Raw genomic sequence first — 500,868 nt, 5'->3', positions numbered from 1 at the left:
TCTTGTTCTTTTGTTTGGAACATGTTCTCCTCTGTTTCTTCATTTTCCTTGACTCTCTGTGTTTGTTTCTGTGCATTCAATAGAATGGCCACTTCTCCCAGTTTTGAAATAGTAGTTTTGTGTGGGAGATGGACCTCATAAATCAGCCTGGCCAGTGCTCCTGCCGGTTCTCAAACCTTTGTGATTGTCCAAGCCACATCCTTTTTTCTTAGTCTCTCCTGTCCACTGGAAAAAATGCACAACCTAAAAGTTGAGAATTACGTTTTATTTGGTGGACTTTCTGAGGACTTCAGGCCTGGGAGGCAGCCTTTCAGAATAGCTCTGAGGAACTGATCTGAAGAGGTCAAGGAGGAACCAGGATATATAGGGGGTTTTGCAACAAAGACCAGGTAGTTGAAACATCAAAAGATTACTGTTAATTAAAGAAAACCAGACATCGCAAGTTAAGGAATTTAGCGCTTTTCTTTGTATGGGAAGAGGCAAGAGTCTGGGCTCAGTGAAATCATTCCTCTGATCTGCACCTCAGCTATCTGAGGCCCATATCCTGTGCTTTCTCATCCTGAATCCCCTCAGGGTGCACCGTGGGGGGTGGATGCAGTGGCTTGATGGCAGCAACATCCTTTGTTTACTGATAGGGCAGGCGCAGGCAGCATTTTTCATGCACTCTCCCAAGACCATCAGTGTCTCAAAGGGGATGATCACAGTCAGCACCCAGATGTAGGCTGGTTGGAAGCCAGACTGTCATGTAGCAGCTGGGAAAGTGTGGAGTCATGCCATTACAGGGAGAAACTGGGAAATGTGCATTTTTGCCTCTTCCCTCTCAGGCGGCCCCAATGTATAGCCATGGGTGGTGTGCTTCTGAGCTCATTAAGAACTTCTTTGCTTGCACAGTACCATGGAGCTGCTAAATGCAAGCCCCATTGGCTATCAGAGCCAGATTATACGGGGGTCCCACCCTCCCCCCACAGCAGTCACAGAAGCTGGAGCGCCAGATGTGTGTCCAGGCTCCTTCCAGGGATACGCTGATTTTGTCTGGGCAGGAGAAGGAGGGTAGGGGACGTGTCTGCTGGCTTCCCCAATCTCTGGGGAGGAGTGCAGTCAACCCCTAGATGCATGCCAGATTAGAAGCCTGACCCACAGGCAGCAGCTTTGAGGCATGCAGATGGGCCCCATTCAGGCAAAGCCTGGGAGATGGGCAAGTTTTGCCAGCTCCCTCTGCGCTGAGCTCTTGGTAACTGCTTCTTTGTTTGCTGTAGGCTTGTGGGTCCCATAGACACAAGCCCCATTGGCTATTGGAGCTAGATGTTTTGGGGGCCCACTCCTCAGGTGGAAGTCTTAAAAGTTGGGGTACTAGATGTGGGGTCCAAGCTCTTCACTCCTCAAGGAGAAGCTGGGAGTTGGGGTTCGCTTCCGATTGCATGGCACTGCTCTGGGGAGTGGGCTTTGCCGTGAGAGTGTGTTTCAGCCTTTCCTGCTCCTTTCGATGGGGATGTTTTCTTGCACCCCTGAAGGGTGGGGGTCAACGGCTAGTTCTTAAGTTACTGCCAGAGGGAATTGCTCCATGTGTTCATTTTGCACGTCCACGGGAGGAGGGGAGTTCAGGAGCCTCCTGTGTCACCAGCTTTACAGACCACTCCCAAGCAAGCCTAAATTCATTCTTAATAAGTAATAAAAAGATAAAAGTGTGCGCATTGAAAACCAGAAAGTCTGCTTTTCATCTCTGTCTCCAGCCACCCAGCTCTCCTACCCAAGACAACGATTGCTTCTTGAACATCCTCACAGAGATAATCTATGCATGTCCAAGCGCATGTACTTATATGTCTGGATAAAGTTTTATGAGCACAAGTGGTAGTATACGTGGGTGAAAAATATTGCCTGCCATATCAGTAAACAAAGGATGTTGCAGCCACCAAGCCATCACATTACAGCCTCCCCGACGGTGCCCCCTGAGAAGACTCAGGATGAGAAAGCACAGGATACTGGCCCCAGGTAGCTGAGGTGCAGATCAGAGGAATGATTTCAGTGAGCCCACACTCTTGCATCTTCCCATACATAGAAAAGTGCTAAATTCCTTTAACTTGCGATGTCTGGTTTTCTTTAATTAACAGTAATCTTCTGATGTTCCAACTACCTGGTCTTTGTTGTAAAAACTCCTATATATCCTGGCTCCCTGCTCGCCTCTTCGGAGCAGCCTGTCAGAGTTACCTGAGATGCTGCATCCTGGGCTTAAGTCCTCAGTTTTGTCTGCCAAATAAAACATAATTCTCAACCTTTAAGGTTGTGCGTTATTTAAGTCGACATATGTTATATGCACCATTGTGCGTCTTACTTTCCTCACTTAGCAGTCTGTCATAAAGTTCGTTCCCCCTCTAGCCAGATCTGTCTAAAACTCAAATCTGACCATGTTGTGATACTGCTTACAGTCTTAGGGTGGCTCCCTGTCCTCCCACAGGATGAGTTTATGCTCCTTTGCTTGGCCTCAAGGTCCTCCAGCCAGGCTCCTCCTTGTTCTCCCGGCTTCCCTCCCACTGGTCACTGATTCCTTGGGTTCTGGCAGTCACACTGCTTGCAGCCAGCCCTCGTGCTCACTCTGCTGTTTCACAACTCAGAGCCTCTGGAGCGCCCTTCCCAGCTTTCTTCACCTTGATTACATTTACTTACCCTTCAAGGCAGCTCAAGGCTTTCTCATCCAGGAAGTGCTCCTTTACTCCCAGCCTGGACCCAGGACCTATAGCATAGCCTTAATCATATTAGATTGAAAGTATCTGTGTATGTGTGCATTTCCATCACTCGACTGCCTCAAAGCAAAGACTTCCATTTTTGGTTTATTTTTGTACCCCCAGAGCCCAGCACCATGTCTAGCATACGGTAGAAGCTAAATAAATATTTCCTGACGAGAACTGATTTGAACTATCGAGCTTCCTCTGAGCTAAGGTCACAGTCCTTTTTTTAAAGCTGAGAGAGGAATGAGACCGTACACATTTCTACAAATAGTGGCTCACGGTTTGGGATGGAGCCATAAAGATACGTTCTTGAAAGGTTGACGTGAACGTGTTGAAGGTGCGAGCCAAACCCTGCATTGGAAGTGGCTGGTGGGCAGGAAACAAAGAACCCCCAGCAGCATGGGCGAAAGGAGAGATGGGTGAGGGGGTGCAGCAGGAGGGGGTGTCGGACCCGAACTCGACAAGCTGTGGCTGAGACAGCGGACGGGGTTTCCAGTGGCAGCTTCTGGTGCAGGGGTTTCATCCCCAGACGGGAGCTCACGTACACTGCAATCACCATTGCTCCAAATGCCTTCTTTTCTCCACCCATCACTCCCTGCTGAAGGAGTAATAACTCTTTCAATGGTATGGAGAAAACAGAATGAATTCTCACAATATGAGCAAAGACTATGGATACTGAACTAATTAACTACCACTGTAGTCAGTGCCCCTGGCATGCAGAGGCCACAAGGCAGCCTTCTCAGAGAGGTCAGGGAAGGCTTCCGGAGGAGGGACAGCTCAGCTGAGATCTGAGGGCTGAGTAGGAGTCCGCCCCGCAAAGGGTGGGGTGAGTGGAGGGGAGGAAGTGTATCTCACACAGAGTGAAGACAATGTGCATGGAAGTCTGAGGCAGGGAAGTGTGAGGCTTATGGAGGCAGTAACTGAAAGCTGGTGTGGGGAGAATGGCAGAGAGAAGACTGCTGAGGCCAGCACAGGTCCCGTCAGGTAGGGCCAGAAGGATCTTGTACTTTACCCACAGAGCATTAGGAAGCATCGTAAGGTGCAGAGGAATGATGATTTGTGTTTATAAAATATCACCCTTGTACATAACAGATAAATGGATCAACAAAATGTGGTATATTCATACAGTGGACTAATATTCAGCCTTAAAAAGGAAGGAATTCTGAAACATGTTACAACATGAGTGAACCTTGAAAACACTCTGCTAAGTAAAATAAGCTGACACATGATATATGATTCCACTTATATGAGGTACCTAGAATAGGCAAATTCATAGAGACAGAAAGTAGACTGGTGGTTAGCAGGGGGTGGGGCTGGGGGTGTGGGGAGACAAGGAATTGGGAGTTATTGTTTAATGAGTACAGAGTTTCAGTTTGAAATGATGAAAAAATTCTGAAAATGGATAGTGTTGATGGTTGCATACATGGTAAATGTACTTAATGCCACTGAATTGTACACTTAAAAATTGTTTAAATGATCTCAAAAGACTCTGAAAAGCCAAACAATCTTGAGAAAGGAAAACGAAGGTGTAGGGATCACACATCCTGATTTCAAACTATGTTACAAAGCTACAATAATCAAAATAGTATGGTACTGACATAAAGAGAGTCATAGACCCATGGAACAGAATAGAGAGCACAGAAATATACCTGTGCAAATGTGGTCAAATGATCATCAGCAAGGATGCCAAGAATACACAATAGGGAAAGCATGGTTTCTTCAACAAATGTGTTGGAAAAACCAAACATCCACACATGAAAGATTGAAATTGGACCCCTACCATACACTATATACAAAAATTAACTCAAAATGGATGTAAAAATCTAACCTTAAGACCAGAAACTATAAAACCCTTAGAAGAAAACATAGGGGAAAAGCCCCACAACACTGGACTTGGCAGTGATTTCTTCGATATGACACCAGAAGCACAGGCAGCAAAAGAAAACATAGACAAATGGGACCATATCAAACTTAAAAATGTCCATGCAATGACAGAAACAATCCACAGAGCGAAAAGGCAACCTAAGGAGTAGGAGAAAAAATGTGCAAACCACGTATCTGATAAGGGGCTAATGTTCAGAATATATAAAGAATTCCTACAACTCAACGACAACAACAAAAATAATCCAATTAAAAATTTGGCAAAGGATTTGAATAAACATTTCCCCAAAGAAGACATACACATGGCCCACAAGCAAATGAAAGATACTCAACGTCACTAATCATCAGGGAAATACAAATCAAAACCACACATCCATTAATAGATATCACCTCACATCTACTGAGATGGCCACTATCAAAAGAACAGCAACAACAAAAAAACCCAAAATAAGTGTTGGTGAGGATGTGGACAAATAGGAACCCTTGTGCACTGTCAGTGAGAATATTAAATGGTGCGGCCTCTGCAAATAATAATATGAAGATTCCTCAAAACATTAAAAATAGAATTACCATGTGATCCAGCAATCCCACTTCTGGGTATATGTCCAAAGGGTATATATAGAGAGACGGAATTCTCTGGCGGTCCAGTGGTTAGGACTCCACACTTTCACAGCCAAGGGCCCAGGGTTCAATCCCTGGTTGGCGACCTAAGATCCCACAAACCATGCAACAAGGCCAAAAACAACAACAACAAAAAAAACCCAAACCCCAAAGAACTGAAAACAGGATCTCAAAGAGATATTTGCACACCCATGTTCATTGCAACATTATTCACAATAGCTAAGAGGTGGAAGTAACCTAGATGTCCATCAATGGAGGAATGGATGAAGAAAATGTGATATAATGGAATATCATTCAGCCAAAAAAAGGAGGAAATCCTGCCATTTACAACAACATGGATGGACTTTGAAGGCATTATGTTAAGTGAAAAAGACAGAGAAAGACGAAAACTGTAGGATCTCACTTATATGTGGAATCTAAAAAAGAAAAGGAAAGGAAAAAACCCCCACTAAACTCATACTCATATAAAAAGAAATCAGATTTGTGGTTACCATGTGCAGGGGGTGGGGATGGGGATTCTATGAAAGTGGTCAAAAGGTACAAACTTCCAGTTATAAATAAGTCCTAGGGATGCGATGACCATAGTCAACACTGCTGTTTGGTACACAGGAAAGTTGATAAGAGAGTAAAACCCTGAGAGTTCTCATCACAAGGGAAATTTTTCCTTTCCTTTTGGGGGGATGTTTTTAATCTTGTATCTATATGAGATGATGGATGTTAACTAAACAAACTGTGGTCATCATTTCACAATGTATGTCAGTCAAATCATTATGCTGTACACCTTAAACTTATACAGTGCTGTATGTCAATTATATTTCAATAAAACTGGGGGGAAAAAGAAAATGTGGAATGTGCATACAATGCACTATTATTCAGACTTAAAAAAGAAGGAAATTTTGTTATATACTGCAACTTGATGAACCCTGAGGATATTATGCTAAGTGAAATAAGCCTGTCACAAAAAGACAAACCCTGCATGATTCCACTTAACATGAGGTGTGTAAAGCAGTCAGATTCTTAGAAAGAATGGTGCTTGCCAGGGGCTGCGGAGGAGGAGGTGGGGAGATGTGGTTCGTGGGTATGGAGGTCTGGGCTCCATGCTTTTACGGCCGAGGGCCCGGGTTCGATCCCTGGTCGGGGAACTAAGATTCCAAAAGCCATGTGGTGTGGCCAAAAAAAAAGAAAAGAAGAAAGAAAAAGAAAAAAATGGTTAAGATGGTAAATTTTATGTTATGTATTTTTTACCACAATAAAATTAATGGTTAAAATGGTAAGTTGTATGCTATGCATATTTTACCACAATAAAAAAGAGGAAAACAGACATCACTCTTCCTACAGGATGAACTCAAGAGGGAGTAAGGACTTTGATTAGGTGTCTACTGGGTCCAAGCAGAGGGATGATGGTGGCTTGTACCAGAAGAGTTGAAAAAAAGTGGGCATATTGGAGATATTTTGGAGGTAAAAGAAACAGGACCTGGTGATTGATTGGATGGCAGTTGACAGAGAATGCCGCCGGAAGTCCCTGGCTTTTACAGTTAGACGAGTGTTGAGCTGTCCCCGTGGGGGAGACTCTGTTCCTGCCACCTGGGAGTCGGGACACTTGGGTTTTAGTTCCCAGGTCTCTGTCCCTGATTCCGGAAGTCAGGTGGGTCACTTCCTCTCTGTAGCCTGTAGTCTCCTCATCTGTAAGACAGAGGTTGAACCAAAGGATTTCTGAAGTCCCCTCCAATAAATGGTTCTACAATCAAACTATTAGACACTTACATCTCAGTGTGAATCCACTTCTGAGATTGATTTCTCCCATGGCACTAGCTGAGACGTGATGTGGCTGAGAAGGAGGGAGCAGTGGGGAGCCCTACAGGTGGCCCGGCGGAAACAGGAGAGGGGCTACCAGGGGCGCTAAGCCACAGGGAGCCCATGCTTCTGGCCACCGGGCGCCTCTCTCACCCCAAAGACCCTTCTTTCAATCAGAAGACTTCTGATTCAATAGGTTTTGGACGCAGAGACAGGATTCCTGCTCATCTTCATTCAAGAGCTGCCATTTTACTCCAACTCAAGTTCTCTGCCTCAGCCTGCTCATTGCTTCCTGAACACACCTGGACATTTACAGCCCCCGAGTCTTGGCTTGCTCCCCCTGCCCCAGAACGTGCCTCTTCACCACCCCCAGTTCCAGGCATGAGTCAGTCCCTTCCCGCCCCCCACCACCACTCCGACAACCCGGAGCAGCTCTCCCCTGCAGAACTCTCCCAGTCCTGTCCCCATCACTCACCCCCACTGGCCATCTGCTGCTCATGGTTCAGGTTCGTTCTCTCCTGTGCATGCACCTCGCCTCCTGGTACTGGATTATAGACCCAGTTCTCTCACGAAACACCCCGGTGGAGGCCCTGCTTCACTGGCTCTCAGTCCTGTGAAGGGTCCACTAGGCCACTGCACGGGCGTCAGCGAAACAGTGAAACGAGCACACTGCTGACCAATGCGGCTGTGGCCAGTTGTAACCCCTGACTTAAGCCAAAAAATCATCAACTGAGAGTTTATTTGTCTTATTTTGGATCCTCAGGAAGACCAGAATCTTGTTTCTTAAGTTCTTCAGTCACAGCACTAAGCCTTCTGGATAATCCTCTCTGGAAAATCATTGACAGGGATCCACTTTGGTTTTGTTTTTGTTTTCTTAGTCCACAAAATCACCCCTAGGAACAGGTGAATATTAATTTGGGACCCAAGACCCTGGGTTCTGTCCTTGCGTTTAGCTCTCTAAGGATAGATAGGGCAGTTTGGGAATGATCTGAACCTTCTGCACTGTTCTCCTTGGAGCTGTCTGCAGTTTTTCCCTTAAGTATCCTTCTTAGAGGTTGGCCCTGGCAGTGAATCGGAGCAGGACCCCGTGGGGCTCGCGGGTACAAATCCTTTCTGTGTCCCAGGCTTCTTGTTTGTAGGAAATGGGCTTCCTTCAGCCTCCTTGACCTTCCCTGCGTTCCCAACGGCAGATGCATTTCAAACAGTTGCTAATCAGGGAAGGGAGGGATGCAGAGGCTGGGGAGGAGCAGCCGAGGAACAATAGTGCAGCCTTGGGGCAGTGTCCTGGGTCTTCCTCAAGGGATACACATAACAATGTCTCTGAGCTCTTCTGCAGAACTAAGGCCCCCACCCAGGTGGAGGATGGTAACTTCAGGCTGAGTCCAGGATTCCTGGAGCCCCGCCCCGCTGCCTCACCGCCAACCAATCAGAAGATAGCCGTGTATCCTGCGGCCCTCAGCCCTCATTTCGCCTCTAAACACTTCTCCCTCTAAACCATCTAGGAGTTGGGGGTTTTTGAGCACAAGCCGCCCGTTCTCCCTGCTCGGCCCTGCAATAAACCTCTCTCAGCTCCAGACTCTGATGTTTCGGGTTTTTTGGCCTCACTGTGCATTGGGCACGTGAACTTCGTTCGGTAACAGCGACAGCAGCATCCGTACTGCTGGAACCCTTGTCCCAGACACACAGGTGCCGGGACACATGAAGGATGAAGTTTCTGATACCAAAAATATAGGCTTCTTTTCTGGGAGCCAGCGTTGCCTGCTTAGGAATATGCACGGAAACCCTGGGGGCTGTGGGTACGCGAGCACATTCCAAATCTGCCAAGGGGCTTGCTTTCAAGGTCCTTGCAGTCGAGGTCCAGAGTAGAGGTGACCAGCATTTTCTGAGCAGCCCAGGACAGGAAGCCCCACCTCGCACGGAGACTTGTCAATGGGCCAGCATCCTCTGCGCTTCGTGCTGTCAGATGGTCAGCTCTGCCTGGGGCGGTCTTACTGCTGTGACCGGGCTGGCCCGCTGCAGCCCACCCTGAATTCCGTTGGGATCTAGCCCCTGACTATGAGGAGCACATAGGTACGTGCTTCTTCCACACCTTGTGTACCTGTAGGGCTGCACCGCCCCTCCCCATCCCAGCCCCCCACCAGGCACCTGCCTGCCTGCCTGGGGCAGGCAGTGGGCTAGAAAGTGAGAGAAAATCAAAGCTCTCCACCTTTACTGTTTACACAGTTCTGGTCAGAAATTCAGGAGAGGAACAAACTGCTGAAACTAGCATTGTTAACTGCAATAAATAGCACTTTATCATAACCCTTTACAGTTTCATAGCACATTACTGTTTACAAAGTGTCTTCACTGTATTGTTATTTAATCCTCACATGCTCCTGTGTGAAGGAAACTGATGTTTCTGTTCCCATTTGACAGATAACGAAATTTGTGCTTTAGAGAAGCTCATTGATCTGCTCAAGGTCATGCAATCAATAGATGGTTCGGCTGGAACTCGAACCCAGACCTTCTTAGATTAGGTCTAAAGACATTTTTTGATGTATCCTAGGTGCTCATTTGTCTTTGTACTTTCTGCCACCCTGTAACAGGGCAGATCAGGAGTGAAAGATCCAGATGCTCTATGCGTGACCCCCCTTAAGTCTGGCCTCCATCTGGCCTTTGTCTCAGCAGATTTGACTAAGGCCACGGAGGAGCCTGGCTTGTTCCCAGGCACGCGGGTGCATTGTGTCCAGGTGGAGAGAGTACTGACTTGCTCATATATTGCTTCAAGCCTGGGAGCCTCCTACGATAGAGAACATTCGCGGCGGGTGTGGTGGGATGCACACAACTCCAGACAGTGCGTTTGGTGCCAGGGACTCGGCTGGTTGGAGCGGAGGAAAGGGGCTGACGCCTGGCTGTGTGGGAAGCTGTAAGGAGGGCGAGGTTCCCGTGGGCACACCCTCTGTGTCTTCTTGCTCTTGGGCTTAGCTGAGTCTTACAGAAGCAGAAGCAGGAGATGCCCGGCACAGACCTGCCCTGCCCAACCCAGGCCTGGAAGCCCCAGGCAGGGCTTGGTCCTGGCCCGGCTCCACTGGACCTGAGATGGAGTCAGAAAGTTCCTCTTAAGCATCTGCCTGCAGGTCACAGCGGGGGAGAGTGATTCCTGTAGCATCTGCCCCGGAGCAGTGGCCCAGGCCCCCAGGCTCTGCAGTACCAGCCTGGGGCCGGGGGTGGAGGTGAAGGGACAGGGGTGTGCTGAGAAGCACCCAAAGCGAAGGATATGAAAATTCCCATTGATTTTAGAAATAAAATATAGACCGTCTGGCATTTTCAGGATGGAGAGGGAATTGCTAAGTGGCACAAAAACAGGCTGTAACCCCTCCAAGCAGAGGTGAGTCGCTCCAAGGAGCTCAGTCTTGTATCTCATTCCAAAGCCCCGAACCAAGCGGAGCTGGGGGCGGAGCTGGGGAACAGCCCTCCCAGGAAACCCGCGGAGAAGGAAACACTGGGCTGCCTGCCTCTAGGGAACAGAAGCGTGGAAAGAGGGCGGCAGAGGACACTTACCACCTGGAGTGTTTCCACCCGGAAGAGCTCACTTTGGACTTCGGTCCCTGGGTGACTTAGGTCGTACAGACACTGGCGGGGGGCGCGGAACCGGTGGCGAGGAGCACACACCTGGAGCTGGAGTGCTAGGCTCACAGGGGCTAGTGACCTTGAGCGAGTCCCGGAGCCTGTCTGCTTCCATTTCCTCACCTGCGAAGCAGAGCTGAGGGGTAGCTGCTTAATAGAGCGGGTGGTGGACACCTAACGCAGTGCTCGGGTTCTGAGCAAGTGGAATATAAATGTTGGTTATGGTTGCTTCGGCCAGCTACAGGGGGAAGCAAGCCAGTGTCCGGAGCGGCTGTGCTCTGCAGCACAGACACACCGAGGACGGAGACCCGCCCTGCAAACATGAGGAGGGGCCCCTGGGGGCCACCGCGGCAACGTGGGGCCCAGTGTGGGCTGGTTCAGCCCGCGCCCCACCCCCCGGAGCAGGATAACGCAGGTTCACAGCCACGGCCGAGCGCCTAACCGGGACACTGCTTCCACCAGACCCCAGGGAAAAAGTATCCGATTCCATCTTTAAGTCAAAAAACCAAAGACAAACAAACAAACAAAATACACAAACGAACCTAAAAGGGAGTTCCCTGGTGGTCTGGTGGTCTAGCGGTTAGGATGCCGGGCTTTCCCTGCCATGACCCGGGTTCAGTCCCTGGTTGGGGAACTCAGATCCTGCAAGCCACGCGGCGCAGCAAAAAAAAAAAAATGTCAAATCATTCAGAATACACTAAGCACCTCCTCCGTATAAAATGTTCTTATGGGTGTTACTGCAGGTGAAATGAAGGGAAGACTTGCTCCTGTCATTGTGGGTCTTACAGTCCCATTGGGGAGTCGAAGCCGGTGGGGTGTGGGTGTCCCCTTCCCGAACAGTGAGAATCTATGACATCACACATGCCTCTATTTGCCCACACTGAACAAGCTTTGATTTTAATTTAGCGCCCACATTCTGTAGCAACTCCCCTTTTCCCAGGGATACTTCTGGATTCAATTTTTCTTTAAAGTTTTTGTTTGTTTTTTAAGAAATATATGCATTCTAATAGTAGAAACCATTCTGCATTGTTTTGGAAATCAAAAGGTCAAAAGCACTGAAATAGCGGTAAGAAAAATAAACCTTGAAGAGTCACAGAATCTTTGAGTTGAAAGGAATTTAGAAGTCACGGAGTCAACTCTTCCCCCAAAGTAGGTCTCCACCCCCAAGACCTCAGACCCGTGGACCCAGCATTTCCCCGAGCTCACTTTTAGACCATCCTGTTGTGAGTCACCAATGTTGGAAAATTCTTAGACTGAGTAGAAATCCGTCTCCCATTGACCTGCATCCCTAATGACTTTACTTGTGCCCGGTGAGTGACACAAAACCAGCCACATACCTCTCCTTTGTTTGACAGCCCGTCAGAGATTTGAAGGCAGTAATCATGTCCTTCCGAAGTCTCCAAGCTTCACCGGCACAGCTGCTGGGGCCCTTCCTCCTTTGGGGCAGAGCTCAGGCCCTCACCGTCTTCTGGTGCATGGCCTCCAGCTGTCAAGAGCCCGCTTGGCATGTTGTACCTCACGTACGGCACAAATTGACCTGGGCAGCACCAAGAACTCCGAGCCAGTCCCTAGCACCCTGCCGCTTCATGAGGCTCCTGAGGCTGCCGTGCTGTTTTAGCAGCTGCTCCCCACTCGGGGCCTTCACTGGACCCAAGCTTGACGATGTAACTCCTCTGTATTCTGATGCACGTGAACGGTAGCCAGGTGGGGCCTATACTGTGCAGTTGATGCCTGAAAACCTGGGCATCGAGCCTAAAGACCCAACCAAGGCAAAAAGCGGGAGAAGAAAGGATTATTACCTGCAGCCAGTAAGGGAACAGCGGGGATCTTTCCCAAAACTGTGTCTCCTTGAACAGCAAAATTGGGGAAGTTTAAGCTAAGGGTACATGTGTGTTCATGAAGGGGCTTGAGCAGAGGAGAATTCAGCATAGAACTGGGCAAAGGTCAACAGAGTCCAGGCTTTAGTTGACTGAAGTCACAAGGGTCAGCATCATCACTCTGTCCTCCCCCGGGTAGGGGCCTTAGTTCCTGCAGGACCATCCAAAGACTGTATCAGACTGTGGTGTGCATCCCTCGACGGGGAACTAGGACTGTTTCTCGCTGAACTGTTGTTTCTTGACTGCTTTTCCTTTGTCCCTGTGTTCCCTCCCTTCCCTTAAGAGCACTGATTACTGAGACCTGCTGAAGGGCAAGCGTTGTGGCCAGGCTCAGATCACAGAATGGCTTAGGCCAAAAATGGCTTCCCTTAGGTCTAGAAAGCGGTGCCTGTTTCTCTTTCTCTGGGGAACCCCTACCCTACCTGCTTACAATGTTTCAACCAGAAGTGAGGGCCATTGCGTTTATTAATGCTAATTCTCTACTTACTGGCTTTAGCCTATCATCCCAGGCAGACCGTTCTTAGTGTTTATCCGTCATCTCTAGATTAGAAATACATTTCAGTCCATTTCTATTGGCTTCTTTCTAGCTTTCAGTCATCTGCGAATTTCATCGGCCTGTCTTCAGACTTGAAGATTACTAATAAAATTCTGTGTGGCCTTGAGCTAGTCATTTAACCTCTTTCAGCCTCTGTTTCCTCACTTGTATAATAAGGGGGGCAGGGAATGACTTCCTCGTTCCTAAGGAGTTTCAGTATATCTTATACAAATCCAAATGGCCAGCTGGTGAAAGACTGGGAAGGGAAAAAAAGAACAGAGGCATAAATTGCTTCACTTATGGCATAAGTTGCTCAAGTCAATTGTGGTAGTTAATTTTATGTGTCAACTTGACTGGGCTAAGAGATGTCCAGACAGCTGGTAAAACGTCATTTCTGGGTGTGTCTGTGCGTGTTTCTGGAAGGGATTAGCCTTTGAATGAGGAGACTGAGTAAAGAATATCAGCTCCCAAATGCGGTGGGTCATCCAGTCCATGGCGGGCAGAGGAAGGCAAGTTCTCCTTCTCTTGTTGAGCTGGGACATCCTGCCTCTCCTGCCCTCAGAGAGGGGAGCTCCTGGTTCTCAGGCCTTTGGACTCAGACTGAATTACACCACAAGCTGCCCTGGTTCTCTGGCCTACAGATGTCAGGTCCAAGGGACTCTCAGTCTCCATAACTGTGTGAGCCAATTCCGAGGACCCTGACTAATATATGTTCTGCGTTCAAATACATGGATTTCAGTGTAATCCCCAGGCACCGTTTATAGAAATTAAACTCGGAAAACAATATGGTAGATGCCTTCACTCATAAATAGACATTCTACGTTTGTATAGCTTAGTCTGTGGAAGAGAAAAGCTGCAAAATTATACTGGTGTTTTGTCGATTTAATTGTAGTAAATTTAGTTCCTAAATTCTGTATGTTATATATGTATATACATATAAACTACTTGGTGAAATATTAGTCCTATACTACCTTTAGTGAAATCAGTGGTAGATATTATGTCTTGGGCTTCCCTGGTGGCACAGTGGTTAAGAATCCACCTGCCAGTGCAGGGGACACGGGTTCGAGCCCTGGTCCGGGAAGATCCCACATGCCGCGGAGCAGCTAAGCCCGTGTGCCACAGCTACTGAGCCTGCGCTCTAGAGTCCGCGAGCCACAACTACTGAAGCCCACGTGCCTAGAGCCCATGCTCCGCAACAAGAGAAGCCACCGTAATGAGTAGCCCGCACACCACAACGAAGAGTAGCTGCTGCTCGCTGCAGCTAGAGAAAGCCCGTGCGCAGCAACAAAGACCCAACGCAGCCAAAAAAAAAAAAAAAAAGTAAAACAAATAAATAAATATTATGTCTTTATATTTAGATATCCACTGTAACATAACCCAGTAAGAGAATTTATGAAAGATCCGTTACCATGTTGTGTTCATTCCTATCAATTTTGCAGCACACTTTAACCCTTTATTCATGAGCAGAAACTTTTTGGCCTTATCTGGATTTGCAAGGTACATTTAAAAATAGTCAAAGGCGGAAATTCCCTGGCAGTCCAGTGGTTAGGATTCCAAGCTTACACTGCCAAGGCCTGGGTTTGATCCCTGGTCGAGGAACTAGGATCCCATGCAAGCGGTGGCCAAAAAAAAAAAACAACAGTCAAAGGCAATAGATCCCCTTCTCCACGTCCTATGTCATCAGTAAAATGCAAATTAAAAGAATACCACTACACAGGACTTCCCTGGTGGCACAGTGGTTAAGACTCTGAGCTCCCAATGCAGTGGACCCAGGTTCAATCCCTGGTTGGGGAACCGGATCCCCCATGCATGCCACAACTAAGGAGCCCATGTGCCACAACTAAGGAGCTGGTGAGCAGCAACTTAGGCCTGCACAAGCAAATAAATAAATAAATATTAAAAAACAAAAAACAAAAAAACAATACCACTACACAATGGCCAAAATCTGGAACGCTGACAACACCAACTGCTTGTGAGGATGCAGAGCAATAGGAACTTTCAATCGTTGCTGGGGTAGGGGAATGCAAAATGGTGCAGCCACTTTGTAAGATAGTTTGGTGGTTTCTTACAAAACTGAATATATTCTTACCATACAATCCAGCAACCATATTTGGTATTTACCCAAAGGAGTTGAAAACTGATGACCACAGAAAAACCTGCACACAAATATTTATAGCAACTTATTCATAATTGTCAAAACTTGGGAGCAACCCAGATGTCTTTCAGTAGGTGAATAGATACATGGTGCATCCAGACAACAGAATATTATTCAGTGCTAGAAGAAAATGAGCTATCAAGTCATAAAAAGACACGAGAAAACTTCAATGCATATTTATTTATTTATTTATTTATATTTTTTTTCTTTTTGGGGTATGCGGGCCTCTCACTGTTGTGGCCTCTCCCGTTGCGGAGCACAGGCTCCGGACGCGCAGGCCCAGCGGCCATGGCTCACGGGCCCAGCCGCTCCGCGGCATATGGGATCCTCCCAGACCGGGGCACGAACCCGTATCCCCTGCATCGGCAGGCGGACTCTCAACCACTGCGCCACCAGGGAGGCCCTTCAATGCATATTTAAATTTCCCATCTCCAAATCCCATCAAGTGGAGCTTTTAGGATTTTTAGGACAGTGAAATTTTTCTATATGATACCATTATGATGGGTACATGTCACTGTAAATTTCTATGGAATGGGCAACGAGTGAACCATAATATAAACCATGGATTTGGGTGATAATGATGTGTCCATGTAGGCTCACGAGTTGTAACAATTGTACCACTCTGGTGGGGATGTCACTAATGTGAGTATGAATTTTATTCTTCTTAATTTTTAAAAATTTATTTATTTATTTATCTATTTGGCTGTGCCAGGTCTTTGTCGTGTCACGCAGGATGTTTAGTTGTGGCCCGCGGGATCTAGTTCCCTGACCAGGGAGGGGATCGAACCTGGGCCCCTGCATTGGGAGCGTGGAGTCTTAACCACTGGACCACCAGGGAAGTCCCAATAATGTCAATGTGAATTTTAAAAGTTCATATCTTTGATCCAATATTCCACTTTTAGAACTCACTTTCAAGGAAATGTCAATATAGGCAAGTTTTATGTAGAAAAAATTTTATTACAGTTTTATGCAATCAATAAGAATTGGAAATAACTCAAATACTCAATAAAGAAATGATGATACATTCATATGATGAAATATTGTATAGCATTAAAAGTAGTGTTTTTAAAGAAACTTAACAGAGGGGGGAAAATTTACACAAGGCTATTTTAAATGAAAAGTAGGATACAATTATACATATATTCTTTGTCTTAGTCCATTCAGGCTGCTATAACAGAACATCACAGACTGGGTGACTTACAAACAACAGAAATTTATTTCTCACAGTTTTGAAGGCTGGGAAGTCCAAGATCAAGACACCAGCAGATCCAGTGTCTGGTGAGGATTCATAGACATCCACCTTCTCACTGTGTCCTCACATGGCAGAAGGGGCAAGGGAGCTCTCGGTGTCTCCTTTACCATTCATGGCACTAATCCCATTCATGAAGACCCAGCCCTTACGATCTACAACCTGCCAAAGGCCCCCATCTTCAAATCCCATCAGCTTGGGATTAGATTCCAAAATATGGATTTGGGGGGACACAAACATACAATCTATGGCAGTTTTAACTTAGTTTAAAGATAGAAAAAAGACTAGAAGGAAATAGGAATATTAATCATGATTTTGAGTGGTAGGATTACAGATGATTTTTATTCCTTTATGTTTCTATATATTTCAAGGCTTCTAAAATAAACACTTTATTTCTTAAAAAAAAACATTGGAAATAAAATCAGTAAATGAGAGATGGGAGAAATTATTAGTGATTCTGTACATCCTAGGAAGTTTTCCCTCATATCCACCTGGGCCAACCCCAGACAGCCTTGTGTCTTCAGCTATGGTGTCAAATAGAGCTAGGTGGGAGTTCCAGCTTTACCGTTTATCTAGCTGTGTAGCCTTGCACAGGTAAGTAACTTCTTTGTGTTTTTATGTTCTTAATTTATAAGACAGTGATGTAAAATCTCACAGGTTGACACAAGGATTAAATGAAATAACCCATAAATATGCTAGGCATATTGTCAGAGTTCCCAAAAATGTGTTTCCTTCCCTTATTTTGGAATTGGAGCAAAACACCTGCAGATTCAGGTAGAACAGACATGGATGCAGAGTGGTGAGATGAAGGAGGGACTGCGGGTGACAAGCGGGACCACCTCTGAGCCGCACCGAGATCCTGGAGCTTCGCCCCTCGCATTAATGGCTACGGAAAGGAGAGGGACGCGACTCAAGGGGACGGCGGGATTAAGGGGACACCGGCAGAGACAAGCAGGCGCCGCTTCTCTGAGAGTCGTCAGCCCTCCCCTGAGGGTGCTGGCTGGAGCCGGTCTGCTGCCGACCACACAGCTTGATGGATGTCGTACTGAAGCCAATGATGCTTGAAGACGAAATCATCGCTAAGGCTTCTTTCTGCTCCGATTATAATAAGCAAATGCTGATAGGAATTTATTCCGATCTATCCGGCCTTCCGTCTGACCTCGTTAGGGCTTGGCAGTTTGCTTTCCTGGGCAATCCAGGGCTCGTGAGGAGTGAGGGGAGGGGTCCCGACCCCAGCAGAGGCGCAGGCCTCTGGCAGCTCAGCACCCGGAGTCCCCGCCTGGAAGGGGCCCGGGAAGGGCCGGCATTTCCACCCTGACTTGCGGACCGAGGTGGGCCTAGAGGGGGCGAGGGAAGAGGCCGGGAGGAGGGGGAGGGGAGGAGGGGAGGGTCTGGTTGAGGCCGGAGAGGACATTCTGACGGTGCCGCCCGGGAAGCCCACATCCCAGACCTCGCGGGGCCGCGCAGATGCCGGGAGGGCCCGGGGCGCGTCGCTGTGTCACCTCTGGGGCCGCGCCTGGTTTCCATAGCGACCGCGGAGCCGAGCGCGGAGGAGGCTGCGGCAGGACCCGGCCTTCTCCGCCCGCCGCCGGACGCGCACCTCCGGCCCGGGAGCCGGGCGGGTGGCGGGGGCCTCGGGGTCGGCGCGGCTGTGCTCAGCTCGCGAGCGGCCGGAGCACCTGCACCTGTACCTGCATCTGCACGTGCGCCGAGGACCGCCTGCCGGGAGGGCCCGTGAGTACCACCCAGTCCTCCCCGGGGAGCAGATCTCCGAGCCACAAGGTCATGCGGTGTCTGGATTGATGCCTTTTAAAAATCACACCGTTAAGTTGCTTGTGGCCGGGAAGGCTTTTCCTTTCTGACCTATTTGCGTCCTTGGAATTATTATTTCGTCTCCTTTTAAACGCGCCGCTCTCCTAACCGCAGCTGCGCCGTCTCGGTGCCTCCATTTCAGACAACGCCCCACCGTACGGGTGCACCCCAAACCTATCCGAGAGGCCGCGGGGCTCAGATTCCCAGCTTCCATCCAGTTCGCTTTATGTTTCTATCCCGCAATCAGAGAAATACCTTCCCCGGGGCAAACGGCGGCTGCCAGCTGTCCCGGGCCAAGCCGCATCCTTGCTGGCGAGCCCAAGGAAGCGCATGCCTCCATCACCTCCGCAGCGAGGCGACCGTTCCCCCGGGGAGTCTCCTTCCCCCCAGCGGAGGCCGCGGCGCAGCCCGAGCCCAGAGGTGGACGTGGCGCGTGTGACCGCACCGGAGGCCGCGGGGGCCGCCGCGCAGGTGCTTCTCTGGAAGGGCTCTGACAAAGGGCGTGAAGTTGAGCCCTTCCTGAAGCAAGGCAAGGGCCGAATGCCTTTCAGGGGACTGGCTTTGTTTAGGATCCGATGATTGTGATTCCGTGGTAAAACACTCTCTGTATGTAAGTCCTCTCGGCCCATCCCTCCCCACTTCGTCCCCCACCCCCAAGGAAAAGTCTTTCCTGTTGGTCTGTTGCTGTGATCAACTATTTAGAGGTTTCACTGTTATAAAGATTCCTCTCAAGGGAAGGGTGAAATCTTGTTAAATGAAAGATAACTACAACGCTGAACCCCTGGGCCCCTGCAGTACTATTCAGTGGTTCTCAACCCTGCTTGCCTGTTGGAACACCTGGGGAGCTTTAAAAAGTACTGGTGCCTGGCTATGATCATTTTGTCATGTACAGAAATATCAAATCACTATGTGGTGCACCAGGAGCTAACCGTGTTGTAGGTCAATTATACTTCAATTAATAAATAAATTAAAATAAAATACTGAAGTCTGGGCCCCATCTCCAGAGATTCTGGCTTAATAGGTCTGAGATACAGCCTAAACATTGGGATTAAGCTCCTATGTGATTCTAATGAGCTAAATTTGCAATCCACCATTCTAATCAATCAGGATGACATTTTTCCAGGTGAATCTGGTAATCGCTTATTCTCTTCAATGGTAGGGCAGGGTGTATATCTGTCAGGACTGTCTAGAACCTTTCCCCAGGGAAAGGGGGAGAGGAGATGCATGCTTGTGCAAGTCTGTAGGGTGAGAGCTCTGTCCTCCTGTAGGTGACGGACTTCATGTTCGTCGTTAGCAGAGTCATGTGCAGATCTCCCACCCGCTTCGAGGAGAATGGACACTTAGAAAGAAGGGTTAGGAATGCGGTGGTCACCCTGAAGAAGGGAGAAGCAACCTAAGAACACCTAAGAATTAGAAATGTTATCCTTTGCAGGCCTGAAACCCTTCAGCATGCCTTGAACTGCTCCTAAGTTTGAGGGGTTTCCTCAAGATCCAAGGGCCAGGATCAGCTCCTCTCTGCAGCTACTACTGACGACAGGGGGCACACCTGTTGGGACAGGTTCTTCCAACACCTGCCTCTAAGGTCACCTCACGAATATGCAGCTGGAGGCAAGAATCTGCACTAGAAATTTAAACACACTAGAAAGCGTCATGTACCAACCTGGGGCCAGAACTTCCCCAGTCAGCGCCTCCTAAGGTGCTTGCTTTAATTCTGGCTGAGTTGGAACTTCCCTGGCGGTCCAGTGGTTAAGACTCTGTGCTCCCAATGCAGGGGGTCCGGGTTCCATCCCTGGTCGGGGAACTAGATCCCACATGCCACGCCGTGAGGCCAAAAAAAGAAAAAAAAATCATAATTATAACTTTGGCTGAATAGCGATTGGTTGTGGTCTCCTTGATGGGTAGGCATAAAAGTCTGTCTCGGGCTTCCCTGGTGGCACAGTGGTTGAGAGTCTGCCTGCCGGGCACACGGGTTCGTGCCCCGGTCCGGGAAGATCCCACATGCCACGGAGAGGCTGGGCCCGTGAGCCATGGCCGCTGAGCCTGCGCGTCCGGCGCCTGTGCTCCACAATGGGAGAGGCCACAACAGTGAGAGGCCCACGTAACGCAAAAAAAAAAAAACCAAAAAAGTACTGTCTCTTCTGAGACGCTTGGCAAGGCTTGGTCATTCACCTCATCAATAGGCAAGAGAATTAAGATGCTATTTAAAGGTCATGCAACCATCCGACATGGAACACAAAGCCCATGTGCCAGGGCCACGTGGCTGGGCAGTGTCCCCAGGGTGACCGAGGCTCTCCCACGCTGCTGTCTGGAATCACCCTATTGGCATCCCCAGGTGCTGACCTGGAGGAGCCCTTTCCCAGGGCCGGCTTAGTCCACACATTTTGTCTCTTCCTGGAGTGACCTGACCTCCTGAGACAACGCCTTCGCTTACCCAGACTGGGCCTCCTTCAGCTTCCCCTGTGTCCGCTTGGCAAAGCCAGGCTGTGGGCACACTTCACCCGCTGCTCTAGCCTCTCAGCTGAACTGGAGCTGCTTTCAGCTGGTTCCCTGGGAAGGACGGCTCCTTGCTTCTGCTACCTCGGGCCCAAGCGCCCTTTCCCAACACGGCACCTCAGAGCTGCCACACCTCATGGGCAGGCCAGGCCAGGTCAAGCCCCCTGGACGGCAGGCCAGAAACAGTGAGACCATGTGTTAGTTCTCATTGCCGCCCGCCCACCCGTGACCACCAATATCTCGTCCCTGAAAAAGGGCAGTTTATGTCACAGGCCACTGGGGGGAAATGTCCAGTTGATCTGGCTCATTCTATATGTATCAGTTCATTTGGGGGATATTAGAGAGACTGCAGTGTAAAATAAAACCCTATTTTACATGTTTTCAGACAGTGGATTATGACTCACTAGTGGGTCATGAAATCAATTTTGTGGGTCATGACCAGCATTTTAGAAAGAAAAAACAAGAAATTTACTCAGATAAGGAAATAAGAAAAAAAATACATAGATAATGTTCCTCATTGACAGTAATCAAAAGTACACCTCATAGCAACACTGTGACACTGTTTTACCTCTTGCTAATGGGAGTAACAGTTTAAAAAAATAATACCTAACGCTATTGAGGGTGCAGTACAATTGCATCTTTTATTGTGGGTTGCATTGTACATTGGTAAAAGTTTGGGGAAATGCAACATGATAATAGGAAAAGCCATAAAAGTACTAGACCCAGGAATTTTTCCCAGTGAAGCTATTTAGTAAAGATTTTTAAAATTCTGAATACATGAAAGATACCCTCTACTGTGTTACTTGTAATAGAAAAAAATAGAAATATCTGAAATGTCCAACATTAGAGGAACAGTTTAAAAATTTTGTGGTACATCAATATAATGGAGTATTTTGCATTTTAACAAAAGCTTATATCCAGAGACATGTAGAGGGAAACAAGGAAAGACTGACTTATGATAAAATGTACAATAGAATACAAAATAGCAAGCACACCATGTTTGTAACTTTAAATAATCTGTGTGCCTGTGGAAGATAAATTCCCGTGTTCAAGTTGCTAAAATGATGGGTTATTGTTTTAAAAATTGATTTGCTGTTGTATATAAAACCTGTAAGACTGGAAGAAATGAATGTACAAGGGAAGAATAGCAATCCCAGAAATTATCACATTACAATGTAGATTGTCGTTTTCTTGGCCCTAAAACCCAGAAAAATCACAAGTCAAAATTATGTTGAATAACTTCATGCTGTGTGGATTTTTTCACTCTTGTTGTAAGCTAGTGTCAATTTTGGTAAATTCCTTGCTTAAGGCAGGTAGTTTGTGAATATCTGTTGACCAACTGATCTTTTAGTTATACTATTCACAGTCTCAATCCTGGGAAAACTTGAATTCATCTCTGAAGAAGCCTCAGAAATCTTAGTGGAAGTAACACTTTCTCTTTAACTGTATATTATAAGGGAACTTTAATTCTTCCAGCATAGGGAGCACGTCTTTGGGAACTTTCCCGCCATTCAAAGAATTTTAAGAACATTTTAAGTAGGTCACAGCTCTGAAGGGAGAGATAAGGTGTGTAATGGACAGGGGTCTGGGGAAACCTTGTTAGAAATTTGCCTAATGTGGATGTTTACATGATTTATTTGAATTGGGGAAGAGAGTAGATAAAGAGGGGAAGTGAGGGGAGGGTTCAAAACCAGCAACTTGGGACATCTGTTCTCTGGAATTTTCAGATCCAGAGATCCAACTGGCTGTGCATAGAACTCCTGGGGCCCTCTTACCTTTGGGTTTTCTGTGTAACCTCGAGATAAGTGTTTAGTGTCTCTGTGTTTTCATCGTCCTCAAGAGGAATGAAAACTCTTGTTCTCTTCCTTCCAAAGCCATATTCAGGGGAAGGTTTAGATTTTATGCATATTTATGTGCCTCTTACACTCCTTCCCTGAGAGTGTCTGCGTTTTCTGATAGGCCTTCCAGGAACAGTACACCAGGACACAGGAGGGGACGGAGTTATGGGGGAAACCCCTATGAACAAAAGCATGTGAGAGACAGAGACAGAGAGACAGAGAGGAAACCTCGTCGTTGGGTCAACTCAGAAGCCCAATATCAAACTCTCAATAGCTCTGTGAAGTGAGTGTTATTTTCTCCATTTTTCTGATTTGGAGAGGGTTCCTGCAATTCAGAGAAACTAATGTGATCCGGGTTTTTCTGCAGAAACCAGGGAAGTGGGGATTTGGGCTCGTTTTACTCTCATGACAAAACCCACACTCTTGTCATGCCTCCAAGCCAGACTGGGTTCACGTTCTGAGTGTGGCTCTCGTTAGCTATGTGTCCTCGGGCAAGTTTTTTTTAACTTCTCTGAAGCTCAATTACCTTATATTAAAATAGGGATAATAATGACAAAATGAGGTTACTAAGATGGTTAGAACTTATACCTTTTGGGGGTTTTTGGTTGCCAACATTGCAAGTAGACTCTAGGGCTAACTTTGGGGAGGGATGGAGGACATTTACTGGAAGAATTTGAATTGACTCACACAACGGAAAGAAAAGTGAACAGCCAGGTCTGGGGAAGGGTGAGACCCAGGGCAGCTAAGGAGGTCGAGAGAGCAGAGATAGATACCAGTTTCCTTCTTTAGGGTATTTGTGGCTGGATGAATCAGCCCCTGTTATTTTCAGTTCTTGTGCCTTTCTGCTTAACACTCAAGTCCCAGGAAGAGAAGTCAGCCTGGCCCGCTCAGGGTGCCTCGTTACATGCCCTCCCACAAAAGAAGTTGTGGGTATGGTTACCCCCAAGAGTGCCTGCACGCCGGGCCGGCAAGAGCCCCAGACGTCCCCGTGCCCCCGGAGCTAGCGCGTCAAGCACCCCAGCCCTGGACCTGACACAAAGGAACAGCCCTGTGAGCTCTTGCTGGTGGCAGTGCTCAGGCCAGCAGCTCTGGACCCCAAACCACGGGGCCTAGCGCTCTCCCCACGTGTCAAGCTGTGGCACACCGGGAGGTGGCATTTGAACAACGCCCTGCGGTGAACCCTGAGGTGCCCCTGCAGGAGGTGGGCCTGCCATTCCCGGTGCTGAGGCGTCAACCCCCGAGGGCGGCTCTGCCCCGGCCTGGCCCCTGCCAGCTCGACAGGCAGGCAGGGGAGGGGAGTCAGCTGTCGCCCTGTCCCCGCTGTCGCCTCAGGGCTTTCATTTTTCATGGTCAGGAGTTCAACATCCCCAGGAAATAAAAGTAACTTATCTTCTAGATAAGGTTAGGGGCATCTGGCCCAAGGGGCCTAGACTATTTATAGGTTTCACCTCTGCGATTTTGCTGTGACATAGTCTCTGAGGGTGCGCCATGATTATGTGTCTAGTGTATAGAGAGGAGACATGGATGCTCTTCTCATTCCGTTTCTCTTTTCCTTTTTTTTTTTTTTTTTTGGCCGTGGGGTGGGGCAGTGGGGGGAGGCTGGTGGTGGTGGGTTGGGCTATTGTGTTAAAATCGTACATATATTTTCATTACAAAAGTAGGTTTCACAGTCCATTCTTTCCCGAAATGAAAGAGCACAAATGAGCAAAACTAAGATAATCTCAAAGCCCCCCCCACCCAATCCCTCTCTTCACTGAGATGGCAGCATGTTCATATTTACCCTTTCAAATTCCCTTTCCTTCTAACCGTTCAACCTACCTCCGCCTGGGGCAGGCAGGTGGTCCTTCGGGAGGACCTCTGCTTGTTCTCTGCATGTGGGAACCCGGACGAGTTAGAGAGGCTCAACTCCTGGAAACCTCTCTCTCTCTCTCTCTCTCTCTCTCTTTTGAGGGCCCACTCAAATAGCCCCTTCCCCACAAAACTTTCCCTGACCTCTTTTTTTTTTATGAATTTATTTATTGATTTATTTATTTAGTTTTGGCTGCGCTGGGTCTTCGTTGCTGCGCGCGGGCTTGCTCTAGTTGCGGCGAGCAGGGGCTACTCTTCGTTGTGGTGTGCTGACTTCTCATCGCGGTGGCTTCTCTTGCTGCGGAGCACGGGCTCTAGGCACGCGGGCTTCAGTAGTTGTGGCACACGGGCTCAGTAGTTGTGGCTCGCGGGCTCAGTGCTCACGGGCTCAGTAGTTGTGGTGCACGGGCTCAGTAGTTGTGGCTCGCGGGCTCTAGAGCACAGACTCAGTAGTTGTGGCGCACGGGCTTAGTGGCTCCACGGTATGTGGGATCTTCCCAGACCAGGGCTCAAACCCATGTCGCCTGCATTGGCAGGCGGATTCTCAACCACTGTGCCACCAGGGAAGCCCTCTCTGACCTCTTGAATGGGAGCCTTCTCACTCTCACGAGATAGCAATTTCCACCTGGCAAAGACCCTTTTCTATGCGTGTCGCACTTTCCCTGCCCCACTGTCAGCTCCTTGAGGGCAGACCCTATGTCCTGTTGATCTCGGGATGCTCCCAGTGCACAGACAAGTGCCTTGTCCATCGCAGACACTCGTGATGATTGAATGAGAAGGAATCAGAGGCTGAAATCAAACAGAAGTTCCATGATCTCAAATAGGAGCAAAGGGGATTTGGGATCCTGCATGTGCCCTTACTAGGCCCCAGACAAAGGCAGATGTGACATCTTTTCCTTTCCCATAAAAGACGGATCCACTTGGATGTGTTTTCCTCTTAAACCTGAAAACGCTGACTTGTGTGCCAGTGGTCTCGAGTGTGTCAGCTCCATTCCAAGGCTTTATCAGAGCACCGTCTGTTATTATCAGATTCCTACACGTACAGTGTCATGCGCTGTCTCCTCTCTCCCTCCACTCCTTTCTTTTCATTCTTTTCTCTTTCACAATTGAAAAGCTGTGTGAAACAAGTCATATTCAAATATAACCCAGCTGAGCCGAGCTTGACCTTTGCCTCATGCAGTATTGAAGCTGATGTTTTTATTTTTATTTTTTAATTTTTTTTTTTGCGGTACACAGGCCTCTCACTGTTGTGGCCTCTCCTGTTGCGGAGCACAGGCTCCGGACGTGCAGGCTCAGCGGCCATGGCTCACGGGCCCAGCCGCTCCGCGGCATGTGGGATCTTCCCGGACCGGGGCGTGAACCCATGTCCCCTCCATCGGCAGGCGGACTCTCAACCACTGCGCGACCCTGGAAGGCCCTGATGTTTTTATTTTTAAGAGCATGTGTTTGAGCCCCAGAGGAAAGACAGACTGGAAGGACACAGAGCTTCTTTCCCTCCCCACTGTGGAAGGGGCCAGTCACTAGGCGAGTTTGTTTTAGTTCTGCAGCCGGGTAGCCTTCAGTCCTGTCTGATGGTGGGTGGAGCCCCAAGGCTTGTGTTCAGATAAATATATATATATTTCTATACACATTATGCCTATACATGAATATGTATATCTATTTATTTATTTATTTTGGTAAATTTTTCTTAGTTGTGGCTGTATATGAAGATATAAGTCCGGAAAAACCCTGTTCACAAAATTTTCTATGTTTCCTAGAGGCTTTCCAGCACTTGGTGTGGCTTCGCTTAGGGAAGCGTCTTCCTGCAAGTTACATCAGGGCTCCAGGAAACTCTCTTTTGGTCATGATTATAATGTGGTGGTTCTAGATTTTATTTTGCAGTGGCTTTGGTGAGTAGAGGTATCTTCCATAGACTCCCATCTTGATTTTGCTCACTTGTACTTACACCGAATTTCTGGCTACTACAGAATGTACATACCAGTGCGTTAGGGGAGACACCTCTCAATTTTTTGTCATTGTATTATGAAAAATTGATGCAGAAGTAGCTTTGCAATTTTGTCAAGTTGCATTTAAATTTCCTTTCTCGTGGCAGGGTGAAACTTGCAACCCAATCAAGGAATTAGTTAGAAAGATTTAGTTGGAAGATTTCTGATTTTTTTACCTGTTAGCCTAAGGATAAACCCCAGAACCCAGGATGTCGCCCAGCTCTGGGACATCCCAGTCCATGATCCTCTTAGCTTCTCTGCAGAAGACTGGGTTGCTTTCACAACAGCCCTCAGTATAGAAGAGGGGCAGGACATCAAGCTTTTCGGACCTTTGTGTCTTCAGTAGGTCCACATGACAACGGATGTAGCCCAGGAATCAAATAGTACCACACCACCCTGTTCCTCCCTCTTGACTCTCTCATGCTACGGGTGGATGGAGTGGGCTTTTGAGCCCATCCAGGCATCCTGGGGCCTTCAGACTCCACGTAGCTTGGTTTTACCTTGGATCTGAACACCCCTGGGGTCATGATGAACTGAACTAGTGGCAGTAATGGGTGTGATGTTTAGAATGCTTGGATTGAATGGACTGAGTTCCTATTGGACCATGGAATCCATCCACAGGCAGTGTTTCATTCAGCATTCTTTGCTTGTGACAGAAAGTTGACCAAAGTTGGTTTAAGTTAAAAAAAAAAAAAAAAAAAAAAGAGGGAATGTATCGTTTCACACACTGGCTTCCTGTGAGGCTTGGTTCAGGGCTTACAGATTTGACCAGACCTAGCTCCTCTCTCTGTTTCTCAAGTCCACTCCTTCTGATGCAGGCTCTACCTCATGGCCCAAAGTGGCTGCCAGCAGCTCCCAGAGCTATCTGCATCCCACATCAAGTCCAGAGTGGGATTGTGCTCAATCCTGACCAAACCGCACTGGGAATGGGGGAGGGGTAAATTCTTCAATGGTAAATTAGGCTACTGACGGCCAGAGAGGAGGAGATCCTGTGGAGGCAACCACAAAACAAAAACAAAGTCAAGGGACAAGAAGTTAGGCAGGAGTTGAGAATAATATTGGGTGGATTAGCCACTCAGTATGGAGGATGCCCCATCACAGAACTGGGTGTTGTTGAAGAAATGAGATTTTCGTATTAGGCAGTGCTAAATATAACTCAGAGGACTGATCTCCTTTTATAGCTAAAAAAGTTTCTGTGTAAGGATTTGTTACCCATTTCACAGTTGTAATTTATGGTGTATGTGCTGTTTTGAGCCATCTGTTCCACTACCTTCTTTTACTGGTTCAGGTGACATGGCCCTGAGTTTGTCTAGTCATCTGAGCAGATTTTACTCTGATTTCTATATCAGTTCTCAGGGATTTGGGAGAGGAGTGGTTGAATGGGGGAAAAAGGAAACACTCATTGTGCTATTAAGTTCCAGGGGATTTGGAAGGAAAAATACATATTTATTACCTTGATGGATTAAACATACACGATGATAAAACAAGATATTGTTTTTCATCTGTCAAATGGCAAGGATTACAAAAGAAATGTCGAGGGTTGGTGAGGGTTCAGAGAAATAGCTACATCACACATTGCTGCTGGGAATGTGACTGGTGTAAACTTCCTGAAAGACCATTTGGCACTATATGTGAGACATTTAAAAAATGTACGTGCATTTTGACCAAGCAATTCTATTTCTAGAATTATTAGGATATAATCATAAAAATATATAAACGTTTACATATATGGATAATCCTTGAAGCTACATTTAATAATGAAGAATTGGAAATAATCCTAATGAGTAAAAATAGAATCTTGGTTAAGTAAGTTAAGGTATAAGCATAGGATGCAGCCATTTAAAATCATGTTTTAGAATAATCTACGTGGCATGGGAAAATTCCTGGTCTTGTTAAGGAGAAAAGTAGATTGCAAAGCAGTTAGGTCAATTTTTTTTTTTTTTTTTTTTTTTTTGGCTGCATTGGGTCTTTGTTGCTGTGCGCAGGCTTTCTCTAGTTGTGGTGAGCAGGGGCTACTCTTCATTGCAGTGCGTGGGCTTCTCATTGCAATGGCTTCTCTTGTTGCGGAGCACGGGCTCTAGGTGTGCGGGCTTCAGTAGTTGTGGCATGCGGGCTCAGTAGTTGTGGCTTGTGGGCTCTAGAGTGCAGGCTCGGTAGTTGTGGCACTCAAGCTTAGTTGCTCCATGGCATGTGGGATCTTCCCGGACCAGGGCTCGAGCCTGTGTCCCCTGAACTGGCAGGTGGATTCTTAACCACTGTGCCACCAGGGAAGCCCCTGATCAATTTTTATTTATTTATTTGGCTCTTCTGGGTCTTAGTTGCAGCACACGGGATCTAGTTCCCCAACCAAGGATTGAACCTGTGACCCCTGCAGTCTTAACCACTGGACCGCCAGGGAAGTCCCTGATAAATTTTGTTTTTAAAGAAGATACATACAAGGGGACTTCCCTGGCGGTCCAGTGGTTAAGACTGCAGAGGGCATGGGTTAGATCCCTGGTGGGATAAATGCACTGCCAAAAAAAAAAAAAAGGTACATACAAAAAAAGAAGATACATACACATGTATACACAAAAAAGTATAGGAAAAAGCATATATCAAAATTATAAGGGACTTACGTGGTGGTGCAGTGGTTAAGAGTCTGCCTGCTAATACAGGGGACACGGGTTCGAGCCCTGGTCTGGGAAGATCCACACGAGCGGAGCAATTAAGCCTGTGCGCCACAACTACTGAGCCTGCGCTCTAGAGCCCCTGAGTCACAACTACTGAGCCTGCATGCCACCACTACTGAGCCTGCGCTCTAGAGCCCGTGAGCCACAACTACTGAGCCTGCACGCCTAGAGCCTGTGCTCTGCAACAAGAGAAGCCATCGCAATGAGAAGCCCGTGCACCGCAACCAAGAGTAGCCCCCGCTCACCGCAACTAGAGAAAAGCCTGTGTGCAGCAATGAAGACCCAATGCAGCCAAAAATAAATAAATTTAAATTTTAAAAAATTATTAAAAAAAACCAACCGGAGCTTCCCTGGTGGCTCAGTGGTTGAGAGTCCGCCTGCCGATGCAGGGGACACGGGTTCGTGACCCGGTCCGGGAAGATCCCACATGCCGCGGAGCGGCTGGGCCCGTGAGCCATGGCCGCTGGGCCTGTGCGTCCGGAGCCTGTGCTCCACAACGGGAGAGGTCACAACAGTGAGAGGCCCGTGTATCGCAAAAAAAAAAAAAAAAAAAAAAGACAGCCAAAAGAACCCCAAAAAATCAAAACAAAATTGTAACAGTGATATGCCAGTAAGAGGAATGGCTAAATTTTATTTTATTTATTTATTTTTGTACTTTTCTCTATTAAAAACTTCTAAATGATGGTCATGTATTACTTTGGAAATCAGAAATGTTCTTTTTCTTAAAAGGAAGACCACACCACAATGCTTCCAATGGCCAGATTATGGACTGGCATCCTCCTCCCTACTGTTTGGTTCGTGTGCAGTTATTTCTGGGTATCCTCCGTCTCTCCACCTTCTGCCCGAGCATGCACGCCCTCTCCCCACCCCAGCCCTCTCCCAGAACTCAGTCCTGTACTCGTCCTGCTCTAGGGCAGGGGCGTTCTGACATGAGCTTGTATGTTTAGCTGGGGATGGAATCCCGGCACACGCCTCTGAGGAGCTGATCCGATCCATTCCTCACCAAGGGGCTCTCATGTTTTCCACACTCATCCAGCCAGTAGGTACAGGCTTCATGGGCGATCCATCAGGATAACCTCACACAACCTGACAGTTGTTTGCTCACACTAGGTGCCCAAGAAATGCTTGAGCTCTCTCGGGATGAGGAAAGATAGGAGAGCTATGGGAGTGAAAATTAACTGGATGGACTAGAGCTGGGCCAGGCAGAGAGAGCAACTTGGAAATACTTGGCTTCAGGATGGTCGTGCTCAGTCTTCTCAATCAATATTAAAAGTTCACTGGCTCCCATGCCATTTTGCTGGCATGTCCATCCCTGGGGGGGATTTCAGCAGTTTAAAAAGAATGAAATCATTAGCCCAGCTTGTGTTTTCGGGCCGCGTCACGACTGTCAGTGGAGCGGGGTATTTCACTAAATGGCAAATTAGAAAGTTCCCCGAATTGGGGGCAGCAACCCTGTATGTAGAAGCTCCTTCCTCATGGGCGTGGGGCTGATTCTGTCTCCAGGCAGAATCAGTTGGGGGCAGTTTCTGTTGCCCTTTGCTATTGAATTTGCCAGATGTGTCAGAGATGTGATCTCACTGACGAAGTACGACCAATAAACCAGGAAAGTGAAATGCACGGTGCTTCTCACCGTCCGTCCTTCTCGGCTGGTTTTGCCCACTGTGAGCACTGGCTGTACCAGGCTCCTGCTCCCACAGTTTGCTATTTTGTATTTGTTCCCTTTTTGCTTATAATGGCTCTCTACTTGTTACATATAAAAAGGTTGCGTTTACTCAGGGAGCAGGTGTTGCAGGGGGAAAATCCTCAACTTGGAAAACCAGAGGCTTTATTCCCCAGTGTCGTTACAGCAGCCAAATGCATCAGCCTACATGCAGCTTCGGCTGTAACAAACTGCTCCTAACCCTCCTGATGTGATTGTTTTGAGGCTGAAATGATGTAGGTATAGAGATCAATGTAAAACACGATATAGGTGTATCACATTATCTTTTGTATGGAATGCAGTTGGTTCTGAAGAAGCAGGAGAGATAGCATTGCATTGTGGGGACTGTGAAGGTAGGCACTGGCGTTAGACCCCCACTCTGTGCACTTGGGCAAGTCAGCTCTCCAAGCCTGTCTGAGACTGAAATGAAACGGTGCATGCAAAGCACTTCCAAACAGTACCCAGCACATGGTAAGCATTTAATAAATGTAAGCAGCAGCCACTGTTGCTACTGTCAATGCAGGAGAGAGGTATATATGTCAATAAAAATTGCATAGTAGGGCAGAAAATCAGGGTTTGGGGAGCACAAAGTAGAAGTGGGAACTCTATAAGCCAGCAGCTTCTGTTCATCTGTCTGGGAAGGCTTCATGGAGGAACTGGACTTTCTAGAACTCTTTGCATAATAGTTGGAAGATGAGTTGTCTGGCTGGAGAGTGGAGCTACTAAGGGTCCCCCAAACACCTGATACAATTTGGAAGAGGGTTGAGTGGGTGCAGGATGGGCAGATGATGGGAGGTTGAAAAGTTCTGAAAAAGGAAGGTGGAGTTGGCCTTAGGCTTGGTACCAAAATGCAGGCCTGCTGCCGGTGTAAAGCTCTAAAACAGCGCAGGTGGGACCCTTACAGGACGTGTTGAAGTCTTGAATTTGACAGGCAGTGAGATTGAGAGCCTGACGGGCCTCGCAGAGTTGAATGGCTGCTGCAGACTTGAGATAGTGACCAGCACTTTGGCAACTCTGATGATGCCTGACCAGTAAGACTTGTTGCTGAAGCCAGGGTTTCTGGACAGTTCAACAGGCGAATGAATTATTAATTGAAGCTTTGTCTGATTACATGGAGGAAGAGAGAAGAGGAGGAGGTGACTCTTGGAAGAGTATAAATTATTGGGGAGAGTGTGGTTCTCCACATAGAAGAAGAATGCTCTGCTTTAAGAAAGGGACCCAGAAAGGATATTGATTTTGTCTTGACAAAAGGTGAGGTTAATACCGTCTATATCAAGGAACTGGTGTCAACTTTCAACTTTGGTTGAAAGAAAGTCTACTCATTTTCAAGCAAAGCTCTTTAGGAAGATGCCCCAATTTGAAGCACATATGTAAATATTTCTAATCCCATGCAAAGGCTCATAGGCTCGCAAAGTATGAGAAGGACCATCAGAGATCAAGTCTAGTCCAATATCCTCATTGGATTAGATAACTGTGGCCAAGATGGAGTAACCTACCGAAAGGCACACACAGATATCTGCTTCAGTTCTCTCCATATTTTCTTTTCGCTCTCTAATCCCGAAACTTGAGGAGCCCTAGTCTCTTTGTTTCCCGTCTTGATAGGATCAGAAAGAAAATTCCAGTTGTGTTGTCGGCGGCTACTGAGCGCAACGAGTACGTGCCCTTTAATCGCATCCTCTCTCCTCCCCATCTGGCCGGCTTTGATGTGCCCACCGTTCTTTTCCATTGGCCATTTCGCGCGGTTCCTCGCCCCCTTCTAAGGTTCTCAACCAATCAGCTTCTCGCTAGCCCCTCGGGGCGGGCTTTGAGGAATGTACCACTGGACCGGCGGGGAAGGGGTGGAGAGAAGGAAGGGTGTGGCGGCGGCTCCTTTCCTTACCTTCTGCATAGAACCATGAGCTTCTGTCAAAGTCTGAGCCTACGGGTAGCGACGGCGTCCCTGGGGATAGGAGGCAGAGCGGGTTCCGGAGGCGCGGTGATGTCAGCGCCCCGAGGCCGGGGTCCGGTGGTCGCGCCCCCGGGGCCGCAGCCCCGCCCTCACATGTGCCCGCCCCGCCCGGCGGCAGCGCTGCTACCTCAGCAGCCGCCGCGGTGCAGCCCGCGCGGGACGCCGAGTGCTGAGGAGCGGCCGCGGTTTGAGGCGCTGGCCGGAGCGGGGTCGCCGCGGGGCTGGGGCGCCGGACGCCGCGGCCGTAGGGCCGAGGGGCCGACGTGCGGGACTGCGGGCTGCTACCGGGACGCCGGCTCACTGAGGCATGAGGCGGAGGTGAGACGGGGTCTGGACCGGGCCGGGACCCGTGCGGGCCGGGCGCCTCCCTCTGGCCGCCGCGGCCCCGGAGCGGACGGCGGGCCCGGGTCCAGGGCGGCGGGCGGCGGGCGGGAGGCTCGGCGCGCTTGCCGTGGGCGCTGTCCGAGGCCGGGCACGAGGCGACCCGCAGGCCGCCCGCGAGTCCGCAAGCGGACGCGCCGCTGAGAAGCCGCGCCGGGGAGCGCGGGCGCGGCGGGGCCTTGACCACTCGTTTTTCCCATGGCCCCCGTCCCCTCAGGTCCCCACGTGTCCCCCATCCTGTGTCCCCCTTGTCTCTCCTTTCCTCCAGGTCCTCCCATGTCCCCCATCTCCCTTCTCCTCGTCCCCTCGTCTCTCTGTGCCCCCATCCCCCCGTGTCCCCCATCCCCCCGTGTCCCCCATCTCCCCGTGTCCCCATCCCCCCGTGTTCCTCCATCCCCCCCGTGCCCCTGTCCCCCCGTGTCCCCCCGTCCCCTATGTGCCCCTGTCCCCCGTGTCTCCCATCCCCTGTGTCCCGCATCCCGTGTCTCCCATCCCCCCGTGACCCCATTCCCCCGTGACCCCCGTGCCCCGTGTCCCCATCCCCTCGTGTTCCCCCATCTCCCGTGTGCCCCTGTCCTCCTGTGTCCCCCCGTGTTCCCCCGTCCCCCGTGTCCACCCCGTCCCCTAAGGCGCACGGACCGCCCTCGTCTCGCGATTCCCCTCCACACTCAGTTCAGGGAAAGCGTCTCCAGGCCTACCCCCCGCGTGTGAGGTCTAGGGTGGCGGCTCTTTACCGCAGGCAGCAGTTACCGCCGACATCAGGGCTTAGTGCCGAGAGATGGAGGTGTTTTGGGAGCAGTGTTTCTTCAAGGCATACCACCTTCTCATCTTCTGGGTTGTGGATGGAGAGATGGCGAGTAAACTTGGCAAGTCCCATCCGTGCGACAGTTTGCCGGGGAGACAGTCGTTTGGATCGCACCCCAGGGTGCGGATGAGGCGGGTGTTTTAGTGAGCAGGACCGTGCCCTTGAGTTGCGGGGCCAGCAGGAGGGCTGTGTGCCTCACCACCTGGCCACACAGATGCCAGGTCCTTGTCCTGTAAGCACATCTGTAAGGGTCCCTCAAGAGGATAGCACAGGGACCTCCCTGGCGGTCCAGTGGGTAAGACTCTGTGCTCCCAATGCCGGGGCTGCGGTCCCTGCTCGGGGAACTAGATCCCTCGTGCCGCTTGGTGCGGCCTAAGGGGGAAAAAAAAAGAGGCTAGTATAAATTTCTTGTTTGATCTTCAAACGGACTTGGTCAGAAACTTGACTCAGGTTGTTGTGGCCCTACAGTGAATGCTTCTTGTGCTCCAGGTTTTAAAAATTTTGTAACTTTTTGGATAGTATATTAAATACCATGAGTTAATTCCAGAATTATAGGAAAAACAGGGTTTAGATGTTCCTCTTGCAAAGAATCTTTAGGAACTTGGACCTGGTTCCTAGCTAAGCCTCCTTTTTGTGTTCACAGCACTAACCTTTGAAATGTCTGGAACTTGACTGCTAGGTTGTGAGGTTTATTTCCCCCACCTGGGATGGTCCAGGTGACTGCTGTTTCCTGGTGTTCTAGGTGTTGGGGAGAAAATGGGCTTTGGAGTAATGTATACCAAGTATTTAGTGCAATGCCTGACACACAGTAGATGTTTAATAACCACAGATGATTTTCTTCTTTCCTGTCTGGTTTTGGGAGACCCATGGATGATGAAATCAGATGCAGTTTTGTTTGCGTGCTCCCTTCTTAACTTAGGACTAGTCCCCCAACCTCCCCACTCCTCTTCCCATCCCAACCCCTAGCTCTCACACCAAAATTTTTATGGTACATTAAAAATGAGACTCAAACCTCCGGACCTAGAAGTAAATATCAAACAAGAAAAAATTGAGCTCTTCCTTTCAGCTCATGTGTGCATTTTTTCAGAAAGGGTGGTGTACACCGTGGAAGAGGTCTTACACTGCTCACACAGGTGAATAAATGGTCAGAGTGGACCCTTTCTTGGGTCTGTTGAGAAGTCCTGTGGGTAAGGATTTTGGTTGTCGTTGGTTTCACCTGTCCGGGCGGACCCATAAACTCTGCCTAATTTCTCCTGGCATCAGGATGTAAGAGATGGCCCAGAGTGGGTGACACCTGACCAGCAGGCAGGGCACGGTCCTAGATTTGTGGGCTCTGCCTCTGAACTGGGGTTTACATGTACCCCCTCCTGCTTGTACCAGGCTCCATGTGATGAGATTAAAAGGCTGTCAAACCCAATGTTCTTGAAAGAGTAAGTAGCATCATGGTTTACGTATGTCCTATAATATTGGGAGTCACATTTTAATAATAATCGTACTCTGGATTTATTTATTGCTTTTCTTTGAAGAAGTGAAAGGTTTTTTCATCGCGTGTTATCATTGATTTGTTTTTGTCTCTGAGGTCATCAAGTTTAGTGCAGTGTGTTATTCCTACCTTATAGATGAAGAAATGGAGGTGATGTGATTTGTTCTAAGTAGTGAGTGGATTCCTGAATTGGGCTTCAACTGAGTTTTCCTTCTTATGGGATTTCTTTTTTTTTTTTTTTTAACATCTTTATTGGAGTATAATTGCTTTTCAATGGTGTGTTAGTTTCTGCTGTATAACAAAGTGAATCAGCTGTACGTATACATATATCCCCATATCGCCTCCCTCTTGCGTCTCCCTCCCACCTTCCCTATCCCACCCCTCTAGGTGGTCACAAAGCACCGAGCTGATCTCCCTGTGCTATGCGGCTGCTTCCCACTAGCTATCTATTCTACATTTGGTAGTGTATATAAGTCCATGCCACTCTCTCACTTTGTCCTAGCTTACCCTTCCCCCACCCCGTGTCCTCAAGTCCATTACCTATGTCTGTGTCTTTGTTCCTGTCCTGCCCCTAGATTCTTCAGAACTTTTTTTTTTTTTTTTTAAGATTCCATATATATGTGTTAGCATACAGTATTTGTTTTTCTCTTTCTGACTTACTTCACTCTGTAGGACAGACTCTAGGGCCACCCACCTCACTACAAATAACTCAATTTCATTTCTTTTTATGGCTGAGTCATATTCCATTGTACATATGTGCCACATCTTCTTTATCCATTCGTCTGTCGATGGACACTTAGGTTGCTTCCATGTGGCATTTCACTGATTCGTTTGTAGGGGGAAAAAAACCTCTTTTTTGGAACCTGGAAAACTTAAAGACAACGGACCATTGTGCTTTTTAGATTACTAGATAGCTAAGAATAGTTAGCATTTGTTGGGTGCTTATGTGTGGGAGCCTATGCCATCACCTCATTTCTTCCCCACGACACTGTACAAGGTGGGACGTTTATTTTCCCCTGGTTTTACATGAACTAGGGTTTGGTGAGACCCAGGTCAAGGCAGTGACAGAAAGCAGGGCTGGCACTCAAAGCTGGGCTGATTCTGAAGTGTGTGCTCCTAACCTGCATGCTTTAGTGGAGACTGGGGAGCAGACGGCAGAGTCCCTGACACCTGTTGCTGCTGCTTCTCTGGGTCTGATGGGCTGTGGTTTTACGGGGGCTTTAGTTTTCTTTCTTTCTTTTTTTAAAAAAAATAAATTTATTTATTTTTGGCTGCGTTGGGTCTTCGTTGCTGCACGGGCTTTCTCTCGTTGCGGCGAACGGGGGCTACTCTTTGTGGCGGTGCACGCGCTTCTCATTGCGGTGGCTTCTCTTGTTGCGGAGCACGGGCTTTAGGCGCGAGGACTTCAGTCGTTGTGGCATGCGGGCTCAGCAGTTGTGGCTCACAGGCTCTAGAGCGCAGGCTCAGTAGTTGTGGTGCACGGGCTTAGTTGCTCCGCGGCATGTGGGATCTTCCCGGACCAAGGGCTCGAACCCTTGTCCCTTGCATTGGCAGGCGGACTCTTAACCACTGTGCTACCAGGGAGGTCCCTGGGGGCTTTATTTTTCATTGAAGTAGAATAGTAGAAAAGATTCTGGGCTTTTCTTGGACCAGAAACATTCTTTAGACAGATCATTAGTTTAGAAAAAATAGAGCTGAAAAACGATCTTTACTTGGAGAGTGTGAAATATTTAATGAGGCCAGATGGGGAGAATAGGGATAGAGAGAATTGAAATGGTTTGTGGATGGAGGAAATTTGTGATATTCTAACCCAGGGGACACCTTTAGTACACAGGCTTTTTAACTTAAGCGGCAGGTTGAAATTGTAAACCTGGAAGCATGGCACTTGGGCTAGAATCTGTGCAGTAAATAAGGCTCTCAGTTTCTGCTTTAGATGGCAGAGTTGAAAATCTGATTCTTTTTTGGTCTTTAACTTCTACAAATAATGCGGTACATTGTGGGAATGGTGGGGATATTGTTGGGAAATTCACGTAAACTCTCTGTGGACTTCCCCTTCCTCCAGCCACCCAGTCTGTCACCTTTGGTTCCACTTTTCAGAATTCAGCTCTGAACCTGTGGAATGGGGTGGGGTGGTGGAGGGCATCGGGCTGTGAGGTGCGTGGTATGCACCAGGGGACAGCACAACATGCCTGCCCCCTGGGGCTCGGCTGCACGTGACTTGCTGTTTTCTTGGTGTGGGCTTTAGCTGTCTTGAGGTGTATGGTCATTGTTACCAAGAAACTGGGGAGGGAGGACAGGAAAACTATCCCCCTAAACCCTGCAGTTCATTGACTTTTTGTCAGTGTCAAGTTTCACAGAGAAGAGATAATTGCCACAAGTTAAAAAAAAAAAAGTGGTGACAATCAGATTAAAGAAGGGAGAAGAAGTAGAAACTGTTGGTTCGTGCCCTGGTGACAGGCGGGAGACAACGGGCAGACGCTTCTGCCAAGGGGTCAGGTCCCTGGCGGGAGCGGTGCCTCCGCAGCGTCTGTGCGGGGGGGATGGACAAGCTCGTGGGGGCGTGTGCATGAACAGCGGGAGAGGGGCCTCTGCGTTAGGCGGGTCTACAGAGGCCTGTTTAACCCTTGACCTAGTGACCTAGTGAAGGGTCCGGTCTGGTTAACTCTGGAAGGAGAGGAACAGTACTCCGTCAAGTGGTTAACTAGTAGCTTTTATTGATTTTTTTCCTTACTGTTAAAACAAATAACTACGTGAAAGGCGGAGTGAAACTTTGGCTGGTCCCGGCTGTGCCCTGTCTCCTGCCCTGCCTCTTTTTTTTTTTTTTTTTTTTTTTTTTTGCGGTACGCGGGCCTCTCACTGCTGTGGCCTCTCCCGTTGCGGAGCACAGGCTCCGGACGCCCAGGCTCAGCGGCCACGGCTCACGGGCCCAGCCGCTCCGCGGCATGTGGAATCTCCCCAGATCGGGGCACGAACCCGCGTCCCCTGCATCAGCAGGCGGACTCTCAACCACTGCGCCACCAGGGAAGCCCTGCCCTGCCTCTTTAAGCCAAGCATGGAGGAGGCCTGGGTCCCTGTGTCTGTGCTGGAGCTCGGGAGAGAGAGGGCAGAGCAGCCCCGAGGGAAGACCAAGCGCGGGCGGTACTTGCTCCAGCCCCGGTCGCCCCCCGGGTTACGCCAACAGACCTCCACGCAGCTTGTCCCCGGCCTACAAAAAGCTGGTTTACAGAGGTCCCGGCTACCTTCCTTGCTGCCTTCCTCACAGCACCCGCCCCCCACGACCAGGCTGCCTTGTGATTGCCGACGCTGGGTCTGTGGGTAGCAGAGGAAGAGAAGTGGGGCGAGTAGCATCCCGATGGTGGCGTCTGCAGTCCCGCGTCCAGATCGTTAGCTGTGTGCCGGGCCTGTTCTGAGTGGGTGCGTGGTGACCGCACTCAGTCCTCCTGGCCGCCCGAGCGGGTCGGTGCTGCGATGGCCCCTGTTTCCTGCACACAGAGAGCTCAGTGATTGCCCCGTTAGAAAAGGTGGACTTAGGCTTCATTCAGACTCAGGCATTCGGTTCTGGAGTTGTGCTCTCACGGACCAGTCGAGGGCAGCTGACTTACCTCTGTCATGGGGGTCGGCCCCTCCTCTCTTCAGCCTTCCCTGCACTGTTTCACACTGTCCTTCTCCCCACTTTTAAGTTATCTGTTTGAAATGCTACAGGAGACATGTGTTTAGGTTAACTCGCGTATTCCTTTAAAAAGGGGGCAGGGTCAGAGGAGGTAATTCTGAAGCATTCAGAGGGGAACACAGGTGGGCTTCCCAGAAGGGACACTTAGGACAGTGTAGTCTTCGGGGACCTAGTGGCTGGGCCGTGGGACCTGGAAAGAGGGTTGATGACAGGTCTGCTGTCTGAAAAGCTGGGGAAACCCTTCCCCTTCCCTCCTCTACTTTTTTGCCTGGCCTGTGTTTCTGATTCCCAAAACCTAGAGCTCGCACAAACCGTAACATTGCCCTAGCTCAGCTACTTTGTGGATGATTTTTATTTGATTTATTTATTCTTTTCTAAATGAGGTAGTGTGGGATCCTAACCACTGTTTGGAACAGACCCTTTTACCCAGTTTGGTCATGACTGGTCAGAGTCATTTGTTTCCCTGTGAAAAAGGAAAAGGAAGTATTTTAACTAGTGACATGGTCTTGTTTCAGTTTGTTTCCAAAGCAGATAGGCTTTTGTCAAAACCAGACTTGCAGACGTAGGGAAAACAAATCAACCTTCTGCCTTTGGCATTTTTAAGCACCCTTAGACAAGTAGGTCCCTGGGCAATTATATAGGAGTAGCCATCACCTACCGAGCGCTACGGTGGGCCAGACACAGCCCAGCGCCTTATGTGCACACACCACTTCTAGTCTCCTGCTTCACACCAGGGAAACTATTGCAGAGAGGCTAAGGTCCGTAACCTTAAATAAGTTGCTGAAGCTGGATGACTCCAAATCCTGTGCGTCTGATCACCTCGCTGTAAGGTGACATGTTGAGGGAGCAAAAAGAAGAGGAAGCAAGGAAGGAAAAGCCAGTATGGGGCAGGGGAGAGAAATGGGAGAGATGGCAGTGTGCCTGGGCCCCCAGGACTCACTGGACGCTGTGTCAGTGGGCTGAGCAGGGCCCAGAGACTCCTCGGACCTCGACCACCCTCAGGGAGCCCAGGGACAGAGGGGCCAGAACCTAAGAGCTTTGACTTCATACTGGGGCTTCCTCTTAGCACATGTTTATTGAGCAGCTACTATATGTAAGGCACGTGCCAGAAAATAAGACGCTGTCCGCCTGCAAGGGGGGAAGCACAGTGCAGAAAACCATAATGTGTTGTGATTAGTGGCTCCACTGGCCAGGGAGCCCTGAACATGGAGTGGTAAGAAAATTTATACTAACGGGCAAAATATTTTTTTTTCCATTTGGTTTTGTTAATTTCGTACACATAAGATTGCGAATTTCTAGAATTTACCCCCGTGGCTATTGTTTCAGGAATGTTTGTAGATTTGCAAACAGGGGATCTGTTTGCAGCTGCTCTCTGAGGACCAGCCCAGCACCTTGGCTGTAGGAAAGGCTGGGGCCACCTCCCCTTCCTGAAGGCTGCCCTTTGGCCCAGCACCACTGCCATCTGTGGCTTGTGCTGCTTGCTTTGGAGGTGCCAGTGCTCTGGGCTGCTGGAGTACCGTTTCCCAGGTGCTCTAACAGTGGGAGCAGTCGTGAGCAGGGAGGCGCTTAACCTATGCTTTGGGAATTAGATTGGACCATGTTACCTCTGAGGCTCCTTCCTAACTCTAGGACCCCGATACTGTGCCTACAGGGACCTGGGAACTCTGTGGTCGCCTTGTGCTGGTGCCTGCCAGCCCTCCCACTCCTCCTCCTTCAGTATCTCTTTGTCACGTGCTGTATTTGGAAACTGATCTATTGTGGGAAAGGCCTAATGGGACTTCTTGCTGGATGTGCTCAGTGAGATACAGTTTTTGCTTGTGTTTTAATCTTTTATTTTAGAAGACCTTTGGATCACTCTGATCAAGCCCATTCAAACAGAAATTACTTACGTCTCCTGGCGGTGGTTAAGCGTCTTCCCCTCTGCCCCTTGCTGTATTGGTTGAGTTGACTCCATTTGGTAATAACATTTAGGACCCTTTCACATGTTGCTAATGAAACATTCTCTATGTCCCTGACCAGTGACCTCAGAGAAGGGTTCATCAGCTTAAAGATATCCTTGCTTCAAGCAAAGTTGCTGTATGAAAATGTGGATTGACCTCCAAAATATAATTGTGTGTATCTGTATTTCTTGGCTTTAAATTTAATTCTTCACAGTAAAGGAATTTTGCAACAGAATTCCTTCTCAAGGAATTCAGAATTTTGCTTTTCTGTGTACAACTTTCCCAGGCAGTCTGATCTTCCAACTTTGGTGGAAGTAGCTGCCCGTCACTTTTACCTGCCTTGACCTCTCCATGCCCTACACAGACGCAGCCTCAGAGCCGCAGATGGTACTAGCCCCGGCCTCTACAGGCTTCCAAGCGCCGTCCTGGCTATCAGTCAGGTCTGGCAGTGCCTGGCTGGCCAACCTCTACGCATGCAACATTCATTTGCACCCCAGGAGCCGTCTGGACCGTGGTGCAGTTGCTCCCCTCTCGTGCTTGTTTCCAAGCTGCTTCTGCAGGCTTTTATGAGGCCCAGGTGCTTGGGCATATGCACCAGGCTGGAAGAGCCAGGGTGGAGTATAGATTGTTCCGTGGTAGGACAGAAAAGGAGGGCAAGGGATTTGGCTGAAAGCCTTACTTATATTAAGGTGTGGGAAAGGTGGAAAGGGAACTAATTTATCCGGAGTATGCTTTATCAGTACACTGTCATGACATGACAGTCTCCTTTAATCCTTATAACAATCTTGGGAGGTTACATATATGATGCCTACTTAACAGGCTGGGGAAACATGAGGCTCAGTGACGTTAGGTCGCTTGCCTGAGATCTCTTAGCTGGTGAAGGGTGGAGCCAAATTAGATTAAAACCCAAAATGTGGGAGTGAGTCTGTTTTCTTGGTTCATACCTGGGCTTTGCAATCTTCAAGCCCTGCTTCTCCACGCCCAGGTTTCAGGGGTTGCCTGAATAATCTTACCTGAGAAAGAAGTCCAGAGGAAGAGGAAAGAAAGAAGGAATGACATTTTCCCGGGTTCCATGTCACTGTAAAGAAAAGAATCTTGCCTGCCATTCCAGTTCTACAAGGATCAAGCCATTAGCCACTGCAGCTGCCCACTGACAGTGCAGCCTGAGAGGAATTCAGGATGGAGAAAAACAAGCATTCTGTGCTTTGGATATGCCGGGCCCCTAGATAGTTAAGATGCATATCTCAGGAAGAATTTCAATGACCGCAGATTCTTGCATCTTCCCCTACACAGAAAAGCAGTAAAATCGATAACTCGTCTTTTTATGCTTGACTACATGTTTCTCCCAGCAAAAAAGTTCATGTATACCCTGGCTTTTCCCTTTCCTCTTTGGAGCAGCTCCTCAGAGCTATCAGAGAGTCTGTCTCCCGGGCTGTAGTCCTCAGTAAAGTCCCCAAATGAAACTTAACACCGCCTCTCTCTCTCTCTCTCTCTCTCTCTCTCTCTCTCTCTCTCTCTCCCTCTCCCTCTCCCTCCCCCTCCCCCTCCCCCTCCCCCTCCCCCTCCCTCCCTCTCCCTCTCTCTCTCTCCTTCTCTCCCTCCCTCCCTCCCTCTCTCCCTCTCTCCCTCTCTCCCTCTCTCCCTCTCTCTCTCTCTCTCACACACACACACACATACTCTCACACACACACACACACTCTCCACAAAATGTGTAGTGGTAAGGAGCATGAACTCTGGAACTAGACTTCTACATCATTTACTAGGGTGTGTGACCTTGTATGTGTTATTTAACCTCCCTGGGCCTCAGTTTCTCCATCTGTGCAGTAGCATGACAGTCCTGTGTGCTTGGTGCGGCTGTGAGCATTTAGAATCCTGCCGGCACTTGACAAGCAGCAGTGAAGACCCTGAGTGTTAGCTGGTCCCGTTAGTGACTGAAGGGACAGTCTCTGGGGGAGCATGTGTGGCTCCATGCTTCCCAATGTGACAGCGCCCCCAAACATACCCCCAGCTGCTGCTCTCTCTCTCATTACTCTCTGCCTCATCCCTGGCTCTGCATTGTTTTTCTTATTAGCAACTCTTTGGACTTCCTGGAATAATTTGTTCATTAATTTATCATCTGTTGGGCCCCTTCTCCGCATGTTGCCCTGTACTGGGCATTAAGGCAGGGCCCAGGTTCCCAGAGGTATTTGACCTTGTCCCTGCTTCAGAAGATACAGTATGAATGCACAAGACAGTTGGGTAAAGGAAAAAGAAAAGCAGTGAAGTGCCAAATGGCACAGACAGGTGACTCCAGTCTTTGGGGAGAACAAGGACAATAACTTACCTTTTGAGTCTTTATTACATGCACAGCGCTGGTTTAGATGCTTTACATGCATTGTCAGCCCTGCAGTCCAGGTGCTGCTCTGGCACCCCTGCTTTGCAGATGAGGACAGACACCCAAGTGTCTCGTCCAAGGGCACATGAGTGAGAGGAGCCTGGGGTTTGGACCCTAGTCCGCTGACTCGTGGGCCTGCATAGGCTGTGTCTCAGCTCATTGGTGGGGTTGTCTAGGTGAGGTGAAGGGGTGCCTGGAGAGAGAGTGACCACGGCACACCAGGTCCTCGGTGAGTGAGGAGGCCAGCCTGGTGGGGTTGGAGTTGAGCTCAGTGTTCATGGACCGCGGAGCCACATTGGGTCTGGGTGTTGGGAAATGAGTGAGACGCGTTCCTTGCCCTCTGGAATCTTACTGTAGCTGGGGAGACAGACACACAAATAGATGATTTCAGTGTAGTGTGGTAGGGGCTGTGATGAGGGTAAGTATAGGGTGCTGTGGAAACAGAGGAGAGGAAACCAGGAAATGTTCCTTTCCCAGCGTCTCCCAGCGTCTTGCAAGGCAAGTTAGCAGTGAGCTTAGCAGTTGAAGGCAAGAAGAGCTAGCTTGCTTCCTTTCCTTCCTTCCTTCTTTCTTTTTACATTTTTATTGGAGTCTAGTTGATTTATAATGTTGTGTTAGTTTCAGGTGTACAGCAAAGTGAATCAGTTTTATGTATATATATATGTATATATCTCCACTCTGTTTTTGGATTCTTTTCCCAGGTAGGCCATTGCAGAGTATTGAGTAGAGTTCCCTGTGCTGGACAGTAGGTTCTTATTAGTCATCTGTTTTACATATAGTAGTGTGTGTATGTCAATCCCAATCTCCCAATTTATCCCTACCCCCTTATCCCCGGTAACTGTAAGTTTGTCTTCTACATCTGTGACTCTACTTCTGTCTTGTAAATAAGATTAAATTAGATTCCACATATAAGCAATATCACAGGATATTTGTCTTTCTGTGTCTGACTTCACTCCGTATGACAAAGGCAGAGGGTAGCATGAACAAAGGCATGGCTTTTTGGGCTTTTCTTGCTAAAAACAAGGTTGTTCGCCTGGTCTGATGGATGCCAGGATACAGTGTGAAGTTTATAAGCAAGGGAGAGTTCATCAGAGGTGTTTGAACACAGAGCAACAGCACGGAAGTAATATTTTGTGTCAGTTAATCTTATGGAGCGGGGAGAGATGAGAGTCAGGCAAGACCAGCTGTGGGAGGAGTTGGCAAATTTTCTCTGTAAAGGGCCAGAAAGTAAGGATTTTAAGTTTCAACGGGCCAGATGGTCTGTGATGCAACCACCCGACTGCTGTTGTAGCAGGAAGCAGGTAACTGGTCAGTGAGAGGGCGCGGCTGTGCGCCAATAAAGCTTTTATCCCCCACCCCGCAAATCTGAGTTTCATCTAATTCTTCCATGTCGCGAAATAGTCATCTGTCGATTTTTTTCCCCAACCATTAAAAAAATATAAAAACGCTTCTTCACTTGCCGGTTGGATTTGGCCCACAGGTCATGGTAATAATTCAGGTGTGAATGACAAGAAACTAGAACAGGATGTCTGCGATGAAGATAGAGAGGCAGGGAGTTGATGCCAAGGGCGCTTTGGAAAGAAGACACTGATTAGATAGAGGAGATACGGAGAGGGAAGAGACCAGGGGACACCCAAGTTTCAGGTTTGGTGCCTTCCCAGGTTTGGTAAAACTGGTCTTGTTTTCCATGTGCCAAGAATATGACTTGATTCTGGAGAAAAACCCCAGAGATACTGATTCCTTAGGGGCTCCCAGACTGTCAGCACTGTGAATTCTCCCAATTGTCTCACACACATCTTTGCTGTCTTGGCCTCCAGGTGCTTTAGGCAGGAGGTGGCTGCTGTAGCTGGGTCAGTGGGCCCACCTGTTTGTCGGGGCACAAGAAAAGTTTATCTTTTGGATAACTTTATTAAAATTAATTTTATTTATTTATTTATTTATTTATGGCTGCATTGGGTCTTCGTTGCGGTGCGCGGGCTTCTCATCGCAGTGGCTTCTCTTGTTGCGGAGCAGGGCTCTAGGTGCGTGGGCTTCAGTAGTTGTGGCGCACGGGCTTAGTTGCTCCGCGGCATGTGGGATCTTCCCGGACCAGGGCTTGAACCCGTGTCCTCTGCACTGGCAGGAGGATTCTTAACCGCTCTGCCACCAGGGAAGCCCTCTTTTGGGTAACTTGATGTAGTTTCAGACTTACAGATAAGTGGTGAGAGCGGTACTGTCAGCTCCCTTGTGCCGTTCCCTAAATTTGTTAATTAGGTTTTATTAATTATGTACACTTTGCCCCATTTGCTTTATCATTCTTCCCCTGCCGACCTGAGTTCCCATTCCAGCTCTGCCTTTAGTGGCTGTGGAGACCTGGACCAGTGTCTTAATCTCTCCAGGCCTCGGCTGTCACCTCCCTCGTAGAGTCCTCAGTAGAATTTGATGAAATAAAATACACGAAATGCCAAGCATGGTATCGCCTGGCTGGTAGCACATGGTCAGTAAATGTTAGTTCTTTTCCTTCCTCAGCACCCCTGGAAGAAGTGAGTCAGTGAAGGAAGCAGGGAGGAGCAGGGGAAATCCTGAGTCTAGCTGTAGAGAGAGGGACAAAAACAGTGTGTCAGAGATGTGACCATGAGAAGGAGCTGTTTATTATCAAACTTTGACACTAAGATGAGGGTTTAGTTTTTTTGTAACTTTATTTTGATATAATTTCAGAACAGGCAAGAATAGTACAGGGAGCTCTTGTTCCAGAAACACACATTGTTTTTATTTTGCCCCATTTGCTTTTTCATATTTTTTCCTTCTCTTTGAATAAACTAGGGACATTGACGCCTAAGTAATTGAGTGTTTATTTCCTAGGAACAGGGATATTCTCTTAGATTTTGACAGGGAGCCTTAGGTTCTAAAATTGGGAAGTGGCATGGTGTGAAAGTACTTGGGGAACATGGGCTGAAGGCCAGGGGTCCTGTGGGTGGGCAGTTTAGAATAATTTCCACTGGAGGGTGGTGAGGGCAAACTGACCAGAAGTGGGAGGGATACAGACCCAGGAGCTGTTTAGTGGAGTCTTGGGATGGGGACGGGGAGGGGCAGGGAGTAACTGCGCTGCTTTCTGGCTAGGAGAGCAGCAGGCATAACTGAAAAAACAAATTCAGCTTTAGTTTATACTTGGGAAAATGAAACGTCTCTCCCCGCTTTTATTCATATTATAGTCTAAGGAAGATAAAGGCCCACTAACTCCTGGCCGATGTAGATAGAGTATCTGCTGCATTCTTTTTTTTTTCTTTCTTTTTAAGATTTTTTTTTTGATGTGGACCATTTTTAAAGTCTTTATTGAATTTGTTACAATATTGCTTCTGTTTTATGTTTTGGTTTTCTGGCCGCCAAGTATGTGGGATCTTAGCTCCCCAACCAGGGGTCGAACCCACACCCCCTGCATTGGAAGGCAAAGTCTTAACCACTGGACCACCAGGGAAGTCCCTCTGCTTCCTTCTTAGAGGAGCAGTACTTCAGGCTTTGTCATGAAGCTAGTCAGTAAAGAGGAGCATTCAGGTTAGGGTTAGGGTGAGGGTTAGGTCTCACGTAGACCTAGGAGTCATTAGTGACAAAGGCAGGTGGTAGTAAAGGATGGTGGGAAGCCAAGGACCAAAACCACTCTTGGGAAGGCGGCTGGGCAGGATCCACAGGGAACCAGGGAGAGGAGTGCAGACCAGAGACAGAACTGGGAGGGAGGGAGAGCACCCAAACTGAGATCCAGGAGCCGGGAGCGGGAGTGGTGGGTGCTTGCGGGGCTCTGTATTTTCCAGTGCAGGAGCCAGAACTTTAAGAGAGCTTTAAGGAACGCCCTGTGAATAATGCCACCCAGAGTGCTAAACCAGATCAGACTGTTGAGGGTTTAAAATTAGCTCCCCAGTGCCTGAGTGTTTTGTGGAAGAAATATGTCAGGGAGAATATATCAAAGAAGGTGTCTTAGATTTGAGCTTATACTAAGTATTAAAGGACCCGCCCCCTGCCCTTTGAAAAAGAAACGTGTTACAGGGAAGATGGTGCTAGTCTCTCAGGCTTTCAAAATCCCCAGCTCTAAAAATCTTGTTACAGGAAAGTCTTGAATCCCTCTGGAGTGTTAGGGGTGAAGTACCTATAGGGTTATATTTTCTTTCCACAAACATGCATGAGCACATTTTGTGTACCAAACACGGAGTGTAGGAGTGAACCATGGCCTGCCAGAGCATGTTCATACCTTGTGGTTAAATTTTCAGGAATTTTGCAAGTTGGTTGTTAAATACAGCTGTTATTAAAAATTAATTCTAGGGACTTCCCTGGTGGTCCAGTGGTTAAGACTCAGTGCTCCCAGTGCAGGGGGCCTGGGTTCGATCCCTAATCAAGGAACTATATCCCTCATGCCGCAACTAAAGATCCCTCATGCCACAACTAAAGATCCTGCATGCTGCAGCTAAGATCCAGCACAGCCAAATAAATAAATAAATATTTTTAAAATTACAGACTTATAGCTAAATAAATTGTATTGAAAACAAAGGTTAACAAATACTCAAAATTCATTACTTTCTCATTATTTTAGCATGAACTATGCTCTCAGGTCTCTTGCCCCATATGGTGGAAATACTATATAATTGTGAACTACGGTACATTTCCTCCCAGCTCTGTGTTCAGAGATGTACATAGCTTGAACTTGGCCATGGTGGGAGTATTTACACCACAGAAACCAACAAACACTACACATCAGGGCTTGATTTGTTGTTTTGTTCATTGTCTAAGAAAGTGATGAAAAAATGTTAACATTTGCAGTTTAAACTTAAAGTGTTTTGTGTCCATATCTAGTACATTGTGAATAGCACAAAAAATTTGAGGAAATACTTCTTTTAGTATTTGAAAAACTAGGGTCCAATTCAGCAAAGAAGCTGCTTATATCATGTTTGATATACATGTTCTTTTTTTTTTTTTTTGCCCGTGCTTCGCAGCATGTGGGATCCTAGTTCCCCGACCAGGGATTGAACCCGAGGCCCCTGCAGAGGATGTGTGGAGCCCTAACCACTGGACCGCCAGGGAAGTCCCAAAATACATCTTTTTTGGTCCAATTTTGTTTTACTCCTTAAGGTAAATGAAAACTAACGTCCACTTATTTATCAGTTGAGTCCATGGATTGACCATAGGTATGAGTTAGACACAAAAAATCTATGACAGGTTTGTCCAGGAGTCAATTGGCTATATGGAATTTACAGTAAAGAGCATTATATATTTTATACTCTATTACTTATTACTATGTATTTATTGCTATTACATATTTTATTACTATTATATGCTATACATCTTTAATATTAATTAATTAATTTATTTTTGGCTGCGTTGGGTCTTAGTTGCATCACACGGGATCTTTTATGTTGCACCGCGGGCTTCTCTCTAGTTGTGGTGCACAGGCTCCGGAGCGCATGGGCTCAGTAGTTAGTTGTGGTGCGCAGGCTTAGTTGCCCCTCGGCGTGTGGGATCTTAGCTCCCCAACCAGGGCTTGAACCCATGTCCCCTGCATTGGCAGGTGGATTCTTAACCACTGTGCCACCAGGGAAGACCCTTGTTGTTTTTTTATATCCACCAGCAAAGCATCCTAGAATTCAGGTTTAGAAGAGACTGCAGACAGAGTCTATCACCCTGATGTTTAGGGGGCGTGCTGGGCTGGGAGAAGGAACTGGAGAGGGCTCCCTGTCTCCTCTGGGCTGGGACCGGCTCACAGAAGTCCCTGAGTGCAGTGGGGGAATTCCTCTAATGAAATCTTTGGTGAAAAGACTCAGCACTTCTGTTCTCTTTATTTTATCAACATTTGTTGAGTACCTACTGTGTGCCAGGCCCTGTGTTACTTACGAGAATACAGTGACAAAAAAGACATGGTTACTGCTCTAAACAGTTTTATTATCTAATTCACATACCATACAGTTCATTAAGTGTAAAATTAACTGGTTTTAAGTATATCTGCATCGTTGTACAGCCGTCACCACAATTAATTTTAGAACATTTTTATCATCCCCCAAAGAAACTCTGCACCCAGAGCAGTGCACTCCACTTCTGTCCAGTCCCTCTCCCGCTAGCCATAGGCAACCACCAGTCTGCTTTCTGTCTCTATAGATTTGTTATTCTGGACATTTCATATAAATGGAATCATATAGTCTGTGGTTTTCTGTGACTAGATTTTTTTCACTCAGCATAATGTTTCAGAGTTCATCCATGTTGTAGCCTGTGTCAGAATTTCATTCCCTTTTATGGCCAAATAATACTCCATTTTATGGATCTACTACATTTTCCTTATCCATTCAACAGTTGATAGACATTCGGCTTTTTGCTGTCTCGAATAATGTCACGATGAACATTCGTGTACAAGTTTCTGTGTGGATGTGTGTTTTCATTTCTCTTGTATATATGCATGCCTAGGAGTGGAATTGCTGGGTCTTGTGATACCTCTGTTTAACATTCAGAGGAGCTGCAGAACTGTTTTCCAAAGTGGCTGCACTATCTTCCATTTCCACGTGCACGGTATGAGGCTCCGGCTTCTCCACATCCTCGCTATCACTTGCTCTTATCCTTTTGGTTCTAGCCGTCCTCGTGGGTGTGAAGGGGTATCTCATCGTGGTTTTGATTAGCATTTCCATAGTGGTTAATGATGTTGAGTGTCTTTTTGTGTGCTTATTGACCATTTGTATATCTTATTTGGAGAAATATTTATTAAAATCCTTTGCCCATTTAAAAATTTGGGTTACTTTTTAAATTATCAGGCTGTAAGAGTTCTTTATATATTCTGTAAATGAGCTCCTTATTCGATATATGATTTGCAAATATGTTATCCCACTCTGTGGGCTGTCCTTTCACTTTCTTGACAGGCTCTGTCTGTTTCAAAGTATAAAAGTTGTTAGTTTTGACAGGTCAAATTTGCCCTCAGTTCTTGAGTAAATCCAGTTTACATGACAAATGTCTATGCTTTCAGGTCTTTCTGTTATATTTAACAAGTCTCTACAGTTGAATCGTCTGTAGTCAGTTTCATAACCTTTAATACTTAGACCTTATGTTGGTGACTTTGTTTTAGCTTTTAGAAACTTAAAATCTTATGAAAGCAGAGACTAAGGCGTATAGGCTCTTTATAGCATTTTACTCACTATGTTGCTGGTGAAAACAGCCATAAGCTGATGACTCTTAAACACACTGACTGGGGGCCAGGCTTCTGGGAATAGCTGGACGTTGGACACAGTATACTGAGGTTGTATTTAAGCATAAGTCAGGAAAATGGAGCAGTGTCACTTCCCATTGTAGTCTTAACTCTCTTGTGTTACCTAATGAGATTTTCAGCTCTATTGACTCTATTATGGGCATGGAATTTAATAACTAGAAGTGTATCTGGGTTATGGAGATAAGTTACCGCAATGAAAAACGTGAACTACCTCCTGCCCTGATCCCTGCAACATACTTCAGCAGTCTCCCCTCTCCCTATGCTGTTCAGACAAGTCTAAAAAGCAGTAAGACATCTGACTTACATAATAGTGTTCTGTTGACTGTCTCATTTGCTCCCTTCCTACCGCCTGCATAGCAGTAAGTAGGGTAGTATGTCCCCTCGAGAAGGGAGCCAGCTCAGGAGGTGGGCTGTCTCTGTCCAAGGTCGCATTCCCAGTAGTCTTGGGGGTGCTGGGGTCTCCTTGGGGGGACATACTTGGGATTACTTGCAAACGTGGTTTTTCAGTGCCTCATTTGTTCTGTATCCCTTTCTTTATCGGGTATTTCCATTTCTAAGTTGGGGTAAATGAATGTGTTGATATTTTTCTTTGTATGTAATCTGAACAAGTGGGTATAAACCATGTAGCTGGGGCCTAGAGGGTGTGTGGAGCATAGGACCAGACATGTGAGGGCGATGAGACCTGGGTAAGACAGTGGAGAAGGTGAGAAGTCCTGTCTGTGCAAACGCAGGACAGTTGTGGGGTTTATGAAATAGAGCGGGAGTCAAGTAGTGTGTAAGACAGTTTGAAAATTCCCAGGCTCGTTCACTGTTACCCGTGAGGTATCAGAATGCCTTTTTAGCAAATGTAGTGGTGAAATGAAGCATAGTCCCGCGTCCCCACTTTGAACAGAGCTACCTGTGATCAGTGGGTGACAGTGGGTGATGGTGGCATCTCGGATTGCTTCTGGCCTTTCTCTTCTGCAGAACTCAGAACCCTCCACATGGTTTTGTGATCACTAGGTCAACCCAAGACTGGAAGTTCTGTCATGGAAGTCACCCTTGGGATGTTTGGGGAACGTCTTTGCCTGCTTTGCTCTTGGTGGGACGGACACCTGAAGACGGCTGTAATGTGGTTCCATGGGAGGGCTCCAGAGCCAGACTGTCTGGGTTTACTTCCATCTTCTACCACTTAGAACTGCGTGACCTTGAGTACGTGACTGTGCTGTTTCTTGACCCAAGGATGTGGATGATAATATCTGTATCGCAGGGTTATCGTGAGGATTCGGTGAACTCTCGTGTAGACTCCATCGCAGAGTGAGGCCATATTAAATGTCCGCTGCAGTGATTGCTGCTCTGCTTCTTGCTATCGTTGATTGGGACCTAGCTCTCATAAGTGACGTGGGTCATCAGGTTGGGTGTGAGAAGAAATAGCAGCAATCTAGTGACTCCACTTGTGAGCTCCTGCGTGTTAGGCCTGCAGTGTGGCTCTGACATGCCTTAGTCCATTTACTTCTCGTGACATCATGCAGGGCAGTTTTATCACATCATGGAGGGCCGCGCTCAGGTCAGACAGCTGCTCAGTGTGGAGCAGGGCCTCCACTTGACGACCGCACGCTTTTCTTGTCTATGGCCAGTTTGGCAGCCAAAGTAACAGGAAAGTCATCCTTTGCCCAGAGCCCGTAATGTCAGCTACTCACATAAGATGTCGCCTGAAGGGAGGTAAGATTTCCAGAACATAAACTTTTTTGGGGGTGAGCCTTTTCTGTTGTGATGATTGAACAGTGAGGAGGAGGAGAACCTCGGGGGCCTTGACTTTTAAAAAGGCCCATGATCGCCAGGTGCCTGTTGGTCCTCCTTCCACCCACAGGCAGATACCCACGGCCTTAACTGTGACCCCAGACTGCGGGGTGAGGGTGGAAGGGGGCCTCAGGCCCCATCCTCCACTATCATAATACAGGCTGCTTCAGGATGGGTGCAGGGCCTTGGGTGACCTGCCTGTGTCCCCGCCCCTCTGGGGAAGGAACATGTGCTCAGTTACATATTCTCTAGAGACAAGGCCCTTATCAGGTGAATAATTTGCAGAAATATTCTCCCATTCTGTGGGTTATCTCTTATTTTTTTTTGGCTGCGTCGGGTCTTAGTGGCGGCATGCGGGACCTTTGCTGAGGCACCCGGGGATCCTTTGTTGGGGCACGGGCTTCTCTCTAGTCGTGGCATGCGGGGTTTCTTTCTCTAGTCATGGCGCGCGGGCTCCAGGGTGTGTGGGCTCTGTAGTTTGTGGCCCGCGAGCACACCAGTTGAGGTGCGGGCCCAGCCACCGCGCAGCACGTGGGATCCTAGCTCCCCGACCAGGGATCAAACCCCTGTCCCCTGCATCGCAAGGTGGATTCTCTACCACTGGACCACCAGGGAGGTCCCTGTAGGTTATCTTTTCCCTTTTTTTGATGGTGTCCTTTGAAGCCCAACATTCCCTTGCCGCCCGGCCCCGCCCTTTTTCCCTGTCGGTGAGGCTTTGCATGTGTGGGATGCCACAGGTGTAGAGAAGAGGGGGTAGCGGCCCCTCCCCTGTGCACCTTCCCCTCCCCCCCAAGGTCGTTCAACCTGAAGAAGAGTTAAGATTAAAGACCCGAGTTAGTGGGCACGGGGTCAGGGTGCAGCTCTGCCTGAAAGAATCCGGGACTGCAGCCTGGTGTGGCCACGCAGGTGAGCTCAGAGCAGCACGGCCCAGGACTGCCTGGCGCTCTAGGGGCCGGGCCTGGGGCCCTGAGCGGCAGGTACTGGTTGGCGGTGCGGTCTGGAGGCTGAGCACCGAGCAAAGACTGAGCACTGAGCACAGTAGGGTGCTTCCCCTTGGGCCCGGAGCCAAAGACTACACAGCCGTCGGCTCAGGTTACAGTTGCTGTGGGAACTGTGACCTTTGAATTTCCTGGCTTATGCATGGAATTTCAGTTGCGTAATTCTACAACAACTTGGATTTTTCCTCTTCTCACCCTCCTTCTTGGCATTTAATTTTTTATTGCAGTGAATGAGATCTGTAGCCCTCTGCCTGTCTGTCTCCTCCTGGGGCAGACAGTCTCACTCACACTCCTTTCCAGGCCGCTCACCCAGAGTGTGCCAGGCAGGAGAAAGGCCGGGGCCTGACCGGTGGGCACCTTCCTGTTGTCCCCTGCAAGGCCCTGAGGCTGGGCCAGCCGGCCTGGAGAGGCCTCAGGGCTGGACTGCTGTGCGGGTGTCCAGGATGGGCCCAGCTGTCCCTTTGTGTGTATTTCTCTCAAACAGGCCTTGCTCGTTTCTGCTTGTGCACTTGAGTTTACCCTGTTCTGTGCGCCTGGAGCATCCTGCCAGGTGGTTTAGCTAAATTCTCCCCGAACTTCAGTTTCCACTTGCAGTCCTACCCTCTCTGGGAAACCTGTCATCACTACTATGGCCTAAAATTACCCCCCTTCCAGGGAACGACATATGACTTGAACATTTCATTTGGCATTTAATTAGATACCGTCTGAGGATATTTTTCTTGTTGTCTCAAGAACATTTGTCATTTGGGGTGGAGGGATGGTCTGGTTTTTTTTGTTCTTTTCTGTAAGATTCTTGAGGGCCAAGGTTTTAAGTCATTGCGTTGCTTGTTAAATGGTCAGTGGTTTATATTTGAATGAAGCGTGTGTTCTCTTGGTGTCTGCCATGAGGAAGGCATTGGGCCGAGAGCTGTGAGGGACACAGGAAGAAGCAAGGTCCTTAAATCCACTTTCCTCAAGATGCCAAGCCTGGCTTTCCATGATGTGGCCTTGCCTGCCCTGCTGTCCTCTTCTTCCTCTCCCAGTGACCTTTAAACCCAGAGTTCCTGGAAGGCCCACGTCTGTTCTCACCTGATGGCCGTGCACCTGTGCCTCCTCCTGCCCCTGCAGGAAGCTCCCGCCTTCCCTCAGCTCCACCCTCCGCCTCAGGCGAGACAGCACTTCGCTCCTGCCGCCTTCCTGACCACCCCAGCCAAGGGTCCCTTGTGTAATTTCCTCTTAGCTTCTGCTCTTCTCTCCCCCTCAGACCTCTTCACGGTATGTAAGTATGAACTTGTTTTTCTGTTTGTGTGTTGGCATTTTTGTCCTGGTGGTTGTGTCCACCACTGCATTTCCATCCAGCATAGGAGACGTTTTGTTCACTTCTGTACTCAGACCCAACATGATGCCTGGTATTTGGTAGACTCACAATAAATGCTAAATGACTGAGTATTCTTATAGAAACAGATGTATTTTTTTTGAGAGACAAGAAAGAAATGTAAAATGACTAGCGATGTGTCCTATAGATGATAGTGCTCTGGTTGGCTTGCAGTAGACAGGCCTATGGAACTGCCCAGTGCCCCTCTCTTGAGATACAAACGGGAACTACTTTGATCTCAGCACAACACATGAGCTTTTTTCCGTTCCTCTTTCATCTTTCCATTTCCCTCTCTCCTTTATTCCTTTTTTGGCTTGTCTTAGAAATGATGTAAGGCAACTTGGGCCCTTGATCTGTGCTGTGGGTGAGGCAGGACTGGTATTCTGTTCTGTGTAATCCTAGATGCTTATTTTGGGACCTGTGGGACACTCAGTTTTTCCTAAACTCTCAGAATCATTTTTGAGAAGCAACCTCGTGCTACTGGCTGGAACAGCGAGGAGGACCGGCGCTCGGAGCCTCATCACTCTGTTGATTCCCCTCGGGCAGATTGGTGTGGGGACGTGTGCTCTCCCTGATCTTTTAAAGTGGACTTAATATTCAGCTTTCCTGAGTGCTGGAGCCTGTCTTAAATAAAGAACCTGAAGGCCCTGGTGAAGTAATGTCTCCAAAACCCTTCAAGCTCATCAGGGAAGGAAGAAGTGCTGTGTAAACTCAGAGTGTAATTATTAATCAGACTTTCCTTTGGTCCTCTTCTCTGCCCTGGGTTTGCCTTCCGCGGCTGCTCGGGCTCCAGGATTCGCAGACGGAAAGTCCCTGGGCCGCCTCTCCCGCCCTCCTGGCACAGTGGCCCGGACTGCACAGAAACGCCGCTCTGAGGGACTGGCCTTGGTGTGCAGAGCGGCTGTGTGACTGGGCCCCGGGTCCATGGCATCTCCAACTGCCTTCCAGGAGAGGGGCGGCTCTCCTGCTCATTGTCGGATGGAGTCGGGCCTAGTTCTGAGTCCTTGAGGAGCAGTTCGCCGGTGTGGAGCCCACACGGGGGTCTCCATTCTCTACCCCAGGCCACACTGGTCAGAGCTTCCTCTGGGGGACAGATAAAGACCCTCTGCAATCAGAACTGTGTCCATTCACTACAGTGGCACGTTTTCTTCCTTGTTTTTTTTTTTTTTTTTTTCTGTACACGGGCCTCTCACTGTTGTGGTCTCTCCCGTTGCGGAGCACAGGCTCCGGACGCGCAGGCTCAGCGGCCATGGCTCACGGGCCCAGCCGCTCCGCGGCATGTGGGATCTTCCCGGACCAGGGCACGAACTCATGTCCCCTGCATCGGCAGACTCTCAACCACTGCGCCACCAGGGAAGCCCTGTCTTCCTTGTTTTTAAGCTTTAGTTTTCACTTCTGAAAAAGCATCTATACTATATCTATATTTCTATAGTAATAACATACATACATTTTTAAAAAATCCAAATTAAAAAAAGGCCAAATTCAGAAGCAGAATTTGAGAATTTTCCCTTCACTGCCTTTTCCTCCCCTCCTCTTTCCCGAGAAGTCCCATCCCCTAATGCCTGTAGCATTCCTGGCACACAACAGGTGTTTTCATGGTCCTTAAATTAGGGGTGGTGAGAAGAGGTACCGAGTCCAGCTGTCTAAGCCATACAGTTTATCATTGTTCACAGAAGTGTAGAATAATATTTTATTGTTGTGTCTTCGTTGTTCCTATTTATCTTGTCCTCTGTTTCAGCACCGCACCCCACTCTGAGGTAGTGCTTCCTGAACTTTGTTCCACGGACTGTTTGTTAAAAGGGGTCTGGAGAAAAGCAAAACATATTCTTAATAAGATGATTGAATTTTACTCAATATTTTGGTAGGGAGGAGGATTTTATTTATAAACCTTTTAAAAACTAGTCATTTTTGCAACAGTTCATTTACCCATGAGCCCTTTTGATTTGTGATTAATAAAATACATAATAAATTAATAAAATAATTTAAAGATTTATCTAAAATGTTGAATTCATAGTTTGGATCCTTAGGTATTTTCTTATTTGTCGTCCCATGCTAATCTAAGTGTGCCTCATACCTCTTGCGCTCCTTTACTGATTCCTTCTGTAAATTTTAACTTAAAACTTGCTTTGTGGTCAAATCTGCTTGAGGAACGCTGCACTCAGTCTTACCTTGGCACTCCCTGTGGTATGGTCGTGGGCACCGTGGCATTATCTGCTCTCTGGGACACCGCAGGCTCACTTCACCATGCTTACTTATTTTAGCCTCACCTCAAAATCCTTATCTCCCTGTGAGGCAAATAGTATTGGTCTCTGTTTTACAGCAGGGAGATGGGGCTTCAGAAGCCTGCCTTCACTGACTGAGGCCCAGTGGTGGGTGGGTCCCAGATTCGAGTCCAGATCTGTGGACTCTGGAGCCCGTGCTCTTCACACAGGAGCTCCTGGCATCTGCAGGACTTGTCTTTTGAGCAGCTGTGTCCCTTCCAGACGGTGGGTTGAGTTTGTGCCCAGGTCACGGTCCCCTCCTCCCCGCAGCATGCCTGCAGAGGAGGCGCCAGGCTCGGGTTTGCGCACGCGCACGCCGGTCACGTTCCCCCTTCCCTCCGCCCAGCTTCATCCCAGCCGTCCTCCAAGACCTCTTTCATTACGATAGTTAACTGTTTGTTGTCATTAAGTTAGCTAAGTGTTTATTGAGTGGAACCTGTCAGGACTTTGTCGTCTAGTCTCTACTTGCTTCTGAACCACTGTTGTCAGTAGGCTTCTCTGCCAGTGAGTCCCCACATGCTTTGGGCAGAGTCTGTGTGTGTGTGTGTGTGTGTGTGTGTACTGCCCATCGGCCAGTCTTGTGGATCTATTGAGTAGATCCATCAAACGTCATAGCTTGAGTTAATGACATTGCGAATATATATGTTCTGCTTTTTCTGCAGTGCACGTAGATGCTGTTGTGATTAACAAAATACAAATTCTTTGGAAAATGTTGAATTCATAGTAGATTTTTTTTATTGTTAGGCATTTTTTTCAATCAACAAGGTATTATAAGGAATGCCATATATCACATGATGATCAAAAAAGAAATAGTTGATGGTATAAAGGAGTTATAACTGAAAAAAGCTGGAAACCCCTGGCTGTACCATTCATTTTGCAGTTATGTCCTTTTTTGTGTTCTTAGCTATTTTGTGTGTTGTCTTAAGTGCTTAGCTGGATCCTAAGCCCCGCGAGTGTGGGACCTTTGTCTTACATGCCCTCTGTGCCCCTTGGTGTGCTTGCACATAGTCAGTACCCAGGAAGTGTTTTCAGATTCGGTTTAGTCCTTAGATCCCGTTTTCCCTGTTCCACTCTATTATTTTACTCTCTTGAGCTCCCTCTTGCTTTTCTTCTTTCGTCTAGTTTTTACAAGTAGTCCTCAACCGTCAGTAGTCTTCCATCACTTAATGGCAGCTGCTTGTTGTGCTCCAGCTGCACGGTCAGCAAACAGTAGGCAGGGCTGTGGCCTGGCATGTTATCATTGAATTAATTATTTATTGAGCATTTTTGCCAGGCATTGTGGAAAACGCTATAGAGATGCATTCTCTCATTTACTTCTTAGAAATACCCTGTGAAGTAGGTACTATTTTCACCTCCATTTTACAGGTGTGCCAACTAGGAATTGGACGGCTGAGCGCGTGGCAGTCAGGATCCAATCTCTGTCTGACTCCTAAGCCTGTGCTCGGAAGCCTTCTGGTGTCTGTGCCTCCTGAGATCCTGCATGGTTGTTCCCCTAAGGAATTTTCCGTTGGGAAACAGAAACAATGGCAAACAGTACTGCTTGGATATGAGTAAGTATGAAATTGTTTGGAAGTGCGAAGGCGCCCAGAGGTGGAGGCGCTCAGGAAGGGCTGGGGGAGGCGAGGGGCTCTGAAACGTGGCGGGGAGGTGAGCACGAGCGGATTCAGCTGCTGGGAACCACGTGAGCCACGTCCGAGTGAGAGGGGTGTGCCCTGGGGCGGGGTGGAGTGGGGTCGTCAAACTGGAGGGAGGGCTGGGTTTCTTGGGGAAAGTGGGAGATGAGATCGGGTAACTCAAGCCAGAGGGACTTGAAATCACCCAGGAGACACGATGAGGGATAATAAGTCTGTAGGTTTTTGAGCAGGACATGACACGGTAAATCCTGTTTAAGAGCCACCAAGTGGGCAACAGGTGGCAGATTCCTCATGGCATGATGGTTCTTAATTCTTCCCTGCCTGTATGCCCTTGGGACCTAGTGTCACCTCTTCTGGCCCTGGGAACAGCCATCTGTACAGAGGTCCCTTGTTGGCTGATCAAGCCGCCCTGGAGTGTGGAGAAGTGAAGAGTGTAGAACTTGGAGGTCAGAGACCTGGATCCGATTCCTGACCCTGTCTGTCCCTGTAGCTTACTAGCTGGACGAATTATCTGACCTTTCTTCATTCTTTTTCTCCCCCCTCTGTAATTTGCAGATAACCCTATGATGACTCACAGGGTTGTTTCAGGATGAAGATCTAGCAGATGTAAGTACAGAGGCTGTTTAGTCTAGTGGTTGCAGACTTCCTGGGGTTAAGTGCCAGCTATATCATTCACTGTGTGACTTTGGGCAAGTTACTTAACTTTTCTGTGTCTCCTTTTTCTTATCTATAAAATCAGCCTAAAAATTGTACCTACCTCACAAGGAGAATTAAATGAGGAAAGGTAGGTAGCTGGCTCTTAAACATGCCTGGCATGTGGTAATGTGATTAATAAATTGCAGCTGATATTTTTGATAGTATCATTATTACTACCATCACAGTATTGGGTTTGGAGTAGGGACTTTCTTTGAGGCAGGAGACCAAAAACTAAAGCCCCCCAACTATATGGTAAGAAACTACCTCTGATCGCTGTGTGGAAATGATGTGACTTCAGAGCTTCTCTTAAGCACTGAAATTATAACCATCTTGTGCCAATTTTAGGATCTTTTAGAGATCCCAGGTATTACTGAAATCCTTTAAAAAGTCAGCCATTGTTTTCTTTTCTTTTTTTTGGTGGGGGGAGAGGGAAGGATTTATTACTTGCAGCAAGTAAGGAGAATACTGGAGATCTTTCCCAAAGCAGTGTCTCAGTCGTTTTTGTTTTTTTTTAAATAAATTTATTTATTTATATTTTTTATTTTTGGCTGCGTTGGGTCTTCGTTGCTGTGCGTGGGCTTTTGCTAGTTGCGGCGAGCGGGGGCTGCTCTTTGTTGTGGTGTGTGGGCTTCTCATTGCAGTGGCCTCTCTTGTTGAGGAGCATGGGCTCTAGGCACGTGGGCTTCAGTAGTTGTGTCTCGTGAGCTCAGTAGTTGTGGCTCACGGGCTCTAGAGCACAGGCTCAGTAGTTGTGGCACACAGGCTTAGTTGCTCCACGGCATGTGGGATCTTCCCAGACCAGGGCTCAAACCTGTGTCCCCTGCATTGGCAGGGCAGATTCTTAGGACACCAGGGAAGTCCTCAGTCATTGTTTTTTGATATAAGACTCTTGCAGTTGCAACACTTCTTAGGCACAGAAATATTCCCCTTCTCTTTAAAAAAAAAAAATTATTTATTTAGGCTCCTCCGGGTCTTATTTGCGGCACACGAGATCTTCGTTGCAGCATGTGGGATTCTTAGCTGCCGCATGCAGAGTCTTGGTTACGGCATTTGGGATCCAGTTGCCGGTCCAGGGATGGAACCCAGGCCCCCTACATTGGGAGCTCGGAGTCTTACCCACCGGACCACTAGGGAAGGGAAGTCCCTCCCCTTCTCTTTTAAACAAAGATGGGGACGGAAGGAAAGGAGGGAGGAGAAGTCTGGATTTCCTCTGGCCGCACAGTTGCCTCTGTCCGAGGACTTGCTACTGCAGGGCAGGGCAGGAGACACCTGCCTGTACAGGCAAGGTCAGCTCTGCTGGATCTGCCCTGGGCGTAGGCAGTGCAGAGGCCCCACAGTGAGCTCTGCGCCTGCTCTGTGCCCCTGCAGGCGGGACCTTTCTGTTCAAGACTGTTTCCCTTCTCCTCGACCCAGACCTCAACCAGCCACATTTAGCTTTATAGCAGGTTAGTCACACTCAGCAGCCTTCTGGCTGCTTAGAAAAGCCCTCAAGCCCTGTTCTTGAACCAGCAGTTGTGTCTGAGTCTTGAATTTATCTGTGTGGAGCAATTCTTTCCTTTTATTTTATTTTTTTAAAACAAAACTCAAATTGTTGGACCTTGTCCTTTGTAGATGAAGTGAGAGCTTTCTGAGGACTGGTTCATACCAGAAACCAGCTGCTTTTACGTTGCTGCGGATCTTTAAAGGGACAGTTTATTTGTGGATCCAATTCCCTGCCCACACAACCTGGGTGTCTGTAGGATTCTGGTGTAGGCTGTGACAGTGTTGAGGTGGGTGACAGCTGGCAGAGGTGTGAGTCTGGTTTTAAAACTTTCATCTCAGGTGGGGTCAAAGTCTTGTGGAGCTAATCCCTTTGACTCCCCTGCCCCCCGTTACGGTTGGTAATGAGTATGGACGTGTGCCACGTGCAGAGATGGGGGACAAAACCCAGATGCACGCATTAGCCCCGTGGGCAGATGATCAAACAGAAGAAGCCTCGTTTGAGGGCAGTGGTGTCTTACCTGGAGCAGTATCCTCCGTTAGCAGTTACTTTGTGAATCGCCAGAAGACTGGGCTTGTGCAGATTTGGCCTCAACCGTGCAAGATCAAAGTGCATCAGAAGGATGTGCAGGAGGACAGCCTGTCAGAGCAGGGCTGGCTGCTGCAGCCCAGAGTGGCAGAGTGATACAGCACACTGGCCTTGCTCCAGCTTTGCCCTCCTTGGTTCTCGCACTGGGGCTGAGGAGGAGAGGCGGGTTTTGGGTAACGACTGGCTCCTTCTTCATCCTTGTGAGGACACGGGATTCCAGCTCAGTAGTGTACTGCTTTGGATATACTCCGCTACAGTGTCCTGTGGCTTGGGCGTAGGAAACCAACCTGCCTTTGCCTTGGGGACGCATAGAAGGACGTCTCTGTGAGCACCTTGGTCATCATTGCCATTGCACTGAAGAGTCTGTGAGGGGCTCAGAATTGCCCTGTGTTATAAATGCGGCAGAGAGGGGCCACATCCTTAAGTACACCCCTAGGTACCTGACCCTCAGCTGGCTGCTCACTTGTCTGAAGCCAGGAGCATCTTCCGTGGGAGGCTGATGCTCAGTCTGTGGCACTTTGGGGTGTGGCTTAGGGTGGGAGATGGTAGAAGCAGCTTTCATGGCTCCCAGTGCATGTGGCCGTGTCTTCAGCAGAGCCTGTGTGCCAGGTTTGTCGTGACCCCTGGGGCTTATGGGGCACTTAGAGGGTGAGAGAGGGCTCAGATGAGTGAAAAGCCTTCTTCAGTGCCCGGGGGGTCAGAGGTCCTTCGAGCCCCTGCCCGTTGTCGTCACCTCCTCAGGCTCCTGCAGAAGGAAGGTGTGCTTGGCCGTGGCAGGGTAAGGAATGGCGATGTAGGCCCGTTGCGTGTCAACAATGGTCTTATCTCTTGCTTGGGAGATAGTTAGGAATTTTCAGATTTTTTCATCCATATTTAGGTAAAACACAGGGAAGCAAAATAATTCCATGAAGGACTAAAGATGGCTGTCATTTCATCTCACGTGTGTGTGTCCCTAACAGAGTCTTCCTTTAAGCGTTCTGTGTCTAGGAAAGTTGTAGATAAAGTTAAGCCACTGCTTGGGATATAAAGTATTTATTAGCCTTTCCACCCTTGAACAGAATGCAGGTAATAAATAAAGTCAGCAGTTGGTTTGTATACCCTCTATAGCTAATCCGCTTTGTTATTTCTTTCTTCAAAATGTCTTTGGAAATCACTTATCTCCAATGTCTAAAACCACACCTGCCATAATTGGTGCTCAGTATTTTAAGGACTTTCCCTTTTTAGATTCCGGTTCCCATTGCTATAGTTCTAGTCTCTTCCCCCTTCATTTTATGCCCAAGTGACTGTCCAGGCCCCCTGGACATTGCCTGGCTGCAGTTCCATCCTCCTGGGTACCACCCTCCTGGCTGTGGCCAAGCCATCCTGCTGCGAAGGCTGGGCTGCTCCCTGCAGGGCCCCCGTCAGCTGTAGTACCTGGCTCTGAAAGCCCACAGGCAGTTGTCACCACGCTCCCGGTCCCCTGCGTGCGCTCTGCTGAGCGCTGCCTCTGGCCTTGCGTGTGCCTCCTTTGTCTCTTCTCTGCTCCCCGAATCCTAACCATCCTTACTCCGACAGCCTGGCCACGTAGTATAGCAAGCATTTGCTCGTTTGCTCTCATGCCTGCGGTACTTTCTTCCCTAATTGGATTGTACGCTTCTTGAGGGTGGGAATGCTGTCTTGTCTGCATGTCTCTTCCAGGGGTCATCGTATGTTGGCCACTTTGTGAGCAGTCAGCAGACACTTGATTGACACGCTTACCGTGATCTTACAGTCATTGGCCTAGAAAATAATCAGTAAGAAGCACTTCCCTACCTTTGCCCCATTTTGAATTCTTTTTTCTGTGTGTCTTATTGTCTGTCTCAGGCTGAATGTTCAGGACAAGGTTGTATGGACTTGGCTAGGAAAAGAAACCCCAAACAGTATATTTTTAAAGGTGAATCTCATGGAAATGCCAAGTACCCTTTTGCTCTTTGGAAAGTAGGGTGGAAGAGGAGAGGAGTAGGTCTAGATGGGTGATTTGGTGATGGTGGTGATGGCCCGTGTGGGTGGGGATGGAGGCCTTCCCTTGAACAGGAGATGCTCTTGCATGGCTGAGCACAGGCACAGCCTGTGGGGGACTTGGGTGCAGACCCTCCTGCGGCTGCTCCCTTGTTTTCCCCGTCTCGTCTCCGTTCTCCCACCTCCACCCCCAGGCCTGGGCCGCCTCGGTGTTGGAGGTGGTACTGCCTCCTTCAGTGGCACAAAGTGTGGGGAAGAGGCTCTAGCAGTTGGGGAACGTGCTAAGGACGCAGACCTTCTCTTTATCAGGAGCTCCACTGAGCTGTTCTGGACCTGTTCATGGTTGATAAAGGAGCAGATTCTGTGGGTGTGAGACCATGTGCCCATCTACTTAGCGAAGGGTCACGGGGCCAAGAGTGTAGGAAGCAAAGTGGGGGTGGGGTGAGGGGCTGGGTCCAGGGTCAGCTCTCGAGCGTGGGGGAGGGCCTCTGCCAGGGGACCAGCTTCGCCAGGGGTGACACCCCTGCACCCTTGGAGATGGCCAAGGGGTTACTTCGTCTGTGCGTGGGCCACCAGTGGGACCCAGCAGGAAGGAGGTTTATGTATCTGTTCTTTATTTATCTTTTCAGCTCCTCAGGCTCTCTTATTCTCATACCTCATATTTTATCCATTAGCAAATTCTGTGAACTCCACTTTTGTATTTTGATCTGGAATCTGACCACAACCTACAGTGATACCGCTTTAGCCAAGTCACAGTCTTCCGTCCCCTGGATTTTTGCAGTAACCACCAAACCGGTTTCCCTGCTTCCACCCGTGCACCCCTAGATGTATTGTCAGCAGCCAGCGGTCCTCACAGTGGCCTGCAAGGTCCCACACAGTCTGTTGTCCCCTGGCGGCACTACCCCACCTCCAGTCTTGCATGCTGTTCCCTTGCAGGTGATCCCAGACCAGTCTGGGTGACAGAGCCGCCCTCCCCAGCCAGCACCTCCCGTTCATCTCCCACACTGCACTTGACCTCCACAGCACGCGTTTCCCTCTAGTGTGTGGGCGTTGGCTTGCATGCTGTCTCTCCCGCTAGAATGAAAGCTCCTTGAGGACAGGAGTGTTTGTCTTATTCACTCTGGTCCCCAGTGCTAGGCATATGGAGAGTGACCGGCATATGCTTGTTGGCTTCATTCTCATCCATTTGTTCTGCACCCATTATGTTCTAGGAACCAGGCTCTGGGGCCTACAGTGTGCAGACACACACACACCGAATAAGACATGCATCCCCCCAACCCCGCACGGTGGGCTCACTGCCTAGTGAGAAGCAAATGATGACGTAACGACAGACGGCGTAGTGGAAAGGCGGGGAAGGAGGGCCGATAAGCCTCTGTAGGAGGAAGGATGGAACTGACCGTGCTGCGCAGGGTAGGGCGGGGGGCCGCGAGCTGCCCAGACCATCTCCACCCTGGACACGGGGGTCACTTACCTAGAGCCGGTCTGCTGCTCTTCGTGCCCGTCCTCTTTGCATCTTTTCCTGCGAGGCTCAGAGAGGGTGGCCAGCTGCCTTTTGCCAGTCAGCCAACAAATAGTGGATGCTCTTGTGCACACAAAGTGCGCTTCTAGACACTGGAAACCAGTGGATCTTGAAGGCAGGGAAGGTGTCCTGAGTTCTTTCATTTTCATGTCAAATGAGTCCACTTCCTGTAAACTTTCCTTATAAGGTCTGTCTTACATGAACTTAAGTTTCTTTTTGTCTATACTCTTTCCAGGGTTTTTCCTCCCTTTATTGATTTGTGTTTGTTTTTCTGTTCTAGAAGGATTCCGTCCCTACCGGGAGGAATTTATTTCCTTAACCTACCTAATACTTGACTTGCAAAAACCATCCTGCCCTCTCCTCCCTTCTCCAAAGGGTAGGCAGTCATTGTATATCACGCATGGTGCAAAATGGGCCCTAGGGCCAGGGCCGCCACCACCTAAGCCCCCTTCTCATGGTCCCGTCTGGCCCTGCTGGTCGCAGCGTGTTGGTGGTATGGTCCTCTCCACGGATGGACAGTTCGACTTGACCTTGGCTTTGGGGCAGAGGAGTGCATCTGCTCCAGCTGTAACAGGAGAAGAGGGTGAGGTTGGGCCAGCAGGGGAGGCACCTTTGCGGGGAGGACACTTTCCTTCTTCTGTAACTGCCTCTAGCCCTTGTTGTCTCTGACTGTTAAGCGTTTGCATTTGGGGGAACATAACACCACGTGGACTGAGCACCTAACCCGAGTAAGGGTGTGTGCTAGTTGGTGGGTTAATGGACAGAAGTGTTAGAAGTTTGCTGGCTCTGCGTTGGCGGGGCTTTTCTGCAGGAGGTGGTAGTAGATGAGCTGGCCTAGAAGTGGTAGAAGTTGAGGGTCATGGGGTTTGCATAATTTTAATTGGTGATGAAAATCTGTAGGTGAATATCACCCAAGAGGTCAAATCGTGCCACCTCCCTGGGTCGGTTTATCCTGAGAGTTCAGTTATGGGTAATGTGGAATATTTAGTTGCTTGGGAATGAACCTTCCTTCCTCTTAACTCCGAGAAAAGCTCTGCTTTTTTTTAGTAGCAGGGCTTACCACTTAGGAAAGTCCAGCCAAAGCCGTTCTGTGTAAGCGGCCCCGTTGGAGTCTGTCCTGTTCTCCATGCAAGACTATGCACAGTTCTGTCTCATTCAGAGCTTCCCTTAGTAAATAAAGGTTAGTGTATCTGTTAGGGTTAGTTTTAAAACTGCTGGGAATTGCAAAATATGGCTTAAACGTGAAAGAAGATTTTCTCCATTATGTAAAGAGGCCTAGAGTGGGAGGCTCAGCCAGTAGCCATTTCCATGGTCATCAGTACGTTGCCTCCTTCTGTCTAAAAAGATAGAAGTTCTGGCCCTATTAGCTGCAGCATGTGGTCCACTCCATGGGTTGACAGGTGAGAGTTTAACTGACCTAACTCCACTGCCCTGGCACAGGATTTCCATCCTTTAGGTTACCTGGTGGTTAGACATGGCTGCTGGAGCTCCAGCCATCATATTTCTGTTTCCAAGAAAAACACAAAACAGAGGAAAAGAAGAGAAAGACAAAAAGTTTCTTTCCTATGTAAGACAACTCCCTTAAGGGAGTCTTTCCGGAAGGCTCACGCACCTCTGCTTATATCTCATTAGCCAGCACTTAGAAAAGATGGTCACAGCTAGCTTCAAGGGAGGCTGGGAAGTGTGGTTTTGTGCCATTGCTGGCCCTGATCAAGTTGGGGTTCTGTTGCTAAGAAAGAAGTCTTGCCACAGTGAGTGAGTGTGTCTGAGCTCTTTGCTGTAGCTGGCATGTCTCACATGAGTGTGCCCTGCTTCCTGCAGACGTCCGGAGGGACAGTGATTCTTTCTCTGGATACTGACTGGCTGTCCTTGTGTCTCTCCTTCCAGCTGAATGATAATCCAGTTGCAGGAGTCAGTTGGCAGCCTGGTAGGTAAGAGGGGCATGTATTTCTGGAGGTGACGTCTTAGTTGGCAGCAGTGGCCCCTCAGGCCTGGGCACACCTGGGAGGTTGCTGTTCTTACGTCTCGGGGCTCTTCCTCCCCTCCCTCCCTGAACCCTGTTTTGTTTAGAAGCTGTGATCGTGATGTGCGACCCCTCTTGGCTTCGCTGCGTCACTCACCATTGCAGGTCCTCGGAGGAGTGGGTGCGACGTCAGTACAGTGAGAAGCTGATGTGCGTGTCCCTCTGCGGCTGTGTCTCCTAGGAGGTCAGGGTTACAGAGGACACACTCAGGAGTCCGTCTTCCTGCTTATTTCTTCCGCCTTGCGTGTACACATTCACAAACACCACCTAATGGTCCAAGGTTTTGGCTTATGACTAAAAATCTGAAATTCCTAAATTCTCTAGACCCAAGTCCTCAGGAAACCTGGATCCTATGCTCAGCTCCGTGAGTTAATTGGAGTTCTCTCAGATCTTTTCCAGTTGAAATCCTCAGCAGCTCTGTGACATCAGCTGGGGACTTTTCAGGCAGGAGATGTATTTCCACCTCCCACCCCTGGCTGAAGTTGTCTAGGAAATTGTCCCTGACACATCGAGATGCGTAGCAGATTTGCGTTGAGCTGTCGAGAATTGTGGAGTTCATCTTAGAAAATGGTGCTCTCAGCAGCTTGAGAAAGTGTTAATTTGTAAAAATCAAACTAACATATTATGGGATGCTGATAGGTGGGAATCGCTGTGTGAGTGAGCGTAGGAGGCTGTCTTGGCTCTTAGATTTTAGTTGGTTGTCAGCTGGGCACCTTTTTAGATGCTGTCTGTTTCTCCTGCTGCACTAGCTTCTCCCAGTGCTGGCCTGCCTGCTAATCCCTGCCTGTACTGATAGTCACGCCGTCTCCTGAGCAGGACAGAAGGAAGGCTCCCTGTAGAGAGGGGTGGGTGGGCATGTCTTCCACAGGAACGCAGGGATAGAGAGGGTGCGGGGGTGGAGCAGACACACTATGGCGCGGGTTAGGCTGGAATGGGGTTAGGGTTAGGGTTAGGGTTAGGGTGGAATGGGCTTAGGCTTAGGGTTAGGGTTAGGGTTAGGGTTAGGGTGGAATGGGGCTGCAGCTCCCAGTCCCCGTCCAGTGCTCTGATTGTCTCTCCGAGAGATTGAGACTTAAGTAACAAAACCAGGATCTGAATCTGATTCTGTTTGACTCACGGCTTATGCCCTTAACCACGTCACATAGCTGCTGCTTCCTCTTAATTTTGTTCATTCAACGAGTGTCTGAGTGCCTCTGTGTTCCAAGCATGGTTCTAGGTGCTGGAGACGATAGCAGCAAGCCAAACAAAGAAAAATCCTTACCCTTGTGGAGCTTATTTTATAGCAGTGGGTAAGTTCCCACCACCTTTCACAGTCAGTTTCCTAACATGGTATTTTGTATAAATACCACACTTCTTCCCCAGAGTGTTCCTTAAATGATTCTTCTTTTTCTCAAGCACTAGAACTAGGGGTTTCTTGTTTGTTGGCTATTGGAATATTGACCCCTCCCGCCCCCTGCTCCCAGCATCATAACTGGTTATTGGGACAGCTAAGACACAGCGCCTTATGGGAAGCCTGGGACTCAGGAGGTTACCCATATCTGGGGCCTGGCTGTGTCTGTCATTTCCCTTCTTTCCCAGGGAAGGGTGTTCCTGGCTTACATGGAGTTGCTTTGTGTCCCCCACTCCTGTCCCCTAACTGTTGTTGTTGTTTTAAATTTATTTATTTGGCTGCATCAGGTCTTAGTTGAGGCACACTGCACGCAGGATCTTTCATTGCAGCGCACGGGCTGTTCGTTGCAGCACGCAGGCTTCTCTCTAATTGTGACGCTCGGGCTCCAGAGAGCACGGGCTCAGTAGTTGCGGTGCATGGGCTTAGTTGCCCTGCGGCATGTGGGATCTTAGTTCCCCAACCAGGGATCGAACCTGCATCCCCTGCATTGGAAGGCAGATTCTTAACCACTGGACCACCAGGGAAGTCCCCCCTCAGTTGTTTTTGAGGGCTGGTTTCAGAGGTTCTTGTGTTCAGTTTATTTTAGGTGGTCACGCTTCTTTTTTTTTCCCACTGGAGTCTGGTTCTGGCCTTAATGGATACAAGAGAAGATTAGCTGAATGTTTTTGTCTGTCTTCAGATCAGGTTCAGGTGCCTGGAGACAGATGACTTCCCTTCTATAGGAAAGAGGAGGGAAAATGTCACAAGACTACTTTCCACTAAGAATAGCGCATTCGTGAGATCTCTTGGATGCAGGTTTTCGAATTCAATTTCCTGACGTGAGGCTGGAAGGCAGAGTCCCCGCCAGCATCATCCTCATCTCCAGGCTTTATTGAGTGTTTTCTGTGTGTCTGGCACTGTGAGAGGCATTTTACATATGTTCCAGCCTCCTCTGAGGCCAGAAAAGGAAACAGGTTAGGAAGCTCCCGCGGAGCCACGTGGATGGGGAACGGACAGAGCTGGGGTTGACCTGAGGCTTCCCGGGCCTTATACATGTCACGCACGGATGGTTGCCGTCTGCTCGTCAGGTGCTCTGCTGGGACCGTGTGCCTCAGCCCTGAGTGGGGCCCTGCCAGGCGGGACGTGCCAGCTCGTGTGGGCTCCTCTCCTCAAACGACACATCATAAAAGCTCAGGGTTTCTGCAGCGTGACGGATATTGGTTGTGTGTTGTTTTCCTCTTTCTGTTTCCACTCCTCCCTCCCTTCCCCCAAATGTACCCAGGTTGGCTTAGGTCTGCCTTCTCAATTCTAGAACTGTGGCAAACTTTAAAAGGCTGGGAGAGTGGAATGTGGTGGGAGATTGGAGGAGGCTGCCTTTGCATTTCGGAGCTGGTCACTTACTCCAGAGGTTTCTAGTCTGGATGCTGGGACTTAGCGGTGCCTTAAGGAAATCAGAACACACGATTGTCTAAAGGGTCTGTAGGGAGGTGCATGGGTCTTGGAGGTGCTGGGCCAAGCGCCGAACTATTTCAGAGGAGCTTCTGCCTGTTCTGAGTGTTGCGGACTGGCTGCCTACAGGAGGTCTAATCATTTAGCTAGTCCTGGCCTGTCTTTACAGAAAAGGAAGCTGAAGCCTTGCTCACACGGCTGGTGTGGTCCAAGGAGCTGTCGGGTCAGTGCTGCAGTCCTGTCCACCCTCAATCAGCTCTGCCTAGGCTCTCGGGTTGGTTCACACAAGTGTGGGTCCACTGGTTTGACTCTGCAGGGCACCTTTAGGAAGGGTTAAAACATTGAACCTCTAGAGGCAAATTAGGAAGTTCCTCTCTTATTTTATCATAACAGAAAAGTGTTTAACTTCGTGGCAACCTTGAGCCATGGCTTTCACTCCTCCAAACACACGTATTTGGTGTTTGACCTTGAACAGATCTGTGGTTTCTTCTTTGTGCTTTGAGTTTTTCCTTTGGTGAAAGGGATATTAAATACCAGATATAGACAGTGGGGTGCTGACAAGAAAGGGAGAGTGTCATAAAGGGCCTCTCTCTCTCTCAGACCCTTTAAGAGTAAGGAATTGTCTTTTTATAGTGCTTCACAGCTTAGGAAGCATTTCACAGACATTGCTGAAATTGATTTGCAATGGTAGGGTAGGCAGGGCTTGGATTGTGATTTCCATTTTGTAAATGTACAAATGGATTGAGAGCAGTTGTGTGGCCTATGAGACGAGCCCTGGTTCAGACCCCGTCCCTGTGGTGCACACTGCACCCCTGCCACGCTGCCCTGCCTTCCCAGAGTGTGCGTGCTGTCGGGGCATCCTGGTGACCCCTCCTGCGTCTGGGCCTTCATTTCTGTTTGCTGAGGAGCTTACTGGGCAGCGGCAGAACCACTTGGTCTGAGACAGCAGAGGAAGTGACCCAGCCCGGAAGTTGGGCCACATCACCAGATGGCACGGTTGGAGACCACTGTTCTGGCCCTTCTGCTGGAGACCCGTGTTAGGAGGCCGACATAGGGTGGAGCTGACAGTGGGATTTCCTTTCCTGGTCATTATGGGATGGCAAGCATTTAAAAATATCTCATGAACATTCTTTGGCTAGTGGCTGGGTGTGCGCCCAAGTTCATGGCCTTAAACCTCGGCAGGGCACCAAGTAGCCGAGTAGCTGGGGCTGCCTTCTGCAAGATGTTTATCACGGGTGTTGCCCTTTATTAGACCATCACACTGGAGTTATTCCCTACCTCGAACTTACTCTCAGGCCACTCAGGGCTCTTCAAGAGAATTAAGTCTCGTAATTCTTGGTACCGAAGTAGTGATAAAGTTTGGGAATATTTTTATCTTTTTTTTTACACAGACAGCTATCCCCTGAATGACCTGTGTTTCATGCTTCTCCTTTGCCTGAATTTTTTCGCTCCATCTAAAATACTATTTTGTCTCTTCCCAACCCTGTATCCCAAACTTCTCCAATTCTACTCAGTCCTCTAAATGTAAAGGCTGTTTGTGATTCACTTCTTTACCTTCTCCAGAGCACCCCAGCCCAGGTAGACCTTTGAAATCCTTTGCCTCCTTGCTGCTTAGGTGCTTGTTCCCAGGTCGCCACCCGGACCTGTGGCATCTGAATCTGCATTAAGAGGGCTCTCGGGTGATGGGTGTACGCAGAGGTGCACCTGCTCTCGGGCCTCCTGTCGTGTTTGTTTATCACCTTGTGTTAGTAGTTAACAGTCTCAGTATTTTGTCCTCCCCTTTACAGATTTATCTTTTCTTTTTGATCTCTTGGCAGTACCTGATGCAGTCTTGGCACTGAGCAGGCACTAATCAATATCTGTGGGTTGACTGGCAGTCACCCTTCATTTAAAAAATTTGTCAGCATGTAGGGAATTGTATGAGAGATGTGACATGCAGGCATATAAAAATTTACTGCTAAGAGAGCAAGAAAATTAAGAGGAGACACAGTAAGTTTGAATGCACCGAGTGCGGCAACATTTGTGGAAGGGGTGTAGGCGTTGGGACCAGCCAGCCCTCGGCAGATAAGTCCTCCCAGCTCCCTCACCTCCTGTGCGTATGCGGCCTTGATTATTCTCTCAAACCCTAATTTAATGGTCTGATCTCTAAAATGAGGGTGACAACATGCTTACAATGTTGTTCTAAAGGTAAAATGAGATAATGTAGGTAAAGCGTGCACCAGTGTTTGGCACATAATGCTCAGTAAGTGGTAGCCAGATGGTGCCCAGTGAAGGCATTCGTGGACTCAGCAATCACTAGGAGTTTTAAAGTGCTTTAATTGCATTCTTGCTAGCCTTTGAGACATCCACTGTTTTATAAAATGGCTGCAATAGGGACAGTTTTCTAAGGGTCATGTTCCATCTGCCCCCCTTGTGGTCTCATGGTTTCCAGGATGTGCCTTAAGCTCTGGGGGACAAGTCCCTATCTTCTGTATTCAGTGTCCCCAGGAACACCAGTCTCAGGGAGGTGCCTGGTACCAAATGCTGCCTGGCTGAGGTGTGAGGCTGTGAGGGGAGCAGCTGCCTTGGAACACTGTGCCCCCACTGCCCCCTCCGCCCCAGGGTTTATGCTGCTGCAAACAGATGCACAGAACTACTAAACGGTGGAAGCTGATCTAAAGAACTGTCCTGGGAGCTCTCAGAAATGCAGTTAGAAAGTCAGCAAGGTTGTCGCAACACAGTGGGTGAGTCCTCCCCCAAGCTCCTGCCCTTCCTTTGGGCCGGGAGGGGAAGGGGGGACTTGCCAGGTTACGAAATGATTTCTTCTTCTAGGGCAGGTGGTGGGATGGGAGCGGGGTGGTACAGGCATCCGGAGGTCAGCTCTGGGAGCCGCTGTGATACGGTGCGTGAACTTGGTGTTGGAGCAGAGGCCCGGGTCGTGTTCTGCTGGTGCGTCGCCCGCAAGGCGGGGCGTACCGGTGGGGGTGAGTTCACAGACGTCAAGCTCTTTGAAGATGAAAATCGTTCAGTTTATCAGCTGGACTGTCACTTCCTTTACTCTTTTTTTTTTTTGCGGTACGCGGGCCTCTCACTGTTGTGGCCTCTCCCCTTGCGGAGCACAGGCTCCGGACGCACAGGCTCAGCGGCCATGGCTCATGGGCCCAGCCACTCCGCGGCATGTGGGATCCTCCGAGACCGGGGCACGAACCCGTGTCCCCTGCATCGGCAGGCGGACTCCCAACCACTGCGCCACCAGGGAAGCCCTACTCTTTTTTTAAAGTCATCTTGTTTGTTTTTTTTTTTCCCCCGTTTTTTAAATTGAAGTATAGTTAATTAACAATGTTGTGTTAGTTTCAAGTGTACAGCAAAGTGATTCAGTTATACACACACACATTCGTTTTTAAATTCTTTTCCTCCTTTTCTTTGCTCTTGGTTTAAAATAGACTGTTTACCTTGTCTTATGCATTGCATCTATTCATATTTCACCTACTATGTTTGAACCTTGTTACAAGTCAAGGTAAAAAATGTTTAACTCTTGAGGGGATTGAGACTTCTTTCGATACTTACAATTTTACAATGACAAGTCAGTGGAAAACCGGAATTAGCAGAATTCATTCTTCAGTTCAGGATGGCGATTCTGTAACAGCTACATGTATAAAGTACTGTGAAGTCTCGTGAAAGGAGGGCATGTCTTGGAGTTCAGAGTGAGGCAGGTGTCCGAGTGTTTTCCTCTTTCCTCTGCACTGCCTGCTTGGTGAAGGGAGAAGGCTGGCCGTGTCAGGGGAGTCGCAGTCGTGCCGGTGGGTGGCCTCGGTCTCTGCGGGGTGAGTGGCCGTCTTGGCTGGTTCAGGCTTGCCAGCAGTGCTGTGGGCTGCGAGGTTACCGTGCCTGACAGATGCAGGACAGAGGTCCAGTCCAGCTGCGTGGCACAGAGCTGTGCTCCCATCCTAGACGGGCGACAAAAGACTTCTGTACGGTATTTCTCTTCTGAGTCACGCTCCCACTTTCTCTGTGATTTAAAAGATGTCCTCCCCCCCACTTCTCCTCCAGGCACCTCCGTTCACCTCTTTGCAGTCTGACGTGTGGAGGGGCAGCATCAGGGCTCTCCAGCCCCCCGCTTCCCGCTTGGTAGGAGTGGCCTGTGCTCTGGCAGAGCTGTTTGCCGGAGAGCAGAGGGAGGGGCCTTCCCTCGGGAAGGGGTCAGGAAGGACCAGAGACTAAAAATAGGCAGCTTCTAAGAACAGCTTACTGCTCCCTCAGCTCAGATGTGGTCCTCCTGTGATAACCGGGCTCAGAGTAGAGTGTTGCTTTTGGAACAAAGAGAAAGTAAATCAACTCTCATTAAAAGGAAGAAGGAGACAGATACCACCACAAAATACAGGTTTTTACTGTATGTTCCAGATAAGAGGAATGCTCCCAAATTGCCTGGTGGATTTAGATGTGTGTCCCCTGGTAATTCTGGTTATGTGTGTGTGTCCACGTGTGTGACACTAGGATGGTTCCGTGTGTCGGGTGCTGAGATGCTCTGGGACTGTGGGTAGGTGTTCTCACAGAGGCTCTTCTCAAGAGGTCTTTGCCACACACGTGGAGAAGGATGTGTCCCATTTACAAGGCAACTCTCCTGACACTAAATGGAAGAAACTCCCCTGGGTCATGTTTGTCCAGTAAATACACAGCCCGCACCCTTGTTCACACAGGAGATGTACCAGCTGCAGAGCTGAGGGTCAAAAAGCCAGCGGTGCCAGCTCCTCTAATATGATAGTCAAGCTGCCTTGTTCCCCTTTTTTCTGTTATTTTAAAAAGTTGGGGTTCCCCCCACCAACCACAGAAAATGATGCCTTCCCTGGCCTTCAGGACTCTAGTGCAGCTGAAGAAGGCGCTCCTGTGATGAGAGTCGGTAAGGGTCCCGGGGTGGCCAGAGGGCCTCTGAGGAGAAGACCTGGAGCCTGAGACGCCACTTGCCCTGGGTCCTTTACACCTGTGGCCACTTCTTCCTTCTCACGTTTAGTATCAACACCTTATTCTTACCAGGGAGGATTTTCTGTCCTGACTTTCAGACTAGATTTTGAACAACTTCATAAGGGTATTTCAGTGTATCCCTCTGGACCTGTTTCTGCCTTTTCCTGTGACCTGAGAAAGTAGCTGTGTTCTCTCGAAAGCTGCCCCCCGGCCCTGATCCTGCCCTGGCGTGGCTCGTGGCCAGACCTTCCGCTGTCCCGAGCGACAGTGAAGTGCTTGTGCGGTGCTTGGCCTTCCTCACTCACTTCATCCCTTTATCTTGGTCAGCCAGCTAAGTGTAGCCTCTTCTCTCTCTCGCCCCTTCCTTCTCCGGTCTCTGTGGTCTTTGATGAGGCGGGCCGGGCTGGAACGGCATTCTTGGTTGGCTGGGGATGCACATGGTGGAATGGGGGCACACTGGTGCTGCTGGCAGGCCTGGGTGGAGGGGCCGTTGCTGTCTTGGAGCCCCTCCGTCCCCTGAGCCTCGGACTCCTCTTTACGCCTTGATGTCCGAGCCTCACGGAGTAGCTTGTCTGGTGGAAGGGAGCAGTTTCCCCTGCTAATCTTGCTGTGGTTTTGTTCAGGAGTGGAGTGTCAGTGAGGGAGGCCCCTGTTCCTGTAGCAGGTGACTGTCACGCTCAGGGGCTCGCAGCAGGGTGCGCCTCTGGGGGGACCAGAGCCAGGGTGTCCTGAATATCGGTTTCATGTCCCTCAGTGGCTGAGGGACAAGGAGCACAGGCCCCCGGATGGTTTTCAGACTCAGTCCCAGCTGAGCCAGGCAGGCAGCGTGGAGGCCTGCACCAGGGCGCCGCTCCGGAGAGGAGAGGGTGGAGATGGGATGGCACCTGGGAGGAGAGCCGGGGAAGTCTGGCCTGAAGTTAACATCAGAGTGTGCATTGATTGTTTAAAAAAGAGTCCGACTGCTAGTGAGACATTTCCGTGTAATGGCCTCTGATAGTATATTTGTCATTTATATTAACGTTTAGGAGCTCGAGGGTGCAGTGACACTGTCAGAAGTAAATCGAACGGTGATCTCAGTGACTGCCCCACCCCCAGCAGCGTGGCCGCCCCATCCTCCGATGGCTGTGTGAGGACCCAGCAGCCAGTGCCTCTCCCAGCATGTGTGGTTGCACCCTATTTTCATTGAAAAATGCATCTTGCAGTGCCTCCCTCATGCCTTCTCACGTGGCTGTACGTGGACTGGTGTAGTGCCCGCCTCTGGAAGCCTAGTCGCTTCGGCCTTTAATCTGAGTTGAGAGCTTGTCCTCCTTGCTGCCTGGCTGTGTCCAGCACTCTCGCCTGGTGGGTTCCCAGAAGAGCTGGCACAGACTGTGGCCCGGGCGAACCTTGCGTGGAATGTTGCCCTCGTGCCATCTGCAGAGTGGAGGCTGGGTCAGCCCCCTCCCTGCCTCGACTTGATTGTTTGGGACTTACTGTAATAATCTGCTTGAACAGGCGGAGAGACCACATTAGCTTGGCTGGCAGTCGTAGACAATGTTTGCTCTGTGAGCTTGCTCCCTCACCCCCACTCTTGGAGCACTGCGTCCTCTGCCACCCCTCTCTCCTTGCATATTCTAACCTTGGCTAAACGGCTTCATTCATAATAAGATGGGCAGCATTTTCTGGGATGAAAATGGACTGAAAATAAGCAATTCCCAAGAACCTCCAGCTGTGATGCACAAGTAAAAAGTGTGTAGTTTCTGGGTAGAGATTTTAACTAATGTCTGGATAACCAAAGTATTTTCTTTTTATTCCATACTCCCTTCACTACTTTGGAACCCTATTTGAAAACACACATGCGTGTGTGCTCAGGTTAAAAAAAAAAACCAAACTTTCCTAAAACTGACTATTTTCTTGGCAGGGGGCGCCCTGGGAAGATTCCATTCAGTGCCTCACAGAACAAAGGCTTCTCCTGTCAGCCTTTGCCCAGGTGTAGGGTCCTGGGTGGTCTGTTGCTAATACCTAGGGAATTTGGGGGGTTCTTTATTTTTTCCATAGACAAGTATTTTCCCTCTTCTTCTCACTTTTCTTTTATAGTTTAACAGAAACAGCATAAGAGAAAACCCTACCTCACACCTGCACTGCCTTTTGCAGTTTGACAATTGCAGTGGTTGGTTCCACAGACAAAACCTGCTCCACCTTCTCTGCATTGATTGGTGGCTGCTGATGTCATGGCATAAAGCTCAAACTGTTTTCTCTGTGGGACAAGCCCCCCAAAAGCAGACAGCAGAGCTCTTGCTCTCTTGTTGCTTCTAGTTCGTGCTATCAAAGGGGACAGAGAAAGGCGGGAGCAGAGCTGTGGCCGCCGACAGCTCTGATTTATTTCTGAAGCTCAGTTGCAGGCACCTCGAACAGGGAGCCTTCTTACACCTGGAAAGAGCCTTGTTTTTCTTGAGAACACGTAGTACTGTTTGCACTGAAGGGATTTCGTTGTTTCTGCCTTAATCTTCTTGTTAAGAGAAGGATAGAGGCATTTCCTTTTTGTTTGTTTGTGTTTTGTTTTGGCTGTGTTGGATCGTTGCTGCGCGCAGGCTTTCTCTAAGTTGCGGTGCGTGGGCTTCTCATTGCGGGGGCCCCTGCTGTTGTAGAGCACAGGCTCTAGGCGTGTTGGCTTCATCAGTTGCAGCATGTGGGCTCAGTAGTTGCTGCATGCGGGCTTCAGTAGTTGCGGCGCACAGACTTCAGTAGTTGTGGCTCATGGCCTCAGTAGTTGTGGCTTGCGGGCTCCAGAGCTCAGGCTCAGTAGTTATGGCACACGAGCTTAGTTGCTCTGTGGCATGTGGGATCTTCCCAGACCAGGGCTCGAACCCATGTGCCCTGCATGGGCGGGTGGATTCCCAACCACTGTGCCACCAGGGAAGTCCCTAGAGGCATTTTCAAGGAAACTATTCTAGTTGCCCAAGAAAGGGTAGGAAGAGGAGTTAATTTCAGGAACATAAATAATAATTGGAAAAATTTCACTTGTTTCCTCACAGAGCTTGGGAACTCTTGCTGTCAGTGTGCTTTCATCTTAGAGGTAGACTTAGCTATAGGGTGACAACTCTAACGTAGATTAAGGGGATGGGACAGCCTCAGAATTTTGCCTCTGATTTAAAGAGCCCAAGGAGCAAAAGTTCCATGTGAATTTACTCTTAAGTGGGCCTGATGAGATTTGCCTTCACCTTGGACCTTCCCGGGCCTGCTGTGGTGCAGTTGGGCCATTAGGGTTCCAGCGGAGCGGGCCTGGCCCGGCAGGACTGCCTTGGTTGTCGCTGGGCTGGGCTCACCTCGTACTGCCTGGGAGAATTGCTGGAACTGAGGGACACTTGCCATCTCCAGCTGCTCTGAGTGTCTGGGGGCCTCGTGGAGAGGCCAGGCTCCTTTAGGGGTCTCTGCAGCTGCTGGCACCAGTGTCCATTCGGTCAGGGGTCTGTTGCTGTCTCTGAGCATCTGAAAGCCTGTCTCACGTTCTCATATGATCATGGCCAAAGGACCCAAAAAGTTACTTCAGGACATATTTTTTTCAACCCACCTTTCTCTTCTCAGACCCATGGTCAGACATGAATTAGCACTGACGTTAATGACCGTTTCCGAAAAGCTTGCCCGGAAAGGGCTTACCACTCTGGTAAGAGGGGCAGGACTGGACAGGCGTCCCTGCCTGCCCACAGAGTGGCCTTGGTGGGGCCAGGCTATATTTACCCTCTGCGGGTCCCCAGGGCTTTGACTTGTCAGGTGAAAGGAAAGTCCAGCTGGCCTGGCGGCCATGTCACTCATTAATCTGCCTTCACCCATGTGGACTGTGCTCCCTGCAAACATATAATCACTGGGCCGTCTTCAGACAGTTGTGGTGTAACTTCACCACGGAGGGGCAGAACATCACAGCTGGTTTACAGCTTCTAACAAAACTCCCTCAGAGGTTAAGCAAGGCGTTCCCTCAAGCCCGGTGGAGCGCGACTCAGTTCTTCTGTTGGGCAGCTCTTCTCCTTCCGTTACCGTGTTTTGAGGTTACACAGGGCTTTGCCGATGAGGTGGTGACAGGTATATAGGGGAGAAAGCCCGTCTGAAGTGGGCGAACCTCTGATCTTTCAGCCACATGTGTGCCGTGTTCCCAGGCTGGCCTTCTGTCTCCCTTCTTCTCTGCCTTGTTAGCACGTGAGGATCACAGTGGGGGGACCTCCCGCCGCTGCAGAGATTCCGATTTGATGGCTCTGGGGTAGGGCCTGAATATTACATTGGTAATATTTTTTTCAGGTTCCTTGGTGATTCTCATGAACAGATAGCTAATATCAGAGTATAGGAAAATGTCCCCGTCTTAGTTCACACACCCCAAAAGTGGCACACTTGAAGCACATGGTAGTTCTTTCCCATCATGAATGTTTATGTCCCATAAGTAGGGAATTGCCTAAATGTTATGAACAATGACAGCTGTCGCCCTGGTGTGGCATTTGAAACTCTGCTCGTCTCCGCTTTCTCTCTAACTTCCATCTTTGCAGGGGAGCCCTTGAGTGCTGGGAAGAGCACAGTTGTAGGGTCTGCTGGGGGCCTGTCCAAGCCCCGGGCGCTGTCCTCCAGAAAAACAGAATGGGGATGTGCTTGAGGCGCTCGAGACCTCGGCCTGCTGCTGCCGTCATCGCTGGTGGGAAGGCTTCGTCTCCACCCGTGAGGATGCCTGCTTTTCCGCTTGGAGACAGTGGCATTAGTGTTCCCATTCACGTCTCTAACGGTGAACCCCTGGGTCTCCTCGGGCAGTGGCAGGCCAGAGAAGGATGCTGTGGAACAGCTCTGAGCCTCGTTTTCCCCACAGTCTCCAAGAGGAAGACTCGTCATTGGTCTCTGAGAACAGGAGCCGCCGTGGGTGTGGTCGTGCTACGCCAGCCCCTGCTGTGCCAGAGGCGGATGGGGGGAGACGTACCACCCCCCGCCCCCCCCGGTCCTCTGTCCTGGGGACTCTGCGCACAGCTGGGCGTCCTGGGCGTTTTCAGTGGGCAGGTGGGGGGAGCAGATTGACTGTTGTTCTGCCAGGATCTGACATCGTGAGAGTTTGCTTGTTTGGGCTTGTTTTATGTTATTTACCCTGATAGGTAGCTCTCTGTGCACTGGCCTGTCAGAGGCAGGGTTTACAGCTTTTCCTTTGAGAAATTAGTCCATAGATCTAGAAAATGTTCTTCAGCTGCTTGAGTATTCTCTGCCTAATTTCTCCCCCTTCTCAGCCTAGTTTCCCTTTTTTATCCCTGATGAGGCTGCCCTTGCTTCTGTATTTACACAGATTTGGGTTTATGCTACCTTTGCGTCTTTCCTTGTGATGAAGTTTTATAAAAATTCTTTTTCTCCTAAGAATGTTGTGTTCTTTCATATATGTGTATATATATATATATATATATTTTTTTTTTTTTTTTTTTTTTTTTGGCTGCGTTGGGTTTTTGTTGCTGCATGCTGGCTTTTCTCTAGTTGCGACGAACGGGGGCTACTCTTCATTGCAGTGCGCGGGCTTCTCATTGCGGTGGCTTCTCTTGCTGTGGAGCACGGGCTCTAGGCGCACGGGCTTCAGTAGTTGTGACACGCAGGCTCAGTAGTTGTGGCTCGCGGGCTCTAGAGCGCAGGCTCAGTAGTTGTGGCGCATGGGGTTAGTTGTTCCGCGGCATGTGGCATCTTCCTGGACCATGGCTCAAACCTGTGTCCCCAGCATTGGCAGGCGGATTCTTAACCGCTGCACCACCAGGGAAGCCCTCTTTCATATATTCTATCACTGGACTTGATTATCTCATGGGACTAGTCCTTCCTTGTTCCCTCTGATCTTTGAGTTTGGCTTTTCTTCAGTTGTGTTTTATGGATTTAATGGCCTTCATCAGGATCAGTTCTCTTCTTTATAGGCTAACTCACAAATGCTTGTCAACTATAAGAAGTCTTGTTTTTTTTTTGTGTGTGTGGTACGCGGGCCTCTCACTGCTATGGCCTCTCCCGTTGCGGAGCACAGGCTCCGGACGCGCAGGCTCAGCGGCCATGGCTCACGGGCCCAGCCACTCCGCGGCATGTGGGATCTTCCCGGACCGGGGCACGAACCCGTGTCCCCTGCATTGGCAGGCGGACTCTCAACCACTGCACCACCAGGGAAGCCCAGGAGTCTTGTTTTTTTGAAGTTGTGTTCAACTGGCCCAGAAAGGTTATTAAAATGGCAGCTGATTGATACATTGAAAAAAAAATCAGACCTTGGTCCTCAGAAGTGCTGTTTTGTATAAGAGGATGGAGTGGTAGTGTCTGGAGGAGACAGTGGGGGTCAGTGGACACCAGGCACATCAGCTCCTAATACAAAGCCCCTACTTGGGAACACCAAAGAGGATGTGCCTTAGGGGAGAGTTGTTTGAAGCAAGGATAGAGAGGAAGCTCTGGAGATGAGGTTGAGTGTGTAGGGGAGGTGGCTGTGTATGTCACTGTAGTTAGAGAAGGCACAGTGGTCGGGTTTGAGGATTGATGGGAGGAGAGAAGGAACAGGAAGTTCAGAGCCTTATGGGGGTAATAGTGGGATGACACAAGAAGCTCAGGGGTCTTAAAACATTTGGTGTTGACTGTTGAAAGTAACAATAAGGAGTTTGGTAAATTTGGGGTCAGTTCTCTTTGAGAAGTGTGGGCACTAGTCCTAGTGGTAATCTTGATCACTTGTTACTCAGTACAATTGCTAAATCTTTTTCACTTTTATTCAAACCCAACCATAGCAAGCTGAATGATATTCAATATTAACAATCCCTTATTGATTAGATACATATAGGACTTGAGATTTTTTTATATTACAAAAAATAAAGTAATTAATTTTAGATTATCTTTGGTTAATCATTAATTATGACTTTTTTTTTTTTTTTTGCGGTACGCGGGCCTCTCACTGTTGTGGCCTCTCCCGTTGCGGAGCACAGGCTCCGGACGCGCAGGCTCAGCGGCCATGGCTCACGGGCCCAGCCGCTCCGCGGCATGTGGGATCTTCCTGGACCGGGGCACGAACCTGTGTCCCCTGCATCGGCAGGTGGACTCTCAACCACTGCGCCACCAGGGAAGCCCCTAATTATGACATTTTATTCTCATTAAATAAATTATGCAGATCAGCTTAACTAGAATAAGTCAGTCACCACAGTCCCAACATTATTGTTTTTATGTTTTTTATAACCTGTGATGAAATTATTATTACTCATTTCCTTTGTCTTGAAAATATAGTACATGTGTATACCTTTACTTAAAAGATAAAAGTGGGGCTTCCCTGGTAGCGCGGTGGATGAGAGTCTGCCTGCCGATGCAGGGGACACAGATTCGTGCCCCGGTCCGGGAAGATCCCACATGCCGTCGAGCGGCTGGGCCCTTGAGCCATAGCCGCTGAGCCTGCGCGTCCGGAGCCTGTGCTCCGCAACGGGAGAGGCCACAACAGTGAGAGGCCACAACAGTGAGAGGCCCGGGTACTGCAAAAAAAAAAAAAAAAGAAAGAAAGAAAAAAAAGATAAAAGTGAAAATCTTTAAAGGATTTAGCAAATTATTCACAGTTTGATTATTTCATTTTGCTAATAAAGGAAGAAAAAGTGCTCTATGTTTGAAAAACAGAACTAAACCAAACCCAGACTGTGGCACTTTCTTGACCAGGCTTTTGTCCTTGGCCTCAGAGTTGGAAAGTCCAGGGACCTTCTCCAGTGATCTGGAGGCTTGTTCCTCCCCAGAAGTAGTACAGGACTGCTGGTTGTGATGACATGACTTGTACGGCTACTTGGAGGAGTGTTAGTCCTTCAGTAGATACAGCACATACTCCTGTGTCTGCCTGACGGGGCTCAGATCTTTAGTGTGTGCAGTGGGGTCCATGGTTCCAGATATCTCTTGAATGGGTGTCTAATGTTTCTGTGTTGTCTTGAGGGAGGTGCCTGTCGACAGGCAGTAGTGGATAGGACTGTTTGCTTTAGAGGAGGGCAGTTGCTCTAATTTAATATAAAAATAGGAGCCTCGTTTTCTGAGTCACTCTCTAGCCAGGAAGGCCTTTTCATTTCTAAGTGTGGAAAGAAGTATTTGTCTGATTCCTTTGGAAATGATTGTCTGGTGCCACCTTTCGGAGTTGCAGAGACAGGTGGCCGGGTTTGTTCTTTAGTTTTTGCTGGTTCTTCACAAGGTACACAGAGTTGAGTCAGAGCCCTTCCCCGGCTGACTTCACTGTCTGTGGTCCAGACAGTTCTCATGGGCCTTGGATGGCAGGGATGCACGGCCGTCGTTCTCTCCTGTGGCACCTCTGTGTGCACCCCTTCCCCTTAACCGGGGGCTAGCACTGCTGCACGTGGTGGCCAGGGGCAGGAGCGTAGTGTTCATTCAGAGGCATGGGCTCCAGTGCCTGTGTAGATGTGTCTTTGTCCTGGGTTACTTGTTACCCAGATGGGTCTTGCTGCAAGTGCTGAATGTCCTTGGGATTTCATCTAGAGCCAGGAGCACCGGTGGGGAGAGCAGTACACTTAACTTACATGTGAGAAGTGGTCTCACCCTCTGCCCAGCTGCCATTTAGTCCTTTCCGACTCTGGTTATCAAAGCGTCGTCTTAGACCGAACTCAAACCTTTTGACACCTAAATCTTTTGTCCAAAATTGTATTTGGCACCAGAGTTCAGCACAGTTATCCGCCAGGTTTAATGTTGGCAAGGGCAGCATTGTAAAGGAGCCCCACTCCGCCCCCAGGTCTGTTCCTCAGAAGTATGGGGAGCTGCTAGTGTTCACAGCTGAGCCCTGCTGATCTTGGTGCTGTAATAAGTCAAGACATGGAAACAACGTCCTTTCCCATTGGGTGCTCTGGTCTTCCTAGAATTTGTGTTCCTTTTTTTTTTTAAAAGGCTGCGCCGTGCGGCATGCAGGATCTTAGTTCCCTGACCAGGGATCGAACCTGCGCCCCATGCATTGGAAGTGCAGACTGTTAACCACTGGACCACCAGGGAAGTCCTTGTGTTCTGTTTTCGACACACTAGGGACCTTTGGGAAGAGGTGGGGACAATTTGGGCTTTAGAGTGAGGCATTCCTATGTTTAAATGTTGTCATTTTCAGCTTACTAGCTGGGCCAATTAATTACCCGCTGATCTCAGTTTTCTCATCTACACAATGCAAATCATAAGAGTTCTTTGTAGGATTGTGTGAGGACCAAATGGAAAGATGACTGTGAAGTGCCAGCGCAGTGGCTCGCACATAGGAGAGCTCAACAAATGGTTAGAGGTATTATAATCAGTAAGAGGTAGCCAAGACGGCTCTTAAACCTCCTCCTTCCAAAGTCTTACATTTAGCTTGAAATCTAGTGGCTAGAATCATTTACAAGAGGGAGGAGAGGGACTTCCCTGGTGGCGCAGTGGTTGAGAGTCCGCCTGCCGATGCAGGGGACGCAGGTTCGTGCCCCGGTCCGGGAAGATCCCACATGCCGCGGAGCGGCTGGGCCCGTGAGCCATGGCCGCCGAGCCTGCGCGTCCGGAGCCTGTGCTCCGCAACGGGAGAGGCCACGACAGTGAGAGGCCCGCGAACCGCAAAAAAAAAAAAGTGATGATGAAAGGAAGCAAAGGGAGGTAATGGAGAGAATATAACGAGTTAACCATGATGCCATTGGTAGCTCGTCGTGTGACTCAGGACAGGCGGTGACACGAGCGCCCGCCTTCCATGCTCATAGGCTTGTGTGAGAAGGAAGCAGATAACCTGTGTGGAAATACCTTGTGAAGCATGCAGTGCTGCTGCACAGTGTGGGGAGAGTCGGGGACGGGCTTTGTCCGCACTGGAGGGGAGGCCCAAGCCCCCTCTTGTCCTTCAGACCTGCTGTAAGTTACCTGCCCAGAGAAGCTTCCGTGACCAACTTATCTTGGGTCCCCTCCTATTAGTCTAAGTCACCGTAACCTGTGCATTTCCTACCTGGCACTCATATTTTGTAATTACAGTTGATCCTTGAACAACGCGGGGGTTGATCTGTGTATAATTTACAGTCGGCTCTCTGATCCTGGTTCCTGTGTATCTGCAGGTTCTTACGGTTTTTTGGCCGTGCTGTGGGATCTTAGTTCCCCGACCAGGGATCCAACCCACGCCTTCTACAGTGGAAGCGCAGTGTCTTTTTAACAGTGGACCTCCAGGGAAGCCCCAGTATCTGCAAGTTCGACCAGCCACAGACCGCGTATCTCTGTAGTATTTACTATTCACAAACATTGTGTGTAAGTGGACCCACGCAGTTCAGACCTGCACTGTGCAAGGGTCAGCTGTATATGCTTGTTTGCTTACTTTTTTATTGTCTGTATCCTCCAGCAGACAAGGACAAGCACCGTGTTTTTATTCACCAACGTAAATTCAGTGCCAAGCGTAGGACCTGACATACACCATATAGTCAATAATGATTTGCTGAATGGAGTAAACGTCGGCAAAACATGTTGGTCTTTGGAAAGCAGTGACTTTGGGGGCGCCCATGTGTGCACTGATCCTCATGTGGGTACTGGGGTGCAGGGGAGCCTCTGCACCTGAGTGCGGGTTCTGGATTCACAGGGGGGACTTCTGCCCCGCCTCTGCCCCCACCCCGCGGGTGCCTTCCCGCCCATTGGAGACCCCGAGCTCACGTGCACTCAGGTGCACAGTGACTGTGGGGAGTCTAGCCCTTCAAAAGGGAAAACCCCCTCTGGACTGTGGAACTGGGTTCCAGGGAGTCGGCAGCTTGCCAGACAGGGAGCGTGTGTCCTGTTGGTGTCTAGAAACACACATCCAGGCTCTGGCCACACCCACCAGGCTCCCAGCTGTCTGCTGGACCTTAGCCAAGCAGTGCCTCTTCCGGTTCTTTCTTGGTGTGAGGGGTGTAGTGTAGATTCCATTGGTGTGCACTGCTGGGTGGCTCTCAGATAACTGTTCTCTCGGGGCATGGAAAAAATACCCGTTTTTTGTTTGTTTTTTGACTTTTTTAAAATTTATTTAATGGTGGCATAATGTATGTTCTTAAAGTGCACAAATCCTAAGTGTGCAACATACACACACACAGATGTATATATGTATAAACCTCTGTATGTATCCAGCAGGGTGTTCAGCTGGGAGTCGAGCCATATGAAATTTGGGGGCTAAGGGATTTATTACAGAAATTAGACCTTACCCACTGTGGGAGGTGTTGGGACAGTGAAAGTCCAGATGGGGGGTTGGAGGTCACAGGAGGGTCACTCCCCAGTCTGCCTGAGGCATTGGTGTGGGTGGACAGGTCAGAGCTCCTCGAGAGCTGCTGTCCAGGGGGTCCATCGGGTGTCTGTTGGTCTGGGTAAGGGGCGAGAAGGGAGAGCTGGGTGAAGCGTGGGGGAGGGCGAGGACGGGCTGGAACCCCGCGCACTCCTCTGTCTGTGTCCATCGCCACGTCTGGCTGCCGAGACCTTCGTAGAGGAGTGGCTGCTGCGTCCAGTCCGTCTTCCAAACCTCACGCAAGTTCCGTTTTTGGCCAGTTCTAACTCAGAACTCTGGGGTTCTGGGAAACATAGTTCCCAGCTGAACCAAGCCCACCCGGCACTGTCTGCCACACTGTGTGACCACCGTCCAGAACAGGATCCCAAAGCTGCCCGTCCTCTTGCCCCTTCTGAGACAGTAACAACACCCCACCACCCCCAACCATTATTCTGGACGGACTTCTTCTACTCCGTAGATTTGTTTTTGTTTGTTTGTTTTTGTTCTTTTGGCTGCAGTTTATGGGATTTAGTTCCCTGACCAGGGATTGAACCCGAGCCCTCGGCAGTGAGAGTGCGGAGTCCTAACCACTGGACCTCCAGGGAATTCCCTATTCCGTAGATTTGAATTGTGTTTGTCCTTGGTCTTTACAGAGATGGAGCCCGACACTGTGTTCTCTCTTGTGTTAATATGCCTTCTTTTGCTCACCACTGAACTACGCATTTCATCCACGTTGCTGCATGTTGCAGTAGTGCATTCCTTTTCACTGCTGCATAGTATTCCATGGCTGCTGCTTATTTCTCATTTTGTATTTTGGTTATTTGGGTTGTTTGCATCTTGGAGTATTACGAACTGTAATGCTCTATATAATACGTGTGTGTGTGTGTAAAATGCTATAAACATTCTTGTACTTGTCTTTGGGTCAACATAGACCTTGATTTCTTTCGGAAGTATCCTCAAGGGTAGAACTTCTGAGTTTTATGGTAGAGTTTGTTCAACTTTAGGAACTACTACTGAACAGTTTTCCAAAGTGGTTGTATAGCTTACACTCTGGTTGTTCAGCTTACGTTCTGAGTGTCTGGTTAGTCATTCTAATGGGCAGGCAGTAGTTTCTCATTGCAGTTCTGATTGACATTTCATTGATGACTAGTAATATTGGGCGCCCGTTCAGGTGTTTTCTGGCAATTTGGATGTCTTTTTTTTGTGAAATGCCTGGTCAGATCTTTTCCTTTTTTTTTTTTTTTTTTTTTTTTTTTTTTTTTGCGGTACGCGGGCCTCTCACCGTCGTGGCCCCTCCCGTCGCGGAGCACAGGCTCTGGACGCGCAGGCCCAGCGGCCATGGCCCACGGGCCCAGCCGCTCCGTAGCACATGGGATCCTCCCAGACCGGGGCACGAACCCGCATCCCCTGCATCGGCAGGTGGACTCCCAAACACTGCGCCACCAGGGAGGCCCCTGGTCAGATCTTTTGCTTAATTTTCGTCGGGTGTCTGTTTCTTACTGTTTACTATGAATCCTTTACATATTCTGGATATGAGACTTTTTTGGTTACAAGTAGCCCTTTGGCTTTAAGGAGGTGTGTTCCTTCTGAAACTGGGAACAGTTGGGGTTCAGGCATGTTTGAGGAGGGAAGCCTTTGGACAAAATGTGGTTATTTATTGCTCCTTTCTTGGGAATTAATGCACTGTAGGTTTGGAAGTTAGCAACTCAACTTACTCATGGTTTTAAAAATAAAATATTGGACCCACAAGTATTTCTGCTGCTTTTTAAAAATAGTTTATCTTGAACACTAGAAGTATATACTCATAAACCAAAAGTTCATTCCCTAGAGATCTGAATGTTTGTTGTGGCTCTGACACTCTGCTAAATGCTGGGGATAGAGACCTGAGAGAAGCTTGCTTCCTCCAGGAGCACAGAGTCTCTTGGGAACAGAGGAAGAATCTGTGCCCAGAGAAGGGAGGAGTGAAGTTGTTGAGAGAAGGGCTCAGAGGGAACGTGGAACCGAAGCCCTGATGGGTGGTGAGTGGGTTCACAGCCATCATCAGCCTCGGTGCAGAGAAGATCGGAGGAGGTTGACTGTGTGTGCGGGGTGGAGAAACAGGACTCACGGGGAAGAGTGAGGTGTGTCAAGGGGCAGCGAGGGAGGGGGATGGAGGGGAAGCGGGTGCTCTGGCCGCCAAGGAATTTAGTCCATCAGCGAAGCGTGTCTCAAAATGTATAAACAGAGGTGTGGCATGATGAGATTTGATTAGAAAGATCACTTTGGAAGAAATACAGCATATGAATTAGAATTTCAAACTTGAGACGGGGTCTACAAACTCGTACACCCATGTCCATAGCAGCGTTATTGACAATAACCAAAAGGTGGACGTGAGCCAGGTGTCCGTTGGTGGATGAACATACACATACAACGGAACATTCTCAGCCGTGAGAAGGGATGAAGTTCTGCTGCCTGTGACAACACCAGTAAACACTGTGCTAAGCCAGGCAAGCAGACACGAAAGGACACATATCACCCGCTTCCACTGATACGAGGCGCCTAGAATAGGCAGATTCACAGAGACGGAAAGTAGGATAGAGATTACCCGCGGGTCCAGGGGAGGGGGGACGTGAGTGGTCATTATTTAATGGGTACCAGGTTTCTGCTGGGGTCATGAAACGTTCTGGCGATTATTATACTACACTGTGAATGTACTGAACTGCACACTTAAAAATGGTTAAAATGGTAAATTTTGTATATATAGTACCACAAAAAGTAAAACTAAAAAACCCCACCTTGAGACAGGATCTGCATTAGGAGATCTAGGTAGAGTGCAGGTAGAGATAATACAGTTCAAGGCAAGGAGGTTGGGAAGGAGGGGATGTGTGGAGAGCACTTTAGGAAGAGCAGATGACAATTTATCCAGTCCCGTTCTGCATTCCCTACAGTACCACACAGAGCACAGCCCCTGACACGCTGGGGGCGACGAGAAGGACATGCGGGCTAGGGCAGACGTGAAGGCCGGTGCCTGGAGCTCCGGCTCGGGCGGATCGCAATGGTACAGAGGTTGCAAGTCAGGGGGACGGACCAGCTCGGAAGAGCAGATGAAGAGTGTTTCCTGAAACCACACGTGAAGGTGGCCTGGCATACTCTGCTGGAGATGCCCAGGAGAGAGTTACAGAGAAGGTGCGGAAGGAAACAGAAAGGGAGAGGTCCAGGGACGGAGGCCTGGGGGCCCTCAGCGGTCTTCAGTGCGGCAGAAGTTGGAGGAGCGTCCGGAAGAAGCCGGGGAGGAGAGCTGCGCCGTGCAGTCCTTCATCCTTTGTCGGCCTGGCTTTCTCGTTGCTCTTTGTAGAGTCGCCCTCCTCTCTTGGTGTCCCCTCTCCACACCAGGCTGTCGGTAGGAGGGCCCAGGCATCCTGAAGGTGCTAAAGGCGCGGTTGCCAGGTGGGCTCAGGGAAGGGTGTGCACTTCGGTGTGGTTCCGTTGTGTGCTGGGAAGTTGTAGACCTTCAGTCTGCTAACGTTTTCTAACTTTCTGCTTCTGCTATCCCTTCATGCTGCTTTTGCTTACATTCTGCATATGAAGAAAAATTGACAGCTTAGGCCAACATCAATCTTGGGATGTTATAGGATGTAAAACCCTATAATCCCATGAGTTAACATCAGTTTAAGATGCCTATGCATTTATGTTTTAAAGGTCAGAGCATTTTTTCATAAATTTCATTTCTTTTGTTTGATCAGTGATTTGGAAAATTATTAGATTTGAGATTTATGACCCGTTCCTTTACACTGTGCTTTTTTTTTTTTTTTTTTTGCGGTACACGGGCCTCTCACTGCCGTGGCCTCTCCTGTTGCGGAGCACAGGCTCTGGACGCGCAGGCTCAGCGGCCATGGCCCACGGGCCCAGCCGCTCCGCGGCATGTGGGATCTTCCCGGGCCGGGGCACAAACCCGTGTCCCCTGCATCGGCAGGCGGACTCTCAACCACTGCGCCACCAGGGAAGCCCTCCACTGTGCTTTTGAAAGTGAAACAGCTGTCAGGATGAAGGGACAACGCCTGTTTGAAAAGTTTCTGAGTTCTTGGCTCTAGTATTCACAGCCCGTCGTGGTGAGCAGAGATTAGTGCACTAGCGCCACGGAGCCATTGTGGGCAGGGCGCCACGGAGCCATTGTGGGCAGGGTGCCACGGAGCCATTGTGGGCAGGGCGCCACGGAGCCATTGTGGGCAGGGCGCCACGGAGCCATTGTGGGCAGGGTGCCAGGGAAGGTAAACAGATGAAGGGGTTCTTCCTTGTAGTTTGGGAAACACTATTCTCAGCATTAGTGACTGTTTAAGAAAATTGTATACGTTTCCAGGTCCCCTAGCCAAACCCATCTTTTCATGCGGACACAAGACAGCTGTGGCTTCCTTTGTGTGGCTGCACTGAGTTCCCTTCATGCTGCTGAATTGCCAGCAAGAGCAGTGGATACTACCTTCATATTCATCAGCCCCTTAGACCTGACTATAACATAATCATCTTCAGATTTGGGAGTTATTAAAAAATCCCCTGAGATTGATGGAAATGTTCTAAAACTCTATTGTGGTGATGGTCGCAGAGCTTGGTAAGTTGACTAAAAAATCATTGAACTGTACACTTAGAACAGGTGAATCTTATGGTATGTAAGTTATACCTCAAAGTTGTTTAGAAAAACACTCCGTCCAGTCCTGAGCACTGTGCAACTTCTGCTGCCTGGGCGCTGCTCTTTTGGGGCAACAGAAGCCCTGCTTCTGGTTCTTAGCCAGGTCCTGCAGGTTCTCACGTCAGGAATTTGGCACAGCTTGGCCTCTCACCTGGCTCCTCTGCACTTGCTCTGCCCAGGGCGTCCAACACCTGACCGGGCTGGAATATCCACCAGGAATAAGCCAAGCACATCTGTTTCTGGTGCGAGGCTCTAAGGTGAGGAGCTCAGGTTCTCTAGGGCTTAGAGGCCAGTTACCCAGCTTGTTATTTATTTGGAGCCCCGGACTTTTCCCCCACTAGCTGTTTGGCCATTTTATTGCTCTGTTAACACATGATTACAGGGTGAGCAGGAATTTCGGTGAAACTAAAATCTTGCAGTATGGCCATTTCTCAATGGTTCCTTTTGAAGGTTCAGTGGGAGAGGTGGTTAAGTAATGGTTCCCGTTGTCTGTATATTCTCTTACCTCTTTATCCTCTTCTGCTTTCTCCCCCAAATTATCCAGCTGATTGAAAAGGAGGTAAACATTTTCCCGCCTTCACCCCAAATGCCACTCTATGCAGTTGGATTGCAGTGTATGAAGCAGGTTTGGTTCACTGTCTGATTATCATTAACTTCCTCTTGAGGAGCCGTACGCTTCATGACGGCAAAGATCTTGTCCACTTTCACTGTTGTATGTCAGCGCCTGTCACACACTAGATTGTTAAAAAACAAACTTGCTGTTAGCAGGGACTGAGGCTTTAACGTGAACAAATGGGCTAAATTGCCCATAGGAGGTAGGCAGTCAGCACAAAGAGAGGCCATCCTTTTGAGGTCATCCTAGTGTGACATTTGTTGAATTCCTACTGTGCTCACACTGTGATTTGAGATACTCTGGTGCTTCTGGTCAGACGTCTTTTGAGATATAAGGCTGCTTAGTTTAAGGTCCTTTAAGAAGGTCTTTATGTCTGACGTCCAGTGTCTGAATCAGATGTGTATTTAAGTTGAACAGATACATTCACTTTTCCCTGTCTCGAAGTGAGCGATCTTTCTGAAGGTGATGTATTCAATCTGTACCCAAAGCAGGAACCTGAGAGGGTGAAGTGCCCCCAGATCACGTGGTCACGGCCAAGGCACGGAGCTCGTCCGGTTCACGGGAGGGCAGAGGGCGTTCCTCGAGAGGGTGGCTTCCCACAGGCAGACCTGCCTTAGCCACAGCGGTGAGAGGGTCAGGCGGGAGGCCGTGCCTCATGATATCCCCTGCAGAGCACTGGGGTCCGCTCAGATGTTAGAGTTCAGGCTGTGGAGCAAACCACAGCGTTCGCCGTCTGTGCACCAGAGCCAGCAGGTCAAGTAGCAGTGACTTACGCCTGTGAAAACTTGGGCAAGGGTTTCAGAAAATCCAGTGGTGGGCAAGGAACAACGTGTCACCTGAAGCTCACCGCTGCTGGACCAGAGAAGGACGCTGAAGGTGGCCATAGGGTGCTGTAGGTGTTTTAGGCCACGGGTGGATGTGGAGCAGGCCCTTCAGGCCCTTTGCGGGCTTTACTGCCTAATCTCATTGGCACTGAATTGAGTGAAGATTAATTAGTCTTCCGCAGAAAAACTTCGGTAGGTTGCTGGCTTTGGGCCCAGAGTGGTTGGAATTTTGGAGCCCAAAGGTCTCATGGCAGTTGGTTATTGGCAGTTGGTCTTTGGGAGAAAAGAAACTCAAGTCTTGGCTATACGTCAGCAGCCCCTGGACAGGGTGGGGGTCCTCCCCAGGGCAGGGTTGGCTAAGCAAGGAGAGGCTGTGGGCTGGGCCCTTTCAAGATCCTGCCAGAGTGTAGCTCAGGAATTTGCAGTGTTCCTTAAGCATAAGGAAATGAAGCTCGTTGTATTCCCTTTCTCTGAGTGTTTTATTTCTAACCAGATGGACTCTTTCCCTCGTGAAGGAGTTAGGGCTGTAGCTGCGGGAATGATGGTCGGTGGTGTCAGAGCTCAGCAGGAATCAGCAGAATGAGAGGGCTGGCCTTGAGGAGTGTTTGATTCAGAGAAAACTGTGTTTTGCTGGGGAAATTATGCCTAAGTCCCATAACTTCTTAAGCTAATTGTGAAGGGAAAGTGTGTTCTGTAGAGCTGGTTTAAGATTCTCCTTCTCAGTTTATTTCTGCTTTGGAGAAAACAGCTGAGATCTTCTCCATGAAAATAGTTGAAAAAAAATCATGGTCTTGGAGCTATCTAGCCCCACTCTCTTCTGTGGCCTGGAGCCAAGGCAGATCTGGTCAGTTTGCTTGGTGTGTGGGGTGGAGGTGGAGGGGGTCGTCATCAACCCTGTTGGAGATTTGAGATCTTTTTCCTTCATTAGCTGCCAGCCTCCTGAAACAGCTGCATCTTACTGCTCCTGTTTTACAGCCAGTCTTCCCAGAGGAAGCATACTTATACTTGCTTTATCTCCTCCTTCCTTCCCTGTTTCCATCTCCAAGAACCCTGTGGGCATCTGGTGAATCTTTTCCTTTGGACTGTCTAACCCTTGGGAGCTTAGACATCACTATACCAGTGACCTGTGATCCTCTGGTATCTGGAAAAGGTAAATATTGTCCTGAAATGTGAATTGAAAACAAAAGGCCTTTTCTTAATCAAGAACTGTCCAGAGATACCTTAGGAAACTCAGCTTTGGCCACTTCCTTGCCCTTCTCTCACCCCTTAAATCAATAACAAGTTAGTAACAAATGAATCTTCACACATATTTTTTCTCCTTTCTGTATTCTGTGACATTAGACTCTGTGGCCTACATGAGCCTTTTTTTTTTTTTTTTTTTTTTGGCTGAGTTGGGTCTTCATTGCTGCGCGCGGGCTTTCTCTAGTTGCGGCGAGCGGGGGCTACTCTTTCGTTGCGGTGCGCAGGCTTCTCATTGCGGTGGCTTCTCTTGTTGTGGAGCACGGGCTGTGAGTGCACAGGCTCAGTAGTCGTGGCTCGTGGGCTCTACAGTGCAGGCTCCGTAGTTGTGGCACATGGGCTCAGTAGTTGTGGCTCGTGGGCTCTAGAGTGCAGGCTCAGTAGCTGTGGCGCATGGGCTTAGTTGCTCCACGGCATGTGGGATCTTCCTGACCAGGGTTCGAACCTGTGTCCCCTGCAGTTGCAGGCGGATGGATTCCCAACCACTGCGCCACCAGGGAGGCCCCCCGTGTGAGCCTTTCATTTCTCTTTCTCCTCCTTCCCACTGTCACGTGTACTGAGTGCAAGAACAGAAATGAATGACTCTTCCTGCTAACTAGTGCCCCCTGAGCTGATGGGCAGGCAGACGTGGGCTTCACTCCAGAGCAGTGGCAAGTGTGGAAAGGGAGGAGGGCAGGTGAGCCCAGGTGAGAAGGAGCACAGAGGGGCGGGGGCGGTGGGCGGGGAGGAAGGCCGTGCCGGGCTGGGGGAGCACCGTGACCACACTTGAGGTGCGTCCCGGGGGCTGCGAGGATGACTGAGGACAGTGGACTATGTGTGGAGGGATGGAGCAAGGCTGCTGCTAGACCTCTGGGGCCTTTTGAACCTTGCTGAGGCTTTGGATTATTCCCTGAAAACACTGGAAGGCTGTAGTGGATCACATTGGAGGCAAGAGACCACATTTGCTCTTTAAGAAAACGCTCAGGCACTTGTGTGGGGGATGGACTGGAGGGAGCTTAACATGAAAAGGCTGTCGTAATGGTCCCACTAGAGATTACAGGCGCTCCCACCAAGATTCTGGTAGGGAGGTGCTTTGTAAAGCAGAGGTCCCAGGGAGTTAGAACCAAGAGGTCTTTGCTACTGGTTGATCGGATTGCGAGATTAACACCGAGAAGGGTCTCAGATGACCCCCGGGTTCCATTGGTGGGTGGATAGTGGCGGCATTTGACTACATGAGGAGGTGAGAGCTGGGGAAGAGAGCGGCAGTGTCCTGTGGTGCACTCCTCAGTTTGAGGTGCCCGGGGATGTCTGGATGAAGGTGTTCAGTAGCGTTTGGATCTCAGAAGCCAGGTCAGCAAAGTTAGAAGTCTGGGGTCGTCCAGTTCATGAAGAGAGGGGCAGCTGAAACACTTGTAGCCACGTGAGGGAGCTGAGAAGCCTGAGGATAGTGGTGGTTGAGAAGCAGGAGACGGAGCCAAGGAGAGGAGGGTTTCCAGGAAGAGCACGTGAGACAGGGGTTGAAGTGTCTGAGCCTCTCACAGCGCCCTCAGTGGAGTGATGAGGACAGAAGCCAGATTCAGGGGGGCGGGAAGTGACGGGGCACAGTTAGGAGGTCACGCGGTGGGGACAGCAAGGGTAGACGGCGCCCTCAGCGAGCAGGAGGGAGGGGCCGGCAGCTGGAAAGGCGCACAGGTGTATGGGAAGATGGGAGAGACCCCAGCATGCAGGCTGGGAGGGAGGAAGAAGTTTAAAGTGTATGACGGGTGGTGGTAATAGTTGCACAGGACGCGAACGTACTTAATGCCACTGAACTGTTCACTTAAAAATGGCCTAAAAGGGGGAAAATGTACTACAGTAGATGGCGCCGGTTTCAGAGAACAAAGGGCCTCTGACTAGCGGGACCCTCCTCCTGGGAGGGTAGGGGTGAGGACAGTGAGTGGGGGCTGGAGAGGGGAAGGTGCGGCCCCCTGCTCCTGTGAGGCAGGGGGCGTTAAGAGTGGACGGGGTGGGGATGGCTTGCGGGGCCTGAATCCCTGGGTGGTGCTGACCCCCCTCCCGACCCCCTAGGTTGATGTGGCCACATCAGTCTGCACTGCTGACTTTTTTTTCCTACTGTTCAGAAAAGTTCCACCCCTATCCCACCTCTGAAGCTGGTGTTTCAAGGGTCCAGCTGTCTGTCTCTGTTTGCCCACCTTCTCCACTTAATCTCTGGGCAGCCTTGTCAGAAGCTGCTGGGCGGTGCGGCTCCCCTTTGTCTTCAGCCCTGAGTGAGGAAACGCTGCCTTTGCAGACAGCCCGGCTTATGACAGCCGTATGGATTTCTGAGACAGATTTTAAACACACACACACACACACACACACCCACACACACACACCCCCACCCCCACCCCCACCCCCACACACCCGGATATAGAAAGATTATGGGTCTTTCCCTTCGCTTCCGGGGGAGGTGGGCTGGGAGCTGCCCTGTAACACTTCATGACACTGATAAACTCTTCTTCTCTGCAACCAGATTCTTTTCATGGGGGCTGTTACTCTGAAACCATCTGGCTGTGAAAACAAAGCTGCCTCCAGGGCTTGGCTCCTATCCGGCTCTCCTCTCCTGCTGCGTGGGTGCAGGGGTCTGCCGGAGGGGTCTATAGAGGGAGGGTCCAGAGCAGGTGTGGCCGTGGAAAAGGCGCAGGTCCCCCTGTAGGATTCCCGGATCTGCGTGTTCCTGCTCCCAACCTGGTGGCTGTCAGCCCATTTTCATTTGGCGACTTCCATCTCACGTCCCAACAGAATTCTGCTTGAATCCCCGGATGTCATGCATCTGTTCATGGATTCAAGAGGTAGTTGTTGGGCTTCCCGGGTGGCACAGTGGTTGAGAATCTGCCTGCCAGTGCAGGGGACATGGGTTCAAGCCCTGGTCCGGGAAGATCCCACATGCCGTGGAGCAGCTAAGCCTGTGTGCACAACTACTGAGGGTGAGCTCTAGAGCCCACGAGCCACAACTACTGAGCCCACGTGCCATAACTGCTGAGCCCACGTGCCGTCACTACTGAAGCCCGCGTGCCTAGAGCCCGTGCTCTGCAACAAGAGAAGCCACCGCGACGAGAAGCCCGCACACCACGACGAAGAGTATCCCCTGCTCGCCACAATTAGAGAAAGCCCACATGCAGCAATGAAGACCCAACAGAGCCAAACATGAATAAATTAAAACAAGAGCAACAACAGCAACAAAGCAGAGGCGGTTGTTGTGCGCTGCTCTGCGTCGGGACCCATTCTGGGTGCGCCAGTACAGCAGGGGGCAGAGTGGCGAGACTCCGTGTCCTCGGAGAGCTCACAGTCTGGAGAGGAAGACAGTAAACGGCATTCGTAGTACATCAGACCGTGCTGAGTGCGTCGGGGAAAACGGCAAGAGGCTACGCTGGGTGGGGGCCAGTGTTAAACGGTGTGGTCAGGGAAGGCCACACGGAGGAGGTGACACTCGAATAACAGCCAAGGGTGGTGAGGGTGCATCACACACCAGTCAGCCCCTTCAGAGGACGGGCACCTGGGGAGGCAGGACAGGTTTTCCCTCTGTTCACTGTGTTATTTCTAGAGCCTAGAAAAGTGCCCGGCACACAACTACTGAGCCTGTGCTCTAGAGCCTGTGAACCACAACTACCGAGCCCACGTGCCACAACTACTGAGCCTGTACTCTAGAGTCCACGAGCCACAGCTACTGAGCCTGTGCTCTAGAGCCTGCGAGCCACAACTACTGAGCCCACGTGCCACAACTACTGAGCCTGTGCTCTAGAACCCGAGAGCCACAACTACTGAGCCCGTGTGCCTAGAGCCTGTGCTCCGCAACAAGAGAAGCCACCGCAATGAGAAGCCCACACACCGCAACGAAGAGTAGCCCCTGCTCGCCACAACTAGAAAAAGCCCATGCACAGCAACGAAGACCCAACGCGGCCAAAAATAAATAAAATAAAATAAATGTATTTTAAAAAAATTGTAAAAAGAAAAAGAAAAGTGCTTGACACACAACAGATGCTCAGTATTTTTTGAATGTGTGACTGGATCTGGGAGAGAGTATTTCAGACATAGGAGCAGCGAGTGCCCAGGCTGAGGGGAGAGTTTGTTCGCGGGGCAGGAAGGAAGCCGGTGTGACGGAGGGGATGAGTAAGGGGGGCCGCAGTAGCAGGAGGTGAGGGAGGTAAGGGTATGGGGTGCGGGTTTCATAGGGGCTCCCCGACACCTTTTCAGGGGGGTCCGTGAGCTTAACACTATTTTCACAATGATACTAAGCTGGAAATACTTGCCTTTTCCCCTCTTTTCTGCTCACGAGTGTACGGTGGAGTTTTCTAGAGGCTGCATGATACGTGATACTGCAGCAGATGGAGTGCAGGAAGCAGACGTGGGAATCCAGCAGTCTTAAATAAGCCAGACATTGAGGAGATTTGCAACAATGTAAAAACATTATCACTCTAATCACTACATTTTTGTTTTGGAAAATATTTTATGGAAAAAATGTTAATTACTGTGTAATGGATTGTTTTAAACTGAATTAATATTGAAATTTTTCTCAGTTTTAACTTCACATGCAGTACGTATTGATAGATCTTTGGGTTCTCAGTATTTTTAAGAGTATAAAGTATGAGTCCTAAGACCAAAATTTTGTGAAACACTGTTGTAGGGCCTTGTAGGCCATGGTAAAAATGTTTGTTTTAATGCTAAGATGGGAACTGCATCCAGGACTCTGGCTGAATCAAACAAGATGAGTTTTAGTAAAGATAGTTGAAAGGTCCCAGTGGGTCTTGAAAGCAAAGCGCATAAGTATGGGGGTAGATTTTAGAAGCAACACATTAGTGATAAAGATTTGGGGGTTCTGTGTGGTGGTGTCGGCAGTGAGGGGCACATTCCAGTTGAGCTCTTTTCTTTATAGTTGGGGCTTACATTCTGCTGGAGAAGATGGACAATACACAAATAAGTCACATACACTATGTCAGGTCATAACAAATGCCACAGGAAAAATGAAGCAAGGTGAGGGAGTTAAAGAGAAATGGGAGGTGGGTGCTCTTTCGTCTGTGGCGGGGTCAGGAAAGGGTTCTCTAACGAGATGATGTTTGAGCAAAGCCCTGAAGAATGTGAAGAGGAAGCTGTGGGGAGCTTCCCTGGTGGTGCAGTGGTTAAGAATCCTCCTGCCAACGCAAGGGCCATGGGTTCCAGCCCTGGTCCGGGGAGATCCCACATGCTGCGGAGCAACTAAGCCTGTGCGCCACAACTACTGAGCCTACGCTCTAGAGCCCGTGCTCCTCAACAAGAGAAGCCACTGCAGTGAGAAGGCCACACACCGCAACGTAGAGTAGCCTCCGCCCACCACAACTAGATAAAGCCAGTGCACAGCAACGAAGACCCAACACAGCCAAAAATAAATAAATAAAAAAAAACAAACAAAAGCCGTGTGGCCATCTGGTGGAGAGCATCAGCAGGGAGACCAGGCATGCAGAGACCTGGGTGGCCGCTGCTGGGGGTACTTGGTGAACAAGAAGGAGGCCAGTCTGGCTAGAGCCTAAGGAGTGTAGGGGACGGGAGTGCGGTGGGTCACTCCGGGCCTCAGAGGCCAGTGTGAGGACTTCGGATTTAACTGTGAGCCGGGAAGCCGTGGAGCCTTAGAGCAGAGGTGTAACCTGATTGGACCAACATTGAGTGAATGCTCAGGCTGCTATTGGAAAACATTCGGGGGAGGTGGGACTGGGACGGTGGCAGCAGGGAGGGGCTCTGGAGGAACCCAAGGGAGGGATGACATGACTTTGATGAGGGTGGGGGACAACATGGTGGAGAGTGGTTGGATTGGGCTGTACTTTGAAGATGGAACAGACAGACGATACTGAAGAACTGACTATGGGCTGTGACAGAAATTAGCATAATTCTAAGGGTGTTAGATTGAGCAGCTGGCTGGATGTTGGTGTCATTTGCTGAGATGCAGAAAATACTAAGGAAGGAGCAGGCTGGGGATAGGAATGGGAATCAAGATTGTGTGCATGTTAAGTTTGAGATGCTTGTCAAATTTCCGAGTAGAAATGTCAAATAAGTGGTTGGTTTTACAGGTTCAGAGGAGAGAAAATAAATTTGTGCACCAGTGACGATCTCTATGTAAAATGGATACTTAAACCCATGGTACTGGGGGACATGGAGGGCAGAGTTTTTCAAAGTGGATTATGTCTCATTAATGGGTCATGAAAGCAGTACAGTGGGGACCAACAACTTTAAAGAATGAGAGAACAGAAAACGTCAGAATATTTCAGTAGTAAAGGTAACTTGTGACATTTTTCAAAAATTACATTTATGGGGGTGGGTAGTGGGGGTGGGATGAATTGGGAGATTGGGATTGACATATTTACACTAATATGTATGAAACAGATAACTAATAAAAAATATCAAATAGAAGTGGAGAGCAAAAAAAACAAAGTACGCAGTCTGCTTCCCCTAAGCGCTACCAATATAATTTGCATTTAAGTTGCTTACGTGCAGTCTTGAGCAAGAGATTCTAAAAGCTACAAAATTTTGATTGATTGAAATTAAAAATAGCTTTATTGTTAAGAAAAATTACATTTACATAAACTATATATAGAGAGAACTGTGTGTACGGTTTAAAAAGTTAGGAAGCCACTGTTGTTCAGGGAGTGGATGTAGATTGAGAAGAGCCCCAAAGATTAAGTGACCCCGTGACCATTTCAACATGCGAAGGGTGGGGATATGTGAGGGACCAGTAAAGGACACAGGAAAGTATCTGTAGAGGCCAGAGGAGAACCAGGAGGGTGGTGTCCCGGGGCCGCGGAGAGGCGTGGTGGGCTGTGACTTGAGCTCTGGGCTGGTGGAGGAAACTAGGCTTGAGAATTGGCCGCTGGATTTGACAGTGTGGCAGTCACTGTGTCCTTGGTGAGATGTTTATGTGCAGCAGTGGGAATGAAGCCTCATTGTTGTAGGTTCAGGGACAGTGGGAGAGGAAGTCACGAGCACAGCACAGACACTTCTCCTGGGGAGCGGGGTACACTGGTCAGAGGAGATGGGGACGGGGCAGGGTTTTTAAAGATGAGAGCCTACGTCAGTGGGAATAGTTGTTTGGGGGAGGGACTGATGCAGGACGAGAGGACCAGTGCAAGAGGCAGTGTGTATGGTTGAGTAAGGGGGGTGGGATCGGTGCACATGGGTTGCTTCACGTGGGCGTGTTCATTGTCACGGAAGGAGAGCAGTTGAGATGGGTATCGACGTGGTAGTAGGAGCTTATGGAAGAATGCTGAGGTGAAGAAACTGAAAGCCACGTCAAAAGAGAAATGGTTGAAGGAACTGAGGAGGACATGAAGGTAGCAGATGTTTGGACGGCTGGCCTGTAAAAGAGGAACTGATTTTGTTCTGGATACTTCCAAGGGGAAATTTTGGACCATGGAGTAAAAAACTATGGGGTCTTCTACCTAGAAATTGTGTCCTTGGGAAATTAACATTTCAAGCTGCTCAAAGATGGTGAAGACTGCTTCACAAGGTAGAAAGCCGCCTGTCAGTGCAGCCCTTTGTGTGTTGTGGTCGGTACACAGAAGATGCAGGTGTGGGGTGGCTGCTCACACTGGGTGGTCCTTCGGATCTTGACCATCGTATATTTTGTGATTCATGGCAGTTGGTAGTAGGCAGACCAGACAACTGAAAAACCCCAGATTCGGTGCCACGTTAACCTCTTGCCAGCAGTTCATGTGTTTACAAAGCTTTTGCTGCAGGGTCTGCCCCGGGGAGCAGGAGATACCGGAGGTGTTTCCCTACAGCTCCACAGCTGTCCTTGCGGGAGTATCGGTATCCTGTTGGGCTGCCGCAGCTTTGGTGTTCTCTGAGCCCCTGTCCAGTAGTGGCCCTCGAGGTCACCCTGCACAGCAACCAGGCAGACCACTTCCCGAGTCAGCACAGGTGCAGGTGGCTGGGTAGTCCTCTAGTCTGCAGAACCTCACTGAGCACCTGCTGTGTGCCGGGAACTGGGTACACAGTGCCGAGCTCCGTGGCTTGGGGCCTGCCCTTGTGCAGAAGAATAGCTTTTGGTTGCGCTCTCCCACAACCTCAGTGAGCCTCTCTCCCCAACCAGAGGCCCTTTCCTTGCCCTGACAGCCTGGATCATAACAAGGCTCTCAGACTTGTGGGCAGGAAGGGGTTGGTCTTTTGGTCTCTGTCCCTCAGCTCTGGACCCTTGGTAGTGAGTAGGTTGAGATTCACCTCCTGTCCTGCCCTGGGTTTCTGCAGCGAGTGGAGTAGCACTGGGTGATTCAGAAATGCTTTGTGATCACCTCCTGAGAGGGGCTGAAGATGGCTCAGGTGCCAGAGCTGCTGAGGGATGCAGGCTACGGAGCGCTGAGCCTTTCAGCTGCCACTCGGAGGGTCACTGTGACCCCAGAGTGCCCTGACCTCCATTTCAGAGGAGCCCATACAGTGATGAATTGTGAGAAGAGAAAGAATCTTGTATTGTGTGTCCTTGCTAATAAGTTCACCCGGAGCGCTCTTCCTGGAGGTTCTGGACCGGGGATGTCGTTCTGATGAGCTCTTGTTTCTCAAGCTGTGTTCTCAGGTGGTTCTTCCTTCGAATGGCTCTGGCCTTGGGCTCTGGATACAAAACCTGGCTGCACCGTTTTCCTGCTGTGTGACGTTTAAACGTCTTTAAGCAGCAGTTTTCCACCTGCAAAATGCAGGTGGTAGATTGTGGTGACGGTGGAGATGCGGTGTGGATCTGACCGCCAATAAGTATTCAGTGTTGGCTGTTTTCACTGTCACTGACAGTCCTTGTATCTTTCTTGTTTGAACATCTGAGTTTGGCAGGAACTTGGCCACTCAGGTGTTATCCTTTAGCCCTTCCTGCGCAATGCCATTGTCACAGCTTCTGGGACGAGTGGAGTGGGGAGGGTGAAGAGTGAGGGAGGGACAAAGGAAGTTTTACAACATTTTTCTTTCTTTCAAAAGACAGAGCTGTCTGAGTTCTCTCATTCTGTTATATGAGTAGCCACGTATTTAGCTGAGTATAATAACCTTTTGTTGATGGGATTATCAACGACTAGATAATAACAACACTCCTGCCATTTACTGGGTCTTGCTGTGCACCTGGCGCTGCTAAACATTTTGCATTCATTACCTCAGTTCCTGCAAAACCCTGTGATTCATTGGACATTACCTTCACTTTGCAGGTGAAGATACTCTTCCTGAGACACTGGGGCTGGGGCATTGTTCTTTTTGACTCTTTGTTTTCCCGGGTTATTTGGGACAGACATTGGCATTTGCATCGTCATCAGCCATTATGTTTACTGGTGTTTGGCTCTGACTTGGACTTGTTAGTGTTTGCTTGGGGTGACAAAGGCAGAGGTCATTTCTTTTCTTTTTTTTTTTAAGTTATGTTTTAGATATATATATTTTTGACCCTTCAATATTTTATTTTTTTAATGATCCCATTTATATATATTAAAAACATTTTTTATTGAACTATAGTTGATTTACAATGTTGTGTCAATCTCTGCTGTACAGCAAAGTGACTCAGTTATATACATATATACATTCTTTTTTTTTAATGTTCTTTTCCATTATGGTTTATCACAGGATATTGAGTATAGTTCCCTGTGCTATACATTAGGACCTTGTTGTGTATCCATTCTAAATGTAATAGTTTGCATCTACCAACCCCAAACTCCCAGTCTATCCCTTTCCCTCTCCCCCTCCCCCTTGGCAACCACAAGTCTGTCCTCTATGGGCAGAGGTCATTTCTGACTCCTTGGTCAATTGTGTAGGTGTTTTTCCTGAAGAAATAGGTTGCTATCAAAGAAAGTAAAGTAAAAAGTTTTGAGAAGATACAACATTAGGGGTTAGCATCTTTCAGAATTGGAGACTTGGAAGAGAACCCAGAGGTCCTGGTCCAGGCTCTTCTCAGACCCCTCTAGAGAGGGCCGTTCCACCTCCTAGAATAAGGCAGTGTGAGAATCCATAACAGAAGCGCTGCATTCTTCCTAGTTGCTCCTCCCTGCCCAGGCTGACTGTGTTCTTAGACACCCCGTTTTGGTGGCACATTAGATAGAACTCTCCTCTGTAACATCCCCCCGCTTCTCCTCCACCTCCCCCAGCCACGTGGGGACCTCCAGACAGACTCCCACTAGGGATTCTTTTCCCTTGTCAACTCCACAGAAACTAGAGTGTTCCTACTGCAGGTCAGGCAGAAGCTGCAGAGACCCGGTCCCTGCCCTGATGAAGCCTTGAGGTGGTGGAGGAGAGAGCCATTCCAGTCACTTGCTTGCGGGATCGCAGGCGCGGATGAGGACCGGCGCTTGGGACCAAAGAGCAGATCCATGGAGTGGGGAGGGGCACGGGGGCTGGTTCCCGACGTCCTCAGCGTCCCGCCGAGTGTCCATTAGATGCTAAATAGGCTGGAAAGTCAGGGAAGCACTGAGGATGGAACCAAGGTGGCAACGAGAATTGTGAGGACGACTCTGCTTTCCTTCCTGTATCTTGAGCTTGCTTCCTCGGGACCTAGAGGACCTTGTCTTGCGGCCATGAGAGGTGAGAGCCCTTTGGGACAGGAGCTGGGAAGCAGTTGGGGCGACGAGGAGTTTCATTCCCAGACAGTCTGATTCAATCAGGTGCCCCAGGCGAGGGACTCAGTGTCCCCACCCACAGATGATGGTGGCGTGAGCGGGCCTTTTGCGGAAAGACTGACCAAGAACTCAAGGCATTTGGCTACTTTGGTCCTTGTTTCTGTAACACATGAAGGAATCTCTGTAATCTGAAGTGCATTTGTCATCGAATTTTCCTCCTAATGACATTGTAAAACATGTCTTCCTATCTGCCTTCCTTCTAAGGTCTGTTTAGACAAGTCACGCCTCTGACTGCATGGGCTGGGAAAGGAGCATTTCATAGATCTTTTGGAAGAGTCAGATTTGCACATATGCCGGTATATTAGTGGTGCAGTGGCTAGGGAGAAAATTAACCAAACTTGGCTCTGATTTCTTACTCTTGAAGTATAATTCTTGTTTTGTTGTTTTGATTCTCTTTCCTTTTTCTATTTTTAAAGATAAGTCTCCCCCACCCCTCAAATAACCACCCATCTATTCTAAGAGCTAGAGACTGAGTGTTCTCCAACCAGCCATGAGTCAGTGACAACCTTTTACTCTTATAAATAGAAACATAAACTCTGTTCCTGCATATGCACTTCATAGGCTGTCTCTCTAGCACTTTCCTCCACAGCCAAGGAGTGTGCTTCTGAGTCAGCACTCAGCTGCTGTGGGACGGAACTCGCAGGCCATTGCCGGTGGCAGAGGTCGCACTGACGTGCGGAGAGTGGGCCCCACCTCTTCCTCATCTCTCCTCAGGCTCCTCCCTTCTCCTGTCCCTTCCTTCCATACCTTGACTTTTCAGTCCTCAGGGTTTCTGGCACCTTCCGGCCAGGTTTCCTGGTATGTAGGCTCCTGCGCTTATGACTGTTGATTTTCCCTGGCTAGTGGGACGTGCAGCACATGGGGGTGGTCCAGGAGAGGCCCGAGGAGCACGACCTGGGCTTGACGTTCAGGAATGAAGGCATGAGGCTGATGGCGGGAGCGGCCCTTCTGCCGTCTGCCCAGCTGCTCTTAGCGTGAGCCCAGCGCCGGGTAGTCCCCAGGCTGCACGAGGCTGTCCTGCCAGCAGAGCTGCAGAACAGACACTGGAGTGTCTTCTGCTACGGCCACTTGGCTCGCAGAGGGGAAAGCTGAGGCAGCCCGAGGGAATTGGTCTTGTGTAGTCTTACCTCGGGTGCCTGTCACATTGTTCCAGGAACCAGCTTCCCGCTACTTATCTGTTGTCATTAGTGACCTGCAGGTGGAACTCTCTTACACTGGGCACTTACTCCCCGTCTGCCTCTTGCAAGCAGGCTCTCTGCAGCTGTCCGGGAGCGGCTGGAACCTGTTCATTTGAAAGTGTTTTGCATCAGCAGAAGGATTGGGGGCCAGTTATTAATGAAGGTGTTCATCTGTGGTGAGGTTTGATTTGAGCAAGTGCTCAGCTCTTTGGAAGTAAATGTTTGTTTCAAACAGGGTGGGCTACAGCCAGCCAAGGGGGTGTGAGCCCACACAGCAGAATTCTTCTTTGAAAATAAATGCCAAGACTCTTAGGGCAGGGTGAGACAGGGGAAAGGCCTTTAGAAATGCATGTCGCAGGATCTTGAGCGTGTTGGTGTCAGCTAGAACACGGTGGTACCTCGGCCTCCAGATCCTGGCAAGGGAGTGGAAGGTGGCTGCTGCTGTTGAGGAACAAAGAAAAATAATTTTCTTTCTTGACGAGGGCAGAGAGATCAGAGCCGGTGTGTTCAAAGCTTTCTGAACACTGTGACTCTGGTGGGGTTCGAGAGAGCCGTGCACACAGGTGGAGCACGCACAGGCAGGAGCGCTGGCCGCACGAGCACAGCAGATAAAGCTGCAGAGGCCCCGACGGGCAGCACCCGGGACCCTTGTTTCTAGTCGTGGGTTATTACCCTTTCTTCTGCTTCTGAATGAGCATGTCTGGTTTTCTGTGCCACTTAAAAGCCGTCTTTTGACTACCTGCAGTTTCTGAGATGAGCATTGACTTGTAAGAAGAAGAATGGGCTCTTTTTAGAAACTTTAAAATATTTCTCTTGCTGCTTGGCACTACCTAGAATAAACTTTTATTTAGGGGAAACTGTAGGTTAGTTCCAGGTAATTCCATTTCTTGTTGGACTCCTGGCCACGTGGCTATTGGGACAAGCTGTTGTTTAGCAGTGTGCATAGGAGGGGTTGTTGAGTTAGTGATGTATTTGAGATGAGAAGCCAAGTCAGTGTGTTTCAGGTAAAGAATTACCATCTTCACCTCGGCCTCCACAGAACAAGTGCTGTGTCTGTTGACACAGAAAACACAAGAGGAAAGTGGCAGTTCCTCGTATTTAGGTATTGCCTTCTCTCAGGAAACCACCCACACCTCCAGTTGGTTCGATTCAACCTTATAATACATGGTGAAGTGTGGAAAGAAGCAGAATCTTATTCCTGCTTCCCAAGGGGGCTTCTCCTGCCTGTAAGAGCTTCAGGATGGGACGTGGGGCTCTTCCAGGCCTGGGGAGGCAAGCAGAGGGTCTCATCAGCACATGGTTTGGTGGCTCCCTTTGCCCTGGGCTGGTTCACTAAATAGCAGGTCACTTCTCACTTCCACCCCTCCTCCCCCCAACACAGTGCGTCAGCAGCTCCCTTCCTCCATCCCCTGCCATCTCCACGAGCAGGTCCTCTTTAAAGCAGAGCTCGGGCTCAGCCCTGTTTGTCACCCGGTGGGAAGTCGCCTGGAGCCCCGGGCCTGAGTCCTGAGGCTGGGAGGGTTTTCCCACACTGAACTCGGGGCATCCACTCTCACCTCGTCTCACACGAGGGAGAACTGAGGCCGAGTGGGGCAGCCCGGGCCCGGCACGCGTGGACCCAGGGCCGAGGTGCTGCTCGTCTTGTTGCCCTGCCCTGCTTCTCTGCTCGCCCTGTCCCGCTTCTCTGCTCGCCCTGTCCCAGCTGCGGGCCCTTTGCCTCCCGCCCCCAGCAGCAGTTCTCCGCAGTGATGACAAGTAAGCGTGGTACAGACCCAAGGCAGGGAGTGGGTGAAGGAGTGCATGCGGGGCCCCTCCCTTCTTGAAGCTTCTCCCAGCAAACGTAGGCTGATGGGTGCTGGAGGTTTTTGATAAGTAGGAGGTATAGACGGCATCATTACTGCTGTCAGGTTTCTTTGTGGGCAAAATGGAATGGCTGTAAAATCCTGCTACCTGCCACGTGCCGTCCTCATGGCAGGACTTCAGTCCCTGAACGCCGACCTTGGCTCTGCTCTCAGACCTCTCCGCTGTGCCTCAGAAGCTCTTCAGGGCACGCTCATCCTCGGCTGCCAGCTCCTCCCTCGCCGAGTCCAGATCTCCCCCGGAGCCCAGGGCTCCCCCGTGTGGTCTGACCAGCCTTCACAGGTCAGCTACCACCTGTGTGCTGTGCCCGCCGAGCCGACTCAGCCGACAGCCTAGTGAGCCCTCCCCTAAGGCAGCTCAGCTGTAACAGGGCTCCCGCCACAGGTGAGGGCTTCTGTCTGTAACCCCTCGGCCTGGGTGCACCACTCACTCCACAGGGAACATCCCCGACCCTTTCATCTGTAAGAGCCCCTTGCAGGCCATCCAGTCTACTTCCTCTTCCACGTCCTGTGCTTCCTCCCTGCCTGGCTGACACGAATTCATCCTGAAACCCTCAGCTGTCATCCCTCAGGAGCTCATCCTGGACGAGGATCCCTCCCCCATGACATAGGCGCTCTTCCCCTGTGTTCCCACATCCCTTGAGACTCTCTCTCTCTCTGACACTTAGTAGGGCACATCTAAGCTGTTCACCCGCTAAACTGTAAGATTCTTGAAAGCAACCACAGTCTTCCTCATTTCTCTATCCGCGGTGTCTCAGACGGTGCCTGGAGTCTAGAGGACCGGCAGCTTATTACGCTCGTGTAACGAACGCCTGCAACACTTAGAAAGTGCACTCTGAAAAGAGTGATGTCTCCTAGAAAACGTTTCTAGATGCAGCTTTGGATTTGCTAACCGTTCCTCTTTCTTTCTTTATTAGATTAACGTGACGGCGTCAGGTGGATCGACAGCCCCCCACCGCCCCATTTGTCAGGGGCCTGAGAGTGGGGAGACATGGAGGAGCGTAAGAACGAGGCGACGAATCGGGCTCACATCCTCTTTGACCGGTTCGTGCAGGCCACCACTTGCAAGGGGACACTCAAGGCCTTCCAAGAGCTCTGTGACCACCTGGAACTGAAGCCTAAGGACCACCGCTCCTTTTACCATAAGCTCAAGTCCAAGCTCAACTACTGGAGAGCCAAGGCCCTCTGGGCAAAGCTGGACAAGCGGGGCAGCCACAAAGACTACAAGAAGGGAAAGGCGTGCACTAACACTAAGGTAGGGGCGGCCGCCCAGGCCCTGGGCACTGACCCAAGGACTCAGCTGGAGAAGGAGAGAGCATTGGGTGGAGGTAGCCTGGTGAGGACAAGGCTGCTTAGGCCACAGCCTAGGGAGGCCGTCAAGCTCACACTGCGGCAGAACTTTGTGGATCCACCTCCTGTGTTCATTCATTCGCCTGTTCTGTGTGCCCCGTTCTTATCCTGTGGATTCACGTAGGAACATTCGGGGTTTCAGCTACCGAGAACAACCCTGAAGTCAAACACCTTAGGAGTTGCTTGATTTTGCTGAGGCTCTAGTTGAATCTCAGACTGTTAGGAGGATGCAGGCCTCTGAGCAAAGAGGTAGCCAGGCCCTGTCCATGTCCTGTCTGACCGTGGCAGCCTGGTGCTTGGCAAAGTCATTGTTCCAGACTCAGCCTCTGGTAAGGTGTAGAGTATTTACCAACTTGGGGATTTTTTTCCCACAGGCTTCAGATCTCTTTTCATCCATTTTCCAGAGGTCGATCTTGATAAGCAAGGGCTTTGTAAACCAAAGTATTTCTTTTGCTTTCTTCACAATCTAGAGAAATAGAGTTTCCATGAAACAGGTAGGCCTGGGCAAAGACCCGAGATGCCCAGTCACCTGTGCAGGGGGAGGCGTGGGGAGCGGAGAAAGGTGATACATTCCTGCTGTCCTCCTTAGTAAGAGCACTTTCTGTGAGAAGTTCGGAAAAGCTAGCAGGGAAATGAAGTTGCAGATGACTTTGTGACTGTTGTTACTGTCCTTTCAAGAGCCTTAACTTGCCCTGTGTTGGTTTGCATTTGGGTAGACATTCATTCATCCACAAAATGCAAGTAATTCAAGTGCACTCTAGAGTTATATATATATATACATACATACATACATACGTACATACATTTATTTATTTATTTATTTATTTATGTATGTATGTGTGTATGGCTGGCTGCATTGGAGGGGCTTCCCTGGTGGTACAGGGGTTAAGAATCTGCCTGCCAGTGCAAGGGACATGGGTTTGAGCACTGGTCCGGGAAGATCCCGCATGCCGCGGAGCAACTAAGCCTGTGCGCCACAGCTACTGAGCCTGCGCTCTAGAGCCCACGCTCCGCAACAAGAGAAGCCACCGCAATGAGAAGCCCGCACACCACAACGAAGAGTAGCCCCGCTCGCTGCAACTAGAGAAAGCCCGTGCACAGCAACGAAGACCCAACACAGCCAAAATTAAAAATATAAATAAATAAATAAATTTATATGGGGAAAAAAAAAAGAATAAAAGGAATTGGAAGCCAGAAACAGTGCATGTCTTTCTTCTGAACGTGCATGCCAACGAGTTAAGATAAGTGTGCGGTCTCACCCTGAGTACTTCTCTAGAATATGGATCTTCAAGATCATTTCCCTGGATTTTCAGTCTAAAGTTGGTGATTTTAGAACTCTTTTCTGCACATAAAACTTTGGCTCTTGAAAATTACCACCTTGGAGTCTCTCAAGTGGTAGGTCCATTCCAGGACCCTAAGATTGCTTGGCTGTGTATTTAATGATCTGTGCCTCTGTGGACAGAGATCTACTTGACTTAGAAAACTTCCAGAAGGTTTTCTCCTGTTTTTGAGAGATGAGATGTGATCTTCATATTGTGTGTTGATGTGAGGACCCAGGTAAATGTGATCTGCAGGTGCCACGTCTGAGTTTCTGTCCAGCACTTACAGTTAAGTCTCCTCCATCCAGAGCGCCCACAGCTTTTCTTTGAAGCCATTGCAGGCACTCCGCTCTGACCCGGATGGGTTTGAAGGTTTCTTGGTCATGGGGAGAATAACCCTACTGGGGGGCTTTAGGGAATGGTGGTTATGCGCTCAAGAGGTGCTGCCTTCGCCCTGAAAGCAGCTGTGTTTTTCAGTGTCTCATCATTGGAGCTGGCCCCTGCGGTCTCCGCACAGCCATCGATTTATCCTTATTGGGAGCTAAGGTGGTCGTGATTGAGAAACGAGATGCCTTCTCCCGCAACAATGTCTTGCATCTCTGGCCATTCACCATACACGATCTGCGAGGCCTGGGTGCCAAGAAGTTCTACGGCAAGTTCTGTGCTGGAGCCATCGACCACATCAGTAAGTAAAATCAGTTCTCCTGTAGGATCCCACCCCTACCCTCTACTCTTTTTTCAGGAGAAAGAGGCAGGCAGATTACTGGAGGCATTCGTACTCAGAAGCCCAGTGTGTCCTGACATCCTTAGTATCTATTGTGTAGAAAACACACTCAGCTTGGAGTCAAAATACCTGCCCTCCAGTGGTTCTGTAACCTGAGATTCTTAACTGCCAGTGTGTCTCCTATGAAATTAGTTCAGCTTAAGGAATTCTAACATCCTGAGCGCTTACTGAGCACCGGCAGTGGGTGGGATAGGATTGGGGCTGGGATAGGATTGGGGCCAGGCTAGGAAACAGACTGCCAGTTTGGGCTTTGACCCTCTGGTGGCTCTTGGTCCGATGGGAGAAGCATGAGGTATGCAGCTTGCTGTGATGTGCTAGGTGGGTACTCTCCTAATGTGAGAACAAACACTCTGGGGATGGTCCTGGGGAGCCACAGTGATGGAAGAAGCAGACTCCTAGTCTGGCTGTGAATGGCAAGTAGATAGTGGGATCCCTTTGGCCGAGTGGTTCTCGTGAGGTCTGCAGCGTGGAGGGCTCCTGCTCTCCTCCTGTCCCCTCCAAGCTCAGCCTGGGCCTGTGCTCGAGGCAGTAGAAGTTAATGCAGACGGTGCTTTTGTTTGCATGCCGCTCTGAAAGGCGGTTCAGAACAGACTGTTGTCTACATTATGAAGTTGAAGTCTTGTCTGTTGATCATCATTAATGATTGCAGGACAGCCTTATCAAGGAACTGTTGTTCTGAGCTCCTCAGATGTGTCCTGTAAACATTCAGCTACTCAACCCTTTGCTCTTTGAAGCAGTTGTGCCAGTTTATCAGACACTGGCCAGCAGATGCCACATTCCACCGGCAGCAGAAGCACTCTGTGCATCTGTCGGGCTGTAATGGGTAACAACCATCTGCAGGAATGAGATGTGCGCTGGCAGGGGATTTAACAAGTCTTTGGGGGTGTGACGTGGAATGGTGGAAAGTGGGGGAGATAGCCGAGACGGCTGCGTGGAGGACTACCACGTATTCCTAGCACATTGGTCGCAGCCTGTAGGCAGTCGGTGTTAACAGTGGACCGACGTCAGTATATCAGCGGACTTGTCTGCCTTGTGTGTGGCAGGATTTGTCTTGGAGCTGAGAGGGTCCCACATCAGGGCCCAGACTTTCTCTCAGTGTACCTGGGCCCATCTGTGTCTGACACCTGGGAACTATCCATTGGACACTGAACAAATAAATAAGTCTCACTATGATAATGAGCAAGATTTTCCATTATTTTGAGCCTTAGTTTCTGCAGCTATAGACCAGTGGTGGGAGGGGAATGGTAAGAGACTAAGGTTGGTTTGAGGGATCCCCTCTCAGCATGTAAGAGTGTGTGAAGATCAATGAGGGAACAGGCTGAGAGAGAGAGATGCCGTGGGCAGTTCAGGCAGCAGGGAAGCCCTTTGTATCCAATTGGAAGCACCCCTGGGGGTGCCTATCTTCTGCCTCCTGTGGTGAGTCCTGTCAGGATCGTAGGTGCTGCTTGATCACTGTGGCTCTGTGTCATGGAGGATGGAAGGGAGAGTCTCCTTCTGTCTCAGAGCTTTCGAGAGGTACGCTTGCGTGTCTCTCTAAAACACCTCTTGCACTGAATTGTATTTGCCCTTGAGAAAGAAAGGAAGACGCTATGGAGCATGGCTCGGAAAAGCCGCCTGCTGTAGGTGGCCTTGAGCATCTGGATAAACTCTGCATTGGTGGACGGGGGGACCGGAGCAGTGATGCTGACTGGTCCTCTCTCCCCGGTGGGCCCTCACTCCTGTAATCTTCCTATTCACCCAGGTATCCGTCAGCTTCAACTAATACTTTTGAAAGTAGCATTGATCCTAGGCATTGAAATCCATGTCAATGTGGAATTCCAAGGACTCGTGGAGCCTCCTGAGGACCAAGAAAATGAACGTGAGTGAACAAATGAAGGAGGGATAAAAGGGCCTTGAAGAGGTGAGGAAAGATGAGATCCAGGGAGAAGAGAGGAATCTGAGGGTTGTTTTCAGAGCTAGTTAAAGGGGTGTCTCCATTTGCACGGCCTGTGTCTTTGGAGGAACTTTTGACTTAGGAGGAGGCCTCTGACGTAGTATTAGACATTACGGGGCTTGGATTCGTTATAGGAAGTCATGTGGTGGGGGCGTTCCTTTGTGAGCCTTCCTTGAGGCTTCTTTCTCTCTTTGGTTTGTACCCCATGCTTTTATGCCTGGTGTGTTTTTGGCGTGGGGTTTTGTACAGTCTGCACACCTGGGTACCTAGAGATGTCTTAGATGTATGAATGGGTCTGGGTGATAACCTTTATTTTGACTTTCGTCCACAGGGATAGGTTGGCGGGCCCTGGTGCACCCCAAAACCCATCCTGTATCAGAGTATGAGTTTGAAGTGATCATTGGAGGGGATGGCCGCAGGAACACCTTGGAAGGTACGGGTAGCGCTCCTCTCTCCTTCACCTGCTTCATGTGGAGGAGCCCTGCCAAGAGCTTGTGTCTTCAGAGGCCCCACTCCTGAGAACCCTCACGCGTGCGCTGCCTAGGCTGGGTGAACAGCAGGCCCCACCTTCGCCCCGCCGGCTGGTACTGGGCCACTTCTCCAGGGCACAGGGAGACAAGCCACCCGTGAGCAGGGAACATTGCAGGATTAAACCTAAGTTACTAAAGCAGACGGCGTCCCTTTTTATGAAATGGAACCCCTCGTACTGAGTACTGTTCTGGTCCATCAGATTTCCAGCGGTGTGTTAGTTGTGGGTGACTGACGTCTCTCCTGGATTGTTACAGTCTTTGGGAGGTAAACACCTTATTTCCAGATAGAGGAGAGCTGCCCTGAAATCTTCCCATTGATTCCCATCCCCCATATTCCCTAATGTCTTCCTCGGCACCCCGCCTGTGTGACATGATCTTCCTTCTTTAGCCAGCTTTGGCCACCTCTGAAAATTTCTTTCCTTCCAGGATTTCGTCGGAAAGAATTCCGTGGAAAACTGGCCATTGCCATTACAGCAAATTTTATTAACCGAAACACAACAGCAGAAGCCAAAGTGGAAGAGATCAGTGGTGTGGCTTTTATATTCAACCAAAAATTTTTCCAGGAGCTGAGGGAAGCCACAGGTTGGTGTCAGTGCCTCCACAGCAGAAAGGATAGAAACTTAACTTCGCCTGTGATCTTTCTCTTGGAGGGTCTGGCCGGGGGGTCGTCACTGTTACTGCTGTGTTGTTTGTCCCTCTGCTCCTGCCTCACTCCCGCGCTCCGTTCTGAGCGTTGTGCTGTCTGTGTCTCTGCCTCCCACTCTGGTGTCCTGTGTCCTCATGGCAGGGATGGGCTGCTCCTCCCGCCCTTCCCCCTGCCTGGCTCTGCATGGTGGTGCCTGACGCCGTCGGCTGTTGGAGGGGAGCTCTGGTTTGTTGAGAACCTGACTGTAGGTGTTGAGTGTGTCTTCTTTTTCCTGAGTTTGTTTGGCTTTGAAGTAAACCACGTGCTAGATAGAAATGAGGTTGTTGTATGATAGCTTGTGAATAGATGGGTTCACTTAGACATTTTGCTGCAACAGAAATGTGTGGCAAATTCCACTTACCTATTTTCTGGAAGAACATGGTTTCTTCCCACTGCATCTGTTTTTCAGGTTAATCGAATTAAAGAGCCAGTAGTGCCCTCTGTACTTCCAGGCATCCAGTTGTCTGTCCTGCCTGTGAGAGTCTAGGAGATTCCCCCGCTGCCTTGACGAGCATCGAAGAGGTTTAACCTGAGAACTGACTCAAACCCTCTTACTAGAGGTTAACCTCTCCTTTCTTCGCATCCTTGTGTTTCTGCTTCTGATTGATCGCTGTTGCTCGGATAACAGGGTGTCAGGTGAATGCAGAGCAGTGTGAGGATAACCAGAGCTCCCCCGCTTTTTGTGAACAAATGTACAGGAAGTGAGGCTCAGGCAGGTGCCTTTTCTTACTTTCTCTTTCCCCGTCTGGAGTTCCACGACCCTGGCCTCTGGGGGCCAGGACAGTCTCTCTGGCTGCCCTAACCTTCCTTCATCTCAGCAGAGCCCTATGTGCACGTTTGTTCTCTGTTGCAGGGATCGATTTGGAGAACATTGTCTACTACAAAGATGACACACACTATTTTGTTATGACAGCCAAAAAGCAGAGTTTACTGGACAAAGGGGTGATACTGCACGTGAGTCACGGATTTCTTTTAAACCTCTTTTTATGTTGTACTGGGTCATGTGATTACCAAGAGAAAGAATTTTATTGTCTGATGAGTTTTTTCCTGCAAGGGGATGAAAATGAGTGCCTCACTCATCTCCTGGGACCATGTACTTTGTACTCCTCTGATGTATTTTAGTTTAACTTAAAAAAAAATCTTTTATTATGGAAAATTTCAAGCGCGAACAAAAGTGGAGGGACTTGTGTAATGAACCCCGATGTGCCTATCATCCAGCATTAGCAGTTGTCAGCACGTGGCCAGCACTGTCCCAGGAGTACCTCAGCCCACTCACCACTCCCAGTTTGGGCTGTGCAAAGCAAATCTCAGATAGCATTTCATGCATAAATATTCATTTTAATTTCAGGTGATTCTGTTTGTGGTTATGATGAGTTCCATATATGACCGATTATTGGTTGGTTAATAGGTCATCTTTTGGGAGGGGGTTATAGAGGGAAGGGAGTTAGGCCAAGAAGCAAAAATTGGTGTTTATGGGAGCCTGAGAACGGTTCTGGTCTTACTGCAGGTACGGTTACAGTGCCTGGATCAGGCTATATTTGGACCTCTTTATGGCCTGACAGGGAGGGCTCTTGTTCACCCAGAGCCAGGGCCAGCTAAGCCTTTTTTCCAGATGACTAATTGTATGACATTCCCTGAGATGATGGTCAGAATATGGACTCAAGAGAACCACAGGTGGATGGTTCCTTAAGGAGAGTTTCTTAAATCTTATTTGCTCTTGTTGGTCTGGATTTGAGAATTAACTGTCCCTGTGTGATGAGTGGAGAGAAGAGGCACCAGATGCGGTGATCCAGGCCTGTGCGGTTCCCAGCGCAGACTGGCGGCTGAATTTCAGGATATCCTTTGTCTTTGCAGGATGATGATGAGTCGGGTGACTTCACTCTGAGTTATGGTGCTGCCTTGTCTGCAGGCGGTGCTGGGGAGCTGGGAGCTGGGAGCTCGTGGGCCTCGTGTCTGTGTCTCAGCCCCGTGGCCCTTTATGCGTGTGAGGAGAACAGGACAGAGCAGTGGGCACAGCCCATTCTGCCAAAAGCATGAGCAAGATATATTTAGTTGGATGCTCTATCGGTGAGAAGTAGCTGGTGAACCCATTGGTACGCCTTGGGGCTAAGCTAAGGCTTAGAGCCCGTGGTGGCCACTTACTAAGTGTTGAACAAACAGTTTCTGGGACCAACCTGAGTATTTGTGTTTGGCTTTTACATCTTGTAACGCCAGCGGAAAGTACCATCAGGGGCACTTGGAAAGCTTAGGTCCTGCTTGAGAAGAAAGGCTTGGCTCCTTGTGCCAGAAGCCTCCAAAACAGAAAAGGAGTTTCTCCATTCTTTCTGTGGAGAGCCCTTTTCCTCTCATCCTTGTTTTTCTTTGTTGGTGGATTACTATGGGGCCTTTCAGAATCTTGTGTATTGTTTTGAAGACTTCTGTTCCATTTTCAGTGTATTTCTTCCTGGCCCCCAGGACTCCTATTGCCCCCACCTCCTCATCCCTCTGGCCCTGAAGCTTTCAGGTTTTTCCTTTGGGTTCGATGAGCTATGCAAGGTTGAGTGTCCCGTGTAGGTCCAGCTGCTGCCCAGAAGACGGTGATTGCTGATAGCAGCTTGAACTATGCATGCTTTTCAGTTTACAGAGTACCATCACGTTAAATCATGGATTTGGTATCCAGAGCAACCCCGTGAGGTGGAGTGGACTAGACTGAAGAAGCAGGGACTTGTCCCAAGTAAATGGAGGAGCGGGGGCTCTGTTTCTAGGCGGCAAAACCTGTGTTCCTTTAGAAACAGCCTCCCCCCTTTCCTTTTGAATGTGCATAGAAGACTGCTTTTGGAACAGGGAGGGGAAGGCTGCGGAGCGAGGTTCCGTCTGGCACGCGCAGCATGGCTGTGGCCGGCGGGCTCTTGCGCCCCTGCCTGGGCGTTTCCATCGAGCCTCTTCTCCCTCTGGAGATAGGACTACGCCGACACGGAGCTTCTGCTGTCCCGGGAGAATGTGGACCAGGAGGCCCTGCTGAGCTATGCCCGGGAGGCGGCCGACTTCTCCACCCAGCAGCAGCTGCCCTCCCTGGACTTCGCCATCAACCACTACGGGCAGCCCGACGTGGCCATGTTCGACTTCACGTGCATGTACGCCTCCGAGAATGCGGCCCTGGTGCGGGAGCACAGTGGCCACCAGCTGCTGGTGGCCCTGGTGGGGGACAGCCTTCTGGAGGTGAGTGCTGAGCAGCGGGAGGTGGCAGTTCAGGTTGGAGGCCTGGCGAGGGGGCATCGCACTGAGGGGCAGCTCTGGGGTCCCAGCTGGGGAGCGAGTGTTTGCGCTGCCACGCGGTCTAGTGTACAGGGGAGGGCCCCAGGCCACGGGGAGCCCAGGCTTGCCGCTGTGGGTGGCAGTTCCGAAGGCTTTGTGACTTGCCCGTCTGCAGTCTGTGAAGTAGGGAAGGGCAGGGCAGGGTCAACAGCAAACTCTTTCTCTCCTCCTTAGTTTAGTTTCCCTCTTTTAAAAGGTAATTCAGGTTAATTCTTTGTTTTCTGTTTCTGTAGCCTTTTTGGCCAATGGGAACAGGAATAGCCCGGGGCTTTCTAGCTGCTATGGACTCGGCCTGGATGGTGCGCAGTTGGTCTCTGGGAAGGAGCCCCTTGGAAGTCCTGGCAGAGAGGTAAGCGGAGGGGCGTCCTTCCGCGGTGACACAGGAGGGTCAGTGGTTTGCTCCTCAGGCAGAGTTCAGGTTTCTCTTTCCTTCTTCATTAATGATGTTTTTATATTTAGGAGAGGGAAAGCAAGATAGGTATTCATAAAATCATAGAAACCTAAAGATTATCTAATCTGAGTGATGTTCTCTTATCCCTTTCAAATCAAATTTGTTACTGATGAATGGTATCTGAATCCTTGTGTAACATTGAAGGATGCTCTCTGATTCCTTTGTGACAGCTACATGAACAAATATTCGATTGGTCCAAAGGTTCATTCGTTTTTTTCCCTAAGATGGCTCTAGTAGCACTTAGTTGTCTTTAACTTCATTCGAAACCATTTTGTTAGATTGTATGTGACAGCTGTCATATCAGCCTGCATTTAAAAAAAGACTTACTGGGACTTCCCTGGTGGCGCAGTGGTTAAGAATCCGCCTGCCAATGCAGGGGACAAGGGTTCTAGCCCTGGTCCGGGAAGATCCCAAACGCCACGGAGCAACTAAGCCTGCGCGCCACAACTACTGAGCCTGCGCTCCAGAGCCCTCGAGCCACAACTACTGAAGCCTGTGTGCGCCTAGAGCCCGTGCTCCACCACAAGAGAAGCCACCACAATGACAAGCCCACGCACTGCAACAAAGAGTAGCCCCCGCTCGCCAGAACTAGGGAAAGCCTGCGCGCAGCAACGAAGACCCAGCGCAGCCAAAAATAAATAAGTAAATAAAATAAAATTTTAAAATTAAAAAAAAAGACATCAAAATTGGTGAATTTTTGTGTAGCCATTTTAATATTGAAGATGGAAGAAAAAAGTAACATTTTCAGCATATTATGCTTTATCATTTCTAGAAAGGTAAAAACACAACTGAAGCACAAAAAAAGATTTGTGCAGTGTATGGAGAAGGTGCTGTGACTGATTGAACATGTCAAAGGTGGTTTGCAAAGTTTTGTGCTGGAGATTTCTCGCTGGACGATGCTCCACAATTGGGTAGACCAGTTGAAGTTGATAGTGATCAAATCGAGACGTTAATTGATAACAATGTTACACCACGAGGGAGATAGCCAACATACTCAAAATATCCAAATCAAGCACTGAAAATCATTTGCTCCAGCTTGGTTATGTTAATCGCTTTGATGTTTGGTTTCCACATAAGTTAAGCGAAAAAAACCTTCTTGACCATATTTCTGCATGTGTTTCTCTACTTAAACGTAGCAAAAAATTCCGTTTTTAAAACAAATTGTGACGGGTGATGAGAAGTGGTTTACTGTCCAATAATGTGGAGCGGAAGAGATCGTGGGGCAAGCGAAAAGAACCACCACCAACCACATCAAAGGCTGGTCTTCATCCAAAGGAGTTGATGTTGTGTATATGGTGGGATTGGAAGGGAGTCCTCTACCATGAGCTCCTCTGGAAAACCAAACGATTAATTCCAACAAGTACTGCTCACAATTAGACCAACTGAAAGTGGCACTCGACGAAAAGCGTCTGGAATTAGTCAACAGAAAACGCATAATCTTCCATCAGGATAACGCAAGACCACATGTTTCTTTGATGACCAGGCAAAAAGTGTTACAGCTTAGCTGAGAGGTTCTGATTCATCTGCTATATTCACTAGACATTGCACCTTTGGATTTCCATTTATTTCGGTCTTTACAAAATTCTCTTAATGGAAAAAATTTCAGTTCCCTGGAAGACTGTAAAAGGCACCTGGAACAGTTGTTTGCTCAAAAAGATAAAAAGTTTTGGGAAGGTGGAATTATGAAGTTATCTGAAAAATGGCAGAAGGTAGTGGAACAAAAGGGTAAATACATTGTTCAATAAATTTCTTGGTGAAAATGAAAAATGTGTCTTTAGTTTTTACTTAAAAACCAAAGGCACTTTTTGGCCAACCCAATACTTGAAAATAGTGCATTTAATCTTCCTGTCCTTAAACTAGAGAGACTTGTACTAATGAAATCAGTGTGGTAGCAGGGGATGTACTAACATAGGAGAAGAAATTAAAAGTGACTTCGAATCCAAAGGAAAACAACAAAGTGCTTATGAACATTGACTCTCAACTGTCAGACATTGTGAAGCAGATAATTGCAGATGCGGTAAGGTCTCAGATTCGCTTGCTAATAAAGAACAAGTGCCTTGACCAGAACTAGAGAAAGAGGATTTGCTGGATGAAGTTAGTGGTCGATACCATTTTTTAAGTCTGTTACCTAAGGTACGCTGGGTGAATTTGGTGGCAAGTTTTTTTCATCAGTGATTTTCTTAAAAATTAAACATTGGCCTACTCGCTAAAACAGCACAGCAGTAGAGTGAGGCTTGGCTCCCTGCCCACAGCAGTGGACTTGCCCTTCTCCTTGGCCCCTAACAGTCTGGTGCCTGTGGGATCGTTGAGATGGTGGGGATGGGAAGCCAGGGCTGATGTGGGGTTGGAGGCAACCCGTCAAGGAGGATTTGTCCCACCCTGGACTGTCAGAAACTAGAAATATTATCCAAGGAGAGGGAGGAGCTTCTGGTGTTGTCGCTGCTCTGAGTGCCCTGTTGTGCATTGTTGCAGGGAAAGCATTTATAGGTTGCTGCCTCAGACCACCCCCGAGAATGTGAGCAAGAACTTCAGCCAGTACAGCATAGACCCCGTCACCAGATACCCCAACATGAACGTCAACTTCCTCCGGCCAAGCCAGGTAAGCGCCCCTGGCCCGTCATCCGTGTCCCGGCCACGGTCAGGACCAGTCAGACTCTGTGAATACAGGCGCACACAGCATTCCTTCACAATCCAAGCAGCCGTCTTCCTGAGTTGGCTGAGGGAGGCCTCTTCCATCAGCAGACTGATCAGCTAGGGCAGCGGGTTATCTGGGGACCGGAGGGCTCTGTCCCGTCTCCTGGTTCCCGTGGACAGTGCAGGAGCTCAGCCCTCGTTCTCTAGTCAGGACGTGCAGCAAGCGCCTGCGTCACTGCCACCAGTCACCGTGACCCAGGGGCCGCCGCTCACCTTCCCTGAACTTGTTTCCCCATCTGTACCATGGAGGCCACCATCCCTGCTGCTCCCAGGATCGTTGTGCAGGCAGACAGCACTGGTCACTTGAGAGAACGTGGAAAGATAAGACCCTCCGCAAGTAAAAGATACTGCCGGCCAACTCAGAATGTCTAAAGCCTTGTTACTGCACTGAGATAACATTTTACAAAGCATAATAATCCCAGGGAGCCCAACAATGCTGAGAAAGCAGCCCATTCAAAGTATTTGCCTGTGTTCTAGAGTAATTTTTTATTCACTTGACATCTAGGCCTCTGTGTTTGTGGGGAAAACCCGCTGTCACTGGGCAGTAGTAATGGCCCAGCAGAGACTGTGCGAGGGCCCTCCGTGGCTGTCTCTGAGCACAGGTTCTTACAGTTCCCATGCATTTGTGTGTACGTGACCCACCGTATCCCAGAAAGGATTAAGGTTGGCATTACACCTTCTGACTACACTTTCCCCAGCCTTCCACTTCAGTCAGTGTGCTCTCAGTCGGGAATTCATTACTTGGTATGTGATTTTCCTTCTTTACAACTTGTAAACTTCCTGCCAGGTGCGCCATCTGTATGATACTGGAGAAACAAAAGATATTCATCTGGAGATGGAGAACCTCGTGAATTCCCGAACTACCCCAAAATTGGCCCGCAATGGTGAGTCCTGGTACTGGCCTTTCCGCCGTCGAGAACGTTCTGTGTGATTGGCTGAGCTGTTGGCGCGCACAGTACTGGCTCTCATGTACATGGTTCTCACCGGAGGTGGTTTGCCCCCAGGGGATGTTTGGTCGTGTCTGGAGACATTTTTGGGTGTCAGGACTGGGAGGGTTACAACCGCTCTGCCCCTTGGGGTACATAAGTCAGCCCTACAGTGAAGAATCAACCGCCTAAAGCAGCACTGCTGTCAAGCCTGGGAAACCTGGTCTAAAGTGTCGTGAGGGTGTAAAGAGAAATCGGATACGGCGCTGTTGAGAGGGCGGGGGTGCGGACTTGGGAGCACACACGCAAACCAAGGTTTTGAGGGAAGGCTTTACAGAAGAAGCAGTGGCCTCTTAGTTGAGGACCACGACGGCTGCAGGACACAGTGATGGAGGCGGAGCCTGTGCGGTGTAGAGTTCTTTAAAAGGAGAGTGACCAGCCAGCTGCAGGTGAGCTGGGACAGAGAAGGGCGCTGGGGCACAGCAGGTAGTCTAGAAGGGCTGCAGTGGTCAGGCTGGCCGGTCCGGTGTTGATGCCGCGGATAAGGGAGACCGCGTCCAGTCCAGCTGTGCCCGTCCGTGAAGCGTGTGGCTTGACAGCATACGTAGCGTCTCTGAACTTGGGTTTCCGTGTGTGCAAAGTGGGGGTAACCATGCCCACCTCACTGGCTGTGAGGACTCGGGGGCGTGTCGGGGTGTTCGCTGCAGCACCTGGCATGCAGCGGGGCATTAGAAGTGGCTGCTGAGGGCATAAGGAGCCAGAAGCACTGGCAGAGTCTGAACAAGGACTCGGGGCTGAGAAGATTTGAGCTCTGTCATGGGCATCTTGAATTTGACGTGCTGTTGGGATATCAAGGCAGATGTGACCACCAACAGGCAGCTGGAAACATTTTCATCTCCCTCCACTGGGGTGTCATCTCCTTGAAAGCAGAGAGTGTGTCTTTTATTTATTTATTTATTTTTGGCCGCACCGCACAGCTCGCGGGATCTTAGTTCCCCGACCAGGGATTGAACCTGGGCCCTAGGCAGTGAGAGCGTGGAGTCCTAACCACTGGACCACCAGGGAAGTGCCCAGAGAATGTGTCTTTGTTCACTGTTATTCTAGAACCTGGAATGTTGAAGTCGTCCAGTACATATTGGATCAGTGGATACACAGACTTGGGAGACATCTGAATGAAGTGAATTTCTGAAGCCAGGAGACTTATGATGGTGACGCCATCAGTAGTTCTCTGTGTCATTTCAGGATACATTTTCCCTGAAAGACTGAAGTGAAACGGGACTTCTAGATATGCAGTTTTTATTTTGTTATGTTCACAAATTTGTTACGTACAAATGGCTTAGTATAAGGTTAAGTGTTTTCAGCTGCTTAAGGTAAGGAACAGACTTTCTTGGACACAAATAGGAGTTCACAGATTTCTTCTAAATGTCCTATATCAGAGCTCTTCTGATGTGATCATGAAAAACGGTTTTTTATAAAGGCTGTTCGTGTTTTAGAAGACACATCAGTGACTGGAAAACGTCCCAGTATGTGTGTCTATGTGTTGAGTTTTTCAAGATGTGACCACTTATCATACTGAGTGCCAAGCCTGGCCTGGCGTCCTTGGCCTTGCGTGTGTGGTCCTGCAAAGTTTCTTCACTTGGCAGATTGCTCGGTACCTTGGAAAGTGTGAGAGCAAGTGTTTAACGTGCTGCTAGGTGGAATGGAACGTTTCTTCTCGGGTGCTCCCAATGTTACTTTGAAGAGAAGGCGTTTCCTCTGCCACCTGCCAGACAGCTCTCCAGGGAAATCTTAGAGCCATCACGTGTGAGGGTGACAGCTCAGCAGGTGGCACCCTTCCCTGTATGTCCCTGTCCTGGAGAGCGGCTGGGACCCTGGGCTTCAGCGTGAGAGGATCCATAGCATCCACTTGTGATCTGTCATTCTCTTGGGGCATGGACGTTGACCTCAGAGTCTGGATAAATTGGTAGTTTCTTGTCTACCATAAATTCCATGGGAATTCCCTGGCAGTCCAGTGGTTAGGACTCTGCAACTTCATTGCTGTGGGCCCGGGTTTGATCCCTGGTTGGGGAACTAAGATCTCACAAGCCGCGCCGCACAGCCAAAAAAAAAAAAAATTAAATTAAATTCCACTCTTATGATACCAGTTAAATAACTTCTTACTTTTGAAAACCAGTGACGACTATTTTGTCCTTGCCTTCAGTATTTTTTCAACCTGGTTATGTGGATTCTCTATCAAAGCTACCAGGTGACCACACTTCCAATAAAAACATTGTTGTTGTTTTAGAGTCTGTGGCTCGTTCCAGCAAACTGCTGGGTTGGTGCCAGCGGCAGACAGATGGCTACGCTGGGGTGAACGTGACGGACCTCACCATGTCGTGGAAGAGCGGCCTGGCCCTGTGTGCCATCATCCACAGATACCGCCCTGATCTGATGTGAGTCCAGGCTCTGCTTCATCTGTATTCCCACAGGACTTGCGAGTGCCCTGCTTCCAGGTGGCCAAACTCTGTACCTTTTCCTAGAACGAGATATATATAAGATACTTCTGGAAGTCAGTCACTAATTTTGATTTATAGTTATATTTAAAGGTGTGTCTGTTAGGCATTATGTAGCTCAACCCAGGAATTATTAGCTGTTTGTAAAGTCTCAGCACTCAAAACGTGGAAAACTGGTTATAACACCCCCGGGCCTGTTAACATCACATGAAGGAAAACTCTGTTTCTTGGCCCCAGGCTGAGCTCTGCGTTCAGCCAGCTCTGCTGGTCACGAGGAAAGCCTGGCCGGAGTGTGGGCTGAAGGCACGCGTGTCACTACCAGCAAAGCACTTCCTCCATTCACCGGGGCTTGTCAGCATTGTCTCTTGTCTCTTGCACTTTTTGCAAGCATGCTCTTACGCCCCTGACATTCAGGTGGCCGTACGCACCTTTGCAGTGACATTTCCTCTTTTGGTCATTCTCTACTCACCTAAATGCAGACTAGTATGACAGGATGACCCAGGTCAGCTGTGGTGACCGGTGCACCCAGATTTCCCCGTAGGCATTTGTTACCATGGAAGCCAAACAAGAAGATTCAGAAACAAGCAGAGCATGTGGCGTTATTTTGGCTAGCTGTCCTTTCATCATCAGGTCCACTTAGGGGCCCATTTTTGTGTATTTGTTTTGTTCTAATGATTACTTAAGGAATCCTGAAAGATCTGGCTCTCTTTTATGTTAATAAAAGAAAGGGGCCTCACCTAGTGCTTAGGAGTGGGAGTGCTGACGTGCTTGATAAGCAGAAGTGGCCTCTGTGCCCCTGTCCCTTAGCTCACGGCGAGACTGGTGAAAACTGAGTTGAAGTAGGGCTTATTGACCCCTCCGGGGGGCAGGGGGCAGCCTGAGAACGACTGCGGTGGGTGACACAGAAGTGCTCAGGAGAAGGGCCAGGCAAGTCAGTCCTAGTCCAGAGGGAGGGCAGGACAGAAGGGGGAGGGCAGGAGTCCCTGAAGGGAGCCTGGCGCGGAGGGGACACGCTCCTGTGGAATGGACCGAAGGCTGCCGGGGGCCCGGGCGTTTCCTCCTGACGGTGCACAGAGCCGTGAGTAGCTAATTCGGCACCGTTTAAGCTGCCGTGACGTCACTCAGGATGAGCCCCCCCCCACACCCCCTGTTTAGTAGGCTTAACATACAGAGTAAAGGAGTTTAAAAAATGAAAAACGGTTGCGGAGTCAGCAGGTTAACACAAAGTAAGGCCTGCCCAGTTAATCTGAAATCACCTAAAGAAGGATGCTGTCAGTCTTTACTTGATTGAATAGCAAGAAGCCTGAAACCCAGTGGGAAATGTTTGTTAATCTAAATACTTAGGAAAACTCAGGAAATTTAGCAGTGGAGAAATCTTTGGAGGAAAGTTTTGGAATTTCCCTTTTAATTAGAGGGGAAGGCTGAGTAAGATTCACCAGAGCTAATGTAGTACATCAACAGCTTGTCAGCTCCAGAGGACACAGGGGGTGATGGTTCCAGGCCTTTAGACACAGCCTGATCCAAATAGGACCTTTATTGTTATTGAGCATGAGTTTAATACATGCAGACCACACACGGGGCACAGGAGAAACTTAACAAAAACAATTCCTTTTCCGGAGCTTACATTTTAGCAAGAACTTTACGTTATTGATAAAATGTTATGTTTTCCAACTTTTCCCCTCTTTTCTCTTATGGGTAGATTGTTAATCCTGTCTTCTCCCTGAGGATGATTTGCATTTCATTAGTAAAAGGAGGGAGACAGAAGTGAGAGAGACAGGTTTGCTCTCCGATTTCAGTGAGGCCTGCACCCTGGATTTTAGCTGAAAGACCAAGAAATAGTGGTGACTCTGTGATACCGTGTTTTCTGGTCTGGGGACAAGCAGCCCATCTTGACATGTTTTCCTCGTCCTGTTTCTCAGAGATTTTGATTCTTTGGATGAGCAAAATGTGGAGAAGAATAACCAGCTGGCCTTTGATATTGCTGAGAAGGAGCTGGGCATCTCTCCCATCATGACAGGCAGAGAGATGGCCTCGGTGGGGGAGCCGGACAAGCTGTCCATGGTGATGTACCTGACCCAGTTCTACGAGATGTTCAGGGACTCGCTCCCCTCCCGAGGTAAGGGCCCCCCAGGGGTGCTGCCGTGTGGCTCCCCTGCCTCTCCTTCCCCCGTGCCCCTTCTTCCAGCAGACCCGCTTCTCTGCACTATTGTCAGCCCCTCGTTCTGACCCAGGTCTTGCTCAGCAAACCTGCAGTTGTGGAGGCCGTGAGCATTCCCGTCTAGAACCTTGTCCTTGACTCCACCACCCTCGTTCCCTTTCTCTCAGAATCAGACTTTTTGAAAAGGTGCTTTTGCTGTGGCCTGGACTTCCTCACTGCCTAATCTTTGTGACACTTTGCAACCTGGCCAAAACTGTTGTCCGTGGTCGTGAAGAATCACCAGGTGCATATCCTTCCCTCCTCTCTCACCTCTCAGGTACCCAGCTGTTCTGCGTTGTTCAGCACTTGGAATGACGTCCTTTCTCTTGAAATTCTCTTTTCCTCTTGACTTCTGTGATCCCGGACTATACTTGCTTGTTCTCTTCCTTCTGTTAACTGTTTCTTTGGCTTCTCTTTCTTCTCCTACCTTTTAGTGTTCCCAAAAATCTTCCCTTGGCCCTCAGGCTGTCAGAAAACAGACTGAGTAAGCATCATGATGCTTACAAGTGTTGACCACGGTACCTGACCTGGTTTACATCCCATTGCCTCCACCTAAAGTCACTAAACTTCCCTGTGCCTCAGTTTCCCCATCTGTAAAGTGGGATAATATGTACATGGCTAGATTGTAATACGCTAAGAAGAGTGTTTGGCGAATGGAAGCACTTAAACAAATGTTAGCAATGTATTATTAGCTTCAATTATTATTTAAACATTACTATTGTTACTAATAAGACAGTGGAACCCACAGAGTTTAGGTACCATTCTCCAGTGCTTCTAGCCCATGTACTTGTAGACATCTGTGGCTTTCTCTCATTAGAGATGCAGTTCTTACAACAGACATGCACAACTCTGACGTCAACAAGCACACCCTGAACCCATGACCCGAGTCTTGTCTCCTCCCCCCCGATGCCCCTCCCTTTCTCTCCCGACCTGAACTTTTCATCTTGAAGTGAGGCTTCGGCACTCTGTTGTAACCAGCAAGCACAGGCAGATTGCAGCGTCTGAAAAGCAAAAGTGGAGGTTTTTGTGACTGAAGTGGATTGGGGCAAGCGTTGGTTTTGTTTGTATGGATGGAGAAGAGAAGACCCAGCGTCCAGGGCTCCGTGTGCATTTTCTCTGTGGAGTTCCTACCGGGTTCAGAGCGTACGAACCCTCAGAGCTTCCTGAGGTTCCGAGAGCCTCCTGCAAGGAGGCGCCCTCAGGGCCGTCCTTGGACACTGCTGGTTTCTGCCCACAGACGCCTTGGACCTGAATGCTGAGGAGAGGGCCGTCCTGGTAGCCAGCACTAAATCCCCCATCTCCTTCCTGAGCAAGCTGGGGCAGACCATTTCTCGGAAGCGCTCTCCCAAGGTAAGTGGAAGGGTTTTTCCTCCAGCTGCAGAACTAATGGCCCAGTGCAGTGACTAGAGGAATGCGGTTTCCCTCTGCTCTTGGTGCAGGACAAAAAGGAAAAGGACTTGGACGGTGCTGGGAAGAGGAGAAAGACCAGCCAGTCGGAAGAGGTGAGAAATATCTGGAGTTTTCCAGAATGATTGTACTGAATCGTCCTCCTTGGCTGAAACGCTTAATTCCCAAATCGGTATTGCTAGATCTTTTCAGTTCACTCTGTGTGAGAATTGTTGTGCACAGATGCTTTCTGTGGCCTTTTGCCTTTGTTTAATTTTTTGGAGAGCATCCAGGGAACACACACGTGCTCTGGGCCTTCCTGTCTCTTTGGAATCCCATATGTGGTGGAAGGCAGCAGCTTTCCTGGGATGTGACCACACCAGCAAGAGCCCGAGTACCTCTTCATGCTGCCCCTGGGCCCGAGGCCATCTTGAGATTTGAACCTTGAGGAGAGCCACTGAGCTCGACCTAAAGCAGGGACGAGCCGCTGTGCCAGGCCCTGGGGTGTGGGCAGGGGCTCCTCTAATCGAGGCTGGCTCTCGATACCCCTGTTCACCAGGAGGACGCGCCCCGGGGCTACAGAGGAGGAAGACCTACGCTGGTGAGCACCCTGAGCGACCGGAGGGTGGATGTGGCCCTTGGCAACCAGAACAAGGTGAAGTACATGGCCACCCAGCTACTGGCCAAGTTTGAGGAGAACGCGCCTGCGCAGTCCACAGGCGTGAGGAGACAGGTAAGCCCGGCTCACACCTCGCCTGCCCGGACCTGGGCTGGCCACAGAGGAAGGGGGGTTAGTGAGTGAGACGGGGAACTTCCCGGTCCTGAGGGCTCAGGGCTCGAGACTGGCGTCTGCATGGGGCAGGGACGAGGGTTCCTGTCCTCACCAGCCAGGCCCACCCAAGGATCTTTAGAACGGGGTGTCCAGATCTGTGTGCGTAGGTGTGTGTTCACGTACATGCATATGTAAGTAATATAAGAGGTACCCGCTTATTGAGGAAAATGCTGGAAAGTGTAATTAAGGCCCCTATAATTCTGTTAATATTTTTCTTTCTGGTCTTTTTTTAGTGCATTCTTATTTTCATGGTTGAGGTCATTCTTAACGTACGCTTTCCTGTTCTGCTTTCTTCACGTAACTTTGGGCGTATTTCCATGTTCCAAACTCTTTATAAGCCTCTTCCAAAGTGTGTGCTCCATGCTTTTCTTAACTCTTCCTCTGGTGCTGGATGTTTAGTTGTTTCTCATCTTTGATGAAGGGCAGAGAGGTAGACGCTCTTGTGTGTTGCACATGGTTTTCCTAGACTGTCCTTGAACTAGGTCACGAGTGTGAGTGCTGTAAAGGTTCTCCGTGGACTGTCCTCACTCCCCGAGTTCTGCTGAGGGCTGGACCGCCATGCCTGTTAGGTCTTGTCTCTCCTCTTGCTTGTCTAAAAGTCACTAAGGCTTCTCACAAGAGGAGGTACAGGCATTGTGAGATCCACAATGAACATTTCTTTAAAACTCCTGGTGCGGGGAGCGCCTCTTCATCTTCGCCACGTGCGCCAGCCCTTGTTCCTGTGGACCAGGGCCCAGGCCGACCACCATCACTAACTTCTTCCCACATCTAGTGCTTGGTTAGATCCTCACGCTCCAGGCGTTCGTGCCGAGGTCCACAGAGAACGTGCAGGCTTGACTGGGAACGTGTGAGGCTGCCGGGCGGCTGCAGCAGCCCAGGTTCCATCCTCCTCAGCAAGGCTGGAGGACGTGTGTCCCCACTCATTTTGAGTGGAAAGATTTATTTTCCAAGCCAGAATTAGTCGTTTAGGCTCAGAGCATTGAGCTTGGGAAAAGGATAATCAGAATTACAGCTTCTGTTTGTCTTTTCTTTTGCATTTGGCTTTGCCCGAGTTGGGGAGGGAGGGTTTCCCTTTGTAAGTGTAACTTCCTAGAATGAATTCTGTGCACCCTCCTTCAGTTCATAGATGCGTGTCTATCCTCTGTGAGAACCATTTCTGTGTCTGCTACCTTAATGGTTTTTTTTTTTTTTTTTTTTTTTTTTTGTCTCCGTGTCCTGTCACCTACCCAATACTTGGCCTGTGTGTCACAGCCGACACAAGAGCGTGGGCTCAGCCAGCCGTCCTGCTGCCTGCCTGAGCAGGGTCGCCCTGCTCCTGTCCCCCAGTGGAAACAGGTAAAGGAACTGCCCAGGGACCAGAATGGGTGCTGGGCCTTCCCACCTGCTCCTCCTCCGAGCCAGCCGGGTGGGGCCTGCACTGTAGAACCCTAGGTCACGGGGTAGGAATCTCTGTGCACATTTGAGTGGCGACTCTGGGGGAAGGTTTAACAGACAGTACTGATAGTATTGCATGACTTGTTTAACTCCTTGGGATTTGGGAAACCAGTGAAAAGAGTGGGCTGTTACATTGGTGTTGAAACTAGCTGAAGCTATGTGGTACCTGTGTTCAGGTACTTAGCCTTTGGGGTTTTGGTGTTATAACCTTTGTCCCAAGTTGACCTTTGGCTGAAATGCATCTGCGTGACCCCTGGAGGACAATCCCGAGTTTCTAGAGCTTGGGGCTCGGGCAGTGAGTGGTCTTCTCGTGTTAAACAGGAAAATGTTATCCAAGAAACAGTCTCAAACTGGTTTTTTCCTTGTTTCAGATGATGGACAGAGATGATCATGGGCGTTTTCTCAGTGTTTTGTCCACATTTAAAATACTCGTTTTGGAAATTTTCACTAAAGTTTCTGCAGGATCTCCTGTAAAGCTGCTTCTCCTACACAGTATAGAGTGGGGCAGAAAGAAAGAGGGGCTGGTGCCTGGCGGGGAACAGGACACCCGCCAGCGCGATGGGAGGCCTCTGCTCTTTCCCCCCACGTCACAGCCCTGAGTGCGGCCTGGGGTTGCTGTCTTGTGGTGTGGAGTTGCTGAGGACTGGGGTTCTGAGCGGTCAGAGGGGCTGACCCTGATTCCCTCCTGTGCTGGGAGGTGCTGGGGAGTGGTGAGGTAGATTTCAGTTGAATTACACTGAGAGCAGAATGTTTCTTTTTAACTTTCCGTTGGATAATATGCACGTTAAGGCAGGGCCCGTGAGGCTGAGGCGGAAGCTTGGGGGCAGTGTCCAAAGTCACCATGAAGCCAAGCTGCCTCTCTCCCCATGCGTGGGGAGGGGAGGTCTTCTGAGGAAAACTCATCAGAAATCCACTTCTATTTTCCTTACTTGCCCTTTGCCTAGGGTAGACCTTTGAAGTCGAGGTGGAAGGTATGATGTGAAGGTTGGTCTTGAATTGAGTATTACTGAAGGGGAAGGTGAACTCTGCACTACGTTCCCAGGTTCTTACACTGGTCACGGAGGGGGCCTGAGACAGGGAAACACAGTCGGCGGGTGAAGAGGTGACTCTGAGCGTCACGTCCTGCAGTGGCTCCGGGTGGGCATCCCAGGAAGCCCGGCTCAGGGACCCAAGGGGCTGGCTCGGCCGCCACTGCTGCCTCCGTCCCGCGGAAGCCGGGCTTCGCTCCCGCTGGGTGCTGGGCGGCAGGGGTGCCCGGAGCCCTGCTTCTCCTGTTGCTGCAGCGGCTGGGAGCCTCCAGCCTGTGCCGTGCTGCCTGAACGCACCCAGGCGGTTTGTGATCACGGTCAGTGGAGTTGAGTAGGTACCGCCAGGCTCTCCAGGCCGAACAGACCCTTAAAGTGAAGGCTGGTCTGGGGAAGGGGCACCGGAGATGCTGGTCAGAAGCAGCCGGGTAGCTGGACCCCGTTAGATCATACGTGTAGAGCGGGATTGTAATGTGCTGGGCTGTGAGAGGACCTGTGACGCACAGCTCTCACGTCCTCGTGAGACGTGTTCACAGACGACTTATCCCCAGTGCTAAGTCAGGGATGGCGTCGTGAGCCTTGCTTTGCCCATTTACCCCCTGAAAGACAGAGCACTGGAGGGCCACGCCAGTTGGCACACCAGCCCATGGGCACAGGAAGTCCAGGGGTGCGCCCTGGGGGCTGACGGCGCGCCTTCCTGTGACCCACTTGCTGTGTCCCTGGAAGCGGCTCCGACTGAGGCAGGCGGGGGTGGCGAGCGCAGTGGTGAGGAAGGTGTGGGGATGCCCGCTCCTCGTCACCGTCCTGTGATGTCCCCCGGCTCGTCCCTCCCCACCTCGTCCCCTTCTGATCTCAGAAATGGGTCCTGCAGGCAAAGTCTGCGGTTAAGCAGCCTCGGTTTGACTGTAGATGGTCAGGGGTGTGGGAACAGACGGAGAAGTGGGTTCTGTGGCCTCTTCCCCTCTGGACTTTTCTGGGAGCCGCCCCACACGGTAGCTCTGGGCGTGAGGAACCTGAGGCTTCCTCTGACTCGGGAATCTGGTGGTTCCTTTAGCACTGCAGGGTTCTGTCAATCAGAGACAGGTTCACGGGAAGCGGACACCGTGGGGAAGTGATACACGGACACTGTGTGGTGTCAGTTAGTGAAAGGTGTTAATTTTATACCCTGTTTCCTGTTCTTGTATTTCTGTGGTCGGCTCCCAGAACCTTCCGCGTGTGAGTGAGGGGACTGAGCAGGGGAAGCAGTGGCAGGACGTGGGCGTGGGTGGCCCAGGAGGTGCTGGTCTGCTGCTGCAGGTGCCCGGGCGCCCCCGCCGTGGGCAGCAGTCGCCACGCTCCCCCCGTAACGGGAGTCTGTGTGCCCTTCTCTCTACTTGTAACTGAGCCCCTTTTACCCCCCAGCTTCCCTGATAAGCCAGCAGAGAAGACTATGCCCTGGTCCCTGGCATTTAGAAAATGCTGCCGTGCAGGTCCTGACCCCGCAGTGGCTGCAGAGATGACTCCGGGATCTGCAAACAGAGCGCCTCTGCCCCGAGGCCACGACAGGCGGGACAGGCCCCTGCCTGAACTCGCCAATTTGTGCTGAGGATGGATGGGTGGGGAAGGGCCTCCGGGATGCTTTTGGCAAATGCCTTCGGTCCTTCCAGACCCAGCCTCAACGTGGCCACCATTTCACCTGTGTTCTCTCTGTTTGTGTCTATCGGCGTAAAAGCGACAGGAAAAGGAGCATTCTCGGACCTGCCCCAAAAAAGTGATCACACTCTCTCCTCCCCCTACTCCGCCTCCCTGTCGGGCACGTGGCGACCAGCAGGTGACCCCCTCTGCATGCTCCGCTGTCCTGTGTGCCTGCCTGCCTGTGTGGGTGGCCAGGGGAGAGACCAAGTCAGGATCCCGTCATTTCAGTGATGACTTACTGGCGAAGCGACCTTTGCTGGTTGGCCTCAGGATAGCACATCGTCCATTCAAACCCTGGGTAGTTTAATCTAGTCTCGCATCACAGGACTACAACTGTGCAGCCACACACTAAAATTTAAACTGTACTTGACACAGATGCGAGGTCCAAAAGCCCTGGAGAGCATTTTTCTATAACCCCATTGAAATCAGCCATTTTTGTCTTGCTGCCCAAGGAGATACAGTTAAGGTGAACTTTGGGAAGCTCTTTATAGGGCTCCACTCCCTGAGTTTGGCTCCTTGTGATTTTGAGAGCCCTGCCTCTTGCTTATCCAGCTTTTGCCAACAAACACCTGCCCTTTCCGTCTACCCCACTCACTGTCCAGGCAGACCACTGGAGAACTGCTTCAAGACGAGTTAACCACACGTGCTTTGCGGCCAGCACGCTCATATGAAGTGCGTTTATAGAACGGCTTTTTTGACTTGTGTTGTATGTCCCTATAAAGTAAAACACTGATTTTGAAGGTAGGATCTATGGAAAGACATTTTCTCAGCTATGGTAGCCTATTTAGAAGGTGATCCCATAATGTGTCTGATATGCAGGGGCCCAGCCTATGTCCCTGGGTCTGGACGCTGAACCCTTGTTAGGGTAGTGACCACCCTGGGCCCTGTCTCTGCCCAAGAACCAACATGGGCCATTTCTTCTGAGTCAGGCAGTGTTCTCAGTGCTTTTCCTGTGTCGTCTTGGTCTGTTCTCACAATAACCCTACGACGCAGGTCCTGTTATCCTCACCTTTTACAGATGAGGAGACTGAGGTGTAGGCTAGGGAGGCCAAGTAGTTTGTGCGAAGTCACACAGTGAGCAGCGAGCTAGGAGCTGAACCCAAGTGGTGTGACTCTGGAGCCTGAGCCCCGGCCTCGTCCTGCCCGCGGAGACCGCGCGCTCACGGGCTCTGGACAACAGAGTGGCCACGTCGGGATCTCCGGGTCAGTTCTTGCAGCGGGGCAGGGCCATACGGTGGATGCTGGGCTATCCAGAGAGTGACTAGGGGCCTAGATGCCCCAACCCCACGTTGCTGTGTTAGTGGTTTCCTCAGGGCAGCGGAGGCGGCGTGGGCCTGGGTCACGGTCCCCGGCCTCTTGGGTGCAGCTTCTGTGCTCACCTCGCCCCTTCGTGCCGTGTGCTCATGGGGTCTTCTGTGGACTGTTGTCGTCTCTAATGCCTTGGTGTGGAAGCTTCACCCTCCTAACCTGCCTCTCCTGTTAACCTTCCACTGAATGCCTCTGATCACGTGCTGCTGTGTGAAAGAAATATGTTTGTTCCACCTTTGTACTAACCGTAGTTCCTTATTTATCCACGTAGCTGACCTCATTGGAGGCCAAGTGGGAGAACAGCTGTGCAGAGCTGTCCTTGGGTCACAGGATTTGATGTAGACGGGACTGTGGTTACTTGGGGTTGGGGACCAGTAGGCAACAGGTTATGTGTTGAAATGAACTCTCACTTTCTGGGGCTGTCCCTTAGTAGGTCCAGATAGAGCATTTGGGTGGAGCTTAAGTTTCTACTTTGTTGCCAACAGACGTACAGCGATCTTGATGCTGACAGCCGTGGCAAGCAGAGTCCCCACCACGAGAGGGTAAAAGCACGACTGTGGCATGGGATGCTGGCAGCCACACAGATGCAGCACGCTGGGGTGGGGCGCAGGCGTGGCCCCTCTCCCTTGCTTTTTCCACACTCTGGTCACCCAGCCAAGAGCCGGGAATCTTTTCGCTTACAATGATGACCCTTGCAAATAGCGTTCACGGTGGAACATCCATCCACTCAGCGTCAGACCAGATAGGAACCCTGAGAGTTTGTGCCCTGTGAACGGCCTCTTCCCCTCCCTGCCCCCCCTTCCCACTCCCAGATATGCACCTTTGACTTCTGGGGAAGGGTCGAGGTCAGTAAGCAGGAGGCACTTGCTTGGCTACTTCCGGGATGCTGACGTAGAAATACTGAGAAAGCCAAAGCTCTTAGAGCATGGGGATCCTTCAGGTGTGAAGAGGACGGGGGCGGGAAGGAAGGTGATGACAAGACAGGGTCCATGATGAAAAGTGGTAGCTTATCTGTTCGAGGCGCTAGTAGGGAGACGCCTGAGCGCACCTGGCCATCGTGTGATCTGACGAGTTGCAGAGTTGCTCATCTCAAAACCCGCTGGCTATGAAACTTTTTTGGTTGTTATTGTTACCCTTAAATGGAGGCCTGAGTGGGTGTAGCTCTGCAACCAGAATGAAGAATCATCTCTAACTGTTCACTTTACATGGGCCTTCTCTTATTTTTGCCTCCCTCTCCGCCTTTGCTCTCTGAGAAATGCCCTCATGGCTGAGCAGTGAGTCTGGTTCCCTCCTGGACCCATTAGGAAAGTAGTGGTAGCACTGTCTTCCTACCAGTTGCCAGGCAGGAAGCAGGCCCGGGATGGGGGAGGGGGGCCTTTCCATGTCACCCGTGTCACCCACAGCTTCACTGCCTGTGCCCAGCCTTTCTTCCTTCTTCCCAGGCTGGTTCCTGCCAAGAAGAAAGCTAGGCACTTTGACTGCACAGGGCAATGCCCTCCGTTTTGGGGAAGGCCTATTTGAGGAGGTGCTGATGGTCTTGAACGAAACAGGGTCTCACTGGGGAGCGGAGGGAAGTCGGTGGAGGACGGAGAGATTGAATGGGGAAGCTGGTAGACGTCGGGGCCGCAGGGCACCGAGGACAGGTGGGGTTTGGGGCTCGGGAAGCAGCAGGGTTGGCGGGAGTTTTCCTTCATTTCCCTGCTGGGCTGGTCTCCAGGGTCTTCGGTGCAGGGTTGCAATCCAGGTACTCCTGGGGGTCACTGTTTTTGTTCCTTCCCGGACTCTCCCTCCACCACCCGCCAGTCCAGCCGTGTGCTTGCCTGCTCTCTGCCGTCCAGGGTGTTTCTCTCTGGGCCTCTGGAGCAGAGGCTGGTGACACCCCCCATCACCCCTGACACGCCTGAAGCTTTGAAGTTAGCGCGAGCTGTTGGCCGAGGGGTGCTTCTTCCCTGCGGCCCTCAGGTATCTCAGTCCGAACCTGTAGGCAGCGGAGCAGTTCTTGCTTGCCCAGCTCGCAGCCCCTCCTGGCTCGGGGACCGAGAGCGCCTGGCTGCTGGGCCCGCTTCTGCTCACATGCCGCATGCGGTCTGCAGAGTGTTGGGGCCGGCTCCGGGGCAAGCTCGGTGTCTGAGCCCCACCGGGAGGAGGAGGAGGAGGAGGGGCCCCTTTCCTGGCTTTTATGGAGAAAGCGAGCTTTGCTCCAGAGCTGTCGTCTCTTGTCTGCTCCTCGTAAGGCCAGCAGAGTGACAAGCTGGTGGAATCTTCTTGTGCTCAAGAGAAATTCCAGCCCAGGCCGTGAGGGGCTCTGCAGGGCACACAGGCCGTGTGAATAGGATGCTGCCTGCTGGCTGGCAGCACTGTGCACTTGAGAGCAGGGCTGCAGACAAGGCTTCCTGGGGGGCCGTGTGCCAGCGCGGGTGTGGCTGTGAGTGTGAGACACAGTGGGAGCCTGGGGTGAGCCAGTGGTGCTTCTGGAGCTGAGAGCGTTTCTTCACTGCGTTTGTCACCCCGAGAAAGGGTCCGGAACTGCCGAGTGCCTTGTGTTCAGGTCAGCGTGTAACTTTTAACTTAACGTTTCCTTTGATTTTTTTCTCCACCTTGTATTTTATAGCCAGAGCCTGAGCCTTCTCGTCGATTTTTTGTCGACCAGTGGGAGCTTTCTCTAAGCCTCCGCTCCGCCAGCCGCCCTGCCTCTCCCTCCTCTGACTTCCTCCGACAGGTAGCGGGGCCCGGGGCTTGGCCAGGCTCGTCCCCTTCAGCCTGCACTCTCTTCACCCCCACGAACGGCAGCCTGTCTCCTTAGGAATCCAGTTGTGTGTGTCCGTCATGCATGTGAGGTCGGCAGGCGTCCACCTGAGTGAAGGCGGCTGCTAGCTTCACTGCAGCAAATTCTGTCCCAGTCAACCCACTTTCATTATAGTCCAACTGTATCAAATAATGAGAAAGCACTTTGTAGCCGTTAGCTTTTTTTAACTCCAGACCTCTTCCTATTAATGTGTTATAAAATATGAACCATTGCGTAATTAAATCTCTTAAAGACAGTGGTGGATACGCAGTATTCTGGGTGCCTCTTGAATTGTAATCTCTTAAGGAATGAACTCTGCTATTTCCTAGGATGGAACTGACCCAGCTGTGGGCGAGTTTACAGAGAGATGGCAAGAGCTTTTGTCCTTTCTGTTTGTTTCCTGTTCTTGAGTGGGTAGCAGATGGCACAGAATGATGCGCACGTGTGGTGGCCACAGTATAAGTCCAGAGAGTGCTGCATTTCGACTGTTTCTTAAGAGTGGGGAGAGGAGAACCATCTGCTTTTCATGCCAGAAACACACCTCTCTTGGGGTGTGCTCGTCAGCACTGTCACATCGCTGAGAACTGAAGTTGACAGATGCCTTTGCACCAGGCAGCCCTGGGCTATACTTGCGAAGAGTGCTGGTTCTGATGGGAGAGCAGGGTCCTGGCTGAACAGGGAGGCCCTGGGCTTGCCCAGTGTCCCAGCCTCAGGCTTGGCATCTGGTCCACGCTCCCACTCATCTGCTGCAGTTTCCTGCTCCCTGGCGTCAGCTGTTCGATGCTCAGCTTGGCTGTGCCTGGGTTCCTGTCTGTTCCAGGCTTCAGCGTCCCTAATATTTCTAACCCAAAGAAGGCTGAGGTCTAAGGGCCACTTGTGTTTCTCAACCACAGATGGGTGTAAGCTGTGGAGTTAATGGGCACGTGGCACTGTCCTTTGGAAATCTCCTTATTTCGAATTGAAACTATAATTGACTCCTCAGCGCCAGCTGAACCTAGGAAAACTGCTTGCTCATTTGTGCTGCTGTCCTTCTTGTAGTTACACAGGGTCAGTTTCCCCCTAGAGCCTTCCTCTGGTTTGTCCCTGCCCCGCCCAAGAGGTGCCGTTGCTCAGGCTGGTGATTCTCTTACACAGGGTTTCGTGTGTTCAGACCGTTTCCTGATGGGGTTGTTAGCATCCCCAGCACAACTGCTCCCGGCATGTTTTGGATTTGGAATTAGAGTGAGGGCTCCTCAGACCCGGCGGGCACACAGCTGCTGAGAGGCGTGTCATACACACTGGGTGTCTGGGCCGTCCGCACAGGACGGGCTCAAAGCTGGGCTCCCTCAGGAAGGTTTGCCATTGAAATTTATAGTTTTCTCCTGCTGCTTTGCTTTTTCAGCATTGCTAGAAAGAGGATTGAGGTGGTTGGATTTTTTTTCTTTTATCTTGTTTCAACATATAAAGATATAACCCCTCCTGGACTAGAAACACATTCTGGCTTCCACAGCAGCCGTGTTGGCAGCGCCCCAGCTGGTCCAGAAGGCTTGGTCTCAGGGCTCAGGGGAACACAGAAGTCTCCACGCAGAGAATGGGCAGAGAAGGGTTCTTCCTGATAAAGCCCGGGGGCCTCTGGTGCACAGGACAGGGTCTCTGAGCGAAGGAGGTAATAGGACGGACGTCATCCTCAGTGACACTGGGCTGTTGGCATCTGTTACCCAGATGGAGAGTCGGCCTTGCTTTCTTTCTAAATGAGGAAATAACTCCCCAGGCACTCTCCCAGGCCCTGGGATGTGCCTTCAGTCTGGTGCCCCCTGCCTTAAGGGAGGTGTCTTCTTAGGTTCTTTGAGGTTCTCTGTGTGTAATCTGAGCCACTGGGTGGTAGGCCCTTCTCACTCTGTTTGCATCCATCCTGTCGTCCCGCCTCCGCATCCCCCGCACTTCGTCCAGAGAGACATGAGAGACCAGGTTCTCCTTCCTGAACTTCACTGTCTCTGTGACCATCGCTGCCGCCTGTGCCGACACCAGTGTGTGGACACTGACACCGAGTCCCCTGCTCGTGGGCACTGTGTTGGCATGTTTGTTGCTGCACCTCGTATTCATTGTATACCTTTCGAAGATTTTGTTCCCCTGTCTTCTTAATTTATTTATTTTTTTCCTTCTCATTTCCCTCCTTTCTGGTCATTTACCAATCTCCAACCAATAGAAGTATATAAAGATGTACACGGGCGGAGTGAGCTCATTGGCTGAGCAGATAGCCAATCAGCTTCAAAGGAAAGAACAGCCTAAAACCCTTCTAGACAAGAAGGAACTGGTAAGATACACTGAGGGCACTGTCTGTCTAGATAAGACGGCCCTGGTGAACAAGCCTGCTTTGTTCTGAGTAGCTCAGTGGCATATGTGGCTGCTGCGTGCCATGTGGTAATTATTTTTTGAGGTTGTCTGAATTTTGTAACTGAACCTCTGGGACTGAAACCGTTGTTTAGAATGTTGTGTGAACAGCATACTCAGTATCTCTAAAGTGATTGCTCTAGAGTCCAGGGCCTGTGTCCATGGAGAACCATGGGAACACCTTCAGATCAGAATCCGTTAAGAGGATTTGGTTTGTTTGTTATGAAATCGTGTAGAACAGATGCAGTACCAAGTGCTGCGTGGGCACCAGAGGCACCGGCCTGCGGTGGTGCGTGGCTCCTGTCCCCAGGCAAAACCGCGTAGGGAGGGTTGTGCGCCCTGGGGAGGGGCCAGGAGGCCTCGCTTGATGTGTGTCCCCCCCCCACCTCCACCCCCAGGGCTCCATGAAGAAGGAGTTCCCACAGAACTTGGGAGGCAGCGATACCTGCTACTTCTGCCGGAAGCGGGTCTACGTGATGGAGCGGCTGAGCGCCGAGGGCAAGTTCTTCCACCGGAGTTGCTTCAAGTGCGAGTACTGTGCCACCACCCTGCGCCTCTCGGCCTATGCGTACGCCCTCGAGGACGGTGAGTCCCCGCGCTGGAGGCCGCACCCAGACTCAGGGCCCCCGCTGCGTTCTTACACAGACGCTCTCTTTTCTGCCTCTCCTGAGCCTTCCCATCCACCCCCCTCTAGTCTGTGTTTTCTCCCAGACTCTTATAAATATTTCTGCAGAGTCACCAAGCTGTATCATAGATGACTCAGTGACCATGGTGATGAGAAGGGCATGCGTTTACCTAAATCGTTTCCCTGGCTTCACAGACACCTGCTGTCCTACCTCACGGTGGGATCTTAAGATAAAAGGGACCCGAGGAGAGTAAGTCTTTTTTGTGTTCGCTTTAGAGAAGAAGAATCACAGGCTTATAGAAGCCGCATTTCTTGCCTAAGGTCAGTGACAGCACATTGAAACTGTACCCCCTGCCACTCTCAGACCTTGGCTTCCTGAAGGCGCCTGAGCTGCGCCCAGTGTCACCCGTGCTCTCTCGTATCAGCATCTCTGGTGAATTGAGAGCACGTTGCCCAGGCCTCAGTCTGGTTACTGTGCTGTTCAAGCCCTGACCTTTTGTGATATTTGTTGGTTTTATAGTGGAATGACCTTGATAAGGCGGAAGGTGGAGAATTATGCAGACAGGTAACAAAGCCTCATGGAGAGGCGTGTCTGCCGCCTGAAAACCCTTTGGGGTTAATTGGAAAAGGTCACCGGAGACATCAGTGATTCCTACGCCCCTTCCTACAGGAAGCAGACGGGACCTTATGAGAGGCCGTCTTACTGATTCAACAGTAATGAAAAGACCCAGATTAATAGAAGGGGGAAGTAAATCCTCAGGTCCCTTGCACTGACTGAGGAGACTGTCAGGGGACGTCACAGGGGAGAGGGACACCCTGCGGTGAGGAAATAGTCCTCCAGGCTCTTCGCTAGTGAGCAAGGAGCAGCCAGAAGAGCCGAGTGGTGACCTGAGAAAAGCTGACTCTTACTGTTGTGGCACCTGATGCTCTTGTCACATTAGTGAAAAGCACCACCCAGCGAGGGAAGAGGTGAGACAATTGTCTATACTGTTAGGTGTCAGTATTCCCACACACCTGGTCTTTGGATAATGCCTTTGCTCTCCCGGATGGGGTTGGCAGATGGGGCCCACCCAGTGTTTCTGGAAAGATCCCTTCAGACCCAGCGAATCGATCCACGAGTAGTCTTGCCCATAGGTCGTGCGCCACACCTTGGCCACATTCTCCTTAGGGCGTAGCTGGTGGAAGAGGGGCCGTCCTGCTGGAGTGACCCGGCAGCAGACGGCGTCAGGGAGTGACCGGGGGCGCCGGCGCGCAGGGCAGACTGGAACTTCGTGAGGCACAGAGGAGGAGGAGTCCGGGAAGCTCAGGAGGGTCAGGAGCGACTTAGCTGTCCTGCCGTGCGTGGGCTCTGGAGTGTGGTGGGCGAGGGCTCGGCAGAGGGACGGAGGAGCTGGCGTGCCCAGCGGGAGGGCAGCGGAGACCGGGGGAGTGACCACGGTGTGGGGGCCGGACGAGCAGGCCCACGTGCTTAAGCACGGCCTTCCTGACAGCGGGCTTGACCAGCTCCCCAGACTTCAGCCCAGGTGAACCTTTCCCTCAGCTCCGCCCTCCTCAGTGACAGCTGGACTTGGGGAAGGGAGGGAATCTTAGGGGTCCCGAGGGTTTAGCCTCATGAGGTTCAGAAATCTAACGGAAGAGCCTCAGGTAAGAGAGAAAAGGGCAGGGATTGTGGCTCCGGAGAGAGGGGGTTAACCCAGCCCGTGCCGGGCCCTTAACAACATATTGTGACATGTCATCCTCATGACCACCGGAAGGTAGCTAGCTTTATTGTTGTAGTTTTACACATCAGGAAACTGAATTCAGAGAAGCTGTAAGTTGCTTGTCCAGGTCCACACAGCAGTAAGTGACCTCCGAGGTGCCCCAGGTCAGACGTCCTGGGGTGAGCACTTCTGACCCACGGCAACTCCGGCCTGGTCAGTGGGGACTCACTCACCTGAGAGAGGCGTCCAGGTTTTACCCTTGTCCCTTCAGCCCCTTTAAAAGGATGCCGTCTTTCTGTTGCCACAGACTAGCTTATTTGCCTGCCGCCAGCTCTTAAGACAAGGACTCTAAATCAAACAGTGTGTCACGTCTTTCCTGTCCTCTCGAGGAGAGAAAACACCATCCACTGAGGAGGTCTGTGAAGGGCCGCCCTCGGGAGTGACGAGCCCGCTGCCCCCCGCCGCTGCCCCGTGTCTGCTCCCACAGGGCAGCCCAGGGGATCTTAAAGAGACAAGCAGATCTTCCCGGCCTCCCTGACAACCCCTGTGGCACAGGTGGACCTGCAGTCCCCGGGGCTGAGAGCTCCGTGCGTCCTCCCAGCCTGCCCCCCGGCCCCCTGCTTCTGCCTGTGCCCTGCGAGCTGCTCGCTTCTCCGTTGCACTGACTCGCGTGCGCTCGCTGTGTCCTCTGCTGGAGTGCGCCCCTCCCACCCTCACGGGGCAGCCTCCTGTCGCCACACGTTCTTTCCCCGGAGAGGCGGCAGGGCTCCTCTGCCTCCTGACCAGAGCGTCTCTGGCTCTGACCTGTCCTGACGGCTCTGACCCGTCCTGACGGCTCTGACCCGTCCTGATGATGGCTCTGACCCGTCCTGATGATGGCTCTGACCTGTCCTGACGGCTCTGACCTGTCCTGATGATGGCTCTGACCCGTCCTGATGATGGCTCTGACCTGTCCTGACGGCTCTGACCTGTCCTGATGATGGCTCTGACCTGTCCTGATGATGGCTCTGACCCGTCCTGATGATGGCTCTGACCTGTCCTGACGGCTCTGACCTGTCCTGATGATGGCTCTGACCTGTCCTGACGGCTCTGGCCTGTCCTGACGGCTCTGACCTGTCCTGATGGCTCTGACCCGTCCTGATGGCTCTGACCTGGAGCTGCTGGGGGAAGGAATCTGTGGCCCGTCTGCCTCAGGCTCGCCTCTTAGCTGTCTGTTTTCTCCAGTTCCATCTTCAGTCATTCCTACATTTACTGTCAAGGTTCCTGAATTTACTTAGACCATCTAAAATCAGTGACTTGATGGGATCAACCATGTTTTGTGGTCGCTTTGTGACGTTAGCATGGCCGTACTTGCTGATTGAGAGGGACACCATCGTGAAGAGCCAGGCGTCCGACGTTCGAGTCCTGTCCGAGACTCGCTAGCGTGGCTTAGCCTTTCTGTGCCTCGCTGGGTTTTGAGGATTAAATGAGTCGATAGTTGTAAAGCACTTACAGTGTTTGGCACATGGTAAATGTTAGATGAAAATCAGCCCTTTTTGTTATTAACATAAGAAGCAAAAAGTATCACCAAGTTGGGTTTGGGAAGGGGTTTGAGGTGCATTAATCGAGCAGCTACAGTGCAGGACGTATGATGATGTCTCGTTGATGGATCTCCCCCCATGAGACGGTGTGGTCTTCATGCTCTACATGAGGAAATGCGTGCTGAGAGGGTCATGTACCACTGAGTGGCTGGGATGGTGCCTGCACTGAGCTCTGGTTTCAGTGTGTGTGTTCCTCCCCTCAGGTTGTGCTGCATTCATAGAGAAAACAAGGTTTTGGAGTTTTCTTTTTACCTTTTGGTCAGGCTCGTGGGACTCGTTTTTGAAACCTAAACCTCTTTATTTATTTAGGATACAGTAGCAGAATTCAATGAGGATTCCCTGGTAGGTCAGTCTATTGAGTTGTATTTTTAAATTTAGAATTCTGCTTTTACTAGAAAAAAAGCAAATTAATGGAGGAAAAATAGAAGAAAGGAATGAACCTAACTGTAAATGATGGTAGTTTTCTGATACTACAATAAATAAGACTCTTGGTTGAAAGTAATGGAAACCCAGATCAGATTAAAGTTTTTGCATAAGATTGACATCTTTCTTGCAGATAGCAGCGCTGCCCCTTCTCTCTCCCCATCCCTAAGAATCTGTTGGCCTAACTTAGCCACACGCCAGGTCCTAGAGCACCGTGTCCTGCGGTGGGCTGGAGGGAAAGGGGATATTCTGATTGACCTGTCTGGGTCATTTATCCACTTCTGTGCTGGGTAATGTCAGGCCAGGTGGTTGGCAGCCTCATCAGAGTCATGTGGAGGAGGGAGGAGTGTTCCTTAAAGAACGAGACACAAGACAGGCAAAAAGTAGTGTGTGATCCAAGCACCAATACGTTTTGTCTTGTCCTAATTACATTTTATCTTGGCCAAAATTCGCAAAAGTGAAATGGTTTATTACAGATTGTAGAAGGAGATTGTGTACAAGCTGCTAAAAATAACCCATGACTCAACTCCCCTTATAGAGAGATAAGCAGTGGGGTTGATGGTCCTTTGCTCTCAAGTGCCCCTGACAGGAGGTGTGGTTCTCTGAGTTCTGATCACGTGCCAGGAGCTAGTGGGAAACTCTATTTCAGAAAATATACTATCTGTATGAATATTATTTGAAACTATGAAAGTCCACAAACTCTCTTTTTCTAAAAGATTTACGCAGTGTTGGGAGGGGGAGAAGTACCAGTAAAAGGAGAGCAGGAGTCAGTTACTTTGAGGGGAAAAAAGAGAGAGAGATGTAATCAGACCACCAGGAGAAGGGAGGAAGAATGCCATTCATTTATCTACTTGACTTTTTCTTGAGATATAATTGACACATCGGTTTATGTTTACTGCCCGTTGATGTGACACATTTATTTGTAAAGTTATTACCACCACAGTGTAACCTAGGCTAAAACCGCAGGGTTACCACCTCCGTGCCGTCACATAGTTACTAACTCTTTTCTGTGGTGAGAACATTTAAGACCCACTCTTTAAGCAACATTCAGGTATATGACACAGTATTATTTGCTTTGATCACCATGCTGTGCGTTAGGTCCCCAAACTTGTTAATCTTATAACTGGAAGTCCCTACTCCTTGGCCAGTATCTCCTCATTTCCCCTCCCCCACCCCTACTGGCCACTATTCTACTCTCTGTTTCTCGGAGTTTGTCTTTTTTAGATTCCACATGTAGGTGATATACAGTATTTGTCTTTCTCTGTCTGACTTATTTCACTTAACACAATGCCCTGAAGGTCCCTCCAGGTTGTCATATAGCAGGATTTCCTCCTTGTTCATGGCTGAATAATATTCCATTGTGTATACATATGTGTATGTATATATATATTATATATATATATATATATATATATCTCCATCCGTGGATGGAAACTTGGGTTGTTCTTGTATCTTGGCCATTGTAAATAATGCTGCTGTGAACATGGGGGTGCATATATCTTTCATTATAATTAGTGTTTTTGTTTTCTTCAGTTAAATACCCAGAAATGGAATTCCTGGATCATATGGTAGTTCTATTTTTAATTTTTTGAGGAACCTCCACAGTGGCTGCACCAATTTACCCTCCCACCAACAGTGCAGGAGGGTTCCCTTTTCTCCACACCCTCTCCAACGCTAGTTACCTCTTGTCTTTTTGACGATAGGCATTCTGTCTGGTATGTGGTGATATCTTGTGGTTTTGATTGCATTTCCCTTATGACTAGTGATGTTGAGCCCCGTTTCATCTATATGTTGGCCATTTGTATGTCTGTTTTGGGAAACGGTCTCTTCAGTTCCCCTGCTCATTTTTTAATCAGTGTTAGGTTCTTTGCTATTGGGTTATATGAGTTCCATATATATTTTGAATATTATCCCATAGTCAGATGTGTGATTTGGAGCTATTTTCTCCCATCGCATAGGTTGCTTTTTCATTTTGTTGCTTGTGCTTTTGCTGTCACATATAGGAGATCATTGCTGAGACCAATGTCAAGGTGATTTTCCCTTGTTTTCTTCTAGGAGTTTTATAGTTTCATGTCTTCATTTAAGTCTTTAATCCATTCAAGTTCATTTTTGTGAGTAGTGTAAGATAGGGGTCCAGTGTCATTCTTCTGCATGTGATTACCCTGTTTTCCCAGGACTATTTATTGACGAGACCATCCTCTCCCCATTAAATATGCTTGGCTCTCTTGTTAAATATTAGTTGACTATATATGCAGAGGTTTATATCTGAAATCTTTATTCTGTTCCATTGGTGTTTTTATGTCAGTACAATCTTTTTTTTAATACTTATTTATTTGGCTGCACCAGGTCTTAGTTGTGGCACGTGTGATCTTCATTGCTGCGTTTGGGACCTTTTTTGTGGTGTGTGAGATCCTTTTTTTTTTTTAATAATTTTTTTCAAAGATTTATTTTTTATTTATTTTTGGCTGCGTTGGGTCTTAGTTGCGATATGCAGGATCTTCATTGAAGCACACGGGATCTTTCATTGCGGCGCGTGGGCTCTTCGTTGTGGTGTGTGGGCTTCTCTCTAGTTGTGGCCTGCAGGCTCCAGGGCACATGGGCTCAGTAATTGTGGCATGCGGGCTTAGTTGCCCTGCGGCTGTGGGATCTTAGTTCCCTGACAAGGGATCGAACCTGTGTCCCCTGAATTAGAAGGCAGACTCTTTACCACTGGATCACCAGGGAAGTCCCTATAATAACTTTATTTTATTTTATTTTGAATCTTTGAATTTTATTTTATTTATTTTTTTATACAGCAGGTTCTTATTAGTTATCCATTTTATACATATTAATGTATATATGTCAATCCCAATCTCCCAATTCATTACATTTTTTTTTTAAGTTGTGGCATGTGGGACCTAGTTCCCTGACCAGGGATCGAACCCAGACCCCCTGCATTGGGAACACAGAATCTTAACCACTGCACCACCAGGGAAGTCCCCATACTGTTTTTGATTACTATAGCTTAGTAATATAGTTTAAAATCAGGAAGTGTGATGCCTCTAGCTTTGCTCTTCTTTCTCAGGATTGCTTTGGTTATTTGGGATCCTTTGTGGTTCCATTCAAGTTTTACAATTGTTTTTTGCGTTTCTGTGAAAAATGCCATTGAAATTTTAATAGAGATTACAGTGAATCTATAGATGGCTTTGGGTAATGTGAACATTATAACAATATTCTGATCCATGAACACTGGATATCTTTCCATTTATTTGTGTTTTCAGTTTCTTTCATCAAAGTCTGGTAGTTTTCAGTGTATAGATCTTTCATCTCCTTGGTTAGGTTTATTCCTAAGAATTTTATTTTACTTTTTTGCTATTGTGAATGGGATATTTTTCTTCATTTTTTTCTGATGTTTTGTTGTTAGTGTATAGAAACACAACTGTTTTCTATATGTTGGTTTTGTATCCTGCAACTTTCCTAAATTTCTAACAGTTTTTTTGGTGGAGTCTTTAGCATTTTCTGTATATGAGATCATATCATCTACAAACGAAGACAGTTTTACTTCTTCCTTATCTATTTGGAAACCTTTTTTTTTCTTTTTCTTGCCTGATTGTTCTGGCTAGGATTTCCAGTATTGAATAGGAATGGTGAGAGTAGGTATCCTTGTCTTGTTCCTGATCTTAGAAGAAAAGCTTTCAACCTTTTGCTGTTGAATATGATGTTAGCTGTGAGCTTGTCATATATGGCCTTTATTTTGTTGGTACGGTGCTTCTATACCAAGTTTTTTGAGCATTTTTATCATGAGAGGATGTTGTACTTTGTCAAATGCTTTTCTGCATCTGTTGAGATGATCATATTTTTTTCTCTCTTTCTGTTAATGTGGTGAATCCCATTTATTGACTTATGGCTATTGAACCATCCTTGCATTCCTGGAATAAATCCCACTTGATAATGGTGTATGACCTTTTTTTTTTTTTTTGCGGTACGCAGGCCTCTCACTGTTGTGGCCTCTCCCGTTGCGGAGCACAGGCTCCGGACGCGCAGGCTCAGTGGCCATGGCTCACAGGCCCAGCCGCTCCGCGGCATGTGGGATCTTCCTGGACCGGGGCACGAACCCGTGTCCTCTGCATTGGCAGGCGGACTCTCAACCACTGCGCCACCAGCGAAGCCCTATGATCCTTTTAATATGCTGTTGAATTTGGTTTGCTAATATTTTGTTGAGAATTTTTACATCTGTATTCATCAGGGATATTGGTCTGTAAATTTCTTTTCTTGTACTGTCCTTATCTGGCTTTGTTATCAGGGTAATGATGGTCTCATAAAATGAGTTTGGGAGTGTTCCCTCCCGTTCAGTTATTTGGAAGCGTTTGAGAAATATTGTTAATTTTTCTTTAAATGTTTGGTAGAATTCACCAGTGAAACCATCTGGTCCTGGGCTTTTCTGTTTTGCGAGGGTTTTATTTACTGATTCAGTCTCCTTACTCAATATTGGTCTGTTCAGATTTTCTGTTTCTTCATGAGAATCAGATTTAATAGGTTGTATGTTTCTAGGAATTTATTCATTTCTACTAGATTATCCAGCTTGTTGGCATATAATTGTTTTTAGCAGTTTCTTACGATCCTCTGTGTTTCTGTGGTATCAGTTGTAATGTCTTCTTTCATTTCTGATTTTATTTATTTGAGTCTTCTCTCTGTTTTTCTGAATTAGTCTCATAAAGGTTTGTTAATTTTGTTTATCTTTTCAAAAAAAAAATCAGGCTCATTGATCTATTCTATTGTATTTCTGGTTAGGTCCTCTTACTTTAACTTGGGAATAGGAAAGTTCATTTGTCAAAGGAACCACTCTCTCCAGATGAGAAGGATGAGTGGAATTACTCCTGTTTCAACAGTTTCTGTAATAGGGTCTATCCTTTAATTTTCAAAAGCCTTGGCTGTAAGTGGGGGGAAAGAAAGAGTCGGGAAAAAACAACCCTCAGTGACTGAATCCCACTACCAGCATCGTGGGAAGAGCCCAGGTTGGTGTTTTTCAAACTTTTGATCATGTCCACAATAGGACATACATGTTACACTAGGACCCAGAAAACCCAGGTGGGCACAGCTGAGCTGTGAGAAATAATCCTTGACTCTGAGGATGCCACAGTGCACGCTGATGCTTTTTATTAGGCTTTATTCTGTTTTGTTTTAGTCATAGTGCATTGTAGGATTTTTGGTTTGTTTTGCGTTGTTTTTAGTGCTGATCCTGACCCACTGTGGGTCAGAGCCACAGTCCAGCCAGCACTGGCTCGCGGGTGCTTGCAGAGGGGCAGCAGGAGGGCCCCAGTGGGTTCGTGTTCTGTGCCGCCCCGCCCCCGGCAGCCTGCAGGCCACCACCGCTGTGTTCATTCTTGGTTTCCCCAGAAATGCTCCTCTGGCTCTTCATGTGACCACATCTTTGTTCTGCACACACTGCCACTTTGTTTGCCGGCCCTGCCGTGCAGGCTTCTGTCTTTGCTCCAAGCCCTGATTGGGTGATGGCTCCCTGGCCTCCACACATCCGGGCACAGGGGAGAGGAGGGCCTGGCCTCCCTGGACGAGAAGCCTGGGCCTGGGGAAGGCCGGTGCTGGGGCGAGCGGACGACCGTGCCAAGACCAGGGGTCAAGCTGGGAATTTCAGAGACTTGCTTACCCTCTTCCCCTGCCCCTTGCTGCCTGCAGGTAAATTCTACTGCAAACCACACTACTGTTACCGGCTGTCCGGGCCTGTACAGAGGAAGAGACCAGCAGTGGCCCCTCTGTCTGGAAAGGTAATGTTGATCGGCCGCAGGGGGCGGGGGGGCAGCAGGTGCTGTTTCAGTGCGGTGACAGGGCAGGGTGTGGCCAGCAGGCCCTGAATGGCCACTGCATTGCCTTTCCTGTGAGTGGGAGGGCCTGAGAGATGGTCACAGTCCGGTGTGGGGAGGGAGCATCTTTTCAAGCCTAATTAATGTTGGGTTTCGGTAAGGTAATGTTACAGCACCACCTGAGTTGGATTTGGGAGACCGTGTCAGACCTTCTCTTCTGCTTACTGTGTAAAAAAAGCCTTTTGCCTTTGAAAATCTCACCTTTCCTGAGAGGAGGACACCAGAAAAGGACTTGGCTAGAAATAAATGCTCTGCAGCCAATTTCTTGAACTTTCTATATTCTGGGAATTACTTATCTAAGAACCTTCTTTTTACCAAAAAAAAAAAAAAAAAAGTGAGTGTAATCAGCTCCCACATCTGTCTTTCCAAGTGAGCTGTGTATTCTCTCCGCTCCGTGGTGTTGCCCTGTGGGCGTGCAGTTGACTGATGCTTCCAGGAGGGCCTCTGCGGACTGCAGAGAGACTGTGGGGGAAGGGACGTGAGGTGCCTGCGACTCCCGCGTGAAGTGTGCCCTGGCGCAGCTTTGGGTTTCCTGGTGAGGGCAGCAGACCGGCAGCCAGGTGTCCTTGTCTCCTGAGATGTGGGTGCTTCACTCAGTCACTCTTCCTCTTCTTGTGGACTTTCCTAGGAGGCCAGGGGACCCCTGCAGGACGGCCCCGCTGCAGACACCAACGGACAGCCCAGCACCAGTGCCATCCCTGCCGAGAGAACTCCAGGTAGCCTCACTTCCTTGTTTGGCTGGGTGGTGCGTCACTCTCTCGGCCTCTGTGACAAGGCCAAGGGGATGAGCCAGCACCTCCAAAGCAACATTTCTTCAATTGGGCATCAGGTGGCCCAAAACCCTCTGGACTCCTTTTTCATGTGCCAGCTGCTTGCATTCGGAGTCCCCTTTCTCTATGGCCTGTCGGAGGTGCTGGTACAAATCAGAGGGGAGTTTCACTGGCCGACCGTGAGCCAGTAGGGGCGCCGTCCGGTGAGCGGCATCACCCAGGCTTCGGTACTGTCTCTTCAGAATCTCAGATTTTTATTGCTGGAGTCCTGGGACCTGCCCACATCCATCAGATACCTTGGGGGGTTGGCCCAGGCCCTGTTTAGGGAACAGAAGTTCAAAACAGGCTGCTTTTAGCACTGACCCAAGTGATGACCCAGGGCAGCGGGGCCTTCTTGTAGTCCCTCGCTGTGGGTTCCTTGGATAGAGCGTGGAATTGTGAAAAGGCCCCAAGGTCTGAATGTGTGTCCGCCTGAACTGGTCATCCTCCGTCCTCTTCCCTGCTCAGGTGTCTAGGTGAGCTGCCACTGCTCTCCCACCTCACCTGTAACCACTGAAGGACATGCCCTGTCCTGGTCATTTTGGGGCATTTGATCAGGCCCTAATTGGTCCCACTTTCACTAACCTCTTCCTGTGTCAGGAGGTGAGTGCCACCACCCCACATCTAAAAACACATTTATTCTGGTCTCAAAGGTCAGGAGAAGGAAGGGCTCGTGGGCACCAGACTTCTTGTGAAGAATTGTGGTTTTTTTCCTTAAAATCACCTCTCCCTACTCCCTGCCAAACCAGCCTGTGACGTGTGTCCACAGTTCCACAGACGTGGGTGGTCCTGATGCCCTGCACAGCCCCGACAGGTCATAGCCCACGGTCACTGTAGCCAGTCGGAGAGGAAGTCGTCAGGGCCCTGTTTTCACCTGTCACAAGTTTCTTCCCTTCAGAGCAAATAGGTCTCAAGCAGCTGTTTACACACTCACAGAAATCACCATATTGAAAACTAAAGATTATCAGCTAAGGCCAGAAACTATGGAGAGGGAGTTGGTAGTGGAATTTCCAAAATGGGAGAAGAGAAAGATTATCCACTGAGCCTTCAAATGGGAGGTTAGCAGAGCTGCTCCTTCGCCCGTGCTCCGGAACTAACGCAGGCCCCGTGGTGTTGCTCTGGGGCAGGAGGGTGTCACAGACACTGGGCAGTTCCCCCCGGGTGCAGTGACTGGAGCTTAGGTGAACTCAGCTTCTGCTACTCTGTGTGCCCTGATAAAATCTAGGCAAGCTTTTACCTGCCCTGCAGATCGGACCAATATTTTATAGCCATGTTTAAGCTACGAATGACTTGGTACCCCTTGAGCCCCTTTACAATCTGTCTTTTTCAAGAAGTGCTGATGGCCCTTGCAACAGGGGAACTGGTAGAGACAGGGCGTGTGCCTTTGAGCAGGTGAGAACCACCTGGGTGCTCAGCAAACAACTAAAACGTTTGGCTCTCTTTGTGGGCATCTGAAGAAGAGTGAAGCCAGTGGAGGTCAGGCCATTCCTCAGCCAAGGTTGTGCACTCTGTCCAGTTCAGTTTGCCGTCTGACTGCCTGCTTTGAAAGCATAGTGGGCTTCAGGTTTTTAGCAGTTGTGGAGAATTAAGGGTTCCATAGAGAAGAGGACCATTCTGTGAAGCAGGGAGAGAAGATGAGAGCTGGGGTTGTGGTGACAGAATCAAAGTCCTGAGGACCTTCTTGATTCTGAAGGTGATGCGCTTGTCACAGCATGAGGGGTTCAAGATGTGAAGCCCAGTTGGAGGTGCCCTGTGGGCAGTGGCAAGGCCAGCACCCGGGGCCACTGGGGTCCAGTGAGTACCTGCCTCTGGAGGCCCGAGCTTTCCGAGAGCGCGGCTCCGAGTGTGGACATGCCCCGGAGCACCAGCACTTTTCCCTTTGTAGAAGAGGAGCAGGATCATGGGTGTATGTTATAGTTGGCAGGAAATTGATTTCTTTTTCTCCTTTAATAAGGATTTCCTTCTTTAAATCCCAAACTAAAGCTTTGATTGGTTAACCAGAACTTCCTTTCGAAAAGCTTCAGAAAAACTCAGGTGTTCCGGGGCTTCAGGAAGTGTGTTGTGGACGGCAGTGGTCAGGCTGGTTCCAGGCATGTCCCCTGGGCTGCACTCTGAGCAGAGCGAGTAGTACGTGGAGCGTGGTTCACGCCCCAGATCCACGTCCCCCGGGAGGTTGTCTGGAGGAGCCGTGGCTGTGGTTGGCACTGCTCTGTGCCCCCCTTTAGTTTGTGGCATTTCCCTCTTTTCCCTTATGTTCTTCTCCTCTTACACCAAAACGACTGCTGTTGCCAAAAAAACAAACACAACCCGCGAGTTAGAACCTGGTCCGGCGTCATCTGTCTCTGGCCCCCTGGCCTGCGGCTGCTGCCTGATTTAGCATCTTTGTTTGTAATGTGCTTTTAATGTAGAAACCCTCTTTGCTGTTCTCAAAATTAGTAAGTGCTTTGTTTCCAAGCTTCTTATACTTAGTGCTGCAGGTCAGTGGACCTGGCACAGATTTTCTTACCCTGGCCTCATAGTACCTGCCCTGATTTGAGGAAACATTTGGATAACAACAGGCAGAGAAAGAAAACCCCCAGTGGGATGTTTTGCCCTTGAATACAAGACCCTCAGTTGAAGGTTTTTAGATCCTTTTTTCATCCAGAGGAATTCCCTTTACACCTCACATCGTGGGTAACCAGGCATGGGGTATCATAGGGAACCGAAGAGCTTTGCTTCCAGTCCCGGTGACAGACATGGGATGGGAGAAAGGCTTCATTGTCTGTCATCTTATGGAAAGATGATCTTAACATAAAAGGCTGCCTCGCTGTGGCTGGTGCATGCCGCGTCCCCAGACACGCTTGCACGGTCACCCTTGGGTTCCATAGTTTGGATGCTGAATGAGCCATTAGGAAATGCAGGCATTTCCCACACCAGCTAGAATAGCCACACGCGGTACAATCCTGGGTTCCTGCCGTCAGGAGGAAGTTACGAGATCTTCCCGCTGCTTCCCAAGCCCTCTTCCCTTATAGGCATTTCTGGAAAACCTATTAGAAAAGCAAAGAGACTTCCGAATCCAGCTTCACTCTCCAACCCCACCCCACGAGTCCAAGTAGACGGTGATGTGTGCACACATGCACATACCCACCTGTGTGTGCGCTGGCTCGGTTTCATAATCCACAAGCACGCGTTTATATGTTGTGCCCTACGTGGTGCTAACAAGACTAGTGAAGCCTCCCCAAGCTTCTCATCCCTCGGCTCTGGCGTACACTGGGGACCACGCCACGGACCTGGCCTAGTGTTCCCGTCAGGCTCCGGGGAGAGCAGAGCAGCCAGGCGCCCGGGGGAGGGGGGACCACGGGGGCGAGTGTCCCCAGACACGAGCAGTGCACACTCCCCACCCCCGAAAGGTGACTCAGACAAAGCAGGGGAGCAGGGATCTCGCTCAGGAACCCCGGGGGACTGCGTCGCTTCCAGGCGCGGGTCTGTTAGCACCGCTCCCTCCTGTCTCTTGGTGTCCAGTGTGTCTGTAGGGCAGTGGAATCCTTCGTCTCTCCTGAAAGGGGCCTCAGCATGGCCTTCAAGGCCTGGCCAGTGAGTTAAGGGGTTCTGCACCCACTGTTCCTGATCCGTTAAGCTTGGGGTGGAGGGCGGGGGCAGGCAGCAGGCGGGTCCCCAGGCGCGGTACAGAGGCCAGAGCTGTGCCAGGGACGGTGCGCCTGGTGCGCCTGTCCGTCTCCAGCCTTCCTGCTGTGAAGCCTCGCCTTTGCCTTCGTCTCTAACCTGTGCTGTTGTGCGTTTTGGTGTGTTTCTTTGTGAGTTGTTTTTATTTACTTGTGTAACTTTGTTTTTCCGTTACTGTGAAACTAAGGTGTTGTGCTTTTAATTTTTTTTAACAAGTGTCACCATTCTTATTTAAGAGAATAAATTCCAAACAATCTTCAGGTTTCTGAGTATTTCTTTTCCTCCCCTTTTTCCTGATTGGAGGGTGGGGAGGGGTCGCTCAGGCAGGTCTCAGGAGTGGGCGTGAAACCACGGTGCCTCAGGATTCTCACTCGTGGGCTGGGCTCGGGAGAGAACGTAGGTGTATTAAAATGGGGAAACAAGCTGTTTATACCTAAAATACAGGTTCCCATTAGTGGAAGGGCCCCTGTTTGAGGGGGGCATGGTGGAAGGCATTTTGCTTCCTTGCGTGGAGGAAGATGCCACCTGTGTCCCCCATTCCGTCATCCTGCAAGAGGGCCCTGAGGCGGGAGCAGGTGAAGGAAAAAGCTCTCCATAGAGCCTGCCTCCGCCTGAACCCAGGCTGTGCCCTCCTCTTTCCGACTAGCTGGTACCGTGGGGACCGGAGCACTTGGGCACCTCTTCACTGCCTTGAGGCTCTTGCCTGGCATCAGGGACAGTCCTTGCTCTGTCCTCCCAGCTCTGTGTGTTTCTGTGACCTGGACACAGAGGCAGGGGGTCCAGTTCTGCTTGGCTGCTTAAGCCTGGAGGGTTGAGCCCCCTTCTCACACACACTGTGACCTTGGCAGCGGGGCCTCTGGTGCCGGCCGGCCCGCCGACTACAGGGGCACAGCCATTTGGGTGCTGAATGGGGCCAGGAGAGGGCACATCGGAGGGGGGCGCTCAGCGCCAGTCTGCGCCCACCGTGCTTAGGTGATGGAGGCCTGGTGTGAAGCGGCCTCCTGGCCTCCCCTCCACCCGGCGGCCCCCTTGGGTCCCTGCGCGGCCACAGCACCATCACTGGGTTGGGAGTTGGTCCCGGCAGGGAGAGCTCCCGCCTCTCCCGGCCTGCTCGCTGCCCTCCCCCTTCTCTGAAATCAGTCAGTCGGGTCTGTCCTGGACCCTGCAGAAGGCTGGGAGAAAAGAGATTCGGGCTGAAGACCCTGGAGAGCTCCCTTTGGGTCGAGTTTCTTTCTGAAACTTGAAGCCCGTTCTCTTTTTTTCTCATCGGTTCCCTGGCCCTTCCCTCACTGGGACACTGCCCAGGAGGGCTCCTGCATGCGACGGGGGCGCAGGAAGCAGTGAGAATGGGCTGCCCTCTGTTCCCGTCCTGTCCCCTGAGGGACCCACTGAAGACAAGCCCCTGCTCGGGCCTTGCTGTGGTGTAATAGCCAGCAGACAGCTTCAGGAAGACTCCTCCCCGCACGCCAGGCCCTTTCACAGAGCTCTACAACCTCACCAAGACTCCGAAACCAGGCCTTACCTGGCACCTCAGATCCAGCCAAGCATCCAGCAAGTGCCAGCAAGTAGATCCATCGTAAGGGCCTGCGGGGAGAAGGCGTGCGTGCTGGGGTAACGCCTCTCGCTCCGCAGTTGCTCTGGGGGCAGCGAGGCTTTGCTCCAAGAAGGACAGTGGGTGAGAGGTTGAGTGGCCCTTACACCCAAGCCAAGCAGACCTGACCTCGCCCTTGATGGTGTCCACCGGTGAGGTCAGACTGCCCCCATCACTCACAGAGGGGCGTTGGCACAAAGGGCAGTTTGGGGACACCTTCCGGCAGAAGGGGGTCCGGGGCCCTAGCTCTGCCTACTAAGAACAGGCTCCTGGGGCCATGCTAGTGATTGCTAGAAAAATCCTTAAAATGGAGTCAGAATTTCTGTTGCCTCTTATGTGTTCTTTACCTCTATTTCTGTACTCACCAGCTCGCCGTGACTGTGCATTAATTGTATGAAACTGTCCCTAGTATGAGTTCCTATTCTGTACTTCTGTAAAATGTCAGGGTTATTTCCACTGTGTCACTGTTGTTTCATAGTGTCCTTGCCTGGAATTGTAGGTCTTTAGTGGTTATTTTGTGTTAAGGGGCCCCGGTTACCGGAAGAGCTCGGGCCCTGCAATTCAGGCACCTGCTTGCTTCTCTGCGGTTCCTGCGCCCCGGGTCCCAGTGTGACTGGGCCTCCATCACAGCTGACTCCCCAAGAAAGCTTGGCCCTACTGGGGGCCCCTGCAGACCTGTGCTGCCAGACGGGGGTTGGGGCTCTGGAAGGACCTGGGCCTCAAACACACAACGAAATCGGGGCTGTTTCAGTGCGGAGGCCTAAATAAACACGTTTTCATTCAGTTCTCGTGTCCTTCCAGGGTAATGAAGCCGGGCATCAGTGGAGGTGAGTTCCTGAGGGTGTGATCCTCCTGGCACTTTGCGGCTGCTCAGAGATGAGACCTAAAAAAAAGTGGGATTAGGGACCTGAGGGCGAAGAGTCTGTCAGGCGCCTGAGCTCAACCTGGTGCTGAAGGAGAACAGCTGATGTTGTCACAATACGGTTATAATAGCCTGTTTATTCTTGTTCCCCTGTTTGCTAGAACTGAGTCAGTATCTAGAAAGACGGGGCTGGAGAGATCAGCTGTAAAATTTCCCTCCCACCATTTGCCACCAGCAGACTTACCTGGGTTAGTACGTTCTTCCTCTAGAAGAGAAGCCTCTGCCCTCGGTTCTGTCTCCTGTGAATTACTCTAAACCAGCTCCCTGCCTGCCTTCAGTGGGGCATCAGCATTGCTGGAGGCCCAGGAACACAGGGATCCGGGTGTGGGGAAGGCAGCCCCAGTGGAGGCTCTGGGCCCTGGGGCGACGGGGCTTGGCCAGCTGCCTGCGGGAAGGGCCAGAGTCTTGCTGCCCTTGGGGGCTGCTGAGAGCCGACAGCCGTGCTCCGGGCGGCTGCAAATACCACACCAAGGGGCCGTCGTGTTTACAACCGGGAGAGCCCCCGCCTCTGCTGGAGTCTCCCTCAGATAAAAATAGGGAGTGAAACTTGAAGTGTGCTCACGGCTGTCAGTCTCCCCCAAGTGTTTATACTGGTGAATCTGCCGTTGGGGCTGATGTCACACGAACTCATAGAGAACAATTCAGGAAGACGCATAATGGGGTACAGCTAGTGTGTAGCACTTACTGTGTGCCAGGCACTGTCCAGACGCCTTCTGTATACGCATCCCTCATCTCATCACACCGTAGGCTGTGAGGAAGGTAGCATTTTGCAGACTGGATCGCTCGGCCCCGTGACTGACCCAGGCAGAGCCGGGTGGAGTCGGTACAGGACGCACACAGTGCCGCCCCCTCCACTCCCGTGTCCTCCAGCCTCAGCTTGTCCGCATGGGGTGGCGGGAAGAGAGCTGCGTGTCGGCTCCACCAAGATGACTTTCTAAAAACACGCATGAACGCCCGTGTCATCTGTGAATGTGCATTTGGTTATTTCCGGGAAATACGTGTCCCCAGATTTTTAGCAGTGACCCCAGGGCTGGGAATGTGCCTTTGCAAAGAGGGTAGGTTCCAGAGCAAAGGGTTTCATCACTGGTACGTGAAGGGGGAGATCAGAAGAGACGGAGGAGAATAATGATGTTGAATCGACTGCTTTTCATTTCCTCCGTATCAGCACTCTGATCAGTTCAAACGACACCGAGCCTAAAGTCGTGCTACTAAGGTGTCCCTGCACATGGACCCTCCCTGCCCGTCTGGAGGAGCCGGGCTTGTGCTCCGGGATGACGTTCAGTGCTGCTCTTGGGCAACAGTCTAGCTCCTTCTGACTTGTACGCCTGCTGCTTATTTCTCCTCTACACTCGCATTTTATCACACTTCTCTGAGAGGCCCCGGGGATGGTGGAGCTGACGGTTTCCTTCTCTTACTATTGATGCTTTACCGCTGCCATTCACAGCAGTTGCCTGGCTTGGCCCTGGGTGGGGTTGGCAGAGGAGAGGGAGAGATGAGGGTCTGCCTCTTTCTGTCCTGCCACTTTGAGCAGAATCACCCATGACAGGAGTTAAACACGGACATTCTTACCTGTCGGAGTTTGGGCCGCTCCAGATTCCACTCACGTAAAACGACGCTTAAATCCGGGCTAAGCGTGCATGTCATTGCAGTGAGCATTTTGGGTTCTGCCGTGTTGGATCAACTTGGGTTGGGCACAGGAGCAGCTCGGGAGGCCTGAGCATGTCCAGGCCCAGCCTCGGGCAGGCGTGTCATGACGGGCCCTGCGAGCTCATAGAGGATGTTTCTGGAAAATGGAAAAGGAAGAGAGTTGGGGACATGGAGAAGGAAGCAGTGTTTTTCCCCGTCGTGTTTCCATGTCTGCTTTTCTCCCTGGATTTAGTGAGTGGGCCTTCTGACATACCTGTCAGCCTCCAGCACTTGGCCTCTGTCCCCAGGCCCCACGCCGGAGGGCTGGGCGGGTGGACGGGGGCCAGCAGGATGAGCAGCATCTCCGTGAGAGGACAGTGGAGGGCGGGGCACCTCTGCCCAGCACGCGGACCGTGTGCCCCACACGCCCTCCCCGGCGGGCCCTCCCCGCGCCGCCCTCCGAGGTTCCGGACGCCTCACTCCGGTGGCAGCATTACTGACTGCTCTGTCCTGATGACCTTGTCCACTGGGCCGCGGTCCAGCGTCTGCTGCGCCGGGTGGCCTGGTCAGCGAGAGGTGGGAGAGAGTCTGCTCTGATTTCCAGGCAGGGCTCTCGGGCTCAGCACTGTTGACGTTTGGACGGATAGGTCTTCGTTGTGCGTTGTTGGCTGTTTGCAGTATCCCTGGCCTCTTCCCACTGGATCTCAGGACACCCCCCTTCCCAGGTTGTGACATTGCTAGGTGACCCCAGAGGAAAAGATCACCTGGTTGACCACCACCATTCTAGACTAAAGTCAGGAGAAGTAAGGACAGGCCCTAAATGTGAAATTAGCCTCCATTTGATTGTTCCCTGTAGGAGACCAGGGAAGAGAGTGCGTGAGGCCAAAGAAAGTGACACAGACCACACTGGACGGCAGGGCCTGCCCGCGCCTGTCAGGTTGTGGGCACACGCCTCCCAGCATGTGACGCTGTGTGCACGTCGGCAGCTGTGCCGGTACTGTGTGTGCTGTCCGACACCGAGGAAGAGTTTTAGAACAGGAGTCCGTTTTCCTGAACCACAGTGAATCGCCCTGCGCCCCAGAATGTGCTCATCTTCTGAGGTGAGCACAGCCTCGGAGAGCAGAGCTGGGTCTAAAGGGAACGAGGACAGATCTTGAGGAGAAGATGCAGCCTGTTATCCTTGCTGTCTCCGGACATTCGTCTCCCTGAGCCTCAGTTTCCCCATCTATTAAGATCATAAAATGGAAAAAAGGCTCCCTGCTGCTCTAGTTCATGAGATTGTTGTCAAGAGCAACTAAGCTGAGACGTGTGGGAACTCGTTTATTTAAAAGGATTACAGGAATATCATCTATGATCATTGGTGGAGGTTCCAGAAAATGCTGGCATAATCAGAGTCAGAGTGAGTTAGGGTTATTTCTGCTGACTGGGCGATGCATCCTGCGGGGTTAGGACAGGACGGCCTGCTGGGATGTGTTCCCAGCCAGCAGAGATTTGGGGAAACGGAACAGTGAGGAGGGCTGGCCGTGTCTGGTCCTGAGACAGTGGGCGTTGAACCTCTGCAGGGCTTGGCTAAATTTGGCCTTGCTTGTTCCTCAGCCTGAGTGGATGGGCTGTGAGGTCACCTGCTAACTCCACGACACCCTGGGGGCTCTTCACTGTAGCAACGGAAGAAAAGCAGTCCTGGATAGGTTGACATTAAGCTGAATTTCAGCACCCACGTGAGAGTCAGAGGACTGTGCAGGATTATAGCTTCTCTTAGGCAGAGGTAGGGTTACACGTGGGCCTAGGGACGGTGTGGCTCCCCACAAGCCCCCAGGGGCTCCGAGCCACCTCCCGGGCCTGGAGTCAGTGCAGGGACAGTGCTTCGTGGGTGCCAGGCTGGCCGCTGGAGAGGGCTCTGAACTCCCAGCACCAGCCGTGCAGGCCCCCGTGCCCGGATGTCTCAGGGACCGGCTGACAGATGAGAGCGCAGGTGTGACGGGGCCGAGGTGCGCCTCAGGTGGTGCTTGTGGGCATTGCTGGAGGGGCTTGGCTCCTCTCCCACAGCAGATCTACATTGTCTGGGGGGAGGCCGTTGCGGAGATGCTGTCTTTGGAAGGAGCCTGTCGAGGGCCTTTCGTCGCGAGGTGGGTTTGTCCCTGTTGATCGTTGGATTATGGGCAGGGCCTCGCTTCCCACCTTCCACGGCTCAGAGGCCAAGCCCGCTCTGGGGCTGTGCAGCTGGCCCCCCGAAAGCCCCTCGCAGCCAGCTTGGGACGCACTCTGGACTGAAGTGCCCCAGAGGGGAGGGGTGCAGTCTGAATGCGAATCTTGGAACAGATCATCCTCTGGCGGTGCCTGGCGGGCAGACGCGTGGTCCTCCTCTCCCTTCCCACCTCTCCCCTCCGCGTGCTCGTACGGGTCTGGTCCTTCAGTGAGAGAGATGCTCCCTGGAGCTCAGCTGCTCTCCACGGTGAAGCGAGGACACGCGTTTAGAGCATCAGGTCGTTTGAGATGGCGTCTTTTCAGAGCCTTCCTCCGTGGAGTCTTGTAGGACGTTGGCATCTTCATAGGAATTTCTCTGTCCCGGGTGCTAAGGGAACGGCTACTGTCTTCACAGGTGGTGTTCCTGCCTCTTCTTGGGGTCTGGAACAGCATCGAGCTCCTTGAGACACGCAGAGGCCCTCAGTGTTGTGTGTCAAGATGAGGAAACCGAGACCAGATTATGTCCAACCAATTCCTTAAAAGTATAGTGAGGTGTTGCTGTAGTTCAGATACAGGCTGAGACCTTCCATCTTGATTGTTTATTCAAGACGCTTTACTGAACACTTGCTCTGCCGCACTGACGGCACCTGAACCACAGGAGGCTGGGAGAGCCCTGTGCGGCGGCGGACAGGACCCTCCAGTTTGGGGTGCACTCAGGAGGTGGATGGTGTGATGAAGGCGCACTAGAGCCCTGGGGGTACGGAGGGGCCAGCAGCAGCAGGCAGAGGGCCGGGCTGGGCTGACCTGTGGGCCACCCTTATCTTTACCCACCTCTTATTAAGATTTCAGAGGCTAGCCCCACGAGTGGGCTGGTGGACAGGCCCCTTACCTGGAGCTGTAGGGACCCTCCTGATCTGCCGACCGCACCCATGGCTCCCATGTGTGCACAGGTGTGTGCACGTGGGCGGCCAGGTGGGAACAGCAGAACTGCAGCTAGAGCTCAGCTCTGTGGGATTTAAGAGAAAACACAGCAGACCCCAGCGCTTTAGACAGCAGAGAGGTGGCCGTTCTGTGGGGTGACCCAGCTGACTGTTAAGGGTCCAGTCGAGTTTCATCTCTGCGATATTTCGACACATGAAAGATATGTTATCAAGGGAGCTACACGAAGCCCTGTTAAGGTGTTTTTTTTATGGAGACTCGGGTACGTGCCTTAAAAGAGACCTCTTTGCCTGGGTCAGTTAGAGTGACGTGTGCCAGGATTTTCACCTGCCAAACAGACACCTTTGGGAGATGTACTGATAGCAGCAAGAGTCACGCAATGTTAGAAAAGTAACGGAACAGCACAAGTCCCCCGGGATCCTGCCGACGGGGAGCCCCTCAGCTTCCTGAGGGGACTCTGCGGGCTGTAGGCTCCCGCCTCCCTCCTCCCACCGGGTGGGTTTCCTGGGACGGTTCTCAGTTGTCCCTGTTGCGTTTCCCCTCCTCGGCCTCTCGGTCACTGCCCGACTCTTGGTAATTCAGTATCTCCCCCTTGCGTCCGCGTGACCTGCTTTTCTCTGTGCCCCACGTGAGCACGTGGTCCCCCTGGACGATGAGGAGACGCTGGGTGTGGAGGGGCAGTTCGCGATCCCGTTCCTCGCTGCACAGCCACACGGCCCCGGGTGCCGTCCAGGGCCGGTCTCCTAGGGCCTGTGGACATCAGAACCCTGGGTGGCAATAGCGCCGGCAGCGCCCAGCGGCGGGGCGTGCAGCCCACGTCACAGTCCTGGATCAGCGGGTCGTCCCTGTTCCTTCATCACCTGCTTCCCGAGCAAACGAGCATCTGACACCCTCCTGTCCTGTGACCTCGGGACGTGCTGTGAACACTACCCCCTGACAGCAGGAAACCACAGAAGAGTCTATCGGAGGGTCCACGTGCAGGGGCCGGAGTCACCTCACTGAGGCAGTGCTTGGAAACTCCTTCCTTTGGCCTCCAGAACCAAAGCGCCGGCGAAGTGTGCGGTGTCCTCCAGAGGGAGAAATGGCCGTGCGAGGCCTCAGGCGTGCGGCCGGCCCAGCAGAGTCTGCTGAGGCCCAAACCAGCTGTCCCAGGGCCCTTCTGAGAAGGCCATGGAAGCAGCCCCAGTGAGCCTTTCCCCCAAGGTGGGCCTCCTCCTCCCGCAGACACCAGACCCACTGCCCCGCCGGACGGGAGTGGGCACAGGGTCCCGGGCAGAGCGGCCGCCCACTCCTTGGACAGCTGAGCAGCAGCTCAGCCGGCAGCTTGAGTGGCAGTGAAGTGGGGGGAGTGGGCTGCTGCTTCCCCACGGGGCCGCCAGGCCACTCACGTCACGGGGCCCCTGTTGAAGGCAGCACCCCACAGAGGCAGCTGTCTCTGGTCCGGACAGCAGTCCTGCCCCGGGGTGGCCATACGTTGCCACAGAACTGCAGCAGGGACCCCCTCGCAGCCCCGTGAGGTCGGGGGCTCCTCGTGAGGAGGGCGACCTCTCCCCCAGGGTGATTTCACACGTGTTGCCAAGGGCTTTGGCAGCGCTCATCTGTCATCTGAGAGCGGATTCTCCCGTGAGGAAAATATTTCCTTGAGGATGATGTATGGAGCTCACGCAGGCAGTGACTGTCCCAGAGCAGGGCCCGTCATTCAGGCTCAGAGCCTTTCTCTTATTTAGGGTGCCACCCAGATCCTGGAGCTGTTTCCCTTTGGTCTGTGGAGCTGGAATTGGCCTCCAGTGACCTGAGGTCTGCTTGCCTGGACTTCGGGAACAGTCAGCCTAGGAATGATCCCAAATCCCTCGTCCCAGTTTCAGCTGGGAAGCCCCTGTGTGTTGCCGCATCAAAAGCATGTGACGTGGAGAGTCTGGGGGTCTTGGCCTGACCCTGCTGGTTCACTCTGACTTTCCAAACTGCCCTTCTGCAGCCTCTGCTCTCCTGGGCTCCTCCGAAGCTGACGAGACAGCGAGGACCTGGGGGCGGCAGGTGGGGGTCCTCTGTCTGTCGTGGTGTCAGAACCACTGCCAAGGCCGCCTCCACCATTACTTACTTCAGTGTCTTAATTTATCATCACCATCTGGTTAGTCTGGCAAATGGCCCTTTGCTCAGGACAGAGAATCAAGGATGCTGATTTTGTTGATTGTTTGTTTGTTTGTTTTAATTCCCCATGACATTTTAAGGTGATGGCCCAGGACTGCTAAGCACATTTTGGCAGCTGGTGAATTTTGGGTACTTGCCGAGCATCCTCTGAGTGCCACTTTCCCTTTGGGAAACAGCCTCCATGGGGACCCGGCCCTGAGGGAACATCCCGCTTTCCCTGGTCGCTGAAAGTGGGTGGAGACCAGAGGGGCCTGGGGCCTGACCAGTGAGCGACTCCAGCCCTCCTGCCTTTTACAGCGTCTCCAGTGGGAATGTCTTAGGCCTCACGGCCCACAGCCTCCTCTCTGTGGGGACTGATGTGTGAATGATCTGAGTGTTTCTGGCTTCGTTTTTGTTGGTTGTGGCCAAGCCCAGTATTAAATTAACATCTCCCCTCCCTAAAGCCCTAGACTCTGGGCTTGGGGTTGGATGATCCCCTGCTCTACACAGCCTGTGGAAACTCCAGAGAATTGACGCTGGGAGGAGGGCAGGATGTCATTCCAGACGCCAGACACTCTGCTCCAGGACATTTCCATGGAGTCTCTGTCCTTCGTCATGAAGGTCACGGTGGGGAGGACATCGTGGTGAAGACGCCCCTGTGGGGGAAGGCAGAGCAGGACTCCAAGGAAACGTGCCTTGGCGGCAGCACGCCAGGCCTCTGAGCGGACGCTGTGCTCCTGGGACTCGGGTCTTGGCCGCACCGCTCACCAGCTGTGTGACCTTGGGCAGCTTACTTACTGTCTCTGAACCTCGGTGATCTCATTTGCAAACTGTTACCTACCTTAAAGCTGGCGCCTACCTCCGTGTTCCTCCAGAGCGCCCTCCTTGGATCCCTGGGTGGGCCACGCGCCCCTTTTCCATGCTCCCGTGGTCCTGCGTGTGTGCTCGAGCCCTGACGCCTCTACACGCCTGGAACCATCCCTGTGAGGACTTTCTTTGCCATGCCCGGCCTGCGGCGCTCGGAGTAGAGAGCATTTTCACCTGCGTTGCTTCCCCAGTTTCTCGTGGAATTCCTGGCAGACACTGTGCGTTTCCCCCAAGGGTCTTCCCATGAGTGTGTTCCTTCTCTACCTTGAAATTGCTCAGTCTGAAGTGATGTGAGTTGTTTTCCCTGAAGTGACAGCTCTTACTCTGTTTTTCTTCTACCATCTAAAAGAAATACTGGTTTTTATCCCAGATTCATGGAATTCCCCAAAACTTTGTGCTCGGGTAGTTGCCACCCATTTATTTCCCTTTCCGTTTAAGGGCAGTTGTCAAAAATACATGATGGGAAGGACAGGATCAAGTGGTACTGTAGTCGGGGACCCTTGGCCTTGTCTTTATCGAGATGGGTTTTGATGAGGAGAAGGAAGGAGGCCAGGAAGGCTGGTGTTTGGAAAGGCTGGCCCCGCGATTAGAGCCTGTGCCCTCGGAGGGCCTGGGGGCAGGTGTGGAGACTGTCGAGACCGTGTCCACCTGCTGTGCTCCCTGCCTCTTTCGTGCTGTCATCTGGAGACCACGTGTTTCCTAATTTTCCACACACCCTCGTCCAGCATCAGAGCTCACACTTCGGGGTCCCTGAGCTCAGTGTTGAAGGATAGTCCGGGGGTGTCCAAAATGAGGCTCCCGGGGCACCAAGACCGGGACGGGTAGATGTGTGCACACGGCACAGGATTCGTGCCCAGACCCCACGGTTATACCTTTACCTGCATTTGTAAGTGAACACGCCCCAGGTCTTGCTTTTCAGAAAGAATCTCTAGTGATTTGAAGGGTGCTGTTTGGTGGGAGATCCTGGTCACTGCAGCAGATGTGCTGAGACTTTATTCCGTGACTGCCTGCGTTCACAGGGTTATTTCTAATGATTTTACGAGGAGGTTTGGAACGTGCGCATGACAGAAGGGCCAGCCTTCCAGACGTTTTCTGCACAGCCTCTCACGTCACAAAAGTTACTAAATCGGTGTTCCCACCCCGTCCTTCAGCGCTTCATCAGGGGGCTTCTGGGCTTCGCCTTAAGACCACCTGACACTGGCTGGCGTGACTTCACCTGCTAAACCTAGTGTCGGTCCCTAAAGCCGAGAGTGTCACTGAAGCCAGGTGCCTGCCCTGGCGGGACGCAAGGCCCTGTGCCCTGCCCCGCCCCGGTGCCTGCGTCCCTCCACCTGGGCCCCTTCCCTGTGCTGCTCGCTCTGCTCAGAGCCTCTTCCCGGCCTTCTGTGTCCAGTGACTGTCGTTTGCAATCCAGGGCAGATGGATGCAACAGACTTGTACAGGTGTGTGGTGAAAATGTTCCTGGACCTCAGCTGTATCACCTAACTCATAGAAGAGGGAGGCAGTGTGTACGGGGCACAGAGATGGCACCTGCACAGATGTGTGTACATGCGTGTGTAAGTCACTGTGTACTCGTAGTAACCCTGCGACGTGGGATTGTCCTTGTTCATGGATCAGGAAGCGAGCTCTCAGTGGTCGTGTGATTTTCCTAAGGTCCTTCAGCTGGTCAGTGGCGGAGTCCGTTGTCTCAGCGGGTCTGTCTGACTCTGCATCACATGTGACGTCCTGTCACAGTGGACACAGGAGAGTGGTCGGTGGGCCTCTTTTGCCCAAACGTGGGGTCACAATGTGTATTAGGAAGGGTAACGATGGAGATGGGGGAGGTGAGGGGCGCATGACGGCGACATCGGACACCTGAGTCCTCAGAGTCCACGAGCCCATCGCAGGCCTCAGATTTCTTTCTTTCTTCCTTCCTTCCTTTCTTTCTTTCTTTCTTTCATTTATTTTTGGCTGTGTTGGGTCTTTGTTGCTGCACGCTGGCTTTTTCTAGTTGCGGCGAGTGGGGGCTACTCTTTGTTGCGGTGCGTGGGCTTCTCATTGCGGTGGCTTCTCTTGTTGCGGAGCACGGGTTCTAGGCGCACAGGCTTCAGTAGCTGTGGCATGAGGGCTCAGTAGTTGTGGCTCGCGGGCTCTAGAGCGCAGGCTTAGTAGTTGTGGCGCACGGGCTTAGTTGCTCCATGGCACGTGGGATCCTCCCGGACCAGGGCTCGAACCCATGTCCCCTGCATTGGCAGGCGGATTCTTAACCACTGCACCACCAGGGAAGCCCAGTCCTCAGATTTCTTCGCAAAGGAATGATAGAGTCTAGAAACCACCATCGTGGGCCTCCCAGAGCGATAATTGACCAGGCAGGGTCATCAGTGGATCTTTAGGCCCCTGACGTGGGTATTCTGGGAACAGGTAGTCCAGGGTCTCGCCGCATCCCCCCACAGATTACATATTGATTACAAAGGGGAAAAGGTCTCTTTACCACAGAGACGTGGGTGGGCACCAGCTCAACCAAGCCATCCAGCTGGTGTCACCAGGACCGAGGGGGCCTGACTGTCCTGCGTGGGTGCAGTGGGAGGGGCCCAGAGTCATCCACAAGGTGTTCCCGTGGAACAAAAAGTCTTGCCATGAATCTAAACGTGAGACAGACAAACCCACAGTGTGAGAAGCTCTGCAGAACATCTTACCTGGACACCTCAGTAAACCAGCCAGATGCAGTGCCTGAACCTCGACTGGGTCCCGGACCATGGGATGCGGCAGCGGGTCCTGAACTGAGCGGGTGGGGACATTGGGTCCTGGACCGTTTTATGGGGGGCAGCGGGTCCTGGGCCTTGTCGGGGGGCAGCAGAGAGGACTCCCTTCTCAACAGGCTGCTTTCCCTTGAGGGCCAGTCCTGCCCCTGCCCCCCGGCCAGTGCGCGCTGCTCCCTAGGCTGTCGCGCCGCTGTAGGGCAGATGTGGGGTCTTTTGTCTCCTGCCCCCTCACACCAGAGGCCTCTGGGCTCTCCCAGCTGCCGTGTCCAGCTCCCTGGCCTCGTGGGACGGCCGCCCCTCCTTCTGGGGAGAAGTTCCTTCCCTCGTCCCTGTCGCTGATCCCAGAACTTTGCTTCTTGCTTGTCGTGCAGGCCCGAGCGTGAACGGCCTGGAGGAGCCCAGTGTCGCCAAGAGGCTGCGGGGCACCCCGGAGAGGATTGAGCTGGAGAACTACCGCCTGTCGGCGCGGCAGGCGGAGGGGCTGGAGGAGGTGCCCGAGGAGACGCAGGCCGAGCACAACCTGAGCAGTGTGTTGGACACGGGCACGGAGGAGGACGCGGCCAGCAGGTCAGCCTGTGGGGCTGCGTCTGCGGCGGGCAGGGGAGCGGGGCCCCGAGCCCGGCGCCTGGGTTGGCGTCGTGACCCGTGACTGGGCGGGGCGTGTGACCTCTCTGCCTGTCCCCTCGTCTGTGTGAGGGGCGGCAGCACCAGGGCGTCCTGCAGAGTCGTGCGAGGGCCCCGGGGTAGAAGGTGCTTGGGATGGAGCTGGGCACGTGTAGGTGCTTGTAGGCGACGGCTGCGGACTGCAGCGTCCGACGCCTCAGCTGGTCGTCCTGCAGGGCCTGTGAAATATATAGGGTGTGCATCTCACCCCCTCGTGGTAAGGAAACGATGGTGACCAGGACTAGGAGGGAGGGTTGACTGAGGTTAAAGCCCAGGGTCTCTGGTCCACGTCCAGGGCTCTCCGTGTTCCCTGCCGCCTGGTGCTCCAGCTCCCCGTCTCGTTAGTCAGAAAGGACCAGTTTGTTTGCCTTAATTCAGAGATTCAGTACTTACTGAGTGCCTACCAAGACCTTAACCCTGCTTTTCATTGAAAAGGAACAGAAAAAATGTGCCCTGGGCTGGTGTTTACAGGTGTGTCGGGGGAGGGGCTTCCACGGGGAGGCGACCGTGCCCCTGTGGGTGGGTTCCATGGAAGCTCTGGGGTGACTCAGCCACCGGGTCGCTGTGCAGTCTTGGGGAAGCTGTCTCATCTCTCTGGGCTTCTTTTTTTCTCCCGTGTGTGGAAAGGAGCAGAAACCTGCATCCCAGGGCCCCTCACAGTGCGTGGTGCCGGCCGGCTGAGCCGCGTGCACCTTTGGGGAAAGTCTCTGTCCTTGTCCGCGCATTCCCGCCACCCACAGGTCTGCCTGGGTCGGTGCCCAAGTCAGGGCTCAGCAGGAGACCCCACGGGCTGGAAGAGAACAGGGCAGGCAGGTGGAGTGGAGTCAGGACAGGCGGACCCCCTGCAGCCCCTCTTGTGGAGCCTCCCCAACCAGCGCCCTCAGGACGCAGCGCTCCCAAGGTGGGGCGGAGTGGAGGGCTGGGCTCGGTGACGTGGGCAGACCCTGTCCTGCAGGAATAACGTTTCCTGCGCTGTGATCTGTAAACCGAGGGATTGTGGGGCAGGAGTGGAGGTGATGTAGCCTGGGCTTTGCAGGAAGGCGGAGTCACAGCCTTCGCGGCGGGTGAAGTAGAAGGATAGGTCAGTCAGCACCCAGTGGTGCAGTAAATGCCCCATCGTACTCAAGTTCCCATTTGAAAAAGCACTAAGTGTGGATGCTATGTAAAGTGTAACGATGGTCTCGTCAGAGTGCGGCGCCAGAGCTGTCTTATTTCCCCAAGGAAGCCGTAAGATGCCTCCGTCCTTCCTTGGGGAGTCATCAGACTTGAAGATGAGAGATGACAGGGTTTCCAGGAGCTGACCGGTCCAAGCGGGGATTCACTCTCCTCTTACCTCGGGCGCCTGCAGTGCGGGCAGCGCGCGGGGTGCCGCTGGGATGTGACTCTGCAGGCAGACAACCCAGACTTGAGGCCTGGCTCCACCTCCTGCTCGCTGGGGGCAAGTTTCTTACGCTCTCTTGCCCTCCCTTCCTCATCTGCAAAGGACACAGCGCCTCAGAGGTTTGCTTTGAGGATTAAACCAAATAAAGTAGTGGGCACAGTGTCTGCGCCCAGTGGGCAGTTGCTGTAATCACTGTCTTACCTGTGGATCCAAGCACAGCCCAGGCAACCCTCACTAGGAGCGGCAGGGTGGTGATTCCTGTTTGGGTTTCCTTGAACAGGTGGTTTAAGTGCCAGAAATCGGGCTTGCCTTGAATTTGCTCTGGGGCCGTGGTGACCAAGCTTCGCCTGCATCAAAATCACCCGCCGGCTCGTGAGAGCACAGACAGCTGGGAGGTTTCTGTCCCAGTCCGTCTGGGGTAGAGCCCAAGATCTGCATGTCTCAGAAGTTCCCGGCTGGTGCTGTGGTCTGGAGACCACACTGTGAGAACCACTGCTCTAAATTTCTCAAATGTCCCTGATGCGACACGTGCGACACTTGGTCGAAGGATAATTCCTGGCCCCGCTCCTGCCAGGGTCTCACTCAGTGGGTGTGAGGTGGAGACCAGGAACACCTGTTTTGACAGATACCCAGGCGATTCCCATCATGTTCGCGGTTTCCTTCACACAAGCAGAGAATCTTGGCCGAGGCCTCATCAGCTCCATGACCCTTCCTTGGAGGGGCGGGAAGGGGCATCTTCCAAAGGGGGCCCTGGAAATAGTACTTGCATTTTCTCTGGGAGAGCCTGGGTGCCGGGGCAGGAGAAGGCTGGTCTGGTTTCCGTGTTTTCTCCTTCCTGTGTCGGGGAGGACCGGAGCCCAGGTGTGCTTCCCAGACGGGCAGCCAGGGCTGCAGAGGACTCCCTGAAGGTCACAGGAGACAGGCTGGCCAGCCCAAAGGGTGACAGCGTGAGGAACAGCCCCACCGCGAGGCACGCCTGACTGCTCCCCTCGTCACCCTCCACCCGCAGGGTGCCGGCCTGAGCACGGAGTGGTCTCCACCGCGTACAGATCGCAGGACCCGGCAGGTCTCCTCCACAGGCGGCTCAGTGCTTACAGGGTGGGCGGGACCTCGGGACGGCCGCGCAGGACAGGGCATTGCTCGGAGACGCTCTGATTACCAGCGGGTTAACTTAAAAGGGAAGCCACCAGCAGCTTCAGGTGGTGTCCATCCGCGGCGGCTGCCCAAGTTCCCAGGTTGACTGCGGCAGCCAGGAGCCGGGTCGTGACCTTCCTCCTGGGTTTGACGGGGTGACCTGATGTGGCTGGACGCTGGGGGTTCCTGACTTCTCACCCAGACCATCCCACCTCTGGAAGCCCGGCCTCCTCATTTGTGGGAACAGGGATGACAACAGTGGCTGTGCCCTTGAGCTACTGTGTGATCAGCTGAGCTGATCCATGTGAAGTGCCTCGTGCTCCAAGCACGTCCTCTTCCCTGGATCTGCCCCTCTGCTGGCTCTTTTAAGTCTGGAGCAGACCTTGTCCCTTGAGAAGCTGCTCCGTTGACTTTGCATCCTCCTGCCAGCCCAGCGTGGGCTCGGTGAGAAGCCGGCGCCTGGGGAGGTCCGGGGAAGGCGCTGTGAGAGGAGTGATTGGGGCACAGCCGGCGGGAAGGCTTCTGCCCCGCAGTTCCAGCGGGACGCGCCAGCTCTGCCGATGGGCTTTGCTGAGGGGCTTCGCAGGGACCACCTCCCACCCTGTGAACTCGGGTGCAGCCTGCCTGGCCTTCCTGGTTGCATCCCTCGTGTGCTTTTGCCCGTCTCGGCAGTGCCAGGCCAGCGATAAGAGAGGGTGTGGTCTGGGAGGCTGCCTGGATCAAATAGCCACACGGGGCAGGATGTAGTTACAAATGTGGAAACAGATCCCTGCTGTCGTAGAAAGCTAGTCTTGACGACTACATTTTCTGGCTCTCGTGTCTCCTGGGAGGCCGTGTCCTGAGGTCCCTCTCTCCTCCCTAAAGGACAGGGAAGTCGGTTGTCTTGTATTCTGTTCTGCTGTAGGGATTCTGCCCCCTGGACGTGTTCCAGGCTGTGGTCCAGGCAGGGAATGTGCCTCACACAGATCCTTCCTCCTGCCCCTCAAAGGCCAGACCCAGAGGTTCAGGCGCTGGGAGCAGCCCGAGGATATATCATAAGATGAGCCTTGAGTGGTGACTTCACACTGGGAATCTGACATGACGTGGGGAGCCTAGCCAGACCTGGAGGGCTGCTCTGAGGGCCTGTGGACGGTGATGCCTAGGGAGGAACAGCTGGCAGTACCTGTCCATCTCTCTCTGTCTTTCACCAAGGCAGGCAGGGCGGCTTGCCCGTGTCCCGTCTCCAGAGGCGCGTGGCACTCCAGGATGGTTGACCTTCCGCCCTGTTTTTATGCTCTGTGCCTCCCTTGCTTCTCCGTGGTCCTTGAGCGGTCACAACTTGAAGTGGGGCCTCATCACGCTAGCTGCCCTCATGACACGGCACGGGGAGGGGCTGCCCTGAGCCCACCCCCCAGAGAGCTGCCCGCCGACAGCTGGGGCCCCAGTGTGCATGGCCTGAAGGAGGGCAGGCTGGCCTCCCTGTCCACCTGAAGTGTTGCAAATCGACCTGAGGTTAGAGCTGAGCACAGGAGGCATTCTTACCCTGATTTCACGTTTGAAAGATGTTAAACGACACACATGGGCTCACACGTTGTCGTTAGTTAATACGAGTAAAGAAGTGAAATCATGACGATGAGGCACAAACCATGGCTAAGTAGACACGGAGGGCTAATCAGACTCCAGAGGACAGGCTTTCTGTGGTCCACATTCTTATGTCTTCCCACTTGAAACTGCCTCGTACAGACCCCCACCGCCCTGCATTTACCGGCCACCTTGTCTAGTGCTGGTGTTCGAATCTTCTCTCCCCAGACACTGAATATGTTTTCTGTGGCAGCTTTGTGACGTCTAGGAAGGGCACTGTGAGCAGAGACGCTCAGTGAATTGTAGTTGAATGAATGAGTGAAGTAGGAGTCGCCAGACTGAGCTGCCGGCACTGAGGAGCTGCTCTTTCTGAGTTCAGCGGCTGAGCTTCAGTAGGTGCTCAGAAACGTCTGCTGAATGCCTGCATGAATGAGTGTGTAAATGTGTAAACAAGCGAAAGGATGGCTGGAGGACCCGAGTGTAGCAAAGCGTGATGCGATCAATAAAGTCTCACTCCACTAGGGGCACCCACTACAAGCCGGTGTTCACACCCCCTTCCCGGCGTGGACACAGGCTTGGAGAGCATGACCAGCCAGCTCATGGTCACACAGCTGTCATGGCAGAGCCCTGCGGCCCAGTGAGGGGTCAAGGGACACAGCCCGGGAGGCCACCCTCACTTCTGACTCGATGAAAGTGATGGAGTCCCCAGCGCCACCCTCAGGTGCAGTAATTTTCTAGAAAGGCTACAGGACAGAACCCACTGGCAGGGCTGTGCTCACAGCCCTTCTCCGTTACGGAGTGGAGCGCGGAGGCCAGTCTGAGAAGGGTGGCTCCCGTCCCCGTGGGGTCAGGCAGAGCCACTCTCCTGGTGTTAACGTGTGACGACACCCACCGAGCCTTGGGGTCTACGTTCCCTGTGGAATGTGGTTGAGCCCGGTCTCCGGGTCGACTGATGCTGGTGACCCAAGGCCTTCACCCCAAACCACGTTCTTAGACTCTCCATCCTGACCAGAGGCCCCAGGGAGTCAGGCCTCCCCGTCAGGCAGGGCATCCCGGGGCTTAGGGTCTCCTCCCAGACACGGGCGGCCGGGCCAGGCTCTCTGCGCAAGGCGGGTGCTCTTAGCCCCGGGAGCAGGCGTCGGGGCCCTCGCGCAGCGAGCACCTCTCCGCAGGGTGGGGGCTTGTCCAGGCGCCCTCACCCGCAGCGCTGCACACTGCGCTGTGGGGTTTGGGAGTGGGGCCCGGGGCTCCCTCTCCTGCGAGCAGCACCTCCGCCAGCCCGCTTCCTGCCGGTGGCCCTTCTTCCCTCCCGCGATCCTCTGACAAGACGGTGCGTCCACGGGAACGGACGTGCTCTTCACCCTTGGGCCCCAGGGTCATGAGCTTCGAGCCTGTGCTTGGCGGGGCTGCCCCGGCCCGTGTGACCCATCTCGCCCCCCATTCACCCTCTGTGCGCTGGCCCCAAGGTGTTGTCCCTCCCTTCCCGCCCGGCGGGTGCCTTGCCGGGAGCCTCTGCCTGTGCCCCTGGCTTTGAGCCGCCCCCTTCTCCGTTCTGTGGCCCCCTCACTGGGTTCTGTGGTCACTTCTGCAGCAGTTCTGAGTCCGAGATGGAGGAGGAGGAACCGCCGCTGCCCCCCTCGGACCTGGGCGGCGTTCCCTGGAAGGAGGCCGTGAGGATCCACGCTCTTCTGAAAGGAAGGAGTGAAGAGGAGCTCGAGGCCTCCAGGAGCTTCGTGGCTGGGGAGGAGGACGAGGAGGACGCGGAGGACGAGGAGGACGAGGAGGACGAGTCTAGTGAAGGTCAGAGTAAAGCCTCTCCTCCCGACCCGGCCCGGGTATGGGAGGCTTCTGTGGCCGGGGTCATGTGGCATGCCTCCCGCAGGCCCCAGGGGACCCACGAAGGGCTGTCCGGGTAGAGCTGCACGCAGAGGCAGATGAGGGCCTCCTCCAGGTCAGGCCACTCGTCCTATCCTGTTCCAGCTAAAGGAACAAAGGGAACTTAGCTTTCTGGGGGTTCCCTGGTTCCTGGTCCTGGACGTCGGAGGCTGCCGAGCATTGAGGAGGGAGGGCCCCCCAGGAGGGGTCACCTGTGGTGCGTGGTGACGTGCTGGGACCCGTGTCCTGGTAGGTCGGTCGGGCTGGCTCTAGATTCCTCTTGTCTCACACTCGAGGTGTTGGGTCCTGTCCCGTCCGCCTGTGTGATCCCAAGTGGTGAGAAGAGCTTCCTGGGCTCCTTCTCTGGCCTTTGTCGGAGGGTCATTCTCCCTGTTCTGGCTGCACCGGGCCTGGAGTGGTGATCAGGGCCAGGCAGGCAGAGACCTGAGTCCGCGGGACCTCGTGTCTGCTCAGGCCGTGCTCTCCCTGTGGGGTGTAGACAGGACGAGGAGGACGTGAGCCCTTAGCCAAGGAGCCTGGCCCATGGGGCTGGCCCTGGAGGGCTCTGCGCCTTGCAGCTTGTCTCTCTGTTCCTCCTGGAGTTCCCTGTGCTCGGCGGCCAGTCCCAGCACAGGCTCGTGTGCTCCAGCTCAGCGAGGGCTGGGCGCTGACCAGGCAGGGTGCGCGTTACCCGTGGTCCTCAGCTGGCAGTGGAGCCCCGAGCTGGCGGCTCTGACGAGGTCGGGCGGCAGAGGTGGGGCCTTCCTCGGGCTCCTGGAGCCCCCGTGGCCCCGGTCCTGCTGTAGGCCTCCCTCCCACCAGGAGGTTGGGGTGGGACCCCAAGGCAGCACGTGGGGCCTGCACACCGCCCTCGTGTGAGGAGCGGGGGGATGGCGTCCGGGGCTGCTTCCTCCGCCGGCTGTGTCTGTAGAGCCGAGTGCCCCGGAGTGAGTCAGTGGGGATCGCGTGCACAGCCCGCCCCAGGGAAGGCCACTCGGCTTGTCTGTAGCTCCAGACACAGCCAGGGGTCGGGGTGTGCCCCCTTTTCAGGAGAGCTTGAGCCTGCTTCCCTCCCGAGACCTGATCTCCTGGACGTGGACGTAGCGTCCGGCTCCAGCCTGCGGGACGGGCTTGGAGCGGAGGAACCTGGGGATGACTCTTCTCTCTGTCCTCTCCTCCCCATCTCCCCCCCCACACGCTGCTTTGCTGTGGGTGTGGAAGGAGAGTACTGGCCCCGGGACAGAGAACTCCTGCAAGGCCAGCCGCTGGGGCACCTGCCAGAGGAAGAGGACATGGGTACATGTGAAGGTACCTCTGCCCACCTCCACCCTGGCCCCTGGCAGCCGTCCAGCCGCCCCCGAGAGCAGGTCCCCCGTGGAGAGATGGGGTTTCCTAGAGCTGCAGCGGCGGGCGAGGCATCCAGCCCTGGGCGCCCCTGTGCCCCTTTACCATTTGCTGCCAGTCCCTCATCCGGTTACGACTCAGCTCCTCCTCTGATGTGAGCCGAGCACCCCACGTCACCGTCAGCTCTCAGAAGTGGCGGGGCCAGCACAGGCGCCCGGAGCCCCTCCCCTGTGCCTGGGCGATGAGTCCCCAAGGCTGCGTGCACTGGCGACACGCAGGCACGCCCCAGGGAGAAGGGTCGCTGTCTTCCCCTGCTTGCCTGGAAGGTGGAGAAGGGGTCTGCGTTTCCTCCTTGACTTAATGTCTTCGTCCGAAGACAGTCGGGCTCTCTGGTGGCTGCTGTGACTCAGCCCCGTCCAGCACCTCCAAGGCCCCTCGACCCTAGAGGAAGCCCTTAAAGGCCAGTGGCTCCCAAGAGACCACACGGGCTGCGACCCCACGCCCAGCACAGCCCCCATCCACGTTCGGTGGCCTTAGCGGTGAGTTCTGCCCACGTCACGTTCCCTGTTGCTTGGAGGTTAGGAGGTTGTCGTTTTTGTGATGAAGCCAAAGCCAGAGCCAAAGCCAGTTGCCCAGTTAGACTGCAGAGAGTCCTTCTGCTCAGGTGGCACCTGCTCTTGCTGCCCGAAAAGCCACCCTCCCTCCTGTAGGGTCCCCTCCCCCAAGTTGCTGGCTGTCCCTTATTTTAACCCAACTGTGTGGCATGGTCCAAGCACTGATTATGGGAGCCCTCGGGGCAGGGGTGCGTGCAGATTCCTTGGGCCCCGAGAGCAAGAACAGCCTGAAGGCAGGGCCCCTGATGAGTTCTCACCTGGCTAAGAAGCCGAGTCTTATGTCCGGGGGGGATCAGCGGGGCACCAGTAGAGTGTTCGGGAAGAGGGCTTTGACCTCAGAAAGGGCAGAGAGGGATTGACTTCTTGTTCCCATGAATTCCCAGAGCTCTGGGGTCTGCAGGACAGACTCCGCTTCCTCCCCACTGTCGCCTTCTCTGACCCCACCCCCGCCTCAGCCCAGCATGCTGCATGAGGCCCATTGTAGAAGGGGATGTTTTTCTCTTTAGCTGCAGGAGATAAAAACTAGAATCCCAACAGCGTCACTGTCTGCTCCCCGTGAGCCGGCTGGTTCGTGGCAGGACTGCCCTGTCCCGCCCCACCTCTGTGTCCACGCGGCAGGTGGCCATAGGCACGGGCTGTGTGGCCAACAGAGCCACATCCTTGGGACCTTGGGAGGCTGGCCCTGCAGAGGCCAGTTGTGACCCGCTCTTTTCTCCTAACTGGGCACTTGGGTCCCTCAGTCTCAGTTAAGATGAAAAGAGCTTCAGAAAGGAAGGTACTTTCTGCATCGGAGGGGAGTGTAGGACTCTCTTCATCCACATCGACAGCTGCATGAGGCTTGAAGGGACTGAATCAAGTTGAACGAGTAGAAGTCGGGCGTGTGTGTGTGTGTGCATGTGTGTGTGCGTGTGCTTATTCTCAATTCTTGCCTCTTTCTGATTCAAACTGATCCTGGCAAATATGGTAACTTTTCCTTCTGTTTCCTCTCCTGTGGTGTTTGATCCTTCCTTCCCTGGACTGTTTACTTTCTCCTTCCTTCCTTCCCGTCATCTCTCCCTTCCTCATCTCCTCTGCCCCTTGAACCTGGTACACTAGCTGGGAGCCCAGGGCTGCAGCAGCTCGTAAATCCAGCCGATCCCTTGGAGATCCAGGCTGACGTGCACTGGACGCACATCCGTGAGAGCCAGGAGGAGCGAGTGTCACCGGCCTCAGAGTCCCCTCCTTCCAGAGGTAACTCCTCCGGGTGCAGGGTGCCTGGCACCTCTGTCCCGCTTCCCCTCGGGCTGCCGGGGACTCTTCTGTAGGGCGGGGCCCCCAGGCTCCTCACAAGGAAGAGCCAGCGGAGCTCGTCAGAGGCTATGTGAAGTCTCGGTGGGTAAGAGGTGGGCTGTTGTCCGCTGACGCGGAACAGTGAACTTGACGTTGGGAAAACCAAGAATTTGCTGACTTTGCCCGTGTCACTAGGCAGGGCTCTTCCTTCTCCACTTGGAGGAATGTCCTGTGCTTTTCCTCGTGCGGTGTGTCTCGGTGTGAGTGTGCACGGACAGGATGGGGTCAAGGGACCATATCTTGGGCTGAAATGAAGGTTTGAGAAGAAATTGGTATCAAGGAGGCTTCTGAAGTAGCATCGTTACAGCTCTAGGTTTTAGGGGAGGTGCTGTGCATCCCATGGCGGGGTGATGATGAACCTTGTTCTGGCTTCTTTTAAGGAAGGAAAGGAAAACCTGGAGACCGTTGGGGGCGTCCTTCCCGTGCCCGCCCTCGGCGTGCCCGCCTTGGTGCTTCGCCCTCTGTCTCTTGCTCACCTGTCTCCATGTTTGCACTCGGTGCCTGCTGGGGACACAGCCTGCAGGATGCCGAGGGCACAGAGTGGGTGGCCCGGCCCTCATGGGAGTTAGCCACCTTCGCCGCAGGCAAGGCCCACCTCTTTAACCACGTTTGCAGCCGCGTAAACACCCAGCAGCTCTGCAGGAGCCGAGAGAGAGCCTGCTGACGGGGGACGCCACCTTGACCCCCCCGTGCTCTCTCTCCTCTCCCTGGCCCGACACCCCGCTTGTCCCTGGTCGGTGCCGGACGGGCCTCAGGCTGTAACGTCGTCCGTCTCTCTTCCGTGTGGACTCCAGGAGGACCTCCACTCTCCTCGCCGGAACGCTTACTCCTGTGTAACTTTGTATTTATCGTCTGTTTCAAATTCAGGGCCCGACCTTCCCTCCGTTCGCCGTGCAGCAGTGCAGGCCTGGCTGGAGTCGGTCTCCGGAGGTTGTCGGGTGATGTTCGTTCTCTGCCCGCTCACCATAACCACTCTCTTGGCAGCTCTGCTGGTCCCTTAACCCTGGACTTCCGGTGCTGCCGCTAGCGCATGCGCGGCGGAGGGCGGGGGCACGTGCATGCCTCGCTCAGGCCGCCGCCCTTGCATGGACCAGAGACGCGCCACGCGCCCTCCTGGGAAAACCAGAGCAGAGCAGTAGTGCAGTCGGGCGGGGGTGGGCGTCGTTTTGTTAGTAGAGATCGGGTGAAACCGAAGCCGAAGGACCGTGTGCAGCACTGAGGCTCAGAGTCCGCAGAAATGAGGCTGGACAGTGGCTGGGTGCAGGGTGGAGGATTCTCGTAACAGTCAGCAAACCTCCCGGGGTGCCACGGCTGAGGCAGTCAGTACTGGGGTGAGGGCCAGGCTGGGTCTGCAGGCCGAGGTGCAGGGCTCCGCAAGCTCTCAGGCCACGAGGGAGCCAAGAGCCCTTGCTTGTCCTCAGTGCACTTTTCGGGGGGGGGGTGTTTCTCAGCGAGGGGCTCTGGCATCCGGGCAGGACGTGGGACAGCCTTGGCCCCCACCGGTTGTGAAATGCAGAAGGGCTGGGTGCCCCTTCCGGGTGGGCAGGATGGTTGCCCCACCAGCCGCCTGCCAGCCGCCCGTTGTCCTCCCCGGCTCACAGGTCAGGAGGCACCTTCACGCCGAGCTGTAGAGAGGGCTGTGGTCACCCTCTCCTAGTTAGTTTTGTCCCCAGGACGGTTGGACGAGGCTGAGGTATTGGGACGTCCCAGCGGCCGCCGAATAGACCAGAGCTGAGCGTGTCGGCGCCGCCTGCTTCCTTGTGTGTGGCTGCTTCTAGCACCCGCTCCGTCCTAACTTGGATTAACCCCCAGTTCCCTCCCTCAAGCTATGTCTCTTTCAGCGTTGCTGCTGCTGTATTGATGCTTGTCGTGTATTTTGATACGTGTGACAGTCGTTCCTTTCAGGGCGCCGCTGAGGACTGTAGACTCCTAGCCCCGAGTCTGCGCAGATGTTTCTCTGAGTAGGAGAACCACTGGGGGCCGAAGGGCCAGGTCTGGGCTTGGGCTGCTCTAGTGTCCTGTGTCTGGAGCCACGCCAGGCTGGGGAGTCCATGTCACGCTTGCTTCCAACGGACTTGCCAACACAAATGTGTAAAATTGCCTCTCGATGCCTGGCCGCTCACAGACTGATTCTAGCACGCGTGTGGGCCTGGCGGGCACCCGCCATGGGGCGGGCCCGGGTTCTGTCCCCATCAGCGGCCAGCTCGCTGTCCCACAGAAAGCCCGGGGAGGAGAGGCTTGTTTGCCTCAGAAGCCCCCTCCCCTGGTGTGTGATGAGTGAGCAGCAGTGCTGGCGCAGAGGTCTCGGTCTATGGAAGTAACTGAGTGCTCTCGCCAGGACTTCTCCTGGCAAATGCCATCGTCACAGGAGGGCGTCCTGGCCCCGCCTCGTCCGTCCCAGACCGATTTCATAGCACTCTCCAGAGCGGTGTGCACCATCACCTCGTCTTAATAAGCCGAGTGCACAGAAGGGGTGGTGAGGATACGTAACAGCTTAAGGAATTATTTAAAAACACCAAGACTCACCCACCTGCCACCTGGGTCAAGAAATACATTCCTTGCACCTAGAGGTGCCCACCTCCAGGCCATCACGGCTGTCTTGTCCCCAGTTTCCTTGTGCTCTGACCCTGTGGCCGCTCACGGTCACTGCTGGTTACTGCACAGCCCCAGGCGCCAGGGATGCAGCTTCACGAGGCTGGGCTGCTGGCCGTCGAGGGTCTCATGGTCCTTTGGCCTGGCCTTGCGTTTCAGCGGGCTCCTCTGCTGCCCAGCCTGCCGGGCTTGACCCTCAGGCCAAGTATGTGCGGGTCAAAGGCCAGCCCCTTTCCTGAAAGGAGACCTGAGAAGAGCCCCCAGGAGCCCCGGGAGGAGGGACCCCTGGTCCAGGCAGCGCGATGCATCTGTGGCTGCTTCCTGCTGCCTTCTTGTAACCTGAACTGTAGTCTGAGTTCTTCTTGTGCAGGGTTGGGAACAGGTGTGAGAGTGTGTGTGTGTCTGAGTGTGTGAGTGTGTACGTTAGCCTCCTTGCTCAGGAGGAATGAAGCTTTGCCGCGTTTTGCGGCGCTGAAGGGCTGGTTTTGCGTCCAAAAAACGAACTTTCCACCTCCCCTCGTCCCTCTCTCTTATGCTTAAAAAAAGTACATGTCTAAATTCTCCCAAGCGGGGCTGCAGCCCTGCCGGTCGGTCACCCCCCTGCACATGGCACTGGTGCCAGGCTGAGCGGTGGGGCTGCAAACAGACCCCCCAGCTGCCTGGGCTCCGTGTCTTCCCTGAAAGGCAGGGTTAGCAGCCTCCTCGAGGGTTAAGCGACTCGTGCACGCTTTGCAGCTGGGTGCCTTCCTGATCCGTGTTCAGGAGGCCCCGCCCAGCCCGGCCCCGCCCTGCTCTCGGAGACCTCCCGGCCCACCGACTCCCACCCAGGCAGGCTTCTCCCCTCTCCTCCTTGTGGTCGTCACGTGATAGCCCTGGGAGTCCCCTGCCGATGCGTCTGTCGTCTGTCTGTCCATCTCTCTCCTCTTCCTTCCTTTGAACGTCTCTGCCTTGCAGTCCCGTCTGACGAGGATGACCTGGAGGAAGACGTGGACTCGGAGCCAGCAGAGATAGAAGGCGAGGCAGCGGAGAACGGGGACACGGGGGACACTGGCGCAGAGCTGGGTGATGGTACGGGGACCCCAGAGCCTCCCCCAAGCGTGGTGCCCGCCTTCTTCCTCCTGGGGAGGGAGCCACAGTGGTCTGAGCTCAGGGAAGACGGAACGCACATTAAGACGAAAGTGAGGTGCTCAGAGGAGCGGCCGTTAGGGCTCCTGGTTCCTTCCTTGTTCTGCCACTAATCTGAAGGTGTGTCGCTTCACCCACCCTTTGGACATGGGCTGCACTCGTTAAGTCGTGGGGAGAAACCGAGCAGATTCGGGGCTTCCTACGAGGCCTTTAGTTCAGCTGCTGCCTCTGGAAGCTGGTACGAGGAGGAGATGGCGTTGAGGGGGAGGGGCAGGGACTGGGCTGGGAGGTGAGAACGGGCGGGGCTGAGCGCTAGGAGCCTGGAACTGGCGGCAGGGGTGGCAGGGCCAGGAGGGCTCCGAGTCCCCTCCCCGAGGCTGGTCCTTCCTGTGGAGCCGTACATGTGCTCAGGAAGGCCCGCACCCTCAAAAGAGAGGGGGGTGCCACAGGTGTCCTGGGGCTCCGTGTCACAGAGGATGCTGTGTTGATGGACGAGTCTCAGGAGGGGGACCAGTGGGCAGCGCCTGGCCAGGATGCAGAGCCGGCTGGACCTCACGCTGCAGCTGATGGCCTGGCGGCTGTCCTCTGAGGAGCCGGGAGCCTGACAAGGAGCACAGCCTCACTTGAGGTCTGTGCTCACTTCCCTCGGCAGGTCAGCACTGGTCGGACGACGTGCCATCAGAGACCGACACGGAGCTGCAGCAGGTGGCGGCGGGAGTGGGACTGGAGCTGCGGGTGTCTGAAGGCGAGGAGGAGCCACCACCGGCCTCGGCCTCGGCAAGGCGCCCAGAGAGAGGTCTGTGTGCGAGCCCCTCCCCTCCCTGCACAGCCCCTTCCCCTGTGGCACCTGTGCAGCTCACCTTTGGACCTTTGGACGCAGATCCTACACTGGTGACACGGCCGAGGCCGGGATGCCCTGGGAGCAGCCCCGCTGCAGCGCGAGCGGGTGTTTCATCTTGCAAATCCTGCGTCTGTTTTCTCAGGTCGCTCCCAAGTCTCCAGCCCCAGCCGGTCCCCTGAGGAGCACTCGGTCCTGTCCTCCCCAGCCCACAGCCCCAGGGCACAGGTAAGGACTTGGGGCCCACTTTGGAGGCAGAGCTGATGGGACTCCTTAGGGGCCTTGGTGTGAACCCAGTTTTTTATTCCCTGTGCTGATGGGCTGTTGAAAACAGGAGTGGCCCTGGGGCTCCCGCCCGGTGTAGCCTGCTGTGCGCCAGGCCCACCGCTGAGCTTCCCACCACTGTTCTCTGTGCGTCCACACAGCACGCCGTTTTAAACATAAATTTATTTTTAAGTTAAAACAGTAATATTTGTGGGAGTGCTGGTTTGATACAACAGATGTGTTTTTTCTCAATATTATGCTAAAATGAATGTATGATTTTCTAAATTAAAAATACTTGTCCAGGTGACCAGTGGTCTTTGAACTGCGCACTGCAGGATGCTCCATAAATAGATAGTAACACTGTGTCCTGTGGAGCACGCTTTTAGGGGAGGCCATATAGAGGGCGGCCGGCGCTCGAGGCCTGGGACTACTTGGCTTGGTCTTTGGGGTCCTGAGGAGCAAGGTGATTTGGGGGGTTTCCTCTGCGGGAGGCCGGGGCGTGGCAGGACGGGCAGTCGGGAGGCAGACTGCGTTGATGCTGTGTTAAAGTCTCACGTCAGAGACCTCGGAGCTCTGGGGCTGGTCGTTAGCATCCTATGGCTGGTGTCAGTTCAGGGCCCAAAGAACCAGTGCGTTTGGGATGAACCAAACCTGAAAGCTTCACATGTTCACTGGGTGAGGGGGGCTCTGAAGCTTGACAGACAGATCAAAAAGGGTGGTGTCCTCCTGGCCCTTGATCGTGGCCCCCCATATGGAGAGGGTGTTTCAGGAAGCTCAGGCCCTTGGTGGGAGAGCACGCCCGTCAGAACCCTGCCTTCTAAGCAGCTCCTGTCACCTTGCTTTCCCACAGGGCGCCCGAGCCCCGCTCGCCTCTGTAGCTGCCACGAGGGGATTGCCCGCGGAGAGCCCTGTGCCAGAGCCAGAGCCAGAGCTCCCCCATGGGGAGCCCACAGCCGGCACTCCCGTCCGATCACAGCCCGAAGCCAGGACGCCGCCCTCGCCTGCAAGCCCACAGCGCCGGTCCCCGCTGGCCCCCCTCCCCATCTGCTCCCAGCCTCAGCCGTCCACCGAGGCCACCGTGCCGTCCCCCACCGTGTCCCCCATCTGCTTCCAGCCTGTGCCGGCCAGGACCTCCACCCCCCTGGCCCCCCTCCCCGTGAAGAGCCAAGGGGTCACCAAGGACACACTGGGCAGCCCCCTCCCTGGGGACGAGGCCCTGAAACGCAGCGACCTGGTGGCAGAGTTCTGGATGAAGAGCGCAGAGATACGCCGCAGCCTGGGGCTCACGCCCGTGCGACGGGGCCCTGGACTCGAGCCCGGATTCCAGCCCGCGCCCCTGCAGGCCTGTCCAGCTGAGAAGCTCCCCCAGGGCGAGGGACCCTGGCTTCTGAAACCCACACCTGTTCCTGGGAGGCTGGGGCCGCCCGCCGCTGGGGGGACCCAGCCCTCCCCGCCCACCCCAGGGTCCCCACCTGGCAGGGAGCTGAAGGGCGCCCGGGCGGAGCACAGAGACCTGTCCAGCAGCTCAGGGCTGGGCCTGCAGGGCAGCTCCTCCCGCACCAGGACGCCCGGCAGCCAGAGCTTCAGCACCTCCGACTCCACCATGCTCACGCCCCCCTCCAGCCCTCCTCCCCCGCCTCCCGATGAGGAGCCCGCCACCCTTCACGGGAAGCCGGCCGTGGCAGGGCAGCTCGCAGCCTCGGAGCCCCGAGCACCGGCCGCATGCGCGCGGACCCTGCGGGAGCCCGCCTGGCCGCCCCCGGAGGAGGCACCGAAGCCATTTGTGGAGAGCGTGGACGAGATCCCCTTCGCGGACGATGTGGAGGACACGTATGACGACCGCACGGAGGACTCGAGTCTGCAGGAGCCCTTCTTCACGCCCCCCTCCCGCTGGCCCTGCCCCGAGCGGCCCCTGGCCCAGGAGAGCGGCCGGGGGCCCGAGAGTGGGGTCCCGCCGCAGAAGCGGGGGCTGCCGCTGGTCTCCGCCGAAGCCAAGGAGCTGGCGGCCGAGCGCATGCGCGCCCGGGAGAAGTCGGTGCGGAGCCCGGCGCTGAGGGACGCCATGGCCCGGCAGCTGAGCAGGATGAAGGAGATGGACACCATGGCCACCGCCCCCAGGGCCCCCAGGGCCCCCAGGACCCCGGCGCCCCGCAGAGCCACCGCCGTGCCCCCCAAGGGCCCCGAGGAGCCCACCCCAATGCACAAGGCCACGAGTGAGGAGGTCCCGTCCCCTCCCTCGGACTCAGGGGGCCTGGACGGCTCGGTCACCTCGTCCGAGGGCTCCAGCGGGAAGAGCAAGAAGAGATCGTCCCTCTTCTCTCCCCGAAGAAACAAGAAAGAGAAGAAGCCCAAGGGTGACGGCCGGCCCCCGGAGAGGCCCAGCCCCAGCGCCCTGGAGGAAGCAGCAGCCAAGCCCAGGTCCCTGTGGAAGTCCGTCTTCTCCGGGTACAGGAAGGACAAGAAGAAGAAGGGCGATGGCAGGTCCCGCCCCAGCACCCCTTCCAGCGGGACCGCCGTGGACGCCGGCAAGCCGGGGGCGTCTCCTGTCACGAGAGCAGGTACAGCAGCACGGGGGCCCCTCCCGGGCAGAGCGCACGGTGCGGGCTCTCCAGCCCCTGCAGCTCCCTCGAAAGACCCACTTCCCATGCTGCCCCCTCCCCCGGGGCTTCCTAGGGAGAAGGAAACTAAACCCAGTAGGACGTTCTGAAACTAGCGCGCAGCTGGGTGGGGGCCGTCGGGGGGCTGTGACTTCCCAGGGAGGGCCTGATGGTCAGTGGCTGGGCGCTGGCGCCAGACGGGGCCCCTTTGGTGCATGTGGGCCCAGTCCCGCCCGGATATGCGTTAGCATCCAGTCTCGTGGCTCCGGGTGCGGGACAGACCCAAGCCGGGGAGAACCGCACCTTCGCTCCCTTGCCCTGGGCTGCCGTGGGTGTGGTAGTGGGGAGAGCACCCCGTGTGGCCACTGGTCATTGTCCCTGCCCTGCCTCTGCCCCCCAGAGCTGCGGCCCCGGCACCAGCTGAGCTGCTCGGAGGACTCGGACATCTCCAGCGACGATGTCCTGGAGCGGACCTCCCAGAAGTCCAGGAGAGAGGTGGGTGGGCCGCGGCTGCGACTCCGTCCCCTGTTCAGCGCCCCACCCCAGCCGACGCGCAGCTGAGTCCCGCGCCTGGCCCGTGTCCAGGCGAGACACGGCGGGAGCTCTCCCCTGGGCCCGAGCCGCCTGTGTCAGGGCCAGTCTGAGGGGGAGCGCATCCCTCTGACCACAGCTGTCCCCGGGCCCCAGGCGCCCTCCTCATCCACGCCGACAGCGAGTCTGGGACCCCAGCCCTAGGATCCCACGAGCGCCCCGTCGCCGGGGGCCGCGTAGGGAACACGGAGGTCAGGGCTGCGCCCAGGACGTGCTGACCTGGCACGACGTTATGTCCGGGTACGTGATAACGTCACTCCGGTTCCGCCCCGAGTACGCTATTGGGGTGCGGGAGCTGCGTGGGAAGCACCTTGTGCTGAGGACACAACGAGCTGCGTCTGTGGGGGGAAGGGCCGTGGCGTATGCAGGCGACTCGGGAGAAGAGGCACAGGTGGGCGAGGGTGTCGTCCGCCTCTCCGTCTCCTGCGGGTCTGAGCATCTTCAGAGTAAGAACTGAGGGGCGTGGGACACCCCCAGAGCATGGGGCTCCGGCAGCCGGCGGGTGGGGAGCCTCCTGCAGACCCCCACGGGAGCCTCGGGTCCGCGCAGTGGGGCACGTGGTTCCTCGACCCTGCTTCAGGCGGCTGTGAAACAAACCTGAGTTTCATTTCATTTAAAAAAGCAAAAAACTAACTAAAAATGACTTATTTTTATTTAAAATGTTTATATAGAAAAATTAATACAGATTTTTAAAAAATCACCTGTAACCCTGTCAACAAGAGATAACTCACGTTTCCCACTTTGCCTCAGTTTGACTCAAATACAACCAAACCGTGCGGCCTGGCCCAGGGCGTGAGCACCGGCCCCAGAGCTGGCAGCCACGTTCCCGGGGCTGAACCCCCAGAAGTCGGTGAAGCACCAGCGCGTTTTTTTTTTTTTTTAATTGAAGTGTAGTTGATTTACAATGTTGTGTTAGTCTTAGGTGTGCAGGAAAGGGATCTAGTTATACATATATATGTGTGTATATATATACATATATTTTTGAGATTCTTTTCCATTATAGGTTATTACAGAGTGCTGAGTAGAGTTCCCTGTGCTATACAGTAGGCCCTTGTTTATTATCTATTTTGTATATAGTAGTGTGTGTCTGTCGATCCCAGACTCCTGATTTATCCCTCCCCTACTTCCCACTTGGTAACAATAAGTTTTTTTTCTATGTCTGAGTCTACTTCTGTTTTGTATATTAGCTCATTTGTGTCATTTTTTTAAGATTCCACATATAAGTGATGTATGGTATTTGTTTTTCTCTGTCTGGCTTACTTCACTGAATGTGATAATTTCTAGGTCTATCCACGTTGTTACAAATGGCATTATTTCATTACTTCTTATGGCTGAGTAATATTGCGCTGTATATATGTGCATGTCTTCTTTATCCATTCCTCTGTCGAAGGACATTTAGGTTGCTTCCGTGTCTTGGCTACTGTACATAGTGCTGCAGTGAACATTGGGGTGCATGTATCTTTTTGAATTATGGTTTTCTCCAGATATATGCCCAGTAGTGGGATTGCTGGATGATATGGTAGTTCTATTTTTAGTTTTTAAGGAACTTCCATACTGTTCTCCATAGTGGCTGCACCATTTACATTCCCACCAACAGTGTAGGAGGGTTCCCTTTTCTCCACATCATCTCCAGCATTTATTATTTGTAGGCTTTTTGATAATGGCCATTCTGACCAGTGTGAGGTGATACCTTGTTCTGGTTTGGATTTGCATTTCTGTAATAATTAGCGATGATGAACATCTTTTCATGTGCATATTGGCCATCTGTATGTCTTTGGAGAAATGTCTGTTGAGGTCTTCTGCCCATTTTTTGATTGGGCTGTTTGTTTTTTTGATATCAAGCTGTATGAGCTATTTGTATATTTTGGAGATTAATGCCTTGTTGGTCTCATGGTTTGCAAATATTTTCTCCCAGTCCGTAGGTTGTCTTTTTGTTTTGTTTATGGTTTCCTTTGCTGTGCAGAAGCTTTTGAGTTTCATTAGATCCCATTTGTTTATTTTTGCTTTTATTTTCATTACTCTAGGAGATGGATCCAAAAAAAAATTGCTGTGATTTATGTCAAAGAATGTTCTGCCTATTTTTTTTTTTTTTTTTTTTTTGCGGTACGCGGGCCTCTCACTGTTGTGGCCTCTCCCGTTGCGGAGCACAGGCTCCAGACGCGCAGGCTCAGGGGGCCCAGCCGCTCCGCGGCATGTGGGATCTTCCCAGACCAGGGCATGAACCGGTGTCCCCTGCATCGGCAGGCGGACTCTCAACCACTGCGCCACCAGGGAAGCCCTGTTCTGCCTATTTTTAATCTGGGAGTTTTATAGTATCTGGTCTTACATTTAGGTCTTTAATCCATTTTGAGGTTTTTTTGTTTTGTTTTTTAGTTTTTAATTTATTTTTTTATATAGCAGGTTCTTATTAGTTATCTATTGTATGCATATTAGTGTACATATGTCAATCCCAATCTCCCAGTTCATCCCACCACCACCACCACCACCACACCACCCCCCCACTTTCCCCCCTTGGTGTCCATACGTTTGTTCTCTACATCTGAGTCTCAATTTCTGCCCTGCAAACCGGTTCATCTGTACCATTTTTCTAGGTTCCACATGTATTCGTTGATATACAACATTTGTTTTTCTCTTTCTGACTTACTTCACTCTGTATGACAGTCTCTAGATGCATCCACATCTCTACAAGTGACCTAATTTCGTTCCTTTTTATGGCTGAGTAATATTCCATTGTATATACATGTATCACATCTTCTTTATCTATTCGTCTGTTGATGGGCATTTAGGTTGCTTCCATGACCTGGCTATTGTAAATAGTGCTGCAGTGAACATTGGGGTGCATGTGTCTTTTTGAATTATGGTTTTTTCTGGGTATATGCCCTGTAGTGGGATTCCTGGGTCATATGGTAATTCTATTTTTAGTTTTTTAAGGAACCTCCATACTGTTCTCCATAGTGGCTGTATCAGTTTACATTCCCACCAACAGTGCAGGAGGGATCCCTTTTCTCCACACGCTCTCCAGCCTTTGTTGTTTGTAGATTTTCTGATGGTGCCCATTCTAACTGGTGTGAGGTGATACCTCATTGTAGTTTTGATTTGCATTTCTCTAATAATTAATGATGTTAAGCAGCTTTTCATGTGCTCCTTGGCCATCTGTATGTCTTCTTTGGAGAAATGTCTATTTAGGTCTCCTGCCCATTTTTGGATTGGGTGGTTTGTTTTTTTAATATTCAGCTGCATGAGCTGTTTATATATTTTGGAGATTAATCCTTTGTCCGTTGATTCATTTGCAAATATTTTCTCCCATTCTGAGGGTTGTCTTTTGGTCTTGTTTGTAGTTTCCTTTGCTTTGCAAAAGCTTTTAAGTTTCACCAGGTCCCATTTGTTTATTTTTGTTTTTATTTCCATTACTCTAGGAGGTGGGTCAAAAAGGATCTTGCTGGGATTTATGTCAAAGAGTGTTCTTCCTATGTTTTCCTCTAAGAGTTTTATACTGTATGGTCTTACATTTAGGTCTCTAATCCATTTTGAGTTTATTTTTGTGTATGGTGATAGGGAGTGTTCTAATTTCATTCTTTTACATGTCCCTGTCCAGTTTTCCCAGCACCACTTATTGAAGAGGCTGTCTTTTCTCCACTGTATATTCTGGCCTCCTTTATCAAAGATAAGGTGACCATATGTGCGTGGGTTTATCTCTGGGCTTTCTATCCTGTTCCATTGATCTATGTGTCTGTTTTTGTGCCAGTACCACACTGTCTTGATTACTGTAGCTTTGTGGTATGGTCTGAAGCCAGGGAGCCTGCTTCCTCCAGCTCCGTTGTGTTCCCTCAAGACTGCTTTGGCTCTTTGGGGTCTTTTGTGTCTCCACACAGATTTTGAGACTTTTTGTTCTACTTCCGTAAAAAACGCCTTTTGTTGTTGTTGTTGTTGCGGTACGCGGGCCTCTCACTGCTGTGGCCTCTCCCGTTGCGGAGCACAGGCTCCGGACGCGCAGGCTCAGCGGCCATGGCTCACAGGCCCAGCCGCTCCGCGGCATACGGGATCCTCCCGGACCGGGGCACGAACCCGTGTCCCCTGCATTGGCAGGCGGACTCTCAACCACTGCGCCACCAGGGAAGCCCAAGAGATTTATTTTTATTTTATTTTATTTTTTTTTGTGGTACGCGGGCCTCTCACTGCTGTGGCCTCTCCCGTTGCGGAGCACAGGCTCCGGACGCGCAGGCTCAGCGGCCATGGCTCACGGGCCCAGCCGCTCCGCGGCATGTGGGATCTTCCCGGACCGGGGCATGAACCCGTGTCCCCTGCATTGGCAGGCGGACTCTCAACCACTGCGCCACCAGGGAAGCCCTGCCATATTTTAAATAAATTTATTTATTTTATTTATTTTTGGCTGTGTTGTGTCTTCGTTGCTGCTTGCGGGCTTTCTCTAGCTGCGGCTAGTGGGGGCTACTCTTCATTGCGGTGCATGGGCTTCTCATTGCAGTGGCTTCTCTTGCTGCGGAGCACGGGCTTTAGGCATGGGGGCTCAGTAGTTGTGGCTCGCGGGCTCTAGAGCTCAGGCTCAGTAGTTGTGGCACATGGGCTTAGTTGCTCTGTGGCATGTGGGATCTTCCCAGACCAGGGCTCGAACCTACGTCCCCAGCATTGGCAGGCAGATTCTTAAGCACTGTGCCACCAGGGAGGCCCTTGAGTTTATTTTTGTGTATGGTGTTAGAGAAGGTTCTAATTTCATTCTTTTACATGTAGCTGCCCAGTTTTCCCAGCATTGCTTATTGAAGAGACTGTTTTTTCTCCATTGTATATCCTTGCCTCCTTTGTCATAGATTAGTTGACCACAGGTGCATGGGTTTATCTCTGGGCTTTCTATCCTTTTCCATTGATCTATGTGTCTGTTTTTGTGCCAGTACCATACTGTCTTGATTACTGTAGCTTTGTAGTATAGTCTGAAGTCAGGGAGCCTGATTCCTTCAGCTCCATTCTTCTTTCTTAAGGTTGTTTTGGCCCTTCAGTCACCCCGTTTAATTTAATAGATAAGTGCTGGTCCTCAGGCTGTAGTTACTAGTTCCTTTGGATTTTTTCACGTGCCACATGGGGAAATTACCTGTCTCCTTTTTAACTGCCTTGTTCTGATAATGAAAACCTTCTTCACTCTGGCTTGAGGCAGGATGTGTACACATGGCCAGGTGTGGCCTCCGGTAGGCCCTGACCTGGGAGAAGCGGCTGCCCCTCTCTCGCTCCCTTCCTGCCTTTGAGCTATTTAATGGGGCTGCCAAGCAACTCTGTTCTAGGCTCAGTGGGTGAGAAGAGGCCACGCTGACTGCCTGCAGTATCCCTGGTGGAAGTCTGTTATTCGTGCCATTTAGGTCCCTTTCCTGGTGTATAATCAGGAGATGGCCACCCCCTCCCAGGGCTGCTGGGGCCTGTTCAGGGACACCAGCAGGACAGAGAACTTGGGTGACAGGCAGTCTACCCGGGTCTCCCACCAACTGCCCTCAGCCATCACCCTGCAGTGTTCGGCCAGAGAGAGGAGTCTGAACTTGCACAGAGAAAGAGCTCCTGTGACCTTGTGGTTACTTTTCACACAAGGGGACTAAGGACAGAGCACAGGAAGTTTGGGGCCAGTGAAGGAGGCACTGACTTCTCGGCAGAAGAGTGACCCCTGGCCTCACTCAGGCGGGTTCACTGAGGTGGCGCTGCTGGCGTCTCACTCCCAGCATGCACGCAGCCGTCCTGGCTGACACGGCAAGAGCCATCATGCGTTTTAGTCGTGCATGTTTGTTTTAAACTTGTAGCTGATTTTGCTCCATTTCTGGGTTCTGTTTTTAATTTTTGATCGTTGTTATTATTGCCGTTCTGCTTTGTTCTCCATCACGTCCCTTTAAAAGTCGGTTTATGTTCAGGACATGATGTGCATCAAACTCCGTGTCCTGTCCCTGTGGGAAGGCCTTCTGCAGCCCCGCCCGGCCCGGCAGCCGAACCCTTGCTAACCGTGTCCGGGCACGCGTGGACGGTGGCAACGGACAAGGACGGGGAGGTGCCTTGCTTGTTGCAGGCTGGGGGGCCATGTGGTGCTTTTGCTCCCCTCCTTTTTAACTGCCTTGTTCTGATAATGAAAACCTTCTTCACTCTGGCTTGAGGCAGGATGTGCACACATGGCCAGGTGTGGCCTCCGGGAGGCCCTGACCTGGGAGAAGCGGCTGCCTCTCTCGCTCCCTTCCTGCCTTTGAGCTATTTAATGGGGCTGCCAAGCAACTCTGTTCTAGGCTCAGTGGGTGAGAAGAGGCCACGCTGACTGCCTGCAGTATCCCTGGTGGGGACAGGGAGGCCCCTCTGGGCCTGAGCGCCACAGGAACGGGGAGTTTTTGAGCCCTTGGCTCCGTGACCTACAGGGTACATGCTCGGGGAGTCCCGAGACGGTCCTTAAGTGGTGGCTCTCCACTAGCACTGGAACTCTTAGAGTAAAGATTACCAGGATAAACTCCTGAGTTAACTTCGGAAGCTCCTTTAAAGTCTGCAAAGGCTCCTTTTTCGTTTTGTTGGAGGCAGTAAAGAAGGTGTCCCTCAGTGTCGCCCGCATTCACCCACTGTGCCCGACACTTGCTGTGCCCTCCACGCCACGTTCGCAGGTGCAGCTGTGCTGTCTGGCTGGGCGCCCCTCCGTTGTTGACAGCCCCACAGCCCTGCCGGAGCACGTCCTCCCTCCTCGTGGTGTGCAGACCCCTGATCTGTCCAGGTTCACCGGCACCCTTCTTCCAGCTGCATTAGTTGGTTTGGGTTCGCTCAGACTTAAAATAGAAGCACCCCTGTTTCCTTCAGGCGTGACTTCTTCAAACAACCTTGCAAGTAGTGTTCATCTGAAAAAACTGGCTTTTGATACCAAACAAAAAAGTAGAAGGATCCTGGGTTTTCTTTTTCTTTTCCCTGTGTGCCCCCTACAAGCAAGAGGCTTGGGGAAAACATTTGATCAAGATGTTCACCCCCACTGTCTTAAAGAAGAGCAGACGTCCTTACATGGGAAACAGGTGATCTCAGCAGTAAAGGCACCCCACCCTCCTGTCCTAACTGCCCAGCAGTCATTGTGCAGCCAGCCTCCTGTCCCTGCCCCATGGGAGCGTCTCCCGTGGATTTCCGGGTGCCCCCTGGCCCGTGGAGCTCCTGCCAGGCCGAGGGTCTGGGCGTCTGCGCACACCTCGCCCCCGCCTACCCTGCAGCCTCCGTGACCCTGACTGAATAAACCCCTACCGTCCCCTGCAGCCGAGGACTTACACGGAGGAGGAGCTGAACACCAAGCTGACCCGGCGCGTGCAGAAAGCAGCTCGGAGGCAGGCCAAGCAGGAGGAGCTGAAGCGGCTGCACCGCGCCCAGGTGAGCCGCGGGGAGTCCGCACCCACAGGAGGGCGGGAGAGGAGGCGAGCAGGCCCGCCACTCCGTGCAACTGCAGAAGCCTCGCGGGGGGCGCTGGATGCCGGAAAGGGAGGGGCCCAGCTTTGAGTCTCCTAGATCCCTAGCTCTGGAAGAACCACTGTAAAGCCAGCTCCTGCGTTTGTCAGAGCTGTTAGCAAGAGGCAGCTGTGACTGGCTGGCCTCCGACGCGCATGGGATTTAGAGGTTGGAGCTGTCCTCAGGGTCCCAGGCCTTCCAGATTTTTTTTTTTTTTTTTTGCGGTACACGGGCCTCTCTCCGCTGTGGCCTCTCCCGTTGCGGAGCACAGGCTCCGGACGTGCAGGCTCAGTGGCCGTGGCTCACGGGCCCAGCCGCTCCGCGGCATGTGGGATCTTCCCAGACCGGGGCATGAACCTGTGTCCCCTGCATCGGCAGGCGGACCCTCAACCACTGCGCCACCAGGGAAGCCCCCAGATTTTTTTTTTAACAAAAAATAATTTTTTAATGCGAAATATTAAAAGATACCTGAATACAATGTGGTTTTTTAATGAAATCGTATGTATATAGTTGCGTTCATAAAGATGAGGACAATAATCAAAAGCTCTACAACAGGAAGAAACATTAACAGCAAATCCATTCCCAGCAAAGGTATTCCTCTGATTTTCCAAAACCAGCCTTCTCGTCCTTTCCCTGGACGTTACTCTGGATCTGCATTCCCTGCATGACCGGATCCCTGGATTTTATTTCATTTTCTGTGTGAAGATATGTCCCTGCCGCTGCTTCGGGGTGGGAGGTCCTCCCGGGTGTCAGTCATCCCTGAGAAGCCTTGCTCTGTGCAGAGTGGAGCCACGTTTTCTCATTGGGGTAGAGGTGGTTTACGATGTTGTGCTAATCTCTGCTGTGCAGCGAAGGGATTCAGTCATCTACATGTATATGTTCCTTTTATACTCTTTTCCATGATGGTTTATCCCAGCAGATTGGCTGTGATTCCCTGTGCTGTACATCAGGACCTCGGTGTTCATCCATCCTACATCTAATAGTTTACAGCCACTAACCCCAAACTCCCGGTCCCTCACCCCAACCCCTGACCCCAGCAAGCGCAAGTCTGCACTGGGCAGTTTTAATCTTGTCGGAGAAGGATCTGTTTGAGACTCTCACGAGCCCCGCTGGGGTGTTGCACCCCCGTGCGCTCGTGCGGCGCTCTGGGCACCCGCCCGCTTCGCCCTTCTCCCTCCTTCACGCTGTTGTGTCGCTCACAGATCATCCAGCGTCAGCTGGAGCAGGTGGAGGAGAAGCAGCGCCAGCTGGAGGAGAGGGGCGTCGCCGTGGAGAAGGCGCTGCGAGGGGAAGCAGGTACCGGCTGGGCTCCTGGCGGACGGGGGACCCCCAAGGAAAGCCCACCCAGCCCCGCGGGAGGCTAGTTCCTGTCCCGCCCCTGGGAGTCAGCTAGTCTCCAGCAGGGTTCTCTCTCTGGTCCCCTCGTCACAGAGAGCCGGGGCTTCTGTTAAGCAAAGGAGGAGAAAGGCCCGTGCATCCGGGGCTGCCCCGCCCAGTCTCAGGGCTGGCCGTCCCCTCGGCCCATCATCTGCTGCTGACGCCTTGGGCCTCCTCTCTGCTCCCTCCTCCCCATCTTTTCCTTGAGAAGACAGTGACTGGAACGGGGCAGGCTGTGCACAAGGAACCATCACAGAACTGCTCGTGCAGGCCACCCCCGCCCCCCGCCCCAACGGGTGGAGCTGGTGCCCCGGGTGGCCCAGGCTCTGTCCTGGAGGCTGCGCACTCAGGGCAGAGCCCAAGCAGAGCAGACCCTGGGAAGCGGCTGTGAGAGCCGTGTGCGGTGACTGCCCTTCCTGGGGCAGAGCCGTGGGAGCAGTGCAGTCACACCACTGTCCCCAGAGCCTGTGGGTGGGCCCAGCACAGTGGGGCTCAGGGAGCAAAGAGGTGCCGAGGGCCCAGGAGGCCCTCTTGGTTCAGGACCTTGAAACCACTGGGCCAGCCCCAGCTGTAGCCCCAACCCAGGCACAAGTGATTCCTCCCTGCCTTCCCAAGTCCCCGAATCTGGAGCCTCCATCCCTTTGTAGAGAGCACGGGCCTCCAGGGTCAGCACTAGAGTCGTGGGACCAGGAATGAGGACAGGTGCTGACGTGGTTTTCCTCGGGAGCGGGGGCGGGTCCTCCGGGCTTTGGGCTGAGGGTAAACTGAAGGCAAATCAGGAAGAGGCAGCCACGAACGCGGCCTGTCGCTGCCTCTCACCTTGCTGGAAGACTGACCAGAGGTTGGCCTCCGAGTGAGCGGCTGGTGTCGGGATGCGTTCGTGGGGTTCTGGAGGACGGGGGTCAGGCACAGAGGAGGTCTCCCGTCCTGACCCTTCACGGCCACGGAATGCAGCTAGCAGTCGACTCGGTGATCTTCAGGTGAAGACAGGACACAAGGCAAGAAGATGAGGTTGTGATGTCTTGTGCCTGATGCTGGACTCACAGTGCCACCAGATGAAATGTGAGAACTTGACTCAGGAGGCGAGCCAGCCCCTGTGCCCGGGAGCAGGGACTCAGATTCACCCGGCAGGGCCCCCACCCTGCATGCCCTGACCCGGCCTCCTCGGTCAAGCCTGACAACCTGGATGGAGCAGCCCTGCAAGCAGTGGGAACGGGGACCCGTGGGCCCTGCCATCTCTGCTCTCTCTTCTTGCAGAAGATGCCAGGAGGACCCTGGACCCTCAGATCCCTCCTGCCGAGGTGGAGAGGGGTCACAGTTTGCGTAAGTGCCCGTGTGCTCCACAGGGCTCTGAGGTCCAGATGCACACCCAGCGTTCATGGTTCCGCCTGGCATCCAGGTGTCTGTCAGCTGCCCTGTGGTTTGTCCATGGCGGCTCCTCAGCACTTCCGCAGCAGGCTGCATTCCTCAGTCTGCTGCCCGCCAAGGGGCCAGAGAAAAGGGACCGCTGAAGATTGACCTGGGATTTTGCTGAAATTCCGCTTACTAGTCGTTTACATAATTACCTTTTTGTAAATACATACAACCAGGATTTTGTCTAAGTCAGTGGTTTTCAAGCTTTTTTTTTAATCGGCAGAAGAATGCTTTTTTACAAGACAAATTACGAGTTCAAGTTTAATGCAAAAAAAATTACTCTTAAATATTAATAAACACAAATTTGAAAGTGCAGGTTGTGGAGAGCTGCAGGGTTAATACCCTCCATGTCCAGTCCAGCCCTGGACGCAGGGTGGGCACCTGATGCACAGAGGTGGAGGCAGGTCAAATACAGCCGTGGGAATCTCAGGACGTGCACAGTGAGAATGGCCTGGGCGTCTGCAGCTTAAAGTCGGAGTTGCTCTCTCAGTGGACTCACTACAGATCCGACTGCAGTTCAGACTCCTTATGAAGAAGGGATCTCAGCTACGTGCTCCCAAACATACAGTGGGTCCAGAACCGGGTGTGCTATGTGTTGTGGCACCTGGAGGGCCACCTTGCACCTGGAGGGCCACCCTGGTACCTGGAGGACCACCCTGCACCTGGAGGACCACCCTGCACCTGGAGGGCCACCCTGGCACCTGGAGGACCACCCTGCACCTGGAGGACCACCCTGGCACCTGGAGGGCCACCCTGGTACCTGGAGGACCACCCTGGCACCTGGAGGACCACCCTGGCACCTGGAGGACCACCCTGCACCTGGAGGACCACCTTGGCACCTGGAGGGCCACCCTGGTACCTGGAGGACCACCCTGCACCTGGAGGACCACCTTAGCACCTGGAGGGCCACCTTGCACCTGGAGGACCACCCTGCACCTGGAGGACCACCTTAGCACCTGGAGGGCCACCTTGCACCTGGAGGACCACCCTGGCAGGACACTCCGAGAGTGAGACTGCTAGCAGGCCAGGACTGAAGTTGATGAGTGAAGTGTCGTTTTCCCACGCGTCACAGGCAGGGCAGACACACACACAGGGCAGAAGAGACCTGGTCCTGGGGCCTCACAGAAGCGAGTTTACCTGCAGCACAGATTCACACGTTGATGGGCTTCAGTGGGTTACACATTGGCGGATCAAAGATTCGAACGTGGTGTGTCCTGTTTAAGGTTTTTTTTTTTTAATTTGTTTTTTACTTTTGGCTGTGTTGGGTCTTCGTTGCTGCGCACAGGCTTTCTGTAGTTGCGGCGAGTGGGGGCTACTCTTCGTTGTGGTGCGCGGGCTTCTCATTGCTGTGGCCTCTCTTGCGGAGCATGGGCTCTATCTAGGCGCGCGGGCTTCAGTAGTTGTGCCTCACAGGCCCAGTAGTTGTGGCGTGTGGGCTAAGTTGCTCTGTGGCATGTGGGATCTTCCCGGGCCAGGGATGGAACCTGTGTCCCTTGCATTGGCAGGAGGATTCTTAACCACTGCGCCACCAGGGAAGCCGTGTTTAAGTTTTTTGATGAGTTAAAAGTAGTTGTGAATCGGGTATTTGGGAGACCCCGGAACAGCACTTGAAGAGCCTGAAGCTTCCAGAGAGCAGGTTGAAACCACAATTGTGGTCCAGAGTCTGCTAAGCTTCCCAGAACTTCTGTCCAAATACACGTCTACTGTTTCAAAGACGGGCTGTGGTACCTCCGTTGGGAGATTCCCACAATGCATTTGGGAAACACTCGACACAGGAACCCAGTACTTCACTCTTTTTCTTTTAAGCACATCACTTCCTAGGGCACACTCCCTCTTGTCAGAAGCCCTGGGGCTCTGTCCCCACCTGGCAGAGGTCGTCTTGGAGGCTCAGCTGTGCCGTCTCTTGGGCTCCTGTGTCCCATCCCTTCTGCTAGTCTGCTCGCAGCCGAGCCTTTGACAAGGCCATTCGGGCTGAGCAGTGCTGGTCAGCTCCTTCCCTGAACTGGCCATTCGGTCTCATTTGGTCTCACCCGTTGGGCTTTCTGAGGGGTCAGACTGGTGGCCTAGCTGCCTTCCAGAGAAGGCTTGCATAGTTCTGAGTCTCACGTATATCTGCATGGCAAGTTTAGCTTCAGAGCCTTGGATAGACTGAGACTCGTGAGGTTTCTGCTCTGGGGCAGCTGGGAAGCCCTCTTTGTCTCTGGAACCCACTGGATCAGCCTCAGTCTGTTTTCCAGTGTGTGTGTTTTGGAAGGAGGAGCCCTCGTGTGGAGCCAGAGGCTGCCAGGACCAGCTGTCAGATTGTGAGTTGTGGAGGAAAGGGTAGCGAACCGCAGCCGACTCCGCTCTGTGTGCGTTACGGCCCTGGGGGGCCACCCTCACTCACAGCGCCTGTGTCGGGGTCCTGGAGTATGATGAACAAGAATACGTTGCCGCCCGTTGCCTGCTTTTAGAGGGGCTGGAGACCTTGGGGGCCTGAACGCAGAAGAAACAGGGCCTCCTTCATCTCAGACCGTCCAGCAGAAGTGCTTCTGCTTCTGCTGGGGTCGGCGTGGAGAAGGCAAGCTGAGGGCTGGTTCCTGACACAGCTTTTTTAGGGTGTTCACGTTTCGCCTTCAGCCCCTAGCCTGGGGCTTCTAATATTCGGAAATTAGGGAGGTTCGTAGCCTTTGATCTGCCCTTGAGTTTTTTAAAATCTTAGTTAGATGAGGTTGAGTCCCAGCAGGATTCCCGACCAAGCCAAGGCTTCTGTCCTGGCCGATCGCTTTCTGTCAGTGCAGTCACCTGTGGTTTTCTGTGACCGCCCCTTGCATCCAGAGGTCTGTGGCTACAGTGTGCACGTGGGGGGGCAGGGGGGCACTTGGGAGGACACATGCTTTCCAGCTGCTGCCTGTTCCCCTCCTGCTGCGTCTCTGGGTGTTTCTTATGCTTCACGCCGTTCATTGCTCAAGGCTCGGGGGGACCGGAGGGTTATCTGATGCAGTAACTCTCTTCACCGATTCCTTGTTGTAGACTATTGGGGAGAGTCTTATTACACTGACCTCATCGACTTGCGTCTGGGTGGTATGTATGCAGCCCTGTTGCTGAACTAACCCTGCTGATGCCCCCCTCCCCCGCACCTGCTCACAAACAGCAAGAAGTCATCCTGATAACCAGCAGATGGCAAAAGCACAGGCCCTTTTCCAGCTCAAAGGGAGCAATGCCCGACCCTCCCCCTGCCCGTATGTGCTCCAGGGGGAGACCCGAGATAGCTTTTGCTGCCCGGGGTTATTTTAATGTTTTATAAATAAAAGTTCACCTACCCCAGCCTGTCAACCACAAATCTTCACTCTGGCCCCACTAATGTCGTTTGGTTGTTTGACGGTAGGAACCTACACGGACACACTCAACACGCACGCATACACACACTCTACAATGACCTCCCCTCGAAGCACGTCCCTCGCACTCCCCCCAGGAAGCTCACTGCCAGCCACACTGGGGAACCGAACACACAGAGAGCTCGGCCTCCACTGATCTCCGTCAGGGCGCGCTCGGGCCCCCCCTGAGAGGTCCAGGTGCCTGGGAGTGGTGTCTCGGTGATTTCTGCCCAGATTCACCAGACTTGAGGCTGTGTTGACCCATTGCCTCTGAGAATGTTCCTCCCTCCTTGCTCTGTCCAGGGACCTACTCTGCAGCTCTTTTCAACAAAGACAGGAAAAGTCCCAGGCAGTGGTCCTCCGTGTATGGCCCCTGGAGTGGCAGCACTGGCACCACCCCCTGGGGGCCTGTTAGAAGTGCAGGTTCTCAGGCCCCGCCCCAGACCTTCTGAGACAGGAGCCCTGGAGGTGAGGCCTGGTTACCTGCTTTAACAAACCTTCCAGGCCATTCTCACGCCTTCTAAAGTGGAACCGCCATCTCAAAGGAACTCAGTATATCTGTTGTCTTGCATACAAAGCTCACCATTTGTGTCAGATCAGAGAAACAGCCAAGGCCTGAGTCTCACCTCTAGACCTTGGGCACCTTTTCTCCTGGAAGGCTGCCCTCGTATCTGGAGCCAAGCCGGGTGGCTGCTCCCGAGGCTTCCGGGGCCCAGCGCTTTCTTGGAGTCCTGCGTCCTGGGTCAGGCGGTCTGACCTCTTCATCTCCCCATGCAGGCTCCATGCCTGAAAGTGGTCTTGAAACAGACGAGGGGACAAAGATCACTCTCTCTGATATTTTACTGTAATCCCATCCTTTTAAGAGAGTCACTTCTTGGCCCATTCATTTAAAAACCAAAGCATGATTCTGATTGCGACTCAAGACAGAGCCCTGGTCTTAGAGAGGCTCCACCAGTAAGGAGGCTCCCAGCCTCCCGGCCCCCTTGGGGGGGGCTGTCGCTGGCCTCTGCTCTCTCACCCATGTCCAAGGCTCGCCGCTCTGCACGGCCCTCCAGGGCCCCGAGCTTCTGGTGTCCAGGTGCTGCCGCCTCGTGGCCATTGCTGCTGTAAAAGGGCTGATGCTTACACCCCAACTCACAGACCCCACCCCTGACTAACGTCCTGGGCTCCCTTCCCACCGCTTCCCGGCACCCCTGGGGAACGTTTATGTCGATTCCAAACGAATGTGAGAAGTATGTTTTTGTTTAATTCAGAATCTACTGGGAACTGTCGAACCCGTTTCTTTACAATTACGTTCGCCCTTCCCTCGCAGCTCGAATACTGTCGCCACACTGATTACCTCACGTGGCTAGTTTTGTTTTCTTTGCTCCTGTTGGCTTGAGTGATAAGATGGCTGTTTCCATTTCTGTGTCCCTGGACTTCAGCTTCTAGCCTTCTGGGTTTAGAATTCCCACAAATTCCAGGGGAAAATGAAATAAATAGAAAAAGGAACTCAGTGTATCTCTGAATTATGAAGGCCTACATTAAACACCTTATGACCCCTGCTGCCCGATTCACTTCCTGCTCTGTCAGTTCTCTGTGATTTCTGTGTAAACTCTAGCCTCGGTGGGCTCTGCTCAGCACGCAGAGGCTGCTGCCCGCCCACAGAGTCCGGGAGAACGGATGCCAGAATCAGCCCCCTTTTCAGTTCCTGCTGATGTTTCTTTCTTAGAGCGCTTGGTAATCTCATTATTTGGGGAAATTTCACCCTTTTGAAATTTGGAGCCTGAAGTGTAGAATCTGATTGCTTCTCTACTGTTGCATCCCCAAAGAGCCACAGGGAAACCCAGCACCAATCTTACTTCCTGCGTGGGTAAGAGGAGGCCAGCCTCCAAATCCCTGCCCGGCCTCTGCCCGCCACACAGACTTGCTTCCATGGGATCTTACAGTGGCTCTCAGCTAACTTTTAAAGGCACCAAATCTGTTTAAAGTCCCTTTCTGAGCCACAGAGTATAAAGATCCCCTTTTTGCAAAGCTGAATCCTGTGATTTCAAAGGACCCATTAAAGGACAGAGGCAGCGTCCTGCCTGCCCAGCCACCAATCTTGCTGCACTAGACCAAGGTAGGCTACTGGACATCTTCATATAAAAACATCTCTTCTGGAGAACTTTAAATTAGAAATATATGCACCTGGGGACTTCCCTCGCAGTCCATTGGTTAAGACTCCGTGCTTCCAATGCAGGGGGCGTGGGTTTGATCCCTGGTCCGGGAGCTAAGATCCCACATGCGGCGTGGTGTGACCAAAAAAAAATTAATTGAAATACATACACCTGATTTCTAGTTTTCAAAGACCTCACCTCTTGATTTGTATGTCTCAAGGGGAAATTGAAAGAACATGAGTGGTTTAGAGACGTAGTGTAAAGGACTGGGGAGGGGCTTTCGTTGTTGCTGTGAGTTGTGGTGGGAAGGCGGGGAAGCACATCCTACCTGCCCACTCCCCGTCCTGAGCCTCCCTGTGCGGTTTGCCCCCCTTAGTTGATGCTGGCAGATTTTTGGCTGGTCTGTTCGGTTTGAGCATTAGCCTGGCTCTGGTTTTGCTTTAGGAACTTTAAATCCTTGAGATTCCCCAGCATTCCTGTGTGTGTGCGTGTCCCAGCCTGTGTGTGTACACACGTGTGTGTGTGTGTGTGTTGGATCTCAGTTTTCACATGCATTCTTTTTCCCTTCGTTTTTCCCCAGTCTAGAGGTTTGTTCCGTACTGAGTTTTCCTAACAAGGTATCTCCCCAGCTCTCTGTCTTCCACCCTGTCAGATGCTGCATGCCGCCCTACGGCTTGCAAACCAGCCACTCTGTCTCCAGCTACCCTGACGTTCCCTGTAGTGGGGTGACTGGGTGGGAGGGAGGATGTGGTGCTGCAGGCAGAGCCTTTATGAGGAAGCAGGGGAGATGGAAATACAGAGAAAGAACAAGTGGAGGGGGCGTTGCCGCAGGACTGGTCATGGCTGCCCGCTGTTCCACAGCCTGCAGGGTCCTGGACCGGCCCCGGGCCACCAGAGAGGCAAGGCAGTCGCTGGAGAGCACCCGACTTAGGGAGACGAAACCTGGCTTCAGGCCCGCTTCACCGTGTCCCCAGCCCGGCCACTCGCCTTCTCTGGGCCTCTCCGTTAGGCGGGGCGCAGGTGGCTTGGTGGCCCTTCCAGGTCTGGCACCCGAGTGGGCTCTGTGTGTGACCCCTGTCCTCCAAGCTGCGTCCTTTTGTTGGGTTTGCCTGGAGCCTCTGTCGGTCCTCTAGGAAGGGTCCTCTGTGCTGGGAACGGGAGAGCGAGGGCGGGTCCTCGTCAGGCTGCGCACCTCAGACCCTCTGAGCCTCCGGTCCCTCCTTTGACGGCAGAGCTGCCGTGCCTGTCTGGCTGGGCAGCCCCCGGGGCCAGTGCAGGGGCCAGAGGAGGCCACACAGGTGCCCGTGGTTTGAATTCTGACGCACTGCTCACGTCACGCGTCCCTCTGGAATCCATTAGACGTGCCTGGCTGCACGATGATAATCTGCAGCTTTTCCAATTCAGTGACACATGTCGCCTGACCCAAAGTTGGGGAGGGTGGGTGCTGACGGCCACCCTGCAAGGCCGCACCTGGCACGTGGGCTCTGGGTGCTCTGGGTGGCAGCTGGGGTCAGAGTGAGTGATGCACACGGACAGGAACCCATCTCCCCGATGTTATACAGAAACTAATGTCAACGACTTCTATTTGCCATGAGTGTGACGACCTCTCTGCCCTACAGCTGGTGAACCAAATCTGTGTCTCTCATGTCTCCAAATGAGGCAAGAGACTAGCTCCAAACCAGCGTCTCTATGTCTCCCTTGCATGCTCGTTTCAGGTTCAGGTCTGGGGTGGAACTCCCCTTGTTTGGCTGGTTTTTTCCTTCAGTTTCTTCTTTTTAAAACAGTATTTATTGGGTGTTTTTTCTGATTATAAAGTATACATTATGGAAGTATCAGAGCACGCAGGAAGGCTAAGGAAGAGAGTCACAACCCGCCCTTCATGGCCTCTGGCCATTTCACATCTGCTCTGCCTGTTGTCACGAGGGTGCTGCTTTCCTAATTTCTGTCCTGAGTCCTGTTCTGTGATCTCATGCCGTATTCTGTGCTGGAAGGGCATCTGAGGACGTGGTCTACATAAACGGGGCTGAATGCTGTGTTTTGTGATGTCCAGAAGGGGAAGCACATTCTTACCTGTGCTGCCGGCACGTGCTTCCTTGTTTCGGATGTGTGTGGTTGTGTGTCATGTCCCTGTCCCTTGCTAACAAGCAGGGATGCTGTTCACTTTCACCGCAGCCTGTTTGCATTTAACATCTATCCCAGGGAGCGTCAGAGGTGGGGACCCTGTGGTTTGTGGACATATCCAGGTGTCCTGAGCACCAGCCTTTAGACAGAGAAGGTTGGATGTAGATGCGTTATAAGTTGGGGGTGTTTGTAAGAAAGGAGGCTCGCGCCTGCCCCAGTGACCAGCTGGTCACGCCACTCGGAACTCTGGATGTGATCGCTGCACACGTACCACACACACACACACAAACACACAGCCTCTGCACACCCACCATACACACATACTCTGCACACCCACCACACACACAGCCTCTGCACACCCACCTCACACACAGCCTCTGCACACCCACCCCACACACACAGCGCCTGCACACCCACCATACACACATACTCTGCACACCCACCACACGCACACAGCCACTGCACACACACCTCGCACACAGCCTCTGCACACCCACCACACACAGCCTCTGCACACCCCCACACACACAGCCTCTGCACACCCACCATACACACAGCCTCTGCACACCCACCACACACAGCCTCTGCACACCCACCACACACACAGCCTCTGTACACCCACCACACACACAGCCTCTGCACACCCACCTCACACAGCCTCTGCACACCCACCTCACACACAGCCTCTGCACACCCCCCCCACAGCCTCTGCACACACCCCCACACAGCCTCTGCACACCCCCACACACAGCCTCTGCACACCCACCTCACACACAGCCTCTGCACACCCACCTCACACAGCCTCTGCACACCCACCACACACAGCCTCTGCACACCCACCACACACACAGCCTCTGCACACACCCCCACACAGCCTCTGTACACCCACCACACACAGCCTCTGCACACCCACAATACACACAGCCTCTGCACACCCACCACACACACAGCCTCTGCACACCCACCACACACAGCCTCTGCACACCCACCATACACACAGCCTCTGTACACCCACCACACACACAGCCTCTGCACACCCACCTCACACAGCCTCTGCACACCCACCTCACACACAGCCTCTGCACACCCCCCCACACAGCCTCTGCACACCCCCCACACAGCCTCTGCGCACCCCCACACACAGCCTCTGCACACCCACCTCACACACAGCCTCTGCACACCCACCTCACACAGCCTCTGCACACCCACCACACACAGCCTCTGCACACCCACCACACACACAGCCTCTGCACAACCCCCACACACACAGCCTCTGTACACCCACCACACACACAGCCTCTGCACACCCCCCCACACACAGCCTCTGCACACCCACCACACACACAGCCTCTGCACACCCACCACACACAGCCTCTGCACACCCCCCCACACACAGCCTCTGCACACCCACCACACACACAGCCTCTGCACACCCACCACACACAGCCTCTGCACACCCACCTCACACACAGCCTCTGCACACCCACCTCACACACAGCCTCTGGCCTTAGTCGTGAATTTTCACCCAATATCAGATTCATGCACAAAGCCCTGTGGAGAACACAGGGAAGAGCTTAAAAGAGAAAGCGTGTCAGTTGCACTCACCCGGTTGCGAAGTACAGGGCCTCTCAGCCAGCACGTGGCTGCTTGGCCCTTGTATTCACTGAAACAAGCTTGTTTCTAATGGTCCAGGCCCTGCCTACCACGTGGGGCCGTGGCACCTGCGTGTGCCGTGTGGTTCTGTGATGGTCCCTTGCTGACGGTCCCCCCTCCTGAGAGCCCCAGGCCCCGAGTCTAGAGATGTCCTCTGCACGACTTCCCAGCTTTGTTTCTGTGAGTTCTGGGCGTGTCCTGTCGTGCAGTCCGCAGTGTGACAGTGTCCCCGGCTGTGGCGTCGACTCTCTGCGGAGAGGGAGGGGCAGAGGAAGAGGGGCGGTCGGCTCTCCCTGGCTGTGGGGGGACAGGGATTCGGGCGGTGGGGACCGCCTCCGTGGGGCGCGCTGGACCAGCGAGCCCTGGCTCAGACTCAGAGCATCACCGGTGTCAGCCCTGTAGGCCCGTCAAAGGCTGGGCGCTGCCTCCATGGTGGGGAGCTCCTCTTTGGATTCAGCGCCCAGAGCACCCCCAGCCCTTAGATTCATCCACGTGGTAACATGAGAACTCTCCCTCGGGCCTGGCTGCTCCACGGCAGCGGGCAGGCCTGCTGGCACTTTGGATGTTTTCACGGAGGGATCCCCAAACCCAAAAGGCCCCCAGATGGTCATTCCCAACTCTCCCGCCCTCCCAGCAAGGACCACAGGAGGAGGGAGCCCGCCCTCCCCAGGCCCGGGGCTGTTCCTGCTCAGTCTCTGTGCTGGATAAAGGACTGAATTCATTTGTAGACCGTATTTCCCTTGCTTCTGCTTTTCCATTTCTTGTATTTTTTCTTTTCCTCCTGTTGTTCCTTTCTCACTTCGTTTGCTTTTTGTCCTCTGCTTGTTTTCACTTCTCCTCTCCCTGTCCCCCTCCACTTCCGCCTCCCCCTCCTCTCTGTCCGTCTCGCCTCCTCCTCCTTGTTTGGCCCTTTTTGAAGTCGAGCCCAGTGGCGGGACTCCACGACGTAGACCTCTCTCCTTCTGCCCTTGCTGTGTCCAGGAAGGTAAAGTAAACCCCAGCCTTCTCCCCACCGCCTCTCGGGGGGCCGTAGCTACACTAGTCAAACAGGGACCCGAAACCCAGCTCTTTCTCTTTCTTCTTCTGATACCTGGTAGCCCTGTTACAAACCCCCTGAGTATGTGGCAGTCCCTTACAAGGTACAGTATCCCTTCGACTGTCTTGGGGGGCTGGGGGGCGGGTGCAGGCAGGGAGCAGGTCCAGGTCTGGGGGCCTCTCAGGCTGCAGGCATCCACGGTTCCAGGCCACCAGTCGTGGTCGGGCCTTTCAGCCTCCAGTCCCGCAGATAGAGGGACCGGGACGCGGGTGAGGAGCCCTGCCCCGTGTGGCAGCGATTTGTGCTGGTGAAGTCGAGGAATACTGTCCTTACAAAGCCTGTTCCACTCAGATGCCCCGGTTCTTTCCAAACCACTAAAAGCAGACTTCTCTGCCCTGTGTCTTGCTGAGTGTGTGTGTTTTAAGTTTGTCTGGTTTGCAGTCCCTTGTGGTGGTGATTGTCGTTGACAAGGCATGCGGGCGGGGCCGGGGAGTGTGACCACGGCTAACCCGCTAACCTTCCTCTGCTCTCCCCGGCGCTCGCTCACCGCTGACCACCACCAGCTGCGTCCACCTCGGCCGTCCCTCCGGAGCTGGCTCGAGCGCTTCAGGAGGCATCCTGGCGCCCAGAGAGCTTACCTGCCCCGGGCCCCGTACTCCCCGTACGCCCCGCGGGTGGCCTGTGCAGAGCCGCTCAGGAAGGAACGTGTGGAGCTGGATGGGGGCTGCCGGGTGGTCGGGAGTGCTCCGGCCCCGGCGCCCAGCACGCCCTCCGCAGCGGCCAGGACCCAGGACAGCGCAGTGCAGACGCGGCCCTTGCCCTTGCGTGCGGTGGGAGGTCGGGGTCCCTGAGAGCCACCCCGTGTGTTCCTGGGCTTGGTTTTACTGGGAGAGGACTTCCGACCAGTGACCCATAAAGCAGAGGCACTTGGAGAGACCTCCCCGTCCTGGCCTCTTAGCCCAGCCGTGGGTGGACTTGTGGGGCCCATGAACACCTGGAGTCCTTGGCAGAGTTATTCGACGTGTTCACGTGCAGTTTCCCAGGAAGAGAGTCCCCAGGTTTCCTGAGACTGTCGAGTGGCTTGTAATCTGAAAATAGTGAAGAGCCACTGCAGTCTGGCTTCTGCGTCTGGACAGGACCCACTATGGCCGTGGGCTTCCTTGTGTCCTCTCCGTGGGGTGTGGCTCCTTGGAAAGGTCTTCCTTCCCTCCTGCTGCAGCTGAGACTGAGGGGGTCAGGCCGCTCCTGCTGGAGACGGGTGTCAGCTGAGTAGGGTGCAGGCAGCCGAGTGTGGGTGGCACCAGCCCCAGAAGCTGCTGCTGGGCTTGGATCAGAGCGGGGAGCCTGCGGTCTCCCTGCCCTGGTGAGAGTCCCCACGCCTCCCAGGGACGTACTGCGTCTGCCATGCAGGGGTTGCGGCAGCACCTGTCAGGAAGCCTGAGGAGCCACAAATCGAGAGAGGCACCTCCCTGGTCAGGGTATCAGAAACGAGGAGGCCTCGGGGCAGGGACCCTGTGGAGGTGCCGTAGTGAGCGTCCCCGGAGAGGAGGGCCGAGTGCCCTTTTAATCTCCGTTTGCCTCTTCATTACACTGGCCTCAGAGCAGACCTAGTACCTGGCAAGTACCAAATACGTGCTAGATGGCACAGCACCGAAAACAGGCCAAGAGAAAGCAAGCGGTCGAGCGGGAGAGGTCCAGGCGAGCTGCCTCCGGTGGCTGGGGCGTGAGGCCGGCCGGAGGGACAGAGGAAGGCGCAGGCTGGGGACCCTTGGGGGTGGGCGTCCCCGTGGCCGAAGGCACACTGGGCCTGGCCTGGGAGCGTCAGGCAGCGCCCTGCTGGGCTCTCTGCACATCTGCCCCGTCGCCGAGTCCGGGCTGGGGACGGCGGCGCTGCCTGCCCGACGCGCCCTCTCTCGGCAGGCATGGGGAAGAAGGACGACCCCGGGCTGATGCAGGAGTGGTTCCGGCTGGTGCAGGAGAAGAACGCCGTGGTGCGCTACGAGTCGGAGCTCATGATCTTGTGAGTGGGCTCGGGCCGGGGGCGGCCGGGGGGAGCGTGGGCTCGGGGCCCGTCACAGCAGGAGCGCAGCCCCCTCCAGGTTTAGGGGACGCGGAACCGTGCCACCCCCCACCAGTCACTTGCTTGTTTTCCCCCCAAATCCCCGGAAACTCCAGCGCCCGGGAGCTGGAGCTGGAGGACCGGCAGAGCCGGCTGCAGCAGGAGCTCCGCGAGCGGATGGCCATGGAAGGTAGGAGGGGTGGGGAGGCAGGTGGGGCGGCTACCTCTGGCCCTGTGGACTCACGTGTTTGGTTCTGCCCAGATCACCTGAAGACAGAGGAGGAGCTGTCGGAGGAGAAGAGGATCCTGAACGAGATGCTGGAGGTGGTGGAGCAGAGAGACGCCCTGGTGGCCCTGCTGGAGGAGCAGCGGCTCCGGGAGAAGGAGGAGGACAAGGACCTGGAGGCCGCCATGCTGTCCAAGGGCTTCAGCCTGAACTGGTCCTGAGCGCCGCCCGGCCCTGGCTGGTCTGTGCATCCGTCTGACCCGGGCTGGCTGCTCCCAGACCACCCAGATCCGAGGTCTAAGTGGGCCTGGCGCCTCCTGGGAGTTTGCACTCAGACCTCCTCGTGGCTCTGAGAATCAGTCAAGCGCCAAGCTGTGGGAGCCCCAGTGAAGACGGCGGTCCAGTAGCTCAGCCTCCTCGAAGAGGCCTCCCTGCCCTCCTGCTGCGGAGATGGAGGAACGTGGATCCTGGGGGGACGCCTGGTCGGAGGGACACAGCTCCTCCCCTATCCCCAGGCCCAAGGGGCCAGCACAGACTTCATCCTGGGCTGAGGAGGCCCGCCCCACGGGCCCAGTGCCAACTCCGGGCCTCTCCTGGCTGTGGCCTGAGGCCTGAGGCTGCTGCATTTGCTTTTAATTCACAACACTGGAAGATACTGATTTCAGGGTCGGGCGGAGACCCTCTTCTGGCCCCACCACAGGCCGGCCTCCTTGTCACGGGCTCCTCGTGGCGGGCGGGAGGCCGTCCCCCTCGCCTCGTTCCTGGGTTTGCCCCGAACGAAGCTGACAGCCTGGGAGACGTGGCCTCTTTGTCAATTAACTTATTTTTTTAATACTTGAAAAGAAGCAACTTCACTTTTATATCTTTACCAGGACACTAATTGCCTGGCACCTGGGTAGGGGTGTGGAGGTGGGTCCCAGCTGACCACGCTGTCACTCCATTCATTACTCTTTCATCGTGGGGCTGACCTGAGCCCTCAGGTCAGCAAGACCCCCGTGTGGGCCCTGGCGTGCAGCGCCCGTCCTCCTGTGCCCGGCCCTGGGCGTCCGTGTCTACACCGCTTGCTTGTCAAGGATGCGTTTGAGCTGCTGGAGGCCACACCATGAGGCACAGATGCCTCTTGGCCTCCCTGTTGGAATCCTAGCTCTGCAGAACCCATTTTTCCTCCGTTTTGGTGCCGAGATCTCACCTCCCACAGCATGTTTATTAAAGAAAGTTTTAGGCCGGCTGCACCAGCGTGTGGGACCCTGCTCAGCGAGGTCCAGACCCAGCCAGCTGGAGCTGCAGTGACGGCACACTGGGGGACTCCAGTTGGGGTCACACACACACACACACACACACACAAGCTCCGGCCCAGCTCCAGCCCAGCGCCTCTTCGTGGGGAGGCACTGGACGGGAAGCACCGTGGAGCCAGCTCGTGCCGTGGCTCAGCCAGAGGCCGGCGGTGTCCAGCCTGCAGAGCCACTGTTAGACTCTGCAGGGGCTGTGCTCATCCACAGAGGAGTGAGGGCAGCGCCAGGCGAGTCCCGGAGGCCCTCCAGCCGACTCCTGGTGGAGCAGGACCGCGTGCAGGGAGGAGAGGCCTCAGAGCAGGACAAGGGGCGTCCACGCCGACCTTGGGACGTCCTTGGGGAACCACATCGTGCCTCAACTTGAACAGAGTCATTCTCACTGCAAAGGAGCAGAGAACTGTCTTCTTATTCGGTCTGTCCCAAAGCTGCCGTCGAATCCAGGGCACGCGCTGCTCCAGCCCTCGCGGCTCTGACCTTCACCTCTTGCTTGATGAGGTAGAGCCTCCATTTCTATTCTCCTTTCTTAAAAGGGGGAGCGGAGGGTGTTCTAGATCCCATCCTTAAATCCCAGCCTTCCAATAAAATTGGGCTTGGGACGGGATTCATCGCCTGTGTGGCCTTTGCCTACCCTTCCCACCCCCCGGCCTGGTGCACGGCAACTACCAGGCCCGTCCCTCGAGCTTCTGCCCACCCAGGACGAGGACAAGTTTACAGAGTGGCCAGGAGGGACACGACACGTGCCCCTGCGGAAGCACGCTGCACCTGCAGGAGCGAGGACGGCCTGGAGGCTGCAGAGAAGCTCGGAAGTGCTCCCCCACTCCCTCCCGCAGGGCTGCGCCTTCAGGTTCTAGTGGAGCACTTCTGAACGCTCCCGTGTTGTAACCACTAGTTTGCAGGTTGTTGTAGTGCCCTGCTGACGGACTGCGTGCAGTGTTTCCCAACTCTGGAAATGCACTCAGCTCCTGTCAAGTCCCCTTGAAGGCCGGGCAGAAGGAAATCTCTCTGAAATGCCACGGCGTGAGCAAGCCCAAGCCCAAGGCCCGTGCAGGGACAACCGGCTTCAGCTCCAGCAGAGGCAAGGCGGCGGCGCACCTCGCCTCAGTCTGAGGTCACCAGCGGCTCCACCTGGGGGTCCAGTCCTGCTCAGATGGCGTCTTCTGGCCTTTGCCCCGGGAGCTGTCCTCCAGCTGCTCTGACCAGCAATGATAGACTATCCTCTATCTTTTCAAAGAGCAGAATTTTTTCAGTGGGGCAGAAAGTGGAGAGAGTTTAAAGAAAACAATTTTAAAGGTGGTAACAACTGATCTACAAAGGGGAATGGGCCATTTTATGCGCAATAAAAGTTTGTAAAACAAGTACAGAGTGTATTCTTGGCATGAGCCAGGGCACGCTCTTTGGTGGGTTGGTGTCCACACACGGTGGCCCCTGTCAGTGTGTGTATGGGTTTGAAGAATACCACCTTTGTGCTTTCTCAGCCGACTTTATTTTCGTCCATGTTGTCCTGGTCTGGCCACCTGCTGACACCCCTTGAGAAAGTGTGTGGAGCGCCCAGGGTGTACGAGGCCGCCCTCCAAAGCAGCGCCAGGACTCTCCCGGAGAGACGCGCATTCTGTGAAGTGGTCTCCTCATCAGGGTGACCCCGAGGCCCTGGCAGCCCAGTGCTGGGGGCTCTGCAGCCTGCAGGCCTAAATCGATGAGATGTATCCACCTCCCCAAGTACATTCAGAGCACAGGGTCTTGGGAGCCCTGATGTTGCGGCCCCGGTGCCCTCCTCGTGCGCTGGCCGCGGGGCGTGTGGCTGGCCTCTGTCACCGTGGAGCTGATCCCAAAGGCACAGGGCTTTCCTCTGGGCGGCAGCGGGCGGGGTCAGTGCTGGGCCAGCTGAGTCCCAGAGCCTCCGGCACCACGTGCGCATCGGGTAGAAAAACAAGCAGCGTGGCCCTCGATTCCTCAAAGGAAGTCTGGGTCAGGGACTGTGCCTGGTGGGGGCAGTGGGGCTGGTGCCACCTGTGCTGACCCCCTTTTGTTCCTCAGAGGGGCCCCTTGATCAGAGATGGAGACAGGCAGGGTTTGGCTGTGGTTCACAGGCACCCACGTGGTAGGAGGTGACGGTGGCTTCAGGCAGACAACTGAGGGAGGGCTGCCCTGCAGCTGCCACCATTCGTCCGAGAGCCCGTGTCCGTGGCTCCGAAATCCCTCCTGAACCCTGATCCCCACGGTCCCGTCTTAGGAACCGGAGCGGGAAATGGGAAGGACAGAACGGGCTGTTGTATTGCCCGGACGACTCGCTGAGTGCGGCTCGGCGGGGAGGGAGGAAGCGTCCTCGGGTGGGCCATTCGGTGCGGTGCCCAGGGGCCGGGGCTGCCGGGCTTGGCAGTGAGCGTTTTGTGGCAGCCCCACGCCCATGTCCCCTCCCTGAGGTGGCCTTGCGGCTGGGACTTCAGCGGGGCAGTGGAGAAGGCCCCTGATTCCAGGACAGACGTGGAGAGAGCGCCCGGGGTGCACACGTGCACACACGCTGCCCCTGCTGGCTGAGGGTCTCGGACCTCTCGGGGTTTCCGGTCACTAAGTCACTCAACAACCCGCTTCCGCCGCCCGCAGCGTGTCCAGGGCAACGCGAGCCGGGGAGGCGCCTCGGCCCCGCACCCGCGTCTGCCTCACGCAGAGGGAGCAGCGGGAAGGAGCGCGCGGGGGTGGGGAGGGGGCGGGGACTGGGGACGGGGGCTGGGGGGTGGGGTACCTCTCTGCCTGTCCTTCGAGGTCCAAAGCCTCGGCTCTGTCTTGGTGGGAAAGTACCTTGAAGGTTGGGAGCTGGTCCACCCCCACCCAGGGTCAGACCTTTCTCCAGGGCTGGGGTGGCTCCTACACGTCAGCCAACCTCCCCCGGCCTCCAAGCAAGTTACTGGGCCTCCCTGGCCTCCCAGACTGAACCCTCTGAACGCACCTCGACCCACTGGGTTCTGTGGGCCAGGTGGGGAGCACAGAGGAGGAGCTTGGAGGGGCCTGGGTGCTGGAAAGAGCTCTCCCGGCCTCTGCTGGTCTGGCTCTTGGTCTAGAGCCGGGAGGGCCCAGGGCCCCGCGGCCCGATTCCCACTGCATGCCTGGGACCCACGGCCCTCAGTATGTGAGATGTCACCCCTCGCGAACTGGCTGTCAGTCTGCATCCTGCGGTGACGGGATGGGGTGGCCGGGATGGAGGAAAGCTGGACCCCACAAATCAGGAGTCAGCTGGGCGCCAGGTGGAAAGTGGCGTCTGCGGCCGTGGAACCCTGACCCCGAGAGAAGCCTGGGGCAGGGGTGCTGTGGGAGGTGGGGTGTGAGCCTAGCTGCCGCCCAGAGCCCCCATCCCGAAGGGATTTGTCTTGGGGAAGTCAGAGGCCTCACCTCCTCGGCTTGAGGGGACAGGTGCCCGTCGAAGCAGCAGCGACTGTGGGAGTCCCCTCGGAGCCCTGGCCTCAGCCCTGCAGGCTCCAGGGCCCCTGGCTGCTCCAGCCCCACACAGACCCCGCGGTGCAGGCAGCTCAGGAGGAGGGCGGCGGTGCGTCCCTGTGCCCCCTTCTTCCCCGTGCTGCCCCTTTAGAGCCCAGCTCCCTCTGCCCGGACCACCTCCCGCACGCAGACCTCTGGCTCCCGGCTGCCTACATCACGGCTTGGTGTTTGTACACATTACAGATCAATCGCCGGTAGGTCTAGTTAACATCCATCACCTCACATAGTTAAACATTTTTTCCTGCAGTGAGAACTTTTAAGATCTACTCTCTCAGCAACTTCCACATACACGACATAGCAGTGTTAACTACCGTCACCATGCTGAACATTTCATTCCCAGGACACACTTATTTTATAGCTGGAAGTTTGTACCTTTCGACCCCCTTCACCCATTTCACCCACTCCCTGTCCCTGTCTCTGGGAGCCACGAATCTGCTCTGTGTCTGTTTTTCTTCCTTTCTTTCTCTCTCTCTCTATTTTTGGCTGTGTTGGGTCTTCGTTGCTACGCGCGGGCTTTCTCTAGTTGCGGCAAGCGGGGGCTACTCTTTGTTGTGGTGCGCGGGCTTCTCATTGCGGTGGCTTCTCTTGTTGTGGACCACGGGCTCTAGGCAGGCGGGCTCAGCAGTTGTGGCTCGTGGGCTCTAGAGCGCAGGCTCAGTAGTTGTGACGTACAGGCTTAGTTGCTCTGCGGCATGTGGGATCTTCCCGGACCAGGGCTCAAACCTGTGTCCCCTGCGTTGGCAGGTGGATTCTTAAGCACTGCGCCACCAGCGAAGTCCCTATTACGTAGTTGTTTTTGTTTTTGTTTTTTGCGGTACACGGGCCTCTCACTGTTGTGGCCTCTCCCGTGGTGGAGCACAGGCTCCGGATGCGCAGGCTCAGCGGCCATGGCTCACGGGCCCAGCCGCTCCGCGGCATGTGGGATCTTCCCGGACCGGGGCACGAGCCTGTGTCCCCTGCATCGGCAGGCGGACTCTCAACCACTGCGCCATCAGGGAAGCCCTACATAGTTTTTATTCACTGTAAAATTGGTGACACAGTCATTTAAGAAAAATTGGAAAGTACAAAAAAGTAAAAAATCCTGCGATTTTATGATTTGACTGTAAACAGCCCATGGTTTCTGGTTATATTACTTTCCGGTCTTTTTTCTTCTTTTTAAAATTCGGCTTCTATTCCTGAGTTCGCGAGTAGCGACTGCCCTGGTCCCGCTTCTCCGCGCGCGGCCTCCAGCGACCTGGCGAGGGGCGGGGCCTGGAGGTGGGCCTGGGGCGGAGCCTTGTCAGGGTGCGGCCGGGAAGGGGCGGGGCCGCAGCAAGGTTGAGGAAATGATGGGGTGGGGCGTGGCCGGCAGTGAGGGGGCGGAGCCTTGTCGGGGCGGGGCGGAAGCTACAGGAAGTGGGCCTGCGGCGGTTGCGCGCTCCGCCCCCGGAATGTCGGCTTTTTTCCCGCCCGAGGCCTGTGCGCAGCCGTCTCGCCGCCTGGCGCCGCCGTGGGAGGTGAGTACCGCCCGGCGTCCCCAGTCCCCGCGTCCTCCGCCCCTGGGCCGCCCCCTCCCTGCCCCCGCGCGCTCCGTCTCGCTGCTTCCTCCGCGTGAGGCAGACGCGGGTGCAGGCCGAGGCGCCTCCCCGGCTCGCGCTGCCCTGGACACGCAGCGGCCGGCGGAAGTGGGTTGTTGAGTGACTTAGTGACCGGAAACCCCGAGAAGTCCGAGACCCTCAGCCAGCAGGCCGGGCGCGGGACGTGGGGCGCGTTTCTTTCATCCAGCGAGCGGGACGCGCTGCGCTGCCGGGTGGGATGGCCCTCACGGGGGAGGGAGCGGTCTTCACTGAGGGGGGCCTCACCCCTGAGACCCTTTTGGGCGACTCCGCCCCGGCCATGCCCCTCCTGCGGGTCTGTCTGCTGCCTAGGCCTCCGTCGGCGGCCTCAGCAGGGGCACGTGGTTCCCAGTCCCATCCCACCCGTCGGGACGCCCGCAGGTCGGGCTGGGGGCTCTCCTGGGCCCGGGTCCCTGCTATCTCCGGGCGAACCCTGAGCCCGCCGGGAGCCACGGCTGACTGTCCCTGGAAGAGGGTCTGCGCTCGAGCTGGGGGAGGGTGGGAGGAGCCCTCCGGCTGCAGGGGTTGAGCTGGCTCTAGGAAGGCACCGCGGGGCGGCTTCTGGCCTCCTGCCGCGAGGGGGCAGCCTTTCCGCTGGGGTCCAAGGACGGACTTCTCTGGGCTGGGCCCAGAGAAGGCTCCGCGGGACTGAGTGCTGTGTGGTGGGAGTGGCGACGGTGGGACACCGGGATGCAGGCTTTGGAGCAGAGAGCTGCCGGAAAAGGGGCTGGGTCCCGTAAGTCTTGTCTGAGGAGGTCAGGCCATCCGACGTGGACTCTGAGGGGTGGATAGGAGCTTGCCAGCAGTGCGGGAGTGCTGGGGGAGGGGCCCTGCTCCCGGGCCTTCGCAGACCCAGGACTGGAGGTCCCACTTACTGCAGATGCGAGCGGCCTGCCTGGAAGCCCCGGCACCCAGGGGCAAGGAGGAGGGAGACCGGCCTGGCGCTGCGGCCGCCAGCCTGTGGCGGGGGAGGGGGGGGCCTGTGCCCGGATGGAGGAGCGCGCGTCGTGCGGCGGTGCCCGGGACGCCGCGTCTGGACTGTCGGCCCTGAGAAGCCTCCCTCCAGAGCTGTGGCAGGTGCTTCTGTGGCTGCGCCTCTGGTGGCCGGACGTCAGGTGGGGGCTGTGGAGGCCCGGAGTGCCCCCCAGCCCGCTGGGCCTCCCTTGCACAGGATCTGACAGCAGTACCTGGGCCCCCGGGGGTCACACGGGTGCGCCCCCGAAGCACACACGGAGCTCACTGGGCGGGACACGCCGGCAGAGCTTTGTGTCTGGACGAATGCTGATCCGAGACGGAGACGCTTGAGTACCCTGCCGCCCCAGAGCCCGGGCTCTCCCTGCGGGGCTGCGCTGCCTGGGTTCCGGGCCGCCGCCCCACGTCCCAGCCCTGCTCCCCTGCACCTGTTAGACCCGGGGTGGTGGTGGGGGGGCTGGCCTTTCCGCAGACCCCTCCCTGCGGGCAGCCTTGGGGGCTGGGGGAAGCGTGGGGCGGTGCCGTGGACCCTCTCTGGGCCTTTTCCCCAAGTGCCCGACCTGGTCCTTTCCCTCCTTCCTCTCCCTCCCTCCTCTTCCTACCCGTGCTGGGCTGAATGGGGAAGTTTCCAGTGAACAGCAGGCGTGATCATCTGGGTGAACCACAGAGCAGCCACTTCTGGAGGTTCTGCTGCAGATTGAGTTCTCGGTTGGCTTTTGTGTATTTGTGTCCAGGGTCCTAGAAGCCACCACTGGGACAATGAGGAAGTGGCTCGTTTGCAGTTATCCCCTTCCCTCAGTGTCCTGTCATCGCGGGCGGGGAGGAAACGAGTCCCCTCCGGGTCACAGAGCAGGTTGGAGAGGGGCTGGTCACCTTCAGGCACACGAGTGCCGTGGGGCCCGGGGACCTTCTGCCGCGGTGGAAGGATGTGGCGGCCGGCCGGGAGCGGGGCTGCCACGCGTGGGGGAGGGCTCTTCCGGGGCCAGGGGTCCGGGCCACCAGGAGGGCCGAGGGACATCCCTTTTCTTCCCCCTGGCTCCAAAGCGAGGGAGGTTGTTTGGACAGAGGCCCACCTCGACGCTCTGGAGCGGCGCCCGGCACACCGGCCCCTGCGGGCCGTCTTGCTGTACCCTGTGTGCACACAGCTCTCGGCCAGGGCCTGGGCAGGTCTGGCGGCGGTGGACGAGGACGCTGGGACTCGGAGGCTTTTTGCGCTGGGGGGTGGGTTTCACTTCTGGGGCTTGTGTGACGGGGTGGCTCCCCCTCTTTATTCCACCCTCCCTTGGGCTGCTTGTTTTTTTAAACCTCTTTATTGAGATATTTCACATACCATAAAATCTGCCCATTTAAAGTGGTTTCCAGTTTACTCTCAGAGTTGTGCAGGCATCACCACAATCTAATTTTAGAGCATCTCAGCAGCCCCCAAAGAAACCACGCACATTATCAGCCACCCCCCAGTCCCCTTATCCCCGCATCCCCAGGTGACCCTTGTCTACTTTTTTCTCTATGGAGTTGCCTATTCTGGGAAGTTCATATAAATGGAGTCATATAATCTGTGGTTTTCTTTGACTAGATTGTTTTCATTCAGCATAATGTTTCAGAGTTCATCCAATGTTTCAAATTTCCTTCCCTTTTATGGCCAAATAATACTCCATTTTATGGATCTACTGCATTTTCCTTATCCATTCAACAGTTGATAGACATTCGGCTTTTTGCTGTCTCGAATAATGTCACGATGAACCTTCGTGTACAAGTTTCTGTGTGGATGTGTGTTTTCATTTCTCTTGTATATATGCATGCCTAGGAGTGGAATTGCTGGGTCTTGTGATACCTCTGTTTAACGTTCAGAGGAGCTGCAGAACTGTTTTCCAAAGTGGCTGCACTATCTTCCATTTCCACGTGCACGGTATGAGGCTCCGGCTTCTCCACATCCTCGCTATCACTTGCTCTTGTCCTTTTGGTTCTAGCCGTCCTCGTGGGTGTGAAGGGGTATCTCACTGTGGGTTTTTTTCCTTTCTTTCTTTTTTTGGGGGGGCCACGCTGCACACGTGGCTTGTGCGGAGCTTAGTTCCCCAACCAGGGATTGAACCTGAGCCCTCAGCAGTGAGAGTGCAGAGTCCTAACCACTGGACCGCCAGGGAATTCCCCTCATTGTGGTTTTGATTAGCATTTCCGTAGTGGTTAATGATGTGGAGTGTCTTTGCATATGCCTGGTGACCATTTGTATATCTTTGGATCCTATTAAAATCTTTTGCCCAATTTTTCACCGGGTTGTCTTTTTATTGTTGTTAACAAGAATTCTTTGTATATTCTGGGTACAAGTCCCTTGTCTGGTAAATGATTCGCAAGCATTTTTTCCCATTCTGTGCGTTTTGTTTTCACTGATCGTTTCCTTTGAAGCACAAAGGTTTTTAATTTTCAAGAAGTCCAGTTTATTTTTTTCTTGTATGACTTGTTCTTCTGGTGTCATATGTAAGAAATCACTGCCTCTCCCAAGGTCAAAAAGTTTTATTCCTTTGTTCTCTTCTAAGAGTTTTTTTTTTTTAATGGTTTTAGCTCTTATATTTAGGCCTATGATATGTTTTGAGTTCGTTTTTGTATATGATATGAGGTAGGGGCCCAAATTCATGCTTTCGCCCCTGTGATACCCAGCTGTCCCAGCACCATTTGCTGAAAAGCCTATTCTTTACCCTGGTCTTGGCCCCTTTGTCAGAGGTCGATGAACCATAAACATTAGGGGTTTATTTACGGACTGTCATTTCTGGCCCATGGATCTGTGAGGTTATCCTTTGCCAGTACCACATTGTCTCAGTTACTGTAGCTCAGTCATAAGTTTTGAAGTTGGGGAGTGTGAGTCCGCCAGTTTCGTTCTTTTTTACTTTGGCTCTTCTGTGCCCCTTGCATTTCCTCATGAAACAGGAGCCATTTGTCACTTTCTGCGAAGAAGCCAGCTGGGAGCTTGAGGGTAATTGTGTTGAGTCCGTCGGTGTCTCGGGGGGCCCCACTGGCGGAATGGAATACATCTTCCAGTCCCTGGACAGGAATGATTTCATTTATTTAGATCTTTACTTTCCTTCCACGATGTCCGTGGTTTTCGCTGTACAAGTCTGACACGTCTTCTGTTCAGTGTATCCCGAAGTACCTTAGTTCTCTTGGTGCTGCTCTGTTTCTCGGTTTCACATTTGGGTTGTTTATTGCGGGCACGTAGAAGTACAACAGATCTTGCAGAGATTGTGTCCTGCAGCGCTGGTGAACTCATTTATTACTTCCAGGGGTGTTTTAGTGGATTCCTTGGGCTTTCCCTTATGTAAGATCATGTCATATCTGTATCTTGAAGTCTCTCAGTTGCTCCCAGCATGTGCAGCCAGGGTTGAAAGCCAGTGGTTGCCAGGCCTGTGGGATGGAGGGGAGGGCCCAGGAGCGGGGCAAGCACTGGGGTTTCTGAGGATGTGCCCAGCGCCTGGGGAGGCCTGAGGGCCGGAGAGCTTGGCACAGAGGAGCCAGAGAGACAGACCAGCGTCCACACGCCACCTTCGGTCCTGGCGAATCCAGGTGGCAAGGGGCTGGAAGTGAGGCCACACTGTGTTCTGGGTGAGTGGCAGCTCCCACCCCGCCACGAGTCGTCAGAAGGGGCCCACGTGGACGCTGGCCTGGGCCTCCTGTGGCTCTGCATTGACCCTGCTCACCCGCTTTGGGGGAAGGACTGTCTTACGCGACCTCAGCAGACCTGGCGGGCGCCTTAGAAATCCACGTTATCTAGAAACTGGTTGTATCACCTATCTTACTGGTTCCCTTATTAATTAATGAGCTAATAAATAAAATCTTGGACATGTGTTGATTTTATTGTTTTGTATTTGTGTGAAAGTCATGGTTTCTCCCTTTTCTTTGGCTGGCAGTTTTGGAGCCGTCCCTGAAAGCCTGCCGGTGGGTCTCAGCCCCCAGAGGCCACGTCTCAGGGCCAGTGGAATGGCTCCCTCTGTCCTGTGTTTGGCTGGGTTTTGCGTTTGCACATGTGCACCAGTTACTCCTTTGGTGCCGTTGCTGACTGTGGTCCTTGTGGGCAGGTGTCAGAGGTCTGCTCTGTTGAGCGGGACAGGACAGAGAATCTGGGTGGTCAGACGGTGGTTTGTGTCCTTGGTCTCTTCTGAGCTCAGTTCAGAATTTCGTGCTACCACGGAGAACCACTCCTTGACATCCGGACCCGTGAGCCTTGGTGTTTCTGTGTTTACTCTTGACCTGGCCCTGAAGTTGTGGGACCAACGCCGTGTGCCCTGTGGGTCTGTAATTCAGCAAGGCCTTGGCCTCTTGGTGTGTAAATGTGCGAAACGTTTTCTCATCATTAGGGAGTTAGGCTGTGAAGTGTCTCAGGTTGGAGGAACTCTGTTCTCATTGGCTTGTGGACCTAAATAAATGCTTATATAAATCAAATATTTCTAAAATTTCCAGAAAATCAGGAAATCTCATTTCTAATAATTTAAATGCATTAGACTTTAAAAAATTTAGAATGCACAGAAACTCAAATTTTATTTATTTTTGGCTGCGTTGGGTCTTCGTTGCTGTGTGCGGACTTTCTTTAGTTGCGGCGAGAGGAGGCTACTCTTCGTTATGGTGCGCGGGCTTCTCATTGCGGTGGCTTCTCTTGTTGCGGAGCGCGAGCTTCAGTAGTTGTGGCATGCGGGCTCAGTAGTTGTGGTGCATGAGCTCAGTAGTCGTGGCTCGCAGGCTCTAGAGCGCAGGCTCAGTAGTTGTGGCGCACAGGCTTAGTTGGTCCGTGGCATGTGGGATCTTCCCAGACCAGGGCTCGAACCCGTGTCCCCTGCATTGGCGGGCGGATTCTTAACCACTGCGCCACCAAGGAAGTCCAAACTCGGAAACGCTTTAAGAATACAGGTTTACAAACAGACTCACAGGTACAGAGAACAAACCAGTAGCTACCAGTGGGAGAGGGAAGGGGGAAGGGCAAGAGGGAAGGGGGAAGGGCAAGATGGGGAGGGGATTAAGAGGTACAAACTACTATGTATAAAATAAATAAGCTACAAGGATAATATTGTACACCACAGGGAATACAGCCAGTATTTTATAATAACTATAAATGGAGTATAACCTTTAAAAATTGTGAATCACTATGTTGTACACCTGTAACTTATACATCAACTATCACAAAAAAGAATGCAGGTTCACATAATTAAGATAAATCTTTGGCAAATGAGGATAAATTAATAATTCGGGGTTTAAAAAAGCTGTGTCTTTTCTCTGATTTATCGGTATTATGCTTAATATTGATTACGTGTAATAATCAATATATCAATATAACGTTGATATAATACATTTTATTGTAATTGGTTTCTGCCCAAACTTCTACAGGTTCACTTATCAAATCAGCTAATATTACTCTTACATGATGTTTAAAGTTAAGATAAATGTAAATTTGTTTTCAACTAAGTTGAATAGAATTCTGACATTGTTTTTACTTTAACAGTATTCCAGGGTACAGCTTGGACACACATTAAGTTGAGTTAATGATGGCAATCACTGTCTACCTAGGTAATTTCTAGGTAAGACAGGATACCGAAGCATTGGGTACCAGGTGTAAGTTCAAGTGTTTTCAGTGTCCCCAGCAGAGGCTTCGTCTCTGGCTGGTGTTGCTCAGCGTGTCTGCACTGTGGGGATGCCCAGGGCACGCATGCTGCTGGAGACAGCGTCTGAGCTGTGTGACACCCAGGCATCTGGTTTTCTGTGAAGGAAGGTCAGTCACTTGGGTTGAGTCGTAATTAAAATGGATGACAGAGAAAAACTGTTGTATATGTGCTTTTATTTTCAAGGAAAGGGGGTCTCTCCCCCCCCTCAAACTTTTTGGTCTCTCTTTTACACATAAAAATTACTGAGGACCGTGAAAAGCTTTTGATTAAGTGGTTTTTATCTATTTTCTGTGTGAGAAAGTAAAACTGGAGAAAATTTTCAAATATTGTTGATTTGTTTGAAAATATCAATGCCTGTTGCTTAACGAATTTTTTTTTAAATACTGTATTTTACAAAACAATGTTTTTAGTGAGAACATTGTTTCATTTTTTGTAAATCTCTTAAATGTCTGAGTCTGAGAAGAAGCTATGAAGTCTCACAATTTTCGCAAAGTTTGCTTGTTTTGATGGTCTTGCCTCCTTTCCTGCCAAAACGTTTTTTTTGTTTTTGTTTTTTTTAATTGTTTATTTTTGGCCACACCGCGGAGCTTGTGGAACCTTGGTTCCCTGACCAGGGATCAAACCCACCCCTTGCAGTGGAAGCGCAGCGTCCTAACCACTGGAGCACCAGGGAAGTCCCCAAAACAATACTTTTTGATGCTTTATGTTTTAAGGGGAAAAACAGCCCCACAGAGAACAAAGGTTGATCACTTATGAGGAGCTTAAGGTTTTCTTAGTTCCGTTCACTGATAGCCATGTCCTGTTTCCCAGACACCCGTGACCCCGTCTTCAGTGCCCAAGTGGACTCGGACAGGGCTTCCAGAGGTTGGACCCTGAATTTAGAAAAATAAATGTTTTCAGGGTGTCTTTTACACCTGAAACTATTATTGAGACTTACCAGAGTGCCCCTGGAGAATCCCAGAGGCCGTTTACCTTATAAAGAGAGCGATTATACAATTAATCAGACTTGTTTGAAGTGTTACTGTTGTGAGGCTGCTTTGGTTATGTTTACAGGAAACCGTTACTCGTTTTAATGTTTGAGAAGCTGTGTGCTATATGGGGACGCCTTTATTCTCAGGGGAAACACTGATCACGTGTGTTACGTACTGTACCCCAAAAGAGAATCTGACCCCCTCCGTTCTGATGTTGTCGGTTAGAGAAACACATGAATCACCCCGGTAGCCTGTGCCCTCTGGGGATGACTTGGGGCTTTTCATGTGTGTCCTCAGCAAAGAAGGACGGGATCAGAGGCTTGTGGAAAGGCTGGTACCAGGTACTTTGAACTAGTGAAACTTCACAGACAGGCTTTCGTGTTCTCCTGGCTTCAACAACTCAGAGCTTCGCCCAGGGTGCAGGTCAGGGTTTCCAGGCTCTTCTGGATGCAGACGGCGTGGGCGCAGCTGCCGGGACCCACAGACCAAGGTGGGAAACTGGTGGTTTGCTTGGAATATTGCTGACGTTTCCATTTCTGTTTTCTAGACACACGAAACTTTCTCTTTCTTCAACTGTCTGTAACCCATAAAAACCTGGTAGGCGGAAATGACACCTGGTCCTTCCTGACAGAGTTCTTGCTAAGTTGCCTCATTTTGTGCGACGGTACAGCTATTTGCATAGGTTCAAAAAGACGACTCTGGCGGGGGGGTGTTTTCTTTCAAACTTTTTTTATTGTGGTAAAATAGATGAAAATTTTACCGTTTTAATCAGTTTAAGTGTACAGCTCAGTGGCATTAATAGGAATTAATAATTCTCTAGAAAACAGGCACAGTTTCTCACGCAAGTGGGGCAAGACGGTGTGTGTCCTGCGTCTGGCTTGTTTTGTTCGGTGTAACGTCCTCAGGGTTCCTCCACTTTGTCGCAGGTGCCAGAATGTCCTTCTTTGTTGTGCGTGTGGTAAAACATACATAAACTTTTCCACCCTAACCACTTCCGAATGTCCCCGCACTGAGGTGCCACCACCCCGTCCTCTCCAGGACCCTCGCACCTCCCCGCCCCGGGCCCGCGGTCCGCTTTCCAGCAGAGACGTGGGCTCACGTCGCCCGGCTCAGGGCCCTCCCGTGCGGCAGGCGCCAGACTCCCCTTCTCTGTGAGGCTGCACGAGACTCGCCACGTGAGGGACACGCCGCGTCCGTCCACGCACCCGTCAGGGGACGTTGCGTTGTCACCGCCTCTGCTGTTGTGAGTGACGCAGCCAGGAGGGTGGGTGTGCACGTCCCCGGAAGCAGAGTCCCTAGAACAGACGGTACTTCTGTGTGTGCGTGTGTGAGCAGCTGCCTCCTGCCCTGCGCTCTTTTCACCAGGACGTAATATAACTGGACAGCTTGAGAGCCTTCCTCAGAACGTCCTGTTTCTCAGTGATGCTTGTGTGATCGACTGTGACAGGCCACTTGTCACAGAACTGAGCTGCCTGTAGGGAGTGAAGGCTACAGAGGCCCCCAGGAAAGCCAGTCTGGCCCTGGGGTCCCCGCCCTCCGTGGTGGGAAGGTCGCCTCCTGCAGGCCGGGAAATCTGAGATAAGTGGGGACCTGAGTAAGAGAGGCCAGGACTGAACATACGAGTGGGCGACGGCAGAGCAGCCTGCCCGGCCCCGCCGCCCCAGTGACCACCAGCCCGGGAGGTCAGGTCAGAGTGCTCTCTGGGACAGTCCAGGGAGCTACAAATAACTTCAGGACTCGATTGATACCTGACAGCTTCTCTCCTTTCTGTTTGTGCCTCCGACGTGGGGCGACACAGAGGACGCCATCGCACAGGGAGCCACGGCCAGCGGGCCCCCTGCTTCCCCCGCGGGCTCCTCTGCAAAGCTCCCCACCCCCTGCCTGCATTTGAGTCTCTGCCACGTGCAAGTGTCTGGATCCCTGGCCCCTGTTCCCCTGGCTGGGCTTCCTTTTCTCCGCACACATTTAGAGGGGCCACAGGTGGAGCCTGTGGACTTGCTTGGCCTGGCACTCCTGCCCGCCCTCGGGGTAGCAGAGTCCAGCCTGAGCTTCCTGGTGAGAATTTCCAGACAGAAGCTGATCTTGTGGCATTAGTAGTTGTTTAATCTAAATTTACAAAAGAAACCTAGGAGGCCTGGCTGGTTAATTAACATTCTTAGGAGACCCGCCCTGTTTGTGTGTGTCAAAGAAGAATCTTTGAGATCATTACCAGTCCGGAGACTGTCAGGAAATCTGTGAAAGACTTTGAAATGGGCAAAAAACCTGCATATTCTGGCCAGCTCACCGTTTCTGCTTTTCTTGTCTTTGAGCTATTTTACGCCTCTGTAAGCTGCGGAAAACAGACGCTGATGCTGGTGATTTGTGCACAGAAATGCAGGTGGTCTCCCGTGGGTGCTTGTGTGCTCTGAGGGGTTCTAACATCTTTGTTTCCCCCATTAAATAATCAGTTACATAAAATCTTTAGTAAGAGTTCATTTCAGAAGGAAAAAAAGGAAATCCACCTTCTCCAAACCCACTGTCTTTCTGAGGAAAACACCGGGGCCCAGCCGTCCTGCAGAGGCACTTGCTCCTGTGGATCCGTCCCGTCTGGGTCAGCATCCGTGTTCTGCTCTCATTCTATGTCCTTCCGTATAGAGGGAGAGCTATAAAGACATGCATGCACAGGTGACCTTCGAACAACAAGGGTTTGAACTGCATGGGCCCCCCCTTCTGTGGGGATGTTTTTCACTAGTAAATGCCCCATGGGCTGTTGGTTGAATTGGAGAATGCAGATCGTGGCTACAATGAAACTCTACGCCCGCTGACCCCCGCGTTGTTCAAGGGTCACTTATGTAAAGGCATTAAAACATTCTGTGGCAGTATCTGTTGAGGTGGGAAATGAGCACAGTGCCAGCGATGTGGACGTGGATCAGGGCCGCGGGGACAGTGGGGAGGGCGGTTCCCGGCGGAAGGCAGATTTTATGTGAGTTACCCCTTGATGGCGGCCTCCCCGGTTTTCGGAAGCTCGTTCCTGAGAGGGCGCGGTGGAGGCCGAGGCTGTGACTGTGGACGTGGGTTGGCTTCTGCGGCCTTTCCCCCAGGGGCCTGCTCTGTGGCACGTTGTCCTGCAGCTCTCCCTCCTGCCCTGGAGGCCCGTGGAGGCCCTCGGGCCGGCGTCCTGCTGCTTCCTGTCTGTCCCTCCACTCATCTGCGTCCTTTGCAGCCTGCCCGGCCCCAGGGTGGGCTCATTCCACTCCCAGTGGGTGGCCTGGGTCCTGGGGATGCAGGCCCCCAAGGCCCCCGCCCGCGCTCCGGGGGTGGGTGGGTGGGGAAGCCTTGCCCTTTCTCCCTGGAGAGGAGCTGGTTGTTCTCTCTTTACCCCCTGTGTATTTAGGAACCGTATGGAGGTTCCAAATGTGACTGTTCCTGCCCTACGAGAGGACCCGTTCATTGGGTTTAGCCTAATGCTGTGTGTAAACACACATTCACTGGTGCGGACGTTTTAACCGGGGATTATTCTGTTGACACTGCTCTGCAGAAACATTTCCGGTCTGTTTGGATGTCTCTACGGTGCACACAGCTCTCATTCTTTTATATTTTCCATGTTGGGGGCATAATCTTTTTAAACTCAGTCTCCGATGGGCTTTTTGTCTGCTCAGTTGTTTATGCCGCTGGGTTATTTAGTGTGGATTTGTATGCCATCTGGAAGCCTCAGTCTTTTGTGTGACTGTCAAATACACATTCTTTCTTTCTTTATACACATCTTTCTGTGCAAGACTGATCTCACCAGCCCTTGCGGCCGCGTGGCCCTGGGCCCAGGCGTGCCTGTTTTCTCACCCCCTCGGTGCTCTGGGGCTGCAGCTGGGGAGGGTCAGTGGGGAGCGCGGTGATGGGGCCGTGGTAAGGACACAGCAGGTCCCTGGAAACGTGCAGGTGTGTTTCGTGGAGGGAGCCGGCGCTCCAAGTCCTGTATTGACTTGCACAGGGGTCGGGAGCAGACGGCCCTGTCTGCCTGACCAGTGAGCTCGGGCTGGGGGCCGGGCTGAGGTGGGCGGGCCAGGGCAGCAGGGCTCCCTGTTCTTCCCTGGGGGTCCTGGAGGGGTGTCCCCGCGGGGCCCTGCACCCACCCTGTGTGTGTCCTCTTCCAGGCTGCCGACCCGCACCCCTGTGAGCTGGAGCCCACGACGCTGCCTGGGCCATGGACTCGAAGGTCAGATGGGCGGTGGTCCTGGGGGTGTGGGCGGCGGAGCCTCGGGTCCCAGCTCTCGGGAGCACAGGGCGGATAACCCCCTCGTCCCCTCACCGCTTCCGCCTGCTCCTGTGCAGGATGGGCTCAGAGCTATAGCGTCACCGAGGTCGCGTGGGCCAGTCCCCTGCCTCAGCAGGATGGGGCCTAAATGGCGCCTTGTGCTTTGAGTGAGTTTAAAAGAGAAAGTCGCGCCTGGCCCAGCAGAAGGTCTTCTTCACCTCCTTCCTGTCTTTGCCAGGCAGTGTGGCATCTTCGGGTGCCCAGCCTGGGGCCCTCCGTGACCCCACCAGCCCCATGGGGGCGGCCTCACTAGGTGGTTCACGAGCCTGACCCGGTTTCTGCATCTCTGAGCAGGCAGCGCCTGGGGTCTCCGTGTGCGCTTCTCAAACATCCCTCTGCAGCCCTGGGAGCTGTGTGGTTCCCAGCTTAGCAGCTCAGGAGAAACGTCAGCTACTTGAGCAGAAGAGGTTTCGGGAGCTGCCCAGGTGCCGCTTCTCCTGACGGCTTCAGTGGGAAAGGGCAGACACACTCCCAGGGCTTTGCTTTCCCCTTTCTTCCCTTCAAGCTGAGAAAACCGAGACACAGGCGTGCCCCACAGTCAGGTTCATGGTGAGACATCCAGCAGCTTCCTCTTCCCCCGTCAGAAATTTCACCGTGCTATAGATTTTCTGACTTTTTTCCCCTATAGATTTTCTGACATTTTTCTGATTTTGTTTCCAGGTTGTTTTTTTTTTTTAAATTGCAGTAAAATTTACCATTTTAACCTTTTATTTATTGATTGATTGATTGGCTGTGCTGGGTCTTCATTGTGGTGCGCGGGCTTCTCGTTGCGGAGCATGGGCTCTAGGCGTGCGGGCTTCAATAGTTGCAGCACGCGGGCTCAGTAGTAGTGGCTCGTGGGCTCTAGAGCGCAGGCTCAGTAGCTGTGGCGCACGGGCTTAGTTGCTCCGCAGCATGTGGGATCTTCCCGGACCAGGGCTCGAACCCGTGTCCCCTGCGTCGGCAGGTGGATCCTTAACCACTGCGCCACCAGGGAAGCCCCCGTATTAACCTTTTTTAAGTGTCCGGCTCGGTGGCGTTAAGCGTACTCGCGTCTCTCTGCCACCACCGCCCCCTTCTCTCTGTGCATTTGATGCTTCAGGGACCACACAGATGAGAAGCATGGAGCAGTGCATGTCCTCTTGTGTCGGGCTTGTATCACTGAGCATGATGGCTTGGTTTTTTTTTTTTTTACTGTTTGTATGGTGCTGTTCATCTATACTGTAGCATTCTTTGATTTTTTTTTTGATATGTAGAAAATGAGATTTTGTTTTGTTTTGTTTTTACTGTTTGTTTGGTGCTGTTTTCTCCAGGTTTGGACACCAGGATTAGTCTAGTTTATCGCACACATTGGACAGCTTTCCATCGTTTTCTCTGCACTGGAACTGATTTTATAGCACGAGTTATTTTTGCCTCCTGTAGATGAAATCTGTATGATGTCCGGCAAGATTTCCTAAGTCTTGATCGTTGCTCTTAACGTACTTTTTCCTGTGACCTAAAAGGATAAACTATCAAATCTTCCACCTTCTGAGACATCCATTTCAGCTTGTATCAATTGTCCATCCTTGGCTTTTCACCAGCCTTGCTTGTTCTTGGTGTTAAGTGCTGTTGGTCTTCTGGGCTGGCTGCCTGTTTGGGAGTCCAGGCCAGCCTGTTCTTGACATGCTCAGAACGGAGTCTGTCCACACGCTTCCCAGCCAGCCGCATGGCACTAAACACGTGGCTCCAGGGCCTGAGCCCTCTAACACGGGATGCTCTCCTTCTCGCCCGGCCACTTCTGTTCTTTGTGTTTCGGGGGGAAAGGCAGAGGTCACCGCATCTCGGTTTGATACCTGACCTGGCGTAGCTGCTGGCAACGCTGCTGCACACCCAGACTTCGGACCCTGTTTACTAACCTCTTGAAAAAGACGGCCTGGTTTAGTTCCCTGGGGCTGCGGCAGGGAAAGCCCACCAGCTGGGTATTTTCCTGAAGTGTCTGGAGGCCACAAGTCTGATATCAGGGTGTTGCAGGGTTGGTTCCTCCGGAGGCTCTGAGGAGTCTGCACTGGCATCCCTGTGTGTGTAAGTCCGCCCCTTTCTCTTGTAAAGACATGGGTCATGGGATAAGGCCCAGATCCAGGATGACCCGGCCTTAACGTGACACCTGCAAAGACCCCATTTCCAAAGAAGGTCCTGCTCGCAGGTCCTGGCCGTCAGCAGCTGGGCCTGTCTCTGGGGGACACGGTTCAACCGCGGCCCCGCCTCAGCCCCTCTCCCCTCCTGACCAGGACATCTCCTGAGGTAGAGACGCAGCACGTTCTTGAGTTTCTCAGCTGCCTTGTGCCACTGGCCTCACTGTACAGATTTAGTAGAGCTTTTACATATATTTTCCCCCTTTTAGGAGTAATTCTGGAGAAGTAAAGGCTGAATAGCAATACATAAGCACCTTATTTTATGAATTTTGTTGAAAACAATTTGTCCTCTAAAAACTGGCTTCCCAAAGTTTTCTGATTTTCCTAATCAGAATATTTTTCTAGTATTTTCTAATGAAAAACATTATGGACTTAGAAGTAAATTTTACCTGCACCTTAATTTTCTCCCCATGACTTCTCCCAGCCCAGGCCGTGTGTTTTGCGTGTGTCGATATGGGCGGTCTCGGCATCCTAGCCTCTCACGACGCCCTCTCATCCCAGGTCTGGGGGTGACCTGAGCACCCCTGGTTCTGCTCTGCACTTGCCTTCTGGTTGCCACGTGCAGCGGCCCTCGTGGTTCCCCGAGTGCTGCTCGTGGGCTTGGCCAGGGGCTTATCTACCTGAGGTCAGCCAGGCCTGCCCAGAGGCAGGTGTTGCCTGTGGTCACTGCTGCCCAGGCTGTATTGAAAATCTGCTTTTGCACAACACCTTCCTGGGCCCACAAGGACATGATGGAAGAGGATGAGCTTCTAACTGCTGGATGCACTCCCAGTGAGCATGGGCTCTGGTTGGTAAAAGATACGTGGGGCCCAGAGCAGGCGTACAGAGCCAGGATGGCACCTAGACACGTACGTGCCTGACCACCCACCCTGGGGCGCACCAGCTGGCCGCTGGCAGATGGGTCACCTTCTGCAGGATTGGAGCTTTTTGGCATCTGTACGTGGCCCTGCGGACTGGCCCCTGCCCAGTGGCAGGGTGTCCAGGCCCCGGGCCAGGGAGGCCATCCCGGGCCCGGCTGCCCGGCCTGGGGCCATGTTCCCACAGGACTCTCCTCTCAGGTCAGCAACGGCGCCAGCCCCCAGGACGAGCGCACCACAAGCCTGCTGGTGTTCAGCTTCCTCCAGAGCTGTCCGCACTCCCGTTGCCACCAAGAGCTGGAGGTGCTGGGCCGCAAGCTGCCCGTGTGCGCGGCCCACGACGATGAGCTGCAGACGGATGGCAACTGGTGCAGCCACTTCCGTAACGAGGGGCCGGCAGAGACAGGTAGGCGCCGGGCCAGCCTCCGCGGCCCAGATCCGGCTGTGGGGCCTTCGGGCTCAGGTCCACCCCGTGTCCAGCGGAGCAGGCCTCGCCGAGTCCAGTCCGTTGAAACCCACTCGGGCTCCTGAGGATTCTTTGCATTTGTGCAGCGCCCACGCTTTACTCCTGTGTGTGTTATGGCCGTGACGATCTGCACGGTCACCAGGGCAGCGGGGACCTGGGGCCCTTCTCTGGGCCGGGCCGTCCTCCGGGTGTGGCGGATCCCAGGTGTGCGTCCTGCCCTCCGGCCTCAGCTTGTGCCCCCAGTGCTGCCTCCACGGAGGCGGCTGGGAGCTGCCAGCTGGGCGCCCCTCTGGAGGTGGGCCAGGCACAGCACACCCTGGAGCCCCCTGAGGAATTCTGTCGGGTCCCTGAACCAGCCTGTGCTTCGGGGGAGGCTCCCAGGTGTCCCCGACGCTCCCGGGAGGCCTGGGCTGGAGTCTGCTGTCTGCGGGGGGTGGGGGTCACGGCCCTCTCGCGGCTTATCCGGCCTCTGGGCTGCCAGCTGTCTTAATTCGGGTGGCCGGCGGTGCAGCATGCGGTCCCCACCAACCAGGGTTGCCTTAGGCCCCCGCTTTGGGAAGGGGCAGGAGTAGCTCTGCTATGAGGCCTGCTGCCCTGGTGGCCCCGTCTGCACCAAGCCCCCCTCAGACTGGAGCCTCACTGGACGCACAGGGCAGGGTGGGCGCTCGGGCAGAAGCGGGGTGTGGTCAGGAGCCTGAGGAGGTGTGGGAGCAACGGGCAGAACGGAGGCCTGGCTGCCACTCGTCGGTGGATTTGTTTGCTCAGCTGGACGGGAGGAGGTGGGAGAGTGGCGCTGTCGGGGGCTGTGTGGGAGGCAAGTCAGGACAAGCGTGAGGGCCGGGCTGCGAAGGGGACCACGGGGTCGAGCGTGGCCGGGCTGTCGACCCAGGTCGAGGTCGTCTCGGCAGGCGAGTGGTGACCTGTCCCCGAGCAGAGGTGGGCGGGTAGTGGGAGGTTTCGGGGCGAGGAGGGCTCGTGTTGGGGTCACACAGACACGTCTCAGTGAGGTCAGGGCTGCAGCCGGGCCCATGGAACTCCACGGGCGCATGGCTGTGCAGGCACTGTTGGCAGATTCCACCAACCACAGGTTGGAAATACTTGGGGGAAGAAGTTCCATAAAGTTCCCCAGAGCAAAACTTGAATTTGCTGTGCGCTGGCCCCTGGACTTTGGTGCCCGCAGTGGTCCTGGGCTGGCACCCACCCAGACCCCGAGGGACGAGTGTGCGGGCAGCTAGGCCCACAGGCCTAGGTTAAGGTTAAAGTTGCTGGTCGGGGTCCAAACCACAAGGCGTGGCACTTGGACCCTCTGGTTTCCCAGCATGTGTAGACGTGTACACTACATGGAGGTGTGTTCAGTGTGCAACAGCGCTGTCTTAACAGCGTTCGTGCCTTAGTGAAAAGCACTTCACTGCTGCACGCTAAGCATCCTGAGCCTGCAGCGTGTTGAAGCAGTGACGTCACTGGTCACCATACAAATATATAATAATGAAAAAGTGAAATATTGCGAGAATTACCAAAATGTGACACAGAGACACAGAGTGAGCAAATGCTGTTGGGAAAACAATGCCAACAACTCTCTCAACGCAGGGCTGGCTGCCACACGCCTTCCACCTGTGTGACGGGCAGGGGGGCTGGAGCCGAGGCGCGTACACTTTCTGTGCTGCAGGGAGAAGCGAGGGGGCTGGCTACTCAGTGCCCCAGGTCCCCAGCCGCGTACCCGGGAGTCAGCCCACAGCTGGGAACCCCAGAGCCCCTGGGAGCTTCTGTTCTGGGGAGGGGCTCAGATGGTGTCCAGGAAGGAAGAGCATGGCATCTGGGGAGGTGGGGGTGTGGAGGGGAGGCAAAGTCCAGGAGGAGAGGCCGCGGAGCCTCTGTCCTGACCGCTTCCTCTGCCGACAGCCATCGGACACTGGGCTTCGAGCCCGGGTTGTGGCTACCCTGGCATCACAGGTCCTTCTCCCGCCCGGCCCCTGTGCCTGGACCCGTGTCCACACCATCCTCACTGGGCTGTGGATGCAGGACCCACCCCTTTCCTGGAGCAGGTGGAGCGGGAGCGGGGTGTGAGTGGGCATCATCTGAAACCTCCCCCCTCGTCTGCACCTTAGACTCTGAGGCTCAGGAGGAAGTGGTTCGGGACATCGCCAGGCAGCTCGCCCAGATTGGGGACAGGATGGAGTGCAGCATCCGCCCGGGGCTGGTGGCCGGCCTGGCCGCGCAGTTCAGGAACACGAGCCTGTCGGAGGAGGTGAGTGAGAAAACCCACGGGGCTCGTCCTCTGCCTCCTGGCAGACAGACCAGCGTCCGGGGAGGTGGCTCAGCTCGTGACTGCTGCAGAGAGCCAGGCTGGCGAACTGTCTCTCGGAAGAAAGTCACTTGACACCTGAAAACCTGAACCTGAAGTCGGACTCAAGAGTCTGGGGACGGAGCCCCCCAAAAGTTAACAAGACGGATGTGACTCTTCCTGAAACAACACGTTCCACTCCTCTGACTGCCGAGGCGGTGGGGCCCCCGTGACCTAGAAACGCTCTCGGGCTGGGCCCGGCGGGTCAAGCCTCCTGCCTCCGGGAGGGCCTGTCTGTCAGGGAGCCTCCCTCTGAGCTTTGCTGGCCGGCGTGTTTCAGACACATGCTGCTGGTGCCATTTCTTGCTGCCACGTGTTGGCACGTGGAAGGTCCTTTCCGGTCTGGCGGTCCACGAGGCCTCTCCCGGCAGGAGCTCCCCATCCTGCTCCCTGCTCCCATGTACCGGGGCCGGACCCCTGGGCGGTGACTGACCTTGATCTCAGGTGCCTCCAAGCAGGAGACGAGGACACGCCGCAGGGGGGTGAGGGGGGTGTTGGGGGGGTGCCTCGCCTGCCCCCGGCTTTACCTCCTCTCCTCTGGCCTCCTCAGCTGTTTACAGCACTTCCCTCCTCCCCGCGGGAGGCCTGGTAACCACGCCTCTGCTTCCACGTGCAGGACAAGAGGCGGTGCCTGGCGGCCGCGCTGGAACAGCTCACACAGCTGTACCCTGCGGACGTGGACCGCGAGAAGACCCTGCTGCTGCTGACCATGCTCGTGGCCAAAAAGGTGGCCGACCACTCGCCAGCTGTGCTCCAAGATGTCTTCCACACCACAGTGACCTTCATCAACCAGAACCTTCTCGCCTACGTGAGGAACTTAGTCCAAAACGTAAGAGCCAGTGGTGGCAGCTCCTGGGCTCTTACCAACCCCCCACCTTGGTGTCTGCCTCTCCCCACCCCGGCCTCCTCTGAGCTCTGGGACCCTCGCTGCAGGGCTGCCTGCTGGGGACAGACCCCGGGGAAGGTGGGCACGGCCCTTGCTGCTCAGGAGGAAAGGCTTGGTTCTGCGTCCAGGAGTCCGGCTGTTTCTGAGAGGAGCTGCTCTCACAGGGCAGCGGAGGCCGACTGTGCACCCTCCACAGGCTTGTGCGAGCTGCTGGGGGGTGAGCGGGAGAGGGGGCTGCAGGGGCCCACGCTGGGCTTCCAGTCTGCTGTCAGCCTCACCTTGTCACAAAAATGAGTATAAGTTAAATTAAAACACATGCTTACCAAGGAGGGTGAGAGGTCAAAAGGGGGTAAAAACTGCACACATCTGTCCTCCACCCAGGATATTAGAAGGTCTGGTGCTTCAGTTTCATAGACCACCTGGAAGGGAAAGTGGATGTATCTTATCTATAAATTTTGGGGTTTTATGTGTCGGGAATGTTGCTCAGGCGTCTGACCCTCTTAATATGTAGTTAATGAGCCTTAAAAGCATTCTCTCTGCATGGCTTTCAGTTATATGGGCTTTTAAAAGTAAAAACCAGAAGGAGAACACAAACCCCAACTCGTTGCGAAACCAAGCTGAGCTGTTGTTGGAAGGAGATAAGCCTCTCTTAACAGCTTCCAGACACTGTGGGGCTGAAACAGAACCTTGGTCCAGTCCTCACATCCACTGAGATGCCTCTTGGCACCATAAGTGACTTGGTGAAAGCTGTGTTTGTTTGCAAAGCCCCGGCTGCACTTCCGCTGACCGTGGCCCTAGAGGCTCAGGTCTAGGGTCCTGGCTCAGGAGGGAGGCTGGCTAATCCCGGCTGTTGTCCTTTCTTGCTCCAGGAGATGGACTGAAGGGACGACTCAGCAGAAGCGCGACTGGTTACCACTTGAGATGGTGACAGCGGTGTAGCTGTCTCCACAGAGGTGGAGCCTCGGCCACTGTAACATGTGCAGAGAAGACAGGCACGAGGTGACAGCTGTGTCTCTCTCACCAGTTTAAAGCCAGGGACCAGTTAGGAATTTCTTCACGTACATGTGTGAATGTTTCACATCATCTACATCCGCCCACATACTGTGCCTTTACCTAATGTCTGCTGGAAAGGTCCCCGCCTGAAAATCAGATCTAAAAGCAGATCGTGAGTTCCCTCGTGGTCCAGTGGTTGGGACTCCTCTGTGCTTCCACTGCAGGGACCAGGTCTGATCCCTGGTTGGGGAACTAAGATCCCACAAGCTGCAGCCAAAAAAGAAAAAAAGAACAACAAAATAAAAGCAGATTGACAAATAAAAGAAGAAAAAGAACACACTTCATGTTTTTTTGTTTTTTAAAAAAACCCACTTGGGGGGCTTCCCTGGTGGCACAGTGGTTGAGAGTCTGCCGGCTGATGCAGGGGACACGGGTTCGTGCCCCAGTCCGGGAGGATCCCACGTGCCGCGGAGTGGCTGGGCCCGTGAGCCATGGCCGCTGAGCCTGCGCGTCCGGAGCCTGTGCTCCGCAACGGGAGAGGCCACAGCGGTGAGAGGCCCGCGCACTGAAAACCCACTTGGGACCTCCCTGGCGGTCCAGTGGTTAAGACTCCGCGCTTCCACTGCAGGGGGTGCGGGTTTGGTCCCTGGTCGGGGAACTAAGATCCTACATACTGTGCAGCGCAGCAAAAAAAAAAAAAAAGCGCACCCTTGGTGGTGGTACCACAGGCAGTGTGAGGGGACCAGGGATTGGCGAGGGAATGCATGGACCCCCTACAAGTGAAAAATTCCTCTCAAAACAGGGACACCTTCATAGTAAGGAAGTGCAGTCTTTTTCTTTTTTTTTAGGTTTCATAGAGAGGTTTAATGCTGTGTGTGTTCACACAGCAAAGCTATTTCCACCCACACAGGAAATCTAACTCACCGTGTATTTCCTCGAGGTCCATCCCAAGAGCCTGGGCCATTCCAGATGCAGATGGAAGAAGGCAGCACCACCACACACTGGAAGGTCCAAGGGGGTGGGTTTAATCGATCGTCCTTCTTGAACTTGCCGCTGATGTAGGGCACCCGGTCCAGAATCAGTCAGTGGCCCATACCAGCCCCACGGCTCCCATGGCGCCCCGCAGGCCCACTGTGGGTGACCGGTTTCTGGCCAGCTGGCGGCAGCAAGGGCCCATGACCTGCTCAGCATTGTGGCTCCGTCCCGGCTCAGGGTGACCCCGGCCCCGCTGGCTCAGGCGCACTCAGTCTTGCTGTTTAAAAACCAAGCAGCACCAGAGGTTCTGGACTCAAACTTTTTTTTTTTTTGCGTTACGCGGGCCTCTCACTGTTGTGGCCTCTCCCGTTGCGGAGCACAGACCCAGCGGCCATGGCTCACGGGCCCAGCCGCTCCGCGGCATGTGGGATCCTCCCGGACCGGGGCACGAACCTGTGTCCCCTGCATCGGCAGGCAGACTCTCAACCACTGCGCCACCAGGGAAGCCCTGGACTCAAAACGTTTAACAGGAAAATCAGACCTCAAAATGTGTTTGACTTTTTCACCGTGATTTCCTTTTACTTGAGGCAGGAACCACAGACAGTTAAAAGACGTGGAGGTAATTTCAAGGCTTATGTCAGCCAGCCAGTTTCCAAAATCATGTAACTAAATGCACCCTTTTCTCTTTCCAAGAAGTCAAGGTTTTGATAAAAATTTTAAGCCGCTGGAGAAGCTACTACATCCGTCCTGTGGAGAATGTCTGTGAAGAATCTTACACTTTCATCTTCCAGCCATGCCCCCAGCTCATCTTCACCTATGAAGCTGCTTACGGAGAGAACAGGCTTCTAGGCATATAAGATGAAAGAACAGACTTAAGAGTTCAGCATTTGTGGTGGCTCCCTTTTCTAGACACACAGTCAGTATACAAGTAATAACAGGGACTTCCCTGGTGGTCCAGTGGTTAAGAATCTGCCTTCCAGTGCAGGGGATGCAGGTTCGATCCCTGGTTGGGGAACTAAGATCCCACATGCCACGGGGCAACTAAGACTTGATGCAGCCAAAAATAAATAAATTTAAACAAAACAAAAAACTATAGTCCAATAAAATTTGAAAAAAATACAATAACAAAACGCAATCACTTAGCACCAGAGTAAACCAGAGCACTTACTGTTAGAGGCACAGCCCGGTCTGTTCCCAGCGCTAAGCGTTTCCTAGGATTGGTCTGCGTCCCAGTGCGATGGTGGGTAGGGTCCAGATCTCACATCACCAGTAACAGAAACGCCCTTGTTGCTGTGACCGTGATGCTCTGGGGAAGGACACGAACACGAGTAATGAAGTACTGATCACTACGCTGTTACCAAAACCACTTCCGTGTTCTCTGAGTTTAAACTTACCAGAAAAGAAAAGTGACTCCATGGTTCAGCATCCAACACAGCACCCCAGGGCTGGGTCTCAGGCTGACACCTGCAGAATGCTGCAAGTCCTAAAAGCAAGCAGGCGTGGCTGCGCCTCTGGAAACAATCTTCCAGATTTAAAGGGTTCATGTCACCGTGGAAACAGGGTGAATCACACACGAACACAGACACAGGGATCAGTCAGTACAGTGTGTCTCAGCAGTGAGATACTTTCTTCCAGGCCCAGGAGCAATTTAAACAAACTCAAGTAGTCAACTCTATAAACTCATGGAAGAGAAAGGAGCTCTAAAGCACCAAATAATCCCAGACTATCTCTTACAATACTTTAAATTTTTCAGGGACCTCCCTGGCGGTCCAGTGGTTAAGAGTCCGCGCTTCCACTGCAGGGGCCACGGGTTTGATCCCTGGTTGGGGTACTAAGATCCCGCGTGCCATGTGGTGCAGTAAGTACGTAAATAATTTGTCACAGCATCTTTACCTGCCACGGTTTTACATTAATACAGTAAGCCATTTTAATGCAGTTTATACATGTTTTGGTGTCAATTTTTCCAGACCAAGTCAGATATACTTTCTTGGTCATAAAGCAAGATGACCCGCTCTTCTCCGCAAGCCGGCGTCATACAGAGATTCCAGCCTTGAGCACATCCTGGCCACCAGGACTCGGGCACATCCTGGAAATTGGTGCATTTTACATCACAACCCTCGTGGACAGAATTGAGATGTTCTGAATTAAGAGAACGTTTCATCCTGCTTTTTAATTATTTGAATTAAGTGATGGTTAAGAGAACAAAAGATGCTCAGCATCACCGGAAGTCCAGAGACCCCTCTGGTGTACTCAGACCGGCTGCTCGGGAGCCGGCACTGACTGCTGGGCTGCTGCTCGGGGCTCTCGCCCCGGAGCCGCTTTCGTTCTCCAGCAAGTTCACCAGCTGTGCGAGTCGGCCTTTGGGTGTTGCCAGCTGTTTGCAGAACCTGCAGTCAAACCACATAGGTACGTACTTAAGATGACGAGGCTGATGGTCTGGAAGCAGCCCTCCCGAGTCGAGGCAGGGGGTTACTGTGTGAACAGAAAGAGGAGTCATCAGTGTCTTCAAGGCTCCTTTTATTACGCCCTCTGGTGTCTGCTCCCAACGCTGCCTGCAGCGGAGCACCATTCACAGAGTTGCGCTTTGCTGCTTCCCCCAGCGAGCACAGAAGGCCAACGACGAAGGGAAGCGGAGCCGGGATAACCCACAAACCAGCTGTGCGGGAGAGCAGAGGGACCTCACACAGGACGAGGGTGTCAGCACGGTGACCGTCTCACCACAGGACTTGGGAGGGATGATGGCACCAGAGTCCATAGGACACAGACCTCAGCCAGGGAACAGGGGAGGCAGAAAGAGGCCCTTTTGACCTGAAGAAGGAAATGAACAACTGGGACAGCAAGAAAAACACAGGTCTAGGAAAATGATCAATTGTCTTTTCCTTCGGTGCTGACCAAGAACCCAGCCACTTAGTACAGTTCTCTCACCAGAAATGGTCGTCCAGACTTAACGGGGAGGGGCCCGCCTTCTGGCTCTCCCTGGGGAAGGAGGCCCACACTTGCTCTAAACAGCTCACGGGAGGGTGCGGTGTGGCCAGGAGGGGCGGACGCCTGGGGGACAGCCCCCTGGGCTACAGCGGCGCTTGCGGTGTAGACGGGACGGTGCAAAGAAGGGGGGATGCGGGTCAACACTTCAGCACCTGACTTCCCCACCAGGTCGCGCTCCCAGGACGCGTCTGTCCGAGGGGGCGCCCCCTGCACCCCGGGGGGCACAGACGGGCACCTGTCCCCACACCACCCGAGGAAGTCAAGGAGACCCTAGTCCAGCAGGGTGGGTCTGGAACCGCCAGGCGCCAGGTCCAGGCTGGGAGAGGCCCCTGGTGCGGTGAGCAGCTGGGATAGACTGATGAACCTTGGCTGCCACGTGCGGTCCCACGGAGCTGGCTCAGCACCTGCCTACCTGCAGCGTCCCCGGGGCCCGGACCGCCCCACGCAGGACAAGGTACCTGCCGGTACCTCTGCAGGTTCCAAGGATGGGAGACGCCGGGGAAGCCCTGGACCCGAGTCAGAACCTCTGACTGCCGCCTGCCGCACACATGCCAGACGCCTTCGGGACAGTAGTGACCCCAAGGGGGTGCGAAGAGGAAGCGTGATGAGGGAGGCCCTCCGACAGCCCCTGGCGTGTTGTGACCGCTCAGCCCCTCTGCTGAGACGATAATGACCACCCTTGTTCAGGGAAAGGAAAAGAGACGCTCCCTGAACCCAAGCCCAGCTCACAGCCGACCCTTGTGGGGAGTGGAGAACAGGGGGGCTCCACCAAGGACAGATCCTGGTCCTCTGGGGAAGAGGACACATTCTCCTGGCATCAGGTGTGTTGCTGAGACTTGACATGAGATACTGCCTGCATGGAACTGGTCCAGAGGCTAGAAGCTGTTTCTACAAAGTGACCAGACAGCCCCTCTTGATGAAATTCTTGGTAAGTCTGTGTAAACAGACATAAGAAATTGAGAAGAGGGGAAAAAATCTTACCTACAATACCTTTCTTTCATTTCTATAAAACATCTCAAAATAATTTTAAAATTCTACGGGTATGACATTTGTCCCCATGTCAAGCCTTCAGGGAAAAGGCAAGGAACAGGCACAGCTTTTATATTAGCAGGAATCAGCAAGAGACTGAGGAAATGAATTTCTATGGGAAATGAAAAGGGGCTGTGGTCCAAAAACCACATCTCTGGCTCCTGTCCCCCCCAGGACACACCCAGGTAGAGAGACGACAGGCGAGAGGAGGATCAGCCTTTGGGAACCAGATGGTCAGCAGATGGCTTTTCCTCTAGAAAGCTTTCTGGGGGCATTGCTGATGCCCGTAAGGCACACTGGGGCTGACTGGTTTCTGAGGCCCCGGAGTTGTCACCACTTTACTACAGAGAACATAAACTAGCATTCTTTAATTCTGGTATTTTTCTCAAGAAACCTTCAGTGGCTTTTGCCAAGTGATCAGAAATCATGACATTCAATACAGCAGTTACGAGTTCTGCAGGACCGACCAACACAACAGTTCAAGCGAGGGTGCCAGAAGGGCGCGAGGCTGGGTTCCACACCTGCGTCCCACCATCACCCTCCCTCTACCTCAGACGCAGATGTTCCAGTCCCACCAAGAAGGGGGTGGGCCGCTGAGAAACAGTTTTTAACGTCAGCAAAACAGGGGAGCCGCTACCACCGCAGTCCTTACTAGGCGCCCCCTCCTCCTGTCCACGACCAGAGGGGACGCTGAGGTCCTCCTATCACTTGGGAACCCCGTGCTTGAAGGCCACGCTGTCTGGGTCTCTGCTGAGTAAAGCGTGGCCCTGCCTTACCCCTCCGCCGTGGAGAACGCAGACCTCAGCAGACCTCAGCCTCCGCAGCGCAGACCTCCCGCCAGCCGCCCTCCCGCCAGCCGCTCAGAAACGAACCGGCTCGGGTTAGTGCTTCAGTGCGTTCAGCCAATGGGCTTGAGGACCCAGAGTTTACATGGAAACACTGGAAAGAGAATATTCTATCATAAAAGGGAAGAGAAGGAAGACAACTCAGCAGCTCGCTCTCCCCCTACGAAGCAGCAGCGCTGCCGTCGGAACACACGGAGCAAAACCCCACTTCCCTCGCCTCTGGCTCCTCAATGAAGGACACCAAGACCCTGACCAGCATCCCTCCCCAAGACACAAAAACTCAGAATGCAAGACACACTGCCTGGTAAAGCTGCACAGACACACACACACATTCCAGACCTTTCTGACCAACTTCTAAACAGTATCGCTTTAGGAAGATTTAACTTAAAAAAATAAAAATTAAAAAATAAAGCACATTTAAAACATCAAGTTTTGGTGATCAGGATAGGTAAAGGAATTTTATTACAAATTTCAGGATTTAAAAAGTAACCTGTTACATTTACTAGGATAAATCTGAGATGACCTGTCTCGAGCACGTGTGTCCCGTCAGTGACACTGACCTCAGGCATGAAGAGACGCGGTCCCCCGTGAGGGGTGCGGCCAGCGGATGAGGCTACGCTGAGTCTCCACGGGCACGTGCTGACGGTGATCATTACGGTTTGTCACTGTGGCATTTGGGCCGTGACGAGCTCAGTGTAAGCCTCCGTTATGGAACTCTGAAAGCCGAGCTAGAACCTCAAGGGCAGCCTCTCTTTCCTGCTTTTTACTTCGATGATATTTAGGAGACTTTGTGTACTGAATGAGAGTTATGGTTCACTGGCCTGTAAGCCCACGTGTGGAAACCCTTATCACCTGGCAAGAGACGGCTGAGGAGCGGCCTGACTGGGAAGGAGGCTGAGGCCAGAACCTGGGAATCACACTAGTTCAGGTCATGGACAGCGATGCCCAGCAAGAGAGACGCTGCCGGCCGGCGAGTCCCTGTCGGCTCAAGGGTGCCCACAGACAGAAGGGCTGGAAGCAACCTCGATAGGCCAGCTAAGCCACCCTCCAGCTTCCGAATGCGGAGACAAACTTGCCCCGCGGTCACGGGCAGGGGCCCCGGGTCTCTTCTCTTGTACGTTTAAAGACTAAAGGCAGCGTCTTTACAAGGGGAACTGCGGGAAGCATCGGGCGAGCCCTCCGCACGGGGCCTCGGGGCACCCTGGGGCGAGGCGGGCAGGGCAGTACCTGAGAGGCAGCTGAGACCCGGCAGAGCACGTGGGCTGCGGGACTGAGGGCGGCAAGACCAGAGGGGCTGAGAGACCCCAGGCGCCCCCACGGGGACCCTCGCCCTGAGACTGGCTCTCACAGGACGACGTTATCCCCGGGGGGCGTTTGGCAGCTCGGGGAGACGCGTGGGGTGGGGCTGTCACCCCAGGGAGGGCGCTCCGGGGCTGGGGGGGTGGGCTGCGCACCCACAGGGCACAGGCCCCCAGGCCCGGGAGCTACCCAGGGGCCGTGGACGCCAGGCGGGGGCCGCTTTACACACAAGACCCTGAACCTAGCAGGCGCCCAGGCCCGGGACCTCCAGTCAGACCACCGTGTGCAGCCTCCAGCTCAAGCCCTAACACATGGGTCGGCCCCCTGCCCTGCGGACCCAAGTCCTCCTGACCCCAGAGTGTCCAAGGGATGTCCAGCCAGCTCCTGGCCGCTCCAGTCCAGTTGACACAACTAAAACCTCACACCTTTTTGTCTTCTCTCTCCGAAAAATCTACTTCCTTCTCAGAGCCAGTGCCACCCCAACTACCACCGCCAGGATGGCAACGGCGGCGGCTGCCCCTCCGAAGAGCAGGAGGGACTTGCCCGCGGGCGGCGGGCCAGCTTTCTCGGGGCTGCCCGGGGAGGGCCCTGCCCCCAGCCCCCCACGCCCGCGGGCCGCCTGCTCTCCGCCCAGCGGGGCTGCTGGGGGCTCCACTGGGGGCTCTAGCGGCGGGACCCCCTCCTGCTCCAGTTTGGCAGCTTCAGACGCGGCCGCTCCCGCCTCTTCTTCAGTAAGTTCCACGAACAGAGAGGTCGTGGGACTGGCTGTCTGGACGGCCGACCCCTCGGGGCCAGGCTCCCCGGCCGCCATCAGGGCAGGGGCCGCCGCGGCCGCCGCCTCCGCGCCCTCAGGAATCTCCTCCTTCTCCACGTGCACGATGTCAGAGTTGGAGGAGTTGTTCTCACTCTTCTCTCCGGCCCCGTTGCTGTCCAAGCTCTTGACTTCTTCGGGGTCCACCGTGACCTGCTGCCACGACTCGGGACCCAGGGACACCGGTGGGCTCTCAGTGCGCCAGCTCTGGCTGCTGGACAGTGACACGGGGAAGCCCTCGGCCTGCCAGGACGCCGTGGCGGTGGTCGGAGACTCCGGGGGGCTGGCGAGCGTGGAGCCGCCACTGGGCAGGATGTAGATGTCGTTGCTGTCCTCCGCGGCGCCCGCGGGGCGCTCCTCGTCCTCCGGCTCCAGGGCAAAGACAGCGCCCTAGGAGATGAGGGGGGCGGTCAGTGCAAAGAAGGGGAAACAGATCTAAAGTAAATGTAAATCTGGAGGCAGCCCCTTTCCTAAACTGAACTTCCAGGGGTAAACACACTGTTTAAACCTACAGTTTTTGGACTGAACGTGTTTGCTTGTAGACCAACACAGAGGAAGCATTTTTAACAAGACGGTACTCTGACCAGTTTCTTCAAAGCTGAAAAAGCAAAAAGCTGATTTATATTCTATTCAATGTATACACATTTAATGCAATAAATAATGCAACGCAGCGGAGAAAAAGGAAGGCAGCTTGTGCCCTACGGATCTATTGCTCGGCCGGGCTGGTGCCGTCAGGAGCCCAGACGGGGAAGGACGCGTTTTGCTGGCAGCTGGGGTGGGTGCGGGAGCCTGGCGGAGGGACGTGGGAAGAGCCGGGAAGTGCCACCGCCCAGCAGAGGCCCAGAAACGTCAGCCGGGGGCGGGAAGCAGCCTGCCGTGACCAGGGAGGGTGCTGGAAGCAGACGCCACGGCCCTGACTCAACGGCACGGGAACGGTCATTGGTACTCGGTCATGGATGAAGCCGCCCCGACGACGGGGAGGGTGCAGGGCCGCAGTCCTCCCGCCCTCCTGGGGGTGGGAGCCACACAGCAGCAACACGGCCACGGGGGCTCCAGGCTCCCTGCGGGGGCTGTGTCGGCTCCAGTCACAAGGAAGAACATGACTCAATTTTGGTTCTTGACAAATGCACGATCTAGACATGAGGACCGACACAGGAGGCACACATTTCACCGCGACACCGGCAGCCCTAAGGCAGGGGACGCACGGGGACCAGGAGGTTCGTGGCGGAGATGGACAGGAAGTCACCCAGAGTCTGGACGACACCCGCAGATGCTACGGAGTCTGCAGAGCAAATGCAAGCAAACTAATTCCCACTTTATTTTGTGATTACGGCCGCCATTTATATGAAGTAGAATAGTTCTGTTCTGTAGTCAAGACCAGAAGCTTTGCGGTCACACTCGAGTTATCTGGAGATAAGGAATATAATCCCTTGTGTTCCCTACCCTTAGAATCACATCTGCAGCCCCTCGACGGCGCTGCTCCTCAAAGGGAGGGCCTGAGGGTCAGAGGGACCCACGTGCTCACCAGTGGGAACTCCCACCAAGGGCTAAAAACAGAGCCTCTAACAGCAAGAAGGATTTAAAAAGCAAAAGCAAAACAAAGGAACCATAACAAAACAGGTAAAAACTTTAATCCTCAGAAAGGAGACCTTTGCTACTTCTTATTTAGGGCTCGAAGCCAAAACCAGTGAAATGGAAATTTCACAAGTTGCATTGTGAAGAAATGAGGGAAAAGTTAACAAACTAAAACAGAATTTAGCATACAACTACTGTTCTCTTTATTTTTAACAGCTCAAAGCTGAGAGTCAGAAACATTCTTCGTCCCGTATCTGGAAGACTTCTTCATCCAACCAAGATACTGGATCAACATGGTTGTCAAGCGACAGCTCTGGGGGACGATATGGCCCAAAAGCCAGTTAGACTTAGTTGCCTTTTTCCTTGCTGTCATGGACTCTCTACCTTACAACTTATTTCTGTATTTGGGACGTGATTATTTTAATGATGATTCACCAAAAATTTTGTGCTTTTATGTAAGAAGTTTTAAAGAAAGAATAGATGACCACTGACCTGGTCATCTGAAGCAAAAATATAAAAATAGAGGCCTCTCCCTTGACAATTACTGTCATTAATGAAGACTAGGCTTTCAATAAAAGATAAAGCACTGTTTTGGGTAATACTTTACCTAAAACTTAGCACATTAGGGGACTAACATCTACAACTAGGCTTAGATCCATTCCAACAATTTAAATAATTTTTAGCACAAAATATGTATATTGCTGGAAACAGCCATCTCCTTAGTCCCACTGTACAAAAAACAGAAAGGAGTAACTTCAAGGGCTCAAAAATATAAAACAGATTGGGACCAACTAGAGTTTACATATGCACGGAGGGGGAACTCCCTGGCGGCCCAGCGGTTGGGACGCCACAGTCTCACTGCCGATCCTTGGTTGGGGAACTACAGCCTGCAAGCCACACAGCGTGGCCAATAAGTAAATAAATACGTACAAAGAATCAGAAAACTATATTTTGTTTAAACACCTGAAGCCCAGAGAGATCAGGTAACTTGCCCAAGGTCCCTCAGCTGCTGTGAGAATTGGACGTCAGGGTCCTTTTGAAGACTTTACTGAAATTAATTCATTTCACTTTCACAGATAAGGAAACTAAAGCAACTGAGATGGGTAAGTAATTGGCCTGAAGTCCAAAGCTGGGACTGGATCTAACCAGGCCGCTTACCTGCAGGGCCCACGCTTTCGTCAACTGTGCTCCCCTAACGCTCGAGCCCAAGGCACCCCCAACCCCGGACTTCCACACTGGTGCTTTTTCCTCAGTTTACAGCAAGAAGCAAATGGAAAAGGTTATTCTTGGTGTTTTCGTGAACAAAGATGTGTTCATGAAACCCTTCAAAGAAAAAGGGAAGCAGAGAAGAAACTGAACTACGGAGGAGAGGGACTCTCGTAGAACAAACGTAAGATAAAATGTAAGCGTAACCTTGGTTTAGTGGTAGGAACAAAGTACAAACCGCTTGGAGATCACTCAAAGAACCATTTCGAAGTGTGCAGCAGTGCGTCACCACGTCTGTATTAACCACGTTTGCTTTGAGTTTTGTTTTGGTTCACACCAGTTACAAATCGTTCTGCCACTTCAAGCAGTGTTTCACACGCAGGGTCACAGCTGCCAATGAACTTAACTGTTCCAGCTGAGGACGCCAGGGCCGACTCCCAAGACCCCACTCCCTGGTAACTCAGAGACCCACGTCCCCTGGCGTGTACCAGCCAACCCTTATCACTACGATCTCTCTCTCAAGTATTCACCGGAAAAGACAAACACAGATACCTTGCTTCTCTACATTCAGCCAAACAGGGTACTAACGACCAAATGCCTCTTAGATCGCTATTGACCTAAAATAAGAAAAGAGGGCTTCCCTGGTGGCGCAGTGGTTGGGAGTCCGCCTGCCGATGCAGGGGACGCGGGTTCGTGCCCCGGTCCGGGAAGATCCCGCATGCTGCGGAGCGGCTGGGCCCGTGAGCCATGGCTGCTGAGCCTGCGCGTCCGGAGCCTGTGCTCCGCAACGGGAGAGGCCACAACAGTGAGAGGCCCGCGTACCGCAAAAAGAAAAAAAAAAAAAGAAAAAAAAGAAAAGAGAGGGAATTCCCTGGTGGTCCAGTGGTTAAAACTCCACACATTCACCACCAAGGGCCCGGGTTCGATCCCTGGTCTGGGAACGAAGACCCACAAGCCTTGCAGCGCAGCCAAAAAAATAAAAATAAAACAAAAACAACAAAAAACCCCAAAGAAAATACTGTGAGAGAGACTCAGAGAAGTAACTTTCCACCTAATGTGATGACCAAGACCACAAAGAATACATTTTAAACACAGTGCAGTACACACGCACATGCACACGCACAAATAAAACAGACAGATCTCATGAAACACTAAACCAAACCCTTACTACACTGAAACTACTTCAGTTGCAAAACCCACTTAACTGATTTTAGATCACAAACTGTGTCACCTTCCACACTCTGTTCTAACCAGTTCTGACCTAAAAGTTCCCAAGAGACAGTCTTCAAACATCCTTGATTAAAACAAACTTTTTGAGGTTTGCAGTTCTTAAAACAGAAATGAGAAGCTTCAAGTCAGAAAAAATAGACAAAAATTAATTTTATTCAAACTATTTAATATTATTACAGATGACATTTCCCCCAGTAATCCTTCATGTAATCTAAATGTTTCACAGTAAGTATTCAGGTTAGCACATGCCGCAGGAGAAAACCCAGGAGAAGCCCGCCCCGCGGTGGCCCCTTGCGGGCTCGCAGGCCTAGCAGCAGGGGGTGGGCTGTCCCGGCTCACAGCCGTCTGTGCCTGGCTGTGCCCGACTGCTGCCCGACAAAGACAGTCACCACCAAAACTTGAAGGAAACTTCAATCAGACTCGAGAAGCGGAAAAACAAACACTCTTAGGGATGCATCTGAAAAGCTGATATTTGTCAAAATGTAATGTTCTCACAGAACACTTTTTCACACCATCACTTTTGTGAGCTACAGAAGCTGCTCTTCCATACTGTAATTGATGAAACTGAGGCTCAGCGAAGTTAAATGAATTCCCCCCAAAACTCAGGGCTAATATTTGGCAGAGTTGGGGTCACAAACAAATTGTGATTCCAATCAACACCCTCCATCAGAAATGGGCAGATCCAGCAGGCAGACAATCAGCGGGATACAAAGGACATCTACAGACCACTTCCATCCAACCACAGCAGGATACACCTTCTTCCCAAGCTCACAGGGAATATTCACCTAGACCAAATTCTGGGGCATGAAACATACCTTAACAAATTTAAAAGAACAGAATTATACTATGTCTGCTCTCAAACCGCAATGGAATGCAACTAGAAATCAATAACAGAAAGACAGCTAGAAAATCCTCAAGTACTTGGAGATTAAACAATATATTTCTAAATAACACATGGATCGAAGAATAAATCTCAAGAGAAATTTTAAAAATCTTTTTTTTTTTTTTTTTTTTTGAGGTACACGGGCCTCTCACTGTTGTGGCCTCTCCCGTTGCGGAACACAGCCTCCGGACGCGCAGGCCCAGCAGCCATGGCTCACGGGCCCAGCCGCTCCGCGGCATGTGGGATCTTCCCGGACCGGGGCACGAACCCGCGTCCCCTGCATCGGCAGGCGGACTCTCAACCACCGCGCCACCAGGGAAGCCCTAAAAAATCTTTTGAAGTAAATTAAAATACAACTTATTAAAATTTGTGTGAGACAGTGAAAGCAGTGCTTAAGTGGAAAGTTACAGCATTGAATGCATACATTAGAAAAGAAGAAAGATCAAAAATCAATCATCTAAGCCTCCACCTTAGGAAACTAGAAAAAGCAGAGTAAATTAAATCCAAAGTAAGCAGAAGATAATAATAAAAAGAGAGCAGAAATCAATGAAATTGAAAATAGGAAATCAACAGAGAAAATCAACAAAACCAAAAACTGGTTCTTTGAGAAAATAAATAAAATTAATAAGCCTCGGGACTTCCCTGGTGGTGCAGTGGTTAAGCATCCACCTGCCAATGCAGGGGACACGGGTTCAAGCCCTGGTCCAGAAAGATCCCACATGCTGCGGAGCAACTAAGCCCACGCACCACAACTACTTAGCCTGCGGTCTAGAGCCCGCGAGCCACAACTACTGAACCCGCAAGCCACAACTATTGAAACCTGCGTGCCTAGAGCCCGTGCTCCGCAACAAGAGAAGCTACCGCAATAAGAAGTACGTGCACCACAACGAAGAGTAGCCCCTGCTTGCCACAACTAGAGAAAGCCCACACAGCAACGAAGACCCAACACAGAGAAAAATAAAAATAAAGTAAAATAAAATAAAAAAGGAACTACAGACCCACACATTGCATAGACTTAAAGACAGGATATTTTTGAGACATTTGGAAATTTGAATGCTAACAGGATATTTGATGATATGAAGAAATTATTTTTAATTTTTTTGTGATGTGACAATGGTATTGTGATTTAAAATAAAAAAAGAACCTTTATTTTTCAGAGATACATAGTGAAATCTTTACAGATAAAATTATAGGATGTCTGGATTTTGCTTCAAAATACTACTACTGTATTAACAGGGGAAGTGATCAGGATGTGAATAAAGCATAACTGGCAGTAAATTAATGACTGCTAGGACTAAGTGACGGGGGTTCATTATACTCCCGTGTCTGTTTTCATATATATACAAAATACTCCAAAAGAAAACTTTTTAAAAAAGTAAGTAGTGTAGAGAATTTAAAAAATTAAAATCCACTGTACCTTCCTCCAAAAAAAGAAAATATGAATAGCTCTATGCCAACAAATCTGAAAATTTAGGGATAATATTCTAGAAAGATTATCAAAAGTTGACAAGAAAAAACAGAAACCTTCCCTCAAAGAAAGTACCAGGTGGTTTTGAAGGAATGTTATAGGAAGCAAGGCACAGATGATCCGAGTCTCCTAAAAACTCTTCCAGAGTACAGAAAAGGAGGAACCATTCTTCCCAACTCTAAATTCTTTTATGAAGCCAGCACACCCTTAAAACTGAAACCAAACAAGAAAAAGTACAGGCCAACCTCACTCATCGGGACTGATACAACTAAATGGTGGAACGATTAAAGGAAATTTAACTCACATTAACATCAGAAAAGATAAGGATGGATTCTAATACCAATTCTGTTAATATGGTGCTGATTAGTACAATACATTTTTTTTAAAAAGATAGGCTCATCAAGGAGAAAAAATTGACATTATTCACACATGGTGTGATTTTCTATCTAGAAAACCCAAAGGAGCCCAGAGATAATCAGAATAATAAGGCAGTTGGACAAATCTGCTGGATATAAAGTCAATGTGGAAAAGCCAGCTTGACAAAGGAGCCATAGTTATGCACGACGTTAACACTGGGGGAAACTGGGTGAAGGGCATGTGGGGATGCTTTATCTTTGTAACTTTCTTGTAAATCTAAAATTATTCCTAAATAATCTTATTTTAATAAATAATTTTAAAAATTAGTAAGTCTGACAATATTAAGTGTTGGGGAGGAGGTACAACGACAAAAATTCTCATATTTAAGAAGAAAAACTCTTATATGCTGTTGACAGAGGGCAAGCTGGAAACCACTGTGGAAAACACTTTGGCATCATCTTGTAAATTAGAACATGTCTATACTCTTGGAACCAGAAATTCTACTCCCAAGTATATACCCAGAGAAACTCCTGCACATATGGATGAGACTCTTTCCAACAGCAAAAAGGGAGAAATGTCTACTGGCAAGCCTTAGATAAATAAACTACAGATAAATTGTGACATATTTACACATGGAAACCAAACGCCCATCAACACATCAACTTGGATCATGTGTTCTCAAAGGGGATGAAGTCGAGGGTTAAAACTGGTCTGGGGGGCTTCCCTGGTGGCACAGTGGTTGAGAGTCCGCCTGCTGATGCAGGGGACACGGGTTCGTGCCCCAGTCCGGGAAGATCCCACATGCCGCAGAGCGGCTGGGCCCGTGAGCCATGGCCGCTGAGCCTGCGCGTCCGGAGCCTGTGCTCCACAACGGGAGAGGCCACAACAGTGAGAGGCCTGCGTACCGCAAAAAAACAAAACAAACAAACAAAAAAAACCTGGTCTGGGGAGATGTGAGCAATCTTAGATATTACAAAGGCCCGTGGCCCTCCAAAAGGCCCCAGTACATAAACAGACTTATATCTGTGCTTTTAAAATTTCACGTGGGGAGGAAGGAGATGATAAGGATAAAAATGTCTAAAAAGGAACCTTAGGGGGGTGATAATGAAAAAACAATTGAGAAACAATGACCTAGGTGAATCTTAAGAATACAACACTGAATGAAAACAGCAAGTTACAGAAGGAGACATATTATACTATTTACATAAAGTTCCAAACATACAAAATAATATACTGTCTAGGGATATATACATATTAAAACTATAATTCAGAATAGAAGTTGCCCTTGTGAAGTAGGTAGGAACATGTGGATATCTAGGAGGAGTATATAAGGAGACTCAAAAGTGTTGGCTGTGTTCTTTTCTTCGACTGGGAGAGGTGTTCATTTATTATTCCTCACCTCTAAAGTGTAAGTATATAAAAGTTATTACATACTTATTATATAGTTTTTCTCAGTATATGTTATTATATACTTTTATATACTAAGTATACAGAAGTTATTTATATACTTTTTGCTAGTATGAAATGTTTCATAGTTATAACCACTTAAAAATACCACACAGGGGGACTTCCCTGATGGCACACTGGTGAAGACTCCACGCTCCCAATGCAGGGGGCCCGGGTTCAATCGCTAGTCAGGGAACTAGATCCCACATGCATGCTGAAACTAAGAGTTCACATGCCACAACTAAGGAGCCCGCATGCCGCAACTAAGGAGCTGGCGAGTTGCAACTAAGGAGCCCACCTGCTGCAATTAAGACCCAGCGCAACCTAATAAATAAATAAATATTTTTTAAAAAAACACATGAATTTAGGAGTAAAATCTTAGTTTAACTTAAACTGCAAGAATAGTCTTTCCACTGATCACCATCCAATCACAATATTAAATAACACTGCACAATAATGTTAATGATATTTAACCTATGCTTTTAAAAACAACCATGAGGGGCTTAATTATTTTTTCTTTTAAGAAGATTTAAAAAAAAACAAAAACACAAACGTGGAAGCGCATACCCAGCCACCTTGCTGAACGATGTCCTCGGCGGCATGGTCCTCCAGGAAAGTCACACCAAACTGCAGCAATGCACTCAAAGGTTCCTGACCACGTCTTGTCAACTCCAAAAGCATTTGCCGTAGCAAAATCAGAGGCACCAAAACCTTTAAGGCAAAGATGAGAGAGTAAAAAACAAACTGAAATTCTTACAGTTCATTTTATATGTTCAACTACTAGAAAATACACTCCAGTGCATCATAATGAACTCCATTTTTATTATAATAAAGGAAATAAAATAGTGACCCCTACCAGAATTTTTTAGAATAATGCATGTATGTTTTATACCACAGGATGGTAGAAATAATATTATATGAAAACAACCGGGCCTGTGTGTGTATGTGTGTGTGTGTGTGTGTGCGCGCGTGCGTGTGCGTGTGTAACAACATATGTATAGGAAATTCACTGAAGCATTATTTATAATAGCAAAAGACCGGAAACAACCCAACAGACCAAATTTTGGTCATCCAGTAAAATATCAAGTAGTTGTTAAAAAGAATAAGATCGTCCACTGCCCAACTACCAAGATTTACTTTCAGTGAAAAAAGGTAAAGGAGAGTATGTACAATAATGGTACCATTATTCTTAACATTATTGTTAACAGAACATTTACACACATGTTTGTATTTCTGAAAAATACCTAAGAAACTGGTGATAGTGGTAGCCTAAAAAGAGGAAAGCTAGGTAAGTGGTGACAAGGGTGGGAAAATATTTTCAAGTGTATGTCTTCTGTACTTTGTGCATTTTGTACCATGGGCTTTTATTCTATTTGAAAACAAGAACTTTCAAAATTATGAGCTATCTTAGACAAGTCATCAAAAACCAGAGGTGTTATTATCACTCCTTATAACCTTATGGCTCAGTATTTTAAAATCATAAAAATTTACTTCGGAGACTAACTAGAGTCCCTTTCCTTCCAAAAAAAACCCCTGCATACTGAAAAGAACTAAGTACTTTCAGTTAACTATCTGCATGCAATCTCTTCTGTCTAAAACATCAAGAGGTCTCCACATAACTGGGAAGGACCGTGAAAGGAAATGAAACCAATTCCAGTTTCCTGTCACTGACCCTCCAAGGTCATAGCTGAGGGATTACAACACATTTCTGCAAAAGAGAACAAACAGAAAAGAAGATGAGTTTATATCCTCACTAATATTCTTTGGGTTTTTTTTTTTTTTAAGTAAAAGCAGCCCTGAAGGAATCTCTATCAAAGTCTGAAAGAAAAATGCAAAAAACATACATCTTCACTGTTTGACATTCTAAAAGAACTCCAGCCCCCAATGCAGTAAAAACCCCTCTCTTCTTAGCACCAATGGAGGGGTACAGGGCTATAAAGAAGACTGTGTTAGGCTTTTTCTACAATCAGAAACCTGTTAACACTTTTGAAAACAGAAATGAACATGGGTGTTCATCCAGCCTAGTATTCTGTCTCAGCTGGAGCAGGAGAGGAGCTTGTGAACCAGCCCTGCAGACTCACATCACACCAGCTCCAAAGGCCTGGGACGTTCCATACCTCAAAACATTCTCATTTCCCATAATAATCTATGAACATGCATATTTTAAAGTTACTCATGTTTAAGGTCTATTACCTCTTAAAAAAATGAGTTGCAAATATTTCATACTTGCTATATAAAAATAACTCTTATTTGTTCCAAATTTACCTCTTTCATGTATCAGATGTAGTTGCCCCCATTTCACTATGTAATAATCTAGAGATAAATCTGTAATCCTCTTTCACTACTGTCTTTAGTCCTTAACCGTATTCCCTCTCATTCACTATACTTTTTACGCTGAAATCTACTAATTTTTTAGTCCGTTCTTCACATAGCAATTCCTCCACTGTTTTTATCATTTAAGTTATCCTTTCCTGGATCTTCTCCATCCCAATTACATCTTTCTTGAAATGCAGTGAGTGCAGAAACTTCCTTTTACAAGACTAACATCTTCTATTTCGTTGACAACACTCTTGGTTATACGTGTCCTGTCTGCTTCACCTATGTGACACACTATCTTCAAGGACCCACTACACTTTATAATTTAGACTGTCTTTATGTACTCATACCCACTTGCCCTCTAATTGCTATGATCACACACAAAGCTTCATGAATATTTCTACAACTGACCTCCATCAAGTCCGCATTTTATATCATGTGTACACCTGATATTTTTTGTACTTCACCTCCCACAGTATTAAAAAACTTTTAAAATAAAACTGGATCCCCAAGTATCCATTCCTAAAAGGTCCCACTATTTCTATCTCTAGCACTAAAAAGCAACCAAGCAGTCTTACATTTTGAATTCTTTTCTGTAAGTCATTTCCTTACTGGATAACAGGAATCGCACAACTCATGTAAGTTATTGGTTTGTTCAATAACTTCTGCAGTAGATGCTAAGGTGCTTCTGACCATCAGAAAAGGTTATCTCCACTTTCTGTCTCCCCATATACACCACGTGGTGTCTTCCTCCAACAGGTTATATGCACTTAGCTAACAGTGTTATCCGTCTACTAAAGAACGTATGAGCTTGCCTGGTGCAGAAATGACGTATATCAATTTATAGCTCCAAGAATCCCTTCCGGGAAAATACTGTGATGATAATTACACATTTTGGTCCATGAATCTACTCTTTAACCCTTCTATATCTCAGCAATTCTAGTAAACGTCACACCCCACAAATTTTATCTAAACCTAATCCATTGATTAGGTTTGAATGCCTTTGAAATATCTGCTTCAAAATAAAATTTAAGAGAAAACCAGACATTATGTGTCACTCAGTGTGATGTCACAGGAAATAGAGAACACCACCACTGACACGGTCTTGCCACAAAGATTAAACCTGAATATGATCAGGCCTCTAGAGCAACCTACCAATGGGAAGAAGATACAGTGGGCCCTTGAACAGCAAGGGTCTGAACCGGAGGAACCACGGGTACTGAGGGCTAACTCTAAGCGATACACTGAGTTCTCCCCACAGTACTACCCCATCCGCAGATGCAGAACTGCATGTATGGAGGGATGCATGTATGGGACAGGAGGGCCAACTTTAAGTTATATGAAGATTTGCGGCTGGAGGGAGGGTCGGTGCCCCTAACCCCCGCATTGTTCAAGGGTCAGCTGTGCATGTTAGCTGGCATCTCAGTGATGCAGTCAATAAAATCCAGGAGGTAGAAAATTTAACAGAACAAATAATCTGTAAGTAATTAGAGGAAAAAAAATAAAAACAAAACCCAAGAGGAAGAGTAAGTCTGCAAATTAAGAGACTTAGGTCACATATTATGTGATCCTATGTATATAAAATGCCCGGAACAAGCAAATTCATACGGACAGAGTCAAGCCATATGGCCGGGGGCTGGAAGGAACAGGAAATGGGGAGTGACTACTCTAAGGTACGGGGCTTCTTTCCCGGAAGATAAAAATGTTCTGGAATTAGACAGTGGAGATGGCTGCACAACTCTGTGATTGTACTAAACAACATTAAACTGTATATATCAGAAAGGTAAATTTTATGGTATATGAATTATATTTCGAAAAAATTTTTAAAGACAAGACATATCAACCAAATACAATGCACGAGCCTTGTCTGGATCTCGATTCAAACAAATCAGCTTAGGAAAATACCTTTGTGAAACACCTGGGAAAATTTGAATATACTGAATAAATAGACTATGTGCTGGTATTAGAATGACTGTTAATATCTGAGGTGTAATCATGGTATTCTCAGTTGTTAAAAAAGGGATATAATTATCCTTGGAAATACATACTAATGTATTTATAAGGTGTGCTTCAAGGTAATCTAGGGGTACAGTGTGGGGAACAGATGAAACAAGACCAGACACATACTGAAAGCCACCGAGGCTGAGTGACGGACACGGGTTTGTTACATTATTCGCTCCGCTTTGTGCACGCCTGACAATTTAATAATGAAAGGTTTTAAAAGATGAGTGATGTAATATGCCAGTAAAACTTAACCGAGGCAAATAGTTCACTCCTCTTTGCTCCCGTGTCTCTAAAGTCTGTTTATTACATGTGAGCACTGTGCCCTAACACTCTAGCGTTTCCCTTTAATGGCCACTCTCCTCTTTTTCTATAAGCAGGTAAGTTCATAGGAAAACCAATTCCCATGAGGAAAAATAAAAGAAAATTAAAGAATAACCTACAATTCTGAGATAACTACTATGGATTATTTAATGTTTTGGCATACATTCCAATTATTTTTCTTGGCATATACATACTATACAGCCTACATTTGTACATGTACTTAAAAAAATCATTCTATTAATATGGGTTTGTGACAGCTTTATTCCTCCACTTCTTCTGATCTATTTAAAGAGCATTATACCAAGATGCTTTTAAAATCCCTATACAGATGAACTGACATTCAGTTTGGAAACTTGGCATGCTTTGTGGACATTTTTTTCATTTGAGTCTTATGTACCTACCAGATAGCCATATTCATATAATGATGCTACATCAGAATTTTGCAAACGTTCACGCAAAATATAAAATGCAAAATATGGGCTAATTGCTTAAATAAGCCAATCTGATTCTGATTGGGGTGGAAAGAGGCATTTCAGTTTCCTATCATAATAAGCCAGGTTCTTTTTAGCCCTAAAGGACTTAGGAGAGGGATACTGGATTCATCAGAGCAAGTCATATTCTAATTGGCATGCTTCATTTACCTGAGGTATTCAAGCCACAGCCTTGGCAAGATGAGAGACTAAAATGAGGCAGGGAATGGGAAAAAAGGACAGGTGAAGAGGGAGAGTGAAGACTGGGGTTTACTCCAATTTTTTAGGATAAGCATAGGATGGGGGGGTGGGGGAGGCAGGGAGACACACGAGAGTTGATTGTGACAGTCCTAGACAAGGGTGACAGGAAAAGAACATAAAATAGCGGGAGAAGGCTAGTCATATTAGGTATCTAAATATTTGTTGGATATACTAAGAAATATATCATAGCCAAGTTCATTGTTATTTATAAAATGAGAGGTTTGTTTTATTCCACGAAAGCGAATGAAACAGTCAGATATTTTAACAAATTTTTTACAGCTAAGTAACATACTAAAACTCCATAATAGTGACTATTTGGTAACAAGGTTCCATGTGTTAAATCTAACATAATAGCCACTGTTTACAGAGTGCTTACTACAGGGCCAGACACTGCACTAAAATAAGCACTGAACCACACATCATGTCACTCAGTTCTAATAAAACTTCTGAAGTTAGTAGTATCATCTCCACTTCACACATGTGAAAATTAAGCCTTCAAGTGCTTAATTCACCTGTCCAAAGATATGCAGCTAGTCAGTGGCAAAGCTGATACTGAAACAAGTCCGATTACAGGCCTATGATGCTAATGATTATGCTATAATGCCTCCAAAGCCTGTATTAAGGTGAGTAAAAATAATATACATCAATTAGGTACATAAGGTCACACAGTCTGGCTCACGGTAGTGACAATTCTGAGTAGAGGTGGCTATTTATAAAAATAACTGCACTGCACTCTCTCATCCCCAGCACCACATCACTAAGGGCCAGACTTCCTCCTCAGTGAGCTGGACCACCCCCTACTGCACCCCCTGAGACTCGGCCTCGGCAAGGTGATAAGTGGATAATACACCCTGAGACGATGGGTCAGCAGCACGGTACAGTGGGAGAACACGAAGCTGGAATCAGAAGCTCTCAGCTCCAGTGCCGGTTCCAAACTGTATTAGTCAAGGGGTCTTAAGCAAGTACTTTGACTTTTGTTTTTCCTGATTAATCACCTGACCTAACTAACTAGCTAACTAAACAACAAAACGAAAGTTAATAAAATTCATTCTGCCATCTCCGAGGGGTGGCTGCAATGCTCAGATGGTAAACTATCAGCACGACTGGGGCTATCCCTGTGAGACCCACAAGCTGTGTCCCCAAAACATACTCACCTGTGAACAAACGACCACCTGGAGAGAAATGTCACATCTAAGGCAGAGAAATGAAGAGATCATGGGAAATTCGGGGCAGATGGGAAGGCAGATGGCACAACTATGGAACATGTGGTTCTGCGCCAGCCTTAATCAGAAACACTGCATAACACAGCTGGATTCATGCATTAAGCAACAAGCTCTAACAGTGTTCTCTTATACGATGCTAACAATCCCTCCTGTACTTGATCACTAACACACTAAAATCTTGTAAGAGAAAAGATAACTTGGTTTATACCTTATTCCAGCCGCTGGCATGAACTGTGGTCTCCAGTGTACATTCCTGATATGCCTGATACGTCACTGGCCTGTAGAGATTTTTTTTAAAAGTCTGTGTCACAAAGAAGGAAAATTCTAAATTTCCAGATAAATAAACATACAGTCACTACTTTGCTGTTGAACTTTTTGCTAAAGTAACACAGATTTTTCAACATATAGTTTTCTATGAGACATGGCTTTCAACATTTGGTATGCATTTTTCTTTAAGCATTCTCTACAGGCTGAGATTTATGCTACGAGCTTGGGAAAGCAGTTTACAACATAAGAAGAGAAAAATATATAATAACAAATATTTTACAATTGCTCGAAACTTATCCAACAAGGCTTCTACGTTGCAGATAAATATAAACACTTGGGTTATTAATACAGAATCAAGTAATAACAAATAACAAAAATTATCTCATTAATAAAATTGAAAGAACAAGTTAAACTTTTTTAACAAGTTAAAGGCAAAAAATGTATAATATTTAAAACTTAAAGGGACACTGTCACTGGAAGACTTTTCAAACTGGGGACATAAGTTGGAATAAGCAAGGTCAATAAAGGAGCTCTGTGTTTAACCTGGAGTCCTGGGACACCCAACCCTGGGGCGGGGCTCTCCTTCTGATTATTCCTGTCGTACAGACACTCGTTTATGGAGGGGATGGATGTGAATGCTGCATTCTCAGCGTGGGCCCACGTGCAAATCAACATCAACGACAAAGACACTCCATAGCAACTTACACAGGAAGGCACCAAGGCTCCTGGACAACAGATTTAGTAAAGATTTACCTCCCCCTCCCCCCACCGCCTTTTGTTGGCAAAGAATTAACATATATGTAAAAAAGGAGAGGAGTCTTGCTTTTATAGGATTTTTAAATCCATTCCAAAGGCATTTTCTGCTCTGACCACCCCGTGGTGGTCTCTTCAGCCTATGAATATTTAAGATTGATAACAGGTACACTTACTGGTAGCCTATTGCTATGTTTTATATTTTTATGTATTTGTGTTTTATATTCTATTGCATAGTAGGAAACTGAAGCTCAGAAAAGCTAAGAGACTGTCCCAAATCCACAGGGCTGCAAGCAGCAACAGAGGAATAGGAATTCACACCCAGTTAGTGCTGGCTCCAAAGGACACGCCGCTGCTCCTAGGATTTTGAAATGGGCCACGACACACTGATGCCCCATGTAGCCAACGAGCATCTGGACCAGGGTAACGAGGTCCAATAATCCTCAGTATTATTGAGGAACACACCAGACTGCAGAGACTCGCTAAAAAGAAAGAACCTACGACATCTCACCAATAATTTTTATAATAAATACATGTTCCAACTATAATAGTTTTAACACATTGAGTTAAATAAAATATATTTAAAATCTGTATGTAATACTTTTACGTGGCTGCTAGAAAATTTTAAATTACATACATGTGACCTGCATTTATCTGCTGGACAGCGTGTGGCTCTAGATGTTTCAGAGAACAGTTCTGATGACACAGGTATAGTTCTTTTCTGTAAGTCAATATAACGTACAGCACAGTGACACTGAGGAGTTAAGATATGAGGGATGACCGTCTTAATAAGATGTTATGTGCGACCTTCCTGCTATCGCACTGCCATTAAAGTAAGCGTACAACTGTTAGAAGATCCGGGCGACACACTAGGTGGCTGTAACACAGGCCTGAAGCAGACACGCTACCGTCTAACCTGCCTCTTGCTCCCTGCAGCTCTGCTTGCATGCATCACTCCCTTCACGTCCTTTCCTGAACTGCCTGCTGCGCTGTGCACCATGCCAGTCCTTACGCGGAATCTGTCTATCAGGCTAAAGTACTTTAGCATCCTTCAGAATGAAACATGATCTGAAACATTATATGTACACACATATATGCACATAAAAGATCCAGCAGATTAAAACACTCAAAAGAAATCTTTTTTTTTTTTTTTTTGCGGTACGCGGGCCTCTCACTGTTGTGGCCTCTCCCGTTGCGGAGCACAGGCTCCGGACGCGCAGGCTCAGCGGCCATGGGCTCACGGGCCCAGCCGCTCCGCGGCATGTGGGATCTTCCCGGACCAGGGCACGAACCCGTGTCCCCTGCATCAGCAGGCGGACTCTCAACCACTGCGTCACCAGAGAAGCCCTCAAAGGAAATCTTAAACGTAGAAAAATAAGTAGTTAAAAAATCAGCCCTATCTAATGAGCTACTTGAATTCAGCAAAGAAGCAAGAGGAGGGGAAAAACTTTTCTTTTTCTTTTTTTTTTTGGGGGGCCGCACTGTGCGGCTCACAGAATCTTAGATCCCCAGACCAGGGATCGAACTTGTGCCCTCGCAGTGAAATGGCAAAGTCCTAACCACTGGACTGCCAGGGAATTCAAGGGGAAAAACTTTTCAGATTGCTGGTGCTTGGCTGTATGAAGAGTTCAGGATTAGTTTCCCTACTTTAACAAAACTGTTTGGGGGAATAAGTGGTATTTTCCACCTTAAAAATACTGCCATCAGGGCTTCCCTGGTGGCGCAGTGGTTGGGAGTCCGCCTGCCGATGCAGGGGTCGGGGGTTCGTGCCCCGGTCTGGGGGGGTCCCGCGTGCCGCAGAGCGGCTGGGCCCGTGGGCCGTGGCCGCTGGGCCTGCGCGTCCGGAGCCTGTGCTCCACAACGGGAGAGGCCGCGGCGGTGAGAGGCCTGCGTACCGCAAAAAAAAAAAAAAAAAAAATACTGCCATCAACCTGTATAATACTTCTAGTTCAACATCAGTTATTTTCAGGATATTAATAACTTTTTGAAGTTGTTAAGCTTTGGGGGAAAACAAAACAAATATTCATCCAAGACTGTATTTTTTAAAATATAATTTACTTTGTAGTGAAAAGATCAATTTGTCCTGTAGGTCATGAAAAGGACTCCAAATACATATACTATAATACTGTTCTTCACATACATTGTACATATATAAAACTATAATGCGGTTCTTTGGAGAGCTCGTAATATCCCAGTAAAGTTGAAATGAACAGAGAAGCGATGACAGAGTGAAATGACTTGACACAAACAGTCTGCATCAAAGCTGGAGACCATTTTTTGCCTTATGCTTCTCAGTTACTTTACTTCCAGTCCCAACTGCTTTTACAAGTTCTTTATGTTTGTATTGGCCAAACAGTAAGCTCCTTCAAATCTAAGATGAAAGCTCAATATACAAACTCCATGCAAGTATGGCTGCTCGGGCTTAAGAAGAGTGGAGCGGGCCCAACCACCGCCCCTCACCTCCTCACAGCACTCTGAAAGCCACTGCTGTGCCTCCAGATTTCCTGTCTCGGTTTTACTTCCCCACACCCAGAATTTTCTCTCCACATTTATTTTTAAACGTTCTATGTATAAAGTTAAGAAAATCCAAATATGATTTTCATTTCACTGTTTCTTATGTATAGCTGGGATTTTTACATTGGCTCATGTCACCAAAATATGCGGAAACAAACTGAATCATCCTTAAACCCAAATTGCTTTCTTCTAACAAATGGTAATGTATAACCGTTGCCTTTGTGAAAGTTAGGGATTACTTTACTACAACAGTAGTTTGGCACCTGAATGTTGGCCCCTTGAGTGAAGGAACAGTCTTCACCTTGTTTTAGTCATCTATCTTCATTAAACCAAACATTTTTTAAAATTCACACCAATCTGTTAATGACTCTCATCAAAGAATTAAGGGAAACAAATTTTTCAGGTTTACCATAAATGACTTGGTTCTACTTCATATACTTTCATGATGAGCTTCTTGCCTCTGGCTTTAACAGCCAGCACGACAGCTAGGAAAGCAGTTCCCACAGCGGGACTGTGGCAGCGGTTCCACAGGCAGGTGTGCAGCCGAAGTGCAGCGACATCCAGGACGCCCCAAACAGGGACACAACGTCAACCCCGCAGTACAGTGAAGAAAACCCCAGTCGCGCCACTAACGCGGGTCACGAGGGAGTGCTGGTAAAAAATGCTCAGCACAAGTGAAACAGCGTGTGTTTACAACCGGTGAAAGCATTGGTGGAAACCTGACAGCCAACAAGTCAATACAAATGGTCAAATTCATGCTGGAACAGTTAAATCACTGCTCAAAACACAAACAGAGATGACTTGGGAAAGCAAAAAAAGAAAAAGTGAAGACAAGTAAGTGAGAAAAGAAGTGACACCGTTCACCTAAAACAGAGGCTTAAGAGCACAGAGGCCGTGGGGACTCACCGGCTGAGGAGCATCTGCAAGGCCCCGAGCAGAGGCGCCCTCAGCTCCTGCGACGCCTTCTCCCCGAGGTGAGCCAAGCAGTCCTCTATGGAGCTGTCGGGGTTTGCAGGGCTGAACACGGGCGAAGTGTGGCGGTCGAAGCCTGTGCTGGCGAAGGCTGAAGATGACAGAAGGAAAACCCAAGTTAATGAGCAATGCCAGAAGCTGTGCTGTAAAAGCTCAGGGGGTTGGGATGCCAACTACTGGGGACTAGCTAACAGTTAGTTATAAGCCACTTAAAAATGTCAGATAATCGTTATGGGATATTAATGTTTCCTTTGAAAGGCCTTCAATTTAGAGGTTTTTTTTCTTTAAGGAAAGATTTTTATGAAAAATCTTAGTTTCAAAGAAGAAAAAGGCTAAACTGACATGGCAAAATACACAAACCAATTTTGTATATTACCGCAGACCCATTCAGTCCAAGAATGATAAATGAGAGCAACTGCCAGCTCTATCACCCCTCTCTTAAGATTTGTTTTTACCTTTACAAATGTGGCTCTTCTTAAACCAGATTCTCATCAGTTATTCCACCTTAGAGGACCCCATGACTTTCACTCCCTTTCAGAGTGACCTTCCAGACTCGCACTCACGCACACGGATGTAATTCACAAGTATACAAGCCGCCCGCTCACACAGCCAGCTTCTCCTCTGCTTCCTCACTCCCTGTTACACAGACGCAGCCCTGCTCTAACCGCAGGAAGGAGAGGCCAGATCATCCCTGGTCCAGGGTACAAATGGGATGCAGGGCACAGACTTCCAGGAAAGCAGGTGGCCTGTACCCACTCCCAAGGGTTATCAATAACCTCCATAAAGCATTTATTGCATTAATCCAAAGCCTGCTCCTAGAAGGCTGCAAATTTCACTAGAGTTAAGTATGTACTTCTTCAAGAAAGATATACATGGCTACAAAGTTCACAGATGCTGCATGGTCTGAGCAGGCCTGAGAACGCCCACTCTGATGCTAAGTCTTGGGGAATACAGGTTCGATGAGGAAGTGCATATAAGCCTTCGCTGCCATTTTCTTTTCTGCCTTTTGCCCATTTTGCCATGCAGTACTGTTGTCAGAAATGGACAAGGATTAAAACAGAACTATAACATTAATCAGTTAAAAATGTCAGTAAAGGAAAATAAAAGAGAACATTAACATTAGGTTTCTGGATCTTTGTAAATTTCTATTTATATTTTTTCTTTACTAACAGGGAGCTGATTTATAAACATGATTTCTGGGTTTTTTTGTTAAAAATTACTGGGCAGGGAATTCCTTGGCAGTCCAGTGGTTAGGACTCAGCACTTTCACTGCCATGGGCCCAGGTTTGATCCCTGGTCGGGAACTAAGATCCAGCAAGCCGTGTGGCATGGCCAAAAAGAAAAAAAGAAAAAAAAAACCCAAAAAAATAAAAATAAAAAAATAAAAATTACTGGGCAATACACATCTACACAAAAACTTGAACATGAATATTCATAGCATCATTATACATAATAGCCAAAAAGTGGAAACAACCTAAATATCTATCAACTGATGAATGGATAAACAAAATATGCTGTATCTACACAGTGGGATATTATTCCTCATACAATGGGATGAAGTACTGATCTGTGCTACCACGTGGATGACCCTTGAAAATACTATGCTAAGTGAAAGAGCCAGTCACAAAACACGACCCAGTGTATGATTCCATTTACGTGTAGACCCATAATAGGCAAATGCATGGAGACAGAAGGCAGATGGATTGGGGATGGAGACAGGGGACTGGTGGGACTAGAAGTGGGAAGTTACTGTCAAAGTATATAGTGGGGACTATATACTTTTGGTGGTGTTAAGAATGTTATCACTGCCACCACCATCTATAGCACATGAAAAATGAAAGCACGCTTACATTTCTCCCTTTAGTGTTATTAATATAAAGATATCAATCACACTGAAGGGAAAGTAGTACCTTAACATGACTGTTTAGTCCATTACTTAACACCAGAAAAGGCTCCATCTACTCTGTTGGGTATAGTTTAGAAACTTATAAACAGATTCCCCCAGGAAAGAAAGAGGTACGTTCTAGTTTCACCTATAATCCCAGACCCATGAAGCTGTGTAATGAAATGTTGTGAACACTCCACTGTAAAAAAAAAAAAAAAAAAAAAAAACAAAACACACCAAACAACCCACCAATTAACTAGGAAAATAAGGATAAAGAGACCTTCAGCAATTTCTTTGTCCAGGGATTTTAGCTCTTCTTCAATTTCAGTTTTAACTTTTAATAAAACTTCTTGATCCAGAGATTGTGAAGCTATATCCTGTTGAACCCCTGAAACCAATAAGAAAGGTTACTAGTGAAAGAGGGGGAAAGAAAACATTAGAATATGGGTAGGATTTTAAGCATTAAGTCAGAAAATACAAAATCAAAACTCATTATCTTGACTAAGGGCTAGGAGATAATATAAAGATGAGGAAGCTGATGCCTGAGTAGGTTGTCCCACGACTATGGAGGAGCTGTAACTGGAATTCAGGCCCATGTGAGTACAGAGCCACTAATGCAGGCTGTGTCCTCCTCCTCATTTGGTTGGGCTGCTAGGAAGGAAACAGCTCAGAAACAGTTCTGACATAACAGAAAAGGAAACCTAAAAGGCTGTCTAGATCAGTGATAATGTCTCCTGAAAATGACATTCACGGCCCCTTACCTTCACATCTTCATGCAAACTGCAGCTCAAGAGAAGGCCCATTATCATCAAAAGATTTATATCCTCCAAATTAAGAAAACCATGAATATACCAAAAGTATGGGGCACAAGCTATTCTCATGCAGTAAAAGGAAAAGTAAGGTCCTGGTCTGTAGCACAGAACGGAGAACAAAGAGGAAGACTCCAAAGGAGAAAAATAAACCAGATGCTTAACAATGTACTAACTTTTCCTGCCCCAGATAGCTGGGGCAGAGTGTCATCATTCCATCTGAAACACTGAATCCAACTATGATGGCTCACTCCTCCCATTCAGAATGTATTTATATTCAGAATGTATTTATCTTATATATTCCCAGTACTTTTACAGTTGTTTGTATCACTGACAAGTTTTATAAACAGAGGTTTTAGGCTTTAATATGCTTTCATCCTTTGCAAACAAAAAATTCTGAATTCAAAGATGAGCTTACTAATTTAATTTAGGTCAAGAAACTTATAGCATCTGCAGGCCTTTAAAATTCATTTGAAAAATAAAAGGTTAATAAACATTTCTGTATCTCACAGATTATCTGATTAGATTTCAACTTTCAAAGTTGACAAAAATAATTTTTCTTCAGGCTACATAAAACACTTTCCTTCTGAGCTGAGACTAACTAAAATAAAACTCAGACCCTCAAAAGGTTTTTCTGTGGAAAATATAAAATTCCTTAGGTATTTCTAGTTGAAATGCAACAGAAAGGATCCCCTCAATGTCATGGTTAATATATATTTTATTTAATGACATTTCATTTAACATTTCTGCCTATATATATATATATATATGTCTTAGTTGAAACTACATACATAAAAATTTTAAAACATTACCTAAAACAATATGCTACTAAACAACCAGTGGGTCACTGAAGAAATCAAAACGGAAATTAAAAAATACCTGGAGACAAACGGAGATAGAAACACAAGAATCCCAAATCCACGAGACGCAGCAAAAGCAGTTCTAAGAGGGCAGCTTGTAACAATACAAGCCTACCTCAGGAACAAGAAAAATCTCAAATAACCAACCTAACCTTACACCTAAAAGAACTACAAAAAGAAGAACAAACGAAGCACAAAGTTAGAAGAAAAGAAATCATAAAGATCAGAGCAGAAATAAATGAAATAGAGGCTAAACTCAGAAAAGATCAATGAAACTAAGAGCTGGTTATTTGAAAAGCTAAACAAAATTGATAACCCTTTGGCCAGACTCATGAAGAAAAAAAGAGAGAACCCAAGTAAAATAAAAAGTGAAAGAGGAGAAGGTACAATCCACACCACAGAAACACAAAGGATCATAAGAGACTACTATAAACAACTGTACACCAATAAAATGGACAACCTAGAAGAAATGAATAAATTCCTTGAAACATGCAATCTCCCAAGACTGAATCAGGAAGAAATGGAAAATATGAATAGACCCACTGCCAGTAATAAAATTGAATCAGTAATTAAAAACTTCTCCCAGGGCTCCCCTGCTGGCATAGTGGTTGAGAGTCTGCCTGCCGATGCAGGGGGACGCGGGTTCGTGCCCCAGTCCGGGAAGATCCCACATGCCGTGAAGCGGCTGGGCCTGTGAGCCATGGCCGCTGAGCCTGCGCGTCCGGAGCCTGTGCTCCGCAACAGGAGAGGCCACAACAGTGAGAGGCCCGCGTACCGCAAGAAAACAAAACAATAAAGAAAACACACCTCTCCCAAAACAGAAGTCCTGGACCAGACAGCTTCACAGGTGAATTCTACCAAACATTTAGAGAGTAGTTAATATTGTACCAATCCTTCTCAAACTATTCCAAAAAATTGCAGAGGAATGAATGCTTCCAATCTGATTCCATGAGGCCAGCATCAACCCAATACCAAAACCAGACAAAGATATCACAAAAAAAGAAAATTACAAGCCAATATCACTGATGAACACAGATGCAAAAATCTTCAACAAACCATTAGCAAACCAATTCCAACAATACACAGTACACTAAAAGGATTATACACCACGATCAAGTGGAATTTATTCCAGGGATGCAAGGATGGGTCAATATCTGCAAATCAATCAATGCTATACACCACCTTAACAAACTGAAGAATAAAAATCATATGACCATCTCAACAGATGCAGGAAAAGCTTTTGATGAAATTCAAAAGCTTTTATGATATTTATGATAAAAACTCTCAACCCATTTATGATAAAAAAAAAAACTCTCAACAAAGTGGGTAAAGAGAGAATATACCTCAACATAATAAAGGCCATATATGACAACCCCACAGCTAACACAAAAGACCCTGAATAGCCAAAACAATCTTGAGAAAGAAGAACAAATCTGGAGGTATCACACTCCTGATTGCAAACTATACTACAAAGCTACAGGAATCAAAACAATATGGTACTGGCACAAAAACAGACACAAAGATCAATGGAACAAAACAGAGAGCCTGGAAATAAACCTATGCTTATATGGGCAATTAATCTACAACAATAGAGGCAATAGGGAAAAGATAGCATCTTCCATAAATGTTGGAAGGGACTTCCCTGGTGGTCCAGAGGGTAAGACTCCTTGCTCCCAATGCAGGTGACCCGGGGTTCAACCCCTGGTCGGGGAACTAGATCCCACATGCACGCTACAACTAAGACTTCGCATGCCACAACTAAGAAGTCCACATGCTGCAACTAAAATATCCCACATGCTGCAACAAAGATCCCACATACTGCAACTAAAACCCAGAGCAGCCAAAATAAACAAATAAATATTAAAATAAAAATGTTGGGATAACTGGACAGCTATATGCAAAGAATCAAACTGGAACACTTTCTCACACCACATACACACACAAGAAAACTCAAAATGGAGTAAAGGCTTATAAGACTTATAAGACCTGAAACCATAAAACTTCTAGAAGAAAACATAGGCAGTATGCTCTTTGACATGGATCTTAGCAATATTTTTTTGGATATGTCTCCTCAGGCAAGGCAAACACAAGCAAAAATAAACGGGATTACATTAAGCTAAAAAGATTTTGCACAGTGAAGAAAACTAGCCACAAAACAACAGCCTAATGAATGGGAGAAGATATTTGCAAATGATACTATCCAGAATATACGAAGAACACATACAACTAGACATTAAAAAAAAAAAACTCTATTAAAATTGGGCACAGGACCTCAACAGACATTCCAAAGAAGATGGCCACCAGGCACATGAAAAGATGCTCAACATCACTAATCATCAGAAAAATGCAAATCAAAACCACAATGAGATTATCACCTCACACCTGTCAGAATGGCTATTACCAAAAAGACAATAAATAACAAATGTTGGCGAGGTCATGCACTGTTGATGGAAATGTAAATGATACAGCTGATATGGAAAACAATATGGTGGTTCCTCAAAAAATTAAAAATAGAACTACCTTACAATCCAGGAATTCCACTTCCAGGTATTATTCTGAAGAAAATAATTCAAAAAGAGATATACACACACACACACACACACACACACACAGGCACCCATGTTCATGCAGAACTATTTACAATAGCTAAGATATGGAAACAGCTTAAGTGTCCATCAACGGATGAATGGATAAAGAAGATTTGCTGTGTGTGTGTGTGTGTGTGTGTGTGTGTGTGTAGGGTTGGCCAAAAAGTTCGTTTGGGTTTTTCTGTAAGATGTAACAGAAAAGCCCGAATGAATTTTTTGGCCAACCCAATACAATGGAATACTGCTCAAGTATAAAAAAAAAGAATGAAATCTTGCCATTTGTGACAACATGGATGGACCCAGAGGGTATCATGCTAAGTGAAATAAGTCAGACAGAGAAAGACAAATACCATATGATCTCACTTATATGTGGAATCTAAAAAAACAAAACAAATGAGCCAACATAAGAAAACAGAAACAGACTCATAGAGAACAAACAGGTGGTTGCCAGGGGGAGAGGGGTGAGGGAGAAGAGAAAAAAAACAAAACAGTAACCATGTGAGGCAATGAATGCTAATTAGCTTGCTTGTGGTAACCATTTCACAGTGTACTTTTATATGAAACCATCACGCAGTACACCTTAAATATATGCAATTTTTCTTAATTATACCTAATAAAGTTGATAAGTTTTTTAATTACACAAAACAGACACAGGGACTTCCCTGGTGGCGCAGTGGTTAAGAATCCGCCTGCCAATGCAGGGGACACAGGTTTGTGGTCCGGGAAGATCCCACACGCCGTGGAGCCACTAAACCCGTGCGCCACAACTACTGAGCCCACGTGCCACAACTACTAAAGCCTGTGTGCCTAGAGCCCATGCTCCGCAACAAGAGAAGCCACTGTAATGATAAGCCCGCGCACCACAACGAAGAGTAGCCCCTGTTCGCTGCAACTAGAGAAAGCCCACACGCAGTAACAAAGACCCAACACAGCCAAAAATAAACAATTAAAAAAAAAATCTGCCTTCCAATGAAGGGGACAAGGGTTTGATCCCTGGTCAGGGAATTAAGATCCCGCGTGCCACCGGGCAACTAAGCCCAAGTGCCACAATTAGAGAGAAGCCCATGAACTGCAAAGAAAGATCCCGCATGCTGCAACTAAGACCTGACGCAGTCAAAAATAAATTAAAAAAAAAAACACAATCTTACGCAAAATTTGAAGACAAAATGTATCCTATGAATAAGGTAATCTTTGTAAATTCTCATAAAGCATAAAAATCTATCATTACATATAGGTTTTGTTTTTCCAATTTTTTTTTACTGTGGTAAAATACATCTAACAAAATTTACCATCTTAACCATTTTTAAGTGTACAGTTCAGTAGTATTAAATACATTCATAATATTGTGCTACCATCCATCTCCAGAACTCTTTTCATCTAGACCCACTACACAGTAACTCTCCATTACCTCTTCTCTTCAGCCCTTGGCAAACACCATTCTACTTCTCTCTCAGTTCTGACTACTCTAAGTACTTTATACAAGTGGAATCATACAACACTTGTCTTTCAGGAACTGGCTTATTTCACTTCCAGACTTGTAATAAATCTCAAGTACTGCTTATAATTAGAACAGGTTTTCCTTTTCAAAGTAATCTGGGGCTTCCCTGGTGGTGCAGTGGTTGAGAGTCCACCTGCTGATGTAGGGGACACGGGTTCGTGCCCTGGTCCGGGAGGATCCCACATGCCGCGGAGCGGCTGGGCCCGTGAGCCATGGCCGCTGAGCTTGCGCGTCCGGAGCCTGTGCTCCGCAACGGGAGAGGCCACAACAGTGAGAGGCCCGCGTACCGCAAACAAACAAACAAAAAGTAATCTGTAGTTTAGACGGCTCTACAACATCACTGATTAATATAATTACAGTAGGTAAAGAGACTTCCAGAATATACGTAACATGATTAGAACAAGGCAAACACAGACTGGGGAATTATTTGGGGTCAACAGACTGAGGAATTATTTGGGGTCAATCTTATTTCTTTCACTGAAATTCTCTCTCTCTGTCTGGCTTCCTGGAAGGCGTCTCAGTAAAGGGGAAGGTAAGCTTTGGGGCCAAGCATTCCAGCTCATTACACGTGACTTTAGGCAACAAAAATAATCTTCCTGAACCTCTCCTCTTACGTGAACAGGAAAGTAATACCTACCACAAAGAGAAGCTGTCAAGGGCAGTGAGATAAATTAGTTAAGCTCCACCACATCAAAAATGCTCAAAAGATAGTGGCTCCCACCCACCAATCCTTCTGACTCTCTGAAATGGGTTGTTACCACTGCACAGTGATCTTTCCCCAAACCTTGTCCCTGTGAACAGAATCAGCTTATCATAGATTTCTAATCAATGATGCTCATACAGAATCTGCTTTCAGTACTCTAACAGTCTGGACCAGCAGAAACAACCTTCTGACAGTTTAGATAATGCCAAGTGACATAAAGTGTCTGTTAGAACACCAACAGTTACTCTCACTCTTCAATTGCTGCGAGAGAATGGCTTAATATCAATTGATCTAAAACTAAAATACAGGAACTTCCCTGGTGGTCCAGTGGTTAACAATTGTCTTGCAATGCAGGGGACACAGGTTCGATCCCTGGTCGGGGAACTAAGATCCCACATGCCGCAGGGCAACTAAGCACACATGCTGCAACTACTGAGTCCACGTGCCACAACTAGAGAGAAGCCCGCACACCACAACAAAGAGCCTGGATGCTGCAACTAAGACCCGATGCAACCAATAAATAAATATTAAAAAAATAAAACTAAAATATATTTTTTCCTGAACACATGTCCAACAGAGTTTAATTTACATTAAAAAATACAGAAGGAAAGTTAATTTTTAAAATATAAGCGTACATTTCACAATAAATTCATGTGGGAAGTTTTACGAGGAAGCTACAGTCCTGAGTACCAGAAGGTCCCTGGTTTTCCAAATTTCCAACAGATGTGACTGCCTCGAAGAGACTTGCCTTCAAACTTTTTCCAGGCTCAAATAATCTCTGCCGTGCTCAACAATGGAAGAATTCTGATCAGTCACTGCCATGAGCTACAGTAAACACAGTGCTTTTAAGACAAACCCTTCTCTTACCTACCTGATCCTCCTTCACATGCACTTCCACAGCAGAAGCAGGGTGGCCACCATGCTGAAGAGCTTGGGTTAGCCTTTTAAGTTCTGCAAAAACATCTCAAACTCAACATCGGCCAGCTTGCTTCTGACCTGTCCTTAATCAGAAATACAGAGCTCCTGAATATTTCAGACTCTTTCCAGGGAATACAACCTGCTGGATGAACCTTTTTATAAGGTTTCCTGACATGAGAAGTAGTCCCTCCATTCCTTGCATTCTAGATTTTATACTCAAATTAAGCTGAAACAACAGAAAAATCCCCAGATAATATTACCTATTTGTTATAACTGAGCTGTACTTTGGTGCCATTTCCTTAGCTTTTATCCACAATTACATTAAGAAAGTGTCTTGAAATGTAATACTGTATTTGATACTGACATTTTCTACTGCACTTCTTGGTGTCCTATATAATAAAGCTCTAAGTGAAAAAACAATTCTCTTAAAGAATAAAATTCCTCTTTAAAGAAAATAGTAGAGCTTCTGGTTATGGGAAAAAAATCCTGGGAACTAAATGCAGTAGTCCCCTTTGTGGTTTCAGTTACCCGCAATCAGCCACAGTTGGAAAATACTGAATAGTAAATTCTAGAAATAAAATTAAATACTTTTATATTACACGCCATTCTGATTAGTGTCGTGAAATCTGGTGGGGTCCTGCTCCATCCCACCTGAGACCTGAAACATACCCAGCATATCCAGACTGTATACACCACCCGCCCATTATTATAGGAAAACACCAGTACACACAGGGTTTGGTACTAACGGGCACCGTTTCAGGAATCCCCTGAGAATCTTGGACCATATTCCCCATGGATGAGGAGGACCTACTGTACACCTTCACTTATTTTTGGCTTTGCCTTAGAACCAAATTCACTGCTCAATGCTAGGATTACTGTATAGGACCCTACAGACTACATATCTATGATCTATTATTCCCACTATGGAAATGTAGAGTCTTCCTATTCTGACTTGATTGGAATTTATTTATTTATTCCCATTATGTATTAATTATAAGGCACATTAAATGATATATGGTAAGAAATTTTAAAAAATTAATTCCTCTTCCCACCCAGTATGAACTCACTGCCAATTTCTTCACTAACAAAAAAAGACATTTTCACCTAATCTGGACTGCTCTTCCTTTTCTTGATTATTTAATTCTGTCCACCCTGCAAGGACCAATTTTTTTAAATTAATTAATTAATTAATATATTTATTTATGGCTGCAGTTGGGTCTTTGTCGCTGCGTAGAGGCTTTCTCTAGTTGCGGCAAGTGGGGGCTTCTCTTTGTTGCAGAGCACGGGCTCTAGGCGTGCGGGCTCGGTAGTTGCGGCTCGCGGGCTCTAGAACGCAGGCTCAGTAGTTGTGGCGCACAGGATTAGTTGCTCTGTGGCACGTGGGATCTTCCCGGACCAGGGCTCAAACCTATGTCCCCTGCATTGGCAGGCGGATTCCCAACCACTGAACCACCAGGGAAGTCCCAATTTTTTTTGGCCTCGCCGGGCAGCTTGCAGGATCTTAGTTCCCCGCCCAGGGATTGAACCCGGGCCCTCGGCAGTGAAAGTGCCAAGTCCTAACCACTGGACCGCCAGAGAATTCCCTGCAAGGAGCAATTTAAGTCTCTCTACTTTTCCACAGTAACGTCACTGACTACTTACGTATCACTGATGTTTGAACACATGTATCATTTAATCTGCGCCACATACTTTAACACTTAAATATATACTGTCTTATATCATTCAATGATATTATAGTTTATTGTCATTAATCCGACCTGATTACACACTACAAAATATCTGAGGCAGTCCCTTTGTCCTAGTCTTGGGTCAAGTAAGGACTAAAAAAGTACATGAATACTTGACAGCCATAGCTATCACCGTCACTGCAATGAAGACTCAAAGCATTACAATGTATAACACGACAACTCTGCTGGAAAGAAAGGGCACTTAAGAAAAAGACAATAAAATAAAAGTTATAAATAGATTCAGAGGAATTTTAAAAAGTTATCAGTATATTTTGAGGCTACCTCAAATGACAAAAGTTAAAAGAAATAAAGAAAATGAGTAGTCATTTTATGTAAGAGAGTAAGAATACAGAACACCTACCTACACAGGACAGTAACGAGAACGTTTATTTATGGTGATGGATTGTGATGGAGAACACTGAGGAGGAGGAGTGGAAAGAATAAGACCTCAACCACCATCTCCAAGCTTGTGAGAGTTTTCAGAAATGACTTGCCCAAGCTCAAATAAATTATACAGAAACAAGATTAGAAAGTAGATATTCTGATAAGTAAAATTATTACTGAATTCAAAAACATACAATTACCATTTTTGAAGTACAGTGAATGAAACATAAGGAATATATGAATGTTTTATCTGCCATCTGCCCCTTTCAGGAAAATCTGTACACCTAAGACACATACACACCTTCGCACGCGTCCCAGCACCACCACCACCAGGCCGCAAAGTAAATGACAGGAATGTCTTGGTTACCCTATGCCTCACCCTGCCCGATTAAAGAAAAGCAGCTGATTAAAGGCGTACCTATTCTCACGAGACTAATGTGATGCTAATTACACACGACAAGTTGTCGTACTTGATAATAAGCCATGTGGAAAACCTAAACCAGAAAAAGTCTACTGCTGTCAGGATACAAAAGGCTATTTCTTTAATAACCAATGACACAGACAGATTCACTGCTTTTCACTCAACCAGCCCCCACCCCACCCTGATTTCAAAAGCACAGAGCTAGGCAGTACCACCAATGCAGCATAAATCCTGCACTATAAACCCAGAAAAATATCTCAAAGATAAACAGACATTAGTACACTAAATCCCACCCACCTCCGTGTCAAAGGAATGGTCAGGTGAGTCAGCAATCATCATACTCCAGCCCTGAAATGCACTCAAGATGAATATCAGACCAACAAGCTTAGAACAGCTGTATGTATGGCCTAGACCTTCCAGAGCAAATGCTTTCTAAATCTATGGTTCCCCAAACTGGGGCACATTAAAATTACTGAGAGAATATTAAATAATAATGAAGTAATAATTAAAGATACAGATTCCCAGGACCCAGTATGAAGCATCTGGTTCAGTAGGTCTGGGGCAGGGCTCCATAATCTTTGTTTTAGTAAGTGTTCAGGCAATTAGACTTGACAAATACTGCTCTTGACAACCCAAATAATTATAATCAAATTATAATCAAATCAGATTATAATCAAACATCTACTGAATTGTACAGACAACATAGTTCAATTATTCATTCAATAGCAAAAACAAATACTCCAAATGATACCATACTGGACGAGTAAGAAACCAGATTTTTAAGAAACAAATTCTGGACTTCCCCACTGGTGCAGTGGTTGAGAGTCTGCCTGCCAGTGCAGGGGACACGGGTTTGAGCCCTAGTCTGGAAAGATCCCACATACCACGGAGCAACTAAGCCCACGCGCCACAACTACTGAGCTCGCGTGCTGTAACTACTGAAGCCCGTGTGCCCAGAGCCCACGCTCCACAAGAGAAGCCACTGCAATGAGAAGCCCGTGCACCGCAACCAAGAGTAGCCCCTGCTCGCCACAACTAGAGAAAGCTCACGCACAGCAACGAAGACCCAACACAGCTAAAAAAGAAAAAAAAAAAAAAAAGAAACAACAAAATTCCAAAAGAGTCAATCATAACAGTAGTTTCCAAGCTCCAGTGTTACCACATCCCCAGCTATCCTGCAGATTAGGGGAGAGATTTGAGGAAGGATGGATCTAAAGAGAAGAATGCAAAGAAAATCCAACGAGCACCCACTCAAACTCTGGGTTCATAGTAGTCAGGATCAAACATCTCCTGTTCCTCATAGAAAGAATGTAAAAAAAATAAACAGTACACATCTCTGGAAATAATGAATTGTGAACCACTACTGGGATCAGGTTATGAGAATCTGTCTTGAAAGGTTGATTTGAGATGGTGATACTCCCCAAAGTGATCTACAGATTCAATGTCATCCCTATCAAAACTCCAACTGCAAGGCTTCCCTGGTGGCGCAGTGGTTAAGAATCCACCTGCCAATGCAGGGGACACGGGTTCGAGCCCTGGTCCGGGAAGATCCCACATGCCGCGGAGCAACTAAGCCCGTGCGCCACAACTACTGAGCCTGTGCTCTAGAGCCCACGAGCCACAACTACTGAAGCCTGCGCGCCTCGAGCCCATGCTCCACAGCAAGAGGAGCCACCGCACCACAACGAAAGTAGCCCCCACTCACTGCAACTACAGAAAGCCGCGCACAGCAATGAAGAACCAATGCAGCCAAAAATAAATAAATAAAATAAATTTATTTTTTAAAAAAAGGATGTTCAACATCATTGGCTACTAGGGAAATGCAAATTAAAACCACAATGAGGTGCCACTGCACACCAGGAGTACAGCTATAACAAAAAACATGTACAATAGCAAGTTTGGCAAAGATGAAGAGAAACTGGAACCCCCATACACTGCTGGCGGGAATGGTACAGCCACTTTAGAAGACAGCTTGGTAGTTTCTTACAAAGCTAAACATACCCTTACCATACAATCTAGCAATCATGCTCCTTGATATTACCCAAATGAGTTGAAAACTTGTATCTACATAAAAACCTGCACATGAATGTTTATAATAGCTTTATATATAATTGCCAGAACTTGGAAGTAACCAAGATGTTCTTCAATAGGAGAATGGGATTAAAAAACTATGGTACATCCATACAATGATATATTATTCAGAAATAAAAAGAAATGAGCTACCACAGTGAGATACCACTTCACACCGGTTAGGATGATTGTTACAAAAAAAGCAGGAAACAACAAGCATTGGTGAGGGTGTGGAGTAGTTGGAACCCCCGTGCACTGCTGATTGGAATGTAAAATGATGCAGCTACTGTGGGAAAAAAAGGATGGCACGTCCTCAAAAAAATTAAACATAGAATGACCCACCAATTCTACACCTGGGTACATGCCCAAAAGAATTGAAAGCAGAGATTCAAACAGATTATTTGTACACACATGTTCGTAACAGCACTGTTCACAACAGTCGACAGGTAGAAATAATCCAATATCCATCAGTAAACAGGTAAACAAAATGTGCTTATGCATACAATGTAGTATGATCCAGCATTAAAGAGGAGTACAATTCTGAAACAGGCTACAACATGGATGCACCTTAAAGACATTATACTAAGCAAAATAAGCCAGATGCAAAAGAACAAATATCGTGCGATTCCACTCAAATGAGATTCAGAGACAGAAAGTAGAATAGTGTTTGCCTAGGGAGGGAGAAGAGGGGAGAATTGGGGGTTAGTGCTTAACGGCTGAACGAGTAACAAGCCAGCATCACGACGTGTATTTGACAGCCACATGACTAATTAACAGACATGAACTGACTCGCCTTCCTAACCTGAGAAATGTCTTACTAAATCCCGATTAATGACTACAACATCAAGGTGCTCTATATTAAGAGATGCAAAGTTGAACGTAACAAGTTATTATCTGGCATCATATATGCAAGTCAACAGGACTTCTACTAGTCAGAATATATAATCTTGAACATATGCAACAAACGAACACAGTCTGGAAGAGCTGACAACTTCTGGAAAAGTTCAGAGTTAACTATTTATGGAAAAGTATGTACCCAGCACATGACTCACTTAGGAAAAAATGAATGACATTTACCGTGACAGCAATCTTGAGTCATGAATAGGGTCACCTCCTTTAGCCTCTTCTTGTCACACCTATTGCTTCATGAATTTGAAACCACCCCCAACCACATTGCACCAATGCACGCTACAGGAGGCCCTATTTAGAAGAGCACAGCATAGAAGGGAGTTGTACGTCACATCGTAGAGAACAAATTGGACAGCAAGGCAGCAAAGACAGCAAGGAGAGCCTGATGTTTCCTTCTATGAAGTTAGCATACACATTTGTATTTATGTATTGACATAATACTCTGTACTTAGGCTTAAGGAAACAATAAAAGGATAACAGCCAAATTTCAAAAACAAAACAAAAACATCAAAGCAGGTAAACTCCTCAGATCCTACAATGCTCAGGTAGAAAAAAATTCTATGCTCAAGCAGGGGGGAAAAAGTTGATCAACACAGGCTTATGTAATTGCTTAAGGTCCTTACAAACTTAATAAATCACAGGGGTTGAAAAGGCCTGGTTTTTTGTGAGCATGAAGTCTGTTACAGTTAAGAAATATCATAAGTGGAATTTGGGTAGATGGGGAAGTACTTTATGTATTAGGGTGACCAACTCACCCAGTTTGCCCAGGATTTTCCCAGTTTTACTCACCCCTGGGCAAACTGGACAGCTGGTCACCCTAATGTGTAAATATGGGAGATATGTTAATTAGGACAGGGTAGTCTATGCTGCAGTGATAAATAAAGCCTGCAATTTCAGCAACTTAACCCAAAGGTCCATCTCTCCCTTGTGCTCCGTATCTAACCTGGAAAATTGGATGCAAGGAAACTGTGTCATACAGTCACTCAGCAACCCTGCCTGATGGTGGTCCTGCCCTACTACAACTATGCCCTTAGGAACATACATCCCCCTTAAATCCAGAAGGCAAGGGAAGAAGAATCGGGAGGAGGCATACTGACTCTTAAATGTCACAGCCTACAAGTGCCACAAACCCCATGCACTCACATTTCACTGGCTAGGACTAGTTGTATGGCCCTGCCTAAATGCAGTTTCCCAGGGGCCCGGGAAGGAGACAAGAACAGACAGGGGAAGCAGCAGGAACCACTACCGGAGAAGTCTACTATTCTAGAGCAGCTCAGCTCAAGGGGAAAAATACAGATAGGAATAAGCATAGCTCGTTTACATTCCAAGGCAATGACAGACATGAGACACAACAGGTAACAGGATCAGGAAAACCAGCGAAAGTCTCTTTTGTAGAACAGCCTGAGGGAAAAGGGAGGAACTGTGGGTTCTGGATGTAAGAGATGACCCCTGTGTTTCAAGCCTGGATAGCAGGTGGTACCCTTAACAAATCACTGTAAGAACAGGGGCTAGCTTAGAGAGGAAGGTAAAAAACTGAGTTCTAGACCTGTGTGTCTAATAATATTACAGCCACTAGCCACATGCAGCTTTTTAAGTTTAAATAAAAATCAAACAAAATTAAAAATTCAGTTTCTCAGTTGCACTAGTCATATTTCAAGCATTCACATGTGATTGTGACTGTAATACTGAAAAGAGCAGATATAGAACATTTTCATCACTGCATAAAGTTCTATTAAATAGTGCTTTTCTAGACCTATCAGGCTATAACTAGTAGGGGAAGGTTTTAGAAATGTAAATGAAGCTAGAACCGGAAAGAAAATCTGCAGGCTAACAGATTGCCTTTTACCAGCAAATACTGGTGAACATCCTAAATATCCTACAGTAGGAGACTGTAGATATCTATTTATTGATGTGGACAGATGTTCAAGTATACTGTTAATTTTTTAAATGTCACAAAATGGCATGTACATGATCTCATTTTTGTAAACCATAAATTCAACTTTATATGTATCTATAAGAGTGGGAAAATATTAATATTTCAACATTTCAGTTACTGGATTATAGGATTTTTTCTTTCACTTTTTTACTTTTCTAAATACTTTCAAATACATATATATATAACTTATATAATTAAAAAGAATTATTTTAGTAAAAAAAGAAATATGATTAAAGGAAACGGATTTGGGCTTAATATAAAAAAACAACAGGGACTTCCCTGGTGGTGCAGTGGTTAAGAATCCGCCTGCCAATGCAGGGGGCATGGGTTCGATCCCTGGTCCAGGAAGATCCCACATGCCACGGAGCAACTAAGCCCATGTGCCACAACTACTGAGCCCACGTGCCACAACTACTGACACCCGCGTGCCTAGAGCCCGCACTCCGGGACAAGAGAAGCCACCACAATCAGACGCCCGCGCACCGCAACCAAGAGTAGCCCCTGCTCACTTCAACCAGAGAAAGCCCGTGCGCAGCAACGAAGACCCAACGCAGACAAAAATAAAAAAACAAAAACAAAAACACAGCATTTAGTTTTGTGCATAAATAGACTGAGCTCCTCAATAATAATGAGAAAAACAATGTTCCTTCTGCACTGTCATTGGGGGTTAGCAAATTAGGGCCCATCAGCCAAACCTGCCCCCTGCATATTTTTACACAGTCCACAAGCTAAGAATGGCTTTTACGTCTTTACATGCCTGAAAAAAAGGCAAGATTAGTACTTCTTGACATGTAAAAATCACAGGAAATTCCGTGCCCGTAAATAAAGCGTAACTGAGCCACGCTCACCCAGCTGTGCGTTCCCCACACTGCTCCAGCGACAGTGGAGACGAGCCGCCCACAGAGCCCACGCAGTAGGGACACTGCAGGGACAAGAGGGCACCGTCGCACCCCCAGCCTCACTGCACCTGTGTACGAGCACATGCCAACACCAGAACAGAGCTGGACTCGGGACGTAGTGCTCCTCAGACACAGGGGAGCACAGATCATCCTGTCACCGCACGAGACGGCACAGTCCCGGGTGGCCTGGCTGTGCGAAGGAGCACGACGTGCGCCATTGTCGCCAGGCTGAAGGCACTCATCACCGGATTCCCAACTCACGACAGTCCATCAGAAAAATCAGAAAATTTTAAATGTAACATCTCATCACGAATTTCCTTGTGAAATAAGCAATGAAAACGAGGTCACAACCAAAGTCTCTAAGGGGCTCCACTGTTAGCCAAGGAAGGAAATTGTGTTCGACTGCAGCAGCTGAAGAAATGTGTCCAGAAAAAACAAAAGTTGAATACTATTCGTCTTTTGAAGAGAACAGCTGCTCCGTGAGTTGAGGACACTGAAACAACATCAACAATTAACTGAACTACAAGGCGACGACTCTGAGGGGCCTTCCTCGGCCCCGACAGACGCCTAAGGCTCAGCGGTCACCTCTTCTAGGGGCAGCGCCACGCCAGAACCGACTCAAGAGCCGCCACAGCCTGCAGAGAGCAACCATGCACGGGACGCCTGCAAAGAAGCCGTGGAGACGCGGATTCACCACACCCCGGAGCGGAACCCGCCAAGCTGTGTTACTGATGGTGGCAAAACTGTGCGGAGCAGAAAAAGACGAATTTACAAGGACTGAAAATGCAAGGTATTTAAAACCTATGCTCGTTCACTGCAGTCCTCAGTAGGTACTCTGGAAAATATTTAAATCTATCCTGTCTAATGAGCCAGGAGTCTCAACAGTGAACTTCACTCGCTGTCATGGACTTAATCATTAGCTTTATGAATTTTTGTCAGAAGTCTAAGCTGGATATCCTGACATACCCTATCACACAGCAGTTCAACGTCTAAAGAGTGGTAGCATTTCACTGCAATTTTTTGAGCTCAAAAGTGACACCAAAGTTTTTCTGAGAAAGAAGAACCGCCCTCAACCACTATTATCAAATGATGAATAGCTTTGGAAACTAGCTTTCACTGCAGACTTGAAAATGTTTCTTAATGAACTAAAGCTAAAATCACAAGGCCTGCTGTTGGCCAACCCTGCCCTGGACAATGTCCCTAAGAGTCAATGGCACCCCCCTGGACTGAGAAGGCCGTCTTACCCAGGGACACACTGACTCCTGGGTCCACTGTTCCCTGGTGTGGGAGTTCATGTCACACAGGTAACAACCAGGAACCTATCCTTATCTTTAGCTACCACAGCCCATGAGACGGCAGCCCTAGGAGATCAGCAGGTTAGTCTAAATGGCCTTGTGTGGAGCACAAGAGACTGGTCTTGGCCTACATCCTGGATGAACAGGGAGGAGTACGTGTGGCTACCAACACCTTCTGCTGAGCTGGATTATTATGACTGGTTAGGTGGAACGATCCACACATGCTAATGAAGAAAAAGACGTGTGTATCTGAAAAAAGTCCTACTAGTCCCTCTGGGACTTACTCGCTTGGCTGAATCTGGGGTCCTGAGGTGGATGGCTGAGATCAACACTGCAGAATTATCTCCATTATGCTAATTTGGATTCTGTTGATAATAACCTCAATCAGGTGTTACATGAAACAAATGGATGGATTTCACTGCATGTAATCTGAGGGGCAGATTGCTGGAAGCAGCAGCCTGCTATGAGCCCCAGGCATCCTTGCACGGCCTTGCTGAGCAGGACAAACTGAAGGCCTAACTGTCCTCTGACCGAGCCCTCTCCACAGCTAGCAGTGAAGACAATCAGGCAGGTCCAACGACCACATGACTGCTCACTCCTCGGGAAAGGGAACTTGACTCGCTTACTGTTTGCTGCAGAAGGCACTGAGCCCTCAGGACCGGGCTCCTCAGTTGCACCACAACTCCTGCTTGAAAGGCCACCACGTGGGTTCATGGCATTGCCCTATGGTCCTTGAGGGCAGGGGAACCACTGCCGCCACAGTAACACTCCTGCTGTTTGCTGGGCTAGAGTATTAAACTGTCTTGCTCTAATCCACTGAGTCCTGATGTCTACTTTGGGCACCTATGGAATTAGGAGGTTGAAGTATAAAAACCACATGTGTTTCATGAAATTAATTCCCAGAATCTTTCTCCCAAGCTGAAATACTGAAGACATAATCCCTGCCTCAGGGGACCTAACCATTTATGGAGTAAACACTATCAACACAGCTACTCAGCTGGACTCCCAGCAAGTCTATTATGATAGATGCTCACCTGAGTCTTAAAACAACAGAATCCAGCATTTTCAGAAGTTATAGTTAGTTCTTAAGACAATGTTTAGGGACCTCCCTGGTGGTCCAGTGGGTAAGACTGTGTGCTCCCAGTGCGGGGGGCCCAGGTTCAACCCTTAGTCGGGGAACTAGATCCCGCATGCATGCCGCAACTAAGAAGCTGGCATGCTGCAACTAAAGAGCCCGCGTGCCGCAACTAAGACCTGGCACAACCAAAAAAAATAAAAAGACAATGTGTAAAAACTTAAAAAGATGTGCTACATGGTATGACAACCTATAGGACACATATTTATTTTAAATGGCAAGCTCCTCATAAAAATATTACTCTGGGGCCTCCCTGGTGGCGCAGTGGTTGAGAGTCCGCCTGCCGATGCAGGGGATACGGGTTCGTGCCCCGGTCTGGGAGGATCCCATATGCCGCGGAGCGGCTGGGCCCGTGAGCCATGGCCGCTGAGCCTGCGCGTCCGGAGCCTGTGCTCCGCGACGGGAGAGGCCACGGCAGTGAGAGGCCCGCGTACCGCAAAAAAAAAAAAAAAAAAAAAAAAAAAAAAAATATTACTCTGATTCAGCAGTTTGACTCTAGACAATTTAGAAAAGCAAATAACTGGGGAAAAGCAAAAAGCAACACATAGAAGCTCTCTTAACTACCCTCCACAAGTGATGTGCTGAGTTACAAGACCCAGTGCGGGTTGAGCACACGTGTACAGGGCGTGTGCCTACCAAGAATCAGTTATCGTTCTCCCAGCCTGTTTAGGAAAGTTATACTGGGAATACTGGGACTTCCCTAGAGGTCCAGTGCTTAGGACTCTGTGCTTCCACTGTAAGGGGCACGGGTTCAATCCCTGATCGGGGAACTAAGATCTCACAAGCTGCACAGCACGGCCAAAAAACAACATTATACTGGTCACTGAAATTCTGTAATTTATTTAAAACCACAGATATCGTTGAAAGATGACATGCAAAGAGGTGTAATATTTCTATGAAAGCTAAATTAAACGTTTTGAGAAGTGCCTTTAAAAATACCACATCAAATTGGGTGTGAGAGAAACAACTGTAAAAGATTAGGGGGGAAATCATAAAAATCTAGAATGACTCTTCAAAGAAATTGCTTTACAAGTGTCTTTATGTTCTTGCTCCACTTTAAATAAGCATACATTTAAAACTATAGGTAATAGATATGGAGATATGGTTTATGGTAGAAAGATGACATGGACTTCCAATCAACAGACCCATATTCAAAAACAAAAAAGCCTTGGCTGTACACCAAAATTGCTATGTACATTTATTAACATTTTAAGTTAGAATTTCTTATCATAACCTCTTTATTTAGGATACCCTCTTGCCTTGACTTTTATAAATTAAATTCCTACTACCAGCATTAGTGACCTGGGTGGCCCGGCGAACAAGACTCCGAGCTCCCAATGCAGGGGTCCAGGGTCGATCCCTGATCAGTGAATTAGATCCCACAAGCCGCAACTAAAAGATCCCACATGCACAACGAAGATCACGTGTGCCGCAACTAAGACCCGGTTCAGCCAAATAAATAAATAAATAAATATTTTTAAAAATTTAAAAAAAGGGGGTGGTGCTCTGTGGTAAACCAAACCCTGCACACAGCAGTGCTATTGATGTTTAAGATGACACACTTACACATGCAACAATGGAGATAAAATACACAAACACGCAAACACGTTTTAAGGTAAAACTGAATGGGCTTCCCTGGTGGCGCAGTGGTTGAGAGTCTGCCTGCCGATGCAGGGGACACGGGTTCGAGCCCTGGTCTGGGAGGATCCCGCACGCCGCGGAGCGGCTGGGCCCGTGAGCCACAATTACTGAGCCTGCGCGTCTGGAGCCTGTGCTGCGCAACAAGAGAGGCCGCGATAGTGAGAGGCCTGCGTGCGCACTGCGATGAAGAGTGGCCCCCGCTTGCCACAACTAGAGGAAGCCCTCGCGCAGAAACGAAGACCCAACACAGCCATAAATTAATTAATTTAAAAAATATATAAAATATATTAAAAAAAAAACTGAAAAAAATCGCAAATAACTGATTACAACTATTTGAAAACTATATGCATACTGATTAATATCAGAGGACAACAGAAAGTAAAATAGCTGCTGTGTGAGTTTGGTGAAATAATCAATATTTCGTATCACATTTTCTTTTATGAGTTTTTAAAGCCATTTTCAAGTAATTTTGTTTAAACAGCCACCTACCTCGGGATACTTAAACTATGATTCGAAGTTTAAAAACAGAACACAACCACTAGTTACATGTCAGCATTTCAATGACCTTTCTTAGGACATCTTTGGTCATCCCTCCTGCTAGAAGGGTACTGGAGCCCATCATTTCTCAATCTCAACACTACCCTTTTTTACAAATTTTATTTATTTTTTAAATTTTATTATTTTTTTAACATCTTTATTGGAGTATAATTGCTTTACAATGGTGTGTTAGTTTCTGCTTTATAACAAAGTGAATCAACTATACATATACATATATCCCCATATCTCCTCCCTCTTGCGTCTCCCTCCTACCCCCCCTATTCCACCCCTCTAGGTGGTCACAAAGCACCAAGTTGACCTCCCTGTGCTATGCGGCTGCTTCCCACTAGCTATCCGTTTTACATTTGGTAGTGTATATATGTCTCTCACTTTGTCACAGCTTACCCTTCCCCCTCCCCATGTCCTCAAGTCCATTCTCTACATCTATGTATTTTTGTCCTGCCCCTAGGTTCATCAGAACCCATGTTTTTTTTTTTAGATTCCATATATATGTGTTAGCATATGGTATTTGTTTTTCTCTTTCTGACTTACTTCACTCTGTACTACAGACTCTAGGTCTATCCACCCCACTACAAACAACTCAGTTTTGTTTCTTTTTATGGCTGAGTAATATTCCATTGTATATATGTGCCACATCTTCTTTATCCATTCATCTTTCGATGGACACTTAGGTTGCTTCCATGTCCTGGCTATTGTAAATAGTGCTGCAATGAACACTGTGGTACGTGACTCCTTTTGAATTATGGTTTTCTCCAGGGGTATGCCCAGTAGTGGGACTGCTGGGTCATATGGTATTTCTGTTTTTAGTTTATTAAGGAACCTCCATACTGCTCGCCATAGTGGCTGTATCAATTTACATTCCCACCAACAGTGCAAGAGGGTTCCCTTTTCTCCACACCCTCTCCAGCATTTATTGTTTGTAGATTTTTTTATGATGGTCGTTCTGACCGGTGTGAGGTGATACCTCACTGTAGTTTTGATTTGCATTTCTTGAATGATTAGTGATGTTGAGCATCTTTTCATGTGTTTGTTGGCAATCTGTATATCTTCTTTGGAGAAATGTCTATTTAGGTCTTCTGCCCACTTTTGGATTGGATTGTTTCGTTTATTGATATCGAGCTGCATGAGCTCCTTGTATATTCTGGAGATTAATCCTTTGTCTGCTGCTTTGTTTGCAAATATTTTCTCCCATTCTCAGGGTTGCCTTTTCGCCTTATTTATGCTTTCCTTTGCTGCACAAAAGCTTTTAAGTTTCATTAGGTCCCCTTTGTTTATTTTTGTTTTTATTTCCATTTCTCTAGGAGGTGGGTCAAAAGGGATCTTGCTGTTATTTATGTCATAGAGTGTTCTGCCTGTATTCCTCAAAGAGTTTTATAGTGTCTGGCCTTACATTTAGGTCTTTAATCCATTTTGAGTTTATTTTTGTGTATGGTGTTAGGGAATGTTCTAATTTGTTTTACATGCAGCTGTCCAGTTTTCCAAGCACCACTTACTGAAGAGGCTGTCTTTTCTCCATTGTATATCCTTGCGTCCTTTATCAAAGATAAGGTGACCATATGTGCATGGGTTTATCTCTGGGCTTTCTATCCTGTTCTACTGATCTATATTTCTGTTTTTGTGCCAGTACCATACTGTCTTGATTACTGTAGCTTTGTACTATGGTCTGAAGTCCAGGAGCCTGATTCCTCCAGCTCTGTTTTTCTTTCTCAAGATTGCTTTGGCTATTCAGTCTTTTGTTTCCAAATTGTGCAATTTTTTGTTCTAGTTCTGCGAAAAATGCCATTGGTAGTTTGATAGGGATTGCATTGAATCTGTAGACTGCTTTGGGCAGTATAGTCATTTTCACAATGTTGATTATTCCAATCCAAGAACATGGTACATCTCTCCATCTGTTTGTACCATCTTTAATTTCTTTCAACAGTGCCTTATAGTTTTCTGCATACAAGTCTTTTGTCCCCTTAGGTAGGTTTATTCCTAGTTATTTTATTCTTTTTGTTGCAGTGGTAAATGGGAGTGTTTCCTTAATTTCTCTGTCAGATTTTTCATCATTAGTGTATAGGGATGTGAGAGATTTCTGGGCATTAATTTTGTACCCTGCTGCTTTACCAAGTTCCTTGATTAGCTCTAGTAGTTTTCTGGTAGCATCTTTAGGATTCTCTATGTACAGTATCATATCATCTGCAGAGAGTGACAGTTTTACTTGTTCTTTTCCGATTTGGATTCCTTTTTCTTTTTCTCCTCTGATTTCTGTGGCTAAAACTTCCAAAACTATGTTAAATAATAGTGGTGAGAGTGGGCAACCTTGGCAACCTTGTCTTGTTCCTGATCTTAGAGGAAATGGTTTCAGTTTTTCACCATTGAGAACAATGTTGGCTGTTAGTGTGTCACATATGGCCTTTATTATGTTGAAGTAGGTTCCCTCTATGCCTACTTTCTGGAGAGTTTTTATCATAAATGGGTGTTGAATTTTGTCAAAAGCTTTTTCTGCATCTTTTTCTGATCATATGGCTTTTATCCTTCAATTTGTTAATATAGTGTATCCCACTGATTGATTTGCATATACTGAAGAATCCTTGCATTCCTGGGAGAAACCCCACTTGATCATGGTGTATGATCCTTTTAATGTGTTGTTGGATTCTGTTTGCTAGTATTTTGTTGAGGACTTTTGCAGCTATGTTCATCAGAGATTCTGGCCTGTAGTTTTCTTTTTTTTTGGTGACATCTTTGTCTGGTTTTGGTATCAGGGTGATGGTGGCCTTGTAAAATGAGTGTTCCTCCATCTGTTATATTTAGGAAGAGTTTGATAAGGATAGGTGTTAGCTCTTCTCTGAAAGTTTGATAGAATTCACCTGTGAAGCCATCTGGTCCTGGGCTTTTCTTTGATGGAAGATTTTTAATCACAGTTTCAATTTCAGTGCTTGTGATTGGTCTGTTTATATTTTCTATCTTCCTGGTTCAGTCTCAGAAGGTTGTGCTTTTCTAAGAATTTGTCCACTTCTTCCAGGTTGCCCATTTTATTGGCATATAGTTGCTTGTAGTAATCTCTCATGATCCTTTGTGTTTCTGCAGTGTCAGTTGTTACTTCTCCTTTTTCATTTCTAATTCTGTTGACTTGAGTCTTCTCCCTTTGTTTCTTGATGAGTCTGGCTAATGGTTTATCAATTTTGTTTATCTTCTCAAAGAACGAGCTTTTAGTTTTATTGCTCTTTGCTACTGTTTCCTTCATTTCTTTTTCATTTATTTATGAAATAAATAACTGCTGACTTTTTTGTTGTTCTTCTTCTTTCTCTAATTGCTTTAGGTGTAAGGTTAGGTTGTTTATTTGAGATTTTTCTTGTTTCTTGAGGTAGGATTGTATTGCTATAAACTTCCCTCTTAGAACTGCTTTTGCTGCATCCCATAGGTTTTAGGTAGTTGTGTTTTCATTGTCATTTGTTTCTAGGTATTCTTTTGATTTCCTCTTTGATTTCTTCAGTGATCTCTTGGTTATTTAGTAGCGTATTGTTTAGCCTCCGTGTGTTTGTATTTTTTACGGTATTTTTCCTGTAATTGATATCTACTCTCATAGTGTTGTGGTTGGAAAAGATCTTGATACAATTTCAGCTTTCTTAAATTTACCAAGGCTTGATCTGTGACCCAAGATATGGTCTATCCTGGAGAATGTTCCATGAGCACTTGAGAAGAAAGTGTATTCTGTTGTTTTTGGATGGAATGTCCTATAAATATCAATTAAGTCCATCTTGTTTAATGTGTCATTTAAAGTTTGTGTCTCCTTATTTATTTTCATTTTGGATGATCTGTCCATTGGTGAATGTGGGGAGTTAAAGTCCCCTACTATTATCGTGTTACTGTCTATTTCCCCCTTTATGGCTGTTAGCATTTGCCTTATGTATTGAGGTGCTCCTGTGTTGGGTGCTTAAATATTTACAATTGTTAAATCTTCTTCTTGGATTGATCCCTTGATCATTTGTAGTGTCCTTCTTTGTCTCTTGTAATAGTCTTTATTTTAAAATCTATTTTGTCTGACATGAGAATTACTACTCCAGCTTTCTTTTGATTTCCATGTGCATGGAGTATCTTTTTTTTTCCATCCCCTCACTTTCAGTATGTGCCCCTAGGTCTGAAGTGGGTCTCTTGTAGACAGCTTACATATGGGTCTTGTTTTCGTATCCATTCAGCCAGTCTATGTCTTTTGGTTGGAGCATTTAATCCATTTACATTTAAGGTAATTATCAATATGTATGTTCCTATTACCATTTTCTTAATTGTTTTGGGTTTGTTTTTATAGGTCTTTTCCTTCTCTTGTTTTTCCTGCCTAGAGAAGTTCCTTTCGCATTTGTTGTAAAGCTGGTTTGGTGGTGCTGAATTCTCTTAATTTTTGTTTATCTGTAAAGGTTTTAATTTCTCCATTGAATCTGAATGAGATCCTCCCTGGGTAGAGTAATCTTGGCTGTAGGTCTTTCCCTTTCATCACTTTCAATATGTCCCGCCGCTCCCTTCTGGCTTGCAGAGTTTCTGCTGAAAGATCCCCTGTTAACCTTATGGGGATTCCCTTGTATGTTATTTGTTGCTTTTCCCTTGCTGCTTTTAATATTTTTTCTTTGTATTTAATTCTTGATAGTTTGATTAATATGTGTCTCCATGTGTTTCTCTTTGGATTTATCCTGTACGGTACTCTCTGTGCTTCCTGGACTTGACTATGTCCTTTCCCACGTTAGGGAAGTTTTCAACTATAATGCCTTCAAATATTTTCTCAGACCCTTTCTTTCTCTCCTCTTCTTCTGGACCCCTATAATTCGAATGTTGGTGCATCTAATGTTGTCCCAGAGATCTCTGAGAATGTTCTCAATTGTTTTCAGTCTTTTTTCTTTATTCTGCTGCCTGGCAGTTATTTCCACCATTTAATCTTCCAGCTCACTTATCTGTTCTTCTGCCTCAGTTATTCTGTTATTGATTCCTTCTAGAGTATTTTTAATTTCAGTAATTGTGTTGTTCATCACTGTTTGTTTGCTCTTTAGTTCTTCTAAATCCTTGTTAAATATTTCTTGTATTTTCTGCATTCTGTTTCTAACATTTTGGATCATCTTTACTATCATTACTCTGAATTATTTTTCAGGTAGTTTGCCTATTTCATCTTCATTTATTTGGTCTTGTAGATTTTTAACCTTGCTCCTTCATCTGTAACATATTTTTTTGTCATTTCATTTTTTTTTTTTTTTTTTTTGATGATTGGTGCTGTATTCCTGTCCTACTGGTTGTTTGGCCTGAGACATCCAGCACTGGAGTTTGCAGGCAGTTGAATAGAGCTGGGTTTTGGTGCTGAGATGAGGACCTCCAGGAGGCCTCACTCCGACTGATAGTCCCTGGGGTCTGACGTTCTCTGTTAGTCCAGCAGTTTGGACTCGGAGCACCCACCACAGGAGCTTGGGCCTGATATCCGGCCTGGGAACCAAGATCCTACAAGCTGCACGGCACAGAAAAAAAAAAGAAAAAAAAAGGAAGAAAGAAAGACAAAAAGGAGCAGTACAATATCAAAAAATAAAAAACAAAATAAAATTAGTGAGATAAAAAAATGTATTAGGACAAATAAAATTATAATTGAAACAACTGCAATAAGGTAAAATAAAACCACAGCAGAAAAAAAAAAGAAAAAAAAGTGCCTTGGCCTTGGGGGGGTAGTTTAGGTGGGGTGTGAAACTTAGGCAGGGCTGAGGTTTAGGGTGGGGTGGGACTTAGACCAGTGGGGGGGGTGATGTTTGAGCATGGGGCGGAGCCTAGGCAGGGCAACCTTAAGTGTGGGGCAGGGCCTCTGCTGAGGACCTGCCCGGAGGGGGAGAGGCAGCGCGTGGAAAGGAGGGCCTCTGAAGTGTGGGGTTCTGGAGCCTGGAGGTAGGGCCCTAGTGAGTGTGTGGGGGTGGGGCTTAGGCCCAGCACACTGGAGGGGGTCTCGGACGGGGTCTCTGAGTGTGGAGGTGGGGCCCTGGCCGGGGGTGCAGGGGCGGGGCTTGGGATTAGGCCTGGAGTGCAACAGGCTCCCCGGTGCCGGAGTGGACAGAGAAAGGGCTGGACCCGTCCCCATCCAGTCCTTCACGCCCCTCCCCCACCGTCTCCCCCAGGGTCTCCCCAGTTGCTGCTGGACCCCTAACCGTGGGTGGGTCCCGCTGGGTGTAGGAATTCCTCCCCTCCCCCAGCTGCCCCTCGGGGTGCCGGTCCCGGAGGTCCGGCCTTTACTTTTGCTCCCCCTTGCCTCCCTCCCACCCCCTCAGGACCCGCACGGCTTGAGGGGGCCTGGGTGGGCAGAGCATCAGGCCGGGGATCTCAGCAGGTTCCCGGGGGCCCACGTGGACAGGGGAAACCTGGCCACGCCCCCTTTTGATCCTCTGTCCTCCCAGTGGTTCCCCAAGTTCCCCCTTCGGTCGTGGGAGCCCTTCCCCTCCCCCAGCCACCCCTCAGGGGCTCCTGTCCCATCCGGCCTCCACTGCTCCTCCCCCTTCACTCCCCCTACACCCACGCCCTCCCCAGTCGCTGGGGGCTCCTCCCGTCCCCTTATAGGTGTCCGTGGTCCCCCACTGGAGCCTGGTAGGTGCCCTAGCTGTGAGGAGACATGAATTCCGCGTCACCCTACAACCAACGCTACCCTTTCTTGAGCTAAAACAGCAGAAGATAAATAAGAACTACCTCCACGGCTGCAGTAAAAATCTATGGATAAGAATATTTAAGATGATGATGTTGCATCTTAAGGAAGAAGATTAATTCAGCCTCTACTAACTGTTTTAAGCTTCGTTTGGCAAATTATTTAAAGAAGGATATATACAACTTCGCAATACAAAGAACTGTGCTAAAAACTCTCTAAGTCTGATAGACTGTTTACATCTAATATCCCTATTACTATACAAAAAATAAACAACAAGGACCTACTGTAGAGCACAGGGAACTCTATTCCATATTTTGTGATAACCTATAAGGTAAAAGAATCTGAAAAAAATAGATATATATGTATATATATAACTGAATCACTTTGCTGTACACCTGAAACTAACACAAGATTGTAAATCAACTATACTTCAATTAAAAAAAAAAAACCCTAAGAGCCTTGAAAAAAGGTAATTTGAGGAACTTAACTGTGTTATAAACTTTAAAAATAATTATATAATTATAATCTATGGCTTGCTAAGTATGAAATCTCTAAAGGCAGATGGGTTTCTGTTTATTTACATGTATTCAGTACATTTTTCCCTGTACCAATGGCAATCATTTAAAATATGGAGCTCTTGGGAATTCCCTGGCGGTCCAGTGGTTAGGACTCCATGCTTCCACTGCAGGAACCATGGGTTCGATCCCTGGTCAGGGAACTAAGATCCCGCAAGCCTCATGGTACAGCCAAAAAATAAATAAATAAAATAAAATATCGAGCTCTTAAAAAACATTAAAAGTCATGCCTCTGGGAATGGATGAGGGGATGGGAAGGGATGGAGTGGTTCTTGTTCTTTAAGAGCCTATTAGTATTATTCAATCTTATAACCAGAGCTATAAGTTACTTAGATACATATAATTTTACACACATGAAGTAATTATTACTACTTAATACAACCACCACAAGCCAAAGATAATACCTTGGGGTGCAGAAAGATGTTGCTCCTGCAGCTTCTCCAGAGAGAGGAGTCCCAAGTAGCTGAGGACAACATACTTTGTTTCATAGTGAAATCCTAGAGGCACAGTAGTAGAGGACGCCATGGGGTCGGCTGGCAGAGCTCCGGAAAGGTCTACTTACAGATGTGTAAAACCTAAAAACATAAAAGTATTTTTTCAGTTTAAAGTTTATTATAGGGGCTTCCCTGGAGACACAGTAGTTAAGCATCCACCTGCCAATGCAGGGGACATGGGTTTGAGCCCTGGTCCGGGAAGATCCCACATGCTGCAGAGCAACTGAGCCCATGCGCCACAAATACTGAGCCTGTGCTCTAGAACTCGCGAGCCACAACTCCTGAGCCCACGTGCCACAACTCCTGAAGCCTGCACACCTAGAGCCCGTGCTCTGCAACAAGAGAAGCCACTGCAATGAGAAGCCTGCGCACCACAACGAAGAGTAGCCCCTGCTCACCACAACTAGAGAAAGCCCGCGCGCAGCAACGAAGACCCAACACAGCCAAAATAAAGTAAAAATAAATAAATAAATAAATGTATAAAAAAGAAAATAAATAAAGTTTATTACATGCCAGTACATTTTCCCATTGACTCCAATTATTCAACTAAATACCAAAATAAATATTTCTCAGCCTTTTTTCCTCAGTAATCTTTAAAAAAACATAACTTCAATTTATTGACAAGTAGGAATTTATTTATTCGGATATCAGATCAAAAGCAAATTTCTGGGCTTCCCTCATGGTGCAGTAGTTAAGAATCCGCCTGCCCACGCAGGGGACATGGGTTTGAGCCCCGGTCCGGGAAGATCCCACATGCCGCGGAACAACTAAGCCCGTGCGCCACAACTACTGAGCCTGTGCTCTAGAGCCCGTGAGGCACAACTACTGAAGCCCACATGCCTAGAGCCCGTGCTCCGCAACGAGAAGCCACTGCAACGAGAAGCCCGCGCACCGCAACGAAGAGTAGCCCCTGCTCGCCACAACTAGAGAGTGCCCGCACAGCAACGAAGACCCAACGCAGCCAAAAATAAGAAATAAAAATAATAAAGTTCCCTTAAAAAAAAAAAACAAAAAAAAGCAAATTTCCCTTTCTACCTCTCCCTACTCTATTGTCACCTATGTGGCAAAAACACTAGCTCTGCCCTCTCTTTACCCTCCCCCCAGAGCCAGCATATGTTCTCTTATTTCTTTTACTAATAAAGCCTACTGAATTTCAGCTACGTCCATGGCCACACAGCTGCACACAACATTTCCCTGTTTCCTGTACAGCTTAGTGTGCTACAAGATTAGTCTGAGCCTAAGGAATAAGAGCAGAAGTTACATGTGCAATGTGGTGTGGGGGGGTGTCTCTCATTGAAGACTTCCTCTTTCCTCCTCCCTGGGTTTGAAGTGTGCATATGGCAGACACCTCACTCTGACAGGCAAACAAGGACCCCACTCCAGGGGACGGCACAAGACAGAAGGGACCCGGGTCCCTGGATGACCCCCTGGAGCAGAGCTGCCCTGCCCGCCTTGACCGCTTGCCTCTGACCCCTCTTCAAGCCACTGTATTCTGAATCTCTTCAACAGTGACTTTAACTTGCACCCTAAACAATGCAAGCACAATTCACTTCTCCATGTGGACTTAACAGCTGTTTTACATACCATGTATCCCCCTTTTTAAAAGACATACTCTCTTAGCAATTTTCAAATATGCAAGGCAGAGTTATATACTATAGTCACCAGGCTGTACATTACATCCCCAGGACTTATTTATTTCACAATCAGAAGTTTGTACCTTTTGACCCCTACTATGTACCTTAATAGTTGTTTCAAACCAAAATGTCTTACTAAGAAGTTTCCAAAGAACTGTTTTCTACTTAAAACAACGATACAGACTGTTTTAAGATCTTAAGAAATATCTGTGCATTGGGCACAAAGGCTTAAGATCAATCGCCTGCCCTCAGGAGTTTTCTATCAAGTAGAGGAAAACAAAAGCATAGAAACAAATAAGAACAATAAAATTCTATGATACGAGTCAGTATACATGAGTGGGAGGGGCAACCCAAAACAAGGAACAGGTAAGTCTCTCGGGAGAAAGAAAAAAGAAGTGGAAATCAGGCAAGGCTTTATAAGGTAAAATCTGAGCAGATCTTGGAACGTGAGTGAGCAGTCACTAACTGAACCGGCTGGGGAATGGGACGAGGTGAACTTTAGATGTCAAGTAGACCAGGAAAGGGCACAGAAGTGTCTTGGAACAGCAGGAACAACACAAAAATTAAGCATTTGACCTGGCAAAGTCCTATGATACAAGGAGGATGGGGCTCAGCAGTAGTCAGCATGTGGCCTGCCTCGGATGCTACAGGATGCTTGGAAGCTCAGATTTTATCCTGTAAGCTGGAAAATTATTTTAACCATGTCCATTAACGAACCCCCAGAACTGTATGCAAATTCTGTGTGCATGAGCATTTTTTCTGGAGGGAAAAAAACACACTCAATTTCTTTCGGTAGCCTCTCAGATTAGATCATGATGCAAAAAAACGCTAGGAACTCTGTAGAACACCAGTAGGAATCACTGAAGGGTTTTAAGCAAGAGAAGCACATGAGCAGATTATATTCTAGAAAAATCATCCTGGAGGCAGTGTGGAAGACAGAACGGAGACTGGAGGCAAGGACACAAGTTAGGGTAATACTGGAAAAATCTCAACAAGAGATGTATGAAGGCACGACCTAGAGCAGGGACACAGGAAAGGAGAAGGGGACGGAGGGAAAATATGAAGAGTTCAAAGATCTGTTAACCAACTCAAAGGCAGCTGCCAGGCAGCTGTACAGAAAGTGGTGCTGCTCCTACTTCTCAACAAGAGCTGCTCTGGGGGAGAAGGATAACAAGCTCACTTGGGGGCACACTGAGTTGTAAAACGCCCACAGCCGTCCAGGTGGAAATGAACGAAACGTTAGACATACAGGTCTTCAACTCAGAACGAGGTCTGCACTGGAAGTAGAAAGCTGTGGTCTGTGCAGAGGCGGGTCTACAGCATCACCTAAGGAGAGTGGACGGAGAGCAGCGACTTCCAAGGGGAAGGAAGCGCCAAAGCTTCCAGGAGGTGGGAGAAGGGGTGGCTTGGTTTGAAAAGCATGTTCATACTTGGAAAAGCAAACATTACCTACTGTTTGCAGATTATAAGGTATAGGAAATAAATCTGAGTAAACCTTCAATCTTCTTTGTATCACTGACTCTCAGTGAGAGGATGGGAGGGAAGAATCACATACCCCCCGCCCCCAGGCCGAGCACCACCAGAAGAGGAGCCAGAGATTTTTATTTATCAAAGGAAAAAAGGGTTTTTAAAAAACATGTTGAGAAACACTGGTTTATCTGAAAAAGAAACCCAATTAGAATTCAAGGCAAAACTACCATTGCAGGGCTGGCCAAAAAGATGAGAAGTTGTCAGAGGAGCCCGCTAAGGTCTGCAGTAGACAGTCAGAAAGGCATAAAGGGGACAGGAGGGTGTGCTCACAGTTGGGGGAGGCGCTTTGGGAAGAAGGCAGTACAAACAACACACCAAAAAAAAATGCAATGTCAGGATGATGTCCCTGACAGGATGGGCTGATCTGACTGGCAGGGCAACAGCAGAGGCCAGGGACGTGATGAGCAAATGGAGGACTTCCCTGGTGGTGCAGTGGTTAAGAATCCGCCTGCCAATGCAGGGGACACGGGTTCGACCCCGGTCTGGGAAGATCCCACATGCCACGGAGCAACTAAGCCCATGCGCCACAACTACTGAGCCCGAGTTCTACAGCCCGCAAGCCACAACTACTGAGCCTGTGTGCCACAACTACTGAGCCCAAGCGCCTAGAGCCTGTGCTCCACAACAAGAGAAGCCACCTCAATGAGAAGCCCGCACACAGAAACAAAGAGTCTGCCTCGCTCACTGCAACTAGAGAAAGCCCGCATGCAGCAACGAAGACCCAATGCAGCCAAAAATAAAATATAAATTAATTAAAAATAAAAAAGAAGAAATGAGCAGAAAAGAAAAAAAAGAGTGAATGGAAAGTGAATCAGTAGAGAAAATGGGTTTTAGTCTATTCTTTCATGGTTTGAAGGGAAGACAAGAATGGAAGATGGGGAGAGAGACAAAGGGTCTGAGAGTTCATTAATTTTGTTTTGTTTTATATACAATGAAAGAGACTTAAGCACGTTTACATTCAGTGGAGGAGCCAATGAGATATAAATAGAGAGCAAGGAATAAATTATTAAGTTCCAAAAGAGAGGAGAACAGAGCAAATCAGTAACAAAATTTAACATATAAAAAGTCTCAGAATTTTTTGGTAACAGGAAAACAGAATTACTCATCTTCTGAATAATGCTTTATATTTAAAAAAAATTGATGTTCTAGAATTTGTTATAATCAAGTTTCTTGTATTTATCCGTGCACCCCAATGTTGACCGCAGCACTATTTACAGTAGCCAAGACATGGAAACAACCTAAATGTCCACCGACAGAGGAACGGATAAAGGAGATGTGGTGGCAATAAATAATGCCATTTGCAGCAATATGGATGGACTTAGAGATGATCATACTAAGCGAAGTAAGTCAGAAAGAGAAAGACAAATGCCATATGATATCACTTACACGTGGAATCAAAAACAGGACACAAATGAACCCACCTACAAACAGAAACAGACTCATAAACATAGAAAACAGACTTGTGGTTGCCAAGGGTGAGGGGGGTGGGGGAGGGATGGATTGGGAGCTTGGGGTTAGGAGATGCACACTATAATATCAAGGATGGATAAACAACAAGATCCTACTGTATAGCACAGGGAACTATATACAATTTCCCGTGATACACCATAATGGAAAAGAATATGAAAAAGAATGTATATGTGTGTGTGTGTGTATATATATATATATATGTATGTATGTATGTATAACAATCACTTTGCTGTACAGCAGAAATTAACACAACATTGGGAATTCCTTGGTGGTCCAGTGGTTAGGACTCGGCGCTTTCACTGCCGTGGCCCAGGTTCAATCCCTGGGTTGGGGAATTAAGATCCCACAAGAGTCACAGCCAAAAAAAAAAAAAAAAAAAAAAAGAAATTAACATAACATGTAAATCAACTATATTTCAATAAAACAAAAATTTTTTAAATGTCTTGTATTTATCAAAAATCCATATCTCTTAAGACACTTTTAGTTACACACCAACCCAAATGCTACAGACAAAGCATAGTTCACCAAGTTTCCAAACTGGATTTTTAACCTAGTGCTCTTCAAATTTTCTTACAAATCCCTATTGACTAACCATAAATACCATCTTTTTTTCTTAAATTTTATTTATTTATTTTTTTTGGCCGTGTTGGGTCTTCATTGCTGCACACTGGCTTTCTCTAGTTGCGGCGAGCAGGGGCTACTCTTCATTGCGGTGCGCAGGCTTCTCATTGCAGTGGCTTCTCTTGTTGCAGAGCACGGGCTTCAGTAGTTGTGGCACGTGGGCTTAGTTGCTCCACAGCATGTGGGATCTTCCCAGACCAGGGCTCGAACCCGTGTCCCTTGCACTGGCAGGCAGATTGTTAACCACTGCGCCACCAGGGAAGCCCCATAAATGCCATTTTAATCATGGATTTCATAATTCTCCACTATAAAGTCCTCAGCTCTAGTACACATGTTACTATCCATACGTCCACACAGTTGGTGACTGCTTCCATGACACTCAACCATTCTCAATGACTCACACTAATGGAGAAGCTGACCATACATACTTCCACCATTTAAGTTTAGTGCATGGTCTTTAGGCTTCAAATTTGTCTCTGACGTTCCAGTTATAAACAAACCAGACCCGCAGGATAAAACATCCTTCCAACTCCTCTAACTTCACCTGAGCTGCCAGTTTATAGCAGCGAAGCAGCTCGCTCAGACCTGTGTTTAGGTGATGGGGCAGGCAGACCTCAGGAACACGACTATGTGTCTACAACACAGGGAATGTAGCCAGTATTTTATAATAGCTGTAAATGAACTATAACCGTTAAAACTGTGAATCACTATGTTATACAACTGTAACATACAACATTGTACATCAACTATACTTCAATTAAAAATAAATAAACAGGGCTTCCCTGGTGGCGCAGTGGTTGAGAGTCCACCTGCCGATGCAGGGGACACGGGTTCGTGCCCCGGTCCGGGAAGATCCCACGTGCCGCGGAGCGGCTGAGCCCATGAGCCATGGCCGCTGAGCCTGCGCGTCCGGAGCCTGTGCTCCGCAACGGGAGAGGCCACAGCAGTGAGAGGCCCGCATACCGCAAAAAAAAATTTAAAAATTAAAAAATAAATAAATAATTAAACAGAAAGAAATGCTATCATAGGTCTTGTGCATTTGTATTAAATTACAATTTCTCAAAGGCACTGAAGATATGCCAAGTGTGAACTCTGCAGCAGTGCCGCAGGGTATTCTGGGGAGAGAGGGCATCACTCCCTCTGCATACGCTGTGGCAACTAATCTGCATATTGCACAAAGAGCTCTTGCATTTCTATATCATAAATAGATCACCTCTGCACGAGACCTCTATTTCTGAAGCACTTTTCCACGTGTTGTCACAGTAATCCTCCACACCAGAAGGAAAAGATAACAGTCTCAACTTTATTGATGGAGAAACAAGAATAGACAATTTATTTGCCCAAAATCATAACAGCTAGTTAACACTGCAACCACTTGGTTGAGTACATCCTCTTCCATTCTGAACTCTTAGGCCTTAACTGTATTCATTCAATACACATCTCCTGCAAGCCAGGCAGCGTGCTGGGTGAGAGGAACACAGAGGTGGAAACACTAATACTAATGATAACAGGAAAAAGTGGTAGAAAAACAAGGCACTTTCCCAAATATCAGACACCCACAATACCGAAGGGAGCAAGTTTGTCGATTTTGAGAACGGGACGGGGCCAAAAGGAAGAAGACAGGTCAAAGAAACAGTAAATATGATCTGAGACCACCACCCAGAGCTTTCCTGGAAGCAGGGGACCATGCTCGGGTCCACCCCACTACTTACTCACCAACCAGAGGACATGTCATGCCTAAGACAGCTCACGCTTCCTTCTAAATGATGAAAAAGACATAGCTACTTTTACTCTTTACAGTTTATCTAGAACCCTTTAGAATTCAAATTAGGTATAAGTGTTCTTGGTATCAAGAAGTGATTAAATACAAGAGTGATCTTCAATATAAAAACTCCTGCTTTTTACGCAATTCTAACAACCTACTGAATACAGCTGTGTCACCCAGCTGTTTCTTTCTCTGCCTTACACCTTTAATTTGCTCTTCTCTCAAGTTACAGGTAGCTGTCAGCCAGATGGACGGCCTGAGGAAGCTTAGGGTAACTTAATCCTGTGTTTATACATACATTTGGTGGCATTCCAAAACATCCATGATCCTTCAGTAACCAATGTAATATCCAAAATCTTACAATAAATGGTCTTTTTTAAAAACCTGATTTCTATTATGAGTACCAGTGCAAATCCCAGGATGTTAACATAGATAGTACTGTGGGAATTAGGCACATTTTATGAACGGTAACCAGAAGGTATACAGCAACTATTAAATTCTACTTTAAGTTCTTATGAAAAGCAAATCTGCAGCATCAGCAGCAACATGAGTTTTTTGTAGTTGTTTCCCAACCCTGTCTGATCATAATCATCTTGGCGGCTATTAAAAACAAATTTCTAGGGCTTCCCTGGTGCCGCAGTGGCTGAGAGTCCGCCTGCCGATGCAGGGGACACGGGTTCGTACCCCAGTCCAGGAAGATCCCACATGCCGTGGAGCGGCTGGGCCCGTGAGCCATGGCCGCTGAGCCTGCGCGTCTGGAGCCTGTGCTCCGCGGTGGGAGAGGCCACAACAGTGAGAGGCCCGCGTACCGCAAAAAAAAAAAAAAAAAAAATTTCTAGCACGCACCTCAGAAATACTAACTTAGAATATCATACCTATATTCTATTTCTTAACCCCATAGAACCACAGCAGAAAAATATTACAATCTAACATGATGTAATTAAATTATTTCAGGAAGCTTTGTATTTAGACTATCTCCTCCCACTAAAATAAAATTGTAATAAGATTGTTAAATACTGCAATACTGTGGAGTTGAGTAGATATACAATCCCAGTCTACAAAGGGAAAAGTGAAAATCCACAGATAATTCAGTCACAAATGAAAACTCTTGAGCTTTAAGCATGGACAAAGTTTTTGATTCCCAGATCCCAGTCTCCAGACCCATTGGTGGTTTTAGTAAAGAATTTTTAAGCTCCACAAAGTAGCATGAAGTCCAATGACTTTATTTCTTCAATCTGTACTTTATTAGGTCTCATACAATTCTAGGACTTTCTGCAAAAGAAACGTTACATAATCCTAATTAAAATTGTGAAACTGCAAAAATTTCACTGGGTCCAACTGAGAAATGCAACTAAGCATTTGAAAACTCAGCAGACACTAAATATTTTAGTGTACACTATCCCTTTCCAACTGGAACGTGCCTAACTGAAGACTGCTAGTTCAATCCTGTGTTAAGGGCCGTCCAAAAATGTTTCCACTCAGCAGTTGGCACGCCAACATAATGTACTTAAAGAGGAATGCCTCACTCTCACTCTCCCCACAAACACAGAGTCTGACTTTCACAGCAAGTAATCAGGCTTCCCATATACGTGTAGATAACGTGCATAAAAGGGAGACATGAAAGTCACTCTCTCTGCTCCACTCCTACGTATGTGCCACAGAGAAAGGAAAACACATTGTCTACGCAAAAACGTTCACATGAAGAGTCACAGCAGCAGTACATGTAACAGCCAAACAGTGGAAATAACTGCCCGTCAACTGATGAATTTTCAAAGCGTGGTCTATTCATAGAGTGCAATATTATGTGGCCATAAAAAGGAATGAAGTGCCAATACCTGCTACAACATGGAAGTAAAAGCCAGTCACAAAAGACCACATACTGTATAATTCTGTTCATATGAAATGTCCAGAACTGGCGGATCTACAGAGAAGTAAACTAGTGGCCCTGTAGGTGGGGGAGTGTGGGAATAAAGAATGACTGCCAATGAGTACAAGGTTTCTTTTGGGAATGATGAAACCTGCAGTGATAGGTGCACGCTCTGTGACTACACATGTGAACAACTTAATGGCATCTCAACAAAACGCTGCTAAAAAAATCAGCAACTCTGAAAATAGCCCCCTTCCTTCAACCCTGTTAACATATATTAAGAACTCTTGGGCTTCCCTGGTGGCGCAGTGCTTAAGAATCACCTGCCAACGCAGGGGACACGGGTTCAAACCCTGGTCCAGGAAGATCCCACATGCCGCAGAGCAACTAAGCCTGTGCGCCACCACTACTGAGCCTGCGCTCTAGAGCCCACGAGCCACAACTACTGAGCCCGCGTGCCTAGAGCCTGTGCTCCGCGAGAAGCCACCGCAATGAAAAGCCCGCGCACCCCAACGAAGAGTAGCCCCTGCTCGCCGCAACTAGAGAAAGCCCGCATGCAGCAACGAAGACCCAACACAGCCATAAATAAATAAATAAATAAATTTATTTTTTAAAAAAAAACTCTTGGGGGACTTCTCTGGTGTCGCAGTGGTTAAGACTCTGCACTCCCATTGCAGGGCGCCAGGTTCCATCCCTGGTCGGGGAACTAGATCCCGCATGCATGCTGCAACTAAGAAGTCCACGTGCCGCAACTGAGACTCGGCACACCTTAAACAGACAAATAAATAAATATGTAAAAAAAAAAAAAAGAACTCTTGGGAATTCCCTGGCGGTCCAGTGGTTAAGACTGTGCTTCCATGGCAGGGGGCGCGGGTTCCATTCCTGGTCCGGGAACAAAGATCCCGCATGCTGCGCAGAGCGGCCGAAAAAAAAAAAAAAAGAACTCTTGGTGACCACTTATTTGGAATAAGATATGCATCAAAGTCAAGTTTGAAAAAACAATGATAAAAAGCAGAATGGTGGTACTGTGATTGGCTTAAACGTCTGCTTTGTATGTCTAAAATGTTTCATAAGAGAAACATGTTCTTAAAACAATATTTATTGTTGCAAATCACTTGTTTTAAAAGCTGAGCAAGATATGTAGTAAATATTGACTAACTGACGGGCTAACGAGCACCTTTTCTCTACAAAACGGATTGGACTCAACCGTCTGTATCCCTCAGCTGAACTTAATTACTGGGGTACGGTCCTCCATAAGAAAATCCATCCTTTGGAAAAAAAAATACTGAGAATGGTACCTGACCAATCAGAGTAAAATAATTTTCAAAGTCCCTAATGGCCTATTATCAAACGAAGAATAGTCCATAGTGGTTTAAAGATTTTCAATTTACAGTGTACATTTATTTATCCCGCGGTGTACGTGAGGTATAAGCAGTTCACCACCTCCACGAACACTTGCTTAATTTTCTGGGAGACTGAAGAAAAGAAGGTACTAGAAGGGTGTGGCAACTCATCCAAGGTCACACAAGTCAGGGCAGAGACCAGCATTCTGGTTTAGACCAAACCTCCCGGGGAAATCGCACTGACAGTTTCGCTGGAGGACTTGCTTGTTTTGCTCCACGTCGCAAAGAAACAGGGGAGGGGGGAGACCGTCAGTTTCGTTAAGAACTTGTACAGAAACGGGGCGCTGGCTGCGCGGGTAACCGCGCGCTCGTGCGGGGATCGGGCCGACTCCGCAGGGCGGCGGCCAGGGCCCAAGACCGCGGGCCCGAGGCCCCGGCTCCCAGAGGGGAAGCCCCAGCTCGGAAAGTCCCGGCACGAAGGCGAGACACTCGGGGTCTGCCTGGGATGCTGGGAGAAAGACCAAAGGAAGAAACGACCTAGCGCGAACCGTGCCGCCTCTAAGGGTGGCAAAAACGAACACGTGAAATAATAGCAACAGCAATGACAGCGGCGTCCGAGCTGCCGGGAGGGGCACCGGGAACCCTGGGGAGAAGCCGCGGCCCGACCGGCTGGCGGGGACCCAGGCCGCGAGCCCCGCGCACGCACCCCTCGCCCGAAGCCCACGCCCGCCGGCCCGCGCCCGGACACGTCTGAGGGGCAGCGGAACGGCCTCGCGCCCTCAGCCTCTCACTCCCCCCCTCTCCCGCGTCGGCCTCGGGACGCCTCAGGCGAAGCGGGGAGAGGGCCCGGCGCGGCCTGCCCGCGACCCCGCTCCCCTCACCTGGTCCAGGCCCGTGCCCCCGAAGAGGTGAAAACGCGGCGGCGGCGGCGGCTGCTCCGCACAGGATCCCACGGTGGCGGTGGCGGTGGCGGCGGCGGTGGCGGCGGCGGCTCCGACCCGCGGTCCTAATCTACCGCCGCCGCCATGTTGGCGGGTGAGGTCACCCGGCGTGCTTCCGTCAGCGCCGGCGTCGGGGCGGGGCGCCGGGCGCGCCGCCAGGGGTGGATCCGCTTTCCCAAGAGGAAGCCCAGACCACGGAGTCCCGGAGGCCTCTTTGCGCAGGTGTGAGCCGGAAGAGCCGCTCTCTCCTGGCCTGCTCTCCTGTTGGGGAGCAGCTCTATGGTTCCGGGCGGCGGTGGCCGTGGACCGCTGGGAAGGGGGCGGACTCGGACGGGCCCACCGTCGTGGGTTCGCCCGCCGGAGGAGCTGCAGGCGAGCCGGCAGACCGGGCGTGGAGTCCTGGGAGCTGCGGCGCCGCAGCGCTGGGTGGGGGGCTGGGCCTTGAGGGTACGGAGCGGGCTGGAGGGCGGGGGCGTCGTAGCGCAGCGAGGAAGGAACGCATCTGCAGCTGCCACTGGGAGGCGGTGCGGCGTGTCCACCGCGCCCTGGGGGAGCCACTGTGTCCGGGCGCCTGACACGGCCGGGCGGAGGAGCCGAAACCTGCATGAGGACAAAAGGCCGATGGACAGTGCCTGCTAGTGGGGTCAAGGGTTCTTTCTGGGGTGACGAAGATGTTCTCCGGGTGATTGTGCTGGTGATTGCGCAGCTTTGTAAATACACTCACTTGAAGCCATTTAATTATACTCCGTTGTACACTTCAAAAAGGTGACTATCTCAATACAGCCGTGAAAAAAGAAGTGATAAAAACCTGAATTGATAATGAGGGTGGGTGGTGGAATCCGAAAGAAGGTTGGAGCTCCGAGGCTTTGGGCCCAAGTGACTGAGAACTCGGGTGGTGCTGTTCATAGTGAAATCGGACATATTTGCCAAGAAGAGACTTAGTGAGCTAAGAAAACTATCAATAATTCCCTAATAGTACCTATTAACCAGGCCATATTAAATTCCCCGATTCGCCAAGTAATGGCTTTATAGTTTTTTTTAACATCTTTATTGGAGTATAATTGCTTCACAATGGTGTGTTAGTTTCTGCTGTATAACAGACTGAATCAGCTATACGTATACATATATCCCCATATCCCCTCCCTCTTGCGTCTCCCTCCCACCCTCCCTATCCCACCCCTCTAGGTGGTCACAGAGCACCGAGCTGATTTCCCTGTGCTGTGCAGCTGCTTCCCACTAGCTAGCTATTTTACATTTGGTAGTGTATATATGTCCATGTTACTTTCACATCGTCCCAGCTTACCCTTCCCCCTCCCCGTGTCCTCAAGTCCATTCTCTACGTCTGCGTCTTTGTTCCTGTTCCTGCCCCTGGGTTCATCAGAACCTTTTTTTTTTTTTTTAGATTCCATATAGTTTTGTTTTGTTTTTGCTGTACGCGGGACTCTCACGGTTGTGGCCTCTCCCGTTGCGGAGCACAGGCTCCGGATGCACAGGCTCAGCGGCCGTGGCTCACGGGCCCGTGTCCCTTGCATCGGCAGGCGGACTCTCAACCACTGCGCCACCAGGGAAGCCCTCCATATAGTTTTTGATTTAAACCAGGATCATGCATTGCATTTGGTTGTTAAATCTTTTAACAGTCTTCTAGTCTTAATTTTTAAAAAGTTGACTTTTTGAATTATACAACGGAGATTAGTCAGCAATAAAAGAGAAGCTGACCGTTGTTACATGTGACCATATGGATTAATCTCAAAAGCGTTGAGTCAAAGAAGCCAGACATAAAAATGTACCTACTGTGTGGCTCCATTTATATGAATTTTAGGAACAGGCAAAATTAATCAATGGTTATAGAAATCAGCACTGTTGACTGGGAGTGTGGGATTGACTAGAAAAAGAGCTTTCTCTCTAGGGTGATGGAATTAGTCTATATATTGTGGTGATCACACAGGTGTCGGAACTCATCTAATTGTACTTTGCAGGTCTATGCAGTTTATTGTATGTAAATTTCAAAAAGTCACATGGAATAATTCTGTGTAGTTAGGTTGCCAATTTGATATATAGTTAGGTAAATTTCTTTCAGATTGCTTTGTTTTAGGGTTTGCTTTTTCCCCTTTTTTAAATTTTTTAAATATATAACACAAGGATAGCATATGGGCCAATGGAACAGAATAGAAAGTTCAGAATGGTCCACTGATTTTCAACAGAGACAATTCAATGAGCAAAGAGTCTCTTCAGCAAATGGTGTAAAATATATAATGCTTTTACAAAAATTAATCACAAGCAGTTCATGGGTTTTGGGTTTTTTTTTTTTTTCTGACGGATCTTATGAGTGACACAGAGACCTAGACTGCAGCCTAATGTGATAATAAAATCTAAACTCTAGATTCCACTCATTCATTCTCATTCATCAGTCATTTATTGAATGCCTACTATGTATGTACCAGGCAGTATGCTGGATACCGGCAAAAACCGTGACGTCCCTGTTGTGAAACTGACATTTTCACTGGAAAACCAGATAAGAACATAGAAATGAAAGGGAAAAAAACAAAGTAGTTTAAAATTGTGGCATGTCCTGAAGTAAACAAGGGACAAGAGTAGAAAATTAAGGTGACAGGGTGTTGATGGAAACCTCTCTCCAAGGAGGGGATATTTTAAGTTGAGACCTAAAGACTGAAGAACAACCCAAGGGGCAAGTACAGGAAAAGATCTCAGGCAAAAAGCTTGAGAACAAACCAGTAAAGCTTGGAGCTGGTGAGAAAGGGAGGAGGAGTGATGAGGTCAATGGGCAGGGCCAGCTTCTCCAGAGCACACAGGAGCCACCAGAGGTTACAAATTAGGGAATGATTAGAGACCAGCTAGGTTTTTAATTACTTTCTGCTGTGCGGAAAATTGGTTGGAAAAGGCTAAAAAGTGCAAGCACGTAAGTTAGACTTTCACTGCTTTCTGCCACCATTTGTCTTTTCTTTTAAAAATTCCTCAACATTCAAAGACATGATTTTCATCTACCTCCAGTTTCTGTGTGTGTGTGTGTGTGTGTGTGCACTCCCCAGCAGACAAACTGAAGCCTTACCTTATCTATTCTAGTGACTCAGTTTCCAGATAAACCACAGACTGAGGCCTTAGCTTGGGAGCAGGTAAATCAAGGAGCACGCGGACCTCTTAAGTGACTAACCTGAAAGGAATTTAGGTCGGCAGTTTTGGTGAAGCCATAGTCAATAGGCTTATCTGGGAGTGGGATTTTTGGAATTTGTCTGAAAAGCTGTTTTAGTAAAACTTCTTCACAAGACCTAAGCTAGTATAGGAGGAAATTGGATTTGGAAAACTACCAACTAGTTAATCTTTGCATGTACTCATAATAACTTTTTCAATTGTGCTTCACTCTCTGAAGCTTACCAAGTTCTTACCAGATAGCACCTGGCCTGTTCCTCGGTGAATCAGCAAAATACTGCAGAAAGTAGTTGTAAGAGCACTGACATGGGGGAGAGGAAAGCAGCACAAAAGGCGATGCTAAGTATACCTGTAACACTATTTTATTTAAAAAATGAAGTCCTAAGGCAAATGGGACAAATGTTAATTGTCAACTCTGGGTGGTGGTACATGGTACATAGACATTTGAATTCTTTGTACTTTTCTGTATTTTTTAATGTCTGAAAATAATGATAAATCATAAAAATCAGCACACTGTTTTCCAAAAAACAAAAGCACATTGATCTGGATAGTATCACATCTCTTCCAGACATTGTTTTCATAAGTGATTAGACATGTATTAGGTTGAGGCTCCCAGTCTTCAGCCCCAGATATTTGCAGAACATTGTAAAAATAAACAGGAGGAGGAATTCCCTGGTGGTCCAGTGGTTAAGAGTCCACGCTTCCACTGCAGGGGGCATGGGTTTGATCCCTGGTGGGGGAAGTTCTGCATGCTGTACAGTGCAGCCAAAAATAAATAAATAAATAAACGGGAGGAAGGATTGTAATCCAAACGAGTGAATGCCACCTCATCCTGACCTAGCTTGCTAGAGGCATGCATATGCCTGTCTTCTGGGATGATGAAGAATGAAATTATTACTGCAAAAACTAGTTAGATGAGAGAAACAAGCCTACCATCTGGTTCAGTTGATTAGACTACCGATCAAATTGAGATCAAATGCATGGATTTCCGTCGCCCTGTTAGTTTTACTGTTTTGTGGCTGAACCCTTCCCTTATCCAACACCACCACTTTTCTCAAATACGTGTACCAACTTGTCATACGCTACAGAGAACAGTGTCCACTAGCATAGCTGGACAATAATTTGGCATTTGTATTAAGAGCCTTAAAAATGGGTGTGCCATTCCCATTAAGAGGACATGCAATGCCCTGAGGATATCACACATGTACTTCTCCTGTGGTGCAGCACCTGAATGTAATTATGAGGAAACTATCAGACGAAAGCCAATTGAGGGACTTTTTACAACTGGCCAATTCAAATGACTAGTACTCTTCAGAAACGTCAGTATCAGGAAAGACAAAGTCTGAGGAACTATTCCGTATTAAAGGAGACTAAAAAGACAAGGTAATTAATACAATAGGTGATGTTGGATTGGATCCTGGATCAGAAAAAAAAAATATTTTTACAAGAAATACTAATGGAACATATGGCAAAATTTGAATATGGACTTATTAAATTTCCTGAATTTGACGTACACCCTTAGTCTTATGAAACACACACTGAACTATTTATTGACTCATGAAATTATATATATATATATATACATATATACATATGAAAAGTGATAAAGCAAATATAGCAAAATATTAAGTTGGTGAATCTAGGTGATGGGAGTTTATCGCACTATTCTTACAACTTATATTTGAAATTTCTTCAAAATAAAAAGCTAGTAATAAAAATGTGTGTACCCTTTGGCCCATAATTCTATTATTAGGAATCTATCCTAAAAATAAGTTTTCAAAGTATTTTGCCTTTATAAAATGTGGGCTCGAATTTCTCCCTTAATTCTCTGAATAATTTTCTGTAAATGGATCCTGGTAATGATGTTGAAAAATGCACATGCTCTTTCAGAATTACAAATAAATTATGTAGGTAGTCCACCCTAAAGAACGTGGAGCATGACTCCACTCCTTAAGTGTGGGCTGCACATAGTACATCTTTCCAAAGAGTAAAGTATGGAAAGGGGAAAAAAAGAGTAACTTTACAGTGGAGAAACCTGACAAGCACTGCTTCAGCCAAGTGATCAAGGTCAACACCAACAAAAATCAGGCTGACAGCATGAACCCTTGATGTGATGAAAATGGCACTTTCCCTCTGTGCCCTTCCTCCCCAAAACCCACACCCCCTGACCAATTATGTGAAGATCCCCAGAGGTGCATCTATAATATACCTAACAGTATCCCTCAAACTGTCAAGGTCAACGAAGAGGGAAGTTTGAGCAACTGTCACCAAGAAGAACTTACGAGACAGGTCAACTAAATGAAAGGTGGTTTCCAGGATGGGGTCCTGTAACGGGAAAAGGGCATCAGGGGTGTAACCGAGCAGGACCCTGTGAGGCCTTCCCAGAATAGACCCTCACCCATGTCTTCCGTCTGCCCTTTGTCTGCAGAAAAACTTCAGTCAAGGAATACATTTAATCAGACAAGTGGGAAAATGCAGAAAGGCGAACAGTCAAGCAAGCCAAAATAATAATACGTTAGCCATTACACAGTCAAGGACCTTTAGCTCTCCCTCAAGGGCTATACAGTTAATGTTCTGAGCCGGGTCTTTCCAGTTGTTCTGCAGACACTGAAGCCCTCCACCAGGTGGGAGAGGTTAGCTGCTCGCTGCCCACAGCACACAGGCCTCAGACCGGTTGGAACTAGAAGGTTGATGAGGCTGATTCCCGATTACCTCACCACCAACCAATCAGAAGAAGCTCCACGAGCTAATCATGCCCTGTTCCTGGAACACTGTAAGACTCCTCACCACCCCCTCCAGGTGGCACACACAGTTTTGAGGGCGTTAACCTGCCGTGGCCCCCTGTGCCTGGCAAAGCAATAAAACTATTGTTTTCTACTTCACCCAAAACTCTGTCTCCAAGATATGATCCGGCGCTGGTGTACAGAGGCCGAATTTCCACAACAGAGGGAAACTAAGGAAATTGGTTAAACTGTGGGCTTTTGTCAACAATTAGCCTCAGTTAATGAAATATAACAAATGTACCCCAGAAAGGGAGGAGGCTAACAATATGGGAACCTGAGCTCAATTCTCCGTAAATGTAAAGCTGCTCTAAAAATAAAACCTTTTAGGGCTTCCCTGGTGGCGCAGTGGTTGAGAGTCCATCTGCCCATACAGGGGATGCGGGTTCGTGCCCCGCGCAGGGAAGATCCCACATGCCACGGAGCAGCTAGGCCCGTGAGCCATGGGCTGAGCCTGCGCGTCCAGAGCCTATGCTCCGTAACGGAAGAGGCCACAACAGTGAGAGGCCCGCGTACCGCAAAAAAAAATAAAATAAAACCTGTTAATAAGTAAAATATTGACGCATTTGCTTCCATTAGGGCCAGGAAAGTAAAACAAATTCTGGTTGGCAGAACTAAACTTTTTTAAAAAACGCAAGGGCTACAAGGCTCAGTCAACGTCAGGGGCAGGACAGCAGACCTTCCCTCCAACTTCGGAGCGGGCTGCTGGGGAAAAGACCGGGAGAGGTCACGAGAAGTCACGAGAAGTCACGAGTGAGCGACAGGAGGCGAAGCGGGGCGGGGTGTTGAGTGGCGGGACTTCCGGGCCGCTCTCTCCCCACTGGCTGGGCTGCACGGCGACCTGCGCAGGAACCGGAAGCCGCGCTCACAAAACAGAAGAGGCCGGAAGCGCGTCTGGCTTTCGTCTCCCGTTCGCCCGTCACCCGCGTCGGTCCTGAGCTCCGGCCGGTCACCCACTGCCTCCCGTTGCTTGCACCATGGCCCTCAGCGATGCCGACGTGCAGAAACAGGTGAGCGCCGGGCTGAGCCCCGAGAGGCGGGCGGGTACCGCCCCGGGCCTGGGGGAGCTCCATGGCGGCCTCGTTGGCCAGATCTCCCCGTCCCCGGGACACCGCCTCGGAGCTGTGCGGGTCGGGGCCGCGTCGGGCTTGCGGGCGAGCGGCCGGCCCGGGGTCGCGGCGTTGCTCGGCGCTTTGGAGTTCGCCGGCGGCGGGCGTTGACCGCCCAGGCCCGGACTTCGGGGAAGGGCACTCAGGCCGCAGTTTAGAGAACTTGTCTCTGGCTGAAGTTCTCGGAAAACCCTGACTAACGCTCACTCACTGCCCTGTGAGCCTTCTTAGATGAGCATTACGGTGTTTTTTCCTTGTTTCCAGTTCCTTTAAAACGCTTCTGCACTTTATTCGTTAGGTGATACGCTCTCAGAAGCGTGGTGGTTCTTCCTTTTAGGGGATCTTAGGCTGATCATGGAGGGCAACAAAAATAGCGTCTGTGCGGCACTGTAGGAAATCTTACCGCATGCTTACAGAACAGCGCTGGTTTTGAACATTAATCAGCGCTGCGTCTGAGTTTTACTGTAGGAAAAAGGACGCAGTGCCCTCCAGCGGTCCAGCGGTCCCACCCCTAGTACCAGCTCTCTTCTTTTTCCGCCTTGTTGTGATGTATTGAAAACTAGGGCTTCCCCAGGAAGAATACATGGCAAAGGTAAAGCAGTGAAACTAGGCCAGAACCACGTTTTCTTTCTGTAAAATAGTAAGAACGAGGAAATGTATCGTTTGTACTCCTCCACACTACGCGCGGTCCCCATCAGGGCGGTGCCTGTGTTCCCCGTATTCCCGGCAGTGACCAGGCCTGAGCACTGAGTAGACGCCTAGAAATATGGGTTTCCTTCAACTTCCTGCTCTTTAGGAGTTAGTAAAATCTTAATATAGTTATTTCCTGCTTTTCATCACAGTTGATTTCTGGAAACTACATTGCAAAGCCGAATGGTGAAACTGTGTTTAGTCCTCATACACTTTGGGTTAACTCAAATCTTGTTACTCTTTTTGCTGTCGGATGTCTGCTTCAGTAAAGCAAAGTGCTGATTTCTGTAAACATCACTGCTTTTACAGCTGGGAAAATCTGCAGACTTTCATGGATTCTGGGACAAGGGGGACGCATAGTTGTTTTTCAGGCACCATTAGGTGTGGGTCAGTGAAACCCTAGGATGCTCTGTGAGATTGCACTGGAGCTGCCAAGAGTGCTAAGCCAAACAGTCTCCTATAGGAGATATATTGTGTACATACATCAAAGATGGAGTGCTCGTTCCTGTTGGTTTTTCCATCACAAGTAGGTAAATGTATTTAAAAAGAGCCCCCTAGAATCTACTAAATCTTCTTAACTCAAGGATGAACTTGAGTGCTGGAAATAAAATACTAATACTTAAATGTAAAAAGAAAAGAAATCCTGGGTTTCCTGATTCCTTCCCCACTGTATTAAAGTATTTGTGTATGTTGCTTTTTTTTTTGTCTGAGGAGTATGGTCATTTATTTCATCAAATTTTCAAAAGAATCTTGACTCCAGAGGTGTAGAACCCAGTAGCTTTAGCAGGAAGAAGAAAAGCATATTTTACGGGCAGGTTTTTCTGCCTTGAGGGTGGAGTTAAATGTCCTGAAGGGGTTGACGTTCTCTTGTTGGAACTCCTGAAGGCAGAATGTGTTCTTGTTGACTGTAAACGGGCTTCTCGGACCTGGGTTGAAATGAGTGTGTTGTGCTCTAGGCTGTGCTGATCTTGTCAGAGCTGGTAGCAGAGGGTCCAGCACCAGAGACAGAGGCAGATAATGCAGGTTTGAATCAGGGTTCACCTCTTAGAGGCCAGTGTCTTGTAGCATTTATAAGCACCCCAGTTGGTTACTGTCTTTAAATACTTCTAAAGTTCCAGACAGTGCAGTGTGAGTTTGATCTGAACTTGTGATGATTCCATTCCTCACCACAAACAGAAACACACACACAGGCACAGATGTGTGGAGGTTGATCCATTTAGCAAGTTCACCGTGGTTTTTCTTAACAGTGTAGATTTCGGTTAGGCACCCCAATTTTTCAAGGCTTGAGATTTTATAAGTATTGTATTACCTATAAAACGGGCTCTGATTGTCATCATTATTTTGGCTCCTCACTGGTAGGGAGCTCCTAAGAATTTTGACAAAAAATAAGTCTTCCCTTCTAAACCCGTGCTCTGTGTTTTCCTCAAGACTTTGATGCCATGAGGTTGTATTCTTTTTTTTTTTTTTTTTTTTAATTATTTTTTGGCTGCCTTCGGTCTTCATTGCTGCACGCAGGCTTTTCTCCAGTTGCGGCGAGCGGAGGCTACTCTTCGTTGCAGTGCGTGGGCTTCTCATTGCGGTGGCCTCTCTTGTTGCGGAGCACGGGCTCTAGGCACACAGGCTTCAGTAGTTGTGGCACATGGGCTCAGTAGTTGTGGCTCGCGGGCTCTAGAGTGCAGGCTCAGTAGTTGTGGTGCACGGGCTTACTTGCTCCGCGGCACGTGGGATCCTGGGCTCGAAGCCGTGTCCCCTGCATTGGCAGGCAGATTCTTAACCAGTGCGCCACCAGGGAAGTCCCTAGGTTGTATTCTTAAGTTTTTTAAATTGTGTAAAACACATTACGTGAAGTTTACCTTTTTAACCATTTTTTGGAGTATAGTTGCCTTACAACGTTGTGTTAGTTTCTGCTGCACAACGAAGTGAATCAGCTATAGGTATACACATATCCCCTCCCCCCTTGGACCTCCCTCCCACGCCCCCCATCCCACCCATCTAGGTCCCCACTGAGCACCAAGCTGAGCTCCCTGTGCTATACAGCAGGTTCCCACTAGCTGTCTCTTTTACACGTGGTGGTGTATGTATGTCAAACCTGATCTCCCAGTTCATCCCACCGCCCCTTCCCCTGCTGTGTTCACATGTCCATTCTCTACGTCTCCGTTTCTGTTCCTGCCATGCAAATGGGTTCATCTGTACCGTTTTTCTAGATTCCACACAAACGCGTTAATACGCGATATTTTTCTTTTTCTGACTTAACTTCACTCTGTATGACAAACTCTAGGTCCATCCATGTCTCTACAGATGACCCAATCTTGTTCCTTTTTATTCCATTGTACATATGCACCACATCTTCTTTATCCATTCATGGGTCGATGGACATTTAGGTTGTTTCCACATCCTGGCTATTGTAAACAGTGCTGCAATGAACATTGGGGTACATGTGTCTTTTTGAATTATGGTTTTCTCAGGGCCTTTTTAACCATTTTTAAGTGAATGATTCAGTAGTGTTAAGTATATTCACATTCTTGTGAAACAAATCTTAACTCACTTTTGTACAGACTCTAAAAGTAGTTGGGGTACCTCAGAAGGCTTTTAACTCCCAACAGATTCTCACTCATTCACAAATGTTTATTGAGCACCTACTGTGGGGAAAGTAAACCCTTAACCCCGTGTCCTGGGTTTACGGTGGTGTTTACCTTTATGCGGGACAATTAATACATGAAATGAGTTAATAACCTAGAGGCTCTACATTAAATTTTTTTAAGCTGCTTTTTTTCTTTTTAATTCACTATTCCTTTCAGGTAGAGCTCCTATGAAATGAAACTACCAGTGAGTTTGATTGCTGTGTTGCTTGTATATTCATTTGGGTATATTTTACATCTGCCACTAGAGACAGTACTCTGTTTATGAGTATAAATTAGATCAGTCACCCCAAGCCCCATTCAGAAGACTTTGGGGACTTCATTCTCCAACTGTAGCCAGAGATCTAAAACCCTTTAGCAAGTTCCTAGCCTTATAGTTTAGTTGAGGAGAGGCACAGGCAAGCAGGCAATTAGGACTGTGTGTTTAGGCGGAGAAGTGCAGAGTGTCCTGAGTGCAGAGAAATGAGAGGTTCAGGAGGTTTTCCAAAGGAGGTGACAGTTAAGCGAGCTGAGGCTCGAGGAGATAGCTGGGCTGGGGGTGGGGGAGTGTTCCAAGTGGAAGGAACAGCATGTTTGAAATCTCGAAAGTGGAAAGAACGGCGAGCTCAAGGAACTGAAAACCTGAAATGAGAGTAGCATGGGGACTTCCCTGGTGGCGCAGTGGTTAAGAATCCGCCTGCCAGCGCAGGGGACACGGGTTCGAGCCCTGGTCCGGGAAGATCCCACATGCCGCAGAGCAATTAAGCCCGTGCACCACAACTACTGAGCCCGCGTGCCACAACTACTGAAGCCCACGCACCTAGAGCCCGTGCTCCACAGGAAGAGGAGCCACCGCAATGAGAAGCCTGCGCACTGCGACAAAGAGTAGCCCCCGCTCGCCGCAACTAGATAGAGAAAAGCCCATGCGCAGCAACGAAGACCCAACACAGCCAAAAATAAAATTAATTAATTAATTAATTTTTAAAAATGTAGGATGACAGGAACTAGGAGTCTGAGGAGTGGCCAGTGGTGGAGGTTACATTTCATGTGATGCTGGAGAGGTGAGCAGTGACCACATCACAGACCTTCAAAATCTCTGCACTTCATCCTAAGGGGGGGTGTGGTACGAGATGAGAGGGACATTTGTAAAGGATCTTCCTGGTTGCCAGGTAGAGTTGGTTAGCAAGGGAACAAGACTGAGGGCCCGGAGAAAATATGGAAGCTGTTGCAGTAATTCCGCCAAGAGATATGATAGCAGAGATGAGATTGTGGCTGTGAAGATGGAGAGAGATGGACAAACTAAAGAGGTGTCAGAAGAGAGAACTCTTAGGACATGGTGATTGATGTGGGGCCTGAGATACGGGAGGAGACGACTTGGATGTTGGTGCTAGTCCTCAAGGCAGAGGTCAAGTGGGAGGTGGGAGGAGAGCGGTCAGTGTTCCTTACTGAGCGTGTGGAATTTCAGTTGCTGTGAGTAGGAGCTCCTGAAGGAGCTGTCTAGGAGGCGGAGGAAGAAGCGCATGGCCCCAGAGGAGGCTGAGGAGGAGAGCAAGGAAGTGGTGGGAGCAAAGGGAAGCACGTGCTCAAGAAGGGTGGTGGTCAGCGTACCAAGAGATACTGCAGGTGCAGTAAGATAAAGGCGAGGAGATCGCTGTCATCTTACGAGAGTGATTTCACTGGGCTGGGGGGAGGGGAGTCGGGTTGGAGCTCCTCGAGAGTAGGAGGCCCCCTGGTACACGCCATTGGATGGGGAAGGGGAGAGGACGGTCTGGCTGAAGGAGGCCGGAAGTAGAGGAGGACGTGTATTCAGTCCTTCCTCCCCATAGACTCCGAGTTCCTTGAGAGTAGGATAATGGCCTATTTACCTGTGTTGTTGAATATTGCATCTGGTCCATTTGCTGGAGTAAATTCCAGATTGAAAGTTACCTGAGAACAGAAAGGCATTCCATAAATGATTGTTGGAAGAATCAGAAAAGATAGATATTTTTTCTTGTCATATTCAAAAATAACCTTTTCCTTCTCCTTATAGATTAAGCACATGATGGCTTTTATTGAACAAGAAGCCAATGAGAAAGCAGAAGAAATAGATGCAAAGGTGAGATTCCACTTCCTAGGTTTAAGAAGTTATCAAAGCTTCGTACTGTCTTGCTTTGCTAATTAGTACTTAGTAAAATTGTTTAACAGAGCATTGCATAGGACCAATAAAAATCTCTTTAACGTTAAAAATAAATTTTCCTTTCTAAACATTTTTTAATTTTTTTGCCTGTGCCACGTGGCAGGCGGGATCTTAGTTCCCCGGCCAGGGATCGAGCCTGTCCCCCTGCAGTGGAAGCATGGAATCCTAACCACTGGACCGCCAGTGAAGTCCCAAAATTCTGATTGTCAATAAGTGTCCTGAAATTTTATGGTAGGGAGTAGAAAAGTAAGGGATGGATTAATTTTCTCATGGAATCCAAACTCAGACGTTGAGCAACTGCAGCTAATTGATGGCTGGTCAGGGGAGGATGTAGTATTTTTTCATTGTTATGTTGCTTTTTTATTTGTGCTTCCTGCAAAAAAGGTAAATACACAGTTTGGCATATGTAAGGCATAAAATGAAAGCCCCTGTCCATCACGAAGGCGGCAGTCAGCATCTAGGAATTTTACAGATATTTCGAGTTGCACAGTGTTTCTGTACAGTATATAAAATTGTTCTTTTCTCTAAGTATAATCATAGTAGGTCAGAATATATCATCTAATACTTTATTTTCATTGTCCTTTTACTTTATTCTACAGTGGTTACATTTGTTACTTAACAGTAAAGCCTTAAAATTGTGGGTGCCTGGTATCCTAGGGCCAAAACTGAACCTTTGAACTATTTGAGTAATTTATCATCTAAGGAAGAAAAGACTTATTTTGCCTGTCACTGAAGTAGAACAGTTGAGAGGGTATTGTTTAATATATATATATTTTTATTGAAGTATAGTTGGTTAACAATATATTAATTTCAGGTGTACAGCATAGTGATTCAATATTTTTATAGATTATACTCCATTTAAAGTTATTACAAAATAATGGCTGTATTTCTCTGTGCTGTACAATATATCCTTGTTGCTTGTTTAATATTGTTTTGATGGCCATAGGAGCACTGCAGTTTCTCATATGGCTAGTTTCCTTATTTCTCTCTGGGACAAATACAGAACTTCTATTTCAGTTGGTAAATGCATTTCTATTTAAAGTAGTCTTATCTCGTGTGATAGGTATAGAAATAAGCTGCTGGCATTTATTTTAGAATATGAAAGTTCCAGTATCTGTGCCAAGCATTAAACATCTGAATCAGTAACTTTAGCTAGCTTCCAAAGTCATAATTTCTTACTGCCTGAAAATCACAGACAGCTGATATACTACGATACCCTTTGTAAAAAGTGACTACTCAATAATTAACACTAATAAAACTAATAACTCAAATTTATGTAGTTTATCATTTTAAAAGGACTATTAGATTTGACCTACAAAGGAAAGAATACTATTTTTATTTTCTTATTTTATAAGGGAGGACACTTAGGCTGAGATTACTTGACCAAATTTTTTAGACAGTAACTCAGATCTTCTGACTCCAAATTCTGTATCCTTTTCATTAGCCCTCTATTAAACACATGGATCAAATTTAAAATACATAATTTTTTTCATACACAGAATCTTCTGATTCTATTCATTGAAACTTTGTTGGTGGATACTAGATATAGAATAAGGTGAATATAAGCAACTACCCTGGTCATCAGCTGCTTAAAATAAAACTGTCAAAATCTGTATAATGAATTAATAATAATGAATTCCTTGGTAGGCAGAAGAAGAGTTCAACATTGAGAAAGGCCGTCTTGTGCAGACCCAAAGACTGAAGATTATGGAATACTACGAGAAGAAAGAAAAGCAGATTGAGCAGCAGAAGAAAATGTGAGCTTTGAAAATCACTGGGACGAGAGGGTAAAGCAGGTGGTTTGGAGTCAGGCAGTTACGGGTTCGGGTCTTAAATGGACCACTCACTGCTTGACTAACCTTGGTCAAGTTACTTAACTTCTCTTTCCTCATTTGGGAAAACGGAAGGCTCACGGGATTATTGAAAGATATAGTTGAAATAACTGATAAGAAAGTCTCACCACTTCATAAGCATTCAATAAATATCTCCTTATCTTTGAAAATAAGTGGATAAAAACCACTACATGTATTTCAGGGAGTTCTCTGGGATCTGTACAGAGAAGTGTTTGCACATATGTAGGAGGTTGTACCTTTCTCTACGTTGGTTGTTTTTTATGCTGTAACGATACTACTTTTCCGTGCCTTTTGCAGTCAGATGTCTAATCTGATGAATCAAGCGAGGCTGAAAGTCCTCAGAGCGAGAGATGACCTTATCACAGTGAGTAATTAGCCCCCTTTAGTTATAAAATTATAAAATGTTTATTCACTTGTCTGTTATAGAGAATTCACTAGTTAATGTTAGATTAAGGAGCTGATGAATGATTTTTAGAGAGAAAACATTTGCTCAGCAAATCATTACACTAGGTATTGTAATAAATACGGAAATGAATAAGATGTGTGTCCAGTCTTCAAGGACCTGCTGCTCTTAACAGAGCATGTAGCTTCTGGGTATATAGCACGTGATGGGGGGACCATACATTATCTGAGGGCGATGGGGACTAATAAGGCTAGAAAGATAGGATGGAGTTACTATGGGGCCATGAGTGCAAGTGAAGAGCTTTGCTTGCTTTCAGTAGAAAGCTGTTGAAGGTTTCATTTTATTTTATGAGGAATATCATAAATAGGGTTCATGATATGAGTACATAGACTAAATTTAACAGAGAAGAGGTTAGACAGAAAACCATTTGGGGAGTATTGTCACCCAAAGGAGAGGGCAGAAACGTACCACTTAGGTGAGACAGCCTGAAGGAATTTGAATTAATTCAGAAACAAGGGAATTCCCTGGCAGTCCAGTGGTTAGGACTCTGCTCTTCCACTGTAGGGGGCACAGGTTCGATCCCTGGTCGGGGAACTGAGATCCTGCAAGCTGTGTGGTGCGACCAAAAAAAAAAAAAATTTAGAAACCAAGTGGAGGCCTCTGCTTCCACTGTTATTCATTGTTATTGTGGAGGCCTTAGATTTCTTACAAAATGGAGAGACAAGTTATATAAATATCAGGAAGGAAGAAACAGTTATTTTTTTGAAGATACGATTGTATATTTAAAAAAATACAACATCTGAAAAACTAAGAACTAGTAATTAGTTCAAAAAGGTGACTGGCTACAAAGAGAATATACAGAAATTGATAGTTTTACTACATGCCAACAGTAAGCAATTAGGAGTAAGTGTTGGTGAATAGGAACTATATGGAAAAGCTATAAAACTGAAAATATAATACTTGACTAAGCAGAAGACATACCATCTTCTCAGATGACTAGAGAAACAAACTAATATTGTAAGATATCGGTTCCTGTTAGGCGAGTCTGGCATGGTGGCGGCAAGGACCGAGTTGGGTGTCAGTGATGACACGTTTTACAGGAGGAAGCCCCAGACGTTGGCTACTGATTGACTCCTCCACCTCCTCTTCTTTTTTTAAAAAAATTAATTTATTTTTGGCTGTGTTAGGTCTTCGTTGCTGTGCGCGGGCTTTCTCTCTAGTTGCGGTGAGCGGGGGCTACTCTTGGTTGTGGTGTGTGGGCTTCTCATTGCGGTGGCTTCTCTTGTTGCGGAGCATGGGCTCTAGGTGCGTGGGCTTCAGTAGTTGTGGCGCGCGGGCTCAGTAGTTGTGGCTCTAGAGTGCAGGCTCAGTAGTTGTGGCACACGGGCTTCTTTGCTCCACGGCACGCGGGATCTTCCCGGACCAGGGCTCAAACCCGCATCCCCTGCATTGGAAGGCTGATTCTTTATCACTGGACCACCAGGGAAGTCCCAGTGGGCGAATTTTTTAACCCTTTTGAACCTTCCTTTTCTTGTAAAATGGGGAAAGCATATACATGAGGCTTCTTTAGAATTAAGTTGGTCCACATAGGAAAAGTGACTGTGCAGTGCCTCACACAGGACAGGCCTGGTGTAGGTAACAGCTCTTTACCGTCACTTCCTAAACCTCACACTGTGTAAGGTGGTGGTGTTGTCGTTTAAGGGAGATAAAGAACAGACCGACCTTTAGAAATTCTGATTTGTTGGTCCTGAAGTAGAGATTTCTGGTGCTGCGGTTAAAGAGACGAAACAGAAATGTCTCTGCGGGAGGCCCCCTGAGTCTTCACGCTGGGCACGAGCAAAGGAGACGTGATTTTGATGTTGTTGTCATAATCGGGTTTTAGTTTCTTGCTTTCCAGGAGCAGAGTCTAATATTTTCAGGATCCTAGAGGCAGTTAGGTTCAGGTGGACAGATAATGCCCTTCCAAACTCTCAAAATACTGATCTGTAGGCTGACACGTGAACGGCAGTAACCTACACCCCTCCCCATGGGGAGTCAGACTACAGCCAGAAAGTTGAGTTTAGAATCAAAGAGTGTCACTGGGGTATTACTTAAGTTACCTTCCTGACCTGTGGGGCGTGTCTTTTAAGTGGACAGGAATGATTTAGACAAGGGACAATACAGTTTATGTCGATTAGGTTTCAGCTTTCTTAGCTGGAGTTCAGTTTATTCCAAGTTCCTACTCCCTTGATTGGAGTTCTGGGTGGTGTTAAGACTCCTCATTTGTCCACTTCCAGATTTTTCCGTGGGTTATTTTTACAAATGGCTGGCATCACTCTTTACAGCTTGACTTGATGCTCATTCTTTTAGAGTAGACCTGTCTCCCTACTCCTCCTGTCCCCCCCCACCGGCTTGACCACTGTGGACAGTCAGTTCCAGCACAAAGAGAACTGTGCTTGAGGGGTCTCTTAGTGAGGAGGGGCTGCGGTTTCTTTCAGCCACATGTCTTATATCATAAATGCTTCAAATCTTTGTGCCATAGCGTCCTAGATTCTAAAGGCTTCAACTGCTTGGGAGTGGTTCCGGGCTGGGTGCAGCTCCAAGGGTGACTCTCAGAACCAAATACAGGGCCACTTCCTTCTCTCCACCCTCACTCCTCAAATTCTGATTGTCTGGGTGAGCATGTATGTTCTCCCTCTTCTTTAAATCCCCCAAATCATTCCAGAGGTCATATTCAGTAAGGGAGACACGTATGTGGAAGATTTACTAGGACGAAATGTTCTCAGCGGTGTTGGGTGGCCAGCAGTGGGATCGAGAGGCGCTCTCTCTGACTTTTAAAGGACCTCGGTCCTCTTTTACCAGTAAGCCTGTACGTGCGTACCACTTAATGAGTAGCTGCCAGCGTGCTCTTCTCAACCATGTGAGATTTGTCTCCGGAGTCCCTTTCAGTGTCTGTTTTAGTTATACAAGCCAGCGTTTATTATAGACCATTAAAAATACAGACTAACATAAAGAAACTTGAAATCATGGATAGTCGAGCCTCCCGCAGGTGAACACTGACGACACTTTGTTCTCTGTGCAGAGGCTGCTTTTTCTAATAAAAAATGGAACCATCTTGCCCAGCTGCCTCCGTAGCTTGCTTTCCGTGGCTGTGGCATGTGGCTTTTTCCGTTCTGGTCAGTCATGATCGGTAATCTGGGCTCTTCTGCCTGAGTGCGAGTCCCCTGGGGGCCGCGGTAGTGCTCTTGCTCGCTCGGATCAGTGTCCTTAGGGTGGCATCTGCTTTATCGTACACCTCAGGGAACGCGTGTGGAGTGAACACACAGCCGTGAAGTGAGAAGTGATTGGACACAAGCTGGGCCAGCCCCACGTGGGTTCCGAGCTGACTACCCAGCTGTGTAGATAACTTTTTCTTTTTCCACTCTTTGTAGGACCTACTAAATGAAGCCAAACAGAGGCTTAGCAAAGTGGTAAAAGATACCACCAGGTACCAAGTGCTGCTGGATGGACTGGTCCTCCAGGTAAGTTTGTAGGTCGGATGCACCACTGAGAGCCACGTCCCTGCAGAGTCGACAAGATGGGACAGAAACTAGCTGTTTCTCCTGTGTTCTCATTTTAGCTCTTTTCCCTGTCCGGTCGGGAGATGTGTGGGAGGACGGTGGTGTCTGGCTGGTGGATGACACTGATGTTGTCTTGTCCTTTGTAACCTCCAGCTGTAAACTTTCCTAATTTGATTTTACCACTAAAATGCTTGCTTTCGATAGAGGTTCAGACCACAGGCTGTATAAATTTTAATTGTTTGCTGTTCAGCTGTTAAATATAGTATTTGTCCTCAACCTAGTTGATGTAAGACTCCCGTATGAATTTCGTTCCCATCACCAGAGCATTGGGTATATTTATCTGGTTTGTGATATGAAGATCTTCCCATGTTCTCATACTATGTGGGCCATCTTTGGGGGAGCTTAAACAAGAGGACTGCTTTCCCAAACTAGATGAAAGAGTTATGAAGACATTTTATTTGCTGTTGTTTTATTTTACAGTTTGCAGTTTTTACTAATTGTATCTGATTGTGCTTTAATAGGGTTTGTACCAGTTGTTGGAGCCCCGAATGATCATTCGTTGCAGGAAACAGGATTTCCCTCTGGTGAAGGTAGAGCTTGAAGAAATCCTTTTTCTTTTTAAAGATCAAAATGTTAGGGACGAAATGCATGCTCTAGTAAATGACAGCTCAACCATGGCCATTAGAGGAGTCTTAACATGTTGTAGATACTAACTTAAGTGTACCTGAGCCTCTTACTTATTTTCTTAAACAAATCAAGTTGCCATCTGAGTTAGTCCCCTCCTCCCTTTCTGGAGACCTTGTAATACCATAATCTTCTGAAAATCCAATAAAAACAGTACTTACTGGATCGGAGCAGAGGATAGGCAACGCCGTCTGAATAGAAGAGACAGAGGCGGGGGGAGGCGCAGGTGGAGATGGTGTGTAATGGGGACAGAGTTTCAGCTTGAGAAGGTGGAACGTTCTGGAGAGGGATGGTGGGGACAGTTGCACAATGAACGTACTTAAAGCCACAGAACTGTACACTTAAAACTGATCACGGGGGACTTCCCTGGTGGCGCAGTGGTTAAGAATCTGCCTGCCAATGTAGGGGACGCCGGTTCGAGCCCTAGTCCAGGAAGATCCCACATGCCGTGCTCCAGGTGCCTAGAGCCTGTGCTCTGCAACAGGAGAGGCCACCGCAATGAGAAGCCCGCAACTAGAGAAAGCCCGTGCACAGCAGCGAAGACCTAACATAGCCATAAATAAATAAATAAATTAAAAAAAAAAAAACAACTGATCACGATGATAAATTTCATGTGCGTTTTACCGCAGTTTTAAAAAGCAGTGAGCTGGGGGAAGTGGAGGTGTAGGACGGGTGGAAGAGGGTTTCTCACGCTGCACTGCACTGAGCGTGGCGTGCAAAGTCCCATCTTCGTAGAGCACTGTAGGCTCCAGGAGACACGTGAGAACGTTTTCTTGAAGGAACTTTAGTCTTTTTCTGACACGATTACTAGTTGAACAGATTGACACATACATTGGGGCTCAGACAGTATCTGTGCTTTTGTGACGGGCTTATTTCACTTGGCAGTAATGTCTTTAGGCTTCGTTCATGTTGTAGCACGTGTCAGGATTTCTTTCTTTAAGGCTGAATTATATCCATAGACCACATTTTATTTATTCATTTATGTGTTAATAGACCCCTGGGTCGTTTCTACCTTTTGAGTATTGTGAGCAATGCTGCTGTGAACATGGGTGTACAAATATCTGTTGGGTCTGTGCTTTTACTTCTCTTGGATAAATACCCAGAGGTAGACTTGCTGGATCCTGTGGTGATTCTGTGTTTAATTTTTGAGGGACTACAATACCATCTGCCACAGCGGCTGTGCCGTTTTATGTTCCCACCAGCAACACGTCTGTTCTTTTACTTGAAAAATAAGTAGGAATATCTTTGTTTGTACAGACTGTTGGTTTTATGGATACCTGCTCCATAGTTTCTGATAAAACCTCTCTGTTTCTTGTGTTTTTCCAGGCTGCGGTGCAAAAAGCAATCCCCGTGTACAAAATCGCCACCAAAAGAGACGTTGATGTCCAGATTGATCAGGAGGCCTACCTGCCTGAGGAAATGTAAGGAACGTTTCTGCTTTTAACACCTGAGCTGCTCTGGCTGCGCGAACGGCCATCTGCCCGGCCTCGCGCATGTCCTCTGGGCACCCTGGGCAGGATGGCGGTGTGGCCACCCCATGCGTGCCTCGTGTTGGCGCCTGTCGGTATCCCCCTTGTTAACCAGCTTCTTATGGCTCAGCTTGCCTAGAAGCAGCACGGATTCTGTACCCAGAACTTGAAGCTGGTTCCACGTGTGTCCTAGGTTCTGAGAAAGGTGATCACTCCCTCTGACAAGGAAGTAGCCATGTCTGGCTGGCAGATCCCTTGGTATGGAACGCGAGCGCCCGTGGTGCTTCTGCCGAGTGCGGGGAGACTCAGTGCGGTTGGGAGGGGCGGTAGGAGCTCCTGGCTGGGGAGAGCCCAGGGCATTTTCCCCGTGCGCCTGCCTGCCGGTCCACCCCACGGGCCAGCATTGTGGAGGCCTTGGGACATGTGAATTTAGGATCGCAAGACCTAGTTCTGAGTCCTGACTGGCCTGTTGATCGCTGCAGGACCTCGAGCCCAAATCCCATCATCTGTAAAAGGGATCAGTCTTGCTTGCTTCATAAAGTAAGGATCAGAGGTAGTGGGTGCGTGACGGTGCTTTCAAGCTGAGGGCCTGTGGGAGCTTAAGCATTAGTGAGCATTCCTGTCAGATCGCGGTCTGCTGCTCCACTCTTCCAGGTGTTGGCCAGGTAGGGCTCGACTAGTTACTTAGTCTTCCTCATCTCTGACCTGGGATAACAGCACCCGCCTCACGGAGCTCTTGGAAGCTGAAGTGGGGTCACGTCTGTGCAGCACTGACATCAGGGCTCAGGATCCACAGCGACTCTGCTGACGGGTACTCAGCGTGTAGAGACCATGTAGGACTCAGCAGTTCCAGTCAGGACCACTGTGCCTGGTGCTTTGAGTTTGGGTGCTTAGAGAAGCAATCCTGTACATGCCCTACATGTTACAGCATCTCCCCCAGAATTACACACACGGATGTCTCGGCATGGAAGCAGGAGCGCTCACACCCAAGGGGTAGTTATGCAGGGACACCAGCCGTTTGCTGACAGGTGACTGGAGCCCAGTTCAGGCTCTGGAGCCACTCGAATTAGATGGTTCTGTTTTCAGAGCCTTTGAGATTCAGAATTGCAGGTGAAGGACTGTGCAGGTTTAAAGTGGAGTTTTATTCAGTAAATTGGTCCTTTTATCCACCTCTTAAGCCCGTTTCCTGGTTTATAAATGGTGAGGAGACCAAGACTCCAGGTCCCTGGGGAATAGGAGACACGGAAGGGCCTGGACTTGGTGTTCAGTAGCGCCTGGCGCACAGCAGACACCCCCGTTGCCCTGCTGCCCGCGTGGGGACAGGGCCTGTTCAGAGAAACAAAGAGGAAATGGGGGAGGAGGATGGAGTAAGAACATACTACTCACGTCACAGCCCATTGACATTTTCTAGAGAAAATTTGCACCATTTTCCCCATCCTTTGCCTCAGAGCCTGCTTATTTCAAGAAATATTTTGTAAAACACAGAATTGTAACGTAGCAAAAGAATTCCACACCCTGAGGCTCCTTGTGGTAGGATGTGACCTGTCGGCCTTAGGCCAGAGTACTGGGGTAGAGCCTTTTATCTGAGACGCAGGCGCCAAGGAGGGCGGCCCGCCAGGGTACCCGCAGCGCTGGGCCTTGAAGACGCATTCAGATGAGGACTGTGTGTACTGATCTGCAAACTGGGGCACAGTCGCCCCCCCTTTTGTCCAGCTGGGGAGGGACGGTGGTTAGGATAACGTAAAACCAGACGGGCACACAGTCACTTGGTAATGACAGTTATTATCAGCCTCTTTACCTTAAATCTTCAGAAGCTTCTGAATTCATTTCAAACTTATTGCACGTTTATTGCCCCTAAGAGTGTTGAGACCATCCACACACCAAGACAGCTATTCTCCGAGGGAAGGAGGTAATTGTACAACGTGTGTCTGTTTCCCTCAAATCTGTAAAAGTGGTTATTTCCGGTGTTCTTTGTAGAGCTGGCGGGGTTGAGATCTACAACGGGGATCGCAAAATCAAGGTCTCCAATACCCTTGAGAGCCGGCTGGACCTCATAGCCCAGCAGGTGAGTGTGGGGACACGTCTCATCAGTTGGCCTGCGTTACTTTGAGGAGGTGCTGCGGAGAACATGTCAATTGGCCGTTATTTGGAGTTTGTGATTCTTTCTCCATTTTTCGACATTTTCTTAAAAGGAACGGGGATCCAGGCATTTAGTGCCATTTGCTGAGAGGATATTGTTTACATGAGGGTGGCCTTGGGACCAGAATGAGGGCTTTGTGTGTCTGGGATTTTAATGTATCTGTTTTACTGCATGTGGAGATGCTGACCCAAAGCCCCAGAACCCCCGACCCCCAGCAGGAATGATGGAAAGTCAGGCGACTGCTCTAAAGGAATTGCCACAGGGCGCCAGGAAACCAGCCAGGAAGCTTGAGTTGTCCCGAGTGCGGGGCCTCCTCCAGGGGTGCGCTCTGCTGCCCTGACCTTGACCGTCTTCTGGTAACTTAAACCTCAGAGCCATGCTACCCACCAGCCAGGTGTGGCTAAATTAACTAAAGCTAGGTAAGCTGCGCAGTTCGCCGCCTCAGTTGCACTGGCCGCATGCGGCCGGTGGCTGCGTCCTAAGGTGGAGTCCTCGGGCTTCTCCAGTTGCTGCGGCGCGCCTCAGCACACACCTGCACTGTCAGCTTTCCACCCGGCGCGCGCTCAGCACCTGTTGAAAGAACGAGTGTAGGTGCTCCAGAACGTCGCTTCTTCTCCCCATATCGGAGCGGGGCGGAAGCCTTAGACGGCCATGGCACCCGTCATTTGCTCTCTTTCCCCTTAAGCAGTGGCCTTAAGCCCACGTTTGCGATCGCTGAGTCTCTTGGTCGGACTCTGGCGGTGCTTGGCCAAGTATTGGGCTTCGTGACTTCGGGGCGGGGCTGAGGCGCGGGGGACGGCGCCGCCTCACGCAGGAGCTTCTTTCTTCACAGATGATGCCCGAAGTGCGGGGAGCCTTGTTTGGGGCAAATGCCAACAGGAAGTTTTTGGACTAAGCCTGAGGGAGGTGGCGTCTGCGCACTGCATGACGTGGACGTTTCTGACAGTTGAAGAGACAAGACGGCCTGCGTAGCTTCCTCTTTGCTGTCCTCCTGTCCTGTCCTGCATCTGTCGGTGGAAGGAAGCCCTGCTGTAGCGAACACCCCGGCTGGTGGGGACCGACGGGCGAGTCTCACTTAGTACGATCAGGAAACCTTCCTCTAGCTTGTCTCAGAGTAACACAACTTCCTGCTGTTCTGCAGCACAGAGGCGAGGGGTCAGGTGGTGGGTGCACGAGTGTCCCCAGGCCTCCTGCTCTTCTGGGGTCCAGCCTCGGGGGGCGGGGTGGTGGGCTCTGGGGTCAGGTCTCCGCTCTTTGGGCTTCAAGTGCATGTGGGGCTCATTTCTTCCAGCAGCAGCAGCAGCTTCACTGTTACCTGTTTGGGCCTAGAAATGTCTGTAAATGTGATTTAAGATCTAAGCCGTGAATATGCTTTATTTATTAAAACATAACACGTACGTGGATGTCACTCATTTATTACACAAGGCGTTCGCTGCAGGTTGTGGTTTGAGAGGGTGAAGTTCTCACTGAGGGATCTGGAAAGAGGAAGCATTTTCCAAACTCCTGGAGCATTTGCAGGTTGACAGCCATCAGCAGTTGAAGCCACGAACCCTCTGTGTCCCTCAGGCACATTTGCTCCTTTCTACCAAAGAAAGCCTCACCTAGAGGTGCCCTCCCAGCCCCTTAAGACTGTCCGCACACAGGTGTTCAGGTTCACCTGTCCCTGGAGGGCCTGGCAGCCGGAATAAGGGAACAGTTATATTAGCTTTGGCAGCATCAGGAAAGAAGAAACTGCGGTCTTGAGGGAGAGGAGCTGCTGTGTGTTCATTGCATCAAGACTGAAAACCCACCGTGACCTGAAGATAAAGCGTCTGTTTTCCACCCTCATGAGTAACACGGGTCGTCACAAGCGTAGCTCGGTCCTGAGGGGACGAGCTGGGAGGATGCACTGTCCGCGCCGCCCATCTCCTCCTGGCCGAACATGGGCAGGCGGGTGCCGCCTTAGAGGGCTGTCGTGGTCCCCTTGAGCTAAAATAAAATCCTGCCATTCCCCGTGTCAGTGCTGGGACAAATTGAGTTATTTAACTCAGAGTTAACGAGACTAAAGCCTCCAGCTGATTCAAGGTGCTGCGTGTGAGACAGATACACGTGAAATGCAGAGATGATCCCATCTGTGCTATCTGTTCAGGGGGTCGGGGCTCCTGAGGGTCCCCGGGCTGGACCCCCAGAGCAGGGAGGGCTTCGGTCACCAAGGGAGGTGGAGGGGCCCATGAGGTAGAGGACAGGGAAGAGGAGGGCCAGGGCTGCCGCGAAGCCTACTCAAAACCCTTGAGGCGCTTGCCGACGCTGAGAAGTTGACGCCGAAGAGCATCTACTGGGTGACCCCGAACAGCAGGGCTATGACCAGGGCCCTCCTGGCTCCACAGTTTCCTGGGGGGTGAGGAGCCCCAAAGGCTAACCCGACGGGCAGGGCTCCAGGCCTCCCCCGACACCCCAGCCCTTCAGACTTAAGGGGTGCCTCCTTTCTCTAGAATTCCAAGACTAGGGGAACATGTCCCATTTTATGGAATTAGATTCTTCACACGTCAGCCCTTTTTAGTGGAGTAATTCAGAGCACATGATCTGATGAGTTAAGCATCTAATAAACAGAACCGAGTTTTCCCCCTGAAAATTGGTTATTGATGCAAGCGTTTTGAATGTGGGTGAGTCTCATTAATGACCACAGCATTCGATGCACTGAAGTTGTGTGAATATTAATTTTTTAAATTCTCAGTGTTTGAGACACTTGGGCTAGATTTTAAGCCCTAAAAGGAAGCTATTTCTTGCCTCAGTTTTGAATGGTATCCAGCAGAGCAACAATGCATACTACGAAGGTACTTGCTGCCCCTTTTACCGTATTTCATAGGGTAGAAATCTAGGCACAGGTCTCAAACGAGTAGCTTTAAGAAGGTGGTCCATCAGTGAACGTTATTTTCCCCATTGTCTGCCTTAGATGTACATAATTTACCCATCCACCCATATCCTGAATTTTACTTCTTTTTGAGTGTTGGAGGAGTACTAAGACTTCTCGTCCAGGTTGAAAAACAAAACGTGACCACCTTACCCTTTACAGATCAAAACACAGCAGGGGCTTCCAGTGTCTGGACTTCACTCTTTCTGCAGTTCTGTTTGCTTCAGGCTGGTCTGATCCAGCCTGGAAATCTGGCTAAATTCCAGCTCAGCATGTGTGGGCAGCTGGCTCGGGGGGAGACGCACACCCAAGGCCTCACAGGTGCTGTGTCAGTCCCGTGGCACGTGGGCTGGGCCTGGGGAGACACCCTCTGTGCACCCCGCTGGCCTCCTTTCATGGGACACACCCGTCCTTGATAGATGCTTTGATACCTGACCACTGTGTCTCTGAGAGGCCCCGGAGTTAGGAAAGGGCCGAACTTCTTTCCCAGAGAAAAAACAATAGGAATGGCCCTCTTCTCCCTTCCACTGCCTTCCCACGGAAGGCCAGCTTCCAGAGCAACACCGAAGTGTGCGTGAGCAGGCCACTGACGTTTCTTAAAATCGTTAGGAGATCGGGCCTAAATGTTAAAGCAGCAGGACAGAGGGAATAGGGAAACATTGTCTCTCCCTCCTGAACTGAGTCTCATCCCTGCTGTTTGTCCTACAGCTGGAGGTGTTGAAATCCACAAAATAAAGACTTCTACTGACCTGGAGCTCTGACTGTGTCACAGTCTGGAGGGTGAGAGCGAACGTGGGGAAATCTGTTCGGACAGCCCTTTATCAATCCTGAGCGAAGGTGGGAGAGGCCTCACCCAGGCGCCCAGCACGCTGCAGCTGAATCTTGAGCATTTCCAGGGGACAGGTGACCACCGCCTGGCACAGCCCAGCTCCACACCCGGCGAGCATCTCCAGCTTCAGATTCCGCTGCGCCCCGTGGGCCCGAGTCAGGCTCCTCCGGCCACAGGCCAGCCCTGCCGCCCCACCCTGGCCCGTCCACCCTCCCTAGGTATTCAGTCCCCAGGGGCTGGCTGCCATTCACCCAACTGGGCAAGAGGTCAAGCTCAGTCTCCTTAATGACAAGAGACTGAATTTAAAACAGGTTGCCAGGGAGGCTGAGACCAGGAACATGAAATAACCCATTGCAGGACTGCTTCCTTCCTGATCCCCCCAAGAACTATCACTGGGGCAACAGGAAGCACAGAGAAAATTACAAAGTGTCTGCAGTTGATCTGTTTCAATTCGTCAGCAGAAAAACAGACACAGAAAGATGGAACAGAATCCAGAGCCCAGAAATAAACCCCTGCATATATGGGCAACTAATGTTTGACAGGGAAGCCAGGAATACTCTATGGAGAAGTGACAGCCTCTTCAAGGAATGGTGTTGGGAAAACCGGATATTCACATGTAAAAGAATGGAACGAGACCTCTGTCTTAAACCACTCACAAAACTATCAAAATGGATTAAGGACTTACATGTAAGACCTGAGATCATAAAACTCCCAACAGCGGGAGAAGTTCCTTGACATTGGTCACCTAAAGCACAAGCAAAAAAAGCAAAAATAAACAAACTAAAAAGCTTCTGCACAGCAATGGAAACCGTCAACAAAATGAAAAGGCAGCCTACTGAATAGGGGGGAAATAATTGCAAACATATACCTGATAAGGGGCTAATATCCAAAACATACAAAGAACTCATACAACTCAATAGCAAAAAAACACCCCAATAATCCAATTTAAAAATGGGCAAAGGACCTGAATGGACACTTTCTGAAGAAGATATTCAAATGGCCAACAGATACATGAAAAAATGCTCAGTGTAATTAATCATCAGGGAAATGCAAATCAAAACCTCTAAGCTGTATCACCTCACACCTATTAGACTGGCCATCACCAAAGACAACAAAAAACAAAAACTGGTGAGAACATGGAGAAAAGGGAGCCCTCGTGCACTGTTGGTGGGAGTTTAAGTTGGGTATTTGCCCAAAGAAAACAAAAACAGTAACTCAAAAAGACTTATGCACCCCTGCGTTCATAGCAGCATTATTTACAGTAGCCAAGACGTGGCAGCAACCAAAGTGTCCATGGATGGACGAATGAATAAAGAAGACGTGGTGTATATCTATTTATTTATTACATACAATGGAATACTACTCAGCCATTTAAAAAAAAGAAGGAATTCCTGTCATGTGCGACAACTTGGATGGACCTTGAGGGCATTACACCAAGTGAGATAAATCACACAGAAAGAGACAAATACTATGTGGTCTCACTCATGCGTGGAATCTATAAAAATGCAAACTCATAGAAGAAGAGATGGGATTTGCGGTTCCCAGAGGCAGAAGATGGGGACTGAGTGAACTGGGTGAAACGGTGCAGAGCTGCAGGTACAAGGTCAGTGTGTCCTGGGGACGTGATGCACAGAATGGTGACTGTAGTGAACGACACCGCTGTGTATGTGAGGGTTTGCTAAGAGAGCAGATCCCAGGAGTTCTCATCACAAGAAACACATCCTTGTAAAAAACAAAAGGGGACTTCCTTGGTGGTCCAGTGGCTAAGACTGCGCTGCCAACGCAGGGGGCCTGGGTTTGATCCCTGCTCAGGGAACTAGAGCCCACATGCAAGCTACAACTAAGGAGCCGGCGTGCCGCAACTAAGACCTGGTGCACATAAATAAATAAATATCTGAGAAAATAAAAGAACTCTTAAAAAAAACATCTTTGTTAACTCTGTGAGCGGATGGGTGTTAACTAACATTATTTTGCAGTATATGGATGTCAGGTCGTCAGGCTGAACACCTTAAAGGTACCCAGCACTGAACATCAGTTGCCCTCAATAAAACTGAAAAAAGAATTTGTCTGTGAAGCCTGCGCACCGCGACAAAGAGTAGCCCGCGCACCACAACAAAGAGCAGCCCCTGCTCCCCGCAACTAGAGAAAGCCCACACGCAGCAACGAAGACCCAATGCAGCCAAAAATAAATAAATAAATGTATTTAAAAAAAATTAGTCTGCTGGTTGATGACGGACCATATAGATTCTATACGGCCTGTCTTTCCAGATTACAAATCACTTTCCATCTGCCAAACCACACCAGCGCTCAGCCACCTATGCACATGTACACACTTGCTGACAGGTGAGCCAACGCGCGGTCGCCACCCGTTCCCACCACCTTCCAGAAAAGAGCGCGATGCACCCATCCTCCAGGAGCTGCTGCAGGAAGTCATTGGCCGCCAGCTTGATGGCCTTCTCTGGGGTGACCGCGGTCAGGTTCACCGCAGCTCCTGGAAGGAAACCATGAGGGTGGGGCGTCTGCAGCCATAGGGACCCCCTCCCCCAGCCAGTGAGCTTCCGGGATGAGTGGGGCCCCTGGGAGTCGGGGGGCTCCTCTGCCTATTTCACAGAAACACCCTTTTCCACCGCCCCGCTGGGACCGCGTGTGCCCAATGGCTCCTTCGTGCACTTCCCACAAGTCACCTGTGTCTTGTTCGTGCCACCCGCCCCCCGACAAGTGACCAGTTCCCCAAATTCAGCCTGATCACGAGGTCCTACACGGCAGGGCTGGCAGCCGTGTGGATCCCAGGGCTTCGCCTTTACGCTCGGTGCCACTGGCGCGTCAGCCCCTCTCAATCCAGCCTCGTGTCCGTCTCACAAGGCTCGACAGCCACGGCGTGCGGCCCTGGCTGGGGACACTGCGGGGGCTGGCGCCGGGGAGGAGCCCCTCCCTCTGCAGCCGTCCAGGCTCTGGGGCGGGGGGAGCAGAGAAGGTGAGGCTCACTGGCCTCCACCGCCACACACAGTGGTGCCAGGACGGGGCCCCCGCGCCTCACCACATGCAAATGTGTTCCTGCTCCCCTCGCAGAAGCAAGGTCAAGTCCCCCAAGTCTGTGCCAACCTGGGCCCTGAGGAGCCCGCCTCGGCTCGCGCACAGGAAGCCCTCTCCCCGAGCTGTTTTCCCAGGCAGCCCGCTGCCGTGGAGGCAGAGGCCAGCAAGGTCAGGGTGAGCAGGCAGCCACCCCACCCTGCCCAGGCCTGCTGGGCCCCGCACCCCGACGCACCCCCGGCCCCCAACATACGTTCCTTTGTAGATTTTCTGTCCACGCTGGTTCTGTAGCCGAGCCTCGGCCAAGTCGATGGGGAACACACGGGTCACCCCTAGGAGCCCTGGCACGCCTCCATTGATGAGCGTTGCTGTGACACTAGGCCCGGCGTCGGGGGTGGGCACAGTGGGGGAGGCTGGCCGCACAGCCAGGATGGAGTCAGGGGACGGAGGGCAGGACGGAGTGGGGAACGGGCAGGAGAGGCCGCTCCTCGGCCCCTGCCCCACAGGTATTCAGAGGCCCCTCGCCTCGGCCTCCCAGCCCAACCAACCCTGCAGGGCAGAAGCACCTCCCCCAGCCCCACAGGGAGACAGGAGGCCGAGTGGGGGCTTCTGGGAGGGAGGCCAGCTCCGCACCCACAGGGTTCAGCTCCTTCAGGGCTGCCTCCGGGCTCTCTGGCTGGTCCCCACCCTGGAACCATGTGTAAAAGCTTTCAAATGATTTTTCAAGCAGTTTTATTTCCAGCTTAAGGTCAGGACTGAGTGTGAATCCTGGCCGTGTTGTTTGCTTCAAGCAGTCACCTGCCTCTGATCCCTCACCCCCAGTCCCCCAGGTGAGGCTGGCCTCACTCCAGGGTTTGTGAGGATAAAGAGGTTCTGCGTTTGGTAAATGAGAGGCACAATCCACAATAAGAACACACGCTTCTGTTTGTTTGTTTGTTTGTTTTGCGGTACGCGGGCCTCTCACTGTTGTGGCCTCTCGGGCTGCGGAGCACAGGCTCCAGACGCGCAGGCCCAGTGGCCATGGCTCACGGGCCCAGCCGCTCCGCGGCATGTGGGATCCTCCCGGACCAGGGCACGAACCCATGTCCCCTGCATCGGCAGGCGGACTCTCAACCACCGCGCCACCGGGGAAGCCCCGAACACACGCTTCTGATAAGGAAGAGAACCAGGGTTAGAGCTTGAGACGATCTGATTGTGGCCAAAAGGAAAGAAAGTCACACTATATACATCGTGAGGTCCCTCTTCCTGGAGTTTGGGAGACTGAAAATGGAAAACAAGGCTCCTCGGAACCTAGCAGAGTCCCTCTGTCTCAGGCAGAGGCAGATCCTTGGAGGTAGATTACCTGAGAGGGGATAACAGGATGTTTTTCTCAGGAGTGGACCTTGATAAACAAGCCAGAAACTGTGGCAACATACAGACTGTGACTTAAGTTTTGCAGCCTGAGAAGATGCAGGGCCAACAATTACCAGTTCCATGGCGTCCCGGGCACCGGGGGACAGATGCTTTCCCTTGGGACCGGGAAGGGAAGCCGTTCACCTCAAATCCTGGTCGCAGATCGTCGGGAAGTCCCCAGGGCCGCGGCTCCAGTGCAGGGGGAGGTCGGTCACCTGGGAACCCGCGCCAGCTGCCCACGTGCTCAGTCCGCTCTCTTCCTGGACCTCTTGGGCCTTGGGATCAAAAGGTCAGAAGAAAGGGGGTGAGGATGCCGGTGGTGGGAGGGGGAGTTCCGGCGTCTGGAGGGCCCGTCCTCGCTCCCGGGCAGCCGACACGGCTCAAGTGTCTCCAGCGATTTTGTTTTGGGGAAGAAAAGAGATCAGCGTCTCTCGTGGTGTGTACTGACCCTTTCAAGAAAAATGGACTGAGCGCCAGGCACTGGGTGCCCCAGGTCCAGGCGAGAACGCTGGTTATCAGGATCCACACGTGAAGGAGGAGACAGGCGGTAACCGAAGCAAATCCTGGGGGACAGCCAGTGACCTGCCTCTGCCCGGAAAGACACAGCAGGGAAGGCGGACAGAGACTCCGGGACGGGGAAAAGGCGACCTGAGGCCCCAGAGGGCGTGAGGGCGAGGGCTGCGGGTGTCCGGGAAGAGCATCCAGCGGGGCAGGTGCCGTCCCTGCGAGCAGGGACACCGAGTCACGGAGGTGGCGGGGCCGAGGCCGGACCTCCTGAGGCCTCTTGCCTTTGGCTTTTCTTCTGAAAGAAGAGTCCACTGGAGAGCGCTGAGTCTCAAGGTGACGGGACCACCGGCCGCTGCGTGGAGAGCAGATGGCGAAGGTCAGAGGTGAGAGCGGACAGAGAGGATCCAGGCCGCAGGGGAAGGTGGGCGGGGGTGCGCAGGTCAGAGCCAGGACAGGGAGGCTGCAGGCACCGGGTGTGAGGGCTGGCAACGTGGGCAACTGGGTCTGTGGGAGGAACAGGGCTGGAAGAGACTGGCGGCGGGCGTGGGGGGGGTGGGAGGCGGCAATGCTCGGATCCCTGCCCGCAGGACCCCGTCAGTGAATGAGGTTATTAGCACTGGTTTGCAGGGCTCCTGCCCAAGGGCCTTCATCATCCCCGACACCAGCAAAGGGACTGAGCATCTGCCAACCACAGGCCCGGGCCTGGAGGTGGGGAGAGGAGGTGGCCGGCGCCAGGACTGGAGCCTTAGGAGCCCGAAGGCCAGGAGATTAGTGTCCCGGCTGTTCTTCCAGACACTTGCTAAGCTGTGGAGAGGACGTGTTTCATTCCAGCTGCAGGAAACAACGGGCCCCATGGAAAACGCTTACTCTGTCGGAATCCAGACACTCACATAATTGAGAATCTTGCAGTCGTATCCCCTGCTGTTTGTGAAACTAAATTACTCGTTTATAAATCGTGGTTCACTGGCCACTGGAACAGAGGTACATAGAAGCAGCCAGAAAAATCAAGGGCACCCCGATCCCAGGGCCAGTGGAGTCGCAGGTGCTCCTCCACTAGACGACGGGCCCATGTCCCCAGCCACATGCCAGGCGCTACGGCCTGGAATCTCCCTCGAGCCGTGAAGGCAAGGTTTGTGGGTGGTGAATGGCTTGTCAACAGTCAGCAGAAAGAAAACTGGCAGCCAGGGCTGCCCTGGAGTCACGTCCCACAGATGCTCAGCCCAGGGCGACCGAGGCCCGAGTGACTGCCGCTCTGCCAGAGCTTGCTGGGTGCCTGCCATGTGCAGGGGGGACTCAGCTGAGAAGAGCAGCGCCCCCCAACGCCCCAGGCAAGGGCAATTCTTCCAGAAAGCAGGCCTGAGGCACTGTGCTACCTGACCCAGGGGCTCAGTGTGCACTGCAGGGCCCAGGCCGCCCGGGTGTGGGCGCCTCCCTCACGAGAATCTTTCACCCCTTTGACTTGCGAGGCCCCCCAGCCTCCTGGGACCTGTGTCGCTGGATCCCAGTGCACCAGGACACCCCTCCCTCCACATACCGCCTGTCTGAGCTGCCCAGCTCCCCCGTCAGCATCCTCCCCACCTTCTGGTCATTCCCTGCCACTCAACACCCAACCCCCCAGCCCCCGGCGGCCTCTCCCTCCTGTCCCCAAAGCCAAGCAGTCTTTGCCTTCACGCTTCCTCCGAAAAATAGGGCCACTCACGTGCTGGGCTGGGACTCGAAGAGAAACTGGGTCAGTGATGAGAAACCTTTATGGCAACTTGAGTAACTTCATGTTTTAGAATCTATCAATAAGGATGTATGCTTTTGTTTTTTTAATTCTATTTTTCTAGCAATCCATTTTTACTGTATTTCACAAAATTACTGGTCCACAGTAGGCTGGGGGGAAACAAGCCCCTTTACTGGTAGAAATGCTGCCCAGATGCCAGCTCCCGGCCTCCGCATGGCGCCCAACGTGCTGCTCGCAGGACCCTGCCCCTGCCCGGGGTCTGCCTTATTGCACCCCCGCACCCTGCCACCCTGGAGCCCCGCATTCACTGTCCCCCCTGATGGGACGGAGGTCCTTTGGGCCTCTGCTCCCCGCATCGGCCCTTTCAGCCGCTCCAACCGTGGCCTCTGTGGGCCCACCTGACGCCCAGGTACAGGCCCAGCCCAGGGCTCCAGCCAGAGTCCGCGGTTGGCATCCCATCCAGATGCTTGCTCTTGGGGAGTGGCCCGAGCCCCATCCTGTGCCCCCTCCCCCAGCCCTTGGCTCCCCAAGCATGCAGGGCCCTGACCACCCACTCCAGGCCTCCAGGCCTCCAGGATTGGAGCCCAACGCCGCAGCCCGCGGGGCACTGCACTTCCGCGTGCCTACAGTGCCAGTGCAGCACAGGAGACGAGGCCGTGCCGCAGCCTCCTGTTTGCCAGAAGCGGCTCCTTTCCTCCTCACTCTAAGCTCGACATGGACAGGCACCCACCTTCGGCCAGAGCTTCTGCCTCTCTGCTCCCTCGATGGAGGCCAGATCCCCACCCGCTGCGGGACGGCTGCTTTGCAAGACCCCCGCTTGCCTACAGCAGCCCCTTCACCCCGAGCCATCTCCTGTCCTGTTTCTCCCAACAGGTGGGCTTGAACGAAGCCCGAGGCTACTACTCGGGGATGGGCAGCCCCACCTCCCCAGGGGCCTGGAGGTCAGGGAGGAGGACACGCAGCTCCGGCCTGCAGGCCTGTTTCGGTGTTGTGCTGGCCTCTCCGCACGGATACCTTCTGTCCATTTAGGGGGAGAGGGCGCTGCAGGCTGGTTTGCAAGGTCCCTGCACTTTCAAGAACATCACAGCTGAACTGGGAACTCAGTGCTGCCCTAAGGATTCTTCCAGCTCAGGGGCTGGGGAACTTTAAGGAGGAATGTGATGGTCTTAAAGACCAGCTTACCGAGCGGTCAGGCTGCGGGCCCGGACGCAGGGGACCTTGTTGCCCAAGTCAGCACCCCCCCGCTTTAGCCAAGTGATCTCACTCAGTGCGTTTCGTCTCCACGTCACAGCCTTGCTGAGGACCACGCAGGGCAGCGGGGCAGAGTGGGCTTTGCAGTCAGGCTGCTTTTGAGCTGTATGATCTCCTCCTGTTTACCACTCACTAGCTGTGTGACCTTAAGCAAGTTACTTAACTTCTCTGTGCCTGTTTCCTCAACTATGAGACATACTCCAACGCAGAGAACCTGGCACAGCACCTGGCACATACGAGGCGTCCACTTAATGATACTGTCCCTCCCTTTCCTGGTGGCAGTGGATGCTGACACAGGGTGTGAAGTTGGGCCCAGAGGGCACAGGCCAAGGACATTACGATAACCCAGGAAGATGCAGAAGTGGAACCTGCAGTGGGAGGGAAGGGATGTGATGCTTTCCGTGAAGCAGCAGCGTGGCCAGATGCCACGTGTGAACCCGCAACCAGCAGGAGGGGCATCAGGAGGGCTGCGGCGGTGAGGACACGGGGCAGAGAGAAAAGCCTGGCTGTTGGGATGAGTCTACAGCATCGCCACAGAAGAGACACCATCGCACACCAGCTAGGGTGCTACACACAGAGCCGGAGCTGCTGGCTGGGCCTGGCGCCCTGAGGGTGGGAACGTCAAGTGGTGCCGCATCCGTGGGAAACAGGATGGCAGCCCCGCAAGAAGTTAAAACCTGAGTTACCTTATGACCCAGCAATTTCACCCCTGGGTGTGCACCCAGATTTGAAAGCAGAGTCTCGGACATGTAACCGTGCACCCATGTTCACGGCAGCATTATTCACAGTAGCAAGAAAGGGGAACAACCCAAACACCCATCGACGGGTGGTGCATAAACACAATGTCGTCCATTCACACAGTGGAGTGTCACTTGGACTGAGAAGGACGGGGTTTCTGACACCCGCTATGACACGGATGCCCCGTGAGGGCACCGCGTGCAGTGAAATAAGCCAGACACAGAAGCACAGATGCTGCACGATCCCACTTATCCAAGGAAACTGGACCAGTCAAGATCACAGACACAGAGCAGTAAAAGTGGTTACCAAGGGCGGGGGGGTTAGTGTTCAATGGGGACAGAGTTTCAGTTTGGGATAAAAAACGTCCGGGTGGCCTAGTGGTTGCATGATGATGTGAGCATGCTCAGTGCAACTGCAGCATGCGCTTACCAAGGGTTAAAACGGTAAGATTTATGCGTAGTTTACAATAAGAAGCAAAACAAAGAGGTGAGTAATGAAGGCCGAAAATTACATTTAAACATGAATGGGGGGCACTGGGGAGCGGAGGAAGGTGTCCACATTAATGTGAATTACAGAAAAATTGTGAAGAAAGAGTTTTATAAACAAACAATAGACAAGGTGTAGGAAATAAAGTCTGGAAATAAAATTTCAAATTGTTTACTAATTGAAAAATTTAAAGCGCTGGCAAACGAAAAATTACAAAACAGCAGCAGGACACATGGGTGTCAAAGTCCAACAGGAATCTGGAAAGGGTGTCAGCGTCTCAGAATTGATGGAAGTGCCAGTCGGCTGCAGTGACAACTGAGGTTACAGGTAAAAGTCTGGTCGTCTCGAGGAGGCGTCCAGAGGAGAGGGGGTGGGAGTGGGGTGAGACGGGGCTGTGGGACAGGCCTGGGCCGTTCCGGGAGGGGCTGATGCACTGCCAGGGGCCACGGAGGAGGAGCAGCGGAAGGCTGTGAAGTGGGTGCGGCCAAGGCAGCAGCTCAGTCCCCGCCTCCAGGAAGGGAAGGGGGAGCCAGATGCCGGGAGGAAAATGCCAGGAGAAGAGCTGGGATGAGTTGGGATGAAGGTAAAGAGAGGAGACTGGGGCAACGTTTATGGGGAGGGCACCCAGGGGAGGAGATGGGTGTGGTCAGAGGACTTGCGGGGGTGGGGTGGGGGGTGGAGCGAGGACAGTCCGGCCCCAGGGACCTCGGGACACCCCAACCCAGGGTCCAGGGGCTGATCTTAAGGAGCCCTCACAGGATTCCTGTGCACACCGAAACTGCAAGTTCTGGAGAGTGGTTTGCAATGCTGACGGTACGAAGGTCACCAGGAGAGCTCTGAAAAACCCCGATGCCAAGGCTGCGCCCCAGACCAGGGAAAACCTCTGTGGGGAGGGCCCAGGCATCTGATTTTTTTTTAAGTCCAGGTTTTTAAACCCCTAATGGGTGGCCTAGAATGGCAACCATTGGTCTAGGGCATTGCAAAGCCCAACATAAGATCACTAAAATTTGCTGAATCAATCACAACAGCAGCGGCGGGAGACGCCATGGGGAGTAAACGGATGGACGGCAGAAGTGACTGGACAGCAGGTCTGCTGGGTTTAGACCCCAAAGCATCCACCAGTCCAAGGGTGGGACAGGCGAACAAGGGCAGGTGTCAGGAGGGCGGGGCAGGGACGCGGGGGCGGGGCAGGTGTCCGGAGGGCGGGGCAGGGACGCAGCGGAGGGGCAGGGCTCATCAGCCCTGAAGCCACACACACTCTCCACACTCCGCCTCAGGCCCACAGGCGCTGAGGCCCAGCTCGCTGTGATTCCTCAGGTCTGGGACAGGAAGCCGGAATCCGCACTTCTAACAAAGCCCCGGGGCGGTGCTGCAGCCCAGAGCCACATGGAGCCCCCTCCCTGGGCCACAGGACACACAGGACTCCTCCCAAGGCCAGCTCCAGCCCTGCGCCTTGGGGATCTGTTTTCTGCACTGTGTCACCGTCACAGCAGTTCGGGCTGGCCGGGAGCAGAGCGGGGTGACAGGGGAGGAGGGGCTCCAGCCAGAACGGGGCTCAGAGGAGGCCGAACGGAACCGGCCCGAGAGGACCTGAAACCCTGCGCCGGCATCTCTCCCCACCCACCGAGGCAGCTCAGCACCACGTTCTGCTCAGATGTTGCTCTCGTCCAGCCTTTCAGCCCTGTTTTTCTCCCTTTACTGTGAAGTCTGCAGACAAAGCCGTATTTTTCCTTCTGTCTTGTTAGTTAGTACACGAGCGCCAGGCACACAGAAGGGATTTAATAAATACTTACTGAGAGGGTGACTGTGAGTTAGTCTGTTTTCATCTTAGTTCCTGGGGCTGGGCCATGTCCTTGCCTTCCTCCTGCCGACTCAGTTCCTCCTCAAAGCAAAAGCTGTGGACACGCTCCAAGCAACCAACTGCAAGGCTCTAAAAAATAACAGCCAGCCTTAACTGGCCAAAACAGCTCCGCCGTCTGGCCACTTGCTGTCCGGAACGAGGTTCAGACCCAAGCAGCCAGGAGCGGGCAGTGCTTTTCCAAGTTGGAAGACTTCTCAAAGGCACCTGAACTGGTACCCACATCAGGGATGCAGAGAGGGTGGTGCTTCAGAAAACAGCAGCCAAATCTGGGGACTTTCCAGCTGCCTCCTTGGCTAGTATTTCACCGTCCATCTTTCACCCAAGATTTTTGCTAGAATTACCTAAGGAAACTAAAGGAGTGAACCCTGGTAGCAGAAGGGGAACAAAAACAGGTGCACAGATGTTCCCCTTTTAAAAACCCAAAGGAAAACCATGAGGCCAGGAGACAGATCTCCAGGATGCAGGTGGGGGAGGGGACAGGGTGGGCTGCGGCAGCCTGGACACTCAGCCCAGAGGCATTTCTCCCAAAGTCCTTTCCACAAAGTTTCAGGGTGAAGGTCGCCTCCAAGGGCCTGACCCTGGGTTAATCTCACCCTGGAGGTGCCACTTGTTTATAAAATTAAGACATCTTTCCTCCCAATGACAGGAATAGGTTTAGAGACAAAAGCCATTACAGTCTAACAAGACCTCTGGATGTTTCCAAATGTCAAAATGGAAAGTTCTGTCAGAATTTTGAGACTAACCGGCATTGATCACTCATGGCTGGCTTCCTTCCTTTTCCCTAAATCTTCCCCACCAGCTTTCTTTTCACGCTCTAAGCACGGGTATCACATATGGTACCCCTGGGGCTTAACAAGTATAAATGTCAAACAATGATTCTGTAAACAGGGATAGATTAACACAATCTGATGGACCAGGTTTTGAAACAGTTGACCAGTGGAAGACACTTTGTTTTGGTCCCAAGGAGATAAATCTGGGAAACACCCTAAGGGCATTCAGCTAAGAGCTAAGTTCCTACTAAAAAGTCAATCTCTGGCTAAAACTGTCAGAACATTCTGGCCTTCCTTTGGCAAGGGATTCATGTCATAGTAGGAGGGGTTCCAGTTGGGAATCCAAAAGTTAGAAATCAAACTTTACACGTATTCATACGAGCACACACAGGTCCACACATCAAGATGCAAAGGGGGCCAGGCCAGGGTCCTGGCCACCTGCCCCCGGCCCCGCCCAGGCTGAGGGGACTGAGGGTCAAGCGAGACAAACACTCCGACTGGCAACACATCAAATTCAGGGTTTACTAACAACTTCCACTTTAAAGTTCATTTTTCTGTGTTTCAAAAAACATGGAAATGCAACTACTCAACTAGAAAATGTGATTGACATAGTATTTTACAGGAAACATGTTTTGTATGGGGGACTGACTGCACTGTGAACACAGTTCTTAAAAAGGACAAGGACTGAAGTCTCAAAAGTACATACCAATATATGAATGGGGATAATCTGACAACAAACAAGGACTTCCCTGGTGGTGCAGTGGTTAAGAATCTGCCTGCCAATGCAGGCGACACGGGTTCAAGCCCTGGTCCGGGAAGATCCCACATGCCGCGGAGCAGCTAAGCCCACGAGCCACAACTACTGAAGCCCGTGAGCCTGGAGCCTGTGCTCCACCAAGAGAAGCCACCGCGATGAGAAGCCCACGCACTGCAATGAAGAGCAGCCCCTGCTCGCCGCAACTAGAGAAAGCCCGCGTGCAGCACCAAAGACCCAATGCAGCCATAAGTAAGTAAGTAAATAAATAAAATACCTTAAAAAAAAAAAAAACAGCTGGAGGTGACGAAGGTCATGGCCCAGAAAGTGATAAACCTGAGGGGGAACAGATCTGGAAACTGGGACTATCTGTGGTAGCATTTCTACTGAAAGGTATTACTTTCAAGGATAAAACAGGGCAGGAATTTTTGTGACCTAAGACTCCAGCTAACTGATAATAGGCGGCTCCTCTTCCTCTCTCCTCCCCCTCCCCCAAACAGCCCCCAGGAACTGGGAAGGAAAACTAGATTGGGAGGGAGGAGGGCGCGGCCTAGTCCCCAGGCGCGGGACCCCGGCGCCCGGTGCACACTCCACTTACGGGCGGGCCTGGTTTGGGTGAGGTGCTGTCTGTGCAAGCGCCTGGGCTGCTGAGGGTGGCCCCGGGCTGGGCGCAGAAGGCGGGGCCCACGGGCCTGGCGGGGAAGAGTGTGTGATCCCAGACGCGGCCTGGACCCACCAGCCAGCTTCGTTACTGCTCAGCTTCTCTGCAGAGCCCCCGTCACCGGCGCGGGGCCCCAACCGTCCCCACCCCATGCGTGGCCCACGGGGACCATGTGGGCTGAGATGGGGCTGCCTTTTTAGGTGACAGCCCTGGGGCCTAATTCAAACCTCTGTCCTGATGGGGAGCTTGCCCCGATGATGAAAGTGACACAGGACACACACAACTCACACATATCACCTTGCTATTTTAAGAATGTACTTTATACAAAATAACCAGTTCATATGGAAATAAATCTACAGACCTCCAAGGATCAAAAAGCTTTTTAAAAAGTTTTAAAAAAATTATCCAACACACAGTATAGAACTAACTACTGAGGTAAGTGTGGCTCTCAGTGAAACAGGGAATCAGCAGACCAGACAAAATATACACAATATAAAAATAAATAGCATTCCCCTTTCCAGTACTGGCCAGGAAAGCTCGCAGGCTTCTGCAGCAGGGGAGCCGGGCATGAGCCCCAGCTGGGGAGGGGGGCAGCGTTCAGTAACTCACTCCCAAACCCACCTACCCTTTTCAAAACCACAGGACAGTCAGCTGGTTTGAGGCATTTCTCCATCAGGCCCCAGGGCAGAAGGAGGGAGAGACCAGTGGGCAGGCAGCCCGCTGACGGACTGCTCGGCAAGGGCCTGCGAAGCAGTGGGCACGAGGAGCAGCCAGCCTCACACGAGGGGACGCAGGGCAGGGAAGGCCCGTGTCCTGGGAGAGTCCAGTCACGGGCTCAGCCCCTGGCTGGGGACCCCGCACCCCGGCAGCCGTGGCCCGACAGCCCCAACTCCCACACGACCCAATGTCTGAGGTGGGCATCCCAGTCCTTCAGCTGGACTCTGAGCGCCCTGGAGGCCACCGTTCTGTGACGGTCCCTGCCTCGGGGCGATTGGGTTAGGGTTTCACGGGAAATTTCAAACCAGGACTTGAGAGCAGTGTGTAGCTGTAGATTGGAACTTCCTTTAAAAAGTGAGAAAAAAGCTCAGCCCAGGTGACGCTGGCTGTCCTGGACAGCACGCAGCCCACTCCCGGACCCGGCAGGAACTAAGACAAGTGATGACCCAGCAGCTAACCCGCGCGACAGAGACCTGGACGCCCAGTCACAAGAACACTGCCAGGCTCTGTGGGCCAGGCTGGCTGAGGGCCGAAGGCTTTCAAGCAACATGAAAATTTTCCTGTTCAGAGGCACCCGGGGCCCCAGGTAGGGCGTCCTGCTGACAACAGGCTAGTGTGTCCCCTACCCCTACCCCCTGCAAGGGAGAGGGCGCAGCAGCTTTAGTTTCACTTTTAAAAGGTGGTATGAGAAAAGTGTTATGAACAGGATCCTGTGTGCCTGTCCTTACTTAGTCTTCTTATGTTTTTACTGTAATAAACTTTAGCCAAGAGCTAATTTTAAATGGACAGACTCTGAGGGGAAAAAAACCCCAGGCCAGACACCTTCCAAAAGGCTCTACCTTTCTCTCTGGATCTTTTATTTCCCTGGGTCCTGGGGAGACAGTTTCTAACCAAGGTCAGCGGTGGACGTGAAGTCCTCCTGGCCCCTGACAGGCGTCAGTGGTCCAGGGGAAGGCCCCTCTGGGACCTCCTCCCAGGCCGCGTTCCAGCTGGGAGGAGCGCAGGGGACGGCCAAGGGATGCAGCAGGCTCACCACAGTAAGCACGTGGGGCTCCACTCCCTCCGCACCCCCTCAGTGTCCACTCACCCAGAAGGGAGGCTCCTGTCCTGTCCACAGCTCCTGGGGCAGCGGGTGATGGGGGAGGGGCTGCGGCGGGGGGAGCAGGGCGACCCGAGGCTCCGAGGCCCCCAGGCGGAAAGAGAGGGCAGAATCGCTATGGTCCCTCCTGGCCCTGCCCCGGGCTGGTTCGGCTCAAGGCAAGGGTGTCCACAGCCTCGCACCCGAAGCAGCTTCAAGGCCGGCAGGGAGAAGGCTCTGGGCCCAGACCAGCTGCACAAAGCTGCGGTCTCCCCTCCCGGCTGGCGCACAGACACGCGGGGAAGCAGAGTGTCCTGGGCACGGTCCTTCACAGCTCGGGGGCCAACCTGGACCTGCCCGCAACCCTACCCCATCCTTCCCGAGGGGCGACACTGACCTCCCCACCCTGAACCACATCACACCAGTGACAGGGTTCTAACAAGAACCAGGATCCAATAAGAACACAGCCCCCAAACTCACTCCATCTAAAAGCACGCCAAATTTTAGTCTGGTAAGGAAAAATTCACGTTTCTGTGCAGAGTGTCTGGGAGGCGTCCGCGTTCCCAGCGCTCAACCTGCCCAAGCCTCATGAGCCCCGCAGGTCAGCATCCACGTGTTTGGAGCTGGTGCCTGGGTTCCACGTGGACAACAGGGATGTTTCCAACTTGTTTCTTTTCCTACTGAAAGCGCAGGTTTATTCCAGCTTCATCAAGGACGCTAGGACTGGAGGCAAGGTTCTCTTGGCCTCTCACACAGTTGAATTTATAAGAAACAAGTGCAAATCAACCAACCAATGTTTTATGGAAGCCTTTCTACTATCCCAAAGGCATGCTTAAAAAATACACTATTCTTTACAGAAACCTGTAACTTGAGGGCATCTTCCTTAGTTGTTGTTTTTTTCTTTTTTCCTTTGTGGGATATTCAAAAGTTTAAAACGTATGAGTCCTAACTTTGGTGGCATCTCAGCTAAAATCAAAGAATGCTAATAAACAGGGAGAATCCAGTGTCGTTGGCTTCTAAAACTGTAATAAAGTAACTTAATACTGTAAAACTGTTTCCTATCACAGACAGACAAGTGATTTCAAGAACTTGTTCTTGATAGCTATTTTAAATCACCATGACTTATTTTACTATGATTCACACAAAATGAATAAAAACTATATATACTGAAATATTCCTAAATTCAAGCTGTAAATCTATAGAATACATTTTCCTATTAAAAACTGTGCAGCTTCTTTATTGATACTAAACATATACAAACCTGAGTAGTCACTGCCACAAACTGTGATTCGTGCCAGGAAGCTCGTGGCGTCTTCTAGACCACAGTCCCGGCAGGGCTGTGACGGGGACGGGTCACCTCACCTTCTAACGAGCAAATGCCCCTGATATTGGTTTACAACTGCCTGGCGGGGCAGCTGGCCAACCAGGAGGGGCGCTGCTGTGCTGGACCAGGACCTGGGCGCCAGGCCAGGGGGCTGCCCCTCAGGCTGACAGGAAGAGCCCGTTAGAGGAAACACGGCGGCCTTGCCTGCCCTCTCCTCCAGCTCCCAAATGTGAGTGGGCCAGGGCTGTAAACAGGAGGGTAAGCAGGGCTGCGGGCCCACCGGCCAGACTCCACCCCCACCACCCGCCCTGCAGGCTTTACGAACAATACATTCACCACCAACGACAGAAACCATCTTAAAGGCAACATGAAAACTCTGTAAACTGGACCCAGCTCCAGACACATCCAACACAAGTAGTCCCTTCCCCAAACTTATACCTGAGTGCAGCCGCCATGACAGCCCACCAGCACCGCCCCCCCAGGTCAGGACGATCTTCCCTGAACCAGAGTCTCAGGGTCTGGAAAAGCCACCAGAGTCCAGCCCATCTGGTCTCCACTCTCGCCCAGGACCTCGCGAGCAGGTGCGTCGGTAAGAAGGGGCGTCCAGGCTCTGGGACGCAGGAAGTGATGCCAATGATGGGAGAGGGGGGCGGGGCCGCGCCCCACTCCTCCCCGTTCTCCACCCTCGTCATATGCAGCTTTCTGTTTCCCTGGGGCTTGTCTCCTCCTTGGACTAGCTCTGAGGGAAGCAAAATAAAGACAATTTGAACAAAATTAACATGTGTCAACCGTTAACACAATTAAGCCGAGGAGCTGCACGCACAAGCATTCCTCTCCATCTGGGGAAACAGCCTGATTTGGCTCCGTCAGCCAGTTCTGCCAGAGTGCGGGCTCCGAATCCTGGAATGCCCGACTCACAGCTCAGCCCTGTAGCGGCCGAGGACTCCTGCCTCCAGGGAAGCTGGGTCGGGCCAGGGGAGAGAGCCCGCACGGGCAGCTCCGGGCACGGCGCCCAGCACCGTGGACCAGCCTCTCCCAGATGAAGTAGGTGAGGAGGGTAAAACAGACAAGGGATCGTATCCAAGAAATGCTGGCAGCCAGTCTGGGAAAAGGAACTTTAAATAATCCCCAAACAGCTGGTGCCGTAAGAATAGGAAAAAGGGACTCGCCAGTACGGGAGGGAAGCTGCTTCTGAGGCCCCGTCAGCTGGAGTGCTTGGGCCGGGCCCTCCCCGGCCGCCCACAGGACACAAAGCCCTTTCCGGGGGACCGTCCCTGCATCGACGGCAACAAACTCAAGTCCTTACTTCCTGCTGCCTGGAAGAATAAGAAGAGCTCTGACATTTCATCACTCTGACCTGATCGAGAGGAAGCGTTGGGGGCTCACGTAGTGGCAGCCCCTCCTGCGGCGCGACTGGCGCCGGCGTCTTTGGGAACGAGGGCCGGGACTGGGCCGGGTGCATCTGCAGCCTAGAGACGTAAGTAAGGGACGGTTAAGAATGAGCAAAGACAGACTCGGTGCAAAGGAAAAAACCTTTAATTGTGAAAAGTCTCACACAGACCCTGCCTTGACTACCCAGGGGATCAACACTGGACACTGACACAGGTGCTGCCAGGTGTGGCGGGTGAGAGACGCCCGACACCACCTGTGCAGGACTCCTGACAGAGGTGTTCAATGTGACTCTGAACATGAGGAAGCAATGAGAAGAATCCAGGGTCTGGGGCACTCTGACAGCAGAACTGGTCTCCGGTCTTTGAAAAACAAAGAAAGCAAAGCCAATGTTGTAAATTAAGAGACTACGCAGGCACAGCAACCAAACGTAGATCCATGAACCTCGAATGGATCCTGAATGGGGAAAAAAATCAAAAAGAAACAGAGCTACAAGGACACTCTGCGGACAACTGAAGAAATCAAACAAGGCCTCCATCAGACCAGCTGAGGTAACGGCCTGGGGCTGTGCTCCGGGAGGACAAAGACAAGACGTGAAACACTACAGGTGTTCAGGTCGGCTGAGGCTGGCCTGGGAGGGGCACTCGGGTACTTTAGGTAGAGGATGCTGGTTTTATGGTGAGGCTTTTTCAAGACTTGATTTGAAAACTTCCTGGATGACAGATTACCTGGGTGGGTCTATTAGAATTCTCATGGGGACAGTCATGTGACTTGCCCTAGTTCTGGATAAACCTAGTTTTTTCATTCAGTGTTAGAGGAAGAAAGGAGAGCCAAGGAGTAAGCCCGGGACACCACCTGTGACCGCCCACCCCAGGTCTGAGACCCCTTCACCCGGGTGAGAGCCTCTGCCTACAGCTCCCAAACGCTGGCCATCAGTTGTCCAAAATCTAACTGCACCGTCACTTAAATGCCAATTCACGTTCACTAGGGAAAAAGCCACCACAGACAAGACTGGACTCCAAAGCTAGCGCCTTCCCAGTAAGTCCCCAGCACCCACGACCCACACGCCCTTCCCGCGCCCAGATCCCGCACACCACCTTCGTTCCCAAGGCCATCTTTCTTTGTAAAACTACCACCTACTCTTTTTCTCCCCAGAAAACAGCACTCTGTGCAGCCTTACCCGGGCGGCCTGTACACCTCCTGGAGAGGCACCCTCACCCCACTTCCAGGGCCCATCTGCTCCATCATCACAGCCTGGAAGCGGCCCAGGCCCTCTTCTGGGTAGCGGTAGAGGGGGCACTCGGGGGACAGGCCATTGGGCTGGGCCACCACTGGGCGGTGAGGCGGGCGAGCAGCCGTGGGGGAGGAGTAAGCCCTGGGCTGGAAATGCCCGGCCGGCCTCTGCGACGGGTACGGAGGCCCCGCGTGCAGCATCACTCCGTGCGGGGGGAAAGCAGACGAACCGAAGCCCACACCCGAGCTCAGCGGCGCAGGAGGCGTTCCGTACAGATACTCGCTGGCTGACAGTGAACTCTGCCGCTTGGTAGCTGCATTGTGGTTGTCCAGATCTAAAAATTCTTTGGGACTCTCTGGCCTCTCCATAGACTCATCCTGCTTCTCCTCTGGGCCGGGATTCTGCCCGTCAGCTGTCTTGGCGACCACGGCGTCCACCCGCGCGGGGGAAGTTAAGGCAGCGCTCAGTGCCTCGCAGCCCTGCAGCCCGGCCCCAGCGCTCTTGTCGAGGAAGAGGGGCCTGGCAGGGGCAGGCTGAGCCGGCGGGGGCCCGCTCGGGCTTCCCGGGGCAGGGAGGTGTCTCTGCCAGTCTGAAAATCCCTGTGGACACGAGTAATAAGGAGTCCGCGGGTAGTGATGGTACGAAGGCTGGGGTGGCGGCTGGTAGGGGTACCTCATTCCCTGATGGGGGCGGTACCGGGGGAAGACTCCAGAATGAGGGTCGTGGGACGGAAACGCCCGAGGGGGAAAAGGCTGAGGGTGTGGGGCTGAGGGCTTGCCTCCCATCACGGGGCCCACAGCCTGCAGGCCTGGGCCGACGTGGTACCGTGCGGTGGAGCCGGGGTACTCCAGGCCAGGCGCGTACAGAGGGGGGCAGGCGGGCTCGGCAGGCGGCATGGCCTCCGGTGGCGCCCTGCCCTTGCCCTCAGACCCACACGGAGAGGCTTCCACCCTCAGTCCATTTTCAGGCAGCGCCCCCGGGTCAGCTAGGGCGCACCCCTGGGCGGCTGGGCCTGCGAAGCCGCTCCCCGAGAGCCAGGTGCCCCTGCCTGCGCTCACTGGGCAGCTGTCTCCAGGCTCTGAGGACTCGTGCCTAAGCTCTGGGCCATCCGAATCCCTTCCCTGGGGCGAGCTCCGCCTGGCACAGTCGGCCTGCAGCGGGGGCACGGGGTGAGGTAGCTGCTTGAGGAACGCCCCCTCCAAAGCACCAACACTGGCTGGTTTCTCCTCGAGCCCAGGCAAGGGATCTGCTGCAAGAAAAATGGAGACAAAGTTGCACCTCGGGAGCTGAAACCCCAGCATACGACGGGCAGTCAGACAATGTGGACATGGGGCCCCCGTGGCGACACCCTGATTCCCCCAACCCAGACCAGGGCTAAGGCTCTGCAGCCCCTGCAAGGTCTGCCAGAGGCCTCGCAATCCCTTCCGCACTAGCAAGGGGGTGCGATCCGTGTGCCCGACTCCAAGGACATGTGTGTGAAACAGGACGGAGGGTGCACTGGCGCTGGAACTGCAGGCCTGGTTGGGAGGCTGTACCCTGACAGTGAGAAAGAGGGACCCGGCACAAGGACACCAGGAATGCCGGAACCCAACCTCTGCCATCAGGACACCCGCTGCAAGGGAGTAGGGGCTAGGTTCTGTTCCCCACCACACACTCAGTCATTCACACAAAACGGGGCTCAATCAGTATTTGCTTAATGAAAGTATACGTCTTGTCTGGACATCTTGAAAACAAGATGCCAAGGGTGTTAACACTCAGAAGGCATCTTCCGCACACACAGAAATTGAATAACAATCAGACTAAATGACTAGACTCAAAGGCTTAATTACAAATTCTTTCCCTTGTTGTTGTGTTTAGCCATAAACACGTCTTAGTCTTATTATTATGATCTCTGAGGTAGGGCAGAGTTGCCCAGAGGTGGTCACAGTACGATTCTGGTGAGAGCTTAAGGACAAGATCAAGAATTCATGACTTTTAAGATCAACTAGGATCGCAGGCTCCTGATGAACTAACGCTGGCTTTAAAGATCAAAGGTACAAACTATACAATGATAATGAAAATGTGCACTTTTCATCATTTAGTCAACATAAAACACGGCAACATCGCACACAAAAACAAACAATAAACAAGTGGGACCTAATGAAACTTACAAACTTTTGTACAGCAAAGGAAACCATAAACAAAACGAAAAGACAACTTATGGATTGGGAGAAAATACTTGCAAATTATGCGACCAACAAGGGCTCAATTTCCAAATATACAAACAGCTCATACAACTCAACATCAAGACAAACCAATCAAAAAATGGGTACAAGACATAAATAGACATTTCTCCAATGAAGACATAAAGATGGTCAACAGGCACATGAAAAGATGCTCACCATCACTAATCATTAGAGAAATGCAAATCCAAACTACAACGAGGTATCACCTCACACTAGTCCGAATGGCCATCATTAAAGAGGTCTACCAATAATAAATGTTGCACAGGATGTGGGGAAAAGAGAAGCCTCCTACACTGTTGGTGGGAATGTAAATTGATGCAGCCACTATGGAGAACGGAATGAAGGTTCCTTAAAAAACTAAAAATAAAGTTAACGTATGATCCTGCAATCCCACTCCTGGGCATATATCTGGAGGAAACCATAGTTCGAAAAGACACATGCACCCCAATGTTCACTGCAGCACTATTTACAATAGCCAGGTCATGGAAGCAACCTAAATGTCCATGAACAGATGAACGACTAAAGAAGATGTGGTACATATACACAATGGAATACTACTCAGCCATAAAAAGAATGAAATAATGCCATTTACAGCAACATGGATGGACCTAGAGATTGTCACACTAAGTCAGAGAAAGACAAATACCACATGATATCACTTATATGTGGAAACTAAAATACGACACAAATAACCTTATCTACGAAACAATCACAGGCACAGAGAACAGATGTGGCTGCCAAGCGGGAGGGGAAGTGGGGGATGGATGGGTCGGGAGTTTGGGATTAGCAGATGCAAATTATTACATGCAGGACAGATGAACAACAAGGTCCTACTGTAGAGCACAGAGAACTATATTCTATATCCTGTGATAAACCATCATGGGAAAGAATGTATTTACATGTGTAACTGAATCACTGCTGCTGAAGAGCAGAAATGAATACAACACTGTAAATCAACTACACTTCATTAAGGTAATAAAATGCAAACAATACAAACAAAATCCATGGCAACACAGACAGACTGCTCCAAAGTTTGGTCCTGGGACTTTCCCTCCAAAGCTCTGAATTCCAGACACGTCTGAAATCATTACTGGAAAATTTTGCTGAAGCTGGTATTCACGGAACGGGGCTTTCCTCCAAAGAAACACTAAATGGAAGTTTGAGTTCTAGGTCCACCCCCAACTTTACATGGAACCGTCATCATATCTTGCAGAAGTCCAGGTGTCCCCCACTCTCTCACATGCAACACAGGCTAGATGTCTATCCCGGAAACAAGCATTAATCACACAAAGGAGTCCTGTCGCCTTTCTCCTGCAGTTTTAGGTTTACTCTCTTAAATGGCATTTTTGAGAAACCCCTTCAAGATTTGCTGGTCTCACTAATTACTCTTCATTCTCAGCAGGCACAGATATGCACCCGAGGAGAAAAGAATGGAGAGAACTGGACCTTAAGTAAAACGCTGGAAATGTATTTCCCATGGGTAACTTTCAGGACAGCAATTTTTAAGTGGGGCTGGATAATGCAGGGGTTGAGGACACGAACGATGGACCCGGTGCGTCTGGTTCAAATCCCAGGACCCACCCAACCACCCTGTCCCCAGAACTAGATGAAGGCAAGTAACCATCTTCGTGGCTTGGAATTTCTATCTATAAAAACGAGGATGATAACAGCTCCCTTGCTCTGAGAATTCCGAGGGTCAGTATGGGTAAAAGTCTCAAAAAGAGTGCCTGGTACAGTAAGCACTGCACCTGTGCAGTGATGATCATCACAGAAATCCTTCTGGACCATGACTGGCTCAACCCAGCGTAATTAAAGAACAAGAGGCTGGAGGCGAGTCTACATTTTGTTCAACAGTCTGTGTTAAAACGTGAGTCATCTTGAGTTGAGTGTGCTGTGAGGAGCTTCAGCGCACGTCCTGAACTGAAGTGTCGGCTCACCCATTTCACGAGGAACTCTGGTCTGAAGGGCCGGTGGCAAGGCCGCTGCGTGGGGCCCGCTATGCGCAAGTGAAACAGACTAATAAGCACAAAGGGAAAAAAGGTGGATGGGCTAGGTGTGAAGTGAGATTGCCAGATTTATCTCCTGTCCAGGTGAAATGTGGATCCCCTCTAGCAACAGGAGGTGTAAAGAGAGAGGACCTTCAAGATGGCAGAGGAGTAAGACATGGAGATCACCTTCCTCTCCACAAATATATCAAAAAATACATCTAAGTGAGGAACAACTTGTGCAGAATAACTACTGAATGCTGGCAGAAGACGTTAGACTTCCCAAAAGCCGTGTGGCTGACAGGGTCTTGGTGCTCTGGCCAGCTGTCAGGCCTGAGCCTCTGAGGTGGGAGAGCCAGGTTCAGGACACTGGACCACCAGACCTCCCGGCCCCAAGTAGTATCCACTGGCAAGAGCTCTCCCAGAGATCTCCATCTCAACACTAAGACCCAGCTCCACTCAACAACCAAAAAGCTCCAGTGCTGGACACTCCCTACCAAACAACTAGCAAGACAGGAACACAACCCCACCCATTAGCAGAGAGGCTGCCTAAAATCATAATAAGGTTGCAGACACCCCAAAACACACCACCGGACGCAGTCCTGCCCACCAGAAAACAAGATCCACCCTCAACCACCAGAACACAGGCACCAGTCCCCTCAACCAGGAAGCCTACACAACCCACCGAACCAACCTCACCCACTGGGAGAAGATACCAAAAACAACGGGAACTACGAAACTGCAGCCCGCAAAAAGGGGACCCCAAACACAATAAGTTAAGCAAAATGAGAAGACAGAGAAATATGCAGCAGATGAAGGAGCAAAGTAAAAACCCACCAGACCAAACAAATGAAGAGGAAATAGCCAGTCTACCTAAAAAGGAATTCAGAGTAATGATAGTAAAGATGATCCAAAATCTTGGAACTGGAATGGAGAATATACAAGAAACGTTTAACAAGGACCTAGAAGAACTAAAGAGCAAACAAACAGTGATGAACAGCACAATAAATGAAATTAAAAATTCTCTAGAAGGAATCAATAGCAGAATAACTGAGGCACAAGAACGGATAAGTGACCTGGAAGATAAAATAGTGGAAATAACTACCAAAGAGCAGAATAAAGAAAAAAGAATGAAAAGAATTGAGGACAGTCTCAGAGACCTCTGGGACAACATTAAACGCACCAACATTCGAATTATAGGGGTTCCAGAAGAAGAGAAAAAGGGACTGAGAAAATATTTGAAGAGATTATAGTTGAAAACTTCCCTAATATGGGAAAGGAAATAGTCAATCAAGTCCAGGAAGCTCAGAGAGTCCCACACAGGATAAATCCAAGGAGAAACATGACAAGACACATATTAATCAAGCTATCAAAAATTAAATACAAAGAAAAAAATACTGAAAGCAGCAAGGGAAAAGCAACAAATAACATACAAGGGAATCCTCATAAGGTTAACAGATGATCTTACAGCAGAAAGTCTGCAAGCCAGAAGGGAGTGGAAGGGCACATTTAAAGGGATGAAAGGGAAAAACCTACAACCAAGATTACTATACCCAGCAAGGATCTCATTCAGATTCGATGGAGAAATTAAAACCTTTGTGGACAAGCAAAAGCTGAGAGAGTTCAGCACCACCAAACCAGCTTTACAACAAATGCTAAAGGAACTTCTCTAGGCAGGAAACACAAGACAAAGAAAAGACCTACAGTAATAAACCCAAAACAATTAAGAAAGTGGTAATAGGAACATACATATCAATAATTACCTTAAATGTAAATGGACTAAATGCTCCAACCAAAAGACACAGACTGGCAGAATGGACACAAAAACAAGACCTGTGTATAAGCTGTCTACAAAAGACCCACTTCAGACCTAGGGACACATACAGACTGAAAGTGAGGGGATGGAAAAAGATATTCCATGCAGATGGAAATCAAAAGAAAGCTGGAGCAGCAATTCTCATATCAGACAAAATACTCTTTAAAATAAAGACTACTACAAGAGACAAAGAAGGACACTACATAATGATCAAGGGATCAATCCAAGAAGAAGATATAACAATTGTAAGTTTTATGTACCCAACACAGGAGCACCTCAATACATAAGGCAAATGCTAACAGCCATAAAAGGGGAAACTCACAGTAACACAATCATAGTAGGGGACTTTTTAACACCCCACTATCACCTAATAAGGAAACACAAGCTTTAAACGACACATTAAAAAAGATGGACTTAATTGCTATTTATAGGACACTTCATCCAAAAACAACAGAATACAGTTTCTTCTCAAGTGCTCATGGAACATTCTCCAGGATACATCGTATCTTGCGACACAAATCAAGCCTCAGTAAGCTTAAGAAAACTGAAATCATATCACGCATCTTTTCCAACCACAACTCTATGAGACTAGATATCAATTACAGGAAAAAACCTGTAAAATATACAAACACAAACACACGGAGGCTAAACAATATGCTACTAAATAACCAAGAGATCAATGAAGAAATCAAAGAGGAAATCAAAAAATATCCAGAAACAAATGACAATGAAAACACGACGACCCAAACCCTATGGGACGCAGCAAAAGCAGTTGTAAGAGGGAAGTTTAGAGCAATACAATCCTACCTCAAGAAACAAGAAAAATCTCAAATAAACAACCTAACCTTACACCTAAAGCAATCAGAGAAAGAAGAACAAAAAAACCCCAAAGTTAGCAGAAGGAAAGAAATCATAAAGCTCAGATCAGAAATAAATGAAAAAGAAATGAAGGAAACGATAGCAAAGATCAATAAAACTAGAAGCTGGTTCTTTGAGAAGATAAACAAAATTGATAAACCATTAGCCAGACTCATCAAGAAAAAAAGGAAGAACACTCAAATCAATAGAATTAGAAATGAAAAAGGAGAAGTAACAACTGTCACTGCAGAAATACAAAGGATCATGAGAGATTACTGCAAGCAACTATATGCCAATAAAATGGACAACCTGGAAGAAGTGGACAAATTCTTAGAAAAGAACCACCTTCCGAGACTGAACCAGAAAGAAATAGAAAATGTAAACAGACCAATCACAAGCACTGAAATTGAAACTGTGACTAAAAATCTTCCATCAAAGAAAAGCCCAGGACCACATGGCTTCACTGGTGAATTCTATCAAACATTCGGAGAAGAGCTAACACCTATTCTTTTTTTTTTTCTTTTTGCGGTATGCGGGCCTCTCACTGTCGCGGCCTCTCCCGTTGCGGAGCACAGGCTCCGGATGCGCAGGCCCAGCGGCCATGGCTCACGGGCCCAGCCGCTCCGCGGCATGTGGGATCCTCCCAGACCGGGGCACGAACCCGTATCCCCTGCATCGGCAGGCGGACTCTCAACCACTGCGCCACCAGGGAGGCCCTAACACCTATTCTTATCAAACTCTTCCTAAATACAGCAGACGGAGGAACACTCCCAAACTCATTTTACAAGGCCATCATCACCCTGATACCAAAACCAGACTAAGATGTCACAAAAAAAGAAAACTACAGGCCAGAATCTCTGATGAACACAGCTGCAAAAGTCCTCAACAAAATACTAGCAAACAGAATCCAACAACACATTAAAAGGATCATACACCATGATCAAGTGGGGTTTCTCCCAGGAATGCAAGGATTCTTCAGTATATGCAAATCAATCAGTGGGATACACTAAATTAACAAATTGAAGGATAAAAGCCATATGATCAGAAAAAGATGCAGAAAAAGCTTTTGACAAAATTCAACACCCATTTATGGTAACAACTCTCCAGAAAGTAGGCATAGAGGGAACTTACCTCAACATAATAAAGGCCATATATGACAAACCCACAGCCATCATAGTTCTCAATGGTGAAAAACTGAAACCATTTCCTCTAAGGTCAGGAACAAGACAAGGTTGTCCACTCTCACCATTACTGAACATAGTTTTGGAAGTTTTAGCCACAACAATCAGAGAAGAAAAAGAAATAAATGGAACCCAAATCGGAAAAGAAGTAAAACTGTCACTGTCTGCAAATGACATGACACTATACACAGAGAACCCTAAAGATGCTACCAGAAAACTACTAGAGCTAATCAATGAATCTGGTAAAGTAGCAGGATACAAAATTAATGCACAGAAATCTCTTGCATCCCTATACACTAATGATGAAAAATCTGACAGAGAAATTAAGGAAACACTTTCATTTATCACTGCAACAAAAAGAATAAAATACCTAGGAATAAACCTACCTAAGGAGACAAAAGACCTTATGAAAGAAATTATGGATGATACAAACAGATGGAGAGATATACCATGTTCTTGGACTGGAAGAATCAACATTGTGAAAATGACTGTACTACCCAAAGCAGTCTACAGATTCAATGCAATCCCTAGCAAACTACCAATGGCATTTTTCACACAACTAGAACAAAAAATTTCACAATTTGTATGGAAGCACAAAAGGGCCCGAACAGCCAAAGCAATCTTGTGAAAGAAAAACGGAGCTGGAGGAATCAGGCTTCCTGACTTCAGACTACTACAAAGCTACAGTAATCAAGACAGTATGGCACTGGCACAAAAACAGAAAGATAGATCAATGGAACAGGATAGAAAGCCCAGAGATAAACCTACATACCTATGGCTAACTCATGTATGACAAAGGAGCTAAGGATATACAATGGAGAAAAGATAGTCTCTTCAGTAAGTGGTGCTGGGAAAACTGGAAAGCTACACGTAAAAGAATGAAATTAGAACACTCCATAACACCATACACAAAAATAAACTAAAAATGGATTAGAGATCTAAATTTTAGACCAGACACTATATAAAACTCTTAGAGGAAATCACAGGCAGAACACTCTATGACATAAATCACACAAGATCCTTTTTGACTCACCTCCTAGAGAAATGGAAATAAAAACAAAAATAAACAAATGGGACCTAATGAAACTTCAAAGCTTTTGCACTGCAAAGGAAACCATAAACAAGACGAAAAGACAACCCTCAGAATAGGAGAAACTATTTACAAATGAAGCAACTGACAAAGGATTAATCTCCAAAATATACAAGCAGCTCAATATCAAAAAAACAAACAACCCAACCCAAAAATGGGCAGAAGACCTAAATAGACATTTCTCCAAAGAAGATATACAGATTGCTAACAAACACATGAAAGGTGCTCAACATCACTAATCACTTGAGAAATACACATCAAAACTATAATGAGGTATCACCTCACACCGGTCAGAGTGGCCATCATCAAAAAAATCTACAAACAATAAATGCTGGAGAGGGTGTGGAGAAAAGGGAACCCTCCTGCACTGTTGTTGGGAACGTAAAGTGATACAGCCACTAGGGAGAAGAGTAGGGAGGTTCCTTAAAAAACTAAAAATAGAACTACCATACAACCCAGCAATCCCACTGCTGGGCATATACCCTGAGAAAACCGTAATTCAAAAAAGAGTCATGTACCACAGTGTTCACTGCAGCTCTGTTTACAATAGCCAGGACATGGAAGCAACCTAAGTGTCCATCGACAGATGAATGGATAAAGGAGATGTGGCTCATATATACAACGGAATATTAGCCATAAAAAGAAATGAAATTGAGTTATTTGTAGTGAGGTGGATGGACCTAGAGTCTGTCCTACAGAGTGAAGTAAGTCAGAAAGAGAAAAACAAATACTGTATGCTAACGCATATATATGGACTCTTAAAAAAAAAAAAGGTTCTGAAGAACCTAGGGGCAGGACAGGAACGAAGACACAGACATAGAGAATGGACTTGAGGACACGGGGAGGGGGAAGGGGAAGCTGGGACGAAGTGAGAGAATGGCATGGACTTATATACACTATCAAATATAAAACAGATAGCTAGTGGGAAGCAGCTGCACAGCACAGGGAGATCAGCTCGGTGCTTGTGTCCACCTAGAGGGGTGGGATAGGGAGGTTGGGAGGGGGACGCAAGAGAGAGGGGATATTGGGACATATGTATATGTATAGCTGATTTACTCTGTTATACAGCAGAAACTAACACACCATTGTAAAGCAATTATACTCCAATAAAGATGTTTAAAAAAAAAAAAAAAGGTGAGTCCTTAATTAACAGCTTAGAGAGCCAAAGGGCAGATGAAGGTGAGGCTGGGAATTACCTCGGCCGTTCTCAGGCTCCAGTGTTTCCCTGCTGTCCTGTGTCCGCCCATGGTCCCCCAAGGCAGGCTTGGGGGCCGCCACGCCCACTGGGGGGAAAGGGCCAGGCACGGGGGGCGGCACGGGCTGGCGGGGGCGGTAAGGCATGCCTGGCGGGCACCCCCGCGAGGAGAGCTGCTGCATGGCGAGCATCTCTGGGCTGTCCAGCATGGAGTCCCCACCCTGCATTCCCCGCAGGGCCTGGGCCGGTGCTCCAAAGAAAGAACCTTGCGTTGGTGCTGGAGGGGGCTGGAACCGATGTCCGCCAGGTTTACAGGGTGGTCGCATGTACCCCGAAGAAGGAACTCCGTGAGGTAGGAAGCCTGATTGTTCTGGCCACTGGTTTGGGGGGAGGGGTGCTCTCATCACTCGGGAATCTATCATGTGACCCAGAGTGCGAGGCTGGTGAGAGGGTCCTGGCCCCATGGGGGGCTTCTCATCTGGCCCCAAGGGTCCTGGATTTGTAGCACCGTGATTCCCATTCCAGACTGCAGAGTGTACTCGACTCAGGTACTTGTAGGATCGGTACATGTGGCTGGGAGGGATTTCTGAACTCTCAGGAAAGGCTGGGGGTCGGGCCGGAGCCCCCCCGTGCCTGGGAGGGATAAAGCCCGGCTGGAAATGAGCTGGGGTATACACAGTCCCCTCCTGGCTGGGGCCGCTCATCTGCCCGAGCAGTGAGGGTCCAGGACGCGATCCCATGTCAGCAAGGGGCGCTAGCCCTCCGCACACTGGCTTCTCGTCAGGGGGGCCTCGGTGGTGGTTAATTCCAGCTGGAGGCTGGTGACAAGAAAAGAGAAGATGTGCTTACCACAAGGTAATGGTAAATTACAAGTCCAATTTAACCTGAAACGCACCTTTGCACCTGTGCATGCTGAGCCGTTTGCTTACCTGCACTGCTAAAGGCTGGGGCTGCTGTCCAGGCCCACCGGGGTGCGGATCTGGGGCTCCAGAGGAGACACGGATGGTGGCAGGATCCGCCCCTCGGAGAGGACAAAACGTTCCCTGTCCTGCTGGCCTCTGGAGGGCATGGAGCAAAGGCAAGAAGAAGAAGAGAAGAGGCACACCCTTTGCATCCGGAAGACGAATGTCCTGCTGGAGGACAAGGCCGCCTCCTGCTCCGAGCGCACACTCACCACAAGAGGGGCCAGAGCAGGGGCTTCCCGTCCTTGTCTCTCCCCAGAGCCGCCTCCGCCAGTGTTCTCCCCAACTGCTCCCCTCGTGAAGGGTTCACTTACATACTGTATGTACCTCTGTGCCTTTGACTTAAAAGGGGTTAATGCCCGTGTTGAGAATGTGTGGTTCAAATGATTTCAAAAAAGGAGGATTTAAAACAAAGGAAGCATAGAGGAAGGGCAGACGGGGAGAAGAGAGCATCCATAAGCAGGAACACCATTTTGGAAGAGGATCTGATTGAGAAGGCTTCACGCCCCGTCCCCCAGCCCCCAACCAGGGGAAACCACAACAGGACAAAGCCGCTCCTCACCAGCTGGCTTGAGAGGGGTGCCTGGCCGGCTCCACTGTAATGCAGGGGTCCAGGGAGGCCGCCGCTGTTCGGGGTGCCCACCTCGCCAGAGGGCTGCGCAGAGCCGCTGCTCTCACCGGCCCCAGAGGATGCAGCGCGGCGCCCAGGGGGCAGCGACTTCCCTCCGTTCTCCGTGGGCTGCTGCTTCCGGCCGGGCGCCTCCGAGTCCCGGGAGCGGGTGCACACGTGGCTGCGTGCAGCCCGACCACGCCTCTTCTCCCGCTTCTCCTCCTCTCTGACCCAGAATTCTTCGTCCGTGTCCCCATCCTCACCAGGAAAATGCTTCAGCATCGCGCGGTGGAAGCACCTCTCCAGGTTGTCCGACATCTTGGTGTACTCTGCGGGGGACCGAGGCCTGAGCCCCGCTGGGCAGGCCCCCAGACCTCCGCCCACAAACACGCAACGAGGCAGCCCCGGGCTCAACTGCGCGACTGCCTGGGCTGCAGCGCTTCCTACGTTGTAGGGCTACGGACACGAGACCGGGACAAGAAACCAGAACACGGATTTCTGGCCTCCAGCCTGTGTGGCTGGGACAGTGAGCCCAGTACCCCAAACCAGTAAAAATTGAATTCTTTAAGGCCGAACTGCAGAAACATTAAGTACAATCACTGAATCTGTCTAGTAAAAAAAAGAAGGCATTGTGAGCTCAAGTTTCAGCACCTGGCGCGACACGGGCTGTGTCATCAGAGGTCTGCTCTGTGATGCAAAGGTGGCTGACGGTGGAGGCTGAGGAGAACCAGAGCCAGGCGGGCCTGGAGGAAGACGAGGACCTGGGCCATCAGCCACCGCTGCCCCTCTGGTCGTGTGGGACGGGACAGGGCCCAGCACGCCCATCCCACAGCGTTAACACACATTCTCTTTGTGGTCCCCGAGAAAGGTGTGAATCTCTAGAAAGTGTGTTTCTAAAAGAGGAGGCGTGTTACTCTTGGTCCTCCTGGTGCACCAGTGTGCGTCCACAGCAACCCCCTCGTGCACTTACCACTACTTTCCCCGTTGTATTTCCGACAATTCCTGAACATAGTCTTCATGTCAGTCACAAACTCCTCCTTGGTACAGTACAAACCTCCATTCAGTTTCTTCTCCATGCTTGAAATGTCCATGGGGACCTACAACAGGACACGTTAATTACCACATGCTGGAGAACACAGCATCCTGCTGTTCCTGCCAGGCAGAGCAATCACACCGTCAGGAGCTGCTCAGAAGCCTGGGGTGCGCCCAGCAACCCGGACCCCTGAGGGGTAGCAGATGAACTGACACACAACAACACAGATCACTAAAGATGCACACACCACAGTCGCGTACAGCTGACAAGGCCACCTCTACCTTAATAATCTGGTAATAGTTAGGGGCATACGATTCATCCACTGGTTCCAAAAAGGGCCAGGAATCCTTGTGAGCCTTCACCACGTCCAGAACTGAGGGCCAAAGAGGAGAGCTGGGTTAACACACCGATGTGGGCACACGCTTAACCAGAACGTGGGAGCTGAGCGTGGGAACTGACCTTTGTACATGGCAGTGAAATCATCGTCCAGCTCAAAGCTGTAAATCAGAAAATAAGAAATTAACGGTAACTGAGACCACCTTCTCTCCTCGGTGCTCTTGATGCAACCTGACACACAGCTCTCTTGCACCCAGATTTGGAACAGTCCCAATAAATCTTTGTTAAGGTAAGTCTGTAACACCGAGAACGCTCCTGAAAATAGGATGAGGGTGAGGGTCAGCATACTTGAGCCAAAGAGGACTACCATCTTTTTCATCTACAAAATGATGGTTGGAACTCATTTATGATTCTGTAATGTTCGTGATTTAACAGCACACTCTTTCCCAGGTTTTACTCTACTCTACTCTAGTAAGTACTTCTGTGATCTAAAGAATAATAACCCAACAAGTCAGACAGCAGCGGAAGGGGCTCACGAGCACTGGCCACGCCCCCCCGCTCCCCCACACGCCGAGGCAGGCTTGGGGCCGCTCAACACTCACGGGTCTCTCGTCCTCTTCTCTTCCCGCAGCGGGGAGTGAGGGTCCAAGTGGGACAGCTCGGGCGGGAGCGCCTTGCCCTGAGCCAGCAGCCAGGCCCTCTCTTCCCTGAGCTTCCTTCTCTTGGCGCGATCTGCATGAACACAAAGCACAGGTGCGTCTGGGGCTCCAGAGGGGCAGACGTCTGTTCTGAGAGAAGGAAACAAATCACCAAACGTTGCCTTCTGCTCCCTTTGGGTCCTCTCTTTGCTAATTCGGATGGTGCTAGAGATGCAATGCTTTGTGGACCCACTTCCTCTTAGTCTTACCAAGTTCAGGTCGGGGGTGAGGGAGGAAGGCGGCCCTGGACGGGGACGGGGAAGACCAAGAGAGAAGGAAAGCAGAAGTACAGAGACAGGGAAAGGCAGAGCGCTGACTGAGGGTCACCCTCTCTGACAACCCCAAGCCCTTCCTAACTTTCCAGCAAGAAGACAACATCCCCTTTTTAGGACCAGACCTCAACCCAAACGCACCCAGGACGGTACAAGCCCATCGCAGGTCTCGCACCAGCTGTCCCTGCTCAGCGGCCACCCTACCCGTGGCAGCCGGCACACCCTCACCAGTGCAGGAGGAGGGCTCCTGTGAGTGAGGGAAGAAGCCAGCTGGACGGGCCAGGAGCTGGAAGAGGGAGGACGTCTTCTGGCTCCCAGCTGCGGCCACAAGGAACATACTTGACACTGCACTGCTGGCCTGCCCGGCCCTCGTGCCAGCAGGGCGGAAGAGAGGCAAGGAATGCAGAACACCATCAGAAGGCAAGACCCAGCGACGGAGAGAGAGGCCCGGGAAGGGGCCCGGTGGCAGCACGACACAGCCCTGAACCTGCAGACAGCGTGCTCTCACCAAGCTCCCTCTGTTCCTACTTCATGCTCATTTAAAAATAAACTTTTAAGTGTAACAGAATCTGTATCTGCTTTAATTAATCAGAGGCACTTTGCTATAAACAACTTTCAAAACTGATTTTTAACTAAGAGAATGATTTCAAGCTTAAAGTATAACTAAATTAACGAATATCCTCATACCAAATAACATTAGGACTCTGATTCTTTGCATCGTAAGAACCACCCTTTCGAGAGACGCGCCTTCCCAAGCACGGGTGAGCCCTCCAGGGTCCACGGCAGGGACCTGCCAGGTGCTCTGTGGAGCCTTTAAAGGCTCAGAGCTACTCCTTCACAAGTGATGCGAGCTACCTCACTCTCACATCGAGGGGTAAATTTTTAGCATTTTTTCTAACCTGATACATATGACGTGGAATTCTGATGTTTCTGTTTGCCTTTGACTGATTGGAATGACACAACGTATTTTCATGTTTATTATCCTCTTCTGTGAATACCCCACTTATATACTTTGCCTTTTTTTCCCTGTGGGTTGTTGGATTTCTAACTGATTTGGAGAAGTGCTTTTAAATAATGTGGATGAGAAGTCTTTGTTAAAACTATCTTCTTCCATAACCGATTGGTCTTTCAACTTTGTTTAAGGTGTTTTAGTCATTTGTAAATTTTAAACAGTTAATGTCATCAAATACATCAATCTCCTTCCCTTGCAGTTTGTGCTTTTGTTACTTAAACTCTTTCCGTCCCAGCATCTTAAACACCCTCACCTATGTTTTCTTCAAAAAGCTTTTGGCCTTTAGTCTATCAGGCGGCAATGGTGCTGGCAGCGCCTGGTGAGGAACCAGGTCTGTTCCTGGCTGTCCACTGCCAGGTCTCACTACCCATCTCCACGCCAGTAACACTCTCCCACATTCACGGCAGCTTTTGTTCTGTTATCTGGTAGAATGAGTTTCCAGAACACGTCAATTTTTAAAATTATCTTGGCTACTTGGCCCTCTGCTCTTCCGTACGACTTTCAGGAACATAAAATGATTGAGTTAATATTTAACATCAAATACTGAGTCAAGGTCAAACTTACCCACTTGTTCAATAATCTTAAGTTGGTTTGTTCAAATCAAATCCAAAAAGGTCCAGACAATGCATTTGGTTGGTATGTCTCTTGAATTTAGTGGAATGTGTAACAGTGTCCTCTCCAATTATCTGATGGAGAAATTGGGTCATTTTGTCTTGGTAGAATTTCCCAGGTTCCGGATTTAGCAAGTGGCATTCTCATCACGTGTTAATGTGCCCTGTGGTAGTTCTATTGAGGGCCTTTGACCAGACAAACGGGTGTGTTTCTTGGCAATGTGATTACACAGGTGATGCCTGGGCTTCCTTTTTCATCACCTCGGCAGACACAATATATACCTTTTCTTCTGTGGTGTGAAGTGCCATTACAGAGTTCCTATACCTAAAGACCTCACACAGTTCCAAGACAGAAGTAAACTGTAGAGAAAATCATTTGTGGGATCGTTTTCTCAATAATTCCAAGGTATATACCTAGTACTACGTGTAAATATATATGGAACAGAAGTTAATTCAACACATGTAATTGGATGCTTTAGGGCCGAGCAAAAACTACAGCCACACACACACACACACACACAGAGCTAACTTTCTGTAAAGGGCCCTGGAGGCCATACACAGCCCTGCATGGCCTCCAGGGCCCTTTACAGAAAGTTAGCTGACCCTTACTTCAGGGCATTAGGACTCAGCAGTCTCCTGGAAGCTTGGTTGAGGAAAGCTTTGTCTAGATCCACTGTTTCATTACTTGTTACTCTAATACTAGTATTTCTGCTACATTTATTGACCGAATTCTTCTTTTCTCATCAATTATTTTCATATTCAAAATAAAACATAAAGAGGAAACAAAATGTTTCATCCTTCGATTTTTACCAGTTACTGTTTAAAACTTTTATTCTATTCATTTAAACTAAACAGACAGACCAACATAACCCAGTTCTCTCAATTCCCCACCAACACTCTGCCTCCCGTGACCAACAATCTGTTCTATCTAATGAGCTTTTTTCTTTAGAGATTACACATATAAAAGGGCTCATACTGTGCTTGTCTTTCTCTGACTTATTTCTCTTAGCATAATGCCCTCTAGGCCCACTCATGTTGTGGCAGATGGCAGGATTTCATGCTTTTTTTTTAATTGCTAAACATTACTCCATTGTGTGTGCACCAACCCTTCTTTATCCATCTAGTGATGGGCACTTAGGTGGCTTCCATATCTTGACTATTATACATCTTGCTATGAACATGGGTGTACATGTATCTTTTATTATAATTAGTTTTTGTTTTCTTCAGATAAATACCCAGAAATGGAATTCCTGGATCATATGGTAGTTCTATTTTTCGTTTTTTGAGACATCTCCATAGTGGCTGCACCAACTTACATTCCCACCAACAGTGCATGAGGTTTTGCTCTAATCCACATCCTCGCCAACACTGGTTATCTCTTGTCTTTTTGATACTAGCCATTCTGACAGGTATGATGTGGTATCTCATTGTGGTTTTGATTTGACATTGAGCATCTTTTCTATGTCTTCTTGGGAAAAATGCCTATTCAGGTCCTCCTTTTTTTAAAAAATAAATTTGTTTGTTTATTTATTGGCTGCGTTGGGTCTTCGTTGCTGCACACGGGCTTTCTCTAGTTGCGGTGAGCAGGGGCTACTCTTCGTTGTGGTGCACGGACTTCTCATTGCCATGGTTTCTCTTGTTGCAGAGCACAGGCTCTAGGCACATGGGCTTCGGTAGTTGTGGCACGTGGCCTCAGTAGTTGTGGCTCGTGGGCTCTAGAACACAGGCTCAATAGTTGTGGCGCATGGGCTTACTTGTTCCGTGGCAAGTGGGATCTTCCCGGACCAGGGATCAAACTCGTGTCCCCTGCATTGGCAGGTGGATTCATAACCGCTGCGCCACAAGGGAAGTCCCAAGGTCCTCCATTTTTTAATCGAATTGTTTGGGGTTTGGTGGTTTTCTTTGTTTTTTGGGGGTTTTTTTGCTATTGACTTGTGTAAGTTCTTTACCTGTTTTGGGTATTAAGACTTTATTAGGTATATGATTTGCAAATATCTTCCCCCAATCAGTAGGTTGTCTTTTCATTGTGTATAGTTTCCTTTGCTGTGCAGAAGCTATTTCGTTTGCTGTAGGCCCACTTGTTTCTTTCTGCTTTTGTGGCTTTTGCCTTTGTAGTAAGATCCAAAAAACCATCGCCAAGACAGATGTCAAGGAGCTTACTGCCTATGTTTTCTTCCAGGAGTTTTATGGTTTCAGGTGTTACATTCAAGTCTGTATGTCATTTTGAGTTAATTTTTGTGTATGGGGTGAAGCAGTGGTCCAATTTTTTTATTTTTTATTTTTGGTTGCACCAGGTCTTAGTTGCAGCCAGTGGGCTCCTTAGTTGTGGCATGTGAACTCTCAGTTGCAGCAGGCATGTGGGATCTAGAATTCCCTGACCAGGGATCGATCCTGTGTTCCCTGTGTTGCAAGGCAGATTCTTAACCACTGCATCACCAGGGAAGCCCCAGTGGTCCAGTTTTTCCAAAACCATTTATTGAAGAGACTGTCATTTCTGCATTGTATATTCCTGGACTGGTCCTGGACTTTTGTTTGTAGGAAGGTTTTCTTGATGACTAATTCAATCTCCTTACTAGTAATTAATCTGTTATGATTTTCTATTTCATCATGATTCAGTCTTGGTAAGTTGTATGTTTCTAGGAATTTATCCATTTCTTCCAGGTTGTCCAGTTTGTTGGCAATGTTAACTGTTCTCAGTAGTCTCATATGATCCTTTGTATCTCTCTGGCACCAGCTGTAGTATCTAGTGTTCACTTCTGATTTTATTTATTGGAGTCCTCTTTTTTCTTGTGAGTCTAGCTAAAGGTCTGTCAGTTTTGTTCATCTTTTCAAAGAATCACCTCTTGGTTTCACTGATCTTTTCTAATTCTTTTTAGTTTCCGTTTCATTTATTTTTGCCATGATCTTTATTTCCTTCCTTCTAACTGTGGGCTTTTTATGTTCTTCTTTAACTGGTTCCTTGAGGTGTGAAGTTGGTTTGTGTATTTGAGACTTTACTTTTTTCTTGAGGTAGGCATTTATCAAAACATTCTTCTTAGAACTGTTTTTGCCGCATAATTTTTGGTATCTTACATTTTCATTTTTGTCTTAAGGTATTTTGATTCTCTTTTGGATATTCTTTTACCCATTGGTTGTTCAGGAGCACACTGTTTAATCTCCCCATGTTTGTGAATTTAATCTCCCGATGTTGTGAGTTTTCTTCATGTTATTAATTTCGAGTTTCATACCAGTGTGCATGGAAAATATTTCGATCCTATTAAATGTATTAAGATTATTTGGTGGCCTAATGTTTCATCTATCTTGGAAAATTTTCCACGTGCACTTGAAAAGAATGTGGATCCTGTTGCTTCGAAATGGAATGTTCTGCAAATATCTGTTAAGTCCATGTCTATCTGGTCTAACATATAACTTAAGGTTTGTGTTTCCTTATTGATTTTCTGTCTAGATAATCTGTCCATTGATGTCAGTGGGGTATTAAAGTCCCCCACTATTATTGTTTTGCTGTCTATCTCTCCCTACAAGTCTGTTAATATTTGCTTTATATATTTACATACTCCTCTGCTGGGTGTACAAATATTGACAAATGTTGTATCTTCTTGAAGACTGACCCCTTTTTCATTATGTAAAGCCCCTCTCTATCTCTTACTACAGTCTTCTTTTTTTTTTTTTTTTTTTTTGCGGTATGTGGGCCTCTCACTGTTGTGGCCTCTCCCGTTGCGGAGCACAGGCTCCGGATGCACAGGCCCAGCGGCCATGGCTCACGGGCCCAGCTGCTCCGCGGCATGTGGGATCTTCCCAGACCAGGGCACGAACCCATTTCCCCTGCATCGGCAGGCGGACTCTCAACCAGTGCGCCACCAGGGAAGCCCTACAGTCTTCATTTTGAAGTTTATTCTGTCTTATATATGGACAGCTACTCCAGATTTTCTTGTGGTTTCCATTTGCATAGGTATCTTTTTCCATCACTTCACTTTAGTCTGTGTATGTCCTTACATTTAAAGTGAGTTTCTTGTAGGCAGCACATAGATGGGTCTTGTTTTTTCTTTATCCATTCAGCCACTCTGTGTCTTTTGATAGGAGAATTTAGTCCATTTACATTTAAAGTAACTATTGGTAGGTATGTACTTATCGCCATTCTGCTGCTTTCTGGCTGCTTTTGTAGTTTGTTTCTTTCTTCTCTTGCTCCCTTCCTTTGTGGTTTGGTAACTTTTTTTAGTGATATGCTTATACTCATTTCTCTTTATCATGTATTTACTGTAGGTTTTTGTGTTGTGGTTACCATGAAGCTTACATATAATAATTTACATCTACAACAGTCTATTTTAAGTTGTAACAACTTAAATTCAACCCCATTCTAAGCTCATCATTTTTACTCCCCACTCCCATGTTTTATACTTTTGATGTCATGTTTCACATCTTTTTATCTTGTTTACCCTTTAATTATTATAATCATATTGTTACTACTTGTCTTTTAACCTTCATACTAGCTTTATAGGCAATTAATCCACCACCTTTATTATGTATTTACTTTTCCAGTGAGATTTATCCTTTCATATGTCCCTGTTACTAATAAGTGCCCTTTCTTTTTAATTTAACAAAGTTCTTTCAACATTTCTTACAAGTGGTGATGAACTCCTACACTTTTGCTTAAATGCAAAGCTCTTAATGTCTCTAATCTGAACGATGTCTTTACCAGGGAGAGAATTCTTGGTTATAAGTTTTTCCTTCACCACTTTGACTATATCACGCCTACAAAGTTTTGCTGAAAAATCTGTTCACCTTCTTATGGGGAAAGAGGGTGGGGTTTCCTTTGTATGTGACAAGTTGTTTTTCTCTCCTTGTCTTTAACTTTGGACAACTGAGCTATAATGTGCCTTGGTGTGGGTCTCTTTGAGTTCTTGGATGTCTGTTTCCTTCCCAAAGGACAGGAAGTTTTCAACCATCGAGTCTCTGCCTGAACCCCTCATTTTGGTTATTGTATTCTTCAGCTCTGAGACTTCTCTTTGGCACTTTTAAATACTTTCCTTCTCTGTTGAAGTTCTCACGTGTTCATGCATTCTCTTCCCCAGTTTGGTGAGCATCTTTATGACCATTACTTTAGCTCTTTATCAAGTAAATTAGTTCTGTCTCATTAAGGCTTTTTTCTGAGGTTGTAATCTGTTCTTTCATTTGGAACATATTCCTCTGTTTCTTCATTTTGCTGGACTCTGTGTTGACTTCTGGGCAGAAAAGGAAACAACTGCCTCTCCCAGTCTTGAAGGTGGGGCCTCATGTAGGAGATGAGCCTTTTTGTTCAGCTCTTCCCAGCTCGTGGTCTCTCAAACCGCTGTGCTTGTCCAGGCAGCCTGATGTATTTTAGTGGCTCCCAGTAGTTGAGGGTGTGCCAAGACTTGTCAGTGTCCCAAAGGGGAGGGTCTCAGCACCCAGATTCAGACTGACTGGACACTTTCCTCTAAAGTTCACAAACATAAAGGGCTGTGAGCAACTGCAAGCCTGAGTCCCACTGGCCACCAGAGCCAGGGACCTGCAGTGACCCCTGAGTGGCAGTCACAGACAAGTGTATAAACTCTCTTCTGGGGGCCGATCTTGGGGAAAGTGGGAGACGGCAGGCACCCACAGCCTCCAACCTATGAGAGCAGCTCTGCACGCCCAATCTAAGCCTGCCCCTCAGGCTGAAGCTCCAGGACAAGCAGGGTGGCCTCCATCACATGAGAGCATAGAGTGTGCCAGCCTGTCCCAAACCGGCCCTCCGCTCACCACAGTCCCGTGGGACCCAGGAATACAAGCCCCTTTGGCCACCAGAGCCAGGCATTCAAGGGGTGAACCATGGGTGTCAGATGCACGTAAAGCCTCCCTCCAAGAAACCTGGGCTCTGGAGGGCCCGCCCTCTGACATCTCTGTAAAGGATTCGGGGGCCCCTAGAAGCAGGCTTAATTACAAACCTACCCCTCAGGCCGCAGCCATGGTGATCAGCTAATAAGTCTCCACCAGAAAGACTGAGCTCCTGGTCTATAGTCTTTTGCTATGCCCTGGGGGTGAAGAACCTGCTGTATAAAATAAATAAAATTTTAAAAAAAAGAAAAAGGGAATCCTTCTGATGTTTCCCTATTAAGTAGAATGTTTGCTTACATTTAAGAAAATAGATATTGGTTAAGGAAGTTCCCTTCTATGTTTTCAGAGGAAACCAGAAAAGAACACAGGAGCCATCAGAAGCTGGAAGAGGCACAGGAGGGTGTGACCCCAGAGTCTCACTAACACCCAGATTTCAGACTTCCAGCCTCTAGAGCTGTGAGACACTTACTTTCTGCTGTTTTAAACCACCTAGTTGTGGTAATTTGTTATGGAAGCCCTAGGAAACTAAAACAAAATCCAATCCCATTTCCTCCTGAACCCTACCTGCTGCTCCCGAGAAGTCTGCTCTCTCTGTACAGAACATCCTCTTTTCCCACCTGGCAATGGGCCGTGTGCCCCATGCTGTGGCCCCCGGGTCTGTGTTCTGTCCAGTTCATCTCTCATCTCTCCACCAGTCCTATCCAGTATCTCCTCTGCCCCATCACCTGACCCTTCCATCTCACAGCCGTGGACAGACACACCCTGGAGCTCCAGACTGTGACCCGTGAGTCAATTATCAAGCGGTTTCCCCACTCTCTGCAGGCTTGATATTCCGCCACAGGGAGCACTGGAGGGGACGGGAGACGGCGGGGAGTGGGGGGGATGGATTTCTTCCCCCCTGGGTGCTCTTCAACAGCCCGCCAGCTTGTCCCTCCTTAGGAAGACGTCCATCATTGGGAAGGCACAGCTGGCAGTCCCAGAACCGGGCTGGCACCTGCCCTGAGACTAAGGTCCAGCTTGCGAGCCCCTCCTCACCTGCGGGTCTGATGACCCCAACCCTTCTCTTTATTCCCCTGCCTCAGACCCTTTCAGCTTTTGTATTTCTCTAACTTGCATTAAAACAAAGACCCACGTGAAATTCTCCACTGAAGCATCTCTGTGACCGCACACTGAACGATGGACCAGAGGCGACTTCTCCTGCCACGTCCACCCTCTTTATCTCCGTGATGCGTTCTGCACAAGCCCCACGCAGCCCTTCCAGTGTGATTCTCTCCTCAGGTCTAACTAAGCGTTAGAGCCCAGTTATCAAGTTATTATTCCAATTACCATATTTACATTTCTAGAAGTTCTTTCAATATTTGTTTCCTTTGAATCTGCCTGTACTTTCCTCAAGGTTATTTCTTCCTGATGTTTCCAATTTCTTCTTTTTTATACCTGGTAATGCTAAATATGTTTCTACTTTGCCTGCGGCACCCGCCAACCCACTGCTCACAGCGGTGCTTCCTCACGTCCACTCCTCTTCAGCACGGGTTTGTCCATGGTCATCCTGCCCGGGTCAGAGATTCCCCAGACGGACTGCTCCACACCCACAATTCGATCTGACAGTCTGTTTCACTAACTTACCGCTGTTTTTAATCCCCCTAAAAGCAGCTTCTGATAATTTTCCTTACTTGGTTATGATTTCAAAAATGTTCTTAAAAAGGGTATTTACACAATATCAGACCAAGTATTATATCGAATAACAAATAGAATCTCCACATAATTGAGGCAAGAAGAATTTTTAGGTTTCGCATCAACCACACTGAGAACAAGGAAGTCTCAATGTCCCCTTCCATATGGGCTCATTTCACTTAGCATGAGTATTAGTCAGAATCCAGTCTTGTAACATCCTTTTTATACAAAGACAATCCTAATAAATAGCAGTATATTTATTTGGCCTTTTCCTTTTCTTTTTGCTTTTTAAAAATTTTAGTGAGAAATATAAAAATGTACCTTTTTAACCATTTTAAGTGTATGATTCAGTAGCATTAGGTACATTCACGGTGTTGTACAACCATTACCGTTATCTACCTCCAAAACAAAACAGAACGAAACCAAACTCGCAGATACAAAGAACACAAAGAAGGGGAGCCAGGGTGGGCGAAATGGGAGACGGTGTCAAGAGGTGCAAACTACCAGTGACAAAACAAGTCAGTCCTGGGGATGTGATGTACACTGTGGTGACCACAGTCCGTAACACTGGACTGTGTATGTGAAAGCTACTCTCATTAAAAGAAATCAAATTCTTAACTTATTGTGGTGATAATTTTGCAATGTACATAAATGTCAAATTGTGTTTATTCCTGAAAATAAGGGAATGGTATACGCCAATCATACTTCAACTTAGAAAAAAGTCAAATGACAATGATACCTAATAAGAATTCCACTGAAAATTACCGAACTCTATTGAAAAATATAAAGAAATAAAAGCATAGTTACTATTTTGAGGAATTTAAATCTAGCACTGGAAATAAATTATGCAAAATCTCAACCTATGATATACCACCAAATGTGGCACAGGCTACATTAGTAGATTAAATGCACTAAGCGTTCTAGAATGAAGAAACGATCAAGGTCAGAATAGGATTAGCCTACTAAGAATCAGAAGGCAGGGCTTCCCTGGTGGCACAGTGGTTAAGAATCCGCCTGGTAATGTAGGGGACACGGGTTCGAGCCCTGGTCCAGGAAGATCCCACATGCTGCGGAGCAACTAAGCCCGTGCACCACAACTACTGAGCCTGCACTCTAGAGCCCACGAGCCACAACTACCGAAGCCCACGCACCTAGACCCCGTGTTCCTCAACAAGAGAAGCCACCAAAATGCGAAGCCCAGGCACCGCAACAAAGAGTAGCCCCTTTTCGCCACAACTAGAGAAAGCCCGCGCACAGCAACGAAGATACAATGCGGCCAAAAATGAATAAACAAATAAAATAAAAAAGAAAAGAATCAGAAGGCAATACCCTAGGAATGAGAGGCGAAATCACATGATAAGGCCAGAATCCTTTAAATTTTACAGCCAAAATGTGTTTAAAATTTGCATGTTAACACTGCATTAAAAAGCCAAATCTGGGACTTTCCCAGTGGTCCAGTGGTTAGGACTCGGCACTTCCACTGCCAGGGCCCAGGTTTGATCCCAGGTCAGTGAACTAAGATCCTACAAGCCATGCAGTGTGGCTGGGGGCCGGGGCGGGGGGAGCCAAATCTGTGTTATGCTATTTTATTTAAACTTTTAAAAAGTTCAATTGGACTTCCCTGGTGGGAAGAACCCGCCTGCCAATGCAAGGGACACGGATACAAGCCCTGGACCGGGAAGACCCCACATGCCTTGGAGCAACTAAGCCCGTGTGCCACAACTTCTGAGCCCACATGCCACAACTACTGAAGCCCATGCACCCACAGCCTGTGCTCCGCAACAAGAGAAGCCACCGCAATGAGAAGCCCGCCCACCACAATAAAGAGTAGCCCCTGCTCATCACAACTAGAGAAAGCCCACGCACAGCAACGAAGACCCAACGTAGCCAAAAATAAATAAATTTTAAAAATAAATAAAAAGTTCAATACATTTACTTAAAATACTGGTCTATATTTAAGAAAGCCAAAATGCTCTGCTATCCAGTGATTTATCAAGTTCAGCTTATAAACACCACTGCATCTAACATATGTGCCTTAAGTACAAAGGTTAGAAACCCCGCACGCCCGCGCACTCCGGGGCAGGGCGAGGCTTTTCTTAAGTACATCTCCTCTGTGTGTAAGGTTATTTCTGTGAGAGTCACCTTTTTTCAATTCCACACGGGACTGTGGCGGAGCCGAGAGTGAAGGCAGGGATGGAAGGACCCCAGGACGGCAAGGGCACTGCGGGGCTGGCCCCGAGCCAGCCAGACGGCAGGGCTCCCAGGACACCCCCCCCTCAACCCGGACAGCCCCGCTGCCGGAGCCCTGGGCAGAGCCCTCCTACCTTCCACGGCCTTGACCCTTTCCTCCAGCTCCCGTTTCCTCTCCTCCTTCAGCAGCTGCTCCTGCTCCTTCTTCTGCACCGCCAGGAGGATCTGGCGCTCCTCCTCCTCCTCCCTGCGCTTCTGTTTTTCTATCCTGCTGAGCACAGGGGTCTCCTGCGAGGGGCCAAGAAGTTCAGTCAACACACAATAAAGCAACACCACGTCCTTGAGTAAAGATTCCACGTTTTCTATTCAGCATATAGTGTCAGACAGCTGGGTGGCTTACAACCTAGCTACAAGTTCATCTTCTCATCTGTACAATCAATGAATGGATGCAGACACACACTCACATTAAGACACAGTGGGGATCAGAACAGGTAAAGGCTTGGGCCCGATGACTGACCTAATTTGTAGTCTTTGGGAGATAATCTGGAGAGCAGACCGGAGCAGAGAGGAGACACCACTCTTAGATTTAATCTTTGATAAAAGTGGTAACTTAAAAAGCATCTTCGGGCTTCCCTGGTGGCGCAGTGGATGAGAGTCCACCTGCCGATGCAGGGGACATGGGTTCGTGCCCCTGTCCGGGAAGATCCCACATGCCGCGGAGCGGCTGGGCCCGTGAGCCATGGCCGCTGGGCATGTGCATCCGGAGCCTGTGCTCCGCAACGGGAGAGGCCACAACAGTGAGAGGCCCGCGTACCCCCACCCCCGCAAAAAAAAGCACCTTCATCTAAATAACTATGAGAAGGATAAGCTAGCACCATTTCAATAATGTGCACGCCTTCGGAACTCCTAACTTTTGTACTTTTCTTTACTAATCGAACAGTAAATAAAATGGAGGGTTCGGTGGGAAGGGCCACCATTTTGCCTTAAGATACAGAAAAGAGATGAAGGTGGCAGCACAGACATGCACTGCGTCCCTCAGACTGGCGAGCGTTCCCCTTGTCTTTCAACCCAAACAGCATTAAAAGATAATGATTTCCGGTGGTTAGTGCGAATGCGATGGCCTAAAAATTTAAGGAAAGAAAAGGAAAACAGGACCATTACCATCATAATTTCTGAAAGTTTTACTCTGGACATTTCCAACATAGCTAGTTCTGAGCCATTCTGTAGCCCAGAACACTCAAACTAGGACTGAAATCGTTATTTTCCATTTCTTCCCTTGACTTCTGTGCTGATGTGTAAGGTAGAACTTTTTCTTTTTTAAAATTGAAGAGGTAATAATTGTTGCCTGCAACAGAGAACACCTGTAAGTTGCACAGACACAGAAAAATGAATCAGGTGTCTACAAAGGGAAAATGCCAGTTACCCTTACAGAAAAGATAATGATTATCCCACGTTAGGTAAAACGAAATCAGGAATATGACTTTTTCTTAACAGATCTTTTCAGTAGGAAGAAGACCTAATAAGAATCTTCTATGCTAGATATCTGTATTCTGTGGAGATTACACAAGTGGTCTTAACGTGGGGGAAAAAAAAGATGACAGCCGACTGCCATCTATACAAAGTCATAAAACACTGAAACCACTCTCGTTGAAATTTTCTACTTTTTTTTTTTATGGTCCTTAAAACTTGTTTCGATTGTCATTTGACTCATAATTAGGAAAGCGGTCTTGCCTAGATAGTAGACCTTCTGAAAGTCAAAGGTTTTACTGTTCAAATTCTGAGCCTGACTTTAAAAAAGGTGGCTACTTGACAAGGTAAAAATATGAACTGAGTAAGAGAAGAGAGATGAAAATGAAAAAAATGTTAACCATTATTACTGCACACGTGACACGGTAGTCAGCCACCCAAACAGAATTAAACAAAGTCCCCTAAAATCTTTCTCCTGTAACTAGAGTGGGCAGTGTACACGAGCTAGATGTCCTTTGTGACACTGGGCTGCCGCTGGCATTGCACACAGACAAGCCTCCTAAGGCTGGGGAAGCACCTTCCCTTGCACTGCCCCCAGCTCCACAGGTCCCTAATTATTCCAACTTTGGGGCAACATCTTTACCTAGTTGAGAAGTTATAGTGGAGCTACTGTTAACAAAGCAAAAGCAAACCAGAAAAATGCGCCTTTACTCTTTTCAGCTGTACAGTGATTCCAAGCAGACGCCCCTAAGACGTCAACTGATAGGGTGGCAGAAAGGCAGGGTATAGAGGAACACAAGCCTCGCCAAACGAATTATTTCATTCAAAGAAAAGTGCACTGCTTTCTACACTTCAGACCCAATGAAAAAGCAGAGAAAAACAAGCACATATAATAACCACTAGTTATTTACTGCATACAATGATGACAGCAATGTGTGTGTCCTGCCCCTGCCTAACAAAGGACGGCATGAGAAGTGCTCTCCCTTCAGCCAGAACAAAGACATACTAGAGAGGATCAGCATCTCAGTGAGGACTGAGGACACAGCCCAAGGACTGGTCACCAAAGAGTCACCTGGTCAGCAAACAAGAGAGGCACTGCACGCGTGAAGACAACGGAAGGAGGGGAAAAGGGGAAGATAGGTAATTACGTACATCCTAAGAATATCGACACAATTTTTTCAACAAAGACAACGACGTACTATTCTTAATGTGGGAAGATGTCTTACAAAGCAGTTAACAGTAGCCCCCACCAAAAAAATGAAACATGAATACAAAATTCACAGAAGTAGATAAAACACATCCATGATCATAAGGAAAAGCAAAGCAGCCTCTTCACTTACAAAACTGTAAAAGATGAAAAAAGTAACACATCTGCAAAGACATGGTAACATGGACGCCCTCAATGAGCTGGGGACACAGGTCTTCTGGAGGACAAGATGGACACACATATCAGGAACCCTGAACAGAGTAATTACACTGCTGTGACTTTATCTTAAAAGTGAGACAGCGAAGCAAAATATTTCTGAGTACATTAAAGTCAACATTTAAAACAGTGAAAAACTGTAAATATCCTAAATGTTTAAAAATAGGTAAAATTACATAATAACTATGCAATCATTAAAAATTGTTTTTTCTGAGGAATATTTAATGAAGTATGAAAAGGCACCTTGATGTTAAATGAAAAACACAGGTCACAAGGCAACAGTCAGTGTGATCCCAGGTTTGTAATAAACGCACAGAGAAAGGGCCTGAAGCAAACACATGAAACTGTAAGTAGGGAAACTGTTACCACGTCTCCTGCACTTTTTACGTGAGTTTTCTGTAAGAGCGTGTAAATTCTTTCGGACACAGAACAGCCCCTTCCCAAATAAGCTGGGGAAATCACCTAGTATTACATGCTCTAAAACGACCCAATTTTTATTAACTTCTTACCCCCACTACCATGTGATCCCTATTAAAAGTCTAAAATTCAAAGGTTAAAGTACCAACAGGCTATGATCACTTACAGATTTTATGGTGAGGTATTAAAACTGATTTTAAATAGCTTAAGATATTTCGATAACAATGCAGCAGGAATTTTTTAATTAATTTTTTTATTGGAGCATAGTTGGTTTACAACGTTGTATTAGTTTCTACTGTACAGCCAAGTGAATCAGCCATACACATGTCCACACCCTTCTAGACTCCATTCCCATATAGATCATTACACAGCACCAAATAGAGTTCCCTGTGCTGTACAGGAGGTTCTTATTAGTTATCTTTTATATATTGAAGCAGGAATTTTAAAACTTAGAAAATCATAAATGCCAAGGACTGCTGCTAAATCAGAGACTCTGAATCCCTCAGAAATACATGCAAAGATACTGAAGTGAAATTCACAGGAAATGAACAATTTTAAGGTGCATAACCTTAAAGAGGCATTCAGGATATTCACAACGCGTGCGACCACCATCTGTGTTAAGTCACAGAACAGTTCACCACCTGAAAGAAAGCTCCGCACCCAACAGGCAGTCACTCTGCATCCTCCACTCCCCAGGCCCTGGAGACCACCAAGCTGTTCTTTCTATGGATTTCCTTATTTTGGACATTTCACATAAATGGGATCATACAATTTGTTGTCTAGTTAGTTCTTTTTTAAATACATTAATATTTATACTAAGCACATAAGATGTAATAATTGAATAACCTGAATTTACAGCATCTTAAAAAAGCAAACTGTTATAATAGCAAACAAAAAATCCCATTAAAAAATCGGCAGAGGATCTGAACAGACATTTTTCCAAGGAGGACATACAGATGGCCAACAGACACATGAAAAGATGCTCAACATCACTAATCATCAGAGAAATGCAAATCAAAACCTCACACCTGGTAGAACGGCCATGATGGCCATCATCAAAATGACAGGAGGTGGTAAGTGTTGCTGAGGGTGTGGAGAAAAGGGAACCCTTGTGCACAGTTGGTGGGAATGTAAATTGGTGCAGCCACTATGGAAAAGAGTATGGAGGTTCCTCAAGAAATAAAAAATAGAATTATCACATGACCCAGTAATTCCACTCCTGCGTATCTTTCCAAAGAAAGTAAAAGCACTAATTTGAAAATGTATATGGACTTATTTGTGCATTGCAGCATTATTCACAATAGCCAAGACAGGGACACACCTAAGTGTCCACGGATGAAGAAGAGGTGGTGCATATACAATGGAATATTACTCAGTCACAAAACGCAGGAAATGCTGCCATTTGTGACAACATGGATGACTTGAGGGCATTATGTTAAGTGAAACAAGTCAGAGACAGACAAATACTGTATGACCTCACTTGTATGTGGAATCTAAAAAAACTGAACTCACACCAAAAGGATTAAAGACCCAAATGTAAGACCAGACACTATAAAACTCTTAGAGGAAAACATAGGAAAAACACTCTTTGACATAAACCACAGCAAGATCTTTTTTGACCCACCTCCTAGAGTAATGGAAATAAAAACAAAAATAAACAAATGGGACTTAAACTTAAAAGCCTTTGCACAGCAAAGTAAACCACAAACAAGACAAAAAGACAACCCTCAGAACGGGAGAAAATATTTGCAAATGAAACAACTGACAAAGGATTAATCTCCAAAATATACAAACAGCTCATGGAGCTCAATATCAAAAAAACAAACAATCCAATTAAAAACTGGGTGGAAGACCTAAATAGACATTTCTCCAAGGACGACAGATGGCCAAAAGGCACATGAAAAGATGCACAACATCACTAATTATTAGAGAAATGTAAATCAAAACTACAATGAGGTATCTCCTCACGCTGGGTCAGAATGGCCATTACCAAAAAATCTAGAAATCATTATCAAAAAATCTAGTAAATGCTGGAAAGGGTGTGGTGAAAAGGGAACCCTCCTGCACTGTTGGTGGGAATGTAGGTTGGTAACAACCACTATGGAAAACGGTATGGAGGTTCCTTAAAAAACTAAAAATAGAATTACCATATGACCCAGCAATTCCACTACTGGGCATATACCCTGAGAAAACCATAATTCAAAAACAGTCATGTACCACAATGTTCATTACAGCTCTATTTACAACAGCCAGGACATGGAAGCAACCTAAGTGTCCATCGACAGATGAATGGATAAAGAAGATGTGGCACATATATACAATGGAATATTACTCAACCATAAAAAGAAATGAAATCAAGTTATTTGTAGTGAGGTGGATGGACCTAGAGTCTGTCATACAGAGTGAAGTAAGTCAGAAAGAGAGAAACAAATACCATATGCTAACACATATATATGGAATCTAAAAAAAAAAAAAAGTACTGATGAACCTAGTTGCAGGGCAGGAATAAAGAGGAAGACAGAGAATGGACGTGAGGACATAGGGTGGGAGGGGGAAGCTGGGACGAAGTGAGAGTAGCATCGACATATATACACTACAGAAGGTAAAATAGTGAGCTAGTAGGAAGCAGCCGCATAGCACAGGGAGATCAGCTCGGTGCTTTGCAATGACCTAGAGGGGTGGGATAGGGAGGATGGGAGGGAGGCTCAAGAGGGAGGGGAGATGGGGACATATGTATGCATATGGCTGATTCACTTTGGTGTACAACAGAAACTAACACAGTATTATGAAGCAATTATACTCCAATAAAGATCTATTTTTAAAAAAAAGGTGGTCAAAAGGTACAAACTTCCAGTTATAAAATAAATAGGTGACCGTAGTTAATAATACTGTATTGTGTATGCGAAAGCTAGTAAGAGAGTAGATTTTACAGGTTCTCATCATAAGAACAAATCTGTAACCGTGTGAGGTGATAGATGATAACTAGACCTACTGGTGATCATTTATTTTGCAGTGTGAACAAATACCAGATCATTATGTTGTACACCTAAAACTAATGTTGTAAGTCAATTACATCTTAAAAAAAAAAAAAAAAAGGCTGTGATTTGGAGAACTTGACAACAACAAAACTCAAAGCCCCCGAGCGCCCAGGAGCAAGAAGGAAGGTCCAGAATCTGACCGCCCCCGCCCGCAGTGGCCCTTCTCCGGGGTTTCAATCCCTGCCTGGTCCCCAACTGCTTTCTCCAGACAGCCCCCACCCCGGGTTGCCTGCTGGCATAAAAACACCTCTGCTTAGTGAGATACCTCTTCGCCTCACAATTTCTCATGCCCCTTTCTCCTTCATCGTAACGTGTTATAATTTCAGCAGTTCCCACCTGATGTGAATTCTGAACAATTACTATTTTATATAAATCGCATCACACACATTCGGGAAACAATATGTACGTGGTGCACCAAGAGTCTGTTTTACATTTCCGTGCTACTTGTCAGCAGTGGATGGGACTTACGACCTGTAGACACCTGTGGCGGTTCAACACTGTAAACTTCAGTAGTTTAAAGAACAAGTACATACAGTCGAGTCAACAAAAACCAGACAAAAAACTAGCAGTTTAAAAAAAAAAATCTTACACTGTTTTGCATTGCAACTTTTTTTCTTTAGAAGGGGTCAGCTGCAGACGGGGCAGGGCTGTGTTTAATGCTGTGCAGAGAAGAGGCCTGTGGGACCAGGACAGGGTTTCAATGAGAAGCTAATTAGAAACGGCACTTTGAAATCCTCTCAACAATTACAAATAGAATCTGGCTGAAGCTGAGCCCAGGACTCCCCGTCCATGCCCCCCACCCACCCCCAGCACACATGGGACCCAAGCTCCCTGGCAATGGCATGTCCAGAGTCTCCTGACAACAACAGTCCAGGAGGTCAGGGAGACAGTGTCCCTTCACTGGTGTATTTCCCCAGGAGTCATAATTAAAAGACTTTCAGAGGCACTAAGATTGGACTCCTGGGTGACCAGAAACCCTGCCTATAAGCCACTAAAGACCTGAAGATTTTCTGCTGTTTCAACAAAAGCACAAAACTCATGCCACACTGAAGGCTTTCTCCAGAATGTTCAGCTCTGTAACTGACATCCAGACTCTCTTCAATACCATGGTTACTTGTATCTAAGACCAAAGAGCAGAATACAAACAAACAACGCTGCAAATAACCTAAAACTTGAGTGTCTGAAGCTAGGCTTTTGCTGGCAGCAGTGAAGAACCTGCCTATCTGTATTCAGATTATTCTGCAACCAGATGTAAACCAGGGCATTTAGGACTCAGTCCAGGGCAGTGAGCAGAAAATGGGAAGGCTTTCAAGGAGGCGGTTAACTGTCCAGATACAAAGGCAGCGAGAGCCCATCAAGGGGAACGAGGCAGAAAACCAGTTGAGAACTACGGCTGGACAGCCTGACTGAGGCCACCTCCAACCAGGGCCTCGAGGGAAGAAGGGGCTGGAGAGACCTGCAAATCAGGCAGAACAGGACTGCCTCAGTTTACCTCCTGGTACAGACATACTTACGAGCTGAAGAAAAAAGACACAGAAGATAAGTCCAAACATTCTGGAAAAACAGAGATTTTTAAATGAGCTTTTCCCCTTTCGGGGATCAAGGTAGGATGTACTCGGTTAATGGCCCGGTCCCTGAACACACAATCTTGCAGTCACACCAACGACCGCAAGGCCGCAGAGGGTCCACACTGTCACAAGCCAGCCAGACACGGCCTCCAGGGGAAACGTGCTCTGACCACTAACTGCTTGAACAGCCAATGGGATGGATGCTAAAAGGAGACAAGGCATTAAAAAGTGGAGCGAGTCTGGGAACTGGGCAGCAGGGGAGGCAGGGGGTGCCCCCTAAGTCCTGCCCGCGACCCCTCCCCCATCCAGCCCTTGTCGTCAGACACCCCCCCGCAGTCCAGGCCCCCCGGGCCTCATCCCGCCCTACCTGCCCACTGTTAACGTCTCAGTAAATACAAACAGCAGCTTCGCCCCTTCCTACAGCTGCGATGCTGAACGTCACAGAACACAACTTCCCAAACACAGGGGGCTCCGGGGACTGCTCCCCCCGAAGCATCTCTTCACCAAGCACTGTCTCAACTCTTACCCTGCCCCTCCCAGTTCGCGTCCCCCCTGCTGGACACGCGAGCGCCCCCACCGCACAGGGAGCACCGAGAGCCCGTGGACATCCTGCTCCAACTAAGGAAACGGGACCTGAAATGCCGAGAACTCTCCTCAGTGCTGCTTCCTCTGAACTTCCTCACTATTCCTTTGTTTTCTTTCACGGCCAGGCTTCTCAAGAGGACAAATACCACTCTGACCAGTAACTCCTCTTTTACTCACTTGCAACCCGACCTTCACTCCATCATCCTCTAGTGAAACGCTCCCCCCAAAGGCCACCCTCCCTTCTAGGCCCACGCTCCCAGAGCAGGGACCCTACAGCTACCTGCTCACCTTGCAGTCGTTCCTGATGGGGTCTGACCACAGATGCATCTTCCTGAAACAAAGACCGAACGACATAGCCTCCGACCACTGCCTCCCATGGACAAACAAGCAGGGGACGGCCAGGGGACTCCAAAGTCTGACTGTTCCAACCCAACCGCCACTCTGAGTCACAACACATCTTACACGCCAGCCACGACCCAGCACACACACTCTCCGACTGCATTGCACGCGACCCTGCCTCTGTACTTCTGCTTGCCTTGACCCTCCGCCCGCACTGCCACCGTCAAAACCTCAGCCACCCTGCAGGGCTCAGGCGACACAGTTCTGCTGCTCCCACTCTCAGCCCCAGTCCATTCCATCTTTGCCTCTTGCATTCCTATGACACGTGTCTGTAACAGAACGCATCATTCTCCTCGGTATTACAGTAAATAATGATGTGAGTATCATCCCCAGAGATTAGGGGAGCCAAACAGTCAACTTATGTCTTATTTTTACAACTCCTTCTCTTTCTAGAAATGCATCTTACGTAGAAGAATACTCCATAAAGGCTTGAGGTTTTAAACATGAAATCAACGTAAATAAAGAATTTGGGATGGAAGGAGCACACAAGATAAAACAGGACCATCTTTTCTGAACACGTCAACCCTTCTCTCCGCTCGCTCTCACACACTCACCTACTGCTCAGTGGACTTGACGGACAGGCGGTCAGACCTCCGCCCAGGCTGCAATCCTGCCCGTGTCCCCTGTGGACGCTTCCCCTACAGTTACAAGTGAGGAAGAGCGAGGACAAGACGGGTGAGAGTGTCCTCAGCTGCTGCTGTGGCTGCCACTGCCACCAGTCGAGAGGCCTGGAAGGGCCAGGTGAGGCTCTACCTAAACGAGGGCCCGGGGCACCCCAGGCCAGTCGGCAAAAATGACAACTCGGCTCTACAAGGCCCCACGCAGCTTATTCACTTAAAAACGCTCAAAAAAGCTCAGAGGTACCATGTGTCAAACTCCCTGAACGGTGTAAACATTTTTAACAAGTTTTGTTTCATATTACCAAGGAAAAGCCAGTTTCATCACCTCGGGTTGCCGGGAAGGGCTCTCAAAGGTGGATTCTGAGCAGCAGGGGGGCAGCTCTCCTTTAGAGGCGGTTCTGTGGCCGGTGAGGCTGGAACAGGTAGGAGGATGAGAGACGACAGGCTCAGCCACGAAGGATCGCAGAGCTTCCTGGGGGTGTTAGACCCCCAGATGATGTCAGAGGCTTGGCAGCGGCCGTCACAGGGAACTTCAAAGAAGGCCAACGTCAGTTTTGGAATTTCTGTGGACTGAGCCCCAGAGCCTCACCATCGTAACCTCGTATTAAGAAATGGTAAGCGAGGGCCGTGCAGGTGAGGTGAGTAGGCTCTGCGTCGTCACATCAGCATCCTGTACGTGTGGTCTGGCACCACTTAACTGAAAAACTTGAGACTTGTGGCATCAACGAGGTAAAGCAACAAAGGATGGAAAAAGCTCAGTGGCGCTAATGCCACTAAGTGGTGGTTTATGCAACCGAAACGAACCACAGAACGGCAGGAGACCTGCTGAGATGGGGGATCTAGAAAGCTTTTCCATTATGAGAATGACCAGCCTCAGTAGAGATAAACCCCAACTGTCAAAGGGGGCATGACCCCCTTTACCCCAAAAGCTACTGCAGCAGTTCCTGAAATGTGCCTATGAGCGACTCCTTCGGTAGTTCAGGCCCAGGGGAAGAGCCCTCGGGCCACGAGCTCTCTCAGGGGACCAGCAGCAAAGGGGCCAGGGGGCCACCTCCACCTCTGCCGAGTGAGGCAGGTGCGCGGCGGTGTCCCTGTCCTCACAACCATCTTCTATGTGACTTATCGAAGACCTGATGTGTATGACACACCTTACTATCACTGTCCGTAACCTTAGCTAAAACGCTTTCACTGGTCTACACCCCCTTGACTTTCATCTTGCCGTAGCAGTTTCACTTGCATGGGGTCACGGCGGCCTCACCTTCTGGCTCTCTCGTCATTTCACAGTCCACAGGACTCTCGCGCCCCATGAGTCAGCCCACCAGGCTCGTGCCCCGGTCCGGGAAGATCCCACGTGCCGCGGAGCGGCTGGGCCCGTGAGCCATGGCCGCTGAGCCTGCGCGTCCGGAGCCTGTGCTCCGCAACGGGAGAGGCCACAACAGTGAGAGGCCCGCGAACCGCAAAAAAAAAAAAAAAAAAAAAAACTCCTCGCCAGTTACAAGCTGTCAGAAACAATGGAGGGACCAAGTGCCAATCCCTCACTAAGTACTAGACCAGCTGCTGGACAACGGTCCTTCCCACAGAAACTGGGAAGTTACAGCCCTTCATCTTACTAATAAGAAAATCGAAATTCAGAGCTTTCAGGAAGCTCATCCAAACGGGCAGCTAGCAGCGGGCGGCGCCACACCTACAGGGGGTCCTAGAGGAAAGCTCACGACGCGCAGCCCCCCAGACCCTGTGGCTCTGCGCCTGTCATGCTGCCCTGTATCTATTCTGTTTTACTGGCATGGGATTTCCACTTCACATTCAGATCATAGGTGTGTTTATTACTAGAACAGACCCCAGCATAACTTGGATGGGTACTGGTAGGTTCACACAGTCACTGTCAAAGAAGAATCTACACAGTGTGTGTGTTTTAACTTAATGTATAAAAATGTACTGCCATTCACCAATCATACAATGCAGGCCCACTGAGGGGGTTCCCGGAGATTCTCTCCTAACAATCACCCTCTTAAACCTTTATCTGCCCTTCCAGTTTTGTTTTCATAATCGCAAGTGAGATGTTAATGATACTTGCAATCCAAATACCAAAACCATAAGACTGTAATGAATTTTTTCCTTTCATCTCTTACTATCTTATCCTTATTTGACAGTCAACCTTTCAGGAGCAACTCATCCTTAATGTTTTTGTTTAATAAAAACTTTTTATAGAAAATTTTATGCCCTTATTTTGTTTCATAATATTTAATTGTGTAAATGCAGTAACGAGAACAGTGGACACACAAAGGTCTGTGAAAACATCAGCAGGATGCCCAGCTCGCAGGTTGTCATTTCCCGTGGGTGGCCTCTCGAATGAAGACCCCCTGAGGGTGCTCCTGATGTCTGGCCTCTGTGCCAGGACAAGGCAGTGCCCCCACCCGCAATATCTACGTTCAACGGTTATTCTGGAGGAGAGCTCTGTTATGCTGGGACTTAGCTAAGGCGACAACAAACCTCAATTTACCTTGGCGACGACTGACATCTAAACTTTCCTTCAAGAAACAGAGAGGTCTGGCATCCTTACTCGAGATGTGAAGAGATACATGTACTCACAGCTCTGTATCTTCTTCTTTCTCATCAATCCTGCATAGGCATAGTCAGATTCACAGCAGCACCTGTTTTGCTGCCGCAGCCAGTAACTGTTAACCTTTAGCAGGCATAGGAATGAATCACAGAGCAACAGAACCACATCCAGCCATCCTGCCATGCTGGGACAAGAGCAGGGCGGGATCCGGCGTCTAGCGTGCGGCCCAGGTGACGCCCACGCAGGATGTCGAGAGCCAGCACTGCCGTGAGCGCTAAGCAACAGACTTCGTTAAGTGCAATTCTATTCCCCCAGACGAAACGCTCTAAAATTCTGCCTCTTACCCTTTTCTTACGTCACACACACAAGACTTCCAAGACAGTATTCCCATACCACACATGCCACTTAACCCCGATGGGTTATGAGTTATTATTCTTTTGATGAGGAAACGGTCTTTATTTGTTAGTGCACTTTTAAAGCCTTGACATTTATATTACTGAATGAAGAGAGTATTTAAATTCATCAGGAATGGGGCACTAAGGTAACTATATCTCAATGGACACAATAGCCAAGCCACTTCTTTCTTCATTTTTGAACTGTTTGGAAATTATCTTTTCGTAAAGGTTTAGAAAATTTTACCTGTGAATAAATCTAAATGATTCTGGAGCTTTTGCTGGGATGCTTTTGTGAAAACTCTTCTTCCCTAATTACTGGTCTGCTAAGGTTTCTGGTTGCATAATTTAGATTCTGGGATTTTTTTGGGGGGAAATCAACACCTCATTTCACTAAGGCTTGCAAATTTACAGCACTGTATAGCTTTCAAAATATCAAATCTATTATTTCCTTTTTCAGCTTCTAATTTCACTGTTCTTGAAATTTGTATTTAAGGTTTACCTTATTTTAATTTTTTCTTCTCTTGCAAAGAATCAACTCCTGAAATTTTCTGTATCAAAACCATCCATTTTATGCTTGTAAGTTTTTTCCCTTAGTTACACTATTCAAAAGTCTGAGGTTGAATATTGCAGTTAAAAAGACAGAAATTATAAATGAAAGTTTAAGATTAGGTAAACGTCTTACAGATGATTTAAGGTGCTGTCATTAATCATACAAGGCTATTTAAGTTATAAAACCATCTCTATTAAATAGCTACTTTAAGAAAACTAGATTACGTATTTCAAGTCCTGGAAAAATGGTCACAGTGTGCTGCGGAGGACAAGATCCAAGTGTAATTATAGTCAACGGGATTAAGGACGTCGATGGGGAGATGCTCCCCCATGAAAATGCAATTCCGTGACTTTCTACAGTTCACCCCAAAGCACCAACCTGCTCAATGGTTACAAATATCATTGGAGTCACGACAAATCAAGTAATGTATCTGTCACTGTGTCCTTCCCTGGGGGTGCTGCAGCAAGAGTTTAAAAACACTTTCTCCTCAGATGTCAGGGGCAGTGCTCACATTTTTGTCTTCTATTAACAAGTATTAAGAATCAGAAGCATCAGATTTATGGAAACTGGATGGTTGTCAGGCATCCACCACAGAACGGGCGTTCTAGGAGGTCACCAGTGGGGTTACAATGATGGGGAAGACATGGCCCCTGATCCAGAGTTGCTTAGACAAACTCCTGATGAAATGAAGTCGGGAAGCGCACTGCGGGGGACACCCTCGCCTGGGAGAGGCAGGGGAGAGCTCACAGACACAAGGCCCTCAAGTGGGGCTTCTGAGAGCCCTGGAACAGGCAGGGGCAGGCGGGGTGCAGGACGAAGCCAGGATTCGGTGCCCTGCAGTCAGAGGGGGCAGCCGGGGGGAGACGGAACTAGAGCCACAAAGAAAAGCACCTTCAGAGCCTGCTGTTAGAGGGAGACAGACCAGAAGATGATCTTTTTTAAAAAGGAAAGAAAAAAAAAAAAGGCAGCAGTCTATGTACAGGGAGAGGTACACACAGGGTGCTCTATAGAGACACACCTGGGGCTCAGTGGGTGGTTCCCAGGGGATGCTGGGGAGAAGGAGAGCTGGCTCCCAAGGGTGAAGAGCGGTGAGGACGGGGTAGCGGCATGAGGATTAAATCACACGGCCCGGGCTGCCCTGGTGGCGCAGTGGTTGAGGGTCCGCCTGCCGATGCAGGGGACACGGGTTCGTGCCCCGATCCGGGAGGATCCCACGTGCCGCGGAGCGGCAGGGCCTGTGAGCCATGGCCGATGAGCTTGCACGTCCGGAGCTTGTGCCCCGCGGCGGCAGAGGCCACAGCAGTGAGAGGCCCGCGTACCGCAAAAAAAAAAAAAAATCACACGGCCCACAGTGAAGGAGAGTGGGGGCACGAGGTCCCATCTTAATGCCCCAGATGAAGAAAGATGAAGGCTGGACCAGCTGCAGGAGAACGTGGAGTGGAGGGTGCTCAAACCTCTAATGAAGGAACCCTTTACCAGAGCAGCTTGACGCCACACACGGAGGACAGGGACCCTGTCTGCACACCTTCTGGGCAATCATGCTGCAGATCTCGGGCAGGAAGTCCTCGCTGAGGAGCTTGTAGAGCTGCCGCTCTCGCAGGGAGGTCCTCTCCCGGAAACTCTCGGTGACCTGTCTCCACTCCTCTTCTGTCTGGCACAGGAGCCACCAGGAGCCTTGGCCTGGCCCCTGGGACCCTAGAAGAGAAAGGGGTAGCTCAGTAAACAGATCCCATGAGACCTGTTTCTTTCTATCTTCAGTTTCAGTTGGACCCTGGGTTATGATCAAAGCCAGGTAATCAGAAAAATGGGGGGCCCATTACCATTTAAGGTTGATGCTGTGTACTTCTGATTTTCCTGTTACTATCACTGTTTACAACTAAAAGATAAGAATACGTAAAGGCAATAACTATTGTAACCTTCATGATAGATTCTAATATACTAGAAATGCCTCAATGTATTTACTTTTCTACAAAATTGGTTTTGATTGAGCTTTTGCAGTCTTGCTTGTTGCACTGAGATACTCTAAATTGCTATTTCTCCCCAAATTTATACAATTTGGATTACAGAACTGAAGTCTAGGTAGGAACCCAGTACACTTCCTTATGCAGTAAAGCCTTTTACTGGGTTGGTCAAAAAGTTCATTCAGTTTTAAGTAAAAATAAGACACATTTTTCATTTTCACCAAGAACTTTATTGAACGTATTCACTAACCGAGCAAACTTTTTGGCCAACCCAATACATTAAAAGAAAGCTCTCGGAGAAGCTGCTCATTTACTCCAATGTTGGTTGTCTATTCTGCTGGGCCTGGGTAAGGGCGCCCAAGTGAAAAGACCTGGTCCTGCTCTCAAGCTATCCGTCAGGGGGAGAGATGGGCACAGGGAGACGATGTGTGAAGGGTGAGGAGGCTAGTCAGAGGCTATTGTAATAGTCGTAACGCTCTGCACTCGACTCTGGAAAAGGACACAAGTCAATCATGTTCATGCAATCCCTTCTGACCCCGACAAAAGCCATTACCATTTCTTGTCTGCGGCTCAGATGCTAAGGAGTTTTCTTCCTGCTTTTCACTGAAACACAGGAAAAAGAGGCACCAATTAAAACAAAGGCATGGGGCTTCCCTGGTGGTGCAGTGGTTGAGAGTCCGCCTGCCGATGCAGGGGACACGGGTGCCCTCGTGCCCCGGTCTGGAAAGATCCCACGTGCCGCGGAGCGGCTGGGCCCGTGAGCCATGGCCGCTGAGCCTGCGCTTCCGGAGCCTGTGCTCCGCAACGGGAGAGGCCACAGCGGTGAGAGGCCCGCGTACCGCAAAAAACAAAAACCAAAAAACAAAGAAATGTCCAAAATTGTTGTGCTCCCCTGTAAGGCAGACACATACTTACTACCAGGAATGTGTGTTGGCGCAGAGGGGAAGGACAGATACGCGGGGACACAGGAAAGGAGAAGTTCAGTGTCCACAGGTAAATGCCAAGAAAAGGGCTTCCTCCCGGACGGCACTGAGGGTGGCACTGCAGGCGAGGTGTATTGAGTTGTGGCCCTCACAGCAGGCTGGGGTGAAGAACACAGGTTCTGAGGCCGGGCCACCTCTATTCAAGGCTTGCCACCATCTACCATGTGACCTCAGAAAAGTCACTGAACTTCCCTGTAAAACGGGGCTATTAATAATGGCCACCTCACAGGGATGCTGGAACTAAATTATAAAATATAAATGTGCTCATCAGCCCGACAGTGTTAAGTCTCCCTGAATCATTAAGGACAGTCTCTGGATTTTCTGGTCTGTTTTCAACCACCTAACCCAGCACTGCCCCGAACAGCCTCCTGGGAGAAGGAAAACGTCCTGTACCGTCGCTGTCCAGCCAGACAGCCCCGGGCCCCGAGCGCCTGCTCCGCTGAAGTGTGTCAGGGGTGACTGAGGAACCTAACTTTACATTTTATTTATTATTTTTTAAAAATGATTTGTTTTAGGGGCTGCCCTTTATCTTTACTTTTTCCCCCCTCCTACACATACCTTATTGTCTACATTTGTTTTTCATCATTCTTTGAAAAACGGAGGTATAGTTTTAGATGTACAACACCATGATTCACTATTTGTAAAGATTATACTCCACTTATAGTTATTATAAAATATTGGCTATATTCCCTGTGTTGTAGAGTATATTCCTATAGTTTATTTATTTTACGTAATAGTTTGTACCTCTTAATCCCCTATCTTGCCCCTACCCCATCCCTCTCCCCGCTGGTCACCACTAGTTTGTTCTCTGTTTCTATAAGTCTGTTTCTGTTTTATTATATTCACTACTTTTACTTTCTAGATTTCACAAAATTTTATTTAATTTAAAAATACTGTATTGGATACAGGACTCTAAAGAATAAAATCACCAGCAGAGGGTAGCACAAGCACACATATGCTTCTTAAAATGACTACAGCCCCACCACTAAGGCACTTTAATTGTTGGGACTCACAGGGAAACTGAGATAGTACAGAACAGATTTCTGAATGTATCAGGTGGTGTAGATCGCTAACAAAATCCAGAAACACATGTCTTGTGTATAACACATGATTATAAGAACATTTCTCACAAATACTGGTGGGAGGAAAGCTGCAATCTGTAGTCAAAATTTCTGGAAAGTTAAGTGTGACACTGACTGTTGTAACAAAAAAATCAAATTCTGATTGTTTTATTCATGATCTGATTCCTAAAAATATTTCTTAGTAGTTAATAAGCAGCACAGTGAAATCTGGTCCACTTCAGTCATTTAGGTTACTTAAGTAGTTCTAAAACGCCGAAGGAAGAAGCAGCTTCTCCTGTGTTATTAGAATTTTTAAGACTATGACCTAACTTCCGTAAGTGGATAATGATAGATCTGATCCTCAAGTAAAAGGAAAAAGTATTTCTACACAGAACAGGTCAGATTCTGAAAACTCTTATATTGAGATTCACATGGTGGGAATTCCTAAAAGGCAATGACATATTAAAATAAAATTTCCCAGGACTGCCCTGGTGGTCCACTGGTTAAGACTCCGCACTTCCACTGCACGGGCTGCGAGTTCGATCCCTGGTTGGGGAACTAAGATCCCACATGCCGCGCAGTGCGGCCAAAAAATAGTAATAATACAATTTCCCAATCGTAAGAGAATCTTTTTCTTTGCTAAAATTAAATATAAAATAAACACTATAAAAATGTTTAAAGTCTTACCTTTTCTTTATTGTAGGAAACTGTATTCTACATACAACAAAGCATGTTTACTACAAAATCTCCTTACCAGAAAAGAATTAACTCCTAAACTCATATACAGTATTAACTCTCTCCACACTCCTGTGAAGAAATGTTTGGTGTAGGGATGGGATTTTCAGGGCACTTCCTGCAGGCGGGCTCGGTTCTCGGTGCCGTCCACTGTCACGTTCACTGTCAGAGTCCCCACTGTCCAGTGAAAGTGAGGGGCCAGGCAGGAGGCCCCCGAGGACTGTGACGCAGGGCTCATGTCCCCCCCGAGGCACAGAAAGCAGGATGGAGGCGAGTGCCTCCAGCGTAAGGGTTCGGGTTAGGGACCTGCACAAACAAGACTTACTCACCTCACTAGAGTTTCCTCCTGCAGTTTTTTCCGTTTTGGGGGTCTTCCTCTTCTTTTTCCTGTTTTCCCAGGAACACTTGAAACATTTTTTTGTCCTTCACTTTCCCTAAGAAATAGTACGTTAAATAGAAATGTTCTGTCATAGGACTGATGCGTTACACATGATTTATAAGCTAGTGATTAGGGGGCTTTCCTGGTGGCGCAGTGGTTGAGAGTCCGCCGACCGATGCAGGGGACACGGGTTCGTGCCCGGGTCTGGGAGGATCCCACATGCCGCGAAGCGGCTGGGCCCGTGAGCCATGGCCGCTGAGCCTGCGCGTCCGGAGCCTGTGCTCCGCAACGGGAGAGGCCACAACAGTGAGAGGCCCGCGTACCGCAAAAAAAAACCAACAAAAACTGGCTTTAAGCTAGTGATTAGTTTTTCTGGCCATGAGGTTACTAAAAAGGAGCAAAGGCAGCAGTTACAGGCGAAGAGCAGGGTGACCTCCCACTTTCCATGGTTAAAACGTGTAACCAAGGAAAACAACATCTCCCACGTGAACATCTGAGTGAGGCCTCAGGCTTCGCTAACAACAAAGGGCCCAGCAACCCGGACGTCTGGGGAAGATGCAGCATCGCTCTGGGCAGCTGGGGACAAGGCCTCTTCCTCACTGAGGACATCAGCTCTAGCAGGAGGAGGGATTCTCCAGAACCCACTCTGCTGGAGGGAAAGGCCCCGGGGAGCACTTGTACTGCTGAAAACCTGGCGGGCGGAACAGCCTCCGGGGTGGGGCCGCTGAGAGCTGGGCTAGAGATTAATTCCTTTTCACTTCTGTGGGAAATAACTCTTTGCCATCTCTTTGTAGACATGGTGCTACAGCTAATTCCTTCATGAGAAAAAATAACTTGTGCTGTGGAATTCCGATGTATTTGATTTTAATGACGCTCTTGTAACAGTGGCTATGGCAGCCTTGACCTTTAGGAAGGTACCTGCTCAGAGAGAGCTCTCCGTTGGATTTTCCTTGTACTGGGTCCTCCTTGTACATTCGCGTCCCATAGAAATACCAGTAGAGGGCCCCGGAGTTGTCCTCACCCAGCGGTTCCACACGGAGACTGTCTGCATCCAGGCCCTGGGCAGGACAAGGAAAGAGGTTTGGGCTCACAACGAACAAAACTAAAGAGACAACTCAAATGAGGATTCTGAATTTGTCCTCACATATCCCTCATATTAAAATGCTCAAGCATCTTAGGTAATTCTCAGTCAGGGTACCCGACACACGGGACGGGGAGAAGGTGCCTGCTCTAAGAGCAGGGTACGGAAGTACTTCACACAAATCCCATTGCCACCATCGCCCCGCCCTCGCCAAAAAAAGAGCAACCCAAAGGGATTTTGATGAACATGTGACATACTTGGTTTAGACATGTATTCTGTGTGTACCAACAAGAGGAAAGACAATTCCAACAGGAGAGTCTGCTTTTGTGGCAGCCTCATCCCCCATGACACTCTGTCGCCGCCGGCCAGTCCGGCTCGGGGCTCCCCATTCCCCCAGCCTGACCTGCGCTGCCACCCCTCGGCGGGTGGAGGCCGAGACCTCAGTGAAGACTGTGCTGGGCTGCACTGCGGTTTTCACCATGGTGCCCACCTGAGCCCACGAGCACCGTCGACGCAGTTCATCATTTGTGACCGACCTCCCAGTGAGGGCAAAGCAGAAGCCCGCCCGCGCCCTCCCTCTGAGACAGGATAAGAGGGAGCGGGGAGGCGTCCACAGCCCCACCCAGCACACGTCTACAATGTGTACACGGTGTGCGGGGAGGATGGGTGAAAGTCCTGGGAGGTTTCATACATATTTCAATTATTCTAAGTCAAATTTCAGACCTCAGGAAATAAAACTCAGTGACTAATGTAACTGCACTTCTGGCTGATGACAGAGCAAACGGGAACCTAGGATTGTTCCCATGTCAGCGGGGACTCGGTACACGGAACGAAGAACAGACCAAAGTAGAAGTTAAGCCAAAATAAAATAACATGCAGTCATCTGAGTGTGTGGCTTGGATTCCCCTGGCAACAGTGGTAACGGCTGCATCTACAAGATTCCCAAGACCAGCACAGCATCCAAACGCTGGCTCCTCTCAACTTCTGCTCCAGGGACAGGGTGCCTGTCAGCTACGCACCTTGAGGAGATCAAAGACATCGTCTGCGTCCAGCCGGTAGTCACAGAGGCGGTGGAGGATTTCCACTCGGGTGCGAAGGGGCAGGTCCTGGAAGCTGGCTCCCCGCAGGGGGTTCGGCTTCCCCTCTTCCAGCTCCCAGCGGTAGCTGATGATGTCCTCCAGGTAGCTGTGGAAGGTCTGAGACCTAACCAGGCGGCCCCAGACACAAAGACACATGAATACCACATAGAGAGGGGGGTGTGGGGGGAGGCGGGGCTGGACAGCTGACTAATCTTCAACAGCAGCAGGAATTGAAAGTGCCAGGAAGGGCCCGGGGATCCCTTGAGGAAGCACTATGTTATTACACCATCTCCTGGGACCTGACACCATCAAGTCCCAAAGATCATCAATATTAAGAAGGTTGAGGGACCTTCCCTGGTGGCACAGTGGTTAAGAATCGCCTGCTGGGCCTTCCCTGGTGGCACTGTGGTTGAGGGTCCGCCTGCCGATGCAGGGGACACAGGTTCGTGCCCTGGTCTGGGAAGATCCCACATGCCGCGGAGCGGCTGGGCCCGTGAGCCATGGCCGCTGAGCCTGCACGTCCGGAGCCTGTGCTCCACAACGGGAGAGGCCACAGCAGTGAGAGGCCCGCGTACCGCAAAATAAAAAGAATCTCCTGCCAATGCAGGGGACACGGGTTTAAGCCCTGGTTCCGGAAGATCCCACATGCCGCAGAGCAACTAAGCCTGTGTGCCACAACTACTGAGCCTGCGCTCTAGAGCCCATGAGCCACAACTACTGAAGCCCGCGTGCCTAGAGCCCATGCTCCGCAACAAGAGAAGCCACCACAATGAGAAGCCCGCACACCGCAACGAAGAGTAGCCCCTGCTCGCCGCAACTAGAGAAAGCCCATGCGCAGCAACAAAGTCGCAACGCAGCCCAAAATAAATAAATTAATTAATTAAAAAAAAAAAGATTAGGTCCACAACTTAGATGGCAAACAGCAAAGAATGCCAATGTCTGCCTGGCCTAATCCATTTATATTTCAGGTTAAGATGCAAAGGTGAAAAAACCTTCTCCAGAACACAGGAGGCTACTCCAGGGAATTCCCTGGCGGTCCAGTGGTTAGGACTCCATGCTTTCAATGCCAAGGGCCCAGGATCAATCCCTGGTCGGGGAACTAAGATCCCACAAGTTGCCTGTGTGGCCAAATTGATTAATTAATTAATTTTAAAAGAGGCTACTCCGAGGTGTAACTATACTTTCCATGTGCCGTTACATGTAAACTTGTGGGTGTGTTATGAAACACTAAATTTGAGGGTTTTTTCTATAGAAAACATTTAAGACAACTTAAATTTTTGATTAGTACCTAAATGGGCCTTGTATATAACAAGTGCTGTTTAATTGTTAGTTATTCCATATCTCAACTATTAAAAAGAATCTGGATATAATTTCACCTAATGCTTGATTTTAAAATATTTTTCTCACTAAACAAAGAGCTCTAAAGGAATTATGTGTCAATAAAATCTTTACAAGAGGCATGTATCATGTTAACTTATAATCTATGTAGTTATCTTTGTAGAAGAAGTCAGAAGAAATACTCATAGAGGAAAAACAAAGGGCCTTAGGCAAATAAGAAATTAAACATTTTGCTTTTTCAAAGAGAGAAGAAACTTTATTTCCTTCCTGTTGATACCTCAAGTGCGGACAGTGTGAATGTGGTTCCCTTATCAAAATGCAGCATTACACCTGGAAACACAGGGCTCTCGGCACCACGACTGAGCCCTGCTTGCAGGCACCTGCGGGAGCCTTGGGACCAGCCTGGCCTCCTGCCCGCAAAGCCGGTGCTGCCCCTTCAGGTGGAGGAGCCGGGCAAAGAACAGCTCCAACTGGCGGTGAAAAGCAGGTGGTACGGCAAAGGAGAATTTGAAAATAAAACGGGGTGCTTTTTCGTTTCAAAGAGTATGGAGAAGACAACCTGCCTTCGGTACTAAACCCCTTTATCTGCCACATGCTCTCTAGGATTTCTACTGCACACCAAGTACCCTAAACAACAAGGTGTCTTCCTCTTGCAGTAAAATGAAACGTGGACTCCATGACATGAGATCATTCCACGAGGACGCGGCAGGAGGCGAGGAAGCACAGACAGCCGCGATCTGCCTGAAAGCCCCTACGTGTCCCGAGAGCCGCAAGTCTGAGATTCCTTCCCAACAGCCCTATTGTCCTACTCAGTTCCAATTACATCACTTCTGCTAAAAGTTTCGTAAGTCATCTCTATACCACCTTACCAAGAGATACTAATGGACTTACAATTCAAGATGACTCCTTTGCCTTGTATATAGATAAGCCTCATAAAAATCTGTATCTCCTTCTTTTAAAGGTCAGATATTCGAGGGAAAAATTTTGGAAGGCAGCATGGTCAAGGGTATTTGAAACAAAAAGGCTCAGTAAGCCATCAATTAGGGTTAATACTTTGTACTTAGCGGTTTTTCATCTTCTCTAGGACACAACACTTTCAGAATCTGGTAAGACCATGCACTCCCGCCCTCAGAAAAATGAGCGCCGTGATCCTGTGTGCTGCTCAGAGGAAGAGTGCGTGGCAACAGCTGCTACAAACTGATCCTACGTTGTAAATCTCTCAGCTCAGCTCAGGGCACTTCTTCCTGAGTTGTCACTAATCCTTTCAACAGGATGTGGGAACAAAAAGATCGAACCAACTGGAGGTTCTGAGCACAACCAGGTCAGTGCTCCTTCTTGTCTGAAAAAAGTTCCAAATGCTAATTATCCCTTTATTTCTTAAAATAGTTTGCACAAGAGAGAGAAAAAAAGACAGAACTATCTTTCCACAGTCGCAGAGTGAGCATCTCGTAGGGCCCCAGCAGAGAACTGCTTATTTTCCTTCAGACAGAACAGGCTTCCACTGTGAGACCCACATTCCCAGGGATAGCGTGGCCCGAGAGGAGCGGGCTGACACGACCTCGGCCGGAGCTGGAGCTGGCAGGACCCTGCACCACGCAGGAAACAAGCTGCCTGAGAAGATCACAATGAGAAGGAAGGCTCTTGTGTCAGTTCTGAGACATGAAAGTGTATCTGCAGCCCACATGCGGGGAGCAATGAAGACCTGGCACCGCGGGTGCCATGTGGAGACTAAATAGAAAAATTTTATCTTCCCGTTTGCTATGGCTACTGGTGCAGCTAATGAAATACCCATGTGCACAGTTAGGCCACGTTTAACACAAGTACTGGGGGACTTCCCTGGAGGTCTAGTGGTTAAGACTCTGCACTTCCAGCACAGGGGGTGAGGGTTCAATCCCTGGTCGGGGCACTAAGATCCTGCATACCGCACAGTGCGGGCAAAAAGCTTAAAAAAAAACACACACACAAACACACGAGTACTGGATTGAGATAAAGATTTTAGTTCCAAGTGAAGCAACAAATAAAAGGCTCCATAAGAAAATTTGATGAAGTGCTTATTCTTAAAGATCGTAAAAAGATTCAGCCAAAAACAACTGAAATAATGTCTCTTCTATAGGACTATATAGTGCCTGCCATATCCTGAAATATATCCTGAAATCAATGTGATAGCCAGGATAAGTAAAAAATCATGACAATTTCAAATTAAAGGAAAATGTGATTAAGATACAAAACATATCTTTTTAACTAGGAAATATGTATATAATATAGATTTTATTTGTGTATATGAATGTTTATGTTAGGTAACAAAGAAAAGTATTAAAAGTCATCTGGGGGATTTCCCTGGTGGAGCAGTGGTTAAGAATCTGCCTGCCAATGCAGGGGAGACGGGTTCAATCCCTAGTCCGGGAAGAAGATCCCACATGCCACAGAACAACTAAGCCCATGCACCACAACTACTGAGCCCGCATGCTCTAGGGTCTGCATGCCACAACGGCTGAGCCTGCGTGCTGCAACCACTGAAGCCCACGTGCCTAGAGCCTGTGGTCCGCAACAAGAGAAATCACTGCAATGAGAAGCCCGCTCGCCACAACTACAGAAAGCCTGCGTGCAGCAACGAAGACCCAACACAGCCAAAAATAAATAAATAAATAAATAAATTTTTTTAAAAAAAGTCATCTGGAAATCAACATGTATTAATCTTTAAATAACCCAAAAGAAAGCACTAAAGGACAAAGAGAGGAAAAAAGAAGGAAACACATGAAAAGACACTCATTAGTCATTTGGGAAATGCAAATCAAACCCCAACAGGGTACCAGGTCACACCCACCAGGATGGCTAAAATTAAAAAGACAGATAAGAACAAGTGCTGACCCCTTGTTAACAAGGACGTAGAGAAATGGGAACCATCGTATACTGCTAGTTGGAATGTAAAATGGTGCAGCAACTTTGCAAAAGTTTGGCAAGCTGCTCAAAACTTAAACACAGAATTACTATATGACCCAACCATTCCACTCTTAGGTATACACCCAAGAGAAATGAAAACATACATCCAAACAAAAACGAGTAGACAAATGTTCATACACAGCAGCATAATTCATAACAGCCAAAAAGCTGAAACAGCACCAATGTCCATGAACTAACAGATAAATAAAACATATATCTATACAACAACACAGTATTTTGGGGCCATAAAATGAATGAGTACATGATTCACACTATAACATGGATGAATTCTGAAAACATGCTAAGTGAAAGTAGCTGGATACCTATATGTATGCATACCACCTATAAGAGGGACCTAGAATAGTAAAAACGTAGACAGGAAGCACATTAGTTAGTGGGACCGGTGACTGGAGGAAGCAAGGAGCGACAGCTGACGGGTGTGGGGGGGGGTCTCTGGGGGGGATAAAATGTTCTGGAATTCAACACTGGTGATGACTACACAACCTTGTGAATATACTAAACACCAATGAACTGGACACTTAAAAACCCCCAGAGAACAGTGGAAACCAACCATACCAGTAACTGCACTAAATGTAAATGGACTAAACAGCCCCGTCGAGCACTGCCTAGAAGGAAATTTACAGCTTTAAAATGCCTGTATTGAAAAGAAAAAAGGCTCATAACAAGTATTATAACTTGAGAAGAAAGAAAAAGAAGAGTAAGCTAAAGCCAAAGTAAATAAAAGAAAATAATAAAGATAAGAAATCAAAAACAGAAAAAAAATTTTTTAAAGAAAACAGGCAAACAGTAGGTAAAGTTAAAAGCTGGTTCCTTAGTAAACATCTGAAAAGTTGATAAACCTGTAGAAAGAGTAGAGGGAGAGAGAGAGAACAAATTCCAACATCAGGAATGAAAGTGGAGAAACCACTGTAGATCCTACAGATAGTAAGAGAATAAGAGAATATTATGAACAGTACTATGGAAATAAATTTAAAAACGTAAATAAAATAGACAAACTCCTTGAAAAATGCCTAAATTACTTACCAAAATTGACTTAAGAAATAGAACACTCAGGAGAAAAGGGAACCCTCCTGCACTGTTGGTGGGAATGTAAATTGGTGCAGCCACTATGGAGAACACTTTGGAGGTTCCTCAAAAAACTAAACATAGAGCTACCATATGACCCAGCAATCCCACTCCTGACAAAACTGTAATTTGGAAAGATAAATGCACCCCTATGTTTATAGCAGCACTATTGACAACAGCCAAGACACAGTAGCAACCGTTACCCGTTGACGGATGAATGGATAAAAAAGACGTGGTACATAAATACAATGGACTATTACTCAACCATAAAACGAGGGTGAAATAATGCCACCTGCAGCAACATGGATGGACCAAGAGATTATCGCATCAAGCAAAGTCAGAAAAAGGACAAATACCATATGATATCACTTATATGTGGAAGCTAAAATATGACACAAACGAACCTATCTACAAAGCAGAAACAGAATCACAGATCTAGAGGTCAGACTGGTGGTTGCTATGGGCAGGGAGAGAGGGATGGACTCGGAATTTGGGGTTGATAGATGGAAACTCTTACATTTAGAATGGATAAACAACAAGGTCCTACTGTATAGCACAGGGAACTATATCCAGTCTCCTGGGATAAACTATCATGGAAAGGGATACGAGAAAGAATATATATGTATGTAAAACTGAATCACTTTGCTATACAGCAGAAATTAACACAACACTGTACTTCAATAAAATTTGTTTAAAAAGAAACAGAACACCCAAAGAGCCTTAATCCATTAAAGACATCAAATCAATAATAATCAACAACTGGCACCCAAAGAAAACTACAAACCCAAAGGCTTTCAGTGGTGAGCTGTTTGAAAACAAACTCGGACTTCCCTGGTCGTGCAGTGGTTAAGAACTCGCCTGCCAATGCAGGGAACACGGGTTCAATCCCTGGTCAGGGAAGATCCCACATGCTATGGAGCAACTAAGCCCGTGCGCCACAGCTATTGAGTCTGCGCTCTAGAGCCCACGAGCCACAACTACTGAGCCCACGCGCCACACTACTGAAGCCCGTGCACCTAGAGCCCATGCTCCGCAACAAGAGAAGCCACCGCAACGAGAAGCCCGCGTACTGCAACAAAGAGCAGCCCCTGCTCGCCGCAACTAGAGAGAAAGCCCGCGCACAGCAACGAAGACCCAACGCAGCCAAAAATAAATATAAATAAAATAAATAAATTTTTAAAAAAAGAAAAGAAATTACACAAACTCTTTCAGAAACGAGAGAAGGGAACACTTCTCAACCCTTGTGCCAAAACCTGACAAAGATTCATAAGCAAATAAAATTACAGACCAATATTCTTCATAAACATACATGGAGAAATCCTCAACAAAACAGCAGCAAACTGAATTCAGCAACAGACAAAAGGGACAGCACTTCATCACACTTGAGGGTGAAAGGCTGAATACTTTCCCCCAAGATCAGGAACAACACAGGAGTCGTGGCCGGCACAGTAATAAGACAAGAGAAGGAAGCTCTCAGGACAGGGAGCCGGGATAGAGGCTGGAACGGAAACAGACTACAGAAACTCCTCAGTCAGCGACAAGACCAATAGACTAAGAAGTGAATTCAGGAAGACTATAGTAACACGGTCAATATAAAAAACTCAATTGTATTTTACATATAATGGCAACAAATAGCTGGAAAATATAAAATACTTAGGCACAAGTGTAAAGATGTACAGTATCTTTACAATGAAACTATACAATATTCCTGAAATTAAAGAAGATAAACAGGGACTTCCCTGGTGGTCCAGTGGTTAGGACTCCACACTCCCAATGCAGGGGCCAGGGTTCAATCCCTGGTCAGGGAACTAGATCCCGCACGCTGCAACTAAGACCCAGTGCAGCCAAATCAATAAATAAAAAAAAATTTTTTTAATGAAGGAAGATAAACAAGTGGAGTATATATCATGGTCAAGGACTGGGAAACTCAACATTGCTCAAAATGTCCATTTTCTGTAGCAGGCCTTTTCTGGAGGGTGGGGGAGTTGACAAGCTGATTTTTAAATTTGTATGCAAAGAACCCAGAATAGTCAAAACATTTAAAAAGCAAAACTAAAATATAAAAAGGTGGAGAACTCACCAATTTCAAGACAATCTGGTACTTGTATAAATATAAGACATACAGAACAATGGAATAAGGCAGAGTCCAGAAACAGACTGAACACAGATGAAATCCATAAGGAAAAAATGGACACTGACTGACCTTCTACTTCACACAATACACGAATACTAACTCAAAATGCATCATAATACCAACTGCAAAAAGCGCTAAAACTGTAAAACTAAGAGAAAACCTCAGAGAAGATCTCTTGATATTAAGGTATGTCCCGATTTCTTAGGAAAAAACTGATAAATTAGACTTCAACAAAATTAAAATTTGCCATTCTTTAAAATGGAAAGGCAAGCTACACATCAGAAGAAAACAGTCACAGCCCATTATATATCTAGTCATCAGGGAAATGCACATTAAAACCACAATGAGTTACCACATTACACACAACAGAATCAGTAAAATGAAAAACTGGGTAAAATTAAAATTAACAGATGTCGGCAAAGATATGGAGCAACTGGACTGTTCATGTGTTGCTGGGGGGAGAATAAAGGTCACCACTGCTCAGAAAACAAGTCAATGTCAATCGTGCTCTCACGCACGACCCAGCGATTCCCGAGAGAAACGAAAAGACATCCACAAAAACATCCGTGCAAGTGTTCACAGCTGCTCTATTCTCAACAGCCCCAAACTGGAGGCAACATACAAGTCTACCAACTAGTAGACCAAAAAACTGTGATATATGTTTGCACTGGAATCCGACGCAGACCCCCTCCCCAAAAGGAACGAAGAACTGATACAAACAGCAGCGTCAGTGAGTATCACACAGACCCTGTGCTTCCTCAAAGAAGCTGGACACACAGGGCCCATACTGCATGACCCCAGCCACACACACGAAATTCAAGAATAAGGCAAAACAATCTGCATCAATAAAAATCAGGTCACTGCGTGGGATGCAGTGGGGTTTTGGGGGTGTAGGGAGGTTAGATTTAGTGCAAAGGGCACTTTCTGAGGAGATGGAAATGTATTATCTTGAGCAGCATGAGTCTGTGGAATTAGAAATAGGAACCTATTTAATTTTCTAAAAACAGGGGCAAACTATGGCTCATGGGCCAAAGCTGGCCTGAATGTATCTTTAGCCTGTAAGCTAAGAATGTGAAAATCATTCTTTTCTAACGGTTGGAAGAAAAAAGAAATCAAAATAATACTATTTTATGACAAGAGAAAATGATACAAAATTCAAATTCCAGATTATGAAAATCTAATAAAACACAGCCACAATCAGTCACGAAGCACTGCTCTGGCCACTTTTCTTTTTTTTTTTTTGCAGTACGCGGACCTCTCACTGTTGTGGCCTCTCCCGTTGCAGAGCACAGGCTCCGGACGCGCAGGCCCAGCGGCCATGGCTCACGGGCCCAGCCGCTCCGCGGCATGTGGGATCTTCCCGGACCGGGGCACGAACCCGTGTCCCCTGCATCGGCAGGCGGACTCTCAACCACTGCACCACCAGGGAAGCCCCGCTCTGGCCACTTTTGCACTGGGATGGCAGAGGGGAGTAGTTTAGACCATGTCACCCACACAAAGCCTAAAATGGTTATTCTCTGGCCCTTCGTAGAAGTCTGCTGACCCCAGTTCTGAGACGTGCAAACCGCAACATTTAAGACATGGGAAGTAGCCTGGGTCAATATCCACTTCCTACTCCACACACGTAGATGTTTCTGGTATTTACTAAAAGCTCAAGACTGTTCTAAGGCTGTCATAAGTGAATTCATTTAATTTCACATTAAATTTAGTAATGGGTACGGTTATCATTCCCATTTTACAGATGAGGCGAGTAATGCACGAAGAGATTAAGGAACGTTCTTAGCTCCACATTAACAGGTAAGCCTTAGAACCAAGAAAGGCAAGCATTCATCTGTCCAAAATCCTCTTTCTTTAGGGTGGGATGAAAATAAAACTTCAGAGAATACCGAGCACAAATTCACTCTAAAGGTACGTGGATACCACTGGAGGACAGAGTAACCATCACTTTAGGCAATGCCTTCCAATGGAAAAAGGAAAATTCATTGTGATGCCTTCTTGTCTGAGTGATCACTGCGTAGGTGCATTCAGTTTGTACAAATTCACTGAGCTGTATGATTAAGCAATGTGCCCTTTTCTGTGTGTATTATAATGTATCGACAAAAACAACTTTTTAAAGGGCTGAAGCCTGAGCCTCACTTCAGACCAGTTAGTCCAACTTGGATCAACCAGACCCCAAACTTACTTGCCCATTCAGAATTTTTTAATTTCATGTATACTTAGCTGTTTCTAACACAAATAAAATTACAGATTATGTTTTCGGCAATGCTCCGACACCTCACAGGTATGATATGAAAAAGGGTGGAACCATCACTTGCCTCCCTGGCCCAGCACAGAACAGCAGGACCAACACTGCCACCCACTGTCCCCAGGAAAGGGGGACGAGCATGGGGGGCACCAGGATCCCCCCTCCACAGGGAGCTGACAGGCCCCCCACTAATTCTGCTTCTGTCTATCGGAGACTCACAGTTTCCTTCAACAGCAAAAAAAGTCACAGAAGCAGCTGCCTGTAAAAGGAAGGGGAAAAAACTCTTCTCTCCTCCCGGTTACTACACTGTCTGAAATTTTATGACATTTATTTAACTAGGGTCATTTTTTTGTTTTTTTTAAATAAATTAACCTCTCATTTCAAAAGAAATAATTTAGGAGGAACTGACACAGTGTTGTCATAAGGAAGAAACTAGTGTTAAGAGGACTGCCATCAGCACTGGGGAGGGCGGGCAGCTCTGCACCGTACCCAGAAGCAGAAGGGCTGGGGGAGGACACAGAAGACAGGGTGACACGGTGTCTGCGGGTCTCTGACGAGCCAGCACAGCTTGATGAGACAGACACATTCTGAAATATTAAATGCTATTTGCACCTCTAGGTACACACGTGTGAAAAAGCAAACTGTCCAGAACAGCCCACCCGGCACCCCATCTTCAGGACGGGTGGGGTTTCTGCTCTATACTACTTTAGGCGATGCTTTAAAACTTTTTTTTTTAATTTATTTTTTTATTTTTGATTGCGTCGGGTCTTCGTTGCTGCGCGCGGGCTTTCTCTAGTTGTGGTGAGCGGGGGCTACTCTTTGTTGCGGTGCGCCGACTTCTCATTGTGGTGGCTTCTCTTGCTGCGGAGCACGGGCTCTAGGCGTGCGGGCTTCAGTAGTTGTGGCACGTGGGCTCAGTAGTTGTGGCTTGCGGGCTCTAGAGCGCAGGCTCAGTAACTGTGGCACGCGGGCTTAGGTGCTCCGCGGCATGGGGGATCTTGACCGACCAGGGATTGAACCCGTGTCCCCTGCATTGGCAGGCAGATTCTTAACCACTGCGCCACCAGCGAAGCCCAGAATTAATTTTTTTATACTGCTAAAATCATTAATTTTATGTAAGGATGACAGAAAACAAAGAGTCAGAGTCAGAGACTCAAACTTCAGATTCTATGAGGGATGAATATCTGGGCTCCTGATCTCTCACTTCTTTGTAGGCATTATTCATCTTCTAACTGGCTACCTAAGTCTCTGGATGTTTCCCTCCCTGTAAAACAGGACCCGGTTAGCCTTTGAGGGGATCTCCCCCAACCGCTTCTTCGTAGCCTCACAAGAAGACTGAGGCAATGAAACGTTCCAAAGTGAAAGCAGATGAGTGATGGGAAAAGCCTGCATCTAAGCTAAGAATATCCTGTAGAACGCCCACTATTTTCAAACTAATTGTTTTTTTATAGGGGATATTATCAATGTAAGTACATTTATAGTGGAGGCTAATGGTAAATATGGGAGAAAATTAAACTAGGAACAAGTTAGTTATAGCCATTTACTGAAACAAAAGGGAAAATCAAAACCTCTTGTTGATAATTCATTTATAAAGGACCACATGTGACTATCCAAAAATCAACTGGCTCTTGTCCAAAAGCCTACGAAAACAGAGAACTTACAATATGTTGTTGATAACTAAGTACACCTGATTAGATGCAAGCCTAAGCCTCACCACCAATATGCAGTTTTCCTCTGGAGAATACAGTCACTATTAACGAACAAAAGCCCGGGCAACAGGCCCCCTGGTGTTCACAGCCTTGCATGCTGGGCTCTCCCCAGGGGGGCGCAGCACATCTGGGGCTCGCTCCTGGTCACAAAACCGGGCAGGCGAGGGCACTCCCGCGAGCGCGCGCCAGGTCACGGGAGGAGACACAGCAGGGCCGAGAGGGCCGCATGGAAACAAAGACCTGGGTCCTACAGCTGCCAGGGCGACTCTGCCAGCAGCCTGAAGGACCCTGTGTCCCTCCCCAGCTAGGCCTCCAGACACGCCGAGCGGGGCCCCCGACAAGCCACGTGCAGACCCACAAAACTGACCGATACCAAATGCAGTTTCAGCTCTTCGGCCTGTGAACTGCGCTAAGCGGCCACAGGAAACAAACATACGGCCCTCCCAAGGGCGGGCCCGGGGTGGCCACGGTCCCAGCAGCACGGCCGGCACAGAAGATTCCTGACCCACAGATACTGATGTTTAAAGCTGTTAAGTTTTAGGATAATTTGTTACATAACAGTGGATGACGAATACAGCATGAAACAGGCAGAAGCACAAACACGATAAGGAAGGGGGGTGATAACCTAGAACATCAAGAGGATCCACTTTGAAAAATCAAGGTCAGTAAACTGGGCAGATTCAAGACACAAACACAGGAATATGTTAGGAATATATCATATTCTACACTTGGAAGTACTTGTACCGTGTGTGAGTATCACTCAACTCTTAGCAGCAACACAAGTTAAAGTAACCCAGGAACGGATCTGACCTACATGAACAAAGGTACAACTTTTTACTGAGCAACATCAGGACTTTTTTTTAAAAATAAATTTATTTATTTATTTTTGGCTTCGTTGGGTCTTCGTTGCGGTGCACGGGCTTCTCATTGCAGTGGCTTCTCTTGTTGTGGAGCACGGGCTCTAGGCGCACGGGCTTCAGTAGTTGTGGTGCACGGGGCTTAGCTGCTCCGCGGCATGTGGGATCTTCCCGGACCAGGGCTCGAACACGTGTCCCCTGCATTGGCAGGCGGATTCTTAACCACTGTGCCACCAGGGGAGTCCCACAACATAAGGACTTTAATCAAAATAAGGAGATTCCTTATGGAATATGACAAGATTATATCATTTTCTGGAAGAACTAACAAGCAGGATTAGTTAAGAGCAATGGTATCAGAGCCAAGAGACTGGCAGGTACAGCCAGGAACAGCCGAGTGGATTCTCACGTGTCAAAAACCTGGTAAAATGTCCAATAGACACCACATGCCAACAGGGAAGGGAAGCTCTACTACACTGATGGCATGAGCCAACTCTAGCTATTCAGACCTTCAACCGCAGCCTGGCGCCCGTCCCCACCGTCACACAGAAGGCAGGCGTGCAACACCTGCCCCGCAAATTTTAAATGGGCGTTTCTTGTGCTTGGTCATCAACCAACACACCCATGGAAGACACGGCCTAAGTATGTAACAGGAAATTCAAGTCCATAAACCACGAATGTGCGCAGTAAGGTTGGAGAGACAGCCTGTCAGGCAGGAGGCACCAGGTCATCACCTTCACCCCCTAACAGACCTTCAGGATGGGCTCGCCTCTGCCCTCAGGCCTGATCTACTCACTCGCCCCTGCCTGGTCCCCCGCCCTCCCTGCCCTCAGGATCACGCCCCCGAACTCGCCGCCCAGCCTACAAGGCCTACTAGGCTCCTACTCCTGTTGTGCTGTGGCCACAGGACTCCTCGACTGGCTGTGCGTGCCAGAGACAGCAGGGAAAGAAGGCGAGCAGGTGGGCCAAGCAAGCCCCACAGATGCAGTGACAACCAGCCTCTGTGTGGAGAGCCACCAGGCGGGCTGGGACCCTGTTTTCCCTCCAGCTGATCAGTGTCTTAGATGCTTTCTAAAAGCTACAAACTGGGTTTCAACATGAAGTCTCATTTTAGATGTTGGCGACAAACCAAAATATAACACTCAGGGGCTAATAAGACTTTGAACTTTGCAGCTCAAATAAATCACATCTCTGAACCACATGGGACCTTCTGCTCTGCGACCCCTGGCCTCTGCTCCAGGGCGTCAAACCCCAGACACTCACCGTCCTACCTGCAACTTCAGGGGGGTCCGTCCCTCCTTCACTCACCCTCTTACTGGGCTCTGTAATATAAGGGCACTGGCTCAGGAAGCACCCCATGACGGCTCAGTCCACGGCCCGTTCTCACATAGGCCACGTGCTCTGTGGATGTCACAGCGCTTGCCATGGCAACTGCACACACTCTACAGTGGAGCCCAGGACCGAGGGTCCCCAGGGCATCTGCCCTCCAGCACCCTGGCCAGAGCGAGGTGAGGCAAACAGACCCCCTCGGACACTGATGGTCATGGGTGAAATGGAGCAACCCCTGGGGTGAGTGGCCCGGAAATTTATTTTTTGAGTCTTAAGTGGCCATTTCTTTTTACGGAGTGACTACACTTGCAGAAATTTAAGAGTATGATTCACTAAGGTGTGCAAACTTTTATGTCCAAGGCTATGTAATATAGCATGTTTTTAACAGTTAAAAGCTGGGCACAAATGTTCATCTACTAAATCGGAGTATTTGACAATCCCATTTAAAGAAAAGGTGGTTATAAGAAAAATTATCATTGTGATGAAAAAAATGAAAGATATGAAAAAGTGAAATTATATACACAGTATGACTACAACTGCTTAAAAACCACACAAACTCCCAAGTTACATCTCAAAAAGAAAACGGGAGAAAATATACTAAACCCTATTGTCATGGTGTTTAAGTGGTAAGATGGTAGATTTCTTTCTACTCTTTGTTTAGCAGGACAGCCTGGACGCCCTGGGGACAGTCAGTACACTCGCGGAGAATGCAGGAGATGACGACTACAGCATGACACAGGCAGAAGTACAAACACGGAAAGGAAGGGGGATGATCTCTCTCTCTCTCTCTCTCTCTCTCTCTCACACACACACACACACACACACACACACACACACACACACGAACGCCGAGCTCCGCGCTGGATGCAGTAGCGGTTCGTCAACCCCTCATTCACCTTGTTACCACACGTCTACCCCCCGCCCTAACAGGCACCCAGGAGTGGATCTACTGGAAGAGAAATATTTCAGACACCGTCTTTTTTTTAACTGTCTGAAAACTGTAAACCGTAACACCCCAGACTCCTGCCTGCACGGGGAGCCCCGTCCTGTCTCAGCTTCCCGGGAACTGGCCTCACAGTCCAGCTCTGTGTGGAAACATAGTAGCAAGAGAATGTCTATCAACTCTATCAAAACAAGGGATGAGGCCTTATCAGGAAGATCCTTTATTTGCTGACAGAGATGAAATCTTGCTCCAAATTTCTACACACCTCAATGTACCAGACAGCTGTGTACTTGGCAGCTATGGTGTGAGGGGGCCCAGACGCTCCACGTTAGAAAGGATGCCAGAGATACATTCGGTAGATTACTCCTTTCTGCCCGTGGACACCGCCGAGTAAGCATCGTTGACGTTCCCCCCCGCCACCACTGCCGTCATGTCTAAGTCAGGGTCTCCCAAAGAGCCGCACAGCCGCAGAAGCTCTTCGTCGGAGGTCTGAGCTTTGAAACAAGCGACGCGAGCCCGAGGAGGCATTCTGAGCAGCGGGGAGCGCGCACAGACTGTGTGGCGACGAGGGATCCAAGCACCAGGCGCTCCAGAGGCTTCGGGGTTGTCATCACACACGCCACCGTGGAGGAGGTGGGTGTGGCCATGAAGGCAAGGCCACACGAAGTGGACGGGAGAGTTGTGGAACCAAAGAGGGCCGTCTCAAGAGAAGACTCTCAAAGACCTGGTGCCCACTTAAGTGTGAAAAAGATTTTTGTTGGTGGCATTAAAGAAGACACTGAAGAACATCATCTAAGAGATTATTTTGAACAGTCTGGGAAAATTGAAGTGATTGAAATCATGACTGATCGAGGCAGTGGCCAAAAGAGAGGCTTTGCTTTCGTAACCTTTGATGACCATGACTCTGCAGACAACACTGTCAGTCAGAAATGCCACACTGTGAATGGCCACAGCTGTGAAGTAAGGAAAGCCCTACCTGAGCAAGAGATGGCTAGTTCCTCATCCAGCCAAAGAGGCCCAAGTGGTTCTGGAAACTTTGGTGGTGGTCATGGCGGGGGTTTTGGTGGGAGTGACAGCTTTGGTCGTGGAGGAGACTTCAGTGGCCGAGGTGGCTTTGGTGGCAGCCGCAGTGGTGGTGGCTATGGTGGCAGTGGGGATGGCTATAATGGGTTTGGTAATGATGGAAGCCATTTTGGAGGTGGTGGAAGCTACAATGATTTTGGCAGTTACAACAATCAATCTTCACATTTTGGACCCATGAAAGGAGGAAACTTTGGAGGCAGAAGTGCTGGCCCCTGTGGCGGTGGAGGCCAATGCTTTGCCAAACCCCGAAACCAAGGTGGCTGTGGTGGTTCCCGCAGCTGCAGTAGCCATGGCAGTGGCAGAGGTTTTGATGACTGCCAGGGAACAAAGCTTAGCAGGAGACGAGAGCCAGAGAAGTGACGGGGAAGCTACAGGTTACAACACATCTGTGAACTCGGCCAAGCACAGGGATGGCAGGGCCTAGCTGCTACCAAGAAGACATGTTTTAGACAATACTCATGTGTATGGGCAAAAAACCTCGAGGACTGTATTTGTGACTAATTGTATAACAGGTTATTTTAGTTTCTGTTCTGTGGAAAGTGTAAAGCATTCCAACAAAGGGTTTTAATGTAGATTTTTTTTTTTTTGCACCCATGCTGTTGATTGCTAAATGTTAATACTCTGATCATGATGTGGAATAAATGTGTCTTTAAAAAAAACAAACAAGAAATGATGCCACTGTTTAAGTGAACAGAAGATACATACCCCAGGGGCAGAAATACGGTAAAAATCTAGTTTTAATTTGTTAGGCACCATTTTACCAATACTGAAAACAAAGATCAGAAAGAAAGCCCTACATTGAGAGAACACATTCCACACTTGAATATGGTAGTTGGTGGACCCAAGAGTAAGGGATATAGATTTCTGAGAGTGAAATAAAGTCAAGAATTACAATACAATGAAAACTCAGCTGCAGAAGGAGCCAAGCACGGGGCCTGGGAACCGTGTGTAAATACACTGTTACGTCTTGGCCGGTGATCTGCTCGGGTTTATTCCAGGAGACACGAAACATCACTAGGACTGGTTAATTCCTTCCCTCCTGCCAGAAACAGGAAGATTGGGGTTACTCACGTGATATCCCTTCGCTGATAGCAGCCCTGAAGTAGGCAGGCGATCAGGTCGCTGATAAACTCCACGTCATCTCTGTGAAGAGCTGCTTCTAACTCCTGAGGAGGAGAAGGGAGAGGGATTGAGAGCTCGGACACGGAGGCAAATTTCCTAACAGCCAGCGGCCCGTCCCTTCCAGGTCGCCACCACACCACCACTGCCGTCCCCGTCACGGGCCAACTGCCCTCCTTTCTGGTTTTCCAAGAGTTTACTCCCCCACTGCTCCTTACCAAGCTCCATCCCTTTCACCTGCACACACAGACACCTCTTTTTACAAGTCAATGCCAGCACGGTCATAAGAGCTTAACTTATATTAATATACTGTTTTGCTTTCTATTATTTTGCAAGAGTGTAAAGGAGCAAATATGTAATTACTCAGAAAGTATTCATTTATTTAAGAGTTTCAACAGGTAAACCAGCTGCAACAGCTTTCCAGAACCACGCTACCTTGAGAAGCAGCACTAGTAGGAAATGAGCAATCTGTGGTCCCCACAGGCCCGAGGGAAGGAGGTGCCAGCGCCAAGGCCGAGCTTACGTCACCTGAAGAGAAGTGAGGCAATGCCGTGCTAAGGGGCTAATCCCAGGGGAGGTGCACGTGCTGTCCTTGGGGTTTAGGCAGAGATGCCAAGGATTTAGCTTGACTTCGCGCATACTCTAAACAAAGGTTCGCTGAGGAGCTACAGGGACAAAAGGTGACAGCGTGGAATTTTGGGAGATTCTATTCCCTTCTCAAGCTCCCACAGTGAACCAGTGTTTCCTGAGATGACAGAACATGCCCCAGTCACCAGCTCCCGGGACGCAGAGAGGGCCCACGTCTGGTCCACCAGGATGCCGTCCACCCACCGTGCAAGCCATTTCCCAAGGGTCCACTACGCTTGTGGTGTGGCCGGCTCATAACCGAAATTGCGAGGGTCTTATGAGTGGTTTGGAAAGCATGAGGTGTGCCAAAGATGCAGTTTCTGCCCACACCAAGTACCGGGCAGTGTACACAAGGCGGGGGGGGGGGTCCACTTCTGCTGTAAAAATGGTAAAGGTCTTTTTAAGGCTATTTTAATTGTTCCATTTATTATTCTATGTTTAAAAGTTTCTAAGTTTGTAAACACCCACTCCGAAAACTTCACATGACAAGAAACTGCTAAGCATGCCAACTGATAGAAGCAAACAAAATACAAACTACCCTGAGAAGGAAGGGGGCGGGGGGGGGGCGGCATAGACACCTTGAAAGCCCAGGTGAGCGAAACTCAGAATTCAAAGACAAGGCCCAAGCATGAAAACCTTGTGCCTGCCCTACATACAAATTTGGTAACGATGAGCATGTCTATTACAGTGGCTCTTATTCTTCTATTAGCTTACTAATTCCTTTGGGCAGAGCTCTTTTCTACCGACCAAACATAACAAGGATTTGAACTATATTTGGTCAGAATTCATTTATTCAACAAACATTTCCAGGGCACCCGGCACTTCCTGAGCCCTGGGGAGCTGGGGTCAGCGGGGGGAGAAGACGGGACACAGCACCTCTGGGCACAGAACCGGTGCTGTGGGAGGGAAGGGCGCTGCTCCCGGGGCCCAACACCCAGGGTGGGGCTGGACACGGGCCAGGCGGGCCCTGCCCTCCGTGAAGAGGTGGGACCTGCCCGGCTGCTGCGGCAGAGGGTGGAGATGAGGCCACTGCAGCTCGAGCAACAGCCCAGAGGAGACTCTGAGGGACTTAGCTGAAGGAGACAGACAGCAGGAGGGGAGACACGCACATCCAGAGCCCAACAGGAGCACAGGAGGGACAGGGCAAGGGAAGATTCGGGCTCCTGCTGAAGCCCAGTCACACCGGGCAAGACCCCAAAGGAAACCGCAGTGAGAGAAGAGGCTGGACCCTTGAAGCACAAAGTCCCAGGCCACCTCCTTCAATAGATTAGCCAGAATTACTGACACTAGAACCGGAAGGAAAATATCCACAAACCAATGATAGGAATGTGTCATGAACCAAGAATTATGATTAATACAATCTGTGAATCTGAGGTTTAAAAAAGGAAAGAAAAAGCTGTTACACTGTATTTTCTGCTGGCCTCAGAACCCAGGCTTCATTGGTGATTCAACCATTGTTTTCTTTTTTTTAATATTTATTTGTTGATTTGGTTGCGCCGGGTCTTAATTGCGGCATGCATGTGGGATCTAGTTCCCTGACCAGGGATCGAACCCGGGTCCCCTGCACTGGGAGCGCAGAGTCCCATCCACTGCGCCACCAGGGAAGTCCCCAACCATTGTTTTCTTAACATTATCAGCAGAAAGTGAAGACTAACACCCCTATCTACACTTGAAAAAATTATTAAACGATCTGTTCTATCCAACTCTGGCAGAGAGTCTAAATGGCACTGGTGAAAACCTGTCCCCAGTGAACCTGGGCTTGCCTTTCTGGCACAACCATACTCTAGGTAGCCACTGGGAAGGCGGTTACATACAAGGCTGTGCACCGGGCATGCTGAATGGGAACTGGACAGGCTTGAAATGTCTCTCAATGTACTGAGAGGAGCTCTGGTATCATGAACGCAATCCCACCCCCGCCTCCCATTTCACCCACGGGATATGGTGACTCACAAACAGTAACTCACAAAATACACAACTGCTTTTCACACGTATTTCTATGATATTATGCTTCATAAATCAAAAGCTACCTAGAAAACAAACCAAAATAGATGCAGGCCCCTGGTAACTTGGGAGGTGCACTTTTCCCGCCAGCTCGGCAGGACTTCACCCACACAACTGGTGGACAGTCCGAGGAAGAAGGCACTGCCTCTGGACAGCCAGCTGTCCTCCCCTGCAGCTGCCACATGGTGACCAGGGCACCGGGCGCAGCCTCAGCACTCACGGCCCTGGGCCTAATGTTACAGAGAGACAGCAAAGGAGAAACAGGAGAGCAATTTCAATCCGGCTGAACAAAAAAAAGTGCCGGCTTATCGGTTAAAATGTTTTCACTTCAATGGGCAGAGTTTCAGATATTGCAAAAGGTGAAAACGTCGTGGAGCTGATTCAGAACAATGTGAATACACTTAACACTCCTGAATTGTGCACTTAAAACGATGGTAAATTTTGTGTCTTTTACCACAATTTATTATAGAAAAAAAAACTTTATCACGTTAAAAGTTTCCCTGTGCAGGGGTTGTTGTGATGATTTAAATGAGGCGATGCTTATAAAAGCCAGACCAGCCTGGCACGCAGCAAATGCTCTATAGCATGTGAGCGCAGCAATTATCTCACCTTCCTTAAGTGGTGGTGTGTAGAAAAAAGCAGACTGAAGAGATAGAAAGCGGTCTTTTCAAAATTCAGGTTTCTGAACAACAGAAATTCAAACTCTTAATACATGGCCTGTGTGCATGAGCCAATAAAACTATCTCCAAATCCAGTTATTCAAAGCTTTACCGCATAGCCTTCAGCCGGGAGCCTGAGGCTTAGGCTAAGGCAACAAGAAATAAACACCCTTCAAGCGCCCCACCCCCACTTTCCTCCTCCCCCTTTGTATTTCCTTTTCACTGTGGGCACTGAGCTGTGAGCACAGAAATCTGAACTTTGCCAAGATGCTCTGGGGCGGGGGCGGGGGGTGGTGGTGATCAGCAAATCAGCCGAGAAGGGACACGAGAAGGGCTCCTGGGCTCCCGCTCTTCAGAGGGGCCGGAGGGAGAACAGGGCTCGCCCTCTGTGCAGCTGGCGGCACAGCTCATTAGGGACGGGCCTGTTCAGCACCGGCACACGGCCCTGCCCTCGGGACCTGGCGGTGGCTGCTGGGAAAAGAACCCCAGGGTGAGCCAGGGAGGGAAAGGGGGCCCTTAGCCTATGTCGTGGAAACCCTTCGCCACAAACAGGGAGAACGTCCAGAAGAGACAGCCAAGTGCAGCACAGGGAACACAACTAACTCCTTCCACGCACGGCCACCACTTGGCACCTGTTCTCAAATGTCACTGCAGGGACTTTCTACTGTTTGATCTGCTCCTGAGCCCCGTACAAGTCTTCTTTAACCTTTTGCGAAAGAAGGTGGTAAAGAGAAAACAACTTTCTTTCCTTCAACTTCCAAGGAAGGATGAAGATCACAGAGCTGCACCCTCCGGGCACAAAGATCCTGCTGAGCGTACCTAAGGAGGGAAAAAGGGCTAAGGAAAACAGCCATATGTGCTGCATTTGATTTCAGAAGGTTACAAATCTTTCTCACCTGCACAGGAACCAACTGCAAGGCAGTAGGGGTCACAGTCAAAGACGGGGGCTTCTGTGTGGGCCCCAGAACTGCGCTCACACAAAGGAGATGCACAGCAGGCCCTCCGAGGACCATCCCAGCTGCTCTCCATGAGACACCGCCTGGAGAGCGGGCTCAGCCTCCAGAAGGCCTCCCTGACTCTGGCAGCTGATGCTTTCTAACTTGATATAAATTAATTTAATCCCAAAGGCTGCCCAGGCCAATTCAAACCATGAGGTATACATCAGCCCGAGCGGGTTACCGCTGAGGATCCCCAAGGTGCTGCCCCAACGCCCTCCCCGTGGCCGGCAGCTCTGCACTGCGGCTTCGCTGCAGACACACCTTCCTCTGGGCAGCCCACGACACGGCTGCCACTGGCTGTGATGCTGGGGAACAACAGAAAGGAAGCCACATAGCTCCCCTCAGATGGGACTGCTATCCTAGAATATTAGATTAACTGGAAAATACTAATCAAAGCAATAAATGTGTAAACCTACAAGAACACGATTTTCTAAAAAGGTATAAATTACCAAAACGGGCTCCAGAAATTTTAAAAAAGGCTCAGAACTTTCATGGATCTTCTTCCACAAGAAAGCCCCCACGATACACAAATAATTCCTGAGCACTGAGGAGATGGAAGCTTCGCAACACGTCCACAAAGCTGGTGCTGGATGAGCAGGGCCCTATGGCCCAAGCAAGCCTCAGACCCAGGTCGGCGTCTGGACTTCAGCGCAGAGACTGTGCCTCTCGGGCCCCACGGCGCATGGACGCGGCACAGCTTCCTGGAAAGCTGGGTTTACTCTGATTGTTTTGTTTTCATCGTTGTTGCTTATTGTTGTTTCGAAAGATTTTTTTAACTGAAACAGGAGACTTCATCAGACAATTTATGCCAAAGCTACTTCAGACGGTAGAGCTCCAGACCTCTGAGGTTAAGCAACCCTACTCCCTGCTCACCACTGGACTGGCTGGAAATTATTTTAGGTGGAGCCAGTGAAATGTGGGGAGAGAAGCAACAGTCAAGGCTGGAGGGTTAATTTGGGCACTGTTTGCAGGACACAAGATAAGAGAGACCAGGGTGAGAAGGTCCCAAGCCCAGCCCAGGGAAGACGCCAAGGGGCCAAAACCAGGAGGACGTCAGTGAAATGGAAAGGACGGGGTGAAACAGGCACGTTTCAGGAGAAGAGTCAACGAGATTTTGCAACTAACTGTAGGCAGAGGGCAAAGGACAGGAAATTTTAGGTAACAAGTTTTAATCCTGCATCTCCCGCCGCCCACCAAAAGATTACGGGATTGCTAAGTGATAACAAAAAAGCTGAATGGAGGCCGGGTGGGAGGGACAGAGACGACAAAGTTTAAACTGGGAAACATGCTGGTTGTTGGTATGTGACCACGGCCTGGTCTCCTGAGAGCAGCACAGAAAACTGCACGCATGACTTGGGTGTGTGGGGCCCTCCTGACCAGTCCTATCAGCTCACCCTCCGTGGTCACGTGACAGTGGGTGTCACAAGTGAACGGTGCCCCTGCATCTGAAGACATGCTCCACACCAGGCTCTGTGTCTAGTGCGGAGGGTGCCAACAGGTCTGGAGACGCCCCCTCCGGGAGCCTCACATCTGGGAGGGGCAGGCAAAAGGAGCAGTAGTCCCCATTCCCAGCTGCAGCTACAGACAGCAGTGACTAAGAAAGAGCACCTAACGAGCACCTGTGCCGAAAGCCCTCGGGCCTCCGCAGAGGAAGGGCCGGAAAGAGCAGAGAGAAAACCAAAGACAGGAGCCCCTGGGAGCAGCCAGGCTAAAGGATGAATGTGTGACTGAAGGTTTGCAGAAATGCCTGCCATCGAACAACGAGGAGAAATCTGGGAAGACAGGACAAACTAGGAATGACCAGGATGTGGTTATAACTGGGAAAATAGTCCCGAATTCTCACTGGAAAAAGATAAAGAATGTTCCAACCAATCTGCATGCTGTCTAAAGATGTCCCCAGGTAAAGAACTGGGCTGTGCTGACCCAGCCCCAACCCTGGTGGGGCAGGACCTTTCATCAGGCTGGGGAGAAATCACCCCCTCTTCTGATTCTCAGCTCCCTGACCAGTACGTGGGCCTGGGTGTTAGGAAGGTGGTGTGTGTTGAATGGCAGGTACCAATCCAATTTTAAATAAACACACAACAAGGTCCTACTGTATAGCACAGGGAACTAAATTCAATATCCTATGATAAACCATAATGGAAAAGAATATGAAAAAGAATGTGTATATACACAGATAAGTGAGTCACTTTGCTGTACAGCAGTAACTAACTCAGCACTGTAGTTCAACTATACTTCAATTAAAAATAAATTTAAATAAATAAACAAAACACCATCGCGAGACCCTGGGTCCACGGACATCGTTAGGGTTCTGAATCTACAGAGCTGAGCACCAAATCGATCACCTGAAAGGACTCCCAACAAAGCCAGCTACATACAGCCCCAGCAGGACCTTTAGGAAAGGAACACCTGAGAAGCTGTGCAGTAAGCAGGTACAACTCTTGTTGGGCTGAGGCAAAGACTCCTCAGCAAAATTCTCTCACAACAGAGTTATATAGAACGTTAATACTGACCGAGTTTCTTCTATTACAGGACACTCACTCAACTGTTTTATTTTGGGGTAAGAAATTAAGGAAGAGACAATAGCTTGAGACAACCTCAGTCAATGCCAGTTCTGGATGCCTCAAAAGGCCACTGACTGAATCATTTTACAAGGAGGCAAAAAAAAACACAACTTGACAACGATTCCATAATGGCTCCGCAGGTGTGATAACAATTACAAGTGTTGAAAGTCACCTTAAATACACATATACAAAGTGCTTATGTTGTAATGACCATGACTATATACCCACAGAGCAACTAAAACCCGAACTATCTTACTACTGAGTGAATAGGGACTTGGGACAAATTTTTCAGAAATCAGCAATAAAAGCAGATTCAAAAAGACAGCAGTGAGGGTAAAGTATTCTAGAAAGCTGTTCTTGAGATCTCCAAAAGTGGTTCTAGTGATGATGAAGAAATCATTTCTGGAAATAAGGATAGGGAGAAAAAGCCATTACTTCTAAACTTAAAATTCAAACGTTTATGTAAAATCCCCAAAGTCAAATCTCCAAACAGAAATTTGACTATTTCATCTCTGACATTAAAATTTAAATACACTATGACAAATCAATAGTCCCAAAGTTTTATTGAATCATCTCACTGGGAAGATGGGGTATCACCTAAATTTAGGCGTATGTGGGAAGTTTTCACGTTAATACCATTATGAAAGGAACTGAGTCAGAATTCATAGCTCCCGCTCTTTCCACTTTACCAAAAAGGAAGAGACCATTAAAGTTTGGAAAGGAGAGGGACTTCCCTGGTGGCGCAGTGGTTAAGAATCCGCCAGCCAATGCAGGGGACACGGGTTCAAGCCCTGGTCCGGGAAGATCCCACATGCCGCAGAACAGCTAAGCCCGTGTGCCCCAACTACTGAGCCCACGCACCGCAACTACTGCAGCCTGCGCACTCTACAGCCCGTGAGCCACAGCTACTGAGTCTGCATGCTTCAACTACTGAAGCCCGTGTGCCTAGAGCCCACGCTCCGCAACAAGAGAAGCCATCTTAATGAGAAGCCCACGCATCACAACAAACAGTAGCCCCTGCTCTACGCAACTAAAGAAAGTCCGCGCGCAGCAACAAAGACCCAATGCAGCCAAAATTAAATTGTTTAAAATTAAAAAAAAAAAATGTCGCTGATACAATTTAAAAAAAAAAAAAGTTTGGGGCTTCCCTGGTGGCGCAGTGGTTGAGAGTCCGCCTGCCGATGCAGGGGACACGGGTTCGTGCCCCGGTCTGGGAGGATCCCACGTGCCACGGAGCGGCTGGGCCCGTGAGCCACGGCCGCTGAGCCTGCGCATCCGGAGTCTGTGCTCCGCAGCGGGAGAGGCCACAACGCTGAGAGGCCCTCGTACCGCAAAAAAAAACAAAAACAAAAAAAACAAACAAACAAACAAAAAGTTTGGAAAGGGGAAAAGGTATGGAGAATAATATTCAACAATGACCTCATTTCTTTTCAAACAGATCAGAATCACTGCCCACCCCCCACCCTACCCCCATCCCATCACAGCCAGTTACTAACAAACACCCTCAGGTTCACTGGGCCTCACTCAAGATGCAGCTTTTTCGTCTCCAGGTCTCTCCTCTTTGTCTTTCCTCCCATGTCCCCTCAGCCTCCATATAAAAACTGGACTTTTGGGCCTCCCTGGTGGCGCAGTGGTTGAGAGTCCGCCTGCCGATGCAGGGGATACGGGTTCGTGCCCCGGTCTGGGAGGATCCCGTGTGCCGCAGAGCGGCTGGGCCCGTGAGCCGTGGCCGCTGGGCCTGCGCGTCCGGAGCCTGCGCGTCCGGAGCCTGTGCTCCGCAACGGGAGAGGCCACAGCAGTGAGAGGCCCGCATACCGCAAAAAGAAAAAAAAAAAAAAAAAAAAACTGGACTTTTTTTTGATCAAGGTGATTAGTAAAACAAATAAGCCAATATTTTCCAGTCAGGTTTTACCAATGTCTGTAGTAGGAAATGTAAACTTCACAGCAGGAAGGAGTTGAAAGGTTTTAACAAGAAAAAAAGTTAGAACTTCCCTGGTGGTGCAGTGGTTAAGAGTCCAACCGCCAACATTCTCCAGAATAGATCACATCTTGGGTCACAAATCAAGCCTCAGTAAATTTAAGAAAATTGAAATCATATCAAGCATCTTTTCTGACCACAACACTATGAGATCAGAAATTAATTACAAGGAAAAAAATGTAAAAAACAAAAACACATGGAGGCTAAACAATATGTTACTAAAAAGCCAAGAGATAACTGAAGAAAGCAAAGAGGAAATCAAAAACTACCTAGAGAAAAATGACAATGAAACACGACGATCCAAAACCTATGGGATGCAGCAAAAGCAGTTCTAAGAGGAAACTTTATAGCTATACAAGCCTACCTCAAGAAACAAGAAAAATCTCAAGTAAACAATCTAACCTTGCACCTAAAGGAACTAGAGAAAGAAGAACAAACAAAACCCAAAGTTACCAGAAAGAAAGAAATCATAAAGATCAGAGCAGAAATAAATGAAATAGAAACAAAGAAAACAATAGCAAAGATCAATAAAACTAAAAGCTAGTTCTTTGAGAAGATAAACAAAATTGATAAACCATTAGCCACACTCATCAAGAAAAAGGGGGAGAGGACTCAAATCAATAGAATTAGAAATGAAAAAGGATAAGTTACAACAGACACTGCAGAAATACAAAGCATCCTAAGAGATTACTACAAGGAACTCTATGCCATAAAATGGACAACCTGGAAGAAATGGACAAATTCTTAGAAAGCGATAACCTTCCCAGACTGAACCAGGAAGAAACAGAAAATATGAAGAGACCAATCACCAGTAATGAAATTGAAACTGTAATTAAAAATCTTCCAGGGCTTCCCTGGTGGCGCAGTGGTTGAGAGTCTGCCTGCCGATGCAGACGACACGGGTTTGTACCCCGGTCCGGGAAGATCCCACATGCCGCGGAGCGGCTGGGCCTGTGGGCCAAGGCTGCTGGGCCTGCGTGTCCGGAGCCTGTGCTCCGCAACGGGAGAGGCCACAACAGTGAGAGGCCTGCGTACCGCAAAAAAAAAAAAAAAATCTTCCAACAAACAGAAGTCCAGGACCAGATGGCTTCACAGGTGAATTCTATCAAACATTTAGAGAAGAGCTAACACCCATCCTTCTCAAACTCTTCCAAAAAATTGCAGAGGAAGGAACACTCCCAAACTCATTCTACGAGGCCACCATCACCCTGATACCAAAAGCAGACAAACATACTACAAAAAAAGAAAATTATAGACCAACATCACTGATGAATATAGATGCAAAAATCCTCAACAAAATACTAGCAAACAGAATCCAACAACACATTAAAAGGATCATACACCACGATCAAGTGGGATTTATCCCAGGCATGCAAGGATTCTTCAATATATGCCAATCAATCAACGTGATACACCTTATTAACAAACTGTAGAATAAAAACCATATGATCATCTCAATAGATGCAGAAAAAGCTTTTGACAAAATTCAACACCCACTTATGATAAAAACTCTCCAGAAAGTGGGCATAGAGGGAACCTACCTCAACATGATAAAGGGCATATACGACAAACCCACGGCAAACGTCATTCTCAATGGTGAAAAACTGAAAGCATTTCCTCTAAGATCAGGAACAAGACAAGGATGTCCACTCTCAACACTATTATTCAACATAGTTTTGGAAGTCCTAGCCATGGTAATCAAGAGTAGAAAAAGAAAAGGAATACAAATTGGAAAAGAAGTAGTAAAACTGTCACTGTTTGCAGATGACATGATACTATACATAGAGAATCCTAAAGATGTCACCAGAAAACTACTAGAGCTAATCAATGAATTTGGTAAGGTTGCAGCATACAAAATTAATGCACAGAAATCTCTTGCATTCCTATACACTAATGATGAAAAATCTGAAACGAAAATTATGGAAACACTCCCATTTACCACTGCAACAAAAAGAATAAAATACCTAAGAATAAACCTACCTAGGGAGACAAAAGACCTGTATGCAGAAAAGTATAAGACACTGATGAAAGAAATTAAAGATGATACCAGCAGATGGAGAGACATACCATGTTCTTGGATTGGAAGAATCAATATTATGAAAATGACTATTCTACCCAAAGCAATCTACAGATTCAATGCAATCCCTATCAAATTATCAATGGCATTTTATCGGAACTAAAACTAATCATTTTAAAATTTGTATGGAGACACTAAAGACCCTGAATAGCTAAAGCAGTCTTGAAGGAAAAAAACAGAGCTGGAGGAATCAGACTCTCTGACTTCAGACTACACTACAAAGCTACAGTAATCAAGACAATATGGTACTGGCACAAAAACAGAAACACAGATCAACGGAACAGGATAGAAAGCCCAGAGATAAACCCACGCACCTATGGTCAACTAATCTATGACAAAGGAGGCAAAGATATACCATGCAGAAAAGACAGCCTCTTCAATAAGTGGTGCTGGGAAAACTGGACAGCTACATGTAAAAGAATGAAATTAGAACACTCCCTAACACCATACACAAAAATAAACTCAAAATGGATTAGAGACCTAAATGTAAGACCATACAGTATAAAACTCTTAGAGGAAAACATAGGAAGAACACTCTTTGACATAAATCATAGCAAGATCTTTTTTGATCCACCTCCTAGAGCAATGGAAATAAAAACAAAAATAAACAAATGGGACCTAATGAAACTTAAAAGCTTTTGCACAGCAAAGGAAACCACAAACAAGATGAAAAGACAACCCTCAGAATGGGAAAAAATATCTGCAAACAAATCAACGGACAAAGGATTAGTCTCCAAAATATATAAACAGCTTCATACAGCTCAACATTAAAGAAACAAACAACCCAATCCAAAAACGGGCAGAAGACCTAAATAGACATTTCGCCAAAGAAGACATACAGATGGCCAAGGAGCACATGAAAAGCTGCTCAACATCACTAATTATTAGAGAAATGCAAATCAAAACTACAATGAGGTATCACCTCACACCAGTTACAATGGGCATCATCAGAAAATCTACAAACAACAAATGCTGGAGAGGGTGTGGAGAAAAGGGAACCCTCCTGCACTGTTGGTGGGAATGTAAATTGATACAGCCACTATGGAGAACAGTATGGAGGGTCCTTAAAAAACTAGAAATAGAATTACCATATGATCCAGCAATCCCACTACTGGGCATATACCCAGAGAAAACCATAAATCAAAAAGGCACATGCACCCCAGTGTTCATTGCAGCAGTATTTACAATAACCAGGACATGGAAGCAACCTAAATGCCCATTGACAGACAAATGGGTAAACAAGTTGTGGCACATATATATAATGGAATATTACTCAGCCATAAAAAGGAACGAAATTGAGTCATTTGTTGAGACGTGGATGGATCTAGAGACTGTCATACAGAGTGAAGTAAGTCAGAAAGAGAAAAACAAATATCGTATATTAATGCATGTATGTGGAACCTAGACAAATCGTACAGATGAACCAGTTTGCAGGGCAGAAGTTGAGATATAGATGTAGGGAACAAACGTACGGACACCAAGGGGGGAAAACCGCGGTGGGGTGGGGATGGTGGTGTGCTGAATTGGGCGATTGGGATTGATATGTATACACTGATGTGTATAAAATTGATGACTAATAAGAACCTGCAGTATAAAAAAACAAACAAACAAAAAACAGTACTAAAAAAAAAAGATTAATTACCTGCCTCGAACTGAAATGAATCAGTAGCTCATGTACAGTGAAACTGCAGTAAAATGACTGAACCTCAGGGGTGGTTAAAGACAATCTGGCCAATATCAGAGATGCAAATGCACTCTCATCCTGACCAGTCTACTGCACCCGAGTCACATCTAAGGTCTGGGCTGAAAAGAGCATGTAAATTAGTCCATTCTTTCCTCCACCCAGACACCCTTCCTCCTCCAGGCCAATTCCCTTTCCTTCCCATCTCTGCCAGCTTCCCCTCCACCTCCACCTCCACCCTCCCCAGTCCTCTGCAGGCCACACCCACCATCCTGCTGAGCCCCTCCAGCCATTCATACTCTGTTCTCTTCCTCAGAATCCCAGCAGACAGAGCAAACCCAGCACAAGGAGCCTGAACTCCCGGTCCCACGGCCTCCGACCTGCTTCCCCTTTGGCCGCCAGTCTCCAAATGGCAGCTTTGTCCCACTGCTCCAGCAGAAAGCCTTTCAGTCACCCTTGACCCTTCGCTCATTTCACAACTAACCCAGCAACCTGCCCTGCTGACTCTCCCTTCTAAGTGGATTCAGAAACCACCCTGTGTCCTCAATGCCTTCTCCTCCAGCCACTGTCTCAGCATCGACTTCCTCAGGGCCTCCCAACTGGATCCCTGTCCCTGCACATCAACGGGCTCAAGTCCTGCTGACCCTCAGCCCTCTGACCCCAGCCCGCATCAGCCAGCCTCCTGCCCTCTTCTCGAGGACCTGCAGCGCTCCTGCCAGGGGCCCCCTTCCTGCACCTGCATGGCTTCCCCATCATTCCCCAATCCACCTACTGTACTTTATTTTTCTTATTAACTGATCACCTATTTATTATATGTTTGTTTATTTTCTTTCTTCCACTGTTATTATGCAAATCCCTTGAGAAGCTTCCTGGTTTTTGCTTGTGGCTGTTTCCCTGAAATGCCCAGTGAGTATTTAGTAAATGTTTTTTGAAAGTTAGCCAGCATCCATAAGCCAAGATCCTAAACTTAACACAGTAAGACTGTATCACACACAGTAAGCCCTAAATTCTAGCTATTATAAGGGATAATAATTTAAAATATGAATATTGAGCAGCATATTATGAACATAAAGCATCTGAAACATTTTATGACCACTCCGAAGTTTGGTCTGAAGTCATTTAACAATTACCTACATCTGTGAAAACTCTTCTCTCCAAAAATTTAATCTGGAAGGATTCACTAATACAGCAGGCACAGGGGTTGTTCTGAGGTTAAATTAAGCTCACAGGCTCTAAAGGAGCCCTTCTGGGGTCAGTGCAGCGTTGGGTGTCCTGGTGTCCTGGGCCGGGGGGGCACCCTCCCAGCCCCCACGGCTGTGGCACTTCTCCCCGCACTTCCGAGCCCCTCTCCCACTGCCCTGTGAGAGGTGCTCAAACTCATTACTGTCACATCGCTTGTTCAGAAGCCTCCCAAAACTCCCGCAACTCACCAGACTGAGACACACTCCAACCCCTGAGTATGCCATTCAAAGACCTCAACTGATCCTTTCAATATTCTCTCCATTAAATAGACATCTTGTGGAGAACTAACCAGCTGTATTTTTCAAAAGTAACAGGTATTTCCCAATCTTTACTCCTGTTTGTTTCTTCTTTTATTATTATTATTTTTTTGCTGTACGCGGGCCTCTCACTGCTGTGGCCTCTCCCGTTGCGGAGCACAGGCTCCGGACACGCAGGTCCAGCGGCCATGGCTCACGGGCCCAGCCGCTCTGCGGCATGTGGGATCTTCCCGGACCGGGGCACGAACCTGTGTCCCCTGCATCGGCAGGCAGACTCCCAACCACTGCGCCACCAGGGAAGCCCCCGTTTCTTCTTTTAGAATAAAGGTCCCACCTTCACACCCACCCATCCCATCGCAGGGGCCCAGGGCCTCAGGGGGAAGGTGGATTTCCTGTGGTGCTCAGAGGTGGCCTGCGAGCTCAGCCCGAAGGACTTCTGCTAATTGCTTTCACCTGGACGATGACAGTCACCAGTCACGAGAGCCCTAAGCCCACAGTGCAAGTGTGGAGGGGGTGGAGGACAAGGGCTGTGCTGTGTTTCTTTTTCTGCCTGTGGCGCCATCAACTATGAATGCTTGAAAAGGAAAAGGGGCTTGGAAAGTAACATCTCAACTGACAGATTTAAAAGAGGATCAAGGAAATACTTGTTTTGCTGGACAACTTACTGACACTGGTGGGAGTCAAAACTAATGTCAGTAAGTTGTCCAACAAAACAAGTTGCACTGAAGGAAAAGAATAAACTCTGAACCACCGGAGAAGGACAGACACGTTCCTCCTGTAGGATTAACTAAGACTTCTGCATAAACGCAATTTTCTGCTTCTGCTGACAAAAACCAAGGGCCACCAGGACGGCAGCTCGGTTACATGCCAGCGGGGAAGACCTCGTTTCCTTGATGTTGGGAATGAGGGGAGCGGAGTGCCCACAACCAGGAGGAGGGCAGCTTTCCCAAACAGGCCTCCAGGACACGACAAAGGGCCAAGGAACACTAAACCAAACCTGCCAACCACTGCCTGCTGGTTTGAGTGGAGATGGAAGGCTGCTAACACCGGAAGAGGCCCAGAGGGGTGATGTCCTAGGCAGGAAAAGACAGTATTTGGTGCAAACATGAGAGAATTTTCTCCCCCAAAAAGAAACATGTGATATGAAATATAGGACGTAGCTCAACTATCAGGACACAGACTGAGACCCTCAGAGCAGCCGACAAATGACAGAGACAGAGACACTCCGTAACATCCAAGACTGTCTCTCTCCAGACATGTCAACTGCAAGCTTCACACTTCAATGAGAGGGGCAAGAAAACTGAGCCCCTAAATCAGGACCCCTCTCAAGGTCCAAAATGAGACTCCAAGTTACAAGTGTAAACAGACAGATGTCATAGGTGACAGGATACCGAGGACACCATGCCGCCTTCTTGGCTGGAGGAAGAGGGTCAGTCCCTGTAGTAAACAAGCGCTGACCTAAGTAACTCTGGAAATGAGTAGAATCTGTGAGATGACAAGAAGCACTGCCCAGCACTGTGCTCTAGGTGGTAAAGCTGTTTCCCATGGGGTTATGTGTCATAACAAGCCTGACACTGCTGGAGCCGGAACTGGACAGTCACCTGGTGGATGGCAGCTGTGGGAGCCGGCTTCCCTCTGCTGCAGCCGCACGGGGAGCCCACAGAGAAGCGAGGACGGACCACGGAGCAAGTGGCCTGAGAGACCTCAGTATGAACTCATGATTAGCCTTACACAGCGACGGTTAACACAGAAATATTTATACACCTTAGTACACACACATACGTCTCCTTGCCCTATCAGCTGAGAGGGTCCAGAAGCAAAAATAACCCAAGAGCAAAGCGCACACCTCGCACGCAAATCTCAGTTTTCAATACCGTTCTCCAGTAAAAGGGACCTGAGCTCCTTGGAGAAATGGCAGATTCTAGGACAGGGGCTGGAAATGTAGTGAATGGAGGACCTTGTAGTGTCTGAAAGTAAGGAAGCACTCAAAAACAAAACAAAACAAAACAAAGCCACCCCATAGGGCTTCCCTCGTGGCACAGTGGTTAAGAACCCACCTGCCAATGCAAGGGACATGGGTTCGAGCCCTGGTCCGGGAAGATCCCACATGCCGCCGAGCAACTAAGCCCGTGCGCCACAACTACTGAAGCCCACGCACCTAGAGCCCGTGCTCCGCAACAAGAGAAGCCACCGCAATGAGAAGCCCGTGCACCGCAACCAAGAGTAGCCCCCGCTCACTGCAACTAGAGAAAGCCCGTGTACAGCAACGAAGACCCAACACAGCCAAAAATAAATAAATAATTTTAAAAAATTTTAAAAGCTACCCCATAGCCAAATGATTCAGTTCCCAATGGCCAAAGCTGGAACAACCTGAGTAACAAAATACATAAACTATTGGATTATAAAAGCATAAAAATGCATAAAAGAATAAAACAGTAAATATTTATAAATATAAATAAATAAAAAGAATAAATCAATCCAATAAAAAACTGTGCTGTGAGGGCATCATCTGTGGCTCAGCGGAGGATCACTCTGCAGTGCAGAGAGGTCTGGACTGAACAGAGCTCAGCAGAGGAGGGGTGGGGCCGCAGCCCCCGGGAGGCACCGCTAAGGAGCAGCCCGCAGGGTGCGGGGTCGGGCGGCACTCAGACCACAGGCCTTCGATGCGCCTGTGCTACATGGAGGCCATAAAGGGGTCCCTAGTGGTGGAGGCTTTTTTGTTTGGGGGAAATTTGTCTCCCATTTGTTTAGGTTACTTGTGCCTGAGAAACACCTGCAGGGCACACACTTAGTGGCCCTTCGTACAGACACCTTGCGAAGGCACGGGCTCTGCTCAAGGAGCTGAGAGGCTGGGACGCTCCTTGCCAAGGGGTGCCTAAGGCTGCATATTTGGAAAACCCACGTGAAAAGCCAGGTCTCCCGCACTGAACTTTCAAAAAGGGTGGAGGGTGCACAATGGTGTCAGTCACGAAGAAGTTTAAGAATTTAAAGAGCTGCAACCAAGAGGCAGCGCCACTGTGTATCTGCCGTCACATCCGGTTCTGTGCGGGCCCTGCAGGTAAGAGAAGGAAGAGCTGGATTTAACCAGGACGGGCTGGAAGTGTCAGAAGAAGCGCAGCAGTGGTGGTGGCCAGCCCTGGCATTCCGCCCAGAGAACCCCTGCCTCCTCGGCCTCCAGCCCCACGCCATCTCCCCTCCTCCAAGGCGAGCATCTGTGGCTTGCTTCTGACCCCACAAGACAGCAAGGGTCACGGGATGACGCCGAGGTGACGCTCAGTGTCGGTGCATCCCGAGCTGGCTCGGAGGAAGCAAGCGGCCGCGTGGAGGGCTCCCGTGGCAAGGAATTGAGGGGTGGCTTCTCATCCACATGGCAGGCGATCGTGGCAGCAGATCCCCCCACTTCTGGAGTTGAGCCTTCCGAGGCCACCGCAGTCCCCACCAGGCCTGGCCGCGGCTCAGCGGTGCGCAGCTCCTGCCCAGGGGAATTGAGGTAAGGAGCACGTGTGGCTTTAAGACGCAAAGTTCACACCTGTTGCACGCTGTTACGCATCAGTCTTACACAAGAGAGGAACTATAACCGACCATGAAAATGAAAGTGGGTCAGGAAGATGTGCACGTAGGGACAGAGAAAGCTGAAGAATCCGTGTGTGCACATCCGGGGAAGGAAGGTTGCCGGAGCTCAGGTGCCGGGAGTGAAAGCTGGCGATGCTCAGTGCTGGGCTTCGCGTTAAAGTCGTGCAGGTTTTGCAGCTGTTGGTAAACGACAGGTCTAGGCTTTTTCTCACTGCGTCGCACTTAGAAGATACTAACACAAACTCGTACAGCCTTCTCAGGAACTAACAGACCTGTCTTTTCCTGCTCAGCTGCAGGATCAATTTCTCAGTTCAACTGTTCGTCATGACACCCCACACGCTAAGCCCTGGCCTGCAGCGTGGACATGTGGCTAAGCGGCTTATCACAAATCATTCTGGACCAGTCATCTTGCTGCTGCAAACCACATCACCACAAAACTTAGTGGCTTAAAATAACAACAAACGTGTTCTCTCCCACGACTCTGAATCAGGAACTTGGGAGCTGTCCGGCCTCGGGGCTTTCGTGAGCTGCCACCAGATGCTGGCGAGGGGTTCCATCATCTAAGGACAGGCGCTCATGTGCACGGTGAGCACACAGATGCTGGTGTCAGCCAGTCGGTCCCTCCTACAGGGGTCTCTGCAGGGCTGCCGGAGGGTCCCTGCACTGCATGACACGTGACCCAAGAGACCAAGGCTGAGGCTGTTCTGCCCCAGCCTCAGAAGGCGCACACCATCCCTCCCCACTGGGTTCCACAGGCCACGTGGGTCAGCCTGATTCGGAGTGGGGGGGACAAGGACCACTGAGACATCTGGGAGCCTGGCTATTTCATACTCTTCTAAGTTGAAGTTACTAACGGCCACTAATACTAAGCTTGTCTCTGAAATCCAGCAACAACATCCAAATTTCTATCTCCCTGGTCAAATAACAGCTTTGCTCTATTCAGATGGCTTTCTTTAAAAAAAAAAAAAAAAAAGAGTGGGGGGAGGGGGGTGATTTTTAAATGTCGCTTATAATGGACAGTTTCAACAGTCCTCTCCCAGTAATTGATAGAGGTAGCCTCCTCCCAGCAAATAAAAAAAAACTACACAGGATTGCTTGTTGACCAGATGGGTCAGCATTCTTATTCCTCAAACTAAAAAGAAACTATGAATATTGCTGAAATTCTTACTTACCTAACAGTAAGAAGATAGAACAAAAGCGGACCTTTCCTTACAGTATAAATTTAAGTATAAAACTTTCTATTTTTTCAATTAAGAGGCACTTCACCGCACACCACAACAAAAGATCCCGCATGCTGCAATGAAGATCCTGTGTGCCACAACTAAGACCCGAAGCAGCCAAATAAACAAACAAACACGAAGCCCTTCACATATTGGTGCAAAATATTAAAAGAAAAGTATAGTGTTTCACAACTGACGGCAACATTAGCTAACTCACACTAAGCTCTCACTACGTGGCAAGCACCGCGCTGCACTCTCTACATCCATTATCTCAGCTGACCCATCTGACAAATAAGGTGAAAGAAAAAGGAAGAGCCCTCCTGAGGCAACCTAACAGGCTGTCGTCCGGCACAAACACCAGACCGGAATTAGCCTGAGTTAGAGAACTCCGGGTAGGACTCTTGGAGGAGGAGCTCAGCTTGTACAATTCTGAGGTGGAGAAAATTTCATCACAGACCAAAAATGTTATCGAAATTTAGATTCATATCAAGAAAATGTCTCTAAAATCAAACTATCATTCTTACGTCAGTCATCTCCACATCCTTTACACAGAAAGGAGAATGTAGGGTTGATGCATCCCTTTTGCACACAATAATAAACTACTCTAAATGACAATGTTGGTAAGATAGCACTGGCCAAATTTTAAGGAACAGTCTCATAAATGGTACAAACTCTTTTAAAGGTTAAGTTGGTAAGATTTATTAAATTTTCAAATGCACACCGCTTCTATAAATATGCTCACACATATTTTTATGATTGGCATGGAAAGACCTAAATATGAACCAGTAGGGGCAAAATTATGGTATATCCATACAATGTACTACAATGCACTGTATGGAGGTGGAGGCAAGAAGATTTCTACATTTATTCAGTCAACAGACATTTGTGTGTCAACTCTATTTCATAAACACGGAATTGACATGATGTATGGAAAGACTTCTCTGCTTTCGTACCCTTACTGCTAGTGGGGAACACAGATAACCACAATTAAGTTTTTAAAAGATTTACAAGACATGATGAGTCATCGCTTTTCTTCTCTCTCACCCCTCCCCCCCCACCCTCAACCCCAAGTGATCTCTCATCCTTTCTCGTGGCTTTAAGCAGTCCCTATACTCTGAAGGCTCCTAAAATTATCTTTCCAGCCTAGAACTCCACACTCTATATTCAACTTCCTATACAGTAACCAATGTATAATAAACATCTCAAACTTAGCATTTCCAAAACCTGAATACAGACAACACCCACCCCACAAGTGTTCCTCCCCAAGCCCTCCCCATCTCAGTAAAGGTTACTTTACCTCCATTCCTTCAGATGCTCAGGACAAAATCTTTAGTCTCACCCTCAACCCCTCTCTCTCGCACCCCACAACCAATCCAACCATGAAACCTGCCATGTCTACCGTTAACACCTAAGCAATCCTTGCTACCTACCCTCACCACCCAGTTTTCTTTCCCCTCTCCCTCTTAGGCCTGAGATCTTTAAAAAAGACCCCCTGTGCCAAGACTACCATCACAATCAATAAAACTCAAACTCAGGTCATGGCTTAGGAGGCCTAGACGCCCTGCCTTCCCACAGTCTCAGGCCTCCCCTCCTACTCTTCCCCCGTGACTCCCCCCAGCCCGCTGGGCTCACACTAGTCCCCTACACGCCAAGGCTGCACTTGGCCTCAGAGCCCTGGTGCTCGTGTCCTCAAACCAAAATCCTCCATCTTTTCCAGACATTTGCACCACCAACTCTCCTTCTTCCGGAGCTACTCAAAGACGGGCTCCGAGCGCCATGCTGTTACACTCTTGAAGGGAAAGCACTTCCTTCACTGCTGTATCCCTACTACAGTGTTTACTGGAAATAATCTGGGTAGCAGGAGGATAACTGGAACAGGAAGTCTAGCTGAGACAACGTTTAACCTGAGACCTAAAGGGTGTGAAACAGCCAGCCAGCCAGAAGGCATGAGCGAGAGGTTTCCAGGCAAAGAAAACCACAGCTGAAAAGCTCTGAGGAGCTGAAGGGGGTTCTGCAAGGCAGGAGTGGAGCAGAACCTGAAGTGCAACATGGGATGAAGCGTGCCTGTAAACTGAGACAAGAAGCATCTATCTTCTTTGACAATGAACAGGAAGCTCTCAAGTAGGAAAATGACAGGGTCTGCATGTGTTTATTACTCTAGCTGCTGGTGGTATGTGGATTAGAGATGGGTTAGAAAGGAACTCCAGACGTGAGATGATGGTGGTTGGACTAGAGCAGTAGGACAAGGGACGAGCAGAAGGGGAGAGTTTCGAGATCCATGCTCAGAGCCAAACCAACAGAACTGCTGGTACGTAGAAAGTGTGGAGGGCAAAGGAGAAGCAGGAGGCTAAGACGACTCTGAGGATTTGGGTGTAGGCAAAACTTCAGTAAAAAATGACCTTTTTCATAGTGGATAAAATTCAATTAGAGGTTGGGGAAATCAAACTAACGCACTAACTCACTAGGGAGAGGGAAATGTATACACAGAGGGGATAGTTAGATATGCACAAAGTGTTTTTGGAAAGACACATATGACCAGAAGCTAATGAGGAGATCTTTTCATTGTACAGGCTTTTGTACTCTTTTTTTTTTTTTTTAATTTCTTTCTTTCTTTCCGGCTGTGTTGGGTCTCTGTTGCTGCGCGTAGGCTTTCTCTGGTTGCAGCACCGGGGGCTACACTTCATCGCGGTGCACGGGCTTCTCATTGCCGTGGCTTCTCTTGTTGTGGAGCACGGGCTTCAGTAGTTGTTGCTCGCGGGCTCTAGAGCATGGGCTCAGTAGTTGTGGTGCACGGGCTTAGCTGCTCCGTGGCATGTGGGATCTTCCCGGACCCGGGCTTGAATCTGTGTCTCCTGCATTGGCAGGCGGACTCTTAACCACTGTGCCACCAGGGAAGTCCTGTACTGTTTCAATGTTAAGAAATTAAGCTAATGTATCACTTTTTTCCATTAAAAACTAATATTTTCAGCTTGAGGTATAACTGACCAAAAATGTGAGATATTTAAAGTATGCAACGTGATCATTAGATACACAGACACTGTGAAAGAATTCCTGCCATTGACTCATTAACACACCTGTTACCCCACATATTTACATACCCTCTTATGGGGGGAGAACATTTAAGTTCTACTCTCTAGAAAATCTCAATTATACAATACAGTGATATCAACTATAGTCACCATCCCCAGATCTTACTCATCTTACAACTGAAAGTTTAAACCTTTTACCAACTTCTCCCCATTTCCCCTACCTTCAGCAACCACTTTTCCACTCTCAGTTTCTAGGAGTTCTACTTTATCATTATTATTTTTTTAAGATTCCACATATGTGAGATCATACATTTGTCCTTCTGTGTCTGGCTTATTTCACTCAGCATAATGCCCTCTGTGTTCATCCATGTTGCTGCAAATGGCAAGACTTCCTTCTTTTTAAAGGCTGAATAATATTCAACTTAATGTATATACGGACCACATCTTCTTGATCCATTCATCCAACGACTGACACTTAGGTTATTTCCATACCTTAGCTATTATGAATAATGCTGCAATAAACATAGGAGGACAAATGTCTCTTCAAGATAATGATTTCGTTTCCTCTGGATCATATGGTAGAGTTCTATTTTTAATTTCTTGAGGAACCTCCAAACTCTTTTCCATAGTGTCTGTATCAGTTTACATTCCCACCAACAGTGCACAAGGTTCTCTTCTTCACATCCTCACCAACACTTATCATTTGTCTTTTTGGTAACAGCCATTCTGACAGGTGTGAGATGACACCTGATTGTGGTTTTGATTTGCATTTCCCTGGTGATTAGTGATGTTGAGTACCTTCATGTACCATGAAAATGGTCATTTGTATGTCTTTGGAAGACTTTTTATTCAGATCCTTTGTCCATTTTTTAATTGGTTTGGGGTTTTGCTATTGAGTTGTACGAGTTCCTTATATATTTTGGTTATCAACCCCATATTGGATATGTGGTATGCAAATATTTTCTCACATTCCACAGGCTGCCTTTTCATTTTGTTGATGGGTTTCCTTTGCTGAGCAGAGGATTTTTAGTTTTATGTAGTCCCACTTGTTTATTTTTGCTTTTGTTGCCTCTGCTCTTGGTGTCAAGTCCAAAAGAGCATTTGCAAGACTGATGTCAAGGAGCACACCCCTCGTTTTCTTCTAGGAGTTTTACAGTTTCAAGAAACATATTCCTTGTTTTCTTCCAGGAGTTTTACAGCCTACGGTCAAGTCTTTAATCCATTTTGATTTGATTGTTGTGTATGGTGTTAGATAGTGGTCCAGTTTCATTCTTTTGTATGTGGCTGTACTGGTATGCCAACACCATTTACTGAAGAGACTGTTCTTTTACCATTGTATATTCTTGGCTCCTTTGTCATAAATTAAGTGAGCATATATGTGTGGGTTTATTTCTGGGCTCTCTATTCTGTTCCATTGTTCAATGTGTCTGTTTCTATATCAATACCATACTGTTTTAATTCCTGTAGCTTTGTAAGATAGTTTGAAATCAGGAAGTATGATGCCTCCAGCTTTCTTCTTCTTTCTCAAGACTGTTTTGGCAGTCTTTCATAGATCTTCTGTGGTTCCATAAAAATTTTAGAATTATTTATTCTATTTCTGTGAAAAATACCATTGGAGTTCTGATAGGGATTGCACTGAACCTACATAGTACTTTGGATAGTATGAACATTTTACCAATAATTATTCTTCAATTCATGAGCACAGAGTATGTTTTCATTTATTTGTTTCTTCAATTTCTTTCATCAATGTCTTATAGTTTTCAGTGCACAGATCTTTCACCTCCTTGGTTAAATCTATGGCTAAGTACTGTATTCTTTTTGATGCTACTGTAAATGAAACTGTTTTCTTAATTTTTTCTTTCTAATCAGTCTGTTGTCAGTGTGTAGAAATACAACTGATTTTTTTTTTTTAGATTTTTAAAAAATTTATTTAGTTTATTTATTTTATTTTTGGCTGCGTTGGGTCTCCAGTGCTGCGTGCAGGCTTTCTCTCATTGTGGCAAGTGGGGGCTACTCTTCGTTGCGGCGCACAGGCTTCTCACTGCGGTGTCTTCTCTTGTTGCAGAGCACAGGCTCTAGGCGCGCGGGCTTCAGTAGTTGTGGCGCACAGGCTCAGTAGCTGTGGTGCACGGGCTTAGGTGCTCCGCAGCATGTGGGATCTTCCCAGACCAGGGCTCACACCTGAGTCCCCTGCATTGGCAGGAGGATTCTTAACCTCTGTGCCACCAGGGAAGCCCAAAATACAATTGATTTGTGTATACTGATTTTGTATCCTGGAACTTGACTGAATTTGCTCATTAGTTCTCCAACAGTTTTTTGGTGGAGTCTTTAGGGTTTTGTATATATAATATCATGTCATCTGCGTATAGAGACAATTTTACTTCTTTTCCAATTTGGATGCCTTTATTTCTCTTTCTTGTCTAAGTGCTCTAGCTAGGACTTTCAGTATTATGTTGAATAAAATAAAATAAAATAAATTAAGTGATTTTTAAAACTGTTTCCAAGAGTTTGTCTTTTATTGATATTTATTTTCTGTTGATTCAATTAGGCATGTAGCCTGTAATTTTGAAGCAATTCTGCATTTTATGCAGCTGAGTTTTACAAAAACCATTAATACAATGTAGGAAAAGACAATACTCAATCTCCTATGTATTAACCTGATTACTAGAATTAAGTTGGATAGTTTCATTCTTTTTTTAACATCTTTATTGGAATATAATTGCTTTACAAATGGTGTGTTAGTTTCTGCTTTATAACAAAGTGAATCAGCTATACGTATACATATATCCCTATATCTCTTCCCTCTTGCGTCTCCCTCCCACCGTCCCTATCCCACCCCTCTAGGTGGTCAAAAAGCACCGAGCTGATGTCCCTGTGCTACGCGGCTGCTTCCCACTAGCTATCTATTCTACATTTGGTAGTGTATATAAGTCCATGCCACTCTCTCACTTCATCCCAGCTTACCCTTCCCCCTCCCCGTGTACTCAAGTACATTCTCTACGTCTGTGTCTTTATTACTGTCCTGCCCCTAGGTTCTTCAGAACCTTTTTTTTTTTTTAAGATTCCATATATATGTGTTAGCACACAGTATTTGTTTTTCTCTTTCTGACTTACTTCACTCCGTATGACAGACTCTAGGTCCATCCACCTCACTATAAAATTGATTTTTAAATAAAAAATTTATACCATTCTTTTCCTACAAAGAATCTAAATTGCTTGCATATACATTTAAAACTTAAGACTGGGCTTCCCTGGTGGCGCAGTGGTTGAGAATCTGCCTGCCAATGCAGGGGACACGGGTTCGAGCCCTGCTCTGGGAAGATCCCACATGCCACGGAGCAACTAGGCCCGTGAGCCACAACTACTGAGCCTGCGCATCTGGAGCCTGTGCTCTGCAACGAGAGGCCGCGAAAGTGAGAGGCCCGCGCACCGCGATGAATAGTGGCCCCCGCTCGCTGCAACTAGAAAAAGCCCTCACACAGAAACGAAGACCCAACACACCCAAAAATAAATAAATAAATAAATAAATAAATTTTTTAAAATGCCAGAGCTTCCCTGGTGGCACAGTGGTTGGGAGTCCGCCTGCCAATGCAGGGGACACGGGTTCGTGCCCCGGTCCAGGAGGATCCCACATGCCGCGGAGCGGCTGGGCCCGTGAGCCACGGCCGCTGGGCCTGCACGTCCAGAGCCTGTGCTCCGTGATGGGAGAGGACACAACGGTGAGACGCCCGTGTACCGCAAAAAAAAAAAAAGAAAAGCCAAAAAAACCCTTAAGACTACTCAAATTGATGTAAGAAAACAACAATAGGAAATTCAGACCACTAAGAGAGCGAATTCAAAGAATCCTGTTTCCTATTGGTCTTATTCCTTAAATGCAGAATGATGTTTCTCACACAAGTCCAGGCATGTGAGGGTACCATCAGTTTATTCATGTTCATTTACTTTGTCTGATGTTTAAGATGCAGTGTTGGCTGAGACACGATCCTTGTTTTCAAAGAACGTTGTCTATTGGAACGCAGCTACGTATGTAAGTAACTGAAATGTGGTACCACTGAGAGCAGTGTGGGTCTAGATTGGGGTGACAGCCACTGCAGGCAGGGAACTTATCAGAACACTGTCATTGTCCAGGCAAGAGACGCTTAAGTACTGAACAAAGAACAGATGAAAAAATGGTAAGAAGAACTGATTACTAGTCAAACGTATGGAACTATGACAAATGCGAGGACTAGGGAAAACTACGAAAATTCTTTCTTAACTAGAGATGGTGGTGCCAGTTACCAAAAGAGAGGAGACAGGTGGAACAGGAGGTTAGGGGTCAGGAAAAACGGGTTCACTGTTAGACATGTTCAGTCCGCCACACTTGAGGAACAAACAGGTGAGGGCATCTTTAAGGGGAACAGGGCGCAGGAGACAGAGTTTATACGGTATTCAGGCCATTGTCTTTTGCTACTATTTAGAGATTTTACCACTCTGGGCAGAAAAGAGAATGCTAACATTTAAATGGTGGGTGAAAGAAGAGGAACCTGAAACTGAGGACTGAGAGTGGTGTTAGGAGAGGGGCATCTGGGAAGCCAGGACAGAAGGAAGGAAAGTGCTAGAGTTCAAAATGAACAGCAACTGATTGAGCATTAGGGGTCAACAGCCCTAGAAAAGACAGCTGACTCATGCAGGAGACAGGAAGACAGCGGTGGATGGGGCAGAGAATCAGAGTAGACCTGTTTAGTCCCCAGAGTATAAACACACACACTGTTAACAATGTGAGCTCTTACCAAAAACCTACTGTGTACAAGGCAGTGTTTTAGAGCTTTATATACTCTATTTCATTTAATCCTCAGCAATACTATGAGGTAGGTAGTAATCTAATTAACCACATGTTACAGATGCAAAAATGGAGATTCATCAGGGAAAAACCAAAGGTCACACATCTAGTAAAGGGAGGAACCAACTATCGTATAACAACAAAGTCACCTTCCCTTACACTACTTCCTTCAATGCATCATACACAGGAAATTACATTAACTACCTCACAAAAATCTAACTTAACGATGTAAGAATTGTAAAGGGACAACGCTGGACATTACACTGACTTGCTATATAAATAATCTAACGATTTTTCATACTACCACACACAGAAGTTTAATTACAGCAGTCTCCCCTTAACTGCAGTTCCGTTTTCCACGGTTTTACTTACCTGCGGCCAATTAACATCTGAAAATATTAAATGGAAAATTCCAGAAATAAGTAAATCTTAAATTTTAAACTGTGCACCATTCTGAGTAGCATGATGAAATCTCACTCCGCCCTGCTCTGTCCCGATCAGGACGTGAATCATCCCTTTGTCCAGTATATCCCTGCCCATTAGTCACTCAGTAGCCTCACGTATCAGATGGACTGTGGTTATCACAATGCTTGTGTTCAAGCGACCTTTATTTCCCTTAATACTGTCCTCAAAGTGCAAAGGGAGTGATGCCAGCAATTTGGATTTGCTAAAGAGAAGCCATAAAGTGCTTCTTTTAATTGAAAAGGTGAAAGTTCTCACTAAGGAAAGAAAAACAATCGTATGCCAAGGTTGCAAAGATATACAGTAAGAAGAAATCTTCTATCAGTGAAACTGGGATGAAGGAAAAAGAAATTCATGCTGATTTTGCTGTCGTGCCTCAAACTGCAAGTTACAGCCACAGTGAACGATAACTGCGCAGTTACGATGGAAAAGGCATTGAAGTTGTACAATAAGAAATTTTGAGGGAGAGAGACTCAGTCACATAACTTTTATTACAGTATATTGTTATAACTGTTCTGTTTTATTATTGTTGTTAATCTCTTATTGTGCCTAATTTAAATTTTATTTAAATTAAATTTTATCAAATGATACAAACGAACTTATTTACAAAACAGAAACAGACTTACAGACTTGGAGAATGAACTTATGGTTACAAGGGAGGAAGGATGGGGGGAGGGATAGACTGGGAATGACGTGTACACACTGCAATATTTAAAACAGATAACCAACAAGGACCTACTGCACAGTACAGGGAACTCTGCTCTATACTCTGTAATAACCTAAATGGGAAAAGAATTTGAAAAAGAACGGATACATGTATATGTATAACTGAATCACTCTCTGCTGTACACCGGAAACTAACATGATATTGTTAACCAACTATACCCCAATATAAAATAAAAAACTTTACCACAGGTATGTATGTCTAGGAAAAAACTCTGTGTGTGGGGGGGAGGGTGGGGTTCGGGACTACCTGCAATTTCAGGCATCCACTGGGGGTCTTGGAACGTGTTCCCCCAGACTGGGGAGAGGGGAGCGTTACTGTATTTGCCAACAGTAGTCATTCTGACACGCTTTTTAGAATCACAGAAATATACTACATATCTCACTTTCTTGTCTTTTGACCTGATTACATAAGGCAAATGCATTAATCATTATGGCTGATTTGATGTGAAAAACAAGTTTCAATCAAAATACAGATGCTTTGGGCTTCCCTGGTGGCACAGTGGTTGAGAGTCCGTCTGCCGATGCAGGGGACACGGGTTCGTGCCCCAGTCCGGGAGGATCCCACGTGCCGCGGAGTGGCTGGGCCCGTGAGCCATGGCCGCTAAGCCTGCGCGTCCGAAGCCTGTGCTCCACAACGGGAGAGGCCACAACGGTGGGAGGCCCGTGTACCGCAAAAAAAAAAAAAAATACAGATGCTTTGCACAGCCTACTCATCTCCTAGTCTTTGAATGTATATTTGTATTTTCCGTGAGGAAAATAAGGATAGTATAAAATTCCCTAAAATTAAAACACTAAAAATTTAAAGTTACCCAGAAAGTTCTCAAAGTATTCAGACAGAGCTTTCTCTGATGATGGATCCGTTCCTGTTATCTAGTTGCACTGCCCAATACAGCAGCCACTAGCCACATATAGTTCCTAAACACTTGAAATGTGTCTACTATGACTCTGGCACTAATGTAAAATTTTTATATACGACATTTAAGACGTAACTTACTACTAGGTATACAAATAGGCTAACAGACCCAAGTTTTTTTTTAATTGAAGCATAGTTGATTTACAATGTTGAGTTAATTTCTGCTGTACAGCAAAGTGATTAAGTTATACATATATATATTCATTTTTTAATATTCTTTGCTTTATGCTTTAATCACAGGATATTGATTACAGGTCCCTGTGCAAATCCAAATTGTTAATATGTAGAATTCAAAAGCATTTAAGAACATTAAACTAGGAAGAGAAAAATAAAATTTAACCTATTTGAGAAATTAAAGATCAAATCACTTTTTCAACAAGAAATCATGATACATTCTTTTTCATCTTAAGTAAGAATGCTTGGCGGTTTTTTGTTGAATATTCTTTTTAAGGAGCTGGTACTGTCTGCATCATCTTCCTAGGAAAGTACTGCTTCTATCTGACATAATTAATACAATAAATTCACGTGCTCTCTTACTGGAAGTTTTTACCAACCCTTTGATTTTATGTAAAAGGAAAACATCTCTTTTTGGTTAAACTCTTTCAGTTCTAGGCAGGGTTTAGAGGACACTTTTACTATTTCTCATTTTATATAACTTCTGCTATGGGAAACCTTATGATAGTGAGAGTGGTAGTTCAGAGCTATTTTGAGGTACTTCTCACCAGCCTGACAGCCCGAAAGAGTTGCTTATTCATGTATCACCTGGCACTTAAGATGCCAGCTGAGGATACTACCTGTATCAGCCAGCAACAACTTCACTGTCTGCAAGCAACTATGGAAGCAGACTGTGAAAAGAGACCACCGTCAGGGCCTGGAGGAGAGAGAGACGAGAAAAGAGAGACTTCGGTTCTATGGGGTGCCCCGTGGGTCCTGTACGAGTCCCCGCAAAGCGTGGGTATGTGTACTTACATGTGCAAGTACCTAGGAGAGCACCCTGAAGCCTAGAGGGTTTAACCAACCTATGAGGAGATCTAAGGAAAAGCAGATGAACTATCCAAACAACTTGCTTTTAGTCAGTGCATTCTACTTTTTTAAGGTATGGCTGCATCATTTTTGTTATCCTTTGCCCCACATTTCAAAATGTTTTCCTAGCCTGAACCTCTGTGCCTCTATCAACTTTCATACCTTAGCTCCTGAACTCACCCTGTCGGCCCAGGCAGGGCCTGCTACTTAAGGATTACACACCCCAATGCCTCCAGGGTTGGCAGGACGCAGGCTAAACCAGAAAGGAGACTGGGAGGAGAGGGGAGCCGTCAGAGTGTCTAAGGAGAACAGAGGCGCACGGAACTGCTGGGGAGGCTCTGCTGCCAGCAGGCCTTCACGGCTCCCTTCTGAGACTTTACCCTGTTTAGCCGAGAAATGGAGCTGCTGAAGAGTCTCTTCCCTATGACAGTTCCTCTCTTCTTCTGAGTCAAAATTAGAAATGAGTTAACACCTGGGGTTGAACATGACCTTCTTCCTCCCTGCTGGGGCCTTTCCACCGTCTGCCTGGGCTCTCAGGGAGGCTGTACAGGATTCTTATTGCTTAAAGGGAGTCTGCCTTTTCTTCCTTTCTGAATCTTCCAGGATTAATTTCAAAGATAATAAAACCATTTCAGATATGATTACAATTACTAACAAGTTACAGCCAAGGAGAATTTTAACAGGGAAATCACCCCGTGGAATACTACCAAGTGGCAAAATTAAACACGTAAAACTAACCTAAAAGCACGCCAGTCTAACTTAACCACACAACTTCCTACCCGCTTTGTTGTCCTTATGTATTGCAAACATAAGGATCTGTAGAATGCTTGGGTCAGAGATTTGGTTTAAGAAAACAAGCTCAAGAAGAGAAGCTGAGAGATGTAGACAAAGGAATATGTACCACTAAGCAAGACTGGACAACAATTAAATTAAGCCCAATTAAAGAATGGAAAAAAAGGTTCTTTAAAGTGAGAAAAGTGTTTTCCCCCCAAGTTTTTTTTTTTTTAAAAAAAAAGGACCTTGCTGGTGGCACAGTGGTTAAGAATCCGCCTGCCAACGCAGGGGACACGTGTTTGATCCCCGGTCCAGGAAGATCCCGCATGCCGTGGAGCAACTAAGGCCGTGAGCCACAACTACTGAGCCTGCGCTCTAGAGCCCGCGAGCCACAACTACTGAGTCTGCGCACCTACAGCCCGCGAGCCACAACTACTGAGTCTGCGCACCTACAGCCCGTGAGCCACAACTACTGAGCCTGCGCTCTAGAGCCCACGAGCCACAACTACTGAGCCCGCGCTCTACAGCCCGCGAGCCACAACTACTGAGCCTGCGCTCTACAGCCCGCGAGCCACAACTGCTGAGTCTGCGCACCTACAGCCCGTGCTCCGCGACAAGACAGGCCACCACCATGAGAAGCCCGCGCACCGCAACGAGGAGTAGCCCCCGCTCGCCGCAGCTAGAGAAAGCCTGCGCTCAGCAACGAAGACCCAACGCAGCCAAAAGTAAATAAATAAATACGTTATTTTTTAAAAAGAAAGAAAGTTGGGTTCTTCACTGGCACTGCAGTGACTGACGAGTTCTATGACTCTGTCACGTCACTGTTGCTCTCTGGGTTACAGCCTGAGGCCACATCATCACACTCATCACTCTTTTTAGACTGCTCTTAAGAAAACATAAAGACGTTCATTTAAGCAATGTTTTAGAGAAATAGACCTCCACGTATGGTCTACGGACCTGCAGCGTCTCACATGGGCGGTAAGTAAAAATGCAGACTGACTCGGCTCCTACTGGATCAGAGTACCTCAGGCAGGGCCCAGGGACCTGCTCTTTAGCAAACTCTCCCCATCGTGGTTCACAGGAACATCAAAGTACGGAGTGTTAGAGGGAAGCAAACGCTGACATCTTACACAGAACTCTTCTCCACGTATAACGTGTTCTATTTTGGAGTTCTCTTCTTATTACCCTTCTCGCCTTATATCTTCTTCTGGATTCAATTAGGTTCCCTAAGTTGTGTAACTCTAAAGAGAGCACAGTTTGATTCTATGTAGGTGTTCACTCAGATTAATGTCAATATGCCTGCCGTGTCCCTTCTTCAAATAAACAGGTTTAGACCTAAACTTTTCCTTTCCTTTTGAGAGACAAACTAACATGCTTGGTCACAACAGATGGCCGGGTGTGATCTCCTTTTAGAACTTTTAATTTATACTTGAATATATTCCATAAAATTCTTACCTTAAGATGAGTTATACATAATATGTCAAGCACAACTCTGTAAAGTTCCTTTCATAAAGCTCTTTAACCAAACAATTATTTACCCTCAATTCTAATCTTGTTTCCATATAAACTTCTTCAACTTAGAAACAAATATTTGTTAAGACTAATCCATTCATAGGTCCAGGACTGAGGCATCTATCTAAGTCATCCTCTGGCAAGATCCTCAAAAAGAACAACATACACTCTTTCCAAAAGGGGAGGGGGGGGATGGTGTCATGGAGTAAGACACACGGAAACTATTAAACCCTTGGTGAAGCACCCCAGGCAATTCTTTTTTAAATGATGCATTATTCTATACGAATAGGGGCAACTGGTTTTAAAAAAACATACTGCAGGGCTTCCCTGGTGGCACAGTGGTTGAGAGTCCGCCTGCCGATGCAGGGAACACGGGTTTGTGCCCCGGTCCGGGAAGATCCCACATGCCGCGGAGCGGCTGGGCCCGTGAGCCATGGCCGCTGAGCCTGCGCGTCCGGAGCCTGTGCTCCACAACGGGAGAGGCCACAACAGTGAGAGGCCCGCGTACCGCAAAAAACAAAACAAAACAAAACAAAACACCATACTGCAGCACAAAAGTCATTTCATAGGGCTTCCATGGTGGCGCAGTCATTGGGGGTCCGCCTGCCGATGCAGGGGACACGGGTTCGTTCTCCGGTCCAGGAGGATCCCACATGCCGTGGAGCGGCTGGGCCCGTGAGCCATGGCTGCTGGGCCTGCGCGTCCGGAGCCTGCGCTCCGCAACGGGAGAGGCCGCGGCGGTGAGAGGACGCATACCGCAAAAAAAAAAAAAAAAAAAAACCACGTCATTTCATAGACTAGAATAAAACTCGGTGTCTCATGTATGAAGATGATCATCTAAGCACACCCCTGCCTTCCACCATGTCCTGGGTTCTTCTGCCAGCAAGGAAGATCTAACTCATCCAACAGCACCCCAGACCCTGACAACAGCCGGTCCTGCCGCCGCAACACACACCATCTCCCTGTGTTATTAGACCTGACAGTCCTCTGAATAACTACAGAATTAGAAACATAATCATCCAGAGATACACGGCACTAACTTCTTGGACATTAGCTTACTAAATCAATGTGCCAGACAACACACGTTGAGCCTCCGATGACTGTACACACGTAATGTTGAGCGCTCTGTGTTTCCACAGCTTATCCAAGATGCAAACAGCAGACAGGGGCCAAGGAAGACTAGCTAGAAGTGCATAAAAACGTACCTGGCTAAATCTAGCCCTGGGAATTAAGGTTTAAGGAATAATAGAAGCTATAGCCAGTCTTGGCTTCTCAGTCCCAAACTTGGCAGGGGCAGTGGGGGGGGGGATGAGGGGGTGGGAGGAATTCATTCCTAATAAATCTTTTGAGGGACAACTGCAATAAAAATTTTTCCTTACAACTCTTTGCTATGTACCATTCCCTTCCATTTGTCCCCAAGGAAGACCACATTCTGTAGTGGATCAGGTACCAGATCAATAATCCACAGAGGCCCGAGGAGTCAACAAGCAGATGGAGGGGTGAACAGTGGGAAACACAGGACGGACCTGGATTCAACTCAAATGTCGGTTCCATCAGTTACTAGATGTGTGACCTAGAGAGTCTTTATTTCTCTGAGGCATTTTCCGTCTTTTCCTTGAAGTTTTGTGTCATAAAAACAGGGAGGAAAAAAGAGTTTAATTTCTCAGTCAACAGGGCAAATAGGACAAGTAATCAGAGATGTACATAAAGGCAAGTGTATTTGAGGACATCAAGTTCAGGTGCTAGGAAGCCCTCTGACAAATCACTAGAGTTTCAAAGCCAGAGTGATGGTGTTTGTTTTTCCTTTTTAACAAACGTTGTAAATGATTATATGTACACATATATACATATACAAACACACAGTTCATGTAAATTCAAAAAGCAGTCGCGCTATTCATTCTGGGTGTTTCACCAATGCCATCTTTTCTCCCTTCTTTATCCTCTACAACAGTAACATTTCATGTTCACTATTAAATATATATCCTTTCTTGTTTCTCTCAATGCACATAAAATCACATACATGGTTCATACAAATATGAATGCAGATATACACAAAAACCTATGAGGGTCGGCTTTTTCTTCATTGATTATTATTACCCATACTTTTCTGCACACTGCTTTTCTCATGGTCTTGTGCAAATCCCTCCAAGCCCAGGGGTATAGCTCCAATTCATTCTTTTCAAGTCTACCTAGTATTCCATGATATAAGGTAGTATACTGTATTCATCCACTCTACTACTGATGGACTTTCATTTTGTTTTCCATTTTTTGCTGCTTAGAACCATGTCACGATGAACTTTCTTGTTCATATGGCTTAAATCCTAGCAGTGCTGAGAGACTGAACGCGTTCGCTCTAAGATCAGGAACAAGGCCAGGATGTCCACTGTAACCATTTCTATTCAACACACACCGGGCATTCCAACTAGAGCAAGTAGACAAGAGAAAGAAACAAACAGCATCCAAATTGGAAAGTAGCAAAATTATCTGTGTACAGGTGTGATCTCATATGTAGAAAACCCTAAAGGTAACATTAAAAACCGGCTAAGAAAAAACCGTTAGAACTAACAAATGAATTCAGAAAAGTAACATGATACAAACAACGCACAAAACTTAGCTGCATTTCTATATACGTGAATACATTTTTTTAATTACAAAAATAATTCCATTTACATGAGCATCAAAAAAGTAAAATACTTAAGAGTTAACCAAGAAGGTGAGAGATGTCTACAATAAAAACTATAAAACATTGTGAAAGAAATTAAAGACGACATAAATAAATGGAAACACATCCCATGTTCACGAATTAAGACTTAGTATTGTTAAGAGGTCAATACTACCATAGACTCAATGTAATCCCTATCAAAACCCCGAAGAGGTCTTTTGTAGAAATAGAAAAATCCATCATAAAATTCATTCGGACTCTCAAGGGGCCACAAACAGCCAAAACGATCATGAAGAGGAACAGAACTGGAGGACCCAGGCTTCCACATTACAAAACTTACTACACAGCTACAGTAATCAAAACAGTGTGGTACTGGCAAAAAGAAAGACATATAGGCCAACGGAATAGAGAGCCCAGAAATAAATGTTTGCATATACGGTCAAATGATCTCTGACAAGGATGCCAAGGCCATTCAATGGGGAAAGGACAGTCTTTTCAACAACTGGTGGTGGGAAAACTGGATATCCACGTTGAAAAAAAATGAAGTTAGACCTTCACCTAACACCATATATAAAAATTAACTCAAAACGGATCAAAAACCTAAATGTAAGACCTAAATCTATAAAACTCTTGGAAGAGAACATAGAGCAAAATCTTCATGACACTGGATTTGACAGTGATTTCTTGGATATCACAGGCAGCAAAAGAAAGACTTCTTGAAAATTTTGCACATCAAAAGATATCAACAGAGTAAAAATGCAACTCATAAAATGGGAGAAAATATTTGTAAATCATGTATCTGCTAAAGGATTAATATCCAGACTATATGAAGAATTCCTAAAACTCAACAACAACTAAAAACCAACAACAATTAAAAGATGGGCAAAGAACTTGAACAGACATTTCTCCGAAGAAGATACACAAATGGCCAATAAGCACATGACACTAATCAGGGAAGTGCAAATCAAAACTACAATGGGATATCACCTCACATCCATTAGGATGGCTACTACTGGAAGAAAAAAAAGAAAGTGTTGGCAAGGATGTAGAGAAATTGGAAGCCTTTGTACACTACTAATGAGAATATAAAATGGAATGGCCATCATAGAAAACAGTGTGGTGGGTCCTCAAAAAATTAAAAATAGAATTACCATACGATCCCGCACTTCCACATCTGGGTCTATACCCCAAAGAATTGAAAGCAGGATCTCAAAGAGATATTTGAACACCCCTGTTAACAACAGCCTTGTTCACAATAGCCAAAATGTGGAAGCAAATCGCGTCTCCATTGATGGATGGACCGATAAAAAAAAATGTGGGGACTTCGCTGGTGGCACAGTGGTTAAGAATACGCCTGCCAACGCAGGGGACACGGGGTCGAGCCCTGGTCCAGGAAAATCCCACATGCTGCGGAGCAACTAAGCCCACACGCCACAACTACTGAGCCCACATGCCACAACTACTGAAGCCTGCACGCTCTAGGGCCCTCATGCGGCAACTACTGAGCCCGCGTGCCACAACTACTGAAGCCCACGCACCTAGAGCCCGTGCTCCACAACGACAGAAGCCACCGCGATAAGCCCGCACACCACAACAAAGAGTAGCCCCCGCCTGCCACAACTAGAGAAAGCCCATGCGCAGCAACGAAGACCCAACACAGCACCCCCACCAAAAGAAAAAAAAATGTGGTTTAGGGACTTCCCTGGCAGTCCAGCGGTTAAGACTCTGTGCTTCCACTGCAAAGGGCACAGGTTCCACCCCTGGTGGGGGAACTAAGATCCGACATACCGTAAAGTGTGGGCAAAAAAAAAAAAAGTGGTCTATACATACAGTGGAATATTATTCAGCCTTAAAGGAGGAGGAAATTATGACACAGTCTACAACATGGATGAAGCTTGAGGACATTATGCTCAGTGAAATAAGCCAGTCACAAAAGGATTCCACTTATGTGAGGTACTTAGAGCAGTAAAAATCAGAGAGACAGAAAGTAGAATGGTGGTTGCCAGGGGCCTGGGGAGGGGGAATGGGGACTTACTGTTTAACAGGTATAGAGTTTCAATTTTATAAGATGAAAAGAGTTCTACAGATGGATCGTGGTGACGGTTGCACATTATGAATGTATTTAATACCAATGAGCTGCACACTTTAAAAATGGTTAGAATGGTACATTTTTATGTTACGTGTTTTACCACAATTTTAAAAATTGGAAAAAAATAAAATAAAATAAAACCACAATGAATTATCACTACTTCCCCAACCCCCACATCCAAGGAGTAACATCTCTGGGACAAAGAGTGAGTGAGTGAGTGAGTGAGTGAGCGCATGAGGAGTGAGTGAGTGAGGTTTTCATTTTAGTAAGATGTCAGATTATTTCTCAAAAAGGCAGAATCGGGCTTCCCTGGTGGCGCAGTGGTTGAGAGTCCGCCTGCCGATGCAGGGGACACGGGTTCGTGCCCCGGTCCGGGACGATCCCACATGCCGCGGAGCAGCTGGGCCCATGAGCCACGGCCGCTGAGCCTGCGCGTCCGGAGCCTGTGCTCCGCAACGGGAGAGGCCACAACAGTGAGAGGCCCGCGAACCGCCAAAAAAAAAAAAAAAAAGGCAGAATCCCATTTTCCAACAGCAATATTTAAGAGTACCCTTTTCTCTTCCAGTAACAGATATTGCTGACTTCTAATTTCTGCCAGTCAGAAGGACACCTTTTCAGATACCTGTTGGCTATTTAAATCTGTTCTTCTGTGACTTACTTCTTCTTATTCTTTGCCCATTGTTCCAATGGGATATCGACTCCTTGTCATCTCTTTTGCCAATATTTTACTTTTAAATTTCTCGTTTGTCCATTGACTTAACGGTATCTTTTGTTATACAAACTTTAAAAAATTTTTTTATGGTCTAATTGTTTGTCTTTTACACCTTAGAACAGGGGTCAGCAAACTATGGTCTGCCACTTGTTACTATAAATAAAGTTTTATTCAAACATAGCCTCACCCAAATATTACATAGCTAGGTCACGTAATTGCAACAGACAGTGTCTGGACCTTTACAGAAAAGAAGTCACCAATGCTTGCTGTGGAATGTCAAGAAAATGGGGTGCCTGGTACGTCTCCTTCCCTGTCCGCCTCCAGAAGAATTTAAGCTCCAAGAGAATTTTTATTTGTTTTATTCACTGACATACTATGTAAAACAGTATCTGGCAAACAGTACATATTAAACTTTCAGAATTAATGCAAGGTCCCCTTGCTCTCACATTCTTAATTAGAAATGTAGCCAAGTATTAGTGATATTTGAATAGTACTGTTATAAAAGAAAAGTCCTTTTTATTAGCAATGTATGATTTTATTAAGTTTTACTGTGAAAATCAATGAGAACCAACCCACTACAGTTTTATAGCTGAAAAGTAGCCCAATAATAAGGACATCCCATGTGGGAAAACATTTGGGGGTCACTTTGATGTTAAAAATCAATAAATTGTTTTAGAGACTCTTTATATACAGGCACCAACTCACAGCACTCAAGACAATTTACTGCTTATAATTTTTCAGTTAACAAGTCTGATCAAGGTGTCTAAGCATTTTCAACCTAAAGGACCTGCTGAGAAGGGGGAACACTTTCCCCACTAAACCTGATGGTCAGCAACACATGCAGCTTTCGGCTCTGGGCTTGGCTTGCCTACAGTAAATGCAAGACAGCAGGCCCACGTCAGAATTCAAACCGTACATGACGCGTGTCACCTGGGGTCCTTTTTTTCCCACGTTATCTTGTTTCCAAGCATAACTTTACAATGCATTGTGAAACTACTATGTGTTTCATTCAACTTGGTAAAAAAAAAAACCTTTTTAAGCCCCAAATATAATGTACAATCCTTTCAACCTTTGTGTTCGTGTGAAAGTTTTCTTAGTAAAATATTGGGGAGGAAATGTTCCAGGATCACAGAAGAAAATTCCCATAACCCTTGTAACATTACAGGCTCATTTCCCTTACCCCACAAAATAAAGATTGTCCTTTTAAACTATGAAATTACAGTAAACAACATCTATCTTTCGGTGTCATGGTCAATGAAGACAGGTTAACATACACACTACATCCTTGAGTCTAAGCACAGTTTTCCTTCTACTTCTTTAGACACTTTGGAAAACATGCAAAACCCCTAGTAACACGCACTACTACTCTCCTTGTACTTTAAAGTTTGACAAACTTTAAAATCTTTTTTATCCTTATACTATCTAGATAAGAAGCTGATAGTGAACAGTGTGACAGCAAGAAAAAGGACACCTGGAATAATTAAAACGTATCTAAAAACACTGTACCTGGTAAAAGCAGGAACTCCCTTACTAAACCTATCCATAATAACATACCACTCAGAAAAAGGTGAGATCATAAAAGAAGGAAGAACAGAAAATGGACAAGAAATAACAAAGAGAAAGAAAGAAGAAAAATCTATTTCCAGGTTCTCAATGACTGGGGCGGGGGGAAAGAACATAATGAAAGAAACCTCTCATGATGACATATGTATCCAGAAAATGTATGTGTGTGTGTACAGGGTGATTACAGTTCCAAGAAGCTGGAATTTAAAATAAAAGGGTGAAGCAGCAGCACACAGATGAAAGGCGGCCCCTTTAACATTTGCTCCTGGAGGCCAGCAACGCTCAGCAGTTGGCTGGAGACTAAGCTGGCCGATCCTGTGGAGCTCCAACAAAGGGACGAAACAAACTCGAGTCCCCAGGGCCCCCCTCCCGACAACGCGTGAAACAACTTGATAAATGATGGCTCTGTCAGGGGACCGGGAGATGGAGACGTCTGGGAGCAGAGGGGGACGTACCTCATTTAGAAGGCCAAGGGGGGAAGGGGGAAGGGGAGCCGGAAGAGAGGCAGAGCGGCAGAGAGAAGCAAGACCACCTTATCACACCAGAGAACCCGAAGCAGTTTGGGATGGCCAGGAACTGAAGTCCTCGGAGTACAGCAAGAGACCGCTCAAGGGGCAAAGTTTTCATCTTCCGTGGCCCATTTTCCAGCCTCAAGGCCAAGCTTAAAAACAGCACTGCTCTCAGGTTACTTCATTCATTTGGGGACGACCTAAAATACAGACTCCACCCCCACCCAGCCCGTACCTAAAGGCTGCCGATCTGAATGGAAAACCAGAACACAGAGTCCAAAGCACAGCTCAATCCAAGGAAACATTAATTACCCCAAAACAAAACCAGGAGGAGCTCACATCTGGGGTCCAACACTGAAATCCTCCTCCTTCCCCTCCTCTAGAGTGTGGCACAACCATTTATACAATCTCCTCCTACCCGAGGGCTGGTGTCGGTCCCATAGGACTGCCCTGTGTGGGGAAAACTCAGTCAACACTGAGAAGCAGGCATACAAGGGATCTCCATCTGAGAAAAGAGCTGTCGGAATTAGTAGTGGAACAAATATAGGTTTTTCAAAATCAGCTACCCAAAGAGTAATTAACTAATTCAAAAGGGACATTAATTATTCAGAAGGGACATAGCCTAAGCATGTGATGAAAGACCATCAAGCAAGTTGACTAAAATACAACTCAAAGGTAGGAACAAACAGGCAGCAAGTAAAGAATTCTTAATTGACTCGAGTCTTTTCAAGTCGCTCCAATATGCTGTGATGAACTAGAAACAGGCAATGTGAAATTCTGCATATTGTTACTGAATGTAAACTTTCTCTAAAGTTTATCGAATTCAGCTTTGACTGTAATTAAGCATAATTAAAAGTAACAGCAAACTGTATTCCAAGAAAGTGAAATTAGGGGATTTATCTTTGCTAACGCCCAGCCTCCTTAAGGGATTACTGATAATTCATATTCGATGGCCCCAAATCTAATTTATCACCATGTATTTCAGAACATCTGATATACTAAGTCACGGTTAGAGACACTGCATAGTCTAAGGGGCCAGGACAACCATGAGAAAATAACCATTTCGGTGGGTTACACTGAAGAGTCCTGCTCCTGGCAGCAGCAACTTCAGTGAGTGCACCAAGCCTGCACGCGGACAAGGCCCACCCAGTTCCTGTTCTTTTCCAAGGTTAACATCAGGCCCGGATGATGCTAGTCTCTCTCCTCTTCAGGTCGCCCCACACGGAAAAGAATCAATTTTCACCCCCTTTGGGAAAACATCACCTCCTTTAGAATGCACTCGACAGCGTGTGAATATTAACAACAACGATGAAAAGATGGGGAGAATGTCAGTCTAATGCTTAACACTTAATTTTAACTTCTCTGACCAAATCAAGACATGATTTGTGTTGATATGTGTTACTACGTTTTAAATACCTTCATCAGTTCTCCACATCAACTTTCCCCAAACCCTGGGCATTATACTAACAGCATTCCTATAAAATCCAACAACTGTTATTGAAACAAACACATAAAAGTATTTCTAAAGACTTTAGCAATAGCAATACTAGGCCTTCACATACGTATTGACTTTAACCAGTGATAACACTCTATCAGTTCAAAGAACTAACCTTCCAGGGACTTCCCTGATGGCACAGTGGTTAAGAATCCGCCTACCAATGCAGGGGACACTGGTTCAAACCCTGGCTCAGGAAGATCCCACACGCCGTGGAGCAACTAAGCCCGTGCACCACAACTATTGAGCCTGTGCTCTAGAGCCCACGAGCCCCAACTACTGAAGCCTGCAGGCCTAGAACCTGTGCTCCGCAACGAGAGGACACCGCAATGAGAAGCCTGCACACGGCAACCAAGAGTAGCCCCCGCTAGCTGCAACTAGAGAAAGCCCGCACGCAGCAACGAAGACCCAATGCAGCCAAAAATAAAAAACAAATAAATAAATTTATTAAAAAAAAATTAACCCTCCAGTTTTCCAATGATATATTACGCTTTCCACCCCTAAGTCAGAGTAGCACAGAAAGTACCAGGGAAAACACCACGCAGAATGCACCACATCTACAGACCGCGCTAAAGCATCTCATGGTCATCCAAGCCGATATGTAAAAAAGTCTATGAAAGCTATAATCAAAAAGACAGGTAAAAGCAAGTGCTGGTGAGGGTATGGAGAGAATGGAACCCTCATACACTGCTGGTGGGAATGTAAAATGGTGCAGCCATTTTGGAAAAGTCTGGCAGTTCTTCAAGAGAAATGAACACCTACATCCACACAAAAACTTATATTATGAATGTTCATAGCGGCATTATTCATAACAGCCCAAAGTGAAAACAACTCAAATGTCCATCAACTGATGAATGAACAAAATGTGGTGTATCCCTAAAACAGAATGCTCCTTAGCAATAAAGGGATGAAGTACTAATACCTGTACAAAATGGATGAACCTTAAAAACATGATGATAAAAAAAAACATTATAAGTAAAAGAAGCCAGTCACAAAAGGCCATAGTTTGCATTATTCCATTTACCAGACATGTCCAGAACTGGCAAATCCAGAGACAGAAAGTAGATCAGAAGTTTCCAGATGACGGAGTGGGAGAGAGCAGTAGAGGGTAACTGCCAAACAGTCTGAAATTTCTTTTAGGGGTAAAATGAAGAATGTTCTAAAATTGATTGTCGTAATGGTTGCACAGCTCTGTGGACACACTAAAACCGTTGAATGGCATACTTTAAATGGGTGAGCTGTGTGGTTTGTGAATATCGCAATGAACTGTTACCGGAAAGAAAAAAAGTCTTTGAAAAAATACCAGGAAGTGTAGTCTGGGTTTTTTGGTTGTGGTTGTGGTTGTGGTTGTTCTTCATTTTAAAGTAATGCTCCAATGAGACCATTCAAAATGGAAATATGTTTTTTTTAATGCTCATATTTTAATTTACTGAATTCAGGTTGAACAGTAGTGTATAAAAGCAAAGTACTGATGGCAGTTATTCAGAATCTATATACAAATCACTTTATGCTGTGGCTCAAGATGGAATGAACTACCTTTAGAAATGAACAAATTCGAGCAAAGGCTAGGAGGTTCTGGAAGACTCTCTAGACCATTAATTCACTGAGAACAGGAAACACGTCTGTATAATAATCTCATGGTCAGGCACTATGCTTGATGCTTAACATATATACTAAGTGTAATCCTTCCAACAACCCTACAAGGTGGGTATCACTGTCTTCATATGAAATAGCCAAAACCAAATATCCTCAAGACCAGAAGACAACAGCCCAACTCAGTAATCAGAGCTTCAGCTTCCTGACCCATGAAAGAAAGAACAGTGCTCCGTAAATCAGAGTAGTTGTAAGAGCTCCATGAAATAAAGTGTATTAAGAGCCTGGCATTATTTACAGCAACATGGATGGACCTAGAGATTACCATACTAAGTGAAGAAGTCAGAAAGAGAAAGACAAATACCATATGATATCACTTATATGTGGAATCTAAAATATGGCACAAATGAACTTATCTACAAAACAGAAACAGACTCACAGATACAGAGAACAGACTTGTGGTTACCAAGTGGGAGGGGAGGGGTGGAGGAGGGATGGATTAGGAGTTTGGGATTAGCAGATACAAACTATTATACAAAGAATGGATAAACAACAAGGTGCTACTGTAGAGCACAGGGAACCATATTCAATGTCCTGTAATAATCCATAATGGAAAAGAATAGGAAAAAGAATATATATATGTATATATGTATATGTATAATTGACACATTAAACAGTCACTCACATTTCTGTTTCTTTTACCCCAGCTTCAGCAAAAACAGATAAGAACCTTCAGAAAGCTAGTAAAACGTATATAAATGATGAGGGCTGTGATCAGTATTCAAAGATCATCAATACTGTCATGTTCACCAGGGTTCTCTAAGTAACAAACTAGGAAACACAGCATTCACAGGGGTCACCGTGTTGGCTGAATAAACTAACAGTTGATCTGGCATACATTTAATGATGCATGTTACCATAATTCTGCTAAATAATAATTCAATATGAACGGTGGCAGTGATTGTCTGTAACTATTATGACTTACGCAGGCAGAGTAACTGTCTTCAGGGTCGTCTTTTAAAAACCAGCAGAGACACTGCAGCCACGACCCACAGGGACAATAAAGCTTGCTCTCGTCCTCCTCGCTGCACACAGTGCAACTGGAGCTTAGGGCGTAACTCCTCTTCCCCCAGCATTAAAATCTGCTGGGCGGCCCCGCCTAGAGAGGGAGCTGGCAGGAGAGGAAAGGAAATCAGTCACAGCCTGAGAGACAGGAGCACTGGGTGTGTGCTGGGGGCCGAGAGGGGAGAGGGTTAGAGATAACTGAGTGTGATGAACTGATGGAGGACAGATGGGCTCACAGAACCGCTGGGAGAACGCGGGGCAAAAGAAGAGTGACAGATGGAATGATGGCCAAAGGACCCATGTGGAGAGGGTCATGGACAGGGTGCAGAAAGGTAGGACCGCACCAGCAGAATCCGTGTTCAGAAATCCACGTTCACGTCCACCATTTCGCTAAACAAATGTTAACACAGATCATGCATTTATCATACAGCACCCTACTGGGAAGTCTGACCAGTTTAACAGGCCTGACCTATGAAAGACATACTGCAGATAAAACGGCAAAAAATGTAGCAGTGGCCCAGTAGCTAGTGGTCTGACACGAAGTGAAGAGCCAGAAACAATCCTTTAAAAAGCTAGTACAGAGCTTCCCTGGTGGTGCAGCGGTTGAGAGTCCGCCTGCCGATGCAGGGGACACGGGTTCGTGTCCTGGTCCGGGAGGATCCCGCATGCCGCGAAGCAGCTGGGCCCGTGAGCCATGGCCGCTGGGCCAGCGCGTCTGGAGCCTGTGCTCTGCAACGGGAGAGGCCCCAACAGTGAGGCCCGCATACTGCAAAAAAAAAAAAAAAGCTAGTACAAGAGCCCCACCCCGAACCTAAGTGTGGAACTACTAAAGTTAGGGCAGAGGCATACACTGCTCAAGAGAGATGAAATTAATCACCGTGCTGCAGTGCAGAGCAGGTGTAAGGGTGCAGTTACTGGGACCAGATAAAAGTATGTCCCATACATTGTATTAGGCTGGGGAGGATATGAAAGAATACACATGATTCTATTTACTTTCCAAGACAAGCAAATCTCACCTGTAGTGATAGAGCTCACCCCAACGACTGCATGGGACCGGGTGCATGTGTGTTTCTGGTGGGGAGACATCACTTGAAGGGGGATGAGGAACTTTTAGGGGAATGAAATCATCGGTATTTTGTTTGGGGGGGTGTTTACATGGGTGTATATAGCTGCTGAAACTCAACTGTACACTTCAAAATAAAGTTGATGAAATTTTTTTTAAAGATTGGGAAGTTAAATACATTCTATCTAGATTTCTTCTCAAATAAATTTAGGCCATAAATTCGTAAATAGTGGTAAACTCTGCAATATATAGTAATCTTGGCTACCCAGAAGCTCTGCTTCCAAGGAAATTCCAGGAAGCCACAATTTTACCTTTCACTGTAAGCACAGATTGTAGCAAAACACTTTGCTACAAACACCTTAACACTTTTTTCCTCACTTTTTGCAAAACTTGACCAGCGAATTCATCAATGATACTTTCACTAACTACAACTTATTAAGCTGCTATAAAAAATTTTCCTTCCCTAGAACTCAAATTATTGCTTCTCGAAGCAGCAAGTACAGTACAGAAAACTTCCCCATTTTATAAAGTGAAACTGAATTACTAAGAGGTGACCCTCAAAGAAAACATAATGGTAGCCAAAGGCTGCTGCTGGCCAATATTTAAATTTATCCTCTACTAAAATTCACACAACAGAAACTTGTTGAATTTATGTAAGTCCATCAGAAATTAAGTCTCAGGGCTACCCTGGTGGCACAGTGGTTAAGAATCCGCCTGCCAATGCAAGGGACACGGGTTTGAGCCCTGGTCCGGGAAGATCCCACATGCCGCGGAACAACTAAGCCTGTGTGTCACAACTACTGAGCCTGTGTGTCATAACTACTGAACCCACGTGCCACAACTACTGAAGCCCGCACACCTAGAGTCCGTGCTCCGCAACAAGAGAAGCCACCGCAATGAGAAGCCCACGCACCCCAACGAAGAGTAGCCCCCGCTCGCCGCAACTAGAGCAAGCCTGCGCGCAGCAACAAAGACCCAACACAGCCTGCCAGCCATCAATAAATAAATAAATAAATAAATTTTTTTTAAAAAAGAAATTAAGTCTCTTCCTCAAGAATCAGCATGGGCAAAACACTCACCAAACCGCTAGCTGTGTGACGAAGCAATTTTAAATTCTTAAAAGAAGTTCCTCTGTTGTGAAAAAACACATCTGAACACTTCAATGTGACATTATATGGAGAGACTTTAAAAAAGACTAGCCCTCTCAGGAATTTATCATATGGAAATAATCATAAATGTGCACATTTGATATCCATTGGTACTTTATTACTTTTTTTTTAAAAGGCAAAGCACTGCAACAATCTAATGGTCCAAACTGGAAAAGTAATTAGATAGTCTCGGTCCATTCACAGCATGACAGAGATCTGAATCCAGACAGTTCTGAGCCCAAGCCCTTAACTAACATCCTCTTTTGCCTCACCCACTCTACCATTCAGAGCATTAATGAGGGGAAGGAACTGATCAATATTTGACAGCCAAGGAAACCGACATAAGAATCAGTAAGGTGGGCTTCCCTGGTGGCGCAGTGGTTGAGAGTCTGCCTGCCGATGCAGGGGACAGAGGTTCGTGCCCCAGTCCGGGAAGATCCCGTGTGCTGCGGAGCGGCTGGGCCCGTGAGCCATGGCCACTGAGCCTGCGCATCCGGAGCCTGTGCTCCGCAACAGGAGAGGCCACAACAGTGAGAGGACCGTGTACTGCAAAAAAAAAAAATCAGTAAGGAACAATAAAGGTCTAGAAAAAAACAATTAAAAGGGTATATATTCCATCTTCTTCACTCACAAAATTAAGGAATTCTAAATTCAGTATTAGTAATCATTTTGAAGCACTTTAATAAAGATAAAAATCACTACTCCTTTCTTTGTGTCTCTAACTTACTTTGGACTCTACACATACCTTACCTGCCTAAGTCCAAACATTTCACATGAAATTCATCACTATTAAGGGGACCGAGTTCAAAAGTATTTCAGTAAACAGGGCACTCGACTCCCTCAGCACTAACTGCTGGCTTCATAATTTCACCATCTCAACCTCCCCAACGCAGAACGCGAAAAACCTGGAAATATTAAAAAGAATCCTAACAAGGTTCTTCCCAGAAATCATCAGTATACTGGGCCTCAGGAAGCAGTGATGAGGCCTCAAATCTCCAGTGAATGAAATTTAAATGGAAGACGAAAGTTTGTGTTCAGTTGGATGCTACAGATGGATGGATGGATGGATGGATTTTTGATGGACAGATTAAAAGCTTCAAATTATTTGCAGTATACAGATAAAGTGAAATTGCTAAAGTCCACATTTTTAAACTCCAAATTCTGACTCACTTGTAAACACAACCATCATCTCAGGAAGATGTGCTACCAGGCGTCTTTCCTCTCCACCAATAAGGCAAGCCAAAAGCAAAAGGCAGAATAACTGCTAATCCACTGTGGCCTGGACTCAGATTTTCTGACTGCGGAAGGCTAGTCGACACCTTCTCGTCTTCTGCTCTGTGTGGTGGACATTTCAATGGTAGAAGGTATGGTAACTTAAATGAACTATAATACAACATATGCAGGTACAATCTTATTGAAAACATAGTTGATAAAAAAAAAACATAGTTGATTAAATAATCTTACATTAAGAAATACCCACAAATATAAATAGAATTCTTCAGTACTGCAGAAACGGCTTGTAAAAGAGGTTTGTTGAGTGGCTTAGTGTAGAAGCTGTGCTACGTATTAAAGGGCTGTGGACCCTGAAGGGAGAACAATCTAACAAATCAAAATAAAGTGCAAGTTTCTTTTCCTATTTAAAGCAAATAAACGTTACCCTTATGTATAAAAATTAACACCATACACAACAAGGTCCTATGCACAGAGAACTATATTAAATATCCTATGATAAATCACAATGGAAAAGAATATTTAAAAAGGAACGTATACATATGTATAACTGAATCACTCTACTGTGCAGGAGAAACACAACACTGTAAATCAACTATACTTCAATAAAAAAATTTATACCACTCGATGTAGATAACCTATATTGAAATCCTGAATGGTCACATTTCTGTTTTTACCTTATTCAATTCACTTTATTAGTGCTGTTTTCTGGTGGTATATCACTAAGGTTACCCCACCCCACTATCACTACACATCTGCTACTGGCTTGAGGCCATCATAAATTATATATGAAATAAAAAGTCAAAAGACTTTGAGATAATCACAACTGAATATAGCATTTGACTTCCAAACTGCATTACATAAAATGGCAACTATATCAAGAATGGTAAAATGTACTCTCCCATTCACCTAGGATGTATCACAATTTGTTAATGTCACCAGCAAGCCAAACAGTTCTAATAAATGCACTCTACCTATCCACAACAAAACATACTACAATAAAAATCTCTTTGTACGCCTAGTGGTTAGTACACAGATGCTATACCATCAGGATTTTCTGGAATACATGCTGGATTTTCAGATTTTTACTATACTTTGATGTATTATATTATAGGTCACATTGTTTCTGAGAGTTCAGATGTATTTGGACACTAAATTATCTCCTTTCAACTGCAGCCCCAGAGAGCTCACACATGGTACTGAAAGGTAATGCTACTGTACACTAGCACATGTGAGAAGATGAGATGACCTTTCTCTTCTATTATAATGTACAAACATTTCACTTTCCCTTCTCTCTAGTTTATAGCAAAGGGGGTGATTTCAGACACTGTACAGTACCTTAGTTTTGTACCTTGTATCCTTTTATAGGGAATTATTTCTATAGGTGAATTAAAATTTTATCTTCAGTGCCCTGAGTTTTACAACACCATGAAATAACTGGAGAACCTAGGATTTAGTAGAATTGGACACTGTAAAGTACTAACCTGGAGTCACCCAGAAAATGTTGTCCATCTATGGGTATCTCTCTAGAGGAACAATATAAAATATGAAGGAAACTATGGGCCACATCACACTGCCTGTGCTCCAATGAATTATACCCAAAGTGCCAGTCATGTCCCAATTTACATCTGAATTACTCTATTAGTTATAAAATTCTTTATTTGAAATCTGTAGCAGGAAATCAGTTCACCTAATAAGCAGCAGCATGATGAGTGAGAACACTAGGCCAAGGAAGCAGGGCAGAATGCTGGACCTTCTAAGGAGGCAAGGAAAGGGACACTGAAGTTAGTGACTAGGACTAAAAGCCAAGTGCCTGGCAACAGGTACAGTCCAACCGCCAGAAGAACATCATTTCACCTACTGATTCATTTATTCAAACACTCAGGTGCCCACTGCTAGGCCTGAAAGGTACCAATACAAATAGCTTCTAAGTGAACTGAGTCACCAGCTTACACTTTTCCACCAACTACGTAAGAGACAATTTAATAAAAACTATTTTAACATCGTGTATAGGGAACTCTCACTTTTAAAACCACACTTCTGGAACTAATCACTGGTTACAAACAGACTCCTTAAACACGTAAGCATGCTTCCAACAGGAAAGATCACCAAGAAGGGCTAAGGTGAATGATGGACGGACTCCGGCCCCTACTAGCTGTGATCCACTCAACTCCTCACCCCAACAAGTTTTCCCCCATCCTAGAGAGTGAGCGAAAACATTACATCTGCTCTAATTAATCGTTTATGTGTACCCTTTGCCAACTAAGGTAATTCATAATCAACAACAAAGTACTTGCAATACAATTCAAAACTTGGTCATCATCGAGAACCTCTGTCTTCTAGAGACCGAGAGTGATTTTAGACTCCGTCCTCCAAATGCATGTGAAACTTGGACTAGTTTTAAACTGCACATCTAGGGCCTCCCTGGTGGCGCAGTCGTTAACAATCCGCCTGCCAAGGCAGGGGACACGGGTTCGAGCCCTGATCTGGGAAGATCCCACATGCCGCGGAGCAACTAAGCCCGTGCGCCACAACTACTGAGGCTGCGCTCCACAACGGGAGAGGCCGCGACAGTGAGAGGCCAGCGTACTGCGATGAAGAGCGGCCCCCGCTCGCCGCAACTGGAGAAAGCCCTCGCACAGAAACGAAGACCCAACACAGCAATCAATCAATCAATCAAAACTGCACATCTAGCTTACAGAACATCTGGAGAGGAGGGCAGGTCCAAAATGCCAAATGGAAAACTGGACCTAAGGTCCTGCAATGGAGATGGTCCTCTGAGACCAACCATTCCACTTTCCTGCTGCTCAGACGCGCGGATCTGGACAGTGCTGGGGGAGGAGCGAGCCAACCCACGGTCGGACTAATGAGTGTGACCACATGGGGCAACCACCGCCAAGACACACCAGTGCGCTAAGGATCCACTTGCGAACAGTTAAAAGCAAAGTCTAAGCACAAACAGACACTATGGCCTCCAAGTGTGACTCTAGGTCTTGAAGGGTAAGTGCCTGAAAAAGAGAAACCTTGCAAAGGAAGAAGTCAGACCGTGCGGGTACACAACTCATTCCTGTGTCTCTCCACACTCCAGCTTCCAAGGTCAGAACTGTAAGCCTCCTTTCATTGTTCTCCCCACAAGAATAATTTTCTGATTCTGACCCCTTTATACGAGGGTCCACAATCATCACAGATCCCCCTCATCTAAAACTAACCTCATAGTTACCTAAAGGCTCTGCAGAAGGTGCCCCCAACAAGATCAAGGGAAGGTCTGTGCACCCCATGCAAGGCAGTGGAGCTGAGATCAGACCCCCGCGACCTCGGAGCAGCTTTACAGTGGGGTGTCGGGTGTTTCCCGAAGAAAACTGTGGCAACGGGCCATCGAAAGTCTGACTGCAGCCTATCAGCCAAAACAGAACACCCCCCTTGAGGGACAGAGTGCAGATGCACAAACAGACCGTGAGAAAGGAGGCGGCTCTGGATGGCTCCGGCCCCACCCATCCCCACAGAGACACAATACCCCACTAATGGAGACTTAAGTCACTTGTAAGCTTCTCCAATTACTTCAAAGAGCTTTGAGGGATACAGACGGACTTCCAGACACAACCTTCCAAACCTCAGAAGTCCTCATTTGCCTTCAGCAGAGCCTCTGGAAAAAAAGGTTCTCCAACTTTTAGCTGACCCCACGGCAGCATCTTCCATCAATTACCTCTGCTGAAGACAGTAGGGATTTGGAACAGTCCTCGTATCCCTCCCGCAATGTGAAAATTAGCAAGTGATACACAATTTTGTACTGGGAGCCAAAGGCTTCTTCAGCCCTAAGAATGGGAGCTAAGCCAAAACCCAGGCCTGCTTTAGGCACACACAGAAGTAGCTGCAGGGTACAGGGGCAGGGCAGGGAATTAAAATGGAAAGAAAAGCCAGAAACAGAAAATGAAGTGTAGCTCTAAGAACATAACAGCATGACTTTATTAACTGGCTTTGGTCGCATCATTAAGACTCAATGGTGACAATTCCTATTGCCTTACTTTGGGGAACCAGACTGTATACACAGAAATTACCCTTCCCCAATCGTTTCTAGTTATAATAAATAAGAACACCAAAACTGCAGCCACAGCTATGGATCATCACTCATTCAACATGCAGGAGAAATGAGGCAAGCTTCTAGAATATCAGCCATGACAATCAAAAACATCACTTAAGAGGAATCGGTACCTACCATGAGTAGAGAAATTCCACTATCCTAAGGCAAGAGCCATGTACACACATATACAAAGATGCCATCTTAGCACTGTCACTGTATGTAAGATTGGGGAAAACCCAGATGTCCAACAACAGAGGAAGTGGGTAAATAAACGATAGCATAGTCACGTCTGATTGTAACAACAGGACAGATCTGCATGTTAACAGGGAAAATGTTCATTATATATTACTTTTAAAAAGAAATAAAACTATATCATATAATGTTATACTGATTCCACATATTTTTTTACTTTGAATTTTTAAATACGTTTATTTATTATTTATTTATTTTTGGCTGCACTGGGTCTCTGCTGTTACGCGCGGGCTTTCTCTGGTTGCGGCAAGCGGGGGCTACTCTTTGTTGTGGTGCACGGGCTTCTCACTGCGGTGGCTTCTCTTGTTGCGGAGCACGAGCTCTAGGCGCGCGGGCTTCAGTAGTTGTGGCGCGCGGGCTCTAGAGCGCAGGTTCAGTCATTGTGGCGCACGGGGCTTTGTTGCTCCACGGCATGTGGGATCCTCCCGGACCAGGGATTGAACCCGTGACCCCTGCACTGGCAGGAGGATTCTTAACCACTGCGCCAACAGGGAAGTCCCAGACATATACTTTAAAAATATGTGGCGGTGTCAGGGGTTGCGGGGGGACTTCCCTGGTGGCGCAGTGGTTAAGAATCCGCCTGCCAGTGCAGGGGTCATGGGTTCAAGCCCTGGGCCGGGAAGATCCCACATGCCGCAGAGCAACTAAGCCCCGTGGGCCACAACAACTGAGCCTGCGCTCTAGGGCTGTGAGCCACGACTACTGAGCCCATGCACCACAACTACTGAAGCCCATGCACCTAGAGCCCGTGCTCAGAAACAAGAGAAGCCACCACAATGAGAAGCTCATGTACCACAACGAAGAGTAGCCCCCGCTCGCCACAACTAGAGAAAGCCTGCGCACAGCAATGAAGACCCAACGCAGCCATAAATAAATAAATTTTATTAAAAAAATTTTTTAAGTATATGTCTGTATGTATATAAATAGACGTACATAGGCTCAAAATAACTAATTATAATCATTTTATTTTCCTTTTTTGCCTATCTCAATCTTCTAAAGTTTTTACAATGCACTTTGTGAGAAAAGGTACTGTTAATTTTGACATTTACTTAAGTTTTCTTTTGATAAATTAAAATTGGAACCAAGGTAACCAATGTTCTGGATTTTACTAGATAAGTGGAAAGAGATGTCATAGATTAAGAACTACCTAGTCCAAGTCTTCAGTTCTATGTATCCCATCTCTGTACTGAACATTTCCAAATCTACCTAACCTGACAATTACTTTCAGCAAAACCCAGCTTTTACATCCCACGTCCATTACATCACATTCTTTTTTTTTTTTTTTTTGCTGTACGCGGGCCTCTCACTGTTGTGGCCTCTCCCGTTGCGGAGCACAGGCTCCGGACGCACAGGCTCAGCGGCCATGGCTCACGGGCCCAGCCGCTCCGCGGCATATGGGATCCTCCCAGACCGGGGCACGAACCCGTATCCCCTGCATCGGCAGGCGGACTCTCAACCACTGCGCCACCAGGGAGGCCCACATCACATTCTTGTACTCAGGGGAGGCCCAGATGGTCTTTCACACTGGACTGGAAGCAGGAAGTGATGGACTCACGCCAACAGCGAAGCCTCCATCTGCAGCCTTCTGTTAACCCTCCCAGTCTCATCTGCCCCATTCCCAATTCTTGTACGTACCCATTGCACAAGTAAGCAAGATGTGCCCTCTGGTGTCTCTTCCCATAAGGCAGGCAGAAATGTAATACTAAATTAAATTAATTCTCAAATAAAGCAATGCCCTTACATTATTCTCCTAGTCCAAAAACATTACTCTGTGCTTGGTGTTAAAAGCTATGTTGGGTGGGGGGGTGGGGGGTCGTGAGGCTCAAGAGGGAGGGCATATATGTATACGTATAGCTGATTCACTTTCCTGGACAACAGAAACTAACACAACGTTGTAAAGCAAATACACTCCAATAAAAATAAATAAATTAAAGCCATGGAAGGTACTCAGAGTACAACACAGGGCCCCTGATTACAAGGAAATTAAGAGTCCAACTAATAAAACAGAACTGATAAATATGAAACGATGAGAAAATGATTCAGTATTGTTAACTGCTAGCCTTGGGTCTTGTTTCCAATCCCAAACGAACCCACTACCTTACCATATGACCCTGGGCAAAGTCCTCATCTGTAAAACTGGGAGTTAAACCTTGATGATCTTACCTTCCACAGTCCTAGAAACAACCAATCAGGAAAAGGCAAGATAAATGTGGGCTTCTAGAATGTGTTACAAATTACCTATGAGCAGACCACAACTGAGATTAAAAACCAAGTGAATCTGGCAAGAGGAAAAAATCTCCAATCTTATCATACAAGCAAAGTGATCTGAAAGCAAACGGAAGCCAAGTGTACTCTCCTTCTTTCCGTTAAAGAAGTCCTGCAAGAGGGTTACTAGAGTGGTGACTGCGAGTGCAGCAGCTCTATATCAGGCACAGTTAAGAAGACAAATACGGGGCCTTCCCTGGTGGCACAGTGGTTGAGAATCTGCCTGCCAGTGCAGGGACACGGGTTTGAGCCCGGGTCTGGGAAGATCCCACATGCCGCGGAGCAACTTGGCCTGTGAGCCACAACTACTGAGCCTGCGTGTCGAGAGCTTGTGCTCCGCAACGAGAGGCCGCCACAGTGAGAGGCCCGCGCATCACGATGAAGAGTGGCCCCCACTCACCGGAACTAGAGAGCGCCCACGCACAGAAACGAAGACCCAACACAGCCAAAAATAAATAAGTAAAATTTTAAAAAAGACAAATATGGGTTAAACACAGTCCCTGATGTGCAGAAGTTTATTTCATTTCATTCATTCATTCAGTAAATATTTACTGAGCACCTACTATGTACACAGACAGAGGGACATGTTCCAGGCACTAGGGGCTCAAGAGTCAATAGGATAGACAAAGATGCCTGCTCAAAGAAACTTCTGGGGGGGTAAACAGAAAAGGTAACTGCAGAAAAAGAACACTGAAAAGAGCAGTATGACAGAGAGTGACAGGAAGAGAGGCAGGGGTACTTTAAACTGGGTGACCATGAGCAACAGTACGCGTAATGGGAATTCACTGCATTAGTCTCTCTACGATACTCACTTTAAATTTTTAAAACAAGCCATAGATAGAATAATCAGCGAAGGTTTCACCAAGATGACATGTGAGCTGAGATATGAAAACTAGTACAAGGCATGTTCCCCTATGCCGTCCAAATAGAGGCAACAGCTGGTGCAGAGGCCGTAAGGAGCTGGGAGCCTTTATGAGGAAAAAAAGGCTCTTGTGGCCACAACAAGAGCTAGGGAGAGGATGGCACAGGCCAGGCCATGAGAGCAGAAAGACTGTGGGGACCCTACTATACAATGGTAAGGAATTCAGGAACTATTCTAAATGCAAGAAGTAGCCATTGGAGGGTTTTAAGCAGGAATGATAATATAGGAATATACTTCGTTTGGGTTTGTCGGGTTTTTTTTAGTTACAAAGCAATACAAGTTAGGTGCTAAACTAGGTGACCCCAAATACATTTATGTTTAGTAATGGGATGAATTTACTTCCCTAAGCACTTCACTCTCTAATTCTGAGCACATCAATGCAAGGATATTTAGTTCAGCATCTGGGAAGGTGGCTCAGAAGCATCCTGGGTAAGAAAGAAATCAGTGTAGAATTTAAATTCTGTTACAGACATCCAACAAAAATTCTGAGCAAAAAGACTGTGGGTTAGAATTTCAGATTTTAAAGATCTCGTGTAAAGCAGAAAAATATTCTGGCTACTGGGCCGGCAGCAACATAAATAAAGGGGAAATGAGGGCGGCTTAGGTCGGGTGAATGCTTTGCCCCCATCACTGACAGTAAGAAAAGAATGGGGACCCCAGATGTCACGTCCACTCTCCTGACTTCTCGTCCAGTGTTCTTTCCACAGCACCACATAAAGAGAATTCAGGATCCACAGACGTAAAAATTAAATTAAAAAAAATAAAATAAAATCTACAGAGACAGAAGACGACTAGTGGTTGCCAGAGTTGGGGCAGGGGATGAAGTGTCCTCTAAAGGGTGTGGGGTCTCCTTCTGGGGTGATGGAAATGTCCTGGAACTACACAGAGATGGCAGTTGCACAACATATTGAATTTACTAAATGTCATTGAATTGTACACTTTAAAATGGTTAATGGTTAACTTTATATGTTAACGTGAATTTTACCTCGATTTTTTTAAAAGAAGTTGAAAAAATGAAACATAATAGCAGCTAATGATGAGACTATGTAAGTCACTGGAAGCAGTTTTGGAGATCCAGGTTCTAATCAAAACTCAAGATCAACTGAATGCAGACCTTTCTTAAGCTCAGCAGTATTGACATTTTGAGCCAGAGGACTGTTCTGTTCCGGGGATTGTAGGATATTTGGCAATTTCCCTGGCTTCTACCCACTGGATACTAGTAGGCCCCATGTCCCAACTTGTGGCAACCCAAAATGTCTCAAGACACTGCCAAAGTCCTCAGAGGGGCACATCACCCCCTGTTGAGAATGGCTATTAGACAACCACTGGCTTTTCTGCATTTTAATGTCCTCAACCACCAGATGTCCATCACCTTATCCAAGAACTCTTCCAATTCTGAGATTCTAGTCCATATTTTGTTCACCCCCTGTGATTTATAATCCAGTGCAGCCTTCTCTTTCACTAACCTGACTCTGTGTCTCACAGGCTGATGCAAGGATATGATGAAATAACCAAGGAAATGCTTTTACAGTGAAATCTCCTTGAAAAGTAAAACTGGCTATGTAAAAGAAAGGTTGGTATAGAAGCTTTTCCATTAAGACTCCAAAATCAGTTAATAAAGGAATATTCAAGTTGTCAAATAAAGGAATATTCAAGTTGTCAGAGGACTAGTTTCTGAATCTGTAATTATTTTTTGTTTTATCTTTATTTTTATTTAATATGCCTCTTAAACAAGGTCTTCTCTTGAAACTGACTGAAACATCTTTACCTCAGAGTTTTCAAGGATTTTAGGCTCTTCTATATTCATTAAAGAATACCCCAGGCATACTGGGCAATAAAGGGTTAACTTAATTAGTTCTGTGTATGCTCAAACAATTACAAGCAATTTCATTTAATTATTCAGTAGCCAATCAGGTAATCTCTGTGGCTGCTTAGTGCACTAATGAAATAATGTCCTCCAGTTCAGAGCTGTCATTCCAATCAGGAGACTGCTCCTCAGCTAGTAGAAAGAGATGTCAGGATTTCCAAGGATTCTCACTATGAATTTGGGGAAAGAGAAATGAATCCATTTCTTATTTCACCCTTTTTGTGTTAAAAGATACAAAATTCCTGAATTGCCATTCACAGAACACTCCAGACAACAATAACAGACTACGTATTCTTTTCAAGTACACACGGAATAGTTGGCAAGAGAGACCACATTCTGGGCCACAAAACAAGTCTCAATAAATTTTAAGGATGCAAGTCATATAAAGTAACTCGTCTGACCAAAATGGAATTAAGTTAAAAATCAATAATAGATTTGGAAGTTTTAGCCACAGCAATCAGAGAAGAAAAATAACAGGAATCCAAATCAGAAAGGAAGAAGTAAAACTGTCACTGTTTGCAGATGACATGACACTATACACAGAGAACCCTAAAGATGCTAGCAGAAAACTACTAGAGCTAATCAATGAATCTGGTACAGTAGCAGGATACAAAAATAATGCACAGAAATCTCTGGCATTCCTATACACTAATGATGAAAAACCTGAAAGAGAAATTAAGGAAACACTCCCACTTACCACTGCAACAAAAAGGATAAAATACCTAGGAATAAACCTACCTAAGGATCCAAAAGACCTGTATGCAGAAAACTGTAAGACACTGATGAAAGAAATTAAAGATGATACAAATAGATGGAGAGATATACCATGTCCTTGGATTGGAAGAATCAACACTGTGAAAATGACTCTACTACATAAAGCAGTCTGCAGATTCAATGTAATCCCTATCAAACTACCAATGGCATTTTTCACAGAATGAGAACAAAAAATTACACAATTTGTATGGAAACACAAAAGACCCCGAATAGCTAAAGCAATCTTGAGAAAGAAAAACAAGAGCTGGAGGAATCAGGCTCCCAGACTTCAGAGTATAGTACAAAGCTACAGCAATCAAGACAGTATGGTACTGGCACAAAAACCGAAATACAGATCAATGGAACAGGATAGAAAGCCCAGAGATAAACCCACCCACACGTGGTCACCTTATCTTTGATAAAGGAGGCAAGAGTATACAATGGAGAAAAGACAGCCTCTTCAATAAGTGGTGCTGGGAAAACTGGACAGCTACATGTAAAAGAATGAAATTTGAACACTTCCTAACACCATACATAAAAATAAACTCAAAATGGATTAAAGACCTAAATGTAAGGCCAGACACTATCAAACTCTTAGAGGAAAACATAGGCAGAACACTCTATGACATAAATCACAGCAAGATCCTTTTTGACCCACCTCCTAGAGAAATGGAAATAAAAACAAAAATAAATAAATGGGACCTAATGAAACATAAAAGCTTTTGCACAGCAAAGGAAACCAGAAGCAAGACGAAAAGACAACCCTCAGAATAGGAGAAAATATTTGCAAACGAAGCAACAAAGAATTAATCTCCAAAATATACAAGCAGCTCATGCAGCTCGATATCAAAAAACCAAACAATCCAATCCAAAAATGGGCAGAAGACCTAAATAGACATTTCTCCAAAGATATACAGATTGCCAACAAACACATGATGGGATGCTCAACATCACTGATCATTCAAGAAATGCAAATCAAAACCACAATGAGGTACCACCTCACACGTCAGAATGGCCATCATCAAAAAATCTACAAACAGGGCTTCCCTGATGGCACAGTGGTTGAGAGTCCGCCTGCCGATGCAGGGAATGCGGGTTTGTGCCCCGGTCCGGGAAGATCCCACATGCCGCGGAGCGGCTGGGCCCGTGAGCCATGGCCGCTGAGCCTGCGCGTCCGGAGCCTGTGCTCCGTAACGGGAGAGGCCACAACAGTGAGAGGCCCGCGTACCGCAAAAAAAAAAAAAAAAAAAAAAAAAAAAAATCTACAAACAATAAATGCTGGAGAGGATGTGGAGAAAAGGGAACCCTCTTGCACTGTTGGTGGGAATGTAAATTGATACAGCCACTAGGGAGAAGAGTATGGAGGTTCCTTAAAAAACTAAAAACAGAACTATCATATGACCCAGCAATCCTACTACTGGGCATATACCCTGAGAAAACCATAATTCAAAAAGAGTCATGTACCACAGTGTTCATTGCAGCACTATTTACAATAGCCAGGACATGGAAGCAACCTAAGTGTCCATCCACAGATGAATGGATAAAGAAGATGTGGCACATATATACAATGGAATATGACTCAGCCATAAAAAGAAACGAAACTGAGTTATTTGTAGTGAGGTGGATGGACCTAGAGTCTGTCATACAGAGTGAAGTAAGTCAGAAAGAGAAAGACAAATACTGTATGCTAACACATATATATGGAATTTAAGAAAAAAAAATGTCATGAAGAACATAGGGGTAAGACAGGAATAAAGACACAGACCTACTAGAGAATGGACTTGAGGATATGGGGAGGGGGAAGGGTAAGCTGTGACAAAGTGAAAGAGCGGCATGGACATATATACACTACCAAACGTGAGGTAGATAGCTAGTGGGAAGCAGCCGCATAGCACAGGGAGATCAGCTCGGTACTTTGTGACCGCCTGGAGGGGTGGGATAAGGAGGGTGGGAGGGAGACGCAAAAGGGAGGGGATATGGAAACATATGTATATGTATAACTGATTAAATTTGTTATAAAGCAAAAAAAAAAAAAATAATTAAAATCTTATCAGAAAAAAAAAAAAATAATACTGTTTTAGAACTTAATATAAAATATATCCAAATATAATGTTAACTTGAGAATTACAATAAGCCGAATAACGAAAAATTAATTACCACATGAGCATCATGCCATCATTAATTTACTTTAATTTTATTTTATTTTATTTTTTTTTTTGCAGTACACGGGCCTCTCACTGCTGTGGCCTCTCCCGTTGCGGAGCACAGGCTCCGGATGCGCAGGCTCAGTGGCCATGGCTCACGGGCCCAGCCGCTCTGCAGCACGTGGGATCTTCCTGGACCGGGGCACGAACCCATGTCCTCTGCATCGGCAGGCGGACTCTCAACCACTGTGCCACCAGGGAAGCCCCAGCGTTAAATTTAAAGACATGCTTAAAGAACGTATCTCTTGAATCTTAAGATTTCTGGACAAAATTCAGAAAGGATGAAATTATACTAAAATATATTTACTTTAGTAAAAGCCACCGTTTCCATTCATGGTGTACTCATTCCTCAGTGTACTTCTGCTGACCCTCCTACCAGATCGCCGCTTACCGCTAGCACCATCCAAACCCTAAGCATTCTGCAGAAGTATCTTCCCAGTAGAAGACCCGGAACATAAAACCATAAAATATGAGAGCTGAAAGACAATTTGCCTCACCTAAAGATGAAAAAACTGAGGTCCAGAGAACGAAAGAGAGCTGCCAAGGTCCCAAAGCTAAAACTTGGAGCAAGGGACAGGGCCCAACCCTGTGGTCTACCGCCTGAGCCTTCTACTACACCACCTAACAAGGCTGCCTAGTTTTCTACCCCTGCTGAGTTAGACCAGCTCACATCTCTGAGCCCAAAGCTTCTCATGCTTTAAGGGGCACAGGAACCACCTGGCAACCTGATCTAAATTCAGAGTCTGACACAGTAGACAGAGGGTGAGGCCTCAGATTCTGCAAGTCTAAGAAGCTTCCGAGCGAGGCGAGGCTGCCAGTCTGAGGATCACAGATGGAAGAGAAAGACCTCACAGCATTTGATTCGATCCTATCCAATTGAGGCTTATTACTTACTGTACAATTTATGACTCCCAAATCTATAGTAAATCTCCCTAAGCCTCAGTCTTCTCATAAAAATATTGTTTTGTAAGGACCAGATGATACAATTCATATATTAATTTATAATTCTTGGCACTTACTGAATTTTTGGTCAATAATAATAGCTAATTTGAGTACAACTTTTAAATTGGCACTATTCAGGTATTTGACTTGTTTTAAGGCACTTAATTCCCAAATGAATTCAATGAGTAGGTACTATTATTCCCATTTTTAAAGATGAGAAAACCAGGTGTGAGAGCAGTCCATGTCAATGTGCAATGTCATATAGGTACGGAGCAGGGCAACAGGCAACAAACCCAGGCTGGTTCCACAACCCGTTTCTTAACCACCTCACTCTCCATAAACGTTAACTGCTATTTTCCTCCTCATCTCCAAATCCCCATTCACAATTTCTACCACACATCTTTACTTTAAGGTCGCATGTAAGCCCAACCTCAGCATGCCCCACGCTTACTACCTTCACCCCAGACCCAATCCTCGTCTCAATTAAGAGTAACGACATGCAGGCAGTCCCCAAGCCAGAATTCTAGAACTCACAGAAGACAAGAGATTCTTCCCCTGTCAGATCCCGCACTCCCCTCCTCATAGCACGGTTCTGACATGCCCCACATTATCCTGATGTAAAATTCATAGATAATAAAGCCTTCCTACATCCATCATTTTTAGGCATGTGACTGTTCTGAACCAAGAGAAGGTTATACTGTTCTGTTTGGAACACTGCTGAGAGTTTTTCACCATTTCAGAACATCCTGTATCGTATCTTACTCATCACTGGTCATATATAACATAATTGATATATTACCTCAACTGTAATCAAGAGGAGACACAGGGCTTCCCTGGTGGCGCAGTGGTTGAGAGTCTGCCTGTTGATGCAGGGGACACGCGTTCAAGCCCCGGTCTGGGAAGATCCCACATGCCGCGGAGCGGCTGGGCCCGTGAGCCGTGGCCGCTGAGCCTGCGCGTCCGGAGCCTGTGCTCCGCAACAGGAGAGGCCACAACAGTGAGAGGCCCGCGTACCGCAAAAAAAAAAAAAAAAAAAAAAAAAAAAAAGAGGAGACACAAAATGAAATGTGTCATAAAATACATTTCAAAATGTAAATGCTTAAGCATGGACTCATTACAAGACACAACAGTCAGTCACTTGTTAAAACAGAACCCAAAGGTAAGAACACAGACCGACACACGGCTGTAGTGTAAGCAATTCAACTATGACCGATGATGAGTAAGATACGATATAGGGGCTTCCCTGGTGGCACTGTGGTTAGGAATCCACCTGCCAATGCAAGGGCATTCGTTCGAGCCCTGGTCAGGGAAGATCCCACATGCCGCGGAGCAACTAAGCCCGTGTGCCACAACTACTGAGCCCGGGTGCCACAACTACTGAAGCCTGTGCACCTAGAGCCCGTGCTCCACAGCAAGAGAAGCCACCGCAGTGAGAAGCCTGCACACCGCAACGAAGAGTAGCCCCCGCTCGCCGCAACCAGAGAAAGCCCACGTGCAGCAACAAAGACCCAACACAGCCAAAAATAAATAAATTAAATAGATAAATTTATTTTTTAAAAAAAGATATGATATAGGACGTCCCGAAATGGTGAAAAACTCTCAGCAATGTTCCAAACAAAACACTATAAGCTTCTCTTGGTTCAGAACAGTCGCATTCTGGGACTTCCCCGGTGGTCCAGTGGGTAAGACTCTGCACTCCCAATGCCGAGGGCCCGGGTTCATCCCTGGTCAGGGAACAATACGCTGCATGCCGTAGCTAAGAGTCCATATGCCGCAACTCAAAAAAAAGGATACCACATGCCGCAACGAAGATCCAGCGCAGCCAAAATAAATAAATAAATACTTTAAAAAAACACACAAAAATGGTCGCATTCCTAAAAATTTTGATATATGTTAAAACACTGCAAAAATTATCTTGTGCTTACATATAAAACGGAAGTTTGGATTTAGATTCCAATTTTTTTCTTCACCTACGTGAAAGCTCTTAAGATGGGGGTGAAGTCCTCATTGTGGGGATGTCCTGAGCCCTGTATGACATCTTGCATGCCGCCCCCAACCACGAAACGCCAGTACTGCCTTCAGATCTCTGGGACCAAAAATGCCTCCACAAATTCCCGGAACACTCCCTGGGGATGACGTGGCGCCGTGGGTGGGACTGGGACCACTGTGCTATATATTCAGCCACTGTCCAACCGTCTGCAACCCTCATATGCAGCCTCATTCGATCTGGAGTTCAGGTCCCGTCAGCTCTCACCTAGGCCAATGCCACGGCCTTGTGTCTTTCTGGTTCCGATCTGCTCATTCTATACCGAGAACAGAACTTTTTACTCTCCATTCAATCAACAAATATTTACTGCACACAGATTATATGCCAGACCTGCTCTAAACACTAAATCACATCATTCTCCCCTGCTCAAACTATAATAGTTCATCACCTACGGCAATTTTCAAACAGTGCTCCATTTTTATGTTTTATATATTGAGTTCCTGCATAAGATTTCCTTTTAACAAAGTGATTCACTGCTTTAAATTTTTGAAAACCCCAACCTTCAGGATAAAACCAAATAATCTTCCTATCTAACCATCGCCTCAGCACTAACCTAAGCCTCACCTCCTGCAACCCCATCCACCTTGCAAAGGTGGTCCTACAATACCCATATTCCCTCCCCTCTCTGGCACACTGTCTCTCTTCCGTGCTTCCACACGGGCTGTCACCCCTGCCAAATGACCCTCTCTCTATACCTACCCACCTGCTGACTCTGCAGCCAGCCTTCCAGGCTCTGGGGAAGCTTTGAAACCTTCCCAATTCCCCTCGACAGGCTCAACTATTAGTTTTTTTGTTTTTTTTTTTTAAGCTACTAGCTTCTGCTGTATTGTGCACACTTCCACTTTAAAAGACATCTTACTGTGCTACAGCAGTCTGTTTGAACATTTATCTCTATAATATCTCCAACTAGCTCTTCAATTTTGTGGGCAGTGACTACATCTTTTGCCTCACTTTCTGGTACCTGTCAGTGTACAGAGCTATCCTCTCAAGGGTAACTTGATTGAGTGATGTTCGTAGGTTTCTCTTCTTCTCAATCAAAAAGATAAATTTCCTTACCCAAGTGACCAAAATAAGTATCACTAACAGTAAGCAACTTGAAACTGCAGCTTCTGATGTGAAACAGTATGTACCCCACAACACATACGAAGTAGTCTTAACAAAAATGTTTAACTGGAATCTAATCTTGAGTTAACAGAAAAATCTAAAACATGGAATATTCTATAAGACAACTGACCCAGACTCTTCAATGGGTACGAAAAGCAAAAAGTCAAGGGACTACTCTAGATGAAAAGAAATTAAATCATATCCAGGTGCAAAGCATGAAACCTTGACCAAAACCAAACCAACGATGAAGGATATTTTTGTGATGGGGGCAGGGTGAGGGTCTGAGTATTAGATTAGATAATGTTATGAAATATTATTAAGTAATATTATGAAACAGTTTTTAATTTTCCTTAGAAGTGTTAATAGTATTGTGGTTGTACAGGAGAACATTCTTATTTTTATACTATTCTTAGGCAATGTATGCTGAAGTATTTAAGAGTGAAAGGTCATGATGTATGCATGACAAAAAAGTGAATATTTGTGTTTATATATAGTGTGTATACACACATACAGAGAGAGAGAGGGGGGAAAAAGAAAAGAGAAACAAATGTGGAAAATGATAACTGTTGAATCGAAATGAACACTATTCGGGTGTTCATTGTACCATTCTTTCAAATTTTCTGTAGGTCTGAAATCTTTCAAAATAAAAACTAAATTAAAAAATAAATTCACATAATCAAGTCATTTGTCTACACAACATCAAAATTAATGGACTTACTGACTCCTCCACTGAAAAGACTTTTTGATGTAATTCAAGAACATTCTAATCTAAACAGCTTCAGATGAAGTGTTTAATCTATACACTGAAAACACCACAGCCAGGGACTTCCCTGGTGGTCCAGTGGCTAAGGCTCCTTGCTCCCAATGCAGGGGGCCTGGGTTCGATCCCTGGTCAGGGAAGTAGATCCTGCATGCCACAACGAAGACCCAGCACACCACAACGAAGACCCAGCACAGCCAAATAAATAATATTAAAAAAACAAACAAACAAATAAAAAAACACCACAGCCACACAATGAAGTACAGCCTCCAAACCTCGAACTCTCTGAGGCTGCAAGACCTCTGCTTCTAGTTCCCGCTTCTCTTTCAAGTCCTGGTTCTGTGTAACTGCTCACGTGGACAGTCAGTCAGAAGAACTAGTCATCTCACCCACTGCTGCCATTAACTAGCCAAGCAACCTTGGGCGAGCTACTGAGTCCACATTTTCGGGTGTGCATCACTCACTTGAGGGATGACCACCAAAGTACCTTCTGGCTCTGAGATCTTGAACCCAGTCTTAACTTTCTTAACTGACACTTCCATAATCACAGATTCATATGCAGTTCTAAGAAATAATACAGAGAAACTTGTGCTCTGTGCTCCCTTTCCTCCAGCGCTAACATTCTCCACAACTATAGCATTACCACCAGGGTGTGGTAGTGACATCAATACCGTCCACTGATCTTTTTCCAATTTCTCCAGTTTTACTTGTACTAAGCTGCATGTGAGTGCACATTCACAACTTTTTATCCCGTTAATCATTAAGTACTTAAGGAAGCGACTGTAAAATAAGCAAACTGATTGTTTCTGCTTTGTAAATTATCTTGTACCAACTACTTCAATAACCTACTCTTTGTTTTCATCGTCAAAGTCCTTCCTTCAGAGGAAAAGCTAACGCACACGATGCCAATGCTTCCGCAGCGCCGCTGCAGCCAACTTCTGCGGAGAATCCCCTTTCGACAACCTAGACGGAAGATGTGTCTTTTCCAGCACAGGATGATTCTCTACGCTCCAGAATTAAGCTGGAAAAAGAAATCAGACTTCACTTCTAAGAATTAGTCCTCTAGACTGTCCCAGACAAAACAGTTCCATGCAAATAGAGAAAGAACACTTACTTCTTAGAAATTAAATGAAGAGCGATAAAAATACTTCTCACACACTGTCAGCAAAACATGTAAAAAGCAACTGTAAAACCTCTAGAAGAAAACACAGAAGAAATTCTTGGTGATCTTAGGTTAGGCTACGATTTCTTAAATATGATGCCAAAAGCATGATCCAAAAAAGAAAAACTGGATAAGTTGGACTTCTCAAATTTACAATGTTCTGCCATTCAAGAGACCCTTTTGGAGGATTCCCTGGTGGCCTAGTGGTTAGGATTCCAGGCCTTCACAGCTGTGGCCCAGGTTTAATCCCTGGTCAGGGAACTGAGATCCCCCAAGCCACAAGGTGCGGCCAAAAAAAAAAACAAAAAAAGCGAGAGCAAGACACACTGTTAAAAAAAGACAAGCCCTAGAATAGGAGAAAATATTTTCCCAGTGTGTATCTTATAAAGAACTTCTATTGCAAATAAATGAAAAACTCTCAAAACTCAATATTAAGAAAACAACCCAAGTTTTCAAATGGGCAAAAGATTTTAAAAGATACTTCTCCAAAGTATTATGGATGGCAAAGCAGCACATGGAAACACGCTCAGTACAATGAGTCATGAGATACATGTCAATTCAAAACACAACGGGATAGCAGTACACACCTATCAGAACAGCTTTCAAAACACCGCTGACAGTGACAAACACTGGATGCAGAGGAACCGGGCGGCTCACACATGCTGGAGGGACACCAGGAACGGCCAAAGTGTTCTCCAAAGTGAACCGCACATTTACCAGGGCTCAACAATCCTACTCCGAGGTAGTCAGGCTAACAGCTGTGTGTGAATGCTTAGGCAACTTTATGTGTGATCACCTGAACCAGAAACAGCTCACACGTTCTTCTACTGGTGAATGGATAAACAAACTGGTCTGCCCCAACACTGGAACATTAGTTGGCAATAAAAGGAACGAAGCGCTGACACATGCCACGACAGGGACTAGCCTCAAATGCACTCTGCCAAGTAAAAGACACCAAACTCAAAGGGCTACATACTGTACGGTTCCACTTGTACGACAGCGTAAATGACTGCCTAGGGCTAGAGGAAATGGTCAATTACCAAGTGGCATAAGGAAAATTTCTTGCGGGATGAAGCTGTTCTATACCTTGATTGGGGTAGTGGTTATACAACTGTAAAAAGCCACAGAAATGTACACCAAACATGGGGGTGTCCATATGTATAAATTATACATCAATTAAAATAATTTAAAAGGAAATTTGTTTGGAAAACAATTTGGCAGATTCTTATAAAGTTAAATATACACTTACATACAACCCAGCAATTCACAGCTACAGATTTACTCAAGAGAATTGAGAACAAATATCCACACAAAGACTTGTGATATATATATATGTGAATATACTCAGCACTTACATTCAGTTGCCAAACCTGGAAACAACCCAAATGTCCATCAATAGGAGAACAACAGGAAATTGGATAACCTGCAGTACAGCCATACAGTGGAATACTATTTAGCAGTTAAAAGATTAACCACTGAGACACACAACTATATGGATGCATCTTAAAATCATGCTGACTGAAAGAAGCCAGATACAAAGGAACACAGACTGTGAGATTATTTATGTGAAATTCTAGAAATGGCCAACTAATCTATAGTCACAGAAAGCAGATCAGTGATTGAGACCCAAAGTGGGAGTCAACTGCCAAGGGACACAAAGAAAATTTGGCGGGGACAGAAATGTTCCATATCTTTTTTTTTGGCCGCACTGCACAGCTTACGGGATCTTATTCCCTGACCAGGGATGGAACCCGAATGCACTCCCTCGGCAGTGAAAGCACAGAGTCCTAACCACTGGACCACCAGGGAACTCCCCCAAAATGTTTGGTTTTTTTTTTTTAATAGATTTATTTATTTTTGGCTGCGTTGGGTCTTCCTTGCTGCGCGCGGGCTTTCTCTAGTTGCTGTGAGCTGGGGCTACTCTTTGTTGCGGTATACGGGTTTCTCATTGTGGTGACTTTTCTTGCTGCGGAGCATTGGCTCCAGGAGCGCAGGCTTCAGTAGTTGTGGCTCGAGGGCTCTAGAGCGCAGGCTCAGTAGTTGTGACGTACAGGCTTAGTTGCTCCGCGCCATGTGGGATCTTCCCGGATCAGGGCTCGAACCCGTGTCCCCTGCATTGGCAGGAGGATTCTTAACCACTGTGCCACCACGGAAGCCCCCCCGCCAAAAGTGTTCTATACCTTGACTGGAGTAGTGGTTGTTACAAGGGTGCATGCATTGGTCAAACCTCAAACTACACATTTAAAAAAGGTACAACTTTACTGTATTTAAATTACAGTAAATAAAAGTTACTGTACAGTTAATAAAACTGATTTAAAAACACAATGTTAATGAACAATCTGAAAATGAAAACAATTCCACTCACAAATAGCAACAAAAAGAAAATATTTCAGAATATATTTAACAAAAGCACAAAAACTTACACTCAGAAAATTATAAAACATTGTTCAAAGAAATTGAAAATAGGAAAACACCCCATGTTCATGGATTAGAAGACTTATTGTCAAAATGGCAATACCCCCTACACTGATGAACAGATTCGACCAAATCCGTATCAGAATCCCAGCTGCTATCTTCGCAGAAACTGACCAACCGGTTCTAAAGGGACCTGGTGTAGCCAAAACAGTCCTGAACAAGAACAGAGGACCCACACTCCTGAATTTCAACACTCACTACAAAGCATCATTAATCAAGACAGTGTTAGTACTCGCACAAGGACAGACATACAGATCAGTGAAACAGAATTCAGGGTCTAGAAATAAACCTATATATATATATATATATATCCATGGTCAACTGATGTTTGACAAGGGTGCCAAGACACTTTGATGGGGAAAGAACAGTCTTTTCAACAAATGGTGCTGGGGCAGCTGGACAGCCACCTGAGAAAGAATGAAGTTGAACCCTTACCTCACGTCATAAGTAAAAATTAATGCAAAGTGGATCAAAGACCAAAATACTATAAAACTATGCTACATATTATAAAACTCTCAGAAGAAAACATGCGGTATCATCTTCATGACCTTGGATTTAGCAAAGGATTCTTAGATATGACACCAAAAGCATGAGCAACAAAAGAAAAAATAGATCAATTTAAAGCTTTTGTTCTTCACGGAATTCCCTGGCGGTCCAGTGGTTAGGACTCGGCTCTTTCACTGCCATGGCCTGAGTTCAACCCCTGGTTGGGGAACTAAGATCCTGCAAGCCACGTGGCATGGCCAAAAAGAAAAACTGAAAAAATTTTGGGAAAAAGAACTTTGTTCTTCAAAGGACACCATCAAGAAAGTAAAGACGACCCATAGAATGGGAGAAAATATTTGCAGAGCACATATCTGATAAGGGACTTATATCTAGGATATATAAAGAACTCTTATAACTCCACAATAAGCAGACAGCCCAATTTTAAAATGGGCAAAGAATCTGAATATATATTTCTCCAAGAAAGATACATAAATGGCCAATAAGCAAATGAAAAGACTCTCAACATCATTAGTCATCGGGGAAATGCACATCAAGACACTACTTCACACTAACCAGATGGCTAGACTCAAGGAGTCAGGTAACAGGAATGTGGAGAAACTGGAACCCTCATATACTGCTGGGAGGAACAGAAAAATCTACAGCCTCTTTGGTAAACAGGCAGTTTCTCAAATGATCAAACACAGTTACCATATGACCCAGCGACTCCACTCCTGGGTATATACCCAAGAGAACTGAAAACGTGTCCACACTCACAAAAGGTACACCAATGTTCACAGCAGCACTGTTCATAAAGCCAAAGGTGGAGACAACCTAAATATCCATCAACAGGTAGATATAGTAGAATATATCCATACAATGGGGTGTTAGCATTCAGCCATGAAAAGGAATGAAGTACTGATCTACAACATGCACGAGCCTTGAAAAAGTGATGCTGAGTGAAAAAAGCCAGTCACAGAAGACCACGTACTGTATGATCCCATTCATTACGAAAACTCAGAAGAGGGCATCTATAGAAACAGAAAGTAGATTAGTGGTTGCTCGTGGCTGGGGAGGGAGATGGGAAATAGAGTTGGTAACAGCAAAGGGTATGGGTTCTTTTTGAGGTACTGAAAATGTTCTAAAATTGACTGTGGTGATGGCTGTACCCATCTATGAATACACTAAAACCAAAATTATACTCTTTAAGTGGGTGAATTGTATGGAATATGAATTATGTCTCTAGGAAGCTATTAAAAACCTGTACTCAGCAATCACTTTAATCCATGTAAGCATGTGACTGATTTTCTTTTTACAATTTTATTGCCTTTTGACTTCAAAATAAGTAAATGAGCAATCTCACAAACATATCTTTATTATTTAATTCCTTTCTTCCAAATGATTGTGTTAAAACATTATCATAATTCTAAATCTAAAATGAGGACTTCCTAGTGGTCCAGTGGTTAAGACTCCACGTTTCCACTGCAAGTGCCACACTTTGAGCCCTGGTAGGAGAAGATCCCCCATGTCTAGCAAAAAAAAAAAAAAAAACTAAAAGGAGAAAAAAAACTTAATGATAATAGTTACCAGGTGTACAAATCTGTGTGTGCCAGGCCCTCCTATGCCTCAGCCCATTTGAATCTCAGCATAACCCTATGGAATAAGCCAGTAACTTGCCAACGAAGAAGCTGAGGCTCAGAGAGGTAGCTTGCCCACACCTTAAGCACAGCCTGGACTGGAGCCAGTATTATTCCAATGAACTCTCTTTTTTCCTTATTATTTCACCTAATATACCTGCAGCTTGAAATTTAAATCATTTTACCAATTTTTCCTTATTACTAGAATAAATGGGTTGGCTTCAATCTGCTTAAAAACTATCCGCTTGGGGGCTTCCCTGGTGGTGCAGTGGTTGAGAGTCCGCCTGACGATGCAGGGGACACGGGTTCGTGCCCCGGTCCGGGAAGATCCCACATGCCGCGGAGCGGCTGGGCCTGTGAGCCATGGCTGCTGAGCCTGCACGGCCGGAGCCTGTGCTCTGCAACAGGAGAGGCCACAACAGTGAGAGGCCTGCATACCGCAAAAAAAAAATAATAATAAAAATAAAAACTATCCGCTTGGGACTTCCCTGGTGGTGCAGTGGTTAAGAATCCGCCTGCCAATGCAGGGGACACGGATTCGAACCCTGGTCCGGGAAGATCCCACGTGCCACGGAGCAACTAAGCCTGTGCGCCACAACTACTGAGCCTGCGCTCTAGAGCCCGCGAGCCACAACTACTGAGGCTGCGTGCCACAACTACTGAAGCCCACGCGCCTAGAGCCCGTGCTCGGCAACAAGAAAAGCCACTGCAATGAGAAGCCCGCGCACTGCAATGAAGAGTAGCCCCCGCTCACCCCAACTAGAGGAAGCCTGCGCGCAGCAACCAAGACCCAACGTAGCCAAAAATGAATGAATGAATGAATGAATGAATGAAAAATTTAAAAAAAAACTATCCCCCTAACAACCAAACAAATGTGTGATCGGGGATAGAGGTGAGGGACAACATCTCTAAAAGTCACTGTGGGGACAAGTGAGGATGTCTGGATATGGATATTATTACAAAATTATTAATTTTCTTAAATGTGAACATCCTGATGTGGTCATGTGGGAGAGGGTCCCTATTTTTATGAAGCACATGGCAAAGTATTTTTGGGGGGAGGGAAGTAACGTCACATTGCCAACTTACTGTCTAATGGTTCAACAAAAAAGAAGGGACTTCCGGGCTTCCCTGGTGGCGCAGTGGTTGAGAGCCTGCCTGCCAATGCAGGGGACACGGGTTCGTGCCCCGGTCCGGGAAGATCCCACATGCCGCAGAGCGGCTTGGCCCGTGAGCCATGGCCACTGAGCCTGCGTGTTAGCGTCCGGAGCCTGTGGTCCGCAACGGGAGAGGCCACAACAGTGAGAGGCCCGCGTACCGCAAAAAAAAAAAAAAAAAAAAAGAAGGGACTTCACTGGTGGCGCAGTGGTTAAGAATCTGCCTGCCAATGCAGGGGACACGGGTTCGAGTGAAGCCACCGCAATGAGAAGCCCGCACACTGCAACGAAGAGTTGCCCCAGCTTGCCACAACTAGAGAAAGCCCGCGTGCAGCAACGAAGCCCCAACACAGCCAAAAATAAATAAATTAAAAATAAGTAAATAAATCAAAATTAAAAAGAAAAGAAAACATAAAGCTAATGTGGTAAAAGGTTACCAACCGGTGAATCTAAAGTAAAGGTATGCAGGGCTCACCTCTATTTGTCTTCAAACTTCACTGAACGTTTGAAACTTCTCAAAGTATAAAGAAAAAATAAGATCTGAAGCTTTAAAAAATTATTTCACTTTGTGAAAATTACTATATCAAATGCTTATTCACTTAGATGAAATTTCCAAGAAAATAAATTTATAAAATTATACTCTTATCAGACACCATAAACAGTTTTGAATCAAACACTTAAAATCTGTGAATGAAAACTATGAATGCCACCTTATAAATGTAAAAAGAATGATGTAATTTGAAAATAACTATTTGGCAACTATGATGTACTGATTGACTCAGGCAAAGAAGCATGCAAGGATTAAAATGGGTGAAATTTTGATGAGAAACAGGATGTTTACATAGCCTCTCCCCACCAGGTATGTACTAATTATAAGGGAAAAACAGTAACTTCACAGAGGAGAGAGCTGGCAGACACCACCTCAAACCAAGCAATGAAAGTTAATAATAACCATCACCATGGGACCAAGTGACACCACGTGACTCCTGATATGATGCCCTAAGGACACACCACTTCTTTAGTACACCTGCCAGAACACAGGACCTGAATCTCATCATGAGAGTGCATACAACAAACCCAAATTGAGGGACAGTCTCAATTCCAAAAGGTCAAGGTTATGAAAGACAAAAACTGAAAAACCACTCTAGGCTAACGGAGCTGAAAGAGACCCAATAGTTAAATGCAACACATGATCCTAGATTGAAAACCCTAGCCAGCAAAATAATTTCTAAAATAATACTGTATTTAAAATCATAAAACTATATAAATTATACATTAATATTTTGGGGTCAGTTGACAATATGATATACTAGTGTCTAGAAATTTTATTCAGTATTAATTTCCTGATTTTGATAATTGTACTATGGTTATGTAAGAAAATGTCTGTGTTTTTAAGGCATAAAAACACAGAAGTGTTTAGGAGTAAGGAGTATCATGTCTGCAACTTACTGTCAGGGAACAGACTGGTGGTTCCCAGAAGCAGGGGTGGGTGTAATGGGTAAAGAGGGTAAACAGGCACAAACCTCCATTTATAAAATAAGTAAGTCCTGGGGATGTAATGTACAGCATGGTGACTATGGTTAATAACACTGTACTGTACAAGCAAAAGTTGCTGAGAGTAGATCTTAAAGTTCTCATCACAAGAAAGGAAATTTGTAGCTATGTGCAGTGTGGGATGTTAACTAGACTTGCTGTGGTGATCAGTTCTTAACATATGCAAATATGTTATCATTATACTGTTCACCTGAAACTAATGTTGTATGTCAATTGTATCTCAATTTTAAAAAAGGATAGGTGGATGCATGAGAAACACCAAGCAGTGCCTGGAGTGCCCACAGTGGGCACCAAATTCATGTGAGCTTTTGTCATGAAATGCAAGATAAAAACTATGAAGAAAATTCAGAACTTAAGACTTCAAATATAGAGGGCTATAAGAGAAGTCTAATGAACAAAAACACTAATCCTATCTTGGGAAGAAAAAAATCTTTCTGTTCATGGCTGTTATGATAGTAAACAACTAAAAATAACCTCAATGCTCCACTGAGGATTGGTTAAATAAATCAGAGCATAAGTGCTCCACAGCTATTAAAGTCATAACGTATGCTATGAAAGGGTATTCTGTGTCATGTAATATTGTTAACTGACAAAAACAGGATTCAGAAGTCTATGCAAAAGTACGAGCCTACATTTATAAAATATTTAACACATGCACATGGAGGAAAGTGAGGGGACAAGGCGTACAGAGTCCCTCAGATGCCTGGGGGTTCCTGCAGGATGGACACCAATGAGCTGGGGCTGGAGTCTTCCTATTAATTCCCCTAATGCTGGGTCTCTCTCAAGCTTCTGCTCCTTCACATGCAAGAACTTGGTTTGCATCGTGGCTTCTCACTGTGACCTTTTAACTGCTTTTCCACACTAACTTGATAACCCTCGTATTTCCTAGGTTACAATCCCAAGAATGGGAATTTGATTGATCCAGTTCATCTTTTCTGGCAAGATGTGTCAGATTACCAGCCAGGATATAGACTTACTTCAGCCGGGAGGAGGGAAAAGGGGCAAAGGGCAGGTAGAGCAGCCAGATAACCTCCAAAAATTTTTGTAGAGGTAGGTGGCAGATAAGACAAACAAATAAACAGAAGAACTACTCCTTTCTGTTGAGCTGTCACTTCCCCAGGCGTGGGGAACTGTGATTAGAAAGAACGTATCACACTGATACCTGACTATCTTATTTGTACATAAACTGCCATTAGGGAAGAATGAGTCCCATTAAGTAGTAGTCATACAAATCATTAAATACTTAACAGAGAAAAACTAAAAACTGAAGAACTCCAAACAATCAATAGATAAGCAAAAGTAAATCTAAAATTCTAATGATAAAAGGGGTACATTTCTGGGCCCAGATTTTCAGTTTCATTTTCCTATATAGGAAGCTAAAACAAGGAGCAACTGGCAATCCTAGAGGTGGGGTCACTACCACCCCACTCCCAACAATCAGAAGGGGGTAGAAGAGTGAAGAGGACTGCTAGTATAAGACAGGGAGGAGAATGTGGAAACAAGCTGACTCTTCTTTAAAAAGCAGGGGATAGGTTGTCCTACAATTGACCTCTTCAGTACAGCACTAAAACATTAACCTAGGAGGAACTGGGGTTTCTTTTTATAATATTACATATTACTTGTGAAAAAGTTTTTTCCAAAAAGTTCATTCCTGGGCTTCCCTGGTGGCTCAGTGGTTAAGAATCCGCCTGCCAATGCAGGAGACACGGGTACGAGCCCTGGTCTAGGAAGATCACACATGCCGCAGACCAACTAAGCCCATGCAGCACAACTACTGAGCCTGCGCTCTTGAGCCCGCGAGCCACAACTACTGAGCCCGTGTGCCACAACTACTGAAGCCCGCGCGCCTAGAGCCCATGCTCCGCAACAACAGAAGCCACCGCAATGAGAAGCCTGCACACCACAACGAGTAGCCCCCGCTCACCGCAACCAGAGAAAAGCCCGCGTGCGGCAACGAAGACCCAACGCAGCCAAAATAAATAAAATAAATTTTTTAAAAAAGTTCATTCTTTTCCACCATTCTCTTAAGCCTCCTCGAGAGCTCTTTTCCTCTCTCATTCCAGGACAATGTAGTTTTAGCCTTTCCCTCTTCCCCTTCCCAACAGCCTTCTCTGAAGTCATCTCCAGCCTCTTCAAATCGCCAACTCGACGTACAATTGATTTTCAATTGTAATTTTCCTGTACTTCCCTGCATCACTCAGCAATGCAGACCCTGGAGCTATGCAAACCATCCTGTAACCACTGCGCTTAAGGACATTGTCACTGAGAAGCACACCTGCCAGGATCCTCCAGACCACGTGTTATAGGACAGTCCACAGAGTTTTTTAAGTCACTGTGAGTACAGCATTCCATTACTTGCAGCCAAAAACATCCTTACCAGATACCACCCTCTCTATGCACCCAACACTGTCAGTCACCTAGTCGCACTATTCAAAGCCAGTGACAAAGGTCCTTTCCTGTTACCGCTACCTGCAGCATTTCACAACCACTCCACTCCTAGAGTTAAGCCCAGTTACCAATACCAGACTTAATCTAAAACATTTAGTACCCAGGACATTCTTAGTCTAAAACTTTGTTGTCATTCTTGTCCAAAACTTCACTGCCTGAATAAAAAAGATTAACATGAGTGGGCCTGGCATTCCAGGCTTGCTGCAGCGTCCCACCTCCTGTCTCTCAACCTCATTTTTCACTAGCCCTCCAAATGAGAGAACTCTGATCGCGCTGCGCTTACTCACTGTGACCCCCCTCCCAGCCCTGCCTTCCGCAAGAAGCACATCACTCATGAGCCCTGTGGCCTGAGCTCCTGCAGCCATCGCTGCCACCCAGCCATTCACCCTTTCCTCCCTCACAACATACTCTAATTCCCCAGGGCAGCAGGAGAAGAGCCACCTGGTCCCATACCTCTGCAATTATTCTGGGGCCGTTAATGTTAATAAAGATGACAATAACAGAAGCGAGACTGGGATTTTATATTCTCATTTTGTTTGTAATTCCGCTATCACTTTGAAGACTTGCATAGTACAGAAATCCAAGTAGAGTTATAGATAATGAAGAGCGCTCCATCACCAAAAGTGATGAAACTCTAGTGGTATAAGGACACAGGCATCCTCGACATTGTTTCTGAGAGACACATTTTCCATTATGTTGTTAAACCAGGCACCCAGCCTCCCTTACTGGATGCTGGGGACAGGGAGGGGAACGTTCTAACAACGTGTGGGATACTAACCCAAATCATACCAGCCTAAGAGTGAAAAAAAACTAAATCCCTTAATTATGGCACAAGTGAAATTTCTCTAAGTCACCTTCCCCCTATATAACAGTGAGTGTCCCCTCAGCAAAGAACTCCAGGACACCGATTATAAAAATTGTCTCCCACACCTAAAAGACTCTGCAAACACAACCTTCCAGGGAAACAGAAGAAACACAATGGGAATGTGGGTGAGAAAAGATCTGCTAAAGAAGTAGGTCTGCTAATTTAACACATTTTCTGTCAAGCAAATCACTGGCCTCAGTGTACTGTTGCTGAAACAATGATGACTCAGGGAGGGGTGTTCATGAAAAGCAACTGGCCTGGAGAAAACACTCTCCACTCCAGCAGACCAATCACAGCACTCTCAGCTGTGAGAACTTACTCCATTCTCGGCAGTTATTAACGGGAGTTGATTTGAAGGTTCAACATTAAAAACATGAAGAGTTTATAGTAACCGTGGCTCCATCACTGCCTCTGTTTTCACTTACTTGGGGGGTCACGGGGGGCAAAGAAGGAGGCACAGTCTGCGGTGACACCATTCACACGTTCAGTCCAGGGGCCACACTCATGCAGCCAAGCCACCCGCGGAAAGCCGTAACGGCTGGGCCGGGGGCCAAAGCTGAAGTGACCGTGACAGTGTGAGACGTACCAGAACACGACCATGTGCCTGGACCAGCCAAATGCCCATCTTCCAGTCCACGCAAGATCAGGGCATGAAACCTTCCGTACGTTTCTACATAAGCCGCACCCCGTTTCCCACGGGAGTGTGGATAACCTGCGTCACCGAGTCACTGCCGGGCGAGGTGGCGTAGGGGCCAGACCCCACACCGCCGGCCGCCAGGACTCCTGGGCGCCCGAGAGCCCGCAGCGTGTCCTGCACACGGCTCGGGCCGCCACCACGCAACCTTCGCTCCCGCCCAAAACGAAGCCGCATATGCACCCACGACGCGCGCGCGGTGCCGCATGAGCGGAGACCCCACGGGAAGGCACGCGCCCCGCGGAACAGTTACACACCTCTTACAGCCTGAGGGGCTGCGTCCTGGCAGGCGGGCGCGCGCACGCACACACGCACACGTCCGCAGGCCCGCGCACGCACGCACGCACACACGCACACGTCCGCAGGCGCACGCACACACACACGCGAGCCCCCCTCCCCCTGCCGTCTCCGGTCCTGGGAGGCCCGAGGGAGGTCCCCCCGCTTCGTCCCTCAGGAGTCGCAGCGCCCTCTCCGCAACACCCCCCCCAACCAATCCTCTTCCCCTAAACGACTCCAAGAAAAGAAAAGAATTAACAAAGCATCTGTTTCCCAGATTTCTGACGTGCAGTTGCTGATGACAGCACACCAAGCACAGCAAACTCCCTTCAACCCTACACACAAAAACATCACAGGTTCACACCGGGGACTCCCTGTGGGGAGGGGCCCCCGCCCGCCTCAGGGCCCGGGGTGCTTCGTGTGACCGCGGAGGCGGACTTTGGGAGGCGCCACGTCCTTGGCTGCACGCGGCCCAGCGTCCGGCCCCGAATGTCATAGTGCGAGGTTGGGAGAATCCTGAGCTTCGTACCACCATCCAACTGCTCCTGTCTCGATCTAAGAACTACGGTAAAAAACCTTCCCGAGTTTTCCGGTATAAACTAGTATTTGTTAGAGGCTCCTGTAGAGAAGACATGATGAAAGGATCCAAGAAAGAGTCCAATGAAACAGGAAAATCCGGGGAAGGGGAGAAGAGATATCTGGAAAGTTTCACCGTCAAATGAGAGGCAAGCCCCAGGCCAGAACTTCAGCCGGTCTCCATTCAAAGTTGTAAGTGTGAATGCTGTTCAATTTAAGTGAACAAACAGAAGCGAACGAAAAGAACACAATTCAAGACCTGCATCCTCCTTTATGAGTTCCTCATAATCTCAAAATACAAAATCTTAGTTTGAGGACCTCGAAGACAGTGAAAACAACAATTAAGCTACCCTCAAAGTAATGTATATGCAGACAAGATCTCCACAGAAAAACAAATTCATATAATCCACAAACACATCAAGTATGGATTTGCAGCTTTAGTTTGGTACAAAACTAATTGGTAAGACACGGACCCCAACACAGCTCTTAACTTTGGTCCTAACCAGGGAGGTGGGTGACTTTCTGGATCAGATACCTGTGCCCTGCATGCTGAGAGACATCCGAAGGGAATCGTAGCACGTTGGACAGAGGAAAAACCTAGGAATCCCCTAGTCCACAATTGCCTTTTTATAGACTGGGGCATCTGAAACCAAGCGATCTGCCTAAGATCACAGCTCCGGTTAATTTAACGACAGAGGGGGGGGGCCCAGGCCAGGTTTCTGGCTCTCTCTGCTCGATCCCTTCTGAAAGTATTTTCAATCCCATCAACTAGATCTAAGCCCATCTCGTCGGAAGCTGTGCCCTCTGTCCCCCACCCCCACCCCCCCACCCCCGGGCCCTGTCCACACCCACTTTTCACCTGACCCGCCCTGCACACTGGCGGTCTCCCAGCACTCTGCCAGAGCCGCTCATGCTTACCCCCAGCCCAACACACCACGAGAACCCAGCACTCGGCCTCTCCTGATCGAAGGGCAGATAGGCGGCGGTACCAAATGCTGCCATGCTGCCAGATCGTATTTTAGGCTTCCCCTCTGTGTTCCAGAAAATTAAGCAAGACCAAACTGAACTTCCGTGGTAGAGTAAGCCAGGTGCTAACATGGGCTGTCCTTCAGAGATGAGAGGTTATTACCCTTTCTACAACTGGAGAAGCTCCCAGTTTGAAGCTTGGAAGCTTCACGTGCAGCCAAGTGAAGATGAAGAAGAGGACTTCCTCTACAAGACACTGGTCTAGGCAGAAAAGGATCCAGTGTTCACTGTGGGTTGAGTGACACTCTGACGGAGCAGTCCCCTTTTTAGGGTTTCAAGATCTGCCCCTCTGGAATTCCCATCCTGTTCTTGGCCTTCCCTCCTCAGAGAAGGAGCACACCCTGAGTCTTAGAAGACATTTATCATCTGGTATTTTCCATTTAATAGGTTACTCTGACAAACTACTAATTTTTCTTCTTTTTTGGCAGCGCTGCATGGCATGCGGGATCTTAGTTCCCTGACCAGGGATCGAACCTGCACCCCCTGCAGTGGAAGCGCGGAGTCTTAACCACTGGACCACCAGGGAAGTCCCACAAACTACTAGTTTTTAAATAATCCTAAATCCCCTATTTCCTTCAGTCCTGCTCAAATGCCATCTTCTCAATGAGGCCACCCATACCTAATCACCCTATTTTAAATTCCAACAACCTACCCCCTCAACTTGGCTCTATGCCAATTTGTTTATTATCTGTCTCCTTCCACTAAAGAGGGCAGGTATTTTTTTGTTATGTTCACATCTGTACCTCCAGCACCTAATACACGGCATCTAGCACATAATGGGTGCTCAATAATTATTTGCTGAAAGAAACAAATGAAATCATGAACTTGTTCCTCTGTATTCAGCAGAAGTTTTTGTTTTTCTTTTAATTATTTTATCTATTTATTTACTTTTGGCTGCGTTGGGTCTTCCTTGCTGTGCGCGGGCTTTCTCTAGTTGCAGAGAGCTGGGGCTACTCTTCATTGCGGTGCGCGGGCTTCTCATTGCAGTGGCTTATCTTGTCGCGGAGCACGGGCTCTAGGCACGCGGGCTTCAGTAGTTGTGGCTCGTGGGCTCTAGAGCACAGGCTCAGTAGTTGTGGCACACGGGCTTAGTTGCTCCGCAGCATGTGGGATCTTCCCGGACCAGGGCTCGAACCCGCGTCCCCTGCATTGGCAGGCGGATTCTTAACCACTGCGCCAGCAGGGAAGTCCCAGCAGAAGTTTTAAAAAGGATCTTCTGTACCCCACGTTATTAAGAACCAAAGAACTGTACATTTGCACTGTGGAATCTTGGCCATTACTTCTATGTCTAGCTCTTCATTTTATAGATGGTGAAAATTAAAGTAGAAGCAGTGCGATGTAGCAGCAGTAGCAAAGAATTTGGTATCACTGAACCTGAGATCCAGGTGAGAGTCTGTGCAAGAAACTTAGCCTCTCTAACCTTCCAATTTCCTCATCTGCAAAATTAGGATAATTCCTACTTCCCAGTGACGGTTAAGGATGGCTGTGAATAAAATAACATTTGGAAAATGTACAAAGTACTATACAAGTGTCCTTTTTCATTAGGCTGTTTGACCTGCCGAAGGTCACAGAGGTAGTTAGGGGCAAAGCTAGTAATAAGAATTCAAGTTTCCTAACTCCTGGTCCAGGGCATCTTGTGTTGTGAAACTAGCCTTCTGGTTCCCCTATTCAAGGCCAACTTAAATCTTTCATCTAGTTTAAGGCCTTTTAACCTTTGTATGGTTGGGATCTCTTTCAAAATTTGATGAAAAGTGACAAAGTACACATATGTACACCAACACAAAATCTCCTATAACCCATCCTTAGGCCCCAGGCTCAGAGACCACTGATAGGCCTGATGTACTAACAAGTTACTCTCAGCAAGTTTTATCACTTATTTTCATGTTTGATAATTCATGCCTAGAGCTCTTGATTCAAGAGGCTGGATCCAAGGAAACACCAACAGGAATCTGAATTAAAGACACTGCCCCCAGATCATCATGCTGATGAGGTGAGGGACTTAACCCACATACAACCACAACCAGGAAGGCAAAGGATTCTGTACTCAAAGGAGGAAGCTCAAGAAAAAAAAGTAGACAGGACCATCAGATTATTTTCATCATGCCACTACTATATGAATCAGATCATTCTACGTGACCATTTTCAAATAACCACCTGGAGGCCCCATGGTTTCTTCTCTAGAGAAAATATGCCCAAAATGTTTATGATGGGATTTCCCTCTGCAACCCTACACCCACCATGATTAACTCCAGACCAGATTACTGAAGATGGTCTATCGTCCCTTACCTCTGGTTAAGTAAGACATGCTAGTCACTGTAAAGATCACTTGGCTAGAGGAAAAAAAAATTAGTACTAAATCTTTTTTTCCCCTAATAAATTTACTTATTTATTTATTTATTTTTGGCTGCGTTGGGTCTCCGTTGCTGCGCACAAGCTTTCTCTAGTTGCGGTGAGCGGGGGCTACTCTTCATTGTGGTGCGTGGGCTTCTCATTGCGGTGGCTTCTCTTGTTGTGGAGCACGGGCTCTAGGCACGTGGGCTTCAGTAGTTGCAGCACGCGGGCTCAGTAGTTGTGGCTCATGGGCTCTAGAGCGCAGGCTCAGTAGTGGTGGCATCCTGGCTTAGTTGCTCCGCGGCATGTGGGATCTCCCCGGCCCAGGGCTCGAACCCATGTCCCCTGCACTGGCAGGCGGATTCTTAACCACTACACCACCAGGGAAGTCCCAGTACTAAATCTTTCGGGAGATCAATTCACCATTCTTCATTCTCGAGTCAGGACAAAACGTAACCAGCCTAACCCACTAGAATGTTAAACAATTATAGAACACTTGATATAAATGAAGTGGTTCTGAATTTGATAATTTTCTGAGGCAAAGAAGGTGTGCCATGAGCTTCTTCGGTAATCCATCCAGTTAAGCAGCTAGTTATAGATATTTCATATTACCAACTACTGAATTCAGTATCATTAATCTACTGTTGTCCAGCTACACCTCAATCTCATCCGAAAAATTAAAACACCACTTAATCCAGGGCACAAAAACACGTGTGGCATGTTTGGGAATTTCTAGTTAACAGCTAACAGCTTTTACCCCTGAGTGGTAGGATACAATGTTAACAGTTAACAGCTTTTATCTCTGAGTGGTGGGATTATGGGTGATTTAATTCTCTTACCTGTATTTTATATAATGATTTTCAAGTCTTATATAATGATTATGCATTGTTTTTAAAATCAGAAATTTTGAACTTAAAGCATATCTACACATTCGCAGATTTTTGGTCTGATGATTACAGGACCCATATTTGGGGGGCAGCAACAAACAAGTCCCTAAACATATCCCAAAAAACAAGAATCTGGTATATTGACTCTTCTAAAGAAATCCTGTACATTCAAGGCTAATTAACAGAGTAAAAAGGTTTTCTTACATGCAAAAATAAAAATATCCATGCTTTGGGGACCAGTTCTCTAAGTGGGAGGTCTTGACCTCTTGCAGAATTGCAGCATGAATGCTCCCAGCCCTTCAGCTATCTAACAGATTGCCTTGCTTTAGATAAATAGAAGCCAAGTCCTTGAAGATTCTGCTTCCTAAATTTTCTATAAATCCATTGGTTTAGCTTGGTGGTCAAGGGTAAGATGAGTTCTTTCCCACAGCTGAAAACTGGTTTCCTAAAAAAGCTGATACCCAACTTCTACCACTTGGTATTATTCATCATTTCTATCTTTTAAAGTTGCAGTAAATTAAGATTTTATAGGGCCCTTGCAGCTGTCCAACTGAGCAGTAGTATTGTTTGTTTGTTTGTTTTTAAGAAGGCTCTTCCAGTGCATCATAAACTCCAACCAAGGGATTGTTTTTCAAACTTTCAGGACAATAAACTATTAGATTAAAAAAAAATCACTTAAGCAAAATAAAAATTATTTACTTATTTAATTATACTTAGAGAATCAAAATTGACCATGTTCTCAGTGAGTTCTGCACTCACGGAGTCAAATTTGCTAGAAGCCTAAAAATTACTTTAAAAATTTTAATTTCTGACAATTACTGAGAACTTTAAGTTATTAAACTTTGCATTCATCAAAACACATGTGAAAAGGATTACACAAGAACTGCAGAGGTAAAAGTCACTATCCTTAGGTATCCATCTAGGGAACAACATCTCCAAATTATAAACAGATACGGATAATTACCAAAATACGTACACGTTGGATTCCAAATATTCATTTGTGTTTTATATACTTCAAATAGCACACATTTTAACTACAACAACCACCAAAAAAGTGTCACTTCCAAGAAATACCGGGCTCCGAAGAGAAAACACTCATCTCAAGTGGCCCTGATTATTCACCTGTAACAACGATTTTTCATTTCTGTTATACACACAGATTGGACCTCTCAGATCAGATTACATTGCCTTTAGGAATTCAAGCTGCTAATACTTAGAAACCACAGGTTCATTACTTAGAACATAAAACGTTATTTATAGATTACTCGACTTCTGTAACAACTTCGGGCAAGATTACTTCCTTCTATTTTTCCGTCAGCAAAATCGGAATACATGGATTTTTGCAAGATGAAATTTTTCCACCGTATTTTTAGACGGGGTTCTTAAACTCTAAACCCGAAATTCAGCAGCACCTCAGTCCTATTACGTTTCAGGGAGAAAATGGGGCAGGGGCAAGTTTAGCGGCACCACCACGGCATTGTCACCACAACACCTCCCACCGCAGCCACCATTTTGAGCAGCAGAATTAAAGTGCTGAGGATTTTCACCAACTAAAAGGAAACACGGGGTCCTCGGGACGGTTGGGGCACAAGTCCTGACGCTCGGCATTCCCTAATCTGTCGTTTCTCCTCCTCAGTCGGCGGGAGCCATCGTCCCGCTCACGTTTTTAGAAAAAGCCGTGCTCGTCCGAGTCACGTCCCAACTTTGAAAACGGCGTGCGGCGCCGGGCCCCCCGCACCCGGAGGCCGCCGCATTGTTGCCGCCCGCCCGCGCGCACCCTCCGCCACCGAGCGCGCCTCACTCGGGCGGCGGACCCACCGCCCCGCTCGCCCACCCGGCCGCGCCGGTGCCGCACCTTTGTCCGGGGCCGCGGCACCGGCCGGCCGCGCGCGCTCGACCCCAGGCGGCCGGGGGAGGGGTCGGGGCGCCGGCCAGGGGCGCCCGCCCGCTGCCCGGCCCCACAAAGCCCGCCGTCCGCTCCCCCGGCCGCCCGGCCCCGCGCCGCGCTCGCAGGGACGCCGCCGGGAGTAACGGCCCAACTTTCCCCGCCACCCGGTCCCCTCAGCCCGGACCCCGACCCCCGCCCTCCCGGGCCGCCCTGGGGCGCTCCCCGCCCTCAACCCCCACTCAGCCCCTCAGACTCAGCCCCTCAGAGGTCCCCGCGCACCCCCGCCCCCCCGAACCTCACCCGGGTTCCGACCCCCGACCTCGGCCCGGCCCGCGCACCTCAATCTCGAAGTCCGGCAGGCTGAACGCCGTGCGGAAGAGCGAGCAGAAGTGCGCGATGGCCGGCACTTCCCACCACGAGCGCAGCTCGCCCAGCCCGGCCGCGCCGCCCTCCTCGGGGCGCATCTCCGGCCGCGCCGCCGCCTCCGCGCCCGCCGCCCGCCCGCTCCCGGCGCCGCTCCGGCCGAGCTACCGAGGCGGCTGCCCCGGGCCCATCGCGCCGCGGCCCGGCCGCCCAGCCCGCACAATGTCGCCACGGCCCGCGGGGAACAGATGGGCTGGGGGCGGGCGGGGGCGGGGCTTCGTCACAACAACAACCCCGCCCCCGCCCCCGCCCGCCGCCCGCGGGCCGCGCACGGGCGGGGGAGGGGCGCCCGAGGGCCGGGAGGAGGGGCCGCGGGCGAGCACCGCCCCCCGCCCCGCCGGGCCCCGCCCCCACGTGGCCGGGGGTCGCGCCCCTCGGAGGCGGGCGGGCTGGAGGCGCCTCGTGGGGCTCCGCGCACGTGGGGCTGGGGCGGTGGTTGAGGGGGAACGGGGAAGGGCGAGGGGGAAAGGGGAAGGGGGAAGGGCGAGGGGGAAAGGGGAAGCGGGGAGGGCGAGGGGGGCGGACCCCGCACCCGGGCAGAGCCCACAGGCCGCCTGTCCCCCGCCCCCGCCCGGCCGGCTGAGACCCCGCCTGAAGGCGCACGTGCGACGCCCGGGGGCGCGCGGGGCGCTGCGGGCGCGTCTTGCCGGCCCGGGGGGCACCGGGCGCCCGTGCTCCCGTCCCGGCCCCGGCTCGGCCGCTCGGGGATCCGCGCGGGGACCTTCGGGCGCGGAACCCGCTCGGTGGCCGCACTCAGCTGGGGCGCTGTGGAGTGAGCCTCCGGATAATTCTCTCCCTCACTTTATTCCCGTCATTTTGGTAACCTGTTCTGTTTTTATAAGGCAGCATTAAAAAAAAAAAACTTAAGATGTGTATTTAACTGTATCTTTCATGAAAGAAAATACTTCATCCAACACGGGCTCACTCCGCCTCCCCCCCGCCCCCTGCCCCAAGCTTACGCAGTTCTGCTCTTCTATTACCTGGAACTATTGGCTGGTTTAAAATTCACCCTCAGATTCTACCGTGTGTTTTAATCTTTGACCAAAATGAGCCCATATCTAAACGCCCCCAGGAGCAGGGGCTGCATTTTTGTGTGTTGAACGCGCGGCTCCTCGGCAGATGCCCTGTTGACAGCTGAGGTGTGGGAAGGGTGACACACCTGAATTAGACGTTTTCGGGACTTTCTTCCCCTGTACGTCTTCATTTCCCCACGGGTCAGCCTGACTTGCACACCTTTCCCTCTCTTTTGTGTAAGCTTCCTGCTTCCCTCACGTTTGTTTCTAATCCAGTACCTCCTGCTTCTGCTTCCCCCCCTTTTCCCGGATCTCCTTCCGGCTCCTCCCTCTGTCCTTCATCCTTGTCCTCCTTCCCTGCCTCTCTGTGGTCCGGCCGCCAGCCTGGTAGTCGCAGCGCCTAGGCCACCACATAGCAGGAAGCAGAAAGGTGACAAGACTGGGTTACTCTCCCCACACCACGGCCCGGTCCTGGAATCCAGCCAGACTATCCTGGATCCGGGGAGCCCTGGTGGTGGCCGAGGCCCCCTCCTCAGCACCCTCGCCCCCAGGCTGCCTTCTTCATCTGAGGGTCGCCTCGGCGTCCACATGGGCCTCTTTCTCTCTCTCCTTCTCTAGCTCTGGTCCACTGTGCTCTCACCGGGCCAGAGCCGGTCCTGGCCCTCCAGCCCAGAGGTCTTCTGTGTCTCCTCGGGGTTCCCCGCGCTGGGGCTCCAGCTAGAGCCTCGCGTTTGCACCCACCTCTCCCTCCTGCTCTGTTGGAACCGATACCCTGAACCCTTGAACGTTTGCCCCACCTTTCCCCCGCGCGGCTTCCGCCTAACCTCCTGGGATATGGATCCCTAATCCTGTGCCTCCCCAGACACCGGTCTCCTCCCTTCTCCCGCGGACTCCGAGGGCTGCCTCCCACGCCTTTTCCAGCCCCGCCCACTCCTCACCGTCCAAACACCAGTTGTATCCTATCCTGTTCCCAGAAGACACACACAGCTCGTACTTTCTTTCCCTCTCTCTCTCTCTCTCTCTCTCCCTCCCTCTCTCTCTCTCTCTCTCTCTCTCTCTCTCTGTCTCTCTCTCGCCTCTTTTCTGTTTGTGAGCCAGCGCTGTTGATCTCAGATGACATTGGAAGAATCTCAGATGACCTTGGAAGTGCCAAAAGAAATTCTCTTCCAGATTCCCCGCCACCTTCAGTTCCATATCATCTTCCAATTAAATGTTTCCCAATAAAAACACACACACACAATACTTAATTTGGCTAACCTGTTTTGCTTATTAATTGATGTGACAAAAAATATTTGTGTTTCTCTTTGCAAAATATGCAGTAATTTCAGCTATTATGGGATTTTTATAGGTTCCTGGAGGATGATCTAGGAAACTAACCACCGTTTTCTAACACCATTCCTTTGGGAAATACAAATTCTATAAGATCAGCTAAAAACAATTATTTGAACCTTGGAAGGGGTGTGACAAAAGTGTGGCTTCTTCCATAAGCCCCGCTAACCAGGACTAGAGTTCAAATCTAACTGTTCATCCAGGTGGATCACGCTGCTTCTCTCTCCTACTCAAGTTGCCCTCCTACCCCCCTGCCTGACCGCGCTGACGTGGGTGCGCCTCGTTTCAGCCCAGGAACCCAGCTGGAGCTGGAGTGACACAGAACCATTATTCTCTCACTTTAGTTGTCTGCACACCTGAAGTCCAGGCACCTTACAAAGTCTTAGCACACCCTCACACACAGCCTCCTGTCTCAGTAGAGAGCTGTCTTCCATAGTGTACCTATTCCCACAGAGGGCTGTAAGTCAGGCTAATTTTAACATTTTAGAAATTGTGGAAAGTGAGTTATATTAGTAGCCAGGAAATTTGGCTGTCTCTTAGAAAAGGCTTAATCTCTCACGTTTGTATTTCACCTGCGAGGAGGGGCTGAACTAATGGTCCCTGAGCCCTATAGCTTTCACCTTTAAAGTAGAGCCAGATTAACGTTCTAAAATTTAAATTCAATCATGTCACTCACCTGTTCAAAACTCTATGACCCTCCCTTGAGCGTGAAAGTCCTTTCAAGTCTTACTAAAGCCACAGTTTGGATCCCACCTGCCTCTCCAGCCTCACCTGCGGTCCCCACCCCCACCTCATCCAACCAGTGACTCCTTCCCTCCTGCCAAACTGGTTCACTCGCCTGCTGGGATCTTCCTCCTCCTCCCTTTTGATCCTGCCCTTTCAATTGCCTGCAAAGACAACTCAACCTCTCCAATCATGACCCACTCAAAACTCACCTCCTTCGTATGGCTTCCCTGAAACACCCTAGCTTGGGGGTATCTCTCCAGGTACTCTGACTCAAGAAACTACAGTTTGTATGATTCACTTATCAGCCACCTCCTTGGGTCATCTTTCTGTTACTTAATTGAAGTGCCACTTCAAATCTTTTACTGTAGTTGGGGATGTCTTCTCAACCAGATTAGACTTGGGGGCACACGCGTGGAATCCTCCCTAATAAACAGCAATCAAATGATGAATTTGATTATTTAATGATGACATAAAACCATAAGAAATTCAGAACTCCTTTAAATGCCTGGTGTCGACTTGCTTACCTTCCTCCATTGCTTCCTCTGCCTTTCAGCTTTCTCCCTCCTGGACCTCATTCAGGCAGTCTCAAAGGTCGTGCCTTTCTCCATGCAGTCGTATTGTCAGGGGATTGACTTCAAGACCCCCTTGGATAACAAAAGTCACCAAAGTCCCTTTTATAAAATGGTGTAGTGGGGTCAGCCCCGTATCCGTGGTTCCACGTTCGCGGATTCAACCAAGAGCAGACGAAGAAACCATCCTCAGCTTAGCTTTTCTCCTGAGCTCCAGGGTCATTTCCCCCATATGCCAATTGGATGTTTCCCATCACCTTAAACTCAACATGTTAAAAGGAAGGAGGAAAACTAGCTCCGAATTTTTCTCCTCAAGTCACACACCCTTTATTTATTTGGCTGCGTGGGATCTTAGTTGTGTCATGTGGAATCTAGTTCCTTGCCCAGGGATCAAACGCCAGGCGCCCTACATTGGGAGCGTGGAACCTTAACCACTGGACCACCAGGGAAGTCCCCCCACTTCTTTTTGACACCCCCAGTCTCCACCCCAACCTGGGTCCTTTCATCTCCCTATTTAAGAAGCCTCCTAACGGTTCTCTTTCCTCTGGTTTCTCCCCAACCTCCTCTGTCTCGCCAGCATAGTTGGATTTATCTTCTTAGAACTGTGCGTCAGTTCCAAGAAGGTAAATTTAATGTTTTCTTAAACCTAGTATACCCACAGTATTATAATTTCAACACGTATTATCAGTATTAAAAATACCCATGAGAGGGACTTCCCTGGCGGTCCAGTGGTTAAGACTCTGCCCTGCCAATGCAGCGGGTACAGGTTCAATCCCTGGTTGGGGAGCTAAGATCCCCGCATGCCTCTAAGCATGGCCAAAAGATTTAAAAAAAAAAAAAAAAAAAAAAGAGTGAAGGAAAAATTGGGACTTCCCTGGTAGTCCTAATGGACCACCCAATGGAGCTTCCCTGGCTGCACACTCCCAATGCAGGGGGCCTGGGTTCAATCCCTGGCCAGAGAACTAGATCCCACATGCCACAACTAAGACCCTGCGCAGCCAAATAAATAAATAAATATTTTTAAAAAAATATCAGTGAGATACTCTACATGCATTTTTCTTCATACCAGATTTTTTGGAATCTGGTGTGTATTTTACATTTAAATGCGCATCTCAGTTAGGACCAGCCGTCTCTCGGTGCTCCATCGGGCACTTGTGGCTTGTGGATGCTGTGTTGGGCAGACAGGTCTGCGGTTACCCACATGCCCAGGGCTCACCCTGACCACTCTGAACCTCTGGATCACCGGCCTCGGCGGGTCCACACCCTCCCTCTGCCTGCACCTCCAGGCAGGTCTCCCTGAGCACTCAGGCCTACGGCAGCATTTCCCAACCTACGTCTTTCATGTATGCTTGATTTCACCGAGAAAAATCCCAGCTCTTCCCTAGGGAACAGCCCATGGACTGTCCTCCTTACAGCAGGCTACAAATAATTGGTCGTAAATAAGTGTTTGTGAAATAAACATATGTGTGTGTTACTAATATGTTCACAGGAAACACTAGTTACTCTCTGAACATACTTTTTTACGATGTAGAATTTTTTTAATTGAGATATACTTGATGTACAATATTATATAAGTCACAGGTGTACAACATAATGGTTCACAATTTTTTTATAATTGTAATGTGTCATCTTTTTTTAATATTTATTTATTATTTGTATATTTATTTGTCCGTGCCGGGTCTTAGTTGCGGCATGAGGGATCCAGTTCCCCAGCCAGGGATCGAACCCAGGCCCCCTGCATTGGGAGTGCAGAGTCGTACCCACTGGACCACCAGGGAAGTCCCCTGGTTCACACTTTTTAACGGTTATACTCCATTTATAGTTATTATACAGTATTGGCTTATTCCCTATGCTGTACAATATACCCTTGTAGCTTATTTGTAACATATGTTGTTAACCATAAAGAGGGTCGGTAGTGGGAGATTATAATGTTTAAAGTGTCGGCATGGTTGCTTTAATGTGTTATCTAGTTAACCACCTTATTTTATGATTACTTTCAAGCGTTTCATATAAACTTGACTTTCTATTTCCACTTCATTTCTCTGCTTTATAGTGATTTCTATACAATTCTTTGAGATTGTTTTCCCCAGTCCTGATTTTTCCCTTTCATTGTGTTAGGCTTTTGGTTTCTGGCAACTATCATAATATCATCAAGTTCATTTCACATGACACCAAGCTAAGTACTGTACAAATGAAATCACACAGGTAAATGTTCATCATTTTCAGCTGAAGGCCAGCAACACTGCCCTGGTATAGAGGGCAGCTCGGCAGTGAGTGAACAAAAGGTGAGTTACAAAGAGATTAGATAAAATGTCACTTTCCCTGCCACTGGTGCTTATCTTAGGTCTCCTTAGTCTACCAGCAGCCGTCCAGCTTCTGCCCCGACTCTCCTTCCCAGCTGCCCTGGAGCCTGTGGTTCCCACATTCTGTTCCCTTCACCTTCCGTGGGAAGCTTGTCAGTTTTGAACATTCTGCAAGCAAGTTTCAGAAGTGAGGACCCAAAAGGAGGGGCTGGCCACTGGCTGGGGAAGAAGGTGACAGAGACAGCAGGAGAGAGTTGACTGGGAGAGGACATGGCAGAAAGTGTAATTAAAAAAAAAAAAAAAAGTTTAAATGAAAAAAAAAAGTCTCTACACGGATTCACAGTGCATAGAGAATGGGTCAGAAATTCTTTGGCTGACCATGCTGTGCTCTGTGTAAATGTCCCTCCATTTCCAGAGGCTTCTCCAGGTAATTTCCCTTCCTAAAAGCCAGACTGAAGTGGAAACCATGCTTAAAGCAACGTGGGTCCCCCTTTTACCTGCGCACACCTTCCCCCAAGCTCCTTAGCATGGGCCCTGTTCCCGGGACTGTGGTGCCTGCACAGCAGCTGCCAGGCTGCCTGAGACCAGGGCCGCGTGAGCCACTCTCTTTATTTTTGACCTTAAGGCTGGTAATCTGTTACCGCGAGGAAACCGCAGCGTCAGGCTGGAAACCCTCCGGCCCGGCGGGGAGGCTCCGTGCAGCCCAGCCCTGAGGAGAGGAGAGGCTGCCATCTCGGGAGGATGGCTTCTGTCTGCTCGGGCTGCATCCTAGCAAACGCCGTTCTAACACCATATGCAGCCGTTAAGGAGATTATTGCAAATGTTAGCTAACCTGGTTCTCAACAGGGGAGACCGAAAGGGGGGCGGGGGGGAGTCCTTTCTACCGTGGGCCCCTCTTTGATTTAGGACTCAGAACCTCGCCCGATTTTACTGCCCGCTGAAACTCTTCTTCAGCTGTCTTCTAGGAACAGTGTCTAAGAATCTTGTTGCCTCCGGGCTGCTCAGTCCGTGTTTATGCTGTTCTGTTCTGAAATTCCTTTCCGAATTCCTGGCGTGTCCATCTCTGGCCTATCTTATTGTGGCATCTCCCCTTGTTCTTGACACCAGGTCAAATAGCTTTGTAGCATCTCAATTCTCCCAGCCATTCAGAAGCTAGTGAATCTTAATGAGTTCTTCCCTTAATCTCTTTTCAAAGGGACTACAATCCTTAATTTCTTTAAATTTCCTTTTTAATTATTTTAGCTCCTTGTGTCATTCCTTTGGCCTCAAACCTTCCCTACTCAGTTTAAAGGTCACATTATTTTGGTTGACAAAGTGCCCAGGGTTGTGTACATCTGGCCTCAAACTCCTTAGCCGGCCCCGGTGTCTTCCCTCCAATTTGATCCATTTGACACAGAAACATGTGTTTAGGTAGAAAACTCAGTCTCTGGCCTCAAGGAGTTTCTAATGCAATTGATAAGATTATGTGTGGTATGGCACCTAAGTGCGCCGTATAATATGAAAGCTATAAAGGGGTCTAAGAAGCCATCCAGTCCATCTGCTCCTTTCGGAGAAGAGTTCAGAGCAGAATGGATTTAGCGTGAGCTGGAGCATTTGGGGAGCTGCATGAGGAAGGTATATCTTGAAGTGGTGAGAAACACAGCTGGCTGTCTTCATTCACAGCTTAAATCTATTTCTTTCTTTTTTTAAAAAAATAAATTTATTTATGTATTTTTGGTTGTGTTGGGTCTTTGTTGCTGTGTGCGGG

The 500,868-nt window shown here is 48.8% G+C and overlaps 5 protein-coding genes, 1 long non-coding RNA gene and 1 pseudogene across 25 annotated transcripts; 5 read left to right on the top strand and 2 right to left on the bottom strand.

The window, feature by feature from the left end:
- Nucleotides 1-32,865: 32,865 nt before the first annotated feature.
- Nucleotides 32,866-209,311, top strand: MICAL3 (microtubule associated monooxygenase, calponin and LIM domain containing 3). Of its 13 annotated transcripts, XM_082636853.1 has the most exons (43): nucleotides 32,866-33,051; nucleotides 58,351-58,535; nucleotides 59,175-59,225; nucleotides 107,732-108,069; nucleotides 109,961-110,168; nucleotides 112,009-112,125; nucleotides 112,532-112,633; nucleotides 113,157-113,312; nucleotides 114,269-114,369; nucleotides 116,356-116,613; nucleotides 116,943-117,058; nucleotides 119,633-119,759; nucleotides 120,642-120,738; nucleotides 123,065-123,212; nucleotides 125,192-125,388; nucleotides 126,707-126,819; nucleotides 126,909-126,971; nucleotides 127,415-127,588; nucleotides 128,939-129,022; nucleotides 131,858-131,956; nucleotides 133,614-133,670; nucleotides 135,740-135,847; nucleotides 138,099-138,206; nucleotides 138,682-138,868; nucleotides 148,285-148,373; nucleotides 149,098-149,185; nucleotides 166,310-166,505; nucleotides 172,268-172,482; nucleotides 173,773-173,859; nucleotides 175,605-175,739; nucleotides 176,706-176,768; nucleotides 179,385-179,498; nucleotides 180,208-180,351; nucleotides 180,539-180,621; nucleotides 181,508-183,215; nucleotides 183,655-183,749; nucleotides 191,100-191,210; nucleotides 192,488-192,581; nucleotides 197,088-197,138; nucleotides 199,467-199,532; nucleotides 206,300-206,399; nucleotides 206,555-206,628; nucleotides 206,701-209,311. In XM_082636853.1, the coding sequence occupies exons 4-43, from the start codon at nucleotides 107,806-107,808 to the stop codon at nucleotides 206,883-206,885; spliced, it is 6,582 nt and encodes a 2,193-aa protein (XP_082492979.1). In that variant the 5' UTR covers nucleotides 32,866-33,051; nucleotides 58,351-58,535; nucleotides 59,175-59,225; nucleotides 107,732-107,805; the 3' UTR covers nucleotides 206,886-209,311. The 13 variants fall into 13 exon arrangements, with proteins under 13 accessions (XP_082492979.1, XP_082492976.1, XP_082492981.1 ...); XM_082636850.1 differs by lacking the exons at nucleotides 173,773-173,859; nucleotides 175,605-175,739 and having other exon boundaries at nucleotides 32,867-33,051; nucleotides 172,268-172,476; XM_082636855.1 differs by lacking the exons at nucleotides 59,175-59,225; nucleotides 173,773-173,859; nucleotides 175,605-175,739 and having other exon boundaries at nucleotides 32,867-33,051; nucleotides 172,268-172,476.
- A 3,529-nt stretch (nucleotides 209,312-212,840) lies between these two features.
- BID (BH3 interacting domain death agonist) lies at nucleotides 212,841-232,938 on the top strand. 4 transcript variants are annotated; one of them, XM_082635955.1, is made up of 6 exons: nucleotides 212,841-212,941; nucleotides 224,750-224,811; nucleotides 228,119-228,323; nucleotides 230,489-230,628; nucleotides 231,341-231,553; nucleotides 232,480-232,938. In XM_082635955.1, the coding sequence occupies exons 2-6, from the start codon at nucleotides 224,800-224,802 to the stop codon at nucleotides 232,489-232,491; spliced, it is 582 nt and encodes a 193-aa protein (XP_082492081.1). In that variant the 5' UTR covers nucleotides 212,841-212,941; nucleotides 224,750-224,799; the 3' UTR covers nucleotides 232,492-232,938. The 4 variants fall into 4 exon arrangements, with proteins under 4 accessions (XP_082492081.1, XP_082492083.1, XP_082492084.1 ...); XM_082635957.1 differs by lacking the exon at nucleotides 212,841-212,941 and adding an exon at nucleotides 213,087-213,109; XM_082635958.1 differs by lacking the exon at nucleotides 212,841-212,941 and adding an exon at nucleotides 213,214-213,234.
- A 5,929-nt stretch (nucleotides 232,939-238,867) lies between these two features.
- BCL2L13 (BCL2 like 13) lies at nucleotides 238,868-301,092 on the bottom strand. 2 transcript variants are annotated; one of them, XM_082635954.1, is made up of 7 exons: nucleotides 300,864-301,086; nucleotides 289,663-289,833; nucleotides 261,979-262,086; nucleotides 259,748-259,904; nucleotides 255,516-255,585; nucleotides 249,280-249,423; nucleotides 238,868-240,937 (listed from the first exon to the last, which is right to left on the bottom strand). In XM_082635954.1, the coding sequence occupies exons 2-7, from the start codon at nucleotides 289,781-289,783 to the stop codon at nucleotides 240,188-240,190; spliced, it is 1,350 nt and encodes a 449-aa protein (XP_082492080.1). In that variant the 5' UTR covers nucleotides 289,784-289,833; nucleotides 300,864-301,086; the 3' UTR covers nucleotides 238,868-240,187. The 2 variants fall into 2 exon arrangements, 1 of the variants encoding a protein (XP_082492080.1); XR_014295309.1 differs by lacking the exon at nucleotides 238,868-240,937 and having other exon boundaries at nucleotides 249,394-249,423; nucleotides 255,516-255,608; nucleotides 300,864-301,092.
- Nucleotides 301,093-307,730: 6,638 nt separating this feature from the next.
- Nucleotides 307,731-324,946, top strand: ATP6V1E1 (ATPase H+ transporting V1 subunit E1). Of its 2 annotated transcripts, none has more exons than XM_082635833.1 (9): nucleotides 307,731-307,878; nucleotides 313,315-313,380; nucleotides 315,109-315,218; nucleotides 315,612-315,678; nucleotides 319,128-319,217; nucleotides 319,778-319,846; nucleotides 321,267-321,361; nucleotides 323,387-323,474; nucleotides 324,382-324,946. In XM_082635833.1, the coding sequence occupies exons 1-9, from the start codon at nucleotides 307,846-307,848 to the stop codon at nucleotides 324,442-324,444; spliced, it is 681 nt and encodes a 226-aa protein (XP_082491959.1). In that variant the 5' UTR covers nucleotides 307,731-307,845; the 3' UTR covers nucleotides 324,445-324,946. The 2 variants fall into 2 exon arrangements, with proteins under 2 accessions (XP_082491959.1, XP_082491958.1); XM_082635832.1 differs by lacking the exon at nucleotides 307,731-307,878 and adding an exon at nucleotides 309,004-309,193.
- Nucleotides 324,947-336,799: 11,853 nt separating this feature from the next.
- Nucleotides 336,800-338,956, top strand: LOC309812308. Its single transcript, XR_014295313.1, has 3 exons — nucleotides 336,800-336,981; nucleotides 337,427-337,486; nucleotides 337,716-338,956. It is a non-coding gene; the product is annotated as an uncharacterized lncRNA (long non-coding RNA).
- Nucleotides 338,957-340,771: 1,815 nt separating this feature from the next.
- On the bottom strand, nucleotides 340,772-493,222 carry CECR2 (CECR2 histone acetyl-lysine reader; the record flags this gene model as incomplete). Of its 2 annotated transcripts, none has more annotated exons than XM_082635952.1 (18): nucleotides 340,772-344,302; nucleotides 344,921-345,032; nucleotides 346,133-347,435; nucleotides 356,538-357,354; nucleotides 357,466-357,594; nucleotides 358,061-358,437; nucleotides 359,079-359,205; nucleotides 359,423-359,514; nucleotides 359,601-359,638; nucleotides 360,080-360,209; nucleotides 371,898-372,051; nucleotides 386,311-386,480; nucleotides 387,300-387,349; nucleotides 389,855-389,959; nucleotides 390,823-390,962; nucleotides 392,005-392,188; nucleotides 408,797-408,891; nucleotides 493,097-493,222. In XM_082635952.1, 18 exons carry the CDS (start codon nucleotides 493,220-493,222, stop codon nucleotides 344,297-344,299), a joined length of 4,155 nt encoding a protein of 1,384 aa, XP_082492078.1. In that variant the 3' UTR covers nucleotides 340,772-344,296. The 2 variants fall into 2 exon arrangements, with proteins under 2 accessions (XP_082492078.1, XP_082492079.1); XM_082635953.1 differs by having other exon boundaries at nucleotides 346,133-347,432.
- LOC309812511 (heterogeneous nuclear ribonucleoprotein A1-like) lies at nucleotides 406,933-408,085 on the top strand (annotated as a pseudogene). The gene has a single exon. The product of its transcript is annotated as a heterogeneous nuclear ribonucleoprotein A1-like (transcript).
- Nucleotides 493,223-500,868: the final 7,646 nt, after the last annotated feature.

The sequence above is a fragment of the Mesoplodon mirus genome (assembly GCF_964341445.2).
Source record: "Mesoplodon mirus genome assembly, chromosome: 11".
In the NCBI taxonomy this organism is placed as follows: Eukaryota; Metazoa; Chordata; class Mammalia; order Artiodactyla; family Ziphiidae; genus Mesoplodon; species Mesoplodon mirus.
This window is presented reverse-complemented; position numbering and strand designations above follow the sequence as displayed.

What these genes read in the sequence shown, in the direction of transcription:
- BCL2L13 (XM_082635954.1), bottom strand. Translation starts at nt 289,783, where the DNA reads ATGGCGTCCTCTACTACTGTGCCTCTAGGATTTCACTATGAAACAAAG. An exon ending in TTGCAGATGCTCCTCAGCCG is followed by an intron (nt 255,586 to 259,747) that starts GTGAGTCCCCAC and finishes AAATCTCTACAG; the next exon opens with GCCAGTGACGTATCAGGCAT. An exon ending in TCGTTCAGCAAGGTGGCTGG is followed by an intron (nt 240,938 to 249,279) that starts GTATGCGCTTCC and finishes CTCATCTCCTAG; the next exon opens with GGCGCTGTCTTTGCCCTGGA.
- MICAL3 (XM_082636853.1), top strand. Translation starts at nt 107,806, where the DNA reads ATGGAGGAGCGTAAGAACGAGGCGACGAATCGGGCTCACATCCTCTTT. An exon ending in CCCAGAAGTCCAGGAGAGAG is followed by an intron (nt 183,750 to 191,099) that starts GTGGGTGGGCCG and finishes CGTCCCCTGCAG; the next exon opens with CCGAGGACTTACACGGAGGA. An exon ending in AGCGGCTGCACCGCGCCCAG is followed by an intron (nt 191,211 to 192,487) that starts GTGAGCCGCGGG and finishes TGTCGCTCACAG; the next exon opens with ATCATCCAGCGTCAGCTGGA.
- BID (XM_082635955.1), top strand. An exon ending in CGAGGGGCCGGCAGAGACAG is followed by an intron (nt 228,324 to 230,488) that starts GTAGGCGCCGGG and finishes TCTGCACCTTAG; the next exon opens with ACTCTGAGGCTCAGGAGGAA. An exon ending in ACACGAGCCTGTCGGAGGAG is followed by an intron (nt 230,629 to 231,340) that starts GTGAGTGAGAAA and finishes TTCCACGTGCAG; the next exon opens with GACAAGAGGCGGTGCCTGGC.
- ATP6V1E1 (XM_082635832.1), top strand. Translation starts at nt 309,158, where the DNA reads ATGGAGTGCTCGTTCCTGTTGGTTTTTCCATCACAA. An exon ending in CAGAAGAAATAGATGCAAAG is followed by an intron (nt 313,381 to 315,108) that starts GTGAGATTCCAC and finishes ATTCCTTGGTAG; the next exon opens with GCAGAAGAAGAGTTCAACAT. An exon ending in AGGATTTCCCTCTGGTGAAG is followed by an intron (nt 319,847 to 321,266) that starts GTAGAGCTTGAA and finishes GTGTTTTTCCAG; the next exon opens with GCTGCGGTGCAAAAAGCAAT.